The 463536-nt window shown below is 42.9% G+C and overlaps 13 protein-coding genes and 5 long non-coding RNA genes across 37 annotated transcripts; 7 read left to right on the plus strand and 11 right to left on the minus strand.

The window, feature by feature from the left end:
- Positions 1–1688: 1688 nt before the first annotated feature.
- EPCAM (epithelial cell adhesion molecule) lies at positions 1689–13584 on the minus strand. 2 transcript variants are annotated; one of them, XM_083432868.1, is made up of 9 exons: positions 13152–13584; positions 7683–7787; positions 7305–7548; positions 6633–6698; positions 6147–6207; positions 5026–5127; positions 4135–4329; positions 2893–2934; positions 1689–2152 (listed from the first exon to the last, which is right to left on the minus strand). In XM_083432868.1, exons 1-9 carry the CDS (start codon positions 13219–13221, stop codon positions 2111–2113), a joined length of 927 nt encoding a protein of 308 aa, XP_083288994.1. In that variant the 5' UTR covers positions 13222–13584; the 3' UTR covers positions 1689–2110. The 2 variants fall into 2 exon arrangements, with proteins under 2 accessions (XP_083288994.1, XP_083288995.1); XM_083432869.1 differs by having other exon boundaries at positions 4194–4329; positions 13152–13577.
- LOC310674077 lies at positions 13571–29373 on the plus strand. Of its 4 annotated transcripts, none has more exons than XR_014509385.1 (6): positions 13571–13710; positions 16499–16627; positions 21718–21879; positions 23357–23453; positions 26020–27057; positions 29059–29373. It is a non-coding gene; the product is annotated as an uncharacterized lncRNA (long non-coding RNA). The 4 variants fall into 4 exon arrangements; XR_014509386.1 differs by having other exon boundaries at positions 26152–27057; XR_014509384.1 differs by lacking the exon at positions 26020–27057 and having other exon boundaries at positions 21718–21892.
- Positions 29374–31699: 2326 nt separating this feature from the next.
- Positions 31700–50615, minus strand: APMAP (adipocyte plasma membrane associated protein). Its single transcript, XM_083432864.1, has 9 exons — positions 49971–50615; positions 45634–45750; positions 41543–41658; positions 40001–40093; positions 37130–37246; positions 36035–36209; positions 35223–35357; positions 34324–34516; positions 31700–33144 (listed from the first exon to the last, which is right to left on the minus strand). Exons 1-9 carry the CDS (start codon positions 50060–50062, stop codon positions 32935–32937), a joined length of 1248 nt encoding a protein of 415 aa, XP_083288990.1. The 5' UTR covers positions 50063–50615; the 3' UTR covers positions 31700–32934.
- A 2654-nt stretch (positions 50616–53269) lies between these two features.
- On the minus strand, positions 53270–85128 carry ACSS1 (acyl-CoA synthetase short chain family member 1). Of its 3 annotated transcripts, none has more exons than XM_083432858.1 (14): positions 84585–85128; positions 78147–78243; positions 71523–71722; positions 69964–70139; positions 68091–68243; positions 66751–66898; positions 65261–65398; positions 63858–63950; positions 58765–58877; positions 58277–58403; positions 57675–57802; positions 57011–57074; positions 55756–55874; positions 53270–54466 (listed from the first exon to the last, which is right to left on the minus strand). In XM_083432858.1, the coding sequence occupies exons 1-14, from the start codon at positions 84934–84936 to the stop codon at positions 54290–54292; spliced, it is 2085 nt and encodes a 694-aa protein (XP_083288984.1). In that variant the 5' UTR covers positions 84937–85128; the 3' UTR covers positions 53270–54289. The 3 variants fall into 3 exon arrangements, with proteins under 3 accessions (XP_083288984.1, XP_083288986.1, XP_083288985.1); XM_083432860.1 differs by lacking the exon at positions 84585–85128 and adding an exon at positions 77492–77622 and having other exon boundaries at positions 78147–78237; XM_083432859.1 differs by lacking the exons at positions 78147–78243; positions 84585–85128 and adding an exon at positions 74801–74865.
- On the minus strand, positions 82386–84578 carry LOC310674080. The gene is made up of 2 exons (XR_014509393.1): positions 83298–84578; positions 82386–82714 (listed from the first exon to the last, which is right to left on the minus strand). It is a non-coding gene; the product is annotated as an uncharacterized lncRNA (long non-coding RNA).
- A 46-nt stretch (positions 85129–85174) lies between the features above and the next one.
- LOC310674079 lies at positions 85175–106203 on the plus strand. Of its 2 annotated transcripts, none has more exons than XR_014509391.1 (3): positions 85175–85520; positions 86888–87011; positions 105929–106203. It is a non-coding gene; the product is annotated as an uncharacterized lncRNA (long non-coding RNA). The 2 variants fall into 2 exon arrangements; XR_014509392.1 differs by lacking the exon at positions 105929–106203 and adding an exon at positions 100282–100350.
- On the minus strand, positions 96678–106970 carry VSX1 (visual system homeobox 1). The gene is made up of 5 exons (XM_083432867.1): positions 106469–106970; positions 103136–103214; positions 101238–101361; positions 99847–100027; positions 96678–98502 (listed from the first exon to the last, which is right to left on the minus strand). The coding sequence occupies exons 1-5, from the start codon at positions 106914–106916 to the stop codon at positions 98231–98233; spliced, it is 1104 nt and encodes a 367-aa protein (XP_083288993.1). The 5' UTR covers positions 106917–106970; the 3' UTR covers positions 96678–98230.
- A 47482-nt stretch (positions 106971–154452) lies between these two features.
- On the plus strand, positions 154453–170717 carry ENTPD6 (ectonucleoside triphosphate diphosphohydrolase 6). 3 transcript variants are annotated; one of them, XR_014509394.1, is made up of 15 exons: positions 154453–154635; positions 157736–158024; positions 158675–158751; positions 159515–159658; positions 160392–160467; positions 161133–161168; positions 161887–161975; positions 163000–163079; positions 164509–164573; positions 164974–165075; positions 165457–165597; positions 167101–167167; positions 167947–168003; positions 168308–168420; positions 169291–170717. XR_014509394.1 is itself a non-coding variant. In XM_083432887.1 (14 exons), the coding sequence occupies exons 2-14, from the start codon at positions 157781–157783 to the stop codon at positions 169378–169380; spliced, it is 1314 nt and encodes a 437-aa protein (XP_083289013.1). In that variant the 5' UTR covers positions 154477–154635; positions 157736–157780; the 3' UTR covers positions 169381–170717. The 3 variants fall into 3 exon arrangements, 1 of the variants encoding a protein (XP_083289013.1); XR_014509395.1 differs by having other exon boundaries at positions 154477–154635; positions 165457–165863; XM_083432887.1 differs by lacking the exon at positions 167101–167167 and having other exon boundaries at positions 154477–154635.
- Positions 170718–178019: 7302 nt separating this feature from the next.
- On the plus strand, positions 178020–216914 carry PYGB (glycogen phosphorylase B). Its single transcript, XM_083432877.1, has 21 exons — positions 178020–178534; positions 194502–194603; positions 195900–195978; positions 196512–196615; positions 197135–197266; positions 199543–199654; positions 200831–200913; positions 201616–201759; positions 201959–202051; positions 203696–203842; positions 204993–205156; positions 205631–205745; positions 206193–206294; positions 206601–206748; positions 208900–208958; positions 209634–209775; positions 210084–210291; positions 211462–211596; positions 212498–212564; positions 213574–215421; positions 215904–216914. The coding sequence occupies exons 1-20, from the start codon at positions 178292–178294 to the stop codon at positions 213724–213726; spliced, it is 2532 nt and encodes an 843-aa protein (XP_083289003.1). The 5' UTR covers positions 178020–178291; the 3' UTR covers positions 213727–215421; positions 215904–216914.
- Positions 216915–222767: 5853 nt separating this feature from the next.
- ABHD12 (abhydrolase domain containing 12, lysophospholipase) lies at positions 222768–257004 on the minus strand (the record flags this gene model as incomplete). 2 transcript variants are annotated; one of them, XM_083432888.1, is made up of 14 exons in its annotated part: positions 222768–225418; positions 226633–226760; positions 229569–229647; positions 230128–230210; positions 231665–231744; positions 232633–232670; positions 233398–233527; positions 235467–235512; positions 235921–235951; positions 236353–236472; positions 238770–238875; positions 239786–239910; positions 254801–254968; positions 256883–257004. In XM_083432888.1, the coding sequence occupies 14 exons, from the start codon at positions 257002–257004 to the stop codon at positions 225379–225381; spliced, it is 1296 nt and encodes a 431-aa protein (XP_083289014.1). In that variant the 3' UTR covers positions 222768–225378. The 2 variants fall into 2 exon arrangements, with proteins under 2 accessions (XP_083289014.1, XP_083289015.1); XM_083432889.1 differs by lacking the exons at positions 254801–254968; positions 256883–257004 and adding an exon at positions 254300–254757.
- A 96-nt stretch (positions 257005–257100) lies between these two features.
- Positions 257101–265524, plus strand: GINS1 (GINS complex subunit 1). Of its 2 annotated transcripts, none has more exons than XM_083432894.1 (7): positions 257101–257236; positions 259147–259211; positions 261685–261780; positions 262251–262341; positions 263431–263547; positions 264490–264564; positions 265360–265524. In XM_083432894.1, exons 1-7 carry the CDS (start codon positions 257174–257176, stop codon positions 265426–265428), a joined length of 576 nt encoding a protein of 191 aa, XP_083289020.1. In that variant the 5' UTR covers positions 257101–257173; the 3' UTR covers positions 265429–265524. The 2 variants fall into 2 exon arrangements, with proteins under 2 accessions (XP_083289020.1, XP_083289019.1); XM_083432893.1 differs by lacking the exon at positions 257101–257236 and adding an exon at positions 257622–257810.
- A 2015-nt stretch (positions 265525–267539) lies between these two features.
- Positions 267540–319416, minus strand: NINL (ninein like). Of its 3 annotated transcripts, none has more exons than XM_083432874.1 (24): positions 319094–319416; positions 300617–300816; positions 296328–296424; positions 295987–296162; positions 294629–294695; positions 293230–293420; positions 292329–292484; positions 290538–290705; positions 289555–289691; positions 288979–289119; positions 288554–288728; positions 287907–288017; positions 287436–287525; positions 285027–285180; positions 283581–283646; positions 281304–281413; positions 279743–280089; positions 277961–278065; positions 277292–277361; positions 275908–276192; positions 274084–274197; positions 271441–271653; positions 270067–270180; positions 267540–268337 (listed from the first exon to the last, which is right to left on the minus strand). In XM_083432874.1, exons 2-24 carry the CDS (start codon positions 300794–300796, stop codon positions 268152–268154), a joined length of 3453 nt encoding a protein of 1150 aa, XP_083289000.1. In that variant the 5' UTR covers positions 300797–300816; positions 319094–319416; the 3' UTR covers positions 267540–268151. The 3 variants fall into 3 exon arrangements, with proteins under 3 accessions (XP_083289000.1, XP_083289002.1, XP_083289001.1); XM_083432876.1 differs by lacking the exon at positions 319094–319416 and adding an exon at positions 303762–303782; XM_083432875.1 differs by lacking the exon at positions 319094–319416 and adding an exon at positions 302060–302384.
- A 5127-nt stretch (positions 319417–324543) lies between these two features.
- On the plus strand, positions 324544–335851 carry EIF4A3 (eukaryotic translation initiation factor 4A3). Of its 2 annotated transcripts, none has more exons than XM_083432886.1 (12): positions 324544–324919; positions 326623–326695; positions 327831–327897; positions 328174–328236; positions 328973–329105; positions 329870–329950; positions 331820–331961; positions 332596–332734; positions 332877–332992; positions 333621–333728; positions 334189–334316; positions 335456–335851. In XM_083432886.1, the coding sequence occupies exons 1-12, from the start codon at positions 324754–324756 to the stop codon at positions 335470–335472; spliced, it is 1233 nt and encodes a 410-aa protein (XP_083289012.1). In that variant the 5' UTR covers positions 324544–324753; the 3' UTR covers positions 335473–335851. The 2 variants fall into 2 exon arrangements, with proteins under 2 accessions (XP_083289012.1, XP_083289011.1); XM_083432885.1 differs by having other exon boundaries at positions 324575–325096.
- Positions 335852–336854: 1003 nt separating this feature from the next.
- On the minus strand, positions 336855–366317 carry ATL2 (atlastin GTPase 2). 3 transcript variants are annotated; one of them, XM_083432879.1, is made up of 14 exons: positions 366092–366317; positions 351809–352068; positions 350209–350343; positions 349420–349524; positions 348184–348234; positions 346674–346730; positions 345991–346083; positions 345629–345767; positions 344470–344597; positions 343522–343578; positions 342532–342603; positions 341040–341471; positions 338805–338819; positions 338193–338703 (listed from the first exon to the last, which is right to left on the minus strand). In XM_083432879.1, exons 1-14 carry the CDS (start codon positions 366159–366161, stop codon positions 338596–338598), a joined length of 1722 nt encoding a protein of 573 aa, XP_083289005.1. In that variant the 5' UTR covers positions 366162–366317; the 3' UTR covers positions 338193–338595. The 3 variants fall into 3 exon arrangements, with proteins under 3 accessions (XP_083289006.1, XP_083289004.1, XP_083289005.1); XM_083432880.1 differs by lacking the exons at positions 338193–338703; positions 338805–338819 and adding an exon at positions 336855–338174; XM_083432878.1 differs by having other exon boundaries at positions 338191–338819.
- A 48-nt stretch (positions 366318–366365) lies between these two features.
- Positions 366366–402598, plus strand: LOC310674092. The gene is made up of 4 exons (XR_014509396.1): positions 366366–366474; positions 399102–399278; positions 400684–401800; positions 402029–402598. It is a non-coding gene; the product is annotated as an uncharacterized lncRNA (long non-coding RNA).
- On the minus strand, positions 370438–384333 carry LOC310674093. Its single transcript, XR_014509397.1, has 3 exons — positions 383703–384333; positions 379449–383189; positions 370438–371234 (listed from the first exon to the last, which is right to left on the minus strand). It is a non-coding gene; the product is annotated as an uncharacterized lncRNA (long non-coding RNA).
- A 7646-nt stretch (positions 402599–410244) lies between the features above and the next one.
- LOC310674085 (heterogeneous nuclear ribonucleoprotein L-like) lies at positions 410245–447329 on the minus strand. 3 transcript variants are annotated; one of them, XM_083432883.1, is made up of 13 exons: positions 427365–427731; positions 422731–422849; positions 422050–422287; positions 420283–420368; positions 419509–419605; positions 419348–419420; positions 415556–415627; positions 413993–414210; positions 413627–413748; positions 413070–413271; positions 411908–411965; positions 411716–411814; positions 410245–410963 (listed from the first exon to the last, which is right to left on the minus strand). In XM_083432883.1, exons 1-13 carry the CDS (start codon positions 427542–427544, stop codon positions 410908–410910), a joined length of 1620 nt encoding a protein of 539 aa, XP_083289009.1. In that variant the 5' UTR covers positions 427545–427731; the 3' UTR covers positions 410245–410907. The 3 variants fall into 3 exon arrangements, with proteins under 3 accessions (XP_083289009.1, XP_083289008.1, XP_083289010.1); XM_083432882.1 differs by having other exon boundaries at positions 419509–419594; positions 420272–420368; XM_083432884.1 differs by lacking the exons at positions 422050–422287; positions 422731–422849; positions 427365–427731 and adding exons at positions 446862–447099; positions 447235–447329 and having other exon boundaries at positions 419509–419594; positions 420272–420368.
- LOC310674089 (heterogeneous nuclear ribonucleoprotein L-like) lies at positions 434369–449572 on the minus strand. 2 transcript variants are annotated; one of them, XM_083432890.1, is made up of 11 exons: positions 449442–449572; positions 447963–448081; positions 446228–446313; positions 444983–445079; positions 440146–440217; positions 438632–438849; positions 438382–438503; positions 437599–437800; positions 436553–436610; positions 436361–436459; positions 434369–434978 (listed from the first exon to the last, which is right to left on the minus strand). In XM_083432890.1, the coding sequence occupies exons 4-11, from the start codon at positions 445011–445013 to the stop codon at positions 434923–434925; spliced, it is 858 nt and encodes a 285-aa protein (XP_083289016.1). In that variant the 5' UTR covers positions 445014–445079; positions 446228–446313; positions 447963–448081; positions 449442–449572; the 3' UTR covers positions 434369–434922. The 2 variants fall into 2 exon arrangements, with proteins under 2 accessions (XP_083289016.1, XP_083289017.1); XM_083432891.1 differs by lacking the exons at positions 444983–445079; positions 446228–446313; positions 447963–448081; positions 449442–449572 and adding an exon at positions 440816–442357 and having other exon boundaries at positions 440146–440572.
- Between the last annotated feature and the right edge of the window lie 13964 nt (positions 449573–463536).

A 463536-nucleotide genomic window follows, 5' to 3' on the forward strand; every position in this document is an offset into this window, starting at 1 on the left:
GGCCCCATAATACATTGATCTTCAACTGGTGCTCATGGCCTGATCCAAAGTGGGTCACAACAGCAGCAGTACCACCATGCAAATATATTGTAAGTGGTTAAAAAATGGGTCCTCAGGTTTAAACAATTCCTCCTAATATGTATCATAGTCCCTTTTCCAGTGTTTAAACATCAAACAGTTTTGGGAAATAATTTATAACAAAATGAAAAAAATGTTCAGATATTTATTTAGGAAAACACCAGAAGGTTTTCTATTGGGAATAGTACCAGGAAGCCTAAAGGAAGAAGACAAGACCTTGTATTTATACGCAACAGTAGCCGCAAGGCTATTGATTGCGAAAAATTGGGAAAGCGGTATTGTACCGACAAAAATAGAGTGGCTTGCCAAATTACTGGAGTACTACAATATATCCAAAACAATGGGAGAAATTGGAAGGATCTCAAAAGAGTAGACAGACAGGGACTGGAAGGTGTTTAAAGGATACTTGCAAAACCATATTGAAAAATCAGAACTATTAGAATGAACAAGTTCCGTTTAAAATACTGAAATACTAAATAAGATGGATAACAATGTGTAACAGAAAAAGAAGTATGAAATTAGGTTAAAGGTGTGTGAAAGAAAGTAATAGAAGTGGAAAGAAATGGCAATTGAGTAGATTGGAAGTCAAACACAAAGGTGGTGTGAGGGGTGGTGGATGGTGATGGGAAAATGAATTATTCGTGGGATTGAGTGTAGGTATGTTTGAACACTTTTAAGGATTGTATGAAATGTATGTTTGTATATTTGTAATATATGTGTTATATGTGTATTAAAAATTCTGTTTAATAAATAATAAAAAATATCAATTAAAAAAAAATGGGTCCTCAGGTTTATGTTTGGGTGAAAAGTGAGTCCAGAGTCAGAAAAGGTTGAAGATAACTTGCCATACCACACTTCAGATGGAGGGAGAAATATTTCTTCCCCCAGATATTGCTCAACTACAACTCCCATCAGCTACAGCAAGAATGGCCAATGGCAAGGGAGAATGACGACCTGCAGTTCAGGAACATCTAGAGGGCCAAAGGTTCCCTTTTAGACAGGTACAGCAAAAGGTGGGAACGTAACTACCAGTATCTAAAATTAATAAATCCTAGGCATGCAGTCTTCAGTGGAATTTATTCCTAAGGAAAACGTGCACCAAATGATAGCTCTGCTGTCCTCCAGCCAAGTACTTCTTTGCACTTCTGTTACTCTTCAGATTTTCCTCCCTGCAGCCCAGTCCTATACCTGTTTACTCAAACGTTCTCTGTTCAATAGAAGTTACTGCCAAATAAGTGGCATGGCACCTGAACCAATGGATTCAAGTTACAAAAAAAGGAGATTCCGATCAATATCAGAAATAACTTTTTGACAGCAAGAGCTCTTCCCACAGTGGAATAGACTCCCTCGCGAGATGGTGGTCTCCTTCACCAGAGGTTTTTAAGTAGAGGTTGATGGCCATCTGTCATGGATGACCTAGCTGAGATTCCTGTATTGCGTTGGGGTTGGACTAGATGACCCTTGGGCTCTCTTCCAACTCTACAATTCTATTATATCAAAATGCCTTTTTCCTAAATGCTAATCTAATCAGAGTTATCTGCCTATAAAACTAGAATGAAGATAGCGGGAAGTGTTCCATTAAGTCTTAGAAATACCACAGAAAAGCCGAAAAGATTTTCAGAATTTATTAAAATTACTTGTAAAAAAAAAAGCAAATTTGAAGGGAAATATTTACACGCATTAAAAAAAACCACACACACTATATTCCATGATCTGCAAGAGATGCAAGGTGGCCCAATTCATTTAGAAACTTACTAGACACCTCAAAAAAGTTTATACAAAACAGTTATTTAACATACATCCAACAAAAAGGCATCAGTAATTTTACACAAAGAAAGGACGTTCATCTTGCCCAACTAGTAAAAATGTTTAAAAAATGGATTACAGCCCAGCAAAATGCAGTCTAGTGTCAAAATTTGAAGTAATCCTTTTATTAAACTATAAGGAAGTATTTAAACAAAAAAAAGTCTCTACAGGTAATCTTCAGTTTACATGCTTTTGCCATGTTTATCCTTATTTCGTGTTACAGCAATTACGAGTTTAGTTCTCTGTGCATTTCGTTCATTTCCTTTACCTGAAGACACACAAAAAAAGAGTTTTATTCCTTTTCAGTTTTGATGCCTTTAGAACATATTCATCTATTAATATTACCAATAGAATGGACACCAGTCACCAGCCTAGAAACTAATTTTTGCTAAATGTAACTCCCCCTGCCCCCAATAATATCATATGTTCAGCTTTTTGGCTGAATTTGTCTACAGAAGAATCCAGAAAGCTGTAATTTGCAGTTTTGTTTTTACTACATAAAAAACCTCTTCCGTGGGCCAATGTATGTATCAGATCCTAAGCTCTCTAGAAAATAATATTTCCTGTGTGCAGCATTTAAGTGACTCCCCAAACTGTTAGATGTCAAAACACATTCCCTCTCTCACACACAGAATGTTGGCCATGCTTGTTACAAACATGGCATATGAACCTTTCAGCAACTTATTGCATGGCAAGTTAAGCAAATAGATACTGTAAGAACCTGAGAATTGTTCCTGTCCACTTTCTTGCTAGATTATAGTTTTCATTATTATTTTGTTTTATTATTCACTCTTCACACTAAGGTCAAAGGGCAGGTCAAAACAATTTTACATACAACATTAAAAACAATTTTAAAAATTTTTAAAAAAATGAACCACAAGAAGCTAGAATAAGCCGTAAAATATGCACCTCAGATGTTACAAGCTCAGAGGATTTTTTATAGTACCGTTCTATGCCACTGTTTAAATTCTTAACAGTTCCTTTGATTTTGATTTTTTTAAAACTCACCTCAGCTTTTTCATATTTCCCCTTCTTTCTTCTAGTAAAGACCTGCAGGGAGAGCAACAGGTTACACCAAGTTTTTGCAAAGCTTAGCAGTTCAAGGATCCACAGAACACACATGCAACATTTATGACTTCCCAGGTCCCATTCACTGAGGTCCCCTAAACGATAAAACCTTCTGGCCAGTCAGGTCCATGTTGCTTATGAGACCTGCAAGCAGGGGCGGCCCAGCCCGTTTCACCACCTTAAGTCAAAATAGGAATTGCCACCTCCTGCCCCCACACCCCGCCACAGTGTCCCACCAGAATGCTCCAGCTTCTCATCAAACTCAGGTGTTTCACAAGTGGGGCAAGAAAGATGAGTGGATCTGTAAGCAGCCATTGTGATTCTGCTGTCTGAAGGAGGTGCTGTGCCCTGTCTCATGGGTGGGCTTGCTTCATGTGCACACAGGACCAAGTCTCATCTACTATAAGAATTTATTTTTATCACTGCAAGCCAGGTCACTGTGGGAAGCACAGTAGCTCAGTGGTAGAGCACATGCACTGCATGCAGAAGGTTGAAGATTTAGCCTCTGGCATGTCCAGGTAGGACGGGGAAAGACCCCTGGAATGAAAGCCCGGAGAGCCACTGTCAATCAATATAGTCAATTGTGAGAATAATTATCCAGTGATCCAAACTCTGTATAAGCACCTTTTCCCATTTATTTCTGTAATTTGGACCAAGGTATGAAAACTGGACTGGAATGAGCATATTTCACAGCAGCAGCCACCCACACCAGTGCCTGCCCGTTACAGAGACTTACGATATGGTCTCCGAAAAGTTTGCATGCCGCTTCTTTAACAAACTGGGCATTTGTTCTCACTATGATAGCTTCCTATTACCTAAATTCAGCCTATAGCATGTATGACGATCAAGTATTTACCTCGCTTATTCTTATCCTATTCAGGAGTGAATAGCTATTTCCACATAAAATACTACTACCTTGGACATAATACATGAAGTTATTCAACCTTAAAGATCCTCCCAGGAGGCCCTTCATGTCCCCCAACCTTCAGAATACTCGCCCAAGGAGGTTCATCTGGTACAAGTCTCTGCTGAAATAGAGACTTCAGATACCAAGTTCTATTATATTATAACTGGCTATTTTATTTCTGCTGCTACTGTGACTATTGCCTTATTACACAACTCTGGAACATTTTTAACCTGAAGAATGGGGTTAAAGTATCGTATAAAGTTAGAAAAACATACCAGTACAAGAATACCAGCAACTATGGCCAGTATTATAATTACAATTACAGCAATAATACCAGGATTCAAGTGTTGCATTGTGAACTCTGGTGCCTTGTCATCAATGTAGTAGATTATAACATCATTAGATTGAAGAGGTCCTTTTGAACTGTCAAAGGTAAGTTTTGGTCCTGCAATCAAAGGGTCCCCTTTGATCTGAAAGAGTAGAAGCACTAGTTACACACTTCCTCTTTTGGAGTAAGCAGTCCAAGCAATATCCAATCATTGAAATACAGGCAACTACTGATTGGTGTACCCGGGATGCGGGTGGCGCTGTGGGTTAAAGCCTCAGCGCCTAGGGCTTGCCGATCGAAAGGTCGGCGGTTCGAATCCCCGCAGCAGGGTGCGCTCCCGCTGTTTGGTCCCAGCGCCTGCCAACCTAGCAGTTCGAAAGCACTCCCTGGTGCAAGTAGATAAATAGGGACCGCTTACTAGCGGGAAGGTAAACGGCGTTTCCGTGTGCGGCTCTGGCTCGCCAGAGCAGCGATGTCACGCTGGCCACGTGACCCGGAAGTGTCTTCGGACAGCGCTGGCCCCCGGCCTCTTTGAGTGAGATGGGCGTACAACCCTAGAGTCTGTCAAGACTGGCCCGTACGGGCAGGGGTACCTTTACCTTTACTGATTGGTGTGGGGTTACGTTTCTGATCCACAGGAACATTGGTGGAGCGCGCACAAGCCTATTACGTCCCCACCCTGTTCTGCCCCCTTTTCTGGTCACTTACGGGTCACCACACTGCCCATGTGCTCAACTGCATATAAATTGGACTAGCGTAAATCAGTCGTTGCCTGTAAAGCACTGAGTTTACATGAACCATTCTATTCTACCTTGCACAAAGGGACTGGTATACTTACATCTTTTTCAAAATAGTATGCCACATCAACTATATCTACATCTGTGGCAGATTTCTCTGTAGCATTTTGTTTCAGTTCGATAAAAACGAAAGGCTTTTCATACTGGGATGAAGAAAACACAGCAATTAGATCCACATAACCAATAAATAAATATATGAACAGAATGTGACTTTGTTAGGTTTTTAGAAATCTCTTGGAGTTTAAAAATCATGTTCTTTTTGAATAGTACTATAGTAATAATAATAATAAATATTAATAATTTTATTATTTACACCCTGCCCAATTGGCTGGGTTTCCCTGGTCACTCTGGGCAGCTTACAGAATATATAAAACATACACTTTAAGACAAGTGGTTTGTTTGTTTCAAGAACTTGTATTAAAAGAGATTAATAAAGTAATTTCGTTGTCCCCGAAGGGGGCAATGACAATAAAGATTATTATTATTAATATAACAGTTCAAATATCTCAGCTGTATGATGCAAACACTGACAAAACGTCTTGAATTAGCAGGCTATGGAATTACAGGTGGAAGCTACAAAGAGGCACATTTCTTGTGAAGCCTAATATGTTCCATTCCTAAAACTTGTTCTTGGGAATTCTGGGCGACTCCCTCTTGAACCTTCTCATTCTTTTATGTTTCCCCTTCAGTAGTTGATGATATATTTTGCTTTTAGCTGAGCTTTTTAGATTAATATAAAATACTTACAACAGAAAGTCCTTTATATAGTAAAATTAAATATTTAACGTTGGGGTTCAAGTATATCTCCTCTATCTTGAAAGTTTAAAGGCCATTTTTAGAAATACAGTGGACGCTCGGGTTGCGAACGTGATCCGTGCGGAATGCACGTTTGCAACCCGCGTCCACAACCCACAGTGTCGCATCTGCGCACACGTGGCTTGCAATTCGGTGCAAAGCTCAATTTAGCGCTTCTGCGCATGCTAGACCGCCGAAACCTGGAAGTAACCCGTTCCAGTACTTCCGGGTTTCGGTGGCCCGCAACCCGAAAAAACCTAACCTGAAGCGTCTGTAACCCAAGGTATGACTGTATGTGAATACTAGCACAAAATTGTCTATAGGAATCCAAATATGACAGAAAATCTGCAAAAATTGCTATTCATACCGTAGCAGTTATGTGATTTTTATTCAATTTGTAACGCTGAGAAAGTTGTTCTCTGATGTCACTACAAAGACAAGAATTAGAAACTGTTAGTACTTGAACATGTGATTTAGAACTGAATCTTGTGTCATCCTCTAACAACAATCTAACATCTTTGCATTAACCCCTAAGGGACACATCAGCAACTTCTATTGGTTCCTTCCTGTCAACTACAACTTCTGCAACTGTATTTACACCTTTCCCCATACTTGGCACTAGCAGAAACAGAGGCAAAGCTGGCTTAAACCAGCCCACTTATATTTTGTTACCAACATCAGTTAAACAAGCAAAGTGTAGATGCAGTATAGCAAGAACAATGGCTTTGGAGGAAGTTAACACTGCATTAGTATACAAATCACTTCCTTTTGAACTACATTCTGAAGAACATCCCCATCCCTAGAAATTGTATGTTTTGCAATCCTAATTACTTCAAACAGACTAAAGACATACCTCTCAAGGGTAGGTTTGTCCAAATCAGTTTCTGTCTCATTGTGCTTCATTTCCATTGAAATCCAGCTGAAAAATAAAGTATTGCCCTCAGGAATTTAGCTGGCCGATTCCACACATTAAATACAAGCTTAAGAAATAGGATTTCAAATAATCTTTTATTTGTAAAATTACAGTGGGAAAAAAGTTGACAATATAAGGAGTGGGCAACCTCAAACACCACCACTCCTAGAGCCACATCTGCAGGGCTAGACATTTGGAGACACATACCACTGGGCAAATTGTGTGGCAGGCAGTGCACAGGGCTGTATATTCACTTTAATCCCCATGCTCTGAAGTAGACAAAGTGCCTTAGGTTACTATTAGCAGTGTGGGGACAGTGATATTGGCTGCATTAGGAGTGCCTTGTAGTGCAGGGAAGAAATTAAACCACACTCCCACCCAGCTCTCAATGCAGGGGAAATCTACTTCTGCACTGATTGCTGATCAGCTTGGCAACACAGGAAGTGAGTGAGCCATGGCAAGCTGCAGAGTGTGCTGCTGAGGGACATATGTTGCTTGCTGGTTGCCCACCTGTGACATAAAACATTAATGTTTTGTACCTGCATGTTTATATATTTGCCTGGCACCAAATATTTATATTTCAAGGTACATGCAGTTTCATTGGAGGCTTACCTTGTCCTTACTACTTCATCGCATTTAATGTCTTTACCCCCCTTGTCAGTTCTTCGTACTCCAGCTGAGTTCACACACCAGCAAGTGTCTGTACCATTGCACTGCTTAGCTTTGAAGTTACCATTGTCATCACATTCTGGATCATAAATGCCATCATTGTCTCTAATAGCATGTTGTGGTCTATTCATTCTGCCAAACTGTTTGCGGTATATTTCTGCTTTCATCAGCAGGCATTTTGAAGACACTGAAAAGAAGATCGCAAAGAACCACATTTAAAGTTACCATTTCAGTTTCAAATGTCTGATTATGCTGGAATGCTAGGGCTTCGCAGCTCATATTTGAAACTGAAGCAAGTTATCCAGTTGTTGTTGTACTCACATGTTCCACAGTCCACTGTGACATTGGACCCCATACTTGTGCATCTGCATGTACTGCTAATTGAAATACAGTTTACCACGTTCTTGTTGTTCAGGCATAAGCAACCTGTAATAATTAAATGTATCAGTTAGGAAGGAAACCAGTCAGGTACCATGCACCAAATAGGCAAGTAAATGTCTTCACTTCTGAGGGAGGAAGAAAAAGTCTTTCTCTCTGTAGATCTCCGAGCACTCAAGATAAAGCCAACAACTGACACCAGAAATCAAAGCTCAGATGAAGTTATCATTTTAAGAAGAAATGGTTTAATTCAAGTGTACTGAATTTTAACTTAAAAAGAGGCCCATTCCAAAAGTGTCTTGTGTTTATATAATATTTCTGAAATTACTTCCTTCTGGTGCATTGTAATAATGTTATCAAAACAGTACAGTTTGCATATCAGAGTATTTACACTGTTTACCATCAGCACACAGTAGACTCCTGCTTTACTATTCCCTGCTAGCAAGCAGGAACAAACAATGCTACATCCAAACCAGAGATGAGTTTTGCTTTGCTCAAACAACATCAAGAACAAACCACAATCTCTAGTTTTGATCAGGGTGGATAAAAAGTAATGATTTTTTTAAATGGGCTTTTTTTTATTTAAATTGGATTTTTTATAAATAAAATGCTTTTGGAGTAAAAATCTTTCTAAAGATAGATTTCTATTTAAGTTAAGGGAAAAAACCTTAATCCCATTGTTCCTTTGCAAATTTATATACACAGAATCAACCCCATACCTCTTAAATTCTAAGTTCCAAGAGGTTCGATGAACAGATTGTTTGGAGTGGAATAGATCTGCCCAAGTAAGTGTGAAGCAGTAAAAATGAAAGTGTAACCTTGTGAGCAGAATACTCCACAAGTCTTGGGATATTTGTGTAATAATTGTGCGAGTCAGTTGCATGCCTGTGCGACTCAGACTTGAGGCAAGTGCTGAAGGCACTTCAGGGCTAGCAACCTCTTCCCAATCCCACTGGGTTCCAACAACTGCACTAACACTTAACTGTACAGAATAGGCACCTGAATGTAGAAGCAAATCCAAAGGGGTAGTGGTGGAAATAGTAACTGGGATCTCCAAGTCCTTGGCGAGACCTTGAAGTGCTTGCCAGTCAACTAATAAGAGTTCACTGGTTCCAGATCCTTCTTCCCAGGGCTCACCTGACATTGTCCAAACAATCAAGTCTCTAACCACATCAGTTTACAAACATGGATACATATGCTAGAATGTTATTGTTTTAGTTAAATAAATTGTTAAAATTGTTATTAAGGAAATGATTTTTCTCCTTCCAACAAAGTACAGCAGAAAAGTTGTCTAAATATAAATAGTTAACTTATTAAACCTCACAATAATTTCATAATTCTATGTATTTCTAGTAGAATAACCAAATCAGTAATTTTTTTATATAACTGTAAAAAGTACCTTGAAAGTTTATTATTCCAAAAATTAAACCTTCATCTGGTTGTAAATATTAAGATTATACCAGCAAGATTGTCTTTCTATAAAAAAATGATTTAAATCAAGTCTTACTTAAATTACCTAATTACTTAAATTAAAAATTACTTAAATCAAGTGATTTAAATTGTGATTTAAATCAATTTCATTTAAATCAAATCCACCCTGGTTTGGAAATAACTAAGAAATTACAGTGTGTTGCTCCCACTGGCTAGATAGGAGTAGCAAAAGCGGGAGTCTTCTGCTTTTGAAGATGTCATCCCCATCCTCAAAAAGGGGGGAAAGGAAGACCCACGTAACTACTGATCAGTGAGCTTGACATAGATACCAGGGAATGTCCTAAAACAGATAATTCAATAGTTGGGTCTGTGAGCATTCAGAAAAGGGTGCTGTGATTACCAAGACCCAGCATGGGCTTCTCAAAAATAAGTCATGCCAGACCAATCTGATTTCTTTTTTTGATGGAATTACAAACTTGTTGGATCAGGGAAATGCTGTGGACATAGTGTATCTTGATTTCAGTAAGGCTTTTGACAAAGTCCCCCATGATGTTATTGCGAGGAAGCTGGTAAAATGTAGAATGAAAGAGGTAATTGTTAGGTGGATTTGTAGCTGGTTGACTGACTGAACCCAAAGAGTACTCATTAATGGCTTCTTGTCATCCTGGAAAAAAGAGACAAGTGGGGTACCACAGGGTTCTGTCCTGGGCCCGTTGTTGTTCAGTGTCTTTATAAATGATTTGGATAAAGGAATTGAGGGGACGCTCATAAAAATTTGCAGATGTCACCAAACTGGGAGGGGTACCTAATGCCGCAGAAGACAGAATTGGAATTCAAAATGACCTTAACAGATTGGAGAACTGGGCGCAAACTAACAAAATGAATTTCAATAGGGACAAATGTAAGGTTCTGCACCTAGGCAGGAAGAACCAGGTGCACAAATATAGGATGGGGGGCACCTGGGTTACTAGCAGTACATGTGAAAAGGATCTAGAGGTCTTGGTAGACTACAAGCTTAACCTGAGTCAACAGTGTGATGCAGGAACATAACAGCTAATGCTATTCTAGGCTGCAACAACAGAAGTATAGTGTCCAGATCAAGGGAAGTCACAGTATCACTCTATTCTGCCTTAGTCAGACCACACTTGAAATACTGTGTCCAGTTCTGGGCACCACAGTTTAAGAAGGATGTTAAGAAAGATGGAACATGTGCAGAGAAGGTCAACCAAGATGATCAAGGGTCTGGAAACTAAGCCTTATGAGGAGCACTTGAAGGAGGTGGCTATGTTTAGCCTGGGAAAGAGGAGACTGAGAGGAGATATGATAGCCATCTTCAAATATCTCAAGAGCTGTCTCATGGAAGAGGGAACAAGCTTGTTTTCTCCTGCTCTGGAGGGTAGAAACTGAACCAATGGATACAAGTTACAAGAAAGGAGATTCCGACTAAACACCAGGAAGAACTTTCCGACAGAGCTGTTCGACAGTGGAATAGACACCCTTGAATGTTTTTAAGCAGAGGTTGATGGTCATCTGTCATGGATGCTTTATTTGAGATTCCTGCACTGCAGGAAGTTGGGTGACCCTTCCAACTCTACAATTCTATGACTGCAATTTCCACTGGAAAGGGTTATAGCTCAGTGGCAGAGCATGTGCTTTGGATGTAAAATATCCCAGGTTCAGTTCCTGGCATCTCCAGAGAGGGCTGGGAATGTCCCATCTGAAACTCTGGAGATCTGCTGCCAGTCAGAGTAGACACTATGGAGCTGAATGCCTCAATGGCTTGATTCTGTATAAGGCAGCTTCCTCTCAAAGTCTAAAGAAAAAAAGATTCAAGAACTCAGTGGAGGAAGTCACTAATCTAAAACAAAATTTTAAGACTTGCGTGTTGAATAATTTGAATATACACATTTAAAGGATTTGGTTCTCTCTCCAGGAAGGAAATATCTACTGCCTATTTTTTAAAAAATAAAGTGTGAGATGCTCTACTAGCTACACATGAGATGCTATATTTTTAATAATTCATGCTACCAATATTCAAATTTTAAGCGAGGCTTTGAAAATTGGTGACAGATGGTTATATAAAAGAAACCTACTTGGGACATACTAAGAAACACTCCTTCCGCAAGAGTCACAACACATGGGCATTTTCAAGAGAAATTTTACAACTATTGTCTAGCCTCTAGTAGAAGACCAGATCTGCTCTCAGGCACCTCCCCTAACCCTGGGTGTAGTCTCAATTGCAGAAAGGAGCCAGTCACATCTCTGCTCTGCTTTATTTCTGCTACCAGGAAATGTGAAATCTGAAAACAGCTCAAGGCCTCAGGGCTGGGCTTCCATTTACCATCAGGAGTCACATAGGAGCTGACACAGATTAAAAAGGAAAGCAAAAGTTACTAGCCTGTTCTTTCCAGGGCTCTTAGAACTATAACAATGAAGCCTCTTCTCTTCCTGATGGAAGAGGTGCCCAGCAATGGCTGCAACAGCTCCTTGCAGCCCATTTAACCCCATGGGCTTATAAACTGTACAAAACAATCATATTGATGGCACTCCCATCAGACAGCAGATATAACCAACACTGATGAGCCTTCTATTTACACACGTCAGCTCAGTCACCCATAGAATACACAGCAGCAGGAGAGGAAAAAGAAGGCTGCTTTGGTTAATCAGGTGATTGATCCGTTAATATCACAGCCCTAGAAGGTTCCGACACCAGGGCTGCTCCAGGAAATTTTACTGTCCGAGAGGAAGGGTTAAGATGACACCATCATTCTACATAGTGGCCAACTGGACCTAGCATTGGCAATGGGTCAGTGTCCACCACACCCATAAGCCACAACCGTAGGGAGTGGCAGGGCAGGTTGTATAGTAAACACAGTCCTATCCTCAAACATCTCACCTGCCCCCCCCCCCCGTCCCCGTCACCTCACTCCACCTAGTGGTGAGGCCAAACTCTGCACATCACCTAGCAGTTCAACAGCTATGTATTTTAAAACTACTTCCTCTTTGTGATGTCACAGGCTGAGCCCAATTCCTGTTCTTTCGAGGCAAACCTGGGGGGCGCGGGGGGGGGGCGGACAACGTTTGAAAGGCAACGGTCCCTGGAAAGAAGAGTACCTCTGGCAAGGCTTGGGTGTCGGGGGGGGGGGGGTAGGGGAAGAAAGATTCTTCTGCACAGAGAATTCCTTATCTTGAGAGACGACACAAAATAAATTCCGACGACATTCAAGAAAGGAACCCTGTAGCTGCTGAGCCCAAGTTGGCCTTACCTCCCATTTCTTCAGACAAGTTATAGTGAATATCGGCATAACCATATTGAAGCGCTGCTTCACCTGAGACACGCACTAATACTATATACTGCCCACATCTCAGCACACCTTTTTTTTTAAATAATAACCTCAATATAGGTTCTGAAATGAAAGCATTTTTTTTTAAAAAAAGTTAGTTTCCAGGTCTTCGAGGCGCGGGGTTGTACCTAGCTAAGTTAAGACTTCCAGAGGATCCAAATCCGTCCCTTGACTTCGACGGATCTACTCTCGGTGAGTAGACCTAACACTCCAGTGGGGTCAAAATCTGAAGAAAAAGTCCCCCGAGGACCGCGCTTGAGTCGGGCCGCCACCCCCAACTCTCCTCGGAGGCCCTCGCTCTCTCTCCAGGGAGCTTCTTTCCCAAGCAGCAGGATCCTCGACGGGGGGCAGCCAGGTGCACCCCCAGCCCTTGTCCCCTAACCCCCACCCACCCCGCCACCCACTGAAGGCAAACCGAAGCTCTTTCTGTCCCGTTGAGAAGAAGCGCCTCGCCCCTTCCCTCCCCGCCCCGACGGGGCGCCATTTTGTGGCGAGCGGGCATGGCTCGCCTCGCTCCTGAAGGGGCTCTCTCCGGGCAAGGAGCCATTAAACCCCCTCACAGGAGCGGATAATCGGAGGAAGGAGCAGCAGAGAAGGAAGGGGGAAAGAGAAGGAGCCTTCCTCGACGGATACGTACTGCTGTTTACGGTGGCGGCGAGCGCCAGCATCGCCAGCGCCAGGTAGACGGTCCCGCGTTGCAGCTCCATCGCTGGGCAAGTTGAAGGAACAGGTAGGCAAAGGAGGCGAAATAGTAAAACAGTAATCAAGAGGAGCGCTGCTTCGACGCGCCTTCTCCTCGAGGCTCCGCGGCGCCCTTTCTCCCCTCGCGAAGACGCTCAAGCTGCTCAGCAGGTTCCGCAGGTAGACCAAGCCCCCTCTCGGCCGGCCGCGCCCGACGTCTCAGGTTGCACCTGGGGCCTCCTCTCAAACGCCGCCTCCCCTGGCACCTGTGTCGCTCGCTTTCTCTCTCGCGCGCTCCCGCTTCCTCCTTCTCCTGCCGCGAAGGACAAATGAGTCTCTCGGGGCTCCCGCCAGCGCTTATAGCCCGCAGCGCCACCTGAGCGAAACTGGGAGCGGCCGGCGGGGCGGGGCGAGTCCGACGGCCGAGGCGAAAAAGGCTCACCTGCCCGCCCGGTGGCCCATATATGGACTTTTCCGGCGCGAGGCACCTTTGGAGGGACGGGGCGGGTGCTGAGGTGAGAGGCGCCTGGCACCTGCTGTCTGAGGGAATGCAGGTGGATCCTGCTGGAGCGCCGTCTGAATGTAACTTTAAAAAATGGGGATGGGTGGTGTTTTCACAATTTACAGTGGTACCTCGGGTTACAGACGCTTCAGGTTACAGACTCCACTAACCCACAAATAGTACCTCAGGTTAAGAACTTTGCTCCAGAATGAGAACAGAAATCACGCGGTGGCAGCGGGAGGCCCCATTAGCTAAAGTGGTACCTCAGGTTAAGAACAGTTTCAGGTTAAGAACGGACCTCCAGAACGAATTAAGTTCTTAACCCGAGGTACCACTGTACCTGTGTGCTGGTCCAACTGGGGAAGGCTGGGGCTCGCCAGGTGGATGGCAGTGCAGTGTGCAAACTGAAAACTCTTGCTCTCTTTTCTCCCCACACCCCAACAAGAAACCAAGAAGTTAGCCCGCAAGAATTTAAAGTTCAAGGAATAGGTTTTGACAGCCTGCCTGCTGGTAACTGTCGCAATTGTGCCCGAAAGAATTGGCCTGGTGAAGTCTGTGGCAAGCACAGGCACAAGAAGGGGAATTCAGGGCACCTGTGGGGAAAGAAAGGATAGGGGATGCCATCAAATTTTAAAGTTGATGGATCGTGAGCTGCATATATCGAAAGCTTCGTCCTTGTGTTGTAATAAATGTATCTTCAAGGACCTCTAATGGAATTGAGTTTCTAGTGTCCACTAATAAAACTACATAACTGACCCTCGTGGTACCTTCCAACTCTAAAATTATATTCTTCTGTTATTATTTATTAAATTTGTATACCACCCTTCATCTGAAGATCACAGGGTAGTTCCCAACCTAAAGATACAAAATGAGAACACAGAATACAGAATAGAATAAAAACCAATAACCTCACTCCCATGAACACACTTGAAGGCCATGGAATATTAATCAGCCAAAGGCCTGGTTAAAGAGAACCATTGTTACCTGGAACCTAAAGATAGGTACTGAAGATGCCAGATGAGCTTCCCTGGAGAGAGCATTGCACAAATGTTTATTTTTTAAAAGCATAAATCCCACTCTTTAGCCCAAAATGGCCCAGATTGACTTACAAAGGTCTGTGATAAGACAGTCCTTGCCATCAAACATATAGTCTAAAAAAGCACAACAGAAAAGGAAAAATGAATTGGAAGGGAGGAGAAAAAAGCAAACTCGGGCATTATCTCTTCGTTCCAGCATTCTGTATTGACTAGCAGGAATAGAAAGGTTTCAGTGAGAGGACAAAAATAAAGTTGCTGGTCTTTCAACAGAGCTCATGGAGGAGCCTTGTAGTTCCATCTCTCTCACTCCTATAAGGTTAGAGTTAGTAAAAAGTTGCCTGAGCTGTTCAGCTTAGCTAAGCATGAATAAATTTATGTTGTCATATATTGTTCCTATTAAAAAGGAAGCTGTTTATAAGTCTACCTGTCTCTACAGAGTGCTGACCTGACAGCAGATCCTACTGAAGCATAGAAAGCTGACTAAGTACTCCACCCCTGGCCCACAGATAAAGAGATAATATTATACTTATTAATACCAAGCCATTCCTATTGTATTCCCACCCTGTTGATGGAACCACCTGCAAGAAGCTGCTTTACGTTGGTATGTTCATGCTTTTCTTAATAACCTTACTTTATCAGATTTATGGAGGAAACCTGAGATTCGCTCACACATAATGTGCTTTGAGAGCCACAGAAAATGATTCTGCACACCTTAATCTCTCTTTTGTATTCAGAGTTGGGCATAGTCAAGATTTGCTCCCAACACTCTTTAACTATCCTGTTTTACAGAAGAGTGAAGTTGGTTCCCAGTTCCTTATTTGCATTTTCCTTGGTTTTTTTATTTGCAGTACAGAGGAACAGGGGGGAAAGCAGATATTCAAGAAATATTAACTTCCAGCTCGACAGTTCTCTGAGTCTATGAATGTCCAGCAAACTGGAAAAGGAAAAGGAACAAACACCAAAAGAACTTTGTGTCACCTTTAAGACAAACAGAATTATTGTGGGAGGAGCTTTGGCAACAATAAAAGTTGTGCCGCAATCAAATTGTTGGTCTTTCAGGTACCATAAAACATGGAGCAGGGCCATAGTTCAATGAAAGAGACGTGCTCATTATGCCTCTCCCATTCCAGGTCCAATCTCTGGCCTCTCCCATTAAATAGAGCTCAAACTCATAGCAGCACAAAAAATGATCTCTGCCTGTTATTAGTACAAAGAACATACCCTGGTTGCCAAGTTTCAACCACAAAGACCATGTGGATTTTAAAAAGGGACAGATCTGTCCTTCAAAACCAGAGGTGAAGAACGTGTGGTCTTCCACATGTTGCTGTTCTTCAATGCCCACCATACCTGACCATTGGTCATCTTGGCTGGGCCTGGTGGGAGTTGAAGTCCAACGACTCCCGGAGGACTACAGGTTTCCCTCCACTGCCCTAAACATGTAGTACAAGCACTACAGGTGAATCGGGGCTCTCTGACACATGACCATCAATGTTTAGCTTGAGGTACTGTCTTTACTTTTTATTGAGCAGATCTGAAAGCCTTTTTGGCTGAAGAAAAGCATAGAAATACTTTAAGTAAGTAGATTTTGTGACACAGGATTGCCCTTCACACATACTACAGGCAATACTGCTGTAACTCTAATATGGAGCAGTGAGCATACACCAGACCCAGAGAACTGCGAAGAATATGCCTGAAATCCTTGGTATTTGAATACATGAATCCTCTCCCCAATAATTTATTGTATTTTTATTTTTTGCTTTTCAGACAAAAATTGTCTTCCAAAGTGGCTCACACCAATCAAAAATAAAATAAGATACTTGTGGCAGTTACTGTCTATAAAAAAAAGGGACACAGGCTCTCAGGCATACAAACAAAAAAGACAAGACACACAAAGTAAGATGGAGTAAATGGGAAAATGTAGAGGAGGGAGATTGATTTGGTAATGCCGGAAAGTAGTTGTCAGTTGTAAGCAGGCATTTATTGCTAAGTTGAGCTCAGCTGATCTGCCTCGCAAGTGTGTTTTCTTTCACAGAAGTACGAAAGCAAGTGGTTCATGTTCCTCTGGGCACTGTGTCCTTGCTTTTACAGGCCTAGGGTAACTGGGAGTTGGAACAGTAATTTTTCTGGTGGGGTAAGGCAAGCTCCCTACTGTTACTTGTTCTCTGGTTGGTGCCTGGAGCAAGGTTCGTCTTTCCCTTAGCATGTGTTCTTCCTAGGTGGAAGGGTCCCTTGTTCCTCTGGGCAGTGACAAAAGTCATAAAGTTATTCCCCTCATTTCTGTAATCCTTAGGAGACAAGCATTCCTTCCTTTCCTTGCATCAGATTCTGCAGAGACCCAATAAGTATAAATACTCCAGGAAGAAACAAAATTGTGATACACAAATTAGCCAAGAATTATAAAACATATTCCACACTAAAGCTTTACAGAAATGGCAACCTGTTATACTAAATACGGATAATAGCATTCTATGGCTACTTCCCATGGATTTAGCCCTCAGGGAAACAAAAACATAAAAAATCCCCGTTCCGCCCACAAGTATTCAATGAAAGAGTCACGGAAAACTTATTCAGTTTCCATACTGTTGCTACCCATGTTATCTGGTGACAAGTATCTTAGAAAGGAATCGGAACAAGAAATAGCAGGCACTTTCTGCCTTTTCTCACTCCCCCCTTTTACCTGTTTTGTTTGATTTATTGCTTTTTCTCCTTTTATTGTTTCTTGTGTGTACATGCTAGTAAAAGTGTGTGAGAATAGAAAGAGCACAGGGAGTTGTGTGTGTATCAGAAAGTATAATTGCTGTTAACAGAAGGCCTTGGAAAACCAATACACTTTTAAAATTAATTGACAGCTCCCCAAAGCCCTAACCACAGCTTTTTACCATTCTTTAAATCACGGTGATGGGGAACACAAGAGTATGTTTCTTAAGCAATCTTTATGAAGTGAGTTTGTCTATCTGCTCCATATCTGTAAGCGGATTATTTGTACAAGTGTACAATCTGCCCCCTTCAAAAAGTACTGCATATATACTTGTGTGTAGAACCCAAGAAGAACAGGCAGAGGTGCTGAGAACCAGGTACAACTTTCCATGAGCTCAGCAAGCTATTTTTATACAGTGCCCAAGGGCAATCTGAACAGGAGAGAGAGAGAGAGAGCGCGCGCGCGCTAGGCGAGGAGGAGTAACAGGCAAATAGAGACCATCAGGAAGATAAGAGAGAAATTAAAAGGCGAAGCAAAGGGCATGGGTGGATTCTTGAGTTCGTCATCAGTGTAAGCAAAGCATGATCATTGTCTGCTAGACAGAGGAAACTATTACTCACTCATATTATTTGGTCACACAGAAACAACACACACTTTTTTCATGACACATTTTCTCGTAAAAACTGAACAAGAGCCTGTTGGATCAGGTCATTGGCCCATCGAGTCCAGTATCCTGTTCTCACAGTGGTCAGCTAAATGCCTGTGGCAAACTGCCAGCCAGCCCCATGCATGAGAGAACTCCAGTGGTTTCCAATAACCGGTCTTCCTGAGTATACTGGATGTAAAATGTATAAAAAGGTAAAGGACCCCTGACAGTTATATCCAGTCGCAAACGATTCTGGGGTTGCAGCACTCATCTCGCTTTACTGGCCGAGGGAGCTGGTGTTTTGTCCGCAGACGGTTTTTCCGGGTCATGTAGCCAGCATGACTAACCCGCTTCTGGCGAAACCAGAGCAGCACACGGAAATGCCATTTACCTTCCCGCCGGAGTGGTACCTATTTATCTACTTTGACATGTTTTCGAACTGCTAGGTTGGCAGGAGCTGGGACCGAGCAACGGGAGCTCACCCCATCACAGGGATTCGAACCGGCGACCTTCCGATTGGCAAGCCCAAGAGACTCAGTGGTTTAGACCACAGCGCCACCCGCATCCCGGCTGTAAAATGGATACTGGATGTAAAATAAGTATACTGGATGTAAAATATCCCAGGTTCAATTCATACTAGAGCTGCAGCTCCTCACTGACATGTGGCTGTGACCATCACAGCAATTGGGGAGAAAAGGCTGTGAGCAGACAGGCAGCTATAGCTGTTCCTGAGCCTCACCTGTGTGATGTAGATCTCTGCCTGATCCCAGACCAAGAGCATTAAGTTCTAGGATGCACATAGGTCATGGCTAGGCAGCCCATGGTGTTCCTAATATCCCAGTGCTTTTTTTTCTACAAAAAGTAGTGCTGGTACTCACCATGAAGTTGTTCCAGTAAGTGCCACACTTTTTAACAACAACAAAAAGAGTTTCCGGTACTGCATACCCATGGATACCCCCTAAAAAAAGCACTGCTAATACCCAATCATATTTAAAGAATTTAGAGAACAGCAATAATGTGAGCTTAAAGTAGTCCATGCCCAAGAGAACCCTCCTTACAACATACTTCTATTCCCCTTCCATAGAATTGTAATTTGACTGTGAGACCTTTACTTGACACTGGTTTTGTTTTTGCTTTCCTGTAACTGTTGAATTGTCTTCTATTTTCCTTGTTGCAGTTGGTTGGATTTATATTCATACTCATTTTATTTTACCATTGTAACAGGAAAGCAATGTATGTATTATTTATCAATAATAATAATAATAATGAATGAATGCTGTAATAAGGTCTATCAGGTTCACTTCCTTTAGTGGAAGAATCTGCAAGCTTTTGAGCTACCAGTAACTCTTTTCTAGGTTTGGTGAACAGTTCTATATTAGTCAAATGTTTGCATAGTCTCCCAACAAAAACACCTCCATCTAATACAATACATGACTTAATCTCTCTCTCTTTTATTTGGTCTGCCCATTGACTGTATCCTGCTCAGTACTTAATATTTGCAGCATCCATTTATTCTTCTTGGTAGGGAATATCTATTCTGCACCACTTCGTTGCCAGGTTCATGCCCTCCCTAGGGAGTTATCTGGCAGCAGTAGCCAAACACTGGTCTGAAATTAGTCATGCATTTAGAACTGTAGCTTTAGCAGTAGTGTTGCTCCCAGAGGGAGAGGTGTGCTATTCCAATTTTTTAACAACAGAGAACAGATAAAAAATAGTAACTGGAAAGCACACGTGATGAAGTTGCTTGCCTGGCCAACTTCATTAGTATAAGCACATGTCCAGAGATTGACATTGTGCCCCCCCCCCTCTGCCTGTAAATTTTGTCTCCATTTGAAATTTCCGTTTACTCCTTGTTGGGAAGAGGGCTGTTGTATTCAAGTCCTGCTGGCTGGGTTCCCATAGTCATGTGAGTGTGAGTTGATCAAGATGCCGGACTATGATGGATCTTTGGCATGGCTTTTCTTATATTCTTATGTCCTTTTAAGTAACCACTTTCTGGCTTCTCCCCAAGCATGCCTGCCTTGTGGATAACATGTGGTCTGTTCTGCTTCTTGATCTGATCCTCCAGCCTGCCCTGGGGCTACAACTCCCAAATTCAAACCTCTGAACTAACTAATCCTTTACTTTTTTGCTTGTCACTTGCTTCCATCCAGTTTTCCAGGATTCTTAATAATTTCTAGTCTGGAATTTATCCATTCCTTCTGCATTCCAGTTGACCTGCTCTTGCCTCATCGCACCATTACAGGGGAAGTTCTCCTTCACAAATCCTATGGAACTGACTGGGGGCAAGAGCACAGTTGCACTCCTATTCATTCCAATGGAGTTTGCAAAGGACTTTTCAGTGGATTTTGCCCTGAATGCACAACTTGGATCTTAATCTAAATTTACATGGGTAGGCAACTAAGGCCCAGGGGCTGGATCCGACCCAATCGCCTTCTCAATACAGACCGCGGACGGTCTGGGAATCAGCGTGTTTTTACATGAGTAGAATGTGTCCTTTTATTTAAAATGCATCTCTGGGTTATTTGTGGGGCATAGGAATTCATTCCCCCCCCCCAAAAAAAGTATAGTCCACCCCCCCACAAGGTCTGAGGGACAGCGGACCGGCCCCATGCTGAAAAATTTTGCTGATCTAAAAGGAACTGTACACATATATTCTCATGGCAATGTCTTACTCGTGCTTTGGCAATTTAGTACTAAAACGAGCAGCAGAACTCATTGCTTGCATATTATTATCAACAAGACGTATTTACAGAACATGTTGCATTTCAACATGGTAGCTTAACAAGTTGAAACACAGCCACCAGCTCTATTCATACTCCTGAGTGTACAGAACTTTTGTGATAGCAATCTTTTCTGCTTCCTCTCATGATACGGTATGAGTCACTAAAGTCACTTTTGTGACCTGTTAAGAAGTGCACACCTACCCCTTCCTAAAGTGTCCCGTATGAAAGTTCACATTGACTTAAGCTTTGTCTTCTCAAAAGCAGACAAACAACATTCTTCATAAGAGTAAACATTCCACATAGGCATCACCAAACGTGCTGCTTAGAAGGACATGCTTATGACATGCTTAGAAGGAGAAGAACTACCTTCGAAGTTGCATCTTGTAGTGAAGTCATAATATTGTGTGAGAGAGATGGAGGGCCTGTCAATACACAGGTCTGTGGCTTTAATTCAAGTTTGCTGTGAATATGTCAACCGCTTACTGACAGAAGCAATTAAATAACCCCATGCCCTTGCTTTTTCATCTCATTTCAGGTTCAGGGTAATCCCTTCATTGTACTAAAACTGAGGAGGACTAAATACAAAGAACAGTTTTCTGAAAATAACCTATTTCGTAAAGATTCTCACTTAAAAAAATATCTGATGGGCTACTAGCTGGAATGACAAACACATTGGTTGTATGTTGCTCTGGAATTTTTACTAGGAGATTTACACAATTTTCTTGAACCAAAACTAAGAAGCAGATTTGTGTTGGGTTGCCAGACCATTAAAATGTTCTTGGGAACAATATATAAGTTTATAAAGCTTCAAGTGAAGAACTCAAACTATTATCTTTATTCTGTCGTGCGTGTGAAAATGACCATGGAGATTCCTTCTGTGTCCATATATGGTGTTGTCTCTTTCACTTCCCAGCTGCTGTTTTCTCCCATCATGGCTTCGGGCAGAACTGAATATCGAAGTTTCTCAGAGGTCTTATCTCTCCGTTCCTCGCTTCGATGTCTCAGAACAGGCGACATTCTGCTAGAAACCATTCTGTCACAGATCTTCACCATTTCCCCCTCTTCCTAGGAAAAGGTGGGCAGTTTTCGTACGTGCTGAAGATTTAATACTCCTTTCCAACTCCCATAATATCTGCAGCAGTCTTATCACAGCCCCCCAATTCTTTTCCTTCCAGCAAGATATTTATGCCCCAATTAGACCTTATCTTAGATTACATTCTGTCAGTAGCACCCACAAATCTCAGTCTCCTTTTCCTTGTCTGTTGTTTTTAAACAGAGGTGAGAGAAATGACTATGTCTTTCCAACACAGTCTTACTTGAGCTTCCTCTCCCCCACCGTCCTTCATTTCAGATCACACACAGTTTCCATTTTTGCTTCTTAATATCAATACTACTCCAACATCACTTCCTCACTTGTAAATATATTTTTATCTCATATTCCGGAGAGGGTTGCTGAATCACAAATATATAAAAGAAACGTAGAATAAACAAACCATGGTCTTCCCTCTCCCCAAACGACCCTCACGCCGAATAAATTCTTATCTTAATTCAAACCTATGATCCATGTAGCTGGCATATTCAGCAGTATGTTGTTGCAACCCTTTCCCATAACATGCCGGTAATTTAAAGCCAATTAAAGATCCAATTAAACAGAGAACCTGGTGGGAATTTGGTATCCTTGTTTTTTGTTTGGCAATGATCCCCTGCTGTCATGGGGGCTTCCTATACAGGTGAGACTGGGAGCCCTTTATAGGGAAGCTTTTTAATGTTTAATGTTGTATTATGTTTTTATATATGTTGGAAGCTGCCCAGGGTGGCTGGGGCAACCCAGTCAGATGGGTGGGGTAATAATAATAATAATGATGATGATGATGATGATGATGATGGAATAGGGTGTCCCTATTTTTATCGGAGAAATGTTGGAGGGTATGGAATTAAGTAGCAGTAATAAGTTTCCCTTGTAACAAATACATGGGGCAAAATGTATAGTCCATGTGCATGATATTGCATTTCTCTTTCAGGCATCCTAAGAAAAGCAAAGAGCTACCTGGAGGTTATATTTAAGAAAGCGTATTAATTTTCTAGTGCCTCTGGTCTAGCGAACAGAGTGGCATCACCAAGAATGCAAAAATTGATAGCTAAAATCTCAGTTCAATATATCCACCTTATAGCACCAAGGAGTGTTTAAAGTTTAGCCAAACAATTGCTCTTCTGGGCTTGACCAAAATTTCTTAGGAGAAATGTTACTCATTTTCTGTGAGCACACTTTATTGCACCACCCAAGAATTCCCCAAATATATGTAGCAAGTTAAGTCTTGTTATTGTGGATAAATAAAGGTAGCAGTTGGGATGGAATCCAGTTCAAAGAAAGCAAAATCCCACACCTTTCTGTATTGCAAGACAAACAAGCTTTCGTGTGTCATCAGCCTAAAGCTTACTTAAACCCTTGTTTAAATTTATAAGGAAAGTACAGACTCAAGCTTGATTAAGAGTCAAATACTTGAACAGAAGCAAAGTGTGACGATGACCCTCTGGTTTCTGTACATGCTCAGAGTTCTTCACTGCTGCAGCTTGTATGCAACTGTCAAGAAAACAAAAACCAGCTAAGGCAGGAGGAGGAATCAAAGAAAATAAACATAAACAAAAAGGGTGAGTACTACCATGGCTCCTGCTTTTTTCAACAAGAAAGGTATTTCTGGTGAACCGTATGCCCCACTTTCCTATAACTATTGTGCCTGTAGCGAAGGAGCCCTCTATATAGCAGAGACTCTCTGTTCACTTTCTAGTCTGTGGTTTCTGTGGCTTTCCAGACTTCTCCCAGAACAGAAATATGTTGGAATTAGAATGCAGAAGTGTCTACTGCGGTGAACAGAATGTAGAAGTGTTTTTCGGGGGGCAGGGGAAGCAGCAAAAATGCAAACTTTCACATGCCAAAAATCTTGCGCAACACACAGACGCAGACCACAGCATTCTTCTAGAACACGAGCTAAAATGCAAATATGTCTGATGGTATAGCGTACAGTGAATACAACCATCATTCACTGGGGACATGAAATCACTGGAATTAAGACACTAGCTGCAGAAACGATTCCTTCAGCTCTCTTTCGACACAGTGTTAAAAGTGCAATTTCAGCAACCAATAGTGCCAGCACCTGGAGTGCTATGTTACATATGATAATAAAAGAAAACACTACGTTTTAAGTAGGGTATGGGGGCAGGATACTGTCAGGGAAGAGTTAGAAGTTTTCAGTTTATCAGAGGGAGAAAGCATTCCCCAAGGGGGGAGGGAGAACAGTAAATTTAATAGAAGGGAGCAAGAGGAACAACAGGGAGGGACTGGCTGTTCACAGGAAAGGCAAGGGTTAAGTTCTAGCTCAGTTTCGGAAGAGAGGAGATACAAGCCAGCTCTAGCCAGGAGGTTAGAAAAAAGAGCGGGAAAACGAAGGGAGCTCCCTTCGCCATTTTGAGGGTGGCTGGTCATGGAGAAGCAGAGCTCAGAAGGTATCTGAAATAAGTGACTCTGAGGAATAATATTTAAGAACCGTTTATAAGATTGTTTGTTAATACACAATAAAAAGTTTTATAAAGAACAAGAAGCATTTGTGTGGTGAACTGAAGAGGACAACAACCAGTCCTGACAGATACAGTAGAAGTATCTGACATGCAAGTCCTTTTCTAGGTTTTGCATGGGTAGGTCCAAGGTTGATACAGAGTTTGTGGCTGAGGAGTGGAGGCAGGACCCAGCTGCTGTTCTGAAAGCCCCAGGTAACGTTCAGCAACCGCTGAGCCTTCTTGCTGATCTGGGTCTGTTGGGGCAGTAGTGTATAAAACGTGTTCCACAAATCATGATTTGCACTTGCCAAGAGCTGAGTCAGCCAGGTCTGTGGTTTTAACAGGCGATAAACCAGTAAGATAAAGTGGAATTCTATAGGAGGTTAAATCTCTTATTTATATTGAATCATTGATATGCCCTGTTCGTAAAATATTGGACGAAGCAGATATAGATTTGAAGTTTACACAAAGAACACAAATAGAAAACAGGAGGGGTAAGAGAGGAGAAAAACACAAGGAGGAGATGCTACATGACTCTTCCCATCCCTTTTGAGGGCAAGAAGCTAGCAACCACAGCAGCAAGAATTTCCCTATGGTAACAGCAGTCACGAAATTAAAAGACGCCTGCTTCTTGGGAGAAAAGCAATGACAAACCTTGGGTATGCACTGGCTGAAGAATTTGTAGTGCTTCCTTTCGCCTAGATTGCCCTCTTGAACAAAACAGTCAGGATATCCCACCTACTCAGGGCACTGTTGGGATGCGTCCGGGGAGACGGGGGCATTTGGCAGGCCCCCAGCTGGCTCCAGCCACCGGCCAGCAGCCGGGCGAACTCCGGTACTCGGAACAGCATCAATCAGCGACTTGAGCCTCTGAACCCTTTGGAGACTGAGCACGCTCTTATCAGCAGATTGAATAAATCTCCACAACGGAAGTGGCGGACAGAGACATGTGTAGGCCTTATTTACAGGCGTTTATTCAACATAGCTCAGGAACAAAGGAAAAAACATGTCTGCTTCCCTTCGTGTCCAAGCAAAGAGCAGTACAGCAAAAGCAATATACAATGGAAGTTCCCAGCAGACTGTGCTGGAAGTAAACAGACATGTGACAGACAATAAAACAAAACTTTAAAATAGGCAACCTCCATCAAAAAAGTAACATTCAACAATCATTAGAATAGTATAAAATAATAATATCAACATTTAAGTTAAATAGAAATCCACTCAACAGTTACAATAATATCTAAACTATAATCAATAAAACAACGGCAAGCTCACAGTACATAAAACAATACAATACACAATGAGAAGCAGAGAGTGGGGAGAGTGGAAGGAGGCCTTGCCTGATGGAGTCTCTCCCCTCATTTGGCCCCAAATGGCTTCATGAAAATAAAGCACCACTGAGGGCACTAGTGCCTGTTAGGATATTGATGTTCTGTTCCGCCTTAAGAGGAACAGATATGTGGAGTTATTATCACATTTTTGTATTGCAAGTGGCTTGAATTAATTAATTTTATAATGAATGATTTTAGAGTGTTGTTTGTGCTGTACTTTTGTACTGTTTTATTGTTGTTAGCCGCCCTGAGCCCGGCTTCGGCTGGGGAGGGTGGGATATAAATAAAATTTATTATTATTATTATTAAATGTACATTTTTTGTTTCTTCAGCTTGTAAACCGCCTTGAGTATTGTAAGATGGAAAGGTGGTATACAAATTAAAAATGATGATGAATGATGAAATGTGCTGGCCTCCTGAAGCGAGGTCCTTCAGCATAGTTAACTGGCTGCCTTTGCTCTAAGGACGTTTGGATTCCTGAGGACCTGTTCTCTCCTGTGCAAGTGTGATTCACTTAATGTTTACCCAACGCTGGGTATTTGGCATCCGAAGGCTTGGATGGTTGTTGTTGGCATCTGTCGGTCTCGAGGGACAGTGGAGTGCGCCTCCAGGGGTGAAGTCAGAGCACTGTGCTAGCAGCACCAAAGTGACCTCACTAGGCGCAAGCCTGGTCAGTGTGTATGGAGGTCCTGGACTGCCCAGACAAGACTCCCCTCTCAGCCTCGTTGATGTGGTCCAAAGGAAAGCAGAGAAAGACGTTTGGCACCAGCTTGGCTGCAGGAGTTGCCTAAATGGCAAGAACGGACTGCACTGAAAAATACCATAGTTGTTTTGGTAACACGGAAATTAGAAGTCTCTGTTGGGCAAGGTTTTTTTGACAGATCATTCATATGTGGCTCTCACACAGTCAACACTTGAGGAATATGCATGGGATAGTTAGCATTCTGGTGTACCTATTCTTGTTCAGTTACCAGAAAAGTTACTACGTTAAGGTGCGGCAGCATAAAAGAGAAAAAGGGCAGTGGCAACTTTGCCCCACCTTGCTGTTTGGCAGTTGCTAAATGGACTTTGCCTGCAGCCGTTGAGTTTCCTTTTACACACCCGGCACTGCAGGCTTTATTGTATTGGCTTGGGTGGAAGGCACTTTTTATGGGCTATGGTGCATGTCCCACCCACTATACGACAATGAACTGCTCAGTTCTCAGAAAATGAAAAGAATCTGCACCAAGCACTGAGCAAGCATTGGCTGATTTAACTCACAGACTGTATTTTGCTGTTGCCAGACCTTGATGCATGCTTGCAGAAGAAAAAATAAATCTAAACCTTCAGGAAACCCCATATTCTGGACAAAGGGAAACTTGGAAAAACAGGTGATAAATTATTACAAAGTTTGTAGTATGTAGGCTGGGTGTGTGTGTAGTTTATGGTGAACTTACCTGATGTATTTGCACAGTTGGGCATTCTTTTGAGCGTGGAGCAATTTTGCAAAGAAAGGTGTTTTGATTTGCCTTTTTAATGGCACAGTGCCTCCTTTGTCTTTATCGTGTAGTTAAAAACAAATTCAGCAAAAAAAGCTTTTTCTGGCATGAAGAGGAAACAATAGGGAAGAGGAGGAGGTTTCCTCTCCTACGTTTTTGCTTGTCCCAGTGTTAAAGACAAGCCTTGCTTAAAAGGGGGGGGGGGGTTGGTACTTGCACAAATCAAGCACTTGTTCCTTCCCCCACCCCTTATTTTATTAGAAATTTCTAGCCGCAAAAGCATCATCATGCCTTTAAGATCTTTTGTAAGCTGTAAAATTGGCATCCACGTTGGCAAATCTTCCAAACACTCTGTCCCAGCTCCTGCCAACCTAGCAGTTCGAAAGCACACCAGTGCAAGTAGATAAATAGGTACTGTTGTGGCAGGCAGGTAAACGGTGTTTCCGTGCGCTCTGGCTTCCGTTGCGGTGTCCTGTTGCACCAGAAGTGGTTTAGTCATGCTGGCCACATGACCCGGAAAGCTGTCTGTGGACAAACACCGGCTTCCTCGGCCTGAAAGCGAGATGAGTGCCGCATCCCCACAGTCGCCTTTGACGGGACTTAACTGTCCAGGGGTCCTTTACCTTTACCTTTTTTATATCCATAATACAGTACAAAAAGTTTTAATGAGCCATCAAGGACACTGAAGATCCTTTCTCTGTCTTGCCTGCTATCATCTTTTAAAACCATGGACAAGACTGATTCAAGTTGCAATCCAAACCCCTGATCCACTACATTAGGAAGGGAATTGGATGGGCAGGTTCCCCACCACCACTGCCACACCCAAAACAGTTCAACTGCTTCCATTATTCTCCAGCTTTCTAAAGGGGTAGGCAGAAGTACTGCCACAGCAGGATTCCTATTGAGGTAGCCAGTGGAATGTTCTAACACAGTGTTCCAGGGGTGAGGAAGGCTAGTGGCCAAGCTGGGCCAGAACCCACGGATCCTGAGCTGGTGCCACTGCTGTCATTTGAGCAGTGTTTTACCTGCCTTCTGCTGCAGGGGTGCAGTGCAACAGTGGCTCCACCACTCTCTCACAAGCCTTGGTTCCCTCCAGGTGCTTTGGATTGCACAGGTAACTCTTGCGGCTTGTGGAGTTTACATCCTGCCCCCAAAAGCCACTTAGAAGGACAAACATTCTGCCTGTCTTGCGGGTACTAAAGGCACAGTAGTGTTGTCAAAGGAAAAGTGGCAACGCTGCCTCTAGCTTGGGAAACGTGAAATTGCTTTGTGTAGAAACTCCTTTTCAGAAGGGGAAGTTGAGTTCCGGGTGGTGACTCATGAGTCACAGAAGTCTGGCTGAATTTCCCAGGGGAATCACAGAGGAGGAGGTCCCTGGGAGCCTCTCTGTTTGCGGGAAGCTCACTAGTGCCACATACTGAGTAACTATTGTTCTTAGCAATTGGATGCATAAAGTGTGCATTCCAAAAGGCAAGAAAACAAGAGCGCTGCTGGATCAGAGCAAAGGTCCATATAGGTGGACTGCAATCCTACTTACGCACACTATAGATGCCAATAAAACTGCCAATATCACGAGACTTTCCTAAATATCCTTAGCACAAAATTTGCCTTTCTTTTTTTACAGTGCCACTGGCTCAGCATTTTCACTGAGCTATCTACTGTGCTCCAAAGATCCTTTTCCTGGTTAGTCACAATTAGCTCACGCCCCATCAAGGAATGCTTAGATTAGAATTCTGTTTGCCCCAGTGACTTCACTTTACACTTTCTGACTTACATTAAACCACAAATCCCTGGAGGAACAGATTGTTTGGCTTGTGCTGTCAACATTGCTCTAATACAAACCATAACAATTAATCGCAAATCCTCTGGATATACACTTTTCTTTTCTTGCAGTGTAATCTTGAACAAACATCTGAACCCTGTTCAAAATTTTGCTCCCCTAATCTAATGCCTTCATCTGCCTCAGCTGCAGCAAAACTTGTCTATCTGGTATCAGTCTCTACAGCCACAGTAGCTCCTATAACTCTCCAACGGTTTGACTTCAACCCTGAAGGTGCAATCCTCCATTGTTTCCTGAGACAGACGGATGCTAACCAGTCTTTAGAATAGAGGTGTATGTACGTGCTTAATGCTCATTTGCTGCCTGCATATTTGCAGGACTTCTATCTTCTGTTTTCATGTCCATGTAATAAACTGAACTTTACTGCTTCCTATTGTGACATATACTTGATCCAGGTATATGTATAAGGGTTAAAGGTAAGCACACATTTTTATCAAAAGCACTGTGACTCCTTGCAAAAGGTTCCTTTCTTCTAACCGCTGTACACATGAATTCAAGTGTGTGACGGGCAAGCATGTGGGCTCAGATGTATATCTCTTAACAATACTTTCTCTGTCACAGTACTCAAAAGGTGTATTGCACAAGGGCAACGGAAAATATATATATATATCTCAAAAACACATGGCAGAATGCACAGGAATCATTTAGTAAAACACAAATTGAAAATCCATACATGTGGAATTTCCTGACAGGTAGTCCCGATTCCAATGGGTAGCTTAGAAAGTGAGCCGCAAGCCTCCTACAAAATCTAATTTTAAATTGTCTCGTAACAAACTGCAGGAAACATGTCCATGCACACTCCGAAGCCAGACCTCTCTACAGCCAAGGAGAGCAGCATGCTTTCTCCTATTGCAATGAGCCAGTGTTCTTTGCCCGACAAAGCTGTTTCGCCTGCCATAGAAACTTACTGCAGCTACATTATCAATAATTAATCCCAATGGAGGATGAATCACGAAGGAGCAGCTGACTGCAAAGTGTGGCGTTTGCTTTCTTGCTGCGACGATTGAAGAGGAACAGAGTTGTCTAAGCTAGGCCTGAGAGACATCTTAAGGGACTGCCAAATGCAGAAATCACAAAGAATAAGACTAGTTATTTCGCAATTTTCTAATACTTGGCGCACTATTGCTTTTTCTGGATTAAAAATAGAGATACTATATGAACGAGAAATAGTATTCTATTTTCTCCGTTGGTTTTCAGAGCAGATGGGGTCCTTGAAATTTCAGGACAGGACAGGTATAGACCGCTATCATTCTGCCCTCCCTTTTTAACCAGCTAGCAAAGGCTTAGGCAAGGAACTTAATACCACAATTCATCCCCTTTCACTATGTCCAGAACCTAGGTGGATTAGGCCCTGAACATTTGGAGATAACTTTCGCGCACTTACTCTGAATAGACTTGAGTTACCGATTAACTACCTTTTCAAAAAAAACCCAAAAAAATTGGATGTAAGGTAGGACCTAGAAACTCCCCTGAAATAATTGTACACTATGCTTAGGAGTTTCAAGTACACTGGGGCTGTATGCTGTTGAAATGTAGATACCAAAATATCTGAAAATTTACTTACTTAGTTCAGAAAAGAACTTCCGTAAGGTATTTTTTTATATGATCACAACAGCAAAACCTTTACATGCTAAATAAAAGATATATGGAATACCCCAGCTTAGAGATAGGCTTGTTAAATTATAGAATTCAGCAATTATCAATAAACTAAAATGGGTGTCTTTTGGGTAAAGGTAGGCAGCAGCAGAGTTGAGCAGGAATGATAATTTTTAAGAAAATACTGGAATACCAAGTGTAGTTTATGGTAATCCATTTCCTTTAATAAAATTTGAAGGTAATAATGGGCTGGATCCAGATTATGTTAATTGGACCTTAGATCCCATTAGAATCAATGGCAAGTTAATCACTAAATTAGTTCCCACCGATTTCAATGGGACATACATGCAACTTAACTCCATATGGATCCCGCCCAGGGTTTATTATTTTTGAACTTTCAAAAAAAGCCAAATTATTTCCCTGCTGGATGTTTTTTTTAAATACTTACAAAATCCCAGGAAGTTTCAAGGCAAGACATGCCCCTTGTAGAAGCCAAATTCTTTCTCATGCAGAATTTGTACTTCTACCCACCACGTGCCTGCAAATTTAGTGCCCTTATAGGTTTACTAGCAGCAATCTTGTTTGCAACTGTACGGGTTTCCAAAGTGGCAATCTGTTTGCAACACATTGCATGCTAGTGCCCTAACATTTGGGGCTGGGGCTCAGTAAGACCAAACCAATCAGTGGCTTTAACTTGTAAAGACCTGCACAGCTTGGCTTAGGACAAGGGTCTCTCAAGGACCAGGTTCCTCTGCCTGGTGTACAGAGGTGGGAAATATAACTGGGGGACTGAACCTTTTCTGTGGTGGCGCTTCCTAGATGCTTATGCCTGGTTCCTCCATTCACGAGTTTTCAGTATTGGACAAAAAATGTTTTATTTGACAAGGTATTTTAATTCGATGCCCTTGTTAAGCTTTTGTTGTCTTGAAGATTTGAGTTTTAGCTGAATGTTTATTTGCTACTGCCACTTTTTAGTTTTGTTCTTATCTCGTTGGTTTATTATGTTTAGCTTTATGTTCATAATTATCCAGTAAATTTCACAATCATTTTTTTTAAAAGGAATGACAAAATATACATAATTAAGATACTGTACTACAATTATTGGATGATTTAATCATTTAATCTGTAGTTTCCATTGACAAATTATAATAAAGATTTTTAACATTTGTTTGCGTTATTTGAAATGCTGCCCAGATGTAACTCAGTAAGCCAGCAAAGCATTGGTTGGTTTTACTCTTAAAAACCTTATGCATATTAAATTCTTCTGACAAAATCTTGACATCTTAAAAAAACACCCCTGAACTACCCAAATAATAATAAAAGCACTTAACATTATGAGTCAAAAACATAAAATAAAATATACTTTAAGTAACAAAATATCAGTTCCTTATGTGCTTCAAAAAATTATTTCAATCATACAATTTATACATTTGAGTCAACCTTATGTTTATTACTATATGAGTGCAGTTTCCAGTCAAATCCATACGAGAAATAAAGGCCTCAACGGATAGCTTGTACACCAGTCAGGTACAGGGTTTAAAGGCTTTTTCCTACATTGCAATCTAATGACATGAAAGCATTCCTGTGACTGAAAAGATTGTGTTAGTGGTCAAATAATCTGCGCAGAGACAAAATAAGACTCTGGAACAAGCTTCTTCCAAGTCAGTTGTATCTATTTACCATTCAGAGGATACATTTTCAAGTTTAGAGAGCCACACAGGAGCGATCTCATGTCTTTAAAATTACCCATGCAGAAAACAGCGGACAGAAAATAGAATTATACCTGTAATTTATTTGCTTATTAATACATCTATAAATGATAGCTTTTATAATATGCATGCTTAGAAAAACATGCTTATAAAGACAAATCCAAGTTGGAAGCAAATGCATGCAAGACATCATTTTGGACTAGCAAGTAAAGTCCAAGGATGTAATTCCAGTATGTTATTTGAAGTGCAGACAGAATTATGTACATCTTTCACTAGTGGAAGCAGCTTCTAAAGTACATTATTAGATGTAGCAACTTTTGTTTTCATGAGGTAATTTTGTATTTATGTGTAAGTAGATACCAAAGATTGTATACAACTCACCAAGAATTTCTTCTACACAAGGCCCACCAATTCAAATGGGAGTTGCACAAGACAATAGTGTATTGGGTTCACTGGTTTTATGGCATGGCATGCTTAATGTAAGAAACACTCAAACGTTATTCCCTGCAAATTACTTAGGGCCTACAGTGCTCATGACTGACTGCAATTTCATTCTTCTTCCTGGGCCGTTTGCCCTTCTAGAGGAACTCAAGACAACAGTGGCAGTGCTTTTGGCTGAGAGACTTAGACGTCCTCAAGGTTCAGTCTGCAAATAAAGGGAGACCGGAAGGAGCCCAAATAGAGATGTCCATCATGTTCATGTGCTTCACTTATGTATGTTGCCACCATTCCATTTGGATCATGGAAGCTTCTTCTGTAGGATCCGGTGTCACTTAGTTCTAGAAGTAGGCTGTACTTGGGCACAAATTTTATCACCATTTCTTGACTGAGCAACTGGGGGAAGAAAGTATTCATTTTAGGGATAACCACCTCAGTCATAAGCATTACAGGTACACTGAACAGTCAGTTAAAATATGTTAACCGATTCAGATTTTAAACCCCAGAATGTCCAAAGGGTATAAGCCATCCAAAAGCTCTTTGAAGCACAATTTATTTTGGGGCAGAGTTAAGCATATGCTCAAGTATCTTGACTAAATCAGCCTTCCCCAACCTGGTGCCCACGACCCAAATGTTTTAGATGGCTTCTCCGCCATTCTTGACCATTGACCATGCTGGCTGGGGCTGACGGGAGCCGTTGCCCAAGGCTTTTGGAGGGCACTAGGTTGGGTAAGGGTGCACTAATCAATGGGGAGTGTTAAAGCTTGCCTACAGTTTGCCCAAATTAAGCTTCTCGTGATGGGTGCTTTTTGTTTTTTAAAAAACTGCAAATGTAAGCATTTTAATCTTAAAGCATTTTTAATTTACTGTCTATTTGAGTGAATGTTGCAGTTTTAGTGCTTTTTAATTTGTTGCATCCGTTTTATGCTTTGTTCTGCTACATAAAAATAAAAACTACTTTTATGTTTCATAAACTTGTAAACCACCCTGGGAACGTAAATTTATGTTGAAGGTGTGGGATATAAATATTGATGTGTTTCAATCTTCACACCAGCCCAACAAGCACATAAGGTAATAAGCACCAGTGCTGGCAGCTGGGACACTTGTTGGACTGCTAAGAGGAATGAAGAACATCAGCCCTCGGAACTTCCGTTTGCCAGCACCACCAAAAGGGAGGGAGGACTTCACAGGTGCCTCCAACAGCCATTGCCTCTCAAAGTCCTAGGGGTTGGAGTGGTTTCAATACCATCTGCCTAAAGCAGGAACAACTGCTTGACTAGGAAAAAGACTCTCAAGGGGGGGAAAAATCCGTCCCCCCGAACTTCCTTTTGCTGCCACCATCTTTGAGACAGCACAACAAAGAGTCACACAATTTAAACATTTGATTGATATTGCCCGGTATTCTGGCTCTATCATTGTGAGGGCAATATGATCTGTCCATAAATCGGCTATTTCAAATCACTTTTTGAGAAACATTAATATTAAAATACTGCTTTTAAATGTCTTTTTTTAAATGAACCAATTGGCTCTCAAGATAGGTTATGCAATTTATCATCAAAGCAGAATTTCTTTTACCTTAAATATTATTCTTTTAATCCATGGTTTTTCAGATAAGAAATCCAACATAGAAAATCCAGGATTGGACCGAATAGCTGACATAGCCACCCAATAACCTCCAGAGCTGCTTGGACGTATGTTATCTGGAAAGCCGGGCATATTTTCTATAAACATGTCTTCTCCACCTTTCATCAGGCCAGATACGTAGTATCTGCAAAATTAAAGTGCATTAATATATTACAAGATAATAGCACATGTCAAGGAGGAACCATAGAAACCAACAAGTGCTTCCCAGGAGGAAGAAGAGCCAAGAAAAGACCTACTATATCACAAGTGGGCAAAATTCGTCAGAGCAAGTGAGTCTGCAGTTTGCATAGTAAAAGCAGTGAGTTCGCTTGCAGAGCACAGTATTTAGAAAAGCCTCTTCAACAAGAATGATCAACAAACTTTGCCTCGAATATATTCCTAAAAAGATAGGTAAAGGGACCCCTGACCATTAGGTCCAGTCGTGGCCAACTGTGGGGTTGTGGTGCTCATCTCGCTTTATTGGCCGAGGGAGCCGGCGTGCAGCTTCCGGGTCATGTGGCCAGCATGACTAAGCCGCTTCTGGCGAACCAGAGCCAGAGCAGCACACGGAAACGCCGTTTACCTTCCCGCCGGAGAGGTATCTATTTATCTACTTGCACTTTGATGTGCTTTTGAACTGCTAGGTTGGCAGGAGCAGGGACTGAGCAACAGGAGCTCACCCCATCGCGGGGATTCGAACCGCCGACCTTCTGATTGGCAAGTCCTAGGCTCTGTGGTTTAGACCACAACGCCACCCACGTCCCTAAAAAGATAGCTGAGCTTAAAACACTTGGCTAATGCTGTTGGTGCAAATTTTAATGTATAGCCACCTTGGGAGGCATCCCACATACCTTCGTATTCTTGCCATAGTTGTTTCGGCCACCAACACAAAGTCTTCAGCAGGTGAGAGCTGGACTCCATTTGGAAATCGGAGCCCTCCCATTAAGACTTTCACTTCCTTTGTGACAGTGTCATATTCAAGCAAGCTAAGGGCAAAGCCATTAACACAGTCATTAATTTTTAAATTCATTTGTCATAAAGTTACGTGCAAACTAATACATAACCATGTAGACAATAACAGAACCAATACAAGGAGCACATATGTGTAAGAGACCCACAAGTCAGAAGGGGTCTCAAGCAGAGCAGTATTATAGTCCAGTTTCCTAGAGATTTCAATACTCACAGGCTCATTTAACTTCTGTGAATCTACATGTTTCTTAGTTGCTTCATTCACAAACTTGCTTGTAATGCCGTATTTTTATTGGCTTGGTTTCCACGCAACTCTAAGCATAGTTTATTTTGAACTATGGTTTAACATAAACAAGCAGCCTGCTGCTGCAGGCTCCTCAAAAGTCTCACCACTCCTGTCTGGGCCGTGCTTGAAAGACACTAACCACAGCACTGGTTCACAGGTATGCATTAGTAGGAGCACAAGAAACCTAAACTCCAGCTCAAGGGTGGGGCTGCTCATTCAATTAAGCTATTACTATTACCTTTAATTAAGAATTAGCACATTGGCTAAGAGAAAATTCCACACCAGGCAGTCCCAGCCATGCTACAGACCAGAAACTCACTAAGCAACCCAGTCGTACTGCTCTGTCAAAATTCTGCTTTCGCAACTGGCATCAAAACACTGCAAGGATTTCCCCCAGTTGGGACTTACCGTCCATCATCAGAAGCCTCCATGATTAATAAGGAATAGTCTTTTCTGTGCCATTTACTACTGGAGTCAGTAAAGTAGATTTTCCTTCCGTCTCGCGTCAGTGTAAGATCATTCACAAAGGACATGTTTTTTCCTTCAATGGGAATCTTGGAGGACACAAGTGGTTTCACTTCACCTGATCACAGAAAGGAGGACTTGGTTAACCCCTTGCTTTCCTACATGCTTTAAATTTAGAGTAGTTAATAACTTTCCAATGATAAGAGCTTTCCTTATGCACCAGAATAGCAGATAGAAAATAATTTACAAATATTTCCATTTACTTTGGCTAAGGGAGAGGAATCTGTGTTTGCACATAAGTTTTTTTGTTCTTAAAATGAACAGCTTGCATTTCAAGGTGTGCTTTTGTCGTATGTTATTTAAAGTAGGCAGATCCATCAGGCTGAGACTTTCCCAACTCCCTTCTTGCGGTACTGAAACCTTGCTTTAAACAGCGCCCTTTCCCTGAGTGTTTCCTTCTCTCTGCTTGCTCTGCTTAAACCTCTGTCATTGTTTAAAACTGTCATTTTCCTCTTGTGTACGAGAGAAAAATGATGCAGAGCCATGGAATATTACATAGTCCTTTCACACAACATGTTTCATTCCCAGTATTAGGGGTTGCTTTGAGCATGATTTCCCAGATTCAACACAGTAATTTAGAACAGGTATTTTATTAGCAAGCAAACACTCATGTATGTACAACATTCATCAGCTGATAATCTTCACTAACGGAACAAGACGGAACAGGATTGCTCATCTTAAAACAGTGACATATATCATCATGGCGTGTGGGCAAACGGCTGCAGAATAGGAAGGAGACATGAAAATGGGGGTGATCTGTATGCAAAGAGGAGTTGGAAAAGGAAGTGAAGGGGCGAAAGGGGGTGCAAAGAGAGTTGACAAAAAGGAGGGAGTAGGAGACATGGGAAGGGGTTTAAGAAGAAAGCAGGGAAATGAAAGCATCTGAAGAATAGGAGATCATAGCGACTTCACAAGGAAGACAAAAGAAATGCCAGGCCAAAGCAAACATAAACAGGAAAAACAAGAGTGCAAGTTTACCTGAGACAGGATTGATTTCAAAGAGTCCATAGTATGCATCTGCCACAAAAAGGGTGTTCTCTGGTCCAACTCTGATTCCGAGAGGTCTCCCACATGTGGTTTCATCTTCTCTGGTTCCTTTTAAGACACATTTCCAGCAAGTTAACAGCAGCAGGTTTTATACAAATATTTCTATACTGCTTTAGGAAAAAATGCCATTACTTCAGAATTTAATCCAAAAACAAATATTCAGGAAAACTTTACTGATATCAACACCATTTTATGCTGACAAAATTCCAAAATGGTACCTTTAGTCATCTGTTGCAGGAAACAACAATGCACCTTGCAGACTATTGAGATTTTCTGGGCAACATTAAATTGTGCTAGTGCAAGGATTAGCATGAACACAACAAGACTTTCGCCCCTCTCCTCCTCCTGTGCGCGCCCTGTGCTATCCCTAAATCTGCTCCAGAGGGTGGGGGAACTCCCATAACAGATTTAGGAGGCACACAAGAGGAAGAGAATGTTTACTTACGCAAGGATAAATCCTTGCACTGATGGAACTATTTGTTTAGTGCTTCATGCCAGCAGGCGCAACAAGACTTCCCCTTCCTTTCCTCCCACTTCTGCCCCCCCCCCCACCCCCCAGCAAACAGGGAATTTCCCTCTTGCACAAGTAGGCTGACACTTCAATGTCACCCTAACATATTTATTGTGAAAATTTCATGGACAAATAACTAGTTGCCTTATAATAAATGTGATGTGTAATCTCTTCTAATAGTGGATTTTTATTGCATTTATGTTTTTGTTGCCACTTTTAGGACAAGTTATTCTTTTTGCATGCAGAATGAAGATGTAGCCAAAGAAGCAGCAAATGTTTAAAACTTTTACGTTCACAGTGCCCTCTACTGGCTGTTCCAGAAAAGGAAACCAACACAAGCAGTATCAGTGCCTATAACAAAAGAAGAAATAATTTGAAGCTAGACGTTCATTCTGCAAGTTGCCAACAAGCAGTACTGAACAACAGTTAGTCTCTTTCTTGCCCCTTACTGATTTCACATGGCACAACCTGTGAAAAACATAGTAAGTGAAGTCACTTCCTTTTTCCAAAATACATTTCTCTTCCACTGTTCTATGTAGGAAAACATTTCTAGTCAGAACAATGCAGAGTTGCCTCTCTCAACTTTAACAGGCTAAAGCCAATCACTCCCAAAAGTTGGACCACTGTTATACTATATTCCCTTAAGCACCTCTGTGATTGACAAAATAAATGGATGGAAGCATTAGAGAAAAAGAAAAGCTACACAGAATTTTATAAAAACACAAAATCAAAGGATAGATGTTAAGGAAATGAGATCCTACAAGTAATGGTGCAAATCTGGATGCTGCAATGAGGCTTCTCATTCTTCACGTGCAATTTCAGATTTTGTAGTTTCTCATTTTTCATGTGCAATTTCAGATATAGTTCCTCTATTTTTCTATAGTATTAAGCTAAGCTAAAGTCAAAGATGGCATGATGTGCAGTACCAGAATGAGGGGCATGTTATCCATATTATATTGAGATACTGACTGTGCCTGGCTGCTATATGATTGAAATAAAAATTGAAATACTTTGTTGTCACTTGTACAACTTGTATACAGTGAGATTACACAAGCACCCCCTTAGTCTTAGTCTTAATTCCCCTCGTTTACTGACGCACGCACACCAAACCAAAAGTCAGTTGCCCTGTTGTTATCTTTTCATTCAGCAGCCTAACAGCCCACGGATAGAAGCTGTTCTTTACCCTGTTGGTGTGACTAATCATGCTTCTATATCTTCTATATCTATATCTTCTGCCTGATATCCTCAAGTGTAGCCAAACACCACCAGTCCTGGCTTCCCATAAACTACTGGGCCCAATTTATAAACTCCTGAACAGCTTAGGACTACTTGATGGAGTGCCTTTCCCAGCAGGTCCCAACCTGTCCAATGAGACTGGCAGGAGACTGGCTGGTAGTACAAGCAATGGGTGCTGTGCATTTGGCAGTGACATGGCAGGGATTGTAATGTTTTTTTTCCTTTCAGTAGTTTAATTTTTTTATACAGCATTGTACTAATTGGATGAAGGTTGGTTTGGAAATAAATAATTTCTTTTGAAGATATCCAGAATATAGCTGTGTTAGTTCGGTAGCTTGGAATAAGGGAATCTGTATATTTTTTCACTGGTAGCCATGAGTCTGGGAGAGCATCAATTTCCCAAGACCTTGCTGCATTCTCCCTTTCATTTACAGAACCTTGTGACACATGGACCTTTACAAATCCGCTCCTCTTAACCACTGCATGGTCAGTTTCCTGCTCCGAACATCCTCTCTGTTGCTGTCCCATGTCAAACTCAGCTAGGGTATTTTCAACCAAAGCCATTATGTGACAATCAGGGCTGCAGTTGAGCAGTTAGCTAGAATCATTGGGATGAAGGTTAAAAGAAGCACAAGAAGAGAACCATCAGGAAGTGTTGATACAGTTGCATACATAAAAAAATAACAAATGGTAGCGTGCGCTGAATTACTGACCATTACTCCAGTGTTAGCAATATGTTTTTATTCCACAGGGGCATTCCTGTCTTCACACTTTCAAGTCAATTATTGGCACAGTTCTCAGACCAAACCTGTATAATAAGGCCCATGAAACTATATACCAAAAATAAACTGCCTGAAATGCACTGTGAAGAACATTATGAAATACTGCTATTTTTCCATTTAGGAAAAGAAAAATCATTAGTGCACCTTAAAAGTTAGTTAGATAATATACAAGCAAATGACTTAGCAAAGCTTAAAATGTTGACAGTACAATCGCTATACAATTCAGACTGAAATGCAATAGCAGCAATAAACTACGTGGTTCCTCTAACTTACCACAGGGGCCATGTCCAAGCCGGGCTAATGTGTGTATTTCGCCATTTTCAATCTTTAGAATTTTTCCATCCGCTGTACCAGTGAACAACACATCTAAGAGAGACAAGTTGTAAGATATGCTTTTTATGAATTCTGGAAACTGGAAGTACTGTATGAATTGTACATTGTTCCTTCATAAAAAAGCTCATGACCTTTAAATATTAAAACTAAAGCCAGCCTCAAATCATGTCCACAGTAGCAGTCATCTGTGACTCAAAGCCACATGAACACACTCCAGTCAGCATCTGGCTCATAAACAGGACTCCAAATACACAACCTTTTGTAGGGATAACTTAGATCCTTTATATTGAGATACAATACTTGTTCAATTTTTACTTTCTTTAATGTTGGTATCTCTTGGATTTCTCACCATCAGTGAATTTTTGTAGCTCTGGTGGCTGCTATTCACCAATTAAGATTCCAGTAGAAAGGGAAAGCATTGTTTTCATCTTCCATAATCCAAGCTACTAGATGGCTTTTTATTTTGATGCATTTCCCAATAGTTAAAAGTAATCAGAGATTGACCAGCCTTTAACTGTAACACTGGGACAACCTTAAGCATTCATGGTTATTTTCTTATTTCAGAATTTTGACATTCTCGGTATTGTCCTATTTTTGGTAGTATGTGTGTTCGGTTACATTTTCTGCAATTTATACGTTTGTTGTTTATTATTTTGATTATGAACTGTGAATAAATGGCGTTGCCTGTGAATCTATAGTGATTCTTGCCATTTGCTTCCTGGAAAGTTACAGAGGCCATGTTGGATCAGAAAAAAAAAGGACCTCTAGCCAGCATCTTGTTTTCCAGTGAGCAGCCAGATGCTTCTAGGAAGACCATAAGCAGGACATGAAGGCAATAGCCCTGTTCCATTGTTGCTCCTCAGCAACCATTGAGACACTTATCCACTTACAAGAGCAGGGACATCCAGGCACCTTGAGTATTAGACCCTGAGCACACCAGGTGGGGACCAAAGGTACACTAGCTCTCTGGATGTAGAAGATCAGCTCTCCCTAGCTCTTTCCCGTATCCCACAACAGCTACAGAAACCACACCACTGTTACAACTTATAGTATGTCATATCTTCTAACATGACATGCTCTTTCACTGTGTGCTTTATATAATTGAATTAATTATTTCAGAAATCAATTGCAGAGTTATTTGGATCAATAACAGATGATCAATGGTTACACCAAGAGTTACCAACATGACTTATGGAGTAGTTATTATTATAAAGCAGGCTTCCTCAAACTTGGCCCTCCAGATGTTTTTTGCCTACAACTCTCATGATCCCTAGCTAGCAAGACCAGTGGTCAGGGATGATGGAAATTGTAGAAAAACATCTGGAGGGCCGAGTTTGAGAAAGCCTGCTATAAAGTACTTGGGGAAAAGAACAGAGCAAGAGAAAAAATGATTTTTGCTAGGCTCAGAAGGTCTCATGTTTGACTCAAGCTCCAAGCATTAAGACCCTTCACAGTTTAGCATGCAGACGTTATTGTGCTTACCGCCGATGTTTGCAATAGATTCTGGTCCAACGAGCTGATTTTCAAATAGCCTTTCTGCTTGTCGGAGCTTGAAGTTTGGCTCTAATGCGCCAGTGAGGAGAGGAGGTTCTTTGAAGCTAGGAGAGGGGAAGAAGGAGAAGCAATTTCATCGGTGGGCTGAAAGAAAAGGGCAGGGAGCCAACCAATTTTGGAAGATTCTGGGTACAGATAAACCTAGTTTTCCTTTCTACCTCGGGCACTAAAAGGCAGGTGAGGCTGGACATGAGTTTCAAACACACTCTGCTCATACTGCGTATGGAAGTCTGATCAAGGTATATACTTGTGTACATAAAACGCATCAACATAAGATCCAAAATGTTACAATATCTTGATAGAAAGTTTAAACTATAGTTTAACATAACATGCAAAATAAGCCAGCATCAAGTCAACACACTTGAGATAGAAAAGCCACAGAGAGGCCTGCAGATCTCTTTTAATTCAAAATAGGAAAAAAAACAAAACAGGGCATTTGCAAGATCAGCATGATGGACACTATCACAAGGACATACAATGGACCACCTATTGGGGAAAATTCCACACGTACATCTTTTATGCTAGTTTCCTATTCTAGTTTGGTGTCAAATGAACAAACACCAATTGTTCAAATGACAATGCTTTCAGTTTTCAACATTGTACTAATTTCCAACGTTGAAGCATTTTAATACTGCATATTTGTAACTCAATTATTTCCATAGCTTTTCTGAAACAATTCTCCATTACAAGTTAAAATGCTTCTTAATGAGACTTGCTTTTATGGAACACCTTAAAGATCACTTCAAAATACACACCGTGATTACTTTGGCCAATAAGATGTAGTCATCCAGAGAAATGATCATACCACCAGGTGGTCAGTAACACTACCAAACAGCTTAGGAAAGAATCTTACCTAAATGAAATAGTAGCCATTTCCCTGTTCTAGATCTGCTTAGCGCTACTTAATCCTGTATTTTGTTGTCAGGATAATGTAAGTTAAATGGACCAAAGCTGAATACAACATGAAAGGTTCTATGAAATGGAGGATTCTAAGGACAGAGATGTGATTACGAATGTTAAATTTGTCAATTCCTGAAACTTATCATGACAGTAAGATTTATAGGTTGATCTAACCTTATTTACTTGACAGTAAGCCCCACTTATTTCAGAGGGACCTGATTCACAGACGTATGCTTTGGACTGTAGCCTTAAAAACTCAAAAAGATAAAGTATTTATTCTGACATATGTATGGCTCCTCATAAGAAAGTTATATGGATGGCCTCCATTATATAAGCAAAGAACACAATTGAAATATAATGCAAAAAACAGAAGCATTCAGCGGGAGGGAGAAACTGCATAAATACTACAAGACAGAACCCCCCATTTCAAACACAAAATAAAAAAGGACCCAGGAAGCAGGGTGCCAAAGGCAGCAGGGAGTCATAATGATACATAACCTACAACAACCATGTTTGACTTAGTTTCAAACCCCCCCCCCCCCAAAAAAAGCCTTTGCCAATTTTTCTCTGAGCTTTCAGTCTAATGTGTAATCAAACATTTGTTTGCATTTGCTTCTCCAGCATACCTTTCTTTGTGTGTTTGTGGCAGCATTTAACGCTCAGCAGGTTTGGGTGCTTTTGACCAAGGGGCAGCTTCCTCTTTCTACAAAGGTTTGCTCAACATACCACCACTGCATAACCTGTCACAAGAACAAGTCTAGTCTCCCAGGCCTAACTATATGTAACTGTCTCACATTATTACGTGAATGTAAGCTGTATTCCTGTAAAGCTGTGACGCAGGTGTTCACCTGGGCCCAGGTTTTCATGCGTGACTATTCTGATGAGCACCGTACACTTTTTGGCACCTGCTAAAAATATTCCTTTTTAGAAAATCCTACCCAGATGCTTTAAAAACTGAGGTACCGTATTTTTCGCCCCATAGGACGCACCGGCCCATAGGACGCACCAAGTTTTTTTGGGGGGGAAATAAAGGGGGAAAAAATTATTCCCCCCCCCCCCAGGTGCTTGTGGGGCCGGCAGCGGGGAGAAGCGCTCTTCTCCCCACCACCCGCCTGCAGACCAGGTCCGGGGACAGCGGGAAGACGCGCTGTGCCTCCCAGCTGTCCCCGGAGCTTGCAGGGCAGGCAGCGGGGAGAAGCGCTCTTCTCCCCACCACCCGCCTGCAGACCAGGTCCGGGGACAGCAGGATGGCGGCATTCCGCCTCCCCGCTGTCCCCGGAGCTTGCAGGGCAGGCAGCGGGGAGAAGCGCTCTTCTCCCCACCACCCGCCTGCAGACCAGGTCCGGGGACAGCAGGATGGCGGCATTCCGCCTCCCCGCTGTCCCCGGAGCTTGCAGGGCAGGCAGCGGGGAGAAGCGCTCTTCTCCCCACCACCCGCCTGCAGACCAGGTCCGGGACAGCGGGATGGCGGCATTCCGCCTCCCCGCTGTCCCCCGACCTTGTGGGGCTGGCGCTGCGGCTCTCCTGAAGCCTGCATTCGCCCCATAGGACGCACACACATTTCCCCTTCATTTTTGGAGGGGGAAAAGTGCGTCCTATAGGGTGAAAAATACGGTAATTTTAATCTGTTTTAGTATTTTAACTTTTGTATGTTTTAAAGTAAGGTTGTAGATTTGTCTTGATTTTTCTGTTTTATCTTTTGTAAACCACTTCATTTTTTAAAATAATACAGTGGTGTATAAATTTTATGAAAAATAATAATAAAGTAAGTCAAATTTATTACAGCAGAAGATTTCTGGGCAACAGCCCACTTCCTCAGATGCATGGAAGCGTTATCCTGAGTTTCAGGAGTGTGTACAAATTCACATGCAAGCATTTGTATAAGTTCCCTTAAGTCATGTGGGGGAACCCCTAAGAAAGGGTTAAACTGTTCCATAAACCAGGTGCCACTACTGAAAAGGCCTTCTCTCTGGTGGTGAAAATATGAAAGGTGGCATCCAACCAAGCCGTACTCAGAGAAGATCCACTGGAAAAAAATGAATTTAGTCAGTCATGACTAACTTGTCACTGATTTCAGTAGATCTACTCCAAATATGGTTTAAATATATATCATCCAAACATATATTCATTCTCAAAACCAATGCAGTAAAGCTTTAGTACTAACACCTGGCAAGACTGAAATGAGAACTGAATACTCTCATTTCAACAATATGGGATTTTATCAATCTGGAGTGTTCTCCTTGTTCTGAAATCTTTCCCAAATGAGAGATGTCACTTTGGGGTGCTCTCAGAGCCTCCAAAGTACAATTTCCTTCAAAGACTTCTTGGTGAACTTCTGGCTCGAGGTACAAGAGAACTGGGCCTCTTGTCATTAAGCTCTCTCCATGGGTACCATACAAATATCCTTCTTCCTTCCCTCAATATTCCTAAAAATGTGCTGAATCCACATTTGGCTTCATGTTTGCAGAGACCCTAAATGCAGAGAGACCATAGGCTCATTTTAGCTGAGCAATCTGAACAACCCATGAACAAGGTATACCTATTGTGTTGGATCAAGTCCATGTAGGCACCTTTGCAAACATGTATGCAAGACAGGTGCAGAGCAGACTCACCAAGGGGAGTTGACACAATTCCCATGGTGCTAAACAAATGAATAACCAGCTCTAGCCAGATGAGAACACTTGCCAAAGAAGTCCTATTGTGCTTGAAGATCCTCTTCTTTGCTTGCAGTCTTAAAGGATGCACTGTTCATTTCACTTCAAAAATCAATTATCCATCTTCCTTATATTTGATTGCATTTATTTAAAAGATACATACAGCAACTGTTATTCATTTCTAAGATCTGAACTGAGACAGCAAATGTGAAATTTGTTGAGATACCAAAAGCAATCCAGCTTTCGATACATCTTTCAATATCAGAATACTGTATATCTTAGCAGGCTGCACAGTCCTGTGTATACTACACATCACAGTTTAATCAGGTCTTACCCTACTAATACCTGCATTCTGAAGGAAAAAAATTAAACTTACTGGCGATAAAAAAAAATCCTAATTAAGTATTCAGTTAAACACTTAAATTATATGCTACATTCTGATATCATACATACTTTGCAACTCACCTTATAGGCTGAGGGTCTATTGGACACTCCAGAAGAATTATTGCTCCAAATAAGGGAATAATTAGCGATACAGCCAAAGTCATGAAAGTCACACGGAATACTTTGTTGCTGTAAGTACTGTAACAAAAATACAAAACAGATTAGAAACTTAAATTGAAGCTCTGCACAATTTTAAACAATGATCACCAGTGGGTTAGTGTAAATCTGTACCAGCGATTTCAGGCGAAGATTATAATATTTTATGAATGTGTAACTAGCAATACATCAATGTATGCCTAGTTTTTCCACATAAGCATGTTGTATGAACTCAATGATTACGTTATTCCACTAATCAAAGGGGAATCAAATGAAGAAAAAACTCCAAATATCCTTTTCAAACCCATTACAATTTATCAATGATGTTACAACTGAGCTATACATTCAGTATATCACAAAATGACATCTCAGGAACGTACCATTGCAAAATGCAGGTGTAAGATTACACATACAAATGCTTCGTGTAGAAAAGCTCCCTGCACACGGAAATCATGTCTAAGAAGATTCTAGCCTACCCTTCTTCCCCTTCTGTTAGTTATCCACAAGCAAGAATTTAAACATTTAGAGTTCATAATTAATATCCCACCTGCATTCTTAACAGTATACTCCCAAGGAAGGATATAGCTTGTGATGCAGAAAGCTCAGGCAGCAGAAAGGGAGGGAAATCACCACCTCTTTCTACTTCTCTCTTAACTGCAGAGATTTGTGTTTACTTGAACCTTTGCAGCTTATGCAAAGAATCTTTGTGGAGGGCATGTGGGAACAGGGGATTTGCCAATGGAGAACAGGTAAGTGGATTTAAGAACTCTGCATGTTAAATGTGACTGGTACTTTCCAGTATGTGTTAGAAGCTGCCCAGAGTGGTTGGAGCCACCCAGCTAGATGGGTGGGGTATAAATAATAAAAATATTATTATTATTATTATTATTATTATTATTATTATTATTATTATTATTATGTGTTTGAGGTAGTATCCACAATGCATGAATCTGACAGTTTAAATCCAAACCTTTCTATAGCCTCAAGAGAGATTAAGGGTTAGTAAGTGGGAGAAACAGAACTGAAGTTCTGTGGATGAAACTAGCTTAAGATTTTACTTTCTCAGGGTAAAGGTTGCATTTCTAACCCTTAGCAAGCTTTTTAATCGCCATGATTTGTGAAAGGAAAACGAAGCAAAGAAAACTTGAAATCTCATTTTCTGTACCATTTCTCTTCAGTTATCTACAAAGATAGATACTGGAGTACATTTGGATACATGAAGACCTTTGTTATTAACAAATACAGTATGGTGTCCTTCATAAATCAAGGACAAAACCTCTGCTAAGAGGAATGTTACGCAGCATTTTTTCCTCTGATCAGCACATAAATGACTTTTTTTAAACAACTGGGAAGGGATAAGACAGGCTTAAAGGCCCTAGGAGCTGGCAAGGTCTGAACATCAACATTTCATCAAAGAAGTGAAGAAATGCTGAACATGGATAAAAATGAATTGTGCTGCTCAAAAACCTATCCGTATACTTCTTTTTCATTTAACATGTCTAATTTGAAGACCACCAGCAACACGGAATTTGGTAAAGAAATTCAGCCATAGGAGATATGCCCATAGGACAGATAACAAACATCAGCCAACAGGCCCCACTGAAATAAATGGGATTACTTCTTGGTAGACAGGCAAAAAGAATTCCCTGTTAAATAATTAAAATAAAATTCAGTTTCTCAAACTGCAGTTTTGATGACACCAACATGCAGCCTTCTTCCCAGTATAGAAATTCTGGGACAGCAGAATTTGGCATTATCGGATTAGTTACACCTGAGAACTATTGTTGAAGGAGCCCTGCCCCACCCCAAACATGCAAGATTGCAATAGGTCTGTGTGACTCAAGAGCTTACAACCAGAACCCGAAGCGCTGGAAGTTTATTGTTTTTGTTACATGTTTCTGCAACGTAGAAAGTATCCTACCTAAGTAATTTCTCTCCCAAATTTCTCTCTCCCAGATTTGGTGTGAAGGTAACATGTAGATTATAAACTGTTTTTCACACACACCAGATCAAGGATAGGTACAATCACTGAAAAGGATAACAAATTCAAGCAGGTTTACCCAAGAGGTTTACCCAACATTATGTCCCAAGGAGATGTGACATAATTATCCCCTTTTCTCTTCCATAGATTACCTCCAGGTACAGGTGTACAATGGAAACATGTGTTTACTGGAAGGTGAATCAGATATGTTAGCCATTGGGAAATAAGGAAATACTCCTCCAAGGAAGCATAAATGTAATTACAGTATTCTGCAGTCCAAATGCAAACTGAAATATGAACAGAGTGCTGGGTTTGCATGTACAGTCATAGCTCGTGTTGCATTAGGTTCATGTTGCATCTTTTCAGCTTGTGAACGCGGCAACCGGGTTTCGCCATGCGCACACGCACAGAAGTGCTTGATTGCGCCACACACATGCGCAGAAGAGGTCTCTAGTTGCGGACTTTTCGGTGTGCTAACACCACCCTAGAACAGATCGTGTCCGCAACTAGAGGTACCACTGTAATGTCAAGCCAAAGTTAGAAGAAACCAAGGCTCATAAGTCAGCAAAAATCAAGGCTTCACGTGATGGTTTGTTGGCAGTAAAGAAACCATAGTTATTAACCAGAGTTTACTAACTATCGTTTAATAAACCATGATAAAGCATAAAGTGCAAACCAGGCTGTTCTTTCCAGTGGCTAGGGCTTAATTCAGACTCACTAAGCCATCCCCCAAACCACATAGTAAGTCACATTAAGAACACAGTAAGAATAAGCAAACATACTCAGAAATGTACTTATGAAGGGGCTTGCCATGGATACTATTGCCATGATTGCCATGACTATTAGCATTTTTGAGTCATACTCTCGTATTTCAGCTGCTCACACAAATCCATCAAACTATCGCTTATCTGAATTTAGTACTTGAACAATGTTGTCACCAGAAAACTCCATATACTTCAACAGAGCTTGAAGATTTCGCCATGCTGCAAAGATGACTGAACTCTCCCCTAGTTAACCCTTGTCCTCTCTACATAATGCTTCCTTTGCAAATGAGCTTAACAGGCTTCAATGCTGGAACCAATTTTCAACACCAGAGTTCTGACCAGGGCATTTTATACAGAGTTTAATAAAAGAAGAGTTATTATTTTTATTGTACTTATTTACCACTTTTTTCTGCAATGAGCTCAAGTTAGCATACATGCTTCTCCCCCTCCTCATTTAACCTCCACAACAACCCTGTGAAGCAGGCTAGGCTAAGTGACTGGCCCAGTGAACTTCATGGTTGTGGAGGGAGCAGGGATTCAACGCTGGTCTCCTAGGTCCCAGTCTGACACACTAACCACTGCACCACACTGGATCTCACATGTCCTGTGCGTGTGCAGCACTCCCCAATTTCCATAACTAGTTACCACACATTTGGGATTTAGAAAGGTTTCAACTTAGGTCTCTCTTCTGGTTTTGTTTATTTATTACTGCCATTTCATTGCCTTTATTGCAGAATTATTCTTTTTGTTTATACAACACGAGCACGTTTGACACTTTACAGCCTTGTATAATGGGTGGGCGGGGGAGAGCTGGATTCCTCCTTCCCAAGCAGTTTTCGATCTACATTCTGGTAGGTTAGAAATGAATGCCCAAATTTTTTTTGAGTGCAGCATACGAGCAATGCTAATAAAATCCACATGTTTGTTTTTATGGTAGCTATATTGTGATCACAGAAGGGGCCGGGCGCGCGCGTGTGTATTTACTGTGGGGAGGCAGAAGAAAGCGTTGTAAACAGCAGGGCCAAAATACAATGCAATACGAGACACACAATACACCGTGTTTGCGTTACATCGTGTTACATGCCTTGGCAGCACTGAGAGAGAAAAGAATCAAATTATTATTATTATATACGAATAAATGCGAGCAAATGAGAGGCCTTCCAAAAAGGTTTGCGCTCAGGAGCATCTCGTTGCAGAATTACGCGGCCCTCTCCACCTTCCACCCTGCCCTAGGCAAGGAGGCAGCTCAGCCTCTCCCCTCCCGCCCCAAAGCACCCTCGGCCAGGCAAGACCCACTCCTTAAACCCGGGTCTGGGGAGGAGGCCGAGGGGGAATGCCGCCTCACGCCGCCCACCCAACCCAGCTGCTCCCTCAAGGGCCCAGGCGGGGGCTCGCTTTCCGGCCCCCTCGCGCCCCGCGGAACAACAGGAAGGCACCCCTTTCCCTCAGGAGCAGGCGGGCGGACGGGCGCCCACGAGGTCACCTCTCTGAGAAGCCGGCCGACGCCCCTCACGCACCTGCCATCCTTGGTCTCCTGAGCCGTGTTGTCCTCGGTGATCACCTGAGGGCGTATAGGGCGCCGCTGCCTCAGGCCTTCCGCCTCATTCATGTTGCCCCCGTCGCCCCTCGGCGTGACTGAGGAGAAGCGCGCTCGCCCGCCGCCGCAGAACAAGCTCTCCACGCAGCGCCAAGAGGTGATGCCGCCCCGCCCCGGAGCTCCGCCCCCGCCTCCATGCTTGCCCAACGGCCGCCAGGCTGGGGCCCCGCAGGCCCCTCCCCCAACATACCCGCCCAACGGCTGCCAGAGCCACGCCTCCTCCTAACGGCCGCCCCACCGAAGCCCCGCCCACCCGGCTATGCCCGCCCAACGGCTACCCAACGGCCTCGCCGAAGCCCCACCCCGCCGCCCAGGGTAGACCAATCGACGGCAGCCAGCTCTGAAGCCACTTCTCCCGTGACCAGAGAGCCGAATGGGCCGCCCTCAGCTTCCACGAAGCCAGCGCCTCGTCGCTCTTCGGGCAATGACTGGCTGAGGCGTTTCAGTGCTGCCCACAGACAAGACCCCTCTCTCTTTGTTCTCTAATGGGATCGACTTTCTCTCTGACACACACGCGCTTGACGCTTCGTAATACGCAGCCCCGCCCACACAACGCGCCTGAACGTCGGTAAGGCCGTCCCCGCCCACACACTACCCACCACGCCCCCTCTCCCTGCGCCTGCCCAATCGGTGTCACAGTTGCATGCTTAGGGGGTGGAGTCAAAGGCGTATATCTTTCCCCGCGAGGAAAATGGAACTTAGAACGTCATTGCATTAGGAACGGGCAGTTGCAATGTGTTTAAATGTCCACATTGGTTTGTTTTTGTTCTTATTATGTCTTCTGTTTTTCTGTTTTGGATTTTTATGTCATGAAACGCCCTGCCTGTGATCTTTGGATGAAGGGTGGTGTACAAATGTAACGATGACGATGATGATGATGATGATAATAATAAAATAATAATAATAATAATAATTAATTAATATAAACAGGTGATTTGGGAGGGAATAACCTCTGGAGTTTACTGTACCTGAGCAAGTTGGGTATCTGAGCCCAAAGCATTAGTGGGTGTATATGCAACATCAGAAATAGAAATATTCACACATCGTCAGGGAAACATTTCAAGCTACCAGGACGCTGCCTGAATTACATTTCATCAAATAAATTCAGCTTAGGAGGGTCTGAGTAGAGACAGGTTCTGCAGCAATACAGATGTAACTCAGCTTTGTCAAGTTGAGCGCTGCTGCAATTGTAAATGGTATATATTACCAGTGCTTTTTTATGGGGGGATGCAGGGGCACGCATACCCCTGAACATTTTGTCAATCTAAGTTTTGCCTCATTGAGGGGCAGTATTTCAATACGAGTAGGAAAATAAGAGTACCCCTAAGCATTTTTATAAAAGCACTGTATATTACCTTAGATATAACATTGGTTGCAAGAGGAATCTTAAGTGCACTTTCTGGCTTAAATGAGTATTCTATTACTTGATGCAGAAGTGGGTAGCTGCAGCCCCTGGGGAGCAAATGCAACACCCTCCGTCAGACCCTCAAAATTCTCCTGAGTAGGCCACACTCCTCACTTGCTCTGGTCCATACCCTCACGGTTTCTGACTGGCTGGAACACGTGCTTGAGTTTTGATCATGACTTTTGCTTATCTGGATGGAGGCTAGTGAAGAGTGTGTTTAGAACCCAGCCTACTGTACCAAAGGTAAGATTTCATTCACACTTTTGACTCTGGACCCACCCACTATTGGCATGCGGTTGTTGACCAGAAGGAAGAGCTACCTTTAGCTGAAAAGGGCTGCTCATCCCTGACAGAAAGCATTTTGATATTCTAGCACACCTGGGCATCCTAGAAAGGTTTCCAGAGACCAGCACCATCACTAACACCTGACCTGGGCTTCCAACTGCAGGGCCTATCAGTGACTAGTTACTGATTCCCATAATTCCCAGGAACAACATTACAGCTGGCATTCCAGGGCATTGTGAAAAATTACTAATATGCTAGCTTTCAGTCACCCTCAGATTGCTGCGGCTACTACCAGCACTATATATGTCTGAGGGGATCCATATACAAGGGACAGCCCACCAGCAAACTTTGTGTACCAGGAGATCCCTTAAACCAGTTGACCAGACTTTTTCAGCATTTCTTGGATAAACTTTTACCCTTAGCCTTATTAACTGTAATTGTTTTTAATTAGAATAGCACAATTTGGTTTTAAAATTGATAAACCGATTTGAATTTTTAAAATGATATTCAAATTTATTAATTGCATTTTTAATTAAATAAATGCATAATAGGTTTCAATTTCACGCAGAAGCTGCTGTTTTAATACAGAATATTTGTATGTAAAGCATACATTCCACAAAAATAGAGAGGCTATCATTCATCTTGTTCTGTGGTGGGAGTGCTGGCTGCCCTTATCATTTCCCAAGTTTTGAGGGAGTGAAGCCATATTCAGGTGTTTGAGGAACATATGAGGGGACTATATAGACCTTCTGTAGGAAAATGTACATTAGACTGCCACAGTGGATATTTTTATAGATTACGAGCAGACTAGAAATCAGCAAAGATTTGTTTAATCAAGGGAGATTCCAATTCCCTTAAGATATGCTGCCTAGTGGCCATTAGATGGCACCAATTTTCTGTGTTGGTAGGATAAACTACTAGAAGTGAGCCTTCCAACGGTTACTTTTGGCTCCAAAATGCAACATTGGATAATTTATGCTACCTAATAAAAGGCAGAGATCGGAAAGAAGATTGCCTTGCATGCTTAAAAGCAAATGAAAATAAGTCTCTTCCTGTTTTGAGGTTTTGGCCAAGAATTCTTCCAGTTCAAAAGCTGCAACCAAGCTCAAAAGCTCTTTGCCAAGACATACAGATCTGTATCCTAAATACTTCAACCACCTCATAAATGTTCCTGCCCTTTGGAATATAGGCAAAGTCCAATTAATATACTAACTCAGGTATTTTAATATTTGTATTACTTAGCTGCAGCCCTTTGAATCCTAATATGGTTTTGATATATTTTTATAAACCTTGCATAAAGTATCAACAATAACTGGCTATAAAAACTATAGCAGATTTTTTCACATACAGTTAACAAGGATCTTTAATGCAGATTTTCAGAAATATGCTATTTCCATTTTCTGTTTGTTAAAAGCAACACGGTTTGCAGGGCCGAAACTAGGCTTTCTGTCACTCGGGTCAAAGACCCAGTTTCACACCCTATCCCTACCCCCCATGTGTGTTTGCGTACATACATACATACAAAGACACAAACCTCAACACATTTATTTGTAAAGGACATAAAAAGTAGGCAATCTGAATACAAAGGAATCCTAAGAGGTGTTATGACTGTATCATCAAAGGGATAATGAGCATCCCTTCCAGTAAAAGCAAATTGTGTCAAAAATAGAACTTCCATGTTCAGAAAGTGTCTATCCGAGGTCAGGATTTTTTGAATCGGATTTATTTGGTCACAGGATCAATGAAATACTGCATTTCCATAATATCAGCCAAGACCCTCTGGTTTCCTTTTAATATGCCCCCCCCTTGAGGCTTTTTGTCTCCCACCCTTCTTCTTGGTTCTGTGCAAACCCTTTCAATGAGTTCAGGCGTGTACATTTACTCCCAGATAAGCTTCAACAGGATTCCTTTCAATTTTATTTTTGTCTGATTATTAATTTTAGGAAATGATAGTTTTATAGTCATTTTAAGTTCCATGTAAGGTGAAGAAATGCTTTTTTTCCTCTACACATTTTTCATCAAGCCATATAAACATATATTATATATCCTTATTAAAATTTTATCTTTCAGTTATTCCTAATTAAAATTTGCTTTCACAAAATATGAAAAATAATTTATTCTACTTAAATGAATAATGTCCCTCTGCTTTTAATGAATGCAGTATCCAGAAAGATATCATGGGTTACTCAGAAGAGAGCATTTCCCCCAAGAGTAAGTTCAAAGAGTGATTAATATTTCCAAGGCACTGGTTTTAAGGTTGAATTAATGCTTTCTGTTTAGAGTTCCCACTCTGTGTGGTTTTAATAAAGTATTTTAAAAAGATAGGCAGGATATCCAAAATATCAGGATCTAACCTACATGCTGCATAGTTTCAAAGAAAGGCAAAGTGCATTGAAATACACACGAAGGGTATTGTAATATACGTATTTTTCAGAAGGAGAATCTTCTGAGCCTCACATGATTAAGCAGAATTCCATGAAAACTTGTGCGTATTTGATGGTTCCTTTCGTTTCTCGGAGTTTCTAATGGAACATATCCCCACAGTCTCATTACAAAGTAGGATGCTTAATTTTGTACTTCGCATATGCATCAAGTATTTCTTCAATGACACTGGAGTCATCCAGTGTGGTGATATCTCCCATATCGCTGACATTGCCTGTCACTATTTTCCGTAGCAACCTTCTCATTATTTTCCCTGAGCGAGTTTTAGGAAGGCGCTTCACTACCTGTTTGAGAAGGGGAAGAATTGTGTTATTGTGAAAGTGAACCACTATGGCAATAATATGTTAAATTAAGCCAGACACATACAGCCTTCAGCCTCTGGCCTGGTTCCCCCATTACAAGAACTGCAAATGGAAAAAGTTTAAGTGTTCTTTTGCAATTTGGAGCAAACTGTGGTTTCCTACCATGTCCAAAAATGGCAAAACTGGTTTGTTCAAGAAAGTTACTTGGAAGACACCACAATCTGAAACTGTGGTTTGATCCAAGTATGTTTTAAGTATGGCTTGAAGATGTGACAGCTTTCCTGAATTTGGACATAACAAGAAACCAAGCATCAAAAGGAAACTTTAAACTTCCTAGCCTTGCATGCATAGAAGAAAGGAACGGGTCTGCTTAAGCCCAAGCCTGATGGCACATTCTTATAATAGGTTTTATTGTTGTTTAGTCATTCAGTCGTGTCCAACTCTTCGTGACCCCATGGACCAGAGCACCTATAATAGGTTACCCTTTGCATCTTGACAGTGCCATTGTTTTGTGCCTATGTGATCTTTTAGCCATGTTCATGAAGTGGTAAATGTAAACATATGCAAAAAGACACCTCTGATACTACCTTTAAAAGAAAAGTGGTATATGTACAAAGAATAACAGTGGCACAAGTCAAGTAATAGGAACTTAGGCTTGGAAAAACAACAAATGTCTAGTAATATGAAGCCAGGGTTTAGTACAAGGCTTAGTAATGCCATTTTATGAAAGGACTATAAGGGAATTAATCATGAAGTAAGTTTTGTGTACAGCAGTAGCACTATAACAGAGGACAATATATTTTGGAAGTAAAAGAAAATCACCCCCCAGGTTCAAGGGTTATCAGGCTAATGCAGTGCTTGCTAAATCAAGAAAAATCTGTCTGGCCATTACTAAACGAAGGCAACTGCATTCAAAGAAACATGACTGGAGTTATTCCTCTTAAAATTATGGATTCCCAAAATGAAAAAAGCCTATGAAAAATGTAGATCAATTGTACTGCCCAAGCACTTCTAGTCAATAATGGACAACCTGCCCCCACAAACAGCTGTCCCCATTTCACCATTAAAAAAGGAAGTGGGAAACAAGTGAGTACGGCTAAGTCCCTTTAACCAAACAAGGGGCAGGTACAAACTAGTCTGAGAGGAGTCTGGGAGATACTTTTTCCTCCTCTAGAAATTGTCCCCAGTGCCATAAGGAAGGTTAGTAGATGCATGTTGACCCCCTGTAGCCTGATATTATTAAAGACAAATTCTGATCCTGAAGAACTTACCAGAACATGATCAGGCACAGCATACTTGGCTATCTTGGAGGCAACTATTTCCCTTAGCTCTTTGGTAACCGTTTCTGGATGTGCTTTCTCATCTTTTAGAACTATGAAAGCAAATGCAGCTGGAAGAAAGGACCACAGTTCATTTACTATACATTAAACTACTCTCGACTCTTCCTTTTCACTACATAAGACATGTAGAATAGCCCATTACTCAGTGCAATGAAGTGTGAAAGTCTTGCCTAAAGCAATGGCTGTAAGGATATTCTTTTCTAGTTGAGTTAAGAAATTATGCTAAAATTCCTGTTCTGATCAATGTAGTTTTTCTTCATTGTTTAAAAATGTTTAAAATTCAAGTACCATTCTTAGATACAGTTGTGAAAATATTATTGCAGTGCAGACTTACACATGTCTACTTAAAGGGGAGTCATATGAGTTAAGTGGGATTTAATCCCAAGTAAGTGTGTATAGCATTGCAGCCTTAAGACCAAAAGCTTTAATGCCAAATCATGCCACATTTTGAGTAATGAATCCTCAAAATACTAAGGTGTTCAAAGTTCTTCTAGAATCATAGAACTAGGGAGTTGGAAGGGACCATGAGGGTTGTCTAGTCCAGTGTTTCCCAACCTTGGGCCTCCAGCTGTTTTCAAACTACAATTCCCATCATCCCTGACCACTGGTCTTGCTAACTGAGGATTATGGGAGTTGTAGTCCAAAAACAGCTGGAGGCCCAAGGTTGGGAAATGCTGGTCTAGTCCAACCCCCTGCAAAGCAGGAATCTTTTGCCCAAAGTGGGCTCAAACCCGTGACCCTGATATTAAGTGTCTCATGTTCTACATCGTGACGGGTAGGTAAGAAATCTTATAAATACCTGATTATTCTACATGTGCTTCCTTATGTACAGAAAGAGAGTCAAATATCAGAAATCAAAAGCAGTACTCCTTGTGCGAGAATTCTTGGATCAAGGTACCATGAATTTAGTTTATAAGCTGACCCTGTTAAACTTCATATACAAATCCTGTTGCTAAATGTTTTAAGCAAAAGCATTTCAATTCAATGAAATACTATTAATCCGGCAGTATGTTTTAAAATTCTGATTCTGCACATCTGAACAAACTGGTAACAGGGGCACCTGAAATAGAATCTATTCTTTTTTTCTATTAAACCATACCTTTCCTTATATGACCCTATAAAAAGCAATCATTAAACATGAAATTAAGTATTTGAATAATATCTTCAAAACATTTCATTTGCTTACCTTCCCCTTTGATATCATGTGGATAACTAATCACTGCTGTTTCAGGTACTGCAGGATGTTCATCCTTTAAAAATACAAATAAAAAAATAAAGTTATGCTTCATACCTTCCTTTTACAAGTTGCACTAATAGATTCATGTATGCATGTCACTTGGGCCTAGTTCTTCAAACTGCCACCAGCAGTTTCTGTAATGGAACATTACTCCATGGAAAAAAGAAAAGATGTTCCTACACACACAAATCTGGCATATCAGTGAGAAGGTTAGGCTAGAACACCACTTCACAATATACTGTTTTGTATATACAAGTGTATTTTCTTATATGTAGTCTGATGTGGTATCCTGAGTTTACCCTCAAACCCATTTGAAAAGACTAGGCCTTGATCTCTCATCAGCCACTGACTCTTCACCAAATGTGTGAACCGTTTCCTTCTTAATAATTGTGTTTATGGTGATATCAGGTGGTAGACTGTCTGTGGTAACTAATCTGTAACCACATAAGCAAGTTATCTCTTAATGCCACAATGAAGATGTCAATGAATATCAATAGGTGAGCAAGCCCTAAAATGAAAATCTTGTGGATTAGTGTGATTCCCCGATGGTCAATTATGTTCCCACTGACTTAACTTAATTAGGGCCAACACTTTTCATTGCCCTAGTAATTACCATAGCATCTTCAATCTCTGCAGTTCCAAGTCTGTGCCCACTGATGTTGAGGACATCATCCATTCGCCCCGTTATCTGGTAATAGCCTTCTTTAGTTCTATAAGCACCATCACCTGTAAAATAATAACCTGTAACAACAAACAAGCAGTGTCAGTTAATGCCTTTGATGGCAGCACTAAAATTCAACATCAGAATGGGCACTGTCCATTAGTCCTTATAGAATAATTTGTATGTGTGAACATGATTCATAACCACTAATTGGTATTGTTATTTTTTTTAAATGGGAGGAAATGACCCATGTCATAGGTGACATTTTAGAAGTATGTACATAAAATAATGTATAAACAACACCAATTAGTAAATATGTTTCAGAACTTTTCATTTTTATCACTGTTGGCTTTACATATATGCACACATATGCTTAACTGGCTTGGATAATACAAGCTGCAATATCCAGCTTGTACAGAAATTGCTGGTACAAAATTGATTTTTCTTTCTTTTTTGAAGTGTCACATATGCTATACAGTACTGTCAAAAGAAAAGAGTCAGCAGCTTGTGCAAAAATTATGGTGCGCTACTTGCACCAGTGTTTCCACTCTCACCTGGGTAAGCTTTGAAATAAGCTTCTACAAATCTCTGGTGGTCTCCATAGATGGTCCTTGCTATACCTGGCCAAGGCTGTGCTATGCAGAGAGCTCCAGAGACATCATTGCCTTCTACAACATTCCCCTGAGAGTCCAAAAAAAAGAAGCAACTGTCAATATAACAATCACCGTAAACAGAGATGTTGCAGAAGCTGAATTATATTGCCTAACTGTATGTTTCATTAATATTTACAATTTAGGACATCACCAGCAAGAGAACCACAACCTTCTATCAAAGTCCTAGACTAGAGAACATTGATACAGTCAGCAATTTCCCTAACAAAAGTAAAGTCCTATCTAGATAGGTCTGACCAGAAAGAAAATAATAAATGAGATAGGTAGGTAGGTAGATATGAGACAATGATTTGGGAGTTTAGGAACAATACATATACCAAAAAGGCACTATGTCTTTGAATGTTCTTTGGTCATATCTTAATAAATCTCACCCCTTCATCCATCAGAACTGGGGTAATCCCATAGAAAGGCCGCATTGCTATGGCAGGAATGATCTCAGCTCCTTTTTCTGAAGGCCGAGGAGCGATGCAAATGCCACCAGTTTCTGGAAGAAAAATGGTGGAAAGCAATTGAAATCTATTCATCCTCTGCTCTTCTGTAGGCTACGGTACAATGTAGCCCCAATAAAAACAATAGCAGGTTTATTATTCATTGCAATGGGAAGTGGATTGAATCCTTTAAAAATACGTAGAACAACCTTGCAAACAGTTCCAATATATAACAAATAATTCCAATCCACACCATCCATGCCTTGCAGGGAGCCTTTTTCATCTGAGAGGCAGAATATCTGAAGGTATAAGATTTGACTGCCACCCCAGTCTCAAACCTCTGAAGGCAAACTCACACACATAAATATAAGCATTGTTATATAGTGGGGCCTTACTTGCTTCTTTTCAGTTTTCCAAATTTCCAGTTAGTGAAATCCCCATCAATAAAATGATCTGTGTTTATTTTAGTGGGGGGAGGGCGGAAAAACCACTCCCATTCAAGCAGGCAGGCGGGAAAGAGAACACTGGAAGGTAAGAAATAGAGCATTTCTAGATGCAACCCATCTGTCAGTGACAGTACAGAGGCTTCTAATCTAGTCTTCTCAGGCTGCCAGGAGAAACAAGCAATAATTGGTAGGGTGGCTCATGTAAAGGCATTACAAGAATGAACCCAAACTTCATTTTGTATTGCAAGTTGGTGGATTCCAACTTGACTAGATTCTGATGATGATGATGAGCAAGTATGGGTAAGGGCTCCTGAGAGGTTAACAAAAGCCCATGGATAGGCAATGGATCTATTTATGGCATATAAATATATAGTGCTTTTCTCCCATGATAAAACTCCAGGCAGCATACATGGGGCTCCCAGGCACTGACCAGAACTTTAGCTTCAACTAAACTGCTGTGCCATGTGTCTTCAGACCATGCTTTGTACAGTGGTACTTCAGGTTACATACGCTTCAGGTTACAGACTCCGCTAACCCAAAAATAGTGCTTCAGCTTAAGAACTCTGCTTCAGGATGAGAACAGAAATCGTGCTCCAGCGGCGTGGCGGCAGCAGGAGGCCCCATTAGCTAAAGTGGTGCTTCAGGTTAAGAACATTTTCAGGTTAAGAACGGACCTCCGGAACGAATTAAGTACTTAACCCAAGGTACCACTGTACATAGATGCCATCTCCCACAGGACCCCATCAATCTGGACTCCCAAGGGTGGGTGACCTACACCAGAAGTCCAGCATTATCAAGAGCCACAGAAATGATTATTCTCCTGGACATAAAATTTTCCTTGGCAAGCTCCTTTTTAACAAACTCAATTTTGTCTCTGTCCCTAGCCACACAATGGTTAAAAGCAAGGATGGCCACCTGCAGATCCAGGTTAAAATTTAGATTTCTAGCCTACATTATATGGACTGCCAAACCATCCACAATGGAAAAAGATGGATGCTGCTGGGTGGGGGAGACAAGCACATCTTAAAGGAGGGGCAAGTAACTATAGATTCCCATATGTTCTTGGACTACAGTTCCTATCATCCCTGACAACTGGCTATGCTGGTGCCAATGGGACTCTAGTTACTTCATGAAGCCACACTAAAGCATCTATAGTGGCATCTTTGGGGACAAGTTCTTAACATGTTGCAGTGACTGGTATAGGGAAGGTATCAGTTCCTGTGCAAAAATACAGGGACGCGGCTTGTTTTATTTCTCTCCCCACCATGAAGCTGCCAAGAAAATTGTATTCAACCCAATTTCATACACTTAGCAAGTAATTTCAACAGCAGTGATAGAAGTGCAAGGATATTATGGAATGTGCTTCCTTGTGCTGTTTTCACAGCACTTCAAATGGTTTGCTTGAAAAGCGGTTTATGAGACTAAAATACTATTATTATATAGGATTAGATTCTCCCACCCATTATGGGCATTCTGCGATTATTTTCAATTCAGGACTGAGCCTCTTAATCATTCTTTCCTCATTTCTCTCAGGATAAATGTTAAATCAGATCAGAGATTTCAACCTTAATCAGATCTTTTATAGCCTAACACTAACAGATACACAAAAAGAAGCAAAAGTAATAAAACCGCCGGAATATTAGGCCCTACAAATAAAGAAAGCCATATCCAACAGTTGTATTCAATTCCTTTGATAACTGTGATTTATTGCAAATGAAGCGCTACTGGTAAATGTGTAATTTTTGCTATTCATATGTAGGGATTTTGTCTCCTGATTGCCCTGTGAAGGTTGGAAAAGGAGAGGGTAGGGCTGTCCTAGTTGGCACAAAACAGCAATCCTTCATCTCCCTACCCCACCCCCTATTTATGGAGATCAGGGCTCAAACATGGCTTATATGCTAACAGGGAAATTATTTGGGATATCTCAAAGGTAATGGATGTTTGCCCTAATTACAAATCATTGCAAAATACACTAAAGCTATTGTTACTATTTATCGTGCATATAGCACTTTTAAGGCATTAGTCCCTTTATCCTGTTTGTCCGCTTAACTGGGGAAACAGAACACTCTACTCCTTTTATAAGAAAGGAAACAGAAATAAAATCACATGTAAAATAATCACAAGCACATCAACACTCAACAGGGAAAGGGTATGAAGTCTATAGTACTGACTTCCAAGACTTAAGTTTCAACTTGAGAATTGTTCCCATACAGTTATCATTATTTTCTCTCAAACTTAAGTGTTGCATTGGTATGCATCTTAAACAACAGTTAATGGTTATTGCTTTAGTATTTTTTAATTGGATTTGGGTACTAGGTGCTATTGGTTTGTTGGTTATCTTAAAAAGGTGCTTCAAAGAAAATTATATTGCAATGCTTCTCAATGACTACATTTTATTGTGTTAATGTAATTATTTTAGAACCGCTCTGGGATCTTGATGGATGAGGTCAGTTTAGAAATTGGCAGAATAGTAAAACTAGAAAGAGAACTGTGCAAGAGACATAGTGAATAGGGAAAAGGTTGAGCACCCCTTACCCAAGCCCATTGCTTCTCAACTAAAAACAGCAACAACTTTCTGAAGCTAGTGTCAGGCCTAAGGCACATGTATGTATACGGCATGTGTAGTTAAACCCTAAGTTTCACATTCACCTAAAAAACAACAACCCATAGACAAGCCACTAAATTCTTAGCCACCTATCTGAAAAGGGAGATAATAATTCCTACTTTACAGGCTATTAAGATTAATAATACAATGTACACAAAATGCTTTGAATACTTGAAATTTGCTAGATTCATTAACCACAGTAGTATCTGAATATTCAAGCTGCATTTAGCACCAAGCCATATTCCATGCATCCTTTTGGCATCGTGACAAACTTTTGTTTAGAATAATATATAACCTCAAAGGTCTTGTCAAAGCACCTTACAAAAAACTCTCAGAATAAAAATCAGATCCTAATATGGTGTCAGAAATGGTGAAAGGATTATGACTGTTTTTGCCCACATCCTTGGTCCTCCTTGGTGTCAGTTTTTGGCTTCTGTCGGCTAGACTGCAGAGCCTGTTCAGGGCTTCTGAGGCAAGGGAGTGGAGCTGAGCAGCTGGATCTTGCTCAGCCCACAATGCAGGCAAGTCTGCATTGTTTAATGTTCTGGAGTTTGCTGTTCCATGCTTAGGTTATTTCTGTGCTAACCTTGAATTAAATGCTGGTATTATTATGAGGCTTGGGACTAGATTACCTGAAGGGCAACTTGTTCCCACACAAGCCTGCTCAGCTGCTAAACTCTTACTACCTGAGGCTCAGGGACACTTGTTCAGGTTCCCCTGCCTTCATAGGTGAAGTAGATGGTTATCCGGAAAGGGCTATAGCTCTGGAATGTTGCCCCAGGAAAGCTCCCCTAGAACCGGCTGCTGTCTTTCTAGCATCAAATGATTTTTATTTTTATTTTACCAGACTTTTCAGATTCAATTTTGTGTAAGTCTCCAAAATAAATGGGGAAGAAACACAGTTTATCACCGGAGCACATGCTTTGCATACTGAAAATTATTGGCCTCTCCAGTTAAACATAGCAGGTAATCAGAAAGACGTCTGCCCAAGACTCTTGGCAGACACTCTCAGACACAATAGAAAATACAGGGTGAGATGGACAAACAATCTGACCTCCTATAAGGCAAGCTACCTCTGGTTTGAGGGCTGAAGGTTCATTGAACACTGGATCTGAAAATTATGCTACTGTGTAGAGCTTGATCAAACTTTGCAAATATATTAACACAAGATGTGCACAATGAGCTCCCTGTTACACACACACACACACACACACACACACACACACTCATAATCTCCCTCTCACTTATCCACTCATCCAAATGCTTTCAAATGGATTCGTAAAGCCTGATTTGTTAATCTTTATGCCTGTTCAAGTTGATTATCTTGTGGCATACTGCTGCTTCAGAGAGCTATGTTCCAGAGCGGATAAACAGCAATTAATGAGCTATTTTTAAATTGATTGTGAGATGTGCAATTGAGCTAACACGGTGGCAAATCAACTCACATTCTATATCCTCATAAACACTCCATGCGAATTATTCTTACCACTACCATTTATATCCAAAGGAAATAATAAATCCTCTCACAGGAATGTGTGCATTTGTTTTTGCATTGGGTATAAAGCTTTTGAGAGATTAAGGTTTCTGCTTCTGAGCATCAGCAATAATGGAAAAAATCATTCTATTTTCAAATAAATATTTAAACTAGATAGACTAACTTCAGGGGTGTTGCCACGAAACAGCTCAGGGGATCCGAACCCTAGGCTCTTTTGTAACGAGAGTTTATAATTTAGAGATATTCCCTTAGTATTAAGAAGTCAGTAGTTTGAAGACTTGCACCAAGGTCAGATGCCCCAGGCAGTTCCAAAGGCCTAGAGGTTGTTGCACAAGCCATTTCTTGTTCCTCTAGCCTGATAAGATGGCTTTAAACAGGATGCTAGCAGCTACCCAATAAACACACAATGTTTATTGTGCACAATGCTCTGTGTGTACGTGTGTGAAGGGGGAGGGGTAGAAAGATTTTTAAAACTGTCATTTATTTTTACCTGTTTGCCACCAAGTGTCCACAAGAGAACAGCGTCCCTCTCCTACCACATTGTAGAACCACTGCCAAGCTTCATGGTTTATGGGTTCTCCCACTAAAATCCAAAATAGTAAAAGGAAGAATTGCGAGTTCTGCCAAAAGTATTTTATATTTGGTAACTGATCAACAATCGTATTAAGAATGACTGAAGGAACTGGATATGTTTAGCAAAAAGAAGAACTGGTAGAGAAACATGCTAAAAATGTTCAGAATTGATTGTCCTTTCTATTAAAAATAGGACATAAAGCAACAGGATGAAATTAAAAAGAAGATGCATTTTTGTAAGTTACAAACGCGAATTAAAAATCAGAAAACTTTGGAAGTTTTGAAAATGAAATGTGTGTATTTGCATCTACTGCAGATACTATAAAGAGTGAGGGGGCTGGGTGTCATGAACCAAATTTCCCAGGTTGTTTCTCCACAGCCACAAGCACTTGGGTGCACAAGACCAAGAACAGCAACAATCAAAAATGTTCTTCAGATATTTGCAAAAGAGGCAGCTCACATCATCTTGTCAGTTAGATTACTACTGTTGAGGTATGAGAGTGGCCAGCCCGTGCAAATACAGCAGCCTATGAATTTGTGCTTTGTCTGATTAATAAAGTATAATTTATTGGCTGGTGTACTCAGTGCTCAAATTGGAGCTTCTATAGCACTCTTGCCGTACCATTTCAAGGTTAGTCCACTCACAGCTCCAATGTGAGTGTGACACAGGACTAAACTGGCTGTGTAAGTAGTCTTCTTCCTTATCATCTCCAGGATCCATCTTTAATCCCAAATGTTGAGATGGGTCCCAACTTCAATCATCGATTGCATATTTCTACTTTTTCTCTAAGCCGCGAAGAAGGACAGCAAAGCCTCCTGCAATTTTAATAGTTGCAGAGATTCAAGGATGTTTCAGCTTGTCATGCCAGAGTGAGAAAAGCTTTACCTACTGAAAGCATCTCTAACCACTCAATTATTGGACTCTTGGGTGCTAGAAGTACTTTTGGCAGGTAAATTAGAAATAATTAGTGGGGCACAAGTCCTTGTGTTCCTTTTCCATCTGGTTATTATTTATCTCTCCCCTTTTTTTAGAAGATAAAGCTCCCACTGGTGCAATCCAGCTACTGTAAGGTCAGAGTGTGATCCACATATGGATCCTGACCTCCCAGTTGAAGAGTAATATGACATTTTCCACTGTCAACAAAATTTGCACTGTACTCTTCACGCTCTCAGATATTTCTAAGATTTAACTCATAAATCTCTGACAAAATAAGAAGCTTCTCTGTCTCAAAATTATTACAGGACTGGGAAAATCTGCTTCCATAGAAATCAGCAGTACTGACTTCAAACGGAACAAAGCCTTAAATTGTGCATTCTCACCTGATCCAAGTGTAGTTAGGGAAGATCTGTCATACTTCTTTACATATTCATCTCCATACTTCAGCAGCAATCGCAATGCAGTGGGAGCACAATAAAATTGATTAATTTTTAACCTTTGAACAGTTTCCCAGTAGCGACCTGCAAAATTCCAAGTGGTCATCTTAAATTTTTCTGTGAACTCCATAAGCACTTCGTTGTTGCTGTTTAGTCGTGTCCGACTCTTTGTGACCCCATGGACCAGAGCACGCCAGGCACTCCTGTCTTCCCATAAGCACTACATGCTCAGAATAATTCGAGTACAATGAGAATACATACATTGTAATATGGGCACAAAGCACCTACTTTTTAAAGACTTTTAAAATATTTTTATAGATTCTCTGCCTGTCACACTAGCCCATCATTCTGCTTTGTGTTGTTGAGCTGATACCACTATTAGTATACCCCACCCAAAACACTTTGTACAGGCTTATGTTTAAGGCTGGAGCAGTTAGGTCCACTGATCTATACTAAAATCAACACCTACCTTTTAAATCGAGCCAAAACAGATCGTTTGAGATACCATTTGTACTCCTTAAACACATAGCAAGATGGTGACTGGCAGGTGAATGTGGACAGTCTCTTCTTAACAATTAAGACCAAACCTTATCATATATCCATTGGTCTGCAGACCTTATGCTACAGATTCACCAAATATATGCGGTGGAAGGTTGGCAGCTGCTACATCACCTCTGAAAATTCTCATTTCTAATATCTTAATACAAGTACATCAATAGAAGGTTACTAAGATATATAAATCAATATAAATTAATTTTACTTCCGACATTCCCTCCCTATCGGCCTTCAGGTTCTCACCCAGGGTCCAAACAAACTTTCAGCTCACCCACAAAAGTCTCACAACAAGAAGAATGCCTGGAAACAGCAGACATCCCCCTAGTCTCTCACTCTAGAACTGCCTTTTTATGGCCAGGCCCAAGGTGGAAGGTGCTTCCACAAGCTGCCACAGCTGTGACCCATTCAGCTGCATTCTCCACACCCAGTTCCAGGTACAGCAGGTTTGTACCTGCTCTATGTTGCTATGATGCTCAGTTTCAGATTATGCGTGAACCAACACTCCTGGTTTCTTTTTTTCAACTCACTAACAGCAAGACAACTCCACCTGTGGTTTGTTTGGAGAGAAACCAACCACAAGTGCCAAGTCACACGTAATGCTAAGCCATACTTTATGGTATGTTTCTCCCAGAGGCATGCAGGGTGGAGCAAAGTGGGGGCAACTGAGCAGCATGCACCAGTGCATTGTTCTTGCATGGTAATCTGTGGTTTACCATCGTGTGCATACCAAGCAGTGTCTACACTGTAGCTCTCTGGGGATTATAGACAGGAATCTTTTCCCAGCCCTATACAGAGATGCCAGAGTTTGAAACTGGGAGTTGTTACATGAACAGCCCTTTTCTATGCCCAGGAGTTAAACTTTAAGTTTTTACTTAAGGCACCTGGATTAGGATAGACTGGAGTGCTTTCAAACAGTACTGTGGTGCTTCCATTGCAGAGTGGTCCATACACAACATAGCTGTGTCCCGTGATCCAACCAATATCAGCCATACAACCAAAAATGTCATCTTGCTTGTAGTCAAACACATGCTACAAAGATGAACAGTAAAGCAGGTTAGAGTTTACGTGCTTAATAAACTCTCCATCATTCTTCAGCAGTTATTTACCATATGGTACACTTCATGTGGTAAAACAGGTGTACAGCCACTTTGCCCTTCACATTCATGGTTTCATGTGATGGCCAAGGGCAGATCCACACCATAAATTTAACCACATGCCTCCCCACAAGGAATCATGGGAACTGCATTTTGTTCAGGGTGCTGGGAACTGTAGCTTTGCGAGAGGAGAGCTACAGTTCCCAGGATTCTTTGGGGAAATATGATTTATTTTGCTCCATCAAACTATTGTCAGCAAGCCAAGAATAAACATTGCTGGGAGTGAAACAAACCATGATTCCCAATTCATATGTAAGCCAGAGATCATGGGATGATTTGTCCCAGTGTGAGCAGGGAGGAGCAAAAAAAGCAGAAAAAAGGAGGGCATTGACTACTAACTAGGAAGTTGCTTTTAGGGAAACTCTAAGCCAGGCATCGACAAACTTCAGTCCCCCAATGTTTGGAACTACAATTCTCATCATCCCTGACCACTGGTCTTGTTAGCTAGAGATGATGGGAATTGTAGTCCCAAACATCTGGAGGGCCGGAGTTTGCCTATGCCTGCTCTAAGCACTGTTCTTAAGCCCTTTTCAGCAGAACATGAATATCTCTCCATTCACCCAGGCTTTTTAATTGATGTAGTCTGCGCCTCTCAGTTTTAACATTTTGGAGTGCAATGAGTTTTGATTTCTGTTGTGTTTATGTAGCTTTTCATTTTGTATGTTATTTTGTTTATTGCCTGTTTTCACTCATTTATTGTTAAGCCACCCAAAGAAATCTGTTTTATGTAGCAGAATACAAATGCTGTAAATAAGTGAATGAAATATCTGGTAAGTGACATTGCCCAATAGAATGTATAACCAGAATTATGGAGGGAATAAAATACTTTTCAACACTGAAGCTGAATAAATTATTTAGACATTTTAGGGCTAAAATGTCAGCTTTTGGTGTGCATATACTTTAAGTAGCAGAAGGAATCAGAGAAATTTTTACCAGGCACCATTTCCAAAAACCATCAGTACATCTCCCCACACACAAATTTATTTTTACTATCTGTTCTCCACTATTATTACTGATATAGTAAAACAACAAGTGTTATTTTCCAACAGATATGATTTCTGGTGTACCTTGTGCGTTAAGGCAGCATAAAGGAGATAGCCAGCTTGGGTGTGAACAATCCCTTTAGGTTTTCCTGTGCTCCCTGAGGTATAAAGCATAAAGAGCATATCTTCACTGTCCATTATTTCAGGGGAACAAACTGGCACCTCCTTAGCCATCTCCTAAATAAATAAAAGAAAGAGGAAGTATATTATTATTATTATTATTATTATTATTATTATTATTATTATTATTATTATCATCACCAACAACATCATCATACCCTACCCATCTGATTGGTGGCTTACAGCACATATTTAAACATAAAAACATCCCATAAGGGGCCATTTCATAAAAACTGAAGCAATGTTCTGGATTCATAGAGTTGTGGTTTTGTTTCTGTGCAGAAACAGTGGCCCAAAGTCTATTGTGCTGCACTCTACTGACAGCTGCCATTTCCAGTAAACTCCAGGCACACCTTGGGTATGGATACGGTATTGTCCAGAGGCTGTGTACCAACTAATTAGCTACTGGGTAACTCAGCCAGGAGCCACAAGTCCATTGCACTGTTCTTCACTGGGAGCTATTACAACTGAGACCATGCATCCTCTTTTGTTTCAGTTATCTTGGAAGAAGCAAGAACTTGGGGAAACAGTGGAAGTTCTTTACTGCTGTTTTGAGGGCAGTTTTGACCTGAACGAGAGTGAATCAACTGAAGTTTAATCCAGACAAGACAAGTACTGCTAAATGGAAGATATGCTGATCTGGATCTATGTGAGCAACCTGTACTGATGGGGTTGCATGTCTCCTGAAATGGTAAGTTTGCTGGTTGAGAGTTCTCTTGGATGCTCAAGTGCAGGCACTGACCAGGAATGCCTTACCATCTTCATTTGGTAAGTCAGCTGTGTCCTTACTAGGTGAAATCAGACCTGACCTCTGTTATACATACCTTTGTCACTGCCTGGTTGGAGACCTACAATGTGCTCTACACAGGGCTGTCCATGAAGACAGTTCAGAAACAGTTGGTTCAAAACGTAGCCACTACGTCTTTTGCTAAGACCAGGAGATTTATACATATTGCTCAATCCTTGACCAACTTTCCTCGTTTGAAATCCATTCAGACTCAATTGTGGTTGCTGCCATTGGTCTTTGAAACGTCTTGGGACAATGATCTACAGAACCACATGCTCCTGGATGAACCTGCTCAAGAATAGAGTTTCATTTTGGAGAGGCTCCTCCATGCTCCCACTTGCATCTGAGGTGCAGAGGTGACACAAAAAGAGCACCTTTTCAGTTATGGTCCCCCCACCCAAGGGAGTAGATACTCTATCACTCCCCACCTTTTGATGACTGTTTTATTCCAACATGTTTTTAATTAATACACCTCCTCTTTCATAATATTTTACATTGCTACTATTTATTTATAATTTATTTTGCTTGCAATTTTTCATGATCCAAGATTGAACGCAGACTCACCTAAGTCTTCCTGCTACACAGTTTTAAAAATCATTCTGGGAGAATAAATATATGAACACCTTGTCTTAAAAGTTTTGTCCACCATTCTGAAGTAAATGATTTCTTCATCCACAAATATGTCTAATTTTCAAAAAAAAAATAAACAGCTTCAGAAAATAATGGGGATGGGGGAAAAGATGGGTTTCCCCTGCAAATTTCCCCAGTTTTTCTGGCTTCTCATCTCTAGATATGAAGCTGCAATCCAAGGATGCACTAACTTGACAATTCAAAGTTTCAGCCTGGCCTTTGATTCATTATAAAACTAGGCTCATCAACATTAATTTGTTCTAGACAAAACACCAGCATATAACCTGCTGTGATAAAATATTATTGCACCCTATAGAAATACCTGATTTAAAAGAAGTACCATGAACATCATGAACATACTTCTTCAAGGAGAATATCACGACTGCCCATGTGGATTTTGTTGGTAGTTCTCTGGGTCACAAAGACACACTTGGCACTTGGACAATTCTTTACAGCTTCATCCACGGTCTTCTTCAGTTCTATGACACGTCCGCCCCTGACTCCCTGGTTAGAGGTGATGACTGCTTTGCATTCAGCTAACAAGAAAAATCATTTGTGGACTTAGCAGTTTGTTTTCCTCCATTATTGTTCCGAGTAATATTGTAACCAAAACATTATATACTGTATAGTATAGCAGAACAGTAACTCATACAAAGTATCCAGAGGGGTAGCTGTGTTTTCTGTTGCAGCAGAAACAAAAGGTCTTGTAGCAAAACTAGAAACAGACTCTTGTCCACAAAAGATTACACCCCCTGATAAATTTGTTAGTTTGTAAGAAGCTTCAAGACTCTATAGTTAAGCAGAGGCTTAACCCTTATCATAGTGCTGTGATGCTTAGCCCGCAGATAACAAATCTCTGCATCTGATATCATATAACTGGCTGGTGGGTGTAATGAGGCTCATTGGCCAATGTTCCTCACAACATACTACAAAGGGCTCTAATGTACACACATTTTGTGCATACAGAGGCTAACACATTCTTTTCAATGATGGAGAATATTAGTCATGCTTAATGGGAATGTCTGTTGTGTGTGAAGAGAACTGCCCTGCAATATGAGAAAAAAGTCATACTGTACTATGAATGTTCGTGATTCGAGGACCCGATCCCCGCTTGGGGAATAAAGACACGTGGACACAGAATGTAAGGTTAATGGGTAAGGTAAAGGCCACAATTTTATTGATTACAACATGTGAGAAGCTTTTGGCTTAGGCATTGGACCACGGAACATTAGACTCCACCCACTCGTAGAGGGGTGAGTCTGAGGAGGGGTTAACCACCAGTAGGGGAAGCCTGTTGATGCTAATCCAACTATAGGCTCTCTTCCTGATGTCACTGAGGGTCGTGCCATGGCCCCCCGCCACACGGGCATCGGACAGGATCCACGACCGCCCGATTCCTTTAGCGGAATACCCAAAATTGTCAGGGAAGGCGATGGCCACACCTTGCCACCCGAAACACCAACAACACATTCCAATGCCTAACCGCCAAATACCACTAAAGTTGTGACGGTTGCTACAAGGTAGGCGAAAAAAACCAAGAGGCCGGGCCAATCTAGCCAATTGGGAAAAACTCCTACCACGCCCCCTGGTTAAACAGGGTGACCAACCAGAGGTCCATAGCAAAGTCTCAGGAACAGCTAATCTAAAGGGAGTGGAGGGTGGGTGACTCGAAGAAAATGTGTGTGCAATGGTGGGGATCGCTGGCGCGGCTGCGTTTGAGCAGCAAGCCACACCCCCATCGAGCTTCCCTATTGGGTGCCCCAACTGGGGAGGGGCGTGGCGCCAGCCCTGGAGTTGAAGCAGGGGGCAGAGCGCCCCCTGCATGACACAGGAATCATCTCCCGATCACAACCCCTCCCCTCCTGGGAGGAGGAAAGGCTTTATCAGCTACCCCTTCCCAGCATCTGAAAACTACTCACAGTCATTGATCCTCCCTGCCAATGAATCTGCACTGAATCCAGCAAAGACAACGGTATGAACAGCACCAATTCTGGCACAAGCCAACATGGCAGCCACTGCCATTGGGGACACAGGCATATAAATAGCAACTCGGTCCCCTTTTTTTATTCCATTTTTCTTTAATGTATTAGCAAGGCGGCAAGTCATATCCAGAAGCTCCCTGCAACACAGGAAAGAACAACCATGTCATTTCTGTATGCTCCAGTTTGTTAAATATGTATTTCTATAGCATAAGGCTTGTATAAAGCAATGTCAATCCTAGTAATTTGAGTTTTTAAGAAAATTTCGAATTGAAAGATATCCCAGGAAAAGCCCCTGTGCCAATTAGGGTAATTTGCATTGAGGAAAAATCCATTTCCACCAGATTATTTTTTTTTTATGTCCTAGTGGATGATCCAGTTTAGTATTTTTACTTTACTTCTATATCGCAAACAAAGTTAAAAATTTGAAACTGCAAAAAGTTATTAAAATTAAAATAAAAATTTGAAACTGCCATGTTTGTCTAATATTGTACAGTACATGCAGTTGGTACCCACTCATTGTTAGTAGTGAACTTATGAAATGGGGGGAAATGTTTTGGAAATTATTCACTGGCCAATCTAAAGATCTATAACAGATAATTATTATTCCACCAAATGCAGGATTTAGTTATTTACTATGTATTAATTACCTGCCATTAAGACAGAATGAGGTATGTCATATAATGAAACATATGCACTGTTTTAACAGCTGAGAGCAACCATTTTAATACATGATCTAAAGTTCAGAGAAGTTGTTATCTGAATTATACCAAAAAATAGTTTAACAATCCTTAGCTTTGTCTCTTGCTGGTCTTTTGGATAACAACATTTGCTGAACCATAGAAATCAATAGTGCTTTTGAAATATTGACATGAGGAATACTTGGCCTTCATCAACATTCTTAGCATTCGAGAGACACTTACAGTGTTCAAATATAAAAAAGAATGCTTTGTAAGAAGCATGCCTCCTTGCTCAGCCTTAAAAACTGTAATTTGTTTCATATGCATTTGATTGTGTAATTACTTCTTATGCAACTAACGGCCCAACCCGAAATCAACAAATCTATGAATAAGGCTGTTTTAAAAAAAGTTGTTTTTACTCTTAGAATAGAGTCTAAAAATAATTAAATGGAGACTGATATAAAGTTCGTATCTCTTCCAAAGCTACCTACAAGTTTTATGGCTAAACAAAAATGAGAAACTCTGATGTCTGCCAAACCATAGCTGTCTTAGTTGACAACCATTCCATCTCACACTATCCAAATAATTCAGATATGTTTCAAAAATATGGTATCAAAGTCCTGCACAGGATCAGAACATTTCAGAAGGGACTATAAGGACAGAACTACACATTGTGAAGTAAATTCAAGATTTCCGAGCTGAGGTTTGTCTCCTATTACTAACAAAGGGACCAGAAGACATTTACAAGTGAGAATTGACAGGTGGAGTTTAATCCTGCTCGTAGCCATAGATGAGTCTGGTGAAGGCTGGTCCAGTAGGTCAAATGGGACACTGCTCCACCAACCTCAGCCGGCTCTACCTACTTGCTTTCAGTCTTGAGGGTGGCACTGGTTGTCAGTGCCTCCTCTCATTCTCAGCATTGCCCTCGTGCATCTCTCTGCCTTCTGCCCTACCAGTCCCTGTAGGCACGAGCCACCGTGGATTATCCCCTGCAAATGCCCTTGGCTATTTTTCCTCCCAGTAGTGCTCTGTAACCAGATGAAGCACAGCAGGAAGAAACAGCCAGGAGAAATTTGCAGAATGATAAGAGAATGCAACCCAGCAACATCTGGAGAGCCACAAACTCCTCCCTCCCTGTATTGTGCTCAGAAAGAAAGCCAGCCAGCAACAAAAGCTAGAACTGTTTCCATTCCTATTAATGTATATATATTGTTGTATAATATTTTCCACTCCTCCACTCAAGAAGTAGGCTGCAACGCTATCCAGGCATTCGCAATTCAACACCTCTAAAAAAAGGCGACAGCCTCTTGTGCTGACAGTTCCTATACAGTTATCAATAAGCCAATGCTTCCATGCCTTCTCCTGAGATAAAGCAAATATTCTCATTGAAATATATTACATTTATCTATCCACTGGTAGCTGTAAATGGATCAGTTTTATGACTGTGTATTTTGCAAATATGCATCAAGATCGCACTGTGTATTTTGCAAATATGCATCAGGATCATGCTGAAAAAATCCAGAGCAAAACCTTAACTGATTATCCCCAGTTCATTGTCACTGTATTATATATTTTCTGAATACATGTAGCTACAAGTCATAAAATAATAACACTAATTTTATTAATTATTATTACTACTACTACTACTACTACCACTACCACTACTACAGTATTATTATTATTATTATTATTACCCCACCCATCTGGGTGGCTTACAACACATATGATACCACAAAAAACACCAACCATTAAAAACTTCCCTATAGAGGGCTGCCTTCAGATGTCTTCTAAAGGTTGTGTAGTTGTTTATCTCTTTGACATCTGATGGGAGGGCGTTCCACAGGGAGGGAAGCAAAGTGCCAAAACTTTTGAATGAGTGGCAAACAGCTTTTGACCTGCTTAAAAAAAAACTAGGGATATGAGAAACTCCCAATGAAAATATTTGCTTTATCTCCCAAGTTAAGGCCCAAGCTGAAAATGGCATATCCTCCTAACACCATCTCAGTGTTTCCCAGACACTCCAAGTAGGAGGTACACATTATTTACTTTCAGATATGGAAGTATGTATGTATTCCACAAGTGCTCATGCCCAGCTTAGGTTGTTTCACCAGCTATGGTTCCTTCCTGGACTGGGATAGCCTGGCCTCAGTTGTCCTCTTGCTTAGACTACTGTAATGTGCTCTACATAGGGCTGCCCTTGAAGACAGTCCAGAGGCTACAGCTAGTGAAGAATGCAACTGCTGCATTGATAAGGGGTAGCTTGAAGGGACCATGTGATACTGGTGCTGCAATATAAAACCTTTAATGGCTTGGGTTCCAAGGACCCAAAAAAGCGCCTTCTCCAGCTCAGACCCTATCATCAGAAGGTGAGGCCTTGCTGACAGTGCCACTGCTGGGAGCTGCCCAGTTGGTTCGGCTGACTCATGATGGGGCCCTTTCAGTGGTACTTTGCCTGTTGTGGAAAGCCCTCCCCAGCAAGGGGCACCTGTCTCTATCATTATTAATTTGCAGGAGAAATTTGAAAACATTCCTGTTTACCCAAGCATTTGGTGGCTGAAGAATACTGCTCCTGGCAACCTAAAGATCATTAACTGTCACTGTAAGTGCTTTTAAATGTTTTCAGTTGTAGCTGCCTTTAGAATGTTGACTGTTATAGAATGTTTTTTCCTCTGTTTGTTTTTAAATTGTGTATCTGTTTGCCATTCTGGTCTGCTTTGGGAGGAAGGGCAGGACGTAAATACAATAAATAATATGTGGATTTAACACAGGCTATAATAATAATCCCAGCTAAAATGTCCAGACCAGGGGTCATCAAACTTTTTCAGCAGGGGGCTGGTCCACTGTCCCTCAGACCTTGTGGGGGGCCAGACTATATTTGGGGGGAAAACCAAATGAATTCCTATGCCCCACAAATTTTAAATAAAAGCACACATTCTACTCATGTAAAAACACCAGGCAGGCCGCACAAATAACCCAGAGATGCATTTTAAATAAAAGGACACATTCTACTCATGTAAAAACACGCTGATTCCCAGACAATCTTGGGGCTGGATTTAGAAGGCAATTGCGCCAGATCCGGCTGCCGGGCTTTTGTTTGCCTACCCATGGTCCATACTATTTACTGATAAAGTACTCATGCCTCTTGACAACACACATATTTTTATTTTACTGGTCACCTACTTTCTGTGTGATACCTACATCTATCTATTTAAAGCAACAGCTGTGCATGGACAAAACTCCTTAGAGCAGTCAATGCATTTTTATAGCAGCTTGGTTAATTAGCTGATAAGTCTACCAACAGCTTGCTATTATTAACAGATATCAGAACAGCTTGAAAGGAAACACTGTGTTTGCAGGCCTTGTCCCTACTGAGACAACCAAAGACCAGAGGATTGTCACAGCTCAGTTTCTTCAAACTCTTACTTGAAGGCAAACCTAACAAAGTACCTAAAGGAACATACTGGTGTTTAAAATAGCCAATGAGCCTTATGCACAATTTGGGAGAGGGGAACCATGTCAGGATCAAGAATGCAACACATGGGGCTATCCGTTCCTCTTTCAGCCCCATGCTGTGGTATCAATGAAAACAACCCGAAGGCTTGCGTATAGCTGCCTGAAGCCTGGAGAGCAAGAGGGGGTCGGTGCCAACTCCTGCTGCACTCCCCGGGCTTCAGGCAGCTATCCGCAAGCCTTATAAGTGCGTCCCCAGCCCTGCAAGCTCTGGGAGCGGCGGCAAGGCTGCACGCAACCTTGCCACCGCTCCCGGACCTGTTCTGGGGGCTGGGGTCAGGGGAAGCTCGGGCTTCCCCCGCCCCAGCCCCATGGCTAAAAATGAAGCCAAGACAGCAAGCAGGATCCATCCCGCTCGCTGTCTTGGCTTCTGCAAAAGCCGAGCGCAGCCTCTCCCAGCTGGAGAGGTTGCACGCGGCTAAAGAGAAAGTCAAGACAGGCAGCGGGATGGATCCCGCTCGCTGTCTTGGCTTCTTTGCTCTTTGGGGCTGGGGGGGGATATATTTTTTTTCTTCTCCCCCCCCCCTAAAAACTAGGTGCGCCCTGTGGTCCGGTGCACCCTATGGGGCGAAAAATACGGTACATTAAATGAGATCAGACATTGAATGCAATGAATGGTTTGGCTAAGAGTTCCAATGTATTTAATTTCATAAATAAAACTAAATATGCTATTCATACGAATCTCAGACTAGAGTGGATATGACTCCATCATATCGAATATGAAACTAAATATTTGAGTATATTGTTAGAACTTTGTGGGTGCCTTGATTCCCCTAAATTTATTGGTGTCAGATTCTCCCCTAAATTCCTGGGTCTAGTGGGTATTGGAGTTTAATCAAGGCTTGGAGTATTAAAATGGGCTGCCAGATGCTGGATTTAGCCAAACAGGCCAAATCAGTTTCCCATACAGGCAATCACCTGGGAGAAGAGCCAGTCTGGAAAACAAAGGGCAAGGTGATGAGCCATTAAGAAGACAAGGTCTGTGCCAGCCAGTCTCCCTTTCGTACCTTCTTTTTTCAACTATCCCTTGCACACAGACAACCCCCCCTTTACCGTTTTCATGCCACATTCTCCCCCCTGTTCTGCAACCCCCTCTGTGTGCACACCCCATGATGGTATATGTTGCTGTAGCTTTAAATTGAGTAGAATCTAAAGAGCAAGTCAGTCAGTTAGCTTGTTCAGTTAGAGAAGGTTAACTTCAGCTTATGGATGTTGTGTGCATGTGAGTGCTTGTTTGGTAATAACATATATTTTCTAAATTATTACTTTGCATCTGGAACATCATGTTGAAGATAGCAAATGGTTCCAGGAGTGAAATACACTGTGTTAAGGTACAATCTCTGCTGTTGTTTAAAACCACAATTTCCCTCCCATGACCAATTTACCCCTGCCATTGTTTAGAAGAGCCACTCATTTCCTTTCAGTATCCCCCCTTCTTGCCATCCTGAAACTTCTTCCTCTTCCATTCCCTTGCTGTCTCATGTGAGACAGATAAAGAATGCACAGCTCTGAAATAATTCATAGCACTTCACTCATACTTCTGCCATTGTTCCAAACCACCACTCTCCCCTGTCAGTGTCATCCCCATGCCAAGGCCACCGCTGTTGTGCAACCAGCTTTCACTTTTGCTCCTCTACTCTAACTTGGCTTCTTGGCAATCCAGGATTGCGATGAGGCACTACAAATCCTCCAAGGTGGGCTGCACAGAGATATTCTTACATTTTTCTTAGACGCAGCCCATGTTCATTTGCAGAAAGACTTCACATCCATGTGGACTGGTTCCTTTTTCTTACACTAGCTTCAGCTTGATTGCAAACTGTATTTCCTCTTCTGACACAGCTAGCTTCTTACTGTACATGTGTTGAAATAGCATTGTCAGGCAAATTTTTGTTACATTTTTATCTGTAACTATGTTTAAATGTAACTTTACTTTTGTAATATTTTGTAATAGATTAATTCATCTGTTGTTTTTTTGTAGACATATTTTTAATATATTCAGTGGTTCAGAAATTATTTCATCATAATAATGATGAAATTCTGTCTTATTAAATACCTGTTAATGACAACTGAACAGTTATGAATATTCTTTAGGCTACATTGCCACATGGTTTCCAGTAGCCCCTTTCTGACAGGCTGCTCAGCTACCGCCAAATGTCCCATCAATCTACTGCTGGGTTCTAACCCACTATTTGGGAACCACTCTGCTAAAAAAAAACTGGTTGTCTTTGCCATCTTGTTCACCACTACTCCTGGACTGATTCCTCTTCTTTAGGCTGGCCATCATTAAAGAATGGGAAAGATTTTGTACAAAAGCTCTTGAAGTAGGCAGTAAGCATGCCCCAACTGCAGTATAAGACACATTCTGAAGTCATACCTGTAGGTGACTTTCTCCTCAGTGCCAGGCTCATCTTTTTCCCAGATCAAAGCCACTCTCTCTGGAGAGTGTTGTGCATACCGGTCCAAGCAGTTAACTGCAGAGAAACAAATTATAAAAAAGCAACATTTACAGTAGATTCTAAAGTGTCAGATTTGATAATCAACTTGTGCTATTAATATTTTTTAAAGATAATGAACAAATATAATTTATTTAAAGAGCCTCTGACATGCAAATCTACAATAATGTCCCAATGAAATAGTCAAGAGCATCAAAGTACAGTATTCAGATGATTTCAGTATTTCAGAATCATTAAAATGAAATTCCACTGTACATCAGTTTAGTTTATAAACATATACTACAGTCAAGCATCTACAAGAATGCTGAGACAGTAAATGTAAGGATGTCAATAGATACAGTTGCCATATACAGTTGTTGAAACTTTAACAGTAGGATTCTGTTTATAACACAAGATGGCCACAACTGACTAACCACCTTCATGGGTTGTTGATGTTCTTTGTAGTTTAGACCACCTACAGTCTAAAACCAGGCAAACAAGAGCTATGTGATTGCTTTGTAAGCCAGGAATATATGCATAATATTTATCTATTTATATTTATTGAAAAATATAGCTTCTAACTAAGGCCTGCATAGGAAAGGAAGAGCAACAGGGCATTGGAAAGGCAAGAGACTGAAAGTCTTTTGGTTAATATAGCGCTCCCCACCCCACCCCCACTCTCTCTGCTAAATATTACAATTATGTGGAGGGATTGGAATGTGTATAACATACTGAAAGGAGTACTGCCTCCTAAGCACAGGATGATTGATACACACAATTCTCCCTCAGCTTTGAGTTTAGCAGGCCCTCTTTCCAGCACTTAAAGGCTAGGAAGTCCAGCCTTTTAAAATCAAAGTTGAAGTTTGGCCATCAGATTTTGCTGTAGACAGCTGTTGTGTAATTATGCTTCACCCTTCTAAAAATGCATAGGTTTTGTAATTATAAGCTCATGTTTTGGAAACCTAATACTGTAGTGTTGTGCTCTTCAGCCAATCCCTTCAATGCCCTTGTTGGTGTCCTTTTCTTCTAATTTGACCCTAAGGGAGTCCTCTATTTACAAATACTGTAATCAACAATCAAGGACAGTTCTTCACTGTACAAAGCTTAGAGAAACTTTACTGGGAAAATAATGCAGTAAAATACTTAATTTCACTGTATGTTCCCCACCCCCATGCCTGAGACCAACTATAACATCCTTGAAAATTAAGGCTTCTTCAATAAACAAAAGCAGCACTAGAGTCCTTTAATTATTCCAGCCACGTTCAAGTACCTTTTCAACTCTTATGTGTATGGCAATGGTAGCTTAACTAGGTCATTTAACTCTTCTCTTCCTTAATATTTAACATTTAAATGGTTTTCATGACCTTGATTATACACTGGTGACTTGATTGAGAATTGCTTTTTAGCTAAATTCTACTTATTTTTAAATATTTTTATATTCCACCTTATAATCATTTTTTTACCCTTTTATTACAATGCAATTTGCTATCCTCTTGTATGAAACATGTATGACAAGATACATTCCCCCCATTAAACATTAACACATCAACTCTAAACCAATTTAAGCAAGTTATTGTCATCTTCTAAGTAAGAATGCATAAAACAGTGATATGAAGATAAAAAGAGAAAGTGATAAGTAGAGCAAATAAGTAGAGTGGTAAGTAGAGCAAATGGAGTCAAAATATAATTAACAAAAGTGTGCTTAATATAGAAAGCTCCATTAAAATAAATGAAAGTTGGCAGCTCTTCCTGTTGAATTTTGAACAATGTCACATGTAAGCTACAAAGAATTGGACCAAATGCTAGTCAATGATCAAATTGAAATGGATTCTAAAGCAGTTTCTTTCAGCATAATAAGCCATCTGTGAGTAACATTAACACCCTCACCTTGTAGAATATTAACTTGTAAAAAGAAGCAGCTGAAGAAAATGTGCCATTTCTGGAAAATGTCACCTGTGACTTTACTGTAGATTTCTCCAGCATGTCAACTGCAATGATGAAACCTGATCACTGTGGTAATTGTTGAAAATAGGTAATGGTTGAAAATAGAAACTCACATCCAGAAAGTGTTAAAGAACTGATGTGCCTAGGTTTATCTCCCATGAGTTTTATGAAGCTGTGTTGCACTTTGAATTAGAACAATTGGCATAATGAAGGATGCAATACTAAGCACTGTGACAAGAGAGTTAAGGCCTACTGAACTCTGTGGGACTCAATTCTGAGTAAACATGGTTAACAGAGCAGTGTAAGAGAAACAGCTGTATCTTTTTTATTAACTGAAGTGAACTGTAAGTGTAAATGAGTGCAACTGTATTTAAATTAACAGAGAGGAAGTGGGGAGAAAGGTCCTAATATAACCTCTACTGTAATTGTTTCTAAAGAAAGGAAGCTTTTTTATATGGAGAACAATCATGGGTGTAGCCAAGGGGGGCCAGTTGCCCCCCCATCAAGTAATATCCTTAACTGACCAATCACATCAGTCCTCCCCCCCCCAAAAAAAAACCTGGATACACCCATGAGAACATTAATCATGCCACTTCCCACAACCACCCCACAGGTGGAACTAACTCTGACTTGCAATGGCTTTCCAGGATTTCAGGCAGGGAACATTCCCAGCAGATGCTTGAACCTAGGACCTTCTGCATGCAAAGAAGATGCTCTACTACTGAGCTACAACCCTTCCCCTATAAAGTACTGTTCCAGGATTACTGTAGCCTGAGCTTTTGCTGAAAGTGTATCATCTCATGTGCCTCATTTGCTAAAGTTAGCATTCAACTTCAGTGGTGGTGGTGGTGGTGGTGATAGCCACTGTTTATGCAATCACAGCTAGCAGCAAACAGACATGGGGACACCAATTCCTATAAGAGGGATTCAGAGCCACTTACTTTATAATGAACCACTGTGGATTTAAAATCTTATTACCTTGTTATTGCTAGTTAAAACAGTGATTACAATTAGAACCCTATTGATTGCACACAAAATCATTTGGCAGTGAGGGATTAGCACTCTGCATAGCACATGTTGAGAGGCACTTTCACCTATTCTTTAGTATTACTTAACACAACAAAAATTAAGATCCTGGTATTATAAACAACTTTACAGGTGAAAAGCAGCTATTAAAAAAGCATGTTTGGAATGCTAAAGCCAAAATGTTCAGTTCTCATCTACCAAAGCTGCACTAACACATACTTTATGACTTTGACAGCAGAATCAGTTGCCTCTAGGAAATTCACAAGCAAGGCACAAATGCAATAGCCCTCTCTCATTGTTGGTCCCCAACATTGTACAGTAAGAACCTCAAATAGCTTCATCTTTCACTATTTTTCCTTAATTTTTCAATATGTAATTGAATATGCTCGAAGTCTACAGTCACAGATTCATTATGTTTAGCATTAAACTTATAATTCTACTTTGAATAATCTTTGCCAAAGGAGAAAAAAGAAAATTACAGAGACAAATAGACAGGGAAAACCTTCGGTATATTCAGCTTCTTTCAAAGCAGGGCATGTGGGAGTAATAGTCTGTTCCAAATAAAAAATAAGGCAGGGACTGATGGTGCATGGCTTGTCCATCCCATTAAAGTAACAGAATCAATGTTAAAGCTCATGGAACTGTTTTTCTATTGGTTAATCTTCATTTTTGTTATTTATACTTCTGTAATTGCTGAAATATCATAACCATTATAACATGGCAAAAAGGAAAAGGGATGCAGGAGCAAAAAAAAAAATTCAGTCTCATGCTAAGTACATAATATTGGGAGCGGTTGTGGGTCATTTTTCAATTGTCAACTGTGGTCAAGTTAGATTTTTATTTTTCAAAAAAAAAAATTGTCACAAAGCATTTTAGTATTACAGACCCTGGAGAAAACCACTAATAAAGAGAAATCACATCCTCATCTGCTAACAGTTTCATTTACTATCCAAGTTTTAAAAGCAGGAGGGGTGGGAACAAATAGTGCTTTTACTACAAAGCCAAGTTCAACTTCCACAAATGAGGCATCCTAGCAACAAGCATTCCATGTACCAGAAAAATGTAGTGCCCATAGCAACTATTTGAGAGAATTTGTGTTGAATTAAGTGGTTAGCACCATCACCAACTATAGCTCCTTGAGCTTTCCATGTTTCAGTATTGATACATTCACTCTTTCTGTAGAATCATGTAAAAGTACATACTGTACAGTATATGTCTTACAAAGCCTTTATTTATACATGTCTTATTTTTAACAGCGGGATTTTCAAAAATCTAATAATAGGTTCTTTTGCAAGGAAAGCTTCTAGAAGCTGTTTCATTTACATTCTTAAGGCATTGCATAGCTTTTTGATAGGACAACTCTTTATTTTCTACTAGTCAGACTAAGCCCATCCTATATCTAGCTTGTTAATGCAACAGTTACAAATGAATCAGCCCAAACTAGAAAAAATGGCCAATCTCATTTTAAAACAGATGATAGTTTCCAGAAGATCTGAGGTCAGCCAGGTGGTTAAAAGGTTGTGGAGCAGATGTGAAGAGTCTAAAACAATGAAGGAAGCAAGTGGTGGTTTGTATTTTTAACAACTCTGTGGAAAAACAGGGCAGCAAATTAAAGGGCTTTGGGGTCTAGTTTTCTTTTTAGTGGAGCACAGTAACCCTTGACGGGGTCAGAATTATGGATCCAACAAGTTAATACTGTTATTTATTGAATATTTGAATATAACTGCAAAGTCTAATGCATGAAATGTTTGTAGGCCAATGTGAAATGACATGCACTTTGCAGCCAACATCCAGGGACTATGCTCATTCTCAGGGTTAATCAATGGAAAAAGCTGCCACCTGAAATAATCATAAATCAATTAATATAAGCATATCTCCTATATTAGGTAAACCTATATGGCAGTCTCAAATGTTTAAAGACATGCTTTTAGTATATATCCAACCTATGTGCATCATAATCACACACACCCGGCAAGGGTACTCATTTTATTCTGCTTCCCACACTCTCAATATGGTACACAGCAAGCAACCAGGAGTATGCAAAATTGCCACCCAAAAGAGCTCTCAGAGAGTTTTAAGTAATTATGACTTTTAAGTTCTTTGGTAAATATATATATATATACCTGCAAAAGTTCTTCGTAAGTTCTTTGGGACAGGGACCTGTTTTTTGTTCATATTACTTTGGAGGCAGTAATGTTTCCCACTACCAGTTGCTAGAAAACACAGGAGGGGAGAGTGCTCTTGTGCTCATGTTCTGCTCCTTGGTTTCCCACAGGCATCTGGCTGCCCACTGTGAGAACAGGACGCTGGACTAGATGGGCAACTGCCTGATCCAGCAGGATATTCTTCTGTTCTTATAATCTGCCTTTTTCATTGATATATGACTACGTTGATATATGAAGGGAGGTCCTGCAATGCTTGCTCAACCGCATTCCATGTGGTATTTCCAAGCACCAATGGAAATGTCCACTGGAGGTAAAATGCCTCCCCCCCTCCCCTGCCATCCCGCAGCAAAGTATTTAAATGCTATTAATTTGTAAGATGAAAATGCTGCTTCCCTACCTCACAAGAACCACAGCATCAAAAAACATGTCATATGAGAATGATGAGCTGCCCATGATCTCAAACCCAATGAAATAAAAATAATGAGCAATTCACTTATTTGCATATTGCTTTCCCTCCCAGTATATCTTTAAGGAAGGCCACCTGCATCACACAAAACAAAGGTTGCTTCCATTATGTGAGCTGACAATTGCTGAAAAAACTTGTTTGTCTACTTTGAACTCTATTTCCTCCACTCTATTCACGGGGCCACATTGGCTTTCACAAATGCACAGCAGATGGTGGGGAGAAAATGTGTTTTAAATATGAAGATGCATTATCCTAAAAGCCACAGCTAATTTTTTCCCTTTATGTTGACTCTTCGAGGTCTTATTCCAAAACACTTTCCTAGCCTAGGCACCCTATGAACTGCAGATGCACAAGATTTCCAGGGCATTCTGCACTGGAAAACTTGTGTAGTCTTACAACTCATGCGGGCTCCTCGAGCTCAGCTCCAGAAAGCCACAGCTCAGGCCCTAAAACTTTGTTTTTCGCAGCAGGGCCGATCGAAAAGGCCCGATCTGACACAATGCAGGTGCCTCTGAGCATCTGCAGAGCGCATTCGACCCCTTATTTTCTTTCTCCTCGCCGCATTAACAGCCACCTCATCACTTTGCAGGCGCCTGGCTTTCCATATCACTTGGGTGGTGACTTCCAGGCACTGAATTAGATAAGCTTTCGAAACCTGAAGGACTCGAGGAATGAGAAGACGGACCGAGGAGAGAGCGATATATAGCTATATATATATAAGATGTGTGCGCGCCAGGGGCAACTCCTCGCCCCTCCTGCCCAAGGAAGGCGCTCCTTACCCGCCACATTTAAGCGGCCGCCCAAGAACCAGCGGACGCGGCCCTGCGCGAAATCCCACTCGCAGTCGGTGTGGTGCGCGGCGTCCCACAGCAGCGCCTCCCGAGCCAGCGCCCCCCAGAAAGCCCCGGGCGACTCGGCCGCCCTCCGGGACACCTCGCCATAGCTCCCCCTCAGGAAGGGGTCGCTCGCCTGAGAGAGGCAACGGCCGCCGCTGAGGAGGCGGCCGCACGGAGGCCGTCCCCAGGGGGCGCCCGGCCAGCTCCGGCTCCACCAGGGAAGCCTCCCTCGCCGCCTGCTCAAGGCGCTCCGCAAGCGGCTCAGGGCAACAGCCGCGGACGGTGTGGCTGCCATAAGGCCGCCGGCGAAGGTTTGGCAGGTGTGTAGCGGCGGGGGGCGCTGAAACCGGCTCGGCGCCGCCTTCGAGGGGGCGAAGGAGGGGAAGCGGCTTTCGAAATCGGTCGCCTGAGGCTCTGAGTTGGCCCAGCCAAGTTGGCCCTGCGCGCTTCCTCCTTCTCCTCCGCCTCACCACGCCTTTCCCGCCCTTTTCCCCTGCGTCTCATGAGGCGTAAGAGGAACTGAGCGCGAGGGGAAACTTAAAAAAAAAAAGAAGTCTGAGGAACAACTGAAAAGTTCCTGAGTTTCGGAAACCGTCGTAGCGGGTAGCGGTTAAGCCGTTAAACCGTGAGGCGGGATTCGAAAAAAGTTCAAAAATCGGCACTCAGCCGCGGCCGAAGCTGAGGGCGACCCCATTTGGGCTGGTCTCTTTCTCTAGCTCAGCCTCACCTGCATCACAGGTTTGTTGAGGAGGAAAAGCATATTCTCTGTAAACCGCACGTTTTGAGCTGCAGCTTCTCCCACAGCCGAAAAGCAAAACGACTTTTGCGGGTGATTTCTCTTATTTCTATTCGGAAACGTTAATTGCAAACGTTGGAAAGGTGGGTGTGTAAATAAATTTCGACTGGTGCGGTACCTTAAGGTTTGGCAAGGTGCTTTTTTCCCCCAAAGAGAAATTGACACAAAGCTAGGCGTAAGTAACCAGGGGGCAAAAGATAAAATATGGAAAGTGTTTTATCGATTCCTCATGTGTGAAGTATAATGCTTGCCCTCCGACCCCCAACATACGCTAACTATGGACCTTTTGAACTATTTGCCTCATCTGGAAATCTTGTGGAGAAAGTGTGCCAGCGTGTATAGCTGTTGAGGTGTCTTCATCTCAGCCAAAGCACCCAAGAGATGTGTCACAGAAAAGCCAAGTGATAGGTGGACAAAATATATTGTCATGCCTCTCTAGTAATGCATATACTGCCACCGAGCTATGTACCCATTTCTCATCCAGATTATATTAGAAATAATTATTATGTTAGTGATGTATGCTTATTTTTATTAAGCAGATAGGATTCCATGTCTCTTCAGACTTAAATTACATCTACTTGCATTTTTCGCATATTAAATTACAGTGGTACCTCGGGTTACATACGCTTCAGGTTACAGACTCCGCTAACCCAGAAATAATACCTCGGGTTAAGAACTTTGCTTCAGGATGAGAACAGAAATCATGCTCCGGCGGCGTGGCAGCAGCGGGAGGCCCCATTAGCCAAAGTGGTGCTTCAGGTTAAGAACAGACCTCCAGAACGAATTAAGTTCTTAACCCGAGGTACCACTGTAGTTTTTATTTAAAATCAGACTTAGTCCAATCCACTGTTCATTAAGGAATTCCTGGTTAAAAAGGTAAAGGGACCCCTAACCATTAGGTCCAGTCGCGGATGACTCGGGTTGCGGCACTCATCTCGCTTTGTTGGCTGAGGGAGTCAGCATACAGCTGCCGGGTCATGTGGCCAGCATGACTAAGCCGCTTCTGGCGAAGAACAGAAAAAGCCAAGAGCAGGGATGGGAAAGGGAACATGTAGCCCACCCAACGTTATTTTACTACAGCTCCCATGATCCCTGACCATTGCCTATGCTGACTAGAAGTGATGGGAGCTGGAGTTCAACAACATCTGGAAGGCCATAGGTTCCCTGCTTCTGCTCTAGGGGAATATAGTGGTACCTCTGGTTGCGAACGGGATCCGTTCCAGAGGCCCGTACGCAACATGAAAAGAGCGCAGCCTGAAGCGCCGTATCTGCAGGTGCGAACACGCGATTTGGCGCTTCTGCACATGCGCTAGCGCAAAACCCAGAAGTAACCCTTTCCGGTACTTCCAGATTGCCGCGGGACGTAACCTGAAAGAACGTAACATGAAGCAAACATAACATGAGGTATGACTGTATATTCAATGCCTTTTCTGTTTCTTCATTTTTCCAGATCACAATATCAGTTCTGTATCAACAGTGTTTAAGACTGAGTTTGAAAATGTAATATTGCCAATATATTTGGGGTGGTATGAAGGAGGAGGAGGATTAAACGCTACTTTCCCTCTACAGTTCTGGTAGGAACTCAGCTCTCATTGAATTGCTATTCCCATGCTAATCATTGAGATACTTATGCTTCATTTGGAAACAATTTCCCATCTGTTAAGCCTTCATTATTCATTCAAAAAAATCTGTTTGCAGGAAAATGTATGCTGGCTGCTGAAAGAGTACTGTAATTATTTCTACTAACGGTGATAATTGGTATCCTTTTGTGAACTGGGGAATGCTACCTTTACAGTTCTCTGTTTAAGAGGATTGTGTTTTCCACAGAAACAGATATATCTAATTCATGTGTTTGCTTGAATGGAGCAGACCAACAGAAGACTAATCAGGGAAGTCTGTTTGGCACCACCCCTGCCTGGTGTACTCTCCCAGGCAGCAAGATAGTGTGCATGTTTTGTTGCTTGCATCAGTTTGTCCACTGATATATTTGCCTGCACTGATATATAAGTGAGTGTTTGTGCTGATTGCAGTACAAGGTATTGGTTGATTGTTGGCTGTGTGAATACAGTTGAGGTGTGGCTGTGGTCCGTAGCCAGCCTTGCTATAAGAACAGGCTCTGCTGTGAGTGGCAGAGTTGACACCAAGGGATTGCTGATTTAGTTCAAATCCACTCCACGGTGGTCAACTCCTATTGCTCTATCCCAGCTTCTGCCAGCCTAGCAGTTCAAAAGCACACTAGTAGATAAATAGTAGATAAATAGGTATTGCTGCAGCAGGAAGGTAAACAGCGTTTCCATGTGCACAGTGTTCTGTTGCACCAGAAGCGGTTTAGTCATGCTGGCCACATGACCCAGAAAGCTGTCTGTGGACAAACACAGACTCTCTCTGCCTGAAGTGAGATGAGTGCCGCACCCCATAGTCACATTTTACTGGACTTAACCATCCAGGGGTCCTTTACCTTTACCTTTTTTACCTGCTGATTTCGGGAGTTATGGGGCATCTCCTATTGTCAGTCAGGCTATGAAATTATTGGCAGGCACTGTGGGAGGCAACCTGGGGTGAGAGTCTGGTAGAGGGGAAGTTTGGTTGGGTGGTGTTCCCACTCAGTAATGTGGGAAATGGACTGAGGATTAAATCTGTAGATTTAGATCTAAACCTCCTTTCCCAATGTGTGTGGGAGAAATTTAAAAATAAAAACTGGTTGTGAAGTCTTTTTAGCAGAGTAAAACATTTGTAAGTTTTGCAGCTCATTAAAGCTTAGGAATTAGCCAATTACACATTTTAATCCCAATTATTTGTCGTCTGTTGACCTCCCCCTCTTCACCTCCATTCCAAATAATGAACTACATTTTTTTAGGAAGATAAATGAAAAAGGGTTTACTTACATTTCAATGCAGGCAGCAAATACAGCAAAGTAGTGAGCAAAAATACGTATAAGTTACAGTAAAATAAAAGTTGGTAGCCTTAGCTAACATGGCTTAATGCAGGAACTTTAGGCATGTACATCTGGTCATCTTTGAGTCATGGTGGAAAGAGAAAGTCTCCTCACAGGCAGAAGGAAGTAGAAAGGATTGTCTCCTTTGTTACAGAGTTCCCACCTGGAGGAACTCTAGATGTCCTCTCTAAGAAGTTAAAAAACTCTCTGTCCACAAGCCCTGTGCTTGTCTAGCAAAACATGCATTTGTGATACTGACTGCAAACCTCACAAGTAAGATACAAGGGGAGGAGTGTTGAAGTGGACTCAACATCTTCCTCTTGGCATGTGGAATGTTATGTGCCTACTACTGGGCCTTAGTTTGTTATCTTGTGACCTTGGGTTACATACGCTTCAGGTTACAGACTCCGTTAACCCAGAAATAGTACTTCGGGTTAAGAACTTTGCTTCAGGATGAGAACAGAAATCGCATGGCAGCGGCACGGCAGCAGTGGGAGGCCCCATTAGCTAAAGTGGTGCTTCAGGTTAAGAACGGACCTCTGGAACGAATTAAGTACTAAACCCAAGGTACCACTGTATTCAGCTTCATTGGATATCTATGAGTTGTAGTGCTATGAGAGAGAGAAATCCTTTTCTCTATCCACCCACATGCCATATAAAAATTTATAAACTTCTATCGTGTAATCTTTTGTTTGACTTTTCTCTAAACTAAATATTCCCAAGGGCTGCAGCTTTTCTTCATAGGGGAGTTACTCCATTTCGTTGATCACTTTGGCCATGGCAATCTCTGCTGTAAAAGTCAGCTCCTATTGTGATATTATTTTCTGTTCTTATAACTATGGCTTGATACTGTATATTGGCTATGTACATGGCCTCCGTGGTTTTCTCAGGTTTTCTTGGTGAAAATACCTGTCACTGTGTGTGAAGAAAGATAACGTGTTATACTAGAAACCTAGAGGACAAGGTGTCCAGAATGTCTTTGTACCATAGAAAGGGGAGAAAAAATGATAGCAATGGGCAGGTGTGAAGCTGAGTGGGAAGAAACCTGAGAAAGCAGGAAAGAAAACCATCTTGAGGTGTTGAGGATGAGTGATATTAGGGCAAAATTGATGGAGGAGGTATGAAGTTAAAAACCTAAGTAGAAAGAGAGATGGTGTTGGTGGTGGAAAACAAACACAGGGACAGATATATCTAGGTGCTGTTGGCAGTATTGGGTGGCTGAGTTTTATATGTTTAAAGAAAAAAACCAGGCAAATTTTGGCTTTCAGTTTCTAGTAGCATACGTTCCCAAAGGGCATATGTAAAGCTACAGGCTTAAGCTAGGTTGAACAGTCATCTCCTCTATCCTGAGACCACTAGGAAAAGTAGTTTATGAGCTGGCTAGAGATTTCTATCACAGTTCTCAATACCCTCACCGAAGTATAATTCCCAGGATTTTTTTGGCTATAAGGTAAAAAGGTAAAGGAGCCATGGACTCCATTCGAATTTGACTATGGGTTGCAGGGCTCATCTCCATTTTCAGGCCGAGGGAACTGAATATTTGTCCACAGATAGCTTTTTTGGGTCATGTGGCCAGCATAACTAAACTGCTTCTGACACACGGAATACTGTGACGAGTGCCAAATTACATGGAAATGCCAGAATCCTTATACAGTTTACGAACTTAATCCGTTAAACCTCGGTTTATGAACTTAATCTGTTCCAGAAGTCCATTCTTAAACTGAAACCATTCTTAAACCGAAACACACTTTCCCTAATGAGGTCTCCCACTGCTGGTGCTCTTCCACCGTTTGGATTCCATTCGTAGACCAAGGTAAAGTTCTCAAACCAAGACACTATTTCCGGTTTTGAGGAGTTTGTAAATCAAACTGTTCTTAAACCGAAGTACCACTGTCAGTGGCGTAGCGTGGGGGGTGCAGGGGGGGCCGGCCGCACCGGGCGCAACATCTGGGGGTTAGGGTTAGGGGGTGCAAATCCACGGGTTAGGGGGCGCAAATTACTTGCCTTGCCCCGGGTGCTGACAACCCACGCTTCGCCACCGACCACTGTAATTTACTTGCTTGTACTAGATAAACAGAAGAAGAGTGTATATTCAAGATCTCTTAATAATTAAGGAATAGCTATAATTGCTGCTTAGTGATCCAGAGCGTTTAATGAAAATGGCCAATAATTCATTGGTGTACTGGACTTTCCTTCTTCAACAGTTTCGTTGATCTACAAGTGAAAAATAATTGAAGAGTGCCCTCTTCTGTTTATTGCATGAATTACAAGTTTTGAAGCAGGACTGTTCCTGAACTTTGCTACTGCAATGTAACAAGAATATGAAATATATGTATCTGAAGAAGTGTGCATGCACATGAAAGCTTATACCAAGAACAAATTTAGTTGGTCTCTAAGGTGCTACAGGACAATTTTTTTGTATCTTGTGAAATATATGGTTTATTGATGCACAAAGCAGAGATGTTTATAGGTGTATACAAATTCTGAGGTATATTGAAGGATAAGTAAAATTAACAAGGAGAGAAGTAAAGAAGTATATTCAAAATAAACAGCTGTTTAAGATATAAATTTAATGATGATGATGATGATGCAATAAATCCAATACAGCACACAGAGCAACCAGGCCTGTGCATCCAGATCCCTTTTAATGAACAATCAATCACATGTTTAGCAGGAATGTATTAGTAGAAACGCTACTCCTTTACTAGCCAATCAGTGGGATCTTAGCCCTTTTCTTTCTTCTTAGCTTTACCAAAGTATTATTTGCAAATCATATCATAAATTTTGCAGGGGAGAAGGCCATGGACACGTATCCCAGCATAGCTATATCTTAAGTGTCCAAAATGCCTGTTCAATCATAAGTAAAGATTGGCATGTCTGGTTGTGGTGTGTTATGTGGCCTGGCACATCCATTGTGCCAGGGCCTCAGCAGGATGGACCTCAGCAGGTGTTCACAGATGTATGAAAGAGATAGCACAATGGTCCTGCTCTGAGTGACTGTGCAGTTTGTGAGTTTGGACCCGTCATGCCTAAAATCCGGTGAAGTCAAACCAAAGTCATGTTTTTGTCTGCCATGTTGATTCAAAATGGCACATGGTGTTAAAAAATCGACACATATGGTTGCCCACACTTCAGAAACCCTCATTCTGAGTTTGGCGATGATATCTCAAGAGGTGGCCAAACCTATGCCAAAAAATGGACAAAGTCACGTTACCATCTGCCATCTTGATTCAAGATGGCATTGGCATCCAAATGTCAATGAAAATTGCTACTCCCACCTTGGGAATCATTGTGCTCAGTTTGGCAATGACATAGGTTCTCAAGAACCTATAGAAAACAGGTGGATGAACGGTCAAAGTATTTTCCAAAACATACAGTAGATAAAGTGATCTGTCAAGTCACTTGAACTTGGCCCAGTAGGAGATAGACAGCCAGTGTAAATACCGCAATAAAGGTTTTATATGCAGATGGTACTTTGCCCCCACAAGTAACCTAGCTGCTGCAGTCTGCCTGTATTTCTGACCTCTGCTTGGCTTCAGCGCTTTCTGCTAGTTGTGGCCCCTCCCAGTCACCACTGAGCAAGATTTGGATGCAGCATTGTTTGCACTGCCAGATTGTCAGCAGCCACACAAAATGTGGTTAACCATAGTTTGGACTGCTGTTCTCATGGAGAAGTGAAATAGGCATTACTGATTGAATATATGCACACTAAGGCCTCCAGTGTAACTACATGCATGGGGGGGGGGGAGAAAATGGATAGAGCAGGAGGTTCAAGGCAAACTTGCTATCAGCAATGCAAACCAGAACTACGGAAAAGGCACGTGGATCATAATCCCACAGTTCATCTGTGATCTTGGGGGCAGACGGGGAACACAGCTTGTTTCTTCTATATGACTCACTGGATAGTAATGAACACTTCATGTTCTCTCTCATGTGCAATAACCTGTATTACCCTCTGGGGGGCAATCTCTTTAAACATCACATTTGCTTAATCTTTCAATCTGAAACTCTTATCAAGCAGCAAGATGGGATAAACCTAGATAAAATGCCAGTTAAAAATTAATATTCCTAAATCATTCAGTAATGGCAGAATACAGATGTTTCTGCAACAAATGCACACAGCCTTCCCTTTTATGTGAACATGAGTCATTCATTATTAAAAAGAATGGGGGAAAGTCTTCTTATGAAAGCCAAAGAAACATATAATCCAGTCAATCTCGTAACCCCCTCCACAAATTAAAATCTAAATAATCTCATTTTTTTCACATTTCATTTTTTATGTCCTCCCTACCCCCACACCTCTCATCATTAATTCAGCAAATACTCTTAAATCCTAGGATCTAACTGTCCATATGGCAAAGTGAAAAGATGTAAATATGAAAGAAAATGTTGTTGTAACCCAGATAAATTAAAAAGAATGTGGAATTACTTACAGCATTATGCATGTTTCTATTTTAAACATTCCAGATGGAGAGAGATGGTTGTTTCTAGAAAAGCATTTGTACTGTTTATTCTTGCTGCTTACTAGCCCCGTTCAGATCACTTCAACCAACCAACCAATGGTTCAGCATCATCACAATAATTGGTAGTAGTGATAATCATTAGGGTAATGTTAATATGAAAGAGGTTGGCTTGTAAATACCATTTTATTTTATTATATTTCTATTGCAACACAATCAAAATTTGTCCCCCTTTAACTGAGATGCAGTGCCACCCTCTAATACTTACATAACCTTATTTGAGGTTTTCCTTGTCAAGAATTGGTTAATCATACTGGTTTAGAGAGCAAAAACCAAGGCTACATATCATGAGCCCTTTTTGTATTATTCAACAATGTGTTTTGTATTAGAAGAATCCACAAAATACTTCCTCTCTATTCAGACATACATAGTTAGGATTGTGTTGGGACATCTGTAGAGTAGAAAGGTGTGTGTGAAGGGCTTGTTCAGAGAGATGTCAAAGCAATAGACATACAGGTTCTAGATATAACAGCATAGCCTGAATAATGGGGTGGGTCACAGCAGAGGTGATTTTACGGTGCCTAAAAGGGAGAGGGTTGAAAAACTGAAGCTTAGAAATTCCTGCTTTTAATATGTATGTTTTCTCTGTTTTTGTTATTTCCAATGATATCTGGCTTCTGTTTTCCAATGTGACAAGCAAAGAGATGCGCCATCTGTGTCATGTAAGGGGTGTGGTCATAAATACAACAAAATGCTAGTGCCAGCACTGCACGGCCCAGATAAATTTGTTTGCAAATGCTGCCGAATCAGGATTAGGCTTTAAATGTGCCAAACCTCGGCTCTTGTAAAGCCTAATTTCTGATTAAATAAGCCTTTACCCATCATTATTTATCATGTTCACTGCAAATTCACTTTTAGGAACTCAGCGTTTGAGTCACTCACAAATAATTACTTACTCGCCAATCTCTTTTCATCCTTTCCTGTTTATTCCAGCCAAACCTAGTTATTTTGAGAGTGTTTCAAAACATGCATTAGGATAACAATCCGGAGCATCTGTTGATCATAGTGTTTGCATTACTATGATGTTCGGAACAATATTTTCCTAAAATTTTCATAGCTCATGTTTTTGTTACAGTTCTCTCTACATTTTCTTGCTGTGTAGACAACCTGCCAGCCCTGCTTCCAGGTGGGAATATCATTACATGTTTGTTCACATGTTGATCTCTATTAGGAATCTTTCCAGACTGGAATTACCTAGATTTTAATAAAACCTTTACATCATTTTCAGATAAAATTTGTCTGGCAGAAAAAATTGGAAACATTTCAATATGTCTGTTAGAATGTGATTTGGGGCCAATTCTGTCTTACATGGAAGATGAAAATGTACTACGAGTTTATCAAATGGCATGAAGTGTAGTCATTTTAAAAATACTATTTTACTTTCTGGATTACAACCCACAGCCAGGCTGTCCCCAAAGCCACCTGTAATTTACATCTTTAAAAATTATGTATTTGCTAACAATTTTTTTTGGAAGACTATAAAGCTACATCAAAAAAATTATCTAGTTAAGAAAATCAATATATGAAATTGAGCCCTGTCTCTTTATACCACCACCACCCTCATGGATAACTTCTTGGTCAATGATTGAAGCTTGTAAAAAGCACCTTTCTAGTCTGTAGTACCAGTGGTCCACTGTATCTCTGGGAAGTCCTAAGCTCACGGGTTACCTAGTAACTGAGGCTCCTGTAACTACTTCTCTTTACTGTCCTCAGACATAGTGAAAACTGCTTTCAGCCCTGCTGTGGCATCTTTGTCTCCCTTGTTGTCAAGCACTGAAATCCAGGACTCTCAGGTGCCCAAAAGCAGGAAATCAAAACCCTGATCTGACACGTGAGAGGGGGATATGTATCAATGCCTTTATATGAGAAGCTAGAACCGGTGCTGCTGGGTGGGGGACTTGTTATTACCAGCAGGATATTGCTATCAGGTAAACATCAGAGGGCAAGGCAATGCTAAGCCCAATGTGCCCTGTGTGTCATCACATTTTGCTTGGTACCTCTAGGTGACAGTGGGACCCCACACTGCCTGTTAAGTGCAGCATATTCAGCTCTTCATGTTGTCTAAGAAGCTGTTTCTAAAGGACATTCAGACAATGTCTGGGGCTATGGCATGTCACCTAAAGATCTGTCATGTGCATGAATTTTATTTATTTAAATTGCTGTGTAAACAAAATTATTTCTCCCTTTCTCAATAACTGCTTGGTTTCTTTAGAGGAAAAAGTAGGAGAAATTTTCTAATAATCTTAATGTAGGCAGAAACTGGATCATTCTAAATGCTCCTATATTGAGGGATTATATCTATCTAGCTATCTATATTCAGATACTTTGGACATTCTATTGAACCCAGTATGTATGGTTCCTCATCATCCTGAGAAAAAGTGACAAGTGAGGTGCCGCAGGGTTCTGTACTGGGCCTTTGTTGTCCAGCATCTTTATAAATGACTCGGATGAAGGAATTAAGGGGATGCTTATCAAATTTGCAGATGTCACCAAACAGGAAGAGGTACCTAATGCAGCAGAAGACAGAATTAGAATTCAAAATGACCTTAACAGATTGGAGAACTGGGCGCAAGCTAACAAAATGAATTTCAATAAGGACAAATGTAAGGTTCTGCACCTAGGCAGGAAGAACCAGATGCACCAATATAGGATGGGGGACATCTGCTTACTAGTGAAAAGGATCTAGAGGTCTTGGTGGACCACAAGCTTAACCTGAGTCAACAGTGTGATGCAGGAACAAAAACAGCTAATGCTGTTCTAGGCTGCATCAACGGTAGTGTCCCGATCAAGGCAAGTCATAGCACCACTCTGTTCTTCCTTGGTCAAACCACACCTGGAATACTGTGCCCAGTTCTGGGCACCACAGTTTAAGAAGGATGTTGACAAGCTGGAACATGTGCAGAGAAGGTCAACCAAGATAATCAAGGGTCTGGAGACCAAGTCTTATGAGGAACAGTTGAAGGAGCTGGGTTTGTTTAGCCTGGAAAATAGACTGAGGGGAGATACAGCCATCTTCAGATATCTCAGGGGCTGTCACATGGAAGAGGGAACAAGTTTTCTCCTGCTCTGGAGGGTTGGACTTGAACCAAGTTACAGAAAAATAGATTCCAAGTAAACATCAGGAAAAACTTTGTTAGTAAGAGCTGTTTGACAGTGGAACAGACTCCCTTGGAGGCTTTTAAGCAGAGGTTGGATGGAAATCTGTCGTGGATGCTTTAGCTGAGATTCCTGCATTGCGAAGGGTTGGACTAGATGACCCTTGGCACCCTTCCAGCTCTACAATTCTATGATTCTATGACAGATAGCTTATAGGAAGTAATGAAGCATTGTATTGTCTGATAGCAGTCTTAGTGCCATGTGAAGATTTATTCTGCACATTGTACACAGAGTGACTGTAGATTTTGAAACAGGCTACCCCACAAGCTCACACATTTGCTCTATGTTAATACATAGGTTCAAATACAGTAGGCTGATGTCAAATCAGCAATGTAGTCTTTGCAGAAGGGCAGTTTGCTGAAAAGTGTAGGCCACCCAAGTCTCACTCTTTCATCAACAAAGGTTTTTGTAACCAAAATAGGACTTGCTTAGAAGCTGTATTCTCAAAATCAAGCAGCTACTATATATATATATATATATCTTCAAAAGCCACAAACAAACACAGAGCTTTATTTGTGAATGCATAATAATAAATAAGTGGCAAACAAAACAAGTAGAGGAACATTCAGAAAATGGAGGTATCTAAAGTGCTTTTAGACAAATATAAAAAGACAAAGGAAAAAATATCAAACATTAACACTTTTACAGACATAATTACAAAATATTTTTCCTATGGCATTTCACAAAATAGGAATTTTTATTTCTGGGTTCTATGGCTTGATATTTTAATACAAGTGTGAATTCTATGCATAGCGTGTCAAATAACATTCAAAAATGTAGAGTTATTGCATATGTTTTCCCAAATACAAATTTGTACAAATGCACAGTGTAATTCCATTTATTATGCTCAAATCATGGTAAAGGGACAGATTCCTTATCAAGTAAAATGTGCTGCAGCTCAAGGTGAAATCAGTGAGTCAAGAACAAGGAGATAGTCCACAGTGTTCCCGGATACCATCTGCTTCCCTGCATCAGTTGGACCTACTGCATATTGTAAACACAGGTACCCTGATGTAGCATCTTCTAAACAAAGAGGGTTGATACACAGCTTCGTGCAGGGAAGATCTAACTGTTTTCTTCAGGGTCAGGAAATGGTCTTTGTGTCCAAAGATAATTTGTTCAGCACAGTGTTTGTTATAGACTGAGATTCTCATTTTCTAGAGCTGTACACAGCATTCTCTGACACAAAAGAAAATAACGCATGTGTTCCATAGAACTCTCTATCTGGGCAAGAGGATTCAATCCAGCATGTGGTGGTGGTGTGAATCCTGGTGAAATTAAAGGGGATGCTGTCAGAACAGATTCTGGTGGCTTTCAGAGTTTGGTATAAGTATACCTTGTTTACTATAGAATGAAAGTTCAACAGATAGTTTACCCCCTGTAGGACTCAAGATGTGCACAAAATGCTTTTTGCTGACAGTTTCACTTGGAAGGAAAAGAAGCCATGGTTCTCCATACACATTCCAACATCATGTCTTCGATACATGTTAAGCCCTTAAATCGCTAGGCATTGCTTGCCAAGGCTGGTTTGTTGTGTCCCCTCCCTAATCTTTGTAATGTCACCAGAAATATAGAAATTAACCATTCCTGTCCTATAGTAGCATGTAATCTAAGAAACAAATTTTCCCTAAGGTTGATCACTTCTGAAAACAACACCCAAAGCACTTTTGTCAATACCACACCTTGGATTAGCTTAGATGGAGTGTCTTCCGTTTCTTTTTCTGCTATAGCAGGTGTGGCTAACCAGTTGCTTTTGGTCTGCAACTCCCATTGGCCTCAGCCAGCTTGGCCAATCATCAGGGATGATGGGAGTTGTAGTCCAGCATCCAGAGGGTCACAGGTTAATCTCTCCCATGTTATAGAATGAGGATGCCCTGGTCGTTTTTCTGGAGCTGATAATAAAAGGTGACTTAGTGAGACATTTTAAAGGAAAAAAGTCAGTAACCCCAATTTATCTTGTTTACGTATAAACAACTTTAATGTTGAAAAAATAAATTTTATATTTTGGATGGGCACCATCTAAAAAAGGTCCCATCTAAAAAATGTTGCATTAGTTAGTTGAAAAATACTAATAAATATTAATTAATATTAATTAATAAATATATTTTCCCATAGCATTGAAGAGGTTTCTTCATTTATTTATTTATTTTCTATTGTATCACATCTCTCCTCTTTCTGATTCTTAGTGCTCACTGTCCTTCATTTTGGGCTGGGGGCCTCCACTGAGACACTGTCTCAAAGTGTCATGCTTTTTCTCATGCTTTGCTGTGCTGGAGAGATCCATTGCAATGTCATCAGAATTGTCCATTGAGGTAAATTTGTCAGTGGAGCTTCTTTCCTGCTCTACCTGCTTAATTTTTAATTCCTCTTCAGGGCGTTGAGATTTCCAGTCACTGTTCCCCTTTTCCTCGCTTTCGGGCTTAGTTGTAACATCCATTGATTTTTTATGCATTCCTTTAAAAGCAAAGACCAGAGAGAGCACTGAGAGAGAATACTGATTAAACCTAACAGTGACTGAGAAAGCTAGTACTCTAGCTTGACTGAAACTCGTTGGGGTAAACTCATAGCAGCCCACTGAAATCAGTAGACCTGCAAGATAACCTTATCCCATATATGCCCACTCAATTGCTTCAATCTGCAGAACTAGTACTAATACAAGTGCCACACAATACTCATTCTGCATTTGTAAGAAATTTACCTTTTATTGCAGCAGCACCCATATTTCAGAACTCCTTGTCTACCGACATCAGGAGTACATCACTCTACTTTTTGGGGTGTCAGGTTAAAAGCATTTTTGCTTAGGCAAGCCTGTCCAGACATGTTAAATATTGACATGTGTTTTAATACAGTTTTTAGTTTATCATTGATTTTAATTATTTTTTGAATGTTTAAAATCGTTAACTTTTTTTAACTGATAATTTTATCGTTTTATTCTTGTTGTACACCACTTTGAGGTTTCATTACAGTCAAAGAGTATATAAATATTGTGAAATAAAAATAAATAATAGTCATCAACGGCTGCATTCGTTGCAGTACAACACATGCCGTAGCTTGCTCATGTAAAACACATGAACAGATCTGCCCTCCCCATCCACATGGTTCCATCATTAGCCATGCATACTAAGATATCATACAACTGGATTCATGGAAGACAGGTCAGTAGCTCTGCTTCTGATATTCATGCATGGCGAGATCTCCATAGGGGATTTCACAAGCAAGGCAGCTATTTTCTCCATGCAATGTCCCTGTCGTACAAGGAGGAAGTTTGAAGGACTAGGAAGAAAGCTGTTCTATCAGCTCTGATAAAATTCTTAACCAAAGGTTAATCTGTGCTTAACACCAGAACAAAATGTCGCTTTATGTAATTAAATCTAAATTTCACTCTAGTGTTTTATAAAAGTGATGACAAGTCAGCTAACAATCACTTCCTTATTTCTCAGTTAATGAACTGAGAAGGGCTTTCAAAATGACAAGCATTACTGGGCTAGAGAGCAGGTGTATAGGGTGTAAATAGAGATTGGATTTGTATATTATAAGAAGTTGTATGTGTGCAAGCATGAACAAGACATGAGTGCACACCCACCACAACACAGTGGGATCCTTGTCAGTGAGGCTTGGAAGGTAGATTTCACCATCATTGCAGCAGTGCCCACAAATGCACTCAGCAACACTATTGGGATGAATACTGTGAAGTCTGCTCTCTACCCCAGTAGTGTCTTTCATTTTGAAAGCCCTTCCCACTTAATTAACTGAGTTTCAGCCCAACCAACGAATGCAGAGCACTATATGTTTGCTTACCAAGCAGCCAGGGGGCACAGGAGCCCACAAGCCCACTTTTGGCAGAGTTGATGATTGATTCAGGTAGTGGGATGGAGTGTCTCACCATAGCACCATAGAGACCATATTCTGCCATCACGCTGCTGCGGCCCCAGCACTTCTCACGCTTTCGCCACTTGGCTCTTCGGTTTTGAAACCAAACCTTTTGGATGTACATCAAGAAGTATATATTTAGCAAAAGTATCCATATTTGTGTGGAGGACTGAGGGGAAGGAGGAGAGGAAAGAACATCAAATAAAACATGTCACATCAAGAAAGCATATGTTCTAAGTAATTTTTGAGTTCTCTGTTGGCATAAATGAAATAGAAGACACACACAACCAAATTAACAGTTTCTCAATCATATTCCTGCACTAAATAAGCAGTAGAAATCCTTTTTCCTTTCATTGTGTTCAGTGCTATTTTTCTAGAAACAGAAGTGCCGGAACCCGCCATGAACACCTCCTTTGTTCTCTTATAATGGCAATAGTGCCCACCTGAGAGGTTCCAGGTGAAGATGATACTACATAAATTAACTGATAAAGTTAACCTTCACTCCTTTTGCTGTTATTTTTCTTTCTTAATACTACTGCCTTACTTGTGAAATACTACCTGGTCTGGGATCATATCACTTCTAAATTTTGTATAGTACCAGCACCCTGTTGGTGCAAATTTACAGTGTCAGAAGAGTCATAATATTGGAAAGTGCAGGCTAGATATTGCAGCTAACATCAGTTATTTTTTACTTATTTCAATGGGCCATTCCTGTCCATCTACATACATTTTTATAGAGCTGAATTACAATCAGATAGCTGGAAGATTATACAGCTTAGCCTCCTGCACTGTTGCACAATTTGCTAGGAAAAAATAATTCCTTAGAGCTATTTACCCAGCCACTCCTTAATCCAAAGGTTTCAAAGTCAGATGGGCTGGAGTGCCAAATTCCCCATCAGGCAGATACTCAACATTTTTTTTTACTGAAAATAAAAGATGCTGTGGTCTTCAACTTCCTTCAGCCTCAGCCAACATGGCATGATAGGAATTGTAGTCCAGGAAAATATCCATTCCTACTTGCCCTGAGGGTCTAGTAAGCTCCCATGACTTGTGTTTGATCAGTGCTTTAAATGAATGTGTTGACACTCAATACAGACAGCCTTTACTGAGGACTGTAAATAATAATAAATATTTTTTATTATTATTATTATTATTATTATTATTATTATTATTATTATTATCATCATTATCATTATCATCACTCTGGGTGGCTCCCAACAGAATATTAATAAGAATAAAACTTCAAACATTAAAAACTTCCCTAAATGAACTTTCCATTTCCACACTTTATGGTGGTTTAACAATAACAAACAACATACCTGTATCCTATCCTCAGGGAGCTCTGTTTTCATGGCTAACATTTCTCTGGCATACACATCCGGGTAGTGGGCTTCATTGAAAGCCTTTTCCAATTCCTCCAGCTGATGGGCAGTAAACACAGTCCTACAGGGACAATAAACTCAGTAATTCACAGATGGCCGTGCCACATCCTTTAGAAACAACTTTCTGCTCTAGTAGCAGATGTGTAGGTTGGAATTATACAGTCCCGAGTGAGAAATACCAAGTGAACTTGTTAAACTCCTGTATTTGCTGTTTGCCTGGAACTGCAAGTGTGTGTGTTTGCATGTGTGTGAGAGTGTGTGTGTGATGGAGTACATGGCCTATGGACTGCATTCATCCTGCAGGCCTCAGATAATATTTGGTGGTCCCCAGTATTATTGAACTCCACCTCCCATAAGCCTCAGTCAGCATGGCTAATGGTCAGGGATGATGGGAATTATATAATCTAGGAACATCAGGAGGAATGAGAAATTAACACATGAGCTATATTTTTTGGCATTGCTTTCTATGGGAAAAGTGCCCACAATGTTTTCACTAATATAAAAGCATCACGGTTATTTGTGACTTTTAATCTTTGATGCCTTAGGCAGGGTTGGGGAACTAGTAGCCACCAGCTGTTGCTGGACTCCAGCTCCCATCATCCTTGACCATTTGGTTTACTGATGGGCTGATTAGAGTTGTTCCAACCTGGTCTGAGACCTTGATGTCTAAATTACCTTGCTCTTGTGGAAGGTAATGGGAACAAGAGGGAGCTAGAGTCCATCCCAAGCTCTGCTGCTCAGACAAGCAGGCAGATCGCAAACTATAACTTCCAGAATGCTGTACAAAATAAGAACTGGCATAGAAGGGTGTCCATTTGTGTTTCCATCTGCCTAGGAATTTGTTTTTTTCTGTAAAATCCAGAAATATTACCAGGTCTTCAAGTCTAAAATGGAAGAGAAATCCTTTCATTACCAACATGTGATTTAAATTAACTCAGAATCTCCTATCTCAATCAGATTTCATGCTGCCTAGAGGTTTACTGTTGTGCTTTCAAGACAGTGCAACCTTAGATATGTATAGGATTACAACCCCGCTTACCTGGGAGTAAGCCCCCTTGAATTAAATAGGCCTTGCTTCTGAGTAGACATGGTTAGGATGGCCCAGTTAACCTGGGAACATAGGAAGCCACCTTTATACTAAGTCAGGCTACTTGTCCATCCAGCCCAGTACTGCCTACACTGGCTGGCATTAGCTCTTCAAGGTCTCAGGCTTTTCCCATCACTTGCTAATCCTTTTTTCAACTGGGGATGCTGGGGATTGAACCTGGGACCTTCTGTGTGGAAAACATGGGTTTTACTACTGAGCTATGTTGTGCCTTCAGGGCTTACTTTGAGCCAGGTTTTCCCCAATATATTGTTTTCACTGCTGAGGCTTAGCACTGAGCATATAAAAAAAGAAAAAGATTCTGACCATGTGCAAAGTGTCTTTCCTTTGCCACTGAGTAACCACAACTAACCATTAGGACTTCCAGGTTAAATAGTGTGATTTCTGTCTTGTCCCAAGCGCCAGAATTCTCTAGCAAAAATTCACATGTCTGATCAAGTGGCCCTTTCTTTCTCCAACATCTACAAACCAGATAACTCATTTTAAAAAGTTATACAGTACTGTCCAATACAATACAGAAATGCTAACAGTGAAATCCTATTGTGTGTGTCTACTCAGAGGTAAGCCCTATTGAGTTCAATGATCCTCACTCCCAGGTGGATGAATATAAGATTGCAGCTTAAGTGAGATTTTAAAGAGAGAGAATGTAGCGTACTTACAAAGTTTAACTTTGGGATCTAATGCTACAAGCTGTGTCTGGGAAGACTCTAGTTATATTTATCTGTCATACCTGTGCCGCCGTTTCTTTCTCTTGATCTGAGAATCGGATGCCTTGAGGTTGTTCTTGTCCCCCGACAAACTGTCTTCATCTATTATTTGGGTTGGGGAGAAAAACATAAATATAGATCAAAAGTTTTCCCCATATAAGCATTGTTCTATTCAACTTATTTATATGCACTGTTTAAAACAGATTCCCCCCCCCAAAGCCGTTTCCAAATTGTAAAAGAGCAATAAAAATTACTGCAAAGAAAATCAAAATTAGTGTAAAAATCCAACAAGACAGCTTTCAGAAGTAGAATTTGTTAATGGCAACTCTGCTTTTAAGGCCCATCTAAAAATGGGAGAGGGAGCTCTGTAGACTTCCCCAGGGAGGGCATTTCACAGCTGCAGTGCCAACTAATATTCTACTTAGTACAGCATCTTCAGTGTCAAGAAATAGCCACTGATGAGCATATATTGACTGTTACCTACCACATATGCCACCTTTGAACCAGCCTATGTCCAATAGTCCCTGTTGTGGCAAGCACCAAGGAGGGGGGCAGGTAGCTGCCAACCAGGACTACAAACAGGGCTGGCAAGTGGCCAGAGCTGATTGAAACTGCTCTCCTCAGTCATTAGGAATATAGGTCAACTCCAGCCATCTCCACTGCCTGGCAAAATAAATGGGAGGGAAGCTGCCACAAACACCAGCTTTTCAGCACTAGCAGAGCAACTAGAGCAGGTGGGCAGAAGGCTAAGGCAGGAATGGAATCAGAAGTCCAATTCTTCTACCAAGGGACCAACAGAATAGGGGGCTCCAAAGTAAACCTAGTTGGTCCTAGATGGAGCCTTCTCTGAATCACAATAAAAGTTATCAAACAGCCTTTATTTTTCCATTTCAATATTTTATTAATGCATAAGATATACAGAATCAAATATTATATGAGATTGCTTGTTTAAGCAAATTACTTTGAAACACCTCCGTTCTCCCATAGTGCATAGGACAGTTTTTTATTCCAATGTATACTGTTTTGCAGAACCCTTAAAAAACCCAAGAGAACTCTAGCTGAGCAAACTTCTGTAAGAACCAACGCCTTCAAACAGCCGCTGAAATTTTCAGCTCAATAGTATTTTAGTGCCCCCTTTCCCTCCTTCAGTTTTATGCTGACCTCTCAGCTGGCAGCCGTGCTGCCTCTGAGATTACTAACTCAAGCAGGCATTCCTTTAATCTCTTCCCTGGAAAGACAGAGGCTGCCATCACACGCTTGCACAGCAGTGATTCAATCCCATGGGAAACCTGAGGAAGCCCAGTGCCATGGTGTTTCCTACCTGGTTAGAGCCCCACCGTGGTGGAGGGTTTCAATCAAGTGAGAAAGGCCTACCTTTGATTGCCATTGGCCATGCTGATGTTCAACACTGCAGCTAAATGAACTATAACTACTGAAGAGAAACTCAAGCATGGTTTTGTGTGTGTTGTATGAAAAGGATTTGAGTGAAAACATGCATGAGCGAAAATGTGCATATAACTTCCAAGTCCTAGTGTTCACCCACAGAGATAATTACCAAAATCACACACTGGAAAACACTGTGCCACAATATTTGACCCATGCTCCTCACCCAATAATAGTGCTGTAAGAAGCAAGGCTGTTAGATTCTTCCCATGGACTCACCTGTCCCAACAAGCTGTTTGCCTAATATTTCCACACCTATTTACATCTGCACATCCAAAAGTGATCCCTTATAAACAGAATGTCACAGAAATGGTCCTTGGCGAATCTGTGTGAACATTTGCACATGTGAAAATATTTGTACATGTGTGTTCCCACATGCAGAAGCTTGTCATCTAAATGGCCCATCCATATAAGGATTGTTTCAGATCTTTTTGGAGTTCTCTCATCAGCACTTTTATTTGCAGAAATTATTTAATGTCTGCCAACAGTTAATGGTTCTGAAATAGCCGCCTGGAGCTCCAAATCATCTCCTTCCAAATCTTTCCCCCAGCAGATCAGGTCACCAGGATTTCATGTAAAGCATTAGCATATCCATGTAGCTCTGCCTTTGGCTAGAACAGGGGCTAGAGTATTGGTGACAGATATGATAAACCTCCTGCTCAGTCATGAAGCTCACTGGCTGGGCATGGGCTCACTTTGGGAAGGGCCGTAGCTCAGTGATAAAACATGTACTTTGTGCATAGAAGGTTTCAGGTTCAATCCTCAGCATCTCCAGGAAGGGCTAGCAGTGACTCGTGTCTTAAATTCTGGAGAGCTGCTGCCAGTCAATGTTGACAAAATTTGACTAGATTGACTAGTGGTCTGATTCTTTCTATGTTTCCAAGTTACTGTTTCTCAACACACCGCAGGGTGTTATAATGTTGTGAAGCTGTAATGTGGGTTATTGGAAGGACAGGGTGCAAACACCTTTTTCATGGACACAGACAAGTCCTGTTTAACAGCTACATGATCTCCAGGATTCAACAGGTGGCACTTTTGCCTGTACAGAGATGTAATGAGAGTTGAGGAAACCTCATGTTGTGGTGGTTCATATTATACTGCTTTTAAAAGGCACAGGGTATCTGTTAGCAACTACAGTGGTACCTCTGGTTAAGTTCCGGAGGTCCGTTCTTAACCTGAAACTGTTCTTAACCTGAAGCACCACTTTAGCTAATGGGGCCTCCTGCTGCCGCCGCTGCACGATTTCTGTTCTCATCCTGCAGCAAAGTTCTTAACCCGAGGTACTATTTCTGGGTTAGCGTAGTCTGTAACCTGAAGCATATGTAACCCGAGGTACCACTGTATATTAAACTTAAGATTGTTATCAGCTTTAGATATGGGAACCAAATTTGCATGTTGCGCTGGAAAATAAAGATTGGTGATAGCCCATTAATGCAAGACCCATGCAGTATGAAGACCTAACGGGTTGGTTGGTTGGTTGGTTTGTCTATCTATGGCGTGCAGTGCACGCACCTACCAACTGAGGATATTTCACGCATCTGGTAAGTAGACTCCAGCCCGCTGACCCTACCAAAAGATCTCTCGGTCCGTAAGGTGGCACACAGCAACTCTTTCAAAGTGATCTTGGAACTTCGGAGGTGTCCAAAAGGAACTGAGGCGCCTGCCTGCCTGCCAGCCTCTCAGCGGCTCTGTGCTGTCCGTGCGCCCTGCGGAAAGCAGCGCTGCTCCGAAGCAGCCACGCTGCGCAAAGGTCGGGCTCCTGCCCTGCTTGGTGCGCTTCCTCCGGCCGCTCACTGCTCGATCTAACCCGGCCTGCGCTCCTCCACCCCTCCCGGCCTCTCGCCCCACGGCAGTCGCTCTCCTGGGTTCCCCTCCCTCCGGAGAGGACCTGCCCCAAGCGGGATCTCGCTTACCGGAGATGTTCTCCTTGTGCTTTTCGGCTCCGGGGCCGTATTGGTGCGGGTGGTGGCTCGGGTGGTGGTGCGAGTGGTGATGGTGCTCCGGGCGCGCTTGCAGAAAGGGCAGGTGCGCCGGCAGGAGGCAATGCGCCCCGGCCGGCTGCTGCGTGGCGAAGCCGCACAAGAAGCCCAAGCCCATGGGCAAGGGACCTCCGCCGCCACCTCCTGCCAGTCCCGCTGCACCTCCGCCGCCTTCGCAGCCCGAGCCGGTCACGGAGGAGGTGGCGGGCGGCTGCAGCTCCGCCTCCAAGCCCAGCAGGTCGGTGATGGCGAAGCCCTTGGAGCGCAGGCTGCCACCCGACGGGCTCCCTAAGCGCGCCTTCTCGGGGCCGCCGCCTCCTCCGCTGGGCGTCAGCGCTTTCCCCTTGGCTTTGCCCTCCGCGATCTCTTCGCGGCCCGTCATGCTGCTGCTGCTGCCGCCGCCTCTGCTCGCCTCTCCTCGGCAGCCGGGCGCCTACACACAAGCGCCGAGAGACTCTCCGAGGCTTTTTATCCTGCGCGCCCCAAGCCGCCCGGCGCCAATCAGCTGCAGGGAAAGTGTGCGCGGGACGGAGGGGGGGGGGTCACTCCCTGAGAATTAATTGCCACCAATTTCCTCGCGGTCCTATCACTCTTTCCCCTGCTCCCCCTCCCTCTTTCCCTCTCCACTTTCTGACTTGGGTATTATTTGCTCAGGGTAACAATAAAAGACGCCTGCTTCTTGGGAGAAAAGCAATGACAAACCTAGACAGCATCTTAAAAAGCAGAGACATCTCCTTGCCAACAAAGGTCCCTATAGTTAAAGCCATGGTTTTCCCAGTAGTGAGGTATGGAAGTGAGAGCTGGACCATAAAGAAGGCTGATCGCTGAAGAATTGATGCTTTTGAATTATGGTGCTGGTGGAGACTCTTGAGAGTCCCATGGACTGCAAGAAGATCAGACCTCTCCATTCTTAAGGAAATCAGCCCTGAGTGCTCACTTGAAGGACAAATCCTGAAGCTGAGGCTCCAATGCTTTGGCCACCTCGTGAGAAGGAAGAGAAGACTCCCTGGAAAAGACCCTGATGTTGGGAAAGATTGAGGGCACAAGGAGAAGGGGACGACAGAGGACGAGATGGTTGGATAGTGTTCTCGAAGCTACCAGCATGAGTTTGACCAAACTGCGGGAGGCAGTGGAAGACAGGAGTGCCTGGCGTGCTCTGGTCCATGGGTCACGAAGAGTCGGACAAGACTAAACGACTAATCAACAACAGATTTCACTACGAGGTGCGCAAGCCCCATCGGCTTCAGCGTGTGTTCCCCCATCTCCCTGCCCTCAACACCGTCCACCCCACCCCCCGTCACTGGCACACAAGAAGAGGCTGCAGGCCACCCAGACCCTGCAAGAACCTGCAAGCAGGACCTCACCGCAACGGCACCCTCCTTTCCTGCAGTTTCCAGCAACTGGCATTCAGAAACATACTGCCATGAATTTGTCTAATCCTCTTTTGAAGCCATCCAAGTTGGTGGCCATCACTGCCTCTTGTGGAAGAGAGTTCCATATGCTGCATTAAAAAGTATGTTATCTGTCCAAAATCCTCCACCATTGGGTGCCTACGAATTCCAGTGTTATACAAACTTCTATCCTGTCACCTTACTCTCCTTTTCTCTAAACCTAGAAGTCCCCAAAGCTGCAACCCTTCCTCATAGAAGAGTAGCTCCACCCCCTGGATCATTTTGGTTGCCCTTTTGTGAATTCTCAAGGCATAGCCCATAGGAAGCTATATCAAGTCAGACAGGTGGTCCATTTAGCTCAGTACTGCCTACACTGATTGGCAGCAGCTCTTCTGCATTTCAGATGGGGTTCTCTCCCAACCCCACCTACAGATGCCAGGGATTGGCATGGGACCCTCTACATGCAAAACAGATGTTTTGCCACAGAGCTATGGTCTTCCCCTCAGGACCACTGGATATTGTCACCCCTTAACCACCTCTTCATTCTGTCATAGTGATATGGCGACAGATAGTAATAAAGAATGCTAAAGACAACCACTAGCAAGATAGCAGGGTGTCGGTTCAGAGATACTAATGCAGCATAACTGTAAGTGGGGGTCTAAAGGTAAAGGGACCCCTGACCATTAGGTCGTCACCGACGACTCTGGGGTTGTGGTGCTCATCTCGCTTTATTGGCCGAGGGAGCCGGCGTACAGCTTCCGGGTCATGTGGCCATCATGACTAAGCCGCTTCTGGCGAACCAGAGCAGCGCACGGAAACGCCGTTTACCTTCCCGCCAGAGTGGTACCTATTTATCTACTTGCACTTTGACATGCTTTTGAACTGCTAGGTTGGCAGGAGCAGGGACGAGCAATGGGAGCTCACCCCGTCGTGGGGATTCAAACCGCCGACCTTCTGATCAGCAAACCCAAGGCTCAGTGGTTTAGACCACAGTGCCACCCGTGTCCCATAAGTGGGGGTCTACACTGTAGCATATTTAGCATAACCATTAATTAGACAGTGGAGGCATCCCAATATCATCTGCAGCCTTTCAGACCTGGAAAATCAAGAACCATCAGATTTCTTGGCAATGAACCCTTGGATACCTTTAATTGCCTGTTCTGTCTTAATTCTCCATGTAGTGAGGGAGTGCTGATGGCACAGGAGGAACAGATGATTTATTAAAAACACAGCATGCTTTACAAAACATCCCATTAGAAGTAATATATATTGTAAGCCATGGCAGCCAGACTGTATCTGCAAAGCTGCCTTACAGAAGTTCAAGCCATTTGTTCATCATTCTAGCCCCAAATTCTGTACTCTGGCTGGCAGCAGCTCACAGGCTTTCTCATTACCCACAACTTGAGCCTTTTAGCTGGAAATGCCAGAGATTGAGCCTGAGGCCTTTTGCATGGGAAGCATGTGCTCTGCCACTGAACTATGGCATCTTCCAATAGAGGTACCATTGTCTTCTCCCCCAGACAGGGAAAAACCCTTTTCCAATTAAGGCAAGGATGAGTCCATGGGAGTCTGAAGGAAGAAAGTTAGGCAGGAGTTTATGGTAGACTCACAGAGCAGGGGACTAACAGGCAGGAAAGTTACAACTCTAAGGACTCTTAAGGACGGGGGACAAAATTAGAAAGCACATGCAATCAGAAACAAATCCTTCAGAACCCTGGACAGGTCCCATGAGCAAGGTTATTTGTTGCATGAATGCCAAAATCCATATTAAGACAATACCTTTAATAGGACAACTAAATTATCACAAGGGACGCGGGTGGCGCTGTGGGTTAGACCACAGAGCCTAGGACTTGCCGATCAGAAGGTCGGCGGTTCGAATCCCTGCAACGGGGTGAGCTCCCATTGCTCGGTCCCTGCTCCTGCCAACCTAGCAGTTCAAAAGCATGTCAAAGTGCAAGTAGATAAATAGGTACTGTTCCAGTGGGAAGGTAAATGGCGTTTCTGTGCACTGCTCTGGTTCGCCAGAAGCGGCTTAGTCATGCTGGTCACATGACCCGGAAGCTGTACGCCGGCTCCCTCAGCCAATAAAGTGAGAGGAGCGCTGCAACCCCAGAATCAGCCACGACTGGACCTAATGGTCAGGGGTCCCTTTACCTTTACCTTAAACTATCACAAAGCAATGTGTAAGCTTTTGAGTTCTCCATAGTTCTTCATCAGACAAGATGGTAAACAATGGGATGGGGGCAAACAAAGCAACACAGACGGAGAAAACCAAGGAGTCTGCCTCTCTTCATATCAATCCCCCTGCCCCCCCCCCCAATGCAGCCCTCCAAACCTCTCAGTCTGGGTACTCTCCCTAATGACATTATTTTTCTCCAGGCTGTACCCCTTACTGGCTTGCTTCACACCCTCCATGAGCATGAAATGTGTCCTTGAACTCTAGTTGTGCCTCCTGCTAGCCTAGCTAAAGACTAGAGTCTGTGAGCAACATGTGTAGAAACTAGCCTACTGCACATAGGTAAAATATACATTTGTTGCTCCACCTATTTGTGCCTCTGATCCCCACTCACTATTGGCATATGGTCCCTGGAAGGTTGCCTAGAAGGAAATGTGGCCCTCAACTTTAAAAAAAGCTCTTCACTGGCACATGTGCTCACAGACACATTGTCCTTTTCGCTTAGGATCTTAGACAATATATTGCTGTCTGTTCACTGGCGTTTTGGTGTTCCATTAGTAAGCTGCACAAAAAGAAATGGGAAATGGAATTTTGTTTTTGGGGCAGGAATCAGTGTCAGGTGTACAAATGACTCTCAGCTGCTGCACTCTACAAGCTGCTTTTGCGATTATACCAAAGGGAAGAGGGAGTTGCTTCTCAGTCCATCTACAATTGATCGCATGGGCAGCATTGGGGGCAGGTGGAAGCTGTGGGGTGGTACAGAAGAGGCAAGTGTATTTCTGGGGAGGGGGCAAGGCTTGTCCCACATTTTAGATATCCGAAAGAGAAATAAGGGACCCTACGACATGAATTCTCCCACACCAAATCTCCAGCAAATCCCACTGATCTTTTTAAAGTTAACTTTCAAATAAACATGTCTAAGATTGTAGCCTTATCTTAATTTCCAGTTTATGATTTAAACTTCCCCCAAAACATCCAGCACTTCTTGGGAGCAAGCCTCCCTTTACCCTCCTTTCAATGCTCCCTATTCTGTAAATGATAGTCCTAGGATTGCAGCAATCTATTCTGTAAGAATTAATCTGGAATAATTGCTACCCTTTAGCCCCTCACTCAAAATTATTGATACAGAATAGAAACTTCCACTTCACATGTGAGCAGAAAAGAAGAGATAAACTGACACACACACATACCCCCCCCTCTCTCACACACACACACTTCTCATTTATTGTTTATTTTGGCAATTACTGGGAGGGGAAAGGACACCTGAGAGCAACTTGCTCCAAATCTGTGTTGTATCAGGAGAGATTGTAGGGTATCTCTCAGGAACACACTCCATGTTGAAATTCCACCATAAAACCTACATTGCTTAGCATGTACAATTGGTTTTTAAACTGGCTTTCTCCCCTCCCAGTTTCTATTCTGCATTAGCAGTGATCACAAGAGAAATATATCCTAACTAAAATGCATTCTTAAGGAAAGAAAGAAAAACTGCAAATTCCACACCGTTTCTGGGTGGTTTGTTCTTTGGCTGACCAACAAAGCCAGCTTGCCAGCTCTTCAGTGTGTCTTTTGGACACTGGCATCAGGCTTGGCCAAATTCAAGCTGTGATTCCAGGTCAACTTTATTTTTAGCATCCGTCAAATCCATCAGTAAAGCTAAAATCTGCTAGGTTTCAGGCTCTCTCTTTTAAATTGAGAGAGTTGTTGCGTTTAACCACAAGCCACGTGTCACCAAACAAAAACAGGAAAGCGGGAGAGGGGAGACCGCAGCTATTTGTAACTCTGATTCCATTTCTTGCACCTGGGCTGCATTTCCCCGCTTCATCTGTTTATGCAAACGATTTACAAACAGCTTACATCAAGTGCTCTAAAGCAGATCACTTTTTGATTTGGTCCTTTTCTGCTAAACATGCAGATTAAACAGGGGTCTTCTGATAAAGATAATTACAAGAGGACTGCGTATTAACTTTACATTATTAAAGAAAGACCCAAATCTCCCCTTGCAAGCTGTTCCTGGGATTAGCAAAACAATAACTTTCATTTAGGGTAATTGTGATGTGAATGGCTTGGGTTTTATGGTTTTGCTTTTGACGATTGCTTTTTGATCATTATTATTCTTGGTTTATAAGGAAAAGCTGGAATCTCGTTTTGAATTAGTCAGGTGTGAAGGAAAAGAAAAGAAAAGAAGGAGTTAGTAGTTTCAGACTGACTCATTAATGACAATGCTATTAGGGCTGCTGGTAATTTTGCTAGCAGCTCTGCTTACCCCAAACCAGGAAAGGGGAAATAGCTGTAGATTTTTAAGAAGCAACATTGGCTGCTTTGTATCCACTTATCAAAGAGTAAGCCCATTGAACTTATTGGGGGTTATATATAGGATTGCACTGTTTGGAACATCAAGATATTGATGACTACAGAATATAAACATGATTCATGTCTGAGATTTGTAGCCATGGTCTCAAGACAGGTAACACTGTTAAAAGCACACACACACACAAACTGATGTGTAAAGACATTTTATAACAGCTGTCATCTAACTACAGAATTTTGTTTGCTTCATCTGCCTTTGATTTAAGTTACTGATTATATTTAAATATATCTGCAGATTACCAGCATCTCAATTTTTTTCTATCTTAAATAGATAAATTAAACTATGAAGCTACCTGACCATTTCAAACAATAAATAACTACCCTTATTTGTTCAAAGGAAAGTAAATCTTTATTACCATATTTAACCTTTTCAATCCCTAGTATATTACACACAAATCAAAATCCCTAGTATATTACGCACAAAACAATTACCAAATTTAACCTGTGTGCTGCACAACATGGTTTGTAGATCAAAATTGGTCCCATTGAACCACTGAAATCTTTAGGTGACTGATCTACTAGTTGGAAAGCAGGGAACAAAAATTAAAGTTAAGAATTACATTAAAAGTTGAATGCATTTTGGAACAGTAGTTGTATTCAGAACATCCTAATGAAAATATTAGCATGTTAAAAATTGTTCTTAATTTAAGTAAATAAAGTAGGGGGTTCTCTTTTTTAAAGACGTGGAAGGTTGAAAGGATATGCTTAGGAATTTTAGTTCATATTAACAATACTGAGTTTAGTGTACCTATAAGAGATTAATTTGTGTATTATAATTGATAGTTGAAATCCTATGCACACTGATTTGGGAAAAAGCTTCTTTGGCTACAGCGGGTAACAATGGAGAACCTTGAGACACATAGTGCCTTACTAAATATTAAATATTTTTGGAAACATGAATTCTATTCCTAAGTTATTTAACATTTGGGTGGTGATTCTAGCACCAGAAATGTCTCTGCTTATCACTGTAACATTACCCACCCTTCAAAAAATAAAAGCAGGATATATAGCAATGACTCCTGGCAAACTTGTAAATTGTTCCTCTTGCTGGATTTTTATAAATAAGGCACTCCCTTAACCATTGTGGCAATGGAAACTTGTTTGGGGGATAAACCCCTTCACGGGTTTTTAGGTTGTCAATTAAGAGCATTTCTTCCCTGCCGATCAGTTTAAAAAGATGTCACTAGACAGTTAACCCCAGTCGAGAGAATTATTGTTGACTCTTCAGAGTGTATAAAGGAGCTGGTTTCACTGCGTACAACATTTTGTTGAAGGCCACTTTTAATTTAAACCAGAATCATAGGCCTTGGTGGGGGCATCCTAGAGAACTCTCATTGGAAATAGAACATGGCTGATATTAAAGGTCACAATCTTTCTCTTTTATACACTAGAGCGCCATCCCATTATACTGGAGGGAGTGCCAGAAAAATGAGACTTTTTTTGAAATGTGGTGGAATTGTCCCAAAATTAATAATAATAATAATAATAATAATTTATACCCCACCCATCTGGCTGGGTTTCCCAGGGGTTTTGGGAAAAGGTATCATTGAGAACATAAATGCCCACTCAACTGCTTAGATCTGTGCCACTGTTACAGGTATCACATAACACCCGTTCCATATTTGTAAGAAATTGATCTTATGGTGTGGCAGTACCTACAGTTTGGAACTTCCTACTGGCATCAGGCTGGCACCTTCACTGTATTCTTTTAGGCACCTAAAACAAAACATTTTTTTTATATACAAGCCTATCCAGATATGTAGAAAGTTGATTAGTGTTTTTAGTTTATCACTGCCTTTAATTTTTTATAAAATGTTTTAAATGGCTGTTTTAAACTGTTTTTACCAATAATTTTATTTCACTCCTTTTGTAAACCATATTGAGGGTGTGTGCGTTTTTTCAATCAAGTGGTATATAAATTTTATGAAATAAATAAAATAAATAACTGAGTAAACAGTCCACTCTTCCCCTTATTTGGCACTTTCAAATTGATTTGTGAACACTGATCAGGATTTGAAGAACAGAGAATCTGTTTCACATCTCCTTACAGCAGAACAGGCTACAATTGCAAAGTTTTGGAAGATTTTCAGTCTTGATAATTTGGATTGTTGGTATACCAAGACTTGGCAATTTGCCTTCCTTGAAATTATTTTGCGTAAGTTAAAAGTATCCAGAGGCCAAAGTGCCCAATATTGCTTTATTGTCATTAGGTTTGATTTTATTTTCTGTGTGAATCAGGGCCGGCCCACACATGGGACAAGGTGAGGTGAATGCCTCTGGTGGCAGGATTCACTGGGGCAGCAGATCCCAATGTCAACCTTCCGTCCCCCAATTTGTCCCTGATGTAGATCTTCCTTCAATTCTACTTCCCCAGTGGGGAGGACTAACCCCCCCCCCCCAATTTTGGGGTCCACCTCAGGTGCCAAAATGTATTGGGCTGGCCCTGATGTGAATGTAGCAGCTGAAGGACACCAAGTCCCACTGGTTTAGGCAAATGTCTGGATTTAGTAAAATTCTAGCTTGTCATCTGTACTTTATTTTTGGAATTACTGTCTGTTACTATGTAGTCACAAGCTGCAAAATCTTTTACTGATGGCATGTCTTGGTACTGACTTTGCGAGTTTTACATTTCTTTTATTTATGATCTCCAAGTAACGACAATTGCATTATTTATTTGTGCTCTTTTTTTTCTTTGTTATTATTAAAACCTGCTTAAAACTGTAAACACAGGAAAAATACTGAGGTGGGGTGGGGAGGAAGACTTTCACTGGTAGTGCGAGGGAGCAAATCTGATGTAGTAATTAGAGAAGCAGTAATCCGACCACCACCCACAACAAATTTCCTGTCCGACTAGATATTAATGGATAAACCCCTAATTTCCCCCTCCCCTCCCCCCACCCTTTTTTTTTGACGTGGCACCAGAATCAGCTTAATTTCAGCAGTTTTACGTTAAAGGCTGAGCTCCTGGCGGGGATGAGGAAGCCTTAAATATGCATATGGCCAAGTCATTTGGAAAGTTTAGGGATAAAGCATATATAATTGCTCCTAATCAGTTTATGAAACATAAAAGCTCAAAAGCGAGAGAAAGCCGATAGACAGAGGAGAGGAAATAAGAGTTTTAAATCTCCTGCACTTTAGAGAGAGAGATGTGATTACTTACACAGAAGCAGACAAAAACTACCAGCTAGACATAAAGACGGGCTTTCTGCAGTGTACTTGGGGATTTTGCAGGAATATGTGCCTGTTGCGTGCTCCAGCTTGCGTACTTTCTACGCATCTTCTACTCTGAACCCTTTGTCAGTGTACTTTTTTGCTCCTGGGCTTCGCTTTGCACGGACATGGCTTTTGCACTTCCGCACTGCGTTCTCCCATGATTTGCACACTTTCTTTCTTGCAAGAGGGAGGAGGTGGGGGCAAAGAAGAACACAAGTAGAGCATGCTCTGGACTGAGCCTTTTGACAGTAAATCAGTTAAAGGATCTCTTGATATATGCTCATCAGATAGGATTATCTGGAATTAAACTAATCAGTAAATGTTTCTCTGCTCATTATTTTGCAAGGGAAGATTTTTGGCCTATTCCCCGACGCCAAAAGATTATTAATCCCTTAAAGAGCAGGACATCAAACATCGCTCCTCGCTCTAATTTTCTAGCATCCCCTCCCTCCAGGGCACATGGAGACTCTACAGTCACGTGTAAGGCAATCCTGGGGATTGCGTTTGCGTTGGGAGCGCAGAAAGTAGATCGAGATGTACTGATAGATCTCTGGGTGACTTGCAGAAGATCAGCGAGGATTTCTGACTCCCAACTGTTTAACCATAGCAGCAACAAAATGTAAGACTCGTCAAAACATTGCCAGAGGGCATTCCAAAAAGAGCAATATCACCTTTCTAGTGTGTCCTCAGCAATTAGGAAGTGAATGATTATGGATTTGCTCATCTCCATGCAGGTCTCCCCTTCTGGGTCAAGTGTCATGCACCAAAGCTAGACATACCTGTTGATCAGACACAAGGTAATGGTTGCTTTCATTGGAGTCTGCTGCCTGAAGCAGCTGCATCATAAAGCTCTATGGGAAAGCATGTCATTTTAACTCAAACCTACCTTATAGTGCTGCTGTAATACTCCAGACCAATTTAGCATCTACAAACACATAAGACAGAAAGATGAATCAGTGCATTGGCCCCATTGGTTGGACTACAAGAAGAACAAACTCCTTAACATTCCTCCAGTCTCTGCCTAGTTGTCTGGCACAGGTTTATGTCCCTATGGACTGCAAGAAGATCAAACCTATTCATTCTGAAGGAAATCAGCCCTGAGTGCTCCCTGGAAGGACAGATCCTGAAGCTGAGGCTCCAATACTTTGGCCACCTCGTGAGAAGAGAAGACTCCCTGGAAAAGAACCTGATGCTGGGAAAGATTGAGGGCACAAGGAGAAGGGGACGACAGAGGACGAGATGGCTGAACAGTGTTCTTGAAGCTACCAGCATGAGTTTGACCAAGCTGTGGGAGGCAGTGGAAGACAGGAGTGCCTGGCATGCTCTGGTCCATGGGGTCATGAAGAGTTGGACATGACTAAACGACTAAACAACAACAATAGTTGCACCTGATATCTCCTTAGTCCTCTGAAGTGACCGATCAAATTAATGCCTGCCTCTAGCTTTTAATTGATAGGATCCTAATTTCTGCATGTTTATCAAGAAACCACACTCACCTTTGTGGACAGCAGAATCTAGGCAACACTCCCAATTCTCAGACCGGGGAACCATTCACCTACAGTACCTTTGTCTTAGCAGGATTCAGCTTCTGTCTACTGATCCACACCTAGCCTACCTTCAGCTTCAGCTTCCGCACAGCCTCTTCCTGTGTTTGCAGGGCAGCGGCTGAAGAAGGAGCCAAAAGGGGTTTCTTGTGTGTGTGATTCTTGTGGCTGATTAGCTGATTTCCCTGGTCAAAGGTCAGGGATCTATCGGCGCGCGCAGTTTGAACCATCTTTTAGATTTAGGGGAGCTAGTCTCAAGCCCAAAGACACATTCTCAAGATGGAGGGGGAGGGAACAGCTGCAGTCGCCTGCGGTTCCTGCGCAATGTTTGCCATCCTGCCAAAGGTTGCAGGCAGCTTTACGTGCAGCAATTGCATGTTGATTGCCCTCCTAAAAGACAAAGTCCAGCAACTGGAGGAACGTGTAGCTACGCTCCAAAGAATTAGAGAGCTGGAGCTCTTCTTGGAAGCAACAGAGCACACCGTCTCCACCAAGGAGGAGACAGGGGACTCCCCTGAGAAGGAGGCTAGTTCACCAACACAGGAGCCCGATATGTGGAGAAACGTGACTCAAAGAAGTAGGAGGCCCAGGGTTCGCTCTGATTGTCTAGAAATACACAATCGCTTTGAGGTCCTCTCCCCTAGCATGGAAGACGAAGAGCAGACTCCATTTGAGGATCTCTCCCTCATTACAGTCGATCACGTATATGAAGATGAGCAGCAAAGTCAGTCCTCAGGGAATGTGCAGGCGACCTTGGAACGGACCGCTCACGGAAGAACCCTGACCAAACCTAAGAGGAGGCGTGTAGTGGTGATAGGGGATTCCCTACTGAGGGGAACAGAAGCAGTGATCTGTGGGCCTGACAAGATGTCTCGGGAAGTGTGCTGTCTCCCCGGGGCTAAGATCCAAGATGTAACTGAACGACTGCAAGGAATCATAAAACCCACTGACAAATACCCCTTCCTCTTGGTTCATGTGGGAACCAATGACACTGCAAGCAATAGCCTCCAGAAGATCAAAAAAGACTACGAGGCTCTGGGCAGGAAATTGAAGCAATTAAATGCACAAATCGTCATCTCATCTGTCCTCCCAGTTGAACGACGTGGCCCAGGGAGAGAGAGGAAAATAGTGGAAGTAAACAGCTGGCTTCGCAAATGGTGTAAACAGGAACGGTTTGGATTCTTAGATCACGGACTGCAGTTTCTTGAGGATGGACTTCTGGCAAGCGATGGGCTGCACCTCACAACGGTTGGGAGGAATGTTTTTGCCAAAAAACTAAGAAACCTCATCAGGAGGGCTTTAAACTGACTAATGTGGGGGAGGGAGACAGTGCTCCTGAAGGTAGGAGTCTATTAATTGATGAAGATGATCATCCAAATGTCATAGACCAAATGGAGCAAACAGCAAGCAGACCTAGTGGTGGGAGGAAAAAATCCTTAAATAAGAGACACGGGGGAATGACTAATGGACTTCAATGTCTGTACACTAATGCACAAAGCATGGGAAATAAACAAGATGAGCTTGAGCTCTTGGTACAGCAAACTAAATATGACATAATAGGCATCACTGAAACCTGGTGGGATAAGTCCCACGATTGGAATGTAAAAATGGAGGGATACAATCTATTTCAGAGAAACAGACCAGACAAGAAAGGAGGAGGAGTGGCGTTATATGTCAGGGATGTGTATACCTGTGAAGAGATCCAAGATCTAGAACCTCAAAGCCAAAGTGAGAGCATTTGGGTCAAAATTAAGGGAGAGAAGAATAATAGTGACCTCATTGTGGGAGTTTACTATAGATCCCCAAGCCAAACGGAGGACATAGATGATGCCTTCCTGGAACAGATGGCCAAGCATGCAAAAGGAAGGGAGATAGTAGTAATGGGGGACTTCAATTACCCAGATATTTGTTGGAGGTCAAACTCAGCCAAGAGCATAAGGTCAAACAGATTCCTCACTGGCCTTGCAGACAACTTCATTGTCCAGAAAGTGGAAGAAGCAACAAGAGGAACAGCCATTTTAGATCTGGTCCTAACCAATGTCGATGACCTGGTTAATGGGGTAGAAGTGGAAGGATCATTAGGCGCAAGTGATCATGCTCTTCTGAAGTTTACTATACAACGGAAAGGAGCAGCCAAGCATACTAGGACTCAATTTCTTGACTTTAAGAAAGCCGACTTCATAAAACTTAGGGAAGTGCTAGGTGAGATCCCATGGACAGTAATACTAAAAGGAAAGGGAGTTCATGATGGCTGGGAGTTTGTTAAGAGGGAGATAGTAAAAGCACAACTTCAGGCAATACCAATGAGACGGAAACATGGAAGGTGCCTAAAGAAGCCAGGGTGGCTATCTAAAGAACTTTTAACTGAGTTAAGATTAAAAAAGGATGTGTACAAAAAATGGAAAAGGGGGGAAACCACCAAAGAGGAATTCAAACAAATAGCCAGCACGTGTAGACACAAAGTCAGAAAAGCTAAAGCACAGAATGAACTCAGGCTTGCTAGAGAGGTTAAAAGCAACAAAAAAGGCTTCTATGGGTATGTTCGTAGCAAAAGGAAGAACAAAGAAACAGTGGGGTCACTCAGAGGAGAAGATGGTGAAATGCAAACAGGGGACACAGAAAGGGCTGAACTCCTCAATGCCTTCTTTGCCTCAGTCTTCTCCGATAAAGAAAACAATGCCCGACCTGAAGAATTTGGAGGAAATGATTCAGCAGAGGAAACACAGCCCAGAATAACTAAGGAGATAGTACAAGAATACTTGGCTAGTTTAGATGTATTCAAGTCTCCAGGGCCAGATGAACTGCATCCAAGAGTATTAAAAGAACTGGCAGATGTGATCTCAGAACCACTGGCAGTCATCTTTGAGAATTCCTGGAGAACAGGCAAAGTCCCGGCAGACTGGAGGAGGGCAAATGTTGTCCCTATTTTCAAAAAGGGGAAAAGAGAGGACCCAAATAATTACCGCCCAGTCAGTCTAACATCAATACCAGGGAAGATTCTGGAGCAGATCATTAAGCAAACAATCTGTGAGCACCTAGAAAGGAATGCTGTGATCACCAATAGTCAGCATGGATTTCTGAAAAATAAGTCATGTCAGACTAACCTGATCTCATTTTTTGACAGAATTACAAGCCTGGTAGATGAAGGGAACGCAGTGGATGTAGTCTACCTTGATTTCAGCAAGGCATTTGACAAGGTGCCCCATGATATTCTTGTAAAGAAGCTGGTAAAATGCGGTCTTGACTATGCTACCACTCAGTGGATTTGTAACTGGCTGACTGACCGGACCCAAAGGGTGCTCATCAATGGTTCCTCTTCATCCTGGAGAAGAGTGACTAGTGGGGTGCCACAGGGTTCTGTCTTGGGCCCGGTCTTATTCAACATCTTTATCAACGACTTGGATGATGGACTCAAGGGCATCCTGATCAAATTTGCAGATGACACCAAACTGGGAGGGGTGGCTAACACCCCAGAAGACAGGATCACACTTCAAAACGACCTTGACAGATTAGAGAACTGGGCCAAAACAAACAAGATGAATTTTAACAGGGAGAAATGTAAAGTATTGCACTTGGGCAAAAAAAATGAGAGGCACAAATACAAGATGGGTGACACCTGGCTTGAGAGCAGTACATGTGAAAAGGATCTAGGAGTCTTGGTTGACCACAAACTTAACATGAGCCAACAGTGTGACGCGGCAGCTAAAAAAGCCAATGCAATTCTGGGCTGCATCAATAGGAGTATAGCATCTAGATCAAGGGAAGTTATAGTGCCACTGTATTCTGCTCTGGTCAGACCTCACCTGGAGTACTGTGTCCAGTTCTGGGCACCACAGTTCAAGAAGGACACTGACAAACTAGAACGTGTACAGAGGAGGGCAACCAAAATGGTCAAAGGCCTGGAAACAATGCCTTATGAGGATCGGCTAAGGGAGCTGGGCATGTTTAGCCTGGAGAAGAGGAGGTTAAGGGGTGATATGATAGCCATGTTCAAATATATAAAAGGATGTCACATAGAGGAGGGAGAAAGGTTGTTTTCTGCTGCTCCAGAGAAGCGGACAAGGAGCAATGGATACAAACTACAAGAAAGAAGATTCCACCTAAACATTAGGAAGAACTTCCTGACAGTAAGAGCTGTTCGACAGTGGAATTTGCTGCCAAGGAGTGTGGTGGAGTCTCCTTCTTTGGAGGTCTTTAAGCAGAGGCTTGACAACCATATGTCAGGAGTGCTCTGATGGTGTTTCCTGCTTGGCAGGGGGTTGGACTCGATGACCCTTGTGGTCTCTTCCAACTCTATGATTCTATGATTCTATGATTCTTCTGTCTCAGATTTAATGGAGAAATAGAACCGGGTGTTAGTATACCGAAGACACCGAAGACTTCCTGATGACTGTTCTCAATGGCTTCAAATAGATGTTTAATAAGAATGGGAACGAAACAATGCCTTGTGGTAACCCACAACTGAGTTGCCAGGGTGTAGACACCCCAGTTCTGTTCTCTAAGATCATCTATGCCAGTAGGAGTGAAACCATTGTAAAAACTGCCTTCGGCTCCCAGCCCACAAAAATAGTCCAGCAGTACACCAGAGTCAATGATGTCAAAATCCACTGACAGCTCCAATGGGAGCAGGGGGTCACGCTCCCCATTTCTATCCCTCAAGGAGCATGACAAAAGCTGATTCTGTACCAAAGCCAGACCTGAACCCAGACTGGAATGGGTCCAGATTATTGGTTTCCTCCAAAAGTACCTGAGCTGAACTGCAACCACCCTCTCAAGCACCTTGCCTCAAAAGGGGTTATTGTGTAGGTGTCACATATGAATTTCAGATACAGGAATGATGTATTAGTATCATCTGGAGGAAAAGGAGAGGCTAAAAGTGCACCCTCACATCTTTCCTTTATAATTAATATATATCTGAAGTCACACCCATTCAATTGGTTGCATGCTCCAATTCTGGTTCTACAATATATTCCTGTTAGCCTCGTCTGCAGGGTGCCCAGTCAACATCCTTGCTAATTCCTGGTAATAGATTTCTTTCTTAAGGCGTTTCTCTTTGATTAAAAACAGAAGAGCAGTCATGATTTAAATGGACTTTAAGATAAGAGCAAAGCGTGTGTTGACACACTCGACTTTTGCATCTGGAGTGTCACAGATTAATCAAACTGCTGGAAAGTGGAAGAGCAAGACAGCTGTCAGAGCAGTCCTGGCTAGATCTTTTAATTAATTCGTGGAGAAATACACAGTGGGTGCGGGGAGAGAAGTAAATGAACATCCAGTTCCTAACGTGGCAAGATACAAAATATATCCATTAAAAAAACACAGTTATTTCGGTAACTTGAAATGGCACCTGCCTCATACACTTACAGTTGCAATCCTATACATGTCTACACAGAAATAAGCCCACTGAGTTCATTGAGACTTAGGTAAAGGGTAAAGGGGCCCCTGACCATTAGGTCCAGTCGTGACCGACTCTGGGGTTGCGGCTCTCATCTCGCTTTATTGGCCGAGGGAGCCGGCGTACAGCTTCCGGCTCATGTGGCCAGCATGACTAAGCCGCTTCTGGCAAACCAGAGCAGCGCACGGAAATGCTGTTTACCTTCCCGCTGGAGCGGTACCTATTTATCTACTTGCACTGGTGTGCTTTTGAACTGCTAGGTGGGCAGGAGCAGGGACCGAGCAATGGGAGCTCACTCCATCGCGGGGATTCGAACTGCCGACCTTCTGATAGGCAAGTCATTGAGACTTATTCCCAGACAATACTGGATTGCAGTCTAATACACACTTACCTAGGAGCATGGTCTATTAGACAGCAGGACTTACCTCTGAGCTGACATATATAGGATTGCACCCCATGTGCCTCAATTCACGGCAACAACAAATTCATTTTAAGAGCATTTCTCCCACCCAATGCTGTGCAAAGTTTACATTAGTTAAAGATGCATAATATGCCCTTTTGTGTCCAGATTCCTCACTGGCCTTCTAGAATCATGGACAGAATTGCATTTTCTGCTCCATTAAGTCCATAGGCTCCAACTCTCCCTACTTACCAAGGAAGGTCCCTATTTTCTGCACCCAATAGATTACTTTCTGTGTTTTGTTTTGCTCCTATTTTGTCCTTTGGATGTTAACAATTCAGAAGGCTTCAACCCCAAACTGCCTACAAGTATTTAGAGCAGGAGTGAAGAACATTATGTGTGTGACAAAAAGAATGTTTAGTTTGCAATGGTAACAGACTAAACCAATAAAATTAAAATTAAAGATAAGTGAATGTGCCTAGTTTCCATGTCCACCGGACATGGGTGGTGCTGTGGTTTAAACCACTGAGCCTCTTGAGCTTGCCAATCAGAAGGTCAGCAGTTCGAATCCGGGTGACAGGGTGAGCTCCTGTTGCTCTGCCCCAGCTCCTTCCAACCTAGAAGTTTGAAAGCACACCAGTGCAAGTAGATAAATAGGTACTGCTGTGGCGGGAAGGTAATTGGCATATCCATGTGCCCTGGCTTCCATCACAATGTCCCATTGCGCCCGAAGCAGTTTAGTCATGCTGGCCACATGACCTGGAAATCTGTCTGTGGACAAACACCGGCTCCCTCAACCTGAAGTGAGATGAGTGCCACACCCCATAGTCACCTTTGACTGGATTTAACAGACCAGGGGTCCTTTACCTTTTACCTTACCATGTAGCACCCTTTTCAGCTACTTCACAGAACACAGGCCCAGTGGGGTATTTAGGTAGCTTTGGAAACAATTGGGTGGTGAAGCTATTATTTGAAATAATAATATGCCTCAGGTTTAGAGGTTTCTGTATATTTATAGGTTTTTTTTTGTTTTTATAAGGGCCTGTAATTATTTTTCTGGCACTTATTTGAAGATTACATTGGAGGCTGAGGTGGAGAAGGCACAGCTAAATCCAACAGGACCAAATTTAAGAGTCAGATTGTTTCGCTACAGCTGAGAATTTGGTGGTGCTCCTATGTTACTACAGTGGTACCTCGGGTTAAGAACTTAATTCGTTCTGGAGGTCCGTTCTTAACCTGAAAATGTTCTTAACCTGAAGCACCACTTTAGCTAATGGGGCTTCCTGCTGCCGCCGCTGCGCAATTTCTGTTCTCACCCTGAAGCAAAGTTCTTAACCCGAGGTACTATTTCTGGGTTAGCGGAGTCTGTAACCTGAAGCCTCTGCAACCCGAGGTACTGCTGTATGTGATAATGATTTAATTTTAGTACTGTATAAAAATCATTTTATTTAGACAAAACACTATTAATGGTTTATGTGTATATATTACCTGTCTCTGCCACTGCCTTTGCCGTGAGTCCCTTCAGAGACGCTTAGTAATGACTGTTGGCATATAAACAAACATTAAGAAGCATACCAAAAATAGTTACATAAGCACAACCTGAAATGATGTATGCTATCTTGCAAATTGCACAGTGGAAGAAATCCACTGTGGACAATCAGATGCCTCTAGGAAGCCTGCAAGATGGACATGGGTGCAACAGCACACTGCCCCCCTGCCTTTCCCAGCAAGTGGTGTTCAAAGGCATAACAATGCCTCTGACAATTGAGGTACAATATAGCCATAATGGTTGTTGTTGTTGTTGTTTAGTCGTTCAGTCGTGTCCGACTCTTCGTGACCCCATGGACCAGAGCACGCCAGGCACTCCTGTCTTCCACTGCCTCCCGCAGTTTGGTGAGACTTATGTTTGTAGCTTCGAGAACACTGTCTAACCATCTCGTCCTCTGTTGTCCCCTTCTCCTTGTGCCCTCCATCTTTCCCAGCATCAGGGTCTTTTCCAGGGAGTCTTCTCTTCTCATGAGGTGGCCAAAGTATTGGAGTCTCAGCTTCATAATCTGTCCTTCCAGTGAGCACTCAGGGCTAATTTCCTTAAGAATGGATGCGTTTGATCTTCTTGCAGTCCATGGGACTCTCAAGAGTCTCCTCCAGCACCATAATTCAAAAGCGTCAATTCTTTGGCGATCAGCCTTCTTTATGGTCCAGCTCTCACTTCCATCCATAATGGTTAGAAGCCACTGAATGTAAATTCAAAGTCCCCCTTGTAGGATTAATTATGTACAGCACTCCATAAATCATATACCCAACTCCTTAAATCATTTGATAACCCAAGTGTTTTGCCAGCCATTATAAATTCTGCTTGCTTAAAATAAACAGCTGGTGAGCCAAATTATTTAATCATCTGAAACCCTTCAAAATAAAGAGACTCTTACCTTCCTGAATTCAGTCCCTATTTACCAAGGGACCCTCTACAAAATACTCTGAAGTCGATGGAGGGATCTCCATTAGTCTTTCAGTCAAAGTCCAGCATCCCTTGTAAATTAAATATAGCACAAGTACTAAATTAGCTGCGGACACAGCAATTATTTGCACTTGCTTATACCTAATTAGAGTTAATTGAAAGGACAACAGGAGCTGCAACTTGGTGGGCTGGTGGGAAGACCTGGCCACACGGCAGAACTGAGTAGTGGAACTCCAGCTGTGATAAGCTGCAAACTAGCTAAAAGGATGTCCACTTCAGTTGTCTCTGCAAAAGAGCTATTATTTTAGTGCACTATGCTTGTCCAATTGCTTCAACTTATTATTTTGATCACTCTTTCCAAATGTGCTAATTTAAACAGAAACCATCAAGCTCATTAGTGAGCCTCTCATTAAAAGGGAAAAAAGAAAATATAAGCACCAAAGAAGGAACTCTGAGCCACATACAATAGCTGCCATATTCATTAAATCAACATCCTCCAAAAGGAGCAAAACTGCTTCAGAAACACAGAAACTCTGGACAAGTAGGGTGTTCTGTGTTAGTCCCAGGTGACTCTGAGGCAACATATCTCTTGAACGAGAGCTTTCCAAGGTCCTGAAAATCAGGACCTTGCCTTGCTATTTGGCACTATCCAGCCTGCCCTCCAAGCTTTTAGTCTTCATCCCTTCCTTGTTTGCCCATTTTAGACTGTGAACAAAACTGTTGCTATTGTGACATTCCTGTTTCTTCCAGTAAATTTAGCAGCACAAGCTAATAGTCAGTTAACAGCTAAAGTGCAGGAAATTTAGAGATAGTATTAGATACAGAGAGAGATGATAATTAAAGAAGGAAATAAAAGAACACGTTCAAGACTTTGACAAAGCAGAGAATCCTTAAAGCTCTCTTTCCAGAGATAGTGCAAGAATTCGTACAGTTCTCTTGGGCAAGCACATAAATTATACTTTAAAATGTCTAAACTCTCAAAAGAGAGGAAAACATACGTATTTTTCCTATTGCCATGTCCCCTTTTTAGTGAACATCTGTCACCAAATACATTTCAGAATAATATCATAACAGTGGCTTATAATTAATCAATTAAAAAAATGGAACAGATAATTGTACAGTATGCAGTGATGAGATGCTAATGGCTGCTAATCCAGTGTAAGCTCTGGCCAACATTTTTAATGAAATTAATCAAAAGAGTGAAATATCAGCCTATAAAGCAGCCTCCACCAATCTGGTGCCCTCCAGATGTTTTGGACTACAACTCCCATCAGCCCCAGCCACGAAGGCTGGCAAAACACAGCCTATGAGGCCATCCACGACAGATATTCTAAAAGAAGATTGCAGGTGGCTAAAATGGGGGAAATTGTAGTAAGAAGAAGAAGAAGAAGAGTTTGGATTTGATATCCCGCCTTTCACTCCCTTTAAGGAGCCTCAAAGCAGCTAACATCCTCCTTTCCCTTCCTCCCCCACAACAAACACTCTGTGAGGTGAGTGGGGCTGAGAGACTTCAAGGAAGTGTGACTGGCCCAAGGTCACCCAGCAGCTGCATGTGGAGGAGCGAAGAATCGAACCCGGTTCCCCAGATTACGAGACTACCGCTCTCAACCACTACACCACACTGGCTCTAGTAAGACATCCATGGCACCACTTTTGTGTTACCATGTATCCTTATGTGACTGCAGCTTTTTGATTATTGAACTTGTTTAGCCTCAGAATTGCTGCATAAAATTTCCTTCTTCTAGACTTCAGTGGGAGGGAAGGAAATAGCTTCTGCTCCTCATTCATGAGCAACCCTGCCCACATCACCACAAAAGAGCATAGGGAATGGTGTAACTCAACACCCAGTCACAGAACACAACCACCAGTATATAACCCCTTACCCAGGGAAACAGTAATACAGATGATCAGGCATGTGGCATCAGACTAGATATCTCTGGCCTCTGTCTAATTCTCTTTTACAGCCATCCAAGTTGGTGGCCATCAGAAACAGTGTTGAGGAATCTCAGACGGCTGGTTCTGGGGGACTTCAACATCCATGCCAAGGCGACTGGCTCTGGGGTGGCTCAGGACTTCATAACTATGGGGCTGTCCCAATGCATCTGGACCATGTTTTCCCAACTGGGCAGGAAGAGGGTGATCTGGAGGCTGTTCTTTGTGTGCCTCCTCCATGAGAGGTCCGGAGGGTGGCTTCCTGCTTGCAGAATGCACTCTCCAGGGAAGCATACCTGGCAACTTCATTGCATATCTTTAGGCATCAGGCAAAAGTATTCCTCTTCTCCGTCCTTTGGCTAACTAAACAAACTATGGCCTTTTAAACGGGGCAGGGGAGTTCATTACTATGGCATGCATTTTTTCTGTTTTTATATTGTAAGCTGCCCTCTGCTCCTTCGATGAAGAGCAGTATAGAAATTTAATAAATAACAAAGGGCCCTTCTTAGCAGCCTGGCCCAGGGCCTCATTATGATGCTGCTGCTGATGTTGATGATGCCAGCACCAAAGGACAAAGTTTAGTAAGTGGTGTGTTGAGATACCCAGCAATTTAAGTGGTCTGGAGTACGGGTTGAAAACCATTTGCCATACTCAATTGAGTTTACCCTGAGTAATGGGCAGGGGGATTAAGAGGCACAGATCTGCGCTTTCTAAGAGCTGCCTGGCACAGAATTCAGCACAGTTAGAAATCTGGGTTAAAGCATGTCTGATCCTTTACTATTTCCAGGCCAGTTCACCCATCTCTAATTGGCACACACTGGGTTACAAAGCATCCACAGAAGTATTTCTATATTAATTACTATCCAAGTTTGATAGCTTGAATAGGTTACCATATGGTATTAATTTTCAGAGGGAAGCCCCCTGTTGCAAAGTATGGCTTGGAGTGGGGGGGAAAGTTAACCCATCTAAAAATTAAAATAGACATATGACCATAAGATAAAGAAGCACCCTGTCGCATTTAGAATTCGCCAATGGCTGTCATCTTCTTCCAAATGCAGACTGACACCCAAACTTGAGTTAACAGTTGTGCATCATTGCTTTCAAGGACTAAACTCCTTCTGGTACTACAGCTATATTGGTGCCATCTTTAATTATTTTCAGTGGGAAAAATATCCTTCCTAATAATGGGAGACAAGAAGTTAAGGAGGTTTACTTGATTTCATCCCATGCCTGCTTTCAACTTCATTGATAGTTTTCATAGAAAAGCTAAAATCTCTTTGCCTCAGCTGATCAATCTCTAAAATGGATATAACACAAGACTTACAACACCCAACCATGTATGTCAGCCCACCAAGGGCTCAACAGATGTCCTGTTTCATTGCCTGCTTGGGACTGCAAAAATTATTGAGGGGTTCGAGCACATGTTAGGGCCCAATCCAAGGCGGAGAAGCTGCCACGTTCAGAGATGGATTTAGGCATGGGTTCAAATTCCCATTCAACCATTAATCTTTCTGGCTGGTGTTCATCCCAACTGCTAAATCTCAGCCTAAGCAACATCACATGGTTGTTGTGAGGGTAAAATGGGAGGGGCACTGTAAGCCATTCTGAACTTTTTGGGAGAAGGGTGGGATAAAAAGAGTAGCCAAATAAACATGTGAAATGAACAGCAGCTGTACAGGATTGTACCCAACTCAAGAAAGAATGAGCCCACAGGAAACTTTACAAGATCTGGAGGGTACAGACCCAGGCCATTGGTCATCCAGCATCAAAAAACTAAGTAAGGAGAACAGGTTTCAAGTAGCCAAGGATGGCTCAGATTGTGTAGAGCCTTGGACAGCTCCCAAGAAAGATGAATACTGCTTTGACTTCATCAAAATAACATAAAAGTAGACTACTGCAGGGATGCGGGTGGCGCTGTGGGTTAAACCACAGAGCCTAGAACTTGCTGATCAGAAGGTCACCGGTTCGAATCCCCGCGATGGGGTGAGCTCCCGTTATTCGGTCCCTGCTCCTGCCAACCCAGCAGTTCGAAAGCATGTCAAAGTGCAAGTAGATAAATAGGTACCGCTCCGGTGGGAAAGTAAACGGTGTTTCCGTGCGCTGCTCTGGTTCGCCAGAAGCGGCTTAGTCATGCTGGCCACATGACCCGGAAGCTGTACGCCAGCTCCCTCGGCCAATAAAGTGAGATGAGCGCCGCAACCCGAGTCGGTCACGACTGGACCTAATGGTCAGGGGTCCCTTTACCTTTACCTAGACTACTGCAGACTGTTGAAAGCTAACAACATTTTCAAAAGCCAGAAACCTATAACAGAATCTCACACTAACATCTGTGGGTAACCACCCCCCATGTTCATCCTATATCTGCTTACAGTGGAGAATGGAGGTGAGGTGAGGAATCCTGGATCACCGTTTGAGAAGTCAAAACGATGCCAGAGAGGCAGGAGCAGACCTTAGCTACATTCACATAGCAGTTTATTCTGTTCCCCCACCATATCTATAACTGTTAATTTCTGCATTAAATGGGAGCGTTCACACAACGTAAAAGCCACTTCCATAAATCTAGCAGAATATAGTGGAAGTTTAGTGCTCAATTCCATGTTAATTCCTTCCAGAAAGAAAACTGTTTGCAACCCCCGTTAATGCGGAATATTGTGGGCGTACAGAGATGGAATTTGAGGTGGTATACCTACATACAGTTCATTCCTGCTGTTTTCATGGGTGACTCACAGGGGAACAGAAGCAGGTGTGTACAGAAAGCATAGGGGAGTAGCAATATTGTCCAATAATATTCGTTGTTGTGCCACACCACGCCCACTGGTATGAATGGAACTTAGTATGGCATGCTCATATACCAGTCAAAAAGCCTGGTATAACCCAACAGGTACTGCAGTCTGAAAGAAACATGAGAAAGCAGGGCAGAAGCACTAGTAATATAATCAGGAAAACTAGTGGACTGTTTCCCATATCTGAGGCTACATTCACATGGCAGTTTATTCTGTTTTCGCAATGTTTCTCTGACTGTTAAGTTCCACATTACGTTCGAGCTTTCACACAATGTAAAAGCCATTTCTAGAACAATAGTGCAAAGTAGTGCAAGTTTGGTGCTAACTTCCATATTATTTGCCTTGGGGGGTGGGATCCATTTGCAAATAATATGGAATGGAGTGGTAAACTTGCACTATATTCTGCTATAGTTCCAGAAGTGGTTTTTACTCTTATGTGGGGCTGCCCCTGAAGTTGACTCAGAAGCTGCAGCTAATGCAAAATGCAGCAGCTGAATTGCTCGCTGGAGTCACCATTATGTTATGCTGCTAGTGAAAGAATTGCAGATAGCAACTGGGCTAAGTTCAAAGTGCTGGTACTGGCATGCTTGGAACGGCACTGGGGTCTACACCACTGAGCCTCTTGGGCTTGCCGATCAAAAGGTCAGCGGTTTGAATCCCTGAAACGAAGTGAGTTCCTGTTGCTCTGTCCCAGCTCCTGCCAACCTAGAAGTTTGAAAGCACACCAGTGCAAGTAGATAAATGGGAAAGTAAATGGCATTTCCATGCGCTCTGGTTTCCATCACGGCATTCCATTGCACCAGAAGCGGTTTAGTCATACTGGCTACATGAACAGGAAAGCTGTCTGTGGACAAACACCGGCTACCTCGGCCTGAAAGCGAGATGAGTGCCGCAACCCCATAGTCGCCTTAGACTGGACTTAACTATCTAGGGGTCCTTTACCTTTACCTTTACCTGGAATGTCATTTTACCTTGTTCATAGTCAACTGAATGATGCATTCTGCAGGAGAGGGCCTCCTATAGGCACCATTTCACCATGTGGTTTGTTCCATACAATGTAGGAACTGGACCTTTAATGTAACAGCACCTTCCCTCTGGAACTCCCTCCCACTGCTTTTTTGATAGGGGCCATCTCAAAACCTACCTGTTGAAGACCTGGCTTTTCCAACAAGTTTTTTAAAGTTGAGATTTTTATCCAAGTCTGCACCTGTATTGGATTTGAAAATGTTTTTATATATGTTTCCATTGTTAAACTGCTTTCAGAAATGAAACAAATAAATAATACACATCTGTAGCACTGTTAGTAGGGGCAGGGGGTCCTCATGCAAGGAATACAGTCATGAGAATATTTCGATGACACATGCATCAGTGTGCTTTTTGATGGAGAATGCATAGGATGAAGTTACAAGACTCGCAGTATGGTAGCTGTACCTACAGTATGCTACTAAATAACTGGCATGTTCTCAGATATTTATGTACCAGCCTAAACCATCTGGGGAGCAAAGTTGATTCAGAAACCTCTCAAAACATGTCTTATCTAAAGCTGTTGTTCTTAACTGGGTTTGTATCCATCTCATTTTACTTCTCTGCTTGAATCCATAAAATATCGAAATCTCACAATCTTCTATTCTTAAGGCATCATTTATTTTGAACCTTTTCGATTATGTGTTTTATGGTCTTGTTTTCTGTCATTTGCCTAAGCTTTCTTATTAGGACTGTATTTTAGGTGTTGTTATTTTTAAAGAGTATTTTGGTCATTATACACGCACATTCTGTACGCTGCCTTGAGTACACATCACCATAGAAAGGTGGTATATGAATATTGAAACAAACAAGCAAACACACGTAACAATTTAAATTACAGAATGAGACATTTTGGGGGGGAAGGAATTAAGAATCAAGGATTTGGGGGGAAACTGAAACATGTATTGAAAACAATAATAAAACTATGTAGGCATTTATTTTGGTTCCTTGTTCATACCATTTGAGATCAGCATGATTATTCGGGGATTCATCTGTTATTGCTTTTTTGTTATTTAACAGCTGCACATTAATAACAACTCCATCTATTGAAGGATTTGAGTTGGGATTGCTATAATAAAATATACAGATTTATACTGTTCGCTTAAGAGAACTCTTTGCAAAAGTAGAATTTCCCCTCAAGTGATTATGAGGTCCAGAACATATTGTTTTTGCTCCAAGCTGCAGCAAAGCCCCATCACTGCTGAGCATGGTGACAGATGTCTTGTGTTAATGTTGAATGATTAAATATCTCTGTAGCCACTCCCTATCTATGTAGCACCGCAGCACATCATCCGTGCAATCTGTCTTCAATCTGTTCTTTTTGCTGAAAGCTTCGAGTGTCACCGATTGTCAAGGAACTGACACTGCGGCACAATCTGCATGCTGTTTCTTAGGGCCAAACCTCCGCTCACAAAATCCTTGCAAGGAGGGAAGGGCATCCCATTTACATTTCAGGCAGCTGCCGAGACCTCTGGTCAGTGATGATCACTGCAGTCTTTTTAAGAAGCTGGAAGAAGCATGAGGAAGTCTGTGCACCTTTTATTCTTGCTGCCTGCCCTCCTTGTTCTAAAATTGGTACCAGCTTTACTGCTCCAGTACGCTAATGGTATTGCACACATCCTGCAGAATATGATCACAAAGGTCTCTGCTGACGTGTGTCATGATTCAGAAGTGATCCAAGCACAAATCAGTAGAACCAAAGTTCCCAAGGATTTAGTAACACCACTTTTTGTGCAAGTCAGACATTATCTGGAGCACTTTAAGGAGGATATTTTTTTAAAAGATTAAAGGCCCCCTGGATGGTTAAGTCCAGTCAGAGGTGACTATGGGGTGTGACGTTCATCTCGCTTTTGTCCACAGACAGTTTTCCAGGTTGTGGCCAGCATGACTAAATTGCTTCTGGCGCAATGGGACATTGTGATGGAAGCCAGGGCACACAGAAACACCAATTACCTTCCCGCCACAGCGGTACCTATTTATCTACTTGCAGTGGTGTGCTTTTGAACTGCAAAGTTGGCAGAAGCTGGGACAGAGCAACGGGAGCTCACCCCGTCACGGGGATTCGAACCGCCGACCTTCTGATCAGCAAGCCCAAGAGGCTCAGTAGTTTGGACCACAGCGCCACCCACATCCCTTCAAGGAGGATATAGACAAATTGCAATGGGCTCAGAAGAGCACAATGGAGATGGCCAGCACTATGCAAACCAAGGCTGAAGATGCTGGGAATGTTTAGCTTGGAGGAGAAGAATGTGGAGGGACGCAATAGTACTTTTTAAATACACAAAGGACTATCATATAAAATAGGGCAAAGACATGTTCTCTGCTGCCCCAGAGGACGGGACTAGATCTAAAGGGCTTAAGTAACAGGATGGTAGATGTCAGTTGAATATTAGGAGAAACTCCTTGATGGTCAGTGGAATAATGGAAACAGTTACCTAGAAGGATGGTGGCTTTTCAAGCAAAAGTTGGCTAGCCATCTTTTAGGTATGCTCTGCATTACGCATGGGACTGACCTAGAGGTAACTCCAGGCTGTTAGTATGTTGCAGGAGGGATTCAAGCACACACCAGAACTTTAGGTTTGTGCACTTACAGTGGATTAAACTGTTCTGCGGCCTTAAAGGAACAAACCTACTTTTTAAAAGGCAGAATCCTTGCGTCTTGAAAAGTGACAGAGAAATGCACTGAAAAGCATAGGACGAATGGGTGATTAGTGGGAAGATGTGTAAACATCCCATAAGCAAATCAAGATGAAAGCCTGCTGTCATATAACCACCCCACAAACAAATCAGAATGGCTGCTCATTAAAAATCAGACATAGTCCAACCACCACATAAAGAGATCAGGATAGCTGCTGAATAAACCAGTCACCCTAAGCAGCCTGCAAGGCCCCTTCCAACTATGTGATCGTGGAGCAGCTGCATGAGCTGGCAGTTTTTGAATGCCATTAAAGGTAGCAGAAAATGAGACTGAGAATGGTCCTGGGCAAGCCCAGTTGAAATGACCCAAATGTAGGCAAGAACGTTATTCTTTCTTGTGCAATCCCTTCCCATTCATTTCAGTGCAACTTGATGGTGTATATCAAATGGTGATTGCAGGGGTGGGGGCAGTAGTACTGTTTGCATGTTCCACAGGGCTCTTCTTATGTTCTTAAGGCCAATGGCCCATCTAGTCCACCATTCTCTCCTCACAGTGATCCATCAGTTGCCTGATGGTTTCACAAGAGCACTCTCCCCTCCTGTGGTTTCTAGCAATTGGTATTTAGCTGCATTACTAACTTCAACTTTCTTGGGCTCCATGATCACTGCAGATGGTGACAGCAGTCACAAAATTAAAAGACGCCTCCTTCTTGGGAGAAAAGCAATGACAAACCTAGACAGCATCTTAGAAAACAGAGACATCACCTTGCCAACAAAGGTCCGTATAGTTAAAGCTATGGTTTTCCCAGTAGTGATGTATGGAAGTGAGAGCTGGACCATAAAGAAGGCCGATCGCTGAAGATTTGATGCTTTTGAATTATGGTGTTGGAAGAGACTTCTGAGAGTCCCATGGACTACAAGAAGATCAAACCTATTCATCCTTAAGGAAATCAGCCCTGAGTGCTCACTGGAAGGACAGATCCTGAAGCTGAGGCTCCAATACTTTGGCCACATCATGAGAAGAGAAGACTCCCTGGAAAAGACCTTGATATTGGGAAAGATGGAGGGCACAAGGAGAAGGGGACGACAGAGGACGAGATGGTTAGACAGTGTTCTCAAAGCTACCAGCATGAGTCTGACCAAACTGCAGGAGGCAGCGGACGACAGGAGTGCCTGGCGTGCTCTGATCCATGGGGTCACAAAGAGTCGGACGTGACTAAAACGACTAAACAGCTACAACAACTAACTTCAACTATATACATTTTATGAAATAAAATATAAAATGCAATGGCAGAGCACTTCTCAGAACCCTTGGTCCCTCCCCTTGATCCAGCTCCTTACTCTCTAGCTCACTACCTGCCTCCTCGGGTCCTGACATTTTTGGAGATGAGGGCTTATTTTGCCTCCTGCAAGCCGCTGGCACCCTCCCTGGAGTCCTCAAGCCCCAGCTCTCTGAGATCCTCCCACCTTTTCCCCATGATCAGACCCTTCCCTCTATGGCATCTCCACGGGACTTACGACATCGGAGGATTTCGTCCCTTACATTGTGCTTCCCACTCTTTTGTCCCCATTTGACACAAACAGCTTGGTGTTTATATTCCAGAGGAAAGGCAGCTTCGAATAATCAGATTGATTCTATTTCCTAGCCCCAGATAATGGCTTCTTCGTCCAGCTTTCTAATCAAGTAAACCAATCAGTTAGCGAAGAGATTTGCAAAATGAATGGTGTCTCCTGGTCAACTGAAATGCCAGTTTTTCACCCCATGGGTGGCGCCGTGATTTTCACACACTGTGTGACAGTAGGAATGCCTACACTGAGCCAGTGATAATGGCTCCTAGTTTCAGAACATTGATACACAAAGGGTCTTAGGACCTCTAACGACTATTGATAATCAAACTTACAAAGGCTCATGAAAATGTTTCAGTTTCCAACCCCTTATGCCAAAGCTGATACTACAAGCCGCCATTGCTGGACACCTGACGACGTCCATCGCTAGCAGAAGTCCATCTGCAGCAACCTCATGGCACTCTTCCACTTCCTCGCTGGTACGGCCCATTCGCTTGCCCTCTCCAAACGTTCAAGCAGGGAAAAGACCAGTTTCTAGTGTCAGAGGCAGAATGCCTTAGAATAACAGTTACTGGAAATTGCATCTGGGGAGAAAGTTGCTGAGCTCAGGTTCTGTGTGTGGGCTTCCCAAGGGCACACAGTTGGTCACTATGGAAACAGAGAGATGGACCGGATTGACCTTCGGCCTGATCCAGCAGGGCTCTTCTTATGTGCTTAAGGAGCAACAGCTGCCCCTCGCCTTGCACTCTCCCTCTGAGCAATCCTGCAGATTGCCACCGGAGGAAAACAGCAAGGGAATGGTCAGTGGGGAGAGTGGTGTTGAGAGGCCAGCCCCCCACCCAAAAAAAGTCTGGCAGGAAATGCTGCTTTATGCTAAAGGGCAATCATGACATCACTAGCGGAGGTCTGTGTAACCTTCAGTATCAAAGTGTGTGGTATCAACAGAACACAGTGATTAATAATAATAATAATAATAATAATAATAATAATAATAATGAAGTGCCTAAAAGTTCCTAAAAACAATACAAACTATGCATGTTTATCCAGATGTAAAGGTAAAGGGACCCCTGACCGTGAGGTCCAGTCGTGGCCGACTCTGGGGTTGCGGCGCTCATCTCGCTTTACTGGCCGAGGGAGCCGGCATACAGCTTCTGGGTCATGTGGCCAGCATGACTAAGCCGTTTCTGGCGAACCAGAGCAGCGCACGGAAATGCCGTTTACCTTCCCGCCAGAGCTGTACCTATTTATCTACTTGCACTTTGACGTGCTTTTGAACTGCTAGGTTGGCAGGAGCTGGAACCAAGCCATGGGAGTTCACCCTGTCACGGGGATTCGAACCGCCGACCTTCTGATCGGCAAGCCCTAGGCTCTGTGGTTTAACCCACAGCACCACCCACGTCCCTTTTACCCAGATGTAAGTCCCACTATACATAGGAGGGCATTTTCCCTGGTAAGTGTGTTCAAGATACAAGCAAGTTAATTCCTGACCACAGGTTCATGACCTAAAAGACATAACATGAAAAGAAAAAGGAATGCGCAGGGAAGGAGAAGACAAGCAAATTCTGGTATCCGTTCATCAACTTTCCTAACTGTAACTCAGCAAAGAGGGGAAGGGTTTCTTGCTCCTTTTTGCCCTGAATGGAACTGGTGCATACGTTTTCACTGGTTCTTGCTTGTCTTAGAAATGATTGAGTGAGGTTCCACATATATAAAAAACCTTTGGAATCCTGAAACATATCAGCTCCATGAACCACTTCCAGGCACCTTGAGCTATCTGTTAGCCTCTTTTGGTACCTCAGTTTTCTGGAGGTAGGAACAAGGAGGCTGCTCCCTGCTGTTTTCCAACCTTGCTGTTTCTGATATAGGTTGTGGTTCCTGCTCAACATAAGCATAAATAACTTAAAGAATCAAAGAAGAAAACAGTCAGAAATTCCTTCCTTGCTCCTCTCTTCCAAAACAAAACAAAACAAAATGCTTCCAGAGAGTGAGTAGGCAGGTAGCAGCATCTCTCTCCTTGCCTGAAGTATGGGACAAGGAGAGGTCTAGACAAGGCTTTCAAATCACATGTGCCTGTAGTTGTGGGTAAGGATCAAATATGGGAGAGTTTGTATGTGAAGAATGCATTCCACCTTCCAGGACGGCAGCTCAGCTCTTGAAAGGTTCTCTTGGAGCAAGCTTCAGTGAAGCAAATAGGCGTGTGTAGTCGGAGAGCAACATTTTTTTATTTAATTTTTTTTTGCAAATGCAAGCTCATCTCCCTTGTACAGAACATCTGTATAATCTGGAAGTATATTGTCTTCCCCAAACTATTATCTGTTTGGCATCTGGTTGCAATGACCTACTCCAATGACAAGTCACACGCGTTGTTCTTACACACACACACACACACACACACACACACGAGAGCCATATGCAAAGGACAGATGAGGCTGTTTTTATCAAAAGGGGCCAACATGGGGAGGGGAAGCTGGTGAAGCTGGGATCAATTCACATGCTTTTACACATGCCACTTTAACTCCCACAACAAAAAAGAAAGAAACCTGTTACGAGGGCACTTAACCATGTCAGAAGACAGGACAGATTGTAATAAGGGCTCGTCTACCCCCCCTCCCTGAACATTAAGTCTTCCTTGCTTTGCAGCATCTAGCATTACATGTGGTGTTTAGCAGTACTAGGCTAGCCCAGAGCACAATCGCTTCTGTCATTTTCCTGCAGAATTTTTCATAGCTATTTATACAGAACAGTCTCAATACTCATGAGTTTATTTCATTTTCATTTCACCTTTCCTTCAGGAAGCTCCTCTTGTTTTATTTTCGCAGTCGGCTGAGTGGCCATTTGAGCCTTGGGCTGGAATTCTACTTGGCACTAATTATTTCATCGAGCAAGAATTTCTGCTTGCCACTCTCTGTCCCCCTAAATCTGTACTAGGGGGTCCCCCATCCCTCTGAAGCAAAGTCATCCCACAATCACACTTCCTGGACTTCTTAGAATAACACCACCCTAAATCTCTTCAATTCTAGTCCAACTTTGCTTGGCACTACAGTAAAGTGAAATAATGTTTATATATAGTACATGATGAGTGCTCAAAGTGATCTGTGTGCCTCTTAGTAATCTTTACAATAGGTAGGTATTAAGTATTAAGGTAAGGTATTAAGGTATATTAAGGTAAAGGGACCCCTGACCATTAGGTCCAGTCGTGACCAACTCTGGGGTTGCGGCACTCATCTCGCTTTATTGGCCGAGGGAGACGGCGTACAGCTTTCGGGTCATGTGGCCAGCATGACTAAGCCGCTTCTGGTGAAACCAGAGCAGCGCACGGAACGCCGTTTACCTTCCCGCTGGAGCAGTACCTATTTATCTACTTGCATTTTTATGTGCTTTCAAACTCCTAGGTTGGCAGGAGCAGGGACCGAGCAACAGGAGCTCAACCCGTCGCAGGGATTCGAACCGCTGACCTTCTGATCGGCAAGCGCTAGGCTCTGTGGTTTAACCCACAGCGCCACCCGCGTCCCAGGCCAATATTACTCCCCCTCTATTGCCATATTCATTCTAAGAGCCAAATAAGGCTGCTTATGGCTCATGTTTTCTTCCCACATTTCCCAGCAAAGTTTAGTGAAAGCAGGTGCACGATGTGACACCATCACACTCAGCATTATTATTATTTATTAATGTATACACTGCTTGATGCCAAAATAGGCTTCCAAGCAGTTTACAAAATATTTAAAAAGTCATACAAAGAGTAAAATGTAAATTTCTATAATTAAAATACGCAATAATGCAATCCCATTAAAACAATGCAGCAATTTCAAAAAAGGAGAGATTGAGCGATCAAGGTTGCCTGGGCAAAGAGGCATGTCTTCAAAAGCTGGAGGAATGTCAACACAGATGTGATGTCTTGTATTTCAGCAGGGAGTGCATTCCATAACACCTGTGCTGCCGATGAAAAAGTCTGCCTCTTGTGTTACCGCAAGCCAATAATCACCGGGTCCTGGTCAGATTTATTTCCCTCACTGCCTCAAGTGGCAGCCAGACTAGCAGAGCTGGGACAAGGAAACACTCAGCATGATGACATGATATTGTGATCCTCTTCCAATTTAAAACACTTCCAGGAGCCATGAGATGATGCAGGGTGGCAGCAGGTGATGTATTTATGGTAATGTACAATCTGGCCTTTAGAGAATGTCTGAAATTAGCCAGTGGCCAAGATGAGAAGTGAGCCAGCGACCTTCTGGTTTGCAGCACTTTCCCCTGCATGTTTTCCAATAAGGCTCCCCTAATTGTGCACATTCATTCAGATACCAGCACCAAGCACCCTTAGGCAGCTGCCAGGTCCCCAGCATCCTGGTAGGGCCTTCTGGTGCTGATGCCTGCCCTAGGCCCTGACCATTGGCTTTAGGTGTAAGGATTTCCCACAATACTCCCCAACATAGCATTGCTTTGGAGCAATCTTGGGTATTTAAACAGCTACCTGCCACTGCCAGGGGAGCCTGCGGATGAAGACCCACCAGAGGAAACTTAGCCAAAGGCCCATCAAATCTGGAGCTGAGCCTACATTCAGAAAAGCAAAAGCATCTCATTGGATGCTTGACCATTCTCTCATGATCAAGCATCCAATGAAAATGTGTTATATTAAAAGTACTGGGAATTGAGACACTCCAAAAATTGAACAAAGTTAAAAACAGGCGTTTAAAATATTCAAAAGTAAAACTTCGCAGTTAAGCTAGAAACAGATTAAAACATGTATCATCTTCTACATGTCTGGATAGCCTTGTCTGGACAAAAATACGTCAATAACTATGCAGAGGAGGTGCTTGTCTGATGTCAACAGCAGGCAGTTCCAAAGGGTGGATTAAAATATGGGCTTCTTAGAAGAGCAGAATGAATATTATGTGGCCCCTGTAAGCAAGCCAGTGCCACATTTTTAACTGTGTATTTGCAAAAGAAGCCAGGCATAACTTGCAGGTTCTTCCATCCCTCATTAGCAAATATGAAGAACTGAGAAGTTTCAAGAGCAGCTGTGAGAGGGTGGCCAGAAATAAATTTTGGCTTATTGACAGCAACCCATGTCCCACCCCAAAAAGTCTACCTGAAGTTAAATCCATTTTCAGACAATTTGTGGGACTTTTATAATTACACACACACATACACATTTTAAAATAGGTTGGGGTTTTTTTAGTGTTTGTCAGCCAACCTAGTACAGTGGCTTTTTCACTTAGTCAATTGGCTTGAATACAGAGCCTATATATCTTTCCATACATCCCCATGAGTAAAAGGCCTAGAGACTTATCTTTCTCTTAAAAAATGAAAGCTGAATATTCAGGGAAAGGGTCTACAACAGCATCTCTCTGCCCCTCCTCCCTGCCTACAATGGTGTTTGGAGTTTATCCATCTAATAGGTCACGCTAAAACAGGGCAGTCCATTTTCCCCCTTCACTTTCCCTGCACCTAAATTTACAAGTTAATAACAGGTTTCCATTAATTATTGATTTTCCTGATAATTCTTGTTAGAGTGGAATTAACACTATTGTTCCTGAACAAACACTCTGCCCAAATGCTGTGTTTAGTGGGCTTGTAATCAGCTTTACCCACTTTTCTTCTAATCTGATTGAAACAGATTTCCTACCCAAATCTTTTTTATTATTTTGTTGATATTAAAAGGTCACATATTCGCGATCCTGCCTTCAACTTTAATTTAAGTCGCAGAGGCTGAGTTATCATGATGGGCAGATGAAGAGAAAATTCCAAATAGCTCACTTTAAATTAAAATTGGGGGGGAGAGAGAGAAGGAAGCAAAGGAAGAGTTTAATGATAAAAATAAAATATAAAATGGAAGAATGCCCCATCTGATGGAATCCAAAGGTGGGTATTTAGTATTATTACTAGATATGTTTTAGCCAGTTTCCCAAGCGGTATGTTATGTAGCTGTTCATCATAATGCTTTTTGACCCTCTGCATTTACTCCATCATAATTATCCTTTAATACTCTTATAAATGAACTTTTAGCTTATCTTTCATTAATTCTCAGAACAAGCAAAGCACTATAACGTAACCAACAAACCCATCTAAATAAAGTGCTTAACCCTTTGGAGAAGAGAGGGAGGGATGTTTTGAAAAGGGCAGCAGCACACTTTTAAAAGTTAGAGGGCGTTAGGCTGCTTGCAGTTTGCAGCAGAAGATCATGCTGTCTAATGTACAAGTGCTCTTCCAAACAGAAAGCAATCTAAGGGTGAAGACAAACATTTCATTTTGGGGGATTGCTCTGGAAATGCCCACACTGTAAATCAATCCAAGCAAACTTTAACTTGTGGGTTGTGAGGTTAGGGAAGGATTATGGATGTCTGAAACCAGAAAAACTGTTGTACATAACACTGGCTGACTGCCCTGCTCCCAAAAAAAGCCCAAATAGTAGTTTTGTACCTTTAAAAATATATAAATCAAATTTTCAGTGAAAAGGGGGATGAGTGAAGGGGAAAATCTTCAGGCAGTACTTTTATAAATTAAAAAATGAAGGCAGACCACTTGCGGCACAGAAAGAAGGTCCAAAACTGATGGGTGAGCCACTGTTTAAGGCAGTTGTATATATACCTATTACTAGTTCAGTTGTGAAGCTGAGCCTGAGCTGTATCTTAGGCACCTATACTATGTCTTCCCCTAAGGGTGATGACCAACTCTGCCATCCTGGTAACATGGGTGAAGGAACACACAGGAGGAGAATATACTTAAAAAAGCAGAAATGGGTACTCCTAAGGAGTGAGAATTTAAAGAGATATGAATTAGCTGGCGATGTCCATCATGATATGACACATGGCAGCAGGTACTATGAATGAATGAATGAATGAATGAATGAATGAAATTTGTACACCGCCCATCATTTGGAGATCAGAGGGAGGTTCACAACATAAAACAACACAAAATGAGAACAGAGGCATAGACCAGGTGGGGAGCTGTCCAACAGGAACCAAGTCTGCAAGACTCAGCAAGGGAGTATCTTCATGAGTCATTTATTCATTTATTTTCCATAGTTGTATACTGCAATTACATTTTTTAAAGAAATCAAAGTGGTTTGCAACAATTATATATATATAATGTAAAGGTAAAGGGACCCCTGACCATTAGGTCCAGTCATGACCGACTCTGGGGTTGCAGCACTCATCTCGCTTTATTGGCCGAGGGAGCCGGCGTACAGCTTCCGGGTCATGTGGCAGCATGACTAAGCCGCTTCTGGCAAACCAGAGCAGCGCACGAAAACGCCGTTTACCTTCCTGCCGGAGCGGTACCTATTTATCTACTTGCACTCTGATGTGCTTTCAAACTGCTAGGTTGGCAGGAAAATGTATGTAGTTTCTGCCTGGTTTCGAACCGGGGACTTTTCGCATGTGAGGTGAACATGATAACCACTACACTACAGAAACCCCAGCTGTATACAGAAACCTAGCTGTATATATAACTTTCATAAGTCAGTAATTTGTTTTAAAAATAGAAGCAATTTCTAAGGCTGCACCCAGGGTTGTCACCAACTAAATTCTACTTTAAGTAGGACTAATATTGAACACCGCTCAGTTTTTTCTTGAATAGCAAATCCATTCACCCCCTTTTTATAAAGTAAAGAGATGGTGGTGCTGTTGGCATACATACCTAAAACATATGTCAGTTTAATTACTTAGGAAAATTGATATTCTGTAGAACTAAAGGTGGGCCAGACAGACATGTGCTCCTAAGTAATAATCACATGGAGTCTGAAATGTAGTGGGAAATACTTCTTTTGTCCTCCTTAAATAATGCCTCTGCATCCCAGTCTCTAGCTAAATTGACAGGAGTCAGAATCATAGCTGTCAAGCGTCCCTTATTTGGCGGGACAGTTCCTTATGCCAGCGCCATGTCCCACTGCTGTCCTTTTTTGATGATGTCCCTTAAATAAGCTACTGAAGGTAATGGGGCCCTTTCTATGTCCAGCTGTCCTTTGTCAACAACAAATTGTTGTTTTTTTGTGTTGAATATATGCTATATGGTAATTTATGGACCTAATAGGTATCTAAAGCCATTTGCACGCAACAAAATATGTATTTCATCAAAGTAATTGTTGATCCCTTACTTTGGCTGCTGATCCCTTATTTTCAAATCTGTAAGTTGACAGCTATGGTCAGAATACCAACCCACTCCCAAATATTGCAGTCAAAGAAGTTGCTGGGTACCACTGTTTTCTGGTTTGATGATCAATATGACTATCACCCGTTATTCTGGCCAGTTTTTTATTTAGGGGGGCAGTAAAGTAAACAGGGGCTTTTACTCTTCCTATGCACTTTTCCCTTTCTCAAGAAAAACAGGATCATTCTGCTAGAAACCAATCCAGTTTTCATGGAAACTTCTTTTGTGACATTCTCCGAAAAGGTATTGCATTCATAATAAGGAAAATACCTAATTCTCTTGGAGAAGAGTTTATGCCCATAAGGGCATTGACATTAACCTGGGAGGGTTAGATTATATCTGGTAATGCCCTACAGAGCTTTAAAGAAGATTAGGCCAAGAGTATTGCTAGGCCAGGTGTACGCCTCCTGATTTTCTGTAGTAAATAGAAATAATATCAGTAATAAAAAATGTAGATAATCATAAAAAGATTAGCAGCTCTGTCCTGAGTTTCGAACCGACTTGACAAATTGGTAGCTTTTCAGATATTAAAACGTTCATAAGATGACAAATTAAATAGTCTCTCTCTCCCTCTCACATGTCCCTAACCTACCTTATTTGCTCTTTAATATGATTGGCTTTCATCAAATCCTGTTATATGATTTCCCATGATTCTGATAGCAAGGTGATGGTTTGCAAGGAATCACATGGCTTTATCTTCAGCATGAAACTATCATATGAAACAGAGTTGCTCTGATTTACTCCAAGAGAAACCTTTACACCAGCCGGATGCCTGATCCCCAGCAGTGCTTGACTTGGAAGACCCAGACAAATAAACAATGTTATTATTTAGCTTTGGCATTATTAACTTTTTATTGTAAAGAAATCACACTGAAAGCATTTTTTTCCTAATCAATTTCGAATAACCCAATCCTCTCTTTTGTCTTAAAGGCATAATAACAGTTTCAATCCCATTTACCCCCGGCAGCCTAGCGTAGTGCAAACGGCAAAACGTCTATTTATTTCCTGACAGCAATAATCCCCTCATCCCAGAGAATTTGCCCTGATAGATATACCACTTTTTCTATTGGCAAAGTGTTAATGGCACAGAATAAAGGCACAAAGCTGGTTTGGAACTGACAGGTTTGGGAAGGGAAAGGGTGCAATATGGCATAAGGCTACAACATGAACAAACAGCAATAAGTTAATTGCTTCCTTGGTCAGCTGATGTTGTTTTCCACATTTCACTAACAGGGCAGTAGCAAGTCCTCTCAAAAAACTGTGCCACAACCCAATCTGAAGAAGAAGAAGAAGAAGAAGAAGAAGAGGAGTTTGGATTTGATATCCCGCCTTTCACTCCCTTTAAGGAGTCTCAAAGCGGCTAACATTCTCCTTTCCCTTCCTCCCCCACAACAAACACTCTGTGAGGTGAGTGGGGCTGAGAGACTTCAGAGAAGCGTGACTGGCCCAAGTCACCCAGCAGCTGCATGTGGAGGAGCGGAGACTCGAACCCAGTTCCCCAGATTACGAGACTACCGCTCTTAACCACTACACCACACTGAAGAAATTACACCCTACCAACAACCATTCATTCTACAAATTAGGGGCATTCATACATTACGGGGAGGCCAATCTGGGTTTTGCCACCAAGTGTGTACACTCAGCAGGGAGCTGCAGCCAAGAACATATGAGCATGTGTTTGCAAACCTGTCTTTTTTTTGTACTCACGTGTTGCATTTCTGGGTGTGCACCTTAATAATAACTACCCACAGACTGCCGTTGTTTTCTACAACACAAATATATTTGCATCAATGCATATCTGTAATATGTGTGTGTCATATACGAATATGCATTATATATATATATGGGAAATGTAACATCTTCCCTTGTCAAGGAAGGGAATCAGAAGCTCCCACTTCCAATTTTCAACAAACCACAGCTCCCATGTTATCTGTTCTAAAGGGAATGTGTCTTTTTCACCAATAGTTAGTGAACAAACTAGGATCTGAAACCACAGTTTGATCTGGTTTCTCCCCACTAACTAGGTTTAAAGAAACCACGGTTTCCCAAGCTTAGATGTCACAGTGCACTGATTTTGTTTAAACTCAGAAGCTTCGAATCTGCTCCTCTGATAGAAGGTGAAAAGAGAGTTTGCTGCAGTTCATTCACAAAGGCAGAAACCTTTGTCTTCCATTACAGGCAAAACAGACCATTGTCCTTCAATATATTCAAGCTGGAGACAATTTTTTTCAGCATTAAATGTTGTGTAATGAAGCATCATTCCACATGGCTTGAACACTCCTCTATTATATGGCTTGTTTGCAAATTCTTTGCAGCACTTCAAAAACCTGCAAAACTTACTTGACTAGAAAGAATAGGCAGTCAAAGGAAAATATTGTAATACAAGAAGAATGATGGGTGAATCATACCATCTTCAAATCACTTCAAAAATTATTCTCTGACTCCAGCCTAAGATACAAGCAGAAAGTGTTATGTATATACTTCCCCCCCTTAAAGCCAGTGCTTTTTTTTTTCTTTAAAAAAATGTTTATGGGTAGTCTCATTTTGACTCAAAAAAATCACCATCTTCTAGTTCATATCTGCGGGTGGCAGTGGAAGACAGGAGTGCCTGGCGTGCTCTGGTCCATGGGGTCACGAAGAGTCGGACACGACTGAACGACTAAACAACAACAGTTCATATCAGGGAAAATAAATACAGTAAATGGACAAAAGTACAGAGATTCACAAAATGTTTAGGCCTGCGTCCCCGTCCCCCCCAAAAAAAGCTCTGCTTAAAGCTGTTTCTTCTTCCACTTGTCAAGGCAGAAACAATTACTCTTTTTGTTCACTGCTCCTCATCAGATTACCCTACTTATTCATGGGACTTCCTTTTATAAAGGGAGGGGAGAAACAACAACAATCGTAATTGAAACTGAAAGCACGCTTTGGGGAGAGGAAGGTAACTGATTCAGGCCTGGATTTGCAAACAGGCAATTTGCAAATTAATTGCCCCCTAACAATATGTTCAGCAGACAGGTTGTCCACACAGAGGCTGCATCCTTTTTGTTGTCTGGCGGCTGCCTGGTAATGGGCAGTTGAAATGCCCTTTTAAAAGGAGACAATGGGCCTGCTCATGTGTGCAACAATTTAGTGGAGAAGCTGTAACGCCCACCCCGGGTGGCAAAGGCTTGTTCTGTTTGTGTCCAGCTGCTGTAGCCTGGTCCCGGGAATACAGAAGCCATGTGTATGCAAAAAAAAGCACGCTTGCCTTATTGCCCCTTCTGGCCTGGAAATGCCGATCCGCAGATGGGCCTTAAGGTAATCTGCTCATTTAACAAACCTTGCGTTCTCCCTAACAAAATGAAAATGTTATTGGGCCTTCGATCAACCAAGTAGCTCCAATTAAATTCCCCAGAGAGCCACAAACGGGATGCTAATTGGCTTGGCTCATAGATTTTCCACGCACCTCCCCGTGAAACAGATTGGGGCATTTTTCAGGCGACTGATTGTTAATTGAAGTAATGAATAGAGAGCTGGAGGGGCATATCACTTTGGTTTGGTAAATTTCAAACCCAAGCTACTCATGGGAGCATTCTAGCAATGGGAATGCTTTTCATGGGAGATGGGTCAGCAATAGGTTAGCTGGAGGCAGTCTCCAGCCTAGCTTGGTCTTTTTCGGACAATCCAACTCTACCTATTTACTATTACCTAGTGTGGCTTCATACTTGGGGAATATGAGAGGGAGAGTTTACATTCGATCAGGCTTTTCTTGACAACTGTTGCTCTTTGGGAGGATCAAAGGAGCTCTTCCCAAACCAAGAGCTATCTGCACTGTAATGCTCCTGCTTCTGAGATTATCACTGTCCGATTTCCATACGGCAACTAAATTGAGCTATCACTGGTTTATTGCAGTAAAAAAAAAAAAAAGTTTTTTGTGGATACCAGTGTTCTGGTCAATAAACACATATGCCTCGCCTTGGTGGATAAGGGTTTTGGCATTTTAAATTTTATTAATATCTAATTGTTTGTTATTATTATTATTTAACAGAAGTTGAAAATATAAAGTCTTGTTAGCCCTTGCATTTGTTAGCAAAGAGCCTAGTAACAAGTAGGATTATTTCTTGGTGAACGAAAGACCAGAATGCTGTATGCCTATTATTTCTTTTATCTTTGAAAGCAAAAGATACTATCTTTTAAAGAAGAACTGAAAGAGGGAGCCTAAATTATTAGCATTGGCACGTCCAATATAATGACTATAGCCTTGTTCAGAAGAAAACGTCAAGCCTTGGGAGAGCCCACACAAATCACATCAAGATCTTCCCGCTGTCAAAGCTGGAAAAGACGAGGTTCCAGTTCATCACAACAACAACCAACCAAATCCTCAGACCCAATTCACTCTAAATTAAAGCCAATGTTTCTCCCCTCATCAACAGGTCTGCTTGGTGGATAAATCAAATTGCAGCAGCTGTGCCTGACTCTTCAGTTCTGTCATCTTAATGATTAATTGAGGGCCAGAGCTTAATTGGAGAAGCGTGTTAAAAGTTAAAGAGGCAAAGGCTAGCTAAGAAGCTGAAGGTTTTGCTGGACAAACACCATAACACTCTATTCTGCTGCTTAGGGGCTTTGATCCAGCTTGCTTTTTAAGGGAGGGGAGGCCTGCTCAGCCTTAATCCTGATGTCAGTCTATTTATGTTTTGCCAGCCTGCTTTACACATTTTGCACTCTGATCACATGCTTATTCAAACGTAAGCTCTTCTGAGTTCAAAAGAACTCATTCCTAAAGTGTTCATAGGACTGCAGCAGAGCACCACCAATCTCTACATCCTACACTGAACTGATTTCTGTGTAAATGTGCATGGGATTTGGTTGCTTGTTACAGAAAGCCACACTGACTTCCATTTACTCCTTTAAATGTTTACTCAGTAGTATCACTGATTCCACATGGATGTATTGCTGTTGCCTAATCTACATGTTTCAGTCTCCGTTTGAAACTCATGAGACTTGAAAGTGCTGAATCATGCCCACCATTCATCTTCTAATAATCAAAAGGCACACTCCTCATGTTTTCCCTGTTTAACAAGCTCAGAAAACCTGACTTGTAATTCAGTGGAATAGGTGCCCAGTTCCCCAGGTGTAGATGGTCTATCACACTCCCATTCTGAGTGACTATTGCCTGCATAGATTGCTCTAGCCATTTCTGTCTGTATGGTCTCTCTCTCCTCTTTAGGAATCAATTCTATCACAAGCCTTTTTCATCCCTTTATATCAGATTGAGGTTGAATCCTGACAAGACAGAAGTACTGTTTTGGGGGACAGGAGGCGGGCGGGTGTGGAGGACTCCCTGGTCCTGAATGGGGTAACTGTGCCCCTGAAGGACCAGGTGCGCAGCCTGGGAGTCATTTTGGACTTGCAGCTGCCCATGGAGGCGCAGGTAAATTCTGTGTCCAGGGCAGCTGTTTACCAGCTCCATCTGGTACACAGGCTGAGACCGTATCTGCCCACAGACTGCCTCACCAGAGTGGTGCATGCTCTGGTTATCTCCCGCTTGGACTACTGCAATGCGCTCTATGTTGGGCTACCTTTGAAGGTGACCTGGAAACTACAACTAATCCAGAATGCGGCAGCTAGACTGGTGACTGGGAGCGGCCGCCAAGACCACATAACACCAGTCTTGAAAGACCTACATTGGCTCCCAGTACGTTTCCAGGCACAATTCAAAGTGTTGATGCTGACCTTTAAAGCCCTAAATGGCCTCAATCCAGTATATCTGAAGGAGCGTCTCCACCCCCATTGTTCTACCCGGACACTGAGGTCCAGCGCCGAGGGCCTTCTGGCGGTTCCCTCGCTGCAAGAAGCCAAATTACAGTGAACCAGGCAGAGGGCCTTCTCCGTAGTGGCGCCCGCCCTGTGGAATGCCCTCCCACCAGATGTCAAATAGAACAACAACTACCAATCTGAAGGCAGCAGGGTGTTATCAATATGCTGATGACATGCTGCTTGCTTTCTTCATAATATCTGAATGTGGCTGTGCAAGTTCTGGACCAATGCCTGAATGCAGTGGTGGACTGGATGAGGGTCAATAAACTTAGGCTAGAGCCTGTGAAGATGAAGGCTCTGTGGGGAGGTGGTTCCTGTGTCTGGAAGACAGGCCAGTTGCCTGTTCTGAATGGGGTTGCACTCCTCTGAGGGAATACACCACCTTGATGTTTTATGAGTGGGCAATATATACATTTATATTTTTGTAAATAAATAAAAAATAGGGTGTCCAGATGCAAAAGAAAACAGGACTCCTGCATTTTTAATAGCTGCGTAGAAGAGATAATATCAGCAGGTGTAACTTTCATTTGAAGTCTAATTGGGAATGTTAAGAATTTAACCTGACACCCGTGTTCTCCACTGAGCTACGGACCTTCCCAACCTGCACTATGAAAGGCAGTCTGAAAGCGCTAGCAGTTTGGTTCGCACACGCAAATGTGAAGATAATTCTGTTCCAAATAAAAGGACTCAGCCTATGCACTTAATAACAAGCAGGAGTCGAAATGCAAGTTTGCGTAGCAAAATGTTGCCCCCTGTTGGTTAAAAACTGTTTTATTGGTTAAAGAACCTTAAAGAATAGAACAATTAGCACTTTGACATCACATTTCATGATTTCAAGTTAAGAATGACCCATGCATAATGACTTGGTAGGAAGTTCCACTGAAGCTCAGATGGTCCAAGTCACAAACCAACAAAATTGGTGTTTAGTTAGGAATTCCAAAACCAACATAGTTCTGTATCTTGAATTTCTCTACCCATATGCACCCCTGCATAATTCCACCATACAAAAAGGGGCTTGTTTTCCTGTGACTGAACAATACTTTTCTGCATTTAGAATGTGTAAGGATGAGACATGTAGCCAAAGAAGCATAAATGAGACCTTGGGGTTATAGTGGATAGCTCAATGAAGATGTCAACCCAATGTATGGCAGGGCAAAATTTAGCTTATGCACCGTAAAGTAACAGATTGAAAATAAAACTGCCAATATCATGAAGCTGTATACAAATCCATGGTGTAGCCACATTTGGAATACCAGAATAGGTTCAACCAAAAGGACCAAGAGATTGGAGTAACCCCCCTATGAGGAAAGGTTACAACTTCTGGAACTTTTTACTTTAGAAAAAAGGCAAGTAAGCGGGAAACTGACAGAGATGTTTAAAGTTACCGTTGTGTTGAGAAAGTGGATGAGAGAAAATTCTCTGGATCTCATAATATTATTATGAGAGGTCCCTTCACGGCCTAGGACCCTCGTACCTATGGGACCGCCTCTCCTGGTATGCCCCACGGAGAGCCTCAAGGTCCATAAATAACAACACCCTAGTGGTCCCAGGCCCTAAGGAAGTTAGATTGGCTTCAACCAGAGCCAGGGCCTTTTCAGCTCTGGCTCCGGTCTGGTGGAACGCTCTGCCTCATGAGACCAGGGCCCTGCAGGATCTGATTTCTTTCCGCAGGGCCTGTAAGACAGAGTTGTTCCGCCTGGCCTTTGGCTTGGAGCCAATTTGATTCCCTCCCTCCCTCCCTCTCTTTCTTTTTTCTTTTCCTTCTCCTCCTGCGATGAGGCTACATTTTAATATTTTAATGTTCCATTATTTTCATGTTGTATTTTACTTTTGCTTTTAAGTTGTAATCATTCATCTTGTTTTTATTATTGCTTGTAAGCCGCTCTGAACCCGGCCTTGGCTGGGGAGGGCGGGGTATAAATAAAAAATTATATATTATTATTATTATTATTATTATTATTATTATATTAGATCACAGTACCATTCAATGATTCAGGACAGACAAAATAAACTATTTATTTACACAATGCATAGTTAAAACTCTTGAATTACCGTAAGTCCCACAACATGTAGTGAAGGCAACCAACTTGGATAGCTTTGAAAATGGATTACACACATTTCCTCAGCTTGCCTTTGGACCACATCAGTGAGGTCAAGAGGGGGTCTTGGCATCTGGGCAGTCCAGGACCTCCATACACACTGCCCAGGCCTTTTCCCCCGGGGAGGTCACTTTGGTGCTGCTGATGCCTAACTTCACTCCCAGAGGCACACTCCATTGTCTCTCGACACAGAGGCCAATGAAATTATCAATGAAATTACTAGGCATGATAGCTCCAAATTAGAGATGGTGTGCCTCTGTACACCAGTAGCTGAGAATCATACTTGGGAAGAGTACTGGTTGCCTAATATGGGAAGAAGTTGCTGGACTAGATCTCTCTTGGTGTGATCCAGCCTGGCTCTTAGATTGTCACTGGCAAATTTTCTAGTGGCTATTTCCAGTTATAGCCACTAGATGTCATAATACCACAGTAAATATCAGATACTGGACTGTACTTGTTGTTGTTTAGTCGTTCAGTCGTGTCCGACTCTTCGTGACCCCATGGACCAGAGCACGCCAGGCACTCCTGTCTTCCACTGCCACCCGCAGTTTGGTCAGATTCATGTTTGTAGCTTCGAGAACACTGTCTAACCATCTCGTCCTCTGTCGTCCCCTTCTCCTTGTGCCCTCCATTTTTCCCAACATCAGGGTCTTTTCCAGTGAGTCTTCTCTTCTCATGAGGTGGCCAAAGTATTGGAGCCTCAGCTTCACGATCTGTCCTTCCAGTGAGCACTTAGGGCTGATTTCCTTAAGAATGGATGCGTTTGATCTTCTTGCAGTCCATGGGACTCTCAAGAGTCTCCTCCAGCACCATAATTCAAAACCGTCAATTCTTCGGCGATCAGCCTTCTTTATGGTCCAGTTCTCACTTCCATACATCACTACTGGGGAAACCATAGCTTTTACTATACGGACCTTTGTTGGCAAGGTGATGTCTCTACTTTTTAAAATGCTGTCTAGGTTTGCCATTGCTTTCCTCCCAAGAAGCAGGCGTCTCTTAATTTCGTGACTGCTGTCACCATCTGCAGTGATCATGGAGCCCAAGAAAGTAAAATTATCCTTCATGGATCACTGCCTTGCCGTGGCAAAGGGGCTTGAAGAACTCAGAGAAGCTATGAACTATGCCGAGCAGGGCACCCAAGATGAACAGGTCATAGTGGAGAGTTTTGACCAAACGTGATCCACCTGGAGCAGGAATCGGCAAGCCACTCCAGTATCCCTGCCAAGAAAACTCCGTGGACAAAGACAACTGGACTGTACTAGGATGAGGCAAATCTGACACAGATGCTTTCACAGATTTCTACCTCCAGGGCTCTTTTAACAATAGCCTATTAGAAGTAGGAAAATTAAGATTTTGGATTGATAAAAGATGTATTAATTTTTTTAGATATGGCAAAAGCTGATGCACATAGCCATTAAGTAGAAGCTTAAGTAGAAACTTAAGTAGAAGCTTCTACATAATTGCTTCTCCATTTTAGCAACTGCCCATGTGGGAGAAGAGAAACTTGTCACTTTCTTCAGATTCCTGATTTAGGTGCATTGCAAAATCCCCTTCCCCACTTGGAACTTTCTGCTCACATAAAAGACTGTTTCTATATCAAATGTGCAGAACATTAGCACACTTTCAATCAGAGCCTAACCAAGCTTACTCGAGAAAGCTAACATCAAGTGTAATTCCAGTACCTTTCAAGGATTAATTGCTCCTCCATTTCTTATATTAAGCAGCAAGCATACTTGCTGGCTATTTAGTTTTATTCAGTGTTCATCCTGCCCTTTCTCCCAATGAAGCCCTGGCAGGAAACGTTATCTGTAATATGAAAAACACTTTTTAAAAAGCACTCTTAAAATGTCTGGAAAACCGGTGATTTCTTTCAACCTTGCCAGGAACTTCAGGTTTATGTTTCTTTCAATAGACAGCCATAGGATACTGCAAACAGCGTTATGTGAGCAATAAATATTAACTGCATGGTAAAGGAAGCAGGTCCGTATAGTTAAAGCTATGGTTTTCCCAGTAGCGATGTATGGAAGTGAGAGCTGGACCATAAAAAGGGCTGATCACCGTAGAATTGATGCTTTTGAATTACAGTGGTACCTCGGGTTAAGTACTTAATTCGTTCCTGAGATCCGTTCTTAACCTGAAACTGCTCTTAACCTGAAGCACCACTTTAGCTAATGGGGCCTCCTGCTGCCACCGCGCTGCCGGAGCCAGATTTCTGTTCTCATCCTGAAGCAAAGTTCTTAACCTGAAGCTCTATTTCTGAGTTAGCGGAGTCTGTAACCTGAAGCGTATGTAACCTGAAGCGTATGTAACCCGAGGTACCACTGTATGGTGCTGGAGGAGACTCTTGAGAGTCCCGTGGACTGCAAGAAGATCAAACCTATCCATTCTGAAGGAAATCAGCCCTGAGTGCTCACTGGAAGGACAGATGTGAAGCTGAAGCTCCAATACTTTGGCCCCCTCATGAGAAGAGAAGACTCCCTGGAAAAGACCCTGATGTTGGGAAAGATGGAGGGCACAAGGAGAAGGAGACGACAGAGGACGAGATGGTTGGACAGTGTTCTTGAAGCTACCAGCATGAGTTTGACCAAACTGCAGGAGGCAGTGGAAGACAGGAGTGCCTGGCGTGCTCTGGTCCATGGGGTCACGAAGAGTCGGACACGACTAAACAACAACAAAGGAAGAAGGCGCCAGAGCTTTCGCTGGGGGAAAGGCTAGCCGATTCCGAGCCATGTGTTTTTCGCTCCCCACTTAATAATCAATATCCTCGTGTCCAGCGCCTAAGGAGGAGTTCTGTGAGACCCAAAAGGTCGCTCCCTACGGGGTGACTTCCAGATCCTATTACACTACAGGCAGTCGCCTGTTGGCGGGCGGACGCCTGCCTGCCCTGCCCGTCCCTGAAGGCAGCTCCGTCACCTCGCCATAGGACCGGGAGGCGCGAGACGACAGGACCTCCCCCTCTCGCGCCCCAAAGCCGACTGAGGAGGCGAAGGACACGACGCAGTTATAAGGGCGCGCATGCGTGGCTCCCTCTGGCCTGCCCCGCCCACTAAGATTCCCTCGCGCCAAACGGGCAACCGTCGAGTGCGAGGGCAGGATGGGAAATGGAGGCCTCAGTTAGCGAGAGAGGCCGGGGAGCCGAAGGGGCTTCGGAACGGCTGAGCCGCCAGGTTGAGGTGAGTCGGGCGCGTCTCCCCCCCTTCCTCCGACTGAGGCGAGCCCGGGGAAGGGGCTTCCAGTCCGTGCGGGCTGGCGGAGGGGGCGCAGCGACCCCTCCCATAATGCGTCTTGCGAGAAGGCTGAGAGAAAGCCGGCGACGGCTGCCGGCACGTACTTTGCAATAGGCTAGTCCTCATGGAGCCGCGTCGCCTACTCGGAGGGCGCTAAATTCAGTGGGGGGGGGGTTAAGGGTGCAGGAGGAGAGAGGACTCCTCCCGAGCCCCCTTTTTTAAAAAAGCAACTGGCTGTGAAGGAGGGCGGGGTCGGTCGGTGGGATGAGGAGGATGTTCTGGCAGGTGCAGCTTGTCCCTAGGAAGCTGCTCCCCTGTGGAACTCCCTGCCACAAGATGTGGCGGTGACCCCTTGCTGGAGGTGGCTTTCAGTGGGTAGGTTTCTTGCAGGGATAAGGCTGTCGGCAGCAAAAGGGAAGGTCGCAGCGTTTGCGCCTTGTTAATTCAGAGAGAAGGCGAGTAAGAGGCAGCCCGATAGGAGATCATGAAGAAAGTGGGTTTCTCTGCCTCTCCTAACACCAGGACTCGCGTGGACAGACAAAAGAAAGTACCTCACGCCGTGTGTTGCTAAATTACAGAATTCGCTCCCGCAGGATGTAGTGTTTGCCACCAACTTGGATGGCTTTAAAAGAGAATGAGACAAATTCATGGAGGAGGAGGAGGCTATCAATGGCTACTAGCTGTGGTGGCTGTGTTCTGCCTTGCATGGTCAGAGGTAGTAATGCTTCTGAATATCAGTGGCTTGTAGATTTCCCACAGGCACCTAGTTGGCAGCTGTGAGAACAGGATGCTGGACTAGGTAACCCTTGACTCTATGCTACTTTAGCATATTGACCTCAAAAACGTGTTTTCTCCATGGTTATTCATTTGCAGTGAAAGACTGTTTTACTTGGTACTTAATAGTGGGCTGTTAAATTCAGTTTTTAAGAAATCAGATTTGCATGCTTGAATTCAACTTTAATTTTAAACACTCTATTTTTAATTGATATTAAAATAATTAGTTAAATTGTTAATTTTGTTCCATTCTAACTTAACAGGATTTTTACATGCTAAGACTGCTTTCTAGTCTGCAGTGTGTTGGTTAATGCAGCACAGAGAGCAGAAGAGAATCATTTTTCAACAGAACGTGCATCTTAGGCATCATAGGTTTTGCATTCCAATTGCAGGTGCAGAAAATGCAAGCAGCAGTTCGGTGGTAACTTAAATAAAGTCTGACCTAGAGCCTTAATGCAAGTATGCATGTGCAACTTCCATATTTGCATGTCCATGCTGTTGATGGTTATCTTAATTCCTCTGTAAGGCAAGAGCACAGATTCCATTTCAGACAAGGATTTAATTCTTGGGGCCCTACAATCTTCAAGTCACCTTAATAGACTGTTAAACATTACTTTTAATCATATTTTCCAGTTTCTTTCCCGGACCTTGTTAAATTGACTTTGCCATAGCCTTGAGTAAGCAATTTACACCACACCTGACAATTAGTTTTATAACTAGTTCTCAAAGAGAATTGAATTGCTCTTTATTACTGAATTGGGCTCCTCAAATGGCGCAGGCTAAAAATCTAAATCTAGTAGTCATGTTTTGCTCTTTCATGAAAAGGCCTGTGTTCTTGGAGATGAACTGTACCAGAATACACAACGTCCTTCGGCAAAGCACACAGGTTCCTTTCTAGGTGGAGAACAAGTATAAAGATAAACAAGACAGTCCTTATGTAAACAGAGGAAGGAACTTGTAAATCTGAAGAAAATGACCCTCATAATATACCCACAATATTCTTACTGAAACCTTACCCAAGTTAAGCAGCAGATTGTGAAACCTTTATTCTGAATGTGGTTGGTTAATTGTTGATGCAGGAGAAGTCTTTTAAGTTGTGGTGACCCCTCAAAAGGGTATAAATTCAAAGGGTGGATCCCAAGATTGTACTAATACGATTCTTCTGTTGGCAAAAGTGTTTCTGCTTACTGGATACAGCAATCTCCCATTTCCTTCCCCCCACCATGCTGGGGTTTTTTCTGACATTTTGGAGCATATTTGGCACAGAAGGGGGGGGGGGAGACCCTTTGCATTAGTGGGAGACTTTGTGCTGGCTTCCACTAGCAGCACAACAGGTTAGTTGAATCTAGCCCAAAGTGTTGGGCCAGTATAACTCTGTATCCACATAATTTTTTAAGATGCTTTGATAATTAATTAAAAAAAAAAACTTTAACATACTGTTTGGCCAGTACAGAAGACTTTTCGAAGACTTGTAATACCTGTCTCAATAACCTAGCTTCATTATCTTAACCACATACACTTGTGTTCATATTGGTATTCTACCATTTTCTCTTGCACCCCCTCATTTTCAAGCCAATGTGTTGAAAAATTTTAGTGTATTATTTTTAAAAATAAGGTTTCATGCATTTCCATTTTCACTTAGCTCATAGGTTCCTAGCCCTAGAGTTCTTAGTTAAATATAGGTGACATTCTGTGTAGATCTTCATTGTCCATCTCCCTTCTAATAAATTAATTATCGCTCTAATAATGTCGGTCTAATTGCAAAATATTACCTTGTTCTTTCATCAGTATTTTGTGTAATTCTATAGCATGAACAAGTTTTTGAAGACCAGTATTCGTAGTTTAAAAAAATTAAATGGTCTATCTTTAGGGATATCTTCATAATTTTAAATATTAAGGTACTTTTTAATCCGTGGGCGTCTTTATGTCACACCTGTAACTTTTTATATGGCAAATGATTCTTCAAGACTAAAGACACAAGGGAAATATCAAATTTTTGTGCTGTATCGAGACTATCTATAGGATGGATGATTCCCACATATTTTCAGGTTAAGCAGTCTTTCAGGATACTTTGCATTTAACAAATGGGTTCTGGTAACTTTTTCTTAGTGAGCAGGAACTTCCAGCAGTTTCAGTTCGATAGATATTTTTGAGTAAATATTGAAAAAGCAGTGGATGGAAGTAGTCACATCATACGTTAGCTTTCTCAGTATTTGTCTGTTAAGTTTACGTTGGTGTTACTTTAGTTATATTTTTTTGTTTTTAAAAGCAGAGGCATCATGCATAATTCCAGTTTTAAGTGAAGCAAGAAAGATTAATGGACGCTATGAAGATACCAAAACCGCTCTACGCTTTTGCAGTTTTTACATGTGCTGCTATTTATGCGGTATATGTAAAATGGCATTTGGACTTTAAAACAAAAGCTGCCGTCAATGATTTGGAAAGCCAGCTCAAAAGTGAAACGTCAAGAACAGATCAGGAAGTTCTTTATGGAATCATGTTTGATGCTGGAAGCACTGGGACTCGAATACACATATTCAAATTCACACAAAAGCCAAAAGGTAGGCTAACATATTTCAGTTCAACTGCAAAATTTGTATTGGGACAGTACCTTTATTAGAGCAACTGAAATGTCGCAGGACAGCATGCAAGTTTTTGAGTTCTCAACAGTTCTTCATCAGGCTAGATAAAGTGGGGGCAAGGAGAGAGAAAAAATGGTTGCTGATAAAGCCAGGAGCCTGCATTTTGTAAGAGTCTTAAGATAAAATGTGTGAGTAGGCACAAGAGGCTTTGTAAGTGCTATGCAGGTTTTAGGTGTGAAGACATAGGTCCTCAGACCAGTTCTGTTGTGTTATCTGTATTATGGCAACATAGTTTGCAAGGCTTCATTACTTCAGGATGAAAGGGATGTGTTGCTAGTGAAACATAGCCAATAGCTAGTTCTTTATCTTAATTTTTATTCTGTACACCTAACCTGGAGCCATTGATATCTCTGGGGATGGAGGAGCTTAGCTGAGATCTAATTCAAAGGCTGAATTTGAACATTGCCTTCTGATGATGCAGCCTAATTACAGTGTTCATATTAGCCATTAATGTTAACCATATTTTGTAGCAGGGTTTCACGTTAATCCCTGGACAGTGGCGTTGGCCTTCAGTGTATACATTTTTTTTAATTGTAGATTAACTCAATTCTCTTGCACTTCTTTAACAGAAATTCCTAAATTAATCCATACCACATTCAGAGCACTAACGCCAGGACTTTCTGCATATGCTGACAGTGTTGATAAGGTAATTTGAACTTTACTCATCAAGAGAATATGTCTGTGATTCTCACTTTCTGTAATGTGAAAATTCAGCAATTTATGCTACAATCCTATCCATACTTTCCTGGGAGTAAGCACCACAGAACACACAGACACTTACTGTGTAAACATATAGGCAGTGGCACTATCCAGTTGACACTTTTCCAGTCACTAGGTTACAGAAATACTGTGCGTACATTCTGTTAAATAGCACTACACTTGGTACTTCAACAAGATGCCCAAGTCTTGTGGATTTGCAGCTTTGAAAGGCTTGTCCTACCAGTTTGTAGGACATTGTGAAGTTCCCCTGTGAAGGCTGTTGTGACATTGTGCTAAAGGACCAAGTTATAAATTAGAGGTTCTTTTAGCTTCAAAATGTCACTGCTGAGCGGTAGGAACAGAGCCTAGCCTTGGCACTCAGGACTACTCATGTCAAACAGCTGCAACCAAAGTACTTAACACAGACTGACGTGCCCTGGAGAGGCCTCTATAACTTCCCTTCACCTTTAGCCCTCAGGCCAGAGGCTCTGCACCCTTGCTTTATTTTGGCTAAAGACTGATGCACGATCTCAGAATGGTGGTGGCCAAAAAGATCTTCATGTATCTCGAACTGGAAAATGGGAAGTGATGAGCAAAACATGAATACTAGTGTGTGTGTGTGTGTGTATCTCTACCAAAGTCTTCATTTTTTAAGTGCTAAAATAGAAGCACGTTTATTTATCTGTCTGTCTATCTATCTATCTCTCCAGAGTGCTCAAGGAATAAATGAGCTACTGACAGTTGCTAAAGAAGATGTTCCTCTGGAATTGTGGAAGTCCACTCCTTTGGTCCTTAAAGCAACAGCTGGCTTAAGACTGCTGCCAAAAGAAAAAGCACAGAAATTGCTGGATAAGGTACTTTGCTTCTGCTGTCTTTTGTAACTAAGTTAGCTGCACATATTATATACACTATGGTGTCAGTCTCGCTGAAATATCCCAACATCCGTACTTCCGTCCACTAGCTAATAAACTCTGAGGCATAAAAGTGAACAGCACAATCTGAAAGGACGGCTGCATCATAACAGGGTGCAGTTAACAGTCTGGAGACTGAAATATAAAATACATAGCTGAACTGGGCTTCCTCATTATGCACTTTGGAAAGAATATATCTGTAAATTCCAAACATGCAGGGTGGATTACAACAGCAGACTTGCAAAGTTAGCAACAACCTTCTTTAAACCTTGGAGGGGGGGAGTCTGTGACATGATAGCTAAATGAAAAAAAATCCAGAGTATCAAGATAAAATCCAGGATAACATAGCTCACCAAAAATAAAAGTGAACAGAAGCTAGTCTAGGTTTTCTGGTGAGGAACTCATGAAAGAAATGAAGGGAGTCATCATAATAAAAATTCTGCGGTAACACCCTCCTAACTACTCTGCAAATGCTGTGTTACTTTGTCTACAAATGCAAGCTTCCAAACCCTATCATAGCAGTTTTGCCTGGTTAATCACCACTTCTCCATAAGAATGTGATCCTCATCTGGGCTGCTACGAGGAAATGGTTTATAAATGCTGTACGTGCTTTTTTGTGGGTGTGGAAGGGTGCTTTTTTAAAACACTAAAAAATTTAGTCTTATTTCAAATTTAGGTAAAGGACATCTTTCAAGAATCTCCGTTCCTTGTAAGGAGTGACTGTGTCTCTGTAATGGATGGAACAGATGAAGGTAAGGATCTTGCTTTTGTCCGCAATTAAGCAAATTTTCATTTCAGTGGTTTCATAAAATTACTTATAATTCGGCAATAAAATCTGAACCTCTGTGAAACTCAAAGAAGTTGTTGTTGCTGCTAAATAGTTACACAGCACTGTATCTTCATGTGGCAAGTACAGAGCAAAACAAACAAATAAGCAAGTCTATGCCTCAGTGAACTTGCAATCGAAGACCAGCAAAGGCAAGGCAATTTCCATTCCTCCTCCAGCTTTGTTAGTTTTTTTCCATTCAGCCAGACAGCACTCCCTGCCACTGAGTTCTTGCAGGTCTGTTTTGAGAGGTCCCCCTTAGGTTTTTTCCTTAAGATTTGTACTTTTTTAAACCTCAGGGTCCACCCGAATCTGCCAATTCCTCCCATGTGTGGGCAGGTGCTGCAATTTTGGCTCCATAATAGGATGCATTCTCCCCTGAAGATAAGCTATTTGTTGAAGCATGCATCACTTCCATTTGCTTACACTAATGAATCTTCTCTGCCATTCTCTTGCTCATTTGTTCAGTTTGGAGAGACCCTAACTGAGCAAACATGTTCTGTTTATGCATTCATGTATTATTTATATTGATTACTAGAAGTGGAAAACCACTTCGTGTCTATTCACATAATTTCAATTTTTTTAAACCAGGTATTTCAGCATGGATCACTGTCAACTTCTTAACAGGTATCTATTGAAGTAAATTGTGATCTGTTAATGATGAGCCTTATGTTTTCTAATTATTTATGTGTTAAATACATATTCTGCCCTTCCTCCCAAAGGAGCCCAGGGCAGCAATTTTCTGGCAATATATGTCATGCTGTGATCCTTAGTAAGTGTATAAATTGGCATTTATTCTGTAAAACTACAAGATTCTCAGTGTAATTTCATGCATTTTTACTTGGAAGTACTGCTGTGTTCAATGGGGCTTACTCCCAGATAAGTTCAAATATAATTGTAACTTCCTGAAGATGGTCTGCTTTCAAATCATATATGCATTTATAAAGTAATATGTCGGCAATAGAGGTAAATAAAACAGCTGTATGTTATGACCTTGTAATACAAAAAATACACTTCTTGCTTTTGCACCGTAAGTACAAATATTTAGCAGTGTTTCAGAGCAGGGTGGCACATAACACATTGCTTACTCAGCAGCTAGTTATTTTGAGTTGCTGAAAAAAGTAATATTTGCAAATGTATTTTTAAAAGATGCCCATTTAAAATTCTTAGGCAGTAAATCCTTATTTACTTCTGAGTAGGTATGGTTAGGATTGCTCTTTTAAAAGAAATTATTCAATAGGATCTCACATTTTGTTCATAGAGCATAATTCCATGCAGATGCTGTGCCTGAGATATAATGACTAAACACACTATTAACTTTGTTTTTTCAAATAATACATTTCAGATAGCTTGAATACTCCAAGAAAGAAGTGTGTAGGAATGCTGGATTTAGGAGGTGGCTCAATTCAGATCACATTTCGCCCAAGCACTAAGGTAACAAGAACACAGGTCCCCTTAGTCATGTCTGTTGTAATGAAGGACCAATTGATGTGTTGCTTTGTTCCCTTTGCTCTGCTTCCAGTTTGATTTTTGAGTGTCAAACATATTGCTTGGAGTGTATATTCAGAACTTTGTGCTTGAGAAGAAGCAGGTTGACCTTTCATTCCGGCATTTCCCCCTTCAAGCAACACTTTGCCCTGGGCTTTAAGGCTGTAGAGCTGAACACACAAGCTGTTACCCTAGTATGATTCAATAACTTTGTGATATGGACTGTTCGGTTCTATTTATCCATGCAAGTTTTTCCACAGAGTTCACACAATGCCCTCATCAAAATGCCACCCACCACTTCATCTGGATTTACTGTTTCTGTTGTTTGTTGTTTGTGGAGGGAAACCGTGGAACATCATTTTGTTGAGGAGGGTGTCATGTGGCTGCTATGTAAAACATATGTGCATGAGCACCACCAGCTCCACAAGAAACAGTCATACTTTATAACAAGTGATGTTCCTAAACTAACCTACCTCATAGGGTGGTTGTGAGGGTAAAATGGGGGAAGGGATGGAACTTCCCCTGAGTCCCTGTCATGGGAAAATGGGAAGATATAAATAAATAAATTAAAAACAACAATAATATCTGAGCTCCTTGAAGGAAAGGTGAGAGAGAAATGTAATAAACTTTCAGATATTTCAGCTACCAGTTCTAAACATGTATGAGCCACACTTTGTCATTTATTTGAACTGGAAAGTGCCATTAGAAGGGGTTGGTATTACACCAGATTTCCTAACACACACAATAACCTGCACATTCTTTTTTCTACATTCAACTTGATAGGATGCTCAAAGCCAAGTTTTCCCGCTTATTTTTTTATGGTACTTACGATGCCTGGCTACATAAAGACCATAAAGTTCTAAACCCTTCAGAACACTCTTGTTCAACACTCATGAAATCATTGAGTTTCTTATTTTGCTTTGCTTTGTATGGAGCATTCATGGAGTGTTCAATTTCTTTCTCTTTATAGACCGCCCTGGAGAGCTCCCCTGCTGGTCGCATCACTTCATTTCAGATGTTTAACACCACATACCAGCTGTATTCACACAGGTTAGTTGTGAGTAGGAACGGGCAAGTCTATCCATTTTAGTTTCTCATTTTTCCACTCTAAAATTCCGTTCAGCACATTTCCCCATTTTTAAAGGTCCTTGTGAAAATTCACCTGCATTTCAGTTGTGAATTTCTCCTATTATCTTCTTTGGCGATCACACATAGCCGAGTAAGATTGTCTTCCATGAACATGGTCTTAACAGTGAGTCCGTAAGTGACTGTGGAGGCCAATTCTGGATCCACACGTCCTTCCATGTTGGGGTCAAAGATATCCAAATGGGAGTTGATCATGGTGAGGGTTTGCCAAGCATGCCTTCCTTTTAGCACATTTCTCCCTTAGATCCTGAGTTTGAGTATCTTCAAAGTCCATGACGCCTTTGGTAAAGGCTGTTCTCCAATTGAAGCGGTCGCAGGCCAGTGTTTCCCAGTTGTCAGTGTTTATACTACTTTTTAAAAATTTGCCTAATACACACATTTATACAAAGTGATAGTCCCTAATATTTCTGGTTTTGTACAATACTTTCACTAATATATGCATTTTTATGCACACTTTACCCTGGTATATCCTAAGAGATTGCTTTTTTTCATATAAAACATACAGTGGTGCCTCGCAAGACGAATGCCTCGCAAGACGGAAAACCCGCAAGATGAAAGGGTTTTCCATCTGCAGAGGCGCTTCGCAAGACGAATTTCCGTATGGGCTTGCTTCGCAAGACGAAAATTGACGAAAAAATTTGGGGTTTTTTTTTTTGCTCCAAAACCCCTTTTTCTGAATCGCTAAGCTGCTAAAAGCATTTTAGCAGCAAAACCGCTAATCCCTTAAGCCTTAAAAAGCCGTTTTTAGCCCTTAAAGTGCCAATAGCGCTAATAGCGCTAATCCGTCAATGGGCTTGCTTCGCAAGACGAAAAAACCGCAAGACGAAAAGACTCGCGGAACGGATTCTTTTCGTCTTGCGAGGCACCACTGTAGTTTCTATCTCTGGCGCAAAAAACAATTGTTCATATTTTCTGACAGTTTAAAACCCTTATAGCTGCCAACCTAATTGCCAACTTAATAGCTGCCAATAGCAGATTCTGTTTCTGTGTGTGTATTATTTACAGTGGTACCTCTGGTTACGTACTTAATTCGTTCCAGAGGTCCGTTCTTAAGCTGAAACTGTTCTTAACCTGAGGCACCACTTTAGTTAATGTGGCCTCCCGCTGCTGCTGCTGCTGCACCGCCGCCGCCGCCGCGCAATTTCTGTTCTCATCCTGAAGCAAAGTTCTTAACCAGAGGTACTATTTCTGGGTTAGTGGAGTCTGTAACCTGAAGCATATGTAACCCGAGGTACCACTGTATTTAGAGACGACCCTACCATGTAGCAATAAAAATGAACTCTGCCTCAGTGCCAAGAGTGTTGAGTTTGATCATGTTTTACCTCCTCCCCAGTTACTTGGGACTTGGGTTAATGTCGGCAAGGCTGGCGATTTTAGGAGGAGTTGAAGGTCAAGCCTGTAAGTATTGCACATTAAGCTTGAGTGATGAGGATTTTAGATTTTTAGATGCTTCTGTTTAACCTGAGCTTTGTGCTATATAGGTAACTTAACCAAATAGCAACCCATCTTTGTAGATAAAGGATCTTGCCAGCTTTTCTTTCTACTGTGTCTGCTTGATAGCTAGAAAATTGATGCTAAAATTATATCTATTTGATCATTATGTCTGAAAAAAATATAAGATTCCTGCTGCCTCTCAAGTAAAGGATGAAGGTTGTGCAGTTGTAGGAACAGGATTTAAATGTTCTGAGATTTGTGTGGCTGAATAGAGGGGCAGGGAAATGCTTTGTGGATGGGGAAGATCAAGATCTCCATATGAACCCTTTCCCCTTGTGTCAGTGCATTTCTTTCCCTTTTACAGTAAAGGAAGGTGAAGATCTTTCAAGTTCCTGCTTATCGCCTGGTTTCCAGGGTGAATGGGAGCATGCCAAGATAATATACAAAATTAAAGGGCAGAAGGCAGGTATAGTAACTGGTCATCTCTTCATTTGGTAATGCACATTTCCCTTCAGTATCTCCATTAACTTCGATCGGGAATTGCCAGAGTGGCATGGGAAAGGAGAGAATTTTGAAAGTGGAAAGGGAGAATTTACTGAATTCTGTGCCCCTGCCAGTGATTACACTTTAGAGATATTGGGTCCTTATTTAATCAGAATGCTCTATACTGGGATTTCGTATTTCTGTTAAGTAATATTAGATATGTACTGTTGCCCGCTTGGCGTCCTTATAACTTCACTTGTTTACAATTGAACAATGTTCTAAAACTGTTTGCTCAGCAAATCTCACATACTTGAATGTCATCACTAAAGTTGAATTATTAAGGGTGTTTCCCCCCTGCTTTTAGGAAAACCTCTCTTCGAATCATGTTCCGATGAAATAGCAAAACTGATCAGCACGAAGGTTCATAGGACAGATGAAGTAAAGGATTTGGATTTTTATGCCTTTTCCTACTATTACGATTTGGCAGTGGATGCTGGCTTAATAGGTAAAATTGCATTTGCTTTCGCTAGTAATATAAAGGTGATTGACAGTAGTGTTCTTGTTTGAGATTTAGGGACATGCGAAACTGCCTTATACAGAGACCATTTGGTCCATCTAGCTCAGTACTGTCTACACTGGCTGGCAGCCACCCTCCAGGATTTTAGGCAGGAGTCTTTTCCAGACTTACCTGGAGATGCCAGTGGGAATTGAACCTGGAACTTTCTGCTTGCAAGGCAGACACTGAGCCACTGAGCTATGGCCCTTCCCAAAGTGAGACAAACTCCCATATGAAATTGCTGAGCTAAAATTCATGTGTAGATATGACACAGTGTTCTGAAGAGAGATGACTAGCTCGCTACAGAAAGCAGCTGTTCTTTGTTAGGTGTTAATGTACCCTCTATAAATTTAAATGCAGTTGGAACTGAGTCACTCCCAGATTTAGCTGGCTCTTTTACTTTTCCCACTGGGTTTTTGCTTTCATTCAACACTGCAGAGTAATGGTGATCACATTTAGACTTCGTATTGCTGACTCCACTTTGTAATAATACTCCTCTTCTATACTGCGCTATTATACTGTATGAGAGCCAGTCTGGTATAGTAGTTAGTGTGTTTGACAAGGACCCGGGAGACCAGGGTTCAAATTCCCACTTGGCCATGAAGCTCATGGGTGACCTTGGGCCAGTTACTGCCTCTCAGCCTAACCTTCCTCACAGGGTTGTTTAATATTAAATGAGGAGGATTAACTGTGTACACAACCTTGAGCACCTTGGAGAAAAAAGTAGAATATAAATGCAGAAATAAATACTCCATCTACCCCTGGACATCAACTGCGGATAACACACTTTTGCATGTCTGAGATAGGTTTTGGCCCATGGTGAAAGTTTAAGCCCCAACCAATTTTTTAGTGTGTATGGCACTACAGGACACCTTATGGGCTGCAACAGAGTCAAGACCAGTTTTGAAATTTGTCACCGTTAACCCTACTAGCCAATTTTCTAAAAGCAAGTATAATGGAAGAGGAGTGAATTCAATAGACTTCTGATTCTTTCTGTTCCCACAAGTCAGCTTTATATAAACTGACTTCCTCCTGCTTCTGACTCCCAAGAAGCATTAAACTTCCTGAAATTACCAGGGACCTCCTTCGATCTCTCTCTGGAGTCCCATTGTCAGTGACAAATTATTATTATTATTATTATTATTATTATTATTATTATTAGTTTATTTAAATTTCATAACAGAAAAATACAAAATGAGAAGGCAAAAATGATCCCAGGAAGGCTTGCTTTATGCTTCATATTTTGTGCTCTTCACCGTTCACTGCAGTCCTTATTGTATCACATTACAATGAAAGAGCATAATGTGATTCTCTAGCACAACTGGGATGGCTGTAAACATAGCCTCTTTGTTGCCAGCATACTGTTACAACTGAACACAAAACTGTTAAGAGGTGTATTTTGCGGCATCACTTCCAGTGGCCAAAGTCTGCTGTTTTTCCCGTCATTCTTAGGAGCATTAGCAGTGATGCATCCAGACAGCTCTGCTCTGTCTCAGTACTTCCCATCCCCACAGTCAAGGTATGTAGGGTGCTTTGACTCATGTTGTTCCTCACCCCAAAACTGGTCCACATGGCTGGCAGAGATTGAGAAAGGATTAGTGTGACCAGTACAGTTGACATAGCTGGCTTCTTGTGGTGGGATGTAAAGAGAAGTACCTTCCTTCTTCAGGACTGCGTCTTTCCTGGATGTGCACTCTAGCAATTTAATTAGGAGAACAGAAAACCTCTTAACCTGTGCTTGCATGCATTCTTTCTTTCCTTTTTATGTGGGGTCATTCTGGCTAGATAGTTGTGCCATGGTGAGAGAAGAAAAAAGCTATCCCTGTACCAAACACAACCTGCAGCCAATAACTTATTCAGTCTCAATACAAGACAAACTATGTAGCGTCTGCCTCTAGCAAGGGCCTGGAACTCACTGATGATAAACTTGAGTCTTGTCTGTTTCACAATGGACTACAACTGTGGACTCAAAGAAAGGAATGTTCATCCATGTAGAAGGTTAGATCTTGGGAAGGAAGACCTCACTATATACCAGTGTACATCTTTGCCCTCCCCCCCCCAGCATGCTAGTTTTCTATGTGCATTTTTCTGAATGGAGGAGCATTTAATTATGTTCAGTCTGAAAGCCAGACGGGTTTGCCTCCCTCACTGAGCCCTAAGCTAAAAAGTTCAGTTTGAAATGCACAGAGCAATTACTGCTTAAATTATGCATTTAGACTACCTGTAGGCTGGGTGTTATTCCAGCACAACTCTTCCTTCTCTTCCTCTACAACTGAAGAGCCCCTTTTTTCTCTTTAGATAATGAAAAAGGAGGGACCCTAGCAGTTGGTGAATTTGAAGCTGTTGCAAAGAATGGTAAGCCACTTCGTCTTTCTATTTGCTTGCTTATGTGTGAACAAGGAAAGCATCATTAAGAGGTTGACAGTTAAAACTGTAGCCCACCGGAGGACCAGCACTGAAAATGTCACTGTTGCTATTATTAATTACCCACCCTTCAACCTACGATTCCAGGGTGGGTTGCAACATTGAAAACAGTATAAAATAACTTACCATCAGAAAAATAAAATGGGTCCTAAAACTATACACCTCAAGTGGCAAAAGTGTTGTGGAAATATAATCTGCTATTTGCTGCTCATTTTATCTATTTCCATCTCCAAAGTGTGTAAAACCATGGAAGATCAAGAAGGAGAGCATCCTTTTCTCTGCATGGATCTCACGTATGTCAGTTTGCTTTTGGAAGAACTAGGCTTTCCAAAGAGCCACGTTCTTAAGGTAATCATTCTTAACCACTGTATTTAGAGCTAAATGTGAGAACAAACATTAATTCTGCAGGTTTTGAAAAGGGAGGCACATACGGCAGTATTCAACTAACATGTCTTGTGATTGCAAGGATTTCTGCTTGCATAATATAATCTCCCCTCTTCTTTTCCTTCTGCTCATGCCCCACGCCCTCCCCAAATCTGCTGCAGAGGGTTGGGAAACCCCTAGAACAGATTAAGGTGACAGGAGAATTCCATTGTGCAAACAGAAATCCTTGTGTTGATGGAACATAGTGCTACTTTGAATACAGCCCTACTTGCAAATTTCCTCATTTAGAGTTGACTATGCAGTATCTTGAAATCTCGGTTTTGTTTTTTTAAATATTTTTCATCTTGTGACAACAAGGGCTTCAGTTAGTAGACCGCAAAGAGCTGGGGGTGGGAGTGGTGGAAGAGAGAGACTGAGGACTCTGCAGGAAGGAGGGAGTTTTGCCCAGAACATTACAGCTCCAGCACCAATTGCACACCAAGTTCTTAAACTACAAATCTCACTTCTATTTGCAGACTAATTTTTAACACATGCAGAATTTATTTTGAACATTGACTTTCCCCTTTTACCATTATGTAATCTAGGTGTCTATTGGATCACATGACCTTGTTTATTTAGAGAGCTAGTACACACATGCATATTCATCATTTAACTGAAATGCCAAGTGATAGCTTGTACTTCTGAATGGGCCATCATGGCTCCTACAAACTCAGAGAACATACATATACATATACAGCTGCAAATCATGAAGTACATAGGGGCCAAGTGACGAATGTGTGACGCAGGCAAGAAAACATAATCATTTCCAATATCTTTGTCCACTTTTCATTTTAGCTTGCTCGAAAAATCAACAACACTGAAACCAGCTGGGCTCTGGGAGCTATACTTCACTATATGGATTCACTTCACAAACTGCAATATTAGGGCTTTGGGAGCCTTGGGGATGCAGTGAGTCTGGCAGGATGTGATGTGGCAGCATTGTGGAAGCTAAGCAGGTGTGGACCTGGTCAGTTCCTTGGACCGGAGACTACTGGAAGCTGCACTACTGGAAGACTACTACTGTAAAAGCTATACATGTGTGTGTGTATTTCATAAATACATTTCAAAAGGCCTTGACCTCTTTCAGCAGGGAACTCAGGTGCTCTTTTTTGGTAGCTTAACATACCACTACTCTGTGAAATTGTGTACCTTTCTAAAAGTGTCACTTAAAGTTGGAGATGATAGTTCTGAACAGGACTAGGCCATGGCAGCTGAGATCCAAGTCTTGGGCAACATACCTGAGCTGAAATGGAATGAATGCAAAAATCACCCTGTGATTCATGATGAGAATATAGTCATGTTCTTCAGACTGCCAGGGGTACCTTCTTTCTCCTCCTCTGTCCACATTTGCCTAGTTTTCTGTATTGGGGACAGTTCATTACCTCCATTGCAGAATTTCTACAGTGTTTGTCATCAGGGATTTGGTCAGCCTTTCTGTCACAGCTTTTCAATGACGGGCAGCTTGAGGAAGGTTTCCTCCCCTTCTAGCTGTCCAACATCACCTGATCCTTCAATCAAGTGCTGACTCTACCTCCAGGACGAGTTAACTCTTTCTTGCATGCTTCTCCGCTGACCAGGAGGAAACTTCGCAGCAAGCCAAACCTGCCATTCTCTATCATGTTCTACAGTCTCTATGAGAAAAGCACATCATCCTCAGGCAGGCTTTTTGCCTTTCCAGCAAGCATTCTGAACCTAGTCTCAGAAACAAGTGTGACTTTTATATTGCATTGTGCGCGTGCATTTGGGGGAATTGCTTTTCTTTTCTTAAATGTATAGAAACTAACAAATGGTGTCTTTAAAAAAAAAATTTTTTTTTTTTTTGCTTTGTCCAACTTTACCAGTAGGCATTGAGATTTATCTTCTGAAACTCAGCATTTCTGTTCTTCATAGTCTGTACCATACTGGGTTATTTTGGCGGTGTTCTGGTGGTTTTAAGGCCTTTCCCACAATCTGAAGCCTGTTGGTGTCTCACTTGCTAGCAGCACACTGAATTCTTAGTGCTGAAATTGAATTGAATTTTAAATGAAAGCTTAAGAGCAAACTTCTGGCAGTTACAATGGCATGTTGGTGTCTCTCTGCTGGAAGATGGGTTTTGTCATGATGGAGACCCCAGTTGTGACCCAACCATTGGTTGTCCTACCAATGATAGCAAGCAGCCCCCGAACCTGTCTTTCTTAAAAATCTCGTTTACTTGAAAATATTAAAACCAGCCTGTGACCGTTCTTGCTATTTCTTCCTTTTTTCCAGTCTTATAGAACCCTCTTTAAATTCAAGAAGATATCTGTATATTCCCCAGTTCTTTTCCATATTTAGTTTTTTTACAGCAACTGCCTCCATTGGGATATCCAGCATGGAGTCTTACTTCTAGGAAATCCTTATGCCTTACTCGGACACTATACAGACTCTTTCTGATCATATTAGAGAATCCCTTGTGAACTTCATCTTTATCATAATACAGATAACATTGCCACCCATACAGTAGATCAAATCTTTTTAAGTCCAAGATACCTGCATCTTTCAAATCCATCCACTCCTTCATCCAGCCCAGACAGGCTGCCTCATAATACATTTTTAGGTCCAGCAGGGCAAACCCCACCCCCGTAGTCTTTGTGCCAATTTAAAAATTGTATTTAACCCTAGGTTTTTTTCTCTTGCCAGACAAAATGTGTTGTATCTTTTTTCCATTGTTTAAAGCAGTTGGTATTTCTGATCACAGGTAGGGATTGAAATAGGAAGATCATTTTTGATAACACATTCATTTTAAATGCAAAGATTCTTCCTAACTTTGCGAGGTTAACACAGTTCTATTTCTCCATGTCTTTCTTAACTTCAATCCAAGTTTTATTATACTTGGATGAGGTTTAATTTTTTAGAGGCGAGCCATACCCCCATATATTTTACTTTCTATTGAACATGGATTACAGAAAACAGGGCTACAGTTTAAGGGTGAAACTGCACATTATGAACCACGTTTGATTTAAATAATAATAAGAAGAAGCATGAGGAGAGGGGGACTTATTTTCATTTGGATTGTGGTGTACAGGGCAAGGAGTTTAGCTTTTTCCTTCCCCACCACAATTCCAGTTAAAAACTGCCTTTCCTCCCTGCCACAAGCTGCTGTTAGCCTGAGAGGGAAACACTCTCATTGCTGTCAATGGGGAACTTTCCCTCTGGGCTAAAAGGGGTGGGTGGAGGTGCAGTTTTAGTCTGCAGAGGAAGAAAGAGTTAAACTTCTGGTCCCCTGCATACTGCAGTCCTGACAAAAATTGCACTTGCTGCTGTACAGTTACTTTTTTAAAAACCTGACTTGGTTCCTAATGATGTATCTAATGTACATCTGGTATCCTGTTCTTGTATTCTTAATGGAGCACTTCATTTTAAGGCTGTAAAGGGTCTGGTCTAGGAGCCACTGTAGCTAACAGAATGTTAATATTTTAAGCACCAACTCTTAGGTTAGAAAACAAATTGAATGCAAAAAACTCTTCCAGTTGTTTGATTGTCCTTGGCTTGTCTGTTGAAGTAGCATGTGTGCAAATGAATTTTGGATATTCAAAAATTATTTTTACTGTCAATTAAAAAAATGCAAGTGAACACCTATGCTGTTCCAATTCATGGAGGTGAATAACGAGTTACACAGCATGTTAAACTGCCATTTTCGATTATCTTCTATCTGGTGGGAGCACTGGGAAAAGAGATGGTGAGGGATCTCTGTTGGCTCAACAGGGACCATCTTCTCCGAACACTCTCATGCAATGGTCCTGGAACCTGGGTTTACTTATTTTTTCCCTTTTTCCTTACCGCTCTTCCCCTACCCCTTTGTATTGTGTCTGTTGAATTGTACACCTTTATTTTCAAGTGTGAACCACCTTGAGTACATTGGCAATAAGGTATCTTGCCTTTCCACAGGGGAGCATTTGTGCAGTTATCCCAAGTACAGGCCTATTGACATAGGCAAAGCTGAGAGAGAATAAGGAGAGACTTGTGGATGGTTACCCATTCCTCACCAAGACTAACACTTCGTAATCTGCCCTCTACTGGCTTTTGGGTTTGACTTCCACAGAAAGGAACTCACAATTCATGGGCTGTGTCCACCACACCATACATTTAAAGTGTGTAACCTCCCCCAAAGAATCCTGTCAACCATGGTTTGTTGTGGGTGCTGGGAATTGTAGCCCTGTGAATGATAAAATACAATTCCCGGTATTCTTGGGGGGGGGGGGGAGCCAGTTTGTATGATGCATAGTATGCAAATAAAGTACAACTTTGTGTATGTACCAAATATCAGTATACAGTGGTACCTCGGGTTACATACGCTTCAGGTTACATACGCTTCAGGTTACAGACTCCGATAACTGAGAAATAGTACCTCGGGTTAAGAACTTTGCATCAGGATGACAAAGAAATCGTGCTCCGGCAGCAGCAGGAGGCCCCATTAGCTAAAGCGGTGCTTCAGGTTAAGAAGAAGAAGAAGAGTTTGGATTTGATATCCCGCCTTTCACTCCCTTTAAGGAGTCTCAAAGCGGCTAACATTCTCCTTTCCCTTCCTCCCCCACAACAAACACTCTGTGAAGTGAGTGGGGCTGAGAGACTTCAGAGAAGTGTGACTGGCCCAAGGCTACCCAGCAGAAGCATGTGGAGGAGTGAAGACGCGAACCCAGTTCCCCAGATTACGAGACTACCGCTCTTAACCACTACACCACACTGGCTCTCAAGAACAGTTTCAGGTTAAGAACGGACCTCCGGAATGAATCCCAGAGTACTTAACCCGAGGTACCACTGTATACTGTAGGTAAAAGCATTCCAGTAATTGCCCAAACAATCGGGGATTGTGCTGCTTCAACACCTGATATACACATGCTGAGGAATGAGCTTGCACTGTAAATCACTCTGCAAATAGAACACTAGGCAACCAGGAAGATTCTGTCCCATGTCTTTTTGGCTGTTGTGGTTTTATTCGCAGAACAGATTTTATTTGAAAATTCATAGAATCATAGACTTGGAAGAGACCACAAGGGCCATCGAGTCCAACCCCCTGCCAAGCAGGAAACACCACCAGAGCACTCCTGACATATGGTTGTCAAGCCTCTGCTTAAAGACCTCCAAAGAAGGAGACTCCACCACACTCCTTGGCAGCAAATTCCACTGTCGAACAGCTCTTACTGTCAGGAAGTTCTTCCTAATGTTTAGGTGGAATCTTCTTTCTTGTAGTTTGGATCCATTGCTCCGTGTCCGCTTCTCTGGAGCAGCAGAAAACAACCTTTCTCCCTCCTCTATGTGACATCCTTTTATATATTTGAACATGGCTATCATATCACCCCTTAACCTCCTCCTCTCCAGGCTAAACATGCCCAGCTCCCTTAGCCGTTCCTCATAAGGCATTGTTTCCAGGCCTTTGACCATTTTGGTTGCCCTCCTCTGGACACGTTCCAGTTTGTCAGTGTCCTTCTTGAACTGTGGTGTCACCTGCAAGCTGAAATGGGGCAGTTTGTTCTATTGCCATGCTCTGCTTCCGAGGTATAAGAAGCCTTGGCTTCTGCAGAACTCTGCCTCTATCAAAAGAGGCAGAACCCACAGTCAAAGATCACTTTCTGGAAGCTCTAGCACTAGTCACAAATCAAGCACACTTGAGCACTTTCCTCCACACCAGCAAGTTTTCATTATACCACTGAAGAAGCATGCAGCCATGCACCCACACACCAGTGCTAGCTAAACTTAAACTGGCAAATAATTCCCACAGAGTCCACTAGGACTCATTTCAAGTAAACATGGTTAGGATTAGCTTGCAAAGTGAACAGACAAAAACCAGTCATAAAGCTACCTGGATATTGTTCTTAAGAACCTTAAGAGTACAGGGGAAGTTCCCCAGGGCAATAAATGTTCTGCTTATTGTTTAAAAAGGGAAAATGGGACAACCCAATTGGCATAGGATGACTGGAAGAAAGGACAAGGGTTAAGCTAGATCAAATAGCAGAGAATGAGCGAAGATAGGGATTGCCTTGAAAAGTAGGTTATTGGATTGATTACAGAAGGTGCCTTCAATGTGTTTTAAGTCAGTATTTTCAAAAAGCTATTACCTTGAGGCTGAAGGTTCTAAGCAAGGTGGTGAAGCCAAATTAATGCCTTCATTAAGAGTTACGATGTTAGTGTCAGTAGCAAACTATCTGTTTCTGTAGTTCCACCATTGTGGATAGTGCTTTGCAAAGTACAACAGGAAGGATCCTGGTCCTAGAGAACTTATGTTGTTGTTTAGTCGTTTAGTAGTGTCTGACTCTTCGTGACCCCATGGACCAGAGCACACCAGGCACTCCTGTCTTCCACTGCCTCCCGCAGTTTGGTCAAACTCATGCTGGTAGCTTCGAGAACACTGTCCAACCATCTCATCCTCTGTCATCCCCTTCTCCTTGTGCCCTCAATCTTTCCCAACATCTGGGTCTTTTCCAGGGAGTCTTCTCATGAGGTGGCCAAAGTATTGGAGCCTCAGCTTCAGGATCTGTCCTTCCACTGAGCACTCAGGGCTGATGTCCTTAAGAATGGATAGGTTTGATCTTGCAGTCCATGGGACTCTCAAGAGTCTCCTCCCAACACCATAATTCAAAAGCATCAATTCTTCAGCGATCAGCCTTCATGGATCACTGCCTTGCTGTGGCGAAGGGGCTTGAATAACTAAGAGAAGCTATGAGCTATGCTGTGCAGGGCCACCCAAGATGGACAGGTCATAGTGGAGAGTTTTGACCAAACGTGATCCACCTGGAGCAGGAACCGGCAAGCCACTCCAGTATCCCTGCCAAGAAAACTTCACAGACAGAGACAACGGAGGACTTATAGTCTATATAATTGAGCGCAGGAAGATGGCAGAGGAAAGGGAGCTAAATTACCACTAATAGGTATACCTGGGACTTGCACCTTTTTGCTCCCTGCACCTGTAAGAAAAGTGGAGATTGCTTGCTTAATATTCTTGGAATAAATTTCTGATGGCTCAGAGCTGTTAAAAACAAGCTGTCCCACCACATAAAACATAGGAAAGGAAATAGAACCCAAAGTTAAGGGGGTTATTCAGTTGCTTCTGTTTTTATTTTGATTACGCATTCTGTGTTCTTATATCGTGATTTTATCCTGTGAACCACCCTGAGACCTCCAGGTGTAGGGGAGTATATAAATTTAATAACTAATAAAATAATCATAGTAGCTGGTTTATTCCTAATTGTTTATCTCCATTTGCAAAACAGCCCCCTCACCGCAATTGTTCCACTGTCCCATGTAAGTAGAAGCATAGAATTGTAGAGCTTGAAGGTTCCCCAAGGGTCATCTAGTCCAACCCCCTGCAGTGCAGAGATCACAGCTAAATAATCCCTGACAGATGGCTATCCAACTTCTGTTTAGAGACCTCCAAGGAACGAAAAGCCAACACCTTCCGAGGGAATCGGTTTCGCTGTCAAATGGCTCTTAGCACCAGAAAGTCCTTCCTAATGTTTGGTTCAAATCTCCTTCATTTGAACCCATGGATTTGGGTTCTACTCTCTGGAGCGGCAGAAAACAATATTGCTCAGTCTTCCATGTGGCAGCCCTTGATGTATTTGAAGATGGCTGTCAGTTGAGTTTCATGTGCATTCGATGCAATACATTCTCCCCCCGGCAAATGCCACTTTAGAAAGCTGCCTCGCTGACCGCTTTTTGTGTACTTGTCAAAGTGGGTTTTGGTCTGCGAAGGTTTATGCTACAATAAATCGATTAGACCAGCCTTTGCCAACCTGGTGCCCTCCATCAGCCCCGGTCAGAATGGCACAGCACAGGACTCCAGGTTGGATTAAGACTTGAAGGTGCCACAGAACTCTCCTGGGGGGAGGGGCTCCTTATCCATAAGGTTGTTAAAAGGGCTGTGCCAAGTCAGATCAATCATATCTTACCTCTCCACACACACTTCTCAGACAATGGCCAAGACAGTCACAGAAACTACAAGAGACAGAGTGGTGGGATTTTCCATTCTCTGCCATCGACTCCCAGCTTCTGGCCATCTCAAAGGTACAGGGAATGTTTGTGTCTTACATATGTCTTTTTTCCATTAATGAAAATGGCTGGGATGGCACTTTGCCACTTGGCACATTGAAAGCCCTTGGGCGATGATCCAGAGGCTCAGCGCCATGAGTCTCACTGTCTGGTACGAGATGGCTTGCATTTAGGCTTTGCCTCCTTTTGATAATTGGCAGGGATGGGGAGACCTTATCGTCTGCATTTCATAAATCCCAGTTGCTGGAATCCAGAGAAGGGGAGAGGGCTCTTGTGCTCCTGCTCTGCTCCCTGGTTTCCCTTTGGGCATCTGGGCCAATGGCCTGATCCTGCAGGCTATTCTTACATTTTCTTTTTTTGCTGATGCAGTTTTTACTCATTTTCATCTTTGAACATGGTTGCACTGAGCTATATCCTTGTTTACATTAGAGCATATGACATGCAACAATTACAAAAATGAAACACTCAGATAAATATTTCTGAATATATTAACACAGTTGTATTGAAGTGTATTGAAGTTATTACAGATGTGAAATGATGCAAAGTAACACGGCTTACATTGGGGACTCCGAGCAAAAGTCATTTTGTATCAATAGCAATTAGAATTGATAGGAATATATAGGGAAGGGAGTGGAATAAAAATAAAAATTGCACTTTGTGCATGCCAGACTGCGCTGCAAACTACGGGTACTGTTTTGCCATGTGCTTCACTATTTGTGTCATCAATAAAGTCACACTTTGTTGTTTAGTCATGTCCGACTCTTCATGACCCCATGGACCAGAGCACGCCAGGCACTCCTGTCTTCCACTACCTCCCGCAGTTTGGTCAGACTCATGTTTGTAGCTTTGAGAACACTGTCCAACCATCTCGTCCTCTGTCGTCCCCTTCTCCTTGTGCCCTCCATCTTTCCCAACATCAGGGTCTTTTCCAGGGAGTCTTCTCTTCTCATGAGGTGGCCAAAGCACTGGAGCCTCAGCTTCAGGATCTGTCCTTCCAGTGAGTACTCAGGGCTGATTTTCTTCAGAATGGATAGGTTTGATCTTCTTGCAGTCCATGGGACTCTCAAGAGTCTCCTCCAGCACCATAATTCAAAAGCATCAATTCTTCGGCGATCAGCCTTCTTTACGGTCCAGCTCTCACTTCCATACATCACTACTGGGAAAACCATAGCTTTAACTATACGGACCTTTGTTGGCAAGGTGATGTCTCTGCTCACACTAGACTGCATAAAAATTGCCCTACTTCTTTCGGCGTCTTTTGGGGGTCAGTTTTTTCCAGGAACGCTGTCTGCCAAATTGCATTATACCACTGGTCCATCGTTAATCACTGTAACGATTTCCATCATGTCCCGGCAACAGTGGTTCTTGCAGCGGTTAACAGACGCGCTACGAGTTCTTAGACTCGTCTTATACTCCTGCGTCTCCCGCGCAAAGGAAGCTGGATGCCTCCGTCTTGTTTTTGAAAGCCTTTCAACCTCCCTCCGCACCGCGCAGGCGCTGCCGCAGCGAGTCCCGGTCCCGGTGGGCGGAGGATAGGCGCTTGCTCGCTGCTTCCCTTGCATCCCACCCCCTCTGATGCTCTCAGCCAGGGCGCCTCCCCACGCAGCAGCCGCGGCAGGAGGAAAGCCGAGGAGAGAGGAGGGAGGGGAAAAAGAAGGAAAACACTTCTGCCTCCAGGCCCGCCTTTGCCCGGGAAACTGAAGCCGGCGCTGCGCCATCATCGGCCAACGAGCAGAGCTTCCCCAAGCGAGCGACTCTCCCTTTGCAGCAGCGGGCGCCTAGACGAGCCAGGATGGCCGTTCCCTTGACCGACAGCGAGAAAAGAAAGCAGATCAGCGTGCGGGGCATCGCCGGCCTGGGCGACGTGGCCGAGATCAGGAAGAGCTTCAACCGGCACCTGCATTTCACCCTGGTCAAGGACAGGAACGTGGCCACCCCGCGGGACTACTACTTCGCCTTGGCGCACACGGTCCGCGATCACTTGGTGGGGCGCTGGATCCGGACCCAGCAGTATTACTACGAGAAGGATCCCAAGGTAAGGAGCTGCGGGGTTGCCTCCCCTCCAGCGCCGCCGCAGCTTGCACTGCAGGCAGAAATGCATTGGATTTTCACCCTCTCCAAAAACCAGGCGCAGCCTCTCTTTCGCTTCCACCCGCGCGCTAACCGCGCAAATCTTTCCCCGTTTCGCAGAGCCGAAGGCAGGCCTTGCCGGCTCTGGAAATGCCCCCCTCTGCTGGCCGACGGTTGCCTGCGCGCGTTTTGCGTTTTTGCCCGCGCTACTGCGCTTTCCTTGCAGGGAGATGGTGCGCCAAGAAGCCGCTGGAGCGTGGCGCGGAGAAGGAATCCCATTTCCCATAGGCAGCAAAGCGGGAGTCTAGCAAATGAGCGCAGGGCCCGTCGCAAAGTCCAGGTCCGCATTGCAATCAATGGGAAATCTCTCTCTTCCACCGTGTGTGTGTGTGTGTGTGTGTGTGTGTGTTTAGCAGCCGTGGATTTGCGGCAGTGGATCTCCAACCATAGTGATGTCGACTTTAGCCAGTGTGATGGATGTCTCTTTGGAAAAGGAGGGGTATTTCTGGGCAGCAAAACGCACCGAAATTAAGGGCGCAGCGAAAGAAGATGCTGCCTGTTCATTAAGGGAGGGGCCCTCCGAGATTCGTTTTGTTTCCTTTCGATTGCTGGCCCCGGAGGCTTCAAAGCTTTCCTTCCTCCTGGTCTTCAATCCTACACTGAGCAGCATTACATGGGGAGATCCCTTCTGCTGAGTCAGCCCTTTGGTCCGTCTGGCTCAGCATCTCCTCTGAGTGGAAGCGGCTTTCCAGGATTCAGCTAGATAGAGGCTTTTCCTGCCCTACATAGAGATGCTGGGGATTGAGCTGTAGGCAAAGGAGATGCTCTGTTGCTTGTGTTACCTAGTCTTGCTCTGATAAAAAGAGGAAATTCAGATCCCGTTCTGATAAGAGATGATGAGCTCGTTTGGGGGCTGTACTACTTCATAATCTAGACAGATATTATTGAATGTCCCCCCACCCCACCCCACCCTGGTGGCGAGGACAACAGCAACACTATGCATGGGAAACTAGCGGCTGAACGTGCAGTTTATACAGGTCTTCTCAGAAGTAAACTCCCCAGAGTGCAATGGGATTTATTTCTAGGCAAGTGTGTATAGGACTGCAGCCTAAGCTCCTTGCTGCTGTGCTGCCTTTCTGTGTGGAGGTGGGGACCCTCTTGTTTGGGTGAGTATTGCATTCTGGAGTGGTGCCAACCAGACACAGGTTCACCGTGTCCTTGAGAAATAAGCCTACATGATCAAGAGTTAGGAACATAAGGAGCTGCCTTATATCATGTCAGAACATTGCTCCACCTAGCTCAGTAATATTGTCGACACGGACTGGAAGAAGCCTCTGGGGTTTCAGCCCTAGCTGGAGATGTCAGCCATTGAACCCGGAGTTAATTGAATCTGCATGTAAAGCAGATTGACTGCCACTGAACTGCGGCCCCTCCCAGAACGCTATCATTTTCATGTGTAATGCTTGTTGCGTCGACATTCCCTTCCTTTTTGCAAGTTTTTCTATGTCCTGGGCAGCAGCCAACAGCAATCTGAAAGCTCTTGGTTGTGTAGGTGATATCACCCAGCTCACAAGAGCTGCTAAGCTGCCTCTGTCTGGACTCACAAGTAATGCTAAACAATAGTTTAGCTATCAAACCATAGCCAATAACTGATACTTAAGGCTCTCGGCTGGGTTTGCATGTCACACGACTACTTAGTTGGCATCCATCTGCCTTGGGATATGCCAGCCCATGGTTTATTAACTATGATTTATTTAAGCTAAAGCGGAGCCATAGTTACCAGTGTGTGGGGGGGTGTTCTAGCCAGGGGGTTTTCCCCCGGGTGAAGCCTCCAGAGGGGTGCTATTGAGGCTCCCAGCCTGTGTGCGCCAAACAGGGTCTTTGACCCTGGTGAAATAAAGCCTGGTTTCACCCCGGCTAAAGGCTAAACCACAGTTTAGGCTTCTAAGGCTTCATTCAACCAGGGATGGGGGAACCTCACACCTGCAGGCCATCCAGCAACTGGTATTCTGTGGTGGCAGAGCATAGCGTTTTCAGAACTTCTGTGTTTTTTGCTCTACTGTGCCGACATATGTTTCGTTGTTCCTGGCTTTATGAATATATGCATGTATGTGTTTTTGAGCTGTGAGTGGTTTCATTCTGCTCATTTTTATAGCTCTTGTTGATTCTTCTCAAAAGGCTTTTGTCTTTTATTGCTAACCACCCAAAGGACTTTGTTTTAACTGGGTGGCATCCAAATGATGTTAAGAAACAAAGAAGGAGTTCCCTCATAGTCCAGCATCTTTGGATCATTCAGAATCGTCAGTGATCGAGGGAATTCATTTGAGGCTGACAAAAGCGATGAAGGGCAAAGCTGTGGCAGGCAGGAAACATCCAGGCAGGTTATAACCAAGGGACCCATTATTTTGTGTTGGTCCACAGAGTCTAGAAATCAAAGGCATGCCACTTCTAGCGTGAAACAGAACTTCATTGTCAGCTGTAGTGAATTTTGTCACATCTACAGTTCATTTAAAACTCTCTTGTGCCACTTTAACAGTCATGGCTTCCCACAAATAATCCTGGGAACTTATTTGTTAAAAGTGCTGGGAATTGTAGCTCTGGGGAAGATCTCCTACCAGCTCTCAGCACCCTTAACAAGTGATTCTTTGGGAGGTGCCATGGCTCTTGAAAGAGATAGGAGATGTAAGGATATGACCAGAATCTCTCTCTTCTTTTCCCCCCTGAAACGATCTCTGATGAAAATGTCTTCATTGGTCCCGAGCTTACCAGGGCAGCCATTTTGTTTCTTGAGGTGACCCTGAGTTCCAGTGTTCCAAGAGAGAATAATTTTGCTCGTGTCACGCTTTCCACACAGCTAGTTTTTATTGCCCTTTTCTCTGCCTTCTCCAGCTCTGCATTAATGGGAACATAATTCGTTGTTTGACAAGCCGCCACCGCAGTCTCTGCCATCCTTCAGCAACAGGCAATTCCAGAACGACAGGAATAAAATTAGGTTCCAGTCACGACATCTCTAGCAAAATGAGCCTCGTGCAGATCAGCAAATGGCACATATACCCACCCCCAAGTCAAGGTGCATAACATCCAAAGCCAACCAAAGTTATTTTGGAACCTGAGGCAGAAAACCCCACAAATATATGCCTCCTCTGTCACTTGGCAAGAAGTACTTACCTTTCATGTTTTGAACCAGAGGGTATTTATTCCAGAAGCACTACAAGACCACTTTAAACAGACATGGCTTCTCCACAAATAATCCTGGGAACTGTAGTTTGTGAAAGGTGCCTAGAGTTGCTAGGAGACCCCTGTTCCCTCACAGAGCTACAATTCTGAGAGTGGTTTCTGGCCAAGGATTTCAGACAGAGGAATCCATTTTATCTATGGCTTCATTCTCCAAAGATGTCTCTTAAGTGGTTATTGAAATATCGCCAAAAATACCAGGGTGGGGGGAATCCACATTTTTACAGCAGCACAGAAAGATTAGATAAGATCCTCTTAAACATCAGTGTAAATCCAAAGTAACTAATGCATGAGGACTATATTAACTACTGGCAAACTGAAATACAGCAGAGGCAGCCTGCCCCACCTCACAGATATCCAAGCATTTATGTATAGGTAGCCTCAGCATTCTCATCTCTGCTGCTATCTTGGTGACTTAAGCTCACTATGTGATAAAGAGTGAGGCCTCCCATTGCCCATCTTTGATGAAGGCTAACTTGGCATCTGTGGGGTTTTGTGGCCTCTCACCTTCATGTCTTCCTGTCGTGTACCTTGCTCAGAGCTCTGAGTTTCGGAGTGGCATCTGCTGAACACAGACCATAGCAGAACAGAGTCCTAAGTAGTCATGGAAACCGTTGCAGCTTTCCTAGCACGCTCCATTTAAGCACGGTCCGTGTACAGCCTGATCCTAGGGATGTTTGCACAAGAAAATACCTGGGGTTACCAGCTGATCAGAAGGAAAAAGACAGAACAGAACATCCTGGCCTGCATCTGACCCTTCAAGGGAAGCTTTTTTGAGCTGTACATCAGGGGTGGGAAACGTCAGATCCAGGGACCTTCCAAGTTTCTCTGTCCTTTGGGTCTCTCACCACACCACAGCCCCCTCCCCAAAGCTGAATCCTCTCACCCCAGGCCTCAGTCCAGCCCTCCATCATACCCTCCTTTGTGCCTGGCTGGGATTTATCATTGAACTCTGATAATGCCTCTTGCGTGCCCGGATAGAGAATAATGGATTGGGTGAGAGGGGGGATAGAACAGGGGCCACCAACCTGGCACAAGTGAGTCTTTCATGGGCACCCTCAGCCAGGGTCCCCAAGCTAAATGCTTTCTTTCTCTCTCTTTTTTTAAAGTAAGTCTCTAGTGCTCCTAGGGAAAAAAGTTATGAAGCAAAAGGTGCAGGTACCCTTCTAAGTGATTTACTGTATATGAAATGACCCCAGGAAAGTGAGTATAGAGTTGCAGCCGCTGGTTAGGCTTTGCTTTAGGGGTAAAACAGAGTTCTTGTGCCTTTAACGGCTGTGTGGCAGGCAGAAATTCAACAGGCTAGGCCTTTTCTAGTACGCAAATGCCATGGCGGAAAAAACTGCACCTGTTCACATTCTTTGCAGGCATTTTACATGCGTGGACACTGATTTATTTTCGCACCCTCCACTTGTGAAAGAGGATACAACTTTGCATGTCAGGAACCATATGCAGATTTTGCAAGTGGGGCAGAGAGCTCAATCCACATGGGCCCAGAAAACCCTGTTGGTATCCCTGAGTATGTGTGTGCATGAGAGAGACAGAGAGAAATCTGAGGGAGAGGGGTTGGGGTTGGGGTGGGGTGTATCACCTTGTATATTTTTCCTAATCCTCATGAATGCTCTCTGTTGTTAGATAGCACCAGCATCTTTGTGTGAAAGATCAATTTCCACAATTGGGACTAGCAGGACATGGCAGCCATTTTGCATTATGCCATGCCCCCATGGCAGCCATTTTGTATTATGTCATTCCCCCATGCCAGCCATTTTGTGGGAGGTACCCACAGCACTCTCTCAAAATATGCCCGCTGGTCCAAAAAGGTAGGTTGGTAACTCTTTGTGTAGAAAACAACTGGCTGTACAAAGAGGGGAAAAATATTTGTTGCCCTGCCCATCCCCCCCCTCTGGCTCTGCCCACCACTGAAATGTGGCCCCTGGGAGGTTGCCCAGAAGGGAATCTGGCCCTCTGGGTGAAAAAAGGTTCCCCAGCTGCTGTATTTGATCATCTGCAAATGGGTGTAGACCGAACTGCTTTCCACAGGCTGGTTCAAAGGTTGACAAAACTCCTGAGTAACAGTGCAGTCCTAGCCATCTCTCTAGCAGAGAGGAGAATTCAAAGGGACTTACTCCCAGGTAAGTGGGGCTAGGGTTGCAGCTTTAGAAACATAATTTGGTACCATTATCGGTCTCCATGGCTCAGTGGCAGAGCCTCTTTGTATGCAGAAGGTCTCATTTGCCTCCATCTCCAGGAAGGGCTGGGAGAGAGTCCCTGCTGCTCAGCATAGACAAAGCTGAGTTAGATGGGCTCCGTATAAGGGAGCTTTCTGTGGCGTGCTTGAAATCTGTCTGACATATATGGATCACAAAGTCTACAGTGAAAAAATTGTCTTAGATCTGCTACCCTGCAGAGAGTTCTTTTCCGTTGACCTGTCGCTAGAGCAATTCAGGCCATCGTTGTTGTTTTCACACAACCGAGAATAAAACAGCAAACGGATGGATGAATCCTTTCCTCTGAGGTATACAAAGGGCCTATGACAGCCTGGTCCCTGGGCGTCCTGGATCAATTTCCTATTTGTGCCATGGGATACCATCTGGCAGACATAAACAGCACTGCAAAAACTGAAGTCGTCATGGTAGCTCTACCCTTGCAGAAAGAAGCCAGATTTGTCAGTTGAAATAATCTGGAATTCACGGCTGGGAGGTTTTCGAACCGTGTTCTAGAAAAACACTGGATTTCACCAGCAGAGACGAAGCTCTATGGTACAGCATCTACATCTGCATGCAGAAGTTCCCACATTCAATCCGCAAGTAGGGATTAGGGATAAATTCCTGTCTGAAATCCTGGCATTGCTGCTGCCAGTCTGTGTAAGCAATACTGAGCTTGACTGACCCAAGCTTCCTATGAAAGCTTCCTATGTTCCTAGATTTTCAGGGGGTCCTTGTTGAGCTGATCAGGAATGGCAAATGAGTTTCGTACTTGCTGCCTGTTAATCTTCCTCTATGATGCGCACCCAGGAGGGAATGTCTGGCTGTACTCCAAAGTGCACACTTGGTTCATACACAAAACGTTTTGCTGCCTGAGGCAAAGGACAAGACGGCGACTCCTCTCCAATCCACATACCAAACCTGGATAGGACTGGGACCTGGAAGATCAAGGTTCAAGTCCCCACTCAGTCATGAAGCTCGCTGAGTGTCCTTGAGTCAGTCACTGTTTCTCAGCCTAGCCCTACCTCCCAGGGTTGTTGGGAGGAGAAAATGGAGAGCGGTAGAACCATGCATGAGCTCCATAGGGGAAATGTGGAATATAAATATAATAATAATAACATTTGGGGGGGGTAGCTTGCTGTACCTTATCTGAGGCAGCAGGGCAGCTAAGGGCCCCCATGAGAGGCTATGCAACAACAGAGCAGATTGCTTGGGATGTTCAAGAGAAACAGTTGGGCTCAGCTGCTGCTTGAGGTGGTACCAGGGCCATCTTAAGCATATGTGGTGCCGGGGTGCAAAGATCCACCTGGCGCCCCTCCCCCCCCCCCGAGTTGTCCAGAGTTGCGCCCCCCCCCCCGGTTGCCCAGAGTTGCTGGCGAGGCGTGCATGGCAGAGCTGGCCAGGCTGGCTGTCTCAGCAGCAACAGAGGAGCCGGCGGTGGCGGTGGCAGTAGAGCAAGGCCAGGGCCGGGGGCCTGGGGGGGGGGCAAGCAGAGCCCAGTGCAACAACAGACGAGCCTGAGGCGGCGGCTGAGTAAACCCAGGCACGACGTGTGAGCAGCGTGCGCTGGGCAGACCTTTCGACGGCCCGCCAATCCCAGGTGTGCAGGAGGGTGGAGCTGGCCGGCCAGCTGCCTCAGTGCCTCGCTCTTCTCCGCTCAGCAGCGACTGTCGGCTCTTCCCAATCCCCAGACTTCAAATCTCGGCCCCAGACTCTCGGCCTAGCACCCCTGAGAGCCTGGCACCCGTGTGCCCCGCACCCCTAGCGCCCATGGGTAAGACAGCCCTGGGTGGTACCTTGCCTCCCAAATGGTAGGGCCGGCCCTGTTTCTATATAATGCCGTGGCCAGAGACAATGTCAGCAGACGGCGTTCTTGGGCAACTCTTGAGGAACCTGCCGCTGCAATGCAGCCCCTTTTCTGGTGCTCCTCTGATGACTGCCTGGCAGCTACCATTGTAGTTACCCACAATGCCCTGCTGTAATACCATACTGCCAAACTTTTCCTCAGGTAGGCCCCAACTGTCCCATGCACCCAGAAAAATAAATAGGGGGAGGAGAGGGTTTGCCTGCCCTCATGAGGGAATCCCCACTAGCGGGCCTTGTGCTGAGGCGCCCATTGGAGAATGTGCACCGGCCCTGGCCGTATTAGTAGTGCCCAACAGGACAAATTAGGCCCCATCTGCATTATACATTTAAAGCAGCATCATGCCGCTTGATAGAGTCATGGCTTCCTCCAAAGAGTCCTGGGAAGGGTGGTTTGTTAAGGGTGCTGAGAGTTGCTAGGAACTACAGTTCCCAGAACTCATTGGGAAGAGAGATTGACTGTCAAACTACTTTGGGAATTGTAGTTCTCTGGGGCCTAGGTTTCCTGTGTTAACTGAGTGATTACTGTAGAATGCACCTTCAAATCCTGTACCATTGTTCCCTCTTTGCTCACCCCCCCACCCCTGCCAATAAAGATTTACACCAGTTTAGGTCCCATTATGCAGCTGTCTTTTTATAAAAACAGAAGGCGAGCTCTGCTGGAACAGGTACAAATTCTGTCTAATCCTGCATCCTGCTCCTCACGGTGACCAAACAGATGCATTTCCTGTAGCAGGAAACACTTGTTTAAAAAGTTAAAAATCCTTGTGTTCTGCAGTTGTTTTTAGATTGCTAATATAGATGGTGTTTACAACTGCCTGGTACTTTTTGAAAGTATTATACTGAGGCTTAATATCACTTGGTATCAACGGGCCACTCTCAGGCTAATCGGCTCTATAAGGTTGTTTTGAGGCAAAGAGCCACTGCAGTTTTGAGGAAGTTTTTTCCCTCTGTGTGGTTGGTTAAATGTCTCCTTGCTGTGTACAAGGTCTGAAGAAAGACAAAAACCTCTTTGTTTACTTCTCAAATTACACGCTGTGTTTGTTCAGTTTTGCTCAGTGAAGTGTTGCCAAAATCTTTTTGCCTTCTGGACTCCATCTGTGTCATGCAAATGACTTTGCTAATGCGGAAGATTGCAAGACTAGCCCAAGGTCACCTAATGAGCTTCATGGCTGAGCGGAGATTTGAACCAAGGTCTCTGCAGCCCTGGTCCGATACTCACACCACCATACGCAAGTCACCTCTTGACATTATAATCATCTTGGGGCTGAATAATTTGAATTTATTTAAATAATAAAGTGATGAAACATGCATGCGCAACCTCCCCTTTAGCAAGGAACAGATAGTTTTTAAATGTGTATACTTATGTGTCATCGGGAGTCCATTCTTTGGGCGAAGCCATCCATCATGGATGCTTTAGTTGAGATTCCTGCATTGCAGGGGGTTGGACTAGATGACCCTCACGGTCCCTTCCAACTCTCCAATTCTATGATTCTATGAATCTAGAACCTGTGGCCCCCCAGCTGCTGTTGGACACTAATCCATCAGCCATAGATAGCAGAATCATTGCTTGGGGATGATGGGTGTTGTAGTGCAATAACCTCTGGAGGGCTACAGATTACTCATTTCTGACTCAAGTTGTTCATTTAACTATCAAATGGAAAAGAGTTATGTTGCGGGGGGGGGGGCGGTGTCAAGAAATGTGCAAGGCTGTGATGCCTATTTTCAGGAACAATTCCTCCTGCAATTTTCCAAGCGGATGAGAGTCTGCTAAAAGTAAACCCCTTTCTCTCCTTTATGCAAATGTTAGAGAGGCACTTAACATTATCTACATGGATTCAGCAGAACAGTGCTATTAATATTTTTGGAGCTGGCAACTGGTTATCTCAAGGGAACAAATATGCTTCACCATTCCTCTCACGGGAGTCTTGCCAGGAAAAGAAGTTAAGTAAGGGTGTCCAACCACATTCTTTTTCCAAAGAATTCCGTAGAAGTGGCAGAGTGCAAGGAAACATACAGCAAATGTGTGAAGAGGAAAGCCCCATAATTTTCAGAGTTCCATTATTTTAAATTAGGGATGGGCAACCTGTGGCCCTCCATTTGTTGTTGGACTCCAATTCCCATGAGCTCCAGACAGCATGGCCAGTGGTCAGGAATCATGGGAGCTGTAGTCCAGCAACAACAACCTCTGGCAGGCCACAGTTTCTCCACCCTTGGCTTAAGTGGTCTATCCTGCCAAACTAGTCTGGCTGTGTTAGATAAAGTAGCAACCAAATATCCTTCTTTTTGTTAAATCTCCTGCAGCTGGACTTTTCTGGAAGGAAAGAGCCATTCGGGAACTTATCCCTCTTCCTCCCTGTGGGTGATGATGCCATGAGCTTCGTTTTATGAGGAAGCAAGTTTAGATTTAGGAGAGAGCCTAATAGATGGGTGGAAAGGTGGACGATGCACTAGGACAGGGGAGGCAACCTAAGGCTCTCTCCTAGAGGTCCAATCGCCTTCTCAGTCTGGCCCGCGGACAGTCTGGGAACCAGCGTGTTTTTACATGAGTAGAATGTGTGCTTTTATTTAAACTGCATCTCTGGGTTATTTGAGGGGAATAGGAATATATATATTCCGGTCCCCCACAAGGTCTGAGGGACAGTGGACCAGCCCACAGCTGAAAAAGGTTGCTGACCCCTGCGCTAGGACCTCTGAAGCACCTGGGTGCCTCCCCCAGCCAGTAGAAACCTACTGGGGGAGCAGGATCAATAGGAGTGTTAATACTGTGAAGATTCACTTATGCTTAGTCTGTGTCATGTTTACTGGCCTGAATCTTCTCCTGGCTCAGAGCTAGTCTCAGAAAGGGAGGAGACGTTGTCTTGGAGAGTGGTCGTTCCGTGCTCCAGGACTGTCAACTTCTCAGAAACAGAGATCATGCCCCAATGCAGCCCTCACTGCATCCATGCTGCACAACCAGGCAAGTGTCCCTTTAACAGAGAGCTCCTGAGAGGGAATGGAATTAACAGTAGATCCGGATCAGCCAACAACCTTCAGAAGCCCTCAACATGCCGCTAAGACAACAGCTCTCCTTAGGTGAGTTCCAACTAGAACTTGCTACAGAGAGCTGTCCAGGGTCCTGACGGATTGTGCTCTACCTTGTCTGTTGTGATGTGGGAGAATCTCCCTTCACTCTTCTCTATAGGTCTTGGCTTTGATCTCTTGGATGTGACTCTGCTCTTCCAGATGTTACCCTATTCTTAGAGTGATTCACTGCGTCGCCCAGCCTTCCCTGGGACCCTTGAGCCAAACTAGGGCACAACAGCCTGTATATATCAGCAGAGGATTCTTTCCCCACCATTTTTTGGTCCAGTCACCAACCCACCAATGTTCCTGGTCTGTATGTTGCATTTATGGCAAGATGGAACAACAGGAAGAAGGCATGTTGGAAAGAAGGAGACTCGTGGCAACCAGTGCTAGGAAACGGTCGCTAGGAGAGAGAGAAGGTGGTTGGAAAAGGACGGGAAGGGAGGAGAACTGTCTAAGTCAATTATTTTTGGGAGAAATGAAAGGGCAGGGAGAGCCCTATCAGCCTTGAGACTGGATGAGGAACCCGTGGTTTCATAAGTCACACAGTCTGCTGGAAATTCTTGGTTTGCTGCCTAGCAACCGCAGGGCCTATGTCTTGATCTCTTAAAAGAGGGCCTTCCTCAGGATCAGCCATCTCAGACACTACAGTCAGCAGGAGAGGCCTTCTGAATACATGACCCATGACAGGGCCTTCTTGGTGGTGGTTGCCTATTTGTGGAATGCCCTCCTTGGTGTCCCTTGTTACTAACGTCCACGAGGAATTTAAAAGCATACCTGTTCACACAAGCATTTGATGGCTCAAAGATACAGGCCCTGTAGCTGAGGATAATCACACAGCCTGTGATAACCTGCTGGTGTTTAGTGGCCTCGAGATGGTTAACAGAATAAAGTGGGTTAACAATATTTTGTTTTGTTTTTAAATGGAACGGACTGCCACTTAGATCAACTACAAAGCCGGATTCAAGATCACTGGAGCAAGAACAAGCCTTTTGTTCCTGCTGTTCCCCCAAACCTGTCTGTTCAAGTGGATGATGACTCATCTTCACCCTTCTATTCTTTCACTCAGCTCTTTCACCTTGGACAATGAGGTTTGCCTCTCTTGGCTTCCATCAGCTTTGCAATCAAAGACTCTTCCAGCTTCCTGGACCTTTATTTAAGTACAAGGCGGCGTCAGTATTGTTGCAATGCCAGGCCTTTCTCAAAAATCGCAAAAATGCTTTGGGGGAAAGTAAACGTACACATTCAGGCACACACTAGTGTGAGCGAAGGCTTGTTCTGTTGCAACATGCTTGTTGCGTTAGTTCATAGAATTGTCATCTAGTCCACTCCCTTGGACTGTCAGCTGCCAGTTTGTGCCAATCGTGAGGGACAGAACCATGGCAGGGGGGCAGAGAAGCATGAAGTACAGGCCCCAGTTCATCTTTAAAAGCCATGGGGAAACCCACACTACTGTGTTGTGCATTAGGAATTCAAGAGGTTGTTGGCCACCCTGCCAGATCCACATTCCTCTTGTCTATGCTTCAGCAACAGTGAAGATTTTGGGGGACATGGGGCCAAATTCCAACCTTGGAGCAAGAGGGCGAGTTGCCCCCTTTCAGTGTTGTTTGGATGTCCTCTCTGGACCCTACGCTCCACTTGGGGGCTTTCTGGAGGCACCTGGCTGTTCTCTGCATGGGAACAGGACGTTCCTACTAGCTGATGCTTTGGGCTGAGCTAAACAGGGCTTCTCTTACGTTCTGCTAGGGCAGAACCCACAATCCATTTCCTTCGGAACAGTCCTATTAAAATCATAAGCATTGCTGCAGAACTAGTGGAGCGTGGGTTCTGTGGTCATTTATCTTTTTTAAAGCAGCTTATGCTGCAGTTTCTTAAAGAGACCTACGTGGTGCAAAACCATAATGCATCCATTTTGGCGCTGGGCAGTGTACTCATTTCCTGACCTGAGACAAACCAGACCTCTCGGTAATAGTCCTAAATCCTCTTTTGTGTCTGGAGTCTCCCATTACTTCAGACTTGGTCTGCTGCTGCTCAGTGTACAAAGGGGCCAACAAACATGGCCATCACAACAGAATTGCAGAGGATCATCTAGTCCAACTCTCCCTGCAATGCAAGGAATCTTTTTGTCCAGTGTGGGACTTGAACCCTTAACCCTGAGATTAAGAGTCTCAGGGCTCTACCAACATCACAATTGACTGATTGATTTTACGATGGTGGTGCCTAGGCTTCAAGGGAGAAATGTGCCATTTGCTACTATCTCTGCTGCCCAGTAATTTATCAACAACGGTATCCAAATAAACCTTACAGTAGGATTTTCATCAGAGTATATTTGTGTGATCTGGACTATCTAGCTTACGTACTTGCCCACTGTTTCCTCCTTATACAGAGACAGGCACTGACTGCCAGTGGCGCTCCAAGACAGCCTTTCCAATGTGGTGCCCTCCGGTGGCTTTGAACTACAACTCCCATCAGCCCCCGTGGGGCGGTTGTTACTTCGTACGAATCACAAGGGTGATCAGCATGCCTCACAGCAAAGACGTGTGCAAACATCAGTCTTGCAAGCTGGGCATGTAAAAGAAACACTTAAGAACTAAGAAGAGCCCTTCTAGACTAAACAAAGATTCTGTCCAGCATCTTATTTCTAGCTGTACTTGATCCAGTGATGTCTATGAGATGCTCACAAGCAGGGTGTGATGCTCCCATTTAGTGGTCATGACTAATAGCTGCTGATAGGCCTTTGTTCTTCATAGGATGGTAAAACTATTGCCTAACAGTAGGGATCCTGAACCGCAATTCTGTGCATGTTTACTCAGAGGTCCGGCTGTGTTCGGTGAATATTACTTGCAGGGAAGTGTGTGTATAGGATTGCAGCCTTCGCTCTTGGAAATGGGAGCATTCATGGAGCAAGAGACCAGACCCAAGTGCAGGCTAAACAATGTGAGCCAACACTGCCATTGCTTTTGGTGCGAGGTAATTGCTAGTGTAACTTGCACCAAACACTGACATGTCATAGAAGGTAATCAAAAAGTGTGACAGTGAGCGAGCAACAGAAAGGGATTTTCACTCTCAGGCTCCCCCTCCCTCCCCCTTTTGTCTTGGTTGAAAGCAAGACTGAGAGGTAATAAATATTTCAGAATTGCTTAAGTGTTGTTCTACTTCCCTCCCCCAAAGAGGGATTTCTGCTTAGTCACTTATATCCTCATCCTCCAAGGACTCTCCTAAAATAAGATCCATTAAAATGAGTGGACAAGGCTGTCAGAACTCTTAAGTACCAGAAACACCAATTATTGAAGTTCCCCCACCCCACAACTGACTATTCTGATCCTTAGAGCCAAATCTCCCTCCCGTGAAACGGTACCTTCTGGTGGTAGCAACATAAGAATGGCTGCCTTTTACTGAATCAGCCCCATTGGTCCATCTAGCTCAATGCTGTCCACACTGACTGGCAGGGTCTCTCCAGGATTTCAGGCAGGGTTCTCTCCCAGCCATACCTGGAAGTGCTGAGGGTCAAAGCAGATGCATGCAAAGCAGATGTTCTGTCATTGAGCTGTGGCCCCTTCCCCTTTCTAAAGAGGAGGCTGCCAGATATATTGCCAAGGGAAAGAGAATTGTCATAGGTTGCAACGTGATGAGTACTGTTTTCATGTTTTCCTGCCCCCCCCCCCCCGTGAGTCTCTCTCTGTGTGTGTGGTTTTTTTTAAAACTTGTATACTCAGACTTTGGTGTTAAGACAAGCCTGACAGGTGAAAACCTGGAGTTCAGGCAACTTCTTTGCCAGTGATTCCCACCTGGAAAGAGGAGGCTGCCAGCTCACCTCCTTTTTCTGACCTCTGGATTACCCTGTCAGTTATACTTTGCCATCTGGGGCACATTGCCAGCCAGTGCGGAAAAAACAACCACCCAACCCTGATCCAGGGCAGTGTGTTTACAAAAAAATAAAGTTGTGCAGGTTTTGTTACTACATTTTTTAACCTGCCTTTTCTCAAAGAAGGTTAGGGCAGTGTGCATAATTCACACTAACGCACACACCATTTGATTTCACACAACAATTTTCTGAAGTAGATTGTGCAAAGAGAGTGACGGGCTCAAGGTCACCCACAGAGCCTTAAGGCGGTTGTATGGATTTAAACTTGTCTCTCGTCATTCCTAGTCCAAAAGTCCTTGATTACTAAGCCCCCCTGCAGAGATCCCTTTGTGTTTTGTCATTTGCTTTGTTCTTTCTAAACACAGGGAGTGCTGATCAAGGCAGCCGTGCTGGGCATTCAGAGCTAGGAGGATAGGAAGATGTTTATACCAAGTCACACTCTTGGTCCATCTACGGCAGCTGAGGAGTGTTGACATCCTGATGACAGGACGTCTCCTAGATTTCATGCAGGGGACATTCCCGGCCCTACCTGAGACCTTCTGCATGCAAATCAGGTCTTCTGCAAATGAGCTCTGGCCTTTGCCCTGGAAAGCTCTTGTCTCCTGACAACTGGAAACATTATTTTATCCTCTCGAATTTTGCTTTACATTCTTCCTGTTGTCAAGCCCGACTTTGCATTTGTAAGGCCTAGAAACTCGCTTTTTAAAAAAAGGAAAGATAAGATGGCCCAGAATGCTGAAATCTGTGCCCCAATTTCATGTGGTTTTGGTGCTTTTGTGGAAATGTGCAGACACAGCGGCCTTGCCGTGCCCGCCAGAATTCATTGTCACTATCACCATTAGTCTAGAAGCAGGTGAGGTGTGGTTAAAGTGTTGGACTAGGATTGAGAAGACCCCTTTTAAGAATGATGAAGCTCCCTGGGTGACCTTAGGCTGTTCACTCTAAGCTACCTCACCTAGCCAACCTCACAGGGTTGTTGAGATGACAAATCAGCCTAGGACCCTCGTACCTACGGGGCCGCCTCTCCCAGTACGCCCCATGGAGGACCTTCAGGTCCATAAATAGCAACATCCTAGTGGTCCCGGGCCCTAAGGAGGTCTGATTAGCCTCAACCAGAGCCAGGGCTCTGGTGGAACGCCCTCTCTCACGAGACCAGGGGCCTGCTGGATCTGATTTCTTTCCGCAGGGCCTGTAAGACAGAGTTGCTCCGCCTGCCATTTGACCTGGAATTAACTTGATCCCCTCCCCCTCTCTCTTTTTCCTTTTTTCCTTCTGTGATGGAACTCCTACTTGGGGACTTCCCTGGCTCTTTTCTGGCCCACGTAGGACCAGTTTGGATAGTTAGCCTTGGTGAAGACGACATTTTTAATCCCCAAAAAAGTTTTTGAGTTTCTGCTGAAATGAGGCTGCATTTTAATGTTTTAATGTTGTATTTTAATCTTGTTTTTAAGTTGTATTTCAATCAATTTGTTTTATATTTGGCGTTAGCTGCCCTGAGCCCAGTCTTGGCTGGGGAGGGCAGGGTATTAAAAATAAATACTTTTATTATTATCATTATTATTGAGGAGGAGAACTATGTTTGCTGGTGTGAGCTTGGTAAAAGTGGGATGTAAACTTGCTGCATTGGCAGTGTACAGATCAGGGGGTGACTCTCTTCGCCGCATATAAAATCCAGCTTTTCTTTCCCACTGCTTTCCCAGCGCATTTACTACCTGTCTTTGGAATTCTACATGGGAAGGACCCTTCAGAACACAATGGTGAACTTGGGTCTGCAGAACGGCTGCGATGAAGCCATTTACCAGGTATGTTCATTCCTCCTTTGGGGGCTGATGCTTTTTGTGGATTCATCATCAGTCCTGTCCTTTTTCTGATGCAAAAATTGTGGCCCTCTGCCTAGGGGAATCTCACGTTGCAGCAGGGCAAATTTAGTCTGAAAGCTTTCAGGTTCTGAGAAAAGCTAGGCAAGTTGCTAATGGGAGCCGTGGAATCGTCACTGGCAATCATATCCGTTAGATCAGTGTTTCCCAAACTTGGGTCTCCATCTTTTTTTTTTAGGACTACAATTCCCATCATCCTTTACCACTGGTCTTGCTAGCTAGGGATGATGATAGTTGTAGTCCAAAAACAGCTGGCTGGTAAACTAGCCTAAGATTGTGGTTTCAGAGTCTGTTTTTATAGTCATTTGCAAACCATGGTTTGCCAGATGGTATTGGTTCAGACATCACAATGAACTGTGGTTCTGCTGTGCAAACCATGGTTGGCTTTACATCCAAACCATCTCATTGTGGAGATGCACCATTTCTCTCCTCCTGCTTCTCTCTTTCCTTGTTTTTAATAAGTCTTTTTCTTCCCAAAACGCTGAATCTATTCTTTTTTGGCACCTGGGCCCAAACTACAATAATAGCCCATTAATTTTTACGGCCTACTTAAGTTTCGCTCTTAGCCCCATGGCATTGCTCTGAATGTTTATTGCTAAAAGGAGCATGACTCAAGGATTCCATTCCTTTTGGCAGAGCTACCAATGTGTCTTGTCCCCTGGGCAGTTACCTTATTATCAGAGTCTGGAATATGATGAAAGCTTTGGAGGGATTGTGGAGGAGCGGGAGAGAGAGAGAGACTTGCTTTGCTTGGACAACTACCAAGTCAGTTGGCTTTGAAGCTCAGATTTATCTCCGATTGGAACTCCTGACATTTCTGTTTTCAGTTAAAACCAACGGCAGTGGGTTCCGATTCTGATCAGAGAAGCTAGGGGAGCTGGGTTAGCGCGCGCGCACACACACACACACACACACTTCAGAATTGCTCCTGAAGCCACAGTTCTCCTTGCTGGGGAATAGGGTGGGTGAGATGCACGTATAAGAACAAGCTTCAAGTCCAGATGTGCATCTTGGCAAGAGTGATGGAGATAAACCATTGATTCTCCAGCCGTGGGTGGCTACCACTAACAAAGGTGTAGAGGTAACAACAGAACTGAATGGAGACCCCATTTTCCCTCCAGCTGTTGAGCTGGATACTTTCTTCCCACCAGCCTTACTCAGAAGTAAGTCCTATTGAATTCAATGGAGTGTTTTCATTGCTGTTTCTGCTTTTCACAATAGCTTGGGTTGGACTTGGAAGAACTGGAGGAGATTGAGGAAGACGCTGGCCTGGGCAATGGAGGACTGGGGCGTCTGGCAGGTGAGTCCTTTTTGGGCGGGCCTGGGAACGCCTCGCTGTCCTACAGTGTGGTGTAGTGGTTAGAGTGTTGGACTGAGTTCAAATCCCCGCTTAGCCAAGAAGCTCACTGGATGGCCTTAGGCCAGTTGCAGTCTCTCAGCCTAACCTACCTCACAGGGTTGTTGTGGCGATAAAATGGGGTGGAAGGGGACCAAGCACGCCACCTTGAGCTCACTAGAAGAAAGATGGGATATAAATGTGTTTAAATAAAGGATAAGTATACCTGCACCAACTGCCGCCACTGCTTTGGCTTTGTACTGTGCTAGGTCTTGGTTTGTTTCTGTTTTTATTTTTATTAGGCATTCTGTGTTTTTTATGTTGCACTTTTATGTTGCGAACCACCCACAGATCTACGGGTAGAGGGAATAATAATAATAATAATAATAATAATAATGTCTTAAACATGAGTCCCATTGGGTGGCACTGGTAGAGTGGCTTTCCTGGACATTTGCTTCTGTCTACTAATGAAATATTTTGGGCCCTTCCTCTTTTAGCTTGCTTTCTGGACTCTATGGCGACGCTGGGGCTCGCAGCCTACGGTTACGGAATCCGCTACGAATTTGGCATTTTCAACCAGAAAATCGTCAATGGCTGGCAGGTGCGTTGGTGAGAGAATTTTCGTTCCTTTTGGGCCGCTGCCATTGTCTCCATCGTTCCTAGAGATCACCACGCTTGGGAGGGCGGAAGATGCTTTATCGCTTAGGGTGAGGCCTACCCAAGTGTTTTGAGAGGCAGAGAAAATAAGTGTGTTCCGGCCCTCCCTGAGGAGGGATGATGTAGCACAAGCATCAAGGACGTTTTAGAAGGGATGCTTAAGCTGTGGGAGAGTACAAAATCAGCCAATAACGGTGAAGGAGTGGAAGAGGCTGTACCCATACAGAGATCAAAGGCAGTCGGCTGGGTAGATCACAGATAAATATGGACAGCGGCTTTATAGCTTTGGTTCTTTTAACTGAGATCCTTTGTCGCTGAAGATACAGGACTCGAACCTGGGACCTTCTGCACACAAAGCCTGTGCTCTACCACTGAGCTATGATTCTACCAGGTGTAAAGTGCATTGCTGGTCAAATGACCTGCAATAAAAGCAAGTTTCACATCCCATTTCTCCTTCTTTCAGGTGGAAGAAGCCGACGATTGGCTGCGTTATGGCAACCCGTGGGAAAAAGCCCGCCCAGAGTACATGCTTCCTGTACACTTCTATGGCCGGGTGGACCACACTCCGGATGGTGTGAAATGGGTCGATACTCAGGTACAGCAGTAGAAACCTACCTGTGGGGATGCCACAAATAATATTATAATAATTTATGACTTCTGCTTTGCGCATCTGACTGGGTTGTCCCAGCCACTCTAGGCAACTTGCAACAGAATAATACAGGACACAGGGTAACATCAGACATTAAAAGCGTCACGATACAGGGCTGCAGAAGGTCATATAATTGTTTGACATCTGATGGGAGAGTGTTCCACCTGGGGGAGCCACTACCGAGAAAGCCCTGTTTCCCTGGAACTTCACTTCTTACAATGAGGGAATCGCCAGAAGGCCCTTGGAAGTGGACCTCAGTGTCTGAACGATGATGAAGATGGGTGTGCGTCCGTGATGAAGTGGAGGTGTCAGGTTTGAAGACATTGACTGTAATAGCAAATATTTATACAGCTTTCCTCACTGCGGTGTATTGCAGGCATAATAATAAGGCTTTCCTCCCTATGAGAGGAAGCTTGATGGGGTGATGAAATAAGTAAATACAGTGGTACCTTGGGTTAAGTACTTAATTCGTTCCGTTCTTAACCTGAAGCACCACTTTAGCTAATGAGGCCTCCTGCTGCTGCTGCGCTGCTGGAGCAAGATTTCTGTTCTTATCCTGAAGCAAAGTTCTTAACCTGAAGCACTATTTCTGGGTTAGTGGAGTCTGTAACCTGAAGCATATGTAACCTGAAGTGTATGTAACCCGAGGTACCACTGTAAATTCGTAAATAAAAGTCATGCAGATTAGAAACAAAAGGGTTCAAATGGCAAGTTCTCAGGTACGATGAGCTCTTCTACAGGAAACAGGGAAACAAATAGGACGCACGAATAGTACACGCCTGCCTCGCTCAACAAGGGGCTGATGGGAATTGTAGTCCAAGACTTCTGGAGGGGAGCCCTGAAGCACATTTGCACTCGTCTGCAATTGAAGCCTCACATTTTTGTTTTGAAAGAGCCGTAATTAGGCCTGGTGCCTGACTCACTGAACAACAGCATGTGGTGGAGGAGAAAAGAAATACATTGCGTGGGGAGAAAGAAACAGGAGGCTTGATCCACCAAGAATTTCTTCTGTCAGTGCTCCACTGGCAATAAACGGGAATTGGTTCAAGAACAGCAAAGGCTTAGATAGCTTGCTTTCTTTGTCCCTCCCTCAGTATTTCCCCACACACACTTCTGATGCCCTTACTCAGGTTGGTTTATAACAGTTTAAAAATCACAGTGTCATAACAATGCACGCAAACTAAATTTATCTGTAATGTTCTGAACCTAAGAAACCGAATAGAGTTGCAATATAGACAGTTTTTGGAATGGAAATAAATAAATAGGATACAACACCAAACTATAATGCATTAAAAAAGAGACAAAGCACCCCACTCCTTCTCCCTGTCCTGACCCCCAACTCTCAGTGGCAGGCTAGGTATCCTCAGGGACTTTAAAGACATGAGCTTTTTAAAGCTTAGATCCGATGTATGAATTTCTGTTGCTGCCTTTGCAGGCCATATTTGGGCCTGGCCTGCCAGCTTGCCCTTTCCATGTTTTGATCACTTCCACATACGCAGAGTCTCTGGTGTTCCACATTTGTTGCTTGGAAGCATATAATTGGTTTAAACAGCGGCATTCCTCTGGGAAGTTGGCTAGGCCAGCTATTATTCTTTGGTAGAGAGAGGCTCAACAAAAATGCCAGCTTCTGGCTGTTTTGGAGGATATGCAGTGGGCACTTGGATTGCAAACGTGATCCGTGCGGGAGGCACGTTCGCAACCCACAGCGCCATGCCTGCACACACGCGGGTCACAATTCGGCGCTTCTGCGCATGCGTAAAGTGCAATTCATAGCTCCTGCTCCTGCGCAAGCACTGAAACCCGAAAGTAACCTGTCCCAGTACTTCTGGGTTCGGCACGGTGCGCAACCCGAAAACACACAACCTGAAGCATCTGTAACCCGAGATATGACTGTATAGCCTTGGATTGTGAATTTTCTGTAGCTATTGCAGTAGTGCAGGCATAGGCAGATTTGGCCCTCCAGGTGTTTTGGGACTACAACTCCCATCATCCCCAGCTAACAGGACCAGTGGTCAGGGATGATGGGGGTTGTAGTCCCAAAACATCTGAACGGTTGAGTTTGCCTGTGCCTGTAGTAGTACATAGGTGATTATTATTATTATTATTATTACCCCCAGTTTATTATTACCCTGGCTCTAGGTTGTGCCAAACATGCTTTTTGCAAAAGACTTGATGTCTGCTGCTTTATCTCACCTTCACCAGATCCCTTCTCCTTAAACTAGGTTGTACTTGCCATGCCTTACGATACGCCTGTTCCAGGATACAGGAACAATACGGTGAACACCATGAGGCTGTGGTCAGCCAAGGCACCCAACGATTTCAATCTTGAAGAGTGTAAGTGCCATCTCTTTTTCCTTTTGGAAAGCACACATGTCACATGTTGCAATGAGGAGTCCCCCCCCCCCCCTGTTCATCGCGTTGTGGGGTTTTGTGTGGTCTGGTTCAAGAAGCTGGGTGACATTGCAAGCCAAACAAACAAAGCTATCAGCCTGAATAGCTCAGTGGGCTAAAGCATGGTGCTGATAAGACCAAGGTTGCAAGTTCGATCCTCCTAAGGGACAGCTGCTTATTCCCTCAGGGTCCCTTCCAGTTCTACAGTTCTATGATTCTTTGAAATGCCTCAAGTATTATTTAATTTATAGCCCAAACCTATAACATGTCTACCAATCAGGAACTCCCACTGAGTTTAAATGGGGCTTACACCTAGATAAGTGGGTACTGTATAGGATTGCAGCCTTAGTGGGCGTTCTTTGGGCCAAACTGCACTTTGCATAAAACATGTTATCCCATTTAACTTGGGGGTTTGGTTCTTTTCTGGGAACACAGGAAGCTGCCTTTGAGCATGGCAGTTCATTGGTTTGTCTAGCTCAGTACTGTCTACACTGGCAGGCAGCAGGATTTTACAAAGGAGTCTTTCCCAGCCCTGCCTGGAGACCCTGGGGATTGAGTTTGGCATATTCTGCATGCAAAGCGGATGCTAAACCACCAAGCCATGGCCCTTCCTCCGTTAAAGTAGGGTTGGCATATATCCGGATTTTCCCAGACATATCTGGAATACTGTGTCCTGGTGGAAATTGGGGGAAATGTCCGGGAAAATCTGGACATATGGCTGCAGTGCTTTTTTTTCTGTTTTCCCATAAAAATAGTTCAAAAATGGCATTTTGTTTAGGTGATTTTGCCCAAAAAGCTTTACAACTTTACTAAAATATACTCAACAACTTTCCTGCCTGGATTTTCAATTTGAAATATGGCAACCCTAGTCAAATAGCAACTGTGGGGTTGTGGGGGAATCATCTGGATTGGGTTCACAGACAGCAGGATCTAACCCTTCCTTCCTGCACCATAGCACAAACAAAATCCCCACCCCCCCACCCCATTGCTATTTGCTGGGCAAATAGGGCTGCTGCTGATGCCATGGGACTTTTATCAAGAAAAAATGCAATTATCCTAGAGTTTTGCATTTTATTTGGTGGGCTGCTCCGCTGAGATGTGTTCCTTCTCTCCACCTAGTTAATGTCGGTGATTATATCCAGGCTGTGCTGGATAGAAACCTGGCAGAAAACATCTCCAGAGTGTTGTACCCAAATGATAATGTAAGTGGCTCTTCTGTACTGTATTAAAATCTCTCCTGGTCAACCACGAGCTGATTAGAATATTGTTTTTATGTCCCCTACGTTGACCATGGTTCGCCTTAGCATGGCAGAGAAACAGAGCACAAAACAAGCATGGCAACCGCCACGTCACCAACTATTCTTACCATTTTTGCGTTGGATATTGTAAAGGTTCTAGGGGTTGCTCGTGCGTAAGTTGCCGTTACTCCTGGCTAGGTTGCCTGGTTGAACCCTTTCTGTCTGGACAGCCTTAAGTTCCGTGGCTGCCTCAGTCGCTGGCAGAATCCGTGAGTGGGCATTTCTTGAACCTCTTCCAGCATAGAAGCTGTTTGACGCCTAGTCTCCTTCTACTTTGCCTGCGTGGAAGTCTTCTGCGCAAAGTGGGTGTGGGCAGCGGAGTACTCGTGCCCTCTCCGCTGGTCTCCGGTGAAGAGTCCTGGAGCCACCTCTCCGATTCCCCCATCTGCCCCCCTTCTCCACTGGTGTTACGCTGATTTCCTTCCCCAGCAGATGAGCTACCTCTCTCCCTGCTGGGACCCTCTCCGCCATCCTTCTGGAGCCTCCTCTCCGCCTCCAGCTCCGATGGCAGTTCCCTGACAGATATCAGTATTATTATTATTACTATAGCAGGCTTGTCAGCAGTGGCTGGAGGAGTGACGATTCTTCTCTCTCTGCCTTCCAAAGTTCTTTGAAGGGAAAGAGCTGCGTTTGAAGCAAGAGTACTTTGTGGTTGCCGCCACTCTCCAGGATATCATACGGCGATTCAAGTCCTCCAAATTCGGGTGCCGCGACCCCGTGAGAACCTGCTTCGAGACCTTCCCTGACAAGGTGAATATATAAAAACGAGGTCCGAGACATAATTGCAGCTTTCGTTTCAAAGGACACCTCAGGTTTTTGCCTTGGGGATGGGTGGAGGAGCCCTCGACATTTCACAGAAATGTTTGAGAAGCTAGGGAGTCCCCAAGCAAGCTCTGGTTGACTCCCCCCCCAGTGGAAACAGCTTCATCTTTAGATGTCCATTTTACAGGTTGCCATCCAGCTGAATGACACCCATCCCGCCCTCTCTATTCCTGAGCTCATGAGGATCTTTGTTGATGTGGAAAAAATGGACTGGGATAAGGTAAGAGGAAAATGGACACAGCCATATTGGATGTGACAGCAAGGTTCTCTCCATGCAAACTGTCCCAAGAGAACTGTGGGATTTTGTCTGCTGATGAAAGTGACCATGTGGTGATTGATAATACCGTCATTTGTCTGTTTTAGGCCCCTCAGTAGTAGCAGTTGCCAGGACATTGCCCCGATATATCGCCATGTTTTGCTGGTGATATATCGCCATGTTGAGAACCAGATATCGCCCAACCCTCACACACGTCGTGATCTGCAATATATTGCCAGGTCAAATGTTATGAAACAGTTAGCACAATGTGAACTTCCCAAACCGGTTTTGGATGATATATCGATATATCGCCCAGCCCTACTGTTGACCAAGCACATCCCCCCTCCGCAGCAACAGAAAAAGGCACCAAATTTTTAAAAGCATACTCTCTTTGGATTCAAAAGAAAAAGTGGACTGTGTATGCACCGCTGTTTACTCTGGCTCCCATGCACTCCCATCACTGGTGTTTGAAGCAGAGTACATATGTGCGTTCCCTGTAGTGCCTTGAGAAATACTGCTGTTTGATTACTTTTCCTTCCAACCAGCTTCCATTCAATTCAAAAACGGGAGCTGCAGCTAAGCTGAGGTGTGTCTATTTGAGACAGCCATTGCACATGCTCAGATGGCGGCTTCGTTGAATTCAGCCTGGGTGGCCCTGCCCACTTGCCCACCTGGCCTGCGGGGCTACTTAGGATTTTGCTGAACAGCCAATCCCTGTCCCCTCTCCCCCTAGTGCCACAAGTCAGTCATTATCCAGGTACATTTAGTGCTTCCACAATGCGATTGCAACTGACAAGCCACAGATTGGGTTTAGCCAGACCTGCTTAGTGAGCCTAAGAGAGTGCAGCAGCTTGGTTGCTACCACAATCAGATTCTTTTTTCCCCCTCTTTTTTTTTAGAATTTAAATAAATTTTATTAGCATTTTCCACACAACAGCAACAACACAAAAAATATCGAAAAATAACAATACACAACACACAAAAACCATTTGAAAAACTAAAAAAGCAACAACTAAAAAAACAAAACCAGTCCATATCTTACAAATTAATAATATAAACACTAAAAAACCAACAAACATTGACTTCCACCAATCCTATAGCACCTCCTTTATCTCTCATTGTGTCTTCCTGTTTTCCTTATCATCTCTATCCTAACATCTAGATATAAATCCCTCTTTCTTATCCTTTCGCTTCACGAGGTTATTCCAGACTCAGCCAGATTTCTGTCCTTGAACTTTGACTTTTGAGTTATTCATTTAGGCACTCCCATTCTTTTTTTACTTCACTTTTTGGTTTTTGTCTTATTATGTCTGTCAATTTAGCTAATTCTTAATATTCTGAAAGCTTACATAGCCACTTTCCCCTAGTGGGTAACTGATTCCCTTTCCAATACTTAGCCACCAGGATTCTTGCTGCAGACGTTGCGAATAAGAAAAATTTAGTTTTGTCTTTTGGAATATCATCATTTAAAATTCCTAAAAGGAATGCCTCTGGCCTTTTACTATATGATATTCTTAGAATTTTCATTATTTCTTCGTGGATCAGATCAGATTCAGTCTGCAGTGCCGTCGTGTTATCTCAACCATTGTTTTTAATTTTTTGCTCCAGGCCTGGGAAATCACGAAGCGAACATGCGCATACACCAACCACACGGTGCTGCCTGAAGCCCTGGAGCGCTGGCCTGTCTCTATGTTTGAGAAACTCCTGCCAAGACACTTGGAGATCATTTATGCTATCAATCAGAAACATCTCGACGTGAGGAGACGGGATAAATGAGGTGGTGGGGAAAGGGGGGTTGGGTTGACTGAGAGGCCTGGAGGCTCAGTCTGCACCTAAGCGATGAGTTGCCCATTGCCAAATTCAGAAGCTTTATAGAACTTTGTGGAATCCTATTGGCTCTTGGCGTCACCTGAGCCCTGCTGAATTAATAGCTGCAATACGGGCCTCCTTCAGTGGTGGCACTGTGGCACAGAAGGGAGGTGATGGCTAATTCTTCTACAGTGTTGTCAGCTGCCCAGGAAGTGATATTTCAGCAGCACTTCAGCGGGGATCAGGTGACAGAAAGGCTATGGTAATGCAGAGCAAGGAAGTTAGAGATTAAAGGGCTCTTTTGCCCTGGTACAACAAAATCGGGTCTTTTGCTGTTTGGAAAGTAACGTGGAAATGCCTGGAAAAGTGTAGAGGGAGCAAATAGCTAAACAGATGTAGTATAAACACACCACAATAAAAACCGTTGTTGTAGAACCAACCTGCAGACAAATCAGAACAGATGCTCAGTAAAGATTATACATAGTCTAACCTCCGTGTAAGGGACGCAGGTGGCGCTGTGGGTTAAACCACAGAGCTTAGGGCTTGCTGATCAGAAGGTCGGCAGTTCAAATCCCCGCAGCGGGGTGAGCTCCCGTTGCTCGGTCCCTGCTCCTGCCAACCTAGCAGTTCGAAAGCACATCAAAGTGCAAGCAGATAAATAGGTACCCCTCCGGCGGGAAGGTAAACGGCGTTTCCGTGCGCTGCTCTGGTTTGCCAGAAGCGGCTTAGTCATGCTGGCCACATGACCCGGAAGCTGTATGCCGGCTCCCTCGGCCAATAAAGCGAGATGAGCGCCACAACCCCAGAGTCGGTCACGACTGGACCTAATGTTCAGGGGTCCCTTTACCTTTTTAACCTCCATGTAAGCATTGTGTAAGGAAATCAGGATGAGTACTCAATAAGTAGGTCATCTGGAGGGGCCCAAAGACCTCCAACATACAAGCTGTGGCGGTTTCTAGGGGAGAGGAAGTAAACTGGACTCATGACTTCAGTCGTCCAGGGAATTTCTTCACATTTTTTCTGGTGTAAAGGGTTCCAGTGTGGGATCTCCTTTAGATCTTCTTGTTAATATCCCCCTCTCCTTGTGTCCTTTCAGCACGTGGCGGCCCTCTTCCCAGGAGACATTGACCGCCTCCGAAGGATGTCCGTGATAGAGGAAGGAGACTGCAAGAGGGTCAATATGGCCAACCTGTGTATCATTGGCTCCCATGCAGTCAACGGAGTGGCTCGGATTCACTCGGAGATTGTAAAGAGCTCTATGTGAGTCCTGCTTCCTTCACTTTTTTGCAACAGGCTGTCAGCTCAGGGGAAGACAGGCCAGGCTGCCAGAGTCTCCCCAGGGATCTGTGATAGTTTATTTTCTGCACATGCATCGCTGAAAATCCTTCACCAAGCTATTTGATTTTCCGTTCTTTTCTTTTTCATGCACCTCTTTCTCTCCATTTGACCCAGACCCCAGAGATAGCTTATTTTTCTTATTTATACTTATATAAATTTATATACCACCCTATACCCTCAGGGCGATTCACAGAATAAAATTATATATATATATATATATATATATATATATATATATATATATATATATAAACTAGAAAATACATAATCATTTCTTTAGTGGTCGCATTCACTGTTATCAACTGGCCCTAAATGGCACATGACTCTTTCTTCTTCTTCTTCTTCTTCTTCTACTACTACTACTAATGTCTTGTGATCCATCTTGTGCTTTTTTAGATTCAAAGATTTCTACGAAATGGAGCCAGAGAAGTTTCAGAACAAGACGAACGGCATCACTCCAAGGCGGTGGCTCCTGCTTTGTAACCCGGGACTCTCTGATGTCATTGTGGAGGTGAACTGACTTCAGCCAATAGGAATTCCATGGAGCAATTACCCCTGTTGTTGGGTCCTCCTCCTCCTCCTCAATGGATCTTTCTTCATTCCATTTTTTTCTTAGATCAGGGCCATTGAACCTCAGACCTAGGGCCTGAATGTGGCTTCCCAGGCTTTGGTTTCTGATGCTTTGGACTCTCTGCAGACCACACCCCACATTTTTGCTTCTGGCCTTGACATGTGGCCTCTGCAAGGTTACCCAGAAGGAAACATGGCCCTTTCATCAAAAAGCATCCCCCACTCTTGGAGTTTCTTGGGTTTGGGGTGCGCGAGAATTCAGTCGCCATGTCCCTAACTTCATGGTATTTTGTCCCTGGCAGTTCATGGTTTTTGTAATGCAGGGAGCGCAGAAGCAAACATAAGCAGGTCTGTCGATTGATGGTTTTCTTTATTCTTTTCACTACAGAGAATTGGGGAAGATTTTCTAACCGATCTAAGCCAGCTCAAGAAGCTGCTAAGCTTTGTCAATGACGAGGCCTTCATCAGGGATGTCGCCAAAGTTAAACAGGTGAGGATGGCAACCAGAAACACCGTGATATGCTGGGCTGCGGTCGGGGCAAACCGTATATGTTAATTGCTGGTTCAAAACATGTGCCAATGTATTTTAATTACTGTTTTTTAACTAATTTGTTCATGCAACTTTGTGTTTTCTAATTTTGCTTTAAAATATTGTAAGCTGCCTTACAGCTTGGGTGGAAGGTGGAATATAAATAAGTTATATAATCTAGATTCCCAGCCTAGACCAAACTATGCAGCTAGAGTCAGGCTTAAATGTCCCGGCCGGTAACTTCAACCCCAAATTTCCTTTTGCCAGGAGAACAAGCAGAAGTTCTCAGCCTACTTGGAAAAACAGTACAAGGTGAAAATCAACCCTGCCTCTATTTTTGATGTGCACGTCAAAAGAATTCATGAATACAAGAGACAGCTCCTCAATTGCCTGCATATCATCACACTCTACAACCGTGAGTAGCTTAGCCCAACAAAGCAGCAACTTCGAGGCTATGGAATGCTTTTGGACAAAAATAATCATAATAACATAGCACCAAATGTACGTAGGAGATTGGAAAACTAGCTTGTTGGGGAGATAGTCTTCTCTCTCTGTCTAATGTTCTAAGTTTTCTTACATGCAAGGATGCTATTGCAAGCATTCAGAAATGCAGTCACCCCACTTGCAGATTGAATAATAATAATAGTAATAATAATAATAATTTGTTATTTATACCCTACCCATTTGACTGGGTCTCCCCAGCCACTCTGGGCAGCTTCCAACCAAATATCAAAAACAATACAGTGTCAGGCATTAAAAACTTCCCTAAACAGGGCCGCCTTCAGGTGTCTTTTAAAAGTAAAATAGTTGTTTATTGCCTTGACATCTGCTGGGAGGGTGTTCCACAGGGCAGGTGCCACTACTGAGAAGGCCCTCTGCCTGGTTCCCTGTAGCCTCACTTCTCGCAATGAGGGAACCGCCAGAAGGCCCCCGGCGCTGGATCTCAGTGTCCGGGCTAAACGATGGGGGTGGAGACGCTCCTTCAGGTATATAGGACTCAGGCCATTTAGGGCTTTAAAGGTCAGCACCAACAGATGCTTAGCACATGAAAAAACGTGGGGGGGGGGGGCGTGCATGATAATAGAATCCTAGACTCGTAAAGTTAGATTACGTAAGGGTAATCTAGTCCAACTCCCAGCAGCAGCAGCAGCAGCAGCAACAACCACAACAACAATTTATTATTTATACCCTGCCCATCTGGCTGGGTTTCCCCAACCACTCTGGGCGGCTCCCCACAGAATATTAAAAACACGATAAAACATCAGACATTAAAAACTTCCCTAAACAGAGTTGCCTTCGGATGTCTTCTAAAAGTCAGATAGCTGTTTATTTCCTTGAAATCTAATGGGAGGTGTTCCACAGGAAGGGTGCCACTACTGAGAAGGCCCCTGCCTGGTTCTTTGTAACCTCACTTTGCACAGTGAGGGAACGGCCAGAAGGCTGTCGGAGCTGGACCTCAGTGTTTGGGCTGAACGATGGGGGTGGAGACGCTCCTTCGGGTATGCTGGGCCAAGACGCTTTAGGGCTTTAAAGGTCAGCACCAACACTTTGAATTGTGCTCGGAAACGTACTGCGAGCCAATGTATGGTCTCAGTGGTCGCTCCCAGTCACTTGTCTAGCTGCTGCAGTCTGGATAATGCCTTTGAATACTACTTGCTAGGAGTAGTGAATAGGGAGATGGCTGCTGCATTAATTCTTTGCTCGATGTCAGAACAGGATGCGTGGCCTGATCCAGCAGGTCTCTTACGTTCTTAATTTTGCCGTATGTGTAGATTAGGCTTAAGAGCCGTGCAATTTAACTCTACAAGTATCGTCTGTGTGCCTCTCCACCCGCAGTACTGCATTGTCTTCGGCTCAAGATCCCAGGGCAATGGGCTTTGCCACGCTGTGAGATTTCAGCCTTCGTAAATGCATGTTTAGAAACTTGATCAGAACCTCATGTAATTAATAGAAAGGGCTGGCAAACATCAGCTGACAGGCCAGAGCAAGAATGTGGATATCTTGCAGGAAGTCATCTGTGTGGTTTGCAGATCATGTGCTGGAATGTGATAGGAGCCAGACCACAGCTGATGAGAGCGAGGCGTTTATTTTGCAATGTTCTTATTGAGGCATCGTCCATCTTGCATTTAAAAACACATCTCAAAATAATATTCTGCATAGCAACAGCCTTCGATGGCTGAGTTCCACCATTGCTTTTTTCTTTTTTCTGCATTGCTTTTTATGAATGTATTTAATCTGAGTGAGAGAAAAGAAAGACGAAAGAGAAAGGAGGGGAAAGGCCACAAAATCTCTTAATTAATATAATAGTTTTAACAAAAGCAATTCAGATGAAATAATTCTATAAGTTGAAATAGGTTGGGCAGAGGGGAAACGCAACCTGTTGTTTTCTCATTCCAATAATTGATAAAGAGAGACAATTTCTCAGTGGGGTTATTGTTTTGGTTTACTTGTGTTTTATCTTGTATTTTATTCTGTAAACTGCCCTGAGATCTTTTGATGAAGGGCGGTATATAGATTTAATAAATAAATAAATGACACAAATTAATCATCATATTGCTTTTTCCAGGTATCAGAAGAGACCCAAAAAAGTCCTGCGTGCCAAGAACAGTTATGATTGGAGGAAAGGTAAGGGACTTGATAGGGACGCGGGTGGCGATGTGGGTTAAACCACAGAGCCTAAAACTTGCCAATCAGAAGGTCTGCGGTTCGAATCCCCGTGACGGGGTGAGCTCCCGTTGCTCGGTCCCTGCTCCTGCCAACCTAGCAGTTCGAAAGCACGTCAAAGCACGTCAAAGTACCACTCCAGTGGGAAGGTAAACGGCGTTTCCGTGCGCTGCTCTGGTTTGCCAGAAGTGGCTTAGTCATGCTGGCCACATGACCCAGAAGCTGTACACCGGCTCCCTCAGCCAATAAAGCGAGATGAGCGCCGCAACCCCAGAGCCGGTCACAACTGGACCTAATTGTCAGGGATCCCTTTACTTTTACCTTTAAGGGACTTAATGCTCAAGCAAGCTTTCTCCTCAGTAGCTGGGACAGTGTTTCCTAAACTGCAAACAAGCACATGTGCACATTCCCTCTCTAGGTTAGCACTGGGAGTGTGTTCCATCTTGCTCCTGCAGGGTTTATTTTTCGACCGTGTAAGCATGAGAACTACCCTGTTTTTCTGACTTCCAGACAGAGGCTCTGTTATCAGTGAATCTGGACAGCACCCCTCCTGAAGCTGTTTGCCTGATTACACACCCCGGCTCTTTCCCACCGAGTCCCTTTTGATCCATGTGTATCTTCCCTCTCTGCCTCCAGGCTGCCCCCGGCTACCACATGGCAAAAATGATCATCAGACTGATCACGGCCATTGGAGATGTCGTCAATAATGACCCTTACATAGGCGACAGGCTGAAAGTCATCTTCTTGGAGAACTACAGAGTGTCCCTTGCTGAGAAAGGTAAGAGGACGGGGATGTTCTTAGGCGTTGGCACAAGGCCTCTGGAGACTTTTGGCTCGGACTTTGGAGATGCTGGTGGTTAAATCAGGCAATGCAGGTGTTGTACTACACATAGCTGTCAACTTTTCCCTTTTCTTGCGAGGAATCCTATTTGGAATAAGGGAATTTCCCTTTAAAAAAGGGAAACATTGACATGGGCTACAATCTAAGCAAAGGGTGTGTGTGTGTTTTTGTTTGTTTGTTTGTTTGTTTTAAGTAGAGGAGAAGCGTTTTTTTTACCAGAATATCTTTTTTTCACTCCGCCCCAGTGATCCCTGCTTCAGATCTGTCTGAGCAGATCTCCACCGCTGGGACTGAGGCTTCAGGGACAGGGAACATGAAATTCATGCTGAACGGAGCCCTCACCATCGGGACCATGGATGGCGCCAATGTAGAAATGGCTGAGGAGGCCGGAGAGGAGAATCTCTTCATCTTTGGCATGCGGGTGGAAGATGTGGAGGCGATGGATAAGAAAGGGTTTGTTTGAACAGCCGCGTTAGCCTTGCGTCCTGGAAACAGGTTGTGTAGCAGGCATGGCTTTCCCTTGGCGTCCCTTGGTCTTAGCCTTGCTTCAGCTGCATGAAAACTGCTCAGATTAAATGGAGCAAAGGAGATCTGTTTTGTGAGGGAAGGGATGTGCCCTCCACACTTCTCACGGTCAGGACTCTCCACTGGCCACACCTCCTCCCTAGCCACGCCCTCTTTCTTCAAGCCACACCCCCTTGGTGGTCATCCTTTACACACACCCTGTGTGTGGTTTAACCCGGCTGGAATTCTGGTTGTTGTGCTCCTTGATTGACTAAATGGAGAATAAAAAGGGGCCTGCGAGTGTATAGGAACCAGCCTGCTAGGCAAAGACAATATTTACATTTGCCTCCAGCCCTGTCTGCTTGTGACAAGTGGACCCTACCAGGTTATACAGCCCTTGTTGGGGAAGGGCTGGGGAAAATCTTGGTTACCCCTTTTCTAAATCATTGCCACAAGATGTTTGCTCTGGTGATAGCAAGAGGACACGCTAATCCAAAAAGAAATAAATTTTAAAAGTGGGTTGTGGGAGAAGTTCTTCAAATACTACAGCAACTTACAAAAACACATAAGTGTAATGAGCACAGTACATAAGTCTATCGATCTGCTTGTGGGTTGCTTTGGACTAATTAACTCTCCATAACTTGTACTAGATCTAATAATGGCAGACCGCTTGCTAATAATTAGCCGAGCCTATGCCCTCTAATTTGACTTGGTGCCATCGTGGATAATCGCTTTGAAATCAAGTCCAGTTCGTCAGTCATTTGGCCTTGGGCCAGCCCTGTCATTAGGCCGAGTGAGGCAGCCACCTCAGTTGGCAAATGATTAGTGATGGCAGGATGTTGGAGGAGAGCTGCGTGTGCCATGTGGCTTGCCTTCTGCCCCTCAAACTACCCTTACGCTGCCCTCAGGTGTGGTGGAAGAGCCCGTCCCATCAACAGTGTTGACGCAAGGTCCAGCTGCCAGAATGTCATTTGCCTCAGATGTTAAAATGTCCTGGGCCGGTCCTCTTTGGATCACTTTAGTACAGGGCTGTAGACTCCTTTGAGTGGAGCATATAAAGCAACGTGTTCTGCAAGTGATGATGAGAAGGCCGAACATGTCATTTGTTTCCTCGTTTAGGTACAACGCTAAGGAATACTATGAGAGGATTCCAGAGCTCAAACAAGCTGTTGACCAAATTGGCAGCGGCTTCTTCTCACCAGATGATCCCGGGTGCTTCCGAGATGTCGTCGACATGCTGATGTATCATGACAGGTGAGAGGCAGCAATCGTGTGCCTTCCCTGCATGCTCTAAACCAGGGTTAAGCAGCGGTATGCGTCTCATGGATAATAATAAGAATAAATTTTTAGTTATACCCCACCCTTCCCGGTTCAGGAAACTGGGCTCAGGGCAGCTAACAACAAATTTAAAACACTTAATTAATGCATAAACAGCATAAAATACGGTATAAAGTGTAAATAACAATAAAATCAAGAATCAAAAATTAATTTAGGGGGGAAATCCATCCAATAAACATTAGATGATCACCAGGGCTAGCTGGCTAAATTAGTCCCACTTGGGCCAGCGAGGAGACCGGGGAGAACCAGCTGTGGGATCCCAGAGCGGGTAATCTTCACAAAACGGGGAGGGGGAGGGAAGGAAGGGGAACAAAAGATCAGGCTAAGTTCAAATTGAAAGCCAGGCGGAATAGCTCTGTCTTACAGGCCCTGCGGAAGGAAGTTAAATCCTGAAGGGCCCTGGTCTCATGGGACAGAGCATTCCACCAGAGCCATCACTGAGAAGGCCCTGGCCCTGGTGGAGGATAATCTAACTTCCTTAGGGCCCGGGACCTCTAAACTATGATTATTCATGGACCTTAAGGTCCTCTGCAGGGCATACTAGATGACATGCCATCCCTGGCTTCACTTTTCTGACAGTCCATGCTGTGGCTTTTCTATGCCTTTGCAGCCACCCAACTGGCTCTGTATCTCCATATTACGTTACCATCATCGAGAGGGAAATGGGCAGCTATTTATAATGGCTGACACTCATTTTATGTCAAAGGCGTATACACTGTTGTATATGCCCTGGCCTTTGCAGTGGTGAGTATAAGAAAAAGCTGGAAAGAACACACCTTTGAGGTCGCAGTTACTCTCAGACGCTTCTTTTTTTCAGGTTTAAGGTGTTTGCCGATTATGAAGCCTACATCAAAGCTCAAGGGCAAGTGGACAAGCTCTACATGGTAAGACCAACGTTCAACAAGTTTTGAAGATTTAAAAAATGGGCTTATTTGTGAATTAGATAGAAGACTATGGCTCTGCTTTCCTAGGGTGGACAAAGTGGTGGGAAAGGCCCCCTCTGCTCAATGGGTTTGTAGACTGAAAAGTGCATTTCAGCAATTTGGGTAGCCAAAATGTGAATTTCAGCCAGCAAAACACTGTCTTCTTTCATTCATTCATTCTGTATCCTACCTTTCTTTACAAAGATGCCTGAGGCAGCTAACCATGTAAAATGAAAAAAATATATTAGAAAACCATCTAAATGCAGACAGAAGGGCAGATGATATACAGGTCAAGTAAGCAAGAGATCAATTATTTCTTCGAACAATGGTGAAACTTCAGTGGCAAAAGTGCCAGGGCAGGGAGTTCCATGGCCAGGGTGCTAACACCGAGAAGGCCCTGATAGATTAAAGTAGGTTAGAGAGAGGGTGGACAACAGGCCAGAGGAGGAAACAAGCCTTGGCTGCCATATATTCTGCTGCTGTAAGAGTGTTATGGACATACGACTATTCTATGGGGTTGTAGATTCCCAGTTAAAGGTTAGCTATTATATATTGTAGATTCCCAATTAAAGGTTAGCTATTATATATATATATATATATGTATATTATATACATTTTAGGCACATCCATTTGACACACAACTGCCAATGTGCACATTGTTTTGGCCCTGGGAGGGGATGGAGCATACATAAGTGCGACTGTTGACATGTGCAATGACACAGAACACAACACAAACAAAAACAGAGTTGTCAGCTGGCAACTCTTAATTTGCGCACATTTGGTGCACGCACGACTGCACACGCAGTGCTTGGCACTGAAAGAGGGTGGGGAGGACATCTGCGCGTGATGACCCAGAACGTAATCCCTGTGTAAATGGGGGCGGGGGGGCTGCCTGTAATTATAACCTGCATTGTGTCTTTTGGGGTTCCTCTGCTGAAGCTACCAAACTTCCCACTCGTTTCCTTTCTAGAATCCCAGGGAGTGGACTAAAAAGGTGATCAAGAACATTGCGTGCTCTGGCAAGTTTTCCAGTGACAGGACAATTACCGAGTACGCCAGAGAAATCTGGGGGGTGGAGCCCTCTGCCGTGAAGATCCCTCCGCCCAACATCCCGAGGGAGTAAGTCCGCTGCAAGAGTTGCATGCAAAGGCCCTGCTGCTCTGGCACTTCCTGCTTCCCAATGAATATTCCACAGATGAATTCAAAACGTGCATTTTACCACCCGCTGGGCTTCTCATATATTTATAAAAGGCATGGTGGTTACTTGAAAACGGAGGCAAACTGGTGCTCTGCAGGATTGCAGCCGATCAGTGTTGACCTTGTTGGCAGTGATAAGATTCTGAGCCTGAAGCAGGGAGCTTGAGTGAGGAAGGTGAGATGAGGCCATTCTCTCTTTTAAAACCCCTATTTAACCAATGCAACCTGCATGCGTGTTCTGTATTATTGAGACGGTACCCGACTTCCCAGGCCCCTTTGCTCCCATGCCAGGCCACCCTGATTAGTCAGGAGATGCTTATGTCTGTTGGGGGAGGGGACTGCAAAGCTGGGTGCTGCAAAGTTGGGTGCTGTCAAATGACTTACTTTGAACAAACATGTGCTGCCCTCTGTCGGGAGGTTAGGCTGGAACTCTTAAATGACCCCCAAAATAGATGCACTTTTCAGATATCATGTTCTGAAGAAATTCCCATCCTTCCTGTTCTTTGATGCCCAAACGGTTGTTATTAACAGTTTTTAACTGTCAATTTGCATGTGCTGAACTTGTGTGTTTTTTAATTGAGAAGATCGCTCTTTCTTTATATATATATATCTATATGGAAACTTCTGGCAACAGGACACCCAAAGAACACCTGGGGGTTTACCAAGGATGCTATTTAAGCAGTGCTGAAAGGACTATTGCTGTTATCTAGAGTGCAGGCCAGCGCAAATGAACATGAAGCTACTAGAGAAAACCCGTAGTCCCCTAGATACTTGGCATTCTTCAAAAAAATCCTCACCAAAAAAGCCAAGATGCTTTTTTGAGTCTTCAGGTACACCACCATCCGTGGTTTGTAGGTTCCTTTTGGCTTAGCGGGTCATCAGTTGTGCAGCTTTGATGCAGAAACTGCATTTCCTACAGGAGGGGTGGGGAACCTGTGGCTCTCCAGATGTTGGACTGTCAACTCCCATCATCCCCAAACATTGGCCAGGCTGATAGGAGATGGAGTCCAAGAACATCTAGAGGCCACCATACAGTCCATCCCTGTATTACACTCCAGTGTAGAAGACTACACCTGGCAATACATGCAGCTCGCTTGTTGGAGTCACAGCTCCACTTCCAGCCCTGTGGCCTTCATTCATCAGTTCCTGTTTCTGGCTCTCACATTCCTACCTTATTAAAAGAAAACAACACCTATTATTTGATTCCTTTTGAGTTTTAATTTCAGACCGTACCACTAGTTTTCCTGGCACCTGAGCCAGCCCTTTGCAGCCTGGGCTGCTAAATAAGTGGCTGCTCGTTTCTAAGGGCTGGGAAAATTGGCTGGAAAAGTGGCTTGATCCCAGCTAGGCATGGACTGCCAACTCAACATGCACTTTAATGCAGAATACCAGGACCAGAAATGAATGTATGTTATTATATAAAATTCCAGAACCAGAGGGTTCATTAAAAGTGCTAGTTCCTTTTTTTTCTTTCAGAAATCACCAGTAAATAATTGTATCTAGTTAGTATTAATTTGAAGAAATGCTGAAACACATGCCATATGAAATGGCCACCCACATATACCGTATTTTTCGCTCTATAGGACGCACTTTTTCCCCTTCAAAAATGAAGGGGAAATGTGTGTGCGTCCTATGGAGCGAAGACACCATAGTCCCGCGACCCTCTCCCGGCTGGAGAGGTGACGCGCGGCTATGGCAGGAGCCTCTCCGCTGCACCTTTTTGCTGCTCCCTGACCTGCTCTTTGGGGCTGGTGGTGGGCTTCCCCCCGCCAGCCCCAAAGAGCGGGTCGAAAGGAACCTGAAGCCTGGAGAGCGAGAGGGGTCAGTGCACACCGACCCCTCTCACTCTCTCCAGGCTTCCAAGGTAGCCGCCTGAACGCACCTTGAACGGCACCTTGTTTTAGAGCGGGAAAACAAGAGGGGGAAAGTTCTCCCCCACTCTGCCCAGCGCCTCCTGCCGCTTCGCTGAAGGGGCGCTGGGCAGAGAGGGGGAGAATTTTTTTTTCTTGTTCTCCCCGCCTCTAAAACAAAGTGCGTCCTATTGTCCGGTGCGTCCTATGGTGCGAAAAATACGGTATTTTCTACTTCTTATAGGGTTCTTAGTGGCCCTACCACGTCTCTTTTGACGTGGTGATGCTTAAGCCAATGCAACTAGAATTCTCTGGGTATTGAATACCCCATGAAAATAAATAAATCAAAATGACACTAAATATGTTTTCAAAGCAAATTAAGTCATGTTACAAAAATTGATTGCTGAAAAAATCCATAAAACTTTGTGAAACAAATATCTGAAAAGTAACGCCCTTCATAGTCATTTTCATTTCATGACAATCCACTGTATTTTCATCTTTAAAAAGTTTGTGTAGTTTTGCCGCAGCTTGTGCAAAGGATCTATATTTCTGTATTTCTGCTGTAAAGTACACCACTTTCTGTTGTGTGGACCATCAATTTGATTTAGTAAGCACCTGTGATAGACATTTAAATCTTGCATGTTTATGCGACATCCAAGTGTATTGTTAGATAAATCCTTCACTACTGCATCTTTGCAGTTAGATCCTCCCAAAACACAGTTATGGTTGTTTTAGAAAAATGCATAAATGTATCTTTCTGGATCTAGCAGTAGGCATCAATTAATAACCTAAAAGGGAAAGGGTAGGGGTTGGAATATAATGTTTTGACAAATGAATTATTCCACTTTTCAGCACTGCTTGGCAGGTGCTGGTAGTGCAGCCCAGGAAGCTTGCATTTGCTTACCAAGATGGTGCCTTTCAGATGTTGTGGACTACAACTCCCATCATACCTAGCCATTAGCCATGCTGACTGGGGATGATGGGAGTTGAGGGAAGGGTGCTTTTTGTTTTGTTTCTACTTATATCCTTTGAATCTTTGACTTACCTATGCCCTTGGTAACTATGGGCTATGGGTGTGGTACCAGAAATAGTCACTATATTTAACAAAGATGTTAATGTTTATTGAGTACACAAACTTATGTGATTACTTTAATATGCTGTTGCCTCTTTTAATTGGCATACACTGTCTGACTTGTTGCTGTCACTTAAATACCAATGGCTTATTTTGCGCTACTATTAGTAAACCAATAAAATGTTGAGGAAGCAGTTACCGTATTTTTCACCCCATAAGACGCACCTGACCATAAGACGTGCTTAGTTTTTAGAGGAGGAAAACAAGAAAAAAATATTCTGAACGAAACAGTTGATGTATTATTTTTGTGGTTCATGCTGTGGCCACAGACATGTGATTTGATGGTGAGTTTGGGGTAGCCCAATGCAAAAAGCCTGAGGATCCATGTGGATCTGTGCCACAGCATGAACCACAAAAATGATACATCCATTTCATTCAGAATTTTTTTCCTTGTTTTCCTCCTCTAAAAACTATGTGCGTGTTATGGTCAGTTGCGTGTTATAGAGCGAAAAATACGGTACTACATAGAATGAACTCAAGGGTATAATTATAAAGTCAAAGAACCAACTAGGTGACACTGTGGACTAAAAACAGCATTTGAGTAGGTGGAGAACAGTAAATTAGCAAAAGATTGAAGACAGAGAAGAAAAGGTGGGGTGGAGAATGGCAAAGGTGAGAATTCTGATTAACCATGCTCTTTTTATAGCCTTCTGACAAAACCATCACAGGCCCCTTTTATAGTTTTCTGCCACCTCTACCCCCCTCCAGATGTTGTTGAACTGCAATTCCATCAGCCCCAGGCACCATGGCAAATAAACAGGAACTGTAGTCTATGATATCTGGAGGACACCATAATGGTTGCCACATATCTGGAATGGTGCTACCACATCCTCATTGAACCCTCCAGGTGTACAACAGACTCATTGTGTGAGGTGACATAGGCCTTGTCTAAGGCCACCAGATACGGCTGCCTCTAATTCAAACCCAGCTCTTTCATCTCCAAATGCAGTATTTGGAGAAAAAATAGGTTTAAAATAACTGAGGGTTACCTGCTTCAGCTAGGGTCTGCAGAAAGCCATCCATCGAAAGAGTCCCTACCTTCCTTGCCTTGCAAGTTTGCTCTGTAGGTTCCCACAAAAAGTGTGAATGTTGACCATTCTTAATCATTCCAAGAAATAAAGATGGTTTAACTAAAACAGCAGGAAGCCAGCAAGTTTATAAGCAAACAATAGGAAATGCTTGACTGTGAAGAGGACATTTCAAAGAGGAGTGGAGAAGTTTGCAGCAACCCAGTATACACCATCTCTTCATCGATTGATGAAGGTTCATACATGTAAACATGCTTTTAAGGGCATTTGAGACAAGGGCTAGCCTCTGCTATCTCCATTTACGCTGAGTAGGCTTGTGGAAATCAACTCTGTATTCCAACCTCCTCGTTAGGAAGAAACCATTCTGCTTGCCTTCCTTTGCATATGGAAATCTGTCCCTCCATTGAAGTGAGTGGGAGAGCCCCTACCAATACGCGAGCACACTGGGTGTGAGGTTGGTGGGCTGGAGTTGATACATCATGCGCTTTTCGTTCATTTTATCAAAAGCAGAACAAATAATTGAAGGATTTCCTGGAAGGACGGTTTTGGAATTTGAACATTAATGCTGTTAATCTCATCCTTGATGGAATGGTTTATAGTTTGATTACAGGTCAGTATTTGTGTGCCTTGTCCTGCTGTGTCCATCTAAAACTCCCAATAGAGGGTTGTGTCTAACATTGGCATAGACAGTTGAAATTAATGGACATTACTAATTCCAGTCTATTATTTTCAATGTGTTTAACTCAGCTGGATACAACCCAAGGGAATGACATTTTGCTCTCTTGAGTGTTTCTCATTATGTCTATTTAAATATACTTTTAAGCAATCAGGAACATCTCTCTCTAATGATAAAGCACTGTCCCGCATTGAGTCTCAAGCATAAAACGTCACATGCAGACATTCCCACTTTGCAATGCAACTTTGTTTATATGGCCTAAAAACCCAACCTAGTAATTAACTTGTACTGCAAAGATGGCATTTCTTCAGACAAGAGTGGGCTGGAGTAGCAGAACTGGATCATTAATGAAGATCTCTGACTTAACCAAAATGGTCCATTGCTTGCAAAATAAATGTTGTTTGTCACTCTCATAGCACTTTCAAAACTTTGAGATTTTGAGTTTGTGTATGTGTGTGTTTGATATACTACTGTCAATCTCTTGTGCTCTCAAAATTATTAAAAGTCACACAGCCATCCACTGTAGTTGCTCTTTATTTCCCTATGCATTGTACAGAACTATTGCATTACGTGGACACAGTGCGGACTGTGAATGAACGTTGGGTGGGATTAAGCAGGGCTTTATTTTAAGGAGTGCCAGCATAATCTCCTGTAGTTCTGCTGGTTTGGTTTCCATATAACGGGCACCTGTACATCAAAATATTAATAGCGTGGCTTATCCTAATAAGAAGAATGGGGAAAAGGCTTTTGGGGGGAAAAGGCCATCCAGTGAAGTCTATTGGAAGATTAGGACGTCTATAGGGTTGCCATTATGTCTCCTTTTCCAGGACACATCCTCATTTTCATGGGTATGTAAAATGAGTCTCATCATAGTGATCCATAGTTAAAAGTAGAAGTCAGCAAATGTGTCCTCTTTTTTGTTCTTCAAAATATGGCAACCCTATTGCCATATGGCAAACCCTAACAGGAGTGCTCTGATGGTGTTTCCTGCTTGGCAGGGGGTTGGACTCAATGGCCCTTGTGGTCATTATATATATATGTGAAGAAGGACTTCCTATATATATATATATATATATATATATATATATATATATATAGGAAGTCCTTCTTCACACACTGCAGTTAAATTGTGGGCTAGGCCACCAACTTGGCTGCCTTGAAAAGAAAACTTAAAAACTTAAAAGACAATTTAAGGAGTGTCTTTCAATGGCAACCATTCATGATGGCTATATACTACATCCAGTATCAGGCTTCTGAATTCCAGCTGATGGAGAACAACAGGAGGAAAGGGTCGGGGACAGAGGGTGGCGCTTAGGGGGGAATTGTCATCGCGCCACTCCTTGGTGTGTGGAGTACCCCAGGGTGCGATACTCTCCCCGATGCTTTTCAACATCTTTATGCGCCCCCTCGCCCAGCTTGTCCGGAGTTTTGGGCTGGGTTGCCATCAGTATGCTGATGACACCCAACTCTATCTGTTGATGGATGGCCATCCTGACTCGGCCCCAGACACACTGACCAGATGCTTGGAAGCTGTGGCTGGATGGTTACGTGGGAGCCGGTTGAAGTTAAATCCTTCGAAGACAGAGGTCCTGTGGCTGGGACGGGACGATATGGGATTGGGGGGGCAACTCCCATCTCTTGCGGGGGCGCAATTAGTGCCAGCACCGTCCGTTAAGAGTTTGGGTGTAATCTTCGACACCTCCCTTTCCATGGAGGCGCAGATTGCAGCTACAACAAAGGCGGCATTTTTCCATCTCCGCCAAGCTAAGCAGTTGGCTCCTTACCTCTCTCGCCCTGACCTAGCCACTGTGATCCACGCGACGGTCACCTCCAGACTGGATTATTGTAACTCGCTCTACGTGGGGCTGCCCTTGAGACTGACCCAGAAACTCCAGCGGGTGCAGAATGCCGCAGCGAGACTCCTTACGGGGTCTTCACTGCGAGATCACATTCACCCGGTGCTATACCAGCTGCACTGGCTCCCGGTGGAGTACAGGATCAGGTTTAAGGTGCTGGTTTTAACCTTTAAAGCCCTATACGGCCTAGGACCCTCGTACCTACGGGACCGCCTCTCCTGGTATGCCCCACAGAGAAACTTACGGTCTTCAAATAAAAACATCTTGAAGGTCCCAGGCCACAGAGAAGTTAGGCTGGCCTCAACTAGAGCCAGGGCTTTTTCGGCCGTGGCTCCGATCTGGTGGAACACTCTGTCACAAGAGACCAGGGCCCTGCGGGACTTGACATCTTTCCGCAGGGCCTGCAAGACAGAACTGTTCCACCAGGCCTTTGGCCAGGGCACAGCCTGACTCCCTCCATTGGCAATCTTCGCAGAGCTCTGGCCCAATGGTTGCCAGTGGCTTGAATTAATTAATTTTATAATGAATGATTTTAGAGTGTTGTTTGTACTGTTTTATTGTTGTTAGCCGCCCTGAGCCCGGCTTCGGCTGGGGAGGACGGGATATAAATAAAATTTATTATTATTATTATTATTATTATTTTTCATTCATGTCCTGCTTGAAGGAAATGAGCGAGAGAGATGGCTTGACCCTGTTGCATTATCTCCCCCAACCTCACAAAATTCTCTGTATGTTTAAGTGTAATCTGCTAAGTAACATTTAATATATCTGACCAAATAGGCTCAGGTCCAGAAAATATTGGGCCACAATAAATGTTAGCCCTTAGGAGTGTCATCAGGCTCAGAAACAGAGCCCAAGATGTGGGTGTCACCACTAACTTTTCCAGGAGTGTACACTTTGGTAGGAATTCAGAGTATTAAATCCTCAGTTACATAGCTCTGCCACCAGGGGACGGATCATTACTGAACACAGAAGTATTCCATTTTGCTTGCAGCTCTTTGTAAACAGATATCAGTCAACGAGAGGTCACAAGACCTGCAACAGAACTAACAAATATGGACAGACTAGCTACATACGAACGAATTGCATGTCGACGCAAATTAAGAATGGATAAATATGAAGAAATCTGGGAGGAATACTTAAGCGATAAAGCGGACAGTGGTGGGAAGTAGGGGGAGGAGAGGTGGGGAAATATTGTTAAAAAGGGGTAGTTATAGGTATATCAGTACTCAAATCTGATTTGTTAAATTGTGTTATTAGTGTTATTGTGGTTTTTGTTGTATGCGTTTTTTGTGGTAGTTTGTATTGAAAAAATTGATTAAAAAAATTAAAAAACAGCTAACAAATACTGAAGAACTCGGGAGCTTCAAACAATTTTTACCTAAATTACACCTTTCTTTCATCCAGAAGCCTCTTTTCACATACTTCAAGAAAACTAGGTTTCTAGTAAATGTTAGCTGTGTCAGTATATCCAAACGATATACCCTTGTCTCAAGCAACCATTGCGAAAGGGAGAGGCCTAGGGACTTCTTCAAACTGCAGTTCCCAAGATTCCTTGGAGGCAGCCATGAAAAAGTAATATAGGAACATAGGAAGCTACCTTATACTGAATCAGACTCTTGGTCTGTTTAGCTCAGATTTCAAGCAGAGGATATTTCCAGCCCCGCCCCCTCAAAGCTGTGCTGAGGTGTAAGATGCTACTTGGGCAGTATGTTTAAAGCTGCAACACAAGTGGACAAATGTGGGTGCCAATAAAGATTATGATTGTAGGACACTTCACAATGTAAAGTGCTACAGAAATTATAACGAACAGCTAAACACATGGACCGCAATTTCAAAGGACACGAGAGGAAGTCACTCAGCAAATGGAGAATAGAAAAACTTGCAACCCTACATTCATATTGAAAATTGGTTGCCAAACATCACAGTATATATACCAACTCTAGGAAACAGAAATCCAAAGTCCATTGTAAGTACGGTGCACATGAGTTTGTCAGACTTGGGGCAGTGATGAATCACATGCTGCTAGCTGCTTAGTACATTTCTGCTGCTCAAGGGAGCTTTGAAAGAAATCGGTTCTATCTCTGTTCTGCTATTAGCCCCAGACAAATCACAATGGGCAGGATCCAATATTTCCTTGAGTAGTCAGAAGGATCCTCTTTGTCCCAGATCCCCATCCATCCCCAGCTGCACCCCCCCAAAAAAACCCCCCACACCCACAGCATTTGAGAGGGTTCCTTAACCCGTAACCCCAAGGGCTGAAGCAGAAAGTCCAGTTATACAAGCAAAATTCCATGCACAATTATTTAGAACCCATCCAATACGCCAGACATGTTAAATTCTAGTATTTTCATTCATAGTATTTTCCTGGGCAGATCCAGAAGCCCATAATTTAATTTTTTAAAAAAGGCTACAACAACAAAAATTCTTAAGTAATTTGTTTTATTAAAACTACACACTTTTTAGATAAACATTTCCATTTCAATGTGTATCACTGGCCTAATAATTGGAACATATGTCTCGGGATAAACAGCACTGATACATGCGCTGGAATCTAATTTTTGTTGCATGGGAGGAGGTGACATTTCCACATTGGTTTGTACTTTTACCAACACTAAGGTGGGCGATAGCAGCAGCGGCATTACATGGAACATTCTGTTTGCTTCGACAAGAAAGGCAAAGTTAAGTGTTTCTGTCCTTGTTAGTGTAGTAAACCAAAGCACATGGAATGTAGGAGGGAAGAGATGGGATTGTATATGTGGCACAATTTGCTCAGAGGTTATGGTGAATCAAAATCTTGGTAGATCTCACTACAGCAGAAAGTCTCACTGCAAAGAACAAGCTACTGTCTGCTTTGGAAGTATGATAATCTCTAAAATACAACTCTTTGATGCATGCAAAACCAGAGTATTCCATATACAGACAATATTAGCAAACACTGCTCTCTAATACACTTCAGGCTGAATAATTCACTTCTGAACACTAATATCTAAGACTACTATGCCAAATGCTTGTATGTTTGTGGAAAGAAACAGTTCAGGGCCAATGACACAAAACCTGGAGCTACTGTAAATCAGTCTGCTAGGACCCAACAGCTAAACTGCCCATGGCCCTCTGATTCCTACTCACAATGTCTCAAATTGTCTGCCATGCCATGCCTGCATGAATGGTGGACTGAGAATCCTGAAGAAGAGCATGCTGAACTCACGTCTGGTTTAAGCAGAAGCCCTGACACGAGTGAGATGGGGAGGAATGGCAGTTTTCAGTTCAGAGCCATGGTGAACTGCAAGCCATCAGGACTCTTAAGGTCTAGTATTGCACTATGTAGCATCTCCTTCAAACACCTCCAAAAGGTTACTAAAGTGGTCTTTACTGTCTTCTTCTCAATATGGATGGATTAATGCATTAAAAAAAATAATAATCTGTAAATTCAACAACATAATGGCTAAATGTGTCAATTTTTTACGCATCAAAAATGGACTCCAGCAGCCATAATGAGACCGAATCATCATGAGGTATATAAGGCCAAGGCCAATAAGGGAAAGGAATATGAATTTTAGATTCAGCATTTGCTACTATTAATTTACCATCGTGCTGCCTGCTAAAATTTCGATTCAGGCCAGGATTGTTTTGCTACAGCTAAAAAATGAAAAATAAGTGTTTGTTCCCGGCATGTGCCAACTGAAGGAAACATTCAAGGCTGGTCAGAAAGTTTTCATACATCTCCAGCTTTAAATTAAAATATATATACCAAACTAAATATGTTATGCAAAAAAAGAATTTTGTTTTCACTTTCAATGCCTTTGCTTGGTCTGAAAAAAATTAGGACTTTCAAATATAATTGCTAATATTTTGCTGTTAAGGAAAGTCAGAGCAAATGTTTTATTGCCAATGAAAACCAACATAATTTACCAGATGAGAACTTCAGGTTAAAGTATTTTGATGTAATTTCTCTCACAGAAAACTTTTGACCAGCTTTAATGTACCTGAGTATTTTTTTTAAAAGGAAATGGAAGGGCTGTAGGGGTATTAAGGATCATGATTATGAAAAATGATACCAATTTTCTCATCCCCAAAGTGCTTATATGTCTCTAGAGGAGACTGGAAGACATCTTCATCACAGCAGGAAAAAAAAATCTCCACCCATTCTTGACAAAGTATAAAGACACCTTCTATTTACTGAAGGAGTCTTTCAAACAATGTTTGAGGGTGCAATTTGTATTCAATACATCTCACATCACCCATTGAACCTGTACATCTAAATAAAATGGTTTGGAGACAAGAAAGAATCTCAAAGTCAGAAAGAATCTTAAAGAGGATGTGTTTGTATATGAGGTATAATAAAGATTTTTATATATTATCTATATGTGGGAGACAACTAAGAAACTTCAAAGCAAGGCAACAGAGAATGAGAAGCTTAGTCGCTATTAAATAGTTGCCCTATTTTAAAGGAGAAACATCCTTCATTGCATTCCGAAATGTTTTCTTGAAAGCATCCTGATCTCTTGAAAGTTCTCAAATGAATTTCAGAACCAAAAACCATATTCAGCAACTCTGCAGTTGACAAGGGTAGGGGAAACTCCTCACTGAACTAAATTCTATTAAAAGAGCAACCTGCAACTCAGGTAAACTAGATGCAGCACTGAAATATTATAGCAGTTACATTTTTAAAGACAATTGCAGTTCATTTGCGTTTCCGAGTGCAAGGGTTTTTTTGTGTTCTAAAAAGCTGTTGCGGCTGAACAGACACTTGTAGGAATGTTCATAATTTCTTAAAGGTTTTTGCCAAGTCCTTCTTGTGCTTGAACTTAGTTGTTGTGATTTGTTTGGTTCTCTTGTTCTTTAGAAGGGGCTTGCGGGGAGAGACGAGCCAGCTACATTCTTTTCTTCGTATCTCTATCGCCCCAGAGGCTGGGTTTCCAAGTGTAAGCATTAAGACTGAAGCAGGAATCTGTGACTTATTCAGTGTCTGGGTTTAAAAGAATGGCAGACCTTTTCTTGTAGATGACAACTTAAGTCAACCATGCAGTTAGTCCTCAGTGACGATGCTCATGTCCCAATTTTCCCAGGAATTCCCTAAGAGGAAAAAATACACACACACACATATGTATCAGCAGTGTCAGTTGTTTTGGTACTTCAACTTCATCCATTCTCTTCCCACCCGCCCTTCTGAGGCCAGTAGATTTCAGAACTCCGGTCAACTTAAGTTTCCCCACTTAGATACTCTTAAATGCCCTACATTGCAGAGCAATCGCTCTCTTTCAAAGATGGGATCATGATATTTAAAAAACAAGCCAAACAGATGAAGGGACACAAACATACACACAGTCTTACCAAGCTGTCAAACTTGAAATTATGTTTGTAGCTGTTTTTGTTTTTATTTACATTAGTTTTCTATGTCTTAACTGTTTTACAAAAAACTTTTTAATAAAAATCTTAACACAAAAAAGCCCTTGAGGTTCTGGGGTGCAGCCTTTTTTTGCTTCTTCACATGTCAACCCCCCTTATGCATTTAAAGCAAGGGTGTGTTGCTTTTGACAGGGGTGATGAGAGAAGATGTATGAATATAATGTCAAAAGGATCCATAGGGAGTGAAACTTGCCCTGCCTTAGGAACGCAGCACCCTGAGTTTCAGACTTGGCTCTTTCCCAGCCCTACTTCTAAGATACTAAGGATTGTTTTTATGATATGTCTGTAAGTCACTCTGATGTACATGCAGCAGGCTATTCATCAATTAACTGCAACAATGGACCTTTTCATACAAAGCATGTGCTCTACTGCCAAGCTTCCTTCCTTTCCCCTCTCCTATACCTGCTCAGATACTGGATGTGAACCAGGGTGAGAAAGAAGCGCCCCAAGTGAAGTGACAGATCAAAAGGAGGCAAGACCAGAGGGCGGGGGGGAGGGGGAGGAGGATTGGCCACTCTCACCCACACACCCATTTTTATGCAAAACCCAAACCTGCCATCCTTCCTTGCTTTAAATGCATTGTAAAAAGAGGAGACATGCAAACATGCATGACTGCACCAATCATATCTCATTTGGCCCTCAGTCTCACCCAAGTCATTTGGAAAATGTTGCCAATTTAATCAGCAGTTACTAGTAATGATGTGCTTTTGTGCTTGGGTCCTACAATAAACCTCTGGGGTAAAGTGGAAAACAAAGGAAATTATTCCAGAATAAGCACACGCGCACACGCGCGCGCACACACACACTTTATGTTGTACAGCTCAATTGCATCTGCCTGTGCAAACAGCAGAACACAGATAATGAGTGACCCTTTTAATTACCGCAATATTCGAGGTAGTTCTGGGCTCTTGTAGATGTATTTATGCCTGTAGCCTAAGTCTGTGTGAAATGGAACGAACTGTACTTTGTAATCACGGAAGCTCCGAGATGGGGCAGCAATGTTGTATAGCTGTAAAAGACATTTCAAAACAAATGCAAGTTAATGAAATGGATAGCCCCTCAATACAGAGCAGTGACAACGTCTATTTCTGTAACTATATTTGATGTAGCTAATTAAGCACCAGTTACTGCACGGCAATTTCTGCGCCCAAGAAACAATCATACTTACTTCATGTCAGCTGGTTATATCACTCTCTGACCATTCTGTTCTACTTGAAACTGGGTAGTTACAAGAACGCTGAAGGGACAAAGTCTCAAAGTACTTTTCAAATGTGTCTTTATGGATTGAAGGAGAGATCAGAACCCACAGGTTTGTGATATGTGGATCTGTGATATGTGAAGCTGCACATCTGTTGCTTTTTTAAAAAAGAGCTTTGAGTTTTAAACAGCAATGGAAACTCTTCCAATGTTGTATAACAATGAACATGCACAAAGTTCAGTTGTTCATGACTTGTGTACACAAATATATGCAACATGGGCCTCTTGAGCAGGTGTTTTCCAAGGGAGGAAACCCATGTTATCTTTTCTAAACAAAGATTTGACTGTGGAGCCTGATCTTTTTCTGACACATGCTGTGGAGAGTCAAACTGATTCTCAAGTGAAAGTCCACTTGAAGGATAGGTATTTATGTCAGACGCTTATGTACCACTTAATCATTTGTATGTGTGAACAGTATACATAAAAACAAGCTTTAAAACTGCTTTATCATAAAACTGAATGCTGCTGGAACAAGGAACTTTTATTGAGGCTTGGTCCCATTACATTAAAGACATGGCTTCTAGTAGTTGCAAGTCATGCATTTGAGCCATGGGGGACTACCAACAGAGACTCTCACAAAGCCTCTGGGACTGGGACATGGGATCCGGCAGTCCTTAAGTTGTCCTGGACCAAAGCTGATAAGGACCTTCGTAAAATTAATAGAAGAACCTTGGAACCTTGTCTGGGAAGCTTTTAAGTACCAGAGTTAGTCCTGGTGATAGTCCCCATCAAGAGTCCAGCTGCAGCAATTTGTACTAGCAAAACCGAGTTCCAAACTCATCCTATTTTTGTTTTGCATCACACTGTTCCTGAAGGGATAATGTCCTTGTCTGTCAGATAATGTCCTTGTCTGTCAGATTTCCATGAAGTCTGAGTCCTCAGAGAGCTAGCTTAAGAGCTTCTCACCCTAGACATGGGATAGCTGCCACCCCCTCAAGACTGAAGCACAAACTGGGCAGCAGAAATTACTCAAGATTAATTAGTGCAGAGTACAAATGTTGCAGGCATGCATATGCAGCATTATTTTTGGCACCTCCCTTTTGCTGCCGCCTCTTAGGAGCCAACTATTCCCAGAAACTTTAGGAGCCATCTGTGTGGAGCCCTGTGAGCACCATACAGAGAAACAAAATTTGCTTCAGGGCAGCTAATTTTTGTTTGTTTGTTTTTTCTTTCTTTCTTTCTGTTTTATTAAATTTGCTTAGTAACATAAAATTATTATATATATTCTATAAAACAAAGAATACAGAACAAAATTCATTCATACTACAATGCCTAACTACATAACATTAATATATATGGTTTCTGAAAAAAAGGCTTACATAACAAAATCAATTCAAAATACCATCCGGTTTACTTTTTTTTCCCTTTCCCTCCCTCCCCACTCCAGACCTCCCCCCACCCCGGTCAGGCCTTCCTTCTTCATATCTTTATCCATGTACACAGTCTGTTCATTCGAGCTTGTATGTTAGCGTTGGCTTCCCCTCTTTCTATCCAATTCCTGTAAAATGCCCATTTATTTGTGATTCTTTGGCATTTATTTTCCCACCTATCCTCTGCCACTATCTGTGTGAATATTTCTGATTGTACGTATTCAAAAACATAATCATTCCATTTTTCCATATTCCATTTGGCCTTTTCTTTCCATCCCAAAGCAATAACTGCCATTCCAGGTAGAATCATAATCTTGTACAACTCTTGCTTATTACTCCTTACTTTTGTTATTTCCCAGTATTCCCGAAAATAACAAATCCCTATTAACTTCTATGTTTATTTGAAATAATCCAGAAATTACCTTTATAATCTTTTGCCAATATTAAAATCTTTTGCCAATACAGGGCAGCTAAATGATGGACTGTTCTGGGTTGTGGCAAAGGAAAGCACAGGAAAGGAAATAAAAAGGAGGTTCATACAAAGCCAGATTCTGCCCACAGTTCTGTTCTGGTTAGCCCAGGCCCTGGCCCAGGGCTGAATTACACATTCCATGCAAATGTGTATAGAACAGAACCATAAAGGCTGCTACTCCTTGAAGGGAAAAGCAGTTTTGCCAGTAGCTTGCCGAAAGGCAGCTGCAGTGTAAAAGTAGCAGGCAAGGAAAATGTTAGGCACTATGAAAATAGCTTCCATCCAAAGCTGTTTTTATCTAAACCAGTCACAGGGTTTAGTGTTAGTTTGGTCCATGGAGCCTGGAATTAAACATGGCCCTCTCTACTGTACACCGAAGAGCTCTCCAGGTTTTTTGTAAGAGTTTTTATTGTTTTCTAGAAACCATATGGACAACAGAAAGTATATTTTTGGTCATATAAACATGTACTGATAGAAACACTTGTTTCATTATCAGGCCAACAAACTTCACTGAAGTTGGGAGAAACAGGAGATTTGAGTCCTTCTGTTTGGGAGTTAATAAAATAGATAAACTGAAACCAAGCCATCTCGAACATGTCATATGTAGTTTCTCCTCTAGCCACTCGGCACTTTGAGGTTGCTCTCCCAGTTCTAATTCATTCAGGATATTTATGAGCAGAGATGGGGGGGGGGGGGAGCTTAAGGTAAGGAAACACACCTTTTTTCCAAGATGAAATGGTACTACAGGATCATCTTCAGCATGAAGAATTAGCAGAGAGCAAGAAATATGCTTCACACTGTAAAAAAAACCACATTAATATGAATTTTTAGAAGTCCACAAACTCAGAAGATCTACAACTTAAGTCTGTGTAACGCAGAACAAGAAGTTTTATTTAAAATTTAAAAAAAAAAATTCTGGTTAAAAATGAAGTAGGCCTTATAGATCCCAACTTTCTAAGTCAACAAGTTCTATAAACAAAAATTTCTGTAATGAAGGCAGCAAAACAGCTGGACTGTAGAAGCTATCCAGTGAGCTTGAGATTGCCACATGCCTATTAGGCAGAAGTTAGGGATGTACTTGGTGAAATTAGCTCCTGGCACTAAGTTGCACAATTTGATCCCTTGAAACCAAGGTAGCTGACCTAGAGAAGCTGGTTGAAGTGGACTAAGCCTTCAGGGATGAGACAGCAGCTTCTGATTCTCAGGATTTAGAAACCTATCAGGAAAAGCCTCAGCCAGAAAGACAAAGACAAAGAACATTCAAGAGATTTACTTACTTCTCATCATTTGCAAACTTAATTCCACTCGATGTGATGGGATCAAGGAAGAACCAATCAAATCCTGGGAAATATCTATAAATCTGAAAAAAATAAAGTTCACAAGTATGTGAGTGATAAGAGTATTGAAGTTTCTTTAGAAGATTTTGGCTATTTCTGAACAATTAAAAAAATACCAAACCCTAAATTGACTATAGTCACACAGGTAGTCACAATGCAGGTACAGGTAGGAACAGGTAGAACAATGCAGACTGTGGAAGCATTTTTTAAAAATTAAATGTTGTGCTGCAATCATCAGAAGGTGATGGTTTTAAAATCTTCAATTAAATTACTTTTAAAAAAGGTGCAATCTGTTCTATTACTTAATATTTCTGTGAATGGTTTAGACTGAAAAGTTGGTCACAATATCAACAGCTTGCACACATTCGCTCAGTTCTTATCAGGGAGGAGAAGGTGGGGCCAAGTTTACTGAGAAGACATATTTACACCCTGCTCTTTGCGCTTGAACAGCTCATTCGTATAATAGAAAAAAAGGGAATATCAGGAGTTGCTTCAATGAAGAAGTGGGAAGCAAATAGGAAAGCGGACTTCAATTCTTCCTTTCAAGAGAAGGACTGATGCCACCTCATTTCCTGGTGATCATTTCCTGTTGAGGAGTATTTTGATGAGGACAGAAGAGCTGCATCAAGCTAAACAGCCAGTATTTTTTTTAAAAAAAAAATGGGTCAGAGTAATTGGGGAGGATGAAGGTTTCTTCTCCAATCCTAGCTTTTCAATCTAGTTCTAATATTTGACACACTATGCTAGGACGACTCTCCTTTTCACTCCTCCCTCGTTAGTGGAAAACACTCACATATTAGAAAGGAAGACTTCAGCAAGCAGCTTACACTTTCCCCAGCCAACAAGTGAAGCACCAACAATTACTTCTCACAGGGATATTAGTGCAAATGGCACCAGGCGTTCCCAGGATGTATGGCTCTTCATAGGCTCAGCAAGGCCTTCTTTAGAAGATATATATACCTGGAGGGTGTAGCTTACACCCGTTTACATTTCAGAGTAACCTCAAAACAATGATGGTTTATAAGACCCAGTTGCAGGCATACAAGATGCATTTAGAGCTCCTTGATAGATTATCCCAGCTTTGCGAGTCAGTATGAAAAACCGAGAAGTGCAACATCCCATCTTCTGAGTGCTGATGCATACTACCTTTAATTTCTACACTATCTCTTAATAACATCGGAGTCAAAGCTTCAATTTTACTGTACTATTTGGAATGTATTAGGAATGCATTTGCAGAGTGTGCTTCTGACATGGAATTTTTTTGTACCTCTGTGGATTGGCTAAGCTCTTGCAGAAGAAAAAACATTTCCAGAACATGGAAAAGACAATACTCAATTTTCAAAGGCTAGCTAGCTCATGAGCCAACAGACTTCAGGTACGATTAGAATTCTCAAGTGAACAAATACATATGCATTTTTACCAGATGCCAGATCACACATGAAAAGATGAGAAATCCAGCATATAAATCTGTACTTGCCACTGAAAAAGGATGGCTTTTTGCTTCTTCACGTATGTTCGTAAAAGGTGACTCTAATATCAGGGCATCAGGGGGAGTTTCTGAAAAACAAATAACAGAACTTCAGTGCTGCCCATTTAAGACACTAATGAGGGTCACTGGTGATTAGTATTGCTAGGCTAGGGTGTGGGAGACTAGGGTTCAAATTCTGATGCTTACTATGTGACCTTAGGCTAGTCACTAGTCTCACAGGGTGGTTGTTAGAATAAAATGGAGAGGGGGAGACCTCTTTACACCAACTTGAGCACCCTGGAGGAAAGGTGGAATATAAATGTAATAAATAAATCTCTGTGCTATGCCCACTGAAAGATATGGAAGCTGCAAAGCAAATGCTTGGTATAATGCACCTAAATGAAAGGATGTTTGAATGATACAGCAGAATATGAATGCAGAGCCTGAACGAAACATGAGCTGCAATTCAAGAACATGTTCACCTGATCAGAAACGAGACAATATTCTCAATTTCCTCACCCCTCTGCCTGAAAGGGCACCAACTGATTACATTTTTAAAAGGTCAGCAGACTCAATTGAAATCAAAGGCTTTGAGACTAACAGAAAGTTGTGAAACAGAGCATTCCTACTAATATGTGCCCTAAGCTTTGATGGCAACTAGAATCTCTGCAACACGGAATGCCACAGGCTAAAATTAAACATGTAGATGTATATATGGCTTAAGCTCTCAGTCCTACTTTTGCTGAAAAGTGACAGGCAGATGCACCAAGACCATATAAATCCTATAGCCTTTAAAAATGATAATAAAAGTTCACCTGCATCTATTTTAAAACTCCCATAAAGGTTTTTAAAGCTCAAAAAATCATTACTGCTAAACACAATCACAGTAACCCTTTTAATCTATTTTGAAAGACAGCAGGAAGTTGGGATGATATGAAATGGTTTTTGATAACATCACCAAAATATAGCTCTCTTACCTCGCTCACAAAGACGCCTTACAAGATTGGTTGCAACTCTACAAAAATAAAATCCACAATTAAAGATACCAATTACAGAAAATTGTATCATCTTCCTTACAACCCAATCACACCCATGTTTACTGAAAAGTAAGTCCTACTTTGTCCAGCAGGGTTTACCCCCATCTATGCATAAGATTGTAATTTCACTACCAAGTGCTGCTCAGCTTTTTGGAATGCCTACAGGAAAAAACACAAAACCCAGAGCAAGACTATACACCACAACTAAGAGGTGCATCTTTAGTTCTGTGATATCAAGATTTCTTCACTGTGAGACACTATGGGTATCCAGTTTGCAGAGTTCACTGGCTGGCTGGCAGTTGTAATAATGCAGATTTGAAATGGGAGTAAATTGGCACTGTAGACATGTCCCAATAAAAGGAACAAATAAAGAAGAGAGTTTAGGTTGACACATCTCCATTATAATTTCACTGGAGATGCTGCTCCAATAGGTTCCTTATATCGTAGGTTCCTTCTATCTTATTTTCAATTCATATTCTCTTGAATTCCATTATCTACGCAATATAATCCATACTATGATTCACTATTTGTTCAAAGAGTAAACACAAAAATCAAACCACAACAATTAATTTTAATTCACTGCTAATCCAACAGGAAGTACTTCAGACTACAATTACTGTATTTAGCATCGAATTGTTGTCTCAAATGCAATGTGTTGTAATAGCCTCATATATTAAACGATTGCTTTGTGCAATCTGGCCTTACCCAGTGCCCAAGGAGTGTCCCCATATATACACTGGATTGTCTCCACTTCTTGCTTTTATCCAGTCAAAAACATGAAGAGCATCATAGGTCATTCCACTCTCTGAGGGAGTGCCTATTGAGTCTCCCCAGCCTACAAAGAGAAAAGCTACTTTATTCCAGGAATCATGTTTCAAGCCAATCAAAAGAAAGTGTTCTGGTTTCATGTCTGAATTAAGGCCAAATAAACTGAGTGGCCCAGGGCACTGCAACTCAAAATGTCAGTTCTTAATTGTCTTTTAACACCCTGGACCTAGCTGAGATACCCACTGAAGAAAAACTGAACTGGCAGAATACCAAAACTAAAGTCCTAGAATCTTTTTACTCAGTCTGGTTCTATTATAGCCTGAAATATTCCGAGGCAAACCCTCCAAGAGTTCAACTGTGGGGGTTGAATAATACTGTAAAATGAATGGTACCAATTCAGAATGTACGTGGGAAATGCCATTTGTGAATAGATGAACTCTCTTCAAACAGAACACTAGATCATCAGAAAGGAAGACTCTAACCCAGCCTTTTGTCTGTTGTCCTGCTTTGCAGTGAGTTTTAACAACGCAAATGTTCAAAAATATGAGCCCCCCCCCCCATATTCTGAAGAAGTACAGTCCATTCTACTTTCTTACTCTATCAGACTTGTCATTGCTTTCCAGAGATTTCCACCTAACACTGCTTAAATGCGCATGGAACTAGTTTGAAAAAAGTAGTATTTTTAAACTTTGCCCTTCTTATCCAAGTCTATCGGCTAGGGAAGGGAGAGGAAACAGAGGAACACCTGCCTGCTGAGAAAGAGTTCAGTCACACCCAGCACTGAATGGCTGCAGGGCAGAGCAGTGAGCTTTGTGCAGCTTCTCTTCTATCTGCAACAGCTGTCACATTATGTTCTCTAACAAAACCTCGTTCCATGTTCCCTCAATAAAAGCCATTAGGACACAGGGCCTTTCAGAGTCACGGGATCATCTCTGTGGAACATCGTTCTCAGCAAGAGTCTAATCTAATCAAGCAGGTCTTTAGGAAATTATTATTATTGGTTGTTTTAGGAAGTGATGAGGTTTTATCTTTAAAGCGACTGAGTGCCACAGGTTCTGTACAAGTACTGTTTTAGGACTTCTTTTGCATTTTAAAAGTTCTAGTTGCGGTTCTATTGTTTAAAAAGGCAGGGTGAAAATAAATCGAAAGCCTATCTTAAGAGGTGAACCTCACTCTAAGATTAAGCCAAAATATGGCTTGGGGCAAAGATACAGGCTTCCCAGTCATGGCTGCTTTCCTCCTCAGTCATTCTGCTGCTGTGCTGAACTAAGTCATGGTTTGGCATTGCATGTCATCTGAGCCTGGGCTTGTGGTTCCGCTGCCTTCCAACAAATGACAAGCTATAATCAAAGTCTGTGCCATAGTTTACAGCTCACTGTTTGTCTGGAGAGAGCTAAAATATGAGCCATGGTTCAGACAACATGCTACACAAAACCATGGCTCAGCACAACACTGCAGAAGAAAAAGCAGGGGAAGTTGTGTGTGGCAGGGGAAGTGCAGGCACTGTCACACCAAGATATCAGTCTCTTACAAATGCAAAAAGGCTGTTCTGCAGCACCTGTAACAGTGCCAGCTCTACAGATCAAAACTATCAAGTCGGCATATACGAGGCAGGCCAATCTCGCACGTAAACTGGTCCCAAGTTGTTAAGGGCTTTAAATGCTAATAGTAACACCCTGGACATGGCCCAGTTGCAAATCAGCAACCAGTGCAGATCTCTGAGCACAGACATTATTTGCTTACAAGCAAGCATGCTTCAACATTCTGCACTAGCGGCAGCTGCTTGATCAAGTGCAAGGGAAGCCCCACATACAGAGCAGACTGCAGGAATCATTTGGTGAGTGTAGTAAGCAAGGATACAGCCCCTAGAAAAGTAATAGCATGTCATCTGGATTTCCAAAGAGTTTATGAAATAGACTTTTATTCACCAGTCAATAGGATAGTAGTTACAATTTGTTAGCATGAGTAACAGATGCCAGCTCAGGACAAAAGAGTAAGAATCTCACCTCGATAATCAAACGTGACCACATGGTAACCAAGAGAACTCAAAACCTATAACAGAAGGCAAACAGTCACAATTAAGATTATGAAGTATTTTAAAAGGACAATAAATTGATACATACTTTCCTGTTAACATAATTCTTCTCCCCAGTACTACATATTTCCATGCAAAAAAATATTTTTTTTACAAGGGTAGAGAACACGCAAACAAAACCATTCCAGAACAGGTTTTACCACTTGAGATTCTGTAAAGCACATAAGCAGCCTGAGGTGGTGTCTAAAGATGCATAGCTAGGAGTTGATTACTATTACAGCGCTAGCACTTTATGGCTGTTCCTCACAAAAACTATAGAAGATAAAGAGAAACTCCTCTGGAAGCAAGCTTAGATAGCTAAGCTATTAACAGAATTGCATATAGTAGTATTCCGGTCATTTGACTAATATTACTGCTTTTCTCACCTTGTAAAGTTCCACACGGTGATCCCCTCCTCTATTAAAAGAATTTGGAAAATCACACATTAGTTTTAAAGCCCCAAGACATATGGTTCTGGTACATTATTTCCCTGATCTTTCAATACAACTAGGAGGACCTTTTTCTTTTAAAGACTAGCTAGTTGAGCATGGTTCAGTCAAATTAGCACATTGAAGCTGAATGGAATAGTTAAACGCATGCAAAAACTGCAATCCTATACCCAGTTAACTGAGAATAAGCCCCACTGAATTAAACAGAACATCTCAGTAGAAATGTATAAGATTGTGCTGTAAGGAACTGCAGGTCAAAGGTGAGCTTGCCTTGCCCTGCCCAGTGACATGGCTGGCCCTCACCCAATCTAAACCAAAAGAAACAACAGGTTATCCTCCTTCTCACCCCTTCATTTATCTCTCTCTTACCTAGTCCCTGCATTTCCATGTAAGTAAAGGATCACAGGGTGGCTGGAACCCAAAGCATCCTCATACCACAGTTGGTCCTTGCCTTGAGCATCTTTCCATACAGCTGTGGGAACCGTGTGCCTAGAAGGAAATGGGAAATCAGGGAAAAACTGTGACCCTCCCAGGGTGCAAGTCTGGGCAGTATGTTCTGAGGTCCTGGGCTGCCCAGAGTTAAAACACAGCTTAAACTTTAACTGTGGTTTTACGTGACATGTTGACCAAGCCAAAACATCTACATACAGGTCAAGTTGAACTAGACATTATACAAGGTGGGGGAGTGAACTAGACATTAGGCTGCAGCAACCCCAGTTTCTTTGTAATGTGTTATTCTGCCCTCAGTTCCTATGAGAGGTCAGGAAGAATGTGCCTGTTCTTCTAGGACAAGCCTTCCATGGTCAAGTGACCATATATGAACATACATGGTCAGCTCACTGGTCCACCTAGCCCAGTATTTGTTTGCTCAGCCTAGCAGCCGCTCTCAGACTGAAGTCCTTCCCAACTGCACCAACCTGAGATCCAATTTAAACTGGAAATGCTGGGGATGGATCCAAGATTATGCATGTGGGAGGCATGTGCTATACTACTGAATTTTGACTTCCTATATAAGGAGCAACCATCCTACCAGTTTCAACTATAGAAATATTACTGATCATTTATTAGACGTATTAGTCCCTTGAATATTTAAAAACAGTTCCTTGAATATTCAGATAGATTGCAGGTGTTCATATAAAATTCATATACACCTACAATTCATATACACATACACAGTAACAACCCTCCCCTCAAGAACTACTGGAAGCTTTGGCAGCACACTAACAGCAAAACAAAGTAGTTTTGGGCTGCTACAAATCACAAAAGTTTTAGTGTTGGCAGTTAAGTTCAAGTTCAAGTTTTATTGCGGCAAAAGCCAGTAACATGTTGGCAGTTAATAGCTTTTCACTATAATGTAGGGCACATTAGTATCTGAAGTCTATAGTTGTATCACTCAGTGAGCAATTATGGCAGTTCTCACAGAAGGAAAATGAAGAAACCAGACACAGCCAGAAAAACTCTGGCAGAGAATTTAAAACTGCTTGCTGCAAGAGATCTTACAACATGATGATTTGCCAAAAATTACCGTATTTTTCGCCCTATAGGACGCACTTTTTCCCCTCCAAAAATGAAGGGGAAATGTAGGTGCATCCTATGGGGCGAATACAGGCTTTCGCTGAAGCCTGGAGAGCGAGAGCCTCTCTCTCTCCAGGCTTCAGGAAGCTCTGCGCAACCCTTCGGAGCCCGGCGCCAAGCCGCGCCGGCCTCCGGAGGGTCGCGCAGAGCTGCCCGCCCTCCCGGGGTCCGCGCAGCTCTGCACGACCCTCCGGAGCCCGGCGCCAAGCCGCACCGGGCTCCGGAGGATTGCGCAGAGCTGCCTGCATTTTGAAGCCTCGGGCGCGCAGGCAGCTCTGCGCGACCCTCTGGAGGCCTCCTTCGCACAGCTGTCTGCAAGCCTGGGGAGACCGGCGCGGCTCCCTAGGCTTGCGGATAGCAGGCTGTTCTGGGGGCTGGGGTCGGGGGAAGCTCAGGCTTCCCCTGCACCAGCCCCGTGCCTGGGGGGAAAATAATTTTTTTCCCTTTATTTCCCCCCCCCCCCAAAAAAAAACCCTAGGTGCGTCCTATAGGGCGGTGCGTCCTATGGGGCGAAAAATACGGTAAATGCACCCACTCATATTAATCATGCACATCAGAAAAAAACAATGACACCAAAAGTCACTTGAGGGTTAAGTTTTTCTCCATGAACTAGGACACGACTTCTTCATTTCAGTTAAAAGATAAATCACCACTGAGTTTTGATTAACAATATTTCGGTTGACAAACGTTTTTTGCCATCTAGTTTTGTAAATTTTCATTTGTTTTGATTCTTATAGCTCAACACAAAATCAATGAACTAAGTTGCTCTAGGTCTAGGAGCCAACACAGGCACTATTACAAAAAAAATTAACAGAGCCAAGCTCCTCCAAGGCAATCCCCTTTTCACCTGTTTAATTTGTGCCTTGGAGCAATCCCACATCATGTTGATTCACTTTCTTAGGTCTTGTCTAAAGCATGACCTTCAACATTACAGAACTAAACTTTCAGCTTTGTATCACCAGTCTTCATTGCATTTTGGTCTAATTGCTCAATTTAGTTTAGCTGCAGCCCAGAGAACAGTGTATCTTTCAAAAGAAACACTGCATTCCCAGCAGCAAATTATATACTCCCACACACAGAAAAAGCAACAATTGCAGGAGTTTGCATGGTGTTACTGAAAGCTCTCTCAACAAAGGGATCAAAAGCACAGCCTCTTTACTCAGGCTAAAAAGGACTCCAGTGGATAATGGGAGTGGCAAAGCTTTCCTTACCAGACTCCAATTGTCACATCTTCTTCTGGTTGTAGGTAGTAGTTACAGGTGTGGTTCAGACCTTGGTCCTGAGGCTTTTTCAAGTCAATGAAGTAGGGTACTCTCACTGAGAAAGGAAATAAATATCAGATTTACATTCCGTTTACCTACTGCTTGAGACCAAACACCCTTCACCAAAAAATAATTTTAATACAGAACTTCATAATGGTTATTGCACTAAAATGCATTAGCGATGGCATTTTCAAATTTCATGAAAGAAGTGTTCTTATTAACTGTAATGTTTTATTGTCAAAACAGATACCAAAGTGGCTGCCCTATCTCCAAGAATCAGAACAGATAATTTAAAAATATTATTTCAAAAATCCTGGAGACCTAAATTTGAAGGGCAGAATGAAGGACAGTTTGAAAGACAGTGCCACTAAGTGATAGTTTTCCCATACTGTATATATAAAACATTTGAGAAAATTGACAGTGAACTTTCTACTATCAGGCAGGCACAGATTTTAGAATAGGATCATACCAAGCACAACATGGAAGATGTCACTAAAGAGAGCAGGCAGGGAACAATTGCTTTTTCACTAACTGGTACTAGAACATTCACTGCAGATGCTAACAAACAAACAAAATTTCCAGGCAGCATCGAGCTTTTCCTCTATCAGCACTTCATGAGCAAGTACTGTAATGAAATACAGGCAGATGCTAACAAACATAGATCTTGGTATTCTTTTCTTTCTTTCTCTTTCTTTCTATCATTATATAAAATCTGACACTGGATTTTACTGCTGGGAACAGCAATCGAGAGAAAGTTGCATGTGGCTATGCAAAATGATTGCAGATCCTATTTTTTTATTCTCATATGCATATGATAGGAGAGTTATCATGCACACAAGTTGGAAATGCTAGAGCCTAGATGGTGTCTTTTGTATAAAAAACTAGGAACTTGTATATTAAAATGTCCACATGGTTTTAAGACACACAGAGAGAGGGTGGGAGAGAGAGAAAAGCAGGATTCTTACCAAAATTTAGGAAGACAAGCTTTGCCTGAATAGCGGGACAAAGTTTTACTAGAAATGGAATGGCTATGTACACTCCCACCAACCAGATTACTACCTTCCGCAATCGAAACCACATTCCATGTCTCCTGTAAAAGAGGAGGGGAAAATATAATTTCACACTACATTCAAGACACTTGTGAAGCAAGATCTACTCTGCCAGGAATATAGTGGGTACTATCATAGAACTGTAGAGTTGCCGCTGAAAGTTCAGGCTACTTCCATGCTCAAATACATAGCTACAGTCATCTGTTTTAAAACATGTATTGTTAACATTAATAGCTTCCCATTTTTCTAAGCACAGCATAGACAGTTCCAGCGTTGAGAATACTTCTATTATTTATACACTGCCATCACTTTACGTGGCCCCTTGAAAAGAGTTGCACAGAGAGTTCTTGACCAGGAAGCTTAAAAATTACGCTGACAGGAGGATGCAGAAGGCAAGAGTAATAAGAGATGAAGTGAGGCGTCTCTTTAAAATGTAGGGGGGAAGCGAGAGAGATTTCCTGATCTGTCAGTGTCATGATTTGCCCTGGTACTGTTACACACAAAGATGCATTGGGGGGAAACAGATATATCTGAGCTGCTTGCCAACTGTCTACAAATGGAGCTTACTCATAAGTGTCAGTCTAATTACATTTGGGAAACTGTTCTGTCTTACTTTGAACTATTCTTAGCATAATTTCAGCATCATCCAGCTTTACGCACAGAACTAGAAAAGCAAAAACACCCTGTTATTACAGTTACAAAAAGAGATAGAAGTCTGGAACAAAGACCTAAGGATATATGGGAGTTTCCTCACACAATCTAAGTTGCTAGTTTCCTGGTGTATTAGAATTTGAACTTAATTCATAAACTGGAATATCCAGGTTTGGGCACGCTAAAGAAAGTTAATTTGGTATTTCTTAACAAGTGAATTTGAAGCTGCGTGTGGTTCTTATTATCACCACTACTAATACAGATAGGAATAAACTAGCATAAGCTAAGGAGGATAACAATAGAAATGTCAACAGGCACCAATAAATACAATACACAGGCGAATGTACAAGAGTATGCCTACTGGAATTATTTTTAAAACTTTTCTCCTTTGAAGGGTAAGACATCATGCAACATCACAAACATTTCTGGAAACTCCTCGCAGCTTCAAGGGCGAATTTTATTGCAGGATGGTGGCTACATGAGAAATATATGCCCAAGGCCCTCTTATGCATCCCAAACTAGTTGCATAGTTCTTTAGCTTCAGGAAAAGAAAGCCATGGACAAGAGGCTTAGTCCACATTTTCCCATAGAGGAGTTGACTGCCAAAACACAGATGGATCTAAGAAGTCATGGACCTTCAGAGTCATCCCAAGACTTTAACCAGCAAGTGGGGGGGGGGGGGCTTCTTTCTATATGGTGGCTGCAGTCTAACTTAGTTCATTGAAGCTTCTGTGAGCTTGCAAACAGACCTCGCAGCCAGAGGCATCTGAAGGTGATTAAGGGAGAGGCCCAGAGTACTGTGTCTCAGTGTGCCTAGGACTAAGAGACATGGAGGGTGAGGAAGCTATTGCAGACCTGCAACATCTGTGCCATGTTTTTCTGCCGGAGAACATGTAACAGTAACACAAGTATTTTAGTATTTTGTAAAATATCAGAAAGGGGAATGTTCAGGCAGGTAGAAAATACACAGAAAAGCATCATCAGAACTGAAGTGCAGGTTTGTTGCTAAAAAGCAGTCTTAAACCCATTTGATATCCTCTAATACAGGTATGCTTGTCCCCCTTATATCACAGGTGGGGAATCTTTTTTCAGCCGAGAGCTGCATTCTCTTCCAGGCAATTGTCAGGAGATGACATGCCAATGCCAGGTGCGGCCAGAGCAACCAATGTAAATTTATCTTTGTACAGTAAGCTCATTTCTGCACACACCCTTTTCTATTGTCCATCCAGGCAATCACAAGCATTGTCCTAGTTCAAGGACATATTCCAGCCATTCAAGGAGGGTGGCAAAGCAGGGCTGGTGAGGGCCCCAGAGCCGAGGTTGCCCATGAGTGCCTTACATGCACCACACATTCTGATTCTACTTCTAACCTATGGCAAGCATGTGGAGGAGCTCAAGAACCATCAAGCCTATAATAAATGACAGGACTGACCAGTTTTGCTCACCTGCAAGGATTGGCAAACCTGACAAAAACTCTTGTTAAATGGTGAACTGATCCCTAGCAGATACCACACAGCTCATAGAATCATAGAATCATAGAATCATAGAATCATAGAGTTGGAAGAGACCACAAGGGCCATCGAGTCCAACCCCCTGCCAAGCAGGAAACACCATCAGAGCACTCCTGACATATGGTTGTCAAGCCTCTGCTTAAAGACCTCCAAAGAAGGAGACTCCACCACACTCCTTGGCAGCAAATTCCACTGTCGAACAGCTCTTACTGTCAGGAAGTTCTTCCTAATGTTTAGGTGGAATCTTCTTTCTTGTAGTTTGCATCCATTGCTCCGTGTCCGCTTCTCTGGAGCAGCCGAAAACAACCTTTCTCCCTCCTCTATGTGACATCCTTTTATATATTTGAACATGGCTATCATATCCCCCCTTAACCTCCTATTCTCCAGGCTAAACATGCCCAGCTCCCTTAGCCGTTCCTCATAAGGCATCGTTTCCAGGCCTTTGACCATTTTGGTTGCCCTCCTCTGGACACGTTCCAGTTTGTCAGTGTCCTTCTTGAACTGTGGTGCCCAGAACTGGACACAGTACTCCAGGTGAGGTCTGACCAGAGCAGAATACAGTGGCACTATAACTTCCCTTGATCTAGATGCTATACTCCTATTGATGCAGCCCAGAATTGCATTGGCTTTTTTAGCTGCCGCGTCACACTGTTGGCTCATGTCAAGTTTGTGGTCAACCAAGACTCCTAGATCCTTTTCACATGTACTGCTCTCAAGCCAGGTGTCACCCATCTTGTATTTGTGCCTCTCATTTTTTTTGCCCAAGTGCAATACTTTACATTTCTCCCTGTTAAAATTCATCTTGTTTGTTTTGGCCCAGTTCTCTAATCTGTCAAGGTCGTTTTGAAGTGTGATCCTGTCCTCTGGGGTGTTAGCCACCCCTCCCAGTTTGGTGTCATCTGCAAATTTGATCAGGATGCCCTTGAGTCCATCATCCAAGTCGTTGATAAAGATGTTGAATAAGACCGGGCCCAAGACAGAACCCTGTGGCACCCCACTCATTAACTCTAGAGATTCTTGTGGAACCAAGCATTTAAGGAACTAGCATTTTACTAAGTCCAACTCCTACCTGCATGGCTTGGGTGGTTTAGTACGTTCCACTCATTGTGGTTTGTATATGAAGTTGCCTATCTGATCCCTGGTGTCATAGCACCAGATGAAAACCTAGATTCTTGATACTTGGGTTGTATGGCAAGTTTATCCTATATGAGACCATTCCCAATATGGCACTGTGTTTTGGAAACAGAACAATAAATTACAGTAGGAGTAATTAGAATATAAACATGCAATCATGAATGATTGGGAAGGTAATGGGTTTTGGGGTGTGGATTTTTGTGTTTTGTGTTTGTTTTACATGGGACAATTCCTCTATAGAATAGCACAGGGGTTCGCAACTTTTTTTTTTTTGTTCCAGGCGCCCATTTGAATATCCAAGCAACTGTCATGGGACCACAAAAGGCCCATTTCTCAGACAAAACCTGGTGGGTGCGGTTAAATTTTGCACTGGCCTGCATGTGCCTGTTTCCAGGAAGGAGCAGAGGCACACAGCCAAAGCAGAAGGATTTAACTCCCCAACTCATCAGCTGGGTTGCTAGCACAATGAATTGGTGGGTGTGGGAGAACTATGTACATCACCTTCAACTCCTTGAAGGAAAAGGAAGATATAGTTCAAATATTATACCCTTTGTTGAACAGTTTCAAAAGCATTCAAACTGTATTTATAAACAGTAATTCCTAAAACTTACAATAATATCATCTTAAACATGGAATTTTTAGCTCCTCCAAAGAAAGGTTATAGCGAAACAGACACACTTTCAGGGGCACAATCCCCTGAGAGACAGGATCTGACAGCTTCTGATTTTCAAGGAGACCACCACTGGGTAACTTATCTGATTAGCAGATAGAGGCACCTAGACTCATCATGAAAGGAGAGAATGGAAGACAGCACAACGTAACCCTCCCCACCAGTTCATGTACTGTATTCCTAAAGATTTGGATTACCTTCCTCGCCAGACTTCTGCTTTCTTAAAAAACAACATTCCAGGCTTCTCTTCCTCTCCCCCTTCCAAAATTCCTTCATAAAACCCACACCCTCCCCAGCTGCAGTCCAATTACTTTAATTGCAGGTTGGACTACTCATGAGTAAACAAATACTCTGGCAGCTGCTTCTTCCCTTCACCCACAGAAACCTTTTTCTGGGCTCATCTAACTATTGCCTCATCTAACTATTGCAAGCAGTAACCATTAATGCAACATATTTACCAAATTATCAGGGCAGTACCTGTTTAAAAATGGATCCAGGGCAGATTCAGTATCATTGTTCATCAATAACCAGAACCACTACTATGATGTTGCTGGGTTTTTATTATTATTAATTATTATTATTATTACTACTGGCATGAACAGGGAGTGACTGAAGTCTCTTTCATAGAACTTCTTTTTAAACAGAAGAGGGCATCAGATCTTAATCAATTTTCCCCTGGAGAAAAGTACTGCAATAGAGCAAACAGTTCCTTTTCTGATTGTGCAACAGTTGGAAAAAGTTTTAAAAACTGGCTTATTTTAGATTTGCCCAAGCTAAATTATTAAGAGCACAGTCATGAGACAAATTCACTTACTGAAAAGTTAGCTTGTGTTTTTTAAACAATTGCATTCTATGTAACAATTGGAATAATTCACAAAGGAGGAGAATGGGGAAAAACAGGAAGAGAAACCAGTCACAGTCATATGACTACCAGCGCAGCTTTGTTGCTCAAGCAGTTTGCAGATAAGGGCTCATGCTTCTATTAAGTATTTGCAGACATTTCTGCTTTAGTACAAAACCAGCTAGAAATAGGTTTTCATTTACAAGCTGCTTCTGTGATAGAGGCTCAAGATAAAGATAACTTTCAATTTAGTGCAAAAATGTGGAAATAGGGGCAAAAAGGCTTCTCAGTAATTCAATCATTGAAATATTTTTCAACCTATTGTAAAAGTTAATGTGTCCACCAAGAATGCAATCTATAATGCACATGCTATACTTCCCTTATTGTTGCAGCCTGCCGGTTGTAAAAAATACTGACTTAGCAGGATTTGGGGTTATTCTGCAACTACATCTTATGACTCCGTTACCTTTAGTCTCTATAAGCTATATTTATTGGTCACTTTTTTACTAAGGTAACTCAAAGTAACTTACAATACATAACACACACATACATTAACACCAGCATAAAAAAACCCCAAAGAAAAATCTAAAAGATAATCCTATTTTTAAAAGACAGTATTAAAACATCCCACCCACACAAGGATGCTACAGATAATTAAGAGCCAAGGCACTGGATAAAAATAAATGCTTTTTCCTGCTGCCTAAAGCTATGTCATGATGGTGCCAGGTAAGCCTCCTTTGAGAAAGCATTGCACAAGAGAGAAACCACCACAGAAAAGGCATTTTCTTGTGTTGCCACCCTCCAAACCTCTCAAAGGGGCACACAAAGAAGGACCTCAGATGATGACTGCAAGGCCTGGGTCAGTTCATATGGGGAAAGGCAGTCTTTGAGGTATTGGGGTCCTGAACCACATGAGGCTTTATAGGTCAAAATCAGCACATTAAATTGGACCCAGAAACTAATTGGTAGCCAATGTAGTCAGGCTAGGATTGGTGTTACGTGCTCTGACCATCTTGCCCTGGTGAGCAACCTGCCCCCCAAATTCTGCACCAACTGCAGTTTGCAATACGCGTTCAAAGGCATCACCTTATGTAAGTTATTGCAGTAATCCGACCTAAAGGTTACCAGTGCATAAACAGAAGTCAGGCTATCCCTGTCCAGATAGGGATGTAGCTGGACCACTAGCTAAAACTGATGAAAGGAACACCAAGGCACAGAGAGCACCTGAGCCTCAAGCAACAGGGATGGCTCCAGGAGTATCTCTAAGCTATGTATCTGCTCTTTCAGAACGACTGTAACCCCATCAAGAACAGGGAACTGGAGGGTAGGACCCAAACCAATGGCTTCAAGTTTACAAGAAAGCAGATACTGGCTAAACATCAGGAAGAACTTTCTGACCATAAGAGCTGTTTAACAATGAAACGGGCTCCCTCAGGAAGTTGTAGTCTATCCTTCCTTGGAGGTTTTTAAGCAGAAGCTGGATGGCCATCTGTCATGGATGCTTAGTTGAGATTCCTGCATTGCAGTGGGTTGAACTAGATGACCCTCAGGGACCATTCCAACTCTACAGATCTATGGTACCATGAGTCTACCTCCCATCCACCCAGTCTCGGAAACCACCCACTAACAGTGTCTCAGTCTTAGCTGAATTGACTCTCAGTTTATTGACTCTCACCACACCTGCTGTACATTTTAGAGCAATTAATTCATATAATGAAGATTCTCTCTTGCACACAAACACAGGTGAATTACTCGTCCTAAGAGACTACTGAATGTCAAATCTATTAGGCATTGTTAATAACAAAGTAAATACAGTATACAGATTCTGAATAAACCAGGAGTTCGTACTCACTATTAGTTTACAACACAGCATTTTACCCTTAAACTATGCTTAAAGTCATAGCTCAGCAGTGCAGAGCACTGTATGTATACAGACTCTCACTTGCTTTTCCAGTTAAGTGTTTCCATATTGCGAGAACTGCTGCCAGAGAGAATAAATACATAGTGTTACGGAATGGAAGTCAGTATAAATCAACTTTATATGTATATATTCAGATCAGGCAGAATTTTAAATAGCGTGTTAAGCACATGCTCTGCAGCATCACAACTACACACACAAACATACACTATTCCTATTCAATTATTATTTGTTTCTTTTCTGAGGGCACAACCCAAATGGTGGCAAAAAGATTTCTCACTACTGAGAACTGCCTAACCTAAGCCAGCCATCACCATCACCCTAATCTCTCACAATCTTCCACTGGCTCCATGAAGTAATAAAGAGGTGAGACAAGAACCAGAGCTCCATAGGCAATTATATAAAAGGACCTGGTTGCGTATTCATATTAATTTCTATTTGTCATTGGACTCTAGCCCCAGATGAACCAGACTGTCTGTTGTACACCTCCCTCTGACCCCAGTTTCCAGGTTACTGAGTCTTAGACTTTGACTGACTCATCCTACTGCGTCATCAACTATCATTACCTTCTAGTATTTAACACCCACTCCCAATTATGATTTGAATCTTATTTCATAGCTAATAATCAACCTTTTGCCTTGTGTCTCAGACCTAAACCTTGGTCTTGTGCCAGACAGATAAGCCCATCTCTTATAGATCAGCAGTCAGGCATGCCAATCTGCCAAAACCACAGAGAACGTAAGACCTAAAGGACACCTTTAGGACAAACCAGCCTGTAACACATACTAGTCCACAAACACCTATATTAGTCAGTATGACCTAAAAGAGAAAGGGTGCCAGCCATTTTAACAGTTCTCTGCCTAAGCTTTGGCCCCAGAGGAACCTAAGAATTGGCTCCAAACAATGGGGGGGGGACCCATGGGGTGAGCTCCTGTTGCTCGGTCCCAGCTCCTGCCAACCTAGCAGTTCGAAAGCACGTCAAAGTGCAAGTAGATAAATAGGTACCACTCCTGCGGGAAGGTAAATGGTGTTTTCGTGCGCTGTTCTGGTTCGCCAGAAGCAGCTTAGTCATGCTGGCCACATGACCTGGAAGCTGTACGCTGGCTCCCTCGGCCAATAAAGCGAGATGAGCACCGCAACCCCAGAGTCGTCCGTGGCTGGATCTAATGGTCAGGGGTCTATTTACCTTTACGCATTACCAAAATGCATCTGAGATGCCAAAGTGGGCTTTGATGAAGAACAGCTGACTCCCCCATTACCACTTTCTGGCCCAAACAGGGTATGCACCCTTAAAATCCAATTTCCGACCCCAAAGATCCCTTTGGGGAATGAAGTTGGCCCACTTTTGCTGCTAAAAGATCATAAGTGAAGGAGGAATTGTGCTCCCCTGTGCTTTTGTGCATCTGTTACTGATGATTAGCTCAGTATCATCTGCCTAACTGGAAGTGGCTCTCTGGGGTCTCAGATAAGTGTTTCCATCAGCCTTGATACTAGGGATTGAACCTGCGAACTCCTGCATGCAAAGCACGCTGCCCTGCAAGACACCTATTGTCTCTGTTCCAAACAACAATTGCTTTAGCTATTTAAAGCCCTTTGCACAAACACTGAATAATTACTCCCAATGGTGGTAGCAACTATGACACTTTGGGGATGGAGAAACAGAGACTGTAGGGAATAGTTTAAGATTTATTTTTCCTTTTGGCTCATCTTCAGCAGCCAAAGGACTTTGTTGTCTCGTCTTTGTGTGTCCACAAGTCAAAACAGTGCAAAATGAAGACTTAGCATCTAGATTTTCTTAATTGCATGTAAACAATGTAGAAATAATACAACAAAGTAACTTTTGGGCACTTCTTAACTGCATGTAAACAAAAATATTAGTGTTATTGCTACAGATGACAATTTACAGAACAACATAAGCAAAAAGTAGGGCCTCTCAAGGAACTCCCAAGGGAAAAACAAAGAGAGGAGAATGAGAGGCCAGGGTAGTAAAACATAAATAGAGGTAGATGAAGTTAGACATACTTGGGTTTCATTTGGGGGGGGGAGAGAAATAAGGGTTATGAAAAGGCTTTGCAGATAAAGGTAAATTTCAAAGAAGGATTTGAAATAATTTATGACTAAGACAGACTGAACCATTTTAGAAAGTAGGAGATTAAGTTTGGATTGCAGAGGATAGGAGCGCGATGGCCCTCTCATTTGCCTAGCTAGGAATGCTCATGAAGTTCCCTTGGCAATCAGTATCTTAACTGCAACAATATCATTTAAAAGCTTGATTTTTTTAGGATGATGATGATGATGATGATGATAATGTCCTATAAGTAACACAGAGATTTTGGAGGGGGAAAACCCACTTCCAGACACAGTACACAACATGTTCATGTGTGGTGAAGAAACGTAGTAAAAAAAGGAACACTCAGAATACAAAACGCTATAACAAAGCCTGCCAATACATAGAAACAAAGAAGTATTGAAAAACAGATATATACACACCCTCACAGTGTCAGTTGGGGGGGGAAACTCCCATCTATATCATAGAAACAAGTTTTATTTTGACCCCCTAAAGTAATAAAATAAATAGGGCTTACTGTAACCTCATCTCAAGCATATCAAATTTGCTTCCTTGATTTCACTCTGAACTATAAAGCTGATCAAGCTGTATTGCCAGCTACATGAACACGTTAACAGTATATTTTTGGAGGACAAAGTAAACAAAAGACATGACCAAAAACAAGCTACATACATAACTGATGCATGTACATGATACAAAGGACCTTGTAGAATGTAATTTACTGTTTTCATAGTAAGAATCCAGTCTTCATGACTGGGAAATTAAAAATGTGACAGAAAAACATACTAAAGGATATGAAGGCAACTGGAATGATTAAAAGTCCATGGTTTTTGTAGCTAATGATTTAAGAGCCTGCTGATTTTTCAAAAAGCTGGCTCAAGTTTCTCATATAAGGAAAATATCTAAATAAAATATTGTAAGAAGCAACACCTCTGCCAATTGTAGTTTGTCATCATCAAGTTGATAAGATTTTTGTAAATTGCAGAAGTTAGCTACAAGTAATGCATACAAAGCTGTGCCCTACATAGTATATTATTCCAGATATGGTCCTCAGTACCAAACATATTTTCCTCCTCTCCTACATTACAGCAAGGGGAGGGGGGACACAGAGAAATAGTCCGCACAGAAGCACAGGAAAGCCCAAGTTTCTTAGAAAAACATGCAGTTAACAAGTAGCCTAGGAAGAGGAGGTGGAAAGGCTTGAGGGCAAACAGCAGCAGCATACTGAAGGACTTTTATATCTTGTAAAAATCAAGTTTCAAATACTGTGCCAGATCATTACTGTGGTTGATTTCAAAGTCATTCATTCAGTAATCCTAACACTACGCATGCATTTGTTTATACATTTGTTTTTCCAGCAGCAGGTTCAGCTATGATATGAGTATTGGACTTCTTAAGAAAGTTTTCCACTATAGATTGCATGAAAAAGATCACATATGTATTTTTTTTAATGCCCCCTGTACTTCACTGCCAGACAATGAAAAAGTACACACAAGTAAGCTATAGAAGGCTAAGTACAGAGACAATTCAAGCTACTTAATGGCTGTGTCTACACAAAACTAAATAATGGTTTTGCGTTCAGAGAACAAGCTTCAATGAGTCTTGGGACAGTACTCTCTTCTCCTCCTCCAGCATGGTTTGAAGATCAGAAGCTTCTGCTTCCTTTTTAGATTAACCAGCAGTTCAGTGTGTTGCCCAAACCCTTAATGGTGGCCAATTTTAACTATGGCAGGTTGAAACAAGCAAGCTTTATAAATTACAGTTTGGTGCTAGTTTACTTGGGTTCAAATAACACAGAGGTTGTAGTAAGTCATCCTCATGGATACACCAGAGGAAGAGGGGAGAGCAAACAAGTCTAAGGCTCTTTGTGGCTTTTTCTCGTAACACTAAACTATGGTTTAGCATTACATCCAAACCACCCCATTATTTATACTGATGCCAAACTCTGATCAGTGTCAGACTGAGATAATGAGACTCAAAAGTAAGATAGTTTAACAAGGTTGATTGGCAAATAAGGTATAGAAAGCTCAATGGTACAAAGGGAATGTAAAATAACCAAAACAATTTACATCTCCAGTAGAAAACTCTCCCAAGACTTTACTGACTTTACCAAAGCATATGAAGCACATGCTTCACAAACATTTTAAAGCCCAGATTCCATTTCCAGATAAAGTTCCACAGAAAGCATCTCTGAAAGAGAATTCTGACACTGCTTTTAAAAGTAGACATTGGTGGACTAATGGATTGACTCTGATAAAGCAATTTATATATATTTAGATTTTAAAAATGGTTGAATCTCCACTCATTTTAAAGCATACTGTCTTATTGCACAGGAAAAGCTCCAAGATGTCTTTCATGGACTAAGTGAGGCAAAACTATATTCACTTTTCAGGATTACACATAAGCCTGTACACTAATTTATAAAAGCAGGAAAGGTTCACCAAAAATTTTCAAAATAAAATTGAATTAAACTGGTCTCAGAATTAAAAATCCAGAAAGGGAAAACTTGGAAATCTGTTTGAGGGAATATATAAATCTTGTTTTTATTCAACAAAGGTAGTATTATAAATATTTTAAATAAATATTTATGGTGTTTCTGCTTTAAGTATTCATTGTTAATAATGCCTGAACTCAAAGAGAAATTGAAAAAGAAAATTTACAACAGCATAATGAATTACATTTATACCAGAAGCAAAGAAACCTTAGGACAACTTGGTAAACGTAAAGGAAGCCTGAGAGAATTGTCCTGAAATAGCTCTGAAATTGTCAGTTATTAAAGGTACTTTTAACCCATGTTTCATCAAAAAAAGATGAAAGAGTACAATATATAATTCACAAGAACATTCACAAGACCGATTTAAAATAATAAAAAAACTATGAATCAACACAACCACAAGAAATGCTAAAAATACAAAATTAAAGCTTAACCTATCCATCCAACACACACTCTAATGACCTACAAATGCAAACATGAGACTCTTTAGTAGGTAGAAAAATGCTAAATGTGTTGGCACCAGGAATTATTTCACTGGAAAGACACTCCACAATCAGAGTACCAACAGATTAGGCCCTTCTGTGCATCACCACATATTGTGCACATGCCACTGGTGGATCCCAGAAAAATGACTTCTCTACAGATTATGACTCTTTTGTACATATATGAAGCTTATAATCCTATGTGACTGAGAAGTAGGTCCTATTGAACTCAGTGCTGCTTACTTCCAAGTAAACATGCAGTGGATTCCACTGTATGTTCTTCAAGTGCTTATTGAGTGATCATAGAATCATAGAATCATAGAGTTGGAAGAGACCACAAGGGCCATCGAGTCCAACCCCCTGCCAAGCAGGAAACACCATCAGAGCACTCCTGACATATGGTTGTCAAGCCTCTGCTTAAAGACCTCCAAAGTAGGAGACTCCACCACACTCCTTGGCAGCAAATTCCACTGTCAAACAGCTCTTACTGTCAGGAAGTTCTTCCTAATGTTTAGGTGGAATCTTCTTTCTTGTAGTTTGGATCCATTGCTCCGTGTCCGCTTCTCTGGAGCAGCAATTTCATTTGTTGAGAAGTGATCTTTGTGAGAGAAATTCTTGGATTTCTCCACACACATTTATTTGATAGAGTTCAATTGTAGATGAATTATGGATCTGACATGCACGCACCCAGGATCATTCCTTGCTAAACTCTGAAGTTTGCCCAATCCTTAGACTAACCTTGTTCACAGGTTGCTGTGAGAATTAAAAACGAAGATAATCACCACCAAGTTCTAGAGCACTTATAAATTGCAGTGTGTTAAACAACAGCAAATGGTGGGGGAAGAGGTGGTCAAAAACTGATGATGGTGTAGAGAGGACTAGTCAGCTAGCTGCAGAGGAAAAGATGAAATGAGAAAACATTTGCTAATATGATGCTGAACAGGGGCTTTGGCTTTGTACACATTAGCAACATAAAACAAAGCTAGATCATTATTTTTCTCAATCCAGATCAAAGCTGGTTTGGGGGGAAATAACTCAAAGCATAGTTTTACATAAGAAACAACAGAATAGATGTGGATTGTGGCTAATGTGTGTACACCGCTTCCCAAACAGCAGTGGGAGTGTGTGGGATGCAGAATAAACAGGATTGTGGAGACAGCTATATTATTATTTAACTACAACTACTCCCATGCACGGGATGCAGAATAAACAGGATTGTGGAGACACCTATATTATTATTTAACTACAACTACTCCCATGCATGGGGTTTGTGAGGCAACATCTTCAAACTAATGGACACTCTGGTGGCACCAGAGATTCCGCTGAGGACTGCAACTAAAATAGGGATGCTCAGAGGACACCTTACATTTTATATTTATTTGAGATTTAATTAATCTTTTCTACTTTACCGTCAGAGATTATTGATTAATGGTTACTTGAGATTTGAAGGCTTGGGAGGTCAGTGATCACAGCTGTGAATTCACCATGCCTAATTACTTGCAGCAAGTCCCAGCAACCACAATAAGGTAAAGGGACCCCTGACCATTAGGTCCAGTCGCAGACGTCTCTGGGGTTGCAGCGCTCATCTCGCTTTATTGGCCGAGGGAGCCAGCGTACAGCTTCCGGGTCATGTGGCCAACATGACTAAGCCGCTTCTGGAGAACCAAAGCAGCGCACGGAAATGCTGTTTACCTTCCGGCAGGAGCGGTACCTATTTATCTACTAGCACTTGTCTGATTGGCAAACCCTAGTCCCTTGTCCCTCCTAACCACAATAAGACTTTCTACCAAATAAACATGCATGGGATTAATATGAAGGTCTCATAGTGTGCTGACCTCCACAACCTCCACCCCTTTAATAAAGGTGACAAAGAGGAGAAGCACAGATTATATAAACAGTGGTACCTCGGGTTAAGAACTTAATTCGTTCTGGAGGTCCATTCTTAACCTGAAACTGTTCTTAACCTGAAGCACCACTTTAGCTAATGGGGCCTCCCGCTGCCGCCGCGGCACGATTTCTGTTCTCATTCTGAAGCAAAGTTCTTAACCCGAGGTAATATTACTGGGTCAGTGGAGTCTGTAACCTGAAGCGCCTGTAACCTGAAGCGTATGTAACCCGAAGTACCACTGTATTGTCTTTTAAACTGGTAATGTGTACAAAGGCAAAGTCCCTTTCCAGCAATATAACAGGCAAGCATTTTCTCATTTAATCTCTTTCTCTGCTGCTAGCTGACTGGTACTCCAATCATTCATCAGTCTCTGACCACCCTCACCCCCATCATTTACTATTCTCTAACACTTTGCAATTTAAAATACAGAACGGGAAAAGAAAAACGATTGTGTGCGTTTTAAAATATGTGTTGTTGACAAGCTGAGTCAGGATGCAAGGAGGAGGGGGAGGGAGAAAGGAAAATCTCCCCCTATCCTCCCATTGGTCAAGGGCACATAGTTTTCAATATTTTTCGGGGGGGGGGGTGTGAAGATACAGTAGTTCATTCATAAAAGGTTTGTACCCGATAACCCATTTTGCAGCAAAGCAATATGCTTATAAGTAAAGACAAACACCATTCAAGGTCGACTAAAACATCTCAGAGCTCTGTTTTTCAAAGCCATATCGAACCCCACCACCCCCACCCCACGAAAACAGCCATCCTCCGCAAACCTGAATCGCCGTCCGGCTCTAACACACCCTCCTCTTCTTGGCCTGCAGCCGCACTCGGTGAACCCATTGCAGCAATAGGGGAGGGAACACCCAGCAGCGAAGGCCTCCGACCCTTTCACGAGCAAACCAGACAGCCCCTTCAGGCAGGGGCTCATTCCGTCGCAAGGGCCGCCTTCGTCCCCCCCTCCCGTAACCTAGAACAAAAAGCCGGACGGAGAAGAACACAGCCAAGGGCATTCCAGTATGAATCGCTCGGGGCTATGGCGGCTGGCGGCGGGGCTCAGGAGGGTTGCCATAGTAATGCCAGGCCCCCGTGTGAGGGGTTTTCTTGGGGGGGGGGAGAGAAGAGGCGGCGGTTGAAAGGGTCAGAAGGCTCGGCGACGTCGAGCGGGCCGCCCGTTGCCAGGGAAACGGGGAAGGCCGAGGCCGGGCTGGCGGTTGAAGAGAAGATGGAGGGGTTGCCATAGCGACGGGGGCCGGCGGGGGGGGGGGTCGCCTCACCTGCCGAGCGTTCGCTTCATGCCAGAGTCGGCGGCGGGCCGGGAGCTACCAGGCAGGCGCAGGCTCGGTCTCAAGCTGAAGCCCTTATCCGGCTGCTGGGAGGAGCAGGAGGAGGAAGACGCGGCAGCCGCTGCCGGAGCGGAGGAAGCGAAGCGCTCATGCTCCAAGGTGACGGACTCGTTCCGCTTTCTCATGCCGGCGGTGCGAAACGCGCGGGCGGTGCCAGCTCAAGCCGCTCGAGGGAAGACGCCTCCGTCCCGAAACCGACGCTGGCTTCCCCTACATTATGCCAACCACAGCCCAGCAACCGAAAGACTAGCGGCGCCTCTCCGGCGCCACCAATCAGAGGCGGCCTCGGCCCACCTGACCTCCCTACGCGGTTACGTCACAGGGAAGGGCAAACGTGACTGCCTCCTGCCCCCGCCTTTATTTAAAAAACATGGTATTGTTTTGCTCACAAAAAATATGGCTCCCGCGTCGTCGGATGCCCTCATACATATCTGAGTACAGTACAGTGTTTGCAAACGCCTTTTCCGCTTCCCCGCCCCACTCTGCCCCGGCCATTTTGAATGAGGGCAACCGCGAAGTCACAAGCTTGCGGGCTGAACCGTTTGCTTACCTGAACTCTGGGCTTCCCATCCGACATTGCGGCATTATTATATTATATTATATTATATTATATTATATTATATTATATTATATTATATTATATTATATTATATTATATTATATTATATTATATTATATTATATTATATTATATTATATTATACTGTTTTTCAGACCTGTAGTCAGTTATCTACATGTTAGAGGCTACACATGAAAGCATGCTGCGGGCAGATGCTCTTTATAAAAACTTGAATGCAAGGTCATATTTTCCAAATCTCTAGTAATAGCTAAGCTGCCTCTAAAATTCCAGCAGCATGGTTCTTATGTTCCTGTTATTAAATGCTCTTTAACCTGACATCCGACTGCCCTCCTCTTTTGCTATATGCATTCAAGGGCTTTTGCTTTTTGCACAGCGCTCAGCAGGACTGGCTCACCTATGAGGCAAGGTGAAGTGACCACCACAGGCAGCAGGATCCACAGCAGCAGCAGATCCAGCCTCTAAGGGATACATTGCTTACCACTGTGGCTGCTGCAGCAGCAGTGGCTTTGGGTGACATGCTCCTTGGAGTCTGGATCTGTCACCACCTCAGCAGCCCCACTTCAGTGGTGCCTCTACATCAAGTCTCTCAGCAAATAAGAGGCACTGCTGGTCTCCTCCTACCCCTAGGGAGGAAATGCCCTCCTACACCTAGGGAGGCTGCCCTCTGGTCTCTGCGCCCACCCAGCATAATTTAGGTCCCTTCCCTGCTGCAATGGTTTTTGATTCCCACTTCAACAGTTAGGTAAAGTTGATTTGATTCCCCCCTGTTCCCAATGTAGATCTTCACTTGTTCCTGAAGAAAACCCAGGACCTTGAGATTAAGAGTCTCATGCTCTGCTGACTGAGCTATCCCAGTGTGTTTGGCTGCATCTTTATTTGTATCTGGCTGTCTCCTTGTTGTCCTTCTGCTGGCAGGTGAATACCAGTATTTTCTTGTCCCAACAGGCTTTTGGGAACTGACTTGGTTGGCTTTTTTTTTGTTTTTGTTTTTTTTGGTAATCATTTGTATATGGACTGCAAGAAGATCAAACACATCCATTCTTAAGGAAATCATCCCTGAGTGCTCACTGGAAGGACAGATCGTGAAGCTGAGGCTCCAATACTTTGGCCACCTCATGAGAAGAGAAGACTCACTGGAAAAGACCCTGATGTTGGGAAAGATGGAGGGCACAAGGAGAAGGGGACGACAGAGGACGAGATGGTTAGACAGTGTTCTCGAAGCTACAAACATGAGTCTGACCAAACTGCGGATGGCAGTGGAAGACAGAAGTGCCTGGCGTGCTCTAGTCCATGGGGTCACGAAGAGTCGGACACGACTGAACGACTAAACAACAACAAAATCATTTGTATGCTTTTGCTAGTTTTTATATATGTATATGGTTTTATTTCTATCAGTGTTTGTTTTTTCAATTATTGTTTTTTCTATGTTTTTATCAGTTTTCATTTTTATCTGTAAGTCTCCTGCCTTCATCTTCACCATGGACACAAGCCATGTACAACCCATCAAGCTGGCCTGAGTCCCCTAAGTGCTGGACCACACTGGTTCTCAGAGACATTGCACTAAATCCGTGTGGAATCCATGGATGACACCAGCCATCTACAACATGAAAAGTTCAGTCTAGGAAGGAGAAGATGTGCTGGAGGCTGGATGCGAGGCCCGATGGTTGTGCTGAGGAGCCCTGCTTTTGGCCATAATCCAGTGGGGTCAAAACTCTCTGGAGTGACATGTTTGTAAACTGGTCAAAGCTGATCTGTTCCCACCTCTCGACTTTTAAAAGGAAGGAAAAGGTGGGTTAAATAATAATCATCATCATCTCACAGAAGACTTACAATGTGAGTTTTTTTACAAATCGAAACAAAACCAGCTGAATCATGAAATGAATGTCACTGCAAAGCTGGTTCAGGAAGAAAGTGGAAAACGATATTTAAGTTTCACACATTCGGTTGCCTGAATCAGATCCCCAACGATCTCTCTTCCCGCCAGCTGAATCCCTAACGGTGTAAACGTATACACAACTCCAGAGGTTTCAAACACTGGCTAGGTTGTGATACGAAACTCAGTATACTGTTATTGCAATTCCAAACAACCGCCGGCCGCGAGCTATAGGAAACAGCTGCGAGGGAGAGCTAAGTTTGTCCCTTCCCTTTTGCCGTACCGTAAGAGGCGGTGCTTCTCCCCCTCGCCTTCCTATTGGCCGAGGAGTTCAGTGGCGCGGGTTTTGCTGCCGCGCGCGCCGAGCGAAGGCAGTTGCGCGTCTGAGGGGAATCGAGCAGTCCGGCCGCGGCCATGTTCTGCGAGAAAGCGACCGAGCTCATCCGGGAGCTCCACCGCGCCAGCGACGGGCAGCTTCCTTCCTTCAATGTGAGCCATTGGCGGCGCGGCCTCCCTTCCCTTCCCCCTCCTCCGAAGGGCCGCCCAGCCGCCCTGAGGGGACTTTCGTGAGAGAAGCGGACGGGGATCCTTCGGAACTCCCTGCTTCTTGATACCTAGCCTTCCCTGAATTCCTACTTAATAATAATAATTTTATTAATTTTACCCCGCCCATCTGACTGGGTTTCACTGATACTCAGGAATGGCGCTGTGGCTTTTACCCTGCTTTAGCATTCTAACTTTTTGTATGTTTTAATGTATTTCCCCCCGATTTTATTTTATTGACCAAGCGGTGTATAAATTTTATGAAACAAACAAAACAAATGATTGGATGGCTGGGATTGCTCCACAAGGCTATTCCTTCATGAAGATGGCTGTTAAAAGCAAAGAGGATGGCGAACTGGATTGGCGTTAATGCCATAAAGCCCACCTTGATAGAGGGTTTGATGGTGAGTGGGAAGAGGTAGCAGACTAAACTCTTGATAGCCATTTCTCTGATGATTTGAGTGAGTGGATCTGGGAGTACCTGACTGCCTAATAAAATAACGTTCTACAGTATAAAAGCCTTCCCATTAATTATCTGGTTGGCTAGTCAGCCTGAGACTGAAATCCTATGCATGTTCACTTGGGAATAAGCTTGCTGGAATTTACTTAGTGAGCATTTCCCCACAAACTTTACAAATATATGGAGAGGAAAGTTGGACTGAAAATCTAAATGACTACTGCGCCTGAAAATCAGCACTGAGGTACATCACGGTTGACTTGGATGAACATCTGACCAATAAATGTTCACTGATGCCCCTGGAGAGAGAAAGAGTGGTCTAAGCTATGTTGATAGTACACATCTTTTCTTTAGCTTCTGTAGAAAATGCCCTGCAACCTACACATGACCATAACAGCTGAGTATTTTCTATGAGGCTTGTAATCATGCTGAACCACTCACTTGTACAAATATTTAGTCATTGTCTTATCTAGCAGCTCAAAAGGAAAAGAAGCAAAGGGAAAACTTCAGAATATTGATAGAAACAAATTCTGGATAGTGGACAGAGAGGAATAGAACTAGAATAGAAATATGTATGCATATTTGAGTGTAGAGTTGGCACATGTTTTCTATTTTACAATGTTTTAAATAAATATTCCAACTGGTGATATGCTGGCTAAAGCTGTCGGTTGAGTTGCATATAAATATTTCTGTGGTAATGGTTGATGGCTACTTCAATTTTTATAGGGAAAAAGGCGTGCATTTTATTTATTGCGGTTTTTTGTTTGAATTAGGCAGACTAATCATGTCAAATTATTAATGAAATTGGTACTTTCCATGTTGCAGGAGGATGGAATCAGACAAGTACTTGAGGAGATGAAAGCATTATATGAACATAACCAAACTGATGTGTAAGTAAGGTTCTTTCAGGGAAAACAGACCCAAAAAAACTCTGCTAAAAGAATTAAAAAATAAGTTGCAGAAGTGAGAAATAAAATACTTTTTAATATTATGGAAACAACTTTATAACTACCATGAGTTTTCCACGTAACTTGGTGGCTGTCAACAGACTTGGACTTGGTTTAGCAGGCAGCCTTGTTCTCTACTCCCACATCCTCTGGTGCATGCAAAAAATGCTGTGGAAGAGTGGAAGGAATTGGTCTCTCACTTTGGTGGCAGCATAGTCTAGTGTATAGTGTGATGGACTATGGTGAAGATGACCGTGAAGATCAGACACCAAGATGATTAAAAAATTTAGACGAGTGGGGAAAAATTATAGAGTATCTTAAAGACCACTATAGATATCGAAAAACACTATCACGATTGTCATAACACTTATAATGTAATATCACTTAAGTTTAAAAAGGGGATACAAAATGAATTTGAAAAATGTAATTAGATGCAGTAGAATGATCAGAAAAAACTGGAAACCAGGGGAGGGTGGGGGGAAGTCTGGGGATTTAAGTAATCTCAGATGTAAAAAACTGAAAATGATTTAAATGTATAAGAATATTGTTAAACGAAAATAAAATATTTTATATAAAAAAGATGATTACAGCCTGCTGTACCATTACCTGAGATCCATCTTCCTCACTTACTTTGCAATGGGCTTTAGAGAGAGGCAGGAATTGTAACATCACATTTTGACTGCTTCTGCCTTCCCTAAGCCACAAGTTGAGGTGAGATAACACTCAAATCCTTTCTTTGCCAGCCATTGGAGGAAGCAACATGGCTTCTTGAAAGCCTGTTGTGAAGTAATAAAAAGGCCCCATTCCCCAAGACCATTGTGTGTGCCCAAGGACTTGGCTTGAGTCTTATTTAACTTTATACTGGAGCTTAGAGCTAGACCAACCCTGTCATTCTCTGCACCACAAAGTTCTCTCTTTCCAAATACAGTACTTTGCAGATCACAGAGAAACTGAAAGGGAAAGGATTTACATACCGTATTTTTCGCCCTATAGGGCGCACTTTTTCCCCTCCAAAAATGAAGGGGAAATGTGTGTGCGTCCTATGGGGCGAATGCAGGCTTTTGCTGAAGCCTCGAGAGCGAGAGGGGTTGGTGCGCACCGACCCCTCTCGCTCTCCAAGCTTCAGGAAGCTATCCGCTAGCCGTGGGAGACGCAGCTCTCCCACAGCTAGCGGAGAGCTTTCCTGCACCCAGAAGCTTGGGGCGCGCTGAACTCAGCACACCCCAAGCTTTGGGCTTCACACAGCCCTCCGCTAGCCGCGGATAGCAGCCTGTTCTGGGGTCGGGGGAAGCTCAGGCTTCCCGCGCCCCAGCCCCGCACCTGGGGGGGGGGGGAATAAGAATTTTTTTCTTTATTTCCCCCCCCAAAAAACTAGGTGCATCCTATGGGCCGGTGCATCCTATGGGGCGAAAAATACGGTACTTACTTTATTAAATTTGTATACCATCCATCCAAAGATCACAGAGCAGTTCACAACATAAAAACACAAAATGAGAACATAAAATACACAATAAAAGATAAACTAACCAATAAGCACCTTCGCACAAACACATTTAAAAGGCCATAGAATGTTAAGCAGTCAAAGGCCTGGTTATAGAGAAATGTTTTCGCCTGGCAGCTAGATACAGTGGTGCCCCGCAAGATGAATGCCTCGCAAGATGGAAAACCCGCTAGACGAAAGGGTTTTCCGTTTTGGAGGTGCTTCGCAGGACGAATTTCTCTATGGGCTTGCTTCGCAAGACGAACATGTCTTGCGATTCCTGGGGTTGTTTTTTTTGCTCCCCACCCCCTTTTTCTAAGGCACTAAGCTGCTAATAGCCTTTTAGCAGCTAATCCCTTAAGCCTTTAATAGCCGCTAATAGCTAGTCCGCTAATCCGCTAATGGGCTTGCTTCGGAAGACGAAAAAACCGCTAGACAAAGAGACTCACGGAACGGATTCTTTTCGTCTTGCGAAGCACCACTGTATATGTAATGAAAATGCCAGATGAGCCTCCCTGAGCAGAGCATTCCACAAACAAGGAGACACTGCAGAAAAGGTCCATTATCGTGTTGCCACACTCTGGACCTCTCATGGAGGAGGCACATAAAGAACGGGCTCAGATGGTGATTACAGGGTGCTGGTTGGTTCATATGGGGAGGGGCAATCCTTGAAGTATTTTTACAATGCATTTACTTATTGACATTCTCATTCATAATTGTTATTTATGTGTTTTAATTATTGATGTTTATTTGATTTGTTGTGAGCTGCTTTTTGGAGAAGAGCAGCGTGCACAGAGTAAAAGAACTAATAATGCAGTCGTTGCATGATGGGCTAGGTTTACACACTAATTAAAGTGGGCCCCCTAACCACAATGTGTACTTTTATTTTTCTTGCTTTCAAAGTGTATGTAATATAGCTTGTCCTTCTATTATCAGAAATGAAGCTAAATCAGGACACAGTGAGCTGATTCCAACAATCAAGTTTCGCCACTGCTCTCTGCTGAGAAATCGCCGATGTATTGTTGCATACCTGTAAGTTTCTTGCAGTCATCTGTGACTAGGGAAATGAGATAAAAAGCATTTCAGAAACTGTTCCCAATTCCAAGATTTTATTCCTTCACTTCTGGAACTGGTAGATTTCAGAGGGATTTCCCAAGGTCACTGGATTTGCATGTTTGGGCTTATCCATATAACCTCGCAAATCATTACCTGTGATTGATACTCCTGTGATTTGTAGGAGCAGTTTGAATAGCCTCAGGCCAGGAGCTGGTAAACATGGCACTATAATCCCAAATCAGGGACTGTTAAGATTCTCCATACATTGAACTGAGCTGTGTAACACCAGAGCAAAAATCTTCATTTTTTCATAATTAGTTAAGGAGTTAGTTATCAGTTTAAAATAAAAGTCTGATTAAGAACACTTCATTATTCATTAAGGGATTAAATGATGTCTATTTCTGATTATGAATACTTTTGTTATGCTACCATGTTTGTTTTCTCAGGTATGACCGCTTACTTCGCATCCGGGCGCTTAGGTGGGAATATGGTAGCGTGCTGCCAAACGCTGTCCGATTTCACATGTCGACTGATGAAGTAAGCCAATTTGTTATATGTCTAGGTTGAAAGGACAATGATTGTACTCGAAATAAAGGAAAGTATACAGAGTATATTATTAATAAATGTTGAGTAATAGGGACGCGGGTGGCGCTGTGGGTAAAAGCCTCAGCTCCTAGGGCTTGCTGATCGAAAGGTCGGCAGTTCGAATCCCCGCGGCGGGGTGCGCTCCCGTTGTTCGGTCCCAGCGCCCGCCAACCTAGCAGTTCAAAAGCACTCCCGGGTGCAAGTAGATAAATAGGGACCGCTTACTAGCGGGAAGGTAAACGGCGTTTCCGTGTGCGGCTCTGGCTCGCCAGAGTGGCCACGCTGGCCACGTGACCCGGAAGTGTCTCCAGACAGCGCTGGCCCCCGGCCTCTTGAGTGAGATGGGCGCACAACCCTAGAGTCTGTCAAGACTGGCCTGTACGGGCAGGGGTACCTTTACCTTTACCTTTAACTTAGCCATGTAGGCACACTTAAATAGACACTTGTCGCGATTTAATGTAAGCTGCAGCACAGTGGCAGGACGCATGCTTTGCATGTAGAAAGTGTCAGGTTCAGCCCCCAACTTTGCCAAATAAACTAATCTGATATCAGGGCTGGGAAAGATCTGCCCGAGAGCTTGGAGAGCCCACTCCCAGTCACATATTAACTGTGGACTGCTTACTTGCTAATTCATAACTCTTCTGTTGCACATTGACAAAAAAGGAGTACAGTCATACCTTGGTTTTCGAACTGCTTAGTTCTCGAATGTTTTGGCTCCTGAACACTGCAAACCCGGAAGTGAGTGTTCCGGTTTGCAAACTATTTTTGGAAGCCAAACATCTGACGGGGCTTCCGCAGCTTCCAGTTGGCTGCAGCCAATCAGAAGCCGCACTTTGGTTTCCGAATATTTTGGAAGTTGAACAGATTTGAACTATATGCTCTATAGAGGAGGCTAGATAGAAGTAAGCAGTTCCAAAACTTGCACATTACTCCCCTCATATCCCCATGTCTTTTGTTTTAAATCTTTAGGTAATTTCTTGCTTGACAGTTTTGAAAATAGTATTTCAGGATTAATTAAGCCAACTTTTTTTATAATTCCAGGTGGTGTGGTTCAACCAGTATAAAAAGTCTTTGGCTACCTATATGAGATCTTTAGGAGGAGGAGACGGGCTGGACCTCACACAGGACATTCAGCCCCCCAAAAGTTTGTACATTGAAGTAAGTGAAATTTAGAACTATGGAAGGCTTATTGTATTTGGATGTCATTGGCAGTGTAGTCATATGTAGGTACTAAGGAGTCAGTTCCTTGTTTCAAACTGGAAACAGTTTGTTGCAGGCAGAGGAATCAGAGTTGTAAGGGGCCCTGAGAATCATCTAGTCCAACCCCACAAAGCAGGAATATGCAGCAGTCCCATATAGTGTTCGAACCTGCAACCTTGGTGTTATCAGCACCTTTTCACAGAATTGTTGCAGTTTATTATCACAGATAATAACTATTGTTTAACAGGGTAATAAAAAGCTAAATGAAACTTACTGATGTGATCGTATATAGGAAGTATGAATCCTTTTGTCTACATATGCTTTGTTGTTTAGTCGTTTAATCCGACTCTTCGTGACCCCATGGACCAGAGCACACCAGGCACTCCTGTCTTCCACTGCCTCCCGCAGCTTGGTCAAATTCATGTTCGTAGCTTCAAGAACACTGTCCAGCCATCTCGTCCTCTGTCATCCCCTTCTCCTTGTGCCCTCAATCTTTCCCAACATCAGGGTCGTTCCCAGGGAATCTTCTCTTCTCATGAGGTGGCCAAAGTATTGGAGCCTCAGCTTCACGACCTGTCCTTCCAGTGAGCACTCAGGGCTGATTTCCTTAAGAATGGAGAGGTCTGATCTTCTTGCAGTCCATGGGACTCTCAGGAGTCTCCTCCAGCACCATAATTCAAAAGCATCAATTCTTCTGCGATCAGCCTTCTTTATGGTCCAGCTCTCACTTCCATACATCACTACTGGGAAAACCATAGCTTTAACTATACGGACCTTTGTCAGCAAGGTGATGTCTCTGCTTTTTAAGATGCTGTCTAGGTTTGCTACATATAGCTAGTTTTCCTTAACAGATTTCTCTGACAGTACTTTAATTTGATGATTATTTATTTCTTTTTACAGGTTCGGTGTTTGATAGATTATGGAGAATTTGAGATTGATGATGGCACAACAATTCTGTTGAAGAAGAACAGCCAGGTATTTATGATGAGACAGCAAACGGAGAAGAACTCAATTTGGGTTCCCTGTTGTTTAAGGAGCTAGATAGAAGTGGTTCTCCTCTGCTTCTGGCACAGGAAGTTGCCCTAGGTACAGTTAACCTAGTACTTCAACTGGAGATCCCAGAGATTGAACCAGAGCCAACTCCAGGTTTACATGGGCCCTTGAGATTATTTTATTGTCCTGCCCCTCTGTCCTATAAAAGTCCACAGGCTGATGGATGAGGGAAATCTCACACACAGCAAGAAAATTGGGAGGAGGATGCAGCAGTGCTGATGAAGAAACAAGTGGTATGGCTAGGAAGGAAGGAGCAAGGAGATGGTGCAGCTGTCTGTTTGGGACCTTCTGTATGCAAAGTGTGTGCTATGGTTCCTCCACACTCTCATTATGCTTACCATTGTCAGCTTTCATGTCATTCTACTCATTTTCATGAAGGAAAACGCTGGAGCCATTTTAGTACTTTCTAGCTGGAAAGATTCAAAAGCATTTCATTATGTTGGTTTATTTAAGACATTTATCTACTGCTTAATCATTCATATTTCTAAACAGTGTTAATAACAGCAATGCACAGAACATGGGATTTATAGTAGCTATGGCTAAAATAGCAGGGGTTATTCTATTATTGGACCTCATTTGAAAACAGGCAGTACAGGTAGAGGCAGGAGTTACTACCTTAACTACACCATAAATAAGACCAGCTTTAGCTTTATAAAGGGGACGATGAGAGATTGCAAATGTTTGCCTCAGCTTTGGAAATTGTTTGCTTCCCCACAGCATTTTTTACCACGCTGGAAGTGCGAGCAGTTAATCAGGCAAGGAATTTTGGAACACGTCCTTTCTTAACTTGCTGTTCGCAAGACTGATTTAAGTACCTATAAACATTTTAGCAGATTTTAAATGGGGTAAGTATAGAAACATAACACAGTGTCTTGTGTTTTTTGGGGGGGAAATGCAGAGACTTAGTTACTGTTGTGGGAACTGCATGGATACTTAGTGAAGAGGACAAAGAAGAAGATACGATCAACAATTTTAAAATATCTCTATCCCAAAACAAGTGGAATTTCTTTTAAGTTCATAGCTTCAAGTGTTGCCTTCACTTCTGGACACATTTTGAAGTATCATGTTTTTATTCGCTACCCTTTTTGTATGAACCGACATCGTTTTACTGTAAATGTCACGCTTAGAAGCAACATGTGTACTATTAAGTGTGCATTGTTAAAAGACCTCTGAAACGATGTAACGATAAAGTTACTCAAGGAGTGATACAGATTCAGTTGCAGTTTAATTGCTGCTAATACTTGTGTTTTCTCTCTAAGCTTTTATGCTATAGTACTCATTGAGCAGGGCCTTGAAGTAGATGAACTACAAGGCTCCTTCCAACTCACAGAACAGAGGTGGGCTAAGTTTTATTTGGCCTGAGGCCTTGACCAGCATTCAAGTGGCTGCAGGCCAGCAGTGGGCGTGACCATTCCATATGCACACAGATACCCACTTTCTACAACTGATTTGTGCAAATTGGCTGGGTGGAGAGACTTATCACCCCCTCTCCACTCATCAAAACATCTATCTGATGATTAGGAAGGAGGTGATTTGCACCCCGCTCTAGCTACCACCCACCTCAATTCTGTGTCCATTATAAATAAATAAATGGCTCCATTGTCAAGCTGTTTCTTGTAAGATGTTCAATAAAAATGTTTGCCGCTTGCACCTTAAGCCTGTTAGCTCTAGTCCTGTCCACTGGAGTAGCAGAGAACATATCTTCTGTGTGTCAACTGTCATCCTTTCTCTTCTCTAGTTAAACATACCCAATTCCTTCAGTCTTTCCTCATTGAACTTGCTTTCCATACTACTGGCAATCTGTACTGCCTTATCCACTGTACCCTTCCAGTTTGTGCAGTGTCCAGAACTGCACAAAGGGACTCCAGATGAGGTCTGCATAGTGCTGAATAAATTGTAGTACGTTGAATTGTTAGATGTAAAATTATATCATTTTGCCTTAATTACCAGATTGTACTTTATTAAATATTTCCTGATATTTGATCAAGAATTTTATCTCCAATTTCATATGCCACAAAACTTCCAGAAGTTATGACATTTTACCTGCTTTGAGGTTGTTTGTAATGAGTCACTCTCGTTACTATCAAACTCAAGAGTAAGCCGTTCTTGAGCTTGTGCATAACATACTTGGTCACAGGACCACTGGTTGGGGGAGACTACAGGGAGCCACAGACTTTGGCTGTCCTCCTGGGCAGAAGATACAGAAGCATGATTAGCACCAACAGGGTAAAGAACAGCTTCTACCTGTAGGCTGTTAGGCTGCTGAATGAAAAGATAACAACAGGGTAACTGACTTTCGGGTTTGGTGGGTGGGTGTCAGTAAACGAGGGGAATTAAGACTAAGAGAGCTGAGTGTGGGGTGCTCGTGTAATCTCACTGTATACAAGTTGTACAAGTGACAATAAAGCATTTTATTCAAAAGATTTCTGCATTGCAGGGGGTTGAACTAGATCAGGCATCCCCAACCTGTGGCCCTCCAGATGTTTTGGCCTACAACTCCCAGGATCCCTAGGTAACAGGACCAGTGGTCAGGGATGATGGGAATTGTAGTCCAAAACATCTGTAAGGCCGAAGGTTGGGGATGCCTGAACTAGATGATCCCAGTGGTTCCTTCCAACTCTACAAATCTGATACATGGTGTCTCTGTCCATAAGCAAACAAAAAAAAACACCAAAACAATTGCTCTCTTACTTTAAACTAAATGAGATTTCATCTGCCAAATAGGATGGTACTTTAAAAAGTCTATTTTCTGCATTTGCCTTAGTTATTTTAGGACAGGCTCTTACCCATGTTGTTCCTTTCATTTAGTTGGGTTCCAGCTTGACCTATGTTTGCTGCTCTCTCCCGACATATCTACCCCAGCCATTTGCACACAGAAAATCTAGTGACTTCACAAGCAGTATAAATATCATTTAATTAAAAAAGTCATGTCAAATTTTACCAAAAAGGAACATAACAGCAGTTTTTTTCCTGTTTACATCTAATATACACTGATTTAAAGGAGTACATATTATACTTGTAGAAAACTGTACATATATATATACACAAATACAAGCCAGTGTACAGACCAGAGTGGGGGTGAGGCACAGGGAGGTAAGAATATTGCAATCACAATAATATTCAGTCCTGAGACAGAATGAGAGCCAAAGAGACTTCTGTGAAAATGATCAGAAGGCACTAAAAGCTTTACCTTCCCCATTGCAAAAAAAAAATAAATGAGATGGGGTAGTTTATTGCTACTGATTAGTAGAGCTGCATCTCCCTCTTCAAACTTATCCCTGAGAGTATGTTTCTCATGCTGCTTATGCTGCTTTCTGTGATGGTTTTCCCACATGAAAGAGATGAGGGATCCTTTGAATATCATGTCCTTTTTGAGTCTCATGAGAAGTAAATAATACTCATTTGGCCAAGGTCAGAAATGTATACAGTGAAGTAGACCACTGCATGGAGTATTGCTTCTACCGCAGATTGTCATTTTTGCTTTAATGCCAACAACTGAAAAGCAGATTTCATTGAGATGCCAGAGTTATTTCTCTAACTAATTTGTTCAAGGATGAGATTTTCTCTTCCAGTATTAAATTTCTGTTGTCTGTGTTCTTCTGTCTCTGTTCTGTAACCTGCAGAGTTTTCATCAGCTGTGCATTTTCCACATACAGGTCTTTCAGTAATAGATTCGACTTGGCATTTTTTTCAAACTGGAAAATAAAATGAATAGCATTCCATTAATCAGTGTTTGGTGATGATACACAACTCAAAAACATGCTGCTTACTGTTTTGCTATAAAAGCAGTTATTTCACTCATGAATATTAACTAGGAAATAAGCAAGTGATATGGTCCACTGGTTTTAAGTTTTAGCAACAGGTTTAAAGCAGGGCTAACCTATGATGCAGGGACGCGGGTGGCGCTGTGGGTAAAAGCTTCAGCGCCTAGGGCTTGCCGATTGAAAGGTCGGCGGTTCGAATCCCCGCAGCGGGGTGCGCTCCCGTCGTTCAGTCCCTGCGCCTGCCAACCTAGCAGTTCGAAAGCACTCCCGGGTGCAAGTAGATAAATAGGGACCGCTTACTAGCGGGAAGGTAAACGGCGTTTCCGTGTGCGGCTCTGGCTCGCCAGAGCAGCGATGTCACGCTGGCCACGTGACCCGGAAGTGTCTCTGGACAGCGCTGGCCCCCGGCCTCTTGAGTGAGATGGGCGCACAACCCTAGAGTCTGTCAAGACTGGCCCGTATGGGCAGGGGTACCTTTACCTTTAACCTATGATGCTCTATGATATTTGACTACAACTCCCAGCCAGCGTGACCATGGATTATGGGAGTTGTAGTTCAAAAGCATGGAGAGGAGGGCCACAAGTTAGCTGCCCCTGCTTTGAACAATTGTTTTTATATCAAGACCTTCGGAGGTAACCACCATTTTCCCCCATTCCCAGAATGTAGCCCATCTTAAACAGAAAATATGAACCAGTGCAAACACAGGGACAATCATGTCTTTAATTAAAATGGTGATTCTTAAAACATTCTTGTTTAGGCAAGAATACCCAGATGCTTAGAAAGTTGTGGTAATTTTAATGTTTTGGTGTTTTAACTTTTGTACACTTAGGTATGGTAATTTTTTCTTGATTTGACTTTTCTGAAAACCACTTTGAGAGTGTTCTTTTTCTATCAAATTAAGTGGAATACAAGTTTTATGAAATAAATTCATCATCATCAAACATTGATCCATAATTGTAATCTATTTGGAAGTAACAATATGACTAGTTTAGAATAATCCCTTTTCATCCATCTTCCCTCTGTTAAAAAAATAACAATTTATGTCAGCACATTTTCCATTCTCTTTGTGTTTTGACCGTGAAATAATTAGTCAATATACAGACTGTCCAGGATAATAGCTTTGCTATAAATCCAAACTGGAAAAGTTTAGAACCACCACAGATCCAGTTCTAGCTTGAAGATGTGCTCTAAGAATGGCTACAGATAGTCTGTTCTAGTATTGTGTCCTACCAAACCAGCCCGGGAAAGGGGGTAGCTGTTCTTTTGTCTTTCCATATATTGTAGCCCGAAGTGCACTGAGTGATGGGGCCACAGCTTATACCAAGAGTGGAGAATCCTGGATTTTGCCACATGGAGCTTTTATGTGTTGCCTACAAGCCAAGCAGCTTGCTGTTCACACAGTATGCAGAACACTTACAAATGACTGGAGAGGACCAGAAACAGTACAAACCATGAAACAGGGTCACTCAAATACAATATATATGAAAATCATTCCGTGCCAAATACATTGACATAATTCGGGACACATCTTGGTGGTGCCCTGGCTATTCTTGGCCAGCTTATGTCGTTTTCCAGACAAACTATATATTTTTACATTTAATAAAAGAATGCCGTAAACAGATCATGGGCCCATAGACCACCTAATCCCCATTCCACTGACCTGCTCCTTGAGTTCAGCCACCTTTTCCTGAAGCATTGTTTGCACGTTCTTCAAATTCATCTCCAGTTCTCCCACCTTTTCCTCCATTAATCTATGCAAGTTCTCATGCTCTTCCTGCAAAATAAAGGGACCAAGTCATAGCCGTGATATTACAACAGTTATGGGAAGTAACTACCCTTGGGAAATCAATTCACTTCAAACAAGTCCCAATGCTGCATCTGAAATAACAATTTATTATCTCGGAATTTCTCTTCTTGTAACTTAAAATTCACTGGTTCAGGTCCTACCCTGTAGAGCAGGAGAAAACAAGCTCGCTCCATCTACCATGTAATATTTCCTTTAGATATCTGAAGATGGCTACCGTTATCTCCTCTCAGTCTCCTCTTTTCCAGGCTAAACATCCCCAACTCCCTCAACTATTCCTCATAAGGCTTGGTTCCAGACCATTTATTATCATCCTGATTGCAACTGTTCTAGATTGTCCATAATCTTATATCATGGCATCCACATAGTACTTCAGATGTGGTCTGACCAAGGCAGAATAGAGCTCATTCTCGAACACAATCCACAAATTATCCCAGATGTATATCGGTGCTCTATGTGCTGTCTGCAGCCAAGCCTTTACATAATACAGGTACAGTGGTATCTCGGGTTAAGCACTTGATTCGTTCCGGAGGTCCGTTCTTAACCTGAAACTGTTCTTAACCTGAAGCACCACTTTAGCTAATGGGGCTTCCCGCTGCTGCCGCGCCGCCGGAGCACGATTTCTGTTCTCATCCTGAAGCAAAGTTCTTAACCTGAGGTACTATTTCTGGGTTAGCAGAGTCTGTAACCTGAAGCGTATGTAACCCGAGGTACCACTGTATTTTATTCAGAGTTAAGAGTCCACTTTTCACTAGGATATAACTTTCCCAGCACAGTATTTTACATGCAGCGTTGCCTCAGATACTTAACTGCATGTGGTGCTCCTGCACCAATAACAAAAGGAGGCTTGTATAATTTATACAAGTCACAGAATTTTGCTTCATGTGCTGGATCTATTGTACTGTTTTATTTAAACAGGCATATTAAGTAAGGGTTCCTTCCCCCCGAGCCCCCGGATTTTCACCATTAATTTTAACCGATCTTATCTCTGTTGGATGATTTTTCTAACTTTATTCTACAACGCTTAGAGACTATGGCATTAAATGGTGTATAAATAGTTGAAATAATTACATAACAAAAAATGGAGACTAGGCGAGAGTTGCTGTTTGAAAGTGCCTGTTTCAGGTAGGAAGAGGCTGTGGAAAAACCACACATGTACACATACTGCGTTTCCGCCTCGGGAGCCTTTATTTTTGTATGAGACACAACTCGAGCACCATTCTTCCCTACCTGATATGTGGCCGCCTGCCATCTCATCTGCTTCGCCTGGGAGTCCAGCTCTCCTTGCAGCTGCCTGACCACATTCTGTTCTTCTGCCAATCTCTTTTCTAGCTCTGCAAGGCAGGCCTTAGGTACGGAATTGCCTGCCTGGCCCTTTAACTCTTCTAGCTCCTGGGAATGCCGAAACTTGGCCAGGCTCAAGCTCGTGTTGGCTTCTAGTAGCTGCAATGCAAGAGAAAATTAAAAACATCATTAAAAGTTGAAATGCTGAAGACCAGGAACAGAGAACTTTCTTGGACTGAGCACTGGGGGAAACTATCAGAGGCTGCATTCTAATAGTGGGTAGGGACAAACCCCACCACAAAGCTATTTCCCATAGAAGCAGGCATATATTTAAATCTAAAGCTTTGTCCTCCATTTTATTCATACTCTGGCTTTTTAAAAACAAAAAAGTAAACACCTCTCCAACACCGTTCATCTGTCCCGGCTGTGCAAAAGGCAAAAAGAACTTAATCCCAGATGAATGCAAATAAGGCAGATGCACTGCTAAACTGAAATAAAGCCTCAAACATCAAAATGCAATTGCTTCCTGCAAAAATGCATGCACGTAGTTGCAATATGCAGGGGTTACCATATTTTTCACTCTATAGGACGCACCGGACCATAGGAGGGGGAGAACAGGGGGGGGGGAATTCTCCCCCTCTCTGCTCAGCGCCCCTTCAGCGAAGCGGCAGGAGAAACGGAGCCCCTTCCATTTCTCCTCCCGCTTCGCTGAAGGGGCGCTGCGCAGAGAGGGAAAACTGTGCAGAGCCTCTCCAGCGAAGCGAAGCCTGGAGAGCAAGAGGGATTGGTGTGCACTGACCCCTCTCGCTCTCCAGGCTTCAGGTGGCTATCCGCAAGCCTTCGGAGCGCGGTGGGAACTCCTGCTGCGCTCCAAAGGCTTGCGGCTAGCTGCCTGAAGCCCCCAGAGCGCAGCGGGAGTTCCCTGCGCTCCGGGGGCTTCAGGCGGCTTCAGCGAAAGCAATGCGATGCCTCCGGAGCGCAGGGGGAGCTCTCCTGCCCTTCGGAGGCTTCGCGTTGCTATTGCTGAAGCCAAGGAGCCTGCATTCGCACCATAGGATGCACACACATTTCCCCTTCATTTTTGGAGGGGGAAAAGTGCGTCCTATAGAGCGAAAAATACGGTACTTTTTGCCTATTTGCAAGGAACGTAAGCCTGAGACATCAAATTGGGCGGGGGACATCCAGCTGCTGGAAGCGCCTCCACTGTGGGTCCCATCACCACTGGTAAGATTCCTGCCCTTGAAATAACCCCCGAAATCCCCCCCCACATTCTGCCATCAGCCAATGGGGAGCAGGAGAACATTTTAGCCCAGCTGCAGAATGAGCCAGACATTTAACAGAATAGATTAGCTGAGGAGTTTCCCCTTTGCACTTGAGCAGATTGCGACAAGGGCAGCTGCCGGTGGCCACCCAGAATGTCCTTGTGTTGGCAGAGCATAAAACTTTCCCTGATCCACAAGGTTAGATCCTGTACCATTGGTATTCTTCTATGGAGTTTTTAGCTTCGTTCTATTGTTTCGGCAGTTCTTTGTTTTGCACCATGTATACCACTCAGAAATTAAAAAAATATTAAGAGGTTTACCAATACAGTGGTGCCTCGCAAGACGAAAAGAATCCGTTCCGCGAGTCTCTTCGTCTAGCGGTTTTTTCGTCTTGCGAAGCAACCCTATTAGCGGATTAGCGCTATTAGCGGTTTAGCGGCTACTAGTGGCTATTAAAGGCTTAAGGGATTAGCGGATTAGCTGCTAAAAGGCTATTAGCAGCTTAGTGCCTTAGAAAAAGGGGGTGGGGAGCGGGGAAAAAATCGCAAGAATCGCAAGCCCATAGAGAAATTCGTCCTGCAAAGCACCTCCAAAACGGAAAACCCTTTCGTCTAGCGGGTTTTCCGTCTTGCGAGGCATTCGTCTTGCGGGGCACCACTGTAATTTTAAATAAAAAAATCGCCTCTGCTTTGATCTCCATGCAGCAGACCCTGCAGAGCAAGAAGCTTAAAATTGTGCATTTTGCACAACAAATCCCTTTCCCCTCCCAACTTAATAGCTGATGGCTGGGCCCCAGTAGCTCACAGAGAACTGAAATACTCCACAGTCCATTTAAAGGTTATTTCTCGTCAGATCAATTAAAAATAAAGTAGTGGTACTAATCCACTACTAATTCTCTTGGAGAATCTAGAAGCCAGTATTTATTTATTTTTTGCAATGCATATCCAAACTCAGGCAAAACAGGCGAACTCCAGTAGAAAGTGCCTTGGTCCTTGTTGGTTTTGCAGAGTAAGAAGTACACAACCAGTGCCATCTCATCTTCATCTAGCTCTGTTTTTCTTTAACGTTGCAAAACAGCAACACTGCTATCCTGCTACAACAGTGCTACCCTCCCCTCAAATCTATGACATTGGGACTAGATCTTCTCTTAGGTTTAATGTTTGGACACATTTCTTTGACCAGGTGTAAAGGCTCTAGTCCTGCTCCTCTGTCCAACCAGGGGCATGCACTTCACCGCTGTTTCAGCCGTGCCTAGGCCCTCATTTGTAACAGGCAGTGATGCTCCCAGTGAGTCAAAGGCAGGCCATATTCAGCTGCACCAGCCTACCCGATCCTGGCATTCTTCCACCTCTTCTCTCAGCTGTGCTTTTGTTAGCCGTAGCATCTGACACTCCTGTGTCGAACGTTCCAGTTCAGCCTCCAGCTCCTGAGACTGGCTGGCCTGTTCAAGGAGAGAATGGCAAGGAAGGATGAGGACAGCAACAATGTGGAATCTAATAATAATAATAATAATAATAATAATAATAATAAAAAATGCTTATTTATATCCCGCCCTCCCCAGCCAAAGCCGGGCTCAGAGCGGCTAACAACAATAAAAGTAACACAGCATTCTAAAATCAATTCATTCTAAAATCAATTCAAAATCAAAATAATTGCAACCATTGGCCTAGCATTCTTTGAGGATTACCAAAGGAGGGGGTCAGACTGTGCCTTGGCCAAAGGCCTGGTGGAACAGCTCTGTCTTGCAGGCCCTGCGGAAAGATGTCAAATCCCACAGGGCCCAAGTCTATTGTGACAGAGCGTTCTACCAGATTGGGGCCACAGCCGAAAAGCCTTGGCTCTGTTTGAGGCCAGCCTATCCTCCCTGTGGCCCGGGACCTCCAAGATGTTTTTGTTTGAAGACCGTAAGGTCCTCTGTGGGACACAGCATACTCAAGACACAAATCCTCTTGGTGCACGCCTGCTTTCTTGTGTGTGTGTTTCAGGGAATATAAGGGCTTTGGAAGAGTTTTTGAGCATCCCTAGGTTTTTCCTTCTGTGAAAGGGGTATTTCGAGGTACCTGTGACGATTTGTTAGATTCCCAGGTGTGTCCTTGGGCCCGAAAAGGTTAGGGCTGCTTGATTTCGTATTTATCCATGCAAACCCAAACCTTATGTGTGATCATTGTAGTCTTCCTCTAATATGCCTAGAATGACGCTCTTTCTAAATTCCATTGCATTAATAAATTCACTTGGCAAACAAGTCAACCCAATTACACTCCGATATTCACAGACTTGCTCTTTGGGGCTGTTTGTGGACAGCCCATTTCTCCCTTTTATTACTCCCAGAAAATAATTGCCACTAGCCATGGGCTAGCAGTACACAGCCAAGAGATCATAAGTGTGCTCAGATAGTTTATAATTTAAACAAAGTAGTATGGAAGAATTTTCATTGTTAAGGCTCCTTTTGAAAGTAGTCCTCTTCCCCCGTTCAGCACTTCTATTTTTTATTTTATATAACAGAATGTGCATACTGTTTGATTGTAAATAAAACCTCTAAGCAGTTTATACAAGGAATACAAAATACAAACTTTAGTTTTAGTTCTAGTAGAGCAGGGGTAGGCAACCTAAGGCCTGTGGGCCAGATGAGGCCCAGTTGCCTTCTAAATCTGGCCTGCGGACGGTCTGGGAATCAGCATGTTTTTACATGAGTGGAATGTGTCCTTTTATTTAAAATGCATCTCTGGGTTATTTGTGGGGCATAGCAATTCATTAATTTCTCCCCCCAAAAAATATAGTCCAGCCCCCCACATGGTCTGAGGGATGGTGGACTGGCCCACAGCTGAAAAAGGTTGCTGACCCCTGTAGTAGAGGAATGAAGTAAATGCAAGGTGCTGCATAATTTTCACCCGCCTTCTCCCAGAAGGCAACATATTTTAAACTATTTCCTTTGCCTAAACACAGCAACTTAATGAGCATCACAGCAACCCGAGCTTTCCATCAATGTAGTAAAAAGCAGCGCATCCCTGTATCCATGGTCCACGTGTCAGGCCTTAGAAATTTCCACCAGAATATTGCATGGCTGGCTCAACATTATAGGTCGGTTTGTGCAGTGGGACATGGCAGCCTAGAACCTATGTGCCCCCTTCCTCCCTGTTCCAATCAGCCTTACCTTTTCCCTCCAGGCCCTCAGCTGCTGCTCCAGCAGGGCCTTCTCTCCCTGCCATGCCAACCGCTCCTGAAGATGCTCCTTTGTCAATTCAGCAGAGGCCTCTTGAAATTGCCTGGCAACCGCAGCTTCGTGGTCCCTTTGGCTCTCCAGCTCGACAAGCCTCCGATTCAGTAAATTGACGGTATTCCGGCTGACATTGTTATCACTGCTCAGTTCAGTGAGTTCATGGCTCAGCTGATCTATCCTGGTGTTTAGCTGGAAGATTTCCACCTCGTAGTGCTTATTCTAAAGAGGCATTTCAGACATTCAGAGCTGCGGCATTCATCCCACCCAGGGGAAAACATCTTAACATCTTATCTTATCAGGGGGTGTCTCATACTGCTTGCCCGCAAAGAATGGGTGCAGGGGTCTTCTCCCCGTTTTTTGGAGCAGTATCACACCTAGTGTATATTTCTTAACGAGGGTGGAGGAAGTTAAGAAATGCCTTTTCTCGGGATGAAAGGGCTGGTTTGTTTGATGCTTGAATTACTGGAGCTATGGCAAGCAGAGCAAAAGGGGGCACTGCCAGAGCAACCCATGACTGACTCCAACGTTACACGTGCATTGTTAAAGGCACATGTACTAGAAAGATTCAAAAGGTTGCAAAAGAACTCAACCCCTACTGAATTAGCATTTGCAAGATGGGACAGTGTATTGTTTTGGCACTTGGAAATCCAAACCTTGGGCAAAATTGGTGTCCATCAGCCTAACCTTGCATGGATGAAGGATTGTAAAGCATTTAAACATTGGAAAGAGGATACAGAAATTTAAGCTCTTGTGTCTCCAGATGGGGTTGAAACCCTGTTCTCTGCCTGAAACCCCGAAGAGCTAGCTGCCAGTCAGTGTAGACAATACTGAGCTACACACACAGCCTTTACCAAAGGTGTCATGGGCTTTGAAGACACTCAAACTCAGGACGCAAGGGAGAAATGTGCAAAGAGGAAGGCATGCTTGGCAAATCCACATTGTGATCAACTCCCGCCTGGAAACCTATGTCGCCACTGTGGAAGAACGTGTGGGTCCAGAATTGGCCTCCACAGTTACTTATGGACTCATTGCTAAAATCATGTTTATGGAAGACAATCTTACTCGGCTATGAGTGATTGCCGAAGAAGAAGAAGACATAGACTAATAGTCTGACTTGGTATAAGGTTGTGCTTTTTATAACTGGTAGCAGCTTTCCAGGGTTTTAGGAAGAGATTCCCCCATCCTTCACCTGGTAGTAGATCATTTTATCAAAATCCCAGAACTGGGTCTTATGTAAAAGCATATCTAATTGTACTTTTCTCCCTCCCTCCCTCCCTCCCTCCCTCCCTCCCTCCCCCCCCCTCTCTATATAATTTACCAGTTGATTTAACTCTTCTATTCCACGCATCACCTTCTCTTTTTCCACCATCAATTCGTCAATATGTTTTCTGAAGAAGGAAGGGGAAACAATTTAAATTGTACAACCATCTAAACATATTCTGCATAGATTCTGAAGCGGGAGCAGGAAACACGCTGCCACAATCACAGCTGATGTTTCACTATTGTCTGCAACGTCAGTGCAAGTGGCTTGCAAAGAAAAAGGGGAAACACAGCTTCAGAAAATGAGTTAGGTTGGTCCTCAACTCTCAAGCATCTTGAAAATGTTTTTTTTAAAAGAATATTAATAGTAGGTCTTCTAAAAGCAAAGCTGTTCTTCATGGCAGCTGGATCTAGCCCTCTTATTTTTAGTCCTCCCACCATGTCTATGTACAGATTTAAGGTGGCAGTCTGGAAATTCTTGTATGTGTATTCATACAACGCTATAACTGAGCATCCCGTCAGGTACACTGGAGCACACACTTCATTGCACTGATGCAGCCACATTCTGAGGGCTCGCTGTGCGCGGCTAGACCCTCTCGCCAAGATTTCTGTTTAAAATTACACAATCCTTTTATTCAACAAGTTGCCTCTTGGGAAGACGTATGGTTTCACATTTACAGTTCCTCTGCAAGCTTCCCAAAGAACCGCACCCCCCCCTTTCTTTAACCTGTGCTTTCTGTTTGCTTCACCAACATCCTCCACTTCTTGCTGAAATCTTCCAAGTTTATTTTTTAGGATGAGGTTGTCTTCTGAAACTCTGTGGAGCTCAATTCTGCATCACGGGAGAGAGAAAAAGTGTTGAAGGACCGGAGTTAGTTTGGGGATGTTAAACAAATCAGGCAACTGGATTAGCCATACTCAGCTAAGCGCCATCAAAATAAATATGTCTGAGAACAGGCAGTGGAACTGGACAATCCCCTAAAAGAGAAGCTTTTTTTAAAAAATCTTATTATATGCAATGCTTTTAAAAGTAGCTGCTTCCAAATGTGCTGTTTATACCCACTTACATCACAGAAATCAAAGAGAACCCTTGATGGATGGATGTTATTCATATTATTCCATTACACCACTTGCTGAGTAAGGGTCAAACTACATCTGGTGTTAAAGGTAAAAGGTAAAGGACCCCTGGATGGTTAAGTCCAGTCAAAGACGACGATGGGGTTGCGGCATTCATCTTGCTTCCAGGCCGAGGGAGCCAGCGTTTGTCCACAGGCAGCTTTCCAGTTCATGTGGCCAGCATGACTAAATCGCTTCTGGCGCAACGGAACACCGTGACGGAAACCAGAGCGCACGGCAATGCCATTTACCTTCCTGCTCTCCTTATTTACTCACATTGGTATGCTTTCAAACTGCTAGGTTGACAGGAGCTAGGACAGGGCAACAGGAGTTTACCCTGTTGCGGGGATTCGAACCACCGACCTTCTGATTGGCAAGCCCAAGAGGCTCAGTGGTTTAGACCACAGCACCACCCATGTTAAATGTTAAGTGTTAAATGTGTGCCAGCACTACACCTTCACTTCTTTTATTCTTTGAATGGCAGCTGTTGGGTGGGTGGGGTTAACCCTTTCTCTGTGTGCTATGGACTTGCCAAACATCCCTCCTCAAACTACTGGCTCCCGGGTTTTGCTACTTACTTATCCTGTTCACAGGCAGTCTATGACTTCTTTGTTCTATGAGACAAAACTAGAGCTCTGTGCTATGGCACGGGACACACAAATTTGATTTCAAGTCACTGTGAGAAAAGTAGTTGTGACCCAGAGATCTAAAGTGCCCCATAAAGGAAAACAGGCATGTTTCGTGTAGTTGCATCTATTAAGAATCCCTTGCAGAAGAAAATGCATCTACGCACACCAACACATGAGAACTGAAAGGCTACATACACATCACACATTTAAAGCACACACACCTCAAATCCTGCAAACCGTTGTTTGTTAAGGGTGTCACAAATCATAGCGCTATGGGGGGTGCTTTAAATATATGGTGCGCATACAGTCAGAGTCTGAATTAATGCACACTATGGAACAGAATTTCTGTGGGAAGATAGATCATCTCTGCTATAAAACGTAGCATGTGAACAAGCCCAAAAGTAATAAGCAAGCATGCAATGATTAGTCAGATCATTTTAAAAAGATGAGTGCATTTTTATAGAAGAACCATACATTTCATAGAGCAGTAGCTGTGAAACAGCATATTAGCAATAATTCTTTAGCAGGCACATGGAGAGCCATTCCAAAGACAGTGTGCCAGCCAGATAGCTGCTACATGGCAAAAAATGTCACAATTCCCCAAAAGTGAGAAGGGAATTGGACCAGGTACCATACAACCATATTGGTGAGAAAGGCTTTTGCCTAAATTACCAAGGGTTCAACCATAACACAATGTAGCAGAATATGAGACTACCATTTATATTGCCAAGTGCCCAAGTTTCAAAACAGTAATGTCACCAGACCTCATGAAGTGTGTCTCAGCCTCATGCTTCATCTTCATGTCTTCTTCCAGTCTGTCCCTTTCCTGGGCCAGTCTCTGTCCCAAAATGGAAATCTCTTTGGCATAGTACTGCTCCATTTCTGACCTCTCCTTCTCAAAGCTCCTCTCGAGTTCTTGGGCGGGAGCTAGTTTCTGAAGCTGGTCTTTCAAGCCATCTATCACCTCCTGGCATTTGGCATTCAGCTCTTCCAAATCGCTCTTCTGTTCCTCCAGTTCGCTGATCTCAATCTTAAAACCTTGTTCAACATCCTTCCTTTCCTTCTCAAAGTTCCTTTTCATCAGCTCAATTTCTCTTTCGTAGTAATTGACCTAGCACAGTAAAACCAAACCAAACTTTTGTTACGCATTCTTTTAGGTAGCATGGTTAATACATGCACAAACCGGTCGAGAGTCCTTACTTCACGTTGAACAACTTGGTCCTTGAAGTGAGGCATTGCAAGAGCTAGAAGCCTATGCATTTCAAGAGGGTAGGATTTTTATACAGAATGAGGGCATTTAACAGCAGGAAATTTTGTGTAAAGATTTCTTACTCCATACAGACTTACTCCATTCATACAGAACTAACTTATCATCCACAGTTGAACCAAGCCCAGCCTTTTCTACAAACAGCCACAATAAGCCATCCCAAATTCAGAGATTTATTGAAGAATGGGAAAAATTCTCAGAATATATGCATAATTTAAGTGAAAAACAAATAACGCTTGTAACGTTCAGAGAAGCTTTGTAAAAATGAAAGTTAAAATTATGGATTGAAAGCAGATTTAATTTAAGAAGTAGATATGAATTAAGAAATGTGTGGAAAATTGAGAAGGGAAGGAGTACCAGCCAAGTTGAGGGAAGTAAAAAAATGAGAGAATGGTTTTATAAATTGTTTGAATTGTATTAATTTGTCTTATTTGTAAACTGAATAAAAAGTATATTTTTTAAAAAAAATAAGCCATCCCAAATTCTCCTAATTTACATTGGTGATGAGATACTTAATTTACAAAAGCAATGGAGAAAAGCGCCACAAAAAACCCCAAAACATTTCATTATCATAAATAAGTTTACATCTATAAAAAAAAAAAACTTAAAATGAAGAAGAAGAAGAAGAAGAGTTTGGATTTGATATCCCGCCTTTCACTCCCCTTCAGGAGTCTCAAAGCGGCTAACAATCTCCTTTTCCCTTCCTCCCCCACAACAAACACTCTGTGAGGTGAGTGGGGCTGAGAGACTTCAAAGAAGTGTGACTGGCCCAAGGTCACCCAGCAGCTGCATGTGGAGGAGCGGAGACGCGAACCCGGTTCCCCAGATTACGTGACTACCGCTCTTAACCACTACACCACACTGGCTCCAAAATGCTGATTTATTTTAAATTTAACAACAAAAGCTACATCATTTGGTCAACATACTCAAATGTATCCTGCTGAGCAAGTAACCCATGACTGCATTCAGAAATATATTGAGAGTCTACTGATTCTGATGACGATTTTAAACCTGAATTGGCGTTTAAACACCTGCCTGTGTCTTCCTCCTCGACTCACCTTGGTTTCCAGCTGTATTTTCAGGTCTTGATGCTGTTCCTTCAGTTCTTCAACCAGAAGCTCCATTTCTATGCTTACTGAATAGGGACCGGATTCAATGAAAACGACACCTATAAATAAAATTATTCTTGAAAGAAAGGAAAAGAACAGGCCCGAGAATGCAGAATCGTGGAGGATAAAACTACTACTACAGGAGGGCCATGCCTCTATGAATGGATGAAGCGTGTTTCTCAGTTGCTGGAAAGCGCAGGAAGAGAGAATGCTACTGAACTCAGGTCCTGTTTGCAAACTGCCAATAGGCATGTGGTTGGTCACTGTGAGAAGAGGATACTGAGCTAGATGGGCCAATGGCCTGATCCAGCAGGATCTTCCTTAGAACACTGAGGAAACAAACTGCCAAACTGAGGAAACAAACTGCCAAGATAGATCATGTATCTGGGGTGTGGTCTGGTTGCTTTTCATCCACCAATACAGTGGTAACTCGGGTTAGTTAAGCACTTAATTCATTCTGGAGGTCCATTCTTAACCTGAAACTGTTCTTAACCTGAAGCACCACTTTAGCTAATGGGGCCTCCTGCTGCCACTGCGCCGCCGGAGCACGATTTCTGTTCTCATCCTGAAGCAAAGTTCTTAATCTGAAGCACTATTTCTGGGTTAGCGGAGTCTGTAACCTGAAGCGTATTTAACCTGAGGTACCACTGTACAGTATTACATAGGGAGCATGGGAAGGGGAACGAGAGCACAATGGTTCGAAGCTGTATGCTCTACAAATAGAGGATTTAACCTCCTTCCGCCGGGCCTGTAAGATAGAGCTATTCCGCCTGGCCTTTAATTTGAATTCAGCCTGATCTTTTATTTCCCTTCTCTTCCCTCCCCTTCCCCTTTTATGAAGATCACCAGCTCTGAGACCCCACAGCTTATTCTCCCCTGGCCTCCTCGCTGGCCCAAGTAGGACCAATTCAGCCAGCTAGCCCTGGGGATTATCTAATGTTTATTTCCCCTAAACTGATTTTTGAATTTTATTGTTATTCATGTTTTTATACTGTATTTTATGCTGCTTTTATAATTAAGTGTTTTAAATTTGTTGTTAGCTGCCCTGAACCCGGTTTTTGAACCGGGAAGGGCGGGTTATAAATAAAAATATTATTTATAAATATGCGCCATGGTGATTGAATAACTTAAAATGTGGGCCCGTTATCAGAACTGGTTACTGACACACTGGAAAGGTTTCAGAGTCTAGACGGCTCAAGGCCACAAGGACTTCCCCTTTCCATATGAACCTACCAGGACCCTGAGATCATGTTCTGAGGCCCTCCTTCATGTGCCTCTTCCTTGAGAAGTCCGGAGGGTGGCAATGTGACAACGGGCCTTCTCTGCAGTGGCTCCCCATCTGTGGAATGCTCTCCCTAGGGATGTTCGCCTGGTGCCTTCATTATACACCATTAGGCGCCAGGCAAAAACACTCCTTTTTAACCAGGCATTTGGTTGACCTGTACCCTTTTAAAATGTGGCTCTTTGGGGAGGGGTGTTATTGAGTTATTGTTCTTATTTTGATTTTATATGTTGTGATCTTTTCTGTGAACCACCCTGAGACCTCTGAGTATAGGGCAGTATATAAATTCAATTTAAAAATAAAAAATTATAACAGTTTAGAAGCATAGCTGTCAACGTTTCCCTTTTTTCAAGGGAAATTCCCTTATTCTAAATAGGATTCCTGGCAAGAAAAGGGAAAAGTTGACAGCTATGTTTAGAAGAGCCACACGATACACAGGTCATGCATACCTATTAAAAAAAACAAAAACAAAGGAAAACACACACACACATGCTTAAAATGCATGTTATACAGGTACACTTTCTGGGAATTTGGGATTGATCATAACACCTCAGGCAACAAATTTTACAAGTCTTGAGGGGAGAAGATATTAAAAACAACAGAGGTAAGTGTTTTAGCTATCTGAGGAAGAAACGTGATACGTTATTCTTTTAATACGCACTGGATAAAAGAGCTGTGGGTTGAAATTACAGACCACGACACCTGCAGCTGAAACATAGGGGAAATATCTGTAGCCCTTGAAGAAGCTGCCTGGGAATCTTCGTATCTGGAGGTTATCCAGAAGAAACTGGACAGGTTTGTCAAGAGATGCTTTTGATACTGGATATCGTACTGCCCACGGCACGGGGGGTGGATTAGGTTTCTCTTGAAGAGTTCTAGAGCTGGCATGTATCTTAACACTTACTCCTTCTTAGAAAATGCACACAGCTGGGAACATTTCTTACCATTTTGGCCTGCCACCGGAAAGTGCTGGTGTCCAAGAAGGAGTTCCTCATCTTTTTGTATGGTGTCTTAAAAGAAAGGAAAAGGTACACATTATGACGAAAGGAGTTCTTCAAAGATTTTGTATAGCAGAAGGGTCTTGTTCCTAAACCCCTTGTGACTAACAGATACCACTGCATTTAACCTACAGTGGATGCTTGGGTTTTGTTTTGTTTTTAATTTATTATTTGTACCCCGCTCATCTGGCTGTGTTTCCCCAGCCACTCTGGGCAGCTTCCAACAAAGATTAAAAATACATTAAAATGTCACACATTAAAAACTTCCCTGAACAGGGCCGCCTTCATATGTCTTCTAAATGTTAGGTAGTTGTTTATCTCTTTGACATCTGATGGGAGGGCATTCCACAGGGCGGGCGCCACTACCGAGAAGGCCCTCTGCCTGGTTCCCTGTAGCTTTGCTTCTCACAATGATCGAACCGCCAGAAGACCCTCAGCGCTGGACCTCAGCATCCGGGCAAAATGATGAGGATGGAGACGCTCCTTCAGGTATACTGGGCCAAGGCCATTTAGGGCTTTAAAGGTCAACACCAACACTTTGAATTGTGCTCGGAAACATGCTGGGAGCCAACGTAGGTCTTTCAAGACCGGTGTTATGTGGTCTCAGCGGCCACCCCCAGTCAACAGTCTAGCTGCCGCATTCTGGATTAGTTGTAGTTTCCGGGTCACCTTCAAAGGTAGCCCCACATAGAGCGCATTGCAGTAGGCCAAGAGGGAGATAACTAGAGCATGGGTTGCGAACGTGATCTGTGTGGGATGCATGTCCGCAACCAGCAGCGTCCGCAACCCGCAGCGTCTGCAACCCGCAGTGGAGTGTCTGCGCACATACGGGTTGCAATTCGGCGCTTCTGCGCATGCGCGACCACCGAAACCCGGAAGTAACCCGTTCTGGTACTTCCGGGTTTTGGCGGTCCGTAACCCGAAAAAGCGGGGATGCGAGTGGCGCTGTGGGTTAAAGCCTCAGCGCCTAGGGCTTGCCGATCGAAAGGTCGGCGGTTCGAATCCCCGCAGCGGGGTGCGCTCCCGCTGTTCGGTCCCAGCGCCTGCCAACCTAGCAGTTCGAAAGCACCCCTGGGTGCAAGTAGATAAATAGGGACCGCTTACTAGCGGGAAGGTAAACGGCGTTTCCGTGTGCGGCTCTGGCTCGCCAGAGCAGCGATGTCACGCTGGCCACGTGACCCGGAAGTGTCTTCGGACAGCGCTGGCCCTTGGCCTCTTTGAGTGAGATGGGCGCACAACCCTAGAGACTGTCAAGACTGGCCCGTACGGGCAGGGGTACCTTTACCCTTTACCTAACCTGAAAAAGCACAACCTGAAGCGTCTGTAACCCGAGGTATGACTGTATTTGATTTAACCCGATGTGACGTTCTAAATGCAACTTGCAATACACACCCAGAATTCTGGCTTTTACGTTTTCAGGCAGCAGCCTTTCTCCAAGTCTGCTGGCCTTCATTTTACACCAGGCTAGACTATGCTTGCTTTCGTGCAGCTGGGAACGCAGTTTCTCCACCTCCATTTGCAGCTCATCGTTCTTGTCGCGCAGCTCCTGAAAAGGAAGAACCCGGAAGCTCAAAATGTGGAACAGCCTTCCTCGGATCTACCTCGTTGGGTGCACAGCAACCGTTCCTCGACAGAATAACCAGGTGCGCTTGCAAATAATTCTCACAGAAATGCTGTAAGACAGTCTTTAAAAAACACAAGACACTGGAACATAAGAAGAGCATGCTGGATCAGGCCCGTGGTCCATCTAGCCCAGTGGCTCTCTAACTTCTTTCTCTGGGCTGTACTTTCAGGAAAAGAATTTGGTCGCTCCATGCCATGTTTTTTATTGACTAGAAATACAAAAAGAAGCAACTCCTTGCAGTGCTTGATTTATAGCACAGAACAATTTGCTGTGCAGTATCATACTGTAAAAAATAAAACCAATCAAACAAAACTGAAAGGGCAGAGGGAAGCAGAAATAGGCTCCAGCAAAGCCCCCTGGGCATATACAGTGGTACCTCAGGTTAAGTACTTAATTCGTTCCGGAGGTCCAAACTTAACCTGAAACTGTTCTTAACCTGGGGTACCATTTTAGCTAATGGGGCCTCCCGCTGCCGCTGCGCCGCCAGAGCTCGATTTCTGTTCTCATCCTGAAGCAAAGTTCTTAACCTGAAGCACTATTTCTGGGTTAGCGGAGTCTGCAACCTGAAGCGTATGTAACCTGAGGTACCACTGTACTTCGTGCAGATAATTCGAAATGACTCCCAATGTCTGAGTCTTTATTTGCTTTGCGATGCTTTCTTAAAGGTAGCTGCTTCAGATGCTGCAAGAGCACTGAACCCTTTTCAGCAAATTCATAATTTTTTGTAGTACAGCTGTTCTCCCTCACTGGATCATCACCTTGTCGCGGTGTGTGGGCTTGAACGTTCCTGGGATCCTTGTGAGCTGCTGAACTGCAGGACTTGCTCAAAAACAAAAGCCTACCACTCAGTTCTGAAAGACACCTGAGTTTTCTGGAGCCACCGTGAAGTCTGTGGGGGAGGGAGAATTGGGAGCTACAGACAGAACTGAATTTAAAAACAACTGTACTTCTCATTTCCTTAGCTGACAAGGTACACAAACGATATAACTTTACAAGTGCAGAAGTGACTAGAGGGGGACAGGACTGAGGCCTACACAACACAAAGGAGGTAAAAAGCGAGCCGCGATATAGAAGTCCATGGAAATGGGGACTCAAGCATTTCCGAAAACAAAAAACCTTGTAACACGCAAGATCTCAGGCTGCAACAAGACATCATGCAGGTTTGCTAAAGAACAGTATACCGCTACAAACAAGTGGATCGTGCACACACCTGAGGAGGGGAAAGTGCTCACCTTCACTCTCTATCAGGATGTAGCAGCAGCAAATGTCGAGAGTTTGGGGAGAAACAGGGAGAACTGAATTGGTAGCAGGACACATGCAATAACTCTAGTGCAACAGCAGTGGTTCTACCTGCACTGTCGGAAGCGACAGATATTACGTTGTGATTTCCTTCTGGCAAGAAGCAGAGCTGGAGCAAAAACGGCAATAGTCACATGCTCCAAGTTAACTCTACAACCATTTGGTAAGGTGCCCCCAATTTTTATTCTAATAAAATATAGCTACCCTATGGTTAGGATCTCACTGTTCTGGTCTACGAGTGCAGCTCTCCATAGGCTCTGTAATTAATGAGAATACATTTAAAGCGGTATCATACCACTTTAAACAGTCATGGCTTTCCCCAAAGGATCCTGAGAGCTGTAGTTTGTTAAGGGTGATGAGAGTTGTTAGGAAACCCCTACCCCCCCCAACAATTCCCAGAGTTCCCTAGAAAGAGGAATTGACTGCTAAACCACTCTGAGAATTGTAACTCTGTGAGGGGAAAAGGAGTTTCCAATAATTATCAGCACTAGTAACAAGCTAGAGTTCCCACAATTCTTTGGGCATAGCCAAACTGTTGCTTTTTAAAAAAAGTAACAGCAAACCATGGTTTACAGCTAACCAGGAAGTAACTAGCTAAATCTGCACGAGGGATGCTTGAGGCTTGATCACATAACGTCAAACTATGGCTTGGCACTACGTCTGAACTTACCCTCTGTGTTGAACCTTGGTGTTTAACTGCTATTCTAAAATGTGCCATTGAGGAAAGGATGTAGGCGCTTATCAAAAGATTGCTGATCTTTTAAAGAAAAGAGGCACGGAGCCTTAATTATTATGAGGCTTGAATGAAGGCTGTTCTCTCAGCACTCGGATGGGTCCTCCCTGCACGACGCCATTTATAACACGTACAGGCCACCTACCCGGCACTGCAGCTCATATTCCTGAATGATTTTGGCAAAGCGTTCTTCTTGATCAAAGAGCTCTGTGCTGTGCGGATCCAGCAGCCCCAGCTAAAGCAAGCAAAGAGGTTTATTTTAAAAGTATTAGTGGTGAAATTGCTATATTCATTCATTCATTCCAAGAAATTTATACACCCCTTGATTGGAAAAACAAACAAACCCTCAAGCAGTTTACAATTAGCTGGTGGGAGCCAATTTTTCGGCAGTGGAAGGCTAGATTTATAGCTTGACCTTAAATACATTTAATTTGGAAGCTCTGTCAACGTCAAGAAAATGTGATTTTTAATACATGCACTTATCCCTGTGATTAGGAACCAAATAAGGCCACAATAGAAAGCCAACCGAAAGAGGTCAAAATCCTACAACAGAGATAAATATGAATTTTATTGGTTTTCAATAAAAAGGAAAGCATTTTCATCAATCCGAAGCTACCTTGTCTTTCAACATGAAGTCGAGATCCTTCTGAAGATTTAGTACTTGCTTTTCAGATTCAGACAACTTTTGAACCACTTCAACAAGTTCACTTTGTAAGCGACTATTCTCCTTTTAAAAAAAACCAAAAATATGAAAAAAATGAAATGAAATGAAAGTGCACATTTACGCTCATTAAACACGACACTGGGGTACCTTTTGCAATTCCTGAGCAAGATACCAACATGTAGGATACAAAAAGGTGAGGGCTCAGAAGCAATCCTGAAAAACCAGCTCCACCCAACAAGGTGCTCCAATCCTCAAGGGAGCATTTTAGGGGGCCGGAAGGGAGGTGGGGATAATAAAGTAAGTTTCCACCAGTCCCGATAGGTGGGTGGCTCTCTTTGAAAAGTGGGTTAAATTCATTTAACAACAAAATGTAACTCTAGTCCTCACGGCTGGAGATTAAAGTATAGCAGTAATGCCTGGTGAAGTCTCCTTAGGTCAAGAGACGAAAGCATATTTTTACTTAATATGTACTATTTGCCGAATTCAGCCTCCCTTCAGACAGGATTTTTACTTTATTCTTATTTTCAAGCTCAGAATATGCAGTCTTGCTGTAGGTTGCACTGGTCATCCTGAAGATAACAGATGCTCGGAATCTTTACCTTGATCACTAAGCTCAGCTTCTGCCTCAGGCTAGATTCTTCCTCTTGAAGAGATCTGATGTCTGCTTCTAACTTGGTTTTCTGGTGGTTCCCTTGTTGCAAGAGCCGTTCCTTCTCCATCTCCGCTTCAGACTTCATAACACTGAGTTTCCCTCTGTAGTCTTGCTCAAGGTCTCTGCAAGATACAAGCACTGTTACTGGTATGTGCAAGGATTTTCCATGTGAAAATAAAAACAGAATGGTCCACAAGAGAAATGACTAGTGAGACTGAGGAGTTGGCCTCTCTACAGTCACAATTTTGTGAACATTGGCTGCATAGCTTATGCTGTGCTGTTTCACTGGATGGCACGTTGGGTCTGCTCTTCACACTCCTCCTTGTGTATAAAACCCATCAGATAATGACACCAAAAAGCTGGCTCACGTACTTAATTTTACTCTCATTGTGGTGCTCCAACGCACTATTGTGATCATCCACCTCCTCAAAAAGCTGCAGCTTCCGCTTTTCCACCTTCTCCAATTCAACTCGCGCTTTGTCTCTCTCAGTGGATATTTGCTCTACCTGAGCTCTGCAAAGACAGTGAAGGTGCTGTTAAGTATGCATCCGAAATGTTGCAGAAGCATCTTTCTGTTCAGTTTCTATCCTACTGTTTCCCATGGGATCAGTGCAAAAGAACAGCAGATTTTTAATTAATTTAATCCAATTTAAAACTGTATGTATTTGTTATCTTCCTATATACATAAAACAGTAAGGCTGTCGCCACACTGCGGTTTGGGTGGTAGACAGCACAGACAAGCTGTTTAACAGTGGGAGGGAAGGTGCTTCAGAGAACAGTTTGGACAAACTGCTCTCTGAGTGCTTCCCACTCTTTTAAAAGGGTTGGGAGTTGGGGTAGGTTTGGGCAAACTGTGAAGCAATAGGTGAAGGAGTGGGTGAGGTGTAAAGGGAGAAGGGGTTGGCCAGGAATGGGGCCTCCACCCAAAACAGCCAAAGAACAAGTTACTCTAGATAGCGAAGTTCGTGTCTGTAAGAAGCAAAAGCTGCCTGTTGAAGTCCGCTCTTGGGAACTGTTATCTCCTCATCAAGGGCTGCAGACAGCTCCAAGAGGTTAACTCTCTCCTCCATGTTGAAATCCAGACTCTGTTAAAACACACACAGAGAGAGCTTCTCAAAATCAAGGGAAATGTAAGTCAAGAGGTTCTAAAACTACTGCTATCAATTTTTATTCAACGCCAGTGTATACAGAACAGCCAGAGCAATTGAAAGAAGGGGGCTTTAAAAGGGCCGATAGCAGGAGGTACAGAAAGCGTGAGGCTATGGTGTTCTAGAAAAGGCTTGGCAGAAATGGGATGTAGAGGGGAGCTGCCTTAATAGAGAAGGGATAGCCAAAATGGTGTCCTCCAGATGTCTTGAACTACAATTCCCATGATCCCTGTCTGTTGATCATGCTAGCTAGGGGCTGATGGGATTTGTAGTTGAAAACATTTTGAAGGCACCATGTTGGCTATCCTTTCATCTAAGCCAATGTTTCCCAAATGTGGGTCTCCAGCTGTTTTTGGACTACAACTTCCATCATCCCTGACCACTGGTCTTGCTAGCTAGGGATAGTGGGAGTCCAAAAACAGCTGGAGACCCAAGTTTGGAAAACACTGATTTAAGCCATCAGAAGAACCTTGGGCAGAAGGAAGAGAAAAAGGGTCAACAACAGATGGGTTAATGCAGCTTGGAGCAAAGAAAACAAGAAGGGGAAGAATTTCAATTCCCAGGGTTCTTTGTAGGGTGCCACTGTTGTACTACTTTCTGAGTAGCTTAAAATGTGTCACACGGATGCTAATTAATATGAAGGTGCTGCAATTCATCACTGGGATCTTTAGTGGGAAAGAGGGATGCGGAGGGGGGGAGAGAGAGAGAGAAGGGGGGAAATGCTTCTTCTTGGGATGAAAGGAAAACCAAAGCTTTCGTAATCTGTAAGGAGCAGCTAGAAACCTTAAGGATCTCCTTGCAGTTTTCAACCCCTTCCTGGGCCCAGATGGAGACAACTTGCTCAGGTCTTGCAAAGCCACTGCCGTCATCGATGCTGGAGAAAAGATTCAAGGCCACGGAGCCAGATAAGAAGGATGGAGTTGTGCTTCTGTGCGCACCGTCTTTGAAAATCTGGGGGCGGATTGGGGAGGGAAGCGATGGAGGGAGGAAAAGAAGGAAAAGTCTGTTTAGACAAACAGTGTAGCAATCAAGTGAGACCTGAAAAGCAACATGTTTTTACCAATGAAGAACATCCTTATGCATCTATAAATAAAGGAAGTTGGTTGTTCGCAGCTACCAGGGTTTGCATTTTAATATCAGTTGTGATCGTATGTAAAAACAAATGCCTTCAAAAAGCTTGTCCAAAGGTGAGCAGAAGGAGGCACTGTAAGGACTTACCTAAGTTTAAACCAGTTCTCTAATCCTCCACCTAAACAGAATTAGCTTGTTTCAAGCTGGGAAGACCAGAAGGATTACCTAGTAGCCAGATGCATGCAGCCCATCTGAACTCTGTAAACAGTACTCTATTTATTTATTTATTTTGACCCACCATTGGAAAGCTGCTTATTCTCCAGTGTGAATTATTACTCTGGGTTACATCCACATGGGTACTTAGGATTTTCTGCACCAACTGCTTTAACTAGGGTGTGTTCATAGCTCCTACAGGATGGGATTACTCTATATCTGAGCTTTATATCGGGTAAGCAACTCTCTCATTAAACAGGCACTAGGCCATATTGCAGGGACGCGGGTGGCGCTGTGGGTTAAACCACAGAGCCTAGGGCTTGCCGATCAGAAGGTTGGCGGTTCGAATCCCCGCAACAGGGTGAGCTCCCGTTGCTCAGTCCCTGCTCCTGCCAAACTCAGCATTTCGAAAGCACGTCAAAGTGCAAGTAGATAAATAGGTACCGCTCCGGCCGGAAGGTAAACAGCGTTTCCGTGCGCTGCTCTAGTTCGCCAAAAGCGGCTTAGTCATTCTGGCCACATGATCTGGAAGCTGTATGCTGGCTTCCTCGGCCAGTAAAGCGAGATGAGCGCCGCAACCCCAGAGTCGGCCACGACTGGAACTAATGGTCGGGGTCTCTTTACCTTTACCTTTTAGGCTAGAAAAGGCAACTCAGAGATCCCACACACCACTCCAATACTTCAGACTGAATTAAAAGGATGAAGTCTGCTAAATTCTGCCTTTGCTTTGCTTTCCAGGGTTCATAAAAAGTAGAGTAAATGAAAACAGTCCTTGGCATCTGAATCTTTCAGGTCACCTTTTGCATTTGAAGGTCAATTCAAGACATTCTAGCCTAGTTCTCATATGCAGCAGTAAACCACAGTTGCCCATTATGTTCACGAGGAAGAGGAAATGGGAAACTTCCGTTTCTGGTTTGCAACTAACCACGGTCACTCACAACATTTGAACTTTGGAAACTGTTGTTCATTTAAACCACTGCTAGTGATAACAATTCAGGAGGCAGCAATGGTTTCAGAATGTGGCTTGCTTTAGAAAGTCACATTTCCCCAAATTTGGAGGTCACTGAGAACTTTGAAACAGAAAGCAGGTGGTTCCAGTCTTCTCCCTTATGCATGCGAAAAAGCATGTTGCAGCTTAGTCACATAGCATGAAAACATGGCTTCCCATGTGTCATAACACAGCTCTACGTGAAAAGGCACTGCTGAAGGTCCCCTGAATGGTTTCAGATTTTGAGCCTTAAAACTATGTTTCTGAAGGAAGTCTCTCAGAAATTATGCTTTGACAGTTACCTGGTGGGATGGTGATCTCTGACATCTTGGTTTGAGAGGTGTGGAAGAAATAGGGCAAAGAATGGGGCTGTGGTTGAACAGGCCAAGCTGAAATTCCTTTAAGCTTACTCTGCCATCTCCATCACTATCCAACTGGTTGAACAAATCTTCGAGATCCTGAATAAAACATTTGTAAAAAGCAATCTATCACAAAGTATCAGACATTATATTTAGGAAAAAAATTACCTGAGGAATTTGACCATTTTATGCTGTCCAAAGAAAAATACAAGAAGTGGTATTTTATAACAATTTTAACTAATAAATGCTCTTGGAAGCACAACAGTTTCCCCTAAAACAGTCATTTTACTGCCTAGTCATTAAGAGGAATAAATTGCCTTTTGGAAGGTGAACCTACTACCAGGGAGAAACACACAACACAAATATTCCAAATAATGCCCCCCACATCAAAATACATTGATTTGTTCCAACAGTGCCAATAGGCAGCCTACCACAGCAGCTCACCAGGTTGTGACCAAAATTTAATAAAGTCTACCCAACCTTAAAGACTTGGAAAAGGCACATTATTGTTAGTGCTTTCAAGTTCTTTGCAGTTGGTGGGCAACTGTGGCAGCACTATTGCCCTGGCATCTCTTCTGCTTCTTTGAGGACTGCAACAAAAAGCTGCAGCACCACCTTGGTGGTCTTTCTGGCCAGAAAAAAAAGGAGTGTGGTACTACAACATCTACAAAAATGTAACATGGGGAAATGCCAGTATGGTACAGTAATTAATAGTGTCGGACTAGGACTGAGAAGAAAAGCTCCGGGAATAATATCTACATCTACATCTACATCTACATCATCTACATCTATATCTATCTTCAATACTTGGCCAAACGATTTCCAACAGCTGAATTTACCCCACCTCTTTTTCCATCTCTTTGAGTCCAATGTTCTTACAAACGGTAGCCAGCTCTTGTTTGTTAAGGTGCCCGTTCTTTCCAACACCAAGATCTTCCCAGATGTCCCGAACCTGATTCTCAGTCATGCCAAAACACGAGGGGGAGACCTTTCTGGGGCTATCATAGAGGTCCTCATGCCAGGTACACCTTCGCCCTGTAAATATAAAGAAATTCCACTAAGCAAGAAGAGCAGCATTTTATCTTTAAATTATTCCGTCAGTCATAGCAAAGACTGCTCTTTCCACAAGCCTTCAGCCATTTAACAGAGAATCCCACTCTCCTCTGTAGACTTCATTTTTCAAAATTGCTTCCTCCAATATTTGCCCTGTGTACAAGACTCCAGTGCTCTGCGAACCTTCAAGTACAAAATATACAAATGATTTTGCATTGTTTACAACGTAAGTAGGGTTTCCACTGTAGATGGAAGTATATAACACAATGAAATAAAATGGGATTTCCCCAGGAATGCATGAAAGCATTCTCAGAAGAATATTGACCTGTCTGCTTCATCAGTCTCCCTTATCCTCTAACTGCATCTTTCCAAACAACGTAAGCATGGCATAGTGGTCAGAATGTTGGGCTGGGACCTATTTAGCCGCAGAGTTTACTGGGTGGCTTTGGGCCAGTCATTGCCACTCAGCTGAACCTACCTCACAGGATTGCTGTGAGGATAAAACTGGGAAGCAGGAGAACCATATATTGCTCATTGGAGTAAAGGTGGGATTTAAATAAACGAGCAATAGTTTTCAATGCTAAACGTTAGCCCCATAATAAATCTGAGGGAAGAAAAGTTTAGGGCGATTTTTTAACAACTAGTGAAAAAAGAATACTGATGTGCTGAAGTTATCAAGTTGTCTTTTAGCAAGTTGGACCACTGGTCCACTTCACCCAGTACTGAACTGGGAGAAGGACTTTGCACGCAGAAGGTCCTGGGTTCCATTCAAGCATCTCCAAGTAGGACTGGAAATAATCTCCTTCCTCAAACCCCAGAGAGCCACCTGCCAGTCAGTGTAGACAATACTGAGCTAAGATGGACCAAAGGTCTGACTTGGGATAAAGCAGCTTCTTATGCCTACTCTGACAGGCAGTGGCTCTCCAAGGTCTCAGAAAAAGGTTGTTTTCCACCACTTGCTTCCTGTTACATTTAACTGGAAATATCAGGGACCTTCTACCTGTAAAAAATGGATTTTGTTACTGAACTATCACCCTGTCCTTAAAGTCACTGATTGAAATCAGATGACCAGAGAGTTAAAGAAGGAAAGTTTCCATCCTCAGTATTGCTTTTTCTCCTTTCCTTCTTTCAAAAGGAGAGAACCCGTTCTAATTTTTTAACCATGCATTTTGAGTTTAGGTTTCTCCTACCTTGACCCTCAAACATCTCATGCTGTTGTTCTTTTGTGCTTTCGGCCTCTTCGTCTGATTTAAGGCTCTGAAAATAAGAGAAGGATTCACTGTTTCATGCAAGCTAAAGAACCGAGCTTTTTTTTAAAAAAGGATTATCCTGAGTCTTGTGGAGGTGTCCTGGAGGGGATGATCAGATCCTGAAGAATGGGAGGAGCTCAGGGAGGTGACCAGAACGCCCCTGGGGAGGATCCGAGTGGAATAAAGCAGGTGGAATCAGGATCCCAAGAAGTATCTGCACCCGGGGAGGAGATCAGTCGTCTGAAGAATGGACAGCTAGATCCAGGAGAGGGTCAAAGCAGATTGGCAGAGGGGTGTTCTGCTCCTGCAATACTGCATACACCTAGTCAGATACCTCCTGCTAAGTGACTTCTCCTGCCAGAAAGGGGCTCCCTCCAGAGAGACAGGCAACGGAAAGCATGCTGGATGCTGAGCTGGCCCCAACCCCACTTGTCTCTGAGATGCACTGGTTCTCTCCAGCCTTATCCTAAGTAACTTCAGCTTCCTGGATGCTGGCTTTGGATACAGAAACTGTGGGAATGTTCAGGGTGGCAGGAGAGGATATATTGTTTATTAATATCCTTCCTAACTTGCATTAGCAAGTTCCTTTTCTTAGCAGAGTGCATTCCCCTTTACACAGCAGAAAACACAGTTGCAAACTCATGTGAGTTTCTTAAGACAATACGCAATTCAATCTGGCTTGTCCAGACTGAAATGTGTTCTAATATTTTCCTGGTAAGACCCCTTGAATCCCTCCTAAAAGAATAAAGACACAACAGTCTTACAATCAGGCAGAGCACAGTGTGATCCCTGAAGGCAGGCTTACAAGCATATACAAACAGGTTTACCCCATATGTGGGTTGACCTAGTGACTGCAGTTAGCATCCAGGAAGTCTGCCGGACGAAAGGAAGATGGAAAAGAGGGAGAGTGGAAGCATGCCTTGGCCTTTTACCAGGTCTGGAAAGGTCATGCCCACCCACTAGTCACATGTAAGGAAGGATGCTCCAGGCCAGGAGGAACAGGAAGTTTTTGGCTTGCTGGACCAAACATTCCCTTGCACGTCCACTCTAGCAAAACAAGGAATGTTGTATTTGACTGCTCCCAGTGGATTACATCCCACAGAAGCAATCAAACACCTCCTCTGCAATGACACGTTCACTGCCTTGATATCTGAGCCTAATATTTGTTACTGAATGCTGGGCAGGCTTTGGAAACTTCTGAACGTCTGGGTAAGCATGAACTTTGAAAGAAGCCTCATGTTTACAAGGCTGCTTCTTCTAAAGTAACATACAGTAAAACTCAAGAGACTCGACTTCACCTCCACACTCTCCAAAGATGCTGAGCGTCTCAGCTGACTTTTCCCATTTGCCTTTGCTTGCTGCTCCTGTAAATACTTGGGAGTTTCCAGACTTGCGCCCTGCAGTTCCGGCCTCGTCCGGCGGCCGTACCACTTGGCCCCATGGATGTATTTAGGCTCGACTTCATCCGGAACAGCTAAGAGTTGGAAACACAATTGCAGATCAGGATCACCAGTCTGATTGCAGCCCTGCTCTACAGCATACTTAAGCTTAGTGGTCAATAGCGCACTGTAAACAAAGGAACTTGAAAGCAGTAAATCCAAAGCAAGTAATCTTTTAGCACCCTCCATTCTTCACCCACCTGGTTCCAGGTAACTGCTCTCATCATCTGAAAGACCAAGACTGATGCTTGAGGACAATATGGTCACAAAGCCTTCCTTAAACTCTTCAAAGTTAACCTAGGAGTGGACAGACAAGACATTGTTAAGTCAGGTGTATACCAGTTCTCGTTTCTGCTTTATGCTGAGTCAGACCATTGGTCCACATAGCTCAATATTGTCTACCCTGACAGTGTACTGTCACTTTTGCCTATCCAGCTAAAGAAGATCTGGTGGTCAACAGGGCAGCACTGATTCCCAGCACAATCTTGTTCTCGTTCAGTTACTCCAGAACCTACCCCTACTGGAGGACGTTGCTAATGTTTGATGAGGTCTCAAAGACCAAATTTAATTCACCTGACAGGAACTGATATTCATCAGGTTTGGGGAATGAGCAATGCACCCATGCATTTTGCATCACTGCCCCGGCACTCTGGTTTTAAAGAGAGGCACCAGCATGAATGCAATACACCAGATGCTAGCTGCCTAAAAGGAGACTGCTGATTGCTAAGCTCTTACAGACTCCACCACTAGAAAACGTACCATTCCAGGGCACTGTAGCTTGGGCACCAATGTGGCAAGCCAAAGTGTTTATTTGGTCTGGCTTTTGATTCACCAAGGTGTTTTAAGATGCCACCTGAACAATAAGTACACAAGTGTAATTTCAAAGGGTAATTCTCCTTTGAAAATGAGTAGATAGTTAACGGGATCAAATTGGAATGTTGTCGAGCTTCAGCAGTTATGGTAGGGGTGCAAATGTGTGTGTGTGTGTGTGTGTGTGTATTTCATAAAAAGATAGCAAGGCGGAGTATAACATATAAGGATAAAATCAGCGAAATATACATAAAACCACACTTAAATGTTTACTTTACTAAGCTATCGTCCCATAAACAAGCCTTAACAAAATGCTCTATTGGTCTGGGGTAGAGATTTCAACGTTTCGCACCAGAAATATACATGCATTCTATTAACAAACATTCCGAGATACTAGAATTTCCATGTTCTTTCTATTAACCGTTTTGACTATTGCAATCAGTCACCCTTATCTTTCTTATTCTTTACAGTAAGAAAGAGAAGTCACTGTATTTTTGCACTTGAGAGACTGAGAATATTTGATTGGCAGAAACCTTTGCAGGATCATTTGTAAGAATGGGAACAATACCCTCAGTCAGTTCAAAAGTGCAGCTTTTGTTAACAGAGAACATGCTTCCAGCTTCTTGCAAGTTCCATTAATCCAGGTCCCAATTTAGAAAAGACAGGCAACAATTTATAACTCTCTGCTGAAAACCCAGCAAGGATGCCCATGAATTCTCTTACATAGGAAATTAGTTTGAACTTTAGAAAGCTAGTCACATAAAACAAAAGAACAAACAGAGCTTTGCTTCTACACCAAAAGATTTGGGCCACGTAACTGGCTTGGAGGATTGAGAATAAATACAGCAGTGAGCTGCAGTCAAACCGTTTCTCCTCTTCTCCAATAATACAAGGGGAGGAGACTGGAAGGTGCTACTTAACAGCACACCATAATTTGCTTTTGTGTCCAAATGCAATAAACTATGGATTGTTCATAAACTAAGATCCTAAGCCATCCTGGATTGGGAATGAGCAGCAGTGAGCCAGGACATTTGGAGAAGAAGAAGAAGAAGAGTTTGGATTTGATATCCCGCCTTTCACTCCCTTTAAGGAGTCTCAAAGCGGCTAACATTCTCCTTTCCCTTCCTCCCCCACAGCAAACACTCTGTGAGGTGAGTGGGGCTGAGAGACTTCAAAGAAGTGTGACTGGCCCAAGGTCACCCAGCAGCTGCATGTGGAGGAGCGGAGACGCGAACCCAGTTCCCCAGATTACGAGACTACCGCTCTTAACCACTACACCACACTGGCTCTCCATTTGGAGGTCGTGGTTTGTATGCAAGTTATATTTTGACCAAACCAAGGTTTAGTGTACTTGGACACAAAGAAGTAGAAGCTTCTGATCTCCACACACACAAAAAACATGCTTTGGAAGATTGTCTGAATGCAACCAACAGCTACCAGGTAACATTTTCTGTTGAAGACGAAGACTACTCCATAGTTCTGTACGATAGTTCTGTATTCTCTTAGTTGCATTCAGACAATCGTGCAACGGTCACCTCCAGACTTGATCATTGTAACTCGCTCTACGCGGGGACTGCCCTTGGAGCTGACCCAGAAACTCCAGCGGGTGCAGAATGCTGCGGCGAGGCTCCTTACAGGGTCCTTGCTGTGGGATCACATTCAACCAGTGCTTTACCAGCTGCACTGGCTCCCAGTGGAGTACAGGGTCAGGTTTAAGATGCTGGTTTTGACATTTAAAACCCTATATGGCCTAGGAGCCTCTCCTGGTATACCCTGCAGAGGACCTTAAGGTCCATAAATAACAACCTGAGCCTCAAGGAGGTTAGATTGGTCTCAACTAGGGCCAGGGCCTTTTCTGCACTGGCCCTGACTTGGTGGAACGCTCCGTCACAAGATACCAGGGCCCTGCGGGATTTGACATCTTTTTGCAGGGCCTGCAAGACGGAGCTGTTCCGCCTGGCCTTCAGCTTAGACTCACTCTGACCCCTTATATGGGATGTGGTATATAAATTTTCCCTTGGCTTTTTTTTGCTGGCCCATGTAGGACCAGCATGGATAGCTGGCTCAGGTGAATATCTGATGTTTCCTCCCTTTATGGTCTTGATTTATGGGCTACTACTAAAATGAGACTGGGGACGCGGGTGGCACTGTGGGTTAAACCACAGAGCCTAGGACTTGCCGATCAGAAGGTCAGCAGTTCGAATCCCCGCGACAGGGTGAGCTCCCGTTGCTCAGTCCCTGCTCCTGCCAAGCTAGCAGTTCGAAAGCACGTCAAAGTGCAAGTAGATAAATAGGAACCGCTCTGGTGGGAAGGTAAACGGCGTTTCCGTGCGCTGCTCTGGTTAGCCAGAAGCGGCTTAATCATGCTGGCCACATGACCTGGAAGCTGTACGCCGGCTCCCTTGACCAGTAAAGCGAGATGAGCGCCACAACCCCAGAGTCGGCCACGACTGGACTTAGTGGTCAGGGGTCCCTTTACCTTTACCTTTTACTAAAATGAGGCTGCATTTTAAGCCGTATTTTAATTAACTGTTTTTTCCCCTATTATGTTTTATTATAATTTATATTTGGTGTTAGCTGCCCTGAGCCCAGCCCTGGCAGGGGAGGGCAGGGTATAAAAAAAAATTTATTATTATTAATCTTCCAAAGCATGTTGCTTTTTGGTGGAGATAATAAACTTCTGTGACCATCTAGGTCAGTCCTTTGTATGCACCTACAAAGTACTGTCCTTGTAAGGTGCTAGTTGTTGCAGAAGCAAACAGCATGAATCCACCACCACCATTTTGAGACACTGCTTTCTGGGACTTGGAAAAGAAAGATCTGAAGGGATGACTGCACAGTAGGCAACAGGGATGTGAACACTAAAGGAGTTAAAGGTAAAGGTAAAGGGACTCCTGACCATTAGGTCCAGTCGTGCCCGACTCTGGGTTTGCGGCGCTCATCTCGCTTTATTGGCCAAGGGAGCCGGCGTACAGCTTCCGGGTCATGTGGCCAGCATGACTAAGCCGCTTCTGGCGAACCAGAGCAGTGCACGGAAATGCCATTTACCTTCCCGCCAGAGCGGTACCTATTTATCTACTTGCACTAGCATGCTTTCAGACTGCTAGGTTGGCAGGAGCAGAGACCGAGCAACGGGAGCTCACCCCGTCACGGGGATTTGAACTGCCAACCTTCTGATCGGCAAGTCCTAGGCTCTGTGGTTTAACCCACAGCGCCACCCGCTAGGATCCCCCTAATCACATCCTAGGCTTCGCAAAGGCTTTGCAAGCGGGAGAGAAGAACAAGCCATGCCCAAAATGGGACAGTTAAAAAAAATGACACAAGAGGGAAGTTTAGGCCACATTCCATAATGTCCATCGGAAAATAAGTGGGACAGGGTTTATTTAGGTCTCCCTGAAAAGCGCTGGGACGGCATCCTATCCCACTTCAACACAGACATGTCGAGTGGTGCAATTTTGGGGGGGAAATATGCCCCTAGGCTTGCCTTTAGCAGGCACCAATGGGATTTAAAAGTGTTCAGGGCCAGACAGGAAGGATGAAGAGTGACCAGCTGAGAATTCCATGCACGGATGGGAACAACTGGTGGGGAAGGGCCAGAAGACAAGATTGCCATTTTAAACCGTTATGAGAGAAGTGCTCCTTCAAAACAGTCAGGCGCAGAGGCCTTGGGCCTACTTACCCTGGCAAAGAGATTATTTCCCAAGAGGTTCTCCAGGAGTAGGGGTAGCTGCCTCTCCAGGTGTAACTTGCGGCATAGCTCGGTCAGCTCTTCCTTGTCCAAATACCCGGTGCCTGTGGCATCGCAGCTGCTGAACACGTCCTTCAGCTGGGACACATATTTGTTCTCTTCCTCACCCATCCCATAGTATAAGACTCAGCCTAAAACAAGTCAGTTGGAAAGGGGAGGAAGGAAAGAGAGGTGGAAATATGAGAGTCAACATTCCTAGTAAGCACTGATATCAAACATTCAACCACCATTCTTTTCTCCTTTTGCATTTTGTAGAACTAGGACTTTTCTTTTCTTCTCTCTCTCTTTCCCCCTTTTAAGCGCCTAAATTTAAAATATGGTATCTGAGCAGGTTAAGGGTAGCCAACATGGTGTTCTCAAATGTGCTTGGGCTACAGTTCTCATTATTTCTGATCACTGGCTGCGCTGCCTGGTGCTGATGACAAGGATCAATGGCGGTTAACAGCCCAGCACAGTGGTAAAAAGCACCAAAGAAGAAATTCCAGGTTCAAAGCTGAACAAAATGTGAGCTCACTCGAATAATAATAATAATAATAATAATAATAATAATAATAATAATTTATTTATACCCTGCCCATCTTTTCTGAGTTTCCCCAGCCACTCTGGGCGGCTCCCAATCAAGTGTTAAAAACAATACAGCATTAAATATTAAAAACTTCCCTAAACAGGGCTGCCTTCAGATGTCTTTTAAAGATAAGATAGCTGCTTATTCGCTTCACATCTGAAGGGAGGGCGCTCCACAGGGCAGGCACCACTACCGAGAAGGCCCTCTGTCTGGTTCCCTGTAACCTCACTTCTCGCAATGAGGGAACCGCCAGAAGGCCCTCGGTGCTGGACCTCAGAATTGCCCAACCTAGCACCCTTCTGATGTTGTCAGACGTTTTTGTTCCAATAGTCAAGAAGCTTTGATCCTTGGCTTCAGGGAGCCTCTACCCCAAGGATGGGGAACACATGGCCATCCACATATTGCTCCCAACAGCACCAGCCCGGATAACCAATGATCAGGAGGTGATGGGAACCTTAGTCCTACAACATCTGGAAGATACTAGGTTTGGTGAGGCTGGTCTACACTGATTGGCAGCAGCCCTTAGGGATTCAGCCAGGAGTCTTGTCAAGCCCTACTGAAGATCTGGGGACTGACCCTGGAGAGCTTCTGCATGCAAAGGATGTGCTCTACCACTGAGGTACAGTCCATCCCCAAACTCATTCAGTTGTGCAGAGTGGCTACCGCTATCAGTTTTCCAACTCCATAACCGTGTTGGAACCATAACCATAACTGCCTAAAGCAGATTAGCCACCACAATTTTCTGTCCAAAATGCCTTTCTCCGCCCAATGCCAGCACTAACTCCAGAAAGCAGAAACACATACTCAACTTCTTTACAGAGTAGTTACGCCCCAACTGTGTTGTGGGATTGTGTTTATAAGAAAAGGTTTTGAGTATCCCGTGATCCAGGTTTTCCTTCTATTCTTCTTCCATTCACTTCTGCCTTCCTGTATATTTGATGGTTTCTTTGTTCAGTACATGATGGTTGGATGCATAAAACTCCAACCATAAAGAATCCGTCGTTTTTAACTGGAGGAAAGTTTGCAGTGGATTTGAAGTGACAATTCTAACTTCTCACAATGCATTTCTCTACCCGGTGAGCACCACACTGCTGGGGTATGTTGAGGCAACAGCTTCCCATGAAGTGCCTCTTGCCCATCTGGTGGGAAACTGAAAGGGAGGTTTTGGGCAGGCTGCAGTAGCAGAAGAGAGGCTGAAGGCTGGATCCGTCCCACAGTTCCCCACCCTTGCTAGGGGAATCTCAGGAGGAAGAGCCCAATCTCCTAAAAGAATGTAAGACTGTAAGCAGAGTCTCCTGGATCAGGCCAGTGGCCCATCTAAGTCCAGCATCCTGTTCTCACAGTGGCCACTCACATGCCTGTGGTAAACCCACAAGCAGGATTCGATCGGAAGAGCACTACCCCCTCCTGATGTATTACCACCTCAAAACATGGAGGGCAGAACACAGCCCTCTAGTAGCCTTCAAAGGCCTTCTTCCTACATGAACTCCTTCCAAATTTCCTTTCACTGGAGGGTGGCGGGGAGAAAATATTGTGTTTCTAAACCTCTTTTAAAAAGCCCTAACAGTCAGCTCAGGTTAAATTTATTGCACAGACCTAAAAACCAAAGGGGAAATTTGTGTTGTAACTCGCAGCCCATGTACCAGAGAACACCCCCCGGGGGAGACTTGACCGTAACATTTTAAGGGTCAGTCAGCATTATACTGTAGATGTAATACATCAAACAGCTGGAGAGAGATGGCTGGAGAGAGTGATTTCTACATCAAGAGAAACAGCAGAATGGCCCGAAATTAATACAACGGGGCGAAGATTCAATCATTTATGTCAACAAACCCAGCTTCCTACCACATACCTCTTTTGAGTGTCCAGAGGAGCTGGCCTCTCACCCGCTGCTCTGAGCAACACCCACGCCAGGGCACTTTGCTGATCTGTGAGATTTGTGTTGTTTTAGGTGCTCAGTTCCTTGAGCATTCACGGCATGGCACAAATCATTACGTAAGAGTGGAATGTCGACAGCTTGTAGATAGAAAGAGAGCGAGGGGGTATAAAAGTCTGGGGTTTGCCTCAATGTTGTATCCTTTTGAAATGAACTAATTGACCATGGTGGTGGTGGTTGTTTAAGAAGTACAGCATGCCATGCATCCATTTCTATCCAACAAAGTAGCTTTGGAGGAGAGGGAGAGCTAGTGAGAAAATGGAAACTAGACAGCCTCCTTCCTCCATCACCAAACTCCTTGAAGGCAGATTTTCATTTGGCACAGCCAAGAATTTCCATTCTGGAAGCATTCTTGGCTACACCAACAGCTGGAACTAAGAGGAATTAAGTCTGTCTTTAAGCCAAGTCAAACTGCACTTCTGGCACAAAGATGCTTATCAGACAATCCTTACCGTCTCATGGCCAAACCAGCCAGACGTAAGAACGTGGACCTCTTGCCCATCCAGTTTTGCCCCCAGTCTCCTGCTGCTGATTCCACCCCACCCACGCCCCGAAGAATTGGGCAAAAAACAAACCTGTTTTAAGATTCATGTAGGAAGAACTGACCGAGCTCTAAGCAGTGGGCAAGTTTTTTTCCATCCCTTTGAATAGCAGGCTCTTGACATATTTTCAGGAGGAATTCCACCGTGGAGATCATGGCTGCTCCCTCAGCTACATTCTCCTAAATTGTAATCTGCATTTACTTTTCTGAGATTCAAACAAAATAATGATAGTGATATAACTTCTATAGCAGCCAGAGAAGCAGAAGCTTCCCCAAAAGAATCTCATTTTGCAAGGGCATGCCCAGCTCTAGGTCCCGTTTGAAGGCAACTGTGGGATGGATGGACCACTGACCTCACCAAGTACAGTTGGCTTTGCATTCTTAATTCTACTGTTGCATAATGCTGACATTGATTTCATCGAGAGTTCCAGTAGTGGCTCAGGCAGTAGTATCTGGCCAGGAGATGTCTCCTGAAGTTCATTCTCCACATTAGCGACCAAGAGGAATGTCTTGGGTGTGCCATGCCAGTTATACTGAGTTTTAACGTAGGGCCTGTATTTAGCACAACACAACTATTTATAATGGAAACTTCTGCAGCACCAACTGCTTCGGTGTTCTGCACCAGTCAAGCACGCAGCCACCTGCTCTTGTGAGACCCCACTGTTGCTGGAGCTTAATTGAGCTGGAGGCAAAGAGCAAATAATGGAGGATTCTGGATAAAAAAAAAAACCCTATCAACAGGATAAGCAGAAAAACAGCATCTGCATACGAGTTTCATTTATATGCAAGCGCTAATGTTAATTTCACAAATTGAATATGCAGGTGGAAAAAACGAATTATGTAGCGGCGGGGTTAGCAAATGTAATTCTGGTGCGTGGTAATGAGCTTAGAGAATGACCTCAGCAACTCCCAAGGGCTCATGGTTTAAATTTCGTTTTAAAAATCAGGCAGCTAGGATCTTCTAAGCATCTGCCTGGAAAATAATATAGAGAATCTTCCTGCCCTCTCTCTCAGCTGCAAGCAAAACTAATACAGTGGTGCCTTGGGTTAAGTACTTAATTCGTTCCAGAGGTCCGTTCTTAACCTGAAACTGTTCTTAACCTGAAGCACCACTTTAGCTAATGGGGCCTCCTGCTGCCGCTGCGCTGCCAGAGCACGAATTCTGTTCTCATCCTGAAGCAAAGTTCTTAACCTGAAGCACTATTTCTGGGTTAGCAGAGTCTGTAACCTGAAGCGTATGTAACCCGAGGTACCACTGTATCGTAACAAACTCCAGTAACTGTAAGTATGGCACACTTCATCCAAGACAACATCTCCACGTTTGTTCTGAAGACTGGGAAGACACATTATCAAGGCTTTTTAAACAAAAATCTCTCCAAGTTTTTGATGCATTCTTAACGTATCTTCTGGAGCAGTGCCCATGGACAACCTGCCTACAAAGACATCCCCCAAATCTGGCCACAAAGCAGGTGCAGGGAATGCTCACACTCCAGAAAAAGCAATGCAGCCATGACCACACACACTAAGATACCTTTTTGCTGCTTGTGCTACCTGCCTCAAACCCTCGGTGTGTTAGGGACTTCCCCTGCATGTGAAGACAGGCTCCCGTGGATTGAGCAGACACGATAGCAGGTCCAATGGTCAAGAAGATGGTTTCTGCATGTGCTGTAGAGGGAAGTGAGAGGCAGATGGGGCTCATCAACCTTGGAAGCTAGCCCATCTAGGAGAAGGAAACTATGACCCTAAACCTCCATTGCCTTGCAGGTTATCTTCGGGAGAAGAAAAGACTAAGGAGTAAACCCTACTCCAGAGTGGAGACCCTAAGATGGTTGGATGGTGCCTTGTACGCCTCTTTCCAGCAACCCCTGCAGCCAAACTGGTGCTAAACCCTGCTCTGCTTTCCTTTGGACCACATCAGTGAGGCTGAGAGTGGGGTCTTGTCGTCTGGGCATCCCCGGACCGCCTTACACACTGCCCAAGCTTTCGTCCGGGGGAAGTCACTTTGGTGCTGCTAACCCAGCAGTTTGACTTTCCCTCCTGAGGCACACTTCATTGTCTCTCAAGACAGATGGATGCCAACAACAGGCTACCTGTACTTGCCCATGATTATTAAACTAAAGGCAAGGGGGAAAGCTTCTTTGCAGATGCATCCGATTGGTCTTAGTTGAATGGGATCTTGTTTATGCCAGCAAGACTGACACACAACATAACAATTGAGGGCAGGCACTGAGACAACACACAACCTTCTGCAAAACAAAACAAAGCACAAGAGCCTCTTCCCTAATATTACCTGAACACTATGGTGTCCCAATAGAAGTGGACATTGCAAGAGGCAGTGGAGTTTCTCATGGATGGTGCAATATGCATGTCAAACAAAAGGTTGAAAGTGTTCCACATTGCTCTTTAAGTCACAGGTGCAAGCTATGGATGTAAAACATAGAGGGACCCTGGGACCAATGCCATTCTAGTAGCCAGGGCTTTAAGAAAGCACCTGGTACAGATTTAACTGGGGTTAGAGGAAGGCAGACAGACTGGCTTTCACAACAGAAAGCCCTTTAAGTAGATACTAAGGTTATCTTCTCTTCTTGAATCTTACCCTCAGTCGCCCAGATCAACTTTTCCTGTTATTTGCCACCCGTCTTTCCGGTCTTATGTAAGCTCCTTGTTATCCCACAATCCATTAGGCTTCTACCAATCCCACCCTAGCTATCCTCTTATCTTCCACTCTTGTCTCCTACTGTATTAAACATATGCTCTGCATCTTGCTGTTGTAACCTGCTATTTATTATCCTCTCACTCCTATCGTTTATTTTTGTTTAAACTTTGCCTTTTCACCATAGGGTCTTCAAGGAAGCTTACATTATCAATGACTAGCAAACTTCTAGCCACGTTGCTCAGGAATTCTAATAATGCTCCCCCCCCCGCCGCCCAAAATCAGTGCAGTTTTGAAATCAGTTGTTAAAATCTGTGCAGTTCAGAAAGGTTCAACCGCCATCTTGAATTAAAATGGTATCCAACTGTATCCAAACGTAGAAGAAAACCACCTCCTTGATTCACAGGAACCATCATGCAAAATTTGGTTAAATCATAAGAGATGTGGAAATGCATAGCAAATAAACAAAATACTTTCCAAAATACATAGTAGATAAAAACTATTTTTTCGAATGGAATGAAAATTCAAAACCTACAACTAAAAAATTGCAAGAAATAAACAAATTTAGCAGCAGTGTTTTAACACCCCTTCTTTTGCTTAGTACAAATGCTAAAACTAACCTTAAGTGTTTATCAATTACTGTCTATGAGTCCCTCAGTCCAATACAGAGACATGATTTACATAAAACATTTCATCCTCTTTTAGACTTGTTTTGACTGTCCCACAACCTGAAGCCCTCCAGATGTTTTGGACTATAACCCCCATCAGATCCAGCCATGTCCAAAACATCTGGATGGCACCAGATCGGGGGAAGCTGTGCTGTACTAATAATTAACACACTTCCTACAATCATTTCCTACCTTAGGGGCGAAAAAGGTCCTTCCTACACCGTTCTTTTCTGTGTTTAAAATTTGCTACAGAGTGCTTACAGACAAAATGTGAGTCACAGCACATTTCCATTCCCCCCCCCCAACATACCATATTATTCAGATTGCTGCTGCATCTGGAACACAAATTAAAAACATACTGATCAACAAATCAAAGGTTCCGTCTGTTCTGTTTTCTTGTTCACTCTCCATCCCAACGCTTTAGATAGACTGTCTGCCTTTTCATATATTTTAAAGATGACTATGTCCATCTTTATCACACAGACATTTGACCACTAACCTTTTAATTGCAGTGTTGTATTTGAAATATTGTTTGAATTAGCAGAGCTAATCAGTGCTTTGAATAGGCAACCCTTGATGCAACCATGTAGAACCAGTTCCTATCCCCCCAAAAAAGCTTAATCCCGGAAAACAGATGGCATGTTTGAATAAAATGCATTGAGTGTAAGGCCACAATAGGATCACTATCCCATATGTTCCAAAGACCCCTATTTACCAGGGACAGAATCTATGTGCTGCTACCTGTCCCTGGTAAATCCCTGTCCCTATTTTTTCCTTTGAGCAATGTTAATGATTTGCTTTCAGCACGAGATACTAGATTTCTCACTTTTCATGGCTCAGCTCCTTCTTCAGAGGCTCTACAGAAGGATGGAGAACTTGGGAGCCCTCTATAATTTGTTTGGATTACAACCACCATTATCTCTTGCCATTGGCAACGCTGACTGGGAATGAGAGGAGCAAGAATCCAACCACATTTGAAGAGCCAAAGGTTCCTGAGCTGTGCTCTTGAAGACAGCTCTCCAAGGAGGGCGGAGGAGGCACCATAAGAACATAGGAAGAGCTTGCAGGATCAGGCCAATGGCCCATCTACTCCAGCATCCTGTTTTCATAAGTGGTCAACCAGATGCGTTTGGGAAACACACAAGCAAGACCTGAGGACAACAGCACTGTCTGGAGGAACTGCTTTCAAATATGTATTTAATGTGCAAAGCAAAAAATAAGATTACACAGAAGTGAATATTATTTGAGACAGCCTTCTACTGAACCGGGTTTTCTTAAAGTAAAAGCCACCATGGGATGGAGCCAATGTTAGAAATACTCCAAGGACACCCACAGAAATTAATGGACATGGCTAACTTAGGTCCATTAGTTTCTACAGTCAACTGAACAAAACATTGCTTCCTTGGTTTCCAATAACCAAACTACTGCATGCAACATGACGGCACACAGAAAAGCAGATTGCTCATGCACAGGACTTTGTATAGCTGAAATCTTCAGCTAATTCACTTCAAAACCTCACGAACACATTATTTTTATGAGCCTAAGCCTGGCACAATTGATTGAAGATCACATCATATTTCTCTCACTAGCAAAACTGAAACACAACCACAAAGCTTGGTCAAAACAGACTCCAAGTTAGCTGTCATGAAGTCTTTTCTGCTAGCAGACATTTGTATTATAGTTTTGACTTGTATCCCTGCCAAATGTTCCTGCTTATAAAAACTTTGTCTCATCGGATCCAACTCAGAAGAGCCCAGAAATTTAAATATCACTGCATTTGAACTCAACTGCGAATAATACAATGTCATCCCATTGTTGAGATTAATCAACAATGCAGAAGGAAGGTCTAAGTTTTTCAACTCCCTCACATCAAATACACATTTGGGTTAAAAAACTAAATATGAAGAATGTTCTTGTGGCAGTGAGATTCTCACTCGCTTCAGCGAAAACAAGGAAATCACTTTCACAAACTTGGAAAAGCTCCTTCTCATTGGCTAGAGATGTAGCCCAAAATGTGGGGAGACACTGAACACCCACCAATTATTCATAAAATCTTAATATCCCGACTTTCACTTCAGTTGAGATCCTAGAGTAGCTTACAATTACATTTAAAACATATATATAATCAAAATCACAATTAAAAAAAACTAAAAACAGCAGCAGACTAAAATTTCAACTAAAAGCAATTAAAGCCATTTGCCTGGCATTGAAAAAAAAATATTTTAAGAGAACAGCAAGGAGACCACTTGAGAGTTCCACAAACAGAGGGCAACAGCTGGAAATGTTATTTTCCTAGTGAACATCTGCCTCACTTTAGAAGGCAGGAGCGTCAAGGGAAGGGCCTCAGAACATTATCTTAGCACACAAGCAGGTTATTGGGAAACTAAAATAATTATTTGCAAGAGGCACACACAAAAACCCGGACCCATTTTTAACATACAAGGACCCCATTTGCTCAAGCTCCATTATCTCACACCCATTAGCACCAAGCCACTTCACAATGAATATGGATGTTGTTACTACCTAGGACCATGCCACTTCCATCAGAAGACCCAAGACCCTGGGTCACTGAGAAGGGTGAAGGGGCTCCCCCACAAGAGTGCAACAGCTATTCAAGTTTTTTCTTCCTTCTATTTCCTTCCTAATGAATCTTATCTTTAGATTATAACCCTTGTGCCCATTTCTAATTTTTTTGAACAACGAGCCTAGCAAATTTAGAGGCTTCAGTTCTGTTTCCCTTCAAGGAATTGTTTTGCAAGCAGGAATGTAGCGAGGTGAATTTACAACCTCTTAAATAAATCTTCTTGGCAGATTGAAATTGACACCAAATTAGTTGTGTATTAAGAAATAATGTTCTCCCTCAAAAGTCTAAGCTCCAAAAATTAAAGTACTTGTGAAAGAGAGAAATTTGGCAGACCACACACAGCTATTCATTTTTAATCATTTAAATGTAAGCATAATTTCTGCGTTCTTCCTACAACTTTCAAGAATAAAACTCATTTCTACAATACTGTTGAGTCTTTCTTTCAGATGGGGCTGAACCAGTGGCAAATGTCCAATCGCCTGGGTAAGTCAATTTTTGTCACAAATATCTAGGAATCTGAAATATTTTCCTAGACTTTTTCTATGTTTGTTATCATTTACCTTTACATTTTTATGTTCCTGCGTTGTCTCAGTTACACAGACAAACTGAAATTTTGGTAAGAGTCTTTAGCTTTTCCTGATCACGCTGGCATTAAAAGTTCAACAGAAAAATAATAATAATTTAAAAAATCACAACAAATGTTTTTTAAAGGTACTGTTTTTCTACAGTTTAATGCTAAATACACCCACGTGCAGACAACTGAACCCTGACGCAAGTCCTTAATCTTCCCGTCACCTCAAAATTGATATATCTGAAAGGGTGAATCCTGCATTCTTAAAAGGTAACAAAAAATGTAATTTAAATTTGGCTGTTTCATTATTCTGTGTTTAGTCTTTTGGTTGTACCTGCCCATTGGACTTGTATGATAGACTTTAAAAAGAAATTGGTCTATACATACGCATATATAACTTGAAAGCGATCCAGATCTCTTTAATTTCTAGCCATCTATTCATCTTCTGAAAAGCATACAATTTATTTATGCTTTGCATTTATATGCAATAATCAGGAGTCTTTCCCTGCCCCAGGAGGGGATGCTAGGGATTCAGCCTGAGACCTTCTGCTCTAAGCCCTGAGCTACGCCCTTCTCCACAAGGTATACCAGGCTGAAGACTGAGCAACCCCTTACAAAATGAGCCAAGGTTATAAGAATGCTCAGAATCAGACAATGCAAAGTTGTTGTTTTTCCCAAAGTCACTCTCTGGGGATGGGGGGAGCTGTAAAATCTCATTACAGTTATATTGTTACAGACAGACCACAATGCTTTCACACTGACTGCATTCAAGGTTGACGAATGACATCAGTCATAATAAGGAGTAGATTATCAAAGGCTAGAATAAGCCTCCCCCCACAAGGGCATAAATTGATACAAGGAGTCATGAGCTTCCTTCTCAAGCCTCTACACAAAACAGAAAGGAATTACTATCTCAACTGGGCTTGCCTGCTCCCACTCATCACAAACCTGGCAGCTTTCTAACATCTCTTGAGAGAGTGTTCTGGGGCATTTATTACAACATTTATACCCTGCCTTTCCACTCTTGAGTTCCCAAGGTAGATCAAAATAAACATTAAAATGTTTAAATTAATTAAAAGTGTAAAAAGTACGTCAGCACTGAAAATGAAAGCAACACAGAATACATGCACACACAGAGATGCACTGCAATCCTAACCCCGTTTACTTGGAAGTAAGCCCCACTGAATTCAAGAGGACTTCTAAGTTGACATAGTTAGAAGTGTGCTGTAAACACCAACATGCGTTCATATACAAAAACCGTCTTAACTTGGCGCTGGAAACTATAATACACCAGTAAAACTATGAGGCACAGGGTGCCCTCATTGGGCAGGGAATTCCATAATCTGGGCAATCTCTCCTTTTCCCATCAGCTGTGCCTCAGCTGGTGGCAGGACACAAAGCAGGCCCAGCTGAGCACATGGGACAGGTAGGATCCTGTCTATCTGCTAAATAAGCAAGGATAACAGAGATATCTGATGATATATGGGCTGCAATGCGGAAAAGCCTATACTGTAACAAATCTGTAACACATCACCACAATAATAATAATAAATTATGATTATTATGATTATTATTATTACCCCGCCCATCTGGCTGGGCTTCCCCAGCCACTATGGGCGGCCTCCAACAAAATATGAAAATACATTCTCAACCATTTCTGGTATATCTTTGTCTGTGCATGGATCTCATAAATTGATGGCATAACTGTCTATTAAACCTCTAGTGCAAAATAAAACTAATTTTCCTCCCTGCATTTGTGATTTATAAGAAACCAAGGTCCTTAACGGTAAAGTGCAAAAGGCACATATAGATCTTAACCTGTTAGTTATACTCTACAGGTCAGAGCTGCCGAATAATACAAAATGAGGGGTTACTTTACAATTAAGATCAAGGTATAACAAATTATAGATGCGTTTGTTCAACAATTTTAAGTCGACAAAATATGTCAACATAAAATATAGTTTAATATGGCCTTCTATTGCTGTATACTTCTATCCCAAACACAAAGCTGAGTTCAGTGCTGGAAAATTCTAAAATCCTGTGGTTAAATCATGTTACAAGACTTTTGATTGTCTTCACCCTAAGGTGCTATAAGTGTACTCCTTAAAATTGCAAAGTGTGAACTGGGACAACAACAGCTCATCTTATTCCCCCCCTCCATTCAATATTTACTTAATTATATGCTTTTTTGAGAACCTTGAAGCCTGCCAACAGGCCGGTTTTCTTTTCAAAACAAAAAACCCACCATTAATAGACTTGGCTTCATGCCTGGGACAAAGCTGAGCTCCGTGGGTCAACTGATGTTTGTCTTTCTTACACTTGGAAAGATACAAACCATTTGGCTAGTGGAAACTTGCTGCAACAAAACTTTGAAAATCCTTGCTCATAGCTGAGGTACAGCCTTATTCTGATTTGAAGATGGAGGCACGCTTTAACTCTTACAACCCCCAAAGCTTTGCTTTTACAGTAAGAAATGCATGGTGGGGATTTGTTCTGTCAGAAGCACTGCAGTGTTTGCAGGGCAGCGGCTGAAGAAGGAGCCAAAAGGGGTTTCTTGTGTGTGTGATTCTTGTGGCTGATTAGCTGCTTTCCCTGGTCAAAGGTCAGAGGGGGCAGGGTTTCTGTTGAGGCAGGTGATTAGCTGTGGGAGGAGCTTATCAGTGTTTGCAGGGCAGCGGCTGAAGGAGGAGCCAAAAGGGGTTTCTTGTGTGTGTGATTCTTGTGGCTGATTAGCTGCTTTCCCTGGTCAAAGGTCAGAGGGGGCAGGGTTTCTGTTGAGGCAGGTGATTAGCTGTGGGAGGAGCTTATCAGTGTTTGCAGGGCAGCGGCTGAAGAAGGAGCCAAAAGGGGTTTCTTGTGTGTGTGATTCTTGTGGCTGATTAGCTGCTTTCCCTGGTCAAAGGTCAGAGGGGGCAGGGTTTCTGTTGAGGCAGGTGATTAGCTGTGGGAGGAGCTTATCAGTGTTTGCAGGGCAGCGGCTGAAGAAGGAGCCAAAAGGGGTTTCTTGTGTGTGTGATTCTTGTGGCTGATTAGCTGCTTTCCCTGGTCAAAGGTCAGAGGGGGCAGGGTTTCTGTTGAGGCAGGTGATTAGCTGTGGGAGGAGCTTATCAGTGTTTGCAGGGCAGCGGCGCGCGCCTATCGGCGCGCGCAGTTTGAACCATCTTTTAGATTTAGGGGAGCTAGTCTCAAGCCCAACGACACATTCTCAAGATGGAGGGGGAGGGAACAGCTGCAGTTGCCTGCGGTTCCTGTGCAATGTTTGCCATCTTGCCAAAGGTTGCAGGCAGCTTTACGTGCAGCAATTGCATGTTGATTGCCCTCCTAAAAGACAAAGTCCAGCAACTGGAGGAACGTGTAGCTACGCTCCAAAGAATTAGAGAGCTGGAGCTCTTCTTGGAAGCAACAGAGCACACCGTCTCCACCAAGGAGGAGACAGGGGACTCCCCTGAGGAGGCGGCTAGTTCACCAACACAGGAGCCCGATATGTGGAGAAACGTGACTCAAAGAAGTAGGAGGCCCAGGGTTCGCTCTGATTGTCTAGAAATACACAATCGCTTTGAGGTCCTCTCCCCTAGCATGGAAGACGAAGAGCAGACTCCATTTGAGGATCTCTCCCTCATTACAGTCGATCACGTATATGAAGATGAGCAGCAAAGTCAGTCCTCAGGGAATGTGCAGGCGACCTTGGAACGGACCGCTCACGGAAGAACCCTGACCAAACCTAAGAGAAGGCGTGTAGTGGTGATAGGGGATTCCTTACTGAGGGGAACAGAAGCAGTGATCTGTGGGCCTGACAAGATGTCTCGGGAAGTGTGCTGTCTCCCCGGGGCTAAGATCCAAGATGTAACTGAACGACTGCAAGGAATCATAAAACCCACTGACAAATACCCCTTCCTCTTGGTTCATGTGGGAACCAATGACACTGCAAGCAATAGCCTCCAGAAGATCAAAAGAGACTACAAGGCTCTTGGCAGGAAATTGAAGCAATTAAATGCACAAATCGTCATCTCATCTGTCCTCCCAGTTGAACGACGTGGCCCAGGGAGAGAGAGGAAAATAGTGGAAGTAAACAGCTGGCTTCGCAAATGGTGTAAACAGGAACGGTTTGGATTCTTAGATCACGGACTGCAGTTTCTTGAGGATGGACTTCTGGCAAGCGATGGGCTGCACCTCACAACGGTTGGGAGGAATGTTTTTGCCAAAAAACTAAGAAACCTCATCAGGAGGGCTTTAAACTGACTAATGCGGGGGAGGGAGACAGTGCTCCTGAAGGTAGGAGTCTATTAATTGATGAAGATGATCATCCAAATGTCATAGACCAAATGGAGCAAACAGCAAGCAGACCTAGTGGTGGGAGGAAAAAATCCTTAAATAAGAGACACGGGGGAATGACTAATGGACTCCAATGTTTGTACACTAATGCACAAAGCATGGGAAATAAACAAGATGAGCTTGAGCTCTTGGTACAGCAAACTAAATATGACATAATAGGCATCACTGAAACCTGGTGGGATAAGTCCCACGATTGGAATGTAAAAATGGAGGGATACAATCTATTTCAGAGAAACAGACCAGACAAGAAAGGAGGAGGAGTGGCGTTATATGTCAGGGATGTGTATACCTGTGAAGAGATCCAAGATTTAGAACCTCAAAGCCAAAGTGAGAGCATTTGGGTCAAAATTAAGGGAGAGAAGAATAATAGTGACCTCATTGTGGGAGTTTACTATAGATCCCCAAGCCAAACGGAGGACATAGATGATGCCTTCCTGGAACAGATGGCCAAGCATGCAAAAGGAAGGGAGATAGTAGTAATGGGGGACTTCAATTACCCAGATATTTGTTGGATGTCAAACTCAGCCAAGAGCATAAGGTCAAACAGATTCCTCACTGGCCTTGCAGACAACTTCATTGTCCAGAAAGTGGGAGAAGCAACAAGAGGAACAGCCATTTTAGATCTGGTCCTAACCAATGTCGATGACCTGGTTAATGGGGTAGAAGTGGAAGGATCATTAGGCGCAAGTGATCATGCTCTTCTGAAGTTTACTATACAACGGAAAGGAGCAGCCAAGCATACTAGGAATCAATTTCTTGACTTTAAGAAAGCCGACTTCATAAAACTTAGGGAAGTGCTGGGTGAGATCCCATGGACAGTAATACTAAAAGGAAAGGGAGTTCATGATGGCTGGGAGTTTGTTAAGAGGGAGATAGTAAAAGCACAACTTCAGGCAATACCAATGAGACGGAAACATGGAAGGTGCCTAAAGAAGCCAGGGTGGCTATCTAAAGAACTTTTAACTGAGTTAAGATTAAAAAAGGATGTGTACAAAAAATGGAAAAGGGGGGAAACCACCAAAGAGGAATTCAAACAAATAGCCAGCACGTGTAGACACAAAGTCAGAAAAGCTAAAGCACAGAATGAACTCAGGCTTGCTAGAGAGGTTAAAAGCAACAAAAAAGGCTTCTATGGGTATGTTCGTAGCAAAAGGAAGAACAAAGAAACAGTGGGGTCACTCAGAGGAGAAGATGGTGAAATGCAAACAGGGGACACAGAAAGGGCTGAACTCCTCAATGCCTTCTTTGCCTCAGTCTTCTCCGATAAAGAAAACAATGCCCGACCTGAAGAATTTGGAGGAAATGATTCAGCAGAGGAAACACAGCCCAGAATAACTAAGGAGATAGTACAAGAATACTTGGCTAGTTTAGATGTATTCAAGTCTCCAGGGCCAGATGAACTGCATCCAAGAGTATTAAAAGAACTGGCAGATGTGATCTCAGAACCACTGGCAGTCATCTTTGAGAATTCCTGGAGAACAGGCGAAGTCCCGGCAGACTGGAGGAGGGCAAATGTTGTCCCTATTTTCAAAAAGGGGAAAAGAGAGGACCCAAATAATTACCGCCCAGTCAGTCTAACATCAATACCAGGGAAGATTCTGGAGCAGATCATTAAGCAAACAATCTGTGAGCACCTAGAAAGGAATGCTGTGATCACCAATAGTCAGCATGGATTTCTGAAAAATAAGTCATGTCAGACTAACCTGATCTCATTTTTTGACAGAATTACAAGCCTGGTAGATGAAGGGAACGCAGTGGATGTAGTCTACCTTGATTTCAGCAAGGCATTTGACAAGGTGCCCCATGATATTCTTGTAAAGAAGCTGGTAAAATGCGGTCTTGACTATGCTACCACTCAGTGGATTTGTAACTGGCTGACTGACCGGACCCAAAGGGTGCTCATCAATGGTTCCTCTTCATCCTGGAGAAGAGTGACTAGTGGGGTGCCACAGGGTTCTGTCTTGGGCCCGGTCTTATTCAACATCTTTATCAACGACTTGGATGATGGACTCAAGGGCATCCTGATCAAATTTGCAGATGACACCAAACTGGGAGGGGTGGCTAACACCCCAGAAGACAGGATCACACTTCAAAACGACCTTGACAGATTAGAGAACTGGGCCAAAACAAACAAGATGAATTTTAACAGGGAGAAATGTAAAGTATTGCACTTGGGCAAAAAAAATGAGAGGCACAAATACAAGATGGGTGACACCTGGCTTGAGAGCAGTACATGTGAAAAGGATCTAGGAGTCTTGGTTGACCACAAACTTAACATGAGCCAACAGTGTGACGCGGCAGCTAAAAAAGCCAATGCAATTCTGGGCTGCATCAATAGGAGTATAGCATCTAGATCAAGGGAAGTTATAGTGCCACTGTATTCTGCTCTGGTCAGACCTCACCTGGAGTACTGTGTCCAGTTCTGGGCACCACAGTTCAAGAAGGACACTGACAAACTAGAACGTGTACAGAGGAGGGCAACCAAAATGGTCAAAGGCCTGGAAACAATGCCTTATGAGGATCGGCTAAGGGAGCTGGGCATGTTTAGCCTGGAGAAGAGGAGGTTAAGGGGTGATATGATAGCCATGTTCAAATATATAAAAGGATGTCACATAGAGGAGGGAGAAAGGTTGTTTTCTGCTGCTCCAGAAAAGCGGACACGGAGCAATGGATACAAACTACAAGAAAGAAGATTCCACCTAAACATTAGGAAGAACTTTCTGACAGTAAGAGCTGTTCGACAGTGGAATTTGCTGCCAAGGAGTGTGGTGGAGTCTCCTTCTTTGGAGGTCTTTAAGCAGAGGCTTGACAACCATATGTCAGGAGTGCTCTGATGGTGTTTCCTGCTTGGCAGGGGGTTGGACTCGATGACCCTTGTGGTCTCTTCCAACTCTATGATTCTATGATTCTATGATTCTATGATTCTATGTCTTCCAGAATAATACAACAAAACTCCCAAGGGCACACATGAGTTTAAAATGTCACTCAGGGTTCCTTGGAAGAACAGCAAGACACAAGTGTAATTAAACACAAGATGGTGCCTTATAGTGAGTTACAGCCTTGGTCCATCCAGCTCAGTATTGTCTCGGTTTCAGGCAGGAAATATCTCTGAGCCCTACCTACAGGTGTTCAGAATTGAATCTGAAGCCTTCTGAAATTGAGGAGATCTTCTGGCACTGAGTGATGGCCCTTTCCCTGATACTTTGGATTGGGCATCTAGAAAAAGTAGGTAAAGGCCACATATCCTTCAATATGGATATCCAACAGTCCTCTGGTCACTCCTAGAACAATATTTTCTCCTTTGGGCAAGGGAAAACAATACGGAACAGGGCAGAACAAGTCTCATAGGCCCTAAGGGAGCCTTCATCAACCAGGTGCCTTACAGATGTGTTGGGCCACATCTGTCCCACCCAGCACATCCTGAGGGCAGAGGATGCTCAAATAGTTAGCTGTTGTTAGTTTACATTTGTCTAGGACTAACAGAGCAATCCTAACCATGTCACTTTAAGTTCCTTTTTTAAAAAAAGCAACTGACTAATGAAATTAACAGCACTGCTACTCATAAGTAAGTCATATTGAATTCAATGGAGCTTACAGCTAGGTAAGCAGGGTTAGGACAGCTACCTAAACCAGTTTACATTTCAAGTGCAGTGTAAATGGGTCACAGCTGATGACTGGGGAGGGGGAGCTGAAAGGGGGTAAGCTGGGAAATTTTGCCTTAAATTTGATGCAAGAGATGGATGGCCGAATTCCTCCTACACCCCAAACTCCCTCCACACAAGAGGAACTAATAGAGGAGGAGTTTATACTATAAAAACCAGACAAAACAACAGCTGGTGTTCCTTGCAACCTACTTCTCTTTAAAAACGGAGAAGGTGCAGAGACGAGATTTCAAAATAAAGTTTTGGTTGCTTTTAGGACCAGGCTCTTCATATAATAGCACAAGCTACACATTTGGCGAGGAAGGAAGCACCAGGTACATGAGAAAGGAGAGGGATTTCAAGGCAGGACCCAGCCAGTTTGGAGAGCTGGAGGGAAGAAATGTGGAAAAAGAGTATCGACAAAAGGTCACCCCACAGAGAAAAGCGGGCGGGGGAAACCTCTTAGAAGCACAACCTCCCTGGCTGGTGAGGAAACTCGGATTTTAAAAGCCCAACGGCAAAAAAAAGCTGGTCTCAAAGAGGAGCAGCCACGCCAAAAAAGACTCGTACAGAAGTTGAAACGCAGATATAAGAACAGGGAGGTTCATCCTTGCCGTCGCCCCTCCACAAAATGTAAACACGCGCGATGCATGCTTCGGTTGAGATTCCTGCGTCGCAGGGGGCTGGACTAGACGACCCTCGGGGTTCCCTTCCAAGTCTATGGTTCTGGGAGACAATCTGCCGCCCAAGTTGCAGAGCCAGGATCAACTCCCCGACAAAACTCCCTGGCTTCCCTTGTCCCAGAAGATAATTTGAGGGCGGAGAAGATAATTTGAGGGGCGGGTGGGGGGCTCCACAGAAGCCAGAGTCAACCTAAGGAGCAAAGGTGGGGCGGTGGGCGTCTCAGCGGTACCCACCTCTCTCCTCCGGCCGCTTCTCTCCCTTCTACCACCCGCGCCGCGCCCGCAGCATCTCCCCTGCAGAAAACGACCTTCCGCCGCTCGCGGCCCCTTTGTGTCCCCTCGGCCAATGCCAGCGTGCTCTGCTTCCCTTTCTCCCGAGGCTGCCGCCGATGCTCCTCCCTTGAGGACGTCCACGCTGAAGCGAGCAGCCTCCGGCTCGCAGGCGGTTTTTCCCTTGCAGCCTCCCCAGCCCGCTCCGCCCACCCCGGATTCCTTTCAGGAGCAGACGCGGCGCGCAACGGCTCTCCTGCGCGCTCCTCTTCCCAGGCAGGGGACCGACCTCTCGGCGAGGGCTGCGCCTCTGGGGGACGAGCACTGCTCTCGCCCTCTTCTCCTCCTGCTGCCGGGCTCGCTTCCAGCGTGGCTTCATGGGCTTTCTGGCCTCCTCTGCTGGCTTGGAGGAGCCGGCAGGTGCCCTGGCTGCAGGGCTGCGGAAGCCAAGCCGGGAACAGGGGACACCACCGCCGGCCAGCAAGTGCCGGGGCGAACTTGGGCGTTATGGCGCCCTGAGCAAGGGCAAAATTTGGCGCCCCACCAGATATTTATTATTATTTTCACAATTATTCATTTCGGTACGGCTTAGGGGCCCACTCTCTTGCGGGCCCCCCAAAAAATTGAAAGGGGAAAAAAACCCCTGGATGTACATTTCCAAAATATAAGATACAAAACAAATAAAATAAAACCTACATGCAGCAACAGTGTTTTGTGTTGTGTAGGGCCCTATTTGTTATGTGCAAATGGCTTTCGATACCGATTAGGTCCATAAATTACCATATAGCATATATTCAACACACAAAAACCGACAATTTGTTGTTGACAAAGAACAGCTGGACATATAAAGGGCCCTGTTACCTTCAGTAGCTTAGCATGGGTAGGCAAACTAAGGCTCAGGGACCGGATCCGGCCCAATTGCCGTCTAAATCCAGCCCATGGACGGTCCGGGAATCAGCGTGTTTTTACATGAGTAGAATGTGTGCTTTTATTTAAAATGCATCTCTGGGTTATTTGTGGGGCATAGGAATTTGTTCATTTATTTTTTTCAAAATATAGTCCACCACCACCCCAATGTCTGAGGGATGGTGGACTGGCCCCCGGCTGAAAAAGTTTGCTGACCCCTGGCTTAGGGCCTCATCAAACCAAAATCCAGCTCTGGAACAGTTGCTTTTCTTATGAATCTACTCAGTAGGTACGCCCATAAATATAGGCAGTGCTTTCCCCCCCTAAAAATAATGATTAGGGGTACTCTCATTTTCCTACTCATATTGAAATACTGCCCCTCAGTGAGGCCAAACTTAGATTCACAAAACGTTTAGGGGTATGCATATCCCAGAAAAACGCACTGAATATAAGTATTGTTATTTTGAACGGCCTCGGCTTGGCGCCCTGCGGGGGACGACAGCCTGCACTGCTCTAAATTCAACACTGGCAAGTGTAATTGGCTTTCTGAGCTGCTAAGCATTTTTGCTAAGGAGCAAGACTTTTGAAGTTCAGTAGGACTTACTTGCCCCTGCACACCTTATGTAGATGGCGTTTCTGTGCGCTGTGGCTTCCGTCACAGTGTCCCGTTGCGCCAGAAGCGGTTTAGTCATGCTGGCCACATGAGCTAGAAATCTGTCTGTGGACAAATGCTGTCTCCCTCGGCCTGGAGCGAGATGAGCGCCTCTTAACCGTCCAGGGGTTCTTTACCTTCACATGCTGTATATACAGAGCCGTAGCTAGGTGATCTTGCGCCCCTGGCAGAACTGTCCAGATTGTGCTCCCTAGCCACGGACAAATTAGCTCTTCTTTCCGCCTCTCTTCTAACCCCCTCCCCGCCTCCACACATTCAATTCACCAATTTAAAACCATTTCTTATGAGGCAATAATCAATATTTATATTTATGGACATATTTTAAAGCCGATTTTGCCCGCCCCATTGCTTGTGCCCCTGGTGGGGGCCCACCTCACCACCCCCTAGCTACGGCCCTGTGTATATACAGTGGTACCTCGGGTTTAGTACTTAATTCGTTCCGGAAGTCCGTTCTTAACCTGAAACTGTTCTTAACCTGAAGCACCACTTTAGCTAATGGGGCCTTCTGCTGCTGCCATGCCACCGGAGCACGATTTCTGTTCTCATCCTGAAGCAAAGTTCTTAACCTGAGGTACTATTTCTGGGTTAGCGGAGTCTGTAACCTGAAGCGTATGTAACCTGAAGCGTATGTAACTCGAGGTACCACTGTACAGTATTCAGCCGTGTTCACACCATACATTAAGAGCACTATGATACCACTTTAAACAGCCATGGCTTCCCCCAAGGAATTCTGGGAGTCGGAGTTTGTTAAGGGTGTGGAGAGTTAGGAAGCCTGCCATATTCCCCTCCCAGAGCTGCAATTCTCTGAGTTCTCTGTGAAGAGGGATTGATCGATAAACTGCTCTGAGAATTGTCAGTCTTTGAGGAAAATAGGGGGTCTATTAGCAACTCTCAGCAGCCTGAACAAACTACAAGTTCTCTGTGGGGAAAGCCATGACTGCTTAAAAGTGGTATTGCAGTACTTTAAATGTGTGAATGTGATGTCAGAGTAGAGTTATTGAAATTTGGGGCCATTAATTTCATTTGGTCTAGAACCCGCATACTTCAAACCAATGTCAAGCTTCTCCCTAACTTCTTTCATCTAAATGGTTAAGAAATGCTTCCTTCGTTCCGCATGATAAAGGCTGAATCACTGCTATCTGTCCCCATCTCCCCCGCTCCCCATTTCTGAGAGTCACAAATATAGCATGATCAAGTGTGACTAATGTGTCTGACAGAAAACAGACTCAGATGCAATGTTTTTTTAAAAATAAAAATATTTGGCTGAGGGCAGATGAAGGTTGGTGGGGCATTTGCCCTAATGGACTGGCCTCTGCCAAGTTTCAAAGGGTATGCAAAACCAACCAGATACTTTTCCCCCTGCGGTTATTATGTGCAGAAAACTCATTTACAGCATAGCAATGTTTTTCCTGCAAACACCCCTTTACTAAGGGGCACAATTTTTAATGTAAACATGAGTGTTCTGCTCACATAGCTGTGTTTTTGCATTATTTTATCTGAAGAACAGAAAGCTATCCAACTGAAACACTTGGGACCTCCACTGGCATGCAGTGAGCTAACAGTTACACAGAGCGTGAAAAGTAAATGGATGGGTTTATGCAAACACTGCACCAAAGATGTATCACAACGGGCCAGCCAACCAGTTGAGAAATTGACACGGTTGAGAAAATCCAGAATTGCTGAGATTAAAGTGTCCATCAAGAGGCTGCTTGGTTGGACAATGGACATAATAAATGTTGTTGGAGTATATTTTGTAAACCTGGAAACATTGCAGCAGTGAGCATTTTATAGCCTCTATTTGCTCTTGGGTACCCAAGAATCCATTGGAAAAGTAGTTCCCTATGTGTTTCCCGAACAACTGGCATTGCTTCTCAGCCAATTGACTAAGATCAAGTGTCAGTATCTATTATTATCAGTGCAATATCTGGTATGTCTGCTACTTGTGGAGTGTTTGTATTAAATATATTTTTGGAACTGGGAGACAGAATAGGAACTTGTTCCATTCGCTCCCGGCATCAACTGGGTATTGCAGTATTCCAGGAATAGTGCACCACAATATTTCTGGTTCAAAATTAGACAAAACTAGTTATGCAGGAAAAGAGGCGGCATTGGGAGCAGACCATCAGGCACCCGAGGAAACTTTATTCTGCTTGCCTGGCAAGCAGGAATGGCAGTAGGGATGAAGAACTTAGGATTCAGCTGCCACTTTGGGGGCTTCTGGTGCCTGAGGCAGCTGCTTCAGTTCACCTAATGGTTGAGTCAGCTCTGGCTGTATGTCACTCACAGCAGCCTGGCCACACACATAAGCTCAGACATTTGCTGGTCTTCTACTGCTGTGCACACTCCAAGTCCATGGTCACCCATAGGAGATGCATCAAGCAACCTGGGTGCCTGTTCTAGACAACAGTGCCTAATCTGCTCGGGAGGTATACAGGGCTCTGTGGTGCAGTTGACCCGCTCAGCCACAAATCCCTGGTGAATCCTAGACCTCCACTGCAGGAAGAAACTGTCTAATGGTAAGAGCTGTTTAACAGTGGAACAGACTGCCTCAGGAGTTCATGGGCTCACCTTCACTGGAGGCATTTAAGCAGAGAATGGATAGCCATTTGTCAGGGATGCTGTAGTTGCAAGATTCCTGCATTTGCCGTGCTCTCTAGTGTCAGAAAGCCACCCCTGATCTCATATTTGAGACATTGCAGCTGAAACGATAAACTGTAAATTATCAATTTATTATATATTTAACGAAATGAACAAGTACTGTTCTCTTGGCTTTAAAACCAGCCTTACTGCACAAAGCACATTCACCCACATACACACCCAAGAATCCTGAGAATTGTAGCTCTGTAGTGAGTAGACTACAGTTTCTAGGATTCTTTACAGGGGTGCATGTGGGGTTTAAATGTATGGTGTGAATGCAGATGTTTTCAGTGAAATGGGTGGCAGGTCTATAAAATAAGCTTTGGGCAACTTTGTCAAACCCTTCAATCTGAACCGCTTTGCCATTTAAAACTCCTGCCTCAAACATGGCAAATAGACACATGCCTGACATTCCTCAACCCCAGCCTGCTCAAAGCAAAAGAGGAAACTTTTGTATTTTAAAAATACTTAAAGCGACAACATTTTGTTTCACTGTTAATTATGATGCTGCTTTACATATGTACCTTTATTACATTTTTTTTTATTTTAACTTGTAATGTTGTATGTGATGTTTTAAGCCATGTGGTAAACCATTTAACGGTTCCACCCCAGAAATGTAAAGCAGAACACAAAAATGTGAAAGACAGACATGCATTTAGAAATTATTTAAAGAAAATGAAACTGGGTTCAGTCTAAAACACTCAAAACACACATAATTAGACCTAGGCTAAAATCCACAATGAGTTTCCTCCTTGATTTCTATGGAGATTTCTCCTTGGGTCCTCAGATGTTGTTGGACTACAACTCCCATCATCCCTAGCTAGCAGGACCAGCGGTCAGGGATGCCGGAGCTGTAGTCCAACAACGGTCAGTAGATGGGACAGCTCAGTCTGTAAAACACGAACCTCTTAATCTCTGAAACCTATATTGGGCAAAAAAAAATCCTGAAACTCAGAGGTCGAAAATAAAGAAATACAAATAAACAAAAATAAATAAATCCTGAATCTTTCAGAGCTGGACGATGAACCGCATGGCCCCTTCCAACTCTACAATTCTAACATCTGGGGGCCCAAGGTTAAGAAAGGCTGTTTTGCTCTAAGAAATATCCGTGGCACCTCTAAGTTCCTATCTCTATGGGAGTGACGCAACGCCGCTGGGGCGCAGGATTTTGAACGAGCGTCGAGCGTGCTCACGTCCATTTGAGCGCGTCGGGAACGGGGCGACTGGGGCGCATGCGCATATCCCCGGCTGTCTCGCGCGGGGTGCGTGTCGCGTTAAGGCCTTCGCTCTTCCGGCGCGTCGTGCGGGCATCTCCTCGGTCGAGGCCGGTTCGGTCGAAGGAGGTCTCCTTGTGGCGGCGTCGGTCGGGGTTCGGAAGGGCTAGAAGAAGAAGCCGCGAGCGGGTGGGATGTCGGGGCCTACGGGAGGTTCGGCGGGCTCGGCCCGAAAGCGGCTGCTGAAGGAGGAGGACATGACCAAAGTGGAGTTCGAGACCAGCGAGGAGGTGGACGTCACCCCCACCTTCGACACCATGGGCCTCCGCGAGGACCTCCTGCGCGGCATCTACGCCTACGGTGCGCGCGCCGAGCCGGCGGGGGGGGGGGGGGCTGGCCGCGCGGCCCTCTCCGCGGAAGTAGGGCGGGTGGAGGGAAGGGAAGGGAAAGGAAGCAGCTCCCCGCCCCCCCCCGGGACGGTTTCGGCCGTTATTCTTACTTGCCTTCGGTGCCTTTTATGTATCCTCCTCTGCCCAGGTAGGCGCCGGTGTGAGATTTAAATAACGGCGTTAAGATTCGAAAACAATTCAAAGGAATACTATATAAGATTTATTATTTTTTAACAATAATAATTTATTATTTATACACCGCCCATCTGGCTGAGTTTCCCCAGCCACTCTGGGCGGCTCCTAATCAAATGTTAAAAACAGTATACAGCATTAAATATTAAAAACTTCCCTAAACAGGGCTGCCTTCAGATGTCTTTTAAAGATAGGATAGCTGCTTATTTCCTTCACATCTGAAGGGAGGGTGTCCCACAGGGCTGGCGCCACTACCAAGAAGGCCCTTTGTCTGGTTCCCTTCTCGCAGTGAGGGAACCGACAGAAGGCCCTCGGTGCTGGATCTCAGTGTCCAGGCTGAACGATTAGGGTGGAGACGCTCCTTCAGGTATACAGGACCGAGACCGTTTAAATGTAGTACCATTGTAATTCGTCCCCACGTGTTTTTTCATTGGGTTATTTGTTTTACTTCCATGAAATGTATATGCCGCTTGATTGTAAAAACCAAGCGAATTCCTCGAAGCAGTGAAATCTCCTGCTTAATATCAATTGGCAGGGAGTTCCAAGGTGTAAGCGCCGCCACACACAATGATCAAGTTCATAGAAATGCGGAATGGGTATTATGTAGCACCTGTAGCAGTGCCTACATACACTGTTAGTATGTATTGTATTGCTACTGCAAAAACATCAGCTACATCAGTTTTTTTTAATGGGTGCACTGGTTTTTGTGTATGGGGGGGGGTCTTCTTTGTGTTGGTGTATCAAAGTCTACAAGACACAATACAAAAGGAAAATGGGAAGAGGGCTGTGATGAGAATTGCTGTTGGAAAGTGTCCCAAGATAGGATTTGTTCTGAAATAAATCTGACTTCAAGCATATAAAGCAGTGGTGCTGCTGGACTTGAGCTCTGATCTGCCCCAACTACAACGGGGTGATGGGACTTCTAGTCTAACAACACCTGGAAGGTACCATGTTAGCTTCCCTTGATTTGAAGTTTCTTCCTCTTTTCTCCCATAAATGCAAAAGCTTGTTTCAGATTTAAACCATACTTGAGAGTAAACCAGTTGAAATCAGTGGACTTAAGTTAGTCATTATTTAAATCTGCTGACTTCAGTGGGTGTACTCTGAATATGATAGTTTGATACAACCCTTTGTTATTTACGGAGACATCAAATCAAACTTCCCCTTCTTGGTCATTTGTAGCTGCATCCCTCATTGAATTTTTACTTTGTGAATGTAGAGACATGCGAAGTTTGCACGTTGTCATTGGCCACTTTCATTCCCAAATAATAAATGTTGGCACCTGACTGTCACTTCTCCCTTCCTCTCCCCAGTCTCCTCCCTAGCTCCTATTACTCTTTAAAATTGAGTGCCAACAGCTATAGATTTCAGTGCTTTGGTTTCTAAATGTTGCGTTTTATTACAGTATTGCTCTGGTCAATGTTTTTAGAGTACATGATGTAATTGAAAATGAAATCTAACCTTTACAAATGAATTTTGCAGGTTTTGAGAAGCCTTCAGCTATCCAGCAGAGAGCTATCAAACAGATCATTAAAGGAAGAGATGTGATTGCACAGTAAGTGAAATTGCACACACACACAATTTTGGGATATTGTCAGACTAAGAATGCAAATAGTTCATTGAATAATAAAAGTTGGAAGGGACTCCAAGGGTGATCTAGTCCAACCCCCCCCCCCCCCCGCAATGCAAGAATCACAGGTAAAGCATCCATGACAGAAGGTAATTCAACCTCCGCTTAGAAACTTGCAATTAAAAAATGGGTTCCTATTTATTTATTTTAAAAGTAATAGCAATCCAATTAAAACTCCCCACTCTAAAGGGGGTCAAGGTTTGCCTCACAGGATTGCAGTGTCAACCCCCCCCCCATCTCACCAGCTTCATGCTTTACTCAGCTCTTGCCATGTTCTTAAATTTTAAGGAATGATGCTTTTGAATGCACAGGACTAGAGTAAGTTCAAGGGGGCAATTTATTGCATGTTTACTCAAAACTAAATCCCATTGGGTTCAGTGGGACTCGCTTACTAGTAAGCATGTGTAGAACTGCTGTCTCCATGAACCATTTAGAAAGAGATGCCTTTACTTGGTTTCTTTTACTCTCTGACACAATCCCACCCAGCTGTAATTCTTACCTGTAGGTATATTTTTTCATAGATTAAAGTTACCAGACGTCCCCGTTTCCCGGGGACAGTCGCCGGATTTACAAATCAGTCCCCATACAAAATCCATTGAAGTTGAAGTGTCCCCGGATTCATTGAAAAAAATCTGGTAACCTTATCATAGATGGCATTCATAGGTAGCTGCAGGTGACCTCCCACATTGATCTCATTGTGACCATATACCTATAACTGTCTAAAATTAGAATCTAGATGTTCAGGAGAATTATCACTTATTTTGCATGTAAGTTCTAGTATTAGCTTTATCTATTGTAAACCACTTTTATCTTAGGTTAAATAAGCAGTAATGCAGATAATCCCAGTAGACAAAGTTTGTCCCATTTAGAATTGATTAGCATGGTACTTATATTTGTCTTAAATTTTATTTGGAGGCTGGTCTCAGGTAGATTTGCATATCTGGTTTCATTAGTGGATAATCTGTCAAAACTATAGTACTCAGCAAGGTTAATATTGTATATGGTGATATTTATTGCTTATGTTTTCAGACACAGCTATTAAAAATACTATTCTTTCTAGATCACAGTCTGGAACAGGCAAAACAGCAACGTTTTCCATCTCCGTTCTACAGTGTCTGGACATCCAGGTACCTTTGGAACACAAATACTCAACACTTACTTTTGAAGATGAAAATACTGTCCTGACTAGTTATAGTATATAATCTCATTGTCTTAACATTGACCAAGGACAACGTTCCAGATTACGTAATTACATTTTTTGAACATTGGATTTCATCCCGAATACTCTATACTATACATTCTTTGTCTTATTAAGGGAGATCATAAGTTGATATGTGAACACTTCAAATAACTTTTTAGAAGGAATGAAGGCTGCAACACTTAAACTGATTTGTTTCAATCAGGTTCGTGAAACACAAGCATTGATACTGGCACCTACCAGAGAATTGGCAGTACAGATTCAGAAGGTAAGCAAATCTTATACAAGATTGTAACTTATGAAAAATGGAATGCTGCAGCATCTCTCGGCCCTGTGACAAGCTCTGTTCTCCTTCCACTACAAGCAGCTCAGTTATCTCAGGTGTGTGCAGCATTATAGTGAAGCCTCAGTGCCCTGTGGATGCTTCTAGAGTGGCTGCAAATGTTTCTGCAACTGCCTAAACAGAATGGTGTGGCATACAAGCGCCCTTAGAGTTAACACTTAGCACAATCACAGTGGTCTTTCCTGATTTAAATTCTGAAAGCCCATAATTTGCCTACAGTAGCATCTTGTAATTAGCAGCAAGTCTCAGGCATGGTTTGAGAACACAGGATTGCAGCAACCTTCCAAATGCTAAGCAAGTTTGAATTGGGTCAGTGCTTGGATGAAAGACTGCCAGGGAGCCCTTTGCATGCCGCCTGGAGTTGTATGATAGAAGAAAAGTAGAATAGCAGTGTGATGTATATAGAATGCATTGCACCATTTAGCACTTTTGAATCTTTCGAACAGCTGTAGAAATGGCTGCAGCAACAAGACAAAAGAAGTCAAACATTCCTGACTTAGAAAATGAAATAGTATTTACATGCAGGAGAATGTGCCTCTTCAGTCTCTGACACATGCATTCACAGGAGATGTCATGGCTCTTGCCAGGGTGCCTGGTTCAGTTACTGTTTGGGTTGTGCAGTACCCTTGAATATAAGCTGTTTGTGTGCTTGCTCCTGCAGGGGCTTCTTGCTCTTGGTGACTACATGAATGTCCAGTGTCATGCTTGTATTGGGGGGACCAACGTTGGTGAAGACATCAGGAAGCTGGATTACGGACAGCATGTTGTTGCTGGCACACCGGGGCGTGTATTTGGTGAGAAGATTAATTTTATTAAGGAAAACCAAAGAATTTGCCTTAATGTGGCGGGTGGCGCTGTGGGTAAAAGCCTCAGCGCCTAGGGCTTGCCGATCAAAAGGTCGGCGGTTCGAATCCCCTCAGCGGGGTGCGCTCCCGTTGCTCGGTCCCAGCGCCTGCCAACCTAGCAGTTCAAAAGCACCCCCGGGTGCAAGTAGATAAATAGGGACCGCTTACTGGCGGGAAGGTAAACGGCGTTTCCGTGTGCTGCGCTGGCTCGCCAGATGCAGCTTTGTCACGCTGGCCACGTGACCCGGAAGTGTCTGCGGACAGCGCTGGCCCCCGGCCTCTTAAGTGAGATGGGCGCACAACCCTAGAGTCTGTCAAGACTGGCCCGTACGGGCAGGGGTACCTTTACCTTTAAGCTTTATGCTCAAAATACTTTTCAGCTGTGGTTCTCTTACCCCTGTCCTCCTCATTCCTCCTTTATTCTGCACTTTGTCTGAGTTTTAAACAATCTATGAAAGCACCATATAGACAGAAATAAAATGTGGGAACTACAGAAAATTAGGTAAAGTAGTGCTGTTGCTTTGTAACTTTTGTATAATCAGAATTTTATTTTTATTTTATTTTTGTGCTTGGGAAGTATACCACTGCTGTCATAATTCCAGTTGAGATCAGACTTCCTTTGCTCCTCTGAGCCATCAGTTTGCAGAATAGGAAGTGACTCTCAGCATTTCTGCTAGATCCCTGTTTCTTGACGCAAATCTGAAATCTTTCAGATATGATCCGTCGCAGAAGTCTAAGAACTCGTGCCATCAAAATGTTGGTTTTGGATGAAGCTGATGAGATGCTCAATAAAGGTAAAGAATTATTTTAACCCCAATGTCCTAAACTTTTGTTGTGGATGCAAGTCATGGGTTTTTTCCTATAAAAATCCAAAACAAGTTTGCCTAAAGTGTCGGAGCAATGTGTGTTTTTCTGTCATACAAATACTTGGAAACTCCTTCCAGGTGGCATCAGGATGGTTACTGAGGGCTAACTTGCCAGAAATCATGTGCTATTTTTCATTCAGAAATCTGTAAGTGCTTTCTAGGGTCACTACCACATAATGATAAAAAATACCATTACAGTGGTACCTCTAGATACGAACGGGATCTGCGCACACGTACGTCGCTTTTCGCCGCTTCTGCGCATGATGTCATTTTGAGCGTCTGCGCATGCACAAGCGGCGACACCTGGAAGTAACGTGCTCCGTTACTTCCAGGTTGCCGTGGAGTGCAACTCAAACGCGCTCAACTGGAAGCGTCTTCAACCCACGGTATGACTGTATACAGTGGTCCCTCGGTTTAAGAACAGCCCTGTTTATGAACTATTCAGTATAAGAACTCTGCGGTATATATATACTATATATATATACTGTAGTATATAGTATATATACTATACAGTATGTGTGTGTATATATATATATATATATATATATATATATATATACACACACACACACACACACACACACACACACACACACACACTATTCAGTATAAGAACTCGGCAAAACTGGAAGTAGTGTTCCAGTTAGCGAATTTTACCTCGGCCTATGAACAGAAACAAAACAGTGGAAGGCACCGGTGGCGGGAGGACTCGTTAGGGAAAGTGCGCCTCAGTTTAAGAACAGCTTTGGTTTAAGAACGGACTTGTGGAATGGATTAAGTTCGTAAACCGAGGTACCAATGTATTTGTTAATTATCGGCAAGGCACCAAATAATTATTTGGTGAGTAGGCAGGAAAAATCTATGGCCAAGTGTCATCTGCAGCTATAGCCCCCCACACACTGAAACTTTATGCCATAACATTAAAAAAGTGTGAGTTCACCTTACCTTTTTAGATTGGAGGGGTAAAGTGATGAAAGGTGAGTTTGAGCTCCATGTTGGGAAAAAGATTTCTGCATTGCAGGGGGTTGGACTAGATGATCCTCGTGGTCTTTTTCCAACTCTTCAGTTCTACGATTGTCAGTGCTTCATTCGTTAACAGCTTGCAGAACTGCTAGCTTGTATTTTGTTTGGTTGCAAGTCACTTTGGGTTGTCCTGGGCAATATAAAATGACTAAATGCTCCTGCCAGCCTAGCAGTTCAAAAGCATGCCAGTGCAAGTAGATAAATAGGTACCGCTGTGGCAGGACGATAAAACAGCATTTCCGTGCGCTCTGGCTTCTGTCACGGTGTTAAATTGCGCCAGAAACGGTTTAGTCATGCTGGCCACATGACCCACATGTCCTGTGGACAAATGCCGGCTCCCTCGGCCTGAAAGCGAGATGAGCGCTGCAACCCCATAGTCACCTTTGACTGGACTTAATCGTCCAGGGGGCCTTTACCTTTTTACCTTTACCTATGTCAAATGAGCCTCACCAGTTCAGCAGGCAGACAGCAATACTCCTACCCAAGCAGTTTCTGTGGTACTCTGGACTTAAATTGCCTGGGGCTTTGTAAAGGAATACAGAGACCTTAAGCCTTGTTTGGTAGTAAATGGGCAGCCAGTCCATTCTGCACCAGCTGGAGCTTCCAGACCAAGCCCAATAGAGTGCATTGTAATCCAGCCTAGAGGTTACCAACACATGGACTATAGTGATTGGGCATGGAGGAAACAAATTTGGAGTGGCTTTGGTTGTTATAAATGTGCACCAAGGTACAATAAGGTTCTCAAGTGTACTCTCTCTTGTTTGGTTCATCTAGGTTTTAAAGAGCAAATTTATGATGTGTACAGATACCTTCCTCCAGCAACACAGGTGGTTCTGATCAGTGCCACCTTGCCGCATGAGATATTGGAGATGACCAACAAATTCATGACTGACCCCATCCGCATTCTGGTCAAGCGGTGAGTGAGTGAGTTTATGAGTTTAGCTCACGTTGGTGCTTCCTTTTATATTAGTAGTTCTGAATCTGAGGAAGTATTTTCTGAAGTATTTTCTCTGAATGCATTTGATTGTTTCCTTCCTGATCTTTGTCCTGCTGTCTAAATTCTTCTGGAGGATATGAAAACTGAGATTTTGGCCCCGTTGGGTTTTCTTGAGGCAAATACAAAAGTATTTTGTAAACATCGTACTTAGCATTTGTATAGCACTTTGCCTGCGTATTCAAAAAACACACTGTAAATTGTTATCCCCATGTTACAAATGGGAAGGTGCAAGCAGAGGCTGAGAGGTTATTGACTATCCTAAGGCCACTTAATAGGTTTGTGGCTTAGGTGGGGACTTTCCCACTCTTATCCACCACATTGTGTCACTTCTCTTTGCCTTGTTAATCGCAGAATCAACTACTGAGTTTTTAAATTGGACAGATTTGCACTATATTACCATCTGGCAATTTAACTATGGGCATTCCTGTAGACTTGAATGGACAGTTCTAGAGAATAACACTGCAGTGATAAATGTTCAGTTTTATAAATGTAATGTCTTAACAATTTAAAGTGAATCAGCTCAAAATTTCTCCCCTCTCCTGCCTCTATCCAGTGATGAGTTGACGCTAGAAGGGATCAAACAGTTCTTTGTGGCAGTGGAGAGGGAAGAATGGAAGTTTGATACATTGTGTGACCTGTATGACACACTCACCATCACACAGGCTGTCATCTTCTGTAACACCAAGAGAAAGGTACGTCAGCAACAAACAATGCCCTGATTTAGTCAAGTCATGATTCATGTTGGCACTGACAGTTGGGCAGAACTAAAACTAACTTTTTTTGGAAGATTACTCCTGCCAAACTTAAAAATTAACTGACTGCTCCCTGGCTCAGGTTGACTGGCTGACTGAGAAGATGAGAGAAGCAAACTTCACTGTTTCATCCATGCATGGTGACATGCCCCAGAAGGAAAGGGAGTCCATCATGAAAGAATTCAGATCTGGGGCAAGGTATGGCAGCAATTTTTGAATATAGCAGGGATGGGGGAACATTTTTGGAAAGGGCCACGTTATCCTACTGGAAAGGTATTAGGGTTTATCCCACCCCCCACCCCCCGCAACAGTGGGCAGAGCAGGACCCAGAATTACGCAGAATAAGATCCCGAGCTATTTCCCATGGGAACAGAAGCGCATATATATATATATATATATATATATATATATATATATATATATGGAGTATATATATATATACTCCAATTATGTTTCACCTTTCCCCAGAGACTTTTACCAAGAATGTGTGTGTGTTTTAAATTGGCCAGTACCCTTTGTCTGTCCTCGCTTTGCAAAAGGCAAAAAGAACAGGGTTATCCCCGCAGAAGAATGCAGATAGAATGAATGCACAGCGGAACAAGTCTTGTGAAGTAGCTATATAGAACTTTGAAATGAAATTTCATCCTGAAAATTGCATGCATGCCATTGTAAAATCACGGACAACTCTTTGCGTATTTGCAGAAAACACAAGTCTGTGAAGACATTTTCCTTTCTACTTGAATCTTTTGCAGTAATTTTTGCAGACAAAGGAACAAGTGTAATTTCTCTGCAATTCAGTAACTGCTTTTTCTTTTTCTTTCTACAGTCGAGTTCTTATTTCTACAGATGTTTGGGCCAGAGGTTTGGATGTTCCTCAGGTGTCCCTGATTATTAACTATGACTTGCCAAACAACAGAGAATTGTATATACACAGGTAAGCGTGCACGTATATTAATCTCTTGTTCTGCAATGGGAAGCTTTGGAAAAGGTTTTGGGGAGCAGCTTTCCCTTTCCAGTTGTCTAAAATGGGGGGGGGGGGCAGGTGAAAAGGGAGATCAGATGTTTTGGGGGGACACTTAAGATTTCTTCCAGAAAAAATGATGGAAGATTTCAGAATATGGTGTTTAACAAAGAAAATGCTCCTGCTTTTTTAAGTCCTTCACAAAACTTACATTTAACATGAAAGATGTGTCTTTTAAAAAACTTGTAAGATGAATTGTCGTCTAGAATATATGGCACATGTCCATCATTAGTTTTTTGGTTGCTTGCTTTTGGTTGCCCTGAGCAAGATAAATGTGAACAAATGTAAAAAAATAAACAGTATAGGAAAATTCTGATTTGTGCGATTGCTTATTTAATTTCACTGATTCTGAGTCCCGCTCTTGCCCCACCAGGATTGGTAGATCAGGCCGCTACGGCCGGAAAGGTGTCGCCATCAACTTTGTAAAGAACGACGACATCCGTATTCTGCGAGACATTGAGCAGTACTATTCCACTCAGATTGATGAAATGCCCATGAATGGTGAGTATCTGATTCTTTCCCTAACCTGGTCCTACTCAGGCAGATAGCCGTCATCTTCTTTGGATTGACTGGTTACATTGCATGTATGAAATAAATAGCTGTTCACTAATCAGACAGAAGGTTTGTGATTTCAAGATTGCTGAAGAGAAGGAAGATAGGTCTTCGATCACACGCAGCATGCCAGCTCAGTGATGAACAGGCTCCATAATTGTATTTCTGCTGTACAGTATAGACAGTTTAAATTGGACCTGTTGTACCAGCTGGAATCCTGTTGATAGATGAGAGATGATGCTATGGACTTATGCACAAATATTAATGCTAAGCAAGCCTGTGCAAATGTTACTGCTGCCATACAGTATAGCAAGGAAATAAAAACAGAACCCTGAGAGTTCAGATAAGCTTCCAACAGCTCTGTCAACATGCATTCCCTTAAACTTCCAACAGCTCTGTCAACATGCATTCCCTATCAAAGCTAGTTGCATTTTCTTAGCCATATACTTGATAATGGAATATGTGGTGGATATTAGGAATCCAGGGCTCTGTGCTCCTCCGTGTTGGACACTATCCACTGTGACAGACTGTCTCCCCAGCCTTCTGTGTATTGCAATCGCGTCTCTCCAGCTGGTCCCTAAGCATAATTTCATCTCTTTTTTCATGCACATAAAGTTGTAAGCCATATGCCAAAGGGATAACTGTTTGGCTTGACCCTCAAGCAGGCTGCACAAGTATTGTGATAAATACAGTGGTGCCTCGCAAGACGAAAAGAATCCGTTCCGCGAGTCTCTTCGTCTAGCGTTTTTTTCGTCTTGCGAAGCAACCCTATTAGTGGATTAGCGCTATTAGCGATTTAGCGGCTATTAAAGGCTTAAGGGGTTAGCGGATTAGCTGCTAAAAGGCTATTAGCAGCTTAGTGCCTTAGAAAAAGGGGGTGGGGAGCGAAAAAGAATCGCAAGACATTTTCGTCTTGCGAAGCAAGCCCATAGAGAAATTCGTCCAGTGAAGCGCATTGAAAAACGGAAAACCCTTTCGTCTAGCGGGTTTTCCGTCTTGCAAGGCATTCGTCTTGCGGGGCACCACTGTACTGTTTGCATTTGGCTCATTATCATGCCTTAATTATGTTATCTCTTTCTTTAATCTAGTTGCTGACCTTATTTGAAGGAACAGGATGAACTGAAGACTTTTAGCTGTGATTTGTTACAGCACCGGCTGCTGTTCACTGCTTCTTATCTTAAGACCATATTGTTGTAACTCTAAAATAGCTATATGTACATCTGATTCAATTAGGCCTGTACTTCTGAATATGGTTCTGAAAGATCAGAGTTGGTGAAAAGCATATTGGAAGCAGCTACAAGTTTGTGGTGATATTTTTTTAAAAAAACATTGTCATTGTGGGAATACCCTAAATGTAGAAAACTGTCTTTTTAATTTTCTTGATGGAAGCTGTAAAAGTAGCATCTCTGTAAATAAGGTGTTCATTGTCATCCTGCCTGCTACTATCTTTTTTTCTGATTAAAACAATGAAGTTTTCATATAAATTCCTTGTCAGCTGAATGGCAACTGGTGCTTTAGAACAAGTTGTTCCGGTGTCATGCCTCTCATGACAGGGTCAAACAATTTTTAATTAGCAAGTGAAGAGGTCAATTTAAATGAAGTTTCTGATGATGATATTTTATATATTTTCTAATTAAAGGTGCAGTGCAAGTGAACGCACTGTAGACATTTTTCATGCTTTTTTCACTGTTCTAAAATCTTATTTATGTATTTACAGCAGGGAAGTGGTAACTTACAATTTGTGTGTATTGCAAGTACTGATAAGAGATTTTACCACGCCATATTTTACGTCAGATGCAGAGGTATGTTAAGATTCACTGCTTTGCTAGAGCAATACAGGTACACTCCGAGTTAGCTTAAAGTGACTGTAATGTATCAACTATCTAGTTAGGCAGCATTTGCATGCGGACTTTCTGTAGTGCTTTTTAAATGGTTGAATGCTGTTTCTAGCCTTTTAGTGACCAACTTGAGTATCATTGTTAAAGTGGTCTTCATTTTAAGTGTGGACCACAATAATGGTTGAGCTCCTCTCCAAGGTGAATCAAATGAAAGTTAGCAGCCCTGTCTCCCTCGGTGTTCCTATACAGAATGCTTACTGTATTTAAACATCTGAGGGTTGAATCCAGTTGGACAGCTTTTGATCCAGCACATACCTCAGACTTTTGCTGATTCTTCCTCCACATTGCAGTACCTCTTTACAACCTGTTCCAGAGAATTGGGGACACCTTGCAGAACAAGGTGGAAAGCAGTATGGGGCAGCTGAGTTGTGAAAAATAGCCTCCTCCCCTCCTCTTCTTTAGTAGCAGCACCTGCTGGGTCAAAAGCTGTTGGGCTCTTTGCCGTGTAATGAACTTTGACTGGCACTTAAGTTGCACAGAGAACCGAACACCATTTTGTAAAAGTTAGTCTCTTATGCTTGCAAATAACCATTGCTGGCCAGCACATCAAGAGATGCTATATAGTTGATACAGTAAAGTTACATCAACATTTCTAAATAAAAATCATGAGTTTAATTTCATATATACACAATTGATTTTAATAATGTACCGGAAAATAAATTACAGGAAATAACTTTAAAATGCAACTGAGGACAAGGTTTCACAACAAACATTCCCACTGATTTCCCATGGGGGTGAGATTGCAGTGCTCAAGGCAGTAAATATCACAAATATATCAAAAAACTCCAAATTGTGTTGATGCATTCACACATTTACATGAGCCACAAACATTCCTTTACAGGGACTGTACTTTGCCTATCACAGAACCAGGTTTTGCCATAAACTACAAAACTTTGATACAAAATTGTATTTATATATTTATATTTTTTACATGCCCTGTGGTTTCTTAAAAAATAACTAGACACACTGTACAGACAATCCTAACTCATTGCTTTGTAGCTGTAGGCAACGGCTTTTGTTTTTGGATGGATTTTCTCCCCCGCGAGTCGTATTAATGGCATTATATATACATGAAGGCTAAAACTGCAGAGAAAAATCTGCTCTCGTTTCTCAATACGCATATCCTGTAGGACAAGGTCTCCAAAGTTTAAAAGGCAAGACAATGTACACTTGAAGATAGCTTCCTTGGTTACAATTGTTACCTCTAAATGTAATTTCTGTGGAGATAATACACATGCATTTGGGTAATACTGGTAGAAAAGGCAGAAAAGCAAGGAGTAGCTAAATGTAGTGGCTCAAACATGACTCCGCAGCTGACTGCGACCGCTGATATGTCAGCTGGATTCATCATGTTAACGGTTTACAAGTGTTCACAAAGTTAAAATATTTGATGGGATATTTTGTGGCTACGTACATTCTGTTAAAAGATTTCCTTGTATAGGCTTGATAAATTACTTCCCTGAAAAACCCTTTTACAGTGGATATGTTTCTGCAAGACAGAGCCCACACCACCTCCCCCTGGGTACACTAGTGTCATAGCCGAGACCTCACTTTCCTGTTCTCTGTGGCATTGGGCTGTGTCTCAGAAGCAAAAAAAAGGAGAAAGCCTTAAAAGCCATCAAAACTTCTTACCCTGCACCCGCACCCTCCCACAATGTGACGGCAGCAAATTGAGAAGCCAGTCAGAATAATCTACTTCTCTAGAGTCAATGTAAACTTTGGTTTATTGAGTTCTCATTGTACAGCAAGCAAGTCTAGGATGGGCAGGCAGATGAAAGGAGATGAATGGTCAATCTGTCTTTAATCTGGCATGCTGAGACATCTGTTCAGTCAGGCCTGCTTTGAGAGAGTTTGTAACCGATTGTCTCATAGTATCCTCAATCATATTATCACCAAGAGGTTTTATCACCTGCAGCATGAGAAATGTACAAAAATAAATAAACGTAACTCAAAACCCCAAACCCGCTGAAACATAAAAAAAGAAATTAGACAGAACAAAAATTAAAATCATGTATGAAATGCATCCCAAAGTATAATACAAAAAGGAAAAAAAGATGAGTTTGGCTACCAGCATATGGTTAATAATTTCCAGAGCATTGAGTGGTTTCCTCCTATGTAGTATTTGACTGAATCCAAATCACTTTACAATTCCTAGAACGTCAGGTGCAATTTCATACCCTATAATGCATCTTCAACCTGGTATGTTTATAGCATTTATGTAAAGTGGGCCAGATGGTCCTGCTTACTGTCTATACGAGTTAAGTGTGAATGCTTCAGAAGGAAAGGAAAAGAAAAGAAAAGAAAAGAAAAGAAAAGGGTAAAAATACTGGCTAATTTTTCTTCTTGTTATTGTTGGATGAAAGCCGCTGCCGTTGTGCTGAGGTAAGAGCACGGCGAATCACTCGACGTCTAACAACTTCAAAGAATTTGGAACACACCTAAAACATGGAAGCGAGTTGTTAGAAAAGCAGTTGGCAGAGAGCAGGGGGAAGGGGAAAGCAGTCTGGGTGTTAAAGACAGTCCCCACTGATATTCTCACCTTCTTGGGACTCCTCTGAAGCAAAGGAAGAAAGAGACAAGAGACAGGAAGGTGTAAGGTCAGTAGTGAAGGATAGGAGTTAGACACTGAACAAGACAGCTTTTGCTTTCAAAATGTACAGGCTGATCTTGGTAGGCTGGGGTCTGCCTTCTAAATACGAACTGCTGGGCCTTAAAGTTTAGAACAGGTTATTCAAATTCACCAAAGATTTGGAGTGCAGCTTTGACAGTTCTATACCACAATCAACCAAGGTCTTGCACCAAAAGAGAGTTCAGGAACAGTAAAAAAGCTTTCTCTAAATGAAAAGCATCTGGCTATTAGCGGTACAGGATCTGTTGTGTATGCTGAAGATACAGGTTCAGTTCCCAGCATTTCCAGGTCAGGCTGAGAAAACTAGAGAGCTTCTGCCAGTCAGTGTTGACTATACTGAGCAAGATGAACCAATGACCCAACTCTGTACAAGGGAGATTCCCAAGTTCCTGGGCATGGAGCAAGTTTTAATCAACAAAAGGTCATTTCCATGAGAAGAATCAATAAGTGAGAATTTAAAAAACATTCTGAGTAAATCTATAGAAGCTGCTATGTACTATATCCATGGGTGGCTTTGCAGTAGTGGAAGCCAGGGCACCCAATTTTCTAGAGATCCCAATCCTGCCACAGCCCATCCAGCCATACTGCAAGCTGTTTTGGAGTGTCCCCCAAAGTGCAGGGTGTCCCATTCTGCTAGGACAAAGCCACTATTGGATACAACCCTTTATTTCCAAGCCCCATCAGTAAAGGTAAGGTCTCCAGATGCAGCAGAAGGGGTGTTCATTTAGCACATGGGCTACAGAGGTTTCTACTATATTGTCTACAAACAGAACTGTAGCTGGACCACAACAGGACTGCTTGAATCATGTATCTTTGGTAGCTGGTTGGTTGCTCAGGATACTAGAATAGATCAGGGCTCTTGTGCTCTTTCTACACCTTAGTGATATTCAGTACCCAAATCTTATAAAAGTTGTTTGTGGGGGGCAACATCCTAGTTCTATAAAAGCTCGGCGCAACCTTCCTACTCTTACACTTCTAAAAGAAGTGGACCTGCGGCTGCTCCTGGCTGCAAAATTCCAGTTAGCCAGCAGGTGGCAATATAAGGGCATCCTTTTAGTCATGCAACAGGACTCAGTAGAAAAAAATGACTCTTAGGCAAAGTCTAACCTAGGTTAAATAATGAGGGGACTCAACATGTGTACATGAAAAGCCACAAAGTACAAAATCAGAGCCAATGGTGGGCTACACATGGTGTGTTTGTGGTTCATTCTTTACATATTTACAATTCAAGATTCCTCCCATCTCTAGTTTCGGATTAAGGCTACACTCTGAAACACACTTTACTAAGAGTAAGCCCTACTGAACACAGTGGGACTCACCTCAGATAAAACATGCAAAGGATTGTGCTAAGGGAACTATTAATTAGTTGATGAGAAGGCACTCTCAAATGTCTTGGAAGCTGTTGCAGCAGAGCACAATGTATGCTTCTTTTGTTCAGGTTTAATCAAGAATTCATGTGAAAATCTTTTTGAACAAAGAACTCAGAAACCCTTTGCTGAAGTGCATACATACCTTGATGTGGCCAGCCATTGATGGCTCATAGTCCTTCCCCTACACAATAGGAATTTTAATGAAAAACCTACCATGTGCCTAATTAAAGCTTTCTGCTTGTCACATTCCAATTCCAAATCTCCTGCTGACATGTTTATGCACTTAGTCTGTATACCAGTCTTTAAGAACTGATCATTTTATGAACGAGCAATTTTAGTGTGCAGTAAACAAGCCAACGTATGCTACAGCAGACGGTCCTATAATGTACTCAAGCTCAACTTCCATGAAATTTCCATTCAGTGTCATGACAACCAAATATGGAATCAGAACTGCTAGGATCTGTCTTTGGAAAGACAGTTCTTACTTACCAAACCTGTGCCTTTTATGGACACACACAAAGGGAGATGAACTTACATTACTACCTCTGCCTTCTAGGGATTTTCAAAATCTGGTTGTATGATTGGGCACGGAGGTACTACAAATATTCTGGGTGGATTTCAAAGGCTATTTCCACCAGGTTCATTCTCTAGTGATTTATTTCTGGTGTTTGTTCTTCGTTCTTGCAGGAGGGGCATTTAGACCAACTACTGCTCAAGAACAGCAAAGTTGGCAAGTTTCTTCTGGAAGGAAAACTTTTAGATCAAAGGTACCCACCTGATCCCATAGTAGCTCAGCCATCTGATCAATGAGTGTTCCAACTTCTCTGAATTCCCCAGAGTATTTAACGTATGCCCAAGTACAAAGGGAGACAAGAGCGACCCCCATTACAAGGTTACATAGGGTAGCTATGGAGTTCATTCCAAGGAAGCCAGTCAGTCCTGAGATTATGTACATGGCAAACATAACAGCAAAGAGAGTAGCCGGGGTACGGGCAGCATAGAAGAGGTTCTTGCCATCGTTGTGCTTCACAAAGTTTGCATAGACTTCGTCGAGCTCTTCATCAAGCTGGTCCTGGTAACGGCGACAGAAATCCTCACCTCCCATCTTTTTCACAGAACGGAACTGCTTTATGGCAAGCTCTTTTAGATCGAGGTGCTTTCGCTCTAAGTCTGCAGGAGCAATATAAGGCTTATCTCCTCCACAAACCTGTTGGAATAAGCAGAATCGACCTATTAGCTTGCATTATGTTAGAATTCGCCTAGCGTTATAGGGGTGCGAGGGCTACAGGGGTAAATTTATTCAGATGCAGTGTTTATTCTATTGGACAAGGACTGGGAAGAACCAGGTTCAAATCCTCGCTCAGCTACAAAGCTCACTGGATTACCTTGAACCAGTCACTATCCCTGAAGACCAGCCTATCTCACAAGGTTGCGAGGACAAATGAGAGGCAGAGAACCATGCACACCTTTGCAGAAAAGGCAGAATAAGTTTAAATAAATAATAAAAAAAAGAAGAAGGTGAAGGAGGAAGTTTCCCTTCACTGCCCCTTTTAAAAAATGTAGTAGCTCTCCAGCATCACCTTCAGAAAGACGGCTGCTTGTGCCTAAATCAGACTGATGCATGTGGAGCAAGGGCAACCAAAGGGCATTAATGTGTTAATTTTACATCACCTTTATATATATATAGCACCACATAACAGCTCCAGAGCCATTCACGATCCTTCCAGTGTACTAGCTAAGCAATTCATCCGAGGGCTGATGCAGGCATAACATCCATGCTTAAGCGACCATGCTGCGGAATCAGTCTTCCTTGCCAGCTGTCCCCGTTACCTCCCTCAAACCTCAACATCACAATTTGAAAGTTTCTCTGCACTAACATTAATCTTGGTATATTCAGGTACATTTGAGCAGCATTATTCCCCACCCCCTTTAATATTTCCCCCACTTCCTTTTCTGTGTTCAATTTGCAAATAAAAAGTAAAAAGTCTGAGAAGCAGGCAACACCACAGCTCAGACTTTGATTTATTTATATACTGGAACCAGGTGCAAAGAAGTAGCTCACGGTGTCTGTATTCAGAATTAAGGAACAGGGTGCGCCTTTCTCAAACATCCTTGACCATCCACTGCAAATCACTCAGAGATTTATTGGTAGATCTTGATCTACCTACTCTTGGTTTATGAGATCTAAGCTCAAACATCTACCCAGTGCAGAGCAGTTCTTAGATTAAACTAAAAGCATGCAACATATCGCCCATTCACATCAATACCTGCTCCATTCCTTTGTTGTAAGTATCTTTTGCTCCAGCTACTGCAGCAAGGTTGTTGGCTTCTGCTGTTGCCTTAAGTTTTAAAAAAAACAAAGCATAACAAGTGACACTAAACAGCTTGGAGGAGTTTCATTTGTGTCATAGTTTCCATATTTGTGATCTGAATACCAAATGAATGTATTCTTACCATATTTTCATACCCTAAACTCCTGAATCATTACTTGCAACACCCACCCTCTGATGTCAGCTCTTGGACAGAATTGCTTGGCAATCTTAAAACAGTTTTTTGGGCTAGTCTGCCGCAGTTACCAGAAAGAGAATCCCAAAAAACACTGCTTTACGAGAAACCCACACCGAAGAAAGGCACGTCAAGGTACTAGATGGGAAAGACCCATTTAATCTCAGTTTATCTGACAGCACAAGTTGGCTATGTGCAGAATCAGTGTACACCTTGGTTTGTCACGCTGACATTTAACCTTTGTATGCATAAAGCTTCCATTTCAGCATCTAGGTGGGAAACCTCTGACCCATGGGCCAAACTTGGCTTGCCAGGCCTCCCTCATACGTAACATTGGGTGTGGGGCAGGCAAGGGTGGGGCTTCAAATGAACAATTGGGAGTTTAAAGTGGGCTCCCAGTTATTTCGTCGCTGGAGCAGGGCATGCCCCCATCTGAGGCACAAATTTACTCATCTGGGATTTCAATCCCCAAATCTTGAAATGTCTCCATTAACATAGTATAAGAACACAAAAAGAAACTGCAGGATCAGGCCAGTGGCTTATCTAAGTCCAGCATTCTGTTCTCCCAGTCGCCAACCAGAGGCCTATGAGAAACCTGCAAGCCGGACTTGAGCACAACAGCACTGTCCCCTCCTGCAGTTTCCAGCAGTTTTATTCACAAGCATACAGCCTCTGACCATCAGCTGGGCTGATTTGCATTTAACACTCTTGGCATCAGATACCTTTAGAGATGGAAGTGTACAAAACTTTACCTGAAGCATTGACTTAGGGTGAGGCAGCTCCTCTCCTTGATAGATTTTAATATAAGCCTAAAAACAAAGCAAGGTTTTACTGTCTAGTTTCAATCGACTGGAAAAGCAGATTTTAAACACAACGTCCAAAATTCAAGTTCCATTAAATAATATAACTTGATGGATTAAGGTGGTCTATCATGTCCACCAATAATATTAAATGTTATACTTTTTAAGCAATGATGAAGATTGGATTCACTGAACAACCACCATGCTGTAGGGAAGCATAACCATAATTAAAGGTGGTTTTCCTAGGATCATTTTGTTGGGTGTGCTTTTTGGTAGCGCTCTGCACCAATAGATGGGTGCAGCAACACAGTTCAAGGACAAGTAGACCCCATGCCACCCCACATATGCCAACTTTGGGTGATGACAAATCAGATGTGGTTGCCTACTCTTTGGTACAAAACACTGCAACCACCAGCCAGAGCAGCAGACTACTACTTCAAGAACCGGAGTTTGCAGATTACGGTCCTGGATGGTGGACCTGCATCACTCCAGGGGAAACCGGAAACCACTTTGCATCATAAAGAGCAAAACAGCCTAATGAGATATGAGGCAACCTGGGGTGAGTGAAGTTGCCCATATAGCAAAGAGTTAGTTTAATGCTGGAAGAGCCAGGAAAGGAAACAACATCGAAAGTCTCAACTGAAAATTGGGGCCATATAGCTGCAGAAAGCTTCTTTTCTCTAGCAAGAGCATAGTTAACAGAACAGAAAAAATAACTAAGCTTTATGACCAAAAAGCAGCCGTGCCTTTGATTATGCTAGCCATAATGTGCAGAAATTGCACACTACTGTATTTCAATGGGTCTCTGTCACTTAACAGGACTTTGGCCTACAAGCTGAAGGGCTTACAATAGGTTCGCTATTTTAAAGAACTGATCAATGAGCACAAGTATTTGCCTACCTTGAAATATTGCACAAGATCTCTACATGTCACCTTCGAGCCACTGATCTCTTTCTCTACCAGGTTTTCAGGAGCAAGCAGCAATGGAACCAGATTCCGTAGCTCACTCTTAAAGTCGTCATCAATGTCTAGTGGAATCAGTCACAGAAAAGGAGTTGCAATTTTGCCGCAATTAACAAGACACTCCTTCTCTCCAGAGTCAGTGGCGGCTTAACATGATGTGAAACACCCCAACTCAATAATTGGATATCCAAAAAGAAAGAAAAACCTTAAAACCTTAGCCAATGCTGAAGGTTGTTTCATTGAAAGATTGCCAGTCCTTTATAACAAGGCTATCCAAAAACCAGAGGAGCAGCAACAGCAGCGCTGCATCGATTTGTGTTCTTGAATCAGAAACACAGGATAAGCAAGATCTTTATTGTCCCAGTTTATTTCTAAAATGATGTGAATGTTAGACCTTCGTTCTCTAGCAAGTACTCACATAAAAAAATTCAGTCGCCTAATACATGCCCTGGCTGATGGCTACTTTGCTGGGCGCTCTATTCCAAGCACAGAAGACGTGAGCAAAAGCTTATCAGTGAAATATAAACATTGCTTCAGGTGTGTGTAAGAGTTTCTATTTATGCCCATCAGAAAGAATATAAATAAAAATACAGCATTAAAAATATGCAATGATAGGCAGCTGCTGTTTTTCAAGCATGTCCAGATTCTGTTGAAGCTTTCCCCCACCCCCAAGCTAGCATGCCTATACAGTTCTAGTATAGTAAGTTTCTCAAAACAAAAGCCCAGTTCAGATGTAATGGGAAACCATGTTGGCAACAGTCTGGCTTTGTTTCCCCTACTCCACTTTCATTCCTGTGTAAGTTTCAATCAAATATCCCATTCACTGTTGTCAGCAGCGTATAAAATACATTTCAAATATATACACTAGTGCCCCCCCCAACACCCATCAGCTGAATATTTGACTACAGCATTCAAACAGAATTTATACTAACATCTCCTTCTCCAATAAGCATATTACTCTATATATCAGAGCTCATCCGTACTAAATTTTAGAATTATGTGCACTTCATCTACCACCTTCAGTGGATTTGCACTTGAATACAGATTCAAATCGGTAATCTATTAAAGCCAGGAATACAAATGAAAAACCTCATACCGTTTAGCCGCCCATCAAAGCTTGGGTTTGTTGCGACTTTAAGACCAGGATGTGGCAATAGGAAGCAGCCAAGGTTACTGAAACATGAGTGAATGTGCTTCCTTACATTCTGGAGCTCTTCGTGCTGATGCACCTTAACCTACAAGAAATACACATTTTTCACAACACAATCTTAACACAGATGTTATACGTCCTTCTGGCACCACAGCTTAGTATTATTTTATTACAGAGAATATTAAAGCTGACCTAATCCAAAACAATTGCTTTTAGGTTCTATGTAGTGAAGCTCTCATGAACCAAGTTCTCGTTTGTTTAGGAACATGGTCTTTCTTACTAAGGATTTACTGCTGGTCATAGCTTACCTGTAACCGTTTTTCTAGAAATTGTTTTCCTCCAACTAAGCCATATGGATGTTCATAAGGATAGCTCCAGTCTCTAATTAAGAACATTAGTGTCTATATGAGAAAGACAAAAGTAACCGTCAACTGTTGCCCTGGCCAACAGAAGAACATGCATAACTAGAAATACTCAGAAGCTGAACAAGTAGGATTTTAATCTCTAAAACACAAGTAGCCTGAAAATGCCACCATGGAAGCTGTAGTTTAACCACGGCCTTTCCATAAAAATTATACACCAACTGCTTTGCCATGTGTACCATCATTGCTTAATGTGCACAAGGTTTGGTCACAAAAAATGGCTTTTGGTTACCATCAACAAGTCTGTTAAGGCCAATAGCTTTATAGCAGACTGAGTCAACACTATATGAACTTTGAGAGGAACCTTTACCCATTATGGCTTGGGCAACTTACACACAATCACCATGAAACACGTGATGGAGCCCAGGGAAAATATGGCTGCCCTGATCTACACATACTATCAATGTGTAAAGTTAGGGACTATGTAGCCCCCTTAAATATTTTGTTGAAGTTGGTATATGCTATGATTAATGCTTACTGGATTCTACTGTAATGTGTGAAACTGCCCTAAGATGTTAAATATACATACAAAAATTAATTAACTATGACCAATATAATCATGCTATTACCTGAAATGGCTTTTGATAAATTTCTTCCATAGCTAGCCTTCCGTACTCTGTAAACAACTATAAAACGAAGCCATTAAGCATGCATCGAGAGTACAGAAACAAACAGTACTGCAACACATGCTCAGACAGACATTAAAGTAGCCCAATACTGGATTTCAAGTCATTATTCATCATTGTTAGGTGCTTGCACTGACCAAGCTTATAATACAAAGGAAAGCAATATACAGTCATACCTTGGTTCTCGAACAGAATCTGTTGCCGAAGTCCATTTGACTTCTGAAAACATTCGAAAACCAAGGTGCGGCTTCCGATTGGCTGCAGGAGCTTCCTGCACTTAATCGGAAGCTATGGAAGCTACGTCGGACATTCGGCTTCCAAAAAACGTTTGCAAACCAGAACACTCACTTCCGGGTTTGCGGCGTTTGGGAGCCAAAATGTTCAAGTCGCAAGACGTTTGAGAACCACAGTACAACTGTATTCCAATCCATTAATAAGGCCTGCAGTACTAAACAACTTTTTGCCTGCTTCCACTGTCTTGTGACTCAACAGTAATCCTCTGTTTAATAGGAGCCAACCTACTTTTGCCAATTGTGGCAATAAAATGACTACTATAAATACATTATACTATACAATATTTCTCCTTTCTAAAAAGAAAATGAAAAACTGCTGCATTAGCCATTTGCGGTCACAATGTTCAGTATGTCTGGGAACACCTCCCTTTAAAGCTGATAACTGAAAAATGAATCGACTAGCTTGTACCATAGGCAGCTCTAAAAATTGTGCTCCAATCTGAATATTTACCAATTCTTTAATTTTATCTTCTAGCGGTATGTACCAGCAGTGCCCACCTCCCCATATTATCTATGTCAAGGTTACTTTTGACCCATGCTGTCCGACTTCAAAACTATCTCAAAACCAGAAAGATCATCTTTTAGTGGCAAAATCACGATGCTTCCATTACTCTTCCACCAAGCAGCTCTACCAACCAAATAATTTCATTCTTCAAACGTAGCATCCTTCTGTTGAATCATCATAGTATTTTCCAATAGGAGCCCAAATTTAGCAGAGCCAATTTGGACAAAAATTCCATAACTGCTTAGAACTGCATAGAATCCAATTTTTATTTTTTTAACAATCAGTATACTTAAAAAATAATAATGAAGACTAATATCTCAGAAGTAAAGGGCGGGGAGCCCATTGCAATGTAATGGCTATGACCTTCAGCATTCTCTGCTGTGTCCTATATGCACATCAGGTCTTTCAACATCCCATCACTCTTCCTACTTCTAGTAGCAGCTACATTCCAAAACAGCACTCCTTGAGATCAGCTACTAAAGGAAGTTTGCCAGATTCTGCTTACGTGAATATTTTCCCCCCAAGAATTCTGACCCGTCCTATTAACAGGTCAACACTCAACTCAAGGCTCAACTCAACTCAACACTAATTATAATCCAAGTTCTACAGTCATGTTCCTTAGTGGGAGATCGTCATTGTTTATGGACATATTTACCTGCAAATGCTGAAGATCATCTTCTTGAATGTTCTGTGATAAATTGTACACCTAGAAAACACGTTATTAGTTTTTTTACATTTCTGCAACAGATTTTATACATTTTCCTATTAAAAAATACACTAGCACTGAGTGAGTTACTACCCAAACTAACAATCAGGGATGGGGTCACACTGTCCTAAATCCTAGTCAGAATGCTTCACATCAGAAGTAAAAAGGGAGTTTTTAAAGCAAAGCAAACACTAGCATGATCATGTCAACTTTCTCAAGCTGCCTCGTGTCAAAAGTTAATAAATGCTAACCTGTGACAGCCACAGAAATAAGGAATCAAAACCAATGGGATTTGGGTGGTTAACTAAGAAGACAGAGCCCTGTTGCTAGGTATTATGTGGTTGGGCATACATCAGATGCCAGAGCTCTTCAAAACACTCCCCAGCTTAGCAATGGTGAGCATTTCTTCTCATTTTAGTGAGTGCTAAGGCACTTTCCTTTGTCCAGCAAATATATGATTCTGTTTAAAACATAAAATTGTAAAAACAGAACCAATGCCGAATCAAATTAATTCTCTAAAATCGTTTGGCAAAACTGAAACTATTTTCAATAGGCACTGAAATACCAAAATTGTCGATGTCTGCCTTCATAGGAACAGTTTTCCAAAATACTGGTGACACCGTTCTAAAAACCTTACTGAGGGTTCACAATCAATGTCCAGATCTAAGACTGTTTAGCTTTTAAGCAAAGCTGCGGTGTCATATGGCTTCAGACTGTGCATTTTGAAGCTGTAGCCTGAGGATATTCAGAGGCTACCACCACTTTGAAAAACATATATCCTTAGCAGTGTTCGAAACTCCCATTGTTCTAGGTGCATTTTGAGACAGGGAATTTCATTAGTGCAAGCAGTTTCTGAGCTCTGGGCATACTACTACGCCTAAGATTTCAGATTAAAACTGCAGAGTAAAAGAAAAAGAGGACCTTTTTCTACCTCCCCATTTCCAGCTACTCCAAAGACTGGAGAAGAGACTCTCTTAATAATATTAGGGGGGTGGACAGGGAAAGGACTAATAGACCATGTGAAAAATGAACATAATATTTTAGCTGTGGCTCATTCATTTTCAGCTTTTATTCTTTTTATTAAAAAAGCATGCCTAGACATTCCGTTGTGGCGCCCATAACCTAGGTTTAAGGTGCCATTTAGCTCCTAGCTTTCATATCTCAGTTTTAAACAAGGGTCCTTACCTGGACCGAACTCGTCATGGTGCTCAAAGCAAATACAGTTGCACAGTCTTTGATAGTTGATTGGCTATCAAAGGCACCTTGGGTATCCATTAGCAATACTGCAACCTAGAGGAGTGTTGCCATTAAAACGAAGAAGCAAAATTATTAAACAGGCAGTTCTGACATCTCTATGCTAAAAACTTAAGCTGTCCCAGCTGTCTTCTATTAAGCCATCTCAATTACCTCAATTTGGCTGTCATAAGATATATTCCACCAGCCAGAGACTGCTTTATTGGCAGCCTAAGGACTGGCCAAGTAACCCAGCCACCTTTCACTCTGTTGCACTTTGGTTTTTTTATACAACATGTTTATGCACTAGACGGAACCAGGATCCTAACTAGATTCTAAATATGGCCTAACTTCTGGGGGGTGGGGGGTCGGGCTATTGCACACACTGTTCAAGTCATAAACAGGTAAGCTTTAAGATTACCTTATCAGCTTCATGCAAATGACATTCAGTAACAAGTTGTCTGCGTATCTTGTTTCAACTTTACAAAATGGCAGCGCTTTTTCCCGAAGTGGCAGGAAATAAGATATGCAGAAAACATGGTAATAATATAAAATATATTAAGCTAATATTATTTATTTCATAACGTTTATATGCCACCTGATTGCAATGAAACAAAAAACCAACCCCTCAAAGTGGTTTACAAAAAATTATTCAACTCTTGAGGAGAGAGCCAAGGTTTGCCACAGTCACACCCAACGTACTTCAGACAGTAAACACCTGCCAGCTATTTAAAGTAATACCTTTGTCCCATCAGGCTTGGGAATTACGAACACTTCACTCCAAATCTGAATTCCAGTTGTTTCTCTCTCACACCCTCCTCTCCATGTAAACCCAGTCAAAGGCTCTTGGCTTCCACCTATCCAAGAAGATGATTCCTGTAACAGGAGTCACATACTTATTCAGTGTGTTAAAGAGGTTCTAGGTAATCTTACATTAGAACATGTAAAATAACTAGTCAGGGGGAAATCTTATTTCAATCAAAAAATGAATGTTTCAGTTTTGCGGAATTTTCAATACCAGTCAGAAGTTAAAGTGACTGCTCTCAAAGAACACAATTCTTGGTTTCCCCCCCATGTTACTTCAAGGACAGTACAAGCTTTCTACATTTATAGAACCTGTAAAGAAAGATCCTGCTGAGTTAAGATACCCCATAATCTTATTTGCATTTCTATTCATATTACGTTCCCATAAAATCTTGTAACGGTGTTCCATTTCTTTGGCTTTTGTCAGCACTTGCCAAGCAGTTTGTTAAAGTATTCTGCCCTACCCTTTAATAGATCTACGCTTTAATATAACCAGGGAACCAACTTCACAATGCATAAAGCAATATTCAATGCTAGTTATACACAAAATAAACCCATTTAAATCAATGGATTTAAGTCATACCTATTGATTTCTATAGGCCTACACACGAGTATGGCTTGAGTCACTATCATGAATAATGTTAACTGTGCAAGAATCAGCATGCGGTTTTTTATACAAACCCATCCATTTCAGCTCTATCAATCAGTAAAGGCTTGCATACGCGCATACACACACACACATACCTTTTAAACAAGATGCAGGGAATTCCAAAGTGGCTCTCTGTACAAGTGCGTCCACACTGAAGAAGTCTAACCTATCTGCAGGAGGCAGCATGTATTCCTAAGCAATTCTCCCATCATGTCTTTGATGAGCTCATAGCAATTTAAGAGGTCATGGTTAGTACTAGTGTTCTTTCCAGAACTGCTGCCTGACTCTCTCAGCTGCCTAGATGCCTAGATAGAACATCAAGAGACGCAAGAAGTGTCCCTCTATCACTGAGCTCTTCCCTGCTCATAAAGGCACTGCTTGGTCACCCATGTTTGTACCCAATGCTCCCTTAGCATAGCAAAGTATTTCAGCTCACAGAAGGCAAGGCAACTGATTTTTGCCAGTTTTCCTCCCTCCTCCATATTTTGGTGTTTTCAGTGGCCCTGGGATCTACAGTGGATCAGACAAAATTAGCTAATAATCCTGCAGGTGTGGTTGTGTTTCCCACTACTGCAAAGTAACCACTGGACATAGGCCATATTCTGCATGTTATTCTCTGAAAAACCACTTACACTAAACTAATTTATACCAAAATAATTATGCCTTTTACTTCCAAAGTCAATTATTAGATCACTCTGTCGAAGCCACAAGAGTTTAAGAACAAACTGGGGTTTTAAAAGTTTTATTTAGGAATGCATTACAATGAACCCTAAGAATCAAATACCTTAACATTTCCAGTTAAAGAGTAGGACGTAAATGTTTTCAATAAAACAGACTTGCATTCAAACTAGTTTGAATTTTCAAGCTGGTGTGCTTTAAGCTACTCACCTTGTTGTACATATACCTAAGCATAAAGTCCAAGAGAAAAGATTTGCCTTTACGGAATGCGCCAGCTACAGAAACAACTACTATATTGAGATCTCTTATGTGTTCCTGAAGCAAAATTCTCTCCAACACTGACTCATCCAGTTCAAAGTTATGATCATCTTCATGAGCAAGAACAATTTGTATTGGGCGTGGCTTCTCTGGAACCACCTCTTCATCAGTATCCAAAAGGGCGTTCTCTTCTGCGTCCACAAAGTTTTCCCCTAGGAAATAATTTTTTTAACATTAGTTACATTCTATTTCCAAATTCTGTTAGAATATTTCTGTTCATTTATACATTAAGTGAAATGGAACGTAGGTTTCTTATCACTAGGAATGACAACTTGGTAAGTCATCTCAGAACAGCTGCCCCTTCAGCAAAATTACCTTTTTCCTCCCGCTTACCACAGCAAGTCTAGAAAATATTTTCAACCTGGGAAGCAACTTTACAGTTTGGTTTACCAAGTAAGCTCACATGCATTTTAATTCTGTGTTAAGCCCCAAAACTAAGCAAACCACAATAAAGAAGACCTGATAGTCTCGTTGTCAATATTAAAGAAAACTATATAGTAGTTCTCTGTCTAGCTGAATTACATCAGTAGCTTTCAAACTTTTCAGACCTGGGACCCACTTTTACCCTAAACACACCTTTAGGAATCCACTTCTTAAATTTCTTACCATATATTTGAAAGGTAGTAGTTCTGTTGTGCTCCATCTTGGGTCAGACTGAGACCCAATTTACCAGCTGAAGAACCAATGAACTAAATGGAATGCAACAGAACCTTCTGGTCCAAAGCCAGAACCACAAACCTGCTCTCATGGATGGCCAACTTTCTCCTTCCCACCATGGGACATTCAGAAAGCACGCTTCTTCCTTCTAGCCCTGCGTCAACTTACAGTAGAAGGACAAAACTCATCGTAGTGTCCTGGTTTTATCCCACTGTGCCTGTGAATGTATTAAAGTTCTCTCTGTGCAGTTTTAGAAAAGGAATTATTTTATTCTGAACGGTGCAAATTCCTAATTTTTTTTCTGGGTTCTTGTTCGCTTCTAAACATAGTGGTTATTAGTGCCAGTGTTAGAAATTCAGATATATAAACTAGGCGCCAAATGGCTCCTTAGACCAGGGTTGCAGGCACCAAAATGGAATGTCCAGTTGCCATTTTTGAGCAAGAAGGCTCTAAAGTCTTATTTTTCAAATGATGGAATGCCAAATATTAGTGAGAAATGGTTGTCCGCATGCTCTGGTTCTGCAACACTGTAGCACAGCTGAACTGAAGTTAGCAAACAGTTTTAACTTGACTGACTTCCCTAATTCCTGAATTGTGCTGAATTAAGACTTTGTGTGCAAGATACATGTTGACACTTGCATAACCTACAAAGTCCAACACTTCAGATTTAAACAGAAATGCATGCATAAAGTTTTCTGTGAAGGAGAAATACAGAAAAGCATTTGTTAAGAAAATGTCTAAAATCAATCTACAGAACCACAATGAACTATTGTTGGATATGGCACCATTCCATTCATTTGGGCAGATACCAAATGTTTACTCAAACCTTCACCCAACAAAGGAAGCAATTCAGATTACATATTAAAATTAGAAGAGTATTTGAGCAAGATCCAATGTCATGCCAGCCGACACAATATGATTTCCATGTCTTCTACGCTTCACCACCCACAGAGGGTCACCCAATGTTCTAGAGCAAATTTTGGGTGGGCATTAAGGGAAGAGGGGAAGGGTAAATCCGGTTTGCCAAAGCAAAACACCACATTTGGTTAGCACCATTTGTATACAAGACAGCTCTCAGAAGAGGAAGTCAACACTTATCTGAATGTTGCATTAGTAGATGTTAGTGGTGAATGATATCCAATCTTAATCATACTCCAAGTAGACCTACTGAAATCAATGGGCTCAAGTCCATTTATTTCAATATGTCTACGCAGAGTGTGGCTTAGTTGGACATCACTGTGTTTAAGGAACTCAAGGGGGTTTGCTGAACTAAACATGAAGAATTCACTTTTCAAACTCCACAACAGCTGATACTGGATTGCCTGAGATGAGCCAGGGGTTTAGTCATGCAGCTTGCATACTGTTTACTCCACTTAAAGAAATTGGGGTGTGTTTTTTTGGGGGGGGGGGTTACTTAAAACACACCACATACAAATCATGGTCTCTTTTTTTTGCTGTCAGCTGAAATGGATTGAGGGTCTAGTAATCTCTTGCACAATAGATTTTCAGTATGAAACCGAATTCTGCTATTACTATGCAAATTTTTCAAGAAAAATTTAACTGTTTAAATGGAAACATTTTTAGAAAAACAATTAGAACACTACCTTGGAAGATGTGTTTTATTGGCTGTCTTCCTGACAAACAGACAAGGAATGCACTACATTCCACAGCCTGTAGTTCTGTGCCAATGGCTATTAATGGATCTCAGCTACAACTGAATACAGCATTTCTCTGGCAACAACAGTTTGATGTTAGCATGGGCTTTCTTGAGTGACCTGCTTCTGATAATTATTCATTCAGGCTGCAGAAAAATATTTAGAATTTCCATCAACATCCCCTTCCGCCCACTTTTAAGGTCCAATTATAACCAGTGCTGTATTATTGATCTCTATAAGATGAAAAAATCCTTCAAATAAAGATCCAAATTTAGCAACAAAACCCTTCAAGTAACCAAAAAATGTATCTGAAATAGGAAACCATGTCTTATCTACCCAGGTTTTTACTTTAACTAGGTACATACAAGTAGTCACCAAATTGCAGCTTTTATCGCAGTAGTGCAAGCATTATTCATACTATCTTTTCGACTCTGCTTCCCTGCAGATTTCTTACAAACAGAAATCTAAGTAGTTGTTCCACAAGTCTGATTAGAAATTGCTTTGATTAGAAACCCCCTATGGATCAAGTGACAGGTCTCAGAACAGAACAACTAGTAAGTTCAATAGACAATGTTCCTAGCAATGGAGATGAAACACCAATAAAAATTCAAAGTAGTGAGTAGAAAGGACCACAGTTTCTATAGCTTAGGGAGTGCTACTCTTATAATGAGTGTTTTTAAACATGTCAGAGGTATCCCAATAGAATTCTTTAAATGGTCACACTGATATGCTATTATCAGAAGCCTTATCTATATGCACTTAGCATCTTCCCCACCAATTTTCTCAGCAGCACAAATAAGTGATCTCCCTCTTATTGGATCTGTATTCTTTTTCAGGTTGTCAAATTTAAGCAGCCCTGCTGCATGGATTATGAACCACTTCTGACACACTTTCAAACACACCTTAAGTATCTAGGAGTCTTGGTTGACCACAAACTTGACATGAGTCTTGGTTGACCACAAACTTGACATGAGCCAACAGTGTGACGCGGCAGCTAAAAAAGCCAATACAATTCTGGGCTGCATCAATAGGAGTATAGCATCTAGATCAAGGGAAGTTATAGTGCCACTGTATTCTGCTCTGGTCAGACCTCACCTGGAGTACTGTGTCCAGTTCTGGGCACCACAGTTCAAGAAGGACACTGACAAACTGGAACGTGTCCAGAGGAGGGCAACCAAAATGGTCAAAGGCCTGGAAACGATGCCTTATGAGGAACGGCTAAGGGAGCTGAGCATGTTTAGCCTGGAGGAAAGGAGGTTAAGGGGTGATATGATAGCCATGTTCAAATATATAAAAGGATGTCACATAGAGGAGGGAGAAAGGTTGTTTTCTGCTGCTCCAGAGAAGCGGACACGGAGCAATGGATCCAAACTACAAGAAAGAAGATTCCACCTAAACATTAGGAAGAACTTCCTGACAGTAAGAGCTGTTCGACAGTGGAATTTGCTGCCAAGGAGTGTGGCGGAGTCTCCTTCTTTGGAGGTCTTTAAGCAGAGGCTTGACAACCATATGTCAGGAGTTCTATGATGGTGTTTCCTGCTTGGCAGGGGGTTGGACTCGATGGCCCTTGTGGTCTCTTCCAACTCTATGATTCTATGATCTTCATCTTTATCCTACTACTTTTTGGCCAGAGTCCAACAAGAAAGCAACACTAGATCCCTTTCCCCTACCTGGATCCAGTTGCATGCTAGAAAATATCTACATTACAGAATAGTTGAAATATGGCACTGCTAGTACCTTTAAAATAAATCATTTCTTAGCTCAAGGATACTGAAGACTCAATATTATTCTTCCAAGACAGCATCCCACAATAACCCCACTGGCTAACCAGTCATCTCCTCCTGCCATTTTCTAAACGCTAGTCCACAACTTAAACACAAATGAGTCACTCCCCAACACTGTACTAGAGCAACAGAAGAAAGTGCTACTTCTAGTTGTTACTGGACCTGTCAGCGTATTAGACAGAACTGAACAAATCATGAAACCTTTTAAGCAACCTGAGACCTTCAGCAGGACGTAGCACAATTTAACAGCAAATCAGGATGACATTGGAACACAGTCTCAGCTATTCAAGTGGGATGAAGTGCTGTTTACGTAAGATGGTACCCTGACCTAAAAGCCTGTATATTCTGGCCAATTTAAATATGCCATTGCTACACACTTTCTCAGAGCAGACAGGAGTCTTTATGTCTAACAGTCAGAGTTAGACAGGTTGGACAAAACTGTCACAGAAATGGTTCTGAAACAGTTGAAGACACAGAAATATTTCACCATTTCATGACTTTTGCTAGGAGGCATTATCCCCTTCTTCCTCCACTTTTGATAGTATTTAACAGTAAAAAAGAACATTTGACAGGATAGATTAGATCCATTTCAACTGCTCATATATCTGCAGTGACAGTGGAAACAGTTAATATTTCAGAGTTTGTTCTTCAGCCAGTGGTTGTATAATTGTTTATTAATGTTGGTTATTGTATTTTAAAAGTTATTTTTTGGTATTATACATTTTATCCATATGGAAAGTTGCCTAGAGGTATCTATCTGTGTTAAACAGCACACACATTAAATAAATGCAATCTAACCATATTATTGGGGCCATTTTATTTATTAGACTATTTGTATCCCAGTCAACACCCTAGGATCTCTTGGAGGGAGATTTAAAAATCAATAAAATGACAGAGTTTTAGTTTAACACACACATGCCAGAAAAAAATGCAATAAAAACAAAATATCAACAATATTAAATAACAGTGGTGCTAATAACCAAAGTCTTGAACAACCAGGTTTTCACCAGGCACCTGAATGCCAGTAATGTGGGTACTAACACAATTTCCAAAGGGGGACCTTCGAGCAAGGGTGCCACCACTGAAAAGTCCCCTTTGATCTCTAGACAAGAAGCCACAGGCTGAGACGATAAAATTTGCACCACCAAGTAGTACTTGTGGAGTATGTGTGCTTAAGCAGAGTGTGTGTGCTCAGAGAAAGAATGCAAATAGTCAGCAGATAATAGAAAAAGTAATATTTACATTAAACATGGATCATTTTTATTTTGTAATGTTAAAAGTATGGAGCTGCTGTTTCATTTAATTTGAAGAATATTTGCTTGAGCCATATGAGGAAAGTAGATAAAGAACAATCAGTTAAAAAATAAAACTTCATCTGGTCTAGTAACTCACTTTAACTTGATGGAATTAAGCCACATGTTATCTTGGTGAGATCTGCAGCTTCAAAGAACAGGCATAGTTGCAACATGAGCTTGAACTAGGCAAAAGCTATCTGGCACAAGCAGCCATGGTTAAGCATAAAACCAGGGGCACATCCAAACTCTAAACCTGCATTTTCAAAGCAAGTGCTACCCTCTTAAACTATGCCCAAGACAGCTCTACTGACCAATACCATCTCTATCTTGTCTGGGTTAAGTTTAAATTTGTTTGCTTGCATCAAGTCCATCACTGCGACTCATAACCTGTGAAATCAACACACCAATTTTAAAGCTGCTTTTGTTTTTAAAAAGTGAAAAAATGTCATGAATTGGCCGTACTGGATGCAACGACAGACAAGTCCTGTATCCCATTCTAATCATCTACTGAATCCAGCTGTGTGGTCTTGTACTCTTCTACTCTGCATAACATAGGGTGCTGGATTATGCTCCTTGGCAGTATAAAAGTTGAGTTGCAAATATATATTTTAAGTGTTATACATGTATATACATTTCCCACCTCAAGAATACCCAAGTTACAGAATGGGAAATGTTACCCTGACCAGGGGCCAGATAAATTGCTTTGGGACTACATCATGCCTACAGGCTCTCAGCTGGTCATCCCTAGATTAGATATTACAGCCAAGATCAAAAGTTCATATGTTACTATAGCAAGAATGCCCTAGCTAATGTTTCCTCAGAAAATGTCTGGCTTATATAACAAGGATCAATTGACAGTTACTGACCAGCTTTTCATAGCAGCTGAAAAACAAGAGCATGGACTTGATCTACTACTACAGGTCACAGCATATGGAACTCAGTATGTTGTATCACCAACAGAAGTCTCTTTACATCTTTAAGTAAGAACACATTGTACAATCAAGCTTATTTATTATCACCAAAATGCATAAGCCTGCAATTTGGGTCAAGCAAGCAAGCAGAACCTGGTCAGGTCTGATTACTGCACTCCTTGAACATACAAGTTGGTTGGCTGATGTTGGGCAGTAGTATTTAAACAGTTGTGACTATTTAAGTATTTTGGCATTTTTAGTAGCTTTTTAAAAATAAGTCTGGAAAGAATTTAATGTATCCCTTCCAATTTGTAGCCTCTGGTATAGAATATTCAAAGTTTAGGCTCAAGATTTCTCAAATATCCCAATGATTGGACAACTGGAAGTATTACGTTGCTGTGTAATTACATTACCCAAACCCAGCATGTGTATAAATCTTTATGGAAATGGTGCTGTATCCTAAAGCTTCAAAAACAAATGCCAGTTCTTGCCATTTTTCCTCTTCCTGGAAAGCTTATTGGAAGCAGTGGTGAACACAAGTAGATAGAATGCATGGCATTTCTTCATTTATTGTTTTTTTCTATATTACATCACAATGCAAATATACCAAAGCCATCCCCACATCGTCCCCATCCCCACATATATTTAAATCATCAATCAAATGTAATTTTTTTTGTCCTTCCCTCCGCCCCCACTCGATTTCCTCTACATTCTGAGATTACATTTATCTTTGCATTCTACAATCATCTCAAATCTTCTATGTATTCTTATTATCCTTCCTTACTAATTTACCTTCCCTCAGATACTTTACATTTTAATCTAGGCATATTAGCATATCTTTTTTTGATCAATATTTCCCCATATATTCATCAAAACATTTCCACTCCTTTTTAAATTTTTGATTTGACTGATTTCTTATAATAGCTGTTAATTTTGCCAAAGCTAAGTATTCATTTAATTTACAAATCCATTCCTCCCTTGAGGGTACAGTTTGTGACTTCCATTTAGCAGCAATCACTACTCTAGCTGCTGTACTTGCATGGCATTTTAGTTTGCTGACCTAGTGAACTGACCCTAACTTGTTTTTCAAAGTGTTGTCTTCCCGTGTTTATGATCAGACACTAGAAACATGCCTAAATGGCAGGAATGCACACCAAATTCAAAATGGTACCCAAACTAGCTTATAATAGGTTTCTGACAATAGCACAATAAACATCCTTCATATGTGACACAACAGCATTAGTCAGCCTTTAAAAAACACTTCAGCAGCTCAGTAAGCCAAAGCCCCAAAAGCTCACCTGAGGAGTTCAAAAGATTGCCAAGCTGAAACTCTATCAGACTACGCTGGGTAGGAAATTATAGGACAGCAGTGACACTTCAGCAAATGCCCTAGGATCTTGATCCTCCCATGTGATGTATTATGCTGGAGGGAGCAGGTGATCTATGCAAGAAAAGCTTAAAGGCAGGTACCAGTACTTTGAAATAGGCCTGGAAGCATAATGACAACATGTACATCTCCTTAATGTCAGGAGCCCTGTCACTGCGTTTTGGATAATTAAATTCTGGGCAAAGGCAGGCACACATAACTTGCATCGCAGTAATTTTATATTAATGCAACCCAGTTTCACCCAATGGCTATATCAGGCACCCCCAAACTCGGCCCTCCAGCTGTTTTGGGACTACAACTCCCATCATCCCTAGTGAACAGGACCAGTGGTCAGGGATGATGGGAATGATAGTCCCAAAACAGCTGGAGGGCCAAGTTTGGGGATGCCTGGGCTACATCTATCATCCCCAGAAAAAAGGTACAGCAGACACACCAAGCTAAGCAGAAATAAGGCACTCCCTGCTGTATACCAAGCAGTAGATCTAGAACCAGACTTATCTATAGGTTGCTGCACATAAGAAGAGCTCTGCTGGAGCATTAAGTAAGGCTTAATCAGATTCTCATTTCATTTATTGATTTTTATTTATAAATAAAACTATTAGACAATTCTGAAATAATCTGTAACTAATTGACATATTGATGTATATATGTATGGTGATTGACAGCCGGGGCATTTTAAACAGAATTGCTTATATATGTATTGTTCATAAAGAAAATTTATAGCGTTTTGTTACATGTTGCTTGCATATAATAAAAATTAATGGAAAACATTTTTTTAAAAAGGAATGGGTGGAAAAGAAGACCCCTGCTGCATCAGGCCAGAGGTCCATCTAGTCCAGCATCCTGTTCTCACAGTGGCCATTCAAAAGCCACAATCAGGGCTCAGGTAAAACGGCACTCTCTCCACCAACTGGTATTCAGATGCATATTGTCTCCAACAGTGTTAGTAGAACCTGGCCATCACAGCAGCACCATGAATTTGTCTGTACAGGCAACTCCCGTTTTGCATGCATTAAAAGAATGCATGCTCTCATCGCCGCAACGGGAAGTGACTGGAAAAGGAGGCATTGTGGGCTTACATGTGCTCTGGCAAAGTGCATGGGGGACAGGAACGCACTCCCCATGCAAAACAGTTGTTGCCCTGTACTGGTGACTGGGTATAAAGAGAGCCTATTCCCTGAATGTCTGGTAGATTACCTACACCAGTAACTGCTGGTTCTGCTGGACCTCTCAATGGCTGTTAATGTTGCCTGTGGCATTATTCTGGATAGCCTGGCCAGGATAGGATAGGGTAGGGGCATGACTTTGTGATTGTCCTAGTTGGGAAGGAGTGATGAGGTGAGTGGTGCTGGGACTGAAGATGGCCACTGTCATAGGAAGTGTCTTCAGGTTCTATTTTGCCTCTCATGCTGTTAAGATCAGCATGAAAACTGGTTATCCAGAGATCAGTGGTAAAGTAACACTAGTAGCACTAGTGTGTCCATAGCCATCAAAGAGAAAGGCTGAGTCCAGGTGCATCCCCAAACTTCAAGGGTAGGGCAGCCTCATCCAAAACCAGACTGTAACCTAAACCATGATTAGCTTTCCTACTGACAAAAGCACTAAATCATAGTTTAGCAGATTCAGCGGGATCAAGTGAAATGTCGAAACTAATATGCTCCATCTTTTCCCTGCTGATATTTACTTTTAATTTCACAGAATCTCAGTTTAGAATTACATACAAAGCAAGAATCTTGCTTTAAAGCAATGGTTAGGTAAACAAGACAGCTTCATAACCCATGTTTCGATGTTTGCTCATTTAGCAACTACTGATTGCTTAAAACCAGGATTGTTGATTCACATGCAATGCTAAGCCAAGTTTTTTTTTGAGACTGAATGTACCTCTGGAAAGTAGTCCTCATCCTGGCTGCATTAGAGGAGGTGTGTATGTGTGCACATGTGTATGCTTGACATGGAGTTTACTGAAGCTTGTCCATGTAGCACCGAGATGGGAAGCCTTTTTCAGCCCAATTGTCATGCTTTCTTTGGGGCAACCTTCCAAGGGCTACAGACAAGCAGTGGGCAGGACCAGGACAAATGAGTACAGCAATTGATGTGCCTTTTTTTTTGCACTAGGATAAGGAACTCTAGATCAGGAATAGCCAACATGGTGCATTCCAGATGTTTTGAACTACAACTCCCATTATCCCTGCTGGCTGGAGCTGTTCTAGATGCTGCTGGACTACAGCACCCACAATCCGTGACCACTGGCCATGCCACAAGGTGAAGTCCAACAACATCCACACAATCAGAGATTCCCTATCCCTGCTTGTTATATTCCCTTCACACAAACGTCAGGTTTCTACATGTCTCTCCATCCAGCATTATAATTCAAAGGCACAGTCAAGTCACACAAAAGCACCTGAAGGCATAACGAAAGGCCAGATAGAGAGGCCTGGAGGGCTGTATTTGGCTCCTGTGCCTAAGGTTCCCAACACCTGATATAACACTAAGCCAGTGATATCTAATGTGATGCCCTCCAGAATCTAGATGCTTTGGACCACTACTTCCATCATCCCTGATCATCAGCCATGTTGGCTGGGGCTGATGCAAGACATCTGATAGACACCAGACTGGAGAAGCCTGACTTTATAGAGTTATATATGAACCAGACAAGCAACTGGATTATCTGTCAATTACTATTCCCATTGCTAGAAGATGTATCTGTAAACAAGTTAATGAGTAGAATTCAAGTCATGCTATAAAAATGTTCCACCTGCACAAGCTTATCAGTTTGCCAGGTAGAAGGAGCCTCCTCTCCCTCAGTCGTGGGGGGCTCTCCCAACCAACCTAGAGCCAATTTGGGGGGACAGTGGGCTGGGAAAGTCCTGCTGCGCAAGCAGAAGTCCTTGCGCAGGGCTTTCGCTGATAGGGTTTATTAAGTGACTCCTGCCCTATATGAGGAGGGGAGAGAAAAGAGAATTTACAAGTCTACCAGTACATGGTAGCAAAGAGTTACAGCTAAAAGTTTAGCAGTGAAGAGTTAACCGACATTTGTACCCCTCATGCAAGGGTTCTGTAACACACAGCTGACACCTGCTGGTACACCCTCATCAGAAGTTGTTAGTTTGCCAACACTTGAGATTACGCCATTAGAGAGAAGTAAACGCATTCACATCTTGTGTAAGACCCCAAACCGCATAGCTCAATGACAAGCACTGTGAATGCAAGATTTCTGATGCCCTTCATTCCAGAAGAACCCTTTAACAAGCCACCCAAATAACTCCGAATGACTTCAAGCAGCAGCTTTAGAAAGCAAGTTTGATGCTTTTTACTGCTGTAAACAAGGAATAAGTTTTTGTTTCATTTTTAATTAAAAACTAGGTGATATGCTCACAAATGAAGGTTAGAACTTTAAGTGTATGGGTGTTACAGGAAGTCACAACTGTAGTGAAGATATACCACTTAGGAACTAATTTAAAATTAAATTTAATAGAAACTAATGGGCACAAAAGTTAGTTTAAAATTCTATCTGAAAACATTTTCGCTATTAATTGTGACATGATGAACCCATAAAGTACACCACCCAGCAACTTTAAGCAAGATTGCTAGAGGTATACAACACTAGACATTTTGCCTGGTGACAACGCTAGTATGTTGGGATAAGGTGTTAGAATGCTAGGTACCCAAGATGAACAAATATGTAGTACAGTATGTGCCTGTACATGTTTTACCAGGGAACCAACATGTTTTGCAATAAACCTCCATTCAGTGTCATCTGGCACATGCAGAAGAAGCATGAGGAAATAAAGGTTTAGCTTTACATTTGAAACTTTAAAGCTGCATACACTTCTCACCACTTCCACATGTCACTAAAGTACTGAACCAGTCAAGTGACAATGGCCCCCTCATTTTGGATGTGCCAGAAAACTTTGCCATTGGAAGAGGTTTCACTTCATTGCCAAACAGATTCCTGGCCTCAAGTGTGGAATTCAATTTATTCAGAAGCATTTCTACTGCGCTCCAGAGATGCTTACTCATGTAAGCTCTCCATAAGTCTACAGTCACACCTTACTTACCCTTCCAAGCCCTTGAATTTGCTTTTTTACCTGTGTGCACTTGTTACAGAATGTACACACATACCTGTAGCTCTGAATATGTTCATACACTAAGACTTCCAAAGGCTTTATTTTGGGTAAACTGCACACACTTTTAGAAAAGTTTGTAAGAAAAAAAACTTTTCCAGAAAAGGGGTTGATTAATTCAGTTTCATGCTTAGCTTTAAGTGTTAAAATAAGCCAGCTACTATAGATGCCACCAATTATTTAACAGATTTGTTTCCATTAGCTTTCTAACAGAACAGAATTTCCCCTGAAGAGAGACTTTATTTAAATATTTCTAAGTTACACACATAATGGTGTCAAAGCACTATCATTTGCCAGGTTTATTTATGGAAAGAAGTGGAACAAGCATTATACAAGCAAATCCCCCTAGTGGTTTGGCAACAAACCTGCATACAAGTTTATCACATGATGTACACAAAAGCAAGACTTCTTGGGCATTTGCCAATTTGGACCACATTAGAGGGGAAAATAAGGTCTCTGGTTATCAGTTTGATTTCATATTTCTCCCCCTGCCCCACACAACTTTTCAGATGCACCAAAGACATGCAAATGCTAGTTTGGGCAAGTTGCATGAACTAGCTGTATACAACAGCATAACTGAGATTCTTTTCCATGGTAGGAAAAGCAGGAGTGAAAGAAGAGAAAATACGGTACTTTTGTTAAGAAGTAGGTCACAGTATACAAGCTGTGAACATTGCAATCAGACATTTCTCCATGCAACACGGCACCCAAAACTACCAATCACAGCTCCCAAGCACCAGCCAGAAACAGATCTCCCCATTCACAGTCATGAAGTTAGTACTTTACACCTGTGAAGCTCTGCTACAGTACCTTTCCTCCTAACACTAGCAACTGAAAATCTCCAGTATGCCATATTTTGCATACAGAACTTAACATTTGATATACCTTAGCTCTACAGTTTAACAATGTTGTGATCTACATATTTCCCCATATCACTGAAGTAGACACTGAAAAAAGTCTAACATCATACCTCAGAAGACTGAGTTATGTGATCCACATAACCAAACTATTCAATATTCAACCCTGAAGTCATGAAGGAGGGGCACAGATAATAGCTGAGCATATGTTCTGAATATAGAACCTGCAAGATTCAAACCTGACATTTCCAGGTAGAGCTGAGAAAGACTCATGTTTTGGGAGTCTTATGCTCTGGAGCATAGCTGCCAGTAAGTGTAGACCAGAAGTGGGCAGAATATAAACTGAAGTGAATAACAGGATATCAGCAAGAATTCCAGCTCCCGGTTGTTTATATTCTCTCCTTCTCTAAATCAGGCAGCCAAGCTGAATAAAGCTTGGAAGGAAAACCAAGAGCAAATATTTGTGCATCTGAACTGTGAGCTCAGTTCTAGTTCTGAAAACAAATCCCTGGACTGAGCATGAATCAAGTATGCTCATTAACTCTGGGAGCAGGCTGACCCCACCACCTCCGCTATTTTGTCCTTGGCTCCATATGGTGGATCTCAGGAGTCCAGTAAAGCAGCAGCAGCAGCAGCTCCACAAAAACCTGAAGTCTGGTGAAGACAACACGGAGCTAAAAGGTTCAGGGGCTTGACTTGGTATAAGACACCTTCTTATGAGCAAATTCTCCACTTTGCTCCAGAAGCATTCGGGAAGGAGGCCACAAACTCCCATGCCCCGCAGACCAGCTAGCCTCTACCACGTGGGGCACTGGCTCTTTCCACCCGGCTCTGTACACCCGCCAGAGCTTGCAACACAACATGCCTCCGAGGCATTGCTGTGTGTGTGTGTGTCTTAAGACACAGACACACACACATTCTCTCTTCTCTAAGGGGGTGGGGGAGAAGAGTCGGGCCTGTCGTAGCGATTCCTTATCCACGAGAGATCCTACAGCTCTTTCCCCTCCACGCACCAGCCACGCTGTGTCACCCGCCTCCTCCCTGGCCCGCCTAATAGACCCACGGACTCCCCTTCCTCAGCCCCGCCAGCAGATGCCAACGCCCTCCTGGGGGCAAGGCGGCTGCCCAACCACCCACCGACCTCCCCCGAGGAGCAGGAGGCCTTACGGCACCCACCCCGCTTCCCCCAGACCAGCACAGACGGTGCCGCGGCCTGGCCGGAGCCGGGGAGCGGGGAAAGGCCGAGGGACCGCTCCCGTTGCGCTGCCGTCGGCGCTCTGTTTCCCCCCCCCCCACGCCCCTCGGCTCGTCCTCCCGCCACGCTGCGCCCCTGTGAGGGAAGCCAGTCCCGCCCGCAGCCGTTACGGGAGCGAGAGAGAGACCGGGGGACGGGGAGGCAGCGGGGGAGCCCTAGGCCCCGGCCCCCCGCCCAGAGCGGCGAGGCTCCGCGCTCTTCCCTCTCTCGTCGCCGCGCCTTCCAGACCCCAGGCAGGCGCCCGGTTTACCTGCCAAGTCCGGCTGTAGCCGGGGCAGCGCTACTCGCTGCCCGAACCGAGCCGCGTCCCCTTCCGCCATCTTGTCCAGGTTTAAAATTAACTCCCCGTGACGTCAAACGCCGCCGCGAGCCCTTTATCGGCGCCCGCGCCGAGCCCGCCGAGGTGGTCCTAGCGCCGGCATGATCTGCCCGCGCGCGCGGCTTGCGCTCCCTCCTGCTTCTCTCTCTTCTCCCCTCCCCCTCCCCCCGTCAACCGACAAGGCGCCTGCGCGATCGCTCCGGCCGTTTCCCGCTCACCTCGGCTCTTCTGCTGGCTGTCGCCGCCGTAGGCAAAACGACGCCTCCCGGGTCCTAAAGCCGTTGCGCATGCATCCCGCGCGGAAAAGTCGGTAGGTTACGGATTATTTGTTTCTTCCTTCCATCTTTGGGCCCCTACGAGCTCAGCCACTGGTCTTGTTTGCCGTGACTGCGGCCTAATAGTGGAAAGATGTAAGAGTTGAAAGGGGTGGGGGCCTCTGAACATGCACAGAGTGCGTTTGGTCCCCGCCCCCCCATCAATAACCAAAGTCTAACCTGTTTTTTAAGCATAGTAGGGTGTTAGGAAAGAGGTGGAGAGGCTTCCAGCTCATGGCAGGCTAGAACTCCAACTTTATTTTTAAAAAGACATTATAGGGTACAGTGGTGATCAAAGTAATTTGCTGCACAATCCTATATACATGCCCACTCAAAATTAAGGCCCATTGCGTTCAGTGGGGCTTATTCCCAGGTGAGTAGCTACAGGAGTGCAGCCTGCAATCTTATGCCTACTTAACAACAGTTTAACTGTCATTCACTGAGGATGCCATTTTGATGCAGAAAATGGAATGCTCACCATCACTTTGAGTGAAGTGAGTCATTTTTTTGTTTCCTTTTCCCACAAAGCCTCTGATGGTGGAAGCTTCTGTTTTGTTTTTAATTGTACCTCTACCTATATTCACCTTGAATTCAATGGGGCTTATTCTCGGATAAGTGGGGATAGGATTGCAGCCTTGAACAGGAAAGTAAAGACATCAATTCCTACTGTTTACTTAAGTACATTTAAGGTTAACAGGACCTGGATTTCTTTTCGCACCAGGCAAGTCCTAACTTTCCTCCTCTGTTGTGTGGCAAGCCTCAACTTGGGTATAGTACAAGGTGGAGTGGGAGAGAGTTCAGTCTGTGCTCAACACAGAGCTCTGAAGTTGCTACAGATTCCTGACAGGAGGATATTGGCTCTTTGAGGAGAAATAAAGTTGCAAAATCATAACATAAAAACCCTGTTAATGCCATTTTGCATTTAGTGTAATTGGTTGCCATATTGCTTGGGAATTGTCCAGATTTCCTCTGCCTGAGCAGATGCCAGCTTCATAGTTTTGGCACCACCCCAGATCTTTTGAACCCATTCATTAGTTTCTGGGGGTTTGTTGCTCTTCTTCCAATATCGTGCATTTAATAGGAGGGATCTAATTCTGTGAATGGAAGGGGCTTCCATTCAAGGAACCAACTGCATCAGATCTCCCTTCCCTTCAATATTTTTCTCAGCTATCAGCAGATTTGCTGTCAATTTCTGTCATTTGCTTGAAGCAATCTCCTTCAAATAATCAAAGCATTATCAGTGGGTCCCTTGATAAATTTATTCCTGTACAGTAATCCTGATTATAAAAGCAACGAACTTGTTCCAGATAAATAGCTATACAGGGTTCACAACATGTCATGTATATTTTTGAAGAGAAAATATTAAACTCAAATCCATATTTTTTACTTTGGTCTTGTAGACCTATCTTTTGGGATGTGTTGGGGGGAAATTGTGTTACAGAGAAAGTATTATCACAAGGAATGTGATAAGAGCTTCACTGTCACTTTCACACATGAAAATTGTTACTTCAGCTTTGAAATGGGAGAAATGTCTTCCAGTGCTGTGCTCTTTGAAAAGAGAATGCTCTCTGTGAGAATGTGGTTGTGCTAATTCAGAAAGACAGCCACTGATAAATTAGGAACAAATATTAAAAATTAAAAGATACACTACTGGTTATAGAGTGCTTTTTTCAATCTTGCATGTATTTGCTTGGCTGTACTGAAGAACAATGACCAAAGAAAGATTGGGAAGTTATTTTGACTACGGCTGTCTTGGTTTGAATGGTTTACTAAAGACATTGAAAGTACAGCAGCACATTTAATACCCTATCAAGATCCAAAATGAACTTTGAATGTTGTGCACGCGCAGTTCCTTTGCATACTTTCAAAAATACATAGCCTGCAATCCAAAGAGCTATCTCTTGCATGATCCCAATGGGAATTTTTCTGACTTTCCCCCCATTCACCAGAGGTCTACAATGCAATGTTGCAATTTGCTTTTGAACTTCGTCTCCATTTCAAAAGTGATTTGTCGTGGGGGCAGTTGTCCAAAGTACTCATGAGCTGGTGCATGGGTGAAGAATCTCTGGTTCTCCCATTGTTGAACTACAACTGCACCATCCCTGAGTATTGGCCATGGTGGCTGGAGCTGATGGGAGTTGGAGTCCAACAGTAAGTGGAAGACCACAGATTCCTCATCCCTGAGCCCGTGAAATTGTTTCCATGATTTATTGGATCCTGGCTATAATGAACAACACTGGGAAAGGCATCAAAGCTCTAACCTATATCTTTTGTTATCTTCTGTGCTTCTCTGCATGGCCTTATGTTAACTCACAAAAGCAAGTTTCCTGAGAGTCTCAGCTCTCATTTTCATCCCCCACCTGTGTCTACTGTACGTCTGTTTATTTCCCTGCCCCCCAGATAATTTGCCTGGGTTCAGAGTTCCTCCTTCCAAGAAGGGGCAAGCACTGCATTATGCTATCTGAAATTACTGCCTTTAAAAATATCACTACACACTCCAGACAACATCAAGCACTGTTAATATCGTACTGGTTCCAACTGCAGACCTATAGCATGTGCTTAAATTTATCCTGCTGAAATTAGTGAGGCATTTAGAAGTGTTTAACTTGGTCTAGATTGTGCCAGATATATTTAGAAAGGGGACACGCTGCAGACGACCTAGTCGGAGGAGGGGAAAGAGGCTGGGTAACTTTCTAAAACTGATGACATTGGTGGAAACCAAGCGCAGAAAGAAGATACTAAAAGTGCATCTCAACTGGCAGCTGTTTGTGGGATATTTTCCAGCTGCTAATAATGCCCAGCTCAGAGCATGAATTAAGATAGATTGAGAAAGCCAATTCCCTGAATAATCTGTTCATTTATATATGAGGAGATTCATTCAGTTCTCATGATGTTGATTGCTTTGGGAGGAAGAATGCAGTAAAAAAAATATTGTTTTCACGCCGTGACTTAAAATCTATGTTGCTAGGGATCGGGTACCATGAAGGTCACCATAGTCCTTAGTCCATTCTGACTGTCTTTGCTTCTTGAGACTGTTCAGGTATCAGTTCAATACTATTTTGCTTCTTGCTTCTTATTCTTTGATTACTATTTACAACTACCTGATTTTCAACCAACAGAAATATATCTATCTCTTTATTAATATGCTGCTGTTCATCAAAAAAAAACCCGGACTGGTCTACAACAGCTATACATAATACCATACAATAAAAACCATTTTAAAATCAGAGCTCAGCTCTCTGCTGTGGAAAGATGTGTTCTTAATGGCCCACATGAGCCTAATGGAATGTAGAACTTTTCATCAGGCGTTTAAAAAGTTGAAACAGAAGGTGCCTGTTGAAATTCTGTTGGCAGAGCATTCCACAAAGCTGGCCGGATAACACCAAAGGCTCGGTTTCTTGTTGCTGTCAAAGGAGCCTCCCCAACTCAAAATAACAACTAACAACAGCCCTGCAGATGGTCTCAGTGATTGATCTGGGATATAAGGGTTCAGGCAGTCCCTAAGGAACCCTGGGGCATAAGTTGTTCAGGGGGCATAAGTTTCAACAAGGACATCACATGGTGCCAGCTGCCCTTAGCATTCTGCACCAGCTGGAGTTGCCTCACCAGGCCCAAAGACAGTCCCACGTAGAGCTCATTGCAGTAATCCAGCCTCAAGGTGACCAAAGCATGAACTACACTGGTCAAGCTATCCCCATCCAGGAATGGCTCTAGCCGGCTAACCCAACAAAGCTGGTAAAAGACATTCCTAGCCACAGAGGACAGTTGGGCACCTAATGACAACGATTTATTTAGAAGTACCCCCAAGATATAGGGATGCAGGTAGCACTCTGGGTTAAACCACAGAGCCTAGGACCTGCCAATCAGAAGGTCAGTGGTTCGAATCCCCGCAGTGGCGTGAGCTCCCGTTGCTCGGTCCCTGTTCCTGCCAACCTAGCAGTTCGAAAGCACATCAAAGTGCAAGTAGATAAATAGGTACCGCTCCGGCGGGAAGGTAAACGCTGTTTCCATGCGCTGCTCTGGTTCTCCAGAAGCGGCTTAGTCATGCTGGCCACATGACCCGGAAGCTGTACGCCGGCTCCCTCGGCCAATAAAGTGAGATGAGCGCCACAACCCCAGAGTCGGTCACGACTGGTCCTAATGGTCAGGGGTCCCTTTACCTTTACTTTACCCTCAAGATACGCACTTGCTCCTTCAGAGGGAGTGCATCTGCAGCAGATAACTTTCCTATCTCCAGGACATGAGGACCACCTACCCAAAGAGCCCCTGTCTCACCAGGATCCAAGCCCTCATCCAGTCCACCACTGCATTCAGACACTGATCCGGATATTTCACAGCCTCGCCTGATTCAGGGGTTATGGAGAAGTAGAGTTGTGTGTACTCAAGAGTACCCATTGCTCCACAGCTCCTAGTGACTGCTTGATGACACCTCAAAGTCAGGGACTGAAGTGGAAATTGAGGGAGATACTGAAGCCCTGCATCTAAAAGACAATAAGTTATCCCTCACTTAGAAAATGAACAGAGTGACACTCTTTGTCTCTTCCCATTCATTTTATGTATTATTATCTTTATATCCCACCTTTTCTCCCAGGAGCTCAAAGTGGTGTATAGATGGTTCTTCCCTTTCCCATTTCGCTCTCTCAACAACCCTTTGAGGTTTTTAAGCAGAGGTTGTGTATGGTTTAGTTGAGATTCCTGCATTGCAAGGGGTTGGGATAGATGATCCTCAGGCTCCCTTCCAACTCTACAATTCTACGATTCTATGATTAAGCTGAAAGACTGAGTGGTTCACGGTCACCCAGCAAACTTCCTGAGTGGGGATTTGAAGCCTGCTCTCCCACGTCCTAGTCCAGCACTCTAACCACCATGCGAAGCTGGCTCCCCATGTTGTCTGGGTCTAGCCTGCATGCTATTTTCAACATGCAGGAATTTCTTAAAACAGCCTATGTGTGGTGCCTTCCCTCCACTGCTCCCATAACAGCAGCCCTCTCCTCATAATTTTTCCGCACGTTGTGGAAACTTTCCACATGAACGCTATCTGTTTCTAGCAGCAGCTGCTGCTCTCCACATCAAGCGGAGGAATCTTACAAAGATCACTGTAATACTTTTATAACAGTGCTTTCCCCTAAGTCAAGGGTGTAGAATCCGTCACCCTCCGTTGCTGTTATTGAACTACAGCTCCCATCATCCCTGAGCATTGGCCATTCTGGCTGGGGCTGATGGGAGTTGGAGGACTTCCATGTTGCGGGAGACTGCCTTAGCCAATAGCAGAAAGATTATGTTCCTGTCTAAGTTAAAAATGGCATTGGCAGAGGGAGGACCCACAGCACACATGTAAAGCACATCCAACACTCATTTAAAGCACATGGCTGGGAACTATAGTTTGATAAGGGTGGTGTGAATTTTAGCTGTGTGGGAGGCAAACTACAGTTCCAGGGATTCTTTGTGGGAGTCACATGCTCTGAATATGTGGCTCTGCCAATAGGTTCTATGGAAAGGAAGAGGAACCTCAAATGAGCATTCAGAGGGGCTGTCGTTGACAAGTTGGTATCCTTTAATATTACCCCATCTCCATCTGCCACCACATGCAGCCTGTCTAAATCTGCCTAATGAAACCCAGTTTACCAAAAGGCTTAACATGCTGTTTACTACCATGGCATCAGTACATTTGCAAAGTGTACAGCAACACTTAAAATATGATCAATGCATTCATTTTCATCCAGCAAATCTTTATCACATGTTCATTGACTGATCCTTTCAACCCTAATTAATGTGTAGATTTTTTTTAATAAAAAAAAAAAGGAAAAGAGGGCGCTACCAGATGGATGTTTATTGTGGGATCGGTAGCCATGTATGCAAACCTCTTGCAGTGTCCACACAATATTGTTGGTATCAAAATTCCAGCCCATATTCCCCCCACCCCATTTAACTCAGATTTACCCCTTCCACAAAAAAATCAAGAAGGGTTTTTTTTGGGGGGGGGGTTAAACTAGTTGCCAGCAACCCATTTGTGATATCTGAATGACCTGTTTGCAACATCAAGCTTCCTTTTGGAAAGACCCAGAAAGCCGAGCCAAGACCCAGATATGTTTTGCAAAGTAACATGTCACACTCCAAAGATCTCAGTAGCTGGGCTTTCAATTTATATAACTCTTCAGAGGCTTATGGATTGAAATACAGGAAGTACTGTAAAAACACAGCGGCCATAGACAACAATATGATTCTTTATTTTTGCGATAATAATTAACGGGGGAAAGGACAACAGGTTCATTGAAAGTTTGAAGGCTGCCACGGCTGTTGAGTGTTACACAACCACTCTAGAGATTTAAAGCCAGAGCCCTGGCAGGACTACAGAAACAGAATAAGATGTGAGAGGAAGTTTCTTGCACACTCTCTCTCTCTCTTTCTTTCTCTGAACCAGCATCTGAAATCGGGATGACCAAAGCTTTTCAGGAAATTACATTGGGCAATAAATTTGAAATTAGACACAAGTTCACATAGTAGAATCCACCGTTGCTGTAACATCTGTACCCAAATCCAGAACGTGGAGCTTTTCTCTCACCTAGGACCCCTAAGGTCTGAGATGGGTAAAGAACAGCTGGCAGAAAATGCAGCACTGTTGATCAAGCAAGGGCAACAAGCCAAACTCTCCTGGTATTTATGTCAAGCCTGAAGAGTTTGGATTTGATATCCCACCTTTCACTCTCTTTAAGGAGTCTCAAAGCGGCTAACATTCTCCTTTCCCTTCCTCCCCCACAACAAACACTCTGTGAGGTGAGTGGGGCTGAGAGACTTCGGAGAAGTGTGACTGGCCCAAGGTCACCCAGCAGCTGCATGTGGAGGAGCGGAGACACGAACCCGGTTCCCCAGATTACAAGTCTACCGCTCTTAACCACTACACCACACTGGCTCTCTGGCCAACCCAGAGGCTTTATCCTGTTAATGTCTTCTGCTGACATTCATCTCCAGGTGCCTTCAGAGGTAAGGCAGGTGTCAGCTGGTGAGCAGGCTATTTTTGGCTGTCACTGGCATCTATCTGTCTTGGGACACAGTGGAGGAGTGAACTTTTGAGGGTGAAGTCAAAATGTTGGACGGTTGCAGTGCCTAATTTGGCTGTAGAGGCCTGCTGCAAGAGAGGCATGTTTTGTTGAAGCCAGGGCAGATGAAGGCGTCAGGTTTTGCTGCAGCAGATGCACCATGGCATTTCTCCTCTCTGCACACCTCCCAGCAGGCATTCCTCCTCTGGTCACTGCTACAGATGCATGACCTGACTTGTTGTTTAGTCGTTTAGTCGTGTCCGACCCTTCGTGACCCCATGGACCAGAGCACGCCAGGCACTCCTGTTTTCCACTGCCTCCCGCAGTTTGGTCAAACTCATGTTGGCAGCCTCGAGAACACTGTCCAACCATCTCGTCCTCTGTCGTCCCCTTCTCCTTGTGCCCTCCATCTTTCCCAACATCAGGGTCTTTTCCAGAGAGTCTTCTCTTCTCATGAGGTGGCCAAAATATTGGAGCCTCAGCTTCAGGATCTGTCCTTCAAGTGAGCACTCAGGGCTGATTTCCTTAAGAATGGAGAGGCTTGATCTTCTTGTAGTCCATGGGACTCTCAAGAGTCTCCTCCAGCACCATAATTCAAAAGCATCAATTCTTCGGCGATCGGCCTTCTTTATGGTCCAGCTCTCACTTCCATACATCACTACTGAGAAAACCATGGCTTTAACTATCACTGCCTTGCCGTGGCGAAGGGGCTTGAATAACTCAGAGAAGCTATGAGCTATGCCGTGCAGGGCCACCCAAGATGGACAGGTCATAGTGGAGAGTTTTGACCAAACGTGATCCACCTGGAGGAGGAACCGGCAAGCCACTCCAGTATCCCTGCCAAGAAAACTCCATGGACAGTGACCTAACTATCTCCAGGCAATTCAGTCATCTGCAAGGGATTCCCAGAGAGCACGGCTGATGTTGCCAGCCTTCATGCCCCACTATCGCAGTCCCCTTCCCAGGGAGGCTTACCAACATTATTATATCTTAAGACGCCAAATGAAAACCTTTCTTGCAGGTATTGTTCTGCTTGGTTCTGTAATGCTACTCCTGCTCCTTTAGCCTCAGTTAGCACCCACCATTCTGTATTTGATCTCTGAGGACATTTAGTGTTCTCTTCAGGGTAGATGTCATTGCCTTAGCGTCACACAGGCCTGAGCTCTGGGCATTAGAAATTAAAACACTGACTTCACATCTGAGAGAAGTTATCTGACAAAACAACAGTCTCCCTGCGGGTAGCCTTGATGCTGTGGAATAGCCTTGGTTCACACACAGCCGCTTCACTTCTGAAAGCAAACAAAGGACTAGTCCAGGGACAAAGCTTCTGATCTGCATTCAAAATGCCTCAGGTTCAGTTCCCATCTTAGGGTCAAGGGAAACCCCTGTCTGTAACTTTGGAGAGCTGGTGTTGCCAATCTGTGTACCAGGCATGTCCAAAGTCCACTTTGGGGGTCTAATCTGGCCCGCCAGTCAGTTTAATCCGGCCCCTGTGGCAGTTTATTTTCCGGGGTAAAATCCTAAAAAAACCCTCAACAACTTCAATCCTAAAAAACACTTCAACAACAATGGCTGGCCCTTTGGTTGGCCTTCACGGCCCTTCACTTCATTAAATCTGACCCTCTTTGAAAAAAGTTTGGACACCACTGATTACTGACCTATGTGGACCAATGTCAACAAAAGAGGTTTAATGACTCTCTCAAAGCAAATCTTTTAAAATGTAGTATAAACACCGACAACTGGGAAGAACTTGCCTGTGAGCGCTCCAATTGGAGGACAGCCTTTACCAAAGGTGTCATGGGCTTCGAAGAAGCACAAACTCAGGACGAAAGGGAGAAAAGTGCTAAAAGGAAAGCACGCTTGGCAAACCCACACCGTGATCAACTCCTGCCCAGAAACCTATGTCCCCACTGTGGAAGGACATGTGGATCCAGAATTGGCCTCCACAGTCACTTAGAGACTCACTGTTAAGACAATCTTACTTGGCTACAAGTGATTGCCGAAGAAGAAGAAGAAGAAGAAGAAGATACATAGACCAATAGCCTGATCGGTATGAGGCAGCTTCCTGTGTTTCAAAGTCAAAGAATTGTAGAATTGTAGAGTTGGAAGGCACCCCAAGGGTTATCTAGTAAAAACCCCTGAAATGCAGGAATCTTAGCTAAAGCATCCATGGCAGATGGCCATCCCAGAGGTGTAGCGTGGAGGGTGCTGGGGGTGCACAATTTTTAGAGTGGGTGCAAACAGGTGCCCCCACAGCAGGCTCCTTCATCGGAGCCTGGCTCCATGCCCAAAAGGGGCTGCTGCGCCTCTCCTGGTATGCCCCGCAGAGGACCTTAAGGTCCATGAATAACCATCGTTTAGAGGTCCCGGGTCCTAAGGAAGTCAGACTATCCTCCACCAGGGCCAGGGCCTTTTCAGTGATGGCTCTGACCTGGTAGAATGCTCTGTCCCATGAGACCAGGGCCCTTCAGGATTTAACCTCCTTCTGTCAGGCCTGTAAATCAGAGCTATTCCGCCTGACCTTTAATTTGAATTCAGCCTGAACTTTTATTTCCCTTCTCTCCCCCCCCCCCCTTTTATGAAGATTACCTGTTCTGAGACCCCACAGCTAATTCTCCCCTGGCCTCCTCGCTGGCCCATGTAGGACCTATTCAGCCAGCTAGCCCTGGGGATTATCTAATTGCTTATTTCCCCTAAAGTAATTTTTGAATTTTATTGTTATTCGTGTTTTTATACTGTATTTTATGCTGCTTTTATAATGGTTTTAAATTTGTTGTTAGCCGCTCTGAGCCTGGTTTTTGAACCGGGAAGGGCAGGGTATAAATATTTATGATGATGATGATGCCTGGTGCAGCTCTGCCCCCAGGTCAGGCCTGACGTGGCGGCAGAGAGCAGGAGAGTCAGCGGTAATGCTGCCGCTCACCCTCCTTGGCTGCAAGGCACCTCACGCCCAGCTGCAGTAGCTCCACCACCAGGTCACATCTGACCCGGCGGCAGAGAGCATGCCACCTTGGTCATGGCAAGTCGTGCCCAGCCGCAATAGCTCCGCTTCTGCTGCCAGGTCAGGCCTGACCCGGTTGCAGAGAGCAGGCGGAGAGGGGGCAAGAAAGCTGCTGCCCATTCTTCTCAGCTGCCCAGGGCCTATGCTCTGCCGCTGAGACATCCAGCCTCTGCTTAAAAACCTACAACCTTCCGAGGGAGTCCGCTCCACTGTCAAATGACTCTAACCATTAAAAAGTTCTTCCTGGAATCGCCTTTCTTGTAACTTGAAGCCAATGGTTCGAATCCTGCCCTCCAGAGCAGGAGAAAACAAGCTTGTTCCCTCTTCCATGTGACAGCTCTTGAAATCTTTGAAGATGGCTATCCTACCTCCCTCTCAGTCTCCTCTTTTCCCAGTCTCCTCTTTGTTCATTGTTTTAGTTTATTTTATTGTTGGTTTTGTAGATGCTGTTAAAAAAAATTACCCAGCCATTTACAAGTTTATCAGTAACTATACAAAGATTCTTCCAATAAAGCAAATCTGGCCTTCAATCCTTGTAAATGCATAAGAATCCAGCTTTTTTCATTTTTTTGCAATAAATCTTAAAGCTGATCATTATAATCCCCTACAACTGCTAAAGCCTATGTTGGCACCCTTTGCCAAACCTTACCTAATCACTTGAACTGCTGGTTCTGGGATGACCTACATGTGCCTTAAAACTGATCGTTTGCAAACCTTAGTGTTTAGGACAGTATAGTCTTCTGATTTCAATACAATTTACATCTGAGTAAACAAGCACAGCATTGGCTGCCCATCCTATTATAGCCAACAGGACCAAATGAAGTAAATAAAAGAACCTGTCTACTGCTGAGAGCACTGGTAAGCTCTTAAGCAGGTATGTAACCCTGTTTAATAAAGCTGTTTCATTACCACCAGCTGAGTAAGTAATGACTATAGTAAAGGTTCAACAGACAACATTTTAGGAAAAATATTTTGCTTTATTATGTTGGGGCAGCCAACAGATATTGTTGGACTCAGAATCCTACTCAGCCTCAGACCCCAGGCCAATACATAAGAATGATGGCATACCTTCCAACACATTGAGATGCCATCTTCCCGTTTTTTAATCGCGAGAGGACAGCAGCTGTTCGGATTGCCTCAATCTCAGCCCTGGGGAAAAAAGCGCTTTCTTTGAGGGGAAATTGCACAAGATCACAGCAACCAAAATGGCCGCCATGCTCCCGCAATTAAAAAAACCCACAGGATGTCTCAGTTTTTCTGGGACACTGGCAGAGTATGTGGTAGGAACTGAAGCCTGACAACATGTGGGGGATATCATATTGACTACCCCTGTAGTTCTGTACTCAGGTCCTGAAAACAAGGACCCTGTCTGATAAATAAGGACAGTGTGTGTAAATCTGTATAAAATCTGGAGAGTCTGACTCCAGCAGAGGTTGCTGTAAAAACTATTACAACCTTATGCCAGAGGATTCTGCCAGCAAAGAGAAGGGTTACTGCTGGCACAATTTATCTCTGCACATATACAGTACTGGAACATAATTATATAACAGGCTGTAGAGGGTCATGGTGCCCCAGTTACCCTGTAGTACAGAATGACTCTTCATGCACTGTGTCACAATTGAATACAGAAACACGGCTCCCATTCTTAATCAGCGGGGCGGGGGAGCAGAGAATCACAGATAGGTGAAGCATACAGAAAGAGACAAGGTGTGGATTCTATGTGACAGAAAAATGGAATTTTTTTTTTTGTCTTCAGTATATCTGAAGGAGTGTCTCCACCCCCATCGTTCTACCCGGACACTGAGGTCCAGCGCTGAGGGCCTTCTGGTGGTTCCCTCACTGTGAGAAGCCAAGTTACAGGGAACCAGGCAGAGGGCCTTCTCGGTAGTGGCACCCGCCCTGTGGAACGCCCTCCCCTCAGATGTCAAAGAGAACAACAACTACCAGAGTTTTAGAAGACATCTGAAGGCAGCCCTGTTTAGGGAGGCCTTTAATGTTTGATGCATTACTGTATTTTTTGTTGGAAGCCGCCCAGAGTGGCTGGGGAAGTCCAGCCAGATGTGCGGGGTATAAATATATTATTATTATTATCATTATTTTATTTTATTTTCCTTGGTATGGTTCAGCACAGAGCATTTAAATGAATTAATTTATAAGACTTCCTCTAAAGAAGACTCAAACTGCTACAACTTTAACCACACCATACCATTGCTACCAAAATATCTTCCTCATACTCCAGCACCTCCTGCCTATAGCACTTGACTGGCAAATTGTTAGCAGTTTATTCATGCTTGTAAGCTCAGAAGTCTTCTGAGTCAAACCCAAGGAGATCATCGGACAAGTCTAGACTAGCCTGTTCTACACTCCGGAGCTTTAAACCAACTGCAGTTAAGTGCAGAATAATATTCAGACAGTGAGGAATTCAGATAAACAGAGGCACAACTTAGGACAGGTGTGGGAAACCTGTGGCCTTCCAGATGTAGCTCCCGTCACCTCCAGCTAGAATGACCAAAAAACAAGGGGTGCTGGGAGTTGTAATCCAACAACATCTGGAGAGTCACAGATCCCCAATCCCTGATTTAGAATGTGGAGACTCTCATAATGTGCTTAATACTGGGCAATGTTGGTTCTTCACCACCCCGCATCACAACTTGCCTTGGACACATACATTTATTCTGTATCAGGTCTCAGATACGCTCCATCCCTTGTACTTCAGATGGAATGCTGACTTTTTAAAAAACACATTCATCCTTTACAAAAATGACCATTTTAAATGCCATTGGAAAAACTACTACAGTATGTGTGCACGTCAGTGATGTCACAGGTACTAGACAGTAGGTGCTCACCATAGTCTGCTTTACTTGTGCCCCTCCCCCCCAATACACCTGGCTCCAGAACATTAGAATGGGAATGTTCTTTCACATCAGTAAATGTACTTTCAACTGTCTTTACTTGTACATGGGTACAAGTGTCTCTCTCTTCCCCATATGATTGTTGTCCACAAAGTCATAAACGGAGGTCTATGGTTGCTTGAACAATTTCTGCAATAACTCCCAGGGAATGGAGAGTTAATAATTTGCTGCAATTACAACATTCTAAACACTAAGTTACCCAATCATAACCAGGGAATGGTTAACAATAATGCAATAGTACCTTTGCCCTTTGGCCACACAGAATGCTGATCCAGTGCCATAGAAGATATTAGTCCAGAGTCTCTAAAAATGGGTGATGGGGGAAGCCAGGACAAATTGCTGCTGTCACTTGTAGCAAAGGTGGGAAGCCATTGGCCAGAAACTTTAAAGCAAATTTGGCCAGCCTGGTGTGAACCTGATGGACTGGGGATGGCTGGAGCTGATAGGAACTGTAGTACAAAATAGCTAGGGGGCAAAGTCTACTTTTATTTTTATTTTTTTTAATTAGATTTCCTGAGTGTGAACACAAAGAGCCAAAATCATACACCAGTCTCACATCTATTCTGCCTAGTACCAGCATTTTTCATTTCCTTGTCTAAAGACAATGCTAACAGGGAAAGCTGTCAAGGAACAAGTCTACTACAGTTTTCAGCCATCAGTCTGCAAGGAGAGCAATTATAGAGTTACAGAAAAGACTAGTGTGGCAGGAGCGAGTTTCTGTGCAAAATTTTTCCTAAGGCAACGACTCAGCAAAGGCACACACAAAATTCCGCTGACATACGCGAGGAAGCCAGAAGCACCCCTGACCTGCAAATAGAACGAATGTATAAAACAATCATGTACTGTCAAAGCAAACAGCCATTACAATATTAAACAAAGCAAATTAAAATAACTGGCCGCAAAAAACCACATTAAACAGAAGCAGAAAATAATAATTAGGAAACCTCACAATGGGTCAGACTAACCACAACTTTAGACATGTGTTTGAATCACACACTTGCAATTGAATACCAGTTGCCGAAAACTGCAGGTGGGAAGAGTTCTGTTGCGTCTAGTGGGATACTGTGGGAATAGGATGCTGGACTAGATGGGCCTGATCCAGCAAGGGTCTACTTATGTCTTTAACTGGCCACATCTCTTACTGTTTAACAAAGCTCCAATCCGGATCAGGCTTTGCCCTTCCCAACCATTTTCCAAGAAGGCTGCTGACCCACAAAGCTGCTGCTTGCTCCAATTTAAAAATCAAATCAGAGCAGATAGATTCAGGGTGGCTGACATTCAGCTGGAAACCAGTTTCCCCCCACCCCATGTCACAGCCCCATCCAGCTAGAAATCCCTTGCGGCTACCTTGTTTAGGAAAAGAGAAGTGGTTTAAAATCGTGCTTAAAGTCTCGTCTGCTTTGAGATATACATGAAGCAAGGTAGCAAATAATATAAATTAAATGTTATGGCTGTAAGGTATGCTGCTATCATACATCATATAGCCCACCCCAAATTTGAGGACATTCCCACACCAAATATTTGTCCTTAGAGTGCTGGTACAGTCCACACTTTTTCTGGATCTTGCTGCCGGGAAGTTAACAGCTCTTTTAAGAAATGCCAAATACTATACAACAATCAAAAGGTTTGTTGTTCCACACAAGCGTTCCACTTGGAACAGGAGGCTCAATCGTTTGCTTGATGGATTTACTTTCAGGTAGGCCCTCCATTTTCCCACTTAAGACCAGAGACTAATTTGCAGTCTACCCATGAGTGGATCTTTTCACTTGGTTTGGCATCATCCACTCAGCAGCTAGAGCCAGCCTTTGAGCAAGCGCCACGACCTAAGCTGAATTAAAAGGAGGAATAGATCATTCTGTCGCATCACCACCATCAGTATCAGAGCTCAAAGAAAGAGCTAACGAGATGAAAGGGATACAATCTCCCATAGCAGTAAATCCAGAAAGCAGAAAATTAGTGCTGTGTTTCACAAGCGGTCAATTTCACATATCTGTATGCAGATGGATGGATTCTACGCACGTTTGCATGGATGTAATTCTCACTTCATTCAGCAGGCTTACTCCCAAGTAAGGATGCTCAGGGTCACAGTCTCAGAGCAAAACCTTTATTTGGGATTATGTTCCTTCCAGCTCATTGCAATTTACATTTGAGTAAACAAGCACAGCATTGGCTGCCCATCCTATTAAAGCCAACAGAGCAAAGCCAAGTAAATAAAAAGTCCTGTCTGGTGCAGAGAGCTCTTTTTAGGAGCATTGTAACATTTCTACCCGTCTTCTCCATCTATTATCTAACAAGAGCTTGAATGTTACTGCCCGACATAGTAAGGATTTAACTGAAGGTAGTGGAAATCTGTTCCTATTTGCATCTTTGGTAACAATGTGCCCCTGCAGAAAGCTAGCATTTCATAGAACTAGACTATCAAGTTGCACAAAGGTGGGGCATGAGACTGGTTTCTACTTAAATGCATGTTCAGGCTCGTTGTACAGGAACACCAGATTTATTTACTGTAGGCATTCCTGTTTCAATTCCCAAGCTGAGGGGGGGGGGTAAGGGACATTAATTAGAAGACTGCTCTTATAAATCCCTCCATTGCTTCATTTGACCATTCGTAAACATCTATTCTGATAAGACCTTGCATGGAAGAATACCATTTAAATACACTATAAGGGGTGTTTTCATAAATCTATATGAGTTGGTATGGCCCGGACTATAGTCTCACATGCTGAACACTGGATGGGAAGACTGGAAGGCCAGTTACGTAATCTCCACAGCTGCATATTGCTCATGTATTATTTCCATGGGTGCGGCTGATCCAGTTTAGCAGGAAGCCAGCAAGGGAAGGAATGGGGATAGAGGAGTCATTCTATTTCTGTTTCATTTTAATGAGAAACTACAGTGGTACCTTGGTTCCCGAATGGCTTAGTTGCCGAGCAAATTGGCTCCCAAACGCCGCAAACTAGTTTGTGTTCTGGTTTGTGAATGTTTTTCGGAAGCTGAACATCCGATGCGGCTTCCACTTGAGTGCAGGAAGCTCCTCCAGCCAATTGGAAGCCACATCTTGGTTTTTGAACTGTTTTGGGAGTCAAACAGACTCCCGGAATGGATTAAGTTCCAGAACCAAGGTACCACTGTACCCCATTTGCTCAGTTGGTTACAGTGTGGTGCTGATAACGCCAAGGTTGCAGGTTCGATCCCCATATGGGGCAGCTACATATTTCTACATTGCTCGATGACCCCCAGGGTTCCTTCCTCTACAATTCTATGAATATATGTACTTCTTGAACCAACAGGCAAACGGAAACACAGCTGTCCTTCAAAGTTCATCCCTTACCTGAATCTACAATGCAGTTTCCCAACCAAACAAGTACAAAAATACATCTATTAGCACTTGTACTGGTAAAAACAACCCGGAAAAATGCATACGTTAAGGGAAATGGCTTGCAACAAAATGTGTATATTATTCAAAACTGTGTACAAAATGTCTTTATTAGGAGAAATTCACACTAAAATGCTTGTGGGATTTTATATATATTGCAAACTGCTACAAGTATTGGATTTAAGACTGAAAAAAGTGAGAAACAGAAAGAACCAAAAACGACAGATTTGCCCATCCCTATCAAGGAGACAGCCATTATGAGCAATGGACTTGGGGAGCGTTGTGGGAGAGGCAGAAGCAGTATGGTGCAGGATATAGGGCATGGGCACAAGGAGACTTGGATTCAACCCCTGCCCAAAAGGTCACTTGTTTTTCAGCCTGGCCAACACCTCACCTGGAGTACTGTGTCCAGTTCTGGGCACCACAGTTCAAGAAGGACACTGACAAACTGAAACGTGTCCAGAGGAGGGCAACCAAAATGGTCAAAGGCCTGGAAACGATGCCTTATGAGGAACGGCTAAGGGAGCTGGGCATGTTTAGCCTGGAGAAGAGGAGGTTAAGGGGTGATATGATAGCCATGTTCAAATATATAAAAGGACGTCATATAGAGGAGGGAGAAAGGTTGTTTTCTGCTGCTCCAGAGAAGCGGACACGGAGCAATGGATCCAAACTACAAGAAAGAAGATTCCACCTAAACATTAGGAAGAACTTCCTGACAGTAAGAGCTGTTCGACAGTGGAATTTGCTGCCAAGGAGTGTGGTGGAGTCTCCTTCTTTGGAGGTCTTTAAGCAGAGGCTTGACAACCATATGTCAGGAGTGCTCTGATGGTGTTTCCTGCTTGGCAGGGGGTTGGACTCGATGGCCCTTGTGGTCTCTTCCAACTCTATGATTCTATGAACACCAGAGGTTCTTTGTAAGGATTGCCTGGGATAACCCTCAGAACCTCAACTCCTTTGCAGATTACGGGGACACAACTATGCTCAATCAGTAAAACAGTATTCCTAGTTTGCAAAATGACCTGCTGTAATCCACAACAGCTTGCACTTTGATGCAATAGCTCTGTGGCGTCCATTAATAGTGGCTGTTGCCAAATCAACTATTTCAGCCCACTCTGCAGCTTGGTGCCAACACTGTGTGACCTACATTATTGGTGCAACACCAAAGTTATTACAGCCACCCTTGCACTGAAGCCTACATGCATAATTACTAGCAGAGCAGGTTAGGTTTACAAGATCCAGGAGATCCAGCAACTTAATAATAAATCGTTTAGATTAGGAAAGTCAAGCCCAGATCAACAGTTATAGAAGGCCAAGAGAGCCCTGACTGGCTCTCTAGATCACCTCATCCTGTTGACTGGACGAACTACCTTCCAGCCATCTTCTGGGGGGTGGAGCAGCAAGGCCAGCAGGAAATCAGGCCAGCAGAAACCTGATTTATTGGCAGCTTCAGGGCCTAATAATGCATAATACTTATGGTACAGTTTACTCATAGGAAACTGCTTTAATTTTATTTTTTTGTTAAGAACTATTCCCAGCCCTAGGGACGCGGGTGGTGCTGTGGGTTAAAGCCTCAGTGCCTAGGGCTTGCCGATCGAAAGGTCGGCGGTTCGAATCCCCGCGGCGGGGTGCGCTCCCGTTGTTCGGTCCCAGCGCCTGCCAACCTAGCAGTTCGAAAGCACTCCCGGGTGCAAGTAGATAAATAGGGACCGCTTACTAGCGGGAAGGTAAACGGTGTTTCCGTGTGCGGCTCTGATTCGCCAGAGCAGCGATGTCACGCTGGCCACGTGACCCGGAAGTGTCTTCGGACAGCACTGGCCCCTGGCCTCTTAAGTGAGATGGGCGCACAACCCTAGAGTCTGTCAAGACTGGCCCATACGGGCAGGGGTACCTTTACCTTTACCTTTTATTCCCAGCCCTGCATCTGGAACTACTGCGAACTGAGCTGTTCATCAATTAACTAGGCAACAGTGCTTTTCATATCAACGTTGAGAGTCTTTTCTGCTTTGCAATGCACCAGTTACTTTGCTAATGTTTTGCACGACACTTGACATAGGCTAATGTCATTATGATAAAAGCCATTTGATTTGTTTTTGAATAGGAATTATGGATGCATCAACACCACAAACTTACATCACTTGCAAATCACTTTTAGCCCACAAAGAATCTTGGGTGCTGTAGGTTTATTGAGTTTAGACGTATGTTTATAGGCTCCTAACAGTTTTACAGGACCACAGTGCCCAAGGTTTGTAATATGGTTGAATCTTCAGTGGGAGATCTGTTTAATTATTTGCTGGATGACCTCTGGGTGACTGTCTACCCTTTGTGCTGTTGGGAATGAATTCAGCAAATGTCTGGGATGTGTGTATTCTTTCCACATTAGCTCAAATGTGTGCTGGGTGAATCCTTTAGACTCAATAAAGGACACCCCATTCCATTGCTGCCTATCTTTAGCAGCAGCACTTGTCATCGCGGACTAGCGTGGCATTTGTTAACTGCGTTGTAACTCGCAAAGCTAATCAGGAGCATAATGGGGCAATATATTAGGCACCTCTGCGAAGCCAAGAAATGTGGTCAGATTGTTAGCAAACAAATAATCTAAACAGCGCAATGGTCAAGGGTAAGAGTTGATATTAAATTGCTGATATCGTACTTCTGAACAACACTTTTATCGTGCAAAGAGCTCAGCAGTTTCCTCCTTACATTACTTCGCAGCTACCCTTCAGAGGAAGTCACTATTATTCCCATTTTACAGTTAAGAACACGGGGTTGAATTCAAGCTAAGTTTGTTGAGCTTAGAACCCATCAAAATCAATAGGACAAGTTAACTATGACCTTGCCTAAGTCCCATTGATATAAATGGGCTTTAAGGGCAGCAAACGCAGCTTTGTCCTATGATACCTCACCCCTGGGTCCTACAGCCCAACATCTGCCGCCTGAGGCAGCCACCTCACACCAAATGATAGGGATGGCCTTGTATAATCCTGTTCACATGATCTGTTCTGTAAAGTTAAGTTAAATCTGATCTGTACCGGGGCCCAATAAAGCATCACAGAGTTGCAATCACTTGTCTCTCTGTGAATCAGTTGAGGATAATTATGTTCACTTTCAGATTACTATTTTCACCATTTATCATTAGAGGGTGCGTTATAACACAAGCTAGAATGTAGTATAAGTCTCTGCCCCACGCAGGTTTGGCAGCGTGGAGAGAAACAGCAGAGGGAGAGATCATGAAGTTAAACAAGTGCAGGGATTGGGAGCCCAAGGCCAGCCAGATGTTCTCAGACTCCATCTCCCACCAACATAGCCAACTGTCAGTGGTGATGGGAGGCAGAGTCAACATCTGGAAGGACCACAGGTTCCCCATCCCTGAGCAAGAAGAGATGGGCTTTGGAGCAAAACAGGTGGCACAAAAGTGGGCAGGAGCAAAGAAAAGAAAAGAAAGATTTAAAGACTTCTAAAGTGATCAAAAGTCACAGAGTCTGAAAAGTTAAGGTCACAGGCAGGCATTTATCAGGAGAAAGATAAGAACTTCATGCTGACATTTTGCAGAACAGTATGAACTCTCTCATACAGAAATGGAAGGTCAATGAATAATTTTCCTTTGTGTTGTTTCCATAAATTTGGAAAGTATATTTATTTCCTTGTACAGTACAGATAAGGAAAGTGAGGAAAGCTGTAGGGCATGGGGTGGGGGACGCTTTTTGGAGAGCCTCGTCTGCTAGTGCCATTTGGGTTCCCTCCAGCTTCCCAGCTAGCACATCTCAGCTGTCCGTGGCTCATTGGTAAATAAATGCATTTATGCAACAGGTTGCAAAATTCTTCCTGCCATTCTCACGCTGAGCAGCAAAGGCATGATACAATATTAAATCCTTTGGATATAGAAAACCTTTAGTGCACCAAAAGCAGAGTGAAAATAAACCCAAAGTGCCATCTCAGAGGTGCAGAATAACCCCATATTAGTTGTTCGCATACTGATGTCCTGATTCAACACTGAAGCCACAAGCTTTGCAGATCCTATCCGGTTGCAAGTTTACTTGAGTTCACAGAAGTGGTTGCCAGCTTGAATTTCTGCTGGTGCAGAAAGGAGATCAAAGTACCTGTGTGTATGGGAGAGAGAGGAAGCCACCTTATGCTGTTTGCCCTGCTAGCTCATTACTGTCCTCTGCCTGGAAGCAACGTCCCAGGGTCTCAGCTACAGGTCTTGCTCATCACCTGCTAGGGACAGAAACATGTACTCTGCTACTGAGATATACGCTGTGTAGACACGTAACCTTTGAAACATGCAGAAGCTTCTTTTTATGCTTTCATATAGTACATAGCGGTTTGCAGTTATACACACCTTTGCAAGATAACATAATCTAAAACAGCACCCATTATCCCTGCTGTCCGCACACACAGGTGAGCATGTTTTCAGACTATTCTGTTCTCTGTTGCCCTCCCCTAAATTAGTGTTTCCACAGGGTGTGTGCGTGTGTTTCACAGTCTTCTGAAAAGGGGCCTGGAAACTGGTGTGCTGATACAGTGGTGCCTCGCAAGACGAAATTAATTAGTTCTGCGAGTTTTTTCGTTCTACGAGTTTTTTCATCTTGCAAAGCACCACTGTGTATTGACGGTTTCCCATAGGAATGCATTGGCGGTTTTAAAAAAAAGCGCAAGACGTTTCGTCTTGCGAAGCAAGGCCATAGGGAAATCTGTCTTGCGAAGCAACTCAGAAAACGAAAAACTCTTTCGTCTTGCGAGGTTTTCGTCTTCCGAGGCATTCGTCTTGCGAGGTACCACTGTATATGGAGGATATATATCAGTATAAAGAGGCAGCTAAGTTTCTGTACTTCTTCCTAGTTTGCCTATTTGATTCATAGCCAAATAGTTAAACATAGTGAGAAGTCCTGCAAGATCTCTGCCCCATAGGAGAGAACTTGTGCTGTGTGTGTGCAGCAATTGAGAAGTATATTCTCAGCACAAAATGGATTATAACAATTACAGCAGAAAGCATTTTACATTGACATGGGGATGGTGCAGTGTGTACAGACTGGGGTTTGGTAGAAAATGCATGTTTTTTTGGGGGGGGGGGGTTGTTTAACTAATAACCCAGAATGCAATGAAACCCATACCTCCTCCATTGAAAAATCCTCTTAACATGTGCCCTTCTTTCTCACCTTTCTTATATCATCCAAAACCGGTTTGAAATCCATATAGTGATATCAGTTTCATAATCTCTCTGACCTGGCAACATATCGCGAATCATGATGTGTGTGCTATGAAAGGATCACAATGTGGGGGGAAGCGTGAAGCCAACCAATGCTTCTACTACATAGCTCCATAATTATTTCAGACATCCTGATATATTGGTATATCACAACGTTTAGCTGGTGCTGTATCGCAATGTTTAAAACCAGATATCGCCCAACCCTAGTGCCAAGTCATAATAATAATAATAATAATAATAATAATAATAATAATAATAATTTATTTATACCCCGCCCACCTGGCTGAGTTTTCCCAGCCACTCTGGGTGGCTCCCAATCGAGTGTTAAAAACAATACAACACTAAATATTAAAAACTTCCCTAAACAGGACTGCCTTCAGATGTCTTTTAAAGATAAGATAGCTGTTTATTTCCTTGACATCTGACGGGAGGGCATTCCACAGGGTGGGCGCCACTACTGAGAAGGCCGCTGTCTGGTTCCCTGTAAACTCACTTCTCACAATGAGGGAACTGCCAGAAGGCCCTCAGAGCTGGACCTCAGTGTCTGGGCTGAACGATGTGGGTGGAGACGCTCCTTCAGGTATACTGGACCAAGGCCATTTAGGGCTTTAAAGGTCAGCATCAACACTTTGAATTGTGCTCGGAAACGTACTGGGAGCCAATGTAGGTCTTTCAAGACCGGTGTTATATGGTCTCGGCAGCCATTCCCAGTCACCAGTCTTGCTGCCACATTCTGGATTAATTGCAGTTTCCGAGTCACCTTCAAAGGGAGCCCCACGTAGAGCGCATTGCAGTAGTCGAAGCGGGAGATAACTAGAGCATGCACCACTCTGGCGAGACAGACTGCGGGCAGGTAGGGTCTGAGCCTGCGTACCAGATGGAGGTGGTAGACAGCTGCCCTGGACACAGAATTGACCTGAGCGTCTATGGACAGCTGTGAGTCCAAAATGACCCCCAGTTTGCACACCTGGTCCTTCAGGGGCACAGTTACCCCATTCAGGACCAGGGAGTCCCCCACCCCCACCCGCCCCCTGTCCCCCCAAAACAGTACTTCTGTCTTGTCAGGATCCATCCTCCAATTGCTGCCAGGCACTCACACAGGACCTTTACCGCCTTCACCGGTTCTGATTTAAAAGAGAGGTAGAGCTGGGTATTATCATGATGGGGGGGGGGCGTTCCACAGGGACGGTGCTACCGCAGAGAAGGCCCTCTGCCCGGTTCCCTGTAACTTCACTTCTCGCAGTGAGGGAACCGCCAGAAGGCCCTCAGCGCTGGACCTCACTGTCATCTTACCTCCCCACAAATGTTGTACAAACAAAGACAAATGCTCGATAAACAGGTAATCTGGAAGCAACTCAGGCTTTCTTTCTTTGTTTGTTTGTTTGTTTGTTTGTTTCATCCATATCCCCTCTTTTCTTCCATCATGGACCTCAAGGTAGCACACCCAGGTGGCCTTTCATGTAGGCTCTTAACAAATCCACACCTGGTTAGCTTCTACAGTGGTACCTTGCAAGACGAATGCTTCGCAAGACGAAAGAGTTTTTCATTTTCTGAGTTGCTTCGCAAGACGGATTTCCCTATGGGCTTGCTTCGCAAGACGAAAACGTCTTGTGCCTTTTTTTTAAAACCGCCAGTGCATTCCTATGGGAAACCATCAATGCACAGTGGTGCTTCGCAAGACGAAAAAATTCACAAGACGAAAAAACTCGCAGAATGAATTAATTTTGTCTTGCGAGGCACCACTTCAGCAAGGGGGCAGCCTCATGTCCCCTCAGGCCCTGACCCAGAGCACTATTTAAGACATCTCTCGATCCCAAAAGCAGTAGCCCTAGACGCTGGCACATTTAGAAACACCAGCATACTGGGAGATTAACTAGACCAGATTATATAACAGGACAGGGGAGAAGCTCGATTTAGGATCTTGACCTCAGTTATACGATACCCTTCCTTCAGAACAACTTCCTGGGTAATCTTTTAGACCTTGAGAGTGTTACCCTCAGTCACCTGACACTGTCACTTTGAGAACACTTGTAATCAATGGGAACAGGGCAGATATAGTACAGACAATGTAGACTTCAAAGGAGATACAGCTGCTTTATGAAATAAGCCCCAAGCGCCAAATGATGCGTAAGAGGAGCCACAAAATGATTAATGGATACAAATGGGAGAGGCTCTAGAAAATTAATTGTAGAATTAAGGCCAGAATATGTTTCGTGATTAATGACTTCGGGTTTGTGAAGCACGTTGCATGGAGAAAACACTGTAGAAATTGCCACAGCTGCCGGATTGCAGTTATTACCGGGGTTGAGAGTCATACTGGCCTGCAATTCAAAGTGCCGCTTCCTGCTAGTTTTGCAGCAACCACCACAACCCAAAATGGGCCAGATTGGGAGCCACGCCTGAGACTTCCATTCTTGTCCCTCTGTATTCATTTAAGAACAAATGGAAATTGAACCAAATGGGCCACATTTGTGGGGCTTTCATGGAGCCCCTACTTTCAGATGGAATTCAGCTAGCACCCTCAGCTTGTGGAATTACAGTTGATTTTGTTGGTTGCTCTTATGCAACAAACCTTCTTTGCCCTCCCAAAACTGGACTTTTGCAATAAGGAAAGTGACAGGAAAATTCACTGGAAAATGTGGGTAAAATAGACCCTGAAGAGTATGCCACAACTGCAGTTAGAATTTTGTTAGCTAAGAATTGGAAATCACAAGAAGTCCCAACAGTGGAGGAATGGCAAATGAAGATGATGGACTTTTCGGAGCTAGCCAACCTGACCGGAAGAGTCCGCGACCAGAAGGAGGAGGAGTACCAGGAGGAATGCATGAAATTCAAAGACTATTTAGTTAAATATGTTAAGATAACTTAATTGGAAAAACTTGCAAATATCAGATAGGCTTAGGATTTAAATATGTGATGTTAGAGAATAATATGTTTAAAGTCAAAATGAAAACAAAGAAAGATGTTAAGTGATTAAGTTAATTTTATGAGAAAATTGGCTTGGGAAAACTGTTACAATGATATACACTGAAATTCAGCCAGGGGGATTTGAGGAAGTCACTTAACAATGTTACTAAGATTGGATCAAGTACAGTTAAGATGTTTGTTTGTTTGTTTGTTTGTTTGTTTACATTTTTTTGGAAAACCAATAAAAAATTTCGAGAGGGGGGAAAAAAAGAAAGACCCTGGAGAGGCACTGTCAGTCATTGTAGAGAACAATGCACAAGATGGACCAATGGTCAGCCTGAATATCAGCCTGAATAGCTCAGTTGGTTAGAGCATGGTGCTGGTAATGCTAAGGTTGCAGGTTCAATATTGCCCCATATGAGGGATTGCATGGGGGTTGGGCTAGATGATCTTGGGGGTCCCTTCCAACTCTACAATTCCATGATTCTATAATTTGATTTTTCAACTCCATATAAGGTGGCTTCCTTTTTTTATGTCTAACCTCCCTGCATACCAATCAGAATGAATGCTCAATAAATTGCTGACACTGTCTAACCTCCCTGGTAAATGAATCAGGACGAATGCTTGATAAACAGGTCATCTGGAAGCAGCGTTGGTTCAATTTCCCATTCATCCCAAAACGAATGCACGCTCCATGGGCTCACAAGCCTAGAAGCCAGCACAGACTAGTGTTTTCTCACACAGCCTGTTATAGGAGGAGATGGCAGTGAGAACCATCACTCAGAAAGACAAAAATCGGAGGGTGCTATTTCATCACCATACGCAGCAATTGCTACAATCCCCCTTTGAAAATATCACCCTCACCTTCAAGCCTTTCTCTCTCACACACAAACCACTTCCTCACTTCCCCTAACAAATCGGCATTCTGCAGGTGCTACCTGTAGAAGTGTTACCAAGGTGTTGATGAGCTGTTGAAGGAAGGTGGGGACTCTGCTATCAATTCCCCCACAACAGTTCCAATCCGTTGAGCAAGGAGGAGGAAGGTGGCCCCTGGATTGACTCAGGTTTCATAGAATCATAGAGTTGGAAGAGACCACAAGGGCCATCGAGTCCAACCCCCTGCCAAGCAGGAAACACCATCAGAGCACTCCTGACATATGGTTGTCAAGCCTCTGCTTAAAGACCTCCAAAGAAGGAGACTCCACCACACTCCTTGGCAGCAAATTCCATTGTCAAACAGCTCTTACTGTCAGGAAGTTCTTCCTAATGTTTAGGTGGAATCTTCTTCTTGTAGTTTGGATCCATTGCTCCGTGTCCGCTTCTCTGGAGCAGCAGAAAACAACCTTTCTCCCTCCTCTATGTGACATCCTTTTATATATTTGAACATGGCTATCATATCCCCCCTTAACCTCCTCTTCTCCAGGCTAAACATGCCCAGCTCCCTTAGCCGTTCCTCATAAGGCATCGTTTCCAGGCCTTTGACCATTTTGGTTGCCCTCCTCTGGACACGTTCCAGTTTGTCAGTGTCCTTCTTGAACTGTGGTGCCCAGAACTGGACACAGTACTCCAGGTGAGGTCTGACCAGAGCAGAATACAGTGGCACTATTACTTCCCTTGATCTAGATGCTATACTCCTATTGATGCAGCCCAGAATTGTATTGGCTTTTTTAGCTGCTGCGGCACACTGTTGGCTCATGTCATGTGGTCAACCAAGACTCCTAGATCCTTTTCACATGTACTGCTCCAGAAAAGCGGAGCAGGTTTATCAACATGGTCAGTGGTTTGTTCAGCTGGAACTTTGGAGGTATGCATTTGGGAAAAGATTATGATCATTATCAATTAATCACTGTCCTTGACTGTACTGTATGGCATTTTAATACATAAAAGAATCTGGGCTGTGAATTACACACTATCCCTTTTAAGCACATTCAAAGCATATTCTTTCCCTCAAGGAATTCTGGGAACTGTAGTTTACCCCCCTAGAGTTACAATTCACAGCAACCCTTAACAAACTACAGTGCCCAGAATTCTTTGATGAGGAGAATGTGCTTTGAAGGCATGGTTTGTACACAGCAAGGAATTAAGAAACACACAGAATTAAATGCTTCCGATGTGGTAATTACAGAGTGCATACTTTGCTTGCAGAAAATCCATGGTCTCTCCAGTAGTAAACTAGGCAAGACCTCTGACTGAGATCTCGGACAGTTGCCATCAGTCAAGGATAGATGGAACAATAGTATGTCTCAGTATAAGGTGGCATAAAATGTTCATACATCAAGATAACTTTAAGATGCTTCTAGAACCATGAATGTGTGTGGTTGAAGTGATTGTTGTCTTTAAGATCTGTGCCAGTTTATTCTGCATGTGACCTTCTCTGTCAGATTAAGACAAATATACCTTTGTAACCTCAAAATCCCCTCTCTACGACTGGCAAAAGCAGAACAAAATGTACAGAGAAAGCTGAGCTATGTTTCATTTGCCCAAAGCATGCACATCACAGAAACCAGCCATTTTTGGTATACAACTTATATACCAGACTGGCGTAAAATTGTTTGATTTTATTCTGTTGTGCTTTGTTTGCTTTTGCCCTGTGTGAGGAAAGTAAGGCAGGCGGGCTTTTTTTTTTAATAAATAGGCCACTGTTCCCAATGTAGTGCACACAACTGAATTAGCTGTCACAACTCCGGCTGATTAAAATCAGCTCTCATATATCCAGATCCTTGTAAGTATTGACTTTTCCATTGATTTGTGTCTGTGCTAAGAATAAAGCTCTGGTACCAATCTGTAGAAATGCTCAATCTCCTGTGTTGGGAATCTGTTTATACATTCAGCAGGATCAAGTGAGAAAACAGATTTTCTTGGACTCCTCCACTTCAGGCAGTTGGGAAGTTGCAAGTTTGAATGCTCGTGTCAAGATGCTGGACTAGATAGGATCTTGGCCTGAATTTGATATAAAAGTATAGCATGTACTCAGACTGTATGTTTCAGTGGTCTCTGCTTTACTTGACAGTGACTGGCAGTACAGTGGTACCTTGGGTTACAGACACTTCAGGTTACAGACACTTCAGGTTATAGACTCCGCTAACCCAGAAACAGTACCTTGGGTTAAGAACTTTGCTTCAGGATGAGAACAGAAATCATGCAGTGGCAGCACAGCGGCAGCAGGAGGCCCCATTCGCTAAAGTGGTGCTTCAGGTTAAGAACAGTTTCAGGTTAAGAACGGACCTCTGGAACGAATTAAGTACTTAACCCGAGGTACCACTGTATGTAGAAAAGAATAAGCTTGCAAGGTAAAAAGCTGGTACATTCGATCCATGGGACAATCTGTACAGCGGTTGTGGAGCCAAGGACTGAAATCTCATTAAGTGTGACTTCTAAACAGGTGGACATGAACAGTTGTATGTCTTATCACTAAGAAGGAAGGCAACTGCTCGGCCTTGGATACAAGCTTATTGAGTCCCAGGCTTCAATTTAGCAGGACCCTGAGATGATACAGCAAAAGGGCACACTTGAAGTATGCTTGTCATGAGATGCGGAGAAAAAATTACGTGACTCAAGTTTCACTCCATTTGTTTTTGCAGAATCCGCTGGTGCTTTTTGTGTGTTTCAGTAACAGCAAACGACATCGAGCTTTTGCGCTCTGAAAGGCAACTGTGACTTAGGTGCATAGCACAGGGCGTGACTACCATAATAGCGTGGAACACTGTACATTATAAAGCCACATTTCTCAAATTGGCCGGAGGGAAGTCTAAGCATAGGGACAGACAAGGATGGCTATTACATGTAGCTGAATTTATACATGGCTCTACAATGAAGATCATGGCCACTGGGCCCATCACCTTCTGGCAAATAGAAGGGGAAGAAATGGAGGCAGTGAGAGGTTTTACTTTCTTGGGCTCCATGATCACTGCAGATGGTGACAGCAGTCACGAAATTAAAAGACGCCTCCTTCTTGGGAGAAAAGCAATGACAAACCTAGACAGCATCTTAAAAAGCAGAGACATCACCTTGCCAACAAAGGTCCGTATAGTTAAAGCTGTGGTTTTCCCAGTAGTGATGTATGGAAGTGAGAGCTGGACCATAAAGAAGGCTGATCGAAGAATTGATGCTTTTGAATTATGGTGTTGGAGGAGACTCTTGAGAGTCCCATGGACTGCAAGAAGATCAAACCTCTCCATTCTTAAGGAAATCAGCCCTGAGTGCTCACTGGAAGGACAGATCCTGAAGCTGAGGCTCCAATATTTTGGCCACCTCATCAGAAGAGAAGACTCCCTGGGAAAGACCCTGATGTTGGGAAAGATGGAGGGCACAAGGAGAAGGGGACAACAGAGGGTGAGATGGTTGGATAGTGTTCTCGAAGCTACCAGCATGAGTTTGACCAAACTGCGGGAGGCAGTGGAAGACAGGAGTGCCTGGTGTGCTCTGGTCCATAGGGTCACGAAGAGTCGGACACGACTAAATGACTAAACAACAGCATACAAGGGATACCCACTATGTCTACTCAGTCCTGCTGTCTAGACTCTATACTAAATTATAGGTTCACAGCCCAAGGGCCTGACTGAGTGAGCAAGCTGCTCTAATGTCCCCAGTGGTGCTTTGCAGACAAAGCTAAGCTTCTAGACCGCTATTGGGCTAGCTGCAGTGATGTCACAGAGGAGCCTGGACCTGGGAAGTGAAATAGGAGGATAAACTGAGAGGGAATGCCTTGGCATTGGAATTTCAAGTCCACCGGCTAATTTTAGTGGCAATAAACCCCTTCACCTTTGCCTGTATGATGTAGGCTTCCAGAGGACACCTCAGTGGTGCAAATCAACTGAAGGGAGTATACGGTGCCCAGAATGCGACCTCATAATGCACCCTGCCAGACAAATTCCAGTAATGTATATAGGAGTGACAGAGGTTCCTCAAATGCTCTGAGAGGGGCCAGGGCAGGCTATGAAGCTTTCAAAGTGGGTATCGCCTCTCCATTTCACAGCTTCTCATTCCCTCCCCTCCCCACTAATCCCAGAAGTGCTTACATTGGATGCCCCGGGATAGCCCCCCTTGTGAACCTGGCTAGGTTGCTTGAATCCTGGGGGTGGGGAGATAGGGGGACCAGTAATGAAATCCACACGTTCTTCCCCGATTCCTCCTTACTTTTTATCAAATCACCCACCCACCCCCTGAACCCTCCTTAAAGTAGCTAAGGGACAGAAGCTTCCAAAGAACAGCATACAAACCCCGTCTCTCCTGTCATGAAAGGAATCGGAATGAATATTGTTCGCTGTGAACTGTTTCTGAAATCTTTTCTTGACAGAACAATACATGAGTTGAGTGGGAAGAAGACTCATGGCGGCATGAGACACCCACCGCAGGTAGCTTATTTTGGATGTCATGGATTATCGGCAAATGACTGGTTATTTAAGTTATTGTTATTTTAATTTTCTTTCCAGGGTCAGGGGAGAGAGTTGCTTGTGGGGTTTTCTGCCTCAAATTCCAAAATACCTTTATCAACTCTCGGTACTATGCGTCTTGATTTGGTGTGTTCTTTCGCCATTTACTCATCTGTAGCCCTCGGGGAGAAAATGTCTTGCACAGGCCCTAACCATAACCAAATTTACATGTGTGTGTGTTTGTGTGTGTGTAAAGTCATTTGCCCACATTCTTCTCTCCCTACCTTGTCTGCCCCTCCATCCCTGTGTTGTTTCTGCACTATGTCACATCCACAGCATACATTTAAAGGACATTTATATCACTTTAACAGTTAGGGCTTCTGCCCAAAGAATCATGGGAACTGTAGTTTACCCCTCACAGAGCTATAATTCCCAGCACACTTAACAGACTACATTCCCCAGGATTCTTTGAGGGAAGCCATGGGCTTTAAATGTAATGCTGTGGATGTGACCTTAGAGACTATAAGCTCCGTGGCAGCTGGGCCCTATCTGTTTAACTCCATGTTGCCATGCCAACTGAGGCCCAGCATGAGCACCAAGCCCCCAAGGGGCAACTGTCGAAGCTCAAAAGGACCGCAGGGACCACTGGCATTGACACTTGTTTTGGGTTCCCTACATCAGGTAGCTGGGAGTTGCCATTTTAATTTCTGCATTGCTTTGTGGACATTGTGGAAATGAGAATGGTGGCTCCTGAATCAAAGTGTCACCGCCACCACTGCCTATAGGAGGCCCACTGATATGTGAGGCAGCCCATCAGTAGTAACAGTAGTTGTCGTTGTCATAGTAAATAAGTAGTTCATCAGATCCAAATATTGAGTTTACCTTGGTGTGGTTTTATTTATTTAGTTTACCTAGGGTTGCCATATTTCAAAAAGTGAAAATCTGGACACAAAAGTTGTTGAGAGCGCTCTCTTTTTTTGGCAAATTTTGGGGCTTTTTTTTTTTTTTTTTGCTTTTTTTTTTGAAATCCGCCAAAATCTACACTTCCGATATGGGTTGCCATACATCCAGATTTTCCCAGACACTGTTTCTGATGGCCGAATCCAAGCTACCGGTATGTCCAGGAAATTCCAGACGTGTGGCAGCCCTAGTTTACCGGCCTTTATCTGTAGATCTCAGGGAAGTTCACAACATTACTAGGAGCCACCACAAACAGTCCAAGTGAGACCTCTCCTCTCTTCCAATGCACCTGAAATATACTCAGAGTCGCAAAGTGATTTCATGCTCTTTATTCAGCTCATAGTGGTGAGGAGGAATGAATGAAAGTCCCCTCAAAGTATCTGCCTTATATACATTATTTACACAATGGGCTGCACATGATTGGCTAATTCCGGAATTCTACTGTAAGCCAATCAGGTTGTGGATTCACTTCTATCTGGAGTATGATTGGGTGGTTCCTGCCAACCAATCATACTGCTGCATTGTTCTAGGACCAATCAGACTGCTGCATTCTGAATCCTATTGTTCTAGGACCAATCAGACTGCTGCAGTTTGGATCCTATTCAACTCAGTACATAACAGCACCCTTTATCAAAACAGAGACATTTACTGACAAGTGTCCAAGTCGTGGGACAGCTTTGGGGCCCAAATGCAAGGGAAACCCCAACAAAAGACCTAACTGGGACAAATTCAGCAAAATCTCTACAAAATCTCTAAGAAAGGAAAAGAGCAGCTGAAATCCCTCCCTCACCCACCCAAAGGGAGGGAGAACTTCAGGCTACAGAGATAGCACCTGTTAACTAACACACCATGCTCAATACATTGACACCCATAAATGCCATGCGCGTCTCCTCCAAGTACAATTAGGTGTGGGAAATTAAGCTTCCCACTCACCCCCAGCCGCCCCAGAACAAACAGAGCCTAGTTTAAACATTTCAGTTTTGATGCTAGAGGAATTATCTTTGGAAATAGTCCATCAGACAGACAGACAGACGGACAGACAGACACCAGTTCTTTCCCCACCCCAAGTGCATTGAGCAGTGTAGCTGCCCCTTCTAGGCTGTATCCCCGCAACCAAAATATAAAATAAAATAATGTAGCAGTGCTCTTGGTAATAAGTAACAGGGAAATGTTCTGATTGGTGATCTGGTGTAAGCTTGGGGGAATGTATCCCAGTGGGAGACCTTGTCAAGTCTGTACGTCTCTGATACCCTTCATTAGTGTCCTCGAAGGGGAGCCAGCCTCATGCCAATGGAATTCACAGTGACACTGAGACTCTGTGACAGCGCGCATATGGAAATCCAGAGGGAAAGAGGCCAGTTGGGTTCATAAGGCGGTGTTTTTCCAGGGTAGACCCTTGAAAGAATGGAGCCATATTTACCGCAAGCCTTCAGGCCAAGATGTCAGGAAAGCAGGGGGTGGTTGCAGAAGTGGCCTTGTTGGGGAAAATAATAATTTAATAAACCTGCATTTTGATCATTCCGTTTTCTTTTGAGTCCGTGGCCTAGCTGAACTGAAAGGGCCTGTACCTGCCGTTTTACAGCACAGAAGTAGCTGCTTTTAGGTACTGTGCATAGTGAATGTCTATTCCAGAATGCTGAAAAGAATAATCCGTTAGACTCTGTGAGGTTACCATTGCATGCATGAAAAGAAAATCAGCTAGGCAAGGCAATTGTGATTCATCTTGAATTGTTTTGTAGACTGATGAAATAGGACATTAGAAGGCATTTAATGAGCATTTGAGGGTTAACAGCAATAGATTTTGCTAAGTGTTAAATCAATCAATCAATCAATCTCCTTTATTGGCATAGTAAGAGTATACGTCGTATACATGGATTGGAACACAGATAACAAAACATAGAAGGAGGTAAGACTGTCCAGACGTCGGGAGATACAAAGGTGATTCTTACGATCTATGGAGGACGTAATTTCATGGCGTCACTCAAAAATAGTGCCACATTCTCCACAATGTCATCCTTACCATTATTCAACAGGTAGGTCACCCTGGAAGAATCAGTGCGATAGATCCCCTCCTCCTTCAATAAGGTTGGCCCAAATACTTAAAATACCGTATTTTTCGCTCTATAACACGCACCCGACCATAACACGCACATAGTTTTTAGAGGAGGAAAACAAGAAAAAAAATATTCTAAGCGAAACAGTGGATGTATGATTTTTGTGGTTCATGCTGTGGCCACAGACATGTGATCCGACGGTGAGTTTGGGGTAGCCTAATGCAAAAATCCTGAGGATCCATGTGGATCCACGCTTTGTAACCACGTTTTTGCACCACTGCGGCCCCAAGCAACAGTGGGTGTATGATCTTTTGGTGCAAGCTGTAGCCATGGACATGCTATGTGATCTGATGGTGAATTTGGAGTGACCCAGTGCAAAAATCCTGAGGATCCATGTGGATCCGTGCTTTGTAACCAGGCTCTCTGTCCCTCTCTTCTCCCCACTCAGTGGCTCTTCTCCCGCTTTGCTGTTTCAAAGCGAGCAAAGCGAGTCACGGAGGAGGGAAGGAAGGGGAACCATGGATCATCTGCTCACGACTGCAGCAGATCCCCCCGCCATACGTAGGCATTCGCTCCATAACACGCACAGACATTTCCCCTTACTTTCTAGGAGGAAAAAAGTGAGTGTTATGGAGCAAAAAATATGGTATATACAATGGTGCCTCGCAAGACAAAATTAATTCGTTCTGCGAGTCTCTTCGTCTAGCGGTTTTTTCGTCTTGCGAAGCAACCCTATTAGTGGCTTAGTGGATTAGCGCTGTTAGCGGTTTAACGGCTATTAGTGGCTATTAAGGGCTTAAGGGATTAGCGGATTAGCTGCTAAAAGGCTATTAGCAGCTTAGTGCCTTAGAAAAAGGTGGTGGGGAGCGAAAAAAAATCGCAAGAATCACAAGACATTTTCGTCTTGCGAAGCAAGCCCATAGGGAAATTCGTCCTGCGAAGCGCATTGAAAAACGGAAAACCCTTTCGTCTAGCGGGTTTTCCGTCTTGCGAGGCATTCGTCTTGCGGGGTACCACTGTATTTGCATTAAATGAGCAGTGAAATAAAACGTGGTGGATTCGACCTGTTTTGTGCCATCTTAAATCAAGGATGGGAAATCTGTGGCCCTCCAGATGTTGCTAGATGACAACATTCATCCTTCTTGATCACTGATCGTGCTGACGGGAATTGGGAGTCCAACAGCATCTGGAGGGCACCATCTCACCCACCCCATATTAAATCAAACTTTACATTTTTACATTTCATCCAAGCAAAGTCATCATAACAAGGAGAGGTCTTCTGCCTAGCTTTGGTGGAGAAACCCTTTTGCTTAAATCTGAGATTGCTGAGATTTTCAAAGCAGAAGCCAATGATCAGTGATCATTTTCTCTTGTTTTCATGCAGCTGTCTCCCAGGAATGCAATCTTTTACAGTGGAATTTGGCATCCCTGAGATCCAGAAGAGAGGAAACCAGCAAGTATTTCTGCCAGATGCGCTGGAATGCACAGGGGGTGGGGGAGAAACTAGGTCTGTTTAAACAGAATTTTAGATCTGTATCACTTAAACATGGAACTGGATTCTTAAATCATTATTGCAAGATTAAACGGTCAATGCAAAAGCAAACCGAAGACCAGCCCAGACATGATGGGGTCATCATTCAAATCACCCCTATAAAGTGTGGTATCTTAGAATAAAAACACAAAGAGGAGGTGCTGAACCCTCTCCCTTTGGATCATAGCAGTTGGTTGCTCCAGCAAATTTACTTTATTCCTGGCACTAGTACTAGAAGTGACCTGAAAACATAATAAAACAGCCTACCCAGGGCTTGTAAAGACATTAGTCTTTTGAGGCCTGGGAACAGCTTGTCTGAGGCCTGGGGTAGGAGTCTTGTTAGAATAAAATTAAAAACACAAACAAAAAAGCAGCTGGCCCCTGGAAGGGGCCCCTGACCAGCTTAGCTCCATTGAGGCCTAAGGCAAGTGTGACTTACTGCCTCCCCTTCTCATGGACCAATTTGCAAATACTTGTATACATTCCCACAGTGGACTTCCGGTTCCTAGAACTCCGGGAGGTAATGGAGTGCAAACCGAGTGGTGTGGACACCAACACAGTACAAATACATCCCATCAAGGACCGCCCAATAGTGCAGATGGGAAACCATTGAGATAACAGTTCAATTCTCATGCATGGGCAAAGGCAAGCTCAGGAAAACGACCCGTGTGCCTATTAGCTCTCTGATGTGTACACAGTCTAAACGTGGATGATGTTGTTGTGTTTCTCCATTAGTTGTGCACTGAGAACAAAAATGTCAAGTAAGAAATGGGCGTTCCACATTGTGCTTCACAATTCAAATCAAAAAGTGGCACGTGCTGAGACAAGGCCTACTGCAGAGACTGGGGAGTTCAGCTGTTTGTCAGGGACCAAAAATGTCAATACTTCCTGTTTAAGGGAGCCCGAAGGTTCCTAAAATCCTACAGCTGAGGTGCATTTCGCAAGGGAAAGCAAAAATGCAGGTACAGTGGTACCTTGGGTTAAGTACTTAATTCGTTCCGAAGGTCCATTCTTAACCTGAAACTGTTCTTAACCTGAAGCACCACTTTAGCTCATGGGGCCTCCCGCTGCCGCTGCGCCACTGGAGCACGATTTCTGTTCTCATCCTGAAGCAAAGTTCTTAACCTGAAGCACTATTTCTGGGTTAGCGGAGTCTGTAACCTGAAGCGTATGTAGCCCAAGGTACCACTGTACATAGTTATGGAGGTGCATGTGTCTTGGCCTATGATTTTGTTGCTGATAGTATTTAAATTGTTATTTTTAAGTACCTAAACACTGCTTTTTATATTAAATTAAATGGAAGGCAATCCCTTCCCATAGGCGTACAATCTATGTGAATGCAGATTCATCACTGGGCGTCAGCGATCTACAACCTGCACTGCAGAGTTAGTAATTCTAGTCTGCACCACTTGAATCTCAGAGATTTCTCTCTCTCTCTATAAAGTCCAAAAGTCACTGTAAGAGAAGAATAAAAGTTCTGATCAAAGTCTTATACAAAAGCTTGTTATCTGCTGGCCAGTAAGCCGGGACTGATTATGTCATGAACAACAACACAAGGACCAAGGACCGGGAACACAGGGCAGCCTTAAGACTTGAGGGTGTGATACGAAGAGCAAAGTCAGGTGCTGGACTTTCCTTCATTGAAAGTTGTTAAACAGAGATTGTATCTCAATCTGTCCCAGGGTTCCCTGGAATGAGGGCTGTTTGTTAAAACCACTCTGAAAATTGTATCTCTGTGAGGGGAGCTACAGACCTAGCAACAACTCTCAGCACCCTTAACAAAGTAATAATAATAATAATAATAATAATAATAATAATAATTTATTATTTGTACCCCGCCCATCTGGCTGGGTTTCCCCAGCCACCCTGGGCGGCTTCCATAGAAACAAAAAATACAGTAAAATATCACAGATTAAAACTTCCCTGAACAGGGCTGCCTTAAGATGTCTTCTAAATGTCAGGTAGTTATTTCTCGCTTTGACATCTGATGGGAGGGCGTATAGCTCCCATAAGTATAACTCCCATAATTCTTCAGGGGAAGCCATGACTGCTGAGAGTGGTATCGCTTTATAGGAAGAATAGCAAGGTTCCAGGTGTGCAGCCCAGCAGGTTGGGGAAAAGGCATGGAAAAGGAGATGAGCCAAGGGGCTAAATGAGAGAAGAAGATTCCTGGCATGCAGCCTCTCAATGCATCAAGGAATATAAAGGGAGGCTTATCAATCTCTGGACTGCCACCAGAAAGCAACTCAGCCCAGACTTGGTACTTCAAGGGCAGCGATTTATAAAAAGCTTTTCACAGTGATGGGGGCAGGGTGGGATTTGCTAAAAACATAGAAGCTGGGCTCAGTAAAAAAAGAAGTTGGCAACCCTAGTTGTGAATGACAGGGACATTCAGCAGGCCTCACACTTGCAGGCTGTGAAACTACCTATAAAAGTAGGCAGGGCCTGTTCTTGTTGTAGCTCTGCAGACAGCAGAAACTGGAAAGACTAAAGCATCGTCTTCCTCTCAAAGTCTCTTTCCCCAGTGGCCAAAAAGAAGCAACAAAAAACAGACACCAGGGAATGGATGGATTGCATCACATGGCCATTCAAATAGCAGCACTGCTATTAAGTGAAGTTGCTTCCAGCAACCTAACTAGGCAACGGGAATTGCATTACACAATCATTTCATAACAGGGCATGCTTACGAGTTCTCTGTGTGCACCACTGGCTTCCATTAGAAAATCTAAACTGGAATTCATCCCCCTCATGCAAACTGTCTGGGTTTCGAAAAATTACCTTTGCTTGGGCAACGGTACTTGCCACAGTTATTGTAGGAGCAGCAAGCAAGCAGAATGCAGGAAAGAAAATAAACATTGGTCTTAGACAGGAGGAGGAAACAGAAAAGTAATTAAACATTTGCATTACTAGGCCTCTGCAAATGCTGCTACAGGGACGTGCCCCAAGCACTGTGTATAAAACAGGCAAATATCCAAATGATTCTCTACCTAAGTAGGCAAATAAACTGAGAGAGAAGATAGAAAACTCTCCAAATTGTTTGCGGTCAGACAGAAGAAGCAAATTTTTAGATCCTGGGATTTGCACATTAATATCCTATATACTCTCCCTTTCCTTTCCAGCAGATCACGAGGTAAACCAAAGCACTGCAATTTTTTTCTTACATTTATTCTACTTTTGCCTTGCTCAGCTGTATCCTTGAACTGTGCTAATGCCTACTGAACGCAACTGGGCTTTTGACACAAAGGTTAAGGCTGCATAGAGTCTCCCAAGAACAAACCATTGTTTTACATTTCTACGCACGTATCCTCCCCAACTTCCACTGTACTTTCTCCCAAGTAAGTGCATACAGGATTGTAGCTTAATTTGCTTCTGAAACCCTAAACGCAGAGTGTGACTCACCTCCTGCCTATCAAATGGTAAGAGGAACCTATGAATGTCTTCTAACTCATTTACTTAGCAGCCTGTCAGGACTCAAGCCTACTTACTGTGGGATCACTCTGAAGCGGTGGGACCTTAGTGGTAATAGGCAGGGATTCCGCCTGCACACCAGAGATGGGGATCGTGTGGCCCTCCAGATGTTGCTGAATGACTTCCCAATCACTCCAACATCTGGAGAGCCACTGATCCCTGTGGTACATCCTCAAACCATTTTTTGGTCAAAAGAGTGAATTGCAGAATAAACCTGCAAATAATTATCTTGAATAGTATTTGGACAGAGTAGGAAAAAACTAAAAGTAAATGCTCTTTTTCCTGAACAAGCTAGTGATAAGGCCAGTTCCTTATTAAAGCTTTCGCTTGAATCTTGTATAGCAGAAAAGACAAAACAGCTGGCTTGCAGCTGATTTCTGCTGCAGAGAGAGTTCCTTTTCTTTATGCTTTGGCAGGAGCAGGCTCTGACTCAGTCGTCCACCATGAGCGGTGATGTCATTGCTCATATGGAACACCTGTTTCACGTGTGCTGCACTCAAGACACAGGCCTAGCAGGGCCTAAGAAGGGCAGACGCTCTGATCTGTCTTTCACACATGTAATCTAGGCAGAGGACCCTGCTGCGCATGGAACACGATAAAATTCTGCAAAGGCGGATGGGTAAAGGAGCAGAATGATTCGGTGTTCTGAATCCAGCACAAGTCCCTCTGGAGAGGCAGCCGTTACTCCCAGGCGGCCAATTCACTCCTGACCTTAAGGCACGATCTTTTTTTAACTGCAAATGGCTATACATATTTTGATTTGTGCTGCTACTATGCATTCTCTCTTATCCACAAATTCCCAGTTTGTCTAGCAACCGAGCCAGCTGTGGCTGTAATATACAGCCCCTTGCCGTCATTTTGGAAGCAGATCAGTTTCCCCAAGGAAGCAGCAACGAGGCAAAAATGCAGCTTCTGCCAGAAATTAAAGCAGCTTAATTCACACAGAGAAACAAAACTAGGTTTTTAGGTTATCATCCTCAATGACAAAGAGGGAGTCACTAGGACTCCTTGGATCATTGTTAGCAGAGTGGCACTCTCACATCGGAAGCAAAAATGCTTTTTTCCTCTGCGAAAATGACTTGGAGAGCGCAAGATTTGTCAATACAATTGTGATGCAATGCATGGGCTAGTTTTGAAATGTAAGATGGTGTACAAAGGACAGTCTCACATCTGTTGCTCCACACACTCTTGCCCTGACACCCCCCTCCCCACAATGCAGCCCTCAAACTGAAAATGGTCCCTCCCTGTTTTAAGGGGATGTGGTATGCTTGCATATGTTTATGCAGAGCCACATTGTGCCCTTCTGCAAGAACCCTGTGTGGGCCAGCCTGCCGAGCGTCAGGGCTTGGAAACTGCTGGTTTGGTCACATTATTGCAACAGTGTCCCTTTTGGCACAGCAAGGCAACTGTTCACCTGGAGATGAGTAAAGGAAATAAGGAGTAGAGCGGGGATGGGAAAGAAGCATGATCAGAGGTTCAGGGACATATTCCAGCCAGGCAAAACACTTGGGGTGTAGACTGGAAGACTGTCAAGGGGCCAGGTGGAAAGGTTTGGAGGGCCACATTCATTCTCTGGACCTAAGATTCCCCAGCTGCAGGGTAGAAGCCAAAACTGCTGCCTGCTGCAGATGAACGCAGCCATTTAAAAAAGGGGCGGCTCCTTTCTACAAGGCCGCATCCTGGGTTCCTTTCGTTGGGCATACTAGACATGCTTAGATATTTGGCTGAATACACGAAAGCTGAAAGCAGGGGTGCACAAGAGCCCTGTCCTCAATGTCTCTGCATGCATTGCACCACTTGCCCCCAACCCTGGACCGTGTTCGCTTGAACATAAAACCCTACATGCATTTGGGAATCCCAATAAAGCCAGAGTCCCCTCATTTCACAGAGAAGTCTGGTGCTCAAGTGAACACAAAGAGGCCTTCCCCATGCAATGAATAGATTGGGGGTGGCTGTGGTGACTCACATCAGGACAGTTATGTTTGCCCCACCCCCCTGAAGCTGCCTACTGCAATTGCTGTAATGAATTTTGAGAACTGGCTTTTATAGGTAGTCCTGGGAAATGTTGCGTTTGCAAAGTAAAGGAAGGATTGGACCCTGATTAAAAATAAGACACGAGGCTTTGACCAGCAAGGCTCTTGGAGAAAAGTGCATCCACCACCAGGCCATTTTATTAGCAAAAGAATCTTTTACACAGTGCTCGTAAGAACCAATCATATTTCCTCTGAGCATTTCATCAAACCCCACGTGGGGAAAAAGTAATACTACAACACTAATTAGCATGCATATATTTTGGGGTAAATAAATTGAGAACTACAAAGGAGTAGTAAATAACTTGAGAACTACAAAGGGGTGCATCTGGCAACCCCAGAGGTGAGAAATAAACATGATAAGAAGGATGGCCAGAAAGACCAGATCACTATCCCCTTCATGTGAGATCTGTTTCCTGGCTCCAAGATTAACATCTTAAGAATATATATAAGAAAACTACATCAAAGTAACTTGCCTACTATCTTTATGGCCCAGGAAGCCTGCCTGGCGAAGCAACTGCTGTGTACGCTGTGTATGTGACGTGAGAGAGAAATGGGCAGTAGGGTCAAAAGGGCCAGAGATGCAGAGGTGTGGATTGATCAAAAATCATATCAAAATACAGTGGTGCCCCGCAAGACGAATGCCTCACAAGACGGAAAACCCACTAGACGAAAGAGTTTCCGTTTTGAGGTGCTTCACAAAACGAATTTCCTATGGGCTTGCTTCGCAAGACGAAAATGTATTGCGAGTTCCTGCGATTTTTTTTCGCTCCCCACCCCCTTTTTCTAAGGCACTAAGCTGCTAATAGCCTTTTAGCAGCTAATCCGCTAATCCCTTAAGCCTTTAATAGCCGCTAATCCGCTAATAGCGCTAATCTGCTAATAGCGCTAATCTGCTAATAGGGTTGCTTCACAAGACGAAAAAACCGCTACACGAAGAGACTCGTGGAACGGATTCTTTTCGTTTTGCGAGGCACCACTGTAGTTTAAACCCAGTCAACGCAATGCTTTCATTGCTGACACAGATGGCTTACTCTATATTTGTTATAATTCCTCATAGCAATCCCACCTGATCACTACATCTCTGGATATTTGCACTCCTACAGGAAACATGAAACAGGAATCGTATTCCATATTTGGTGGACATGTTCAACAACTCGGGTTTGGGCAGGCAGAGTTTGGCTTTGTTTCAAATGTTACAGCCCAGATTGTAATACTGTTGGCCTTCTATCTGTTCCAGGGGGGCAGAAAGGGGAAATTATTCATAAGGAACTTGGGCAGAGATAGCAGGCAACTAGAAGGCTGCAGACTTTACAATTAAGGACTGGATCACCAGGGTTTGGCAACTAGCTTTGGGTTTAAAAAAAACTTACCTGGCATTGCAGTGCTACGTGAACAGTGACTAAGGGCCAATTTGTGGCTAAGTGGCTGCCCATCATCATATACACAGGCAAAAAGGATTCTAAAATTGTTTCTACCACACAATGACTTTTGGGACTGGTTTATGCCTGCAAGCTAGATAAAGGCAGTCGGACTTCTGGAATGATTGACCTCAATTCTGGGAGGAAGAGGAGAATCGACCCAGTACTTCAAAGTTCATTTTAATTGCTGGGGGTTATATGCATAACAGTGTCAACATATTTTTATATAAGAACCATGGCCATTTAATGCAAACAATCATGTACGCACCTGACACCTGCACTCTACAGCTGTGCCAGTTTCCTCTGCAGATTGCTGCTGCTGCACCAGTGGCACCTGCATTCTGGTGCTACAAAATACCCTTGTATGTAGACAATTTCATGGGGGTAAGGTCTATTGGTAGCATTTTGAACTGAGCTTAGAAATAAGACCCAGTGGATATATTTTAGTACCGGTGAGGTATGTTCTCAGAGCCCTATGTAAGTTGACCTTCAAGGAATTGTCTTCTGAGCTAACTGCAGTTTCTGAGTATTCTTCAGGGGCAGCTCCTCGTTTGCATTGCCATAGTCTAACATGAATGTTACCAGGGCAACTGCAGCTACATCCACAAGTAAACAGTCAGATCACCAGCCTCGGCTAGTAAAGGTGCTCTATGCCACTATAGTCAGCTGGGCTTCTGGTGACAAAGCTGGATCCAAGAGCACCACCAAACTGGGAACTGATCCTTTAGAAGAAGGATTCTCAACACAGCGCTCTTCAGATGTGGGAGACTCCTGCTCCTATCATCCTTGAACATTGACCATGTTGGCAGGGGCTTATGTTTGCAGCATCTGGAAGGTGCCACGCTGGCTACTCTTGCTTTTGAGGGAATGCAATCGCCACTTCGCATTACAGAAATAAGGCATCTATAAATTCTTGTTTAGTAGCTACTGCTTGGAGAAGCCAAGTGTGAAATAGTTTTATTCTTGTGAATAAGGTTTTCTTACTTTTTGCAGTCCTTTACTCCTAAATGAAAGCTAGTTTTAAGAAACGAGGTGCAGAATCCTGCTTTTTGTTACCAGGCCTGCCATTACAATTCAACATAAACCTTGTCAAGGCTTGTATCACGCATAAGTGCACAAGCTCTGAAACAATTAGATACATTCCTAATTATATCAGTTACCCACTGCTAGACAATAAAAAGAATGGGTTACAGATAGGATTGATGTTTAAATCTCTCTCCTGTAGGAGAGGTGAGTGTTTGGCAGCTAATCCCTGGCTGAAGGCCTCCCTCTGGTGGCTGCTTTGCAGGGAACACCCTGAAAGCACATGGTTTTTTCCACCATAATTATTAGGGAGCACTAGAGCAGGGATGGGCAGAAGGTAGATTGGGATGTACAGTGGTACCTAGGGTTAAGTTCTTAATTCGTTCCGGAGGTCCGTACTTAACCTGAAACTGTTCTTAACCTGAAGCACCACTTTAGCTAATGGGGCCTCCCGCTGCTGCTGCGCCGCCGGAACACGATTTCTGTTCTCAACCTGAACCAAAGTTCTTAACCTAAAGCACTATTTCTGGGTTAGCGGAGTATGTAACCTGAAGCATATGTAACCTGAGGTACCACTGTATTGGTAAGAGCTCTGGTGGTTTACTTCAAATCAATCACAGCTCTTACTAGTACACCCGCAATGTATCTGGCACAGGTTTCTGGCTCCCATGGGTCTATAAATACCAATTAAAAAGATTCCCCCTTCCTGCCCCCACCACAAAATCTGAAATTGGTTCTTGTATCAATCACAAATTCACAGGATGACCAATTTGCACTTAAAAGTGCTGTATGTTGCCTACTCTGGCCTAAACAACCTGATTTGATACTTTAAATTAATGAAGTCTTCTAACATATCGGTCTTCAACTCGTGAGTCAGGCAGGACCCACTACTCCAAGGAGGGGGAATTGTGGCTCTCCTTTACCATGATGGCTGGGGCCGATGGGAGTTGGAATTTAACAATATGCAGAAGGCCACAGATTCCAACCCCTGATCTACAGTTTGGATCCAAAGATAAACTTTAGGTATTCCCAAAAGTTGGAAAAAGTTCAGAAAAAAGCAACAAAAATCATCATCACCATTCACTGAATTTCATCTGAGGATCACAGGGTGGTTTACAATATAAAAACATGAAAACACATAACAAACAAACAAAACTTAGTAGAAAAACTATAATTGTTATTTTTTAAAAAAAAAAATCCCTGTCCCCTCCCCAATTTGTGTGTATTGTGAAGGGTGGGGAGGAATTGAAGTATTAAGGTCCCAATGCTGCACATGGGAGTAAGCCACGCAGGAGGTATGAGTAGGTATGAGCTTCTCTCTACACATCAGTAGGGTCCGAGGGTTTGCCTTGCTGTTTTGTGTCTCTCCCCTCCCTAGCTTGGTTCATACGAGGAGGTAAAACCATCCTGTGACAATAAACAGTTTCCTTTAGTGCCAAAGACTGTCATCACAAAGCAAATGAGAAAGTGTATTCATTCAGGTTGGTGTTTATTTTTTGTAAGGACATTCCAGGTTAGGATTAGCAATAAGGACATCATGCTAATGGGAGTGAAAAATTATTCTGAGAAGACACTATTTAAAGTTTCAATTCATTTGGGGGGGAAAAGACTTTCTTCCTGTGAAGTTTCTCTTAAAAATCAGTGACAGTTATATTACTAAATATCAAAGAGAAAAGGATTTACAAATTTAGTTCTGCTTTTAAAATTGTTGCAACGCATACAGTTTTAACCAGAATTAACCAGCAATTTTACATCTAATATTCCAATATAATAATCCAACTTGCCATTTAAACCAAAGTGGAAAATAGTGATTGTAAATGAAAATGTACATTTTACTGCTGTGTGGAAACTGTGTTTAAGGTCTGCCGTATACAGTTTTTTGCACATGCTGCCTAAAAGGCAGTTCAAACACCTGTAGATAACCGTTACACAAGTGAAAAAGCTCTATGTAATATACCGTCATCTACTCTTCAGAAGCCAACGGGAAAATGGTTGTGTAAAAACACTTTCATTATAAAACAAAATGAACTTAAGTTAGATTGAGACAAGAAAACCTAGAGCCTGCAGACAACATACGATTTCTTCAAGTGTGTAAATAAAGAGGGAAGGAGCTCCTTAACATGCTGTCCTCGGCTCTACAAATGGGAGGAAGTAGAGAAGCAAAGCTTCAAGGTATAAGGATTAGAGCCATCTGCAAGATAAAAGGGAAACGGTTAAGAATGTCATTTTCGATGGTTTTGTGTCTTGTATCAGCCTGCTAGTCTGAAAAAAGAGATTTCTTTAAGCAATTCCTTAACTACTGTGAAAAACTGCTACTAAAATACTAGAATCTATTTCTAGCACGGCAGTGCATAATGCATCAGAACTCAACCAAACCTTTCCCCTAGAAAGAAAACACTTTCTATGAAACTAGTTCCATGAAAACATGGCTTTATAGAGTGTTGCTCCCACGGCTTCCATCAAAGTTGCACTTCTGACGCAGAAGTATCACACAATCAGACCATTTAAATAGCATTATCGTCTTGATGGACAACACAGTTTTCTCCTAATACATCTATTGCTGTTGTGGTCACTGAATGGTAAGTGGGTACACAAATTAACCAAGTTGCTATTGGATATTACCTGTGACATCACTCACAAAGAATGACTACTAGATACGGAGCTTGTAAATCAAGGCCTCTGCTCTTACTTTCACTTTAGGGCAGAGAAAGTGACCAGTTACCATTTTACATGTTTTCTTCATTGTCCTTCACTGACAAAGGCCAGTGTTGATCACAGCACCCCGGACCATCATTCAAGGCACCCCAGGGTGCCATGAACACCACTGGTGTACTGGATTGTTTTATTGCACACAGTCTTGGTATTATATTAGTGAGATGGCATATAAATTCTTTAAAATAAATCAATAAAACCCTTTAAGAATGTTTCAATACAGTGACTTACTAGGGACTCTTATCTGGTAGTGATTAAGTACTGTAAGGGCTTCCACTGCATCTGTCTTGCATTCCCACTCCAACAGACCAGAAAGTGTTTTGGCTGAAGCTGTCAAAACAAGAGTTTAAAATGTTTGCTTCACACCACCATCGGTAAGTTAGGTTTCTTTGAGCACTTAAATAAAGTCAAATATTCACTTACGCTTTGGGTCAAATACTTTGTATTTGATAAAAGACAGAACTTCATGATCATCACACAGCTGGAACAATAAAGTGAAAATATGTTCATTAAACACCAACCATCTAATTCTAGAGGATGTCACTTCAGAGCTGCAGAAACTGGCGATTTCTGGGATAAGGAGGACACTTGGCACAAAATGGTTGATTAACTTACTTTTTAAGCATCTAAGCATCTAAGACAGCAGCAGGGAACCTTCAGCCTGCAGAGCTCATTAGGTTCAGCATGGGCCCCACTCTCTAGTGCACCCAAGTGTTCTGTTTTGAAGTGGTCTGCATGAAAATAGCTTGCTAAAACAAGAGGTTTTTTCTTCCATTTTAGCAAGCAGTTTCAGTATAAATGGTGTCATGCTACTGAAGCAAAGCACACTTCCACTGCCAATCAGCTGAATGGCAGTGGGAGAGCACCTTCGAAAGGAACTGCACCATGAGCGGAAAATGGTTTGCCTTTAAACCGCTTGCTAAAATGGTTTCCCCTCCTTTTTAGCAGACAGCCTCAATTCAAACCAGTCTATGATAAGGCAACAAGTCTCTTTGAAGGGGCATTCCAACCAGATTCAGCCAATCAGTGCTGGGAATTCACCTTAAAATGAGATTGCTATAACTGTCCATCAGCAGATCAGTGGTTACATCGACCCCCTTTTTACTTTGATAGGCATCACATGTCATATTATTGACTGGTGTGTGCTTCCACCCACCTATCAAAACTGGCCTGTAGTGAGTGTAGAAGAAGAAGAGTTTGGATTTGATATCCCGCCTTTCACTCCCTTTAAGGAGTCTCAAAGCGGCTAACATTCTCCTTTCCCTTCCTCCCCCACAACAAACACTCTGTGAGGTGAGTGGGGCTGAGAGACTTCAGAGAAGTGTGACTGGCCCAAGGTCACCCAGCAGCTGCATGTGGAGGAGTGGAGACGCGAACCCGATTCACCAGATTACAAGACTACCGCTCTTAACCACTACACCACATTGGCTCTCTGTAGCTGCAAGATCCAGCTCACTGGCCAGATCCAGTTCCCCAACCCTGATCTAAGATATAAAAAATGGAGTCTACTTTAAGGGGGTTAATACATACTGACACTTGAAACCTAAATTACACTTTAACAGCTATGATTCCTGCAGCTTCCTACCTTTACAAAGCTCTCTTCAGTCACACACAGTGGAACATTATAGTAATGCAACACACAGGATGGTGGCTGAATGATATTCTTGGAAGCTTGACCCGCACTGGTAAAGCGATTGTTCTTGCTCATTGCAAAGTCTTTATAACTGCTTGTCCCATCTTCCAGCTCGAATATCTGACTAGGAACAACTGAATGCTGTTTGGATACACTACAAATAAAGAGTACATATTTAAGAACATCTTTGGGGAGTGTAAAAAAAAGGGGGGGATCTTTTTTATGGAATTCACAAAGCAAATTTCTTAACATACAAGATATGAACTCAAAGGTATAATCAACATTTCACTTGTATGTCTCACATTTGTCAAGTTATTGAAGGATATCGAATATAGAAGTATTTACATTAACAAAGTGTTATAACAAAGTTTACCCTTAGCATATAAGAACAGTATTCTTAAAAAAAAAAACACTTTATTCAGCAGCATTTCTAGTATTATACACTGCTAGACAACTTACACATTAAAGATGTGCTTTAGCTTTAGTAGCAAGATGAAATGCACACATACCAAACATTAAGTCTCTTCCCAAACAATTTGACGTTATTGAGATGCGTGACTGCTCTTTCCACAGCATATTCATCACCCATTTCCACTAAAGCTGTGCCTGGAATAGTCTTCATAAACTTCACCTGCAGGGTTGTTAGGGGTTTTTGGAAGAAAAAGACAATACAGTTTAAAGGATGGTAACTTAGGACATTTTCCAATTTGGTTGGAATATGCGTAGCTCCGGTTTCTCTTCACAGTAATTGCTCATTATTCTTTTAAGTTTAAGAATGGCTGGGGAAACCCAGCCAGGTGGGCGGGGTATAAATAATAAAATTATATTATTTTTATTTTTTTATTATTATGATGTGCCTAGACTTTTTCTTTTACCTTTTCAATATTTCCGTACAAGCAGAACAAGTTGAAAACTCTTGAGCAGTTCATCTTTTGCTGGTGCAATCCACTAACCATGACAACGGAACCAGAGGGGTTGCCCCCATGCATGTAAGATGAGGAAGCCTGGGGAAGTGGGTAAGCAACAAGTTCTGGAGTATCCCGAGATGCCATTCGGTATCGGCTCGGTAATGGTAACAGTGGACCATGCGATCCTAAAGAGAAAGTACTGTCGAGTTAATTTGGTTGGGAAAAGTTTTATTTGATCTGATACGAAGATTAAAGCTGCCAAGTTTCAGAAGCTGCCAGTTTTACCCATCTCCCCCCCCCTTCCCCCTTTTCTTCCCAATGTCCCAACAAATGAAACTGATTTGTAAAAATGTTACATGGGGAAAAAAATATAAATGAGAGACATTGCACACACTTTCGTAAATCAAGAAAATACTTAATAAAAAGAAGAAGCTGCCAGTTTTATTTTTTGCTATAATGGGCTATGCAGATTTAGCATCAACTACTGAAACATTGTTTATCTACACTAGAATGTTAACACAAACGACCAAAATATACCGTTTTTTTCCATGTATAAGATGATTTTTGCTAAAAAAAAACTGTAGGCAAAAATTTGGGGTGGTCTTCTACACGGATAATGAATGCAGAGCGGGGCGGTCGGTTGATCAGTTGACTAACACAGGATAAACAGCTAAAGCCACAAGCCAGACTTAAGAATAAAGGACTCTACTGTACTGATTTCAATGAGCTTCAGCACACCTAAGTGTTAGATGGTGGTCTAAGTGCGCTACTGCAAGTTTCAACCTCAGTTTTAGAAGTGATTTATGTGTGCAATATGAGAAGTATTAAGAAACGTTTCATTTTCTACTGTGACAAAGTTAGCTGCAATTTACAAAAAAATCTTGTTTGTTCACAGAATGACAACTTGATTTATAGTAAGCTGTGTAAAAAAAATGTACTGGCATTTAAAAATAAAAAATAAGATCATGAAAAACTGGTCATAAATGGATGCACCATGTAGCCATAAAAGAATGCAAACTCAATACATCTTTATACCTAAGTGCACTAGGGCATGAGAAAGGCTCCCTACCCAAGGACAACCTACTGAGGGCCACACGCCGAGTTGTGGGCGGGGCCAGATGCAACAGTGGGTGGAGCAACAAATGTAAATTTTAACTCTGTACAGTAGGCTTGTTTCTACACAGCCTCCCACACCTCTGTCAGCCCTCCAGCCAAGAAAGAGGCATAATCAGAGTTCAAGGACATATTCTAGCCAGATATAAAGATGCAGGGTGCAAAGCCAAGCCAGTGAGGGGAGTGGCCTGGCCAGAGTTCTGGGGATAAATTAAACAGGCCTGGAGAGCCAAATCTGACCCCTGGGCATGGGGTTCCCCACCCTGCACTAAGGCAAAGCAAGCTGGTTCAGGGGGCACAATGAGGGCAGCTAGACAAATGTGGAAACTGGTGCCTGAACAGTGAAGCAAGACATTTACAACTGTATTGGCCGATTTTCCAACTTAACCCATAACAGGAAGCCATATTGTAACTTACCATAGCCATCATGCCTAAAGGATGAAGGGTGTTCTCCCAAAATAGCTTGCCTCTGGCGGCCTTTCCCTCTATCTAAAGGGGGGGAAAGCATTATTAAACCAAAGCAACTCCTGCTTAAAGATAGTGGAACTTCACCAGTAAGGGCAGAGGGGAGTATTTTCTGGTTAAGAACCCTGCTGGATCAGAGCAAAGGTCCAATAGTGGCCAGCCTGATACATCCACGTTACTTTTAAGATGTTCTTTGCATACTGTAAACTAACTGTTTTAAGTTGATTTGCTCCAGCACAAAACACAATTGTCAGATACCAAAACTATTGTTCGCTTGAGAATATTGGGTTTGAAAAGATTTGACATTTTAAACCTAAGAAGCCTGGACAATTCTCTTAACATCACACAATACAGCAGAGAACAAATTGCCTATAACTCTCATAAAAACAAGTTCTAAATGCAGTACAATCAAAGGACAGTACCTGAATCACACTATTAGCTTCAACAGCAACACATTTTCAAAGTGGGCTTCTTTCAAGAAGTTTCAGCATAAGCCAACAAAAACCTGTATTACATGGTTTCATGATCAGTAAACAGAGAGTACCATATTTGTGTACATACATAATCATATCAACAACTTATGATCTGGGGAAGTGCTGTGAAGACTATACATTACTATACCACTAATACAGTCTATTGTATAATTGCAATGCTGAAAAATTGCACTATTATAATCACTTTTAACAAGGAAACATTCTTCCAACAAGCCGCATTTTATACAAGAATGTAAAGTTAACCAAGGGGTCAACAGTACTGGATAAAAGCAGTACACCAACCTAAAGTAATTATTTGCAATAATCAAGTAAAACTGCATTACAAGAACAAGCAAGGTAGCTTTAACTTTCACTGCTTCTTTTCATTAGGCAATCTGAAGTTCCAATACCTCAACTGATTGTGCAATGGGAAATGAGAAATATCCAGCTGAAGTTGCAAACAGTTCTATCTCAGTGTGGATAATGCACAATATTTCAAGTTTGTTTCCAATGTTTGAGACTGCTAAAACAACCTAGGTTAAATCAAGGAATTAGACAGTAATATAATAATTTGATTTTGATAGTGGGAGAGTAAAGAGAGGTTGTGGCACCCAGAACACAAACCCATTACTAGAAAGCAACTTCCACAGTTTTCAGCATGTGCTATCCGACAGGGAAGTGCTATTCATCTCACATATTAGCCATATCATTCAGCCCTGAAGTTACATAAGACGACAGGATTTTTTTACAACGGAAGTAGCAAATAGCAGCCACCAGAATTACATGTTTGAGTAAGATGCAATGGCAGTCTTCAGCTTGGGAAATGAAAAATTTCATTTCAAACTGCCACGTTCTGAAGATCAGTGGGTACCCTTGAGCAAAACCAATCTTTTCCACCTGACATACCTAACAGAAAAGCCTAGAATGCAAAATGTAAAATAAATAAAACAGCCATCAGTTAAAATCTCCTGCTTTAAATTTTAAACACTAAACTGGGGCACAGTCTCCAGTCTGAAAAAACCAGAACCGAAGCCTGTTTTGTAAAGATCATTCTCCCTGAAGCCAGAATCTTGCAGACTGGTTGGCCGTGGGGAGAGGAACAGACAACAACCTAAGAGGAATGGTTTGAAGAATGCATGTAAAGCAGCCCATCACAAGGACACTTTTGTGTAGACCACTCTTGTAAGAAAGCCAAGAAACTCAGTGAGTACTACATCGCTAGCTAACGAAGCTACTCATTCCTTATCAAGCAGTATGCTGCTCACAACACTAAAAGGAAATGTCTCAAGCATGCCCTGTGCTGCATTATTACAGCTATTGCTGATAACAGATTCTATACATTGTTTAACTCTCAAAACTGCAATCCTGTTTGGAGAAAGGAATATTGGTATCTCTGTTCCCCTCCATCACTTCTTGTCTAGGACAAGGATTGGGTATCTATGGCCCTCTGGATGTTGTTCGACTCCTATCTTCCCTGACTACTGCTACTGGCAATGCTGGCGGTGGTTGATGGGACTTGGAGTCCAACACAATCTGGAGGACTACAGCTTCCCTAGAAAATGAGCTATGAACAGTATATTCAGCTCTCGTTCTGCATGAAACTCTGCTTGAGTACAAAATAAAAAGTATGCAAACTGGATATAAAGAGCCACACACCTCATTCCTTATGTCCCAGGGAATCTTACACTACTCCCCCCACAAAAGAGGAGCCCCTCCAGTACATGGAAACCGAGAACACTTTCAAAAGCAGTTTGCAATAGGACATGGAATTTGCTGGTGAAATAAAATAAAAATCCCAATGAACATTGTAACACACTTGGAAGCACCTGGTTTGTTTTCTTCCAATATTTCTCATTTCACATCGTTTAATATTCTGGGGTAAGGCACTGTTGATAAATACTGTGTGAACTGCATGCCTGCCAGTTGCTTAAATAGTATCTATGTATTTCAGAAAATTAACACCTGAATTGCCCAAGGTAACTCAGTGACTTCCCAGTTTGGTAGTTTGGGGGAGGAGGAATGTGAGCTTTTAATGTAACGTACTGCGGGTGGACAATCTGCTAACCAATACTGCAGCCCCCTTATTAACCTTTTACAAACACTTAATTCTGCATGTCCAAGCCCTAACCTTTAAATAATACATTTTTACAAGCCAAAGCACTACCAGTAAAAACAACCTTTCGGCAATAATTAAAAGGAAAGTTGAAACCTTCACTATGTTTAAAATTTAGAAGATACTCTACCTTGGTAAGGTTAAGTTCCCACCTCCATGTTATAAATGCCTAGATTTTCAAAAGGTACATTACAGCAAATTATACACAAATCATTCAGTTACAAAGAACATTTACAGAAATCAAACTACATAGCTTTTTTTTTTTTTAACATTTCCATGCAGTTGTTATTCAAACTAGCCCTTGCAGTAAAAATGCTTAGACAAATTAGACCTTGTGTCAAATACTGGTGCTTGAGGGGACTTGACAGCATACAGCAAAATTTCAATTAATCTTTAAAGTAAGTGCAGTCCTTTAGAAAGCATTTACACTGGTAAACCTAACTTCAATTTTCTCTTACATTTGAGAAAGAAAATTACCGCAATGTACAGGAGAGTAACAAGAGTTTGGATCTTCCATTTTATGGTGTTTCATTCTACAATGGTAATTTTAAAGGGACATAAGATTGGAAACACATGCAAACTGGTTTAGAATGGGTACAGTCTACCATGGTATTTTCGTGCCATGCAAACCAGAAGTGCTGTAAGTGGTCCTCCTTGATATGCTTGTGGTGATGGTGCATGCAGTATGCAGTCAAGGTGAGTTGCAAGTCTGAGGTTTTTCAGAGGGCCTGTTGATGATGCCGATGTGGTGCATGATGAAGTGTAGAGTCAGCCTGCTGGAGTCCTCTATCCTTCTTAATGCCTTGTCCAACAAGTGAGGAAAATCCTTCCCGTGGAGAAGCAGTGTGCAAGTTTGTAGTTTGTAAGGAAAGTCTGCATCAGTGTCCTCTCCTCCAAAGAGTGAGAGCTGCTTGGAGAAATGCAAGTCCTTGCACTGCAAACATGCTTGCATGTGTGGGCTCCTTGTTAAATAGATCAATATGAACCAGCAGGGGGCAATAATGTTGAATTATTCTTTTCCAGGATTACAAGTCAGGATGCCTATTACAAGAGCTGCATCAGAAATACCTGGCTTGAAGTGACTAACACATTAGACAAGCTAACTGCATATATGTATATATTTAAATGCACATTTAGTACAGTTACCAAAACACTTACCTCGTCTGCCCAGATATGGTTTAGTGTAGTCCCAACTATCATTGTCATTTCGAATGACATTAAGTCGAGTTGGCTGTTAAAATAGAAACAAACAGCAAGTCTTAAATCACTGCTTTCCTCCCAAAAAACATTTTAGAAGCTGAAGAAAGTATGATCGTTACCCTTGCATATTCAATTTTTAGTGTACAACATCCTGCATATATATCTGCGCCGTTGAGTGCTGCTTTTGCCTTCTGAGCACAAAGAACTGATTCAAACTTGATTTTATGTTAAGGATTGTTATTTAAATCGGTGGCCCCCACCAAGAAAACAAGCAGCCACAAGTTAAGCTAATTTAGACCACAACACAATAGATCTAGAAGTTCCTCAAGGCTCTTGCAGAAACACCAATTTTATGTATGAGTCAATGACTAATACATGAAGGACATGAAATCAACAGCAACCCTATCTGTTTAAATTGCATATATGACCCTTTCAAATAAGTAATTTCCAAAATGTGTTCAACTTTAAAACAGGACTAGTATATGAGCAGTGTGCTTGCTATGAGCACTACATTAAAATCTTTTCATTGTCAAATATGAACAGATATGGGGTGGAAAACCCGTGGCCCTCCAGCTGATGTTGGATTTCCTCTGGTCATTAACTGCAGTCACCATGGCCAGTGACGGGGCATGACTGGAGAAGCACTCAAACACTATCTTGAGGATCACAAGCTGTCCACCCCCAGTTTAGTTAATAGTATACACTGCCCTCACCATGGGATAGAAGCCAGAGGGTAGATAATAGGCAGAGATGAGTTCACTAGTTCTCTAGCACAGTTGTTTGCCTGACAGGATTAACATTAGAGGAACACTTCCCCTTATTGAGGCCACTGTGAAATCCCTAGAACATAATCTTCAGAAGCATATACACACAGGTCACCACAAAAAGGATATTCAACCATGGCTTGTATTCCGTTCCTCTTGAATATGACAATACGCTGTACTTTTCCCACAGGGTTGCACACTGTATACAAAACGTCCTACAGAAGAATGAGGGAAATATTCAGATACCGTATTTGAAGCTTTACTTGGCAAATACTATTCAAAATGTTATTAGCACATAAGAACAAAATCCCCTCCTTTAAGCAAGGTAAAGTTTGGACCTAATTATTTTTTTTAGAGGAAGTCACTTGTGTACTAAACATAGATCAAGAAATTTATCCCAGTGACAGATATATAACTACATAGAGAATGCAAGGATATGATAACTGTAAGAGAAAAGTAAAGAAACGTTCTAGCTATAGTTTATCATCAAAACAGTAAGCCTAAATTCAGTTTTATCTCTATGTGCTTCAAACAACTACTAAGATTGCCAAAGTTTTTGTGTTCTTAACTTAGACTATATACCATTTATAAATTGGGAATAAGCAGAATGTAAACAATGGGAAAGGCTCACTCAAATGTAGCCACTAAAACTTAAAAAGACCTTAAAAATACCAGTGAACATAAGAATTTCACCAAAGTGCTAGGGTAATGCTATTCATTACACAAAGATAGTATGACTCTATGAATCATGGTGCATACACAACTGCCCTATAGAATAATGCCTACATGTTTAAAAGAAGGGTGATCTGGGACAAGCTACAAATATACTAGTTTATAGAATATTGCATTGAGTTTTTGTCTTTGAATAATTTGACTAAAGACATTTTTAAAATACTATAGTATAATTTAAAACTGTATCATATGATTTCCGTTAAGACAAGTACAACTATAGTGTACAAATCAGGAACCAATGACAAGTAAAATCGGAATAATGTAAAGAAATGTAAGTGATTGGCAATTCCAAGCAAAAACATAAGTAGTGAGATGTTGCCGAATAGGAAGCAATTTCATTGTCTTCCTTTTTCCTTCCTATTACGGGCTGGTTGAGTACAAAAACATTCACCACAGACTTTAGATTAGAACCAAACAATTATCTAGCCAAAGTAACTCTTCTGCTGCACAGATCTCTGTTGAATGATATAATAGCCTCCCCAACTGTTTGTTTGCATGGAACAAATAAAGAATAACATGTACAGATCTGTGTGGATGCTTTCATTTGCATTATAAGATTAAAGTATATGACCTTGTTGACACTCAACAAAGCCAAACCATGGCTTAGCATGAGAATCTTAATCTCGGGGTCATGGGTTTGAGCCCCATGTTGGGCAAAAGTATCCTGCATTCCAGGGGTTGGACTAGATGACCCTTGTGGTCTCTTTCAACACTACGATTCTATGAACAAGCTAACATACAGACCCCTGTATAGAAGACTGTAGACGCTTTGCTTCCCTTCTGGTTGTTGTTGTTGTTCTGCTGCTGCTGAGTTGTTCAAAGATGGGTTCATGGTTTAGTCCTCCCAGACAAGCTGCAACCTATAGAACAGTGCTTGGTTACAGCTTGTGGTTTGTCTAGGGAGCACTAAACTACAAACCCAGGTTTGGATGACAGGATGAGCAAAACCATGGCATAGAGAGGAAGCAAAACAGCCACAGCCACAATCTCCTCTCTGGGAGTCTGCATATTTGCTCATTCATGCTAAGCTGTGGTTCAGATTAACATTCAATGCAAACAAGGGGTCTGAGAGTTTATCAGAGCAAGATAGGAGACAGAAACTCTTCGAAAGGAAAATATCATGCATTGAAGTCACTTAAAGTTATGCTTAAGATTAAGACATACCACTGTAATTGGATAAAGAGGGTTCTGAATTGATAAGAGCAGAACTTTGTTCCCACCAGAGGGGTCGTCTGTGTTTCCAGGACGGGTAATTCTTTTGCTTGTAGAGTAATTGAAAAATGCTTGTTGCCCAGCTATATATACCGGTTCATCTGCTGCAAATGTCACACATTTTTTGGCACTTTCAATATCCTCAAATTCTACCAAAGCCTGGCGTTTAAATGGCATCATCATCACATAGCTGCAGGAAAAACAATAACCGTTAATGCGCCATCATTTAAAGCCATCATTAAATCATTAAGTTACAACTGATCTTAAAAAACTTTACAATAACAATTACTTTTGCAAAGTCAAATAAAATCTCCTACATTTCTTAAAATCCATGGAAGTTTGTTTGAAATCTACAGCACATGTGTCCATGTAACAATAGGGCAAGTTGGCAGCCAAGGTATATAAATATCTAATGTAGAAGCATAGAAATAGAGTGTTCTCTTACCCAGCTTCCATATGGAGATGAGCACAATGATTTGCCTCAGAATTAACTTCTGAAGGATTTGGTAATTCCAAGGCTTGAGGCTTATGTTTCAATTTAGGAGTACCAGTACAGGCCTTGAAGAAGTCTTTTTTAAATGCATTACGAAGTTCATTTCGAGTCACTGAAGATATAATATATAGTAAACATACCATATGGTTCCAAATTTTTCAAGCGCCTCCACAAGATCTGCCTCCACAACTGATTCACAGAGCCCTCGGACGTGGACCACAGGAGAAACAGAAACTTTGTGATGACTTCCACCAGCATCCTAGCAAAAGAGAGCAATAGACTTTATTTTTCCAATTTCAATATAAAAAAATTTATTATAGATGGTTAACTGACAAAGTACCTTCAAGTTTATACTCGCCAAAATGTAACCCTAGTCTAAAATAGAAACTGTAATTAGCATTAACTTTGCTTAATTTAACAAGCCAGCTTCAGAAACCATGACATGTTAACATAGTTAACATTAACTATGTTACACCAGAAAACAAGACTGCAGCTAATGGAAAGCAAAACTTTCCAAACTCCTCCATCCCAAGGCTCACCCCTGCTTATAGCACAAAACCACACGTTGAGGATAATGTGTCATAGGTAGTTTGCAAGTCCATGACTGTAAGGCTATACCTATACCTTTAAGTCCTATCAAATTCAACAGGACTTTTGAATAGATATTTGTAGGACTGAGCTGTAGGAGTTTGAGCTTTTCCAGATGAGGAAAAACCCCTGAATTTTATTCTTAGTGCTTGAGTAGTACTGGTCAAGATCTAGTTCCCATAGTCCATCCTAGCATTCAAAACTCCCTTTGTTCTAGGCACATTTTGCAGCAAGGAATTTCATTAGCATGAGCAGTTTCTGATCTCCAGGAACAGTACTGCACCTAAGATTCAGATTAAAACTGCAGAGTGGAAGGAAAGGAGGACTTTTTTCTGCCTCCCCACATCCAGTCATACTCTGAAGACTGGAGAAGAGGCCCTCTTAAGAATATTAGGGGGCAGGTAGGGGAAACATGGCTGTGTTTTTTGCAGCCTTCAGATGTAAAAAATGAATATAAGATTTTAGCTGCACTTCATTCATTTCCAGCTTTGTGTTCTTGTTATTAAAAAAGCACACCTAAACATTCCACTGTTGTGCCCATAACCTAGGTTTAAGGTGCCATTTAGCTCATAGCGTTCATATCCCAGTTTCTAACACTGCTCCATCCCCATAACATGCATGGTAAGTAGAACAGTGTCAATACCGGAAGGGACGGCTTGCTTTTCCTTTTAAAGTATCAGAGAAGACATACGCTCCTGCCGAGGGAGAGGACATATGCTCCAAAGCAGTATGTACAAAAAAAACCCCAAATTAAAAATGGCAACATTTAAAGAGAAGGCAGGCATACCTAGCAGTCTAATTTTGAAGGACTGCAAAATCTGCTCCACAAGTACTCACTAGAGTAGGAAGAATCATTTTAAGCCTGAGGGTTGCATTCCCTAACTTTTGGGGACCACATGTCTGCAGTGGGGAGAAGCAAAGCAGTGAATTGGGCCACCCCATTCGCCCTCTCTCACACACACTAACAGAGCAATTATGCTTGAATAAGGATCCTCTTGGCTCCAATGGGTGAACTGCGGTTTGTTTGGGGAATTGCATGACAGAGAGGGGAGGGTTAACCCTTCCATATCCAGGTATAAACTCAACCACCCCAAAAACTATATCTGAACAGCAATCTGGCTTAGAAAAAGGCTTCCATTGGTCCTTTCTGTAGGTAACAATGGAAAACTCATAACTTTCATTTCACAAGGAGTATTTTGAATAACTGTCAAGTTCAGAATGACAGCAGTAGCAGCAAATAATTTTAATTCTGTACTTCTCAGACCAAGAAGGTATCCCAAAACATCCATCCAACATAAATCATTTTAAATTAGACATATCTCTCCACATCATAAGCTGCTGATTTATCTGAAACACACTACATATTCTTGCATACTGCCCCATTCTCTGAGCAGTGTAAGATTCCAGGTGCTTACCCAGGGTTCATGTTTCTTTTAGAATTAGGGACAGCGGAGACTGAGGTGACTTTATGATATATGGTTTATTAACACATATATACAACCTGAGCATGTATGTGATGAGGGGTTCACAACATTAACACCCCAAGAGGGTCTTCCTTCTTCCATAGCCACCAGCTTGGATTCCAGGAGAAATCAGGCATGGCTCTCTCTCTCTCTCTGCTTTTGCAGCCTGCAGCTTTGCTTCCAGCTTCTAGCTCATGTAACTCAACTCTCTACTCTGACCCTTTTTATTTTTAACTAACAGGCAGTTGAGGGAGGAAGGCCTACCCATTTGTCCTCTGACACAGAACCACTCCCTTTGTTACCTTAAGGGCCCATACTTAGAGGGCCACTACCAGACTGGCCTGGATATTCCAGTAAATGAATGTACTGGATACAGGAATTAGAAGAGGGGCTCAAGCATACAGCCTACTTCTCCCACCCCAAACTCATAACAATATAAAATTAAAATGCTAGTACTGTATTCTCTTGTTCATGAATTTTCCTATAAGCATGGACTCTAACCCAGGCAGATGTCATATAGACCACAAGAGGCACACTTCCCAATGAAATAACACTGCATCATAATGGCCAGGGCTCTATAGCAAACAAACTAAGCAGAATGATCATAATCAAGCCTTAGCTTCCTGAAGAAGACAGCACAAATCTCAGGAGCTGAACATAAGTAATCAATAGTGAAATATGCAATGCCGTCTGAATTTCTAAAATTAAATACTCATAACAGCAATTTTATTTATATGTAACAGATGCCAACCAAACCTTTTGTAAAAATATGGACAGTAGAGGGAAGGAAGTGGAGCCTTGATGTTTTCATGAAGGGTACTCTTGGATCTTATAATATGTAACAAAATTCTATTAACATCTTTCTTAAACCCCAATTATAGTGCAAAACTGAATTGTCCCAATCTGAGATAAACTTGGCAAATGTTTTTGCATGATCTTAGCCAGACAGAATATGAACAAAATGGGAATGGCAATATGTAGTGAAACAGCTTCAGAGATCAGCTGACTTTGTAGCATGAAGTGGAATCAACTTATAAAGAAAATTTATCTCCATTTAACATACTGCAAAGGGAGGTTGTAATGATAAATGAAAAAGTACCTTGTATACTAGCAGCTATAATAGCACTACATGTTTCTCAATACATGCGTCTTCTTGCTTTAGGCAAGAAGACAATAACGGATAATAGTACAATAACGGATTTTTATAGTAACAGTACAAATGTTCAACACGGAGAAATTTATTTGTGCTGCCTTGGTTGTACATGGGGAAATGGGAGTTTAAATTTGGCTGTGAAGAATTCAGACCAAATACATCAAATACATGCCCAACAAATTGGATTATATCAATGTTATTTATCAATTAATAAAAATGTGCTAATCCAAATGATCCAAATGCAACTATCCTGCCCCTAACAGAGGTTTAGCCTACAATACTGGATTTCCCCCTAAAGATACAGGTCCAGTCTGTTCTTAAGAATGTCCAAGCTTCCACAATCTCCTTAGGTTTATTTGTTCCAACTGCTGATCAACTGTTTAATAAAGGACAAAAGCCCTCTGGCTCTTTTCTCTGTAGTGTAGTTCCTATGCTTGACGGGTATGACGCACACAGAGAGAGAACAAATACATTCCCTGCCAAACGCTGCAGGGCTCCCTATGAAAAAAAGCCATGGACGCCAGAGCCCCTCCAATGAAACATACTATTCTTTATTGCAAGGAAAGGGCACAGATGGTCATCATTCCCTGCACCCTGTGCACACAGCTTTCTTATCTCATTAAGGGATGAAAACATGTGAATATGTACACATATGGAGGTTGCAATACTCAGTTTCCACCTACAATTCTCTCTCCCCGCATTTCGGCTGGGGGGGGGGGGAATGGAAGCCGAAGTTATAAATACAACGCAATTCAGGGATGTAAGAACAAACCGCCTTCAGAAAAGTGAACAATGGAAAACACACCTCCCTCTCCCCGTTGTTTTATTAGAGGAAGCCAAGAGAATTTTTTATTTTTTTTTGCCTCCCGCACAATAAATCCTTTTTTTTTTTTTAATTCTTTTTATTGAGTTTCTCTTAAGAAAGAAAAAAAAAAAAGAAAAAAAAAAGAAAAAGATCAAAAAGAAAAAGAAAAAACAAAACTAATCAACAGAATAAATCCTTTGATGGACAATAAATCCTTTGATGGACAAAAGCGGAGGTACGCATCCTCAGTCGGCTTGTGGCAAACCCCACGATGCATCCAACGAAGGGGTCTCTCCGGCTCATTAAATCTTCTTCTTCCACAAGTTGACATTGAAAAAACAACACAAAACTGTCGCACCTTAAAATGTCGTTTACCATAACAGACTAATCCTTCTGGAACATGCCCAGTTCTCTTCCCACATGCACGCTTATTATTATTATTCATTTTTTACACCGCCGTTCATCCCAGGATCTCAAGGAGGTTAACAATATGAAAACACGAAAATGCATAAGGTTAATAAGGAACAAAACTTAGTAGAAAAACTTGGGTTTCTCCTATATATATATATATATATATTTAATAAAACCCTCTTCAATTTGCGGGTATAAGCATTACGCTCTCGGCGCTACACACGCCTACTTAGGAGTAAGGCGCGCAGGAGATATACTCCCGAGTAGGCGCACCTCGGCTCGGGCTGACGCGGGTCTCCTCCACCCGCCGTTCGCTCGCAGCGCGTCGGACTATAAGAGGCCGGCCCTACTTACCCCTCCGGAGAAGCCCCCGGCGCGAGGGGCGGCCTTCTCCCTGCGGCTCTCGCCCTCCTCAGCCCCGTACTCGATCTCGCCCTCCTCGGCGGCGGCGCTGGGCTTCAGCCGCTTGGCCTGGCTCTCGTAGGCGCCGTCCTCCTCCTCCTCGTACTGCTCCCCAGAAGACGGCGAGGACATGGCGGCGGCGGCGGCCCCGGCAAAGTGGAGGTGAGGGAGGATACGGGACCCTCGGGGCTCCGCAAGCGGCGCGCAAAGACAGGCGAAGAGGCCGACGGAACAGGCCCGCACCGGTGATGCTCGCGAGCGATTCTCCTCACAGAAGACCGCCGCTATAACGCACGCAAAGGGGCGGGGAACGGGGGGCGGGAAGGGCAGCGCAGGTCCTGTCCTACGATTGGAGAAACCTGTAAACTGGAAGTCCGTGATTGGCTGATGGAGAAGCTTCTCAGAAGATAGGGGACACGCGACTGGACAAATGAGACGCCCGTCACGGCTGGATGAAAACCCTGTTCTCTCCCCCACCCCACCCCAGTATGTCTCGCTCTATCCCTCTCTCGTTCCCAACTCCCGAGTCTGCCGCTGGATTCCCTTTATTCCTCGACTGGAGAGAGAAGCGCGAGGGAGACGCAGCCGCGCGCGCATGCGTGCCCTCGCCGTTGCTATGGCCAACGGTCGCAACGTGCGCGCGCTGCGGTGAAGGCAGGCTTTGTGTATGAGCGTCTGGTGGCGAAGGACGGTTCCGGCCAAAGCGGTCTGGAAGGGGACAACCGGGGGAGCAAATTCCTCTGGCTGATTGATTTGTTTTTGGAAGAGGGCAGCATTTAACAGCCATCCTCACGTTTTTTGGGTGCTGGTGCTGCTGGGAATAGTTCCCCACCAAGAATGCGTTTAAGAAGTTGCCTGCGTGTTTGTATGTGTGTATTTTATATTTTGAGTGATCACAAGGACGTGAGCAAACTTCCAGGTTCATCGTATTTCTTCATGAGGCTAAATGTTGTGTAAACACAAACATGCAAAAATAATAATAATAATGGAGTGAGGGTGAGAAAGTGCTGGTTGCTGGGCAAGGTGAGGGGAAAGTCCCACTGCAATTCATTATAATCTTAAATTGGGATGGGGGGAAGTGTTTTAATACAGATGGAAGCCTATTCATGTTTACTAAAGGTAGCCCTGTTTAGGGAAGCTTTTAATGTTTAGTAGGTTATTGTATTTTAATATTCTGTTGGAAGCCGCCCAGAGTGGCTGGAGAAACCCGGCCAGATGGCCGGGTATAAATTAATTATTATTATTACTTAGAAGTAATGTTCACTGGGGTTTACAACAGGAATAAGTTTGCAGCCATAATTAAGCTGTGTCACACTAGGTGCTAAAACACAGAAACACTAGTTGCACCTGAGGCTGCAGGCATAGAGAAATGTTCTCCCTTTGAAAATACTAGTTCTATCTTGGTTGTTGAAAGGAAAGCAGGCCTATGTAGCCTTTGGGTGCAGCCTGAGATCTCTGCACCAAGCAGAGCCTAACCTAGTTGAGACTGAAGGCTTATGCACATTTATGTGGGAGTAAGAATCGTTGATAATTGGTTTCCGGTCACGACAGGAATCAATGGTGGTTCAGGCAGGAGAAAGCCAGGATTTATGAGGCAAAAATCCTGGCAATGTTCCCCAGTGGGGTCTGGGGAGCTCACTGCATCCTGCTTTGCTGCGCAAGCCCATGTATTCCAACTTGAAAGGCAGAGCGGGTGCGATCTGGGAGCATGTCCCTGCCATGGACGAGCCTCTGTCTCCGGCATGATTTGTGGTGATAATAATAATAATAATAATAATAATAATAATAATAATAATAATAATAATTTATTATTTATACCCCGCCCGTCTGGCTAGGCTTCCCCAGCCACTCTGGGCGGCTTCCAACAAAATATTAAAATGCAGTAATGCATCAAACATTAAAAGCTTCCCTAAACCGTTCCTCTATAATTTGGACAATTGGCATTAATCAAGAGGTGCTCCTGGACCGACATATGCTAATAGTATGCAATCAGTCAGCTGCGGAAAGGACTGGGCTTGGCTGTTTGAAGGTACAGTGGTACCTCCGGTTATGAACTTAATTTGTTCTGGAGGTCCATTCTAATCTGAAAACGTTCTTAACATGAGGCGTGCTTTCACTAATTGGGCCTCCTGCCGCCGCGCCACTGGCGTATCCCACTCATATGTTTCAAACAGGAGCGGGAAACCTGATTTTAAGAAATTGTATAAAATTAATTTGGTTTGTAATAATTTGGAGAATAAAAATAATTGGGGGGAATATCATTGACTACTGCAAGATTTACTTCTAAGTAAATGTGCAGAATTTCAGTACCTCCCTCACTTCATTTAGAGCAGGAGTGGCCAACTCCCAAGAGACTGAGATTTACTTTCAGAATTAAAATCTGGAAGTGATCTACCCTTTTTTTGGGAGGAGGAAAGCCCCATTTTTGGGTTAAGCTGCAGGCTTCTCTGGGGAGGGGAGTTCCATTTTGGGGTAGGGAAGGAAGGCAAGGGAAGTTGGGGTTAAGTCACACATGAAAACATTGCTATGGATGAAAACAGCCACACAGAGGAGCTCCGTCTTCCCTTCCTGAGTTCAAACAGCAATGGAGGGCGAGATGAGGACGTGGGGCAGGAGTCAGATTTACGACGTAGAGGATTGGGAGCCAGAGATCGACCACGATCTACCAAAACATTGCAGGGATCTACCAGTAGATTGCGAGCAACCTGTTGGACATCCCTGATTTAGAGGTTATTACAAAGTGTTGATGGTTCTTTTCATCTTGCCACCAACATAAACTTCCCTCCACTTTTTGCATAGCATTTAGCCTCATTAATAAGCATTTTTAGGAACTTGAAGGCTTGCTTACTTCTTGGAGCCCTTCTAGTTGGGACTAATAAACATATTAACCTACTGTTATTTGATAGGCTAGGGCCTAGCATTAAGTAGGGTGAAGTGATAGTTTTGGAGAACCATTTAAAGACTGCAAATAGTTCCATTTATTTCATATATTTAGCCAGTAATGCAGGTGACATTTACATTTCCCAGTTTAGGCTTCAAAATGCCCGGGATTGAGAGGTCAAGATGGACCTCAGCCTAGCTGAAGTGGTCTTAGGTGTCAACATCAACTTAGCTTCAAAGCTTATAGGTTTGTGATCTGCTAGGAAGCAGATTTGCCTAGGTACCTTCAGTTCCAGAATACTAATCTAGATTTATCTGTGAAAGCTAGGTTTGAATCCTTGTTCGACTTTAGAACTTTATGAGTGGACTTGGACAAGTAATGGTGTTTCTTCAGGCTAATCTGCATCACAGGATTGTAACTGGAGAGGCTAACACACCAATCTTGAACATTTCCATCAATTACTGATTTCAGTGTGATAGGCTAGTTCAGTCTTACAACTTGTAAAAATACAAAAATTGCCTTCCTTGATAAAATCTATATCCTTGGAGTGTTCTGTCTCAAAGACTGGTCAGCCAGATACCTCTAGGGAAACTCATCAGCAGAGCATGACACAATAACCACCTCCAGCTTAGCTTCAACGTCTCTTAATCAAAGGCAGATTGATACTGAGTACTGAGGTTTGAGTGTCATGTAGCTAGAATAGAGTTATAAGTCTGGCATGGGTGGGACAAGGTGGGACAACAGACTGAGGAGCAAAGGCTTTTGACAGCAAGGAGAGTTGGCTGTTCTGCGTGATTCTTCAACATCAGTCACTTCCAAACCACCTGTTTAATGAACAATCATCCTTATTTATTGCTGGGAAGTTAAAACCTTGTGTCAAGCAGTGCATTTTCCTGTCACCTCCCTTATCGCAAAAAAAGTCTGATCTTTAGCGGAAGTGGGTGTGTTGCGCAAGATCTTCAAATCAACTTTGATTGCACAACATAAATTTACTGGTATGTGATTGCACCCCCCCCCCAAAAAAAAGAATTGCATCAATCTGGAAGCATCAATTGACAAAGAGATCTTCCACAAGACTTCTGTATTAAAAATATATTTAAAAAAAAAAAAACTCATGATGTGTGTACTCTGATCACAAGCTCCATGTGTTGAGATCTTGAGGTAATAGGTCCTCTGGCCTGCATTGTTGAAATTCCAGTACATCTTTAGGATGTTCCATTAAGTGAAAACTGGTGCACATATTGTCAAGGAGTAAGTTTTATAGGTGCAGAAGCCACCAGAAAATCTTGCAGTTTTTAAGTGTCTCTGGGTTCTGGAAGCACAGCGGCTGTTTACAGGCTGTGTGCTATCTGAACTTCAAGGTCAACTGCTCTGGGAACAGGCTATAATTTACTGTCTAATGGGCAGCTCAGCTACTCTTCTGATATTTCCTGCTGGACTGTACATTTTTGTACTTTTTGTTTTGCATTATACTGTGTAGTGTAATTTTTACTGTTTGTAACTGAATTTTGCTCTCAGGAGCTAAGTTTTTGGACCTTGATGCATCTCAACTTGAACTGTATGATTTTTGAACCCCAGTAAACCAAACTGAAGAAAAGCCTGGTGTTTTTCTGTGTGGTCTTTGCACAGTAAAAGCTCTACAAGCATTCGCTAAGCTTTCACTTCTCAGCTAAATTTAGCAATATGGGGGTGTCTCTGGTTTCTTAGCACCGTACCTTATCACATATATCATTTGGTCAGACATGAAATGGCTGGGTTGCACTCATGTGGGGAGATACCACGGCTCACTGAAACATCACAATACTGGTGTTTTTTTTCCTGTTTTCAGGGGATAAAAAAAGCCTTCACATCATCGCTGACCACAGGTGTATAACAGACAATTTTACTTAACATATTTTCTGCTGCAAGAGGAAACTGAATTAAAGGTTGGCATTTTGTTGATGACTATGTCTTGTGGATGGTGTGAAAAAATTGTATTGCATGACCAACACCAATTCCACAACCAACCTCCGTCCGGAAACACTCTGTTATTAGGATTGTGAAATTTCAGTATGCTGAAAGAATGCTTCTGCTTACCAAAGACAGCCCTTTTTAGAAGGCCCCTGGTTTGGTGCAAGTCGAGCTGCAAGAGCCCTGTCCAAAACATTGCTAATCTGTAATGGAACAAAAATGGAACAATGATCTGTTTCCTGTGTTCCTATATGCAGTTCATTGGGATTTGATCTGGACCATTTTTCAGAAGATTTTTAAAGCAACCCTCAATAAGTAATGCCCCTTTCCTAATTTTAAGCGGGGTTGTTTCTATTGGTTTCTAGCAAGTTTTATACTGCTTATCGGAGTTGCGCTATGCAAGTGCTTTTGGTTTTGCATGTTTTCCACCTCATTGCCCTCCAATTAGAAAGGAAACACACATGCCCATGTGTAACCGCATAATTGCCCTGGACTCCTTTTAAAATGCAGAACTAATGATATGGTTGGTTGGATTGCAGCCTATGCTTTATTTTCGTTAATGAAAATTAATTCTCATATATAAGTTCAGATAAAGATTTGTTACTGCCTATCTAGAGAGTGGGGATGCACATCCACATGCAAGGGCATTCAGCTGTCAAGACTGTCTATGCAGTCTGGTAGAAAAGTAGTATTTGCAGCAATCAGCTCTTCAGCCAAGAGAGACGCAGTCCCCTGCATCCAGCCTAACCAACAGCTGATCAACAAAACAATTTTTTTAGTAGTGAGATGCAAGCTAAGGACTCACACAAGGAAATTTCTTCCGGTTAGACAGAGTGAGCAAAAAAGGAAAAGATAAAAGAAAGAGTGCTCACAATGAAGTCACATGCACATCAAAAAAATATTAGCATTGAAAGTATTTTTTTAAAAAACTGAAGCAAATGCCACCTATTGCAATTTTAAAGCATGAGCACATGCATTAAAATTGTTGTCACAAAGTTACCTTTACCTTACCATAGCTATATCCTATCACTACAGGTTTAAGCTGCTTTAAAATTCCTTTACGTTTTAAAATTATGTTGTTCTGCAGGCGCTCTGCACTTTCTCCTGCGGTGAATCATACCTTCTTCCATTTAGAGCAGGCTTCCTCAACCTCGGCCCTCCAATGTTTTGAGACTACAATTCCCATCATCCCTGACCACTGGTCCTGCTAGCTAGGGATCATGGGAGTGGTAGGCGAAAAACATCTGGAGGGCCGTGGTTGAGGAAGCCTGATTTAGAGTGTATGTTTGAGTGAGAAAGAGAAGCCATGTTTGCACACAATGATAAACTAAACCATGGTTTACTGGGACCATGCAAATATGCATGCCTAGGTTTGGAAAGCATTCTAAGCCAAATCCTGACTTCACTGTCCCACCACACTGGGTTAGAAGGACTGTGGAGGAGCAGAGTATTATCATTATCATTAGTATTATTCACTGAATTCCGTCTGAATATCACAGAGCACTTTACAATATAAAACACATAATGAACAAAACTTAGTAGAAAAACTGTAATTATTTAGTGGGGTTTTTTTTTTTAATCCCCTTTTCTGCTACAATTTGTTTTGCAAAGGATGGGGAGGGACTGCCATTACGGTCCTGATGCTGCACACGCCAACTTGGAAGTAAGCGGCGCAGGAGTTTTGAGTAGGTGTGAGTTTCTCTCTGTACTTCTGTAGGGTCCCTGAAACTGCCTCATTGGGGTAAGATCTACCAGGACTCATCACTGCCTCTTGGCCCCCTCTCCGCTTCTGCCTCTGATTCCGGACTGCTCTCTGCCACAGCCTCTTCCTGCTCACTGAACCCTGTTACCTCTTCAGCTTCTGACACCTCCTCCTCTCAGTCTGCTCCCTCCTCTCCCTCTGACCACTCAGAGTTCTTCCACCACCCCCTGGCTCTGAGTCATTTCCCCTTGGGTCTACATTCAGCCAGTCCATGACACCCAGTAGGCCATAGTCTGCCTTGCTGTTCTGGGTCTCTTCCCTCCCTAGCCTGGTTAACACAAGGGCTTAAAACCACCCTATGACAATAAGCAATTTAATTTAGTACCAAAGAGTAGAATCACAAAACAAATGAGAAACTGTTCATTCAGGTTTCAGCATTTATTTTTTGTAAGGATGTTGCAGGTTAGGATTAATGATAAGGACATCATGCTAATGAGAGTAAAAAATTATTCTGAGAAGACACTATTTAAAGTAAGTTGCAAGCCTTCTGCAAAAAACAAACACCATATTCTTTTCTCCTGTGAAGTTTCTCTTAACAATCAGTGACTGTTTCATTACAAAATACCAATGTGAAATGGGTTTACAAAGTTAGTTCTGCTTTTAAAATTGCTGCAAAACATAGTTTTTAACCAGGAGGTGGAACCAAGAATTTTACATCTAATATTCCAATATAATAATCCAACTTGCCATTTAAACCAAAGTGGAAAATAGTGTTTGCAAATGAAAATTTTACTGCTGTATGGAAACTGTGCTTAAGGTCTGTATACAGGTTTTGAACATGTTACCTACAAGGCAGTTCAAACCCCTTTAGATAAAACAAAGTGAACTTAAGTTAGATCGGGACAAGAAAACCTAGAGCCTGCAGGCAACATGATTTCATCAAGTTTGTAAATAAAGATGGAAGGAGCTCCTCTGCTCTACAAATGAGAGGAAGTAGAGAAGCAAAGCTTCAGTGTATAAGGATCAGAGCCATCTGTAAGATAAAAGGGAAACTGTTAAGAATAAATGCCATTTTGGATGGTGTGCCTTACGACACCCTGCTAGTCTGAGAAAGGAGATTTCTTTTACCAAGTGTTTGACTACCGTGAAAAATTGCTTCTAAAATACTACTCTTATTTCTAGCACACTACTGCTTTGTATAATACATCAGAACTCAATCCAACCTTCTTCCCCTATACAGAAAACACAATCTTTCTACGGAACCAGTTCAATGAAAATACAGTGGTACCTTGGGTTACATATGCTTCAGGTTACATACGCTTCAGGTTACAGACTCCGCTAACCCAGAAATAGTACCTTGGGTTAAGAACTTTGCTTCAGGATGAGAACAGAAATCGCACGGCGGCAGCAGTGGGAGGCCCCATTAGCTAAAGTGGTGCTTCAGGTTAAGAACAGTTTCAGGTTAAGAACAGACCTCCGGAACGAATTCAGTACATAACCAGAGGTACCACTGTATGGCAGTTTCTCTTGCTTTATAAGATGTGGTTCCCATGCCTTCCATCACAGTTGCACTTGCGAAGAATTATCACATTATCATGCCTGTACTAAACCAGGTTTTCCACTCCTTACTATCACTTTAGTACAGAGAAAGTAACCAGTTACCATTTTACAGCTCAGCTTGTTTTTAGTGCCCTTATTCACATGTAACACCAAGCCAAACCATGACTTAGCACAACCAACAAATGTTCAGGCCCTTTTTCTCCACCCTCAGCATTTTGCTACACTTGGCGTGTCATCTAAACACACACGCTTGGGTTAGCTCTCCCACGCAAACCACAAGCTGTAAACCACAGGACAAACTTCTCAGCTCCGTTTCTCTGGGGAGAGCTAAACCACGAGTCTAGGTTCAGACAACAAGCTAAGACTGGCCATGGCTTAGGTCAGTGCAGCAGTAAAGCCACCAGGGATGAGCAGCGTGGCCACAATCCATGAGCCCGTGTTTGCTTGTTTGTGGCAATGCAGCTGGGCTCTGCATTAAGTGCAAACTGAGTAAGTGTGATGCGGATTTATAAGAGTGTTGTGTAAATGAAAACACACTGTTAAAACCGTTCAACCATATGAAAAAGTCCTTTGACTTCAAAGGAAGAAAACAAAAATGTTTTGCATTTTAAAGACCTTAGGAAAATATTGACCAAGCCTAGCAAGTGTTATATCCTAGCACAACCTGGCTACTGTATTTGTGGTGTTTCTTGGTGGCTTTTATTGTGCACAAAAATGTTTTATTGCGCAGCATCTTGGTATTATATTAACGAGATGGCATATAAAATGTTTAAAATACATCCCTAAAACCCTTTATCCAAATGATACAGAGAGATAAAATATAAAGCTAAAGAATACTTTAATACATTGACTTACTAGGGTCTTTTATTTGGTAGTGATTAAGTACTGAAAGCGCTTCCATTGCATGAGTCTTGCATTCCCACGCCAGCAGACCAGAAAGCGTTTTGGCTGAAGCTGTCAAAACAAGAGTTTAAAATGTTTGCTTCACACCACCATCAGTAAGTTAGGTTTCTTTGAGAACTTAAATAGAATCAAATATTTACTTACGCTTTGGATCAAATACTTTGTGTTTGATAAAACGTAGAACTTTATGATCATCACACAGCTGGAACAATAAAGTGAAGATACGCTCATTAAACAGCAACAATCTAATTCTAGAGGATGTCATTTTGAGTTACAGAAACTGGTAATTTATGTGATAAGGAGGATACTTGGCACAAAATGAGTCGAGATATCAGGAACCCCATTAATTTTAAGGAAGTGATTATAGGGTAAAAATACTCTTAGCAGAGAAGTGTCCCTCCATTGCCCAGAAATCCTACAGTCTCATGCTAAACTCTTGACCGAAACATCTTGCTGTCCAATTTTGAAAATTACAAGATATTCTACTTAAGATAATGAAACATTTTAGAGTCTAATCCATAGCATGGTTGATTTACTTACTTTTAAAACTACAGCAACCATTGCAGCAGTAGGGACTCTCCAGCCTGCAGCGCTAATTAGTTCCAGCATAGGCCTCAATTCTCCCCATAAGGTCATTCCTTACAAACTACACCCACCTGTCCCACACCTGATGTCACACTATGAGACAAGGGAACAATCATGAGTTTAAAGTCAGCTCTCAACTGTTCCTTTGCAAGTGGCATTCCCTGTCAGCACCAATAAACTGTTTGTCACTGACCCAAGAGAACCTTCTGCAGTAGGGAGCTCTGCACTGAATAATCTTTGGTGCACCAAGTGGTCTGTTTTGAAGTTGACTGCATTGAAACAGCTTGCTAAAGCAAGATTGTTTTCTTCATCTTAGCAAGCAGTTTCAAAACAGATGGCTTCAATTCAAACCAGCATGTACAAATGGATGTAGCAAGTCTCTTTGAAGGTGCATGGGAACTTGAAACAAGATTGTGGTAACTGTCCCATCAGCTGATGTGGTTACACTGATCTCCTTTGAAAGCTGATAGGTATCATTTGATGTCATTATGTCGTATTATTGAGTGTAAGATCTGCAAGATGCAATTTCCCACCCCTACTCTAGGACATAAAAAACGGAATCTGCTAAATTACATATAAAAGCTGTGATTCCTGCAGCTACCTACCTTTACAAAGGTCTCTTCAGTTACACACAGCGGAACATTATGGTAATGCAACACACAAGATGGTGGCTGAATGATATTCTTGGAAGCTTGACCAGCATTAGTAAAGCGATTGTTCTTGCTCATTGTAAAATCTTTAGAGCTGCTTGTCCCATCTTTCAGCTCGAATAACTGACTAGGAATAATTGAATTCTGTTTGGACACACTATAAATAAAGAGTACATAATTAATAAAACTTTTTGCAGTAAAAAAGGTGTTATTTTTTACAGAATTCTCAAAGCATAGTAACAAAATATGAACTCAGAGGGATAATCTACATTTTACGTGTCAAGTAGTGAAGTCAGTCATTCATTTATCAAGTTATGGAAGGAGATCAACGAAACATAGAAATATTTACACTACTTTTGTAACAAAGTTTAGTCTTTGCATATATGGACAGAATTCTTTAAATAAAACTTTATTCAGCAGCACTTTTAGTATCTTACACTGCTGAACCTCTTACACAACAATCAGATTGATAATTCAGGCATAGAGGGAGCAATAACCTTGTCTTTCTGCCAGCATGTGAGGACTTTCTTATTTTGGCAGACTTTGGGGGATTGACTGCTTTTAATGAAATGGCTGGTGCTGTTTCCAATGTAATTATGTGTATGTTTTACTTAGATCTTCTATAGACAGTATTCTTTTAAAAAACTTTATTCAGCAGTATTTTAATATCTTACACTGCTGGACACATACATTATAGGTGTGCTTTAGTATTAGTACTAAGATAGAATGCACACATACCAAACATTAATTCTCTTCCCAAATAATGTGATATTGTTGAGATGCGTGACTGCTCTTTCAACAGCATATTCATCACCCATTTCCACTAAAGCTGTGCCTAGAATGCTCCTCATAAACTTCACCTGCAGGTTTAAAGAATGGTAAGTTAGGAAATTTTTGGTTTGGTTGGAATATGCATGACACTGTGTTCTCATCACAATAATCATGAATTATTCTTTAAATTGCATTGCCTAAACTTTTTTGTTTTTACCTTCTCAATATTTCCATACAAGCAGAACAAATTGAAGATTCTTGAGCAGTTCATCTTTTGCTGGTGCAATCCAGTAACCATGACAACAGAACCTGAGGTGTTCCCCCCATACATGTAAGATGAGGAGGCCTGGGGAAGTGGGTAAGCAACAAGTTCTTGAGTATCCCGAGATGCCATTTGGTATGGGCTCGGTAGTGGTAACAGAGGACCACGCGATCCTAAAGAGAAAGTATTCTTTAGTGAATTTGGTTGGAAAAGTTTAATTGGCCGGATATGAAGATTAAAGCTGCCAAGTTTTAAAAGCTGCCAGTTTTCCAATAATTACTAATACATCTTAGCAATTAAGGTTTTGCTAGAATGAGCTATGCAGCTTTAGTATCAACTCCCAAAACATGGTCTATCTAGACAAGAATGTTAACTCACATCAACCAAAATATAATTCATACAATTTCCCCTTCCCCATGTGCCTCAAGAAGCTAACTTGAAATGATGTAGGGGCTGGAGCCAAGTGAGTTCGACTCAGAGCACACCAAATGAAATGAGTTTAAGATAGTCATGTGCATTAATTTCAATGGGTCTAATCTGAGTACGACTAACAGTGGATAAACACCTAAAACCACAAGCCAGACTTAAGAATAAAGGACTGTATTGATTTCAATGACCTTCAGCACATCTAACTGTTAGCTTGTGGTCTAAGTGTGTGATTCCAAGTGTCAATCTGTTTTTAGAGGCGCTTTTCGTGTGCAAAGTGAGAAGTATTAAGCAACATTTCATCTTTACTGTGACAAAGTTAACTGCAACTTGGAAAAAAACATTGTTTGCTCACAGAATGACAACTTGATTTATAGTGAGCCATGTAAAGTCTCTGGTTATTACCAAAATGTATTGGCATTTAAAAATAAAAAAATGAGATCATGAAAAACTGGTCATAAATGGATGTGCCATTTGGCACCAGGGCATGAGAAAGCCTCCCTACCGAAGGGCCAAATTCCCTTGTGGACATCCTTCTTAGGGCCACATGCCAGTCGTGGGCAGGGGCAGACGCAGCAGTGGGTGCAGCAACAAATATAAAATTTACTTTTGCACAATAGGCTTGTTTCTACACAGCCTCCCACACCTCTGTCAGCCGTCCAGCCAAGCAAGAGGCATCATCGGAGTTCAAAGACACATTCTAGGCAGACATAAACACTTAGGGCACAAAGCAGGGCCAATGAGGGGTGTGGCCTGGCAAGAGTTTTGGGGTCAAATAGAAAGGCCTGGAGAACAAAAGCGACCACCAGGCATGAGGTTCCTAACCCTGCAATAGGGCAAATGAGGGGAGACAGACAAATGTGGTGCCTAATGTAGCAAGACTTTTTAAAAAGTGTTGGCCCTAGAGTGGTGGGGAAAGGATTTATACTACAGATTACAGAATACATTAAGATGGCACCACAAGCAAAAAAAATAGGAGGAAAATCTAGACATATACAACTATATTCACCATATAACCCCTAACTGGAAGCCATATAACCTACCATAGCCATCATGCCTAAATGAGGAGTGGTGCTCTCCCATAATAGCTTGCCTCTGACTGCCTTCCCCTCTATCTAAAGGAAAAAGAAAAGCATCATTAAACAATAGCAGCCCCCCTTAAAGATATTGGAGCTTATCAGTAAGCAACTGCGGGGGGAGGGGTAATATTTTCTGGTTAAGAACAACACTGCTGGATCAGATAAAGTGGCCAGCCAGATACTTCAGCGTTACTCTAAGATTTTAGTTTGGATACTTTAAACAACCTATTATAAGCTGATTTGCTCCAGCACAAAAACACAGTTGTAAGAAGCCAATATTAATGTTGGCTTGATAATATTGTGTTTGAGAAGATTTGACCTGAGAAGCCTGGACACAATACCATAGACCAGAGGTTTTCAACTGTTTTGAGTCCACGGCTCTGTTGACCAACTACAGTGGTACCTCGGGTTAAGTACTTAATTCGTTCCGGAGGTCTGTTCTTAACCTGAAACTGTTCTTAACCTGAAGCACCACTTTAGCTAATGGGGCCTCCTGCTGCTGCCGCACCGCCAGAGCACGATTTCTGTTCCCATCCTGAAACAATGTTCTTAACCTGAAGCACTATTTCTGGGTTAGCGGAGTCTGTAACCTGAAGCGTATGTAACCTGAAGCGTCTGTAACCTGAGGTACCACTGTACATTCTTTCTGCAGCACCCTACAGGGCTCAGAAGCCCACTTATGTCACCACTTGCCTGCAGAGCTGGTAGTCCCTCACCCCTCCCTTGTGGAGGGTTCCCTCAGCAAATCTTCCCTCATCTCTTCCTCCCTCTCCTTCAGAGTACTCTGGACAGTCGCAGCTGCTGACCCGATATCTGCCCCAAAGAGAGGTGCCTTCTCACACTGCCCCACAGGGGCCTGGGAAGCACCACTTGGCCAGCCCTAGAGGCACCATTCACCTGGGGAGCTTGTAGCCAGTACTGCTGCAGCAAACAGCCATGCAAGCCTTTGGGAGGCTGAAATGTGAGATAGCATCAGGAGGGAAGGAAAGAGGGACAGAGGCTAGTGTTGCCGCAAGCCCCTGACCATCATTCAAACCACTGCCATAGACTGTAAATTACCTATAACTCTCATAAAAACAAGTTGTAGATGCAGTACAATCAAAAGACAGTACCTGTATCACACTATTAGCTTCAACAGCAACACATTTAGGTTTCTTTCAAGAAGTTTCAGCATAATATAACAAAAAATTGTATTACATGGTTTCATAATCAGTAAACAGAAAAGCACCATATTTGTGTACATACATAATTACATCAACAACTGGAGAAGTGCCGAAAAGACTATACATTACTATTAATACAGTCTATGTTATACTTTCAATACTGAAAAATTAAAACTATTAAAAGCACTTTTAACAATGAAAATTTCTTTCAACAAGCCACATTTTATACTAGAATGTGAAGTTAACCAAGGGGTCAACAGTACTGGATGAAAACAGTACACCAACCTAAAGTAATTATTTGCAATATGCAATTAAACATGTATTACAAAAAGAAGCAGCAGTTAGCTTTAACCTCCACTGGTTGCTTTCAGTAGACAATCAGAAGTTCCAATACCACAACTAATTGTTAAGCAATGGGAAATGAGAAATATCCAGCTGAAGCAGCATACAGTTCTATCTCAGTTTGGATAATGCACAATATTTCAAGTTTCGTTTCCAATGTTTGGGACTGTTAAAACAAACAAGGTTAAATTAAGGAACTACAGTGGTGCCTCGCAAGATGAAATTAATCTGTTCCGCGAGTCTCTTCGTCTTGCGGTTTTTTCGTCTTGCGAAGCACGGCTATTAGCGGCTTAGCGGCTATTAACGGCTTAGCGGCTTTAAGAAAAAGGAAACAAACTCGCAAGACGTTTCGTCTTGCGAAACAAACCCATAGGGAAATTCGTCTTGCGGAACGACTCAAAAAACGGAAAACTCTTTCGTCTAGCGAGTTTTTCGTCTTGCGAGGCATTTGTCTTGCGGGGCACCACTGTACTTAGGAAAAGGTTGGGATGCAAAATGTAATTTTATATAAATACAGCCATCAGCTAAAATCTCCTGCTTTAAATCAACTGCACTTGCGTTAAACACTAAACTTGGGCACATTTTCCTGTCTGAAGAAACCAGAACGGAAGCCTGTTTTATTAAGAGAATTCTCTCTGAATCTTGCATGTAAAGCAGCCCATCACAATGACACTTTTGTGTAGGCCACTCCTGTAAGAATGCCAAGAAAATCAGTTAAGTATTACATCTCTAGCTGATGAAGCTGCCCACTCCTTGTCAATCAGTATGCTGTACACAACATTAAAAATACTCAAGCATTTTCCGTGCTGCTTTATTAAGACTGTTGAAGGTTACAGATTTTGGAGAAAGAAGTAACTGTGTTTTCTTTCATCACTTCTTGTCTAGAGCAAGGATGAGATATATGTGGCGCTCCAAATGTTGTTGGACTAAAATTCCTATCATGCCTGGCTAATGGCAATGCTAGGTATAGCTGATGGGAGCTCGAGTCCAACACAATCTGCAGAGCTACAGATTTCCCATCTCTGCTCAAGGAAGAACACTGCTACAAAATGAACTCTAAATGGTAAATTCAGCTTTCTTCTTACCTGAAACACATGGGAAGGAACAAGGAAGCAACTCTACTTCAGTACAAGATAGAACAGTACAGTGGTACCTCTAGATACGAACGGGATCCATTCCAGAGCCCCGTTTGCATCTAGAGGTAAACGTAAATAGTGATGGCGCGTCTGCGTGCATGTCGCTTTTTGCCACTTCTGCGCATGGACGCGACGTCATTTTGAGCGTCTGCGCATGCGCGTGACATCATTTTGAGCGTCTGCACAAGCGGCGAAACTCCGTTACTTCCGGGTTGCCGAGGAGTGCAAATCGAACACGCTCAACTCAAAGCATATTTAACCCGAGGTGTGACTGTATGCTTATATCTTGTTCCACTGGTCCAAAGGAGCTTTACATTTCACATATACAGGCCACAATATAGAAGCCACTCTAGTACATGGCAACCCTATTTGAAACTGAGAGCACTTTCCAAATCAATTTTTATTAAAGTTTTCACAATTCAAGAGAAGAATATCTAGAACAAATAGAATTGGAAAGAGAGAAAGAGAAAAGGAATGAAAGAGAAAGGATAAAAGGGGGGAGAAGAACGAAGAAAACAACACTTCTGCTTCTTTCAAAAGTAGTTTGTGATACGACATTGAATTTGCTGATGAAATGGAAATAAAAAATTCCACCGGGCAATGCCACACGCTTGGGAGCACCTGTTTTCTTTGTTTTCATTCAAGAAAATATTTCTCATTTCCCAATCTTTCATGTACTGAGGCAAGGCACAGTTTAAAATTACAGTCTGAACTACATGTTTGCCAGTTGCTTGAATATGCATCTATGTATTTCAGAAAATTAACACCTGAATTGGCCAAGGTAACTCAGTGACTTCCCAATATGGTAGTTTGAAGGAGGGGGAATGTGAGCTTTAATGTAACATACTGCAAATGGACAATCTGCTAACCAATACTGCAGCCCCCTTATTAACCTTTTATAAACACTTAATTCTGCATGTCCAAGCCCTAACCTTTAAATAATACATTTTTACAAGCCAAAGCACTACCAGTGAAAAAAACCTTTCGGCAATAACTAAAAGGAAAGTTGAAGCCTTCACTTTGGTTAAAATTTAGAAGATACTCTACCTTGGTAAGGTTAAGTTCCCACCTCCATGTTATAAATGCCTAGATTTTCAAAAGGTACATTACAGCAGATTATACACAAATCATTCAGTTACAAAGAACATTTACAGAAATCAAACTACATAGCAATTCCTTTTACATTTCCATGCAGGTTTTTTTACTGATGAAAACACTATTCCAACTAGCTTCTGCAATTAAAAATGCTCAGACATTTTAGACCTTGCGTCAAATATTGGTGCTTGCGGGGACTTGTGCAGTCCTTTAGAAAGCATTCACACTGGTAAAAAACCAGGAGAAACAAGAGTTTGGATCTTCCATTTTATGGTGTTTCATTCTACAACGGTAATTTTAAAGGGACATAAGATTGGAAATACATGCAAACTGGTTTAGAATGGGTACAGTCTACCATGGTATTTTCGTGCCATGCAAACCAGAAGTGCTGTAAGTGGTCCTCCTTGATATGCTTGGGGTGATGGTGCATGCAGTATGCAGTCAAGGTGAGTTGCAAGTCTGAGGTTTTTCAGAGGGCCTGTTGATGATGCCGATGTGGTGCATGATGAAGTGTAGAGTCAGCCTGCTGGAGTCCTCTATCCTTCTTAATGCCTTGTCCAACAAGTGAGGAAAATCCTTCCCGTGGAGAAGCAGTGTGCAAGTTTGTAGTTTGTAAGGAAAGTCTGCATCAGTGTCCTCTCCTCCAAAGAGTGAGAGCTGCTTGGAGAAATGCAAGTCCTTGCACTGCAAACATGCCTGCATGTGTGGGCTCCTTGTTAAATAGATCAATATGAACCAGCAGGGGCCAATAAGGTTGAATTATTCTTTTCCAGGATTATAGGTAGGATGCCTATTACAAGAGCTGCATCAGAAACACCTGGCTTGAAGTGACTAACACATTAGACAAGCTAACTGCATATATTTACATATTTAAATGCACATTTAGTATAATTACCAAAATACTTACCTCCTCTGCCCAAATTTGGTTTAGTATAGTCCCAACTACAATTGTCATTTCGAATGACATTAAGTCGACTTGACTGTTAAAATATAAACAAACAGCAAGTCTTAATCATTGCTTTCCTCCCAAAACAGTTTAGCCGCTGAAGAAAGTATGATCATTACCTTTGCATATTCTATTTTTAGTGTACAACATCCTGCATATATATCTGCTCCGTTGAGTGCTGCTTTTGCCTTCTGAGCACAGAGAACCGATTTGAACTTGATTTATGTTAAGGATTGTTGTTTAAAACAATGCCTCCCCCCCAAAAAAACCAGCCATAAGTCATGCTAATTTAGACCACAACACAGTAGATCTCCTAGAAATTACTCAAGGGCTCTTTATTTAACATGCGGTTACAAATGCAAAAACACCAATTTTATGTATGAATGAATGACTAATACCATATTCAGCATGGCCAGTGATGAGGCATGACTGGAGCAATACTCAAGCACTATCTAGAGATCCACAAGCTCCCCATCACCATTTTAGGTACTGTTCTCAGCATGGGAAAGAATTCTACTCATGAGTTAGAAAAGAATGGGATGGCTCCTAGTGATAAATGGCAAGAAACACAGGATAGCCATTCAAAATGCTTTCCACAGCTGGAAAGAGCAGCTGACCACAGGTGTAGCTGGGATGCTCCCTCTGGCCTGCAGGAGCTGCCATGTTGCGATATAAACAGCGGCTGTGAAAAAGGAAGTAGGCCAGAGGCTAGATGATGTGCAGAGATGAGTTCAATGATTCCCTAGCACAGAGTTGATTGTTTGCATTCTTCTCCTCTCTCACCCCCCTGCCCTACTGCCCCATCAAGAGCTAGTAAGAACTCCCTTGCTTTATCCCTCTCCCTTCTCTTTCCTGCCAGGAATCCTGCCTGCAACCAGCAACTCCCCACACCTTGCGGCATCCTTGTTTTTGGATCTGTTTGGTTGCTTAAAAAAAGAAAGAATGGCTCTGATCTGTTTAAAATATATTAAATCTACTAATTGTGTATTTAATTATATATACAGGCAATTTTCAATTTGTGCATGTTCAAGGCATGTGTGACTGACTGCACATGCAATGTTTGACACCAGAAGAGGAAAGAACGGCGGCAGGGTGAGGGTAAGGCAAGCTTACGAGTGCAATGACCCTGAACATAACCCTCGCGCAAATGGGGGGCTGCCTGTGTTTAATTAAATATATTAATTGTGCATATTAAATAATATTGATTGCAAACACTAATATATGATATGGAAATTTAAATCACTGTGTGGTCCCCAGGTTCTGTGTCAAAGTACTCTTGTGGCCCACTTGCTCTGAGAGGTTAGACTGCCCTGCCCTAGAACATAATCTACACACACAGACACAAAGTGATACAAAAAGGATATTCAACCAGGGCTTGTATTGCGTTCTTCTTGAATATGACAATACGTTTTACTTTCCCCACAGGGTTGCACACTGTATACAAAACATCCTACAGAAGAATGAGGGAAATAGTCAGAGATTTGAAGATTTACCGGACAAATACTATTCAAAATATCCTCCATTTAAAGAGGTAAAGTTTGGATTTAGTTTCTGAGAGAAAGTCTCTTGTGTACTAAGCATAGATCAAGAAATTTATCCCAGTGACAGATATTATATCCTTGCCTTCTCTATGTAGTTATGTAATGATGAGAGAAAAGGGGATAAACATTCTAAAGTTTATCCTTGAAACAAGGCAAATCAAAGCAGTAAGCCTAAATTCAGTTTTATCTCTATGTGTTTCATATATCTAATAAGACTGCCCAAATTCTAGTGTTCTTAAATAAATTTTAACTTGTCTTATGCCATTTTTAAATTTGGAATATACAGAATGAAAACAATAATTTCAAAAACCTCAAAGAATGCAAGAAAAATGAAAGAAGAAGACTCACTCAAATGCACTCTCTAAAACCCAAGGTCTTAAAACATAAGGATTTTACCTTATGTAGCTAACATGATGCACGAAGGTCAGGTAAAGTTATGCTTAAGAGTAAGACATACCACTGTAATTGGATATAGAGGGTTCTGAATTGATAAGAGAAGAACTTTGTTCCCACCCGAGACACTGTTTGTGTTTTCCGGACGAGTAATTCTTTTGCTTGTAGAGTAATTGAAAAATGCTTGTTGCCCAGCTATATATAACGGTTCACTTAATGCAAATGTCACACATTTTTTGGCACTTTCAATATCCTCAAATTCTACCAAAGCCTGGCGTTTAAATGATATCATCATCACATAACTGCAGGAAAAACAATGAAACCATTAATGAGCTCTAATTATTTAAGGCCATCAATTGTAAATCATAAGTGAAATTTGATCTTAAAAGACTTTACAATAAAAAATCTTATTGTAAACTCAAAAAAAAATCTACTACCTTTCTTAAAGTCAATGGAACATTTGTTGAAATCTACAGCAAATGTGTCTATGTAACCAAGGGCTTAGTTTGGAGCAAAGGTTTGCATTTTTTTCAGGCACAAGAGTCATACCTCATCTTTCAACTGTAAAGCAAAATGCAAAGTTCTGAGGATAAAATTATGAATATCTAATGTAGAGAAACAGAACCAGGGTGCTCTCTTACCCAGCTTCCATATGTAGACAAGCAGAACGATCTGCCTCAAAATTAACTTTTGAAGGATTTGGTACTTCCAATGCTTCAATCAGGGACTGATATACTATGAAATTAATGAAGCTTAAGTTTCAGTGTCCCTATTCTTGAAGGAGCCTCAAAAGTGACCTTAGTCCACATAATTTTTTTAAAATGGGTCTAGTAGACCTAATTTGAGTTGCACAACTTAAATTGATTAATTTTTGTTGAATATTATTTCAACAATCCCAAAGTTTGAGAGTCGGTAGCACAGATGATTGAGTGCTGTGATGTTCTGTCACAGAACAACACATTTGAATAAAATAACAGTTGTTGCCCAGACTCCATTGCTGGTTGCAAAGGGGCCCCCATAACCCTCAAGCTTCAGGACTCCCAAAATGTAGGTCCACCACTGGCTTCAATTTAGGAGTACCAGTACAAGCCTTGAAGAGGTCTTTTAAAAATACATTACAAAGCTTGTTGTGAGTCACCCAAGATATAATATATAGTGAACATACCATATGGTTCCAAATTTTTCAAGCGCCTCCACAACATCTGCCTCCACAACTGATTCACAGAGCCCTCGGACATGGACCACAGGAGAAACAGGAACTTTGTGAAAACTTCCACCAGCATTCTAGGAAATAAAAGTGACAGACTTTATTTTTCAGATCTAAATCTATCAAAAACAATATTATAGATGATTAACTGACAAAGTAATTTGAAGGCCCCTTTTGAAAGGGGAATGAAAGATGAAGTTATATATACAACACAATTCAAAGTTGTTAGAACAAACTGCCTTCAGAAAAGTGAAGAATGGGGGAACACACCTCCCTCTTCCCATTGTTTTCTTAGAGGAAACCAAGAGAAATTTTGCCTCCTGCACAATAAATCCTTTGATGTATAAAAGTGGACCTATGTATCCTCAGTCGGCTGGTGGCAAAGCCAGGTGCATCTGACAAAGTGGTCTCACTGGCTAATTTAAATCTTCATCCACAAGTGCAGAGGACTTGGGCTGGATGATCCTCATGGTTCCTTCCAACTCTACAATTCCATGATTTTCTTTGTTGTCGTTTAGTCGTGTCCAACTCTTCGTGACCCCATGGATCAGAGCACGCCAGGCACTCCTGTCTTCCACTGCCTCCCGCAGCTTGGTCAAACTCATGTTGGCAGCCTCGAGAACACTGTCCAACCATCTCGTCCTCTGTCGTCCCCTTCTCCTTGTGCCCTCCATCTTTCCCAACATCAGGGTCTATTCCAGGGAGTCTTCTCTTCTCATGAGGTGGCCAAAGTATTGGAGCCTCAGCTTCACGATCTGTCCTCCCAGTGAGCACTCAGGGCCAATTTCCTTAAGAATGGATAGGTTTGATCTTCTTGCAGTCCATGGGACTCTCAAGAGTCTCCTCCAGCACCATAACTCAAAAGCATCAATTCTTCGGCAATCAGCCTTCTTTATGGTCCAGCTCTCACTTCCATACATCATTACTGGGGAAACCATAGCTTTAACTATACGGACCTTTGTTCACAAGGTGATGTCTCTGCTTTTTAAGATGCTGTCTAAGTTTGTCATTGCTTTTCTTCCAAGAAGCAGGCGTCTTTTAATTTCGTGACTGCTGTGATCACGGAGCCCAAGAAAGTAAAATCTCTCACTGATTTTCTTTACATACATGTAAATAAAAAACCTGTCACACCTTAAGATGCTGTTTGCTGTTACAGACTAATCTTTCTGAAACATGCTCAGCCCTCTTCCCACATGCAGGCTTATTATTATTGTTATTACTGTATTATTGTGAGTATTCATTAATTTTCTACACAGCCTGTCACCCGAGGATCACAGGGCGGTTTACAATATAAAAACAGGTAGATGCGTGACATCCCTAACGAACAAAACTTCGTAGAAATACTAGGATTCAACTTGTATATTGAGAAGGATGGGGAGAAAGGGAAGCGTTAAGGTCCCGATGCTACTACACACGCCGACCTGGCAGTTGGCGCACCTGGCAACGGGGTGCTGCTGCGCGTCTTCTCTACCCGCCGTTCACTCCCGGCGAACACTGCGAAGGGCGAGGATTATAAGAGGCAGGCCCTCCTTACCCCTCCAGAGCAGTCCCCGGTGCGAGGGGCGGCCTCCTCGAGGCTCTCGCCCTTCGCGGTGGCGGCGCCGCTGGGCTTCAGCCGCTTGGTCTGGCTCTCGTAGGCGCCGTCCTCCTCCTCCTGCCCAAAAGACGTCGCAGACATGACCAGCGAAGTGCGGGTGAGGAGGATACTGGACACTCGGGGCTCCGCAACCGGCGCGCGAAGAGGAGCCAGGCGAAGAGACCGACGAGGATGCTCTGGACCAGTTCACCTCACAGAAGACAGCCGCGAAGGATCGGGAAGTACAGCGCAGGCCCTTGTCCTGCGATTGGAGCGACCTTTGTGTGGAAAGCTCCGTGATTGGCTAACGGAGAAGCTTCTCAAAGTTCAGGGACACGCGGCTGGGCAAACCCTCCGCTCCTCCCCGCCTTCTATTGCTCTCTCGTCCCCGCTTCCCCTACCAGAGCCTGCCGCTGGAGCCGTTTGTTGTTTATTATTCGACGGAAGAGGAAAGACGCGCGCGCGACCTCGCCGTTACCAAGGCCAACGGTCGCCGGCGCGCGCGCTGCGGGGAGGGGAGGTTTTGTGCAGGGTGGCAAAGGGTGGTTCTCGCCAAAGCGGCCTGGAAGAAGACAACAATAAAAGCGAATCCCTCTGGCTGATTGATTGATTGATTTAAATAGATCACTCTGGCTGATTAATTTCTTTAAATAAATGTACAGTAATTTATTTTTGGAAGAGGATTGAGAAAGTTGGAATGTCGGCCCTGGGATGGATCTTTAACCAGAGAACGTACAGTAACCAAGCCTAGTTACATGAGACTCTTGAGAGTCCCATGGACTGCAAGAAGATCAAACCTCTCCATTCTTAAGGAAATCAGCCCTGAGTACTCACTGGAAGGACAGATCATGAAGCTGAGGCTCCAATACTTCGGCCACCTCATGAGAAGAGAAGACTCTCTGGAAAAGACCCTGATGTTGGGAAAGATGGAGGGCACAAGGAGAAGGGGACGGCAGAGGACGAGATGGCTGGACAGTGTTCTCGAAGCTACAGACATGAGTCTGACCGGGCTGCGGGAGGCAGTGAAGGACAGGAGTGCCTGGCGTGCTCTGGTCCATGGGGTCACAAAGAGTCGGACACGACTAAACGACTAAACAACAACAACCAAGCCTAGTTCTGCTCAAATAATTCTATTCTATCAAAGTAAATTTGAAAAAGCCTACCCTCAGCGATAGCCAGTGTATTCTCCCACAAAAGGAAAAGTCTACTGTTTGGTGTACAAACTTTTCTCTAGCCAAACGACCTCAATTACAACTTCAGCTGCTGCTGGATTCAGCGATTGGCATCGTGCTTACCTTGTTCAAATGCACAGAAACTCTAAAAACTATAGGAGCTCTATGCTAACATACTTAACAATAAAGCATGGTCAAACACTCGCATCCAAACACAAAGAGCAAATTAAAGCAGAGCAGGATTATTAGAGAGCTTTTGCAGTGATTTCCCTTCTGGCAGAAAATTGCTTGGCATTTAGGGGAGATGATGAAACATTTGGTTCACCAAACAATGGTAGCTTTCTTGCATTGCTTGAATTAATTGCCAAATTTGATCCCTTCCTGTGTACTCACATAAATCAGTATGGAGGTAAAGGTTCTGGTCAGCCATTGTACTTATCTAAAACCATATGTGAATAAGTTATCCAGTTGATGGCTAATACAGTTAAAGATACTGAGCAACACCAAACAAACAGGTTAGTTTATCATGCGGCTCATGTCTAGATGCAGAGAATACTTTTGCCACAATAAAAGCTGTATTGTGGTTTTTTGCTCAGCTTCTACAAAAAGATGAGCGGTGCTAAAAAAAATATCTTACTTCCTGAGTCAAAAGTTCCTAAACATTTATCAGGCACAAGATGGGAGGCTCTTGCCAAAACTACTGCAGCTTCTAGCAAAAGTTATGCTTAGTTATTGAAGCCCTTAGTCATATTTCCTGTGATGAAACTGAAAATAGAGATAATGGACAACAGACTGAAAATCTTCTGCAGAAATTTACTCTGCATGAATTTGTTACTCTGAATTTACAAACAGGTATACATGTATCCCTTGGTCCACCGAAAATAAAGTGGCTAGGTTGCATTCATGTGGGGAGATAGAGATTGCTCACTGAAACATCAGTACACACATGGCAGTGTTTTTTCTGTTTTTAGAGGCAGGGCTAAAGAGCTTCCACACTATCCATGGCTGGATGTATAATAGACATTTTTTTACTTAACCTATTTTCTGCTGTGAGAGGAAATTGGATTAAATGCTTTAAAAAGAGGCTGGCCTTTTTGTTGAGGACTATGTCTTGTGGATAGTGTGAAAAATTTGTATTTCATGAGAAACACTGATTATACAATCAATCTCCATGACTGGAAACACACTATTAGGATTGTGAATCCTGAATGAATGTCTGCTAAATGAATGCTTCTGATTACTAATGAAAGCCCTGTGCAGAAAGAAGGCCCATATTCAGTCCCTGGCACCAGCAGCATGAGCTGCGAGTGTCCTGTCCAAAATGTTGCTAATCTGTATGAGGCGAATATAGAACCATGGTCTACTTTCTGGGTTCCTATATGCAATTCATTAGAATTTGATTTGGTTTGCTTTTCGGAATATATTCTTAGTAACTCTCAGTTAATAAGTCATATCCCTTTGTAATTTTAAGTGGGTTGTTTCTAATGGTATTTAGACCAGTTTTATATCATTTTCTTTTTCTGAGATGCGTTATGCAAGTGGTTTTGGTTTTGCATATGGTTTCCACTTCATTACCCTCCAGTTAGTAAGGAAACCCATGTGCTCATGTGCAACCACACAATTGCTCAAGCGATACCTGCCCAAAAGCCAGATCACAAGGGGGGGGGGAGCTAAAGCAACCTTGATAATTACTTGAGACCGCCAAATCTCAAATAGGTATGTATTAGTAAGTATTATATACTTGCCTATTGTTATCATAGTTCCATTGTCTCAGTTCTTAGCTTAAAAGGTAAAGGTTAAAGGGACCCCTGACCATTAGGGCCAGTCACGAATGACTCTAGGGTTGCGGTGCTCATCTCGCTTTACTGGCCGAGGGAGCCGGCGTACAGCTTCCGGGTCATGTGGCCAGCATGACTAAGTTGCTTCTGGCGTAAACAGAGCAGTGCACGGAAACACTGTTTACCTTCCTACCACAGGGGTACCTATTTATCTACTTGTACTTTGACGTGCTTTCGAACTGCTAGGTTGGCAGGAGCAGGGACCGATCAACGGTCCACAAAACTCCCTGTTCAATCTCACTGGCATCCATCTTCAAGATGAGCAATTTGGTCACGGTCAGGTTGATTACCACATAGATAGAAGCTACACGGTACTGCTGACAGCAACTGCTTTCAAAAATACTGGTTTTTCTATTTGATTTCACAAGAATCCCTTTTGCATGTTTCATCTCTGATCATCTCTGTCCCAGTGGAGAAGTTATTAATACATCAAAAGGGACGACCAGCTCACACATGAACTTGCACTATACCAGGCTCTCTCTCACATCTGGATCCAACCTTAAAATGTATTTTTTTTTAAAAAGCAATTACTGGCAAGTAACTGGCCCTCCAGCTGTTGCTGAACTTCCAACTCCCAGCAGCCCCAAGTATGTCCAATGCCTAGAGATGATTGGAGTTGTAGATCAGCGAACATCTGATCTTTGAGTAGAAGAAGGGCTTTATCAATCAATCAATCAATCAATCAAATGGCATACAATATGGAAACTTGTCTTTCTTTCTCCTTCCACAGCTAATAGGAGCTTCAGGAAGAGGTAGCTCTGTCATACATCCAGAATTTCCTGAACATAGCTGGGATTTAGCAGTCGGAAACAGTGTCTGGGCGGAAATCACTGTAATGTCCAGATATATCCGGATGTATGGCAGCCCATGTAGGAAGTGTAGATTTTGGCAAATTTCCTTTAAAAATAGCTCAAAAACGTCTTTGAGGTTTTGCAAGAAAAGCTCAACAACTTAAGAGTCTGGACTTTTACTTTTTGAAATATAGCAAGCCGAGGAGGAGGGAAATTTAAGTCAAAATGGGAGTGGAGAGAAGAGGTTAAAAATTCATTCCCCAGTGCCAGAATTCCAATCTGAAAGAGGAGGGAACTTTTGGAAGATCTAACCACAGATCTGGTTTGGTTTTTTTCTAGCAAATTTCAAACCGCCTCTCTGTATTAACACTTAGCAACTCTGAATCATCAGGGCCTACCTACACATTACTTTAAATACATTGCTTGATGTGAGTGATAACAGGTTTTTTTGTTTTTTGTTTAAATCAAGTAGCAGTGAGGGTGATCTCGAACACGACTACAGCACAAGAACAGGAGAGTTTTATCCCTTTCTTCTCCCACCACTATTCTTGGGGGGGGGGGGGGAAATACACCTGGCAGCGATAGCAGGATTCCAGGAAGCATGGGATAAAGAGCTTTGCATCCTCCGCAAGCTTTCCTGAAAGTAGTAGGTTGTTTGTTTTTTGCATACACACCATGCATTTAAAGCACATAGCTTCCCCCACCCCTCAAGAATCCTGGGAACTGTAGCTTAGATCCCGCAGAGCTACAATTCCTAGCACCTTTAACCAAGCCACCAAAATTCTTTGAGGGGGGGAAATAGTGTTTTAAATGTGTAGGGTGCATACAGCCCAGCTGCTGACTTCTTATTTTGGTGCCCCCCCAAATGCTAATATATATATAAAAAATCCCCTGTAAATAAAAAAGCAAATCAGAAAAGGCTCATGCATACAATATTCAATTCTATTCTAGTATTTTGCTTGTACATAATTTTTTTTAATGCAGATAAACTTTTTTTAAAAAAAAAATACCATCCCTACCTGCAGTTTGCAGTGATAGAGCAGGTTTTGCTGACTGTGCAGATCAGCTCTAAACTATAGCTGTGCACAGGCTTCTTACATTTCAGTTTCTCTGAGTTCTGAAACCTTGAACATATCCATATAAGGAGAAGGGTAGGAAACAGCATGAATAAGTTTATTATCATCTTCAATCGGAAGCTGTGCAGTTAAAGCCTTTCTAAAAGGAATCAAAGGAATAGATTAGAACATTAAGGTTTGGGGCAGTAGCTTAGCAAGGCAGGGGCAAGGGGGCAGGCCATACCTGGCATGGGGGGGCTTGTAGGGTGGAATGGGGGGCTGTAGAGCAGCACGGTGGCTGCTGGGTATCAGGGGGCTGCTGAGCAGGGGATGTTTCTGGACAGGGCGGTGGATCCCCTAACAGATAGCTCAACAATTTTGGGTGATCCCCTAAGAAAAAGCTCTGCCCCAGGCATTGGCAGGGGTTGCTAAGCCACTGGTTTGAGGTTTTAGAAAATCGACATAAACCCTTTGCCCCCCCCTCCCTTTCCATATCATACTGTGTATCAAAAGCTTATGCCACACAGCATAGATGCTAACCAACAAAATTGCTTTAACTTTCAACTGTAGGTGACAAAACAGAGGACAAGCTAATGAGTACAGAGGTCTTTTTTTGTTAGATGGATCTTAAACCTCTGCTGCCTTGTGGGACATCTTCAGGAGAAGAATAGGCTAAGGAGTAGATCCAACACAAATCTGGAGTGGAGTCCTTAAGACTGTTGGATGGTGCTTTGTATGCCTCCTTCCAGTAACTCCTGCAGCCAAGCTGGTGTCAAACAGTTTGTGCTTTCCTTTGGACCATATCGGTAACATGGGCATAGCCAGGATTTTTGTTGGGGGAGGCAGGCTTTTGTTAAAGGGACAGAACCTCAGATTTGTATTGATTTTCATTTGTTTAGGGGTGCAGCTGCCCACCCGCCCCTCCTTGGCTTCGCCCATGATCAGTAAGGCCAAGAGTGGTGGTGGTGAAGAAACCAGAATATTGGTCTATAGACATTGTTGGTTCATACCTTACTTTTGGCTTATGTGGGAAAGTCAGCTGGGTGCACTGAGGTTCTGGCGTCAACCTTTTCCATACTGAAATATGGAGCCCGTGGAAAAGTCATGAGGGCTCTGTTTTGGTCCTGCAAATTCAGTGTCCAGGGCCAACTCTTAAACTTTTGTGGGTTTGTAGAAAAGAGACCTGCAGTGCGGATCCCAGGATTCTCCATCCTCCTAGCAGAAGCTTTCACCCTCCCATGATCACTCATTTAGTGGTCTTCAGTTCTACAGTATAACTTGATCTCCCAGTGCTCTCCATTGCACCCAGGCAACAGATTTCCTTGATTGCAAGAGCATGCTACTAGTGTAGATTCTTCAAGCAGTCATGGGCAACTGCTCAACTTTGCCAAGTAATGGCATTGTCCATGGTACTGACCTGCAATGTTGTCCCCCAGCCTACAGAAACCCACCATTCCATACCATATATTGTGCTCTCCCTCTCTACTCTTTTCTAGGATGGTTGGCCACTTCATCCCTCAGTAGCCTTCTTAAAAGAGCAGGAACAATATTGCTTAGACTTCCAGCTCCACTGTGTTCTGCTCAGCCATCTTAGACCCCTGATTTGCTGTCTCTGTGGTGCTCTTGACTACTGATAATAGAAGAAGAAGAAGAGGAGGAGGAGGAGGAGGAGGAGGAGGAGGAGTTTGGATTTGATATCCTGCTTTATCACTACCCTAAGGAGTCTCAAAGCGGCTAACAATCTCCTTTCCCTTCCTCTCTCTCACAACACTCTGTGAGGTGACTGGGGCTGAGAGACTTAAGAGAAGTGTGACTAGCCCAAGGTCACCCAGCAGCTGCATGTGGAGGAGCAGGGAAGCGAACCCAGTTCACCAGATTACGAGTCTACTGCTCTTAACCACTACACCACACTGGCTCTCCACTGGTGAGTCCACCTATTGCCATATCACAACCATACCATCACAGGCTGGCAGTAGCTTTTTTTATGGACTCTGACCTTGTAAACGAAAGCTCCCTTCAGAGGCTCTGTTAACTTCCTGCGGTTGCTTTCTTCATTGGATTGCTAAACAGGGGTTGTCAGATATCTGGCAAGCTGCAATATATGGCGGCTGCTGCTGCTATGTTGCCATGTTGGATTCCAGCTAAGGTAAGGCTGACTAGACCAAAGCACTACTGCATGCACTGTCTGGGCTAGGGCATGTTCTTCTGATAAGACTATTTGATCAATGAGTGCTGCAATGTGGCAGGAGAAAACCACAAGCCATTTTTCAAAATAAGATACAGTGATCTCTGAGCAGTGTGAGAATTCAAGGGCTCCAGGCACTTACCCAAGGTTCATCTTTCCTTCAGAAATTAGGCACAGCAGAGACTGTGGTGTCTTTATGATATGTGGCTTTATCACACATATATAAACTGAACCTAGGTGGAGGGATTGTAGAGCATTCACATCCTATGAGGGTCTGGCTTCCCCCTCAAGGGCAGCATTGGGGTCAAAGGACAGCAAAAAGCCATTCTCCATGTCTCTTATTTCCAGTCTGTCATCTCCAGCTCACATGGATTCTTACCCGTTCTTCTTCTTGCTGGTAACTAAGGACCTCCTCCAGCCTTTGTCATTCAGAGTTGAAACCCTAAACCTGACCTTTGTCAGCTACCATTGACCTCTGCTCCTCACTCAGAGCAGGGAGAAGGCGTCACCCCTCTGTTGGTGGGCAATATTTGCATTGCCAATTATTCTTAAGGGCCCAGTACAGTGGTACCTTGGGTTAAGTACTTAATTCGTTCCAGGGGTCCATACTTAACCTGAAACTGTTCTTAACCTGAAGCACCACTTTAGCTAATGGGGCCTCCTGCTGCTGCTGCGCCGCCGGCGCACGATTTCTGTTCTCATCCTGAAGCAAAGTTCTTAACCTGAAGCACTATTTCTGGGTTAGCGGAGCCTGTAACTTGAAGCGTATGTAACCTGAAGCGTATGTAACCCGATGTACCACTGTACTCTGCTTTCTTTGTTTCTTGCTCATGGCTCATCTCCCAGGCAACTTCCTGGGCATCAAAAACTAGTTTGGCCTGTCTTTTTGACACTGCCAGATTAAGTGTCTGGCAGCTTCCTTTAATATTCCAAGCACTGATTTATTCCTAACATTTACTAAATCTAAGGATTTAGGAGGATCTGCCCCCTTCCACAAACTCATAACACATTTGGTGGGGGATCTAGCCCATCCACAGACTCATAACAATACATAATTCCGGCCAACCACATACCTCAGCTTCCTGCACGGCTTCCTATACTTCTCCCTGAGGGGAATTTATGGGTACTAGATTGCAGAAGTGTCTGCTGTGGTGGGGTGCTGTGGTAACCACCGTAAGCAAAGGAAACTGCAATGCAGATGAGGAAGAAAAAGAGAGAAGATGATCGATTTGGTATCATTTGCTGTGACAGAAAGTTCAGTTAGACCAGAGTTTGGTGATGCAGAGAAGCGGAATCCCACCAGAACTGTGTAGCTCGCAGAGTGCTGGGCTGGAGACAGGTACAGCTAGCCAGAGGTGGGGTGGCGATAGCATTTTGTGAGGGGGAAAAGAAAAGCAGTTGAGAATTTGGTTCCTGGCGTTCAGCTGAATAGCACAGTATTAGCCTCTGAGCTGTGTCCAGTGCCGGATTTACATATAAGCTAAGCAAGTGTGCTGGTCCAGGGGGGGAGGTTACCATGGGGCAAGGTCCAGGACCTGAGTCGAGGGTCGGCAGACAGTCCTCCATGGGTGAAGCAGGGTCCACAGCGAGGACCCGGGCAAGGACAGGAACTCTGGGGGAACAGGACTGGATGCTGGCCGAAACAGCTCTTCAACGACGTTGCTCCCGCAACCTGGGACCGGGCTGACTGGCCTTTATCTTCTCTGAGGCCAGGGGCGGTCCCGGCCCCCAGGAGACCCGCCTCTCCTGGCCTTAAGGCGAGCACTCCTCCTGGGAGAAACCAGTTCCCTTCGCCTCTCTGCCCTGAGCCTCTGCAGTTCAGGAGAGGCTGAAGGGTTACTGGACCCAGGGGGAGACTCACCTGTAGGCACTGAGTCCTCAACCACCTCCGGAGCCAGAGTGGATTCACCTGGTGGCTGCTCCTGAGGATCCGGCACAGGTGCAGGCGCTTCAGAATCAAGGCCCTGCCCCAGTTCAGCTGGCCCTGGAGGCGGGGACTCCTGTGCAGGCTGGGATTCCGCCGGTTCAGCCTCTGAATCGGATTCCCAGGTCATCACAGCAAGCTATAGCTTAGGGCCCCACTCTCTTGCCCCCCCCCCCAAATTTCACTATTAATATACCAGTACTTCTTCTTAATTGTATTTCAGATCAACAATTACTTTGATAAAATACATATTTTGTTATGTGCAAATGGCTTTAGATACCTATTAAGTATATGGTAATTTATTATTACCATATAGCATATATTCAACACACACAAAATTTGTTGTTGACAAAGGACAGCTGGACATATAAAGGGCCCCATTACCTTCAGTAGCTTAGGGCCTCATCAAACCTAAATCTGGCCCTGGCTGTGTGTGTAATTCACCCTGAGGAAAATATCTACAGTCAGAGAAGGAAGTCTCTGAGCTGAGAGAAGACTGAAAGATAGTGATTAGAGTCTTTTATGAGTATACAGACAAATGGGAACTGAATATATATGAGTATACAGACAAATGGGAACAAATGAGGCTGAAGCTGAGAAAGGAGAAGTAGAGTTGTGAGGGGAAACCCTACTTGGGTCTCAGTTCAGTAAAAGGGGGATATATATATATCTCCTGGTGAGAGGAGGACAATCCCAAGCCACTTAGGAGAGGGGTATGGTGATTCCATTAGAATCATAGAATCATAGAGTTGGAAGAGACCACAAGGGCCATCGAGTCCAACCCCCTGCCAAGCAGGAAACACCATCAGAGCACTCCTGACATATGGTTGTCAAGCCTCTGCTTAAAGACCTCCAAAGAAGGAGACTCCACCACACTCCTTGGCAGCAAATTCCACTGTCGAACGGCTCTTACTGTCAGGAAGTTCTTCCTAATGTTTAGGTGGAATCTTCTTTCTTGTAGTTTGGATCCATTGCTCCGTGTCCGCTTCTCTGGAGCAGCAGAAAACAACCTTTCTCCCTCCTCTATGTGACATCCTTTTATATATTTGAACATGGCTATCATATCCCCCCTTAACCTCCTCTTCTCCAGGCTAAACATGCCCAGCTCCCTTAGCCGTTGCTCATAAGGCATCGTTTCCTTTGACCATTTTGGTTGCCCTCCTCTGGACACGTTCCAGTTTGTCAGTGTCCTTCTTGAACTGTGGTGCCCAGAACTGGACACAGTACTCCAGGTGAGGTCTGACCAGAGCAGAATACAGTGGCACTATTACTTCCCTTGATCTAGATGCTATAATCCTATTGATGCAGCCCAGAATTGCATTGGCTTTTTTAGCTGCTGCGTCACACTGTTGGCTCATGTCAAGTTTGTGGTCAACCAAGACTCCTAGATCCTTTTCACATGTACTGCTCTCAAGCCAGGTGTCACCCATCTTGTATTTGTGCCTCTCATTTTTTTTGCCCAAGTGCAATACTTTACATTTTTCCCTGTTAAAATTCATCTTGTTTGTTTTGGCCCAGTTCTCTAATCTGTCAAGGTCGTTTTGAAGTGTGATCCTGTCCTCTGGGGTGTTAGCCACCCCTCCCAGTTTGGTGTCATCTGCAAATTTGATCAGGATGCCCTTGAGTCCATCATCCAAGTCGTTGATAAAGATGTTGAATAAGACTGGGCCCAAGACAGAACCCTGTGGCACCCCACTAGTCACTCTTCTCCAGGATGAAGAGGAACCATTGATGAGCACCCTTTGGGTCCGGTCAGTCAGCCAGTTACAAATCCACTGAGTGGTAGCATAGTCAATCAGAAGCCAATCAGAAGCCGCACTTTGGTTTTTGAACATTTTGGAAGTCAAACCAGGCTTCCAGAACGGATTCCGTTCGACTTCCAAGGCACAACTGTACTAATAGAAATTAATATATATTTAAGTTGACTGTTTCTTGAAATAATTCCATCTCCTGACACATCCTGTGTTTTACCAACTTTGTTGTAAAATAAAAATCTTTCCCCCGTTTAACTTCCCTAAGTCTCCTAGTACTAGAGTACTAGTAAGCGGGGGGTCACGCCTTATTTGAGACAGGGTGAAGCAAGGCAAATGACCTCTATAAAGGTCTGCTGCTCAAAACCCAACAGAAATATGTGCAAGTTACAGAAAAAATGTATTGAACTTTTAATCACATGGTGGATAAATGTGAGGTCTTGAGTAGGAGAAAAGACAGACAATCACATTAAAAGGACGACCCAGAGAGCATTGAGGAACTTTGCTTGAAAATCATTTTGCTTGTTTAAAAGTTGGGCCTCTTTGTGATAAACAAATTCTTTAAACAAGAAAAATATTGAAACAAAAAAGATGGAAGTGAAATCCTTACCTGACCACCAGTTGACCAGAACTTCCTTAACAATGGTAGGTAAACACTGAGGAAGGCACCCTTCCAGGCTACAAAAGTCTTGCAAAATAATCTGCTAATATTTCTTCTTAAAGGTAACGGGACCCCTGACCATTAGGTCCAGTTGTGGCCAACTCGGGTTGCGGCGCTCATCTTTCAAGACCAGTGTTTGTTGGCTTTTCGCAGTATAGTAGCGCAGAGAGCTTGCTGGGGAGAGCTTGCATTAAAAAAAAAGGGACTCAAAAATAACTCAAACAAGGTTTTAATAAGGAAAACAAAAACTCCTTAAACACTAAATACAAACAAACAAACACGACCCAACCACCAACCCATCCCCAGGGTGAATGGCAGAGCTAGGTGCTGCTCCTTATATACTGTGGCCAATTCCCAACACAGCTTAATCAATGCAACTCAGCAGCACCTGCTATGCCTCACAGCTGCAAGGCTGGATCTCATTAGTTTACTCTGGCCCTTGCTCCGGCCCCTTAAAGGTATACACATTGGGTGAAACAATGATGAACCTTTAGATTTAAAGAAACAGTTCAACATTGTTATGTGGTCTTGGCAGCCGCTCCCAGTCACCAGTCTAGCTGCTACATTCTGAATTAGTTGTAGTTTCCGCATCACCTTAAAAGCCCCACAAAGAGCGCATTGCAGTAGTCCAAGTGAGAGATAACTAGAGCATGCACCACTCTGGGGAGACAGTCTGCGGGCATATAGGGTCTCAGCCTGCATACCAGATGGAGCCGGTAAACAGTTGCCCTGGACACAGAATTGACCTCCACCTCCATGGACAGCTGCGAGTCCAAAATGACTCCCAGGCTGTGCACCTGGTTCTTCAGGGGCACAGTTACCCCCCATTCAGGACCAGGGAGTCCTCCGCACCTGCGTGCTTCCTGTTCCCCAAAAACATAACTTCTGTCTTTTCAGGATTCAACCTCAATTTGTTAGCCACCATCCATCCTCCAACCGCCTCCAGACACTCACACAGGACCTTCACCACCTTCATTGGTTCTGATTTGAAAGAGAGGTAGAGGTATCATCTGCATACTGATGAACACCCAGCCCAAACACCCTGATTATCTCTTCCAGCAGCTGCATGTAGATGTTGAAAAGCATGGGAAACAGGACAGAACCCTGAGGCACCCCACAAGTGAGAGCCCAGGGGTCTGAACACTCACCCCCCCCTTTCTGAATACGGCCCAGGAGGAAGGAGCGGAACCACTGTATAACAGTGCCCCCAGCTCCCAGCCCCTTTAGACGGTCCAGAAGGATGTTATGGTTGATGGTATCAAAAGGTGCTGAGAGATCCAGCAGAACTTGGAAACAGCAATTTACATCTCCAACATGGATGTGTGAATCAACTACATATAAGGTTGACTCTTTGATGGGCAAGGTGTTCAGAATGTGTGCTGATTGGCCTGAATTGTTTGGCTGGTTAAGAGTTGTTAACATCCCAGTCAACAAAACACTACCAAACTCTTCCTCTATTGTAAAAAAATAACATATTCTTTTTCTGTCACCAAAAATCCTGCCAGAGTTTAGTCTCAGACTACATGCATGTTAGCCACTTAAATTGCTCAGCGCCCTGCAAGGGGAAACCTCTTGCATCGCCATAAATCCAGTGCTGGACAAGCAGAAAGCTGCTCAGACCTGGGACAAGCATAAGTGTGGACAAGTCCTCAGTGTTGTCATTTTCTAGAAGGGGCAGGGAATCTCATTTTGACCTGATCTTGAAACTGTTTCCTGGAACAAATGCAGCAATAATTAATTTCTGGGTACTGCCAAATGCAGCTACAGTTCAGTGCACTTTTTCCATCCCTGATTAGAAAAGAATGTTTTCTGAAAGGTTTCCTTTTTCCTGCCTGATCATGTGAATGAATGAATAACTTTAATATAAACCAAAGTACTGGAACTGTCGTGCCAAGTGCCTCAAAATGAACGGAGTGTATGCCAAATGTTCATTAACACAAATGGAAATTTCCAACGAGAAGAATGTAAAAGTAACTAACTTTGATTTAAACTTTTATTTATTTAGCAAACTTTTTTGAAAACACAAATTAAAAACGAAAGCAAAACTGAAACAAAGGGTGTTTTTTAATGTAACAGGCTTAGGACAGCTGAATAACTGTACATGTTGATAATTCCACGCTTTCTTTCTCCATTTAGATTTTCTTCACAGAGATTTCCTTACAGGGTTTTTATTTGCAGGGTTTTGAGAAGAAGAGAGAAAATCGCTCAAAAGGTCCATAATCTGAATCTGGCGTGGAGGGCAAGCATTATCCTCTTAGAAAGAATAATCATTAAAAACTCCATATTGTCTGAAATGAATCCTTTATGTTTTGTCCCCTGGTTGCCCTGATTAAACTTATTAAATCTAATTACCGTAAGTGGTCATGACAAAGCAAGTACTCACTTTTGTTTTCTTTTTTACTGTGGTGCCAATACCCTAAGGGCATGTATATATTAGTGGCTTAAAACACAGCCTCCCCCCCTCCACACCTTTGAAGTCTCATGTTACATTGCTGTCCACACACAATTACCTGATTTGCTTTCTTATGCCTGCAATCACCCCTCCGATTCCTATTCAATGAAACCATCGTCTGCACGCG

This window comes from Podarcis tiliguerta (assembly GCF_965153285.1).
Source record: "Podarcis tiliguerta genome assembly, chromosome: 3".
Classification (NCBI taxonomy): domain Eukaryota; kingdom Metazoa; phylum Chordata; class Lepidosauria; order Squamata; family Lacertidae; genus Podarcis; species Podarcis tiliguerta.

Bases quoted from the DNA above. Each gene is read 5' to 3' on its own strand.
- PYGB (XM_083432877.1), top strand. From the start codon at position 178,292: ATGGCCGTTCCCTTGACCGACAGCGAGAAAAGAAAGCAGATCAGCGTG. The intron at 197,267-199,542 runs GTACAGCAGTAG...TCCTTAAACTAG, and splicing joins TGAAATGGGTCGATACTCAG to GTTGTACTTGCCATGCCTTA. The intron at 203,843-204,992 runs GTGAGGAGACGG...GTGTCCTTTCAG, and splicing joins TCAATCAGAAACATCTCGAC to CACGTGGCGGCCCTCTTCCC.
- EIF4A3 (XM_083432885.1), top strand. From the start codon at position 324,754: ATGTCGGGGCCTACGGGAGGTTCGGCGGGCTCGGCCCGAAAGCGGCTG. The intron at 329,951-331,819 runs GTAAAGAATTAT...TGGTTCATCTAG, and splicing joins TGATGAGATGCTCAATAAAG to GTTTTAAAGAGCAAATTTAT. The intron at 331,962-332,595 runs GTGAGTGAGTGA...GCCTCTATCCAG, and splicing joins ATCCGCATTCTGGTCAAGCG to TGATGAGTTGACGCTAGAAG.
- EPCAM (XM_083432868.1), bottom strand. From the start codon at position 13,221: ATGGAGCTGCAACGCGGGACCGTCTACCTGGCGCTGGCGATGCTGGCG. The intron at 5,128-6,146 runs GTATGAATAGCA...TCTTCATCCCAG, and splicing joins AAAATCACATAACTGCTACG to TATGAAAAGCCTTTCGTTTT. The intron at 2,153-2,892 runs GTGAGTTTTAAA...GTGTGTCTTCAG, and splicing joins GGAAATATGAAAAAGCTGAG to GTAAAGGAAATGAACGAAAT.
- NINL (XM_083432874.1), bottom strand. From the start codon at position 300,796: ATGGGTGAGGAAGAGAACAAATATGTGTCCCAGCTGAAGGACGTGTTC. The intron at 288,729-288,978 runs GTACGTGAGCCA...TGTATCTTGCAG, and splicing joins CACAATGAGAGTAAAATTAA to AGACCTTGAGCAAGACTACA. The intron at 278,066-279,742 runs GTCTGGTGACAT...CCCGTGATGCAG, and splicing joins GCTGAGACACACTTCATGAG to AATTGAGCTCCACAGAGTTT.
- LOC310674085 (XM_083432883.1), bottom strand. From the start codon at position 427,544: ATGTCCTCGCCGTCTTCTGGGGAGCAGTACGAGGAGGAGGAGGACGGC. The intron at 422,850-427,364 runs GTAAGTAGGGCC...CTCTTTTGCTAG, and splicing joins CCGGGGGCTTCTCCGGAGGG to GATGCTGGTGGAAGTCATCA. The intron at 411,966-413,069 runs GTAGGAAGCTGC...TTATTGTTCCAG, and splicing joins CTGAAGAGAGCTTTGTAAAG to CTGTGTGATGATCATGAAGT.
- LOC310674089 (XM_083432890.1), bottom strand. From the start codon at position 445,013: ATGTTGTACACTAAAAATAGAATATGCAAAG. The intron at 438,850-440,145 runs GTAGGTTATATG...CTTTCTCTTTAG, and splicing joins ATTTAGGCATGATGGCTATG to GATCGCGTGGTCCTCTGTTA. The intron at 438,504-438,631 runs GTAAAAACAAAA...TTAAACCTGCAG, and splicing joins TGTATGGAAATATTGAGAAG to GTGAAGTTTATGAGGAGCAT.
- ATL2 (XM_083432878.1), bottom strand. From the start codon at position 366,161: ATGGCGGAAGGGGACGCGGCTCGGTTCGGGCAGCGAGTAGCGCTGCCC. The intron at 352,069-366,091 runs GTAAACCGGGCG...ATTATTTCCTAG, and splicing joins GCTACAGCCGGACTTGGCAG to GGGAAAACTTTGTGGACGCA. The intron at 349,525-350,208 runs GTATTACTTTAA...ACACTCCTCTAG, and splicing joins CCAAGCCTGATGGGACAAAG to GTTGCAGTATTGCTAATGGA.
- APMAP (XM_083432864.1), bottom strand. From the start codon at position 50,062: ATGAATGAGGCGGAAGGCCTGAGGCAGCGGCGCCCTATACGCCCTCAG. The intron at 41,659-45,633 runs GTGAGTTGCAAA...CCCCTCTCCTAG, and splicing joins ATAGACCCTCAGCCTATAAG to CTTCAAAGAACCTCCTCTCC. The intron at 40,094-41,542 runs GTAAGCACAATA...TGTCTCTCTTAG, and splicing joins ATCTATTGCAAACATCGGCG to ATGTGTTGTTCACTGGTACA.
- ENTPD6 (XM_083432887.1), top strand. From the start codon at position 157,781: ATGGACGCTATGAAGATACCAAAACCGCTCTACGCTTTTGCAGTTTTT. The intron at 161,169-161,886 runs GTATCTATTGAA...AATACATTTCAG, and splicing joins CACTGTCAACTTCTTAACAG to ATAGCTTGAATACTCCAAGA. The intron at 163,080-164,508 runs GTTAGTTGTGAG...CCTCCTCCCCAG, and splicing joins TACCAGCTGTATTCACACAG to TTACTTGGGACTTGGGTTAA.
- VSX1 (XM_083432867.1), bottom strand. From the start codon at position 106,916: ATGACGGGCCGCGAAGAGATCGCGGAGGGCAAAGCCAAGGGGAAAGCG. The intron at 103,215-106,468 runs GTAAGCGAGATC...CCCAAATAATAG, and splicing joins GCACAAGGAGAACATCTCCG to ATGAAGACAGTTTGTCGGGG. The intron at 100,028-101,237 runs GTATGTTGTTTG...TACATCCAAAAG, and splicing joins TCCCTGAGGATAGGATACAG to GTTTGGTTTCAAAACCGAAG.
- GINS1 (XM_083432893.1), top strand. From the start codon at position 257,736: ATGTTCTGCGAGAAAGCGACCGAGCTCATCCGGGAGCTCCACCGCGCC. The intron at 259,212-261,684 runs GTAAGTAAGGTT...TTCTATTATCAG, and splicing joins GAACATAACCAAACTGATGT to AAATGAAGCTAAATCAGGAC. The intron at 261,781-262,250 runs GTAAGTTTCTTG...TTGTTTTCTCAG, and splicing joins CGATGTATTGTTGCATACCT to GTATGACCGCTTACTTCGCA.
- ACSS1 (XM_083432858.1), bottom strand. From the start codon at position 84,936: ATGGCAGCCACACCGTCCGCGGCTGTTGCCCTGAGCCGCTTGCGGAGC. The intron at 58,878-63,857 runs GTAAAAATAAAT...TTTTTCTTCCAG, and splicing joins GGACACTTGGTGGCAAACAG to AAACTGGTGGCATTTGCATC. The intron at 58,404-58,764 runs GTGAGATTTATT...TTGGACTCTCAG, and splicing joins CAGTTCTGATGGATGAAGGG to GGGAATGTTGTAGAAGGCAA.